The sequence below is a fragment of the Schistocerca gregaria genome, chromosome 2 (genome assembly GCF_023897955.1).
Source record: "Schistocerca gregaria isolate iqSchGreg1 chromosome 2, iqSchGreg1.2, whole genome shotgun sequence".
Taxonomy (NCBI): domain Eukaryota; kingdom Metazoa; phylum Arthropoda; class Insecta; order Orthoptera; family Acrididae; genus Schistocerca; species Schistocerca gregaria.
The window spans coordinates 400,189,842-400,766,557 of NC_064921.1; the positions used below are offsets into that span (position 1 = coordinate 400,189,842).

A 576,716-nucleotide genomic window follows, 5' to 3' on the forward strand; every position below is an offset into this window, starting at 1 on the left:
CACACAAACAAAATTTCTAGCTTTCGCAACCGACGGTTGCTTCTTCAGGAAAGAGGGAAGGAGAGGGAAAGACGAAAGGAGGGAGAGGGTAAGGAGCCATTCCAATCCTGGGAGTGGAAAGACTTACCTTACGGGGCAAAAGGATGGGTATATACTCGCGCGTGCGCTCACACACACACACTCACAAGCAGGAAACTCTTTGTCTTTACAAATGTCTGCTTGTGTCTGTGTATGTGCAGATGGACATGTGTGTGTGTGTGTGTGTGTGTGTGTGTGTGTGTGTGTGTGTGTGCGCGCGCGAGTGTATACCTATCCTTTTTTCCCCCTAAGGTAAGTCTTTCCGCTCCCGGGATTGTAATGACTCCTTACCCTCTCCCTTAAAACCCACATCCTTTCGTCTTTCCCTCTCCTTCCCTCTTTCCTGACGAAGCAACCGCCGGTTGCGAAAGCTCGAATTTTGTGTGTCTATCAACCTGCCAGCGCTTTTGTTTGGTAAGTCACATCATCTTTGTTTTTAGATATATTTTTCCCACGTGGAATGTTTCCCTCTATTATATTCATATATATACATCGCATTCTTAGTCCCCCCCTTGCCCCTATTCAATGGTAACTGTTCAAAGAGCTGCGCTGAGTGGCACATGAACAGACCTTTCAATTGTTCAATTGTTAATAAAAAATAAAATAAATTTGAGATTAATGATTCATTTTATCACTTCGAGAAACTAAAGAGGCTTTTGTTGCATTTATTACATGTCCATGAGATTGTTTCTGCAAGTTGTTAATAGTTCCAAATTAAAAATTAAATACTACCTACAAATGAGACGTGCCGGGAATGTGGATTTCAGTGGTTAAGGTAGGAAGCTACTTCGCTGTATGCTTATAATCCCTCTCTCACAGTAAATAATCCTTTTTCCTTCCAATCAATATCCTTTATAGAAAGTGCATTTCTATAGAAAAGATGAAGATTTGTGTAAAGTCAACATTTAATGAAAAGTACCGATACGAACTAAATTTTGATGCTTAAAATTTTTTTCTTTTCATAATTTTTGTTAAACACTGTTCACAATGGTGTCAAAGGAAATTGCCATTCTTGAACATTCATTACAAAATGCAAAGTGCCAACTCATGAACTGGCCAATGGCTACCAAAACAGCCAGGTTGGCGTCCCATTATTAAGAAATGATGACACTGATGATATAAGTAATCATGATGTCACTTTTATGAAAGTTGATGAGATGATTTCTCAATTCTGACTGGGAAACATTTTTCCAAATAGTGAAACTGAAGCATGTCACAGCGAAACTTCCTCTATTTGCTCACTATGTCGAGAATGCAAGAGCAGCAAACTGTTTGAAAAAGCAAGTAAATACTAATGACACCCACAGTTTGACACAACTCGTGCAACTAGTAACACAACAGCTTGCAAGATGTCAGGAAAATGTAAGACAACAGTTTACACAGCAGTTCTAAAAAAATCAGGAAAATGTAGGACAATGGCTTACACAGCAAAATCAGGCATTTAATGATTTCAAGAATAGTATTAGTCAACAGTTCAGTGAGGTGAGCAAAACTATATGCACTGAGTTATCTGACGAACTATCGGGGAAGTTGACAGAGCTCAGAAAACAACTAAAACAAGAAATAATTACCAACATGTCTTGCAATATAAATACGTTAACAGAAAAGGTAAGGTCCATAGATTGTAAACAGGAACATCTTGCAGGTGAGCTGCAAAATCTGAGTGAAGCATATTCCCAAATTCAAGAGGCGCAATCCCAAGTGGATGCGTCAGTAAAAAATGCGATGAACGCAGTCAGTGAGCTACAAGACGTACGCAAAAACCTACCTACAGAAATACACAGGTTGAATCTAAGAGTAGATTATTTAAGTTGAGAGTCAGAATTTGCCAAAAAACCAGAGATATAAGTTATGTGCAGATGTGAAGGAAATAACTGAAAAAGCTGAAGCCGGGATGCAAGATAACGGCAGCACCCTTGCTGAAAAAGTAGTGACAGAAAGCAAAATTTATGTAGTACTTTAGAAGAAGCTGTAAAGGAGAAGGAAAGTCAACTTCTAGCTAAAATAGGCTCTGGTTTAAAGGAAGTAGAGGAAAGGCTGCAAGGCAGTGTCAAAACTACTGACATTCCAAAACAACATGTGACAGATAACAAAGCTATGCTTTTGGAGAAGTTAGATGCCTTCACTGCTTACCTACAATACACGGTTAGCCTGTTGAAGGAAAATAGCGAAGGTTGCACAATGCAACAACACTTGCCAGCAGTTGCACCTGTCGTGCAAGCGCAGTTGCCAAGCGTTACCCCACAAGCGAACATAAACATGCCTGTCACTGATAGCGCGGCGAGTTTGTCAGCATTACTTGCCGATGAGGGATTACTTAGGCAACAACAATTTCCAATATTTACTTCTGAAGGAAAAAGAACATATCCTGTGGTCTTTATCGGAGCATTTCAAAATGTTTTACCTCGTACCTGGACCTAAGCCCAGAAAATTAGATTTGTTGTTGGACCACACAGGGTGACGTTCTGCTACAGGCTACGAACATGGCAGAACATTGCCACTATTATGAACAGTCTGCAAGAGCATTTCTGGATAAGTATTGGTCTAACACCGTACAAGTGAGGCTCATGTGTGAGGTATTCAACCCAGCTCTGTTGAGTAGGAAGTAAGGAATCTTACGGGGCTAGTTTGAAAAATATTTGAATAAAACCAGATACTGCACGAACCCGGTATCTCAAGTAGACGTGCTGAAAATTTTAAAGAGCCATCTTCCTGCTCACATGAGGGAAAAACTCATTATCTTCCCAGAACACGATACTATCCGTACTGGTCTCAGTAGATTTAATATACGAAGAGAGACCAGTACAACTGAAGTCTGTTAATATGCCGATAGCGACATACGAGATTTACAGACCAACAAGTAAATAACGGATTTGTAGTACAACACAGATGGCAACCTTGCCCCACACAAGACCTATGGTATGGTAACAGTAATCACAATGGCAACAGAGAAAGCCGTAAATACAAAGGTGGATATAAAAGAAAGGGACAAAAATTTAGCAAAAACAATTACAATGAGCATCCTGTAAAATATGTACATACACAAGCTACCAGCAGTAATCAGCAGATCGCTTGGCAAACGCAAAACAAGAACAGACAACCAAATAACCCACAGCCAGCGGAATTTGGCCAGCAAAGTAACACATGTATGCTGAATAACTAGCAAATACAAAGAGAATTTCAGTCGACAGCCTCTCAGGACGCTAATTGGTGTAACCAAACACCAAGGGTCAACATAGCAGACCTAGAGGTTGATGCCACCGCTACACCGGAAAACTTGAACCCGTCGCAGTAGGCCCCCCCATTCTGTGACCCTGGAGGGGGGTTGGGGCACGAGCTTGATTGAGACTTGCTTTATCTGATACTATCAAGGTAATGATGTGAGAGATGATCTGTGTCAAGGTAATGAGGGTACACAAAAAAACGTGACAGGGAGCATGGTACAACCTACTATTATAGCCAAAATATTTGACCTTGATGTACCCATTGTGTGTGACACAGGTTCTACGACTAATTTGATGTCACAGGGATCCTTTCAAGAACTGAGGAAACATGGACGTGTACCCACACTCCCAGTGCAAAATTGCAAGGTACAAACTGCCACTGCTCAAAAATCGAAACGAGTCAAGACACATGCCTTAATTCCCATACAATTAGGACAGTTTTCTGTAAGGTGCAATTTTTTGATAGTAGAGAAATTAGTAGTTGGTTGTTTAATTGGTATGGATACATTTAGGACATACTAACCAATTATTTGTAATAACCTGATCAGGGGAAGTACTAATAGATGTAAAACTGAAGTTACTCAATGGCCTTGGAAGTTCAATTGGTAAATCCCATACTTAGGTTTGTCAATTTATACAGTAATGAACAGCTGTCAGCAGAAGATATAAACATTGACACAATAAACAAAAAACGTAAGTAAATCAAAGTGCTTGTCTAAAGAACAGCAAGTGGAACTTAGGGAGCTGATACTTGCTTATACACATGTATTTGCAAAAAAATAGAAGTGTTATTAACATGCCAAAGAAAAGGGTATGCACCCATTTGTACTCCTCTAAGTTGTATGTATGTATAGTAATATTAAATTTAGGATGCTGGAAAATCACATTCCAGAATTTATGTTGTTAGTTGGTAAGCAAAATTTTGTTTAGGTTTTTTCTTATATGTCAAATGTATAAGTGATAAGGTAAGTGGGTATAACAAGGAAGAATTTTACTTTTGTGTGTCTAGAGGCGACGATACTATAAACACAACACTTCGCCTGGTTGTAACCCAGTTGTAAATGAATAAACGATCTTGTGAAACACATGGTAGATGAACTACAATACACAACTCACTGCGATGTTAGTAGTAACAGAGTGATGCAGCGCATGCTCATTGGGGAGAAAGCTAGTCAACAAACCCCGCAAGCATGTGTGTGCCAGACAAGACACAGCTGAAGGTGGTGCAGCACTCAAAACAAACAAACAAACCCTAACAGCTAAGGCCTGCACTAGCATTTCTAGAGCACATTGCATAAACTGGGACAAAGAAAATTAAGGGAGAGTGTAGACTACAACTACGACTACCTACACAATACACACAAACAAAGATAAGCTAAGGGATTGTATACACAGAAAGGGATCCTAAACTACAAAATATTTACTGAAGGTACTTTACTATGTACATTATATCTATATATTTACAAATTTAAGTATTGAGAATACAAGCACTAATTATAATGAAGGGACCAGAAAACCCTTGCTGCTGGTAAACAAGTGAATACAATATGAGTGGATGATAACACACTTTATCTTGTAGATTTACAAGGTAAGTAGAGGCGTACACTGTATTAAATGTCTTTGTAATAGCTCAACGGCACATTGAAGTAAATGAGTACATGGTCAGAAATATGAAAGAGCACTGAGCCACTGTACACCTTGACACATTCTAAACTGAAGAAAGATAAATGCTTGTCAAGTGTTAGGTACCATATAAACATAAGAATGGGCTGCACCGCAAGTAAGTATAGTCGTAAGTTTATGATATGTATGAATGTGATAGTGTAAAAATATGTGTAGAAGAATACAGTTGCAGTATGTCTCACATCATGATGCTGAACTAAGGTGGAGCACTACCAAATAATCAAGGGGTCAAAACCTAACTACTGTGAGCGCCGACTACTCATGGAAGTGTGAAACACCTGATTTCCATTGAATTTTTTTTCTGTGCATTTGTTATTTATATAAACACTGTTTTACGCTCATTGTACATAACATATAGTACTGATGATAGGACTCTGTATACCTCAGCATATGAAACCGTTATCCTTTATACAGAGAACCTAACAAGTATTTGATATGATTGGTATTGTCAGGTTTGCATTATGTTTATAAGCAACAAACTATTTTGTTCTTGGGAACACAGTTGAGGCCAGCAACGAGACTTAACTGAGCACATAAACGCCTTTCTGTGACATTTCCTCAACCCTGTAGTGTGCAGATCCTTCCTGGAGAATGCTACAGAGGCGAGGCCATGCGTAGTCATTTAAGCAGCATGTAGAATCTGTTGTAGCTACCACTGTTTACTTATTTAATTCTTTGAAATTGACAAATATGTTTTGACAAGAAGTCACTGTAAATTGAAATGAAATGTATGTTAATTTATGCCATAAAGAAAAAAAAAGTATTATTCTATGATTGTTATGTAAAGAATGTAAAACGAAATGAGAGCAATCAGTGTACTCATACAATTGGAATTGAACAATGTAACGAAATTATAATTTAACAGAATGTACTACAACAAAATGACAATCAGACGGTAATGTATATAGGTATAGGATACATTTATTTTTGTAGTTGTATTTTTTGTGTCATGTGTATAGTATGTGGAAAGCATACTACTAAAACTTATGAAACCTGCCTGCAAAATGGCGTGTGTGCACTCTCTCTCTCTCTCTCTCTCTCTCTCTCCCCCCCCCCCCCCCCAAACTAAAAAATGACAATACTTCATGTACATGTATAAAAAGAAAAGAACGGGGGAGAAAAGAAAAGAAAAGAAATAATAATGTGAATAATGTGTTACATTATAATTGTCCCCCACTGTGCGCTGATGTCATACAGAGGTGCACAGTGTCAGCTTACTTCCCTTTCTATGGGTGTAAACTTTATTTTTGGGCCATTGGAGTTGTCCTATATGATTACCAATTTATGTAGGTATGTCAGCTCCCTTAACACATACACACATACATAAGTTTTCCATCATAACAAAGTGTTTGCTGTAAGCGGAGGTAGAAAGATGCTCTTCAATTTTTTAATTGTATTAAATTTGTCTGTTGTCTCAATAAGTGATAGCAGGTGGACGTATTGCGAGTTGCATTGAGTTAATATTGTTAAAACTTGTGTATTCCAATTGTACATTAAAAACATGTTATCAAGATAGCAGAGTTTATTTGTACTGCATGGTGATGATCCCCCCCCCCTCCCCCCCTCCCTCTGTGACGTGTCGAAAATCCTGCATCAAGAGGATCAAAGCTAACAAGAATAATTTATGTGAACAGAGGAGGGGCGATCCGGAACCAATATTTTCATACTAATCTCCGTGTACAATAGCGGTAACAAGAAAAGGATGTACTGAATACTGAAGGTCTGTTTATCTTAAGAGCCAGTTAAAGTTCACTCAGGATATGTGCCCCTTCCAATTTTTTTTATCATTCTTTCAAAATTTTCCTTTTAATTATTTAAGCAGCAAATTTTTATTCAGTATATATGTATAAAATCACATTCTTAGTCTCCCCGCCCCTATTCAGACCAGAGAAAAGCAGTATTATACATTAATGCTGTACAAAGTATTACATCTCCTTTGCGCTGCAATTACGTGAATCCCAGTGATGCCTTTTGTAGCCAAACCAGTAGACTTGGGAGAAGAAAATAGCCTGAGATGTCTGTGGCTATGTTGTGAGAATATTATTACTATCCTGTGATTTCATACATAAGAAACATGTTCTGCCGTTCTAACTCACTGTAGCAATATGTAGGTAACTGTAATAAACTGCACAGCTTCAGTCAGAAACTACAAAGACAATATTACTTTCGGTAGTTTGACCATGTGCAGCAAAGAGTTGTTCAGTATTTCGGTAAAATATGAAACTCCACTGGCTAGAAATTTTGGGAGTATGCCCATGAACATCACTATGGCGCAATGATTGTAAAGAAGTTAATAGAAGTTACATCAGGGCTGTTGTGAAGTATTTTGTAACATTAAGGCTCTATTCCATTCTGAAATTCAGTAATGATGAACTATTGCAAAACAGGAGAAAGTACTTACAGTTCAGGCATTTACATGTTAAGTGACATCAGTTTTTTTTTTTTTTTTTTTTTTTTTTTTTTTTTTTAGGAGAAATTAAATCTGTTTGCTCCACCAATTACTTTAGATGTTTATTTGCAATAGATATCCTTTTCATGTTGATAGGTTTTTTTTTTTCTTTTTTAATGGTGGTGCTGATGTAAGCTAATTTTGTAAAAAGGTATGTCATTGGATTGTCTAGTTTCAAATGCAGTATCAGATTACATGGGGTCTATACCAAAATGTTACTGAAACACTAAGGAATGACAACAGTTGAGTATATTTATTTAATATGTAATTTGGGTACATTTTTTTAATTTTCTTTGTCACTATTTGTAAAAGAACAAAAAATGTTGGCCATTTTCATTTATACATATTGCAACTATTTCATATCAGATGAACTACTTGAGTTATGCAGTACTGTTACTTGGCTGCATAACATGTCTGTTGTAAGTTGCATGTATTCATTTTTAACATCTGCAAAGGCAAATACAGCACACAGACTGAAAAAATCAGTTTACGTTTGCAGTAATCATTAAATTTATAACTCCTACAGTGTGTCTCCTTACACTTATTGTTTCATCTCCCAGTACCTACTGCATCCTACATCCTTCTGAATCTGCTTAGTGTATTCACCTCTTGGTCTCCCTATATGGTTTTTACCCTCCACGCTACCCTCCAAAACTAAATTGGTGATCCCTTGATGCCTCAGAACATGTCCTACCAACCGATTCCTTCTAGTCAAGTTGTGCAACAAACTCCTCTTCTCCCCAATTCTATTCAATACCTCCTCATTAGTTATGTGATCTACCCATCTAATCTTCAGCATTCTTCTGTAGCACCACATTCTGAAAGCTTCTATTCTCTTCTTGTCTAAACTGCCACCTTCAGAATTTGAAAGAGAGTATTCCAGTCAACATTCTCAAAAGCTTTCTCTAAGTCTACAAATGCTAGAAACATAGATTTGCCTTTCTTTAATCTTTCTTCTAAGATAAGTCAAAGGGTCAGTATTGCCTCACATGTTCCAACATTTCTGCAATATCCAAACTGATCTTCCCCGAGGTAAGCTTCTACTAGTTTTTCCATTCGTCTGTAAAGAATTCGAGTTAGTATTTTGCAGCTGTGACTTATTAAACTGATAGTTCGGTAATTTTCACATCTGTCAACACCTGCTTTCTTTGGGATTGGAATTATTAGATTCTTCTTGAAGTCTGAGGGAATTTCCCCCGTCTCATACATCTTGCTCACCAGATGGTGAGTCGTGGCATACTCCTGTAATCCAAGCTACTGGGAGGCCGTTGTGCAGGAGAAAACTGTGAAAACACCCACAGTATCGGTCATCTTGTGAGCTCCAAGGCGTCCGCAGTGCCTTCCTGTGCATAGGGTGGGAGACACGGCCTGTCCTGGGGGGATGTATGGGATTCTTCGCGTGGCCTCGTGTTCAACCGACGACGTGATGAAACGTGTGCGACGGCGCACGAAGCTGTTGATCAGCTGAAACTCTGTACGGCCTCTGGTTCTTTCAGTTTATCCAGATCCCATCTCCCTTAAATTCCCACCTTTTTGCAGTTTTAATCTACAGTTCATAACCAAATCAGTTTAGTCAGGACTGGCTCTCCCAAGGCTGTCAGTAGTTCTAATGGAATGTTGTCTACTACTGGGGCCTTGTTTCAACTTAGGTCTTCAAGGAGTATCATATCTCACATGTCATCTTCATCTACATCATCTTTGTTCTCCATAATATTGTCCTCAAGAACATCACCCTTGTATAGACCCTCTATACACTCTTTCCACCTTTCTGCTTCCCCTTCTTTGCTTAGAACTGGGTTTCCATCTGAGCTCCTGATATTCATGCAAGTGGTTCTCTTTTCTCCAAAGGTCTCTTTAATTTTCCTGTAGGCAGTATCTATCTTACCCCTAGTGAGATAAGCCTCTACATCCTTACATTTGTCCTCTAGCCATCCCTGCGTAGCCATTTTGCACTTCCTGTCGATCTCATTTTTGAGACGTTTGTATTCCTTTTTGCCTGCTTCACTTACTACATTTTTGTATTTTCTCCTTTCATCAATTAAATTCAGTATCTCTTCTGTTACCGAAGGATTTCTACTAGCCCTCGTCTTTTTACCTACTTGATCCTCGGCTGCCTTCACTACTTCATCCCTCAAAGCTACCCATTCTTCTTCTACTGTATTTCTTCCCCCCCCCCCCCCCCCCCCCATTCTTGTCCATTGTTCCCTTATGCTCTCCCTGAAACTCTGCACGGCCACTGGTTCTTTCAGTTTATCCAGATTCCATCTCCCTTAAATTCCCACCTTTTTGCAGTTTTAATCTACAGTTCATAACCAATAGATTGTGGTCAGAGTCCACATCTGCCCCTGGAAATGTCTTACAATTTAAAATCTGGTTCCTAAATCTCTGTCTTACCATTATATAATCTATCTGAAACTTTTCAGTATCTCCAGGCTTCTTCCATGTATACAACTTCCTTTCATGATTCTTGAACCAAGTGTTAGCTATGATTAAGTTATGCTCTGTGCAAAATTCTACCAGGCGGCTTCCTCTTTCATTTTGTCCTCCCAATCCATATTCACCTACTACTTTTCCTTCTCTTCCTTTTCCTACTCTCGAATTCCAATCATCCATGACTATTAAATTTTCGTCTCCCTTCATCACCTCAATAATTTCTTTTATTTCATCAATTTCTTCATCATCTGGGCTTCTTGTCTATATTGGCCACAATAATGCGTTCACTATGCTGTTTGTAGTAGCTTACCTGCACTCCTATTTTTTTTATTAATTATTAAACCAACTCCTGCATTACCTCTATTTGATTTTTTATTTATAACCCTGTATTCACCTGACCAAAAGTCTTGTTCCTCCTGCCACCGAACTTCACTAATTCCCACTATATCTAACTTTAACCTATCCATTTCCCTTTTTAGGTTTTCTAACCTACCTGCCCGATTAAGGGATCTGACATTCCAAGCTCCGATTCGTAGAACGCCACTTTTCTTTCTCCTGATAACTAAGTCCTCATGATTAGTCCCTGCCTGGAGATCCGAATGGGGACTATTTTACCTCTGGAATATTTTAACCAAGAGGACACCATCATCATTTAATAATACAGTAAAGCTGCATGCCCTCAGGAAAAATTACGGCTGTAGTTTCCCCTTGCTTTGAGCCGTTCACAGTGCCACAACAGCAAGGTCGTTTTGGTTAGTGTTACAAGGCCAGATCAGTCAATCATGCAGACTGTTGCCCCTGCAACTACTGAAAAGGCTACTGCCCCACTTCAGGAACCACATGTTTGTCTGGCCTCTCAACAGATACCCCTCCGTTGTGGTTGCACCTACGGTACGGCCATCTGTATCGCTGAGGCATGCAAGCCTTCCCACCAACGGCAAGGTTCATGGTTCATTGGGGGGGTTACAACATAGGATAAAACTAAATGCTTTCCTGTTTTAGACAGTATGGTACATGCTACAGTTTTATACTTTGTTGTGATTAAAAAATGTTGGTTTGTTTTAATCCGTGTTCTCTACAGTACTTATTACTGTAGATTCATTGTGCGTACAGTTGTCTGTTTATCATGTCTAGATTCAAACATAAACACATAACTCTTTCACTATATCAAAAATTAACAGTGCTACAAAGACTGGACAAAGGAGAATCGCTCCAAAAAATTGCAAAGTAACTGAATGTAGGTGTTACATCAATTAAGGATTAGACGAAGAATCGGAAAGACATTGAATCCTATACAGCTACGAAACCTACACTTGAACTGCTTGATAACGCATTGTGGATGTGGCTTTGTCAAGAAAGATGGAAAGGAACTCCAATATCGGGGCCAATTCTAAAAAAGAAAAAGGGCGATAGTTTCGCACAAATACTGGAAGCTGAAAGTAAATTTGCTGCCAGTGACGGCTGGATTGATTGTTGAAAAACTTGTCATGGTGTCCGATTTGTGTCTATTTACAGTGAGAAACTATCTGCCGATGCCGCAGCTACTAAGGAGGTTTCTGTTAAGTTTCAGGAAATTGTAGAAGAAAATGAACTGTTACCCTGCCAAGTGTATAACATCGACGAGACAGGGCTGAACTATAAAATGTAGTCAACAAAAACGCTCGCAGTTTCAAATGAATCTGTGGTAGGAACGGAACGTATAAAAGATAGAATAACAGTCATTCCTTGCAGCAAAGCAGATGGTACCCACAAGTTCCCCTTGTTCGTCATTGGCAAATCTAAGAAGCCAAGGACGTTCAAAAAAATAAACTCATCTTCTTTGCCAGTTTATTACCGCAATCAAAAATCTGCTTGGATGGACTGCAACGTTTTTAAATCCTGGTTTTTCAATGAGTTTGTGCCATCAGTCAAAAAGACTTGAAGCAAAAAAATCTGCCTGTTCGTGCTCTACTGCTGTTGGATAATGCACCATCACATCCATCGCAGAAAGTATATCAGCTCAATCTTGGAAAAATCTGAAAGAGGTAATAACTTATTTGAGGCAGTGAAATCCCTGAACATCAAAGATGCCATCTACACAATCGCTGCAGCATGGGATGAACTGAAACCTGACACAATGCGGAAATCGTGGCGGAAGCTTTGGTCTCAAGTTATGACCGAAAATGAGCATACCGAAGATGAGCCAAACAATGACGCACTGGAAATCGTTAAAAATCTACGAACTCTGGAGCCGAACGTCCTTGCCAATGAAGCTGAAGAGTGGATCAACGAATGTGGCAAAGACTGTTACACTTTTGAAGAGCTCAATGACGACCAGACTGTTGCCGCTGTTAGCCAGGAAACTGTGAATGAGGACTCGAATGGTGAAGACGAACCCCCCACCCGGATTTCACACAACGATGCAAAACATGCTTTTGACATCGCCAATCAATACATCGAGCAGAATCCAACTTCACATCCAATGGACATGTGGATGGAAAAAAAAATGGAGGGACACTGCAGCTAAATCTAGAATAACATCTGCTAAACAAAAATGTATCACTGACCTTTTTTCCAAGTAATTTGTTTTCGTTTTTACTGTAAAAACAATGCATACAGTATAATCATTTCTTAATTGATACATACAGTAGTTTATTTCTTTGTAAAAAATTTCTTTTTTATATACAGTGCTATAAACATTGTTTAGTTTACAGTATACACAGTTTAACGTATTAAGTATAGTACAGTACTGTAATTTGTCTGTCGTTTTTCCTTTTAAAACCAATGCATATTGTAGTGTGTGTAGACGTTTTTTAGTTAATATATTGTTTAACACTGTGTAAAAAATATCTTTTTATATTACTGTAGACGTCTTTTAGTTCTTGAAGTGTTTACTTTTTGTACTAAATGTCTCTCTATATTTTTTGCAATAAATATTAGATTATTTGGATAATCCGATCTTTTCTTCGTTCCCAACATGGTCCCGGTCCCGAAGGTGAAGGATTAGAGGGGTTCTACTGTAACCAAAGATTTGTATAAGAAGTCAAAACCAATCCATGAAAGATGTAACACTAGGATGCTCATTGTCACTACCGATGTTTATTTTGTACTTTGAAAAGGTAATGAGGGAAGAAAAGGACTATTATTGTTTATGAAGGATGGAAGGTTAGCACAATACGATTAATTGGTAATGCAGCAAAGACAGCCAAGAGTGAACAGGAATTAGTTTTGTGCTAAATGTAAAAGAACGTGTGCTAGATGTACATTAGGATAGGCACGTAAACAAGAAAAAGGTCTCGCAGAATGACATGCTGAAGGCTTAAGTGTTACATCTGGGAAAGAAACTCTTGAAATGAACCTGGGTAGCAGGAACGATAAACATGATATGTACATGGAAGGCATCAAAGCAAGGACAAGGTGAAAAGGGCAATTATAAGGAGAATTAGTGCCTAATCTCCAAGAATGTAAATATCGTGTCTAGTTTCGAATTCATCAGAATAAGTCCGGTCCGAAGCCCACTAAGAAAATAATACCACTCAAAAACGAATTACAATTGGCACATAGCATCAGAATGTACGTATGAAGATGCACATATAACCATAATCAGTTATTTTAAATGACAGAATCTCCAGGTTGGAGTATCCCCCAATGTAAGGAAAAGATAAGATTATTACTTACCATAAAGATGACATGTTAATTTGTAGATAGGCACAATCAGAAGACACCTACACATTAGCTTTCAGCCACAGCCTTCATCAGAGAAACACACAATATTCATTCATACACTCCAGGAAACCTCATGTACACATGACCATAAACTCGAGCAGCTCGAACCAGACTGAAATTGTCACATGGAATGGAAGCAGCAGTCAAGAGTGTGTGGGACTGCTAGAGTTAACAGTCAAGTGTGCATGAGGTGTGTTCGCTTGTGTGAATGAATGGTGTGTGTTTCTCTTTTTTTATGATGAAGGCTGTGGCTGAACACTAATGTGCAAGTATCTGTTAATTGTGCATGTCTGCAACTTAACAGCTCATCTTTACTGTAAGCAGTAATCTGTCTTTTCCTTCTACTGTTAAACAGTTATTTTTGAAGTTACACACATCCGGTAACAATTCATATCTCATCTTAAAAATGATTTTTGACTATAAGATTATGACTCTGTTACTGTGAACCATATGTACCTCACTTCACAGACATTTTGTTATTGGTTGGTTGGTTTGTGGTGGTTGAAGGGACCAGACTACAAAGGCCATGGGTCCCTCATTTTATTATTATAGACTGATATTAATAGCAGATGAAATATTACTTTAATTAGTAATAGAACTAATATAAAATAGCAAATCCTCCATTTGTACCATTCCATTCTAATGCCACTACAGCCCAGCTGCTTGGAGTGCTAATGTTGCTTCAGCTGTCAAAAGTCTGCAATTTTTTTCCCCCTATAGAGTTTCATGACTCTTCATCTTAGACTGTGGTATTATCATGATTTAAGATATTAACAGTGATACTGCACTGACCAAAAAAGCATTGGAATATTCTACCTACAAAAAAACTCACATTTGCTAATGACACTCTGAGTCCAGAACTTCAATAGATAACTTAACTGCATCAGAAAAGGGTGTGTTACTATGGAACAATGTTAAAACATATCTGACCTTTCCAAGAAAAAGAGCATCAGATAATCATAGCTATAGGTGTTTCTACTACTTGCATAGACATGTTTCTTATTGCTATTTGTATACTGCACATTATGTGTGTTTGAGATGTAAAGCTGGCACTCCTCCATACCTACCTTTGCACCAGATCCCTGTAGAATGCCATAACTAAGATGCAGGAACTGAAACAAATTAAGCCAATATATTTAATTAAATAACTGCAAGTACAATGAAAAAGATCTCGACTGCAATGGAGAATAAAACTAAGGTGCAAGTGGAACAACTAATGTGAGTCACTCTCTTGAGATATTTACTGGGATTGCGGGGAATAATCTAGTGTCCATGTAATCCATATAAATTGCAGTTGTTACAGGTAAACAACAGTAAAATTAAGGACAAATTTCTTGAAGAAGAAAGGATCGTTAAAGAGCGAATTTGATTCCCAGGTGTGGGTATAAATTTTGAAAGTTATTACATGGCACAGATGGCAGATAATCACAATATAAAAGTATCTGGAGAATGCAAGGAGTGCTACCTTACAAAGTCAGGACAGCATTCTTAATACATTGTCACATCTGAGCTCTAAACAAGAAGTACAAATGATGATGCAGTACGATAGAGCCTAATGCATCATTGTTTGAGCCTTGCACTGCGGGGCCATAATATGTAACATACAAGCTCAGCCCCTCCATGGTGCCCTAGCAGCGATGGAAAATCTGAAGGTGAGGAGGAGATTAGCATTGAATGTTCTATTGACAATGAGGTCATTAGAGATGGAGTGCAAGTTCAGATTACAAAAGATGGGGAAGGAAATTGGGCGTGCCTTTTCAAAGGAACCATCCAGCATTTGCCTGAAGAGATTTAGTGAAATCAAGGAAAACCTAAATCTGGACAGCCAGACATGGGTTTGAACTGTTGTCCTCCCAAATGCGAGTACAATGTTCTAACAAGTGAGTCACCTTGCTCGGTGAAGGCAAGGGGAAATGAAAATGACAGATACCATGGTGGGGATGCTGACTCCTCTGGATAATAAGGGCATATGACTGCATCACCAGCAGCGCTGACATTATGTCCAGCTTGAATAAAACCATTTTTGAAGCCTCACTATCAGAGACTTGTCATCCCATCTGCAGATTCTAATTCTGACAGAATGGTATGCGCTACCTGCTGCTGAGAAAAACTTAGCCTCCAAGATCACAGCCAAGGCCGAGCTGTAGTGTGACTTAGCTGCTACGAGCTGCCAGTGCTGTTTGGCCACTCCCTTGATTGAAGATCTGGCCAAGCGTGAGCATCCCACTGCTGAAGGACCATACTGAGTGACAATCTGTTGGGCGATACATCAGAGTATCACGTCTCTGGCTGCACGCTGTGTTGCTGATTTGAGCACTACGGTTTCACCTTCATGATACCCCTGTGTGATATGCTGTCGGCACCCGCTTAAGCGCATGTGTCCCTCTTTGAGAGCACTGGGGCGGGCCACACTAAATGTCAGTTGGCCGTGGTAGGCTTGCACCAACACTATTGTTTCCTGGTCACCTGCACGAGATCACTGCTGGGTTCTGACCTGCACAACAGGCACAGCCGACAAGGCTGCCATGTCTGCTTTCCTTGTTGCACTCGAGTGTGAGAACCAGTAGGCCTAATGCTGTCCAAGAGAAGACAATCTGTATTATAAAATCACTTGTAATAAATAAAATTCCAAATAACACTGTTTCCCTGATGCCCTAGGGCAAACAACAGCCATTCACACCAGCTCCCAAGATTGGCCTCCTGCACTAGTAGCATCACTACCGCATCTGCTTATTTTCCACCCCCACTAAAAATCCTGACCTTAGGGGTTACCGCTACAGTATTTGGTTAAACTACTACACATTTTAGCTATGTAAATGTTAAGAATAGTGATTTTTCAGAGCCCTCATGACTACAGTAGATGTTTGGCCCCAATAGCAGATCCATTTTGCCAGTCACTGATTTATATCCCACAAGACTGCCTGAAGTTTTTCCATAAAAAAAGGTTGTTAATTACTTGTCCAATGTAGGATCATTTGTGAAAGAATACTTGAAATCACTGTCTCTGGTAATACTGTATTGATAGTGAGCAAAGAGATACTTTTACTTTCCAATTGTCATACTAACACACAAAACTGCCCATTTTGGACATAAGCCATCTTATGAGCATTTCACCATCTGTCATCTAGGTCCATCAAGTTGAAATAAAAGTTCGAGACACACCACTGTTGAATTATTTGTGAATTTTACATATTCTGCTTATTTTACTTAAATTTATTTGCTGTATCATTGGACTCCACCTTGTTTTCCTGTTAGTTCTCTCCCTCTGCCCCAAATTTTGGATTCATATGCAGTTATTAAAGTTTTTCCTTTTTGAATCACCTGGTTCGTTACTTTTCCAGATCAACCTGGAGAGGTCATATTTGGGCTGGCAGCCCTCACATCATATGATTATAACTAAATATGCTGATATGTGTATTTGCTGAGTCACAGAAAGGCACATCAAAAAAGACTGTTCGAAAGTTCGCTTTCAGTTAACAAGGCCTTTGTCAAAAACAGCTAACACACACACACACACACACACACACACACACACACACACACACGCACACACACACGCACATGCGCGCACACACGCGCGCACACACGCGCGCGCGCGCGTGTGCGCAGATGCAACTCACACATACAAGATCAAAGACTCTGGCAGCTGGAGCCACATTTGGGTCTAGCTTGAGCTGCCGGAGGTGTGTGTGTGTGTGTGTGTGTGTGTGTGTGTGTGTGTGTGTGTGTGTGTGTGTGTGTTTTAGCTTTGCGTGAGTGTGTGCTTGTGTTTATGTTGTCTATTTCTGACAAAGGACTTGTCTGAAAGCTAACTACCCGACATCCTTTTGGTGTGGCTTTCTGTGACTCAGCATTTCAGCTATCCTCTTCATTATATTGTTACATTGCATCCTGGTTTTCCCATTGTTTGATGTATGTATTTGAGTTACATGAATGAATGTCAATGAAAATTACAACTGTTAAACTGTTATGTAATTAACAAGTTGCTCAATACTAATAATATATACAATGTACAGATGAGTAATAATGTCCATGACTTCTGGTTCATTAAAGCCTTCCATACATCATCAGTTCTTCCAGTAAAATACTGAAAACATCGTCTTTATGCCAATAAATATAAGTAATGAGAAAAACATTGGAAAGGAACATTTTTATACCACAGGAGAAACTCGTGTGAAATGCACCTAGGTTTCATTCCTGCAATGTCATTAAAAATATGAGAATCTTTTATACTCTGCAGTTGCACGAAAGAGTGCAGAATGCTCCTCGAGAACCATACTTCAGTTAACTGTTTAAACACAATGCTGTTGCTAGTTCTGTATTTTTAAAATATGTTCTTAGTCCTTGTAACACTCAGAAATTTGAGAAAAAACACCTGCTTACAACATTGACATTTCTTTCAGCATAAAGTTTTCACTTGACTTTTGACACATGTTGAAACAGTTAGCCTCAAAAAGGTCAGCAACGAATGATACGAAAACAGCTTCTTCGAAAATTATGCTGATGTTCCTCCGTGGGCATTGGTGACTGGTTGTGATCCATTCTGTTGTACTTGGGTGATTTGCTGTTGGTTCCTCAAAGCTGCACGTGCCTGTAGATGCTTATTTTTAATTCTCTCCAATTCATTCACCCTACTTCTTGCGTGTTCTAAACGATGCCATGCCATTTGAAGTACCTTCTGTGAGGCATAGCCTGATCCTTCATGAGGCTGTCCTATAAAGAGAAAACAAATCTGTCAAAATTTTAAACTAAATGTGACAGAATTTATTATTATTAAACTCACAGTTTTCTTTTGGTTCAGTGGATAATTACCTACTCTGCACATATATAGCTAAAAAGGTACACCTTTTGCGGCTTGTGTTTCTGACATTTATGAACAAGTGTAAAAATCTTCACAATTCTGTAGGGTCATAAGTGAAGCTGGAATATTAGATATCAAGTTACATGCTTATAGGAAAGTGGTTCACACATATGGCTACAAAATGCAGGGTTCCAGAGCTGCTCTCATAAAAGCAAGATTTGTTGTTTGTCCTATTTCCGCACTGTCACCTGCATCAACACATTTTATAGTTAATGTTTCACATTGTTCTGCAGAGATATTCGTAATCATTAGTGATAACACCGGGCTCATGCTGCACCCATAGATTGTGAACACAATGTAAATTGTGAGACCAATCTATGTTTTCTCTGAGACATTACAGAATGTTTACAAAGCAACCAACCATTTTTCTCTGCAGTGCCTTTCCGTCGAGAACCCCCTATTTATTTGGAAAAAAATTACTTGTATCTGATACTTCTTATGGTTAATAACACCAACAGGAAATACAGTAACAGCAATCTGACACAAATTGTTGAGATCAAGAGAAAATTATTGATGTTTTTTGGATGGTGAGTCTGTTATTCTTGGGACTCAGAGTAACTGCTGCAGAAAAGCATGCTTCTGAAAATGAAATGAGACAGATATTAAAGATTTTGCAAATTGCACACTTCCAAGTTTGTTTGTTTGTTTGTGTAGGTGGGTGGGTGTGTGTGTGTGGCAGAGGGGGACGAGGGGGCTTTTTAAAGCTAGCACTTAATATCATTCCAATACACATTTTATTATCTGACATTCAAGTTTCTTGTTTAAGATGTTCTTTGTATGCACAGTCGATGGCACATTCCTTGACTTCCAGAAACCATTCAATGTGGTTCTGCACTGATGCCTAGTGTACAAAATAAGTACATACAGAATCAGTGGATAAGTATTCAACTAGAATAAACAGAGCTCAGTCCATCATTCTTAATAGGAAAGCAACATATTGTGTGTGTGTGTGTGTGTGTGTGTGTGTGTGTGTGTGTGTGTGTGTGTTGCAAATTCTGGCATATGCTCCCCAATATAAATAAAGATAATGTAATAATGAAAACAAAAACAATATGTAATGTAATGCACATAAATGTATGGAATGTTCTGATACTGCTTGGCTCTGCAATTGGACTGGGTCATAATTATCAATTATTTACAGGCATCTGCAACTACAGGTATAATATAAAAAGACCACAAAAATCTACTGGTGAGGACAGTAGATGCCATGTTCTGTACTAGGACTATTGATATTTAAAAAAAAAAAAAAAAAATATTGGGAATCCGATACATCAATATTTAAAAAGTATCATTATCAGCCCTTGATATATCGGAAAAAAGTATTGATATATCAATGGAAAGAAATATCAATGTACATGTCTACAAAAATATCAGCTGCACATTGTAAATATACTGCTGGTTTTGAGCTGTATATTTAAGTGTTGATGAAAGTAAAATGATGTTCTACTAAAATTTTGAAAGAACGATTTCAAGTATTTACTGAAAATTGTGAAAAAATATAATATAAAATAAAAATATAGGCACTAGATATAGCCATTTCAATATTGATATATCAGCAAAAAAAATAATCACTGATATATATTCATATTTTTTGGGAAAAAATATCGATATATTGATATTTTATCAACAGCCCTATTCTCTACAAATACACTGAAACACGATACTTATTTCTATACTGGATCTCAATGAAATTTGTGTATGCAAAGCCTTTAGTGAGAGTGTCATACTAAGAGAGAGACATTAAAAAAGATCTGCTGTCCCAGAAACTTGGTGTCTGCGCAATGACACTGGTTCATTTCACAATTACGCTCTAAGCAGTGCATAGTGACAGCTGATTTTCTTGGTTGCTTTATTTTGGGTATGTCACTGATTTCCACTGCACTTCTCCTGGATTGTTCTAATAGTCTATTCCACATAAGACAAGCAACTTTCACATGGAATGTGATACACAATACTTCTCAATTTGGATGGAGTCCAGGCAGCAAGGAGGCATAACAACACAGTTCACGGTACTTGAAGATGAAACTTTCAGAAGGAAAAGAGATAACAAAGGGAAATAAGGATTAACAAGTCAGCAGCAGATGAGATTTGAAAACTAAGACATTAGAACTAAAAGAAAGAGCTTGAACAAGTCAGAAACAGTGGAAGAAGATATACTACAAAAGTATAGAGAAGATAAAAAAAACTGAAAAACATCACATGTTTATTGTGGAGAAGGAATTGAATGAGGAGGAGGAACAAGTGAAAGAAAAGGACCAAATGAGCAGTAAATGGGAGTGGGGTAACAGAAAAAAATGATGAGATGATGAAGGCTGGGGGGAGGAGATATGGAATATTGAGATAAACAATAGGAGAGATCAACTTAAGTTGAGGCCACATGACTACTTACAAGAATCAAGCACATACTATCCGAAAAGTTTTGTTGTATTGATTCTAGAAGAAATAATCTGAATGGCCAGTGTAATGACAGATACAGGGTGATTATAATTAAACTTTCAAAACACTGCAGAAATAACACCACCGGTCAGAATGAGGTTAAATTGCAACGAAATATTATCGGAGAAGAGGAAAAACGTATGGAAGAAGAAAAAAAATAGTGTGAAAACTGATCAATAGGTGGTGCTGCATGTGTCAGAATACGTAAATGAAAACACTTGTCATGCGCATGACTCTCTGAAGTTGGTATAAACACATCGGGTACATGGCTTTTCTCCTTTTGCGTCTGCAACATCCACCATGACTGTCACAATGCAGGATCATGCTCTGCCTATAAAGCTGTATTATGAGAATGATGACTGTGCACATGTAGCTTTGAAGTTCCGGACACTGAAGGGTTTGAAAAAAGGTGTTGGTATGATGACTGCTGTGGGTCTAGAGAAAATGATTTGGAAATTCGAAAAGACTGATCCTTTTAGTGTGCAACCTGGGAGAGGGAGGAAACGAATTGATTCAATGTCAGCGGAAGCCGTGGCTACAGCAAAGCAGGAGGAGACGAGTGGCGATATGCAAATGTGTAGTGCACGGAGAATTTCTGAACATTAGATATACCCCTGAGCATGGTGCATAAAATCCTACGAAACATCTTTTTTGCTATCCATTCAAAATTACACATGTGCATGAGTTGCTTCCTGCCAGCAAGAGACCTTTGCTTTAGAATTTCTTGCCCGCATGGAAGTGGACAATGATTGGCAACTGAAGTTTTTGTGGGCAGAAGAAACCAACTTCCATCTGACAGGGTATGCCAATACACAGAATTGTCGAATATGGGCAATGGAAAATCCACACACAAATCAACCAGTACCACTTTATCCTGAAAAGGTCACTGTGTGTTGCAGGTTTACAACGACATTTATCATACAGCCATATTTTTTCGAAGAGACAGGTGCTTCCGGGTCTATTCCCTGTACTGTCACTGGTAAGCACTATGAGTGTCTTTAGTGCAACCATGTCATTCCAGCTCTCCAACAGTGTGAATGTGTGGATGGGATACTTTTTATGCAAGATGGCCCACCTCCACACATTGCAAATCCAGTTAAGCAGCTACTGAAGCACCATTTTGGAAATGCTTCAATTATCAGCCACCATTTCCCTACAGCCTGGTAGTCCCAATTACTTGGCCTTAATCCATGTGACTTCTGGCTGTGGGGCTATCTGAAAGATTATGTGTTCAGTGTTCCGACTGCAAACTTAGCTGCACTGAAGGCATGCATTGCGCAACAGAGTCTGAACGTGACCCCGGCAACATTCGATCAGTTTTGGAACATGCTGTTTCTTGGTTTCATCTTGTTGCAGACAACAGTGGACAGCATACTGTTTGCGCCAGTCACACAGAAATTAATAATTCAATTTGATTTTGATTGATGCTTTTTATGCAACTTTTTGCCTCAGGACAACTAAAAACTGATGTGATTGATGCTTTTTATCGGTTTTTAGCCTAAGAACAATTAAAAACTGATTTTTCTCATCCAACGTGATATGACCTTGCCATGGTGGATGGGCTTACGTAACTAACAGTATCACACCTGTACACCCATGCACATTGAGTGGCACAGTTTGTTTAACGTCAAATATACATCTTGGGCATTGTTGTAGGATTCATTTGTCATTTGTAGTTGACCACTATTAAATTATAATGCTTAGAGCGCCATCTATTGCTACATTTTTTAATTATTTATTTTTCTTGTGCCATATGTTTTCCCCACTTCTCCGATAATATTCCGTTGCAAATTGACATCATTCTGACCTGTGGTGTTACTTCTACAGCAGTGTGAAAGTTTAATTTTAATTATAATCTCCCTGTATATCAAAGTCATACATATTACAATCCAACAACTGCTCATTTTGTCAAATATTTTACAGTAAAATGGAATTTTCATCAGGGGCACATGGGGGATGGGAAGCAGGAGCTTTATATGTCAGCCATGATAGGATCAACACAAAGAGAACCCTTCCTGACCTCCATAGCTGTTCCCTCTATGCAGTACACTAGCATGTCTGCCTCTCAAAAGCATAAGTGGTTATTGGAGAGTATTAAATAGATTTATTTTCATGTGGGTACAGAATACCTGAGGAATGTTGATCCAGAGGGACAAGGCATTCGTATTTGCTAGTAAGGAGTGTGATGCTATGGTTTGGGGAAATGTCTTCCAATACTAGTAAAATGATCCTGGGTCATGCTGTCAAGTACAGCCACTACTTAGATTTTGAATAAATATCATCAGCAATGAGGGCTGAAAATTTTCGTTGAAAGGAGTGGCCCTCATTTGCCAATAATCATGTCACAACAGAGGTTCACGGCACCCTCTTGCCTTTTGGGTTGCAAATTGCCCCTAAAAGCAGAACTGTCAGCAATGATCTGTGGTATAAGGATGCAGAAGACAACAAAGATCAATGCATTAATGAACACAATATGTACTAGGGTGGTTGAAAAGTTCTCAGAATCACGTAGAGAGGTCAGCGATAGTGCAACGAATTGTTCATGTGACATTCATTGGACTGTTGCCTGTAAACACATGCCATGTTAGTGCTCTTGGAAGATAGCTGTGGCGGTGACATGGCTCTACTGGTGTTCCTGCGTAGTGATTTGCGAAGATGAAAAAAAAATCTAGATTCGAGCAGTGATACCCAAGTATTTCATAAAGAAACGTGTGGAAGCAAAGGACATTCATGCTGATTTCCAGAATACACAGGGGGACTCCGCTCCTTCATATTCAACTGTTGCTAAGTGGACAAATGAATTTAAATTTGGTTTGGAGACCTTAGATGATGATCCACGCAGTGGTCGGCCAAGATGTGTTGTTGTTGTTGTTATTGTTGTTGTTGTCTTCAGTCCTGAGACTGGTTTGATGCAGCTCTCCATGCTAATCTATCCTGTGCAAGCTCCTTCATCTCCCAGTACCTACTGCAACCTACATCCTTCTGGATCTACTTAGTGTATTCATCTCTTGGTCTCCCTCTAAGATTTTTACCCTCCACGCTGTGATCCAATGCTAAATTTGTGATCCCTTGATGCCTCAGGGCGTGTCCTACCAACCGATCCCTTCTTCTAGTCAAGTTGGGCCACAAACTTCTCTTCTCCCCAATCCTATTCAATACCTCCTCATTCGTTATGTGATTTACCCACCTGATCTTCAACATTCTTCTGTAGCACCACATTTTGAAAGCTTCTATTCTCTTCTTGTCCAAACTATTTATTGTCCATGTTTCACTTCCATACATGGCTACACTCCATACAATACTTTCAGAAACGACTTCCTGACACTTAAATCTATACTCGATGTTAACAAATTTCTCTTCCTTTCCCTTGCCAGTCTACATTTTATATCCTCTCTACTTCGACCGTCATCAGTTATTTTGCTCCCCAAATAGCAAAACTCCTTTACTACTTTAAGTGTCTCATTTCCTAATCTAATTCCCTCAGCATCACCCAACTTAATTCTACTACATTCCATTATCCTCATTTTATTTTTGTTGATGTTCATCTTATATCCTCCTTTCAAGACAATGTCCATTCCGTTTAACTGCTCTTTCAAGTCCTTTGCCGTTTCTGACAGAATTACAATGTCATCGGTGAACATCAAAGTTTTTATTTCTTCTCCCTAGATTTTAATACCTACGCCAAATTTTTCTTTTGTTTCCTTTACTGCTTGCTCAATATACAGATTGAATAACATCAGGGAGATGCTACACCGCTGTCTCACTCCCTTCCCAACTGCTGTTTCCCTTTCATGCCCCTCGACTCTTATAACTGCCATCTGGTTTCTGTACAAATTGTAAATAGCCTTTTGCTCCCTGTATTTTACCCCTGCTATCTTTAGAATTTGAAAGAGAGTATTTCTAAGTCTACAAATGCTAGAAATGTTGGTTTGCCTTTCCTTAATCTTTCTTCTAAGATAAGTCGTAAGGTCAGTATTGCCTCACATGTTCCAACATTTCTACGGAATTCAAACTGATCTTCCCCGAGGTCGGCTTCTGCCAGTTTTTCCATTCGTCTGTAAATAATTCGCGTTAGAATTTTGCAGCTGTGGCTTATTAAAGTGATAGTTCGGTAATTTTCACATCTGTCAACACCTGCTTTCTTTGGGATTGGAATTATTATATTCTTCTTGAAGTCTGAGGGTATTTCACCTGTCTTATACATCTTGCTCACCAGATGGTAGAGTTTAGTCAGGACTGGCTCCCCCAAGGCCGTCAGTAGTTCTAATGGAATGTTGTCTACTCCCGGGGCCTTGTTTCGACTCAGGTCTTTCAGTGCTCTGTCAAAATCTTCACGCAGTATCGTATCTCCCAATTCATCTTCATCTACATCCTCTTCCATTTCCATAATATTGGCCTTAAGTAAATCACCCTTGTATAGACCCTCTATATACTCCTTCCACCTTTCTGCTTTCCCTTCTTTGGTTAGAATTGGGTTTCCATCCGAGCTCTTGATATTCATACAAGTGGTTCTCTTTTCTCCAAAGGTCTCTTTAATTTTCCTGTAGGCTGTATCTATCTTACCACTAGTGAGATAAGCCTCTACATCCTTACATTTGTCCTCTAGCCATCCCTGCTTAGCCATTTTGCACTTCCTTTCGATCTCGTTTTTGAGACGTTCGTATTCCTTTTTGCCTGCTTCATGTACTGCATTTTTATATTTTCTCCTTTCATCAATTAAATTCAATATTTCTTCTGTTACCCAAGGATTTCTAGCAGCCCTCGTCTTTTTACCTACTTGATCCTCTGCTACCTTCACTACTTCATCCCTCAGAGCTACCCATTCGTCTTCTACTGTACTTCTTTCCCCCATTCCTGTCAATTGTTCACTTATGCTCTCCCTGAGACTCTGTACAACCTCTGGTTTAGTCAGTTTATCCAGGTCCCATCTCCGTAAATGTCCACCTTTTTTTTTTTTGTTACTATTCCTAAAATCATTGCTAAAGAGCACAAAATGGACATAGAAGATCACTGATTGAAAATGCATCAAATTGCTCACGCCTGCCAGATGTCATCTGAAAGGGTATATCATATTTTAACTGCAGAATTAGAAATGAAAAAATTATCTGCAAGATGGGCGCCATGAATCTAGATACTGAATCAAAAATGCATGAGAATGGACATATCAGAACAATGTTTGGATCGCTTTAGGAGGAACGAACGAGATTTGTTGTGCCGGGTTGTGACCACAGGTGAAACTTGTCTGCACTACTACATCCCACAGACAAAACAACAGTCAAAGCAGTGGGAACATACTGATTCTCCGCCACCAAAGAAAGCAAAGACAATTCCTTCGGCGGAAAAGATCATGGTATCAGTGTTCTGGGATGCGAAGGGGATTCTGTTTGTAGATTATCTTCCCACTAGGCAAACAATTATTGGAGAATACTATGCCCACCTCGTGAACAAATTGCAACGAAAGATATGTGAAAAAAGGCCAGGTTTAGCAAGGAAGAAAGTCATCTTCCATCAAGACAACGCACCCCAACACATTGCCATGGCAAAATTGCACGAACTAAGGTATGAGTTGTTGCCACAACCACCATACTCACCAGATATGACTCCGTCAGACTTTCATCTCTTTCCAAAACTAAAACTTTTGCAGACATAGAGGAAACTCATTTTCAAGTTGGGATCAAGGTACTGGAACATCATTGGAACAAGTGCATTAATCTACAAGGACACTACACTGAAAAATGAAAAATGTTTCAGTGGTGAAAGTACTTTTTTTCTATTCTGTTCTGAGAACTTTTCAAATCAGCCTCATATCTACAGAAAATGTGGCTTGTAACTGTAGATGCCTATAAGAAAAAGACTGAAAAAATAACATTAACAAACTTGAATGAGGAATGTCAGAAGTATGAATGTAGTAGGGAACCTAGAAACTCTGAATCTAGATGTAGTATGGATAAATGAAGTTCATTGGTAAGAAGATACAGGTATATGATAAGGTGAATATAGGATATCAGCATCATCAGAAAATGGAAAAACAGTAGTAGGAATCGTTATAAATAGGTAGGGAGGGCCAAGATTGAGTCTGTGAATGGATCAGTGATAGGATTAGTCTCATAAGAATTGGAGCCTAACCAATGCCAAATCTACGGTTCAGACACAAATGCTGATGTCACAAATAGAAGACAAGAGAGATAGGAAATGGGAGGGAAGGAGGAAGGCAGAAGGGGGAAGGAGGGAGGTAGGAGGAGGAGGAGGAGGGAGGGATGGAGATAGATAGATAGATAGATAGAGATAGATAGAGATAGATAGATAGAGAGAGAGAGAGAGAGAGAGAGAGAGAGAGAGAGAACTCATGGAGAATTGTAACACTACAGTAGGAGAAGGAATAGGAGTAATGGAAGAATATGAGTTCAGGAGCAGGAATGAGAGGAAGAATGACTTCTTGATTTCTGCAATAATATTCAGCTAGTAATAGCTAATACACTGTTTGGAAATCATAAGAGGAGAAGGTATACTTTGACCGTACTCCTTTGTACCGTCTCCCTAGACAGGAAGCTACCAACTGAATTACATAAGATACGACAGAGATCATGAAATCAGATATTAGAATGTAAGGCTTTGTAATGTACCAGACTAGTTAATAACCTGAACCTTGTGTTGTAATGTACAATCCAATACACAGGTCGTGTGTAAGAAAAATGTTTTGTAATCACAGTTAACTTTTGTCATTCGTAATTTTGGAATTTTACCAGCTTGCAAATGTAATTAGCCTTTATACATATTATATACACTGTTGGATATAAGATTTTTGTTATTTTACATAAAACCACTTTTGCAGAACATTTTGGAAGATAGCATGCTAACTTGAAATTAACTTAAAATTATAAGTTATGTTGCTCTGTATTTGTCCAAGGCAAGGTGAGAATACTAGTATCAAGATTAACTTTGTAATTAAGTAGTAAATATCTTTCAACATCAATTGTTTGAGAAACATATATCATCAATTTTCATACTGAGAATGTATTACTACTGAAATTCTGTACATGTAAAAGATTTTACTGCATTTTGTAAAACTAAATTCTGCATCTTGACTCTTGTACAATTGTAACTTATAATTAAACGTATATTTTAATAATAATTTCAGAATCTGATTGTATGTTAATTATAGTCTGGCGGCGGCACCCATCATGAATCTATATCAGTTGTTAGTAAGTCAGTTGTGGTATGTGTTGCCTGTATGTGAGGTTCTTAATCCCTGTATCTTCTTCCTGAATCTGCATTCTGTATTCATTCATTTCATCTCTTTGTCCCCTCTATGATTTTGACCCCCCCCCCCCTCCCCCTCACTTTCCTACAGTGCTCTATTAACTGATCCATTCTCCTTGTCAGTTTGAGACAAATTTCTTTTCTCCCCAAATCTATTTGGTACCTCCTCATCAGTTAAGCCTTCTACCCATCTAATTTTGAGTATTCTTCTGCAGCACAACATTTCACGAGCTTCTATTCTCTTCATGGCTAAGCTGTATATCGTCCATGTTTCACTTCCATATATGGATACATTTCGTTCATATACTTCCAGAAAAGATTTCCTGACACTTAATACAATATTCAATGTTATCAAATTTCTGTTCTTCAGAAGTGCTGTCCCTGCCATTGCAAGTCTACTTTTTACAGCTTCTCTACTTTGGCCATCATCAGCTATTTTGATGTCCAATTAGTAAAATTGATCTACTTCTTTCAGTGTCTTGTTTCCTAATCTAACTCCCTCAGCATCACCTGATTTAATTAGACTATATTCCATTATCTTTGTTTTGCTTTTGTTGATGCTCATCTTATATTCTCTCTTCAAGACACTGTTCATTCCTCTAACTACTCTTTCATGTCCTTTACCATTATCTGACAGAATTACAATGTCATCAGTAAACCTCAAAGTTTTCATTTCTTTTCCATGGGCTTTAATTTCTACTACAATTTTTTCTTTTTTTGGTTTCCTTTACTGCCCCTCTCAACGTGCAGAATGAATAACATTGGGGGTAGGCTACAAGCCTATTTCACTCCCTTCCCAATCACTGCTTCCCTTCCATACCCTTGACTCTTATAACTGCCACTGGTTTCTGTACAAGCTGTAAATATCCTTTCATTCCCTGTATTTTAACCATGCTACCTTCAGAATTTCAAAGAGAGTATTCCAGTCAACACTGTCAAAATCCTACTCTAAGCTCACAAATGCTGTAAACATAGGTTTGTCTTTCCTTAACCTATCTTCTAAGGTAAGTAGTGGAGTCAGTACAGCCTCACTTATAACCACTTTTCTCCAGAATCCAAAGCAATCTTCCCCTAAGTTGGTTTCTATCTGTTTTTCCATTTTCTGTAAAGATTTCATGTTATTCTGCAATCATGACTTATTAAACTTATAGTTCGGTAATATTCACACCTGTTAGCACCTGCTTTCTTTGGAATTGAAAATACGGTATTATATTCTTCGTGAAGTATGAGGATGTATCATACATCTTGCTTACCAAATGGAAGAGTTTTGTCACGGCTGGCTCTCCTAAGGCTATCAGCAGTTCTGGCAGAATGTCGTTTACTCCGACTTAGGTTTTACAGTTCTTTGCCAAATTCTTCTCATAGTGTTGTATTTTCTGTCTCATCCCCAGAAACACCCTCTTCCATTTCTATAATATTGCCTTCAAGCACATCTCCTGAGTATAGTTTGTCTACATACTCCTTCCAAATTTCAGCTATTTAGGACTGGTTTTACATTTCAGCTCTTGATATTTATACAGATGCTTCTGCTTTCTCCAAAGGCATCTTTAATAATCCTGTAGGTGGTATCTGTGTTTGCCCTCGCCATATATGTTTCTAAATCCCTACATTTGTCGTCCTGCCATTTTTCCTTAGCCATTTTGCACTTCCTGTCGATCTCATTCATTAGAAGTTTGTATTTCTTCTTGCTTGCATCTTCTGATGTATATTTATATTTCTTCCTTTCATCAATTAAATTCAAAATCTCCTGTGTTTCCAAGGAGTTCTACCAGGACTTGTCTTTTCTGCTTATTTGATCCTCTGTTGCCTTTGCTATATATCTCTCAAAGCTTCCCCATTCATCTTCTACTGCATTCATTTCTACTGTTCTAGTCTGTTTTTGCCCACTGATCTATCTGAAACTCTAAAACACAGTATGTACCCATCTCTATTCAAAACAGGAACTAATAAATGGAAGAATTTTTGCAGGAAACTGCCCGGTTATCACTAACCACTTAAAAAACCCAGGAAAATATTTTAGTTACTTTTCCCACAGGGAAGTATCATTTCAAATTTAATTTCATTGCACATTCTTATCCGATCTCACTGCCTCTTTGAATTAAATCACCTGCCTACAGTCATTTAATGTCAATGATTATGATTATTTGTAAATTGTAATATGGTGATGTAACAACTTATCTAGGAGTAAATACAAATTCTGGTTATAATGACTTATTATGTAGAGCATTTTACGGGCTCATCTGCACTTGAAAGTGATAATTTAAATTTTTTATGCTGTCAAAGACATGATATGAAACACTATCGATAAACAATAATAGTAGCGGTGAAAAAACAGCAAATGTTTTAATATTGTACTTCGGCTTTGTCTCCTCTTGTGCTACTTAAGAGCACAGAAATAATGTTTCTGTGTGGGTGCATTTTGCCATTGCTCCGTAACTCCAGACATTTTGTTACATATTCAACATAGTCAGATATAAAGAGGCACATCAACGTACTCATTTATATTAATATCCTGCCAAGCAACAATTATTATTTATATGTAAGTGTCTATTTATAATTTGTGTGCATATGTGAGTTCTAAAGTATATAATTCATTAATCTCTATGTATTTTTTTCATTTTAGTAGTTTTAACATTGATTTGTTTATTGAATGCAGAATATAGACTGAGAGTAACTATGGAAATATTTGGTATTGAAGAGTAGCAGAAATGAGCTTAGTGGCAAAATGGTGATGTAATGAAGCCTGAGGCATATTGTGAATTCTTTGATACAGGTGCGTGTCGGTAATTTCATTTTATAAATCCAAAAGTTCATGCAAAACTATACCCACTGAAATATATAATTTCAGGCATAACTGTTAATACCCTATGTGTTTAGAAGAAATTTATAAGTATCAGTATAAAATTCTATAATTTTAATTACATCAAGTTTTGCTAAATATTTATCAATTATCTCTGGTTCAGATGTTGTCTTTGTACTTTGTTTTAGTACACTTATTGGGAAGTTGCAGGGTAATGGAGACAAGTCATGTTTTACAATGCAGTTGAAAGCAGACATTGTCGTTGGAATTAAAGAGTTACATTTTGTTATTCTGGTAGTTGAAAAGTTAAAATACAAATACTTGAAGTGCAGATTTCATTTTATAGTTAGTTATTCATCAGAATTTCAGAATCCTTGCACCAGTGGATGTTCTTTGTACAAATCAGACATGTGTACATAATCATACCTCTCTAAGAAGACAATGAAACTAATTTCAAGACAATCAGCCAGATAAATAAAAAGTTATATTTTAGTAAAGTGCGTATACCCTTCAACACAACTAAGCTCAGAATAATGACAGATGTCTGCTCCAAGAGCAAAGAGCACACAGCTGAACACACAACAGTGAAGTTAAGTACGTAATTTCAGCTTTATTCTCTAATCAGCTTGTCAAAGTAGAGAATAGTGACCAAAAATTATTAGGTGTGACTCATTTGCATGTGAAACACGATTTTGTTGACCATTATTGTCCAAACTTTGAAAATGGCACTGAAAAGAGGTTTAGTTTAGGACTTGTTTGAGGATAATGATTCAAGGTTAGGACTTCAAAATCATACTATGGAAGATTCAGTAGACTCACTACACAAAATGGTCATTGGAACATTTTATAAGAGAGAGAACAAAGGCTATAAATGTTTTGACAAAACAAGTTTCTTGGGGAACAAGTTTCTCAACACAATTATGTGATCAAAAATGAGTTGGGAAACAGAATTTATGAAAACTGTAATTCCGTTAACTTAGAGTTGTTGTTGTTGTTGTCTTCAGTCCTGAGACTGGTTTGATGCAGCTCTCCATGCTACTCTATCCTGTGCAAGCTGCTTCATCTCCCAGTACCTACTGCAACCTACATCCTTCTGAATCTGCTTAGTGTACTCATCTCTCGGTCTCCCTCTACGATTTTTACCCTCCACGCTGCCCTCCAATGCTAAATTTGTGATCCCTTGATGCCTCAAAACTTACAGTTAGGGAATCAAATTCTGGCATTCCAGCAAGAACTAATCAATCAAATCCAAGATGTTAAAAATAAATTAAGTAATCCAACTGCAGTTGCAAATGACAAAATTGCATAGTTAAAGGATAGAATCACAAGCACAGAATCTGGTGTTCAGATTGTTAATCAAAATGTAACTGAACTGGAACTTAATTTGTGAAGTGAAATTTCTGTAGTAGAACATAATCTATGTAACAAAGTTGCACCCGTTAACAACAGGTGAGAGATAAAATTTTGTAATGTAAATTAAGAAGTTGTTAGTGGTGAAAAGACAGTTTGTGAAAAGGACAGTGAATGTAATAATAGTGCCTCATATTTGCAAAATAATGTGCTTAAGATTCAAAAACATTTACAGGCATAGCTGCAATATATATATATATATATATATATATATATATATATATATATATATATATATATATATATATTGTTCACACAGGAATTTATGTTTTGTCTAGTATGCTAGCAAAAAGCTTTCCTGGGGTTAGTAGTTTACAACCTTTTGATTTCTTGCAACACTGTAAACAAAATTTCATTCCAGACCTGGCTGAGAGACTTAAAATTAAATTCGTCAAAAGATGTTTGAATAGGAAGGCACTACCATGGGCAATCAGACTTGCATACAAGATTTAATACCTAAACATTTTGAAGAGAGACTCCTTAGCAAATTTTGACCAGAGTTAGAACAAGTTAGAATTAAAAGAGAATTCCTATATGAGGCAAATTACAGAGGACACAGAGAGGGGTAAACAGAACTTCGTAATTGAACCAACCTTTTGACAAACTGGCACAAATCAATGCATTGAAAAGAAGGTTACCTGAGAATGTTCAATGGGAGTTGGTGTTTGGGTTTGATGAATAAGTTGACCAGTTCCTAAAATAATTTCATACAGGGCTGTTACAATGGAAATTGGGGAAATAACAATTATTGTGGGAAAAATGAAGGTAATTGTTGTGATAGTGCCACGACATTTAACAGTGCCGCCACGACAGTACGCACAAACGGCGATAGAGGCGCTCCGCAAATCGGATGAGTGCAGGAGCGCCACCTAGCTACGAACGGCACCGGCCACATGTCACGGCACAGCAGTCGGATACGAGAGACTGAGTTGTAATCATGTGATCAGCTATTGTTCTAAGAGAGAGTGTGAATATCCACGCAATTATTGTGATTAAAGGTTATAACACTTTTTGGCGACGAGGTCGGGATATTTTCACCGCGTTGTGGATTTGCGTGTTCGTGACGGGGCAGACATGGAACAGCTTATGCAAGCGCTCATTGAACAACAAACACAGCTGACGGCTACTATTCAGGCTCAACAAACACAGCTGACGGCAGCGATTCAGGCGTTGTCGACGTTGCTTACTCATCGTCTGTCTTCCTCTTCTCCGCCTCCATTCCCTCCTTACGACGAGGCCGCTGAAGACTGGGAGGATTATGAGAAGTGTTTGCGGCAACACTTCTTGGCTTTCGGCGTTGTCGACGCTCCTATGTGTAAGTCGTTATTTCTATCTTGGATTTCCCCTCGAGTCTATCAGCTGCTATCTCAGTTAGCCCCTCTGCTGGAACCAGCCTCCCTGTCCTTCCAAGAAATGTGTGACTTATTGTCTGCCTATTATCGAAAAAACACTCACGTCGTTGCCGCCCGCGTGGCGTTCTACCGGTGTCGTAAACAGCCCCATCAATCTTACCGGGCTTGGGCGGCGGAACTACACGGCCTGATTAGGAAATGTCAGTTTGTCACGGACACTCATCACGAGTCTTATGCTGATTCAATGGTTAGGGATGCTATTCTACGGCTTGCTCCTGATAAAGAAGTTCGGCAACGTGCCCTACAACTGCCAAACCCGTCGTTGTCGGAAGTTCTAAGCATCGCTCAATCCTTTGAAGTGTCTCACGCTGCTGGCGCGCAAATAGACGCGTGGTGTGATGTAGGCGCTGTACAGTCAACTCTCGACAAGGACAATTTGCCTGTTGCATAGGAGAACGAAGATGTGGCGGCGCTTCACTCGCGTAAACAACGTCGCGTTGGGCCGCAACGCTCGCAGCGAAACCAGCAACCACAGAAGCCGGTTCGTTCCGCGTTTCCTTCTTGCCCCCGTTGTTTCGTACAGCACGACAGGGCAGCGTGTCCAAAACGTTGGGCCACGTGTAATTCATGTAGGAAAAAAGGCCACATTGCTTCTGTGTGTCAGTCCCATAAAGTTCCTGTCGACGAGGACGAGGCGTCGGACATGGATGTTCACTGTGTGCTTTCTCAAACAAATAAGTTGTTTGTTACTGTTCGTGTTCTGAATAAAGACATCCGCATGCAAGTGGACACTGGCTCTGCAGTAACTCTCATTAATTCTCGCACGTATTTGGCGTTGGGCTCCCCTCCTTTGTCTCCAGTTACGCGCAATCTGAGGACTTATAATCAGCAGAAAATTCCTATCATGGGCCAGTTTGATGCTTCCACTGCCTACAAGTCTGTTGTTCGGCCCCTCACGTTTTATGTGGTGAATCATGCGGGCACTGAAAACCTGTTCGGTTATGATGCTTTCCAGTTGTTCGGGTTCTCCATTGATGATGATGTGCACCTCATATCTGAGGACATTCCGTATCAACAGCTGGATGGATTGTGTTGTGAATTTTCGTCCGTGTTCTCTGCTGGTCTGGGTTGTGCCAAGGATTTTGCAGCCCACATTACTCTTAAACCTATGGCTCGCCCTAAGTTTTTCCGGGCACACCCTATTCCGATGGCGTTGCGTGCACCTGTCAAGGCTGAGCTAGACAGGTTAACAGCTTCAGGGATTCTCCTTCCGGTTACCTCCAGCGAATGGGCATCGCCGATCGTGGTGGTTTCTAAACCAAACGGGAGTCTGCGATTGTGTGGTGACTTTAAAGCCACTGTCAACGCTCAGAGCCTCACTGACACTTATCCTCTTCCTCGTCCTGAGGAGTTGTTTACCAAGCTCGCTGGGGGCCAGTTCTTTTCCAAACTTGACTTATCGGAGGCGTACCATCAGTTGCCGTTGGACGCTCCTTCCAAGGAATTTCTCGTTATCAACACTCCTTGTGGGTTGTATCAGTACCAGCGATTACCATTTGGCGTCACTAGCGCACCGGCCATTTTTCAGCGGTTTTTGGAACAGCTCACGGCTTCCGTTCCCGGCTGCATAAACTATCTGGATGACATTGTTGTTACGGGAGCCTCCACTGCGGAGCACCTTCGTAATTTACGTTCTCTGTTTCGGGTTTTGCATTCGGCTGGGTTGAGGTGCAATCTGGACAAGTCACAGTTATTCTAACCCTCCATTGAGTATCTTGGTTTCCACTTGTCCTGTGAGGGCATACGCCCTCTCCGTGAGCACGTTGCGGCCATTAACGCTCTACCCCGGCCGTCTACGGTCAAAGAACTTCAGGCGTTTCTAGGCAAGATTGCTTATTATCACAAATTCATTCCATCCGCAGCGGCGGTAGCTTATCCTCTGCATCAGCTGTTACGCAAAAACGTCCCCTTCTGTTGGTCCGACGGGTGTGAGCAGGCTTTTGTCCGCCTGAAGGCTCATTTGCAGTCGGCACCTTGTCTTGCCACATTCCGTCCGGGTCAACACTTGGTTCTGGCGACTGACGCGTCACAGTATGGCCTAGGGGCTGTTCTCGCCCATCGGTATGAGGATGGGTCGGAATGACCCATCGCCTATGCTTCCAAGACCCTCAACGAGGCGCAACAGCGCTACTCTCAAATCAAAAAGGAGGCACTCACTATCATTTATGCTCTAAAAAAGTTCAGCGTTTTTTTGTATGGTTCTAAGTTTCACCTCATCACCAACCACAAACCGCTGGTCTCTCTGTTCAGCCCCTCGGCGTCACTTCCGGATAAGGCAGCTCACCGCCTGCAACGTTGGGCCTTATACTTGTCTCGTTTTCATTATGAGATTCACTATCGCCCCACGGCCCAGCACGCCAACGCTGATGCATTGTCGTGATTGCCGATGGGCCCCGACCCTGTTTTCGATCGTGATGAACTCCTTTGTTTCCACATTGATGAGGAAGAATGCCGTGCGGTCGAGGGCTTTCAACTTACAGGTTCGCAGGTCGCGTCAGCTACTGCACGGGACCCGGTCCTGCGTCGGGTGATCGGTTTTGTTCAACGAGGTTGGCCGGACAGGACCAAGGGCCGGGCATCGGATCCCCTTCGCAACTACCATGCCTTGCGCCTTCGTCTGTCTGTTCGTGATGGTGTTGTTCTTCTGGCCACGGATGGCGCATCTCCACGGGTCGTGGTGCCAGCCTCTCTTCGCAAAGATGTTCTCAAACTGTTGCACGGAGGCCATTGGGGTATTTCTTGGACTAAGTCCCTGGCCCGCAGGCACGTTTATTGGCCCGGTATTGATTCGGACATCGCCCATATGGTTGCTGCATGTGGCCAGTGTGCTCAACAACTGGCAGCATCTCGTACAATGCCCTCTCCGTGGCCTGATCCAGCTCAGCCATGGGAACGGGTGCACGCAGACTTTGCTGGCCCCTTCCTCGGTACTTATTGGCTACTGTTGATTGACGCCTTCTCGAAGTTTCCGTTTGTTGTTAGATGTTCGTCGCCCACCACTGCGGCGACGACGCTGGCTTTGTCCAAAATCTTTGCGCTAGAAGGTCTTCCATCCACGATCATCACGGACAATGGCCCTCAGTTCTCTTCGCAGGCCTTCCGTGATTTTTGTACTGGACAAGGGATTCATCATGTTACCGCACCTCCCTTCCATCCGCAATCGAATGGGGAGGTCGAGCGCCTTGTCCGCACTTTCAAATGCCAGATGAAAAAATTCCTTAGTGATTTTTATACAGATGACGCCCTGCTGCAATTTCTGAGTTCTTATCGCTTCACGCCTCTGGGTGATCGCAGCCCTGCTGAACTCTTGCATGGCCGCCAACCGCGCACTCTACTGCACCTGCTTCACCCTGTCAAGCCTTGTACTGTGTCCCCTAGTGCGGGAAAATACTCGGTGGGTGCCGACGTGTGGGCACGAGGGTATGGATCTCGCCCTAAATGGATTCCAGGGGTGGTCAAGGCTCTTCGCAGCCGCCGGCTTTGTGAAATACATATGGACGATGGCATGGTTGTTCGCCATTACAACCAGATGTGCCCACGAGTGGTGGCCACGCTGGTGCCACCACCCCTTCCTTCGCCTCCACCAGCCCGAGAAGCCAGTCCTGTTGCTGCTGCCGATCTACCGTCCGTGTTGATGCAGCCGCCGTCGCTGCCGCTTCCAAGTACTCCGGAACCGGCCCCAGTCGCGACGCCGCCTTCTCCGGGACCCATCTCACTGGAGCACACTCCCAGGTCAATGACACCTATGGATGCTGCTCCAGAGTTTTCACCCATCATCTCATCCAGGAGGCACGTTCCATGCATGAGCTTCCGTCCTGGACATTTTCGACCATACTCTCTGTGTGGGATCTCCTCGGGGCCTCACAAGAGGCCATGGATGTCCCTGCGCTGTCCATGTCTCCAAGGAAGTGAGTTTTTATTTTTTTCAAGGGGGGAAAAGTGTTGTGATAGTGCCACGACATTTAACAGTGCCGCCACGACAGTACGCACAAACGGCGATAGAGGCGCTCCGCAAATCGGATGAGCGCGGGAGCGCCACCTAGCTACGAACGGCACCGGCCGCATGTCACGGCACAGCAGTCGGATACGAGAGACTGAGTTGTAATCATGTGATCAGCTATTGTTCTAAGAGAGAGTGTGAATATCCACGCAATTATTGTGATTAAAGGTTATAACAGTAATAATCACAGAAACTGAGAAAAATTACCACCAAGAGACTGTGATAACAGAAGGAGACAATGTAACAGGAGATACAAGCTAAGTAACAGAAACTAGAATTGTAGTCAACATCCACCTCAGCACTTTAGTCATGGTGCTAAAATTAATGAGTTGATAAACCAATGGTCACGCCATGGGAGGTCCACAATGTGAGAGTGAAGAGTAATAATATTAATTCATCGAAAAATAATGGTAACAGATGTACAAGACAGAATGGTTACTAAGACAGAATGATAATTACACTAGAATAACAAGATAATAAAATTAGAGTGGATCAAGAGTTTTGGGGTAGTTTCTGGCAAGACTGGGTTCAATAACAACAAAAAAGAAGTAAAAAATCTTAATTATGAACTGTAGGAAAGTGACCTAGAAAACTCTTTCAGTGTTGATACCGGAAAAAAATTGAATGAGATTGGAGATGGTAACTTAAATATTTATGAAATATTTTCTGAGAATGAAGAAGTAATGGAACACATACAGAGTGAGAAACATATGGTAGATGAAGATGCATCGAATATTTGTAATATAGGTCAAGAAGTTCTTGGTGAGGAAGGAATTGATGAAAATTAAGGTATGGGTTATTTTGTTTGGTCAAAGAACAATTCTGTGTTATTCATTAAATTGTTAGAGGTAGGTCAAAATGTAAATGAAGTGTCTGACTGTACTGGTGTGCATAACTTAGTCACAGAAAGCTTTCAGAACAAATATGTCAGGAAGAGGTATTTAATGACCCACTTTCGAAAATACTAGCAATCTGCTACACAATAGTTACCTCTTATTAATAAAATTAAAATTGCAAAGAAATTTATGAATCAAGCAAGATAAAGGTAGAGATTGAGTGAAGATTTAATTGGCTTTAGACACTGTACGCAATGTTCTTAACAATTAAGTGGCAATGATATTTATGGTTTAAATGGATGAAGCAACTTAACTAGAAGCAAGAACAAAAGTATTCAGAATAGCAAGGGTATGGAGTTCAGTGAAGTGAAAAAGAAATTACTATATGAAGGAATTGATCGAAATACAGATGATAAAATAGAAAACCCTTAAGCTTGTGTGAAAACAGGGAATTTGGGAGGGAAAGCATTACTTTATTCAGGTAGCAGAATTTCTGGAATATCAGAGGCTCTCAGAAATGAAAGTAGACAAAAATAAGAATTATATTGGCATGGAAGTAATAGGAGTTAGGATTAGAGGGGCTATTGGCAGACACAGTAAAAAAAAAGAACTTTTCTGACATCTGAAATTGAGGGTGTAGATGCTGGATATGGTTGTTTACTAATTCCAGCACTAAGTGAAGATTTTGGGTTGGGAATAGACAGGTTACAATAAGTTAATACAGTTCCATTTAATTAAAAAATGAGTTTATGGCAAATTCTGACGGCCAGCCGTAGGTACCACAAGGCACTTATAATGACTTTCAAATAACGTAGCAAGGGTCTGAGATACAAAGGGTTTTACTTTTAGTGGTAACAGAAAGAATGTTCTGAGTCAGGTTCTCATGGAAAGAATGGGGCAAGTCCAACGTTTACTTCAACTTTTCGCAATACACCTGTTAGGTCAGTTGGCTTGAGGCTGCAAATATGATAATTTGAGTTTCTTACTCTGCTCTGTTTCTTACAGTTATAGTGTTTAGTTTGAAGTTTGTTCCTCTTATGACCTTCAAAATGTGTGGATCATCACAAGATATAGGTGAGATCCAATGTGCTAGAGACCTTATGGCAATTTCTTATGATTTAGGCGTTGACTGCAACTGCTCATCGTTTGCGTGTTTCTAACAAATCAACCCCACAAAAGAGCATAGCTTATCAATTTATTAGGTGTCTGGAATGACAAATATTTTCATTGAAACGGCATAATTTTGTTGATCTTAATTACGCCAGAGATTTCTCTTTATGAGACACTGTAAGAATAAAGTGAAATGGTCCCATGACTGAAATACCTGTTTGCCAAAGCATCTTCTTTGCTTTGGAAGGAATTACTGTTTTACTGTTTCAACATTCATCAAACATTCAAAAGTGATGCAACATTTTATAATTAGACGGAAGATTGAGGAAATAACGGACCAAATGAAATTATAATTTTTTTGCATTATTATGTGACTGAAATCCTTGATCCAAAAGGAAGACTTCCTGTAAAATTCTGTGAATCATGCTCAGGACAGAAATAGAACTATGTAGTGCTCGTAAACCATCAGTATCTTGTTCATACCATTAAGAGATTAGATAGTGTCAAAATAGTATTTCCAATAAGAGGATGCTCTAACTTGGAATGTGAGAGAAATGAAAGTTGTTGCAGAGTTACCAAAATACTTTTGAACCAGCAAGACTGAATCCATGGCCTTACAGTCACTCCTGTTCAACGAGAAGGTATATGAGACTGAATGGCCTTCTTAAAAGCACGTAGAAACTGAAGCATTCTTTCAAGATATGATTGCCCAGAGAAGCTCCGATTGTGAAGGAAGAGTACCTGTTCAAATACAGGTTTACTTACAGCGGAGCCTGAACACCAGTACATTTGGAGCATTCCGATGGTCCACAAGTAGATGTTGAGCCTGAGTATCAACTGCAGGGACCCGACAAATTCTTATAGCACCACCGAACATATAATGGTTTCTTTTAATATGAAACTTTTAGAAAGGTAAATCTCTCTCTCTCTCTCTCTTTTTGTTTTTTTCCCTGCCAACACCTTACAAAAAATTAAAAACATGCAGACTTCCAAGAACTTAAACAGTTCTGAGGCCAAGGGGCAACAAATTTCTATTGTGGTCTACTGCATAGTGAACCAAAATCCAAGACCAACAAATAGAAACTTCCAATGCTAAATAACACAAAGAAGGGATGGAAGTTGACCAAAATGTGCTGCTCTTAATTTGTTTTGGTGATAAGGCTTTTTTATCACATAATTCCAATTGTCATTTTTCATATGTGAAAGGCAAGAAGGGAAACATAATACAACAAAATGTATAAAGCAAGATGCTTGTGAAAACATCAATAGGTTGTCATTTATGAAAGAAAGAAGTCATGTAGTAGAGGATGATTCAGAAGTGGAAGTTGAAGAAAAGGAGTTAATGAAAATAACTGATGAAAAGGCATCTGAAACTGTGAGTCTGACGGTTGACCAAAAGGAAAATGTTTCACTGACGATATTTTGTGTATTAGTTGTGGTTATTTTGTTGCTTATGAAAACACATTCAACTATCGATGTAAAAAATTTTGTTGCTCCTCATTACATCAACAATTTATATACTGCATGGATTTGTCATACTCCAAAGGGAACACCTCAGGAGGACATACATACTTTGTATGTGATGTGCTATGGCAAGCACAGGAAGCTACCTGTTGTAGCACATTTCGACTTAGGTTTTCTGTGCTGCATCCATCATTCTCCTATTCTGTAAGTCTACTGAAATTATCTTTCTCTATCAATACTAGCATTTTTAATTAATTAAGAATCCTTAATTACATGGGCTTATGAGATTTACACTATACTATCACAAAACATAATACTACGAATATAATTATTTTACTGTAGGAAATAAGTTGTTACATTATTTGAGAGACATATTAGGTGTAATCATAAAGTACTGGAAATTTTTGTTTTTATTAGAGTACCTTTATTTATTTAACAACATCAACTTTGTCCCTTTCAAAGCAATCCCCCTCAGATATAATACACTTGTGCCAGCACTTTTTCCAATCTTGGAACTCAATTTTTTATATGTTGTTTAGCTCCTTCAGTGATTCTGTTTTTACCTCATCAGCAGTGGCAAAATGATGTTCTTTCACGGTTCTCTTCAACCTCAAGAATAGAAAGAAGTCACAGGGGTCCATGTCTGGCAAATATGGTGGCTGAAGGCAACATAATGGTTTTGTTTTTTTGCCAAAAAATCATGAAGAAGCATTGAGGTGTGAACAGAATTACCATGAAGCAATTTCCACAAGTGGTTTTGCCACAATTCTGGTCATTTTCTCTGATTGTTTCACCCAAACGGCTTATAGCTTCAAGGTAGTATTTCTTATTGTTTGGCTGACAATAAGCCAGGAACTTATGATGCAATATCCCATTGCAATTGAAGAAAACAATGAGAAGAACCTCCACTTATGACTGACCGTGTTGATTTTTTTTCAGTCTTGGCCATTGAGGCAGTTTCCATTGGAATGATGTGCCTTTATTTCAATGTTACACCCAAACACTCATGTTTCATAACCTGTTATTACCTTCTTTAGAAGTTCTAGATCATGTTTGTCTACATTCGACAATTCCTAAGTGATGTTTACACGATATTGTTTGTGGCTGAGATTCAATAATTTTGGAACAAACTTCGCTTGCTTGGCATGAGTCAAAGGATCAGCAACCTCTCTGATAGTGATTTGGCAATTTTCCAGAGCATTTTCTTTCCTTCTTCCACACTGTTACCATAATTGATGTGCTATGAAATCCAAGGCGGTCATCATCTTCAATGTCTTCTTCAGACTCTTTGAAATGTTTATACCACTAATAAACTTTTGTCTTACTCCCAGTACACTAACCAAAAGCCACACTCAACATTCCAAATGCAGTGCTGCACTTTATTCCATTTTTCAACCTAAATTTAATGCAAAATCTTTGATCCATCTTCTCTGTAAGAAAAAATTAGCCAAGCACTCAAAAACACATATAACCTTTTAGACTGTCAACAAGAAACTAAATATTCAAAACAGTTGAAACTGCAAAAGTACATCAAGAACATGTGTACCAAGACGATAAAAAAAAGTTTTAAAAATTGGATCTAGAAAGCCCGTAAAATTAAAAAAAAATTGTGTTACTTTTTGATCACAGCTTGTATATACCACTGTGTTAACTTTGAATTTTTATGTCATGAGAGTTGCTGAGAAGAGTTGGATTTTACTGTACTATGATCACTGGTGATTGTTCATACATGGGTTGAGACTTTAATAGTGGCAACTATTTATTTACAGCTTGTACAAAACAGATAAGTGTTTCAAAGTTTTGACTTGACTTGATTTAATTCCTTTGGCCCCTATGGGGGCATAGGGCATCCAGGAGAACTCGCCATCCGTCTCTGTCTTTGGTCATTTGCCTCAATTCTGCCCAGGTCTTGCCAACTCTTTTTGCTTCCCCTTCCACTGTCCTGTTCCATGTGCCCCTAGGCCTTCCTCTCTTCCTTGTTCCCTGGGGACTCCATTCCAATGCTTTTTTCTCGATGGCTCCATCTGATTTTCTCAAGGTGAGCCCCAATCAACCCCACTTTCTCTCTCTTATCTGGTCTTCTATAGGTATCTAGGTTTTTTTATTTGCCAGAGCTCCTGATTACATATTTTTTCTGGCCACCAGATATTCATGATGCGTCGAAGACATCTATTTATGAAGCTCTGTAACTGAGGTGTTATCTTTTTATCCATTTCCAGCTTTCACTGGCGTACAGAAGGACAGCCTTCACATCTGCATTAAAAATACGGATTTTTGTTTTGTACGTGATATTTCTATTTTTCCATATTGGATACAAATGTATGAAGGCAGCATTTGCCTTTTTAATGTGGTTATTCAAGTTATCACCAGCTCCACAATCTTCCATCACTATACTACCCAGATACAGGAATGTGTCCAGCTGCTGTTCCCCTATTAACAGTGGCATGTTCCCTGAATTTAATCTCATTTCCTTTGTTTTGCCTGTATTTATCTTGAGGCCAGCAGTCTCTGCTTCTTCTTTCAGCAAGTTTAATTTAGCTTGCATATAAGTCAGCCTTTGAGCTAATAAAACTATGTCTTGAGCAAAATCCAAATCCTCCAGCCATTTGTGGATCCCCACGGGATTCGTCGTCTCCTGCCTGTTGTTGCTCTTCTCATAACTGAGTCTATAAAAAGTGTTGGTGATAAAATGCAACCCTGTCAGACTCCAGTCTAAGCTGGTCGTAGGTTGTGATCTAAAAATGAACAGCATAAAGACAGGAGTGATGACACTTTCTGCAGGACCAGACCATCATTTTGCAGGACAATGCTCAAACATGTACAGTGCAAGCTGTTACTGATTTGTCTGACTGATGGGGCTGCTAAGTGCTATACCACCTACTGCACTCCTCTGACTTAAGCCCTTATAAGTTCAACTTGATTTCTATATTGAAGGAAACATCTCACGGCATTTGCTTCAGAACTGCTACAAATTCGTTGGGCAACAGACCGTGCTGCCCGAAATGGCAGTGCTAAGAGTATCCTATGACTTCCACATTGCTGGCAACAGGTTACACACAATGCTGGTGACTACTTTGAAAGTCAGTAAAACTTTGAAGCATGTATCTATTTTGTATGAGCTATAAATAAATAGTTGCCACAATTAAAGTTCTAACCCTTGTACCATTAACAATATTTGACGATACTTATCACCCTTGGACCATTAAATATTCAATATTTATCTATGGTGTGTAAAAGTTTAGGAAATAAATACATGACACGGAGTTTGATCTATGTGATTACATTATTTTGACTCTGCTGTGTAAGCACGCACACACGCCCCCCCCCCCCCCCCCCCCACACACACAATGAGAAGCCAAAACATTATTATCACTGCCACCGTGATGTTAGATGCTGCCAGGTGGCATTGTGGGCATGTGATGCAGTAACAAAAGATGCAAGCGGAGCAGACATGGACAGGGGATTACCCTAGCAAAGATACGAGCTGCAAATGTGGAAATCCATTCAGATAAACAACTATGAGAAAGAGCAGATTATTATTATTATTATTATTATTATTATTATTATTATTATGTAGAGCCTGTGAATGAGTATCTTGTAAACAGAAAAGGTGGTCAAATGTTCATGTGCTACTATTATAAACACCTAAGGAAAGAGGTAGGAGGACAGTGAAACTCCATTAGGTGCTAAATGGTTTGACGTCAACAACTCTTCACACAATGTGTGTTTCACAGGCTTGTCTGCTTCGTAAAATAGGATAGATGGTGATCTGTGGCATCTCTGTTGAAAGAGCACATTGCTGGTACATGCACATGTGTTTCAGAGAACATTGTTCATCATGGAGCACAACAGCAGACCACCCCTACATGTTCAGATGTTGACCAAACTACATAATCAATTACAAGTGCAGTGGACATGGGGCCATTGGTATTTGACTGCCGATCAATGGAAATATGTCAGCTCTTCAGCTGAATCACATTTCTGTTACACTAGGTTGCTGGTCGCCTTCACAAATGCCATCATCAAGGTGAATGGTGGCTCAGTGTTCCACGAACAAAGGCGGGTGAGAGCAGTGATATGCTATGGGAGACATTCTCCTGCACATGCATGGGACCTGCAGTAGTAACTGAAGACACATTGACAACTGCGCACCATCTGCTGCATCCATTCATGCTTGATGTCGCATCCATTCATGCTTGATGTCTTCCCCAAAGGCAATGTCATCTTTCAACAGAATAACTGTCTGTATCTCAGAGACATTCTACAGTGGTTTGAGAAGCATTACAGTGAACACAGAGACCAAATCTGCCTGATATAATCCCACAAAACCCATCTGGGTTTGTATCAGCTGTCATCACCATGTATGCTAATCAGTGGCCCATTATTTAGGCAAACTACATGACCTGCGGGTAGTCATATAATGTCACATTCCTCCACAAACCTACCAACAAACTGTCAGATCCCTGATGCACAGCATCAGTGTGTATTTTGTTCTGAAGACGGGCAAACAAGCTTTTAAAGCAGGTGGTCATAATATTTTGGCTCATCAGTGTACATTACCTTCACTTTGACTATGGTTCAGGAAACCAATTCTCACAAATGAACATGGACTAAATATTATTAGCTTATGAAAATGGTGATGGAGATTTACAGGTTTACTGCAACTATTACTTGTAGTTTTCAGTATTTACTATATGCTGATACGATTTGCCACTACATTTAGCTAAATGATAACACTATTTACTATTATCAAACAATGGAAGCTCCAGATTGGAACATCCACTATGTAGGATACACTGCCACTTACTGTACATGTGAGTTGTTAATTTGCTGACAGGCACCATTAAAAGACATTTACACATAAGCTATTGTCACAGCCTTCGTCAGAAATAGAAACACCAACATTTCATTCACTTAAGAAGGCATAACTCAAGTACACATGATCACAAACTCTGGCAGCTCGGACAAAAATCTGATTCTGGTCTGAGCTGCCGGAGTTGGTAGTCATGTGTGTGTGTGTGTGTGTGTGTGTGTGTGTGTGTGTGTGTGTGTGTGTGTGTGTGTGTGCGTGCGCGCCTGTCTGCAACTTAAGGTGTCATTTTTATGGTAAGGAGCAATCAATTTGATATTATCTTTTGTAAGGTTTTATAATTTTATTAAAAAATATTAAAGAATTTTTACAATGAAAAAGCTGGTCACAGAAACAGAATGGGATAGTTAATATCATTACCTTTATAAAATATTTTGAGGTATTAATCATACATTTAGTTTTCTCAGTGTGTCAGTGCTGTCAGTTGACAAACTTTCACATTTTAATTATTTTGGGTACTGTGGCAATTTATTTGGGTACCCATTAGCATTTTGTTTCTTATCTGCATCACTGCGTGTACTTAAAAACTGTATTAGTGTTAAGTTGTTATGAAAAATGTATCAAAAGGTATAGGATGTCGATATTACTGGAAATGTATATGTGAAACAGCTTTGTTAAGTTAAATTTATTTCACTCCTTGTGTTTGCGTGCAGTGTATTCACACAGTCAAATATAACATCATTTTTGGAAATGTTTGTGCGTTTGGCTACCTATGTGTGAGCTATGCATGTGTGAATGTGGTGGTGGTGTGTGTGTGTGTGTGTGTGTGGGGGGGGGGGGGGGGTGTTGGTACATCTGGTGGGCTTAGCTTGACAGTTAAATAATACCTAGCAGTCCTAATTCAATGTGCCTGTCTGCCACTCAACACCTTCTCTATGGAGGGTGTAGCAATCTATCCTTCTCACACTGTTGTTACTCCATACCGGATTTTCATACAAGAAACTTTTACAGAAAAAAAAAGAATATGAACAATCATAGCGGCATTTCTATAATTTAAATCAGGAAAAAAATTATTTTAGTACAGAAAGTTACACATTACTGCCCTGACTGATAACGCACTAGTAGCCAGAGCCAGGAATAAATTATTTTTTCTGGTCAAACCACATAAAAACTGTTTATTGATGGAATGAAAAAAAAAGAAAAAAAAGGAACAAGTTCCTATTGCATACCTGTAGATACTTGGGTTAGATAATTTATTTGTTCAGTAAGTTTTGCTTCTACTTGATTCAGTGTTTTCAGGAACTGATTTGTCTGAACTTCTGCTTGTTTTAAGCTTGATTTCTCTTTGCTCAACTCTGTAAGTGCCTGCCCTGGAAATTAAATTATTGAATCAACAGTACATAATAATTGTAACCTTTACTTGTTAAACTATTTAAACAATAAGAAATTATTGTGGTTTTTCAAAAATAAAAAACAATGGTAGTTTCTAGCAACAATGTCAAAGAAAAACTGTTCTACAGACTTAAATTTTTTCAACCAAAATATAATTATAGTTTTAAGTAGTCACCCACATATTCCGAATACTCGTCAATGGGAAGATATATATTATCTATTACGTATATATTACAAATTATATAAAACACATAAAACAAATTTATTTATGATTAATGCCTCAGGAGAATGTGGTGCTCTGCTCATAATATTACTTATTTTACGATACATAATGACAAACTACATTTTTAGTTGTGTGTGTGTGTGTGTGTGTGTGTGTGTGTGTGTGCGTGCGTGCGTGCGTGCGTGCGTGCATCTTTGAATTACATTCACCTGGAAACATTTTAAGAGCATATACTGAATTCGTCTAGTTGAAAACTGCAAAACAAAGTGGCAATATATTTTTTATTCTGCCAGATTTTACTGTAACATTTTTTTTACCTTGCATATGACAGGAAACGAAAATGGAGAGAGACTAAATTTCATATTGTTTCAATATGTCCTTCATGAATCTGCAACTGCAACATCAGGATGGGAATAAAATCAGAGTAAAAATATATCTGAAAGTTTTATGTGGCCTGAATGAGGAATAAGAGAATATTAAAATGAACTTCAGATAGATCAGAAACATAAAAGAAATTTATAATGAGGATACAATGATTGTCTGGAAAAAAAGATAGTTTACTACAATATCCCCTCAACAACAAAATCATTAGAGATGGAACACAAGCTCAGATTGGGATTTGCCTCTAGTGATTTAGACTGTTTTAGTCACCAATAAATCAGGCACCCAACAGGAAGATACCAGGAAGCAAACAGTTCCTTGACTATACGAAAGTGACCTACTGGCAACCTTGCCATGGTCACATCACAGGGAAATATAGCCCAGCATCTGTTTGCAAAGAAGGTGCGTCACTGATGTAACTTTTCTGGAACTAACCTAACCCAACACAGTAGATGATGACTAACTTATTAAACTGAAGATCAGTAAGGACTGAAATTCAGAGAGTTTATAAGTTCTGTCTCTCAATGGATAAAAATGTTGACTATTGCTATGATTAATCTTCGACATTTGCAGTTAAACGTCTGGTAACTAGCAACGGTTGGCAACTGTAAACAACTTCCTGGCGAGAACTAGCCAATCACTGCAGGCAGCAGGAACTTTGTGAGTATTGGTGTGTGGCTGTATACTCACAAATATTGTACTCAGCCTAGTAATGTGCAACTGTGGTCTACATGTTGGAAGCATCAAACAGTTCTGGGTTTCAATGTTCCCTGTGTTGGCAGACATAACTACTGATGGATGAGTGAACTACTTAAATATTTTGTAGCAAAAAAATGGTTCAAATGGCTCTGAGCACTATGCGACATAACTTCTGAGGTCATCAGTCGCCTAGAACTTAGAACTAATTAAACCTAACTAACCTAAGGACATCACACACATCCATGCCCGAGGCAGGATTTGAACCTGCAACCGTAGCGGTCACTCGGTTCCAGACTGTAGCGCCTGGAACCTCACGGCCACTTCGGCCGGCTATCTTGTAGCAGAAGCAAACAGTAGTTCCTGGCATTGTGTCATGTAGGGATTAACTGACTATAATAAATGTGGCATCCTGCTGGGACAGCTTGGAATGTGGCACATACTGAAGTCTAATCCAATGTACTGTGTCAGGAGAAGACAAAGTAAAGTGAAACTAAAAAAACCTAAATTTAGCTGACCAAATGGGGACTTTAAATTGATGTCCTCCAGAATGCAAGTTTGGTGTCTTAATCACTGAGCTATCATGAAATTTTCGTGATTTCACAATCACAGAAGTTATTTGCAGTGAACTCTAATGTAGCAGCTTTTGTGGGTGCACCACTACCAAGTAGCAGCAGCAGTTGGAGTAGTAGTAGTAGTAGTAGTAGTAGTAGTAGTAGTAACAACAAACTATCTGGATGTATTTCACAAGTACAAGTGGTAAAACTCCACTACTGGCCATTAAAATTACTACACCACTAAGATGGCATGCTTCAGACGTGAAATTTAACCGAAAGGAAGATGCTATTATATGCAAATGATTAGCTTTTCAGAGCATTCACACAAAGTTGGCACCGGTGGCGACACCTTCAACGTGCTGACGTGAGGAAAGTTTCCAACCAATTTCTCATACACAAACAGCAGTTGACTGGGGTTGCCAGGTGAAACATTGTTGTGATGCCTGGTGTAAAGAGGAGAAATGCATATCATCACGTTTCCGACTTTGATAGAGGTCAGATTGTAGCCTACCGCGATTGTGGTTTGTCGTACCACAACACTGCTGCTCGCATTGGTCGAGATCCAATTACTGTTAGCAGAATATGGAATTGGTGGGTTCAGGAGGGTAATACAGAATGCCGTGCTGGATCCCAACGGCTTCGTATCACAAGCAGTCGAGATGACAGGCATTTTATCGGCATGGCTGTAACGAATTGTGCAGCCATGTCTCGATCTCTGGGTCAACAGATGGGGATGTTTGCAAGACACCAACCATCTGCACGAACAGTTCGACGATGTTTGCAGCAGCATGGACTATCAGCTCATAGACCATGGCTGTGGTTACCCTTGAAGCTGCGTCACAGACAGGAGCGCCTGCGATGGTGTACTCAACGATGAACCTGGGCGCACGAATGGCAAAACAAAATTTTTTCAGATGAATCCAGGTTCTGTTTACAGCATCATGATGCTTGCATCTGTGTTTGGCGACATCGTGGTGAACGCACACTGGAAGCGTGTATTCGTCATCGCGGTACTGGCATATCACCCAGCGTAATGGTATGGGGTGCCATTGGTTACACGTCTCGGTCACCTCTTGGTTGCATTGACAGCCCTTTGAACAGTGGAGGTTATATGTCAAATGTGTTACGACCTGTGGCTCTACCCTTCATTCGATCCCTGCGAACCCTACATTTCAGTAGGATAATGCACGACCGCATGTTGCACGTCCTGTACGGGCCTTTCTGGATACAGAAAATGTTCGACTGCTGCCCTGGCCAGCACATTCTCCAAATATCTCACCAATTGAATACGTCTGGTCAATGGTGGCTGACCAACTGGCTCCTCACAATACGCCAGTCACTACTCTTGATGAACTGTGGTATCGTGTTGAAGCTACATGGGCAGCTGTACCTGTACATGCTATCCAAGCTCTGTTTGACTCAATGCCCACGCATATCAAGGCCGTTATTACAGCCAGAGGTGGTTGTTCTGGGTACTGATTTCTCAGGATTTATGCACCCAAATTGTGAAAATGTAATCACATGTCATTTCTAGTATAACATATTTGTCCAATGAATACCCGTTTATCATCTGCATTTCTTCTTGGTGCAGCAATTTTAATGGCCAGTAGTGTAATACACTGGAGACCAAATACACTGAAAAGTAAGCTGACTGTAATTATCCTACAATTGTACAAATTATGCTCATTGAGAGCATGATAAGTGTAGTAACATTAATACTCCCAGATAGACTGTAATCTTTTCATCCTACACAAAAATGCTAAATAGTTACATCTCAATATCTTTACATAAATATATTTCTTTCTTTGTTTCATGAGGTCTTAACAGGAATCATGATGACGTGGTTTGACCTTTTTTAGTTGGTGTGGGTATTCCCAGTCCCTATTGCCAGTCTACGGCAGCCACAGTGTTCTTTATTGTATCAAATAAAGGAGAGAAAATAATCATCATACATAATAAAATTCTAATGCACGTGAGGGAAATGTATAGTGTTTGTCTGACTGTCAGAGCTTTTAGTTCGCTGTGCACTGTACTAACACTGACTACTGGAACTCAGTCACTGTATATATCAGAAGTTTAATAAACCATGATTAGGGAATTGATTGAAAATGAGTGGTTTTTTTTTTTTTTAAGACTGACGAAATCGAATGAGTCAGTAAGACCTTGTGTACTCAAAAGTTGCCCCCTAATAATAGGAGACAGGTGACTACTTCAGTATTAATATAGCATGCCTCATTTCAAAGCATGCCTTACTTGTCTTCAACATAAAATCTACTTCATATTCTTCCAATTTTAAGTTTTAGGGAATACTGTCATCCAATAATGTGTTTGCTCAAGAAAAACAAGACTGAACAATTAGTAGAATGTGATCTATTCAAAAATCAAATGTTAGTCTGCTGATGTTTGAAACTACCTTTAGTATGAGTGTTACTCCCAAGTAATGTAGCTTGATGAAACTTGGACCATACAAAAAGGAACTGCCACAGTATAGTACATAAGGCAACTAAAAGAAATACAAGACGAGAAAAACAGAAATGACATTTTTATTCTAAGATAGTAATATACTGAAGTCATCAGAGTTTATTATGGTCCCCTGGACAATAAAAAACGGTGGGATATGGATCTCACTAGTGCGGGTGATCACCACAGATGGTATGGCATGCCCTGCAATGTGCTCCTAGGTTGGTCCTTAAGGTTGGTAAGGAGTTCTTGTGGAAGGGCATTCCATTCCTCCACTAGTGCAGTCGACAATTGCTGGATGGGTATTGGTGCATGTGGACATGCTGCAGTACATCCTCCCAAAGCTTCCTACCATCTCAATAGGCATTCCAGTCCATTTGCCCAATATCCACTTTTTCCAAGAGGTCTTCCACCTGTGCTGTTTGATCCAGAGTGCTCTGTCATCCATAAAATGTGGTCAGGGACAAATCCACTGCTGAAAACATGCATATAGGGAAGGACTACACTGTCACAACAATGCTCACCAGTGAGTGTACACTGCTCAAAGATTTGGAGGTCAGTTCAACCATGCAACGTTCAACTATGCAACATTAGTACTCCCCACACCATAACACCTGGACCACCAAAATGATCATGTTTGACAATGATCCCAGGTGTGTTACGTATCCTCGCATGGAAAGACATGGGAACACATGATGCATTCAGGAACATTATCGAATATGATTGTTTTTATGGTAATGGTGTTACGGTTGGGAAAAGCATGAAGTTGCATGGGCACACTGACTTCCGAATCTTTGGACACAGTACACACACTGGTCAACAATATTGTGACACCGTACTCATCTTTTCAGAGATGTATTAGTCCCAGACTTCATTTTTACAGATGACAATGCACAACCACATCAAACAGTGTAGGTGGAGGAGCTCATGGAATGAGAGGAAGTTTGGTGAATGGGCTGGTCTGTACTCTCTCTCAAATCCTGTCAAGTATGTTTGGGATGCAATAAAGACACATACTGGAGCACATCCACATGCACCAATGACCATCAAGTAGTTGGCAACCTTGGTCTTGGAAAAATGGTATGCACTACCACAAGAACTCCGTACCAACTGCTGTCCGTAGGATCACACACCCTATTAAGAACCATGTCTTGCATTTTGCAACATCCAGGGGACCCTCACAAACCATGGTGTCTTCAGTCTAATTATTGTCTTTGAATAAAAGCACCATTTCTGTTTGTCTCATTGCATATTTCTTTGTTATCTTCTATACTGTACTGCAGCAGTACTTTTATGTATTGTCTAAAGTTTCATCAAGCAGTGACATGATGTGAAACTTACTTTCATTCTTATATTTTCACATCATTGAATTTTGTGGGCATAATTACTCTGTATCTGCAAATATATCAAATAGACTGGGAAAATCTATTGGTTAATTAAATATTTAGTATTTAGGCTAAACTTGGCTTCATTAGAAAGCATGCACCTAATAACCCCCCCGTTGGTGGGGAGGCTTGCGTGCCTCAGCGATACAGATGGCCGTACCGTAGGTGCAACCACAACGGAGGGGTATCTGTTGAGAGGCCAGACAAACATGTGGTTCCTGAAGAGGGGCAGCAGCTTTTTCAGTAGTTGCAGGGGCAACAATCTGGATGACTGACTGATCTGGCCCTGTAACAATAACCAAAACGGCCTTGCTGTGATGGTACTGCGAACGGCTGAAAGCAAGGGGGAAACTACAGCCGTAATTTTTCCCGGGGGCATGCAGCTTTACTGTATGGTTAACTGATGATGGCGTCCTCTTGGGTAAAATATTCTGGAGGTAAAATAGTCCCCCATTCAGATCTCCGGGCGGGGACTACTCAAGAGGACGTCGTTATGAGGAGAAAGAAAACTGGCATTCTACGGATCGGAGTGTGGAATGTCAGATCCCTAAATCGAGCAAGTAGGTTAGACAATTTAAAAAGGGAAATGGATGGGTTAAAGTTAGATATAGTGGGAATTAGTGAAGTTCGTTGGCAGGAGGAACAAGACTTTTGGTCAGGTGAATACAGGGTTATAAATACAAAATCAAATAGGGAGAATGCAGGAGTAGGTTTAATAGTGAATAAAAAAAATAGGAGTGCGGGTAAGCTACTACAAACAGCATAGCGAACGCATTATTGTGGCCAAGATAGACACAAAGCCCATGCCTACTACAGTAGTACAAGTTTATATGCCAACTAGCTCTACAGATGATGAACAAATTGGTGAAATGTATGATGAGATAAAAGAAATTAGTCAGGTAGTGAAAGGAGACGAAAATTTAATAGTCATGGGTGACTGGAATTTGAGAGTAGGAAAAGGGAGAGAATGAAACATAGTAGGTGAATATGGATTGGGGGAAAGAAATAAAAGAGGAAGCCGTCTGGTAGAATTTTGCACAGAGAAAAACTTAATCATAGCTAACACTTGGTTCAAGAATCATAAAAGAAGACTGTATACATCGAAGAAACCTGGAGATACTGACAGGTTTCAGATAGATTATATAATGGTAAGACTGAGATTTAGGAACCAGGTTTTAAATTGTAAGACATTTCCAGGAGCAGATGTGGATTCTGACCACAATCTATTGGTTATGAACTGTAGATTAAAACTGAAGAAACTGCAAAAAGGTGGACATTTAAGGAGATGGGACCTGGATAAACTGACTAAACCAGAGGTTGTACAGAGTGTCAGGTAGAACATAAGGGAACAATTGACAGAATGGGGGAAAGAAGTACAGTAGAAGAAGGATAGGTAGCTCTGAGGGATGAAGTAGTGAAGGCAGCAGAGGATCAAGTAGGTAAAAAGACGAGGGCTAGTAGAAACCCTTGGGTAACAGAAGAAATATTGAATTTAACTGATGAAAGGAGAACATATAAAAATGCAGTAAATGAAGGCAAAAAGGAATACAAATGTCTCAAAAATGAGATCGACAGGAAATGCAAAATGGCTAAGCAGGGATGGCTAGAGGACAAATGTAAGGATGTAGAGGCTTATCTCACTAGTGGTAAGATAGATACTGCCTACAGGAAAATTAAAGAGACCTTTGGAGAATAGAGAACCACTTGTATGAATATCAAAAGCTCGGATGGAAACCCAGTTCTAAGCAAAGAAGGGAAGGCAGAAAGGTGGAAGGAGTATATAGAGGGTCTATACAAGGGCGATGTACTTGAGGACAATATTATGGAAATGGAAGAGAATGTAGATGAAGATGAAATGGGAGATACGATACTGCATGAAGAGTTTGACAGAGCACTGAAAGACCTAAGTCGAAACGAGGCCCCGGGAGTAGACAACATTCCATTAGAACTACTGACGGCCTTAGGAGAGCCAGTCCTGACTAAACTCTACCATCTGGAGAGCAAGATGTATAAGACAGGCGAAATACCCTCAGACTTCAAGAAGAATATAATAATTCCAATCCCAAAGAAAGCAGGCGTTGATAGATGTGAAAATTACTGAACTATCAGTTTAATAAGTCACAGCTGCAAAATACTCACAAGAATTCTTTACAGACGAATGGAAAAACTGGTAGAAACCAACCTCGGGGACGATCAGTTTGGATTCCGTAGAAATGTTGGAACACGTGAGGCAATACTGACCTTACGACTTATCTTAGAAGAAAGATTAAGGAAAGGCAAACCGACATTTCTAGCATTTGTAGACTTAGAAATACTCTCTTTCAAATTCTAAAGATAGCAGGGGTAAAATACAGGGAGCGAAAGGCTATTTACAATTTGTACAGAAACCAGATGGCAGTTATAAGAGTCGATGGACATGAAAGGAGTGGTTGGGAAAGGAGTGAGACAGGGTTGTAGCCTCTCCCCATTGTTATTCAATCTGTATACTGAGCAAGCAGTACAAGAAACAAAAGAAAAATTCAAAGTAGGTATTAAAATCCATGGAGAAGAAATAAAAACTTTGAGATTCGCCGATGACATAATTGTAATTCTGTCAGAGACAGCAAAGGACTTGGAAGAGCAGTTGAACGGAATGGACAGTGTCTTGAAAGGAGGATATAAGATGAACATCAACCATAGAAAAACAAGGATAATTGAATGTAGTCGAATTAATTCGGGTGATGCTGAGGGAATTAGATTAGGAAATGAGACACTTAAAGTAATACAGACGTTTTGTTATTTTGGGAGCAAAATAACTGACGATGGTAGAAGTAGAGAAGATATAAAATGTAGACTGGCAATGGCAAGGAAAGCGTTTCTGAAGAAGAGAAATTTGTTAACATCGAGTGTATATTTAAGCATCAGGAAGTCATTTCTGAAAGTATTTGTATTGAGTGTAGCCATGTATGGAAGCGAAACATGGACAATAAATAGTTAGGACAGGAAGAGAATAGAAGCTTTTGAAATGTGGTGCTACAGAAGAATGCTGAAGATTAGATGGGTAGATCACATAACTAATGAGGAGGTATTGAATAGAATTGGGGAGAAGAGGAGTTTGTGGCACAATTTGACAAGAAGAAGGGACAGGTTGGTAGGACATGTTCTGAGGCATCAAGGGATCACTAATTTAGCATTGGAGGGCAGCGTGGAGGGTAAAAATCGTGGAGGGAGACCAAGAGATGAATACACTAAGCACATTCAGAAGGATGTAGGTTGCAGTAGGTACTGGGAGATGATGAAACTTGCACAGGATAGGGTAGCATGGAGAGCTGCATCAAACCAGTCTCAGGACTGAAGACGACCACAACAACAACAACAACAACAAATAATTTGTAAAAAATTTACTATGCAAGTCTATAATTAGGCATGATGAACAATGACACTGTTAATCTTCACCCAGTTAACATCCCAACTAATTATCATTAAAACAGTCATCCAACCATATTCACTGTCAATCTCTGCCAATTTAGTTATGATCAGTCACGGTTAACAAGTCTCCATTACATCTTCAGCTGCAAGTAGGTACTGTCACTCTCTGTTAAGTCAGTAATGGTGAGGCAGTCTCAGTTAGCAAGTCACCACTAAGCATTCAAATGTGAACAGTCATTGTTAGTTGACCTATTTTTCGATGAGCAGTGGACAATATTAACTGCAAGCTGATTATCATTTGAGTAGTTCCTAAACTAAATGCATATTAACTGTACTTTAAATATCAACAGTGTCAATTTGTTTACTGAAATTACTATCATTTATCATATTATTGAACAAAGCAGACACACTTTAAAGTGAGATAAGCAGATTGTTATTACAATATGTAAGTCTGTAGCTGTAAATTTGCATGAATGGTAGATCTGTGTGTCAAACGCGACTGTTACTGATCGATGGCCAAAATTTTATGATGCTTGTGAGGAATCAACAATTTTCCATTTGTAATGAAGCATTACATAAACATAAGATAATGCAATGATCTGCTCTGATGCTGGGAAGTACTGATGATACTGGTTGATGATTTTGAAGGAACATTTCCCACCATACATACCCTGAGGTGACAAAAATTATGGGATACCTCCTATTATGGTGTCGGACTTCCTTTTGACCAGTGTAGTGCAGCACCTCGAGGTGGCATGGACTCAACATGTCAGTGGACATCTCATACACATCTCTCATATGAAGTGGGATAAGCATGTAATGGCAGTTGGGGGGAAGGCGGATAGTCATCTTCGGTTCATTGGTAGAATTTTGGGAAGATGTGGTTCATCTGTAAAGGAGACCGCTTATAAAACACTAATACGAACTATTCTTGAGTACTGCTCGAGCGTCTGGGAGCCCTATCAGGTCGGATTGAGCAAGGACATAGAAGCAATTCAGAGGCGGGCTCCTATATTTGTTACTGGTAGGTTTGATCATCACGCGAGTGTTATGGAAATGCTTCAGGAACTCTGGTTGGAGTGTCTCTGGAGGAAAGGAGGCGTTCTTTTCATGAATCACTACTGAGGAAATTTAGAGAACCAGCATTTGAGGCTGACTGCAGCACAATTTTACTGCCGCCAACTTATATTTCGCGGAAAGACCACAAAGATAAGATAAGTGAGATTAGGGCTTGTACAGAGGCATATAGGTAGTCATTTCTCCCTCGTTCTGTTTGGGAGTGGAACAAGGAGAGAAGATGCTTGTTGTGGTACGAGGTACCCTCCGCAACACACCGTGTGGTGGATTGCGGGGTATGTATGTAGATGTAGATACAGAAATACTGAGCCATGCTGCCTCTATAGCCATCCTAATTGTGAAAGTGTTGCCAGTGAGGATGCTGTGCACAAACTTAACTCTCGATTATGTTCTATTAATGTTAGGTGGGTTTCACATCAGGCAATGTGGGTTGCCATAGCATTCACTCAAACTATCCAGAATGTTCTTCAAACTAATCGTGAACAATTGTGGCCCAGTGACATGATATCATTATTTGGGAATGCCAAGTCCATAAAAGGCAGTAAATCATCTCTAAGTAGCCGAATGTAACCACTTTCACTCAATTATTGGTTCAGCTGAACTAGAGGACCGAGTAAATTGCATGGAAATACAGCCCATACCATTACAGAGCCACCATCAGCTTGCAAAGTGCCTTGTTGACAACTTGCGTCCATGGCTTTGTGGTATCTGCACCACACTCAGACCCTTCCATCAGCTCTTACCAACTTAAATTGAGACTCATCTGATCAGACCACAGTTTTCCAGTCATTTAGGGTCCCACCAATGTATTCACCAGGGGAGCTGATGTTGTGCTGTTAGCAAAGGCATTTGCAATGGTCGTCTGCTGCCACTAACACCACATTTCGCTGCACTCTCTGAATGGATACATTCGTCATACATCCCACATTGATTTCTGGGGTTGTTTTATGCAATGTTGCTTGTCTGTTAGGACTGACAACTCTACAGAAACGCTGCTGCTCTCTGTTGTTAAATAAAGAACATCAGCCGCTGTGTTGTCCACTGTTGAAAGTAATACCTTAAATTTGGTATTATCTGCACACTCTTGGCACTGTGGATCTAAGAATACTGAATTCCCTAATGATTTCTGAAGTGGAATGTCCCATGTGTCTAGCTCCAACTACCATTCTGTGTTCAAAGTATGTTCTCACGTCATGCGGCCAATCATGTTGGAAACATTTTCACATGGATCACCCTAATACATATTACAGCTCCATCAATGCATTGTTTGTTTATATCTTGTGTATGCAATACTGCTCCTATCTATATATGTGCTTATCACTATCCCATGACTTGTGTCACCTTAGTGCATACTCTTCTTCCAGTATGATGTCTAAGATTTACATGATGCATTGTAAAGATAGAAGCTGCTTAGCTACCTTCCACTGGTTACATTCTGTCAATGTGTATCATAATGTGATTCCACAACAGGGGATTACCATTCAAACAAAAGAAGTATTCCAACAATATCATGCCATAAGGATCAATGGACAATGACAGACAGAGATAATTGTTATTTATCATTTACAGAACAGATCAAGCAGCAGAAAGGTACTCAATTAGAGCAAGCAAACAGCAGCAGCATGAAGGTTCTTCAGCAGTTTGAAGATACATGGATAGCACTGTTTAATGATTTGTTGTGGTGATTCTTCCACTGTTATGTCAGATGTGTGAAAAGCAGCCTGAGCCAGTCAATGGAGATTCTATGAGGAGACAGTATTGTGGTTGCTTTACTTACTGTAGAGCTGTTCCACAAGTAAATAAGTTGTTCATAAAAATATAGAATGGAGGAAAACTCAAAATGACTACTTGGATGCAAAAAACCATTGCCTAGAAAGGAAAAAAGATTTTTTATTTTTTTCCTGTAAATGACTTAGCTTACACAAACAATTCAAAGTGACTACTGCTAATTGCAACAAATACATTACAAATTTTCCCCCTTGTGTTCCTTGTTGCCACTTTTCACAAGAAGCAGAAAGTGTGAAGTAATCACAGATGTTCTCAATGTTGGGATATCGGCATTTGTACTCAAATGTTATCAGATGTATATAGTTAAAACAACTGAAAGTCATATTTTATAAATAATAAAAGATATCCGCTTCAATATCTCCCCCCCCCCCCCCCCTCCCCCAACCAGAAAATGAGAAGTTATAGTATGCAGACGTATGTGACTGGTTGTTTCTCAAAACAAATCTATAAGGTCAAAGCTATACAGATGGTAGGTAGTGTAAACTATGTATTTTATATAAAGAACTAATGATCAGAAAAGAATGTTGAGTTTTTCATTTCAATAACTAGTTTAAGCACTTCAATAGTTCAAAGAAACAATGACCAGTCTCGATGTATGTATTATAAATGTATCTAAAATACTGCTGCACTCTCTGAAACATCTCTGTTGTCCAATGAGGGAGACAGTTGCTAATCACTTTGTCTTCAGTTTCTACTGGATTTTGTAAGTATCATGTTCTACAGATCATTTGCATGATAAATCAAATGATGTGGAACAAGTCATTCTACATTCAGATCACAAATTAATTTGTAAATATGGTTACATACTAAACGTTTATTTTTTTTTAAAATAATTGTACATATGTGAGTGAGTAATTCCTAGCCATTACCTTCTACATATCAGAATGATATAAATTCTCCTCTGGAATAGATAGAGTTGTTGAGGAGAATCTTTTTCAGTCCGTTATCAAATTTTACTTTGCTGTTTGTCAGAAATTTTATACCACTGGGTAAAAGATCAAAAATGTTATATGCAGCATCAGTGTCCCTGTTTGTGCTACAGATAAGTTTAATGTAAAGTAATTATGCTCACCAATGCTCCTTTTGAACAGCAGCTGATTATGAGGGGATAAAAATATTGAGAAGCAAGTATTCAGAATGACCAACTTCTGAAACAGACATCTACAAGATGATCATGAGTGAACACCACATATTCTTACAGATTTTTTTGAGCAATACATGTAAATGACTTCTGTCTGATACACAACAAGCAGAATTAGTTCATTTTGTGGGTGAAACTAGTATTGTGTTCAGTCCAAACATATATAAAGCAGCAGAAGAAATTGTAAACAGTGGTATTAAAAGTATCATTGTCTCGTTTTCTGTGAATGCTCTCACTCTGTCTCAATTTCGTAAAGGTAAATTACCCCAGAACATTGTTCCATATGACATCATTGAATGAAAATATGCAAAATATGTCAATTACTGATTTGTCTCTCCCATAGATTTGCAATGATTCTAAGTGCAGAAGTGGCTGAACTAAATCATTTTCTGAGTTGCAAAATGACCCCCCCCCCCCCCCAGTTTAAAATTCTATAACCAATATCGCAACCCAAAAATTTTGAAGTTTCCATCCTATTTATTATTTCCTCAGCTTGTGTTACTCTCTAAATGGGCAGAACTAAATATGTTGTGCCTTTTTAAAATTCAAAGTGAGAGCATCCACAGAAAATCAAACCATGACACTTTTAAAACCACTGTTTATCATTTCTTCTGCTACTGTGTGTATGTTTGGACTGATTACAATACTAATGTCATTCATAAAAAGAATTAATTCTGCTTGTTGTATATTGGACTGACCCTTGGAGAACCCTATATATGATTTCTCCCCACTCAGAAGAACCTTCAATGACTAAATTGGTTGAATTAGTAAGTACAACATTTTGTGTTCTTTCTGTTAGAAATGACCGTTATTCAATGGCTGGCTATACCATCAGTTGCATTAAATATTAGTTTATCTAGGAGAGTATTGTCATTTGCATGGTAAAATGCCATAGATAGATGCTATTTTGTTATTTAATACTTGTATAAGTTATTTAATTCTTTAGGTGATCAGGCAAATGGCACACACTGTTCAGAAACTGTTTTGGAATCCAAACTGTGATTTATTGAGGATATTACTTATTACTGTTGCTCGGGTGGAATACTCTTCCAGAATACATCACCTCAAAAATGATGTAATTAGTGAAACAGGCTGGTGATTGCCAGAATGAAAACTTCACTCTGCAGCGGACTGTGCGCTAATATGAAACTTCCAGCAAACTAAAACTGTGTGACTCTGATTGGCAAGTGCTCTACTAACTGAGCTACCCAAGCAGACCCATGACCCGTCCTCACAGATTTTCTTTCACCAGTACCTCATCTCCTACCTGCCAGACTTCACAGAAGTTCTCCTGTGAAACTTGTGAGACTGGCACTTATTGAAGAAAGGAAACAGCTTAACCACAGCCTGGGGATGTTTCCAGAATCAAAATTTTACTCCGCAATGGAGTGTGTGCTGATATGAAACTTCCTTGCATGATAAAACTGTGTGCTGGACTGAGACAGGTCGAGTTTGAGTCATGGTCCATTTTAATTTGCCAGGAATTTTCAGGTTGGTTGTTACTGACAACTGTGAGAAAGTTTTCTAAATATCTGTGTAGCATGTATCTGTGGCAGAACATGGGAAACAGTCTACTATTCACCCAGTGAGATGGGGGAAACCATCTAAAAACCACATCCAGACATCTTTAATCCACTGGATAGATTTGCTTTGGGGTTAGCATAACATCCCCCCCCCCCACCCCGCCCCTTCCTTTTCTAGATGCAGCTTGGTGAACACACATGGCTACCTGGGTGGTTGAGCTCCTGTTGATTATGAAATGTATGCATTTAGTGAAATGTACCTAATGCATCCTCTTAAGCACTCTTCATGATACAATGGCCATGGATAAATATTAGAGACTTGATTGCATGGCAAGTACAACATGGATAACAGTGGCTTCTTATTATTGTTCGATGCAGTTCTCCATGCTACCCCATCCTGCGAAGCATCACCATCTTCGAATAACTACTGCAACCTACGTCCTTCTGAATCTGCTTACTGTACTTATCTTTTGGTCTCCCTCTATCTTTTTTACCTCCCAGATTTCCCTCGAATACTAAACTGGTGACTCCTTGATGTCTCAGAATGTGTCCTATTAACTGATTCCTTATTTTTAGTTAAGTTGCACCACAAATTTCTTGTCTCCCAAAAACTTCAATACCTCCTCATTAGTCACATGATCTAATAATCCAACCTTCAGCATTCTTCTGAAGCATCACATTTCAAAGCTGTTGTTCTCTTCTTGCCTAAAGCGTTTAATGACCATGTTTGACTTCCATACATGGTTAAGTCCAGACAAATATCTTCAGAAAAGACTTCCCAATGGTTAAATATATATACGATGTTAAATTTCTCTTCTTCAGGAATAATTTTCGTGTCATTGCCAATCTCCATTTTATATCCTCTACTTCAGCTATTTTGCTGCCTTCCTTTCAAGACACTCTCCATTCTGTTCAACTGATCTTCCATGTCCTTTCCATCTCTGACAGAACGACAATGTTATCAGCAAACCCCAAAGTTTTTATTTCTCCTCCCTGGACTTTAATTTCAACTTCAAATATTTCTTTGTTTCCCTTTTCTGCTTGCTCAGTGTACAGATTGAATAACATAGGGGATAGGCCGAAAGCCTGTCTCACTCCTTTTTCAAATACTGCTTTCCTTCAAAGCACCTCGACTCTTATAATTTCTTTCTGGTTTCTGTATGAGTCGTAAACAGTCTTTTGCTCCCTGTATTTTACCCCTGCTATCTTCAGAATTTCAAAAAGAGTATTCTGGTCACCACTGTCAAAAGCTTTGTCTAAATTGAAAAATGCTATAAACATAGTTTTACCCTTCCTTACCCTACCTTCTAAGGTAAGTGATAGGGTCAGCATTGCCTTGTGTATTCCGACATTTTTCTGGAATGCAAACTGATTTTCCCCAAGGTCGGCTGCTGCTTGTTTTTTTCCATTCTTCTGTAAAGAATTTGTCTTATTATTTTGCAACCATGACTTATTAAACTGAAAGTTCAGTAATTTTTTTCGCATGTCAGCAAATACTTTCTTTGGAATTGGAATTATTCCATTCTTCTTGAATTCTGTGGATATTTTGCCTTCTTCATGAATCTTGCACACAACCAATAGAAGAGTTTTGTCATGGTTGGCTGTCCCACAGCTATCAGTAGTTCTGACAGAATGTCATCTCCCGGGTCCTTGTTTCGACTTACATCTTTCAGTGATCTGTCAAATTCTTCTCACAGTATCGTATCTCCCATCTCATTTTCATCTACTTCCCCTTCCATTTCCATAATATTGCCCTCAAGTACATTTCCCTTGTACAGACCCTCTATGTAGTCCTTCCACCTTTTGGCTTTTCCTTATTTGCTTAAGACTGGTGTTCCATTTGAACTCTTAATATTAATACAGCTTCTTCTCTTTTCTTCAAAGGCCTCTAATTTTACTATACGCAGTATATATCTTTCGCCTAGTGAAATACATTTCTAAATCCTGACAGTTGTCCTCTAGCCATTCCTTCTTAGCCATTTTATACTTCCTGTCAATCTCATTGATTAGATGTTTGTATTCTCTGTTGCCTGCTTCATTTGCTGCATTTTTTATATTTTGTCCTTCCACAGATTGAATTCAGTATCTTTTGTTTTATCCAAGGATTTCTACCGCGCTTGTCTTTTTACCTATTTGATCCTCTGCTGCCTTCACTATTTCACCTCTTTAAGCTACCCATTCATCTCCTCCACATTCCTTTCTCATGATCTAATCAACTGTTGCCCAATGCTCCCTCTGAAACTCTCAGCAACTTTAGTCCATTCAACTTACCCAGATCCGATCTCCTTAATTTCCTACCTCTTTTGCAGTTTCTTCAGTTTTAATCTAAAGTTCATAACCAAAAATTGTGGTCAGAGATCACATCTGGCCCTGGAAATGTCTTACAACTTAAAATCTGATTCTGGAATCTCTGTTTTACCATTATATAATCAAGGTGAAACCTCCATGTGTCTCCGGGTCTTTTCTACATATACAGCTTTCTTTCATGATTCTTAAACCAAGCGTTCATCATGATTAAATTATACTATGTGCACCATTCCACCAGACGGGTTCCTCTTTCATATCTTTCCCCAAGTCCACATTCAACTACTATTTTTCCTTCTCTTCGTTTGCCTACAAACAAATTCCAGTCATCCAACATTATTAAATTTTTGTCTCCCTTAACAACCTGATTAATTTATTTTATCTCATTACACATTTCTTCAATCTCTTCAACATCTGTGGAGCTATGATGTTCATTCAAATGAAACCTGGTTAGTGCATCTGCTTTTACCTTATACGTAAGGTAGCACGACTTAACTGCAGGTATGGTGGCGCCATCTATTGGTAGAGAGACTGACGAGTGTGCACCATTTGATATTGTATAGCACCAGTGTGGTTTCACACTGCTTGTCGAGTTCCTGGAATGGGGAACCACCATTAATGCCCAGCGTTATCAAGCCACTTTACAGAACCTTAGAAGAGCCATTGAGTCAAAACGTCGAGGCATGTTGTCCAATGGCATTATCCTTCTGCATGATAATGCCCACCACCCAGAGAGTGAGTTTTTGGCCAACTACACCTTCATTGGGAGCAGATAACATACATACACACACTCACACAAATGCAACTCACACACAAATGACCAGGGTCTCTGGTTATTGGTATCAGACTGCAAGCAGCAGAGCATGATGGGAGAGGCAACTGGGTGGCGGAGGTATGGAGGAGGCTGTGGCAAGGAGGTGGAGGGATAGCAGAGTGGGATTGGAGGATGTTAAAGTGCTGCTTGTGGGAGCATACAGGGATGAAATGGAGAGAGGGTAGGGCAGCTAGATGCAACCGGAAGGTTAGATGGAGGGCAGGAGGGGGAGGGGGGAGTTATGAAAAAGGGGAAAAATAAAAAGATTGTGGGCACATTGGTGGGATAGAGAGCTGCATAATGCTGGAATGCGATCAGAGAAAGGGCTGGATGGGTGAGGGCAATGACGAAGGTTGATGCCAGGAGGGTTATGAGACAGTAGGATATATTGCAGGGAGAGTTCCGACCTGTGCTAGTCAAAAAAAGATGGTGTTAGTAGGAATGGTCCAGGTGGCACAGGAGGTGAAGTGGTCATTGAAATGAAGAACTTCTTGTTGGATGGCGTGCTCACCGACGAGGTAGTCCAGCTGTTTCTTGGCCACATTTTGTTGGTGGCCATTCATGTGAACAGACAGCCCATTGGTTGTTACGCCCATGAAGAATGTAGCAAACTGGTTGCAGCTCAGCTTTTAGATCACATGACTGGTTTCACAGGTAGCCCTGCCTTTGATGGGACAAGTTATGCTAGTGACCAGACTGGAGTAGGTGGAGGATGTATGGGACAGGTCTTGCATCTATACTCAGTTATTTGTATGAATTTACATATTCCAAAGGTAACTCACTGAAAATATACCTATAGGATACTATATTTTTTGCAGTTATACATATCTGAACATTTAAAACAAGTTGTCAATCATTGCAGGGCTTGAAAACATGTCAAGATCAGACTGAATATTTGTACAGCTCCATTCAGTATAAAGTATTTCTATCACCATCAAAATGCATTCTATAATCATGACACAACAGTAGGCAGAGAATAATAAACAGCTACATTTCTTCATTTATAAAATATTAATTGAACATATCATGGATAATTCTGGGCATATAGAACAACAATGAAAAAGAAATGAAGGTGTGTTGTAGAGAAAAATGTGTTGTTTTTAATGAATGTTAAACAAAATGCATTACAGGTAACCTTTCTGAGATAGTATCTAATTACCAAGGAAAAAATTGTGGGATAATTTCTGTCTATGTTCAAGAGTCTGTTGGCTCAGTTTCTTCATCTCTGTGACACTCTCCTGCAGTCAAACAAACCTGAGACCAGTTGTGTTGCACTTCTCTAAATATGTACAATACCCTTTTAGTCCTATCTGGTAAAGTCCCACACACTTGAGCAATATTCTAGGATGGGTTGCACGAGTGATTCGTAAGCAATCTCCTTTGTAGACTGATTGCATTTCTATGGTATTCTACTAATGAAGTTTGCTAGCTGCTATGCCCACAGTTCAGCCTAGACGGTGATCCCATGTCATGTTCCAACTAAATGTTCCCACTCATGTATTTGTATGAATTCACAGATTCCAGCAGTGACTCATTGATATTATATTTACAGGACACTATATATTTGTTCCTTGAAATGCGCAATTGTATACTTCTGAACATTTAAAATAAGCTGTCAATCTTTGCACCTCAAAATCTTATCCACATCTGACTGAATATTTGTACAGCTCGATTCAGACTGTACATCACTGTAGATAACTGCATCATCTGCAAGAAGTCTGAGGTTTGTATTAATATTGTCTGTAAGAGCATTAATATACAACATAAACAGCAAGTGACCCTACACACTTTCCTGGGGTACACCTGAGGTTACAAGGGCTATCCAGAAAGTAACAGATGTAATGGTCTATTGTGGCAATGGGTGCAGCTACAGCCGCCATCTTGGTGCCACATTTTTTCTAGTAAGCATCAAGTTGTGGTAACATGTGGTCTGTGCATCTGCTACTTTGCTTTCTGTGATGTGTTAAAATGTGCATTACATCAGAATGTCTTGCCACTTGTGATTAGGTTTTTATTGGCAAAAAACTGTAAATCAACTGAAATTTAATGTGACCTTTGTGATGTGTGCAGAATAGGAATAAGTGAAAGGTGAGTGAGGCAATGAAGGGCTGATTTAAAAAATGGCAATACCAATGTTCACGATGAGGACTGTAGTGGTAGGTTTAGGTTTGTGACTAACAAGCTTGGGATGAGAATCAACGACAAAATTCGTGAAAATTGTCATTTTATGATTACAAAACTTTCGCAACATTTTCCCCAAATTTCATGATGTTTGGTGCATGAAACTGGGGAGAAGCAGCTTGGTTACCACAAATTTTGTGCTAGGTGGGTTCCCACAACCACAAAAAACAGACTGGCTGCAGCAATGCCCTTCCTTAAAGATTACAAGAAAAATGGTAACAAAATTAGCAATTGTGTTGTAACTGGGAGCAAGACTGGGTGAAGCATGTCAATAGTACAACTAAACAGCAGTCGAGGGAATGGGGACATACAAATTCTTCCAAGGAAGTATTTGCAAATACTGTCAGCAAGAATAGTCATGGTTACTCTGTTTCGGGACTCTAAGGGAGTGATTCTCATTGATTTCCTTGAACAGGGCACAACAATTAACTCGGAGAGAAATTGCCAAGCACTGACTAGTTAATGCAGGTCATACAACATAAGCAATGGGGTAACCTTGCTGAAAAGTTTTGATTTTTCATGATAGCGCACGTGCACATATGGTCAATTGTACCTGAGAGATCCTACAAGGTTTTGGATAGGAGGTGTTTGATCATCCATCATATAGCTAGCATTTGGAGCTGAGTGACTACCACCTCTTCCCAGCAATGAAGAAATGCCTCACTACACAACGCTTTTAACTAAACTGCATGCTGGTATAACTAGTAGCTGCAGTTGCAGGCAGCAGATTTCCACAGAGTTGGTATTGAAAGACTTATGCCATGGCATGATAAGTGCCTCAATTTGAATGGTGATTGCATAAAAAAAGGTTTACGGTTATACCTTTAAAATATATGCAATAAAAATTGGATTTTCTACATCTACATCTACATCCATACTCCGCAAGCCACCTGACGGTGTGTGGCGGAGGGTACCCTGAGTACCTCTATCGGTTCTCCCTTCTATTCCAGTCTCGTATTGTACGTGGAAAGAAGGATTGTCGGTATGCTTCTGTGTGGGCTCTAATCTCTCTGATTTTATCCTCATGGTCTCTTCACGAGATATACGTAGGAGGGAGCAATATACTGCTTGACTCTTCGGTGAAGGTATGTTCTCGAAACTTTAACAAAAGCCCGTACCGAGCTACTGAGCGTCTCTCCTGCAGAGTCTTCCACTGGAGTTTATCTATCATCTCCGTAACGCTTTCGCAATTACTAAATGATCCTGTAACGAAGCGCGCTGCTCTCCGTTGGATCTTCTCTATCTCTTCTATCAACCCTACCTGGTGCAGATCCCACACTGCTGAGCAGTATTCAAGCATTGGGCGAACAAGCGTACTGTAACCTACTTCCTTTGTTGTCGGATTGCGTTTCCTTAGGATTCTTCCAATGAATCTCAGTCTGGCATCTGCTTTACCGACGATCAACTTTATATGATCATTCCATTTTAAATCACTCCTAATGAGTACTCCCAGATAATTTATGGAATTAACTGCTTCCAGTTGCTGACCTGCTATTTTGTAGCTAAATGATAAGGGACCTATCTTTCTATGTATTCGCATCACATTACACTTGTCTACATTGAGATTCAATTGCCATTCCGTGCACCATGTGTCAATTCGCTGCAGATCCTCCTGCATTTCAGTACAATTTTCCATTGTTGCAACCTCTCGATACACCACAGCATCATCTGCAAAAAGCCTCAGTGAACTTCCGATGTCATCCACCAGGTCATTTATGTATATTGTGAATAGCAACGGTCCTATGACACTCCCCTGCGGCACACCTGAAATCACTCTTACTTCGGAAGACTTCTCTCCATTGAGAATGACATGCTGCGTTCTGTTATCTAGGAACTCCTCAATCCAATCACACAATTGATCTGATAGTCCGTATGCTCTTACTTTGTTCATTAAACGACTGTGGGGAACTGTGTCAAACGCCTTGCGGAAGTCAAGAAACACGGCATCTACCTGTGAACCCGTGTCTACGGGCCTCTGAGTCTCGTGGACGAATAGCGCGAGCTGGGTTTCACACGACCGTCTTTTTCGAAACCCATGCTGATTCCTACAGAGTAGATTTCTAGTCTCCAGAAAAGACATTATACTCGAACATAATACGTGTTCCAAAATTCTACAACTGATCGACGTTAGAGATATAGGTCTATAGTTCTGCACATCTGTTCGACGTCCCTTCTTGAAAACGGGGATGACCTGTGCCCTTTTCCAATCCTTTGGAACGCTTCGCTCTTCTAGAGACCTACGGTACACCGCTGCAAGAAGGGGGGCAAGTTCCTTCGCGTACTCTGTGTAAAATCGAACTGGTATTCCATCAGGACCAGCGGCCTTTCCTCTTTTGAGCGATTTTAATTGTTTCTCTATCCCTCTGTCGTCTACTTCGATATCTACCATTTTGTCAACTGTGCGACAATCTAGAGAAGGAAGCACAGTGCAGTCTTCCTCTGTGAAACAGCTTTGGAAGAAGACATTTAGTAATTCGGCCTTTAGTCTGTCATCCTCTGTTTCAGTACCATTTTGGTCACAGAGTGTCTGGACATTTTGTTTTGATCCACCTACCGCTTTGACATAGGACCAAAATTTCTTAGGATTTTCTGCCAAGTCAGTACATAGAACTGTACTTTCGGATTTATTGAAAGCCTCTCGCATAGCCCTCCTCACACTGCATTTCGCTTCGTGTAAGTTTTGTTTGTCTGCAAGGCTTTGGCTATGTTTATGTTTGCTGTGAAGTTCCCTTTGCTTCCGCAGCAGTTTTCTAACTCGGTTGTTGTACCAGGGTACTCTTTCCCATCTCTTACGATCTTGCTTGGCACATACTCATCTAACGCATATTGTACCATGGTTTTGAACTTGGTCCACTGATCCTCAACACTGTCTGTACTTGAGACAAAACTTTTGTGTTGAGCCACCAAGTACTCTGAAATCTGCTTTTTGTCACTTTTGCTAAACAGAAAAATCTTCCTACCTTTTTTAATATTTCTATTTACGGCTGAAATCATCGATGCAGTAACCGCTTTATGATCGCTGATTCCCTGTTCTCCATTAACTGATTCAAATAGTTCGGGTCTGTTTGTCACCAGAAGGTCTAATATGTTATCGCCACGAGTTGGTCTTCTGTTTAACTGCTCAAGGTAGTTTTCAGATAAAGCACTTAAAAATATTTCACTGGATTCTTTGTCCCTGCCACCCGTTATCAACGTTTGAGTCTCCCAGTCTATATCCGGCAAATTAAAATCTCCACCCAGAACTATAACATGGTGGGGAAATCTACTCGAAATATTTTCCAAATTATTCTTCAGGTGCTGAGCTACAACAGCTGCTGAGCCCGGGGGCCTATAGAGACATCCAATTACCATGTCTGAGCCTGCTTTAACTGTGACCTTCACCCAAATCATTTCACAATTCGAATCTCCGTCAATTTCCTTCGATACTATTGCACTTCTTATCGCTATAAACACGCCTCCCCCTTCACTGTCCAGCCTATCTCTGCGGTATACATTCCAATCCGAGTTTAGGATTTCATAACTGTTTACGTCTGGTTTCAGCCAACTTTCTGTTCCTAGTACTATACGGACGTTGTGACCGTTTATTAATGAGAGCAGTTTTGGGACCTTTCTATAGACGCTCCTGCAGTTTACTATAAGCACATTAATATTGTTATTCCTTGTTGCATTTTGCCTACTCCAGCCTTGCCGCGTCTCAGGAGGCGTCTTGTCGGGCCTAGGGAGGGAATTCTCTAACCTAAAAAAACCCCATGTGCACTCCACACGTACTCCGCTACCCTCGTAGCCGCTTCCGGCGTGTAGTGCACGCCTGACCTATTCACGGGGACCCTACATTTCTCCACCCGATAGCAGAGGTCGAGAAATTTGCACCCCAGCTCTCCGCAGAATCGTCTGAGCCTCTGGTTTAAGCCTTCCACTCGGCTCCAAACCAGAGGACCGCAATCGGTTCTGGGAACGATACTACAAATAGTTAGCTCTGATTCCACCCCGCGAGCGTGGCTTTCCGCCTTCACCAACTCCGCCAACCGCCTGTACGAACTGAGGATGACCTCTCAACCCAGACGGCAGGAGTCATTGGTGCCGACATGAGCAACAATTTGCAGTCGGGTGCACCCAGTGCTCTCTATCGCCGCCGGTAGGGCCTCCTCCACATCTCGGATGAGACCCCCCGGCAAGCAGACAGAGTGAACACTGGCCTTCTTCCTCGACCTTTCCGCTATTTTCCACATAGTTATTTTGATTATTTCAAAATGTCTGTTACTTTCTGGATAGCTCTAGTATTTCTACATTATATGGCGACTCCCCATCCAAGATAACATGTTGCATCCCCCTGACCAAGAAATCCTCCATCCTGTCACAAATTTGGTCTGATACCCAACACTGAATCAAATGTTACTCAGAAATTGAAAAATATTGCATTACCTGACTGCTTTTATCTGCTGCTTTCAGGATGTATTATGAGAAAAGTATGAGTTGGGTTTCACTTGATCTATGTACACGAAATCCTTGCTGGTTGACATGGGAGGAGTCATTGTGTTCGAGATGCCTCATTATATTTGAGCTCAGAATATGTTCTATGATTCTACAACAAATGCATGTCATGGGTATTGGATAGTAGTTTTGTGGAGCACATCCAGTAGACAGGTGTGACTTATGCTTTCTTCTAGCTACTGAGCACAGTTTTTGGTTTGAAGGATATTTGATGGATTACAGTTAACAGAGGGTCTATTGGATATAGTATTTGATAGGGATCCCAATGGGCCCCGTAGCTTTGTTCAACTTTAGAAATATCAGCTGTTTCTCAGCACCACTGACACTAATATCTATTTCATTCATCTTTTCAATGGTACGAGCAGTAAACTGGGGCAATACTCCTAGGTTTTCCTTTGTAAAGGAACATTGGAAAACAAAGTTAAGCATTTCTGCTTTGGTTTTGCTACTCTCAATTTCAGTTCCTGCCTTTTCCATTTGCTTCTATTATTTCAAGAAACCAGTCCATCCTGAAGCTAGCAGATCTTATAAAAACCAACAAAAAAGCTCACCAAAACCAGAACTTCCAACGAAAATTAATTCAAGGTATAATGCTACCTGGATTGTGAATATTTGGGTCACCTTCTCACCAAGAGCAGAACTTCCAATGAAAATTAATTCAAGATATAATTCTACCTGGATTGTGAATATTTGGGTCACCTACTCATACTGGATGTCAGCTTCATCCCATAATACAATGAATATGTGGTATGTGACTTATGTGTGCAAGCACAAAGATAACACAACACTAACAGCATTTCTTATGCATCTGTGTCAGTTTTGGGGATGTAGGCTATGGTAACATTGATCGGTGGTGTGGCTAAAGGCCTATGTCAGACTGGAAGGTGACAGTCTGGTTATGAGTTGGCAAAGCCAACAAATGTGAATACCAAATCTCAGATGTGGTGAAATATTGATCTGTAGCAAAGCCTGAGGTCTAGGTTAATGCTTCAGTTAATATGAATGAGTGACACTGGCACAGCGCAAAATAATACAAAGATTCACATCATAGTTACAAACATTCGACAGACTTGACTTAAGGAGCTCCTTGTCCAAGTACTGAATATTGAGGACTTTAGAATTTGCAGAGTTGCCTTTACTATGAACAGGCAGCTACACACCAAATACAAACAGAGTCTCATATTGTAAGGTGAGAATGATGTACAAAATTAGAACAACTGACATGGAATATCTAGTCATCATCTGATACATATTAGCCTATTATAAGAACGTTAGTTATCGACTGTATTTACACATATTAATGAACCAGGTGCTTATTAGCAAGGTATCTCATGGATTTGAGCAGGCTATTTCTTTGTCATGGGACACATCTCATATCACTGTACAAGTTAGCAGACAGACACCTTGATTTAATGAGAACAATAATAGAATACTAAAATGTTTGACAATGTGATTAAGCATCTCGGAATGAGTAGCCTATTGTATTTGAAACACAATAGTAAACCAACTCTTTCGATAACTGAATCAACATAAAAGTTCTATAACTAAATTCCTAGCAGTTGTTCTTGGAGGCTTGGATGCGCTGTTGCAATCCCAATTACACTGACAGGTCACTGAGGCGTGGATACAAAAGTATGATTTCTGACAAATACAAATACTCAATGACTGTAAACGATTTCGTGTCCCTTCTTAAACCAAGTCAATCAAAGATTTCAAAATATACAACTAGTATATTATATTACCTCGTATTACACATATGTAAGAAAACAGATTTCTCTCTGAGGTGCAAGAATGAATTCATGTAGAAACTTTGATGACAACAATACTTGTTTGTCGTCATATGAATAATTACATACGTCACTTACAGATGCACAGTACAAGGAAAAAGTTGATACTCAAAAAGGCCAACGCGCCATTCAAACTTTCTTGGTGGAGTTGACCATCTTCAAATATTGAGTACACATTTTCTCATAAAAAACACTAAATAATAGACAGTGTTTCATTGGCCTACACAGTTATTAACTCCAAATACACGGTATCTTTAGCTAACACTATAAAGCCATTGTTACATACAATAGCTTCCGAGCTACACAGGGGCACGTCAGTTACTCGCACTTCCACAACTATGTTATTCTGTCGAGAAATAGCATGTGTGTTGTGCGATCAACAAAATGAAATGTCTGGATGTGAATATTAAAACCAATATTACTGACCAGCACTTTGAAGACATGTTATAATATCTTTTTCAATAGTGTCTAAGACTTGTATTCTCTCCATGGGTGCTGTCATTGCGCAAATGTTTGCAGGACACTATTGTTTCAAGAACGGACTGCACCGCTACTATTCCACTACACAGTCGCGCTCTTGCCGACGCCTACAGTAATAATAATAAATAACAAAACAGCAACACAGTATATGGTAAGTATCGTACTCGATAGTTATCGACTATCGATAAGACGAAAAGTATGCTCCTGTATGACATCTATTGCATAGCGTTGATTTATCGATATATCAGTATAATGTTTGTATCCGTGGAGAAGAAAGACATGTATTTTCAAATAGGAGTTTAAAGCAAGAGAAACAGTTAAAAAGTGACTCAGTACTGCTATCAGCTGCGACAAATAAACAGCACCAAAAATTAGAATACTTCAAATGATTGTATATCTTATATGGTAATGTACTTCAAATGGCACTAAAAATAATTCTGCCTATTAATAACTTCCTTTTCCTTACTCGAAAACCACTGTACAGAAAGAAAATTTGTTATGCCTTTTATAGACTTGAACTTAAACCTATGTAGGCATTAATTTGATATACGATTCGTGATCCCAAGCGAAGTTTATCTATAACAATTTACAAACTGTGCATAAACACGCAAATTTAACAGTTCCCATTTGAGGATAATACTTCTTCCATATAATCTTGTCTGTTGATCCCAGCGCGAAGACGTAACGAAGATAGGATTATGAATCTCCTCACTATTTTAATTATATGCTCTAACGGGGGTGTGCCAGCATCATTGCCTTGCAAGCAAATAGTTTCTTTAGGACTGTTGCATTTCTTGACTCTTGAGTTGAATTGTGTCAAATATGTTGTCTTCATAATTCCATTTTATAATTTCATCATTGCTCTGATTCATACGTTTCATAATTTTCGAAATTCTATGAAGTTACCAAGGTATACTAAGATTCCCGCAGTATTTTTCGATTATTTTATCCTCGTACGTAAATGTAGGATTATCAGCCTACAGGCTTGTTTGAGTTCCGAATTAAGTTTAATTTTGTTGCCCAGTTTTTGTAAACATTTAATGGAAATTGAAAGTTTCTGCCAGCGGGGCTCTCGAACTTACTGCTTACTACAAGCAGTTGCTTTAATCATCAGGAATTTTCAGCGCTCTTCCAGGGCTGGCTCCTTTCGTTAGTTCCTTGTTCATAGATCAAATTCACAGTAAATAATATTACATGGAACATGTCACTGCCACTGTTGATTCCACTCACAATGTCTTTTCAGTACTATGCTTTGATTTTCATGTGACAATGTATTGAATATGATTACAGAATACTGCAACTATTCAACTAATTAAATATATATTTATTCCCATAAATTAGTTTTTAATCCTGTTCATACTCGTCTTCAGCTGGGATGTATAGAAGTCACGTCTTTATTTCTGCAGAATGATGCAGGCTCCTGGCTTGCTGCAGTATAGTTAGGATTGTAGTTAGCATTCTCTTGCACAGTATAGTGGGTAGTGACCAACACTTCCACTTTGTCTCTTGGTCTTTAATTTATCACTCTATAAATATATTTATTGTCACCATAAATCCACCAACAACCAGTATGTGTCAGTATTATGGAGACAGTCAGTACACATATTGAGCGTGAACATTTATTTATTTGTAACTGATAGGCAATTAAACTGGAAGCTGCTAGTTGGACACTATTTATATTACTGCTAGTACCGTTGTAAGCCAGTATCGAGTATCATGCTATGTAAATAAAGATGTAACTTCCATGTGTCCCATCTGGAGGTTAGTCTGAAAAAGGGAGTACTTTAAAATAGTTATTGGTTTGCAGTTTTCTGCATTTATAAGAAAATACTTGTTTGTATGACTGACCGAAGAAACTATTTACATGTCTTGTTACCTGGTCTTGTTAAATAAATTTGGGTTCATGATGATGTGACTGCATTGTGCTATGACTGCTACACCATCAGTGTTGCAGGATGTGCACTTCTATCTCCAAAGTGGCTTGTACAGGGAACTGTGGGATCATATCTACAGCACTGGGGTGAGCTCAGAGTGAAGAGTACTTACTCAGCATCAACCACCTTTTTTAACAAATGCTTCTACCCAGGAGGTTGATGACTGTGGCCTCGTAGTCAACCATGCTGGCAGGCAGTGGGTGAGTACGCTGAGACAGTGGAATGCAGTGACAACACAGTGCAGCGAAGGACTTACTGATGCAAGGAAGTTATACAGGGGTTGAAACTTATAGTGGCAACTATTTATTCACAACCGAAACAAAAGAGTTACATGGTAGTACCTGTTACTGCCCTTCAAACAAGTCACCAGCATTGTGTAGAACCTATTGCCAGCGATGTGGAATGTGTAGTATACCATTAGCAGAGCCTGTTCTGTTGATGGTGCGAATGAGGCGGTCTACTGCCTGTCGATTCTCTGGAACAGTTCTGAAACGAATGCCATGAAGTGGTTCCTTCATCTTCGGTATCAAATCGATGTCACAAGGACTTAAGTCTGGGGAGTATGGTGGATGGTACAGTACTTCCCAGTCCTATCGACGAAGCAGAGCAGCCACAGCGTGCGCTGTATGCACCCGTGCATTGTCGTGCAAAATAATGGGTGGGCTGTGCAGAAAGTGTCGCCGTTTCTTTCACAAATCTGGCCGCAGGTGATGCTTCAAAAATGTACAGTAATACTGTGCATTGATGGTCTGCCATGGAGGAACGTAATGCTTTAGGATCACACCATTGTAGTCGTACACGAGAATCACCATAACTTTAGACTTCTCCATTTGCACCATCAACAGAACAGGCTCTGCTAACGGTATACCACGCCTTCCACATCACTGGCAACTGGTTCTACACAACGCTGGTGACTACTTTGAAGGACCGTAACAGGTGCAAACATGTAACTCTTTTGTATCGGTTGTGAATAAATAGTTGCCACTATTTAAGTTCCAACCCTCGTACAACTGAGCTGGTGTATGCTGCCTCTGCCTCAAGGTGATTGGCAGGGCTTGCAGATACTCTGTCAAATCTATGACTCTTTGAGACTGGCTTGAGTTTCAGGTGATTGCACCCAATGGGTGGCTTCACCTTGTCATATCTAATTTGTACTGTAGAACCGTTAGTGTTATTTGACAGCTTGCAGACCAGTGGTTTCACCTAGTTGATCATGATGTTCAGTGAGACTGTCACTTCTTGGCCACCCATTTGACCGATCACTGATGTGGGGACTGGACTGGCTGAATGCGTGACGCCAAAGGTTTCAGTCACTAGTGACTGAGATGGCATCATATATACACCCACTGGCCAGGTATACCACTTCACATAGTGGGTTGTGCAAATGTAGTATTGTGTTGCAGGATGTAGTAGTGTAGTCTGCTGTTGCTGGTAGAATACTGTGGTGCTGAACACAATGGCAGAGTTACTGCAGCACCCAGGGGCAGAATTGCTTAGGTGACTGGCCAGCATACATTTTGACTGGTTGCTAATGGCCTCCCTGATGCCGAAGTCTCGTAACTTTGCGCCCCCTTGGAAGAATTTGGTCATCTGAAGTCCTGGCTGGTACTGAACCGGTGAACTACTGAAAAGATATGGTACAGCTATGCATTATGGTCTCTTGTCCTCTTACTTCTGTCAAGCCATATGTTCAATCCAATGTGTTGTGGGCAATGGACTAAGAGAATGATTTGGCAGATGACTGTCCACTGATAATTGGCTTAGGCCACTGAGCAATGAACAGGAGTAAGAAAGTTACCCAGCACAAAATTCCTATTACCACGACTTTGTGCTTGCACCCAGTGCCGTATCATTGAATATGATGGAACACGTGTTCTGCATTAATGAGCCCATTCTGTGCTGCTAACAGCTTGTTGAGGGAATGAAGCATGGAGTAATGAGAAAATTTAGAGAACTAGAATTTGAGACCGACTGTTGAATGACTCTACTGCCATCAATGTACATTGTGTGTAAGGGCCACGAAGATAAGATCTGAGATATTAGGGCTCATACAGAGCCTTATAGATAGTCATTTTCCCCTTGCTGTATTTGCATGTGGAACAGGAAAGGAAATGACTAGTAGTACCCTCCGGCATGCACCATATGATTACTTGCAGAGTATCTGTGTAGATTTAGATGAACTCAGTCCATTCTGCTATTCTTTTATGGGTGTAACACACTTGTTCTTAATTTATGAATTTGTAACAAATGACAAAATTGCTTTATCTGTTCTGACCTGAAGTTAGTAATTGATGTCTCTGTAGTATTGGACTTAATCTAGACCTTGCGCCACTGTTTCAGCTTTTTGATTTGAAATAGCTATAATTTCTGTGTAGTGTGAAAAATGATCTATTAGTGTTAACAAACTATGATTTCCGGCCACATCTGCCCAAGAGGATCTAGGGTATTTGAACCAATCATGTCGAATGATCTGCTTCCCTCCAGTCAGCTCTGTTGCAGAATTTGCTGATGATTTAATTTGGCTACGTGTGCATGTGGTACATAGTTCTTTACAAACTGCTCTGTATTCTGCTTACATGTTTGCCATTAATATTCTACATCTACGTCTATACTCTGCAAATCACCATGAGATGCATGGCAGAGGGTACGTCCCACTGTACCAGTTATTAGGGTTTCTTCCTGTTCCATTCACATATGGAGCATTGGAAAAAAATGATTGTTTGAATGCCTCTGTGTGTGCAGTAATTATTTGAACCTTATTTCTCAATTTCAGTGTTAGCGTTACATAGGGGATTGTAGTGTACTCCAAGAGCCATCATTTAAAGCTGGTTCATGAAACTTTGTTAGTAGGCTTTCTCAATATAGTTCATGCCTATCTTCAAGAATTTTTCAATTCAGTTCCTTCAACATCTCTGTGAGACTCTCCAATGGATCAAACAAACCTGTGACCATTCATGCTGCCCTTCCCTGTATACATTCAGTATCCCTATTAATCCTATCTTTTATGGGTCCCCACACACTTTAGTATCCTAGAACTGGTTCCACAAGTGATTTGTAAACAAACTTATTTGTAGACTGATTGCACTTACCGCCGTATTCTACCAATGAACCCAAGTCTACCATCTGTTTTACCCACAACTGATCCTATGTGATCATTAAATTTCACATCTGTACAAAGTGTTGCACCCAGGTATTTGTATGAGTGTCTGGTTCCAACAGTGACTCATTGATACTATAGTTATACAATGCTACATATTTTGTTTTGTGAAGTGCACAGTTTTATACTTCTGGATGTTTAAAGCAAGTTGCCAGTCTTTGCAATACTTTGAAATCTTATCGAGATCTGACTGAATATTTATGCAGCTAGTACTTAATTCTAGGTAACTGCATCATCTGCAAAAAGTGAAGTTACTATTAATATTGTCTGCAAGGTCATTAATACTCATCATGAACAGCAAGGGTCCCAACATAATTCCCTGGGGCACACCTGAAGTTACTTCTACATCTTACGATGGCATACTATCCAAGATAATATGCTGTGTCTTCACTACCAAATAAGTCATCAATTCAGTCACAAATATCGCTTGATGTCTGTATGATTGTACTTTTTACAATAAGTGTAGATGTGGTACTGAGTCATATGCTTTTTGACCCTCAAGAAATGCTGCATCTGCCTGACTGCCTTCATCCAACACTTTCAGGAGACCACCTGAGAAAAGTGCAAGTTGTGTTTCACATGATCGATGCTTTTATACTGTGTTCTGATTGGCATTGAGGAGTTCATTCTGTTCAAGGTACCTCATTACATTTGAACTCAGAATATGTTCTAAGACTACAACAAATCGATGTCAAGAATACTGGATGGGTTTTGAGGATTGTTTCACTGCTCTTCTTGTAGATGGTTGTGACATGCGCTTTTTTCTATGAATTGGGCACAGTTTTTAGTTCAAGAGATCTGTTGTTGTTGTGGTCTTCAGTCAAAATCAAGAGATCTATGGTGCATTATAGTTATTAGAGGGGCTAACTCAGCTGCAATTTCAGTATACCATCTAACAGGGAGTCCATCGAGCCCTAGAGCTTTGTTCAGTTTTAATGATTTCAGCTGTTTCTCAGTAACATGACACTAATACTTCATCCAGCTTTTCAGTGGTAAAAGGATAAAATTGCGTCAATTCTCCTGGGTTATCCTTTGTAAAGGGACATTGAAAAAGGGATTTGCTTTGCTACCCTCAATTTCATGTCCTGTCTCATTCGCTGGGGACTGGACACTAACTTTGGTGCCACTGACAGCCTTCACATATGACAAAAATTTCTTTGGATTTTGTGAAATATCATTGGCTAGTTTCTGCTGCACTGGTCATTTAAAACTTCACACATTTCTTTCTGGACACCCAAACGTGTTTCATTCAGCATATCTCTACTTGTACATTACATTAATCCTTGTTACATAGATCATAAATACAACATTTCGTAATGATGTGGAATGTGTCACTTTAACATAAGTTTTCTTTACACAAAATAACCAATTAATTATTTTTTTTTACTACTTCATATCTAAGAATTCGTCTATTGAGTAGAAGGAGTTGTCATTCGGAAATTCTTTTAATTTGCTTTTAAATGTTGGTTGGCTGTCTGTCAGACCTTTAATACTATTTGGCAAATGACCAAAGACTTTTGTGGCAGCATAATTCACCCCTTTCTGTGCCAAAGTGAGATTTAATCCAGAATACTGAATGTCATCATTTCTTCTAGTGTTGTAGCTATGCACTTTGCTGTTATTTTTTAATTTGGATAGGTTACTAATGACAAATTTCATAAGTGAACATATGTATTGTGAAGGTACTGTGAAAATCCCGAGTTCCTTAAACAAATCTCTGCAAGGTGATCTTGGGTGGGCTCCAGCTCTTATTCTGATTACACACTTTTGTGCAGTGAGTACTTTCTCTCTGAATGATGAATTGCCCCAAAATATGATGCCATATGCAAGCAGTGAATGAAAATAGGCTCAGTAGGCTAATTTACTGATATGTTTATCACCAAAATTTGCAATAACTTTGATAACATAAGTAGATGAACCTAACCGTTTCAACAGATCATCAATGTGTTTCTTCCATTTCAATTTCTCATTGATGCACACACACAGAAATTGTGAGTAGGCCTATTCTACCTTAGCAACAGACTTCCGTGCATAGTCTATATTTATCAATGGTGTTACGCCATTTACTGTACAGAATTGTATAAACTGTTGATTCTTCAGTTTCTCCAGGCATATTTTATGACGAAATAAATCTCGGGTGAACAGCCTGGTACGAGTGCCTAGAACACAATATTTTGGCAATCAGATGTGGTGATGTACATCAGCGCACCTGATGCCGGCAACATGGTTGATTCCCGAAATATTGTGTCCTATGCACACTCATACCAGGCTGTTCACCCGAGATTTATTTCGTCTTGTATAAACTGTGTTTTCTCAAAATTTAGTGAGAGTCCATTTGCAGAGAACCACTTAATAATTTTCTGAAAGACATTATTTACAATTTCCTCAGCTAATTCTTGCTTCTTGCTTCTTGGGTGTGATTACTATACTTGCATCATCAGCAAAAAGAACTAACTTTGCATATTCATGAATACAGAGTGGCAAGTCATTGATATATACTAAGAACAATAAGGGACCCAAGACTAAAACCTGTGGGACACCATTCTTGATAGCTCCCCAGTCAGAGGACTCTGCTGGTTTTTGTAGACTATCTATACTATTAATGTCAGCCTTCTGCATTCTTCCAGTTAAGTATGAATTAATAAACCATTTGTCCACTGTCACACTCATACCACAATAATCATGATTCACACAATCAAAAGCCTTTGAGAGATCATAAAATATCCTAATGGGTGCTGTTCAGTTATTTATTGCATTTAATATTTGATCAGTGAAAGCATACATAGCATTTTCGGTTCGACAGAAGTGTCTGATTCCATGCGTCGGCTTTGACCCGTGACGTAAGGGTGTTGTCGTATGTGACGTCTTGATGGTGCGGAGTTTGGTTTGGGAGTGTGGCATGTTTGTAGATGTTGTCATGTTGTGGTTTGTTGTGCTCTCTGGTGATATGTTCAGGGTTTTCGTTTGTGTGGTGTAATTGACTCAGTTTGCTTTTCCTCATTATCCAGAATTGTTCGAGTGTCGGCTGTGTTTGTAGTGGAATTCATTTCAGTGAGTTAATGATTTTGTGTGAAAGTTAATTTAGTGTTGCTCGCTGTACATCGTGTGGAAATTTTAGTAAAATTAATCTGTTGTTGTTTATGTTCAGGAATGGATATGACGGACATAGTTAACAGTGCGCAGCTCAAGGGAAGTGTTTTATCCCAATGAGTGGCTGTGTTTGTTGTTTTTGGTATCGAGAGATGTTTTTGAGCTATATAGGCCAAGGGAAGTGTGATCCTAATTTATGGGATCGGGAGCTGCTGTTGAGCTATATAGATCAAGAGAAGTGTCCGATTCCAGATGATATTGTGTTTAGTGGTATTTGGGGAGTTTTGTGATGTCGGTTTTTTTCGTCATTTTGTGTGGTTTTGTATGGGGGTGGGTGTCTAAATGTATTTATATTTAGTTTGCCCCCCACCCAGAAACACCCCATTTCCCACTCTTGTCCCATTAGTGTCATTAGGCTTTTTGTGGAAAGTGTGTGTGTTTGTTTTTCGATGTATTTTCGTCCTCATAATGTGTATGTACCGACTTTATATGCACCATATTGGAATCGTGGTTTATGGTCATTTTCGCCATATTTGTGACGTCATGGGTCAAAGCAGACGGGCGGGATCGGACGCTTCAGTATTTCCGCATTTTCTGTTGAAAAGACTTTCTGAAAACCAAATTAACATTTGTTAGTACTTCAGTTTTACAAGTGTGTGATGCTACTCTTGAATACATTACTATTTCAAGAATTTTGGATAAAACTGTCAGAAGTGAGACTGGGCAGTAGTTGCTAGCGTCAGATCTATCCCCTTTTTTATGGAATGGTTTGACGATAGCATATGTCAGTCTATCTGGAAAAATTCCCTGTTTCGGTGAGCTACTACATATGTGGCTGAGAATCCTACTTATTTGTTGGGAACAAGCTTTTAGTGCTCTGTTGGAAATGCCATCAGTTCCATGTGAGCTTTTAGTTTTGAGTGAATTTATTATTTTCCTAATTTCAGTAGGCGAGGTGGGTTGAATTTTAATTTTATCGAATTGCATAGGTACTGCCTCTTCCATTTACTGCCTTTCATTTTCTAATGAATAGCTGAAACCTATTTTTTTTTACAACACTTAAAAAATTACTATTAAAAATGTTTTCTACTTCTGACTTCTTGATAACAAACTTTTCATTGTGTTTGATAGTAACACAGTCTTCCTGTGCTCTCGGTTGCCCTGTTTCCCTTTTCACAGTATTCCAAATTGTTTTAATTTTATCATGAGATGTGCTAATCTCAGACATAATGCACATACTTCTGAACTTTTTAATAACTTTTCTTAATACAGTGCAGTAGTTTTTATAACGTTTCATTGTTTCAGGATTATTACTCCTAGCTATAATTTACATTTCCCTTTTCTGTGTACAAGATATTTTTATCTCTTTAGTAGCCATGGCTTTTCACATGGTTTCTTACAGTTATATTTCACTGTTTTCTTAGGGAAACTGTTTTCAAATATACTTGCAGAGGTATCATGAAATAGGTTAAATTTTGAATTAGCATCATGTTCCCTGTACACTTCATCCCAGTCTAACACTCGCAAGCTTTCCCTAAAATTTTGAAGTGTTAAATCGTTAATGGAACACGCTATTTTGGAGGACTGTTTTGCATTACTGTATGGAGCTATATCATATACTGTAAGTAGCTGTGCATCGTAATCAGACCGACCATTCTTAACAGGAAAAGTTTTTATGTGATTGAATTTATCTTGGTCTATGAAAATGTTATCTATCAGTGTGGTGCTTTCCTGTACCACCCGAGTAGGAAAATCAATATCTTATGTCAAATTGAAAGAACCAAGTAATACTTCAAGGTCAAGCTTTCTGTCTGACTTTCAGAAAATCTACATTGAAATCCCCACAAACAATAATTTGTTTTCCTTTGTCTGACAGGTAGCACAACAAAGAATCCAAGTTTTGTAAAAGTAGTTGAAAATTTCCCTGTGGGATCCTATACACGGCTACAATTATAAAAGTGCCTTTATTTAGTTTAAGTTCACATGCATATGCTTCTATATGTTGCTCTATGCAAAATTTTTTAGTTTCCAAATTTTTCACACTGTGAATGATTTTAACATGTATGGCAACTCCTCTCCATAGTGTCTCTACTTATTTGTGCTGAAAGCTTATTTACAATTTCCAAACTTCTGACTGTATGATGTTCAGACAGGCATAGTACATCCATTCCACCCTCAGGTTCAAAATCTTCTATACAAACAAGAAGGTCATCTACTTTGTATTTTTTAATCCCCTGATGTTCTGGTGTAATATATTAACATTATTTTTTACCGTGCTTTTATGTGGATCTTGTGGCATACTAACATTATTTTTCACTGTACTGTTATGAGAATCCTGTGATATTTTCACGTCACCAGTACCTGCCTGTCTGAACATTTCATTAAGCTTAATTTCAATCAATGTAGGATGATTGGATACTGATCTTGGCCTAAAAAAGTATTCACATGAGTTTCAGTGCCTCCCCTTAAAGATTTTGCTATCATCCCAGCCAGTTTACCCTTCCCTTTCCTATTGAGATGCAGGCCATGTCTTGTGAAGCCCCACCTACCAATACCATCAAAAGGAACCAAACCTATGCTTGACAGAGTAGCTGCCTGAAGCAGCTGATATAGCTCCATATTGACCCTCCTGACAAAGCTGTTCAGTTCGGGCCGGTCGTACTGCATGAAAACAGGAACCAAGCCAACATTTGTATGGTTCGTTGCAGATGCTATTTTTACCAGGACACACTCAATATTGTAGCCCTGATCCCTATCAGTACTGTTTCCTGCTCCACCCACTACCACAACATGATCCTGCTTTGTAAAACTTTTGCACAATGATCCTACATTCTCTATCAGTTGGCTAAGACATGCACTGGGCTTGAAAATACTTGTGACCTGGTACCTGTCACCTAATTTGTTCTGCAAAATCTGGCCCACACCTTTTCCATGGCTACTACCTAACAAAAGAACTTTCCTCCTACTTTCTAATTTTTTTTGCAACAGTTGATTTCCTAGTGAAAGTCAGATGATTGCTGACTACACGTACATCTACTTGAGCCTCTTCCTTAGCTGACTGAGGTAGCAAGGCAAATCTGTTGTTTGTGCCAATGATGAAACTGTCTGATACTATTCTCTTTCTGTGGCCCCTGTTCCTTGCTGCCACTTCCCACCTGCCTTCACCCTCCTCCCCTCCTAATCTCATCAGTTCCTCCCTAGCACTATCCAGTTCAGTCTGAAGGGTTCTAATCTTCCCTTCCAGTTCCACTATTTTCCTATCCCTTGAACATAATCTGCAATACCATGGAAGAGACTCATTTGCTTCGCTGATTCCCATGCCACTACATTCATCCCAATGTAACCATCTGCCACAACAGCTGCACAGAGCCCCAGAACTGACTTCCCTACGACAGCTCCCTTGTGGTTTACAATATTTTTTACAAAATTTATCTGAGCAATAACAATAATATTCTATTAACTACAGATCACAAAATCCACTAAAGTTCTATGGAACACTAATATATGTGTATACTAAGCTTTGTTTTACTCCTGTCAAGCAGTAATCTGTGCTTCTTTATAAGTTTTATTACAGTGATTGAATACTAAGGATGTTCCCTTCCATTATGAACAGTTCTACTGGGTACATATCTATCCAGCGCACAGTCAGTTATCCTTTTAAACTTGAACCATAGTTCTTCTGCATGCTCCTACCCTGTTCTGAAAGTTTCAAGTTCCTCATTGAGATATGACATTACTGAGTTTTTTATCTAATTTATTGAACATTTGTAACTTTCTGCATGTTTTAGTTGTCCTTTGTACTTTGGTAATCATTGTTGCCACAACCGCACCATTGTCATTAATACCGCTTTCGATGTGTATATCCTCAAAGAGGTCAGTTGTATTTGTTGCAGCTGTGGATCCTACAACGTCACCCTTTTACGTGCTGAAGGTTTTTGTATTCGTACCATTGCTTCTCCACTGTGGGTGTTGCTGAATACTGACTGTGCATGGTGCCATAATAAAGGTGCCATCCAGGGCTCTCTCACATGCCTTCCCGTGTCCAGCCACCAAGACATGGGTCTTGCACTTCTGTCTCCGTCATACGGTCCACCGACTGTTTCCGTCGCCCTGTTTCCAAATCGGAACTCTCCTTTGATGGTCAGTCGCTCAATGTGGTGAAGTCTTATCGCTTTCAAGGACTGACCTTCAGTGTCTTTTTGACACGTCTCACACATCTTCACCAACGTAAGCAAACATGCTGGTCACACTGTAAGACTGTTTGCTGCACCAGTAACACCAGCAAGGGTGCAGACTGTGGCACACATTTGCAGGTTTGCAAAGCTCTGATCGTGTCCCGTCTTGATGATGAGAGTGTGACGTATGGCTTAGCATCACCTTAAGTATTGTGGGTGTTTGGCTTGATACACCATTTTTGAATCCAACTTGTAACAGGTGAGTTTTGGACCAGCCCTGTGAACAGCCTGCTCAAGGCGACTGGAGTTCCTCCACTGCAGATCAGGCACTAAAAACTGCTGCCCAACTATGCAATACACATTCACTGTTCCCCTGAGCATCAGAAACACCTTGTCTTTTCTTCTGGTATTGTGAGCCACCTCCCATAACAGTGACCCAAGAGAGGAGTCATGATCATATTTTGCATACAGCATCTCCTCTTCAACTCCAACATCTTCCATTGTTGCTTCTTGTAAGGAAGCAGTTGTACATGCCCCCATGGTGTGTATCACGTCCTTGGATCTGTCTCGTCCTATACTTTACACCAAAATATTCTGTTGATCCTATGGTTTTCTCTGCCTGTTCATGGCCTTCTACTTCCTGACCTCCATCAAACTGGTCAGTTGGTCATCTTTGTCTGGACCCTAGGTTATTTTGGGATAGCAGGGAACAAACAAGGTGATTTGTTGGCCATTTGGCTACCATGATACTGACTTTGGAGATGGGAGCTCAATAACAAGACCTTCGGTCAGCTCTGCTTTGTCAGTTGTGGGAGGCTTGGAACACTGATAGATGGGCCCTGGTTTCTCTGTACAAACAGCAAGCAAAAATGCTTAACACTACCATATTGTAGTCTTCCTCCCCTGCTTCTCGCAGACCACATACTGTTCTGTCGGTTTCACATTGGGCACAACTGGCTTATCCATATCCATATCGACATCCACATCCTATGACAAGAGGACCCTCCCCACTGCTGGTGTGGTGCTCTCCTGACTGTGGACCACTTCCTTGTGGTACAGTGCCTAACAATGAAATCTGGCTGCCACACTGCTTCTGGTGCTAGCGAGCAACACCAAAGTGGTTGATCAGGTTTAATGTTTTATTCTTGGTGAAGGTTTTTACTCCTCTCTGTGAGGTTGAGCACATTGGCTTCGTTGACCTCTTGAGGTACTGGAAGGGTGCCCCCTTCACCTACTTCTGTCCCAGGGGCCGATGTCTACCTTTGCTTGGTTGTCTGGCCTGGGTGTTGCACTTAGCACATTTTTAATTCTCATTCTTTCACATCTGCTGTCTTGTCATATTGTTTTCTTTCCTGAGGTTTTATTAACTTGTCCATGTTGCTAGTTTTATTGTGGTAATGGAGGGCCAGGAAACATTGGTCGGATGCCTGTGGTGCATCTCCTGTCGCATAGCAGGTTCATCTGGATTTGCTTCCTCTGCCCTTCCTCTCTGGGTATTCTTCCTGTCTTTCCAGAAATGGGATTTAGGGAGTGATGTTCTTATAGTTTGGCCGCTTTAATGACACCAGTCCAATCCAATCCTATCCTGCTTTACCCAAAAAAGAGAGGCAGAGGTACTAGCATCCAGGAGGGGTACCCACACATTTGGTGAGGACTGATTCCTCATATCTCCTCTCAGTGCATCTAACAGCTGCTGAAGAACTGTGTCTGCCTGCATTTGTACCATCTGATTCTCTAAGGACTGAACTGTCTCTGCAGTGGTAATCTCTTCAACCCCCCACCCCTCAGGTCCTCAGTTTGTTTCTTTCAGTCCCTGTGTCCACAACAAAAAGAAAAATTGACTGGGGAAGGAACCAACACCATTCATAATTGTTGCTACTGAATGCACCTCATTCCTACAGCTGAGTATTAATCATGGGTGTATCCAGGCCTCCTGTTTAGGTGGCCTGTATGTAGTGACTCTGGTGTAGCAGCAATGTCATTGATAGTATTTCCATTGCCACTGCATAGACAAGGCATTGATAGTGTCTTGCTGCTAGCATACATTATGTATGACCAGAATTCGAATTTCTGTAAAACATCATCAATCTAGGGGTTTTTGCATTCATTTAAATTTTGTATGCTTTGTTTAATATTTTCTGCAACAGTGTTCTAACCTGTTTTGTGTACCATGGGGATCAACGCCAAACAGACTGGTACATGTGGAGTTAATTTAGGCCTACTGTTATTGAATAACCCATTTGTCTGTTTTATTGATGATATTTAACTCACGTGATTAATTTCAAAACTATACAGTTTCATCTTCAGACATGCTTGTGACAGTCCAACTCAGCCAAAATATTGAAGTACATAAGTTATCCAAAATGTAACCACATCAAAAATCGTTAATGCTGCCTACAGTAAACATAGGATATGCCAGTTCTTGTGTAGACCCATTTTGAAGATCGAACATACAGTAACAAAAGTTACTGTACCTAAAGACTGCTAAAAGCATATCTGCAGGTGAAACTGTAGGGTATCAAAACTGATCCTGTCAATTGTCATCAGTAAAACAAATGAATGATTATCCAACAACAGTGTATTAATGACATACAGTGTGAGTGACCCCACAGTTTCATATATAAAGATGAATGACAAAATACATAGGGAGCACAGAGCAAAGAATGGAAAAACAATATGGCTTGCTCCCTCCCTCTGTAACTAAGCCTTCATATATGCAAACAAAGGTGCCTGCTAAAGTTGGTTGTAAGGCATCTGGAGAAGACAGAAAAGAGAGGGATGCATAGAGAATAGAAAACCAGAAATGAGTAAGAGAGGGCAACAAGAGCAGTAACTGAAGCCTTAGATATCACATAGCATACTCACAACCAAATTGTCACCCTTCAGCTTAATCTATACCTTGAGCTACACTACATATCACTGTATCACCACTACTTATGTTCCAAAAAATAATACACAAAGAAATTTCTTAGCATTCTCTTCTCTCCGTGTTTGACATGTAAGGCATCACATGACTGACTTGACTTAATTTCTTTGGCACCTATGGAGGCATAGGGCATCTCAGATAACTTGTCATTCATCTCTGTTTTTTGTGATTTTCTCAGATTCCGCTCACGTTTTGCCAACTCTGCTTGCGTCCCCTTTCACCACCCTCCCCCCACAAACTCTTCTAGGTCTGCCTCTCATCATTGTTCCTTTGGTATTCCATTCCAGTGCCTTCTTTTCGATTACTGCATTTGGCTTCCTCAGTATGTGCCCTAGCCATCACCTCTTTCTCTCATGTATCTGTCATTCTATAGGTGTGTGGTTTGTTTTCCTTCAGATATCCTTGCTACTTTATTTTTTCTTTCCGTCAGATATTCATTATGCACCAGACACACCTGTTCATGACTGTGACTGTGATGTTATATTTGTATTAAACATATGAATTTTAGTTTTGCATGTTATATTTCTGTTTCTCCATATTGGATACAGTTGCATGAAGACAGCATTTGCATTCGTTACATGGTTCTTTACATCCTCTCTGGCTCCACCATCTCAATGAGTCTAATTTAACTTTCATATCTGCCAACTTTGGAGCTGCTGTCAGTGAAATCCAAGTCCCCCCAGACGCTTATGGATCTCCCATTGGATTTCGCACCTTCTGCTTGCTGTGACTCTTCTCATAAATGAATCAAAAGAGAAGTAGGAAGTGAATTTGTGACAAAATACAACCCTGATAGACTCCGGTTGTTACCTCTATTGGATCTGTGAGATTTGTAGCCATCATACAGACCATTGATGACAATTAGAATGTTCTGGGGTACACCATACTTCTGCAACACCTGCCACAGCACTTGATGTTTCACACAATCAAAGACCTTTTCAGAATTAATGAACGCCAGGTACATGGTTGCCTGGAATTCTTTCCTTTGCTGTAATATGATCCTAAGAGTATTAATAAGATCAACACAAATGTGTTGTTCATGAAACTGGTTTTTTCTTTTTTTTTTCATACATTTGATTTTCAACTGAGTCTTTAATCCTCTTGAAAATAACTGTGGTGAGGACCTTACTGGACACTGACAGCAATGTATTGGCATACCAGTTTTGAAGATTTACCACCAATTCACTTTTCCACTCCTTTGAGGATATTTCTTCCAGCCAAACATGCTGCAGCAAGGGATGGAGCATTTTAGCAGTACTTCCAATATCGGTTTTTAAGAGCTCTGGTGCTATATTGTCCACATCTGGTGTCTGTGCCTGTTTTTAGGCTTCTCAAAGTCCATTGTGGTACACTACGGTGTTATATATGTTGATCTGCTTTGACTTCGTCTGGAACATCCCTCACCTATTCTTCTTGGTTGTCTTTACAAACAACTCCTTGAAATGCTCCTCCCATCTCCATCCATGTTTTTAAATCGTCTTTCACATCCAAAGTTCTTCATTGAGAATTGTTTGTTGATATTGGACTGCTCCATTATTTTTCCCAGATGCTAACATAATGCTATTTCCGTACTTTGTGTAAAGCTTTCAAAAGTATATGACCCTTACAGGATTCGAATATGTGACCTCTTTATATATGATTGGATGAGCTGTCTGTTGCACTACTGAATGCCTTATGGAAGGAATATCTCTGCTGAATGTCTTCTACGCAGAAAATTAGCGCTAAGTTTTTCCAAGAATAATTTCATTGTGCTGTGGGTAGTAGCTCATGACTGAAAGTCGGCAATCTAATTATAGTTTATGGACCCATTTGCAAAAGTTCTACAATTCCTTAGTTTTGAGCTAGTTTAATGATGTTGCAGGGAGCAGGAAAAAGAATGACATTGTTGCATTTACTGCTGCTCTAGATTGGTGGAGCATAATTGCATCAACTTTTGCAGAGTGTCCACTATCAGCGTCTACAAAATTCCTTTCTGTTATCACTTAAAAGTTTTAATGCATTTTCTGCCTCTAAATAGCAAAACTGTTCACAGGAAAAGTATGTAAAAACCTCATAACTTCAGCTAACGCTTCTATAACAAACATATAGCTTCGTCTTATCAGAGTCTGCGACGTCAGTCGATAACAGATTGTTTTTGGTCACGTGACCAGAGCTTCATATTTAATGATTTTTAAACTTTAATTGTATAAAAATAACATATTTTTATGAGAATATTGAATGTTATAAAGAATCAGAAAACAACAATCTGAACCATATTTTTAACAAAGGAAAATAGCCTGTTATCCTGTGATATGGCACATTGTCACCCATAAAAAATCCAACATTGTTTGGCTCACGCACGTGTGTTCGCGCACACACACACACACACACACACACACACACACACACACACACTACTGCAGTTAAGTGGCTGCCTCATAACCCATGCCATTGGGATCTATACTTGCTACACATCCTTCACTCCTGTACTCTCCTTACCTCAGTCTCCACTAATCAACTGACCCTTCTCTTTCCTCTGTCCTGTGTCCCCTCCCAATACACTCATCATTATGCACGACATGTACTTGTCAGACACAATGCAAGTGTGTTGCATCTCTATCCTGCGCATCTGCTGCCTCTCCCTCCTGCATTCTTATCTCACAAATCTGCTGCCTTCCTCCCAGCCATCAACCACCCTCCCTTCCTCTTTTCTCACTCTATCCACTGTACCCAACACAACCGGTCACCCCAGTCCACCTGTCAAACTGCTGTCACAATGTAGCAACTAAGGTGTGTGGGAAGGATCCTAAAGCTAGCGAAGTTTTCATTTCTTTTTGTATGCTTGTCGATGACTCAGTACTTCTGTCTAGTGAGTTGTCTCATACATTCCTAAACTATTTACAATTTTTCAGGTCTTTCCTTCCATATAGGTCACAGAGAGTTGAATGTGTACAGTTTTGAAATTCCCGTGTTGTGTGACCTGCCGAAATTGTTAGGTAGGAAATTTTTAGTGTGGTATCAGGGTACCAGACTCATCCTTTTTTCTGAGAGAGGTGAGGTAGTGGTTATTGCAGTGGACTTGAATTTACCAGTACGGTGGTTCAAATCCTCATTCTGCCTTCCAGATGTAAGGTTTCTTTCTTAAACTGCTTGAGGCAAAGGCTGAGACAGTTTGTTGGAAAAGGACATGTCTGATTTCCTTCCCCATTCTTCTCCAATCTAAGCAAACACTCTGTGATTATTACAAAATGAATTGACTAATATTATGTCATAAAAATAAGTGAAAGATTGATACCCCACAAAATGGAGTGATCCCCTGATACATTGTACCTTACATTTTGCCGAACTTGTTATAAGAATCTTGAAACTCTTACACTCACTTCCCAACACATCTGCACCTCAGTGGTTTTCGATGCTTACACTAAGAATCAGTTTCAGCTGAACTGTGATGTTAAACACACACACACACACACACACACACACACACACACACACACACACCCCTATGTATGGTTCAGACTGCTTATGTGTTCTGGTGCAAAGATATTCAACAAGCTCCCATCTAACAAAAAGCAATTAATTGAGGACCCTAACATTTCAGAGGAAAATTAAAAACGTATCTCACTAGCCACTCTTTCTACAAATAATTGGGATATCTAGACTCAGGGATCAAAAAGTCCAGTTAACTACATGGGTACTACCAGTCTTCATGGCAAAGTTTTGTGAAAAGTGGTAATATACTGTTAATAGGACTCAACATTTACTGTGTGTTTGTTACATATTTGAATAATTCTTTTATGAAAATTATGTGGAATGAGTCAGTTTACAAACTGTGTATCCATGATTAGTGTTAACGTTAATGAACACATTATCTTTTAGCCTTACTTCTGCTACTACTCTTAAAAACAAGCTTTGTTTTATTAAAAAGGATACCAGTAGCAGATACACAGCACTATCTAGCACAACTGTTGAGGCAGCAACATTTGTCAAAGTATCAGCTCTCTTTCTAAACTGCTTGATTAAATGTAGCTTACATAAGCACAAAGAGCACTGAGCAGTACTGTGATAGTTTATTGTTAGTATAATAACACAGATTAAGCTTCAACAATTTCCTTTTTATTGTTAACGTGTACCTTGACTCGTTCCACGTTGCTGAAGGTTTTGCTAGTTGTTGGGATATATGAGACACAATGAATGGATGAATAAATGAATTGTACATTATACTCTCACAGTGTAATGCATCATATTGCAAAATCTTAATCTGAGATCTGTGACCATTTTCTTTCACTTTTCTGAACGCAGCACATCACTCATTATGGACTCACACTGACTCAGTTTATCAGACAGACATATAGGAAGACAGCAATATAATCTTGGTTTTGACATCATCCATTGTGTGTAAAAACTATAACATTTGTTAAATTTAGACAACTTCAAAAGACATCCCAAAGTAACATACATGTACATATTTAATCTGAGCAAGAAAGTAAGCACTGCTTTATCTTACTTCCACAGATATGATATGTTTTGCAGCTGTAGTTAACCTTTATTTTAAATTTTCAGTATTTTCAGGAAGGGTGATGGAATTGAAAATGCTGTAAACACTGTGAAAAGAACTGTGAAAGAAGCAGCTGCATTGCCACTACCACAATTTTCCAATTTAAATAAATCAAGTAAGTACTGCATCTCTTTCCCATTATTCACATTTGGTCTCAAGGAGCAGCTGAATGATTGTTAAATGGAGGTAAAAGCATCTGTTTGCAATTTATAGAAAACTGATTTACACATAATGAACCTTCCACTCCATAGTGAAGAGAGCACTGTTTTCAAACTTCCAGATTGGTTAACATAGTGTGCCAGACTAAGGTGGAATCCAAATACATGTCTTAGCCCAAATCTGGCACAAAGTTTAATGTGCCAAAAAGTTGAATGAGAGTTCGTACTGTACTGAAGAGTGAAAGTTTCAGTTTGGACAGTGGTGGCTGTTTGTAATACATTTCTCTATAGTATTCAGCCCCAGGGATGCTAGTTTGGCAAGATATGCGGAAGAATTTCTGTGGAGACTGAAAAGTAAGGGAGAAGTACTCATAGTTAAATCAAATATTGTCCTCAGATCTCAGCCCAGTTCACAGTTTTAATCTGTCAGGAAGTTTCGGCTAATATGTTGTGTATAAGGTTCTGTTTCTTTCTACTCATGGAATAGAGATAGTGTTGATCAGCAAACAAACATGTGGGAACTCACCCCACCCCCTCTTCACTCCCCCTCCATCCTCATCCCCCACTTCCTCCTTGTTGCCCTTCCCACTCCTTACTCCTTGCTCCCTACACCTCACTCCCTCAGTCTCACCCTTCCCACTCCCACACTCCCACCATGTCACCTTTCTCACTCCCCCCTGCTCCTTAGCCTTCCATCTCCACCATCTCTCTAACCCCAGTTTGCCCCCTTCCTTCCTCCTTCCTCCTTCTTCCAGTCTTTTTCTCCTTTTCCGACACTGCAGCATGCAGTGGTCTTGACCCACATACATATGTAGTTTGTTATTAATTTTTTCTAAATTGCTATCTGCTAATTAACATGTTATGATGTAAAACCAGCTATGTATCATTCCTCAGTATTTAGAAATTTGACTCAAACATAGATTTACTGTATACATCCTATTCAGTTTTTTTAATGTGACTGCAGGTGATTTATATCCATTGAGCACATCAGTTTTGTGGGACAGTGTTCTGAAATATCAAATACTAATGGAAAATATATTTAAGTTATCAGTAATGATTAATAATAAGATAATTATTAAATGAGACAGAATAAAACAAACATTCAACTGTTTTTGTTTCACTTCAACCTTGAGATATGATTGGAAGTGAAAGGCTTCTTGACCAAGGCAAACATGAAGTGTGTTTGTAATGGGTGTGATGCCGTCCGTTGGCTGCCAGCCAGCACTGACAGGCCCTCTGTGAGAAGGTGCCAAGAATTCCTTAATGTTTCAGAACTGTGTACAGGGCCAGAAGCTGGAACAGATTGTGGAAGCTTCTGTAGTACCCATTTTTTTATTTTTAAATTATGTATTGTATGTTATTGTTAATAGTTTCTCCTGTTCATGTTTGTGCTTTCCATTTCAATATATATTCCAAATGATGATGAATAATATTTTTGTGACAGGAGTCAACACAGTTTTTGTCTGAGGTGATCCATGTTCCACTGGTATGTTGTGAATTTCATCCACCATGACTTCAGACAGCAGTGTGTGTTTGGTGCAGGCTGTCTACTCTTTCAAAGGCAAGAACAATGATGAGGTAATTTATTTATTAATGCAGAACTTGAAATTATTTGCCCATACTTTATTTGCAGCAGCTGTAATGTGTATTATTTATCCTCTGACAGATTTATGGAAAGTATATTCAGAACTGTTTCATATTGTTAAATGATGTGTAATTTTGTTTTTAGCTTTGCTTCAAGAAAGGGGACATTATAACAGTCACCCAGAGAGAGGAAGGAGGATGGTGGGAAGGAACACTAGGGGAGAAGACTGGCTGGTTTCCTTCCAATTATGTGAAGGAGTACACTCCCTTAGGTACAAAGTTATAAAGTTTTAATTTTCACACCTATGCGTTATATTTTTATCGAACTGTTCTTAAAGACTGCAAAATCTTGCATGCATGTACTGAAATTGCATAGTGGCTGTTCATTCATTTTGACAGTAGTAGATTATTTTGTATTGCAGCTCCCTCTCTTCAGTGGCTGCAATCCTGGTTTCATGTACATTAAAAAGAAAAAGATTATGCTTACAACATATGAAAATCACTACTTCGGTGGCAGCAACATTCAATAATAAACACCCAATCTAAAATGCCTGGATCTAAACTATTGACATTAGTAAAGGCTATGTGATACAAAAGTTTTAAAAGAGAGAAAAATATGGAATTCGGTATGTTAAACAACTTAACAACAAATGAAATTCAAGAATTTGATGATGAGGCAGCTGACAATAGTTCGTATCCACAAGACACTTGATTCTACATGTGCGTTTTATCCCTTCGCCCATCTAGATTTGTGGTCTCCTCCTGTGTTCAACCATTTTAGAGTGCAACATTTTTCATTCCTTTTGCCATTACCTGCAAAATGAAAAGTATGTTTTCTGGATGTTGATCTTACTGTCAGTTCACTGATATATTCTCTTTTAATTGTTTTCCTCGGTCTGCATTTGGAGGTCTGATTTGTGTATTTTTAATGTTCTTGGTGGTTTTGTTTACTTCTGATTTTAGCATAAGAATATACCTTTTCCTTCCATTTAACATTCAGTCATGGTGCAATTTTGCTAAGGTTGCTAATGGGAACAAAACAAAAAGGATAACTTAAAAAGTTGCATAATTTTTAGGCAATATTAGTATGATGCAACTGCTGCACATATAAGCAGATGTATCTGGTAATGTGTTTGCGGTGTAGGAAGAAAGTAAGAAAATATAGGATTTAACATCTCATCAGTTGGAAACAACACAAAGTAATAAACAACATGCACCAATGTCTCTGCTAGCAAATTTTATTAGCAGAATGAGAATTTCACTCTGCAGCATTGTGTGCGCTGATATGAAATTTCCGAGTAGATTAAAACAGTGTGCAGGAGAGCTTCTGTGAAGTCTGGAAGGTAGGAGACGAGGTACTGGCAGAAGTAAGGCTGTGAGGACAAGGTGTGTGTCATGCTTGGGTAGCTCAGATGGTAGAGCACTTGCCCGTGAAAGGTAAAGGTCCGAGTTAGAGTCTCGGTCTGGCACACAGTTTTAATCTGCCAAGAAGTTTCAACTTTTATTAGATTTGCAACAATTAATGTGAAGCGATGGGAAGTCCAGTTTGGAATTTTAACAGTATTATGAAAAGGGTAGACTTCTGCTGGCCGCGGTGCCCACACGGTTCTAGGCGCTTCAGTCTGGAACCGCGCGACCGCTAAGGTCGCAGTTTCGAATCCTGCCTCGGGCATGGATGTGTGTGATGTCCTTAGGTTAGTTAGGTTTAAGTAGTTCTAAATTCTAGGGGGCTGATGACCTCAGATGTTAAGTCCCGTAGTGCTCAGAACCATTTGAACCATTTTTGATAGACTTCATAAAAGTGAAATGTTGAGTTGCAAAGAGGCACAATGAAAGGACTGCTACACATTGAGCTTTCTCCCAAAGCCTTCTTCAGAAATGAAACATTCACACAGGCAAGTACACCTCATGCACTTATGACACTGTCTCTGACAATGGTCATGTGTGCGTAATGTGTACTTCCTTGTGTGAATGTATGTATGTATGTTTCCTTTTTGTGGAAGGCTTTGGCCAAAAGCTCAATGTGTAACAGCCTTTTCACTGTGATTGTCTGCAACTCAATGAGTCATCTTTATGGTTAGTAGCAATCTATCCATTATGTAATATTGTTAATGTTAATATGAAATGCATAGTCCATGACATGCTCACCACACAGCTCTATCCTCATTGTCCCAGTAACATCTTGTCCATCTGCAGTGGTGAAGATGGTTGTCTATGGTGCCATGTCTCAAAGTTCACCTTCCCATATTCTCAAGGATTGTGAAGAATCTGTCACCCATTTCTCCATTTGCAGAGTAATTTTCTTCAAAAGGGATGTGAGTTCACAATAAATTGCAAGAACAGGATTCTCATCTTCATCTCCTGCAGTTAATTCGCTCACACTGTTGTTTAAATCCTCAGGATTTGCAGCTTTCACAAACTGTGATAACTGTGCAGCAATTTTGCCAGCATGGCAAAGGGACTAAAAAGATTGCAGAGCAAAAGCAATTGGAATCAGTACATACACCATTCTGTAATACTGATGAGTTATTTATTCCATTGTCAGAGATTTGATATTCGAAAAATCTTGTAAACCATTTATATGAAGGACCAATTACAAAAAGACTTGAACTATATCCATGATGAAAATACGAGAATGTAGACAAAATTTTAAAAGTACAGCATGTATTTTGGCTAGGAGTCGAGTCAATCCCAAGTACATCAAGAGCATTAGCATTGTTGTACATCAGGAACATTACCTCCAGGTGAAGTTGGGTATTGTAGTCAAGTGGTAGACTGTGCGCTTGGGAACAGAGATCATGGGATCTAATTCTGATCACGCCATGTACAAGGGACTTTCAAAAAGTAATGCAGCACTTTTTTCTTGGCCAATTTCTGTTGAAAAATGTGGAATTTGTTGTGGGACATTGTGGAATATTCCTGCTTCAGCCCTTATAGTTTCATGAAGTTCCGATAGGTAGCAGTGCTATACATAGCCTTGAAAATTGTGGCTGTAATGGAGGTGTGTTCCAAGCAGAGAGCTGTCATTGAATTTCTTTTGGCAGAAAACCAGAGCATGACAGATATTCATATGCACTTGCAGAATGGCTATGGAGACTTGGCAGTAAACAAAAGCACATTGACTTGTTGGGTGAGGCATCTGTCATCATCACAATGAGGTCACACAGACCTGTCCAATCTCCTGCGTGCCTGCCGGCTTCACACAGTAGTGACTTCTGTAGTGTTGTAGCATGCAGGCACTCTCATTCAAGGTGACCAACAGAACATAATCAAACACATTGCTCCACATACTGGTCTATCAGTTGGGGTGCTTGAAGGTGTGTGCCTGCTGGATTCCTTGCTGCCTGACAGAAGACCATAAAGAGCAATGAATTGCTTGCATGTTACAAGGCTGATGATGAAAATTTATTGTTGTATTTTTTTCAGTGTCAACATTTTGTTATTGGGGGAACCAGCAACTTCATCAAATTTTGTTAAGTGTTTATTAACAATTCTGTCAACAGTTGAGGTATTAGTTTCAAACCTCATGGTTCATTTTCAAGCCTGGCCTGCAGGACAGTGCCTCATCTTAATAATAAACATCAAAGTGGCAACACGTTCTTCATGAATGTTTGCAGAATTAATGCCACAATCCACACGTGCCTCCTTGATGTTGACTCGGTGAGAGGCATGTCTGGATTGTGGCATTAATTCTGCAAACATTTATGAAGCATGTGTTGCCACTTAGATATTTATTATTAAGATCAGGCACTGTCAGTGCAGCCAGAACCATTCATCATTCCACATTTACCTGCCCAAGCCCGCATGTTACTGACTGCTCCATTCTGTTCTCTGCACCATAAGCAGTCGAGCTCAGCTCTACTGGAAACAGAGTACTCAAGCCATGGTATGCCGTTGAGGTCTGCAGCTTGTTCAGGTACCCAGCTGAGCTCGGATGTCAATAGGGCACTGGCAGAGAAGGTATGATGGGCCACATATGGGCAGAATAGCTTTCTGAATCATCTGCACTCTTCTGAGAATCATGGATGTGTGATATGCTAGGAAGAGGCTGTTCTTGAGCCATTGTCAGCCTGTTTGATGTTGGTTTATACAATTTATCCTTCTTTTTTCACTTCTTTCTGAAACGTTCCTTTGTAAGCCCTTATATGAAACCTGATATCTAATTTTGTAGTTAAGTTTTTGTTACACTTTGATTCATAGTTTTACATGAACTAGAAAAGTTCAACAATCTCTTCACACACCCTACTTTTTATACTCTTCTTCATGTAATATTTTTTGGTGATTTTACACAAGCAAGGTCTTTTGTGGAACAGTTTTATAAGTTTTCGATGTGGTCAATGGTCTGTTCGTACACCATACTGAAAGCAACTAGAACTTGCTGTCACATTCAGGAAAACTCATGGACCCTGTTGCAACATTTGAATAACTGCAGAGCTTCTCCTAATAGTCAGGTCAACAGCAGTGGCATCAGCAAAATCCATAGTCCTGGAGAAGTGTGTAACAATATGCACATGAGATCTGTGACTGTTCATCAAAGGGACAGTGGAATGCTTTCTAGATCTTGCACTGATACTTCCAAAAATAGAAGCACACTACCCACTGCAAGTGCAAGGGATTTACTTCCTCACCCACCAATGATTTCTCACCATGAAAGAAGAATAGTAGACGAATTTTGGCTACACACGATGACAGAATTGCAAGGCTGAAGATAATGAAAGTGCAGGGTACAGCTTCCAGGAGAAACTACAGCATCTTACACTCAAGACCTCTTGAAACTGTGTAAAATAGTGGATCCTAGAATGGAGGAGGAAGATAAGGTTTCACATCTCATGAAGGGTGTTGCTGAGGACATGTATCAAGCCCTATTTCTGAAGGAGGTTTTGACATCAGCCTACTTCATAAAATCGTGACAGTATATCGAGACAATGCATCAAAAAAGAATTACATGCAAGAAGTTTGAACGGCTTACAAACGTTGTATCGATGTCTGTGCTGGAGCAAGCAACTGATTCCAGAAGTGTTCATCAGATAGTGAGAGAGGAAGTTCAGAAGGCACCTGGATTGCACGGCAAGCAAAAAACCGAGATTCTTCTAGAGGTTATAAGGGAGTAAATGAAACAGACAGTGAACCCAATCTCTTGTCCTTCATTTCCCTTTAAAACAGTGAAAAAGTCGAGACCGAGGCGGGTTCTGTTCCTACAATGCCACATGAGGAACCTGTTTTGGCACCATGGAAGACTGACGTCTGGAGGACCCAGGTTAACCAACCAGTATGTTTTCACTGTGGGCGACCGGGACATGTGGTGCACTATTGTTGAGAAAGGCAGCGGATATTTGATGATGCTTGTGCCAGAAGACAGCAGACCGATCTTACCCAACGCCAATTGCGGGACGACGAAGATGAACAAGATGCAGTGGGTGCAGGACGATGTAGGTCACCATCGCCACAAGCTAGCCGCTGGAAAGGACGCTCCCCAACATGCCAATCGAGGTCTCCATCACCGTTAAGAAGCTCCAGCTGATAATGTAGCTGCTGCAACCCGGAAAACTAAAGGGTGCGACCTTCCTCGGAGGTGAGGCCGCTGAAGAGAGAAATCCTCCGCCGTCGATCACTACAAAAATGATAGGAAACTACATTGATATCCTCATGGATGGCCGACCAGCCCAACTTCTTATTGCAGAAAACCGTATTCGTCAACAACGAAACATCTCTGCTGAAGATGACTAATGGGAAATACATAAAACCTACAGGAAGATGTACCATTTGTGTGGGTATAAATGGCAATACACAGCCCTTAGAATTCATCATCTTACAAGAGTGTAGTCATGATGTCATTCTCGGATGGGACTTTTTGAAAGCTTCTTGGGCAATTATAGATTGTGGTTGCTCAAAGATTATGCTAGACGAGATGAGATACTGTGTACAGGAAGATGCGCAACCAAGTGTGTGGAGACTGTGTGATGGATGAAGTGATCATTCCTGCACTCATCGCTAGAAAGGTAACTGTCACATGTCAAGCCATGCATCAACCCATGGATCTTGTAGTGGAATGTAAGAGAAGCATACCATTGAAGAATAACTTTGTCATCCCAGCCTCTGTCGTCTCATTCAAGAATAGATTCGGTGAATTGTGGACACTTAACTTCCATCTAGAACCACAGATCCTTCCAAGACGCATATGCATAGCAAATGCTGAGCCATTAATTGCAGAACAGTTGAGCTTCATAGATACCTCCCATGCCTAGTCAGTGGGTGAAATTAGCACTACCACTATGAGACAAGATCTTCTAGCTCGACTACCATCAGATCTCACTAAGGAACAACAGAAGAAGCCACTTTCCATTCTTCATGACTTCTCCGAATGCTTCAATCCACAGGTGTAGAGCAAATAAGACAAATCAACAGTGAAGCACCAGATTATCACTGAAGACCATTAACAAATAAGCCAGAGAGCATACCATGTGTCAGCAACTGAATGTCGAATAATTCGTGACAAGGTAGAGAAAATGATGAAGAATGACATCATTCGGTCTTCGCAGTGCCCATGGTCGTCACCAGTGGTCCTCGTTAGGAAGGAGGATGGCAGTTGGCGCTTTTGTGTTGATTACAGGAAGCTTAATAAGATAACTAAGAAGGATGTTTACCCTCTTCCACAAACTGACGATACACTAGATTGTCTGAAGGGGCTAAGTTTTTCCCACTCATGGACATGTACTCGGGATACTGGCAAATCGGAGTAGATGAGGCTGATCATGAGGAAACTGCATTCAACACCCCTGAGTATCTGTACGAGTTCAAGGTAATGCCGTTTGGCTTGTGTATCACACCAGCAACTTTTGAATGAATGATGGATAATCTTCTAAGTCACCTGACGTGGACAATGTGTCTTTGTTATTTAGATGACATTATAGTGTTCTCAGAGACACGTATAAAGACTGAGTGAGGGCCGTTCTTAAGTGTCTCCAACAAGGTGGACTGAAACTTAATCCAAGAAAGTGTCTCTTTGGAGCAAAATAAATCAAATTGCTTGTACACCTTGTGTCAAACAAAGGTGTGTGGCCAGACCCAGAAAAGGTGAGATCTATAACGGAATTTCCTATTCCTAAAAGTATTAGAGAAGTGAGAAGCTTCCTCGGATTATGTTCTTATTACTGTCATTTTACCAAATACTTTTGTATCAAAGCCAGGCCACTCCAAGAGGTGTTAAAAGCCAATGCTAAATTTATCTGAGGTGATGCTCACCAAGATTCTTTTGATGTGCTGTGAAAAGCTCTGATGACTGACCCTGTACTTGGTCTGTATGATGAGAGAGCTTCTACAGAACTACACACAGATGCCTGCAGGTATGGGATCGGTGCTGTTCTGGTGCAAATTTTGGAAGGAAAAGAGAACGTTATAGCCTATGCTTCTAGGACACTTACTAAAGCTGAGAGAAACTACTCAACTACAGAAAGAGAATGTCTTGCTGTGATCTGGGCCATGTGCAAATTTTGACAGTATATCTATGGGAGGCCATTCACAGTTGTTACAGACCATTGTTCACTTTGTTGATTGACAGGTCAACAGGACGACTTCCCAGGTGGGCACTACGTCTTCGTGAGTATGACATTACCATAGTGTACAAAAGTGGAAGAAAACACCAAGATGCCGACTCTCTCAAGAAACCCTGTGTAAGACCATCAAGATTTTGATGATGATAGTGACTGCCTCGCTGCACTCCAGGATCTCTTTGCTGGGCAGGAGGAGGACACCAAGATATCTCTCATTATGCCTGCCTTAAAACATCAGAGAATGTGAAAGGAGAATTTAACATAGTTGTTGGATTACTTTGAAAGAAAACCTTGATCCATTTGGAAAGAGTTGGCTTCCAGTGATTCCTAAACACATGCACTTAATGTTCCACAGACATTCCATGACGCACCTGAGGCTGGACATTTAGGATTTATTAAGACATACGATAGAATCCACAAGAGATTTTTCTTGCAAGGTTTATTTAGGAGTGTCCATTACTGTGTGTCGCACTGTCGAGAGTGCAAGAGGAGAAAGGCAGTTTCTCAGAAATAACTTGGCTGACTCATACCAATTCCACCAGCCGATACGCCTTTCCAACATGTTGGCATTGACCTCCTCGGACAATTTCCAATGTCTGCTAGTGGCAGTTGATGGATTATTGTTTGCACAGGTTATCTGACACACTATGCCATTACAAAAGCCGTGAAAACAGCTGAAGCATCTGAGGTAGCCATATTCATTGTGGAAGACATTGTATTAAACCACGGTCTCCCAAGGTCGTTAATTACGGATTGAGGGAAGGTTTTTCAATCAAATCTTGTGATAGAAAAACTGTCGGTGCAACATTACTCATCACATGACAACTGCCAACCATCCGTTAACTAACGGGTTTACTGAACGCCTCAATAAGACCGTGGCTGACATACTATCAATGATCGTCAATGTTGAGCAGAGAAACTGGGGTGAGGTGCTACCTTTCGTGACGTTTGACTACAACACCGCCAAACAAGACACCACAGGATTTGCGCCATTTTTCCTGGTGCATCGGCGTGAGGTGACTATGATGATGGACACTGTGTTTCTGTTACATCCTGATGATGTGGATCCTTTCGTCTTTCCCTCTCCTTCCTGAAGAAGCAACCATCGGTTGCGAAAGCTAGTAATCCTGTGTGTGTGTTTGTGTGTTTTGTTCTTGTGCCTGTCTGCCGGCGTTTTCCCGCTTGGTAAGTCTTGGAATCTTTGTTTTTAATATATTTTTCCCGTGTGGAAGTTTCTTTCTATTTCATTTATAATATTGAGTATATTATGAAATATGTTTTGGTGCAGTGTGTGTAACTGCTTTCCACTGCCAATCTGCATTTAGAGTGATACAATTGGAAGATCCCATCCATGTCAAGGATCAGCTAGTTGTAATTTTTGTCTCTTTGTCATTATTTTGGAATTCTGAGGAATTGCTGGGAGTTGTGAGAAAGAATGTGCACTCTTGATAGTGATAAGGGAACTTATTGATTGTTGTACATACTTCTCAGCTCCAGCAACGATGCAGCATGATTCTGATGTGACAAAATAAATTTCCAATGTTTGGGCTGTCAGCGTTTCAGTGACAATTTACTATGAAACAAGGATTTTCTTATAAAACTGGATTGGTTGACCCGTAGAAGATGTGAGCTACCTTATTTAGACCTTTGGATGCTACAATTTATATATGTGCAATTTAAAGATGTGTGAAACTCGCACAGTGATTGCATTGTGTACTGAAGTAGAAATCTTGGAAACTATCTGAGAAATAATGCTTTCTTTGTAGTGGAAAGGATTTTGTTGTTGCTTTTATTATTGTATGAACAAAGACATTTTCCTTCTTTGCACTGTTTTTAATGCAAGGGGTGTGACTGAGACATAGGAAACAAGGGTTATTTGATGAAATGTTCATCCATATATTTGTGATAGTTTTACAATCCTGTGCTTAGTGACCCAGTTGCTCAAAAAACACACACAATATACCTTTGATTTTCTGATGCACTTGCCCTCTGGAAATGCTGAATATGAAATGCAGCCACAGAAGGCGCGGAACTCAGGGAACTATATTCTACTTTGATTTTCTGTGCAGTGTCAGATTCACTTCAGCAAAGAACTCCATTAACTTCAAAATATTGCCTCCTATGGTTGTTCCTAGTGTGTTTTAATTAGTGAACACTTGCATTTCTTGTCAAGGAATATGCATAGTATCTTTGGTACAATTATATGCTCTTAAATATAAACATTTTCTCCCAGCTACTGAAGGGCCTGAATATGTTGGTTGCAGCCTATGACTGTGGAGTTTGGGATTCCCAGTGAGGCAATTTAAATTGTTTTTATTCTATTGGGATAAGCAATATGAGCTTGGACTATGTAATTTTAATCTCCATCAATAGAGCTTGATGCATCACAGATGCTGCCAACAAGCATTTTCACTTCTCTCTTGAGCTTTCTGTCATCGTCTTCTTACTGGTTTGATACGGTCCAGTGTGATTCCCTATTTCGTGCCAACCTCTTCGTTCCAGAGTAGTGCTTGCAACCAACTCCTCAATTATTTGCTGGATATATTATATCCTATCTTCTCTTACAATTTTTATCCCCTAAAACTCCCTCTAGAACCATTGAAGCTCTTCCCTGGTGTCTTAACAGATATTGTATCATCCTGTCCCTTCTTCTTGACAGTGTTCTCCGTATGTTCCTGTTCTAACCAATTCTGTGTAGAACCTCCTCATTCCTTATCTTATCGGTCCACTTAATTTTAAACATCCTTCTGTGGCACCACATCTGAAATGCTTAGCTTCTCTCCTTTTACAGTTCTTCCACAGCCCATGATTCATTTCCATACAATACTGTATTCCAAACACACATTCTCAGAAATTTATTCTGCGAATTAAGGCCAATATTTGATACTAGTAGACTTGTTTTGGCTGGGAAAACCCTCTTTGCCTATGTTAGTCTGCTTTGTGTGTTCTCCTTGCTACATCTGTCTTGGGTTATTTTGCTCCCAAGATATCAAAACACCTTCACTTCATTTACTTCTGGGTAACAAATTTTGTTGTTAAGATTTTCAGTATTCTCATTTATGCTGCTGTTCATTATTTTTGTTTTTCTTCGGTTTTCCCTCAATTCATGTTCTGTGCTCATTAGACAGTTCATTGAATTCAGTGTCTTGTAAGTGTTGGTTCCATTACCAAGTGCCTCTCTGGAGCCATTACCTTTTCTAAAGGCAAAGTGATCATCATCTAATAGGTCCTCTATTTTCTTTTCCATAATGTCATTCTTGTTAGTAACTTCGATGTATGAACTGTTAAGCTGATTGTACAATAGTTTTTCCTCTTATCTGCCCTTGTTATCTTTGGGATTGTATAGATGATGATATTCTGAAGGCTGATGGTATATTTCCAGTTTCATAAATTGTACATTTCAATTTGAATAGTCATTTGGTTGCCACTTCCCTCAACAATTTTAGACATTTTGAAGGAATGTTATCAATGTCTTTAACTTTATTTGATCTCAAGTCACAACTTACGGGTCTGTTAGGGGTACAGTGACACCTGCACATTGTAAGGTCCTGCTTGTGCAACGTGTGATTCCAGCTTTTGCAAGAATGTAACTGTGTCCATACCACCATTTTCAGAAGATGGCACGACATCACACATCACTTGCCAGGTGATATAATTGCATTGGGAAACCTTCAGTATTTACCATATCATCTCTAGGCATTTTAAAGATGCGTGGCCTTCCAGATCCCTCAACCTAAATTCAGGTGATGTGTGGCTGTGGGGATATCTGAAAGATCATGTCTATCAGGGATGTATCCAGATTCTTCTTGATCAGAAGGGTGGCATACTTTGACATATCGCTCCAACTGTCAATCGTGCCATATTTAAGATGCACTATGTTGCTGTGTTGGAAGGCTATAGTGAACACATGCTGTTACTTGTGATCTTATCGTAATAAATGAGCCAGAACCACCATTATCATATGTTTGACCTTTTCTCTCCTTTTCCTGCTCCCACACTAAGTTCTGGCATTCGGGAGGATAATGGTTCAAATCTGCATTGGCCATCCTGAGTTAGGTTTTCCATGATTTCCCTAAATCGGTTCAGGCAAATACTGGGATGGTTCCTTTGAAAGGGCATGATACTAAGTACAGAGGCTTTCATGTAGATATGGTATGCATGGAATATTGGGCCAAGAAGGAACATACAGGCACTGCAAGTGTTAGTCTCAGTGCATGCAAACTGGTTATATATCGGTTGTCTCCACTTGCGGCACTGCACAACTAGATGCTGTGGCTCCAACATCACCATCGTGCCGTTAAGTCCTTCAGACTTAAAAATTGCATAGATCCTAGATCCGTTAGGTCATTGCTGTAATTCGCTGGCAAAAGAGTGACAGTTAATAGTACTTTTATATTATTGTATATGAGGTGGTTACTAGGAACTTGAAGCTCATTTACATCTTCTTTAATGAAGTTTTTAAAGTAATTTTATAGTCATACTTGCTCTGTATTCATTGCATATAACAGTACAGCTTAAAAGTGACCAGTGTGACTTCCACAACCAAACCACCTATGTTTCCAACTTCATTGTTTGTTTATTGAATGAACTCATAATATTTGACACTAATTTTCTTCCAATCCCAAAGGCATTGGAGGGGATGTGACTCAATTTTGTTCCTTATCTGCTCCAATGTCCTTAATACACTTCAGTCAGCACACCGTTTTCCCAGACTTGGCAAATAAGAATTGCTAGAATATGCATTTTTCTATTTAATCTTTTTAGTGAAGGGCAAGCAAGTGAAGTATGCTGTGAGATGGACAGTGTGAAGATCTTATACACCATCTAATACAAATATAAAGGACGAAGGCCACTTTTAAACTACTGTATTGATCTCTACTGCATATTACTTGATTGTTGAGGATAAAAGTAAGATGTTATTAGTGAAATGGATATTTATGTGTAGAATACTGTACATGTTGAGATTCATTTGTTGAATATTGTATATATACGAGCATCCATGAACTGAGCAAAAAGAAACAGCATTTGTGAAACAATAAAAAAGGAAGGAAAAATCAACCCTTTATGTGGTTACTGAGTTATGTGAAACTTCGGGAAGAAGGACAACTATATATTTCATTAAAAAACTTAAAAAAATATACCAGCAATATTAAGGTCACTTAATAATGAAAGCTTGTGTAAACTTACCGTGGTAATGAGTTATTTTTGGTTAAATTATCTAATAACTGACTTTTTATTATGAGAGGTGAAAGGTGGCTTACATCTATCCATCAATGTTCAGTTTAAACATTTAAGAAACAGTCATACTGATGTTTTATTGTATTTCAACTGTTTGCTTCACAGCCAAGAAAATGCCTTGTAGGCACATTATTCACTGTTACAGAGAGTGGTGCTTCAGGAACTACGAAGATCTCACCAGTGAAACTCCCTCCAGATATTGCAGCGCAACAGAAAGCATACAGAAATCTGGTTTTGAAGGACCTTATTGAATCTGAGAAAGCCCATGTAGCAGAGCTGCAGACTTTGTTGAAAAACTTCCTCAGTCCCCTGGAGAAGTCGGACATGTAAGTGAATATTACTAAATGTTTTAACTTTCTTGCTGAGGAACAATACTTGAGTCACTACATTTTCTTTTATAACTGTTTTTAGAAGCATTAACTGTTTTGCAAACTATCCTCATTCCAGTCCCAGAGTACGTAAATCTATGCATATTAATAAAATAAACTCCCCTGGTGCGTTTTCTGTCTGCTTGTGAAGGCTAACCTCAGGAACTGCTGTAATGATTTTGATATGATTTTTGCTAATAAGTAGGCTAATTCATGAGGAATGTTAGTGTGTATAATTTATAAGTATTACGGGAAAATTGACTGAACAATGATGAAAGTCCCCTACCACTTTTCTCTGCCTAGATGTGAAGGCTAATCTCTGAAACTACTGTAAGGATTTGATGCAATTTTCACTTACGGATGGAGTAATTCATGAGGCAGGTTTGTGTTTACAATTTGTTATTGCAATGCCAGACAAGTTGTCCAGTCATCGGTACTTAATGCTACCAATGCAGAGCTGGAGAACTTCACTAGTAACAGTTAAATTTGTAAAGGTATTTTCAGATTTTGCAGCAAAGTTCATTTTTCTGTTATTTTTGGAGAACTTTCCTGTCTCAAGCTCTGTTAAGTTCAGTTTATTCAATTGCTTTTACTTTTTTCCGAGAGAGAGGATTTTCAACTCTGAAACTTTTATGAGCATTTCACTTGTGGGGATGTGTCAGTATATTGTACGTACCAGACATTGTCATTGAATTGTAATTTCTTTCATTACATTTTTCTTTGTCTATTTGTGGTATGAAATTAATCACAGTACCACATGTTTTCAGCTTTTATAACTTTTTGTCCCTAATTATTGTAAATCTTTCTAACTGTCCTTTCAAGTCTGAGCATGGAAGTTGTCCTTCTTACTTCCACAGATATAATGATTGCAGTATCCTCTGACATGAAGCACTATGTGACAATATTGGAATTTTTGGTGTGATACACACACATGTAACAAAAACAGGACGAATAGAGCCAGTACAGTCATAACACACATGAATTTGCCAAGGTGAATTTTATATCACTATTTTGAAGGTATTATAATAGTGTTCTAAATTAAAGTAGCACAATATTTTTGTGCTGCATCTAATGCAAGAGCTTTGTAGTAATAAATGTATTATCTAAACACTGAAAAGAGTAAAGGTAATCTCTCACTGTACTGAGTTGTAAACAAGCACATAAACACACTCCTTTCAAAGCTTACTTGGTTGAGCAGTGAGCTGTAGCGATTAGTTTGGCCTGAAATTCATAAATTGCTTGTTCTAATCCATCTCACAGAAATGTTATCTGAAGATGGATGATAGTGTCAGTGAGACTGAGGAACAATTGAAATTACTACAATTAAAAAGGTCCCAGGGCTTGATGGTATCCCTGTCACATTCTATACACATTTTTCAACAGCATTAGCCTCTTTCTTAGCCATGATATGCTTTAGATCACTTAAACAAAAAAACTATGGGAAAAACCAAGCAGTTAAAACTGATTCCGGTATTTTAGTTCAGACTGATCAGTATTTTTTAGTCTTTATTTAGTCTCGGTTGTAACAGTTTTTTTATCAGTAACTGGGTAAAAAAAGGCATATCAATTTGCCATAGCACCATTGCTCAAATTAATTGGTTTTTAAATACAACTATTTTTGAAATGCAAGTAATGTTTATTTATAAATTTTATATTGGTTTGAAATACTGGACTGTTATGCAGGGTGTTTGGAAATTCCCATTACAAACTTCTAAGACTTGTAGAGGGGGGTGAGTAGATAATATTTTGAATTGGAACCCATGTCCGGAAACATACCATTTCCGTGGTTCAACCATTTGAAAACATGTTGATAATGCAACCACTTTTACAAATAATTGATTAGGCGTGATCTAGTGCATCACTTGTTTTACAGTTCAACTCATTAATAGCCAAAGAAATTGCTCCTGTACTCGTTGATGGGTTCTCTTCCATGTAATGCAGTATGACCTCTTCCAATTCAGGTGTGTGACATCTTCTTGGAGCATCACAGTCATGCCTGTTGACGGTGAAGGTACCCCTTCTCGAAGTCATTGCATAATTGTAGTGAAAAGGGTATGCAGTGTAGTCGGACATTATGGAGAATGATCTGGATAATGACAGTGAGCAGCTCTTTCATTACAGTGAGTTTTGTCATTCAGAAAGATCATGTTGGTGTATTCTGCAAGTGTGTACGCAACCGTGTTGCTCTAAAACTCACAGACACCGAAATGAGGCCCAAAACAGGTCAGAGTGGTAAGAAGACATCAAATGGCATCAGCTGATCTAACGTAACCATGTCCCACCGTGACTACCGTATTTACTCGAATCTAAGCCGTACTTTTTTCCGGTTTTTGTAATCCAAAAAACCGCCTGCAGCTTATAATCGAGTGCAAAGTAAGCAGAAGTTCTGAAAAATGTAGGTAGGTGCCGCCACAACTAACTTATGCCATCGAATATATGTAGCACTACACAGGCATGCTTTGCAGACACAAAGATAAATATTGGCGCCAAAAGCTCAGCATCAGTAAATAAATTAAGAAAAAAGGTGGAAGACGAGTTTTTTTCTCCTCCCCGAGTCTCGACCACTGCAATTTCATACATTATCCAACGAAGTAAATACAAATTCCTTATTGTTCAACTTCGAGTGTAGCAGTATTTCAATGTACTATGAAAATCCGACTGGTAAGACTGTTTGGGATGTTTGTCAAAATGGCCAACTCTACGTTCTGAATTTTTTCCTACCTGTGAGAAGAGATGGAACGTTTATGAATTGTGAATCACATGCAGTATTCTCTTCACCATGAGAATAATACGAATATAAACATTTTGCCATGTGTTCTTTCTTGTTTGCTGCTATATAATTTAAATCCAGTCTGCCTAATAAACTATGAAACTAGAGTGAGACAACAGCAGATGCGGAAGAATATACATATCATGTCATGTTTATATTCGTATTATTCTTATGCCTAACAGGGATACAGTCAGAAATGAAGCACGGCAATTGACTAGATTTTTAAATCTAGGATGACTTTAATTTCTGTGCAGAATGTAATGCACTAAAGAGGCGTCTGCAAAGATTTTCAAACAGAGAAAATTTTTCTATAGACTCTCATCCAGAACATCTTCTGTCATAGGCAGTCTATTATATGGTTCTTGTTGATCATTAGCAAAGAAAGCAGCAGTTTAAGTAACAACAAATAGCAGTCTCTTGCCATTGTTTCGCTAATGAGATTCTTCTTCTTTTTTTTTTTAAATTGTAAGCAGCGGTAGCGTGCACAAAAGCAAGCCATGCTGTGAGCGGCGACAGGCCGTAAACACTCATTATCAGAATGCGACAAATAACTGTACAGTAATGCATTTTCAACTTAGAATGACATAAACACCTATAACAAAGAGAACGGCACTTATCAGATCAAAGCAAAATAAACAATCTATTCAAACCAGATGAAACACGTGAAAAAGGAAGGGTACCCGTATAAATATGGACGGAGTGCCTGACGCATAGCAATGGCTATGTGGTAAAGCTTAACTGCTAAGCTTACCTCTCAAATGAAACTACTAGGGCTGTATTGTCATTCATTCGACCTAAATTGTCTCTCATATTACAGTGGACCATCTTTGTTTCAATTTGGAGGTGCGGCCTAAAACTTTTCTCACCCCTTGAATTTTGAGTCTCAAATTTCAGGTGCAGCTTAGATTTGACAAATTTTTTTTTCCCTTGATTTTGAGTCTCATTTTTCAGGTGCGGCTTAGATTCGAGTGCGGCTTAGATTCGAGTAAATACGGTACCCTGTTTAATACCTACCTAGCAAACATGTTTTCAAATGGCTGTAGCATGAAAACAGAACATTTCCAGATGAGGCTTCCTGTTCAGAATATTATGTACCCACTCACCTCTACAAGTTTTAGAAGTTTGTAGTGGGAACTTCCAAATACCCTGTGAAAACCACTTATCACTAATTTAATAACAACACACATAGCTAGAAGCTAGTAACAAACATAAGAAATAAGAATTGATACATTGTTGCAGGCACAATAATGTAGCTACTGCCATGTGGCATGACCCATGTAATGGTAGACGTTTATACGCAGTGTGCGAGACTTATCTTCATCTGTTGTATGTGGTAGTTTCTTACTGTCGGGGGCACCATCACTAGTTTGGAAGTATTTTATGAAGTCAGGTGGCAGTGAAGTACAATGTTCCATTTGCTTTGAAAGATTAAAAATGGGAGGATGCACAATAAACTTTGGACATTATATACGCAGAAAACACCAACAGTGTTCCTTTGAAGAAAATATAAATGTGATTGCCATACCTGTAATTTCATTGAGATGCTATAATTTGGGATGATAGCTGAACCTCTAGTTTCGTGACTGCTTCAGGGTGAAAAACTGACACCATCCAAAATTCACCTTCGTATTCTTTGCTGGAGACAGTGATTTCTGCCATTGCCTCAACCTCCTAGCAATCGTGAACTCCTACTCCTTAACCCTCATTAGAATCTTTCATTTCTTGTTTCAAATCTATGTTTATTAATGGAAGGAACAGCAATAAAAAACCGAAAATTGGTTATTTCAGAAACTGGTTATTTTTAGGCAATTTTAAAAGTCAGGTTAAACTGGAGAGGAAAAGAACCAGTGTAATTGAAAACCAGTTGTTTCAGTGAAAACCACCATCACTACTTCCCACGTTACATAAACCAGAAGCAATCCTTAAATAACAGTCCAGTATCATTACCAGTTATCTATTACAGAAACTTAGAACATTATCTGATTGCATATGTAACAAGGTACTTCAAACAGCATGACTGTCTGCATGCCAGCCAATGCAGATTCTGGAAACATTGGTTGTTGATGAAGGCAATGATGTGAATGAGTATTTCTTGACTAGTGAAGAGCATTTGACTCAGTAGTACACCAATGAATCTTAACAAAAGTATGATAATACAGTGTATCAAACAAAGTTCGTGACTTAATTGAAGGTCTCTGGTAGTGAGAAAGCAGCATGTTGCATTGGAGAGAATGCCATCCATAGATTTAGAAGTGACTTGAGACGTGTCTGTGTTGGGACTCTTGCTCTTCATGTTTTATGTTGATGACCTGGCATGCAATATTAATAGTATCCTCGGACACCTCGTACACATATGATGACCGTCTGTGGTGACTGAGGCTGGACTGCAAGCAACAGTGCAGTTGCTCACAGTCTGCTTGCTGTGGCTAGAGACCTTGGTCATGTGCGTGGGAGTTGTGCTTGTGTGAATATATGTGGGTGTAGTCTACATTGTAGGAAGAGAGAGATTACTACTTACTGTTCACCGAGCAAGGTTGCGCAGTGGGTAGCACGCTGGACTTGTATTTAGGAGGACAACGGTTCAATCCCGCATCCGGCCATCCTGATTTAGGTTTTCCATGATTTCCCTAAATTGCTCCAAGGAGACCGATGACATTGCTGTCTGGTCTCCTTCCCCAAACAACGCAACCCCAACTACTTACTGTAAAGAAGACATGTAAAGTTCTAGGCAGGCACGATTAAAAGACACTCACGTGTACTTTTTGGCCACAGCCTCCATTAATAAAGAGAGCACACACACACACACACACACACACACACACACACACACACACACACACCTTTTGCAAACATGACTGCCAGACTGAGAGACAAGAATGGGGAGGAGATGATAGGGTACAGGGGGTGGAAACTGTTGGGTGGAGGGTGTGGGGACAGTATAGTGCCTTATTACTGTTGGTTGAGGCCAGGATAATTTCGGGAGTGGAGAATATGTTGTAAGGATGCTCCCATCTGCACCGTTCAGAAAAGCTGGTGGTGGAGGGGAGGATCCAGATGGCTCAGGTAGTGAAGCAGCCATTGAAATCACGTGTGTTATGTCCAGCTGCATGTTGTGCCACAGGGTGATCTATCTTGCTCTTGTCGCGCGGGATTATCCGAGCGGTCTAAGGCGCTGCAGTCATGGACTGTGTGGCTGGTCCTGGCAGAGGTTCGGGTCCTCCCTCAGGCATGGCTGTGTGTTTGTTTATTCCTTAGGGTAATTTAGGTTCAGTAGTGTGTAAGCTTTGGGACTAATGACCTCAGCAGTTAAGTCCCATAAGATTTCACACGTATTTGAACATTTTTATCTTGCTCTTGGTCACAGTTTGGCAGTGGCCGTTCATCCCAGTGGACAGCTGACTGTTAGTCATACCAGTGGATGATTTCTTCTCTCTCTCTCTCTCTCTCTCTCCCCCTCTCTCTCTCTTTTTCTGTCTCACACTCATTCTTTCACTCACTTCCGCTTTGCCAGTTTTTTTACAATTTCAGGTGCTTGCCTTTATCTGCTGAAACAGCTGTTTTTATACCAAGAATCTAGTAGATGCCACCTATGTCATGCTGCAGTTGAGATCTAGAACCCTTTGTTGATTTTGTGACACCTTTCTTTCCTAATTGAATATTGTTGTTATAAGCTATTTAGTGTGTTGTTAATTTTAGGGTTAAACTGTAAGTTGTCATTTTTGAATAAAGTATTCATATTCGTATACAAATATTTTATATTCAGACAAAGCCTAGGAGTATTAATATTGGCCTTTAGGAGTAACTTCCGTGTTTAATTCCATTTTCTAGACTCTCCAGGGATGAATATCGCCAGTTAGTCAGCAACATAGTTACTGTTGTTGAAACACATCAGCAGCTTCTGGCAGCGTTGGAGGAATGCAGTCAGCGTCCACCACAAGAACAACGCGTGGGGAAAATTTTCCTCACCTCTGCACCTAGACTGAAACAAGTACATCATGTTTATTGCTCCTCCCATCCGAGGGCTGTGTGCATCCTTGACAAATACAGGTTAACTTTTGAATTTTATTAATGCTTTGTCTAATACATTGTCTCCTCTTTTTTTTTTTTTTTTTTTAGTTCAATATTCTTTTTGTATAGCCTACATGTTGAGAAATGAATATTTCTTATTTCACTAAGGAAAAGTTGGTTTCTGGTGTTTTATACTCTTTATTTTTTTTATTGAGGCTCATGACCTTTAAGGATTACTGTATGATTTCTTATTTCTTTACTTTATTGTGCCACTCCTTATAATTATTTCCTATGCAAAGTAAGACAAAAACAAGCTTTCTCACTGGTTTTCTCTCTTTATCACTTTTATTGTTTATTTTTGCAGATGGCGCAGAGATATATTCATTCACTTACTTGACAAAAAATGTCACAAAAGTAAATGTGAACTTTTTTTCATTTTTAGACATTTAAGAGCTGCAGTACTCCCAGCTGTTCAGAATGAGCTGTAGAGATCTCATGTAGGCTCTTTAATTATGTTATAGCATATTATTAGTAGAATGCTGTGTGTTTCTTGTGTAGTTAATTTGCCTTCACATGTTAATTTTTGTGGGAACACACTCTTGGTCACATGAGAAGCCCTTTATGTTGCTTGTTGAAGGTCGTGCCAGAGCTGTAAGCTTTTCTTAAAAATTAAAATTTTGGTCATAGAGGCCTTTTGACAGCCCCTTGGATCACTTCTAAATTTCGTCTAAGGTTGAAACAAGTCAGTTGTGGTGCATCAATAAATTTTTATTTTGACAAAAATTTACAGTCTTGGTAAAATCTACAGTTAACCTTTCATAAGTCAATGGTGGATGTAAAACCAAAAATATAAAAGTTGGTTTACTATCCTTTTGCATTTAATTTTTCAAGTGCTTTCTTGGTTGCCTCCTACCACAAAATCAAGGCATCACCATCCCACTGGAGTTCTGTAACATGCAGTGTGTAATAGATGTCTAGCTGATCCCACAAAAGATAGTTCCCAGGAAAGGTCTCATAGTATTGAAAAATTCATACAAAGGTTGAACAGTTGTTAGAAATCAACCTGGGCACTGGAGAATAGGAAAACTGTGATATCTGAGAACATTGTGCAAAAATCATAGTTGCATTTATGCTTTTCACATAAATGGTCCACACCTAAATGTAATCGAGCAATTCACATAATTGCTTAACCCCAAGAGTGCTGTCATTGAAGAGGTGAATCTTTTCTGGGGTAAATACATGGTGGATTTCAATGATGATGGGAGGAATGAGGGATGTAGCATATCATAACTCTTTTTGTATGAGCTTACTCATATAGTTTCAGAGAACTTGGAAATTACTTTGTTTTTTGTTGGTCTTTATTTGAATATTTGAAGTTGTTCATAATGTATGAATCTTGTGTTATGTAATTCGGAAGGGGGTGAAATTAGTTTTTTGCTTGGATTGAGTTGAGTTCTTTAAAGAAATGCGTTTTTGTTCTTTGTGGATCACAAACAGAGATATCATGAATTCTAAACCTCTTCCAAGCCACATCTGAAGAACATAGAGAAGGTACCACAAGCGAGTATTTTCTCAGTGCTTCTTACCACCATTTATCTTTGTCTCAATAGTTTTATTGTGATAATGACAAACTTGCCTCCTTACTAACAATAAAAATTGCAGTAATCAGGGCAGAATAAGTTGCAACTGTTAAGGAGGCAAATGTAAGCCTTTTCCTATTTTTTCTGTTGGACATGATGGGTGGAGCAAAAATTGTAGAGAAATCATTCGGAGCTTGAAAAAGTTGCTGAATGAATAGGTGTGTGTGTGTGTGTGTGTGTGTGTGTGTGTGTGTGTGTGTGTGTGTGTAGGTAGGGGGAGGGGGGAGGGCTACACTTACAATGGGGAGGGGGGGGCTACACTTACAAGGGGGGTGGGGAGGGCTATACTTACAATTGGTGGGGGGGGGGGGGGAGCTATACTTACAATGGGGAGGGGGAGGGGGGCTACACTTACAATTAAAGTCTTTTACATCTAGTTTCACTTGATTTCAAAGTGAGAAATATTCAAGCTCTGGTGCTGCCAGCATCTCACTTCTCATAGCTCGAACAACTTGTGCCAATATTAAGGGGAACTATTCACAACTGGAACCTATAGTGTAGCAGAATGAATAATATTTAGCCTTATCCTATCTAATGGATTTCTGCTTTTGTGGTAGGTGGAAATTATGGTTAGAACCATGAAGACTTATTACAGAACAGAGTTAGACTTGCCTTTTCAAACAGTCGCTTCTGTTTCTGACCATAACTTCTCAAAAATTTGTGGAGGAAGTTGAAAAACACTGTGCAATAAAACTGGTGAGAGTTCACCACCCACCCAAACTGTCTCTACTATACAGGTGCCGTTTCGTGATTGTTGTAATAATTGTGACATCTTTGTTGAACCATATTTAGTGTGTTTCGTCGTTTGGTCACTTGTAGCACTCGTTCACACCATCACTCACTTTGCATTATCCAAATGTTTTTGGTTTAAGCACAGCATCAGTTACACATTTTTTTTCATGTTGAGCAAAACGTGTTTCGAGAATTTATTCTCAATGTCAAGTGCAATATTTACGTATGTCTTTTTTGTGATGTTACACAAACAAACAATGTGAGTAATAGTTTGTGTGTGTGTGTGTGTGTGTGGTTTTCTACATAACTGAAGAGGCACTGTATCTGATAACATCGAAAAGATGACAACAGTGCAAGGGATACAGTTTAACCAATATGCAACCACCACACAAAATACTTTTGTAGATATCTTTTGTAGATATTTGCACTTGACAAAAAACGCTCTTGCAATGCGTCATGCCAAGTATGAAGAAAATATGTAACAACGCAGTGTTCAATTATTTAAATAATGAATGGCAGCTACAGGCTTTTTGAAAACGTTGATTATGACGTGTTAAATTAAGTCAAATGTTTCTACTTCTCAAGCAGTTACCAGTTCCAGTTGCATCAGAAGTTTTTATTAAATTATAAATAAGTCCCTGACAAATATTTTGATGCCTAGTATGTATATATATATCATATATAAAGTGCAAAAATGCAAGGGGGTATCCTGTGTGTAACTTTTACAGCCTAAAACGTTATTTCTCACATTCTACATTTTCCTCGCATTTTACCCCATTTTTTTGAAGTGCCTTGAACAGTTTAAAGGCAGGGTTCCACTGTAGTTCATAAAACAATAATACTTTGGCCCCCCTACAAACAAGAGTTTCACTTCCTTTAGATCAGTTACAAATTTTGACTGAAGAACTTCTTGATTTATATATAACACTTTGATCTAGCAGTGCTTCTCTTAGATGTGATGGCGCTGGTTTTCACACTGCCTGCCAGACATTATTGCATACTCAGCCATCCAGGTTGCAGTTCTTGTCACAGCCACAAAATGTCTTTCCATATACTCAAGAATATTACACATTCATCATTTCAGTAGGAATATTCACTCTTAATGTGTACTTTCTTGATGTATACCACTCCTGATGCGAGTTGACTATGTCAGAGGATTTTATCCTAAACAAATAGTCTCTTAAATAAATGGGACATTATGTACTTTTACAACTGCTACTGTTGTGTGACCTACTCCATGCACCCACTCAGCATGTTTCACCACTGGCAAGCCATATGTGATAAAAGGCAGGGCAAAATGTGACATGTTTAACATATAAACTTCCATATAGGAATGACCCCACCAATTTGTGAGAATGCAGAAAGGACCACATGATAACTGTCCAACTATGGTATGCCAAGAAGTAAAGTACCTAGATCCTGTGCAGTGTGATTTAAGAGGCCTTAAGCCTGTATTACACTGTAAAAGAACTTTGACAAAGTTTTAAAAAGTGGTGATATTATACAGTATTGATTTGATGCAATTGTTGTCAAATATCTTTGACGTTGTTATATGGGTCCAGATGCCAAAAAGTCTTTTGGATCCTCCTACACAGCACTAGTTTTAAAAGTTCAGGGATGGGTATTTGATCTCTAAGATGTTGTTGTAATCCCCCCCCCCCCCCTTCCTCCACACATATCTTTCCCATGTAAAACCCTTTCATATTATGTTAGAATTTTTCTTACTTTACTTACATGTCAGGCAGCATAGCCGTGAACCCTATGAAAACTGCTGTTGTCATCTTGAAAGATGTGTGTATCCACAGCATACTTATCAAGATGATGTAGATGAAAGGGCAACATTTGGGCAACAAACATCCTGGTTCCTCTTCGTGGCAACATGAATATGTAGGACCAACAAAAGCATCACAGAAAAAGCTCCATCCTGATCTGCACCTCGGTCTAGTGTGGTTCAGTGCCTCATTAGGCTGTTGGTGAACTCGACACCTTCCATCATTTTGAAAGAAGAAAAAATCACAACTCTTGGGAGCACACTAAGTGCTTCCAGTTACTTACTGTTCATCTTCTATATTGTTTGCCATATAAAAGGTTTGCAGCTTTGTGCATCACTGTCAGCAACTGCCTTTCGTGAAGTAATCAGTAGTATGCAATACCTTTCGCAGTGTTGACTCTGAAAGTGGTCAAGTTGTATTTGTGTTCACTGACAGCAGCAATTGCTGTCATGTTTGAAACTGTTTGCAATTGACAAGGCAAGGCATTTGTCTCTAGTCCATGTCTACAATGTACACTATTTCTTGTAGACCTGTGGAACAGTCCACATTGATACACTAACAAATCGGGCAAGTTCATTCTCAGTGTAGTTATAGGTATGACCAAGCACTATAGCTCCTTTCTGCTTTTCTGTCACATATCCCCCCCTCCCCCCCCCCTCCCCCCCCCCCCCCCCCCAGCACCAGCACCACCACCACCACCACCACCACACACACAACTGCATGATTTCACTGCCATCAATTCTGTCTATGGTGGAGGATCACATGGCTACTTGACACCAGTACTGCACCGTCTCCATGGCTCCAAAGTGACCAGTATGGACTTTTAAGGAGATGACTAATATTCTGTCAGGTGAGCTGATACCTCACTCCCCTCAACCTCCCTCTTTGCTGTACACCCCCCCCCCCCCCCCCTACATATACACAAATTTAAATTCATTGTTAAGTTTTTCTTCTCACTATACTGATACCAGGAATGCCATTAGTTTGGGTATAAAGCACGTTAGTTAAAAGTTACAGTTGATTGAAGTTAGCACTATGTTTCAATACGTGAAAAACTTAGTTACTTAGATGTTCCATGGATCATTTTGCAAGTTAATCTTTGCAATTCTATCTAATGACCCACACCAACAGAAAGCTAAGCAGACAAATTTACCTAGAAAGTTTTTTAAATTACCTAAAACCAATTATCTTTTGAAATAATTAACCTTGAAATTTCTTATTTACATTACAGATTTTATCATAACCTTGATTTTCAACATGACACTTGTATATTAAACAAAGAGGTTTACATTATGTAAGAAGACTAGTGGCCATGTATTTCTCTAAATTTCTGGCCCACAAGATTTTCCGTAAATCAAAATTTCAATACTTTTAGTAGTTCATCAAACACAGTAAAATTCAGTGTAGCCAAGTTTCAATGCATAATGTAATTTACAAAATAATGTTTTATTCTTACACACATCTGTTACTAATCAGACATCACCCACAGTTTTAAAGCTCATGAGTAAGATTTGTGTCAGGAATGCCCCCCAGTGTTCACTCACACCACCACTATGCACATTCAGTACACAAAAATATGCAATCTTAAAACTGCAAACCTGAAGAACTTTAATGTTTACTAACTTAGAATGATTTCTGTAATCTAAATTAATGATTTTTACTATACTGTGTTGTGGTTTGCAAATGGTATAAGGTTATTGTCACAGGAAGTAGTGATTGTTGGAAATGTTGAAATAATTATGGATAGAATTAAATGATCTACTGAACTGTAATACTCTTTAATAAATTACTACAGGACAAAACTATGCCTTTTTTGAGTAAATTTGAATGTGTATTACCACAGTAACAATTAACTTCACCATTGTAATTGTAAGGATGATCTGATTCAGTTCCATAACAAATTTTCATGATTGACAAACTGGTCACTGTTATTAATAATTGAGCTTAGTGAAGAATAAGCGTGTTAGTGCAAACTACGAGGGTTACCCAGAAAGTAATGCATCACATTTTTTTCTTCAATAATTCTTTATTAAACATTATGAGAATTACACATATGAAAGAATGATGTTTTATCTACACACTCTATTTTTACGTGCAATCTTCATCCCATTCTGTGGCTTTCCTGCAGCGCAAAACAAGGACAGGTATGCCCTGTCAGTACTAATCCTTGTCCTGGTGGCAGAGCCATTACTTCACTGTGTGAATCAACTCCCTATTGTCTTCAAAATGTCTTCCATGGATGGCATCCTTTAACGGCCCATACAAGTGGAAGTCCGAGAGGGTTAGGCTAAGTGTGTTAGGTGTGACAACCGTGGATGGTCTCCCTGACCGCTTAAAATTGTGGAGCTCTGCTGAACCGCCTTCTGATAACCTCTCCGTTTGTGTCCAGCAACTAACTGTATTTCTGTTGGTAGCAAGTGCTCCATAGACTTTGTACAAGCATTTGTCAATATTCCCCACAGTTTCTTTCTCTGTAGTGAGAAGTTCAATAACGGCACATTGCTTGTAATGTACATCACCTACAGACACCATTTTGAAACTGTCCTGCAGTTACGCTATCTGTTGGAAGCGATGGAAACTTGGTGCGCTCATTTAGGAGACTTCAAATTATACATACTTAATGTTTTGTATTGGTGGCATTGTTTTTGGCTAAGAAAAAACAATGTGGTGCATTACATTCTGGGCCCGCATCTCGTGGTCGTGCGGTAGTGTTCTCGCTTCCCACGCCTGGGTTCCCGGGTTCGATTCCCGGTGGGGTCAGGGATTTTCTCTGCCTCGTGATGGCTGGGTGTTGTGTGATGTCCTTAGGTTCGTTAGGTTGAAGTATTTCTAAGTTCTAGGGGACTGATGACCATAGATGTTAAGTCCCATAATGCTCAGAGCCATTTGAACCAATTACATTCTGGGCATCCCTCGTAAATTGTGATCTTGTGCACATCTTTTGTATTGTATTTCACTTTATTCTTATTGATCCTGTCTACAAAGCAGCTTATGCATAAGACATTGGACAAGTGAGGTTATAAATATATAGCTGAAAGTCATTTCTAGGCATATGTATTTATGGTTATAATTGTACTCTTTATACATAAGTATTTATATAACACACTTCATAAATTTAAATATTCTTCAATGGAGTAAAAGCTTACACATCCCGAACTCGTTTACACTTTGAGCTTCATTGTGGTCAAGAATGGTGTTGCTGAGGAGTGACTGCACAGACCAGGTCAGCACAGCTAAAGCCCTTCATCTTAGTATGGGAGCTAGCACAGCATCTAGCCGCAGGCCTTTCCCCTCATTCCTGCTTCCTTTCCTCGTCATAACAGGGGGATAGCTCTAAGCCAGGGTTTTGAATGACCTTCTCCCCTTTCCCCTTCCCTTTCCAGTCTCTTACAACAAATTACTCTCTTCTCCCAGAAGAAAGAACCTGTAATATGGAAAGCTAGAAAAGCTATGAGAAGTGGGACTTACTTATTTTTAAGTGTTTTATTGCTAGTACTGGGAGGTATACTTCCTAAAAAGAAGTACTGGCTAGCTGTTCTGTCCCTTTGGTTTTATGAAGAAAAAACAGACAATTCAAACATAAACTGACTTGCGTTTATGTGTACAAACACAATTATTCAAACATTAGTGATATGAGTTACTGTTCTGTTGTGAACAAATAGAATACTGAAAATGGATGCGATAATGCATTCCAAAGTGACACAGTTTTGGAAACTTGCATGGGTGTGTTTAAGAGTAAAGATGCTTATAGTCCATTTGCTTCATAACCATTTTCAGTTAGCCACAACTATTTTACAAAATGATTACAGCTATTAATATGTAAGAAAAATCAAGGACAACTCGTTAAAGTCATTGCGTATGTTGTCTTTGCAGTCGCAAAATGTGTTTTTGCTCTGTATAGACTCCATGTTGAAGTACGTACTATGCATTACTTGTCTGTACCCCAAGACTAGGTTATTTATTTACAAAAAAGTAATTACTGTTTCTTCTAGGTCTGAGTTCACAGTGCTTTATAATTGTTTGTCTTTCATTTTTCTCAGGGACCAGTTAAATTCATTCATGGAGTCTCATGGTGCAGTAAGTCCCGGTATTCTTGTCTTGACAACAGGCTTGAGCAAACCATTTAGACGTCTTGAAAAGTATTCCGGTATGTTACAAGAACTGGAACGACATGTGGAAGAAAGTCATCCTGACAGAGGGGATACACAGCGTTCTGTTAGTGTGTACAAAGATATAGCAGTAAGTAACATGTGAAAAGTGAAATAGTGTAATTGCGGTGTTATGTTTTGTAACTGCAGTATTTTCTTAAGACATCTGAGAAAGCTTCTAGTAAAAGATCTGCCCAAGTAGCAACTTTTCAAATATATACAGTAGAAAACAATCTTTCCATTGCTCGAAGTGAGTCAGAAATCCCCCTGAATTTATAATATGGCATAAAATGAGTTTTCTGAGAAGTTGTCTTGAATAGTCAAGATTCTTATGAAACGTTTTTGGTATGTAAGAAAACTGATGAATGAAGGAAATATTCTTCTTTGCTAGGTATATTAGATGAGGTGTGTGAAATGAAATCAGTGTGTTCTTACAACTTGGGTGAGATGCTTGCTATCTTAAGGTAGTTGTTTGGACTCATGGCACTGTGAATTTGCACAGCTTTTTAGGGCACCTTAATTTAATCCACCAAAATATTTGCTTCATTGTGGCAACAGAAAAGAATGACTACCTTTCCTCCCTTGATGAACTGGTCAGGAGCAGGTTGTTGTCACGGTGGCATACACTGTGTGTAGGAAGTCAGTCCACACTAATTTGTATCTTCAGGCTGATAGGTGCCACCATCTGCCTCATTGTGAAGATATTTCATACTTTGATTGATGGGACCCATGTTTTCTCAGACACTATCTGCTGAGTTAGCCCATCTCAGGGTCATCTTTCACTAGAATCATTATAGTGAAAGACTGACAAGAAGCACATTACTATCGACCAACCACGAATCATCTGAGTAGTGCAAACAACGAGGTTGCACGTAAGTCTGTGGCATTTTTGCCTTAAGCAGGTAGCGTTTCCAATGGGACTGACCATATTCGATGGAAACATGGTGTGAAGTGTGTGTTTCTCCTATCATCCGAAGATTAGGGTTTTTAAAGGACGATCTGGGTTTGTGTAAGGTGGGTGTCTACCATATTCTCATAAACAGCTGTGGCATGTCACACATTTGTTACACCATGTGGACTGTGAAATATCAGTGCATATAGCATAACCATCACACATGCTTAAAACATCTGTGCAAGTGTGCCATGGCTGAACATTGACAATATAACACCACAGAGATTCTGGCATGCACTTTCAGTTCTTGGAATTCTGCTTGGAATAATGCCCTCTCCACAGTCAACAACAGAGGATTAGAATTAATGCTAATTGCTCACCCATTGGTAATTACGATTCACTATTAATAATTTCTGATGACACTACTTCTTCACTTTGTGTGTGCGTGAAGAGGGGCGGGAGGGGGAGGGCCACATGAGCACCCACGTATGTGTGCATGTGTGTATGCATATTGTTCTGTATCATGTTTCTTGATCTGTCCATCCCCACATACTGGGTTTTAACTTCCTTGCACAGTGCTCTGTCATTGCTTTTGTGTCTAGAAAATGATGGGCTGTTTACCTGTTGAAATATTATCAGTTGTCGAGGATGTAACCCAGCTGCATTCCCTTAAGTTGTTTAAACAATAGCAGGGTTGCTTTAGGACTTTAGCCACTCTCTTCTTCTACACCATTAATATTTCACCTATTTACTTCATCCAAGGATCATCATACAATGATACAGAAGTTGTCACAGTAATACAATAAAAATCGATAGCTCAAAATATATGAGGGCGTGCTGAAGCGTAATGCCTCCAAATTTTTTATGTGAAAACTCTTAAAGCTTTTTAAACAAAACAAATCTTTGTTTTTCATGTCTTCAAATTTGCAGCCCTCACCTCTAGAGGGCTCCGAATTGTATGTAACATGGCAATACACAATGTTGGTGCATGAGAAACAGCGTGCTTTAATAGCATTTTGAATTCAGAGAGTTTGTCCTCACATGAAGCATGAGCACGCCAGACCACACTCAAATGAACACCCAAAACGATCTGATGCCTTGGATTCACTGTCATCACTCATCCTCCATACAGTCCCTACTTGGTCCCATCTGATTTTCATCTGTTTACAAAACTTAAAGAACACCTTTGAGGACTTACATTCATAGTGATGAAGCAGTGCAAGCAGAGGTGAGGCTGTGGCTCGATCAGCAAAGGCTGGCATTTCTACAGTGACAGTATCAATAAAGTGGTCTCTCATTGGGAGAAATGTATTCATTGCCAGGGTGACTATGTTGAGAAATAAATTTGTAAACATGAAGAATAAAGATATAAATTGTTTATAATGGTTGCTTTGTTTAAAAATATGTAAGAGTTTTCACATAAAAAATTGGGAAGCATTACTTTCAGCATGCCCACATAGGTATACACAGAATACTTAACTATGCTCTTCAACGGCAGGATGAGAGGTGAGCCTTAGCCTTGGTGAAGAAACCATCCTGGCATTTGCTTGAAGTGTTCTAGGAAAACCATGGATAATAACCATCATGATGGCCCAACAAAATGAACTCTATCCTCCCAAATACGATGTCAGCACTTAAAGAGCTGCACAGACTCATTTGATTGGTCCCTGTTATGAGATGTTCTTGGATTTGCTCACAAATATCTTCAGATAACTAATAATATAAAAAATAGTTTTTCTTTTCATGGGCGCACACACACTGACGACATCCACTGACAGCTTCTAGCCCACGAAGATGCTGTTATCCTAATAGCTTCATGGCCATATTTGTGCCTATTTTTTGGGTGAATTGTAGCTCCAGTGCAATAGATTAGAAACAAAAACTATTGAATGCAGTGAAAACTCAAAGACCCAAACACTAAATTATGAATGGCCCATTTATCTGCAAGCACATGACTGCTGAGTTTTGGGTTGCAGAAATAATGTCTATTGGGGGAGGTGGGGTGGAGCAACAACTTTCAGTAAAAGTTCCTTAAATGTGACATCCCAGCACAGACTGTGCATTTCAAAGGAACCAGTCAGTTAAGTGGATGAAATGCCTACTTTTGCAGCATGGCAACGTCCATCAGCATGCAAGTCAGGAAACTTCCACAATACTTCAAGATGGACTATGATGTATTGCAGCATCTGCCATAACCATTACCTTCTTTCCTCCTTCCCCTGCTCCTCCTCCACCACCACCACCACCACCACCACCACCACCACCACCACCACCACCACTACCCAGCACTGTGCCACCTGATTATCACATTCTTGGGGTTATAAAAATCGTTGTCCTGTCATCATTTTACAGTGGCAAGTACCTGAAAGATGCCGATAGAGTGTGAGATGTGGCACCCCAAAGGAATGGGTCTAAGAGGGGCTTACGAAACTTCTCCACCAGTAACAAGGGTGAATAGAGTTAAAGGGATACTTTGTTTTGAAGATGAAGATAACCACATATATATATAAATTTCAAGTGTATTGTAAAACTGAAGAATAGCTGTGAATTTATATGGTACACCATTATACAAGTGGGAGAACTGTCCTGTTTTGTTTTTATGGAAAAAAAATCTGTGCATTTAATCAGGATCACTATTCTTGCTGTCATACGTCAGCATTAACTGTGTAGAAAAACTAAAGTTTGTAACAGGCTCTCTCATCATTGCCAAATAACAGGAAAGGTAAAAGAGTTGGAGGTTTTTTGGAATAGGTACTGAGACACTATGATACAGCTTCTAAGAAGCTCATTTTAAAAGCAAACATCTTTACACAGATGCAAGAGTTGATGTGACCTCATATGCAGCATATCTGGGGTTATCCTCTAATCTAGGTCTCATTTGCAGAAAAGTGTTGCCTGAAATTTTAGCTGTCTCAAAGCAGCTGATAATGACATCAGTATGATATAGCAAATGCTATTATATTCTACACCAACTACTATTCCAGATGTACAATTTTGAACATTCCCAGTGAAGCAGAGGAGTTCTAGGAAATAAAATTGATCTACAGAAATATGACTCTGGGCGCATAACATGTAACCTTAAGATGGGGATTGTTCAGAGAATGAAATAGGTGTTTACCTAAAATGTCCATGTAATTGCATCTATACAGAAGATGTGCGAACAGAGATTTTTGTCATCCATTTCTGAATGCAGCTGTACATTATCCCTGGCTCTCTCTCTCTCTCTCTCTCTCTCTCTCTCTCTATCTCTATCTCTATCTCTCTGCTGACCCTTCTCTTCCTCCCTCTCCCTCTGCCTCTTTCCCTTTGCATTTCCTTTTATTTCCCCACACCTCTCTGTAGTAATCTTTGTCATGATTGCAAGACGGCTGGCACAAAATAATAATCAGATCAGCAGTTTACTGAAGCTCCTGTAGTGCTATGATACTCTTCCACTACAGGCTGTTTTCACTTCTTAAGCCTACCATTTTCTAGCTTATGTACAATAAGTTTGTGATTGTTAGATGGCATTGTTGGAAAGGAGTGGGGGGGGGGGGGGGGGGTCGTGTTATGGCATTATTGGCTTGTGCACAATGTTGTGGTTGGCAGGAGAGCCAACACCGTGCTCCTAGAGGAGGCTGAAAGGCACGCGTATTAGCTCACGCAGCCTGGAGTGAGGTCTGGAACAGGACCAGGAAATTAGAATTTAGAAACAACAGACGTAGCTGGTGGAATACTTATCTTTAATCCATTAATGACAAATGTCGCTCTTGACATTACATGATTCACAGTATCAATAGTAACTGATAATGGCGCCTTGCTAGGTCTTAGCAATTAACGTAGCTGAAGGCTACGCTAACTATCGTCTCGGCAAATGAGGGCGTAGAAGTCAGTGAACCATAGTTAGCAAAGTCGGCTGTACAACTGGGGCGAGTGCTAGGAAGTCTCTCTAAACCTGCCGTGTGGCGGTGCTCGGTCTGCAATCACTGATAGTGGCGACACGTGGGTCCGACGTATACTACTGGACCGCAGCCGATTTAAAGGCTACCACCTAACAAGTGTGGTGTCTGGCAGTGACACCACATTCCTCCCCCACAAATCGGCGTACAATTGTGGCATAAGGCTTCCGCCCGCCGTGGGAAGGACCCCATGTTGACGTATGCGATGAGGTGGGGAGCCTAACAACAGGCGAGGCTGTGCCACCCGCACCCTGCCACTCGTAGCGCGGGGAGCTAGGAAACGCCTGAAAACCTGCTCCAGGGTGCACCCCAACATGCGGTGTATGCGCCCGTAGAGAGACAGGAGGGGCCGAAGGGTCGACCTCCATCGGGCTGGGGCACCCGATGGGCGAAGACGACATATGGTCCGGAGCGGGCAAGAGTTCTATGTCGGAGGACAACTGGTCACGGGAAGCGATCGGCGGCGTGTGACCCAGGGAGGCACCCGGCGGCTGCAGCAACACGTCCACTCCGGGCGTCGCCAGCGGGAGAAGAGGCGGCGGCAGTGACGCGTCACCATGGGGCAAAATGGAAGGCAGCGTCGGTAACACCTGGGGCTGAGGCGAGCCAGTAGATGGGTCCCCAGAGCGCTGACTGGATGGCATCATCGCTGAAAGCAGACAGCGAGCGGCAGATCCAGTGCGACGACAGAGGCGCAGATGATTGAGATGCCGACGCACCTCACCAGAGGCCCCCAAAACCAGATACATAGCGCGTCCGAGGAAGCGAAGAATGCGCTCTTCGAGCCAACGCCGTGAACCTCGATAGTGGCGATAGTAGACAACGTCGCCTGGAGCAAAAGCAGGTGCCTGCCGCTGCACAGGAACCTGATGCAGAGGATGTAGCAAAGACATCAAGGTTCGGTGATGACGACCGTGGAGCAACTCAGCCGGTGAGCGACCATCTCGGGGCTGAGAGCGATACAAGGACAAAAAGAGCAATAGCGCGTCCTCCCGAGAATGCGACTCTTTCAGCTTCAACGTCTGTCACTTGAAAGTCCTGACCAATCGTTCAGCGGCACCGTTTGACTGTGGCAAAAACGGCGCGGATGTCGGATGTTGAATACCATTGACCTTACAGAATGACTGAAATTCTGCGGACATGAATTGTGGGCCATTGTCGGAAACAATAATCTGTGGAAGACCTTCAATGCAAAAGATAGCGGATAATGCTTGGATGGTGGTAGATGACCTCGTGGAAGACATCCAGACAACAAAAGGAAAATTACTGAAAGAATCTACTACAACCAACCATCAAGCATTCCAGAATGGACCAGCAAAATCGATGTGTAAGCGTTGCCAAGGGGAAGTGGCTTTTGGCCATGCAAAGAATTTCTGCGATGGTGCTGATTGTTGTTTGGCACACACCATGCAAGAAGAGCACATATTCGTAATTGCGGCATCAAGTACAGTGCTGATGAGCAAGTTGTTTCGTTCTCACTATTCCCCAATGTCCTTGGTGGAGACAGAGGACTGTAACGAACGTGGTACAGCGACCCTGGACTGATCACTATCAGAACGCAACAGCAAAACACCACGTCGTACAAAAAGTCTCTCCTTGTGAGCAAAAAATTGACGAACCAACTGGTCCCCGATCCGTGACTTTGACAAGGTCCATTGCGTAGCAACAAAACGCAGAACGGGAGCAAGGACAGGGTCGGCAGCTGTGGCTGTAGCTACACGACGAAAATCAATCGGAAACGATTCGACCACATCATCGGTTTCCGCATCAATGAACATGCAAGCAAGTTCGGAGGAATCGAATGCCCTATCCTCAGCAACAGGCAAGCGGGACAACGCATTAGCGTTTCCGTGCTTTGCAGTGGACCGATACAAGGTATCGTAGCGGTACTGCGAGAGGAAAATAGACCAGCGAATGAATTTCTCCACTGTACATGTAGGTACAGGCGTGGTCGGATAAAAAAGCGATGTCAAAGGTTTGTGGTCTGTGATTATGGTTAAGTGACGACCATACAAGAAATCATGAAACTTTGTAACACCAAATACGAGAGCCAATGCTTCTTTCTCGATCTGTGAATAATTTCTTTGTGCAGACGAGAGCAATTGGGGCGCAAAGGCATTAGGGCGATCGTGCGATCCATCTTTCTGCACAAGCACAGCACCGATCTCGAAATCCGATGCATCCACCATCAACAAGAGGGACTTCTGGGGATCGAATGGCGTAAGGCAAGTATTGGAAAGCAACGCCAATTTCAACTGGCGAAAGGCGCGTTCGCATTCCGTCGTCCAGACAAACGGAGCACCCTTACGGCGTAAGCGATGAAGCGGAGCTGAAATGGAAGAGGTGTGTGGTATATAACGGTTATAATACGTAATTTATCCCAGCACACTTTGTAGCTGCTTCAAATTCTGTGGCGACCGCATGTCTTGTATGGCACGAAGGTGCGTGGGACTGGGATGTATGCCTTGGGCATTGAGTACATGTCCCAAGTATGGCAAGTCCCGAGCAAAAAACACACATTTGTCCTTCCGCAAGCGAAGACCATTTTGTCGCAAGATCTGAAATAATGTTCTGAGATCGGCCAAATGTTCTTCTTCCGTCTTTTCGGAGATCACAATATCATCCAGATAGTTTGCTGCAGTAGGGACCGACGCACAAACAGTTTGGAAATATTGCTGAACAATGCAGGGGCCGATGCACACCCTAATGGCAGTCGTTTGAATCGATACAAACCTAGATGCGTGTTAACCACCAAAATGCGCTGGGATTCTTCGTCCACCGGTATTTGCAGGTACGCGTCTGCGAGGTCCAAATTCGAAAAATATTTACCCGCGCAGTTTGTCAAAAAGATCTTCCGAGCGGGGTAAAGGAAAAGTTGCAATCACTAGTTGTGGATTCACTGTCGCCTTGAAGTCCACACAAAGTCTCAACTTTCCAGAAGGCAAAATTACTAAGGGTGATGCCCAGAGAGAAGCCTGCACACGTTCAATGATACCTTGTGATTCCAAATCTTGTAATGTTTTTGCGACCTCATCACGCAATGCGTGGGGAACATTGCGCGCTCTGAAAATTTTCGGTTGCGTGTTTACTTTCAGTTCCAAATGTGCTTTATAGTTCTTAGTGCAACCGAGGCCCGGTGCAAAAATGTCTGCAAATTCTTCACATAGACGAGAAACACTGTCTGAAGGCACCGTCTGGTTTACTGATAGGACCTGATTTACTATAGACAAGTTAAACAACTGAAATAAATCGAAACCAAACAAGTTCACTGCAGAAGAAGAACGAAGGACGTAAAATGACACAACTTTTATTTGTCCTTTGTATGTTGCAAGAAGGCTGCACTGTCCTAACACAGTGATATCCTGACCGTAATAACTAGTTAACTTAACATTTGCGGCAGGCAACGGAGGTGTGCCCAGCAGTTTGTAAATGTCTTGATTGATTAGTGAAACTGCAGCTCTGGCATCGAGCTGGAATGGTATCACTTTGCTGTTAATGTGCAAGTCTACAAAAAGTTTATTGTCCTGCTGACGACAAGAGCGACTGTCTCGTGCAACGTGAGCTGACACTGGTACATAATCACTTGCGACTTGATGGGAGTTCCGGTGATATCGACGCACACTATTTTTGGGACTAACACAGTCAATGTTAGAGAGAGTGGCACTGGGCGGAGTGGAATGAACTACATGAATTTCCATGGGCGAAGTTTCGCGAGCCGGAGTATCCTTGGTTCAATTCCGATGCCGGCGTAAAGCAAAGGGCCTGGAACGGTTTTGAGCTTCCTATCTGAGCTTTTTCTGACAAAGACTCTGAACATGTCCTTTTTTATGACAATAAAAGCAATTAGCTTGGCGTGACGGGCAATTCTCACGCGAATGTTTAGTAGCATACCGCGGGCATGATTTGATCACTGCATTTGCTTGCCGGCGCGGTACACGTGGCTGAGAGCCTGGCGTCAGCGGCACGGCCGGGCGCAAGGGCTGTTTACTGCTCCATGCAGCTCGCCCGGCGGGCCGGTTAACCTGACACACTGCTGGCGAAGTTTCAAATGATTCCTGAGCAAAGTCAAGTGTGTCCTGCCGATCCAATATGTCCATCACTTGTTGAAGGGAGGGATTGACTAGTTTCAAAATCAGTTCCCTTATACAAACATCAGAAACGTTCTGTGCAATTGCATCACGTACCATAGTATCTGAATAAGGGAGTCCACATTGACACTCAAAAGCACAATCCCTAGTAAGGCCTTGCAAGGTTGCAACCCACTCCCGATTAGTCTGACCTGCTGTACGTTTTGTACGAAAGAAGGTATACCGTTTGGCAACTACATTGTCTGATTCTTTGAAATATGCATCTAATGCAGACAAAATTTCTTCATAGGACAGAGTTGCTACGTTGCGTCGGGAAAAAAATTTGACTATCACACGGTACGTGGTCACCCCGACGGAAGAAAAGAGAAAAGGCTGCCGCTCGTTACCTTGAATTCTGTAGGCGGTGAGATGGAATCCAAATTTGTGTGACCACTCCGTCCAGTTTTCGAGTGCAGCATCAAAAGGTCAAAAAGTTGGTGCAACAGCGTGTTGTGGCTGCGTTAGCAGTGAAGCGGCTGCTGCCGCGTCGTTTTGCATCGCACGTTGACCCTAGACGAGCTGTCCAAGGGCATCCAGTAAGGCCTGCGTCTGCTGATTCTGTAAGCGATAAAATTCGGACAGTACATCTGAAGATTGTGGCGAAGCCATTACACAAGTAAATCAGGGCAATATCGATAAGAACGCGGTTTTGCCGCGTCGCCAATGTTGTGGTTGGCAAGAGAGCCAACACCATGTTCCTAGAGGATGCCGAAAGGCACACGTTTTAGCTCACGCAGGCTGGCGTGAGGTCTGGAACAGGACCAGGAAATTAGAATTTAGAAACAACGGACGTAGCTGGTGGAATACTTAACTTTAATCCATTAATGACGAACGTCACTCTTGACATTACATGTTTCACAGTATCAATAGTAACTGAGAATGGCGCCTTGCTAGGTCGTAGCAATTAACATAGCTGAAAGCTATGCTAACTATCGTCTCGGCAAATGAGAGCGTAGAAGTCAGTGAACCACCGCTAGCAAAGTCGGCTGTACAACTGGGGCGAGTGCTAGGAAGTCTTTCTAGACCTGCCATGTGGTGGTGCTCGGTCTGCAATCACTGATAGTGGCAACACGCGGGTCCGACATATACTACCGGACCGCGTCCGATTTAAAGGCTACCACCTAGCAAGTGTGGTGTCTGGCGGTGACAACACACACAATATGCTACATTCTCATGTGTTGGCAGTTGCATGTGCATCTGCAACAAAACTAAAACAAATAATCACAAATTGTTAATTTGTCATTATTCAGTAATAAGGAAGCTAGTGACAAAGGAAGTAGTGGCAGCAGTAATGATTGCAACATTTGTATTGATATTTTGATTACATATTTAAACCATGAAATGTAAAAGCTGTCCAATGGCACATTAACTCTTTGGAGTGAAAACAAGAAAATTTTACAAGAAGTGCATCCAAGCTCTGTCATCACTAATTGTACAAAACATGTATCAGACCACCAGCAGATTGATGCGTTTTTAACAGTAGTACTTATTGTATGTTGCTTGAAAAGAAAACTTTTTCATTGCAGGCAACAGAATAGAATAGCTAGAATATAGATAAATATGCCAGTAACTGTGCTGCCATCCATCATATTGATTCTTCAACAAAATAGTAATTAACGAAATTTAGTCTTTGATTCTGACTGTGTATAGAAGAGAAAGTTAGTTACATTAACCTTTCAATGTAAAATCAGGGTTATCTTGTTTTTACTATTTTGGCAGGAACTCAAAATCCCGATTATACTTGGGCAACTTAAGAACAGACCTCCAAAAAAGTAAAACCCTGACTATGTGCTTGTCAGATCCGTTCACCTGCTAAAGTGCATCTGGCCCTACATTTGTAGTCTGGCTGTCATCCTTTGGTTGAGGTGGTTGTCACTAATATTGTCTTTACTGTGTGCAGTTGTGGATACTCGACGACAAAATGTATGCTTTCGGCCTCTTCTGTATTGTTGTTTGGGCAGTGCTTTCAAAAAAGGATGGCAATCATGATCGTGAGTTTGATATTGCATTCAGCAGGATAGAAAGTGAAGAAAAATGTGATGTTACTTCATTAGAGACTGAATATGACAAATATTCATCAGTTGAACGATATGCGCTCGCCAGTGGTACGAGATAAATACATCTACTGTGCTCGACCCAGTTCCTCCAAGAGTCATGTTTGTAGGAAACCATTGTGAATTATGGTGCTAAACTTCGTAGGTACACAGAAACTAAAAAATGACTGCAAGTTTCAGGATATTTTAATCAAAAGCCTTCTTGCCCCTTCCCTCTGCTCCTTACCCCATTACTCCCCTTCTCATACTCCCCCATCCCTTTCCCTCCCCTCTATTCCTCCCCCATCCCTCTCCCTCCCCTCTATTCCTCCCCCATCCCTCTCCCTCCCCTCTATTCCTTCCCCCAAACCCTCCCCTCTACTACTCCTCCCTGTCCCACACCCTCCCCTCTACTACTACTCCCCTGTCCCACTTACTCCCCTCTACTACTACTCCCCTGTTCCACTTTCTCCCCTCTACTCCACATCCTCATCCCCCCTCCCAATCTCTCCCCTCTACTCTTCCACCCCCTCCCTCCAGTCTACTTTCCCTCTGCACTTCCCTCCCTCTCCTCTTTCCCTTCTCCCTCCCCTCGTCCTCCCTCTTTCTATCCCACTCCCCTCTCTCCCCCCCCCCCCCCCTGCACTTGTCCCTCCCCATGTCTCTGTCTCTTGTATCAATATATATTCTTTTCATGGCCACAGAAGAGTGCATTCTTATGACTGTGTGTGAATATGTGAACTATTGCTGGAAAAACAATAGCACTCAGAAGCTAATGTGAATGCTGCTTTTTGTTATCTGTTACTGTGTTCAGTGCATTGATCTGCTATAGGTGAGTGATTGCCTTTTCCTTATTTCACATATTGCTCCATGCAGCAGTTTCCATAAAAATCAGCATGAGATGTTTCGCTTTGCCAGCTTTAATAGCTAAATTATTGACAGTCCATCTATCTGACCTCTGCCAGCAAATTGCTCTTACTCTTGAATAAGGAGCTAATAGTTGAAGTGCTGTGATCTCTTTTTATAAGTTTTTATCATCAATATTTTATCATGATGCTTAGGTTTGTGTACAGATTGTAGACCTGCGTCATCTTGTTTGCTTTCTGACAAGCATTTTGTATTCCAATGAAATAAACATATTTTGTACTTTGCAGTCCTTCATATCTACAACTCGACGTCAGAAGGAGTTGGAACTGGAAGTATTAACTGGAGGTGTGAGAGGTTGGGAAGGTGAAAATCTGTCTTGTTTGGGAGAAATTCTTCATATGGGATCTGTTGCGATACTGCCTGATCATCGGGACCGCTACTTGGTGTTATTTCCGTCAACACTTCTGATGCTTAGTGTTAGTCAGCGAATGAGTGCCTTCATATATGAGGTGAGAAATTTATTATTGCATTATACATTTTAATAGTTTTTAATAGTACTTTTTCTAAGGAAGAGGAGATTACTGCTCTGGCTTTCTACATTTCATGGACTGTAAACTGAATGGGCAAAAGATTAATGTTATTGAATATCTGCTTAACATATTGCTTGCACTACATAGTAGCCTAATGCAAAATAATATTTATGCTACCATTCATCTTTTACAATATATTTCAAGTTAAGACTGTTTCTCCCTTCATTTATGGACTATTTCATGTCCGATATATTATTAGTTCATTAATAAATGTACTATTATGATATGCAAAGTTCTGGCAGAATGTAAATAATTTACGAGTAAATGTAACAATTCACCAAAGAGGAAAAAAAAAAACTTCTCTTTCTTTTGGCCAAAAAAACAAAAAAAATGCCCTTGTCAGGGCACAGAAGAGGCAAATACATTCCTCTTTAAAAGATCTGGCAGAAAACTGGGGAACCAGATACCTCAATCCTCATTCCACCTATCTCACCAACATTTTTGGCTTGTGAACATTTTTTGCACTCTTTTAACACAGAACATTTTAAATTCTTTTGTCCATTCTCTAACTGTAGCCAAGTCTTCATTCTCAGCATCTTCCTCTCGTTACCACTGCCTAACCGTGTCTCTCTCCCACTGTCTCTTTTTGCTCCCATAGGCACTTTCTTCTTTCTGTTCCTCCCAATGTCACTCTTCGCTTGTTTTTCTTGCTCTTCCTTACCACTATCTCTCTCTCTCTGCTTTGTTCACTGTCTCTCTGTTCCACTGTCATGCTTTTGTCCCATTTCTTTTATCTCATCTCATCTCATCTCGTCTCCCCTCTCATCTCCCTCCCTCCCCTCCCTCCCTTCCCTCCCCTCCTTCCCCTCCCTCCCCTCCCACCCTCCCTCCCCTCCCTCCCCTCCCTCCCCCCATACCCCCCACCCCCCACCTCCCACCTCTCACATCCCTCTCTCACCTCTCACCTCCCATTCATAAAAGTGTATAGTGTAAAGTAACGCCACAAAGTAGATGCTTCCTCCAGTTGAAAGTGAGTGCAAGGTCACTTTTCCCCACTTTACTTAAAAATGTACAACATTTTTAGGCTGTGGTAGAGTATACCAAAGAATGTGGTGGCTGATTTGCAATCACAGGAAATTTTTTATGACAGAATAATCTTTTGTAAGGCACTAATGCCACAAGATCGCACCATCAAATAATGATCATGTCATGATAGCCTGTATAGGCATGAAGTGCCCATTATTCAGAGACAGCATGTCATAGTCTTATTGGTGAAAATATGGTGACTAAAACATAGTTTGGTGTCTTCAGACCCCAGAACCCATTCCATATGTTCACTACAAGAGTTAAAACTAGATTTACACTTCAGACCAGATGCAATATGCATATCCTAGGTTAATAAGTACAGCAAGTCTCAACCCTTAGATCTTGGTAATGGATAATGATGTCCAAGAAATTTCAAGGTTTCTGGAGATCGTCATCTCAAGAGCATATGGCAGAAATTTTGACGATTTGACAAGAATAGAAATTATGCAGGGCAAGGCAGGAGGAAAAGTACATGCTCTTGGACTGAGAGTAATAGCAATTCTGAACAAAATACTTATTTCCTGTGCTTAGCAGTTTCCGAGGAAACTGATATTTTCAATGGGAAACAGGACAAAGGCAGGTGGCAGTAAATGAAACACTGTAACCTAATAATTGTGTGCTTTGCTCACAAAGATTGTTCAAATCCTCCACCAACCACTTGCATAACTTGCAGACAGCTGTCATGTTGCTGAGCCGTGCTCATTCATATTGTCATTTACTTGAGTAAATTCATGAAAATGTGGTAGCCTAGTGCCTCTTTGTACAGGGTGTTTCAAAAATGACCAGTATATTTGAAACGGCAATACAAACTAAACGAGCAGCGATAGAAATACACCGTTTGTTGCAATATGCTTGGGACAACAGTACATTTTCAGACAGACAAACTTTCGAAATTACAGTGGTTACAATTGTCGACAACAGATGGCGCTGCGGTCTGGAAAACTCTATAGTACGATATTTTCCACATATCCACCATGCGTAGCAATAATATGGCGTAGTCTCTGAATGAAATTACCCGAAACCTTTGACACCGTGTCTGGCGGAATGGCTTCACATGCAGATGAGATGTACTGCTTCAGCTGTTCAATTGTTTCTGGATTCTGGTGGTACACTTGGTCTTTCAAGTGTCCCCACAAAAAGAAGTCACAGGGGTTAATGTCTGGCCAATAGGGAGGCCAATGCACGCTGCCTCCTGTATGTTTCGGATAGCCCAAAGCAATCACACGATCATCGAAATATTCATTCAGGAAATTAAAGACGTCGGCCGTGCGATGTGGCCGGGCATCATCTTGCATAAACCACGAGGTGTTCGCAGTGTCGTCTAAGGCAGTTTGTACCGCCACAAATTCACGAAGAGTGTCCAGATAGTGTAATGCAGTAATTGTTTCGGATCTGAAAAATGGGCCAATGATTCCTTTGGAAGAAATGGCGGCCCAGACCAGTACTTTTTGAGGATGCAGGGACGATGGGACTGCAACATGGGGCTTTTCGGTTCCCCATATGCGCCAGTTCTGTTTATTGACGAAGCCGTCCAGGTAAAAATAAGCTTCGGCAGTAAACCAAATGCTGCCCACATGTATATCGCCGTCATAAATCCTGTGCACTATATCGTTAGCGAATGTCTCTCGTGCAGCAATGGTAGCGCCACTGAGGGGTTGCCGCGTTTGAATTTTGTATGGATAGAGGTGTAAACTCTGGCGCATGAGACGATACGTGGACGTTGGCGTCATTTGGACAGCAGCTGCAACACAGCGAACGGAAACCCAAGGCCGCTGTTGGATCCCCTGCTGCACTAGCTGCGCGTTGCCCTCTGTGGTTGCCGTACACGGTCGCCCTACGTTTCCAGCACATTCATCCGTCACATTCCCAGTCCATTGAAATTTTTCAAACAGATCCCTTATTGTATCGCTTTTCGGTCCTTTGGTTACATTAAACCTCCGTTGAAAACTTTGTCTTGTTGCAACAACACTGTGTTCTAGGCGGTGGAATTCCAACACCAGAAAAATTCTCTGTTCTAAGGAATAAACCATGTTGTCCACAGCACACTTGCACGTTGTGAACAGCACACACTTACAGCAGAAAGACGACGTACAGAATGGCGCACCCACAGACTGTGTTGTCTTCTATATCTTTCACATCACTTGCAGCGCCATCTGTTGTTGAAAATTGTAACTACTGTAATTTCTAAAGTTTGTCCGCCTGAAAATGTACTGTTGTCCCAAGCATATTGCAACAAACAGTGTATTTCTATCGCTGCTCGTTTAGTTTTTATTGCCATTTCAAATATACCGGTCATTTTTGAAACACCCTGTATGTATTAGTATGTGAGTGCTGGAAATGAGGACATGCAACTGACAGTTGTGTGTCTGATGCATTAAGAAAACACCTTGTGTCGATTTGAAGCTTCCTTTTCAGTATCACAGATACTATCACCCCTCAAAGCATATATCTTCCCTCCTGACTCACCCTGTAGAAGTTGTACTTTTGGTAACCAACAATTGTGGTTTTTCAGGTGTTTTTCATTAATGGATAAATTTTATTTGGAAACAGGAAAATGATATATCTAGATGAATGTTTAAAGAATATACGGTTAAAATTTGAGTCCTTTGCGATGGTCAGTTATTGACATAATTGTGGGCAACGGTGCAAAAAATGGCTGAAAACCAGTTCTTGCTATTTTCTTAGGAAGCACCCATGAACAAACTGAGATTTTGTAAGCTGCCTAAGGCCCATCCTTGACCACACCTAATGCAAAAGAATCAACTAATTTGTTCCATTTTCCTGGGCTGGAAGAAGTGTGTAATGTTTAAATTTTGACCCTGTACTGTAGAATAGTTACAGTATGCCCATTTTTCCAATAGGTATATAAAAGGTTGCAAGGCCAAGGGCTCTTGAAAACACTTGATCCCTTATATGTGTAACAATAGGACCTGAGATATGACACACTCAAAAATTGTGTTTTTGCACATGGCTTTCTGGAATATATTGGTAATGTGCACTGTTGTGCACAGGCAGGTAAAACCGTTGTATCCTCTCTTGATGGAAGCTGGACCACAACTGTTGTAACTGGTCCTTAATATCCTAGATACTGGCACTCGGACAGGGCTTGCATCCAAACTGGTCCACGCATACTCTGTTGAGGACAGATCTGGGGATCTTGGTGGCCACAGAAGGACCTCAGCACCAGCACTACACAGACAGTTCATAGAGACACTTGGCATTTGTAGATGAGCATTGTTGTGTTGAAAAGTGACACCACTATAGCATCACATAAGAGGTAACATATAACGGTGCAGGATAGTGTGATGTGCCGTTAGTTTCCTCAACCACTACCAGCCATAACCTGAAGTCATACTGGATGGCTCCCCACACAATGGTGCCAGGAGTAACATTGCTGTGCCTCTCAGCAATGTTGGAAAGAAAGAAGCTCTCCTCTGGTTGCTGCCATACTCGTCAATAATGGTCATCCAGGGTAGAGCAAAACCACGATTCATCACTCAACACAATAGTACATCGTTCACAGCAGGCCGTGCTTTTTGGTCATGGCACCGTTCCAAACACAGCAGTTCGTGTTGCGGTGTTAATGGTTGTCTGTGCATCGGACAATAATTCCCTGGTCAAGCTGCTGCTTGTCTCCAGTCTACAGTGTGCACTAATGCATTATGTTGTAGAGTGTCCATTATTAGTTCTTGGATGGCAGGCAAAGATGTGAAGGGGATATGATGTGTATGATACATAGTATTAGGGGGTCCTCCTTTGAGGATGGCCAGTCATGGTCAACCAAGTATGTCTGCCCTCAGGTTCCTGTGCAGACCATCATCAGGCCACTGTCACATCCAAATGCCACACAGATCTGAATAACTCCATATCGAGGCGTGCTTGCACTGATGAGACATGCAGCTTTTTAGGTAGAACAGTCATTAGTGGGGAGGCAATGGAGAAACTGATGTTGTATAAGGTTGTGTATGGCTTATTCATGCAAGCAGAGCTCCCCTAGGTGTTTGTGGGATGAGATGGAACCATAGAACTTGAACCATTCGCCTCCCAGTACAATGGTTGTACTTCTGGTGAGTATCATCACCCAACCCAACAAGGTGGCTGATGTAGCCAGTCATCCTGAAATGAGGAAATTCCAAATTCTTCAGTTTTTAGTAACAGAACCCATACTGCTAGACAGAATATGTTTTTAATAGTTAAAACAAAAGACACTGAGAAAGTTTCAACTTTATACATTCAAAAGGGTTTCGAGTGCATTGTTGGCACATTAAAATCTACAAAGCACCTGAGGAATGGGAAGCTGTTTGTTGAAACATCTAGTTCCAAACAAACAGCTGCCTTCCAGGCAGGTAAGTGCTTTGGGAAATATGCTATCGAAAAAGAGCTACACAGTACCGATACACTAAGTGAAGTGCCTGGTGGACAAACTGAGTAAGCACTGATCCACCTGGTCTACCGCCACTCGCAGGTAAACACCACTGCCAGTGGGTCTGCCCATCTTACGTTTTGCATGCGCCCTCCATGGCAGGTTTCTAGGTTTCTGCATTATCACGCTGCGCTACCCATAGTCGCTCCTCTGCCTTCTCGTGATGTCTGCTGGCAGGGATACTGTGTTTCAACACTGAGTCAGCATCCAGGATTGGGAGTACATCATCACACGTGTGATCCACCGTGACGCCAACTTATCCTTCCCAAAGTCATCAGATCTTTTTAGAAGGTGGCCGTATCTTTGTGGACTGATGAGAGCCATTTACTAATGTGGTTTAAGCAATTTAAGTGCTGCCTGACAACAGAAAGCCTCAGAGCCTTTCAGTAGCAAGAACCATTGCTCAATTCATAATCAAGGAGAGAAAAAAAGGTCCTGACAATCACTCCTGGACTCTATCAACACCACCACTTGTTCTGCAAAACCATTGGAAGGCATTAGGATATTTTCTGGCAGTTAGTTACCTATATCAGCAGGGTTGTCTCCAGACAGCACACGGAGACTTTGCCCAGACATTGGCATAGCATTTCGCAATGACTACTGCCGTTGCCAGCTAGGATCCAGCATTCCACCACCACTGTGCGTCCACGGAGCAGAGCACTTTGTACTACAGGTCCGGCAGTTGTGAGTCGTACGCTCTTGATACTGCTGCCAGACATGACCAAACCCAATGCTGCATGCTACAGAACTTGCAAACAGCGTCAAAAGAATTCTTCCTAGAATCTTTTTGTTTGATGTGACAGACAGGACAATTTCCCAACATGTAGAGAGAGACAATTTTGATTCCATTCCTCAAACAAGGAAAGGGCTGAAAGTTTTCCAGTAATTACAGGAGCATTGCCTTAACAAGCTGTGGAGGGAAGACCTTGGAATGAATAGTCAAATATTGTCTGGTATGGATATTATTCACCAAGCAATTCCTTAGCCACAGTCAGTGTGGATTCTGGAGATGTCAATCGACTGTCAACAACCTGACCCTGCTACAGATGGCTAACCAGCAGGCTTCTCTACATAGGCAGTATTTTATAGGGATATTTTTTGACATTGAAAGGTATATGACACAACTTGGAAGCACTACATTCCATGGAAGCACTACATTCTAGGACAGCTCCTCCGATGGGGCCTTTGTGGCCATTTACCTATACTTAGATACATTCATTTGGCCCTTCTTATCAAAACACCATGTACAGTGTGATGGTTTTGAGCAGAGGAATGGTGTTCCCCAGGAAAGTGTTTTAAGTGATACCTGCTTTGCCATAGTCATAAATATTGTAATGTCTGTGGTAAGGAGTCCTGAGCAATTCTCATTTGTAGACAGTGTTGCAGTTTTTTGTTCCTCCTCCAACATTACAACAGTTTATAGTGAAGAAACTGCAGCCATCAAAGACAGGTTTTACATTTTGTGTAGGTAAGTGTTCGTGTGATGATTTTAATCATTCTCCCTAATATTTATAATTTCCCTGGCTTGCATATGAGGGACACCATTCTACTTTTTGAAGACACGTTGAGGTTTCTGGGCCCCCTTTTTTTATTCAAAACTGTCACTGTAGCCACACCTAAAGGACCTGAAGGAAGGCAAGGACCCAGAAAACACTTAATATCTTAAAGTACCTTGGGAAGCAGACCAGCAGCCTGCTTCAGTTTTATAGGACTTTTGTGAGGTTGCAGCTAGACTATGGTTGCACAATGTATAGAACAGCAAGACCTTCTGACCTGAAGATCGTTGATGCTAGCCACCATGTGGGATCAGGCTGGCTATAGGTGCTTACAAGACCATCTCCATACCCAGTCTCTGTGCTGAGGTCGGAGAACTTGCACTCACCGTCTGGCGGCAACTCCTAATTGTGCACCAAGAAGATAAGATCCTTGCTGCTCCCAGTTCACCTGCATATCATACTGTTACTCATTCAGCTATGGAACACTTTTTCTCGAACTGTTCACAAGCAACAAGACTGTTTGGGTTCCACGTGAAGCATGTGCTGGAGTCACTTGGTATGGGGGAGTACAAACCCAAACCCAAAGTTGAAACTGACTCCTACCTTGGTTATTGCAGAGATCCAGAGTAGTTTCAGATTTAAAGCAGTACAGGAGAGGCTGCACTCCTGCATCTGTTTTAATGCAAATATTCTAACTTTTTTAAATGAACACCACAACTGTATAGCTGTGTTCATGAGTGGGTCTAAACAGAGGTCTCCCTTGTTTGCTCTGTTGTATTCCCTGATTTTGCCCTCAAGATCTGGTTACCTGGTGATTCGTGCAGAACTTTACATCGTCTTGAAGGCACGTAAACAGTTATGTGTTTGACTGCTAAATTTCTCATCTGTTCCAACTCCCTGAGTGTCCTTAACTCTTTGCAAAAGCATATCCTCCAGATAAATTTGTCAAGAACTCACTTCAACACCACAAAGGCTGCAAAAGGAGGTGACTTCCTTGTGGGTACCAGGCCACATCACATGGGTATTAACGGAACTGAAATAGAAGGCATGTTCTGAAAATCAGATTTAGTGAATCATCCCCCTCCACACTATTACCTCACTGCTGAAGTACAGAGTCATGCACAGATGGAAAGAAGAGTGGCTGGCAGTGACAGACCATAAATTGCATCTTGTAAGGCCAGTAGTATGGCCTTGGCATAACTCTTTCCAGCCACACAGATTTGATGAGGTCCTTCTTAATCGTCTTTTTAACATACAGATTCCAGCATGCCACATTTTAGTAGACCATTTTTCATATTCAGACAGGAAACTCAAAGTTCTATGGATGGTTTGACCTATTGCCTAAAGTTTTGAGGAGTAGTTTTTAATGTATTATCGTGGTGGCTGACTCTTCCTGTTTAAGTGATCAGCCAGTCACTTATCTCTGTGCAATTATTTTAGCTTTCCACTTATATTTCTTTGTTTTGATTGACAATTTTACATCATCTGACCAATTTTACACTACCTTAAAGGATGTGAGGTAGTGTGATTGTTAGGATGACTGTGTGTCAGGCTGGTAGAGAGAATGAATGTAATTATGTAAGGCTTACTTTACCTGTTATACAACTTTTTAGGCTCTTTAACCACATTCGTTTCAGTACTTTTTATAAGGGCATTGATAACCTCACCATTGAGCATCCATAAAACACACACATACACACACATGACCATGACTTCTGGGTGCTTCACTTCTTTTTTGTCAGACAATGTCTTGTATGCAAATTAGTCTTGTACATATATCACAAAGGTCTGTACCATTTGTTAGAACAGAAGGATAACAATGATTTGTATAACCAGGATGCTTGTAATGAAGAAAGTAAGTCATTTTCCATCTTAACAGATCAAATGCTTACACTGTCCTGTCTTGTCCCATTTTTTTCTGATCCATTTAATTTTTTTTCCCTCTCTGATATTTTTTCCACCTTTTGGGACATTCCTCTCTCTCTCTCTCTCTCTCTCTCTCTCTCTCTCTCTCTCATGGGACAACATTTCTTAAGCGTGATCATTAAGGGCAATCTCAAAGCTTGCTTTGGTAGTGGTACATGTCTGTACTACTTGTAGTCATAATGAAAATTAAGTGTGCAGCTTCATTAACCCTCGAATTACAAAGCGGGGTATTCTGACTACCCCAGGTTGACCTTTTCCCTATAATAATGTTATCTGAAGGGCCACATGCCTGTAGTTTCATGACTTTGTACTAAAATGATTGACGTTGAATTCACACTCACGACTGTCTAATTTTTTTTGGCTTTGTCATTGTTATTTAAGTCATTTATTGGTGGGATTGAGAGACTACCCCACTTGGTATGAAACATCTTATTGTCTTAATTGTTGAGTTTTGCCATAGATTCAATGCTTGTTATTGTTGCTGGTTACTATTGTTTGAGTTGAATTTGACGTTCACTGTTGAGCTGACATTGCACGAGTCAGTATTTCATCTGATGAAGAAGAAGAAGAACAAGAAGACAAAGACACTGGATATTTTTTTGTTTCTAGAAGTGGACTATAATTTTCTAGTGAACCACCAAAAGATGGGCGGCGTTGACGTCACAGCATTTTTAATGTAACACCTGGCCCAGAGAATGATGGAAAAACAATCAAAACAATAACAGAGTCATTTTTATTATTTATCTCACCAGAAATCGTGAGCACTGTTGTAGAAGAAACGAACAGGGAAGCCAAACGAGTAATTTCTTTGTGGAATGCAGCTCATTCTTCGAACAAACCGACATGGAGAGATATAAATGCAACTGAAGTATATGCTGTATTGGTAATTCTAAAAGGAGCTGGTCGAACTCATGGACATTGCACAAGTGCTTCCAATCTGTGGGGAGGTAATGTTGCCTTTCGACAACCCTTCTTTTCTGCTGCCATGTCAAGAAACCGATTTTTGTCTATACTGAAATTCTTGTGATTTGACAACAGCCACACAAGAGCACAGAGAATTGAAGAAACCAAGGACAAGGTACAAGCCATCAGGATAGTGTTAGACAAATTTCAATCCAACTTGTGCAAGAACTTCTATCCTTATGAATACGTGACTATTGATGAACGATTAGCAATGTACAGAGGCAGCTGCCCTTTTAGGTTTATATCCAGAGCAAGCCTGGCAAGTATGACATTAAAATTTGAGTTTGTGCTGATGTGAAGACATCTTAGTTATTACGGATTCAAATTTACACAGGAATGTTGGACAATACTCAGGAAGTGAATCAAGGACAGAGAGTTGTTTTGGATCTGATGGAACCATTTCTGAATAACGGCCAAGGTGTAACACCTGATAATTTTTCACCAGTTTTCCATTGGCTGCTGAACTACTAAAATGAAACACGACATTGGTTGGTACCTTGCGTTCCAGTAAGAAAGAGATTCCGAAGGAATTCTTGCCAAACAGAAAGAGAGAAGTTCACGCTTCAATGTTTTGTTTCACAAATGATTTGACTCTTTGCAATAACACACAAACACACACACAGAATTTCGAGCTTTCACAACCGGCGGCTGCTTCGCCAGGAAAGAGGGAAGGAAAAGGAAAGATGAAAGGATGTGGGTTTTAAGGGAGAGGGTAAGGAGTCATTCCAATCCCGGGAGCGGAAAGACTTACCTTAGGGGGAAAAAAGGATAGGTATATACTCGCGCACACACACATATCCATCCATACATATACAGACACAAGCAGACATATTTAAAGGCAAAGAGTTTGGGCAGAGATGTCAGTCGAGGCGGAAGTGCAGAGGTAAAGATGATGTTCAACATCATCTTTCCCGCTTGGTAAGTCTTGGAAAATATATATATATATATATATATATATATATATATATATATATATATATATATATATATATATATATATATATATATAACGATGTAAATAAAACAGAAAGAAACTTCCACATGGGAAAAATATATTAAAAACAAAGATTCCAAGACTTACCAAGCGGGAAAGCGCCGGCAGACAGGCACATGAACAAAACACACAAACACACACACAGAATTACGAGCTTTCGCAACTGGCAGTTGCTTCGTCAGGAAAGAGGGAAGGAGAGGGAAAAATGAAAGGATGTGGGTTTTAAGGGAGAGGGTAAGGAGTCATTCTAATCCCGGGAGCGGAAAGACTTCCCTTAGGGGAAAAAAAGGACAGGTGTACACTCGCACACACACACACATATCCATCCGCACATACACAGACACAAGCAGACATATTTAAAGGCAAAGAGTTAAGGGCAGAGATGTCAGTCGAGGCGGAAGTACAGAGGCAAAGAAGTTGTTGAAAGACAGGTGAGGTATGAGCGGCGGCAACTTGAAATTAGCGGAGGTTGAGGCCTGGCGGATATCGAGAAGAGAGGATATACTGAAGGGCGAGTTCCCATCTCCGGAGTTCGGATAGGTTGGTGTTGGTGGGAAGTATCCAGATAACTCGGACGGTGTAACACTGTGCCAAGATGTGCTGGCCGTGCATCAAGGCATGTTTAGCCACAGGGTGATCCTCATTACCAACAAACACTGTCTGCCTGTGTCCATTCATGCGAATGGACAGTTTGTTGCTGGTCATTCCCACATAGAAAGCATCACAGTGCAGGCAGGTCAGTTGGTAAATCACGTGGGTGCTTTCACATGTGGCTCTCCCTTTGATCGTGTACACCTTCCGGGTTACAGGACTGGAGTAGGTGGTGGTGGGAGGGTGCATAGGACAGGTTTTACACCGGGGGCGGTTGCAAGGGTAGGAGCCAGAGGGTAGGGAAGGTGGTTTGGGGATTTCATAGGGATGAACCAAGAGGTTACGAAGGTTAGGTGGACGGCGGAAAGACACTCTTGGTGTCTTCGTTTCTTTCTATATATATGACGATGTAAATAAAACAGAAACTTCCACATGGGAAAAATATATTAAAAACAAAGATTCCAAGACTTACCAAGCGGGCAAGCGGGAAAGCGCCGGCAGACAGGCACATGAACAAAACACACAAACACACACACAGAATTATGAGCTTTCGCAACTGGCAGTTGCTTCGTCAGGAAAGAGGGAAGGAGAGGGAAAGACGAAAGGATGTGGGTTTTAAGGGAGAGGGTAAGGAGTCGTTCCAATCCCGGGAGCGGAAAGACTTCCCTTAGGGGAAAAAACCCACATCCTTTCGTCTTTCCCTCTCCTTCCTGAAGAAGCAACCATCGGTTGCGAAAGCTAGTAATTCTGTGTGTGTGTTTGTGTGTTTTGTTCATGTGCCTGTCTGCCGGCGCTTTCCCGCTTGGTAAGTCTTGGAATCTTTGTTTTTAATATATTTTTCCCATGTGGAAGTTTCTTTCTATTTTATATATATATGAGGAAGCTAGTGCAGAATACTTTGGCTGCTACAATCACAAGATGATTTGTGTGTGGGGGTGAAAGATATATTTAAAAAAATGTGTAGTTTGTATCTGTGATCTGATTAAATACTTCTAATAACCTGGAAAGCTGTTTTTCAATACTAAATAAACCCATTCAATGGAAACAATGAAATCTGAGAACAAATATAACAATAAAACACAAAACTCTTTCGGGGTAATCCAAATACCCCGCTTGGTAAAATAGAGGTGTGAAAAAGCTTGGTAATGGGAGGGTTAAGCAAATACATTTTTATGAGGAAGCCAGTGCAGAATTCTTTGGCTGCTAGAATCACAAGATGATTTGTGTGTGTGTGTGTGTGTGTGTGTGTGTGTGTGTGTAGAATTGAAGGCTTGATAAATTTTGTTTGATATAAATTAAAATTAAGGCAATAGTTCATGAGTCATGAAAGTGATGTCTCGTAGTCTGACAGTTTGATTTGTTAATGTGATTATTACTGTTTGGTAAGGAGAAATTTTTATGATGGAAATTAGATTCATATTTAGTGATTCATCATAGTATATCCTTAATTCAGATTTGTTTTCATTCTTTATGCAGGGAAAACTGCCATTGACTGGGATAAATGTTAATAAACTTGATGATACAGATACATATAAAAATGCTTTTGAAATTTCAGGTAAGTTTCAGCTATTTCAATTTACTTATTTATAACTACAAGAACACTTTATTGACAAACAATTTGTATTATCATTTACACCTTTCTTTGTTGTTATTGTTCCTTCTTCTATTCAGACACATTTTCCCAGAAACTTAGGATTCAACTTAATTTTTATCATTACAATACCCAATTCACTTTGACATCAAAACTCCTAGGTTATATTTTAAGACAATATACAAAACACTCTGGTGTAGTTTATCCCTATGATTTAAGACGTAGAATAATTTCTCCAACAAAGAAATAGCTCAGAAAGAATTGAAATAGCCATAGTTACTACACCATAACACCCTATATTTCTGCCAGGTTGGCAAATGTGTGTTATAGTTATGAGATTACTAATGTGTTCATTAAAATTATGACATTTCTTAAGTGGAGTGATACTTAGTTCTGACATGGTTGTAAATAAATTTGTGTACATGCATACTTTCCAGGTCATTGCCAGATCAGTTCAGTAAGTTTTGAATCTTTGGAGCACATTGGCAGAGCATTGGTGCAGTGCACCCGTATCACAGTTTATATCCAGTGACCAAACTTTATGGCGAAGGAAATTGTCATGCATAAAATAGAAGAAAACAGGCTAGCTGATGATCACAAAATTTTGTCAAAACAAATTGAAGAAAGAAAGATTGTATTTGTATGAAAATACAATGAATAGGGAATGAGTATTTTAAGGAAGTTCTAAATCATTCAACAATGACAAAATGTTGGCCAAATAAGTAATATAGTTGACACTGTACCTTTGTAGCATTTAAAATTTGTTATTCTAGAAAGTCAAATATAAAAGAGAGGTTGTTAGTTTTTATCAGACTTCAATGATGGTTGACTTAAACTGTGTCAGTCAGATGGAAATTGAAATACTAGGTCAGTTATCTACAGTGTTTTCCTTAAAAACATGCCCTTATCTTTGACATGAAAACACTTGGGCGTACATAACAATTTCAAGACATTGGTCTGTAGTGCTTGACATAGCTGGAATATCAACCCCCTCATGTACTTTTTGAAGAATCCAAATGGTTGATACTGGTGCACACTCTTTGCTGTAAGGAATTTGTGGCAGAGGTACTAAATACAATACTGTGTGAAGAGCTGCTGTCTTCAAGCAGCATCCCAGGTCTTTTTTACATATGTCATTTACATGTGCCACCTGTAAACAGTGTGGAATAATAATCAACTATGATTGTTGTCCTTTCCTGCAACACAGCCTCCAAGTATTATATCACCTTACATGTCACAATAACTTCATAAAACTCTGCTCTCATTTGATTTTCGTAAATATTGGGCAGTATATACTCTACTGTGCCGTGCTACATTGTCTCATCTCAGGAGTTAAATAATTCACTCACTTGCCATTGGTACAACAATAAGCTGCTGTTCTTTAAAATTAAATTGATTCTTACTGGAGTACTAGCTCAGCAAGGTAAGCAGGAAAGCTCCTGTGAAATTTGGAGTGGAGGGTGGAGGTAGTCTCAGAATTGAAGCTGTCGGTAAGATTATTGTCTGGGAAAGCTAGGTTTTGGGTTTGAATTTTGGTTTGTCACACAGTTTTAAACTGTGAGGAAGTTTCAACATGGTACACATTCCACAACAGACTAGAAGAACTATTCTGGAGTTAGTAGCTATTTACAAAGAGGCATGTTTGTCCACATCTGATCAGTTTTCATCTGGCAAGTCACTCACAGACAGACTTTTCTTATTAATGATTGTGCCAACACTGATTTCCACTTATGCTCTGTATTACACACTGTTACTCTTACAGTTCATCAAGATGAATTAGTGAACATGCTTCACATTGACTGGAGTGACAACATTTGTCAGAGTTCATCCATACAACTTACTTGTTGCCAAGTTTTGACCTCCACCAGATGGTACTGTTTGTATTCTTTTGAGCATATCTGTGCCGCAGTGAAAAGTGTACTACATTCTACAGTGTTCATTTACTGTGATGTGTATATCTAATAAACACCATTGTGCAAAATGCATGTTTTTCATGAGAACCTAGGTACTTGTTCCATATGCTTCTCTTGGATTAAAAATTGACTGTAATATAGCAGAACTTCGTAATACATCTGTAATGAGACATCTCTGGAATATGCAAACCATTAGATTAAACTCATAGGTTACTGACTACGCAAGTTGGCACAATAGTCATCACTAGACTTGTAGTTTGGAGGGTTTGATTTGTGAATGCTCCAGCTTGGCGTTTTTATTGCTTCTGTGGTTACTCTAATTCACTGCAGGCAAATGCTGGGATTGTTGATTGACAAGACTCTACCGGACACTCTTTTCACCTGTCATCCTAAATCTGAGTTGAGTGCTCCAAGTCTAATCATATAGAAAATCATACGACATCATATATATATTGGTTTAAAGACATCAGTTGACCATAATAGCTATGATGCTTTATAATTTCCTCCAGTGGATTTGATTATAAAAGGACCACACAGATCACATTATATTATTTACATCATAGTATTACCATTGACTTGATATTTATGAACTTCAGGGACTTTGGTACTCAATACATGGTTTTCATTCAGGCAGCAGATTCTCTTTGTGGCTTTGATGTTATTTAAGTAGTTACGAGCTACGGATACCATGGGTGGTGCTTCAAAGCTTCCAAGTATTTGAGAGTAGATGATTTGATCACCAAGAAGCTACAATATGACTCTGTTTTGTTAGAATTGTTTTGACAATACTATTACTTTATAGTCAGTATAATAAAGTCATGCTGCTTGTTAAGGTGAGCTGGTTTAAATGATTATGATGATGAGATGATGATAGTATTAAATAAACTAATCGTGAATAAGTAGCTATATTGCAGACTTGTAATTACTTCTTTTATCATAAAATTTACTGTTAATTTATTGCGATGTTTTCCATTTCAGGTCCAATGATTGAGCGAATAGTAGCTGTTTGTCAGACAAGAGATGATCAGACACAATGGGTGGATCATTTAAAGCAACAGATTCGGAAAGTTACAAAATCATCGGTTTCATCACCACCTCCAACATCACCACCTCCCAGCAAGCCACAACCATTACCACCTCCCCATGTAAGTGTTGCACCACTTTCTCCCTATTCCAATCTGACGTCTTTATTTGCTGAACTTATACAGCATGGTATTATTACAAGAAAACTACTGAAACATTTGTTGTACTCTGAATTCACTGCTGCTGCCAAAATAATAGGTGTGAAAATACGGCATAGTCATAGAGCAGAATGTGTGATCTTCCCCAAAAGTGAAAACTCAGGAAATTGTGATGTGGCACATAAGGTACTGCTGCAGAGTGAATATGAAGAAGAATCTGAAAGTGATGATTCTATTATTTATTGTCTAGAAGTTGAAAGCAGGCCTGAATCTCGAATGACTAGTGTTTTAGAAAGACAAGATGCCATTGATATTGAAAGTGATCAGAGTGATAATGATACAGCTTCAAGTGCAGCTAGCCATATAAAGTATTATAGTAACTCTGTCTGTCTTGCTAATTGTGGTGAATTCTCTTACGGTAGAGTTCCTCAGTGTCACCGTATTTCAGAATTTGTTTCTCAGCAAAAGTGTTCTCCTAAGCACATGGGTGCTGCCTTCTCCACATTAGAAAATTATGACGTTATAAACACAACTAACAAACAACTTAAATTGTGTGAAGATCAAGAAAACAAATACAAAATATCATCATCTGCTGAATCCAGCTTTGAAAGGAACTCTTTGCATAGGACTTTCCCATGTGGTGTCTGTGAAGATCTTACAAACATAAGTGAGTGTGAGGACACATTATCCAGAGACCAGTTAAATGTAGAACTTTCCAGAAATAGTATGCCAGTGACAGTTCAGCCGAGGGAATGTAATTGTTCTCATTCAGTTTCTGCCTTCGAGCCTCAGTTTCCAAATGTAAAGACAGAAGCAACTTTTGAGTGTTGTACTACAGCTCTACTACAGTCAAAGAAACTTTCGACACAGTCACTGCCAATAAAATTGAGAAACTGTGATTCCCCTCCTACAACACATTCCTCCACTCTTGATCTTCCAGCAAAAACAATCCCTGTACCATCTTCAGTGCTAGCAGGATTATTATATGGTGAGGGGCAAAAAACTGAAGACTCTCACCCAAAGTGCCATCCAAATTTTCAGCAACAAAACAGTGCCTCTAGTGATAAAAGTGCTGAAAGTACAAGTACAGTTTGTAGTTTGCCTTTTGTATCAAAATCTAAAGTGAAACTCAATCGTGGAGAGAGGACTTCCATTAGAACAATTCCAGAAAAAACCACTCAACCATTGGATTCATGTAGGTCTTTTTCTCAGCATGATAATCGTGGCCGTGGCCGTTACCGTTCTTACCAGTATGTAACCATTAAGCCCAGAATATCGGCAGATAAATTTAAGAGTAAAGCCACGAACTGTCAGTGCTGTTCAGATATACCATCAAGTTCACGGTCTTCTGATTCTGGGCTGGCAGACATTGCAGGGAATTCAACATTAACATCGCCAGATTTATCTAATATAGTTACTGAAAATGAACAGAGATATTCCTGTACAAGAAGTGTTGAATCCTTCCATCCTGATGCATCACCAACACCAAGGGAAAGTGCTGAGTTGGAAGACTTCAACTATGAGGCACAATGCATGTGTACATCACCATTTGGTTCCACACCACGCACTTCTGCACAACCGTCTCCAACGTCAGAGAAGCTGCTAACTGGATTGTGTGATTCTGTTACTTCCATCACATCTGCTAGCAAGGACCAGCCACCCGTTCCAGCTGCACAGTTGTGGGAGGGCACTGGAAACCAACCTGCAACAGCAGGCAGTGGGATCTACCGTTCAGGAATGTATGCCCATTGGTGGCTCAAGACCAAACTCCCTGCTTCCGCAGTGAGAGATTCCACTCCTGCTCCTACACAAACAGGCAAGGGATGATTCTTAATGCCGCATGTGTGTTCTTATACATCTGAATCACATGCATGCTTGTTTCATAGGGCTACCCTTCCTGTATAATTCATCATCATTAATGGTAGACTTACAGAATACTCCTAGTAACTCATCCATTGAATGAGAAGCAAAGCTCTTCTGTAAGGGAGAAAACTTAACACAATGTTTCAGTCACTGTTAACAATGCAGAATTTGCACTGCCCCATACGTAGTGCTGAAACCTTGACATGCTCAGCTGAGTGTCCTGTTTGTTGTGACTTTTATTGCTTCTATTTCTAACTATGTTGTTAACATGAAGCTAAATTAATTTTGTGCATATGAGTTTAGTTATTTTGTTTTACTAAATATCCAATATTCAGCCAGTTTTTCAGATGCTTTTTGTTTTATTTTTCTCAGTGTGTCGTGCCTGGTTTAGCAGTACTAAATATTCTACACAAAAAAAAAAAAAATATGCAGAGTTCATAATGGTAATTTTTCAGTAGGATACAAAAATACAAGAAGAAAGACATCCACTCACCATGTAGAGGGTTGGGTTGTGTGGGGGGAAAAGGCCAAACAGTAAGGTCATTGTTCTCATTGGATTAGGGAAGGGCGGGGAAGGAAGTTGGCTGTGCTCTTTCAAAGGAGCCATCCCGGTATTTGCCTGGAGCTATTTAGGGAAATCACTGAAAACCTAAATCAGGATGGCTGGTTGCGGGATTTGTACCATCATCCTCCTAAATGCGAGTCCAGTGTGCTAACCACTGCGCTATCTCTCTCATTCTCACCAAGTGTAGAGGAGGGTTGTGTGTGTGTGTGTGTGTGTGTGTGTGTGTGTGTGTGTGTGTGTGTGTGTGAGAGAGAGAGAGAGAGAGAGAGAAGAGTCAGGCAAAGCAATGTAGGGAAATACATGAACAACTTATTTAATGCTATCTCCATGTGGTGAAGGGGTGTGTTTTCTCATACCATTGTCTAGAAATTTAACTGTAATAGTTTTAGCTTCGGGATGTGCAACATATTATCTGGTTGTCTTAAATAAAAAAAAAAAAAGATGATATAAGTGTGAATATATTCAGTGAATGAGATTATGCACGTATTATTGTTTCATACCATGCATTGCCCTTCACTAGTGCTGTTCATGTAAATTCGATTACGGTTATTGTTTAAGAACATTTTACCCTTTCACAGGGTTTTGACCCATGTAACACTGGGTTGCAAGTAGGCGTGGAATAAGAATGGACCAGGATATTTTGTAGTTTTCTTCGGTGGCTGAAAACTGTTTTAGGAGGGGTACGAGGATTGTGAGTAAGATTTTCCTCATTTCTGGACATGATCATAAGTTGTTGTTGGTCTGGTGAACAATATAGTTAAATTATTCCAGTCATGGGTGATATTACTGAATGAGGGAGTTGCTGCTTTGCAGCACTTGGGGGAGAAATTTCTTAGTGTAGAAGAGGTCGGCAGATACTGTTCATAGCTTTTTGAACCAGCAAAGGTGGAGATCAAATCCAGCAAGGTGAAAGGTTGAGCTGAGGAGGACCAGATGAAGTGTGTGGATGAGATGGTGTTGCGGATGTCCAGGAAAAAGGGCAGTGTGTCTATGCTTAGGATCCAGATCATGAAGATGTCTCTAAAGAACCTGAACCAGACAAGGGGTTTAGTGTTTTAGGTAGCTAGGAAGGTTTCCCCTTTATGGCCTGTAAACAGCTTGACATAGGAGGGTGTCATGCAAGTGCCCATGGCTGTGCAGCAGAGATTTTGTATATCTTCCCTTCATAGGAGTGGGTAAGGATGTAGTTTGTAAAGTGTATAATAAATGAGGTAATGGGTTTGTAGTCTGTAGGGAGTTAGGAGAGGTAGTGTTCAGTGACCAAGGGGGATGATAGTGTATGAAGACAGAGCATCAATAGTGACAAATGTGGGACTTCACAATAATGGCATGGCAATGGCTGCAGGCAGTGGGTTGGAGGTATTGGTCAACAAGAGTAGAGATTCATTCCACAGGAGAACAGTAATTAGCTACAATGGAATGTCCAGAATGATTAGGTTTATGAATTTTGGAAAACATCTAGAAGGTGGGTGGGAAATTAGCGTGAAGAGGGAGATAGATTTAGGATAGAGGTTCTGAAATGGGTGTAAAGAGTGGAGTAGGAATTGGAGGCTACATTGGACTTACAGGGTGGGATCACCATGGTGAAGCTGGCAGGTACCTTCTGTTGGGTAATCACCATGGTTATCTGCCAGTAGTGGAAACTGTGTCTACCAGGGAGGATGATCAGATTGAGATATTAAGGTTGTGTATGACTATTGTTTCCTCCTTTGAGAGGTTTGAGCTATTGGAAAGGGGGATGAGGTATGGGCCATTTGGAAATAAGTAATTCTTGAATGTAACCATAAACCAGGAGATGGTTAGGTGAGACTGAAGAGGGGTCACAGTTGGATGGAGGTATGAAATGAGACATCAAAGGTTCTATTGTTGGAGGGGCTGGTGGTTAAAGTGTTTCCATGTTAGGAATCTGGAGGAAGGCGGCTATGTCTTTGCTGTGTACAACATGATTGAATAGCTATCTACACATGCCTTCAGAACAGAGATTGGCACCACATCTAGGCCTGCCGGTTTCTTAGTTTTTAGTTTTCAGATTGTCTTCCTGATTTCAAGCACTGTTGCAGGGAAACACCACATTTTTGCAATGTACTTCATCTACATCTGCTTTAGGGAAATATTGTTCCACTTTTTCACAAGTTTCAGAAAGTCATTTACAAAATTTGCTAGTTTGTGTGAATTTTATGTTAATCTCCAGGGCAAGCACAAAGTTTTGCCCTGATTATAACAATTTATTACAGAAGATCCATTTGAGATAATAATTTACACTTGATGCCATTACATAGGTTAGTGTTACTAGTTTTTTTTTTAAGACCATTTACGTTAGCAAAACTCAACATTTGCTCCCTTGGTAGCTCGGGGAATGTCGAGGCGGTATTCCAGTTCCCACCAGTTGTTTTGTAACGTGTTGTGCCACAATATCCACAGCAGCTTGTATCCTAGCCTTCAGTTCGTCAACATCAGCAACTGGTGTGATTAAGACTCTGTCCTTGGTATAGCCCCAGTAAATAAAGTCAATGGGCATAATGTCTGGAGAGCGGGGTGGCCAGGGTGTTGGACCATTCCTTCCAATCCACCGATACAGACATTACTTCCCTCTTGACTTTTTTTCTGGGGCTATATGAAGGACAAAGCGTTTGTCACACCAGTTGCTGATGTCAACGAACTGAAGGTTAGGATACAAACTGCTGTGGGTACTGTGACAGAAAACTTGTTGTGAAGCACCTGGCGGAACTGGAATACCGCCTCGACATTCTTCGAGCTACCAAGGGAGCAAACATTGAGGTTTACTAATGTAAGTAGTCTTAAAAAAACTAGTAACACTAACCTATGTAATGGCATCAAATGTAACTTATTCTGTCAAACGTTTACTCTGTTATAAATTTTTATAATCAGGTCAAGACTTTGTACTCATCCTGTACTTCCATCTTTAATCTGTATGTTTTTATACTTGTGACTATCTTTTCTGGTTTACTGTTTTATGCCACCCCCTGCTACATTACTTTCATTGTCATGAAATTTTTTTCAGCAAGTACTACCCACATGTATAACTTTTTGTAATTTTGGTGGCAATTTAGGAACTTTGGTTAGTACACTGTTTTTGTAAAGAATGGAGATATTTAAATATGTTGAAGTATTTCACTCATAAATACACTTATGCATTTGTTTTCCTTAGATGTTCTTGAAGTAACCACTTTTGAAAATGTCTTCTCAAAACTTGCCAATGGCCTTGCTGCAGTGGTAACAGCGGTTCGCATCAGATCACTGAAGTTAAGCGTTGTTGGGCTGGGCTAGCACTTGGATGGGTGACCATCTGGTCTGCCGAGTGTTGTTGGCAAGCAGTATGCACTCAGCCTTTGTGAGGCAAACTGAGGAGCTACTTGATTGAGAAGTAGCGGCTCCAGTCTCATAAACTGACATACGGCCAGGAGAGAGGTGTGTTGATCATATGCCTCTCCATATCCACATCCAGTGACGACTGTGGGCTGAGGATAACAAGGTGGCTGGTCGGTACCGTTGGGCCTTCAAAGGTCTGTTCGGACAGTTTAGTTTTTTTCCCCCCTTAAAACTTAGTTTGAACACTGTACAGAAGTAGAAATATTTGTTGTTGTTGTTATCTTCAGTCCTGAGACTGGTTTGATGCAGCTCTCCATGCTACTCTATCCTGTGCAAGCTTCTTCATCTCCCAGTACCTACTGCAACCTACATCCTTCTGAATCTGCTTAGTGTATTCATCTCTGGGTCTCCCTCTACGATTTTTACCCTCCACGCTGCCCTCCAATGCTAAATTTGTGATCCCTTGATGCCTCAAAACATGTCCTACCAACTGATCCCTTCTTCTAGTCAAGTTGTGCCACAAACTTCTCTTCTCCCCAATCCTATTCAATACCTCCTCATTAGTTACGTGATCTATCCACCTTATCTTCAGCATTCTTCTGTAGCACCACATTTCGAAAGCTTCTATTCTCTTCTTGCCCAAACTAGTTATCGTCCATGTTTCACTTCCATGCATGGCTACACTCCATACAAATACTTTCAGATACGACTTCCTGATACATAAATCTATATTCAATGTTAACAAATTTCTCTTCTTCAGAAACACTTTCTTTGCCATTGCCAGTCTACATTTTATATCCTCTCTACTTCGACCATCATCAGTTATTTTACTTCCTAAATAGCAAAACTCTTTTACTACTTTAAGTGTCTCATTTCCTAATCTAATTCCCTCAGCATCACTCGATTTAATTTGACTACATTCCATTATCCTCGTTTTGCTTTTGTTGATGTTCGTCTTATATCCTCCTTTCAAGACACTGTCCATTCCGTTCAACTGCTCTTCCAAGTCCTTTGCCGTCTCTGACAGAATTACAATGTCATCGGCAAACCTCAAAGTTTTTACTTCTTCTCCATGGATTTTAATACCTACTCCGAACTTTTCTTTTGTTTCCTTCACTGCTTGCTCAATATACAGATTGAATAACATCGGGGATAGGCTACAACCGTGTCTCACCCCCTTCCCAACCACTGCTTCCTTTTTGTGCCCCTCGACTCTTATAACTGCCATGTGGTTTCTGTACAAATTGTAAATAGCCTTTCACCCCCTGTACTTTACCCCTTCCACCTTCAGAATTTGAAGGAGAGTATTCCAGTCAACATTGTCAAAAAGCTTTCTCTAAGTCTACAAATGCTAGAAACATACGTTTGCCTTTTCTTAATCTTTCTTCTAAGATAAGTCGTAAGGTCAGTATTGCCTCACGTGTTCCAACATTTCTACGAAATCCAAACTGATCCTCCCCGAGGTCCGCATCTACCAGTTTTTCCATTCGTCTGTAAAGAATTTGCGTTAGTATTTTGCAGCTGTGGCTTATTAAACTGATAGTTCGGTAATTTTCACATCTGTCAACACCTGCTTTCTTTGGGATTGGAATTATTATATTCTTCTTGAAGTCTGAGGGTATTTCGCCTGTCTCATACATCTTGCTCACCAGCTGGTAGAGTTTTGTCATGACTGGCTCTCCCAAGGCCGTCAGTAGTTCTAATGGAATGTTGTCTATTCCTAGGGCCTTGTTTCGACTCAGGTCTTTCAGTGCTCTGTCAAACTCTTCACGCAGTATTGTATCTCCCAATTCGTCTTCATCTACATCCTCTTCCATTTCCATAATATTGTCCTCAAGTACGTCGCCCTTGTATAAACCTTCTATATACTCCTTCCACCTTTCTGCCTTCCCTTCTTTGCTTAGAACTGGGTTGCCATCTGAGCTCTTGATATTCATACACGTGGTTCTCTTCTCTCCAAAAGTCTCTTTAATTTTCCTGTAGGCAGTGTCTATCTTACCCCTAGTGAGATAAGCCTCTACATCCTTACATTTGTCCTCTAGCCATCCCTGCTTAGCCATTTTGCACTTCCTGTCGATATCATTTTTGAGACGTTTGCGTTCCTTTTTGCCTGCTTCATTTACTGCATTTTTATATTTTCTCCTTTCATCAATTAAAGTCAATATTTCTTCTGTTACCCAATGATTTCTACTAGCCCTCGTCTTTTTACCTACTTGATCCTCTGCTGCCTTCACTACTTCATCCCTCAAAGCTACCCATTCCTCTTCTACTGTATTTCTTTCCCCCATTCCTGTCAATTGTTCCCTTATGCTCTCCCTGAAACTCTGTACAACCTCTGGTTTAGTCATTTTATCCAGGTCCCATCTCCTAAAATTCACACCTTTTTGCAGTTTCTTTAGTTTTAATCTACAGTTCATAACCAATAGATTGTGGTCAGAATCCACATCTGCCCCTGGAAATGTCCTACAATTTAAAACCTGATTCCTAAATCTCTGTCTTACCATTATATAATCTGTCTGATACCTTTTAGTATCTCCAGGATTCTTCCATGTATACAACCTTCTTTTATGATTCTTGAACCAAGTGTTAGCTATGATTAAGTTATGCTCTGTGCAAAATTCTACCAGACGGCTTCCTCTTTCATTTCTTAGCCCCAATCCATAATAACCTACTATGTTTCCTTCTCTCCCTTTTCCTACTGACGATTTCCAGTCACCCATGACTATTAAATTTTCATCTCCCTTCACTACTTGAATGATTTCTTTTATCTCATCATACATTTCATCAATTTCTCCATCATCTGCAGAGCTAGTTGGCATATAAACTTGTACTACTGTAGTAGGCATGGGCTTTGTGTCTATCTTGGCCACAATAATGCGTTCACTATGCTGTTTGTAGTAGCTTACCCGCACTCCTATTTTTTTTATTCACTATTAAACCTACTCCTGCATTACCCCTATTTGAGTTTGTATTTATAACCTGTATTCACCTGAGCAAAAGTCTTGTTCCTCCTGCCACCGAACTTCACTAATTCCCACTATATCTAACTTTAACCTATCCATTTCCCTTTTTAAATTTTCTAACCTACCTGCCCGATTAAGGGATCTGACATTCCACGCTCTGATCCGTAGAATGCCAGTTTTCTTTCTCCTGATAACGACGTCCTCCTGAGTAGTCCCCGTCCGGAGATCCGAATGGGGGACTATTTTACCTCCGGAATATTTTACCCAAGAGGACGCCATCATCATTTAATCATACAGTAAAGCTGCATGTCCTCGGGAAAAATTACGGCTGTAGTTTCCCCTTGCTTTCAGCCATTCGCAGTACCAGCACAGCAAGGCCGTTTTGGTTAATGTTGCAAGGCCAGATCAGTCAATCATCCAGACTGTTGCTCCTGCAACTACTGAAAAGGCTGCTGCCCCTCTTCAGGAACCACGTGTTTGTCTGGCCTCTCAACAGATACCCCTCCGTGAGTGGTTGCACCTACGGTACGGCCATTTGTATCGCTGAGGCACCCAAGCCTTACCAACGGCAAGGTCCATGGTTCATAGGGTGGGGGGGGGGGGGGGTAGAAATATTTGTATCTGAATTATTTGTGTGTATACTTCTTCCCAGGTTTGGTTTGTCATTGCTGTAGAAAAAAGTATGTATTTTGTTGTAAGAGAGAATTCTTTTGTAGACCTATTGTTTTGTGAGAATTTTTGAGTGTGCCTTTAGCTTTATTATGTGACAGTAATGATATGAAAGTTTGAGATATTTTACCTGTATGTAAAGTGCAAATTTCCCTGTGTATATTTTTATGTGTACGGTCTAAGACTGGTGCTAATTTTTTGGTTACCCTATAATAGTGTTTACATTTGTATCATTAGATAAGTATCAAAATGTTTAATGTGTGTTACTGATTTCATCATTAACACTTTTGTGTATGTTTACATCCCACATAAGATTGTTAGTTTTGAAACCTGATACTTTTTCAGGACTTTAGTTAATTTGCTAACAAAGATGTCCACACTATCATCAAGTAAGCAGTATACACAAAATGATTAACTTATTATGAATTTCAGTGACTGAAACTTGGAACTTTTTTAATTACATCAATTATGATGAGACCGTGTCTAACTTTAAACTTTATCCCATGTCTGATTGACGTACTTGGTCCTTTACCCTTTCTACCATAGCAACTTGCCCTTTATATGATGACAGTAATGTGTGTGACCTCAGCAGCCAGAGGCTCTGTGTGTGTGTGTGTGTGTGTGTGTGTGTGTGTGTGTGTGTGTGTGTTCTATCTCTGAAAAAGGCCTTGTTGGTCGAAAGCTCATTTTCTGACAGTCTTTTTGTTGTGCCTATCTGCAACTCTGCATCTCCGCTATATTTTCATAATATTGTTACAGTCCATCCTAGATTTTCCTCTGTTGAATTTTGATAGTAATATGTGCTGTATTTCAGTGTCTCTGTATCATTGCTCTGTAATGCATACCGTTTCGCTGTTGAAAGAATGTAATTCAACTTCAGGTTGCTATAGTTATTTTTAATAGCCTGCATATTTTGATGGAGTGATAATTCTTTGTAAATTTATTTGGTATTCAGCCCAATGATTGTTAAAAGTTTCATTTTTATTATAAGTTTTATAGCTGTACTACAGCTATCGTTCTCAAAATGTCGTATTTTGACAAGGTAGTGATATTTTTTCTGATTACAATTGAATATGGTACATTCTTTCTTCTGAGACCTGTTGCTTTTCATGGCTCTCCAGACTGATTGAGACAATTCCACAGCAGTTGTGCCTGTTATGGTCTATTCAAAGCCTAATTTCTCCCTCTGTAACAACAGAAATTTGATGATGAACAACTCCATATCCACTTCCTATTCCCTCACTAATTTGCTCAACCAGCCTTTGCTTCCCAGCCTTATTGAGGTACATTTCATACCCAGAAAAATCCCATACCACAATAGACCCACCAGCATCATTGCAGTCTGTATCTGGTCAGCAGTCATCTGCACCATTCCCACCATTCCCAGCTCCACAGTCACTTTATATACTGCACAACTAAGCTGAGGCTGATCATGACAAGAGAATTGCTCAATTAGAAACAAATTTGTGCACCAGTTAAGGAGGATATTTTTTTCATGTCTCAACCTATGCCATATTCCCTATCCCTGTCCAATGTTTCCTGTCCCACCTGCTATCACTACTTGATCATTTGTAGTGAAATCCTTACATAAAGGCCCGAAGTCCTTGATCTCTTGACTCTGCACTTGGCCTGAAAATGCTGGTGACCTGATGCTTTGTTTCTGACTATTTTAACTGAGGTCCTGCACCTCCAGCATGACCACTACCGGGCAGCAGCACTTTCTTTTTCCTGAAATTAGTGATGTTCCTTGTGTTCTTGATCATGTGTAAAGTCTGCTGCACTCAGGACTGGCAGCTGGAACCTGTTTCTGAGACAACACAACTGTTACACCATGTCCTCCTGCCCCCAATCTTCCTTTTAGCTGCCACTTCCCAACCAGCCCCCTTCACTCTGCCCGCCTTCATTCTCGCTAGCTTCTGATTTTCAAATGACATGATCCATCTTGAAACACAGTGAAAAAGTCAAATATTCACATATCTTACTAGAAAAGGACACTACTGCAGATATTCACTTAAAGAAATGTGTGTGAAATATGTGGTAATGTTTTAAGTTTATTTTGGTAATGTTCAGTGGCTTCAATTTCTATGTTGATTGTCATTCCTTCCTCCTGTGTCCTTAGAATGGTGATGGTCTTGCTGTCTAGTATATATGACAGAAAATTGAATTGTGTCACATAGAATTCTGCATACAAAGTAATCAGCACAACAGACTTACCTTTCTTCTTGTTCTCCCTCCCTCCCTCCCTCCCTCCCTCCCTCCCTCCCTCCCTCCCTCCCTCCCTTTATCTCTGTGTTCTTGATCTTTACAGGGCAAGGTTACAATTGTGTAAAAATTTCATAATTAGCAGCGTCATCAGAAGAATTAGGACATACACTACTGTACAAAACTTAGTCGTCATTAGGAAAATATAAACAACCTTGGTAAATGACAACAAGGTTACATGTATTTCTATTAAAACTGACATTGTGATATGTTTGGAGAGAATCAATACTTCTTGTTTTGAATAAGCAAATGACTATTAAAACTGGCATTGTGATATGTTTGAAGAGAAGCAATACTTCTTGTTTTGAATAAGCAAATGACTGAAAGCTGTAAAAAGCAGTACATTTTACCAATAACGTCTCTTATACAGCAGATTCTTTATTATCACTGTAGGTGCTTCATAAAATTTGTTACTTAGTGTCAGAAAGTCAACATTTTGGGCCTTTATTTCAGACCTTGAAGAAGGTGAAATATAGGGCAAAGTCTTGGTAGCATTCACTGTCCAACAAAGTGTAATTTGTCAGTTGTATTGAGATTGGATCTTCACAGATGAATCTCACTTCAGTTTGCTGATTGATTCTTGTTGCACATTCATCTGCGGGGCAATAGGTGGTTCATATAGTCAAGAGACCATTATGATGGTGGTAGTTTTTTTATGTTATGAGGGAGCAAAATGTAGAAAGATTGTGCATAGCTTTGTAATTTCATTGATAGTTTGAAGAATACTGTTAACACATAGCTGTACAAATATATGTCAGTGCAGTCATGTATCTGACTTTTCAGATTTTCAGTTGCTCCAGATTGTCTCTTCTCAGATGTTAATGCTCACACACATTAAGCTCCTCTGGTATGTAAATTTCGGGCTAACATAACAAGATATCCATCCCATGGACTGACCAGTGAATTTTCTAGCCCTGAATGCTACATATCATGTCTTGTGATACAGTGGCATGACAAAATACTGGACTCTTCCAATTCCCTCCCTCCCTCCACCAACCCTAGCTCTTTCTTCGGAGTGGGATGATCTATGGAGAAAATATGCTCTTTATAAGTAACTTTCAGACACTAGTGAAGTAAATCTGTGAATATTGCTTTTGTTTTATTTTAGTGGGTAATTCTGTGTCCATTACATCTAAGCAACTTCCTGACAGAGATTAAAACTGTGTGCCAAACCAGGATTTCAACCTGAAACCTTGCATTTTGTGCACAATGTTCCTACTGACTGCACTATTCAGGCATGACCCAGATCTGCCTTAACAGCTTCACTTTTGCCAGTACCATTCTCCTACTTCTCAAACTTAACAGAAGCTCTCCTGCATAACTTACAGGACTATTACCCCCGGAAGAAAGGATATCACTGAAAAGGGCTTAACCAGAGCACAGGGGAATTGTTTCCATGTTGAGTCTTCCTCTCTGCAGTGGAGTGTCCAGCAAAGTATACAGCACAGCTTCTGTGAGATTTGGAAAGTAGGAGAGAGCTACTGGCAGAAGTGAAACTGTGAGGATAGGCCATGATGTGTGTGTCCATAGCCAGTCAGTACAACCATTACCTGCAAAAGGCAAAGTTCCAGGTTCGAGTCCTGTTCAGGTGCACAGTTTTAATATGCCAAGAAGTTTCAAATTAGCACACAGCTGCTGCAGAGTGAAATATTCTTTCTAGAGACTATCTGAGAGAAGATAGGTGCTATAACTCTTTAATACGTAATGACACATTGGTGAGGATTACAGATAATGTAAAAGAAAGTTCAAAATTTTGATCATTGTGCAAGAGCATTGAATCGGTCATTGACACATGCTCAGCGATACATAGGTGCTGAGTTCTGTGTCTTAAGTGAAACATTTGTCTGGGCATGCTTGAGTAGTGGCTGGTGCCACAACGTGATACTGATTTCACAGATTTCGTCTTCCAATAGAACAGACCACTCCCACATTGGAGTACAAATGTACACACAATTTTAAATCAAATCTTTTTAATCATTGGATAAGTTATGGTGGACATAATGATGCTATGTTTTGGTTTTGGTCACATGTGGACTTAACACCGATGGATATCCTTTTATAGGGTTATGTGAGAGACCTTGTTCCTTGGCCTTTTTTGCCAAAAACAATTCCAGAACCCAAAATGTGCAGTTTTAATGTGGTTGCATTAGACTTCGTTTATGATTCAGAATATATGGCGTGAAATGGCTTATCACATAGCTGTCATCTGCGCCATCGAGGGGAGGTGTATAGAACACCTACAAGTTTGTAAAAAATAATTTTTAAACTGCATTCACTTTCTCTGTAATTCTTTTCTATTAAGTAGTTATATTTGACTATAAAAGTTATCTATCAGTACTCACATCAATTCTGTTGATTGGGTGTTGACTTTTTAGCCATTTTGGTATTGTCATAAACAAAAAACACTAGAGGACTGAGTGGAGTTAGCCAGTGAAAGTCCTTGTACAGCTAGATGTGTCTTTACAAGTTTGAAACTTCCTGGCAGATTAAAACTGTGTGCCGAACCGAGACTCTAACTCGGGACCTTTGCCTTTCGCAGGCAAGTGCTCTACCACCTGAGCTACCCAAGCATGACTCACGCCCTGTCCTCACAGTTTTACTTCTGCCAGTACATCGTCTCCTACCGTCCAAACATTACTGAAGCTCTTCTGCGAACCTTGCAAGGTTCACAAGAGAGCTTCTGTAAAGTTTGGAAGGTAGGAGATGAGGTACTGGCAGAAGTAAAGCTGTGAGGACAGGGTGTGAGTCATGCTTGGGTAGCTCAGGTGGTAGAGCACTTGGCTGCGAAAGGCAAAGGTGTCCCGAGTTTGACTCTCGGTCCAGCACACAGTTTTCATCTGTCAGGAAGTTTCATATCAACACATACTCTGCTGCAGAGTGAAAATCTCTTTCCGTTAATACAGTTTGATGTGTGTGTGCTCACTCCTACGTTCTGATGCAGCCATCAGCCAAAAAACGTTATGGTACCTTATTTAATTTATGTAGTGTAGTTAGGTGTCTACTGACTTCGTTAATATAACGTTGACAAGTGTGTTTTTGCATATTTTTTCTTACTTCATGGGTCTATTGGAAATGACTATAGAGTTGAAACCAGGATAACCAATAAATAAAATTTGTGTGTGCATTGATTCATAACCTTTATAGTCAAATTTAATGAGCTCATATATGCTCTTCACCAATGGTTTGGCAAATATGAGTAAATAGTTATAGCTTTTTGTAATCACTATATTTTATTTTTAGTTGTCCTGTATTTCAGTAAAACCATGTGGCCTTTCTATCCCCATGACTGACACTCAGAGTGTTACAAAAGTGCTTCTTTGAGTAAAATAATTCTGTTTTTCTTACAGAAGAGTGCTCTGACAGGTCCGTTATCGCCAAGAGTCAGCACACCACAAACAAACGCAAAGCTGGTGTTCCGCCCAGCTAACAGCAAGGGATGGAGCATGTCTTGTCTTCGGCCTTCCCCTCCCATTCGTCCATGTTTAGGTCTTGGTCGTGATGACAGCAGCAAGAAGCCTGCTCACAACACCAGAAAACACAGTGAGTTTAGGCTATTAATTTTTGAGAAAACAGTTCAGAATTTATAGATGTACTAAATAAAACAGCTTTTAAAATAGAAATATATTAAATTGGTTTAATTGTTATTTTTGTAGAATCCACTGTCAATTTAAGAACTATAGATTCTCTTTTAAGGTGAGAAGACTTTTGAGGAGGATGCATTAATACTTCGAGTGATTGAGGCATATTGTATGAGTGCAAAAACACGTTACACTGTAAATTCAGGTATGTAAGACTGTTTTTCTTCATTGCAGCTCACTGTAATACATGTGCTTGTTTGGCATTTGTTTTCATATAGTATGTTGTTCCATTTCACTGGCCAGTATTGTAAAGTAAACATTTATGTTCTTTGTGATAAGATTCTTCACACAACCTACTTGTACAATTCTGTTATTTCATCCCCATTTCTGGCTTATGTATTACATTTCTCCATAAAATAATGTAAATAATTGACCTGCATGAATCTTATTATGGAATTTCATGAAATTTTAAAGTCAGTGATACTAAACTCAGTATAAGAATCTCATTTTGTTTGTGTAATCCTACCAGTAGTTTGAATTGGAAGGCAACATTTATGACAACAATGAGCTTCTGTAATTAGGTTAATTTTTATGTTAACATAAATTTGCTCACATATGTACTTGTAAAGGAATATTGTGTTATTGGAAGTTGTTGATACAATGAAAAGTATCAGTTGCTGTGGTCTACTTCACAAGAAATAGTGTGAATACACAGTACTTTCATTTATATATCATGTTACTTCATATTCTTCTCATAATTTGATGATCTGGTTATCACCAAGACATTAGTAGATGGGTGTCTCTGAAATCAACAATAAGATTGCTTACTGTCTTATATTTGCACATTATAATTAAATATTAGTATGCCTGCATGCTCATGTGAGATTGCTACCAAAATTTTTATCTAATGAAATTAGATTGTATGATTATAAAATGTGGTCTGTGTACCAATTATATCCAAGTTTGTAGGCAGTCCTACCACATGTACCAGTGAAGTAATCCAAAGTTTTAATCAACTGAAATTAAATGTAGCAATTTGTATGCTTACTATGCACAAGCAGATCATTAGACATGGAGCAAAAATTTGGGTTGTACAGGGGTGAAGAAGAAAATTTACTATGGCTTTGTTCTCAGGAGACACTCACCTTAAAATCAACTGATTCGGAGAAACAATTGAATACCTAAACTGAATCACACACTTCACGTATGTGAGTCCATTCTATTTTAACCGCTATGCCACTTTAATATGGCGATTCATATGCGTGCTTTGACAACCAGAGGTTGTTACATCACTGTCATATATTTCCAAGTATAATTTATTGTATTTCATTCCATCCTGGATTTTCCTTTGTTCATGTATAATTTATTTTGGAAAAGGAGCATGAAAATATTTTTAAATAAAGGGTGATTCCTGATTCCGTTACAGTAGTTGTTCCCCAGTTAGGTGTGTGTGTGCCCTCACAGCTTGAGGATCCTTCAAGTGAGATAATTTACTTTAGTTATCTAATATGTACATCTATATATAAAATAAAGGAAAAACAACTACTTACCTATAGAGGAGTAGTGTGTGGCGCACAGAAACAGGTGATAAAAGATAGTTGACTCTAGCTTTTGAGCTCACACACACACACACACACACACACACACACACACACACACACAATCTGCCCACAGGAGCAGTAAGATGTATTATTGATTATCTATTACTGACTGTGGTTGCCTGAATAGATGGGTGTGGGGTGAGTGGGTAAGGAAAGACACATGAGTCATGGAAGGGGTAGTGTGAAGTAAGTCTCTTCTTACATGACTCAGTGGCTGTGCAACAATGTGAAGGAGTTCAGAGGGCAGGAAATAAGAGGAATAAGGGGGGGGGGGGGGGGGGTGAGAAAAAGAGAGGAAGGTAGTGATGAACAGAGAGATAGGAAGGGGAGAGTAGTGATGAACAGAGAGATAGGAAGGGGAGAGTAAGGGAGAGGGATGGAAAGGAGGGGGGAAGAGGTGCAGTGGGAGAGAGAGAGAGAGAGAGAGAGAGAGAGAGAGAGAGACCACATCAGGGAGGGGAAGAGTGGGGGGGGGGGGGGGGGAGGGGGAGGCTGTACACAATCTGGATTAGGAAGGGATAGTGTGGGCAGCAGAGAGAAGGGGAAAGGTAATGTGAGACAGTGGGAAACAAACTGCTGGAAGTTTAGGTCAGGGGAATGCAAGAGCATAGGTTAAGCTGGAGAGAGAATTCTCTTATGTGTAGCTCAGGGAAACTTGCGCTAGAAGGAAGTCTTCAGATGGACCGTGTAGTGAAGCAGCTTTTGAAGTCATTTGTATTACGGTGTACAGCATATTTGGCAACTCAACTGGCTGGTCAAGTTTGCATTTTGCAACAATTTGCCAGTTGCCATTCATACAAGTGGGCAGTTTCATACTTGTCATGCCCACATAGATGCTGTACAGTTATTGCAGCATCACTGATATATAACATGGCTATTTTCACACATGGCCCTCCCTTTGATTGGGTAAGAGATGCCTGTGACTGGACTGCTCTAGGAGATGGTGGATAATTGTATGGGGCAGGTCTTGCACCTGCATCAGTCACAAGTGAATGATGCATGGGGTGCAGGACTGGAATAGGGACAAGAATATTCTGGATATTCTATAGGGTGGGTGGGTTCTGGCACTAATTTGGCTAATGTGGGTAGTGTTTTGTTGTGTCAAGGCACAATGAGAGGTAGTCAAAACTCTGGTGAAGTATGTGGTTGAGCGTTTCAAGGCCAGGGTGATAATGGCTGATTAGAGGAGCCCTTGTTAGTAGCTGGTTAGTAGGACTACTGGTGTCAGTAGAGGAGATGGCACAGGAGATCTGTTTATGGATATGCTGGATAGGATATTCTCTGTTGAGGTTATCGGTATATTTTGACAGCTCGTGCTTTGGACTGCAGATGCAGCATCTGTGGGTGGCAAGGCTGTGTGAAAGAGACTTTTTGTCATGGAACAGGTGACAATTGTCAAAGAGGAGGTACTGTTGGTATATGTGTGCTTGATACGAATGAGTGTATTTATGGACCCATCCGAGAGGTAGAGATCAACATCCAGGGAGGAAGATCACTAGGTAGGGAAGGACCATGTGAAGTAGGTGTTAGAGAGATAAAGTTCACAACAAAGCATATAATTTCCTATGAGAGAAAGTAATGTGAAGTTGGTACAAATGTCGGTGTTTCAACATTTATTGTACAAGTAAGAAAATAACAGTTTCATTATTTACATAATTGCTGGGTGATTATTAATACAAAGGGAATTATACAAACTATGATAAAGTACTTCATTATTTGCAAGCGTTTGTTTGATGATAGCGAAATAAGCTATTTACGATACCAGGTAAAAATCTCTATTAGTGAGCTCTCCAATTAATGCATGTCAAAGACAAAAAATTTGGTAAGACTATTCAAATAGTTGTGTTCCTTGCGTTATTTAGTAAGAGCAAAGCTACAGAGTCTGTTTAGATTTAAGTTATCCCTTTTCCTCTTATTTATTTAGTAACTTACGCCAAGAATGGAAAGCAATAAATTTTTATTGTATACATGTATTTTTATTGTATACAAGTACGCATAATAGTCATTGTTCAATGCATACACATTTTGTAAATTCTCTGTAAGATGTATGTTAAGTACTGTAAATATTGATAACATAATTTCCTCATTAATGTGGCAGGGATGTAAAGAATGTGATGTGTATAAGTTAGCAGTTTCAAGATAATGTTTTGTGGTGTTGATTTTTCATTTGTGTAAATGAAAGTAATGCATAGATATCAGTGTATCATGTTTTAAACTATATTATACTAGTGCATATACACATATCTATATATATCAAAACGCTTCAGAAAAATACTGTATTTTTGTACTGTCAAGAAGATGTAGTGTTAGGCAGTTGTCAGCTGGTTTTATTAACATGAACACACAAAAAGTTGGAAATCAGTAGTATAAATTGTACAGTACATGTAATAAGACATTGAATCAAGTCTGAACTAGAGCCATCCATTTGCAAAAAGAATCCAAGAAGGGATTTACACTGAAGAGCCAAAGAAACTGGTCCATGTGCCTAATATCGTGTAGGGCCTCTGTGAGCATGCAGAAGTGGTGCAACACGATGTGGTATAGACTCAACTAATGTCTGAAGTAGTGCTGGAGAGAATTAACACCATGAATGCTGCAGGGCTGTCCATAAATCTGTAAGAGTAAGAGTGGGTGGAGATCTCTTCTGAACAGCAAGTTGCAAGGTATCCCAGATAAGCTCAATAATGTTCATGTCTGGGGAGTTTGGTGTTCCTGGAGCCACACTGTAGCAATTTTGGATGTGTGGGATATCACATTATTCTACTGGAATTGTCAAGTTCGTCAGAATACACAGTGGACTTCACTGCATGCAGGTGATCAGACATGATGACTACATATGTGTCACCTGTCAGAGTTGTATCTAGATGTATCAGGGGTCCCATATCACTCCAACTGCACATGCCCACACCACTACACAATGTCCACCAACTTCAAGAGTCCCCTGCTGACATGCTGGGTCCATGGGTTCATGAGGTTGTCTCCATACCCATACACATCCATCTGCTCAATACAATTTGAAACGAGACCATCCGATCAGGCAACATGTTTCCAGTCATCAACAGTCCAATGTCGGTGTGGACGGGCCCAGGCGAGGCATAAAGCTTTGTGTCGTGCAGACATCAAGGATACACGAGTGGGCATTTGGCTCCGAAAGCCCATATTGGTGGTATTTCATTGAATGGTTTGCATGCTGACGCTCATTGATGGCCCAGCACTGAAATCTGCAGCAATTTACAGAAGGGTTGCACCTGTGTCATGTTGAACGATTCTCTTCCGGTGTCATTGGTCTCGTTCTTGCAGGATCTTTTTCCAGTCGCAGCGATGTCAGAGATTTGAGGTTTTATCGTACACTTGTGAAGTGGTCGCACAGGAAAATCCTCACTTCATCACTACCTCGGAGATGCTGTGTTCCATCCTTCGTGCGCTGACTATAATACCATGTTCAGACTCAGTTAAATCTTGATAACCCGCCATTGTAACCACAGTAACTGATCGAACAACTTTTCCACACACGTGTTGTCTTATGTGTTGCCGACCACAGTGCCGTATACTGCCTGTTTACATATCTCTGTTTTTGAACACGCCTTCCTATACCAGTTTCTTTGGTGCTTCAGTTAAAATCATGTGTAGGTCCCGGTGAAGACAAATGTCAGTTTAAATTACTTTTGAATATATTGTGAGAGTATACAGTGATCAATATTATTACAAATATTTACTATCAAAAACTATCTTGATCAAAAAATATTTTTTACGGTGACCAGTTTTGACCACAACTGTGATCATCTTCAGACCAATGAGTTAGAACCTCCTCCTGGTGGTAAATCATTACTCGCAGTGGTTTACCACCAGTAGGAGGTTCAAACTCATTGGTCTGAAGTTGACCACAGTTGTAGTCGAACTCGGTCACCAGAATAAATAATTTGTGATCAAGACTGTTTTTGATCATAAATATTTGTCAGTTTAAATGCTCTGAAATTAATGAGTAAATATAATGCGGTTAAGGGATGTCCTAGTCCACTATCGAGAACCAGTGACAATACTAAAGAAGTGCTGTACCATCTGTTTCTAGAACAAAAAAAGTTGCACAATTTGTCCAAAGACTGCTACCACCCACTATAACAGAAGTAAAGGCATTTCTTTAACACATAGTGGTACTGGGCAATGTTTGAATGTGGTACTCTACATTTCAGTCCAAGACTTAACAGTGAGAAGTGGAAAACAAAAGTTTGTGAGTGTCAAGAGAAGAGGGGGAAATAAAGCTTTTCGTCATGAAGATGCTAGTAACGACTGTTGTTTAATACAAAGTAACCTTGTCGTTTGATCCACATATAACTGCAAGCTTATTAATGATATCTTTCACTACAGTCTTTTCAAAATTATGTCAGTGATATATGGCAGGAGTTCTCCATTGAGACATTATACTGCTGTGTGCCCACTATCTTTTGTTTAGTACATCCCAGACATAACTAAAATTTGCTCAGATCCTCTGAACAACATTGAGATATGCCCTGCATAAATTCAATCTTCCACTCAGTGATTTCAACATATTTGGCCCACTTGGTCATAGGTGTGTAGGTAAGTTAATGTACGAACTAACCTAGACAAATTACTCTCCTCCTTGTGATAGAGGAATCAAAACTCTTTTCCATCTGCTATCCAAAATGTATTGTAAAATATAGAAATTATGTAAAACTCTTATTGTTTGTTCTGTAAAACGGATTCAAATAAATAATTAAATCATAAAGTTAGTTTGTAACTACCTACCTCATGTTTGAATTGGCAGTAGATCTTGACAATGACATTTGTATCTCAGATCACCATTTATGTACCAAAAAAGTACTAAGGCCTCCTCTGAAGGTGTACATCTTATCTGATTTCTATGTAATAATTTCATTACAGAAGAGGGAAGTGGCAATTTATCACAAATGTATTGCTTCATTCAAGAGGGTGAACATAGCAAAACATTGTAAAGACCAAATATTTGAAGGTTGTGCAGAGGAGTTTGAATTTTTAGGAGAAAACTTTTCACCATAGATCTCTACCAATCCCCTAGTTCAAATTGTAGAGTTTTCCTCACCAGACTTAACACTGTACTAGCCTTGGTTCTTAAGACAGAAGCTTGGGGCTTTCAATATAAACTTTGACTTATTCTCTAAGGGAAAAAAAAAATATAAATGGATGTACTCGAATCTAACAACCTGGTACAGACAGTATACTTTCCAGCTAGAGTTCAGGGAAACAACAGTGTGAACATAGACAGTATCTTCATAGATTGTGACAGTATCTTCATAGATTGTTCTCTAGTTGATGGGAAAAATGCTAGAAAAGTTACTAATGGACTGTTAATCGTTAATGATCAAGATTATTTCAGTAACAGAATATTACCACTGGCAATACTGCAAAGTCCTAAGGAGGGTCACCAGACAAGCTAAAACATTATATTACACCAAGAGAACAGAAACCTCTCAGAAAAAATTAAAACAATGTGGTCTAATGTGAAAGAGGTATCAGAGCAGAATATAGGCACTCAACATATTACACCTTAATTCTATGTGAGAATAAGAACATTAGCGATCCACCAGAGTTGTGTAAAATATTTAATAGTCAGTTAATGTAAATAATCACTTAAATCTAAATTTTATTAGTACTGGTAACCGTGTAGAACTCTTGAGAGCTGGTGTTCAATTTCAACCACATCACATGCAACTACAGAAAGTAAGGAGAGACGAAATTGAATAAATTATTACTTCATTAAAAAGTATAGACACCCATAAGTATGATGAATTTTCAAGTAGAATTATGAAGACCTATGGACCATATTTAGTTCGGTATTTAGCCACTTGTGCAGCAAGTCTTTCTGGTTGACGACAGTAGGTGTTTTCTGTGGTTTAACAAATGTTTTTGATTATGTGGACCATACAATACTTTTGCACAAGTTAGAACAATGTAGGATTAGGGAAAAAGCGCAACAATGGTTTACTTCATTTCTGGAAAGTAAGAAGCAGATTGTCCTCCAGTGCCCCCAGACAGAGAAGAGGTTTGAATCTGTCTGGGGTCATGTAAACTGGTGGTGGGAGGTGGGCAGGAGGGAGGGGTAGGTGCCACAGGGTTCTGTTCTTGGTCCCTTGCCTTTCCTGGTACAAATCAGTACCTTGCCACTAAAAATGACAGATGACACAAAAATTTTCTCCTTGCAGATTACGCAAATGTTATTGTGAAAGACGTAGCACACAGTATATGTGATATCGCTAATAGGGTAGTCAGTAATATCAGCATATGGCTTTCAGAGAACGGATTAACACTTTAACGGTAACAAAGTGCTATGCGTGCAGTTTCTGACATGAATCTCTTGTAAATGCAAAAATTGACTATCGAAAGGTGGCCAGTCATTGAAGCCTATCAGTTTAAATTCTTGGGACTGGATGTAGATGGAAGAGATTTTTGGGAGTATCACATTCAAGACCTTGTGCAGAAACTGAATGTTGATATCTCCATTATAAGAATGATTGCCAATGTCTTATGACTCTGAAACATAAAGGCTTCTCTCCTTTGCTTACTTTGACTCTTTTACTTTTTGTGGTGTTATATTTTGGAGCAATTATGTGCATTCACCGAGAATACTCTTAGCCAATAAAAAGGTGGTCAGTCTGATCTGTGGTATCAGCTCATGAATTTTGTGTAGGCCATTGTTCAGGTGTCTCAGAATTCTAACTCAGCCGTCCCTGTATTATCATGAGATATATTGTCGACACCAGTAATTCTTTCAGAAGAAACTGCATCATCTATTCAGTGAAAACTAAATTGAACAACAATATACAGTTGTATAGAAAAGGGTGCACTATTCAGCAGGTCTCATTTTCCAGTAGGCTTCCAGAGGAACTGAAAAAAATTGAGTGATAAACCCGAAGTATTCAAATCCAAGTTGAAAAATTTCCTTGCAGCTCACTCCTTGTTGAAAACATTTTCTTTATAATGTGTTATTTATTTCTGTAGCCTTGTGTTCCTGTGTTTTACTTAATTATTTAAAGCTGGTTCTTGTAATTTTGTAAATAGACTTTCTCGGAAGAGTTTGTCTGTCTTTGAGTGTCTTCCAGTTCAGTTCTTTCAGTATCTCTGTGACACTCTCCCACAAATCAAACAAACATGTGACCATTCATGCTGCCATTCTGCGTATATGTTCAAATCCTCTGTTAGTCCTATTTGGTTCAGGTCCCTCAGCTTGAGCAGTATTCAAGAACCAATCGCACAAGTGATTTGTATGCATACTCTTTTGTAGACTGATTGCACTTCTCCAGTATTCTACCAATCAATTGAGCCTATGCAATTATTCCATTTCATATCCCTAAAAAGTTTTACACTCAGGTATTTGTATGAGTTGACCGATTTCAGCAGTGGCTCATTGGTATTATAGTCATAGGATACTACATTTTAGCATTTTATGAAATGCACAATTTCACAAAACGAAAAAAATGTGTTATCCTATAACCGTATTGTCAATGAGCCACTGTTGTTATTTGTCAACCCGTACTAATACCTGAGTGTAACACTTGGTAGGGATATGAAATGGAATGACTGGATAGGCTGTCATGGGTAAAGCAGATGGTAGACTTCAATTTGTTGTTAGAATACTGGGGAAGTTCAATCAGTCTACAAACTAGATTGCTTAGAAATCATTCGTGCAACTGATTATAGAATATTGCTCAAGTGTATGGGACCCATACCAAATAGAACAAATACGGTGCTACTTGTGTAATACAAGTAGTACTGCAAATTTGATCCTTCAAGGCAAACTATAAAGTCTTCTTGGATAACTCAGTTTTTACAAGCATTAAATGTGAAAAGCTACATGTTAGAGTCAGAGTTCCAGTCTGGCATATAATTTCAATCTGCCATGAAGTCTCACTGCCATTTAGCTGAAGAAATCTTCTTTTGTGAATGAGTTCTGCTTCCAGTTGTACAAGAAATGGCTGTGAATTTTTGGGATTGTGTTACAGGTTATTTTGTTAAAAGCACCCTCACAGTTTTAAACATGAACGTAATAGCCTTGATGGAACGATTTATGTTCCCTTCGATATTCGTAAAGGACACTCGTAAGGGGCATACATTCCTAAGTGGTGCACTAATTAAGGAAGAAGACATTTAACAGGGCATACTGAAAGATCCATGCAAGCTGGTTCTGAGATATTATTCCTAAAAGCTAATGACTGTGGTAAAATTCAGTGAATTAATACTGCTTAATCAAGGTGGTCCCTTGCTTGGGGTACAATCTCTGGGGTGGACCATGAATGGCTTATGGCCTTTGTTTGGTGTTGTTTGGCGGAGTGGGAAAACCCATTTCAGTGGTACACTTAGCAGCAAAGAGGGTGCCAAAATGGCTGGGGATGGAATAGTAATAAACTCGCCTGGTACTTGTGGTGCGCACTGCACTTCAGTGCACTGTTTACACTGCATTGCACACATTATTCCAATTGCTGATACTGGGAGAACAAACCAGGCATCTGGCATTGGGCTTTGTACACCTGTAGACATAGAAGCACCTCAAGTTTGATACCCAGCCAGACGAAGTGTTGTTTCAAAGAGGTGCAGAAGCATAGATGCTTGGATGTGCGAGGCCACGGATGCAGAAAAATGTGAGTTTTCGGAAGGTGGGATGGAGGAGGGCGCAGGGGAAGTGGGGGGGGGGGGGGTGATCATTGGAACTGTTAGGTTATGAAGGTTCCATGAGGATGTCGCACCAGATATTATGGTCAGAGCCGGGCATGGATCTTAGCCGAAGATTAAGGCCAGAGTCTACATTTTGAAGCGTGTGAGCTAGATCCAGGTCCCCTTCTTGAGCAGTGGACAGGGCATTGTAGTCTAAGGAGTGCGTGATGGCGCAGGAGCGTCTAAGGCAAACTGCTACAATGTTATCAATGCCAGCAATGTGCTGGATGTTGGTAGTGAATTGTGTGATATACTCCTGTAGCCTAATCTGTTGAGGTGAGATCTGGTCTACGTCTTTCCTGCAAAAACCAGAGGCGAGGGGGTGGTGGTCTGTGAAGATTGTAAAGACATGTCCCTTGACTGAAAATCAGAATTAGCAGATAGCTTTCTGGTCTGCAAGCAGCTCACAGACACATGCACCCCAGCAGTGTTGTGCGTCAGAAAGCTTGGATGAAAAGAAGGCAAGTGGTTGCCAGACATTGTCCATGTATTTTCGTAGGATGGCTCCAATAGTCATGTGGCTGGCATCCGCCACTATTAAAAGAGGGGCATTAGGGTGGGAGTGGGCCAAAAGGACCACATTGGTGAGGTCCCAGTTTGCTTTTTTGGAGCTCTGTCATGGCATGGGTTCATGGGACCATCTTGTTGCCTTTGTTTTTATTAACACAGAGTGCCAATGAAATGCTGGAGGCTTTTGAAGTTAATAGGATGTGGAAAGCCTGCTACTGCCTGTACTACGTTGGGGAGGGGGTGGGATCCAGCAGCAGATACTGGAAGTCCAAGGAATTCAACCTCCCTTGCACTGAAAATGCATTGTGCCATGTTGAGGATCACTTCAGCTTTCTGTAGGTACTAAAAAATTTCCCGTAGGTGTTGGTGATGTTCAATAGGGTCTCTGGAGTAGATGAGTGTATCATGTCGGTAGGTGAAACAACACGGTATGCTGTGGAGGTTGTTGTCCAAAATTCACTGCCATGTTTGTGCGGCATTGCAGAGGCCGAATGTCGTTTATGTACCCTCAGACAGGCTGAAAAGTGCGGTTATAGCTGCTTTCTCAATGTCCTCTGTGGGACTGGAATTTGTGTGTAGGCTTTGGTGCAATCTATCTTACTGAAGACTGCAGCTCCTTAGATATGGCAATATCATAGGTGGGGGAGAATGGGACCGGATAGCGGTCAGGAATGGTGCAGTCATTGAGTTTACGGTAATCACCATGAGGGCGCCAGCAACCGTTCTTTTGAGGGTGAAGTGAAGAGCTGAAGCCCAGAGGCTTTTGGAAGGGTGAAGTATGCCAGTGGCAAGCAGCTCTTTGAACCCCTTTCGTGCGATTTTGTGCGTGTGAGGGAGGAGGTGGCGGACACAGCAGAAAATCCGGAGGCCAGGGTTAGTGGCGATATAATGCACAGTGTCATGCTGAACGATTCCAAAGGGTGCTGGGTGACTGGATGAGGAGGAGAGTTGCAAGGGGCTGGGCCTGAAACTGCCAGCTGTTTCACAGTGAAGCACATGGCAGGGCAGGAGCTGCAGCAGATGCTTCTGCCAGAGATGCTGTCAACTAAATGGTGCTTCGCTAAGTCGGCCAGTTGCCTGTGATGACTGAGGAAGTCGGCACCCAGAATGGGGTCAGTACTGTCCACGACCTTGAAGGTGCACGGGAGTTCATGCTGGAAGCCTAGATTGAGTGAGCAAGTATGCATCCCATAGGTAGGGATGGCTCAGTTGTTGGTGGCAGTGAGGAGGAGGGGACGGGTGGGGGGGTGGGGTGGGGATTAGAAGTAGTTTAAGGGGGAATTTGGATAAGTTGGAGCTGATGTCATTGAGGTAGTGGACAGGGGGACTAGTGTCATTCACATACTGTATGAATAGGTGCTGTAAATTGGTACAGTGGCTGGGGGCACCTACTTCCGATGACTGCCAGGGTTTGGGGACCAGGAGCATGGAAGTCTGCAGTTGGTTACGTTCTCCCCAAACTTCTGGTGGTACCAGGAAGCTGTGCCTAGTTCACGGTGGTTGTTGGGAGGGGGGTTACAACCACACGGGTGGGGACGACTGTTTTTTCCTAGGTTGGCATCACATGTCTGAGGGCAGTCATCACCTGGTGGCAGATGTGTGAAATGTAAGTGGTGGTAGGTGCTGCCAGTTTGTAGCTCAGGCACTTTAGTATCTGGTAGAGTTCAGGGGCCTGCATGCTGAGCAGAGGGTTGTTAGTGGCAGGTGACGCCAGTGATGTTGCGCACTTGGAGGCGTGGGTGGGGTGAGTGAATAGCTGGCCAGAGCTGCAGGACGGTAGCCAGTGTTCCACGCTGCACCTACGGGGAGGGGGGGGGGGGGGGGGGGTAGCGGGAGGAGGTTGGAGTGAGTTCAGAGTTTCAAATAGTTTATCGAGCAAGACCATTGCATCGTCTAACGATAAATGGGCATGCGAGGCCAGGGCAGCCTGTATAGGGTTGGGAAGGGGAATCGGCCAGCAGTTTAGCAGCAGCCCTTCAGGGAGAATGTGCAGTTCAACAACACTCAGATGTGATCCAGCAACAGGGACGGATCCGTGTGGTCGCTGATATAACATCCCGTACTTGAGCAACTATGGGCGGGTCGAGGTGAACACCATCCCAAATTTCATTGCATCACTTGTGACAGAGCAACTTGCGATAACTGCCTCGATGAAAGAAAACCACAGGTGTGTGACCCATGGTTTGAAGGGGGAAGTGAGAGGCTGCATAACTTGGGGGAGGGTTTGCAGAGTTGGCTTGTGCTGGGCACACTGCCCTGTTGGTCAGAGGTCCGCTGAGTCAAGTGGGTATGTAGTGCTGACAGGTGCATGCGGAGTTCCGACACCTCCAAAGTGCTCATAGATGCTGGGGCGGGATGGGTAATGGGGCTGCTGGCTAGAGAGCATGTGGAGCATGACCACTGTCGGGGTGGGAACATGGGGCAGCAACATTTTGGTTAAGAGTGCGGGTAGTGTGTTGTGGTTTGTGGAGTGGTTCTGGTAAGCAATATTATGGAGAAGAAGGTAGGCGGGATATGCATAGTGTGCACAACACAATACAATCTTTGCCATGTTCTATTGTGGGGAGGAGTGTTCAGTAAGCTGCACAGTAACACTATGGCATAGGCATGCATCTGTCAACTGCGCACCCGCTCTTTGGAGTGTGGTGCTTCATGCGAGGGGACAGCGTACGCAGAGAGGTGTGGGTAGGGGTGCGAGAGGTTCGGTGGTAATCACGAAGTGTGGATATGTATGGAGGGGTGCAGCAAGGGAGCAGTGATGTGTTCGGAGGGATGGCAAGTGTGGACGGGTGCAGGAGGGGCGGAGAAGGCAAGGGGTGGGTGGAGGTGCGAGCGGGATACATCCAGTCAACCTAAAGGCAACAGATTTTGTGACCATGTGGGGTGTGCTAATCAAAATAATAAAAGGCAAAATGAGATGTTTCGGTAAAGAGATTCAATGCTTTGATTTAAAGAGGGGTCACCAGTGAAGGAATGAGTTATGTTCCCTTCTATACTCCTAAGGGGGACACATGCCCAAATGGTGTCCTAAATGGTGTGCTAATTAAGGAAGATGACAATAACTAATGGGGCATGCTGGAAGAGCTGAATGGACTAGTTCCGAGACATTATTCCTGAAAGGTAACAACTACAGTAAAATTCAGTGAGTTAATACTTCTTTATCAAGGAGGGCCCTTGCTCGAGGTGGAATCTCTGGACAGGGCGGACCATGAATGGCTTACAGCCCTTGTTCGTTGTCATCTGGTAGTGCAGGAAAACTCGCTTCAATGGCATATTTGGCAGGAAAGGAAGTGCCAAAACAGCCAGTGATGGAATAGTGAAACATGGTACTTCTGGTGTGCACTGCACTACACTGCAGGCATCCAGCATCAGGCTTTATACACCTGTAGTCAATAGAAGCACCTCAAGGAGCACAGCTCTGGAAGGTGGCTCTGAAAGATATAGTAGCATTCCACTTGTTGAACAAACCCTGACAGAACACTGACACTGAATGTTGGGTAAGAATCTTGCTGTTCGCACATATCCCAGTGAAATGCAGCAGACGATGACACGAGGCATGTGGCATTATGTGTGCGAGCTGCTGAGAGCATGGCCGGGTGTATTAGCTCTTCAGAAGCGGAACAAGGGACCTTGAATGACAGTTCGGTGTGCATGGCATACGGGAAATGTGGCCATCTAAGTTCACCCTCCGGCAAAGTGATCAGCGAGGGTGTTGGGTGTTGGGGGGTGGGGGGCTGGTTTCCAGTGTGCGTAGCCCATCATCTGTTGCTACACATGGGGGCGATGGGAAGAATCGCAACAGCCTTAAAACTACAAAAAATGGACTTTTATACATACCTGTAATGCTGTCTCCCAACCAAGATAAGGAGTGTAATGACTCTTCTGATTATTTCTTAGCACCTGTTGACGATGTTTGTTGAAGTCTTTTTTTTGTCACTGTTGACCTCTTACATACGTAACCTCTAATCAAAATGTAGTAGTTATGTTTGCTGGATCATAGAATGTGACATATATGTCATATATAGTCTCATGCTCGAGATGGATTTCCAGTTATTACATTATTAGACTTATTTTTAAAAAATGCTTTATTATGATAAAATTTCATTAAGGAAAAAGCATCATCTCTAAAAAGCCTTAGGATATTTCACCCTTGCATCATAAATCATTACGCAATCCACAGACAGAAAGAGCCACATTTCATTACTGTAGTTTCTTCTCATTGGACCTATATTTTATAATGTTGTTTTCTCCTTTTCACTATCAAATAACTTCAAGAAAAAGTTGATGTTTGCCTTGAAAATAAAGGGCTGGATAATCTACATATGTACAGAATTCTTTGTAAAATCAAATAGAGACAGGAAATAATAAGGAAGTTTCCCAGTAATATGGGTCATGGTAATTACATCAGGGCAGGAAAGAGAGTTTAAACAAAAAGTAGTCAACAGCACATGGGATTTGAAAATCTGTTAACTTAGTTGTGGTGTAGAAGGTATTCCATAATTCTAAACTGAAATAAGAAGAGAATGAGAAAAAAGTGTGATCAGTGGGATACTGCAGAAAGTATAGGTACTGGCAAGCTTTTTTTTTATCTCCATCAGAGAAGGTATATTTTTTGTAGGACCACAGTTTTTTAGAGGGAGTGCATGAAAAGGATGGTTATAAAAATGGAGGTAACTGTCAAGATTTTATAAAAAGATTGGATGCAGCTAATCTATGAAAATTGTTTTACTTGTTAAGTGAAATGTAACTGCTTAACTTTAAATGCGAACATTTTAGGTTAGGCTTTACCATGACTGTTATTGACATTAAATGAAACAAAAGTTTACTGTTACCAGTCACGGTGACTGGTAATAGTAAACTTGTAGTTCACAATGATGAAAATCTTTAATTTTTTCCAGTCATGCAACTAATTGCAGGTTTATGGCTCTACGGTAGCTGTCTTTAAGTTATAAAGATAAGTATCAGCATAAGAGGTACAACCTCCACATTATTTGACTGTATTAATAACACAGTTAATGCATTATCCAAACTTCAACAGATTTGATACACTTTATATAAAAATGTACTTCAGAGTGGGAAACACAGTAATAAAGTATTTATCATGACTGACTTGAGATTGAACTTCATGTTTCATCGTAGTTTTTTCCTAAGTCCTTAATTCAGAGTTTTCGAGTTCTGACATGTCCTTTGTTGTAAATGTTTCAAATAAAAATAAATTGCTATAGGCAGTTATCACTATATTTTTTTGTTATCTTTCTTGAGGATTTATATAATTATTGCGTAATATATGTGACCATGCTTCACATCTTGTTGCTCCTGTGTGTGGCCTCCAATTTTTTCCCTACCATTGCTTTTACTAAGAAAGTGAATGGTTGAATTCTAAGAAAGTGTTGTTCTATTTATAAAAGACACCACATACAGAACACTTGAGCAACCCATTTTTGAGTGTAGCTCAAGTGTTTGAAAACCTGTCAGGTCAGATTAAAAGAAAATTTTGAAGTAGTTCAGAGGCATGCTGCTAGATTCGTTGCCAATACATGAGAATTATGGAGCTTCTCTGTGAACTCAAATGGGACTCCCTGGAGGAAAGAATACATTATTTTTGTGCAATGCTATTGAGGAAGTGTTAGAACCAACATTTGCAACAGAGTGCAGATGACTCCTACTGCCACCCACGTAAGAACTGTAAAGACAGTATAAAAGAAATCAGGGCTTGTATGGAGGCATACACACAGTGGAACAGGAAGGGCAATGACTAACAGTAGCACAGGGTACCCTCCACCATGTCCTGTATGGGATTTGTGGGGTATGTATGTTATGTAGATGTAAATGATTTTGCAGACATCAACCTTGGCAATGTTTGCACCAAAAAACTAATACATTTCATTGTTTGATTACAATGTGATTTATGAAATTTACATACTGTCATTATAATTCTATTGTTGTTATACAGTTATCTGGTTTTTAAGTTATCTTTTATATACTCCAGCAATTTCTTAGTTACTTTTACAGTTTTAACTTGAACATTCATTTGCTTATGACATCTTCTCCTCTTGCATAGAATGAATGTCAACCTGATAATTACAGAATTTAAAACTTCACAATTTAATGTTATGAAACAGCTGATACCGTTTCCTGTTTACAGTAAATAACAAAAATAACAATATTTCTGTTTGTTTCCACTTTGTAAATCATATTCATTAACATAAGAAATATAAGTTCACTTTGCAATTGGAATGAATTAATTGTAGTTGAGCAAAGCTAAAGTGCAATACAAGTTTCAAGTTTTGTATATAGAACCACTTTCATGTTACGAGAACTTTGCCGCTCTAAGAACCTACCTAATCCACTGCCATATTGCAGGCGAAATATGCTAATCAACAACTATAACCTTTGTGTACGTGATAGAAAAAATACTCATAATTTGAAATGTAGCACACCATTGTGAAGTTAAGAGAAAGAGAGAGATTTATGTGACTGTTAATAAAACCCTCCCTAACTGATATAGGCAATTTATTTTCTTTGAAGTATACACCAAACTAGCTTAGTGCTTCGCTTTTGGGGGCTGTACGGTTTGCGCAGATATTTTTTTTTTTATCGAATTTTTATTTTGCCCACAAATTGCAACATCTTGTAGACTTTTTATGCTAATTAAGGCCATAGAAACATGATGTATTCCTAAGGTAATTCTGACCAAAAGTGATTATGGTAGCTGGAGTCAGAGGTGTTTTTCAACCCTGCCTGTTGAGTTCCTGTGGTGATACAGCCATACAAACTACTGCTCCCTAACACATATTTCTTTACAGTCAAATACTAATTTTCATAGATTTAGCTTCAAATGCATTTAAATGTAACAAAATGATTACTGGAAAATCTCATATAAAGATGTAAAACAAATACTAACAAAGAGATAGAGGGGCTGGCCAGTACTTACCTCAGCTCAGTACAGCCGATAGATACACAAAAGACAACGGAAAATTTGTTTATCAGGGGAACGGCCATGGAAACCAGGATGGCTCTGTCCTATGCCAACCTCTTCATGGGCCGCATGGAGGAGGCTTTCCTGAAGACCCAACAGCTGCTTCCCCTGGCCTGATGTAGGTTTATAAATGACATCTTTGTGGTCTGGACTAAGGGTGAAGAAACACTCCTTAATTTCCTCCATAACCTGAACTCCTTTTCGAATCTGAATTTTACCTGGTCCTTCTCCAAAACCCAAGCTACCTTCCTGGATGTTGCCCCTTATCTTGTTAAAGCTCACATCCACACCTCTGGCCATATCAAACCCAGAAGCAAACAACAGTACCTTCACTTTGATAGCTGCCATCCATTCCACATCAAATGCTCCCTTCCCTACAGCCTAGGTATTCATGGCAAACGTATCTGCTCCAGTGACGAATCCCTCAACAATTACACCAATAACCCGACCAGTGCTTTCCTCTCCCGCAACTATCCTGCACACCTTGTCCACAAACAGATCTCCCGAGCAATACATTCCTCCCCGTCCAACAACAAATGTTCCTATCCCCAGACCACACAGAAGCATCGCCCTTGTCGCCGAATATTATCCTGGCCTCGAATACATCAATAAATTACTCCGCCAGGTATATGACTTTCTCAAGTCAACCCCTGAAATGAGATCATCCCTTGACAAAATTCTCCCCACACCACCCACAGTTGCCTTTCGTCGCCCCCCTAACCTCCGTAACATCCTTGTTAAACCCTACAATATTCCCAGACTACCTTCTCTACTCAGCGGTTCCTACCCCTGTAACCGACCCCGCTGCAAAACCTGCCCCATGCATCCCCCCACAACCACCTACTCCAGCCCCGCTACTGGTAAAACATACACAATTCAAGGCAGGGCCACGTGTGAAACTACACATGTCATTTATCAGCTGACATGCCTGCACTGCACAACCTTTTACATCGGTATGACAACAACTAAACTGGCTGAGCGCATGAACGGACACAGACGAACTGTCCGCCTAGGAGATGTCCAATACCCAGTAGCGGAGCATGCTCTCCAGCATAATTCTAGGGATCTAGGAACCTGGTACACCGTATGTGCCATTTGGCTTCTCCCACCCAACACCAATCCCTCTGAACTGAACTGCGGAGATGGGAACTTGCACTCCAACACATCCTTTCACACTGGACTCGCATTCGGGAGGACGACGGTTCGATCCCGTCTCCAGCCATCCTGATTTACGTTTTCCGTGATTTCCCTAAATCGTTTCAGGCAAATGTCGGGATGGTTCCTTTGAAAGGGCACGACCGATTTCCTTCTCAATCCTTCCCTAACCCGAGCTTGCACTCCGTCTCTAATGACCTCGTTGTCGACGGGACGTTAAACACTAACCACCACCACCACCACATCCTTTCATCCCGCCATCCCCCTGGACTGAACCTACGTTAAACAACCTCACTCCCATTGACTCTTCAGTGTTCTCCTCTTTCCCTTTCCTCTTTAGCCATTCACGCATCTTTTCATCCTACATAGTTGTGTTTATCTTTATACTATATACCTCTTTACTTCTGTATGCATCCTCTTTGATTTGAAGCTGGCGTAGTACTTACAGTAGAATATCTTTGGCTTCCCTGTGACAACCATGCCTCCATCCTTGCTATCCTCCCTGTTTTCCTTTCTCTGTTGCTTCATAACCTGGGTTGTGAGTAACTAAATCCACTTTCCCTTCTTCCCTTTCTTTCCCCTCTCTCCTCCCTGATGAAGGAACATTTATTCCGAAAGCTAGGAACGTAAATTTTCGGTTGTTTTTTGTGTATCTATCGGCTGTACTGAGCTGAGGTAAGTACTGGCCAGCCCCTCTATCTCTTCGTTAGTATTTGTTAAATATAACAAAATATTTTCATAAAAATGTTCATCCTCTTAGGGGTTGAATTTCCAAAAAAGATAGAAAAACACACATTTTTTGTTTCTAACAAAGATGCCAGATACAAATTTTCAGAGATTTACTTTCAGAAATGCTTTCTTTAATAAATACGTCCATAAAAACTTTCATCCCCTAGATTATTCGCTTAGGGCTTGAATTTCCAAAAACACTGAAACACTTACCCCTTCCTAATCAACAAGCCAAATACAAAATTTCTTTAAAAATTCTTTCATAATGAAATATTTTCATAAAAACTTTCATTTCCTATTACACTGCCTCACTCTAGAGGTTGAGTTTCAAAAAATGTATATATTTTTTTTAAATTTCTAACCGAGAAACCAACTACTAATTTTCAGAGATTTAGTTTCAAAAATGCTTTTGTAATGAAATATTACCATAAAAATTTTAATCACCTATTTTAGCACCTCAGGGATTGAATTTCCAACAATACTGAATCACATATTTCCAACTGAGAAATCAAATTCCAATTTTCATAGATGTAGCTTCAAAAAGGTGTTAGTTGTGGTTTAATAATGGTCTATTTTCAAAAACCCTTTCAGCCACTTTTTCTCTCTTATACGGCTTAAATTTCAAAAAATGCTGAAACACATATTTCTTTATTTGCAACAAGAAACTAAATACTAGCATTTGGAGTTCTAGCTTGAAAAAGGCATTAATAGTGACATGTTTTCAAAAAAATCTCCCATCCCCTGTTTCACCCTTTAAGGGTAGAATTTTGAAAAATCCCTTCTTAAATAATGCGTACAGTATAAGATCAATGTCCTGACCAAATTTCAAGTTTCTATCCATAGCAGTTTGAGCTGAGCAATGGGGTGTCAGCCGGTCGGGACATTAAAGACTATGGTCTCCTATTCTAGTTTTCTGAAAGTTTCAGTAAATCTATGTCGTTCATTATTGTGATGCCAATAAATGATCATCTTCCTTTCATTCCATTTGATGTAGTTGTTATGTTTGATTACCAAATATATTCACAATTCTTTACCAGTTAAATATGCAACAGCTATTAACGCAACATGAATGGAGCCTAAGAAGAACTTCGGTGCTGTCAGTCTGCCAGATTATCACTAGAATCTGTCTCACATTGTGCATAAAAATTTGCAGCTACTGTTACAGTTGATGCCCTCTGATGTGAACGATGTAGACTGAGCAAGAGATAGCAATTCAGGCAGTGAGAAGAAATATTCTTTCACTCTTTGGATATAGGCACTGATGTATTCTGTCTTTGTCAAAAAACAATGAATATAGGCAGAAGTACCCTCTAATGCTTAAAAGTTATTAAATACTTTTATGCTATACAGCAAGGAAAAACACTGTTGCTTCTCTAGGCCTTCCCAAAAGCAGGCTTATGTACCAACTGCTTAGAAAAAAATCATCCTGGTGGTGTCCTCATACCAAAATGAGGAAAATTATGCATAAATATGGTACATACTTTTCTGGGCAACACAACTTGGTAAAAATATTTAGAATGTCTTCTATTTACAATATACAATAAAAATATTCTTATGAATAGATGTAGCAGGTGTGAACACCTCATGTGGCACCCCATTCATATTTAATGTTACAATGCAATGTTTTTTGGTTTTTTTTTTTTTTTTTCTTTCTTTTAAAAATGTGTTGCCCTGTCAAAGGCGTTTGAGGTCAGTTTAGAATGTGTTAATATGCCATAACACATTTTGATCAAGAGTGTAATGCCATGGATTTGATAAATACGGCATAGGAGGGGAAAAAAGGGGTGTTGCAGTTTGCTTTAGAGGTGAGTCTGGAATGACAGTCTGAATATAAACTGTGTAAGCTTAAGATCACTATATTCTGAGATGAGATGTTACTGGGTAAGTTAGCAAAATATTCTTCCTCATCTGGGATTTGACTGAGTAATTAAAAATTTAAAATGATAATGTATAGTCAGCTGGAATTCAGTAGAAGAAAATAAAATGGATTATGAGAGAGTGTAAAGGGTCAAACGTAATCAAAGATACAATCTTAATCTGCCTGTCTTTCTTAGTGGCATTTGATTTGGGGTTGATCTACTATTTGCATGTGATGGCCACTGCTCCCCTTGGAATGTTTATAACTACTTAACAAAATCTTTCCTACAGAATAACAGTGAGAATTTTTTTTAAAAAAATGGTATGGTTTATTTCTGCCTGAATCTGTTTGGTACAAGGAATAGAAGATATGCGAATAAGATGTTCAGAAGCAGTTCATCACAATGACAAAAACTGAATATCACCTTGATATGGGATATTGTGAGAAAGTCTGGTGAAAGACGTGATGATGGACTATGGGTTTCTAGAAGGTTTGGTGGAAGACGTAGTAGACACCTGTAAGACTATATAGTGGTGCAGTGAATTTTGAGGTTTGCTGTTATAGTGTTCATCTTTTTCTCTTGAAAGGCTTCAGTCTTTCGTTGCTCTGTATGGTAATTCCATAGCGTGTAACAGTTGGTTGCCGTAATGCATATATTTGGGAAACTGCTGTAGTTATTTCTCATGGGAATGTGCATTTGTGTGTGTGTGTGTGTGTGTGTGTGTGTGTGTGTGTGTGTTGGGGGGGGGGGTCGTCTTGCTAGCAAAAGAGCTAGTACTCGAAAGCTATTGTGGATGCTGTTTTCTGTTACGTATTTTGTGCTTCTTGTATTGATCCACTATAAGTGAGTTGCTGCCTTTCCCTTATTGTATGTACTGCTCCATCCAGGAATTTCCATTTTGTTAGACTTTACACATCGACATCTACCCTCATGTTAGCTCTCTGTGGCTGTTAATTGCTAGGATACCTTCTGGCTGCATTATTGAATGCGATACCACTCCTGTACACAAACTTTTTTATGGGACTAGACTTGGAGTTAATAACAAGAGTTCATTGAGAAGGAACTGCACCATACATGCACTAAATACACGACAGAAAAAAATATTTGTTCTTGGATTACATATCCTTGAAGATTGCTCCTGAAGAAATACACTGGTTTGCAGGTTATAATGGCACCAGGCTACTTGCAGAAATAAATAATTTGACAAACCTTAGATTTTCAAATCCAAAAGAAAAGGTTTTTTTGTGTTGCATTATTTTTTTTATTTTTTTCCTAGAGTGCCTCGCAGTAGTTTAGAGCCTTTTGCTGCATGTTACTGACAAGTATATACTGTCACTAATTTCTTGTTTATATTTATTGTTTTGTAATTGTAATTCTGTGAATTAAGCACACTGTGATTTGTTCAATGATTGAGTATCTGTGGCACACATGGTCCTGCAAAACGGAGGACATTAATAAGAACCATAAAAGCAAGGGATGAACTTTTCATCCACTGGCTGCTACTGTGTTGTACTGTAGGACAAACATTGGTTTAAATTTTATGCAAATGAATGGCTCAGTTTTCAATAAAATATTATCATCTTTGTAAAAGAATTGGACAGTAGAAGCCTAAGCAACCGCATACACCATTCCGAATGTGCCACAGACTGTTTTTCCTAAATAATAACCTGAATCTTTCATGGCAGTTGGTATCATTTCATTCTTAAGTTACTCCTGACCACAATAAAAAATAAATGCAACCAGAAAATCCACAAGTTAAACTAGCAGCGTCTCTTGACTCCCTGATTACGCTAAATCTTGTTTTCCTGGTTTTTCTAGTGATATATATCATGTCAAAATAGCCACCATGTGATGAATATTATTACAGAAAGAAATCTTGTTTATTAATAAATAATTTTAGCTAGACTGAAAGTGGAAGCATATTTGGCTATTTGGAGGCAGTTGCACTATTGGCCTGGTGATGTGAATACTCATGTAAAAGTTACTGTCATACAGATTACAGCATAAATAATAATCATGACCTGCATCATATTTGGTACTGAAAGTACAAATTGTTTTGTTCCATGCTCCCTGCTGCAGTGGACCTGGGTCATCTGTCACGTGGTAACGTACTGCATGATCCAGTCACCCACACAGTATTACAGCCACATTGTACAAATTGCAATAAAACTCGAGCATCGACCTGGTGTTGTGGAAATTTTGTCATTCGTACTCTCAGAAAAACTCATTTTGATTAGATTAATTGCAATATGTTTGTTACTAACAAAATGTGAAAGGAAGTGTTCTGCTTATTTGCATGTCAAATTTTGCTTTTCTGCTTTCAGTGCCAAAGATGGGTTAGTTGCACAGAAAAATGTTACCTGCAGTGTCAATATTGTGCTTTTCTACAGGATTGTAACTGCATGACATTGTGTAGGTTGTTTGTTGAAGAATTTATTTGAAGCATTTCAGTGCAGCACATTTGGATGTGTACTGATTTAGACAGGAAACAGTGATTTTAATAAAGTACCTTTTCCCATTTGATATAACAATTTTTTTTCTGGGGAATGACACTAACTCCCCTTTCATATTGTAGTTAATTTGTCCCATATGTTAGTCAATTGTCAGCAGCATTTTGTGTTTAGTCAACACACTCAGGGATAATAGAGAACAACATTTAGTCATTTGTGATCTTTTTTACAATAAAATATAGAGAGAAAATATTTTGGCATATTTATATGCGAAGTCTTGCATGGTGTCCTAGGATTTGTTTTAAAATGGTTATTGTAATAGTGACAGTGATTTTTTTAGATTTTATTGCAGATACCAAATAAAGCTTAAAAATTATTTGTAAGTGTTTCATGCTTTGTATGTATTGGTTGAGATTATATGTTTGTGTATTACTTTTCCTGTGTACAATAAGCTGGTTGAAAGAGCTGCTTCTCATTGCTTAAGTCTATTTTATAAGATTTTTGAACACTCAAAGAAACATTGCGAAGGCAGAGAGCAAAGGAGAATAGTATAAGACCAAAATGAAAAGTGAGCACAGAATTTGTGTGTCTTGTGTTATATTCTTGGCATACAGGTACATATTGACCTTGAGAATGTTAATGGGCTATTGTAAGGAGAAGCAGCTGCTGATCCGCATCATTGAACTACTTACGAGTGATATGGATCTCAGCACAGTTTTACTAAATTTAAGTGGAGGTTGAACATGTAGATTTGAGGCATATAAGATATACCTATGAAGTTGACTGACATATTTAGGAAATGCATATCTCCAGTTTAAATCAAATACGACCAGATTCTGATGATATGGTTTTGGGACCTACTGTCATGAATGTGTCAGTCAATGTCTCTTTTTACAGCAAGGGAACTAGAAACACATACAGACTGATTTTATTCATTTCTTTTGTAATTGTCTTCCATTGCAGTTACCTGTCAGATAGGCTGCTGTGGGTAATAGTTGCTGCATGACAGAAAGTGCTATACTTATTTTATGTTAAACATTTTGTATATTGTTTGTGCAGGTTAGTTTCTGTAACACTTATTTTGGTTGTGGTATTGTGGTGTGGTGCACGAATTTGTGTGTGTGTGTGTGTGTGTGTGTGTGTGTGTGTGTGTGTGTGTGTCACATGATATAACAGTATTTTTTTTAATTCAGAGAAACTGCTACAGTAATACTATCATCTTCTCCTTCAGAGTTGATGTAAAAATACTCGAAACGTAAGCCTTAGAACTAAAACTTTTGATTCACTGTTTATATAAAGGAAAATGTATGATATAGAACAGAAATCATGTCTGAATGTGGCCTTTTTTTTTACATGTGTGTGTCCTTTAAAGGTCAAGAAAATGCAAAGGGACACCATATAAGTTTTCACCATTAGATACTCATTAGAGCTTTGCTGCATCTGTCCATGACTTGATAAAAGAAAAAAATACAAAATGTAACTAATGGGAGGAGTAACGATAAAAATCCAATATAGTTGAGATGTTGAATATTCAAGAGGCACACTGACAAGACTGAAAACATTGTTCAGCTTTCTGATGATGTCCTTTCTAAGAGATAACTAATACGGAATACTCAAGGGCGTGCAGAAAAGTAATGTCTTCTAAATTTTTATGTGAAAACTTTTGAAGCTTTCTAAACAAAACAAACGTTATTAACATTTTGCATATTTATTCTTCTTGTCTACATATTCACTCCTCAAGCTAGTCACCCTGGCAACAAACAAATTTCTCGCAAAGAGAGACCAGTTTGTTTATACCGTCATTGTAGAATGTTGGACTTTGTTAGCAGAGCCACAACATCACCTCTGCTTGCCCTGCTTCACTATCAAAGTGCAGTCCTCAAAGATGTTCTGTAAGTTTTAAAAACAGATGAAGTTTGGAGTATTCTCAGTAACAGCGTGCCCAAGGTGTTTCAGTGCTCATGTGTGATCTCACATTGTTAAGCTGAGAGAGAGGGCGCTCCATGTGCGGGTGGTTAGGAACTTGATTACAGCATACTGTTTCTCATACACTACTGTAGTTATGTTACACACTACCACTCAGAGCCCTCTAGCGGCAGAGACTTTGAAGCTTGTCTCAGCGAATCACGAAAATCGATCAAGTAATATGCGTGTCGTATAATACCTCAACTGACATTCAGAACAGAACAAAAAATTCAGAGGCATTACTTTCCAGCATGCATTCATACATGTATTGTTTCATTGTGTTGGCCAGAAGAGCTGCAGTTTAGGTACAATGCAGTTGGCTGGGACAAAGTAACCCTGCAGGTACTGTGTCTGAATGTGTATCCTGAAGGAGGACATCATTTTTATATGACTACTAAACACTGAATGTCTTAACTGTACAGTGAGTTTTTAGCTTTACTTCTTCTATTAAATATTGGGTGGTGCGAAAGTCACTGGGCACAGGGCAATGATTTAAACAAAAGATGGAATTTATGTTTCATTACAAATACACGCAGCACCTACAATTATTTGTTACATTCAAACAGTTTTCCATCTTCATTAGTACACGTTTGAAGTCTTTTTGAAACAATGTTATATACTCTATGGCATAGTGTCGTATCACTGTCCAAATCATGAAATGTGTCGTGTATGAAGTCTTTTAGTTGTCAATATATCAGTAAGTACAGTTATGTCTGTTAACTATCCACTTAAATTAAAATTGGCCTTGTCAGAGCACATAATTTTATTGTACAGATTAGCATCAATTCACAAAACTGAAGAAGTCAATTTGGATCACCTTCAAGTAACCTATGTCATAAATGGTGAATGTAAACTTTAAACTTCTGTTTGTGTAACAATCATTGCACTGATCTTCATGATAACTCCAGCTCAGTTGCTAATTGTCTGGCTGATTTTTGCAGACTTTAGCTCACAGCTAAACAACCCGCAATTCATTTTCCTCAGTTGTTACTATCGTTGGTGGCCAGATCTTGGTGCATCCGTAACAAATCCATGTTCTGCAAACCTATCTCGTGTGTCATGCACTGTCTAGATGGTGGTTTTCATATAAAGAGTCTTCTCCATTAATTAACAACTATAGTAGCACCACTTTTATAAAATGTTTTTAATGCGAAAATTCTTTCTTTAACATTGTAACAGTTTGGAAAACTACAGCTGTAAAGGTGTCTTGCAGATCACATTTCAACAATTCACTATTTTGATTACTATGTTTGTCTTTTTTGTCATTGCATCATATAGAAATTTGACGAGGCATAATTATACCATTTGATAATACTTCTTACTGTACTTCATTTTGCTTTTACTTTTGTTTTTTCTTAACCTACTGTCCAGAAACTTTTGCACCACCCTGTATATTCCACCAAGGAATTTTCATTAGCATTTAAGAGAGTTTTGTAGTAATTATTTTAACGGGACCAAAAAAAGAAAGAAAGATAAGTATTTAACATCCTGGCGACAATGATGTCGTTAGACGTGGTAACTGAAAATCTCAGATTTCTAGGGTGTCAATCTGAATGAGAATAATTTATCATGACTTTCACATGTATTAATGGATTGTTCCATTACTTCATCATATAAAATATTTTATTTAAGAATTAAAACAAACAAACTGCAAATTTTATTTTTTACAATCTTATTTTTGTATTATGACACCACCATCAGGTAACCTGCTGCTGAGCATTCACAAAGATGCTAATATGTAGGTGAACCGCTCTCTGAAAACTAAAGGGATTGAAAACTTGTAGAGCTCCGAGCCTGAGTCATAATGAGAGCTACTTAACATGTTAACTTACGCTGTGTGTCAGCACTTACAATTAAATGTTACTTAGTTAATTGGTGGCTGATGATATAAATGAGAGTACCTACAAATAAATGGCTGTACAGTTGTAGAGCAAAAACCTCTATGGCCTGCTAATTACAGGCCCAATATTACATTATTAAGAATGAATTAACACAAATTGTAATAGGTTACAGCATCAATATTAAAGAGATAAGATTTACATTACAGGGCAAGAATTTATCTAAATAATGAGTTAATATCAATTATAACATATACATTGCTTGAACACAACATTAAAATGTAATATATGCTTGTATACTACGTTTAACACTCTTATGTCTCAAGACATTTTTCTTTATCCTTCTGATGTACTAGAAAGATACACACTGTAAATAATAGAATGACATAATGTGGAATGCCAACTATGAAATCCAACTCAATTTTTTCCTGGTTTTAATTTCAATAATTTGTAGAAATTGATATGAGAAAAGCCAGAATAATTCCTTCAAAAAGAGTAATAATGATTTCCTTTCTCAATTTCTTGGCTAAGATAAGCTAGCTAGTGCTGGTATCTAATTCATTGGCCAACTGTTGAGAACTCTTACAATTCATTCCATTTTGCAGCCCCTGAATAAATTTTAACACAAGATACCTAAATGAAAATTGGTTTGAGCTAATAGCAGCTTTTGTGACTCAAAGCTCCCAAAACCGATTTACATATGGCTTTTCCCTTTATAAAATATTATTTGATCACGGATGTGTGAAAATATTACTATTCCAATTTATACCAGAACACACACACACACACACACACACACACACACACACACACACACACACACACACACGTATATGTGTGCATGCACACACCAAAGAGGGAATTGTATATTGGATTCCTTTTGCTTTCTTATATTTATTTTTGTAAATAATACATATGCTTATTTGAGGCCTCTGTTAAGTTTAATTAAGGGTTGTCTTGAGTGATTCCAACTCATTTATAAGGCTAGTGGTAATTTTTTCATGAGTTCATGTGAAAAAATGCCACTAACATTCAAATTAGTCACAATCCACTTGTATTCCTCCTGGATTTCTGTTTAGACAGTATCTGCATGTATTCACTTTCAAAGGTTTCTAATTTTTATATAAACTCTGTACATTATGACACACTATAAATACTTCATTTTTATTTACTGATCATAGAAACACCTACATCTATGTGTTACTTAGGAAAGGATACTCAAACAATGCACACAATTCAGTTTATGACAGCATCTGCTGACCCAAATGATGCGTACATTAAGTTGGTAAGATGAACGTAAAGATTAGGTGGAGCACCATAGTGCTTTACTAAGAGTTGCCCAGTTTTTGGTTTGCCGTTATCTTCCTCCAGCCTTTCAACCAACTTACCGAGAAATGGGGGACCTGTAGTTCAAGGGGGACTCTAAATCATAGGGCAACAAGGCATTTTTCACACTAAGAAATCACTGCCAATAGTGAAAGAGGTAGTAAGTGACAAAATACATCATGGACCAACTAGGAACTGAACCTGGAAACTTTGTATTTGTAGTTTGCACTTGCCCACTATGCCACCAAGCCTCACCTAATAGATAATGGCAAAAAGTTGTTGGTTTTAAATTATAAGTGGTGTTACTGGGAATGTATAGTGTTCAGTGGTATGGAGAAAGGCATGGATACACCATAGGACCTAACTAGTGTGGATCTGAACTTAATAATTCAGTTGGACAAACATCAAAAGCAGGAATATTTTATAGTGTCTTGGTTTATCATGACATAATCATCTACACACTAATTTTATTAGTATAATACATCAGATGGGTGAAGGAGATTGTAAGAAAGTTGTCTGTAGCAATAACATTCAAGGAATAAATGAACAGATCGTGACTGCTGAAGTAAATTTAATGCTGGTTTCCAATTTGGAATAATTTTTATGTAGGAAATGTGTATGCATCCTGAGGCTCTTAAGACTGCACGTTCTTTGAGGAGACGGATACAAGTAGCTGTGGGGTTTGTTATGGATCAGATTTATAGTGTGTCAAGTGTCTTTTGGAGATATTCTGAATCTGTAGTTCAGTGTGAAAATTCTGGATTACATGATACCAGAGGAAGTCTCTGTAATTAGCATTTCCCTTTAACACCTTTCAAAACTTAAGTTAATTTTTTAATTTGTAAAAAAAAAAGGTAATTTTAAAAAATGCAAAATATGGAATACAGAGATCTATGGTGTGCTTTTGGCTGTTCAGGCAAGCTACTGATACTATTTTATACATGAAATTATTTAATTGGATAGATAAAAGATATCTACTCACCAAGCGGCAGCAGAACACACACATAAAAGATGGTTGTTACTGGCAAGCTTTTGGAGCCAGTGGCTCCTCCTTCAGGCAGAAGAATTGAAGGGGAAGGAAGAGCAGTGAAGAAAAAGGCCTGGAGAGATCCAGGAAAAGTGGTAGATTTTGGCAAAGTCACTCAGAACCGCAGGTCAGGGAAGACTTACTGGACGGGATGAGAAGGAAAGACTGATTCAGTCTCTCCTTCTCATCCCACACGGTAAGTCTCCGCTAACCTATGGTTCTGTGTGACTTTCCCAAACTCTATACCTTTTCCCAGACCTCTCCAGTCCTTTTTCATCACCCCTCTACACTCCCCTTCTGCCTGAAGGTGGAGACACTGGCTCCGAAAGATTGGCAGTTGCTACCATCTTTTATGAGTGTGTTCTGCTGCCACTTGGTGAGTAGATTTTTTTATCTATACAATGAAATAATTTTGTCTATAATTGATTGCTTTCATTGGTATATTGTTGTGCATAATATTTTGACGACCAAGTTGTCTTAATGAATTGCTATGTGTACTCGCAGAAAGATCTCTGGATCGATTGTCGAAATATTGTACTGAAATTGGAATCAACAACTTAGAAAACCACCTCAAAGCACACCATTAATCAGTCAATCATACCAAAAAACCTTAGAGGTAAGATAGAGAGTTACCATTTTTACTTTAATTGAACTTTTAACCAAGTCACAGTAGTTTAATTTTATGCACTCTGTGTCTGCATGTAGGTGCTAATCTGTTCTCCAAATTGTTTCTCACCTTTTGCAAGTTCCAGAGTATCTTCATTATGAAATAACTTGCTACGTGAGAGGCAGCCCTTAAAACCAAGCTCATGGTGCTAAATTTATACGATAGTACTTCAATTATTTTACTACACTGTACAGATAAAATTGTTCCTAATGTTAATTTATGCAAATTAATATTTTTTCATGAAAAAATAAGTAAACTTACATGTTATAATTTTCTTGATGAGTACATTCTTGTTGCAAATTGTAAATATGAATGACTGTTAAGTCATTTACAAAAATATAATTTACATCAGAGATTCATACAATTGTAGCAGATGGATTGAGTCATACCTTTGTACTAGTAGTTTTGCTGCTTACAGAAATTGTGTATGTCAAAAGCAAATTTTATGTCGTACACTTGTTGTTGTCGTTGTTGTTCTGCATACAGTGTTCTGAAAATCTTAAAAATTATGTTTGTACTTGATGGATCTGTACTGTTCTTAGTGTGGAACCTACAGAAAATTTTTGAAAAAGTATGATGTGTAAAGATATTGTTAGTTGTGATAAAACCAATCTTATTTCAGAATTTGGATGTTACATTTTTTTATATGTTTATACTTGTTTACTATTGCAAAAATATATTTTGTTCATATATTAAAAGTTATTCAGAATAATTATTTATTCATAATAAAATAACTTAATTGATATTTTGTCTCAATTCATACCCACCACAAATATTCCTTACATTAGGTAAACTAACTTTGGATTACACTTTGACAACATAAATTAACAAGCTGACTTACGTGCCAAAATGAAATATATGACAGTCAGTGGAAAGAGTATGAGGACACGTAACTGAAACAAGGAAAGTTATAGCAAAATGTTTTGTTAGTCTGATATTTGCACTTATATGACATCATAATTGCCAACTTAAAAAAATATATGCCAGAAAGTTTCACCAATTATGTTTTGAGAGGTGTTTCATCAGCCTGTCTTTTCGAGTTATAGGCTTCATATGACTTTTTATTGTTCCCCCTTCTCCGACCTGTTCTCTCTCTCTCTCTCTCTCTCTCTCTCTCTCTCTCTCTCTCTCTCTCTCACACACACACACACACACACACACACACACACACACACACACACACACACACACACACACACTGCTCCCCGTCCCCTGTTTGTGTGTGTTGTATCCTCTGTTTAGTGAAGTCTTTGGTCATAGTGTCTTACGGAAACTGATTCTTTTAATTGCTCGTAATTTGAGCAAAGCTGAAAATAGACATTATGTAATGTAACAAGATAATGAAGCAGTAACATAGGTAAAGAAAATATTACAATTTTTTTGTTTAAGGAATATTCATAGACATACCAGAAATTTAGAATTAACTTTCAGATGTGTATTGCAATAGCTTACTCTGGATAAGAGAGAGAAATTACAGGAGCATCAAAAGTTCATCTGTTTGATGCTATCTCTGTTCCTTATTTCATAAATAAAGAAAATAGTCACCGACTTTTTAATTGTGTAGATGTAGCCAATAGATCATTTGTGATCTTTTCCTTCCAAATACAAAAGTTATAGATATTTTTCTGATATTTTGTATGAGCTACCATTATTTTGCTAACCACAGGTAATATAATATATTACTTTGAATGTTCTGCTTAACATAATGTTGTAATGATTGGTTCTTCTCATTTAGCAGCATTAATGGATAATCCACAACTGCTGATTGCAGAAGAAGAAAAAATTATAATTGAAGAAACAGAAGGAAACCAGACAATTGTGGAGGAAAAGTGAGTGTAACCTATTAGTCCAATACATTGCTAAGAATAGTATTTCATTTGTTGTTTGAGTAAGTTTTATCTGAAAACACACTATCAAGAGGTTTAATAAATGTTTTTCTTTTCACAACTGATAACAAAATTAATTTAAAGTAAGGATTATGATACTGTAAATTGTGTATTTCTCAGATCTTTTATGGATATTTTCTCGTGTTTAGCATGCAGAGTATCTGGTTTCACATGCATTTATTTGTCTACAAGAAATTAGAAGAACGAAATACTCTTGGGTGGTACAAAATGAGTCCAGCTGTGTAAGAACAATCAGGACTTAGTTGCCAGTAAAAATCGCAGCACCCAGAGATCTTTGGACTAAGAACATGGAACTAATTATTAAATTAATCATCACATACTGCATATGACATTTTCTTTGTGGTACTAATATTTTTATGTGATAAAATATAAAATGCTATGCATATTAATTACCAAACTGTATTCATGTGATGCCTTAATTCATTGAAAGTGACCGGTGGCAACTCCAACCATACATGTGTTCATTTGATAAAATATTGCATGAATAGTGGTGTCAAAGAATGTGTGACACCTGTAATTTTGAACAGATTGCAAATATTGTGGCTGGCTTGGGGCTTGACAGTATTCTGTCAGAGTTTTGCAACATGTGCCATTTCATGTATGATGTATTCCCATGTTGTTCAGCAATGAGCAGTTCATTAGTGCATATCAAGTACAGTTGCAAATGTGTTCAGTGCCAATATAGAAAATGATACCAGCCTTAGGGTCTATATGATAGAGGGCCAACTGAACACATCATTACCACAACTTGATTGGAGACAAACAGACTTATCAAGATAAATATTTTGACTATCCATTATTGGAAAATGTAACCTTTTGCCAGTCAGCCTTCCAGGGATAGGTGTTGGCCATTACTGAAAATATCACAGACATCAATCTCTGGCACAAGCAAACAAGCCAATTCTAGAAGGTTGTGTTGTGCTCAGTTTATAGAAATACCCGTACACTTTCTCAGCCATGTGAGCAGAACCCTATGGTATGCTGTAAATGTTCCCAGACCCTCAGCTGGCCAACAACATGCTAGATATAGTGTAATATCATTAACGAGCTGAGGATTTGGTTCTGAGTGTATCTGCATCTGTACTGTACAAGCGAGTGGTGAAGGGTTCTTCTGGTACTACTGTCTTTTTCTCCCTTTCCTGCCCAACTCCTCCTGGGAGATACACTCTTAAAATTTCAACAGGAAATGTCTTCATGATGCACAACACACCTCTTATAACACCTGCCACTATAGTTTGTAGTGTACCTCTGTACAGCTACTCATGTGCCAATAATCTTACAACATTTTAAGCTTGTCTGTTTAGTATTGAGCATTATCTGGGCTAATGTATGGTGTGACTCAAGCACACTAAACTCTCATTTATCTGGCTCTCAGTAGTCCACCGACAACCAGTCTCAAGTAATTGAAGCAGAAATGACACATTCAATAATGAATGCTCATGTGCAACAATGTTGTTGCTCAATTACAATGTTAAACAATATTATACATGTTTGAAATTGTGCCTTTCTTTACGGTTAAGTATCATTGTTTCTAGAAGGAAACATGTTAACTAGACCTCAAGCAGAAAATTGAAATTAGATATAAGCTGAACAGAGGTTCTTCGCAGAAAGCCAATTCTGCTGAGTACAGTGCTGGACAAGCAACTAGTTATGACCAAACTTCAACAGACAAAGAGATAATCAAAAGGGTACAGGAAAGTTATGAGGAAAGTGATGATGAAAAGGACACAAGAAGATAGAACATGAAGATGTCTTACACTGATGGTTCTGAATCTGCAGACATCTTCCTGGAGTACATTATGCAACAATCAGAAACATGCAGTACCAATGTAATGCTGATAAAGCATACTATCTTTGTGATGACTAGAAATTTGGGACATGTTTCATAGTGAGTGATACTGTCATATATGTACTGGTAGACACTCAAGAACTGAGTTTTCTATGAAAATGAATATATCTTTGGCTTTAATAAAGTGTAATCACTTTGTGTTTACACTAAATTTAAGACACTGTCAATAATCTGGCATTTCCGCTAATCCGGCACCCATATGTGCAAGGAATGGCCAGATTAACAAGAGTCTATTGTAGTTCTTTGCAGTATGGAAGTTCACATACCGTTCCCAAGTGCTGACTGTTCAGTAATATGAAATCATAAAAATTAAAGTTTCTGTGACCTCCCATACTGCCATCATCAGATATCAACACAGTCCGGCTGTATAAAATATGAAAGTGCTCCCTTGGGTCATAATGACAAAACTTCATATTATGTCCATGTGGTTACCACTTCCTCTGATAGGATATAAGCAGGTGTAATGCAATTTTCTATTCCTTGCACAGGGAGGATCCACTGTCTCAACTGTTAAATTTTCTGCAATGTGAGTCTGTATTACTATACAAGGAAGTAAGATTAAGATTTAATGCTCTGTTGATGGCAAGGATGCAGTTCAAACCCAGATTGGGAGGGAGAATGGGGATGGAAACCGGCCATGTTCATTTAAAAGCAATCATTCTACCAATCAGCTAGCTTTGATTTAGCTAATTTATGTCTGTTGGTTCAAGTATGTAGAATGCCAGGCTTCCTAATTGAACAATGGCATTACTATTTGAATATTTCTCTGTTAGGTAATAATACAGGGTGTACATAAAGTCTAGGAACACTTTCAGTTATTTATTGCGCAAGAACTAAACATTGTACAGATGTCATACCTATTGCATTTTGAAGAGAAACTCTAAAAGTTTCCTCCTTTGTCATCGTCATTGAGCTGCTGCACTAGACAGCTTCTGTTGTAGGACTTTCCACACTGCTATTGGAGCCATTTTGAGTTCGTGGGATGCACGATGCGCCATTTGCTTTGGACTCCTTATGAGTATCTCTCGTACTCACTCCACATTCACTTCACTCACACTGGGATGTCCGCTTCTCTTTGCCGGGCATAAGCAACCCGTCATAACGAATTTGTTGTGCCAGTGGTAAATGGCCTTACTTGTTGGTGGCTTCTTACCATACTTGGTTCTAAACATCTGTTGAACAGCTGCTTTTGTCGGTCTCCAACACACAGAAAGCTCGCTCCGCATCTGAACTCACCATGTTTGCGATTAGCGCTGACTGTCGTCAAATTACCAAACTATGCTGTGGCAGTATACATGAAAAAAGACTTTCAAGGTTTCTCTTCAAAATGATATACATATGATATCTGTAAAATGTATAATTGAAAGTGTTCCTGGACTTTATGTACACCCTCTACAATAAATGGTATGCCCCCTCAAAGTCTTGCATTTTTCAGAAATGGCAATGTAGAACAATTTTAGCCTAAGTTGTGAATTGTGCATGTTCCTCTTAACACAAAGTTAATGTGCAACTTTAAAATGACTTATGTATACATGTATGATCATAATTTAGTGTATTTATCACAATGATTGCAGTCAAAGCAACTTTTATATGTGACCTTTCATGCTTTCCCGACAGAGGTTTGCCACTGGATTGTTTTTTAAAAATTTCACATTATTTCAACAATGGAACTGCTTAACATCTTCAAGTAGTGGTTGTTGCCGCTGTCACTGCTGCAAGGTGCGATAGACAATAATCGCGTGACAGTGTTGAACTTCATCAGACCGGGAGCGGACAATTCACGTGCCTGGGACAACGCTTGCAGTTGGAGGAAAGCGGCACTCCTAGTGCCCCTGCTGGGATCCGTAGAAAGGCCTTCTGTGCACATGCTGCGGGCAATGGCTGTGCTGCCGGACACTCCTGTGGTTAAAAACTGAATTAAATCTCATCAGTGCATTGCGTCGAGCCATAAATCAAAATTTTTTGTTTAGCTGTTTTGATTTAATGGCAGTGTGCTTGATTCCAGGCAACACTTAATTGAAGATCTGCATGACTGTTGATAACACTGTCTGCTGTATGGATGTGTATGGCATCCTTAATAATACAGTCGCAGAAAGATCATGGTGGGGATAAAATTTCAGTCTTTTCGTAAAACATATGATGCCCTGTGTTCAGGTAGTGCTCTGCTAGCGCTGATTTATCAAGTTGCCCCAGATGTGTATGACGAATGTTGTTCAACGCAACATTCTTGTACATGTCTGCCCAATATAAGATTTTCCACATTGCATGGAACCTTAAACATGCCACATTCCCTAAGGCCATGGTCATCTTTGACGAAGCACAATAAATTCCTCAGTTTTGCTAGTGGCCAAAAAACACACTTGATGTGTCTTTTTAGGGTTCTTTTTATTCTTGAAGACTTGCCACCAAAGTAGGGCAAGAACCCGTTGAATGGGTGCTTCCATGTCTTCATTAACGTCTGTTCTTTGAATTTGCTTTGAACAGAAAGCATGGCGTATCTGTCTTATCGGAATTGCCATCCTGTTGGAATAGCATTCTTAGGCCTTGTAGCTCACCAAGTAAACTGTCGGCACTTGAGACTGCAGGTGCTCTATGCACCAAAGAGTATAAGACACTATTGCATTGTGCAGGGCAATGATAACTTGTGGCCTGCAACTACAGCTCCATTTGAATTGATTTGTGATAGACACTACATCCCATTGTACCATCGACATTTCTGCTGACCATGACGTGGAGGAATGGTAAAATGCCATCCTTCTCCACTTTTACTGTGAACTATATATTTGAATAGACCAAGCCACACAAAGAAAGTTTAACACCAGCTCAGCAGAAAGGAAAGCTCTGTGAGACTTGAGAGCAAACAAAGACCTTGTAATTTTACCTGCCGACAAGGGGAATGTCAACATCCTTCTCTCGTGAGCTGAATACAACAGCAAGGTTGTGGGCTGCTCGATGATCCTGCTTATTGAATGCGAACAGACGATTCAAGTGGCAAGATCCAGATCCAGAGAAAAACATTAGATTTTCTCAAGAAGACTTCTATTCCTTCTAAAGTCATTAAGAGTCTACACCAACAGGCAGTAGTTTCCCAAGACTGTAGGTCCTACCCAAGATACGTAAGGATGGGACTCCTCTTCTTCCAATAGTGATCAACGTTGGAGCACCTATTTATTTTCTGGCCATACATCTTGCTACACTGTTGGGCCTTTCATAGCCAAGTTTGATCACCATATCTGGAATTTAGAGGACTTCATAGGGCACCCAAAGATGCGTATGCTACAACTATTGAATCTTTTAGTTAGCTTTGACATTGTATATTTATGAAAGTACATCTATGGGACTCATTAGAGCTTATCAGCAGACAGCTTGAGAAAGGCATTGTGACAGTGTTTAAACATGTGCTTACCTCAACTTATTTCTTATTCAGTGATGTGTATTTTGAAGAAATGGATGGTGTCGCCATAGGAAGTCCTCTGTTTCCCATGGTGGTCAACTATTTAATGGAAGACTTTGAGGAAGAAGCACTGCAGTTGGCAAGTCTCAAACCTTTCAGCTTCTGGTGATAAGTAGATGATACATTTGTGGTGTGGCCCCACAAAATAGAGACAGTGCCTGTGTTTCTCTGGCATCTGAACTTGCTCCATTCCAATACGCAGTTGGCAATAGAAGTGGAGAAGGATGGCATTTTACCATTCCTGGATGTCATGGTCAGAAGAAAATTTGATGGTACCCTGGGACACAGTGTCTACTGCAAATCAACTAACACAGAGCTATATTTGCAGCTCACAAGTTGTCATCACCTTGCATAACACAACAGTGTCTTACACTCTTTGGCACATAGATTACATGTGGTCTCAGATGAAGACAGTCTACTTGGTGAGCTACAATACCTAAGAACAGTATTACAACTGAATGGCTATTCTGATAGACAGATACAACATGCATTCCATTCTAATCAAATTCAAAGCACAGATGTAAATGAATATGTGGAGGCACCCATTGCAACAGAGTTCTTCCCTATTTTGGTGGCACAGCTTCAAGAATAGAAAAAAGGCATGACATCAAGTGTGTTTTTCGGCCACCAGCAAAATAGAGGAATTTATTGTGTTCGGTCAAACATGACTGGGGCCATACTGAATGTGGCGTCTGTAGGCAGATATGTGCAAGAATGTGGCATTGAATACCATCGTCATACATGCCTGGGGCAACCTGATAAATCAGCGGCAGCATTGCCCAAACACAGGGCCTCATATGTTTTACGAAAAGACTGAAATTTTATCCCCACCATGATCTTTCTGCAACTGTGTTGCTAAGGATGCCATACATATTAGTACAGCAGACAGTGTTACCAACAATTAGGCAAATTTTCAAGTAAGGGCCACCTGGAAGCCATTAAATCAAAACAGGGAAAACAAGAACTTTTGACTTATGGCTCGATGCAATGCACTGCTGAGATTTAATTCAGCTTTTAACCACAGGAGTGTCTGGTAGCACAGTCACTGCCCACAGTGCATGTGCAGAAGGCTCTTCTGCGGCTCTCAGCATGGGGCACTAGGAGAGCCACTAACTCCAACTGTAAGCATTGTCCATGCAAACGCTGTGCCTGCTCCCAGCCTGATAAATTTGGACGCCCTGTGCGATTATCATCAGTCGTGCCTTGCAGCAGTGACAGCAGCAACTATCACCACCTGAAGATGTCAAGCAGTTGTACAGATAAAATATTGTATGACTTACGCAATATGATCCAGCAGCAAAACCCGAGAAGTGCATCTTTTATATATTTTCATAAAAGTGAAAAATTATCAATAGTAAAAGAGGAGAAGCCAAATAAGGAAGGCACAGAGAAACAGAATATTATTTTGTAGTATAAACATTGTTTGGGGGCTACATGCTTTCAAATTATATTGCTATTAAATGTACTTGAGTTATTCTTCACAGTTAGAGCTCTAAATTTATTTAAACTAGAATGCAATCATAAAGCCTGAAAGTGAACACTGAATTTCTTTCCATAATCCACAGTTCTCCTAACTAATTAATCTATATTGGGAATTTGCTGACTGCACAAAAGTCCTTATCTCCATAGAAAATAGGCGGAGCCTGCCACTTTTTAGTATTTTTGATGACTTTTGTGCTTACAATTAGTTTTAGGATCAAGCCAATCTTCAGAGGGGAACATACATTGCCTGTGAAACTTTGTTTTTCATAAATGGAATATATTGTTCCAGCAAAATAACACATAAGTTCTTACATTCATTTACCTTAGAAACAGACAGATAAATTATTTATTAGACAATATTATGACTACTTACTGTCTTAAACATATTGATACAAAAGTTGAGATGTATATAATTTCAAACCTGAAGTCGTTAAAACAGTGCTTTCATATATTGTGTTCTCCTAGTTTTTGTGCCTTGTATTAGATACATCTGGTGTGCAGAAAGTTTCAGGAATTGCTAAGCAAACCAAGGACTTGGCTTCACCATCTGTACTGGCCTTTAATGAAAACTGTATTTTGGTAAAGACCTATAAGATTGACATGCATTATTGTAAATCAGTATCATCTGTCACGTGGCACTCTCTTCAGGGTAAAGATCTTCTCAAAACTTTGTCGTGTGTTATGATCTTGAACTATACACATCCATGTAGCTGCAGCATGTTTTCTAATGTCATGTACCCACCTTCCATTAGTCTCCATCTATTCCAGTCTCTTGAAAGCCAGCAAAGAATTTGTTTGGTTCATCTACTGTCCATTCACTTGGCTACCCATTTAACTTGCCTCCATCATGTTTTCATTAAAGTAATAATTAAGTATTCCATTTAACCCTGTCACCTGAACCATTTGTTTGTTTTCCTATCTCTTCTGGTAAGTCACAATGTGCAAGTCTTCTATGCTCAATTACCATTCCAAAAGTTTTAGATTGGTTGTGGTTTTTTTACACATTAGAAGTACATGTCTCACTGCAATAAAACTATATGAAAAGGAAATCTTAGACATTTAGAATCATTTTTTCCAAAAACTCTTGTTAGGATACATTTGTTATCCATATTAGTAAGATTATTATTGCAGTATTGTATTTTATTCATTATATTTCATACTTCAAATGAGTATACTTAAGGATATTGCAAATACTCATAATTAGAGTCTTTTCAGATGATGAAGAAATTGATGAAATGTATGATGAAGTAAAAGAAATTATTCAGGTAGTGAAGGGAGACGAAAATTTAATAGTCATGGGTGACTGGAATTCGTCAGTAGGAAAAGGGAGTGAAGGAAACATAGTGGGTGAATATGGATTGGGGGAGAGAAATGAAAGAGGAAGCTGTCTGGTAGAATTTTGCACAGAGCATAACTTAATCATAGCTAACACTTGGTTCAAGAATCATAAAAGAAGGTTGTATACATGGTAGAATCCTGGAGATACTAGAAGGTATCGGATAGATTATATAATGGTAAGACAGAAATTTAGGAACCAGGTTTTAAATCATAGGACATTTCCAGGGGCAGATGTGGATTCTGACCACAATCTATTGGTTATGAACTGTAGATTAAAACTAAAGAAACTGCAAAAAGGTGTGAATTTTAGGAGATGGGACCTGGATAAAATGACTAAACCAGAGGTTGTACAGAGTTTCAGGGAGAGCATAAGGGAACAATTGACAGGAATGGGGGAAAGAAATACAGTAGAAGAGGAATGGGTAGCTTTGAGGGATGAAGTAGTGAAGGCAGCAGAGGATCAAGTAGGTAAAAAGACGAGGGCTAGTAGAAACCCTTGGGTGACAGAAAAAATATTGAATATAATTGATGAAAGGAGAAAATATAAAAATGTAGTAAATGAAGCAGGCAAAAAGGAATACAAACGTCTCAAAAATGAGATCGACAGGAAGTGCAAAATGGCTAAGCAGGGATGGTTAGAGGACAAATGTAAGGATGTAGAGGCTTATCTCACTAGGGGTAAGATAGATACTGCCTACAGGAAAATTAAAGAGATCTTTGGAGAAAAGAGAGCCACTTGTATGAATATCAAGAGCTCAGATGGAAACCCAGTTCTAAGCAAAGAAGGGAAAGCAGAAAGGTGGAAGGAGTATATAGAGGGTCTATACAAGGGCGATGTACTTGAGGACAATATTATGGAAATGGGAGATATCATACTGTGTGAAGAGTTTGACAGAGCACTGAAAGACCTGAGTCAAAACAAGGCCCCGGGAGTAGACAACATTCCATTGGAACTACTGACGGCCTTGGGAGAGCCAGTCCTGACAAAACTCTACCATCTGGTGAGCAAGATGTATGAGATAGGCGAAATACCCTCAGACTTAGAAAAGAATATAATAATTCTAATTCCAAAGAAAGCAGGTGTTGACAGATGTGAAAATTACGAACTATCAGTTTAATAAGTCACAGCTGCAAAATACTAACGCGAATTCTTTTCAGACGAATGGAAAAACTAGTAGAAGCCGACCTCGGCGAAGATAGAGAAAGCTTTTGAAAGTATTGACTGGAATACTCTCTTTCAAATTCTAAAGGTGGCAGTGGTAAAAATACAGGGAGCGAAAGGCTATTTACAATTTGTACAGAAAACAAATGGCAGTTATAACAGTCGAGGGGCATGAAAGGGAAGCAGCGGTTGGGAAGGGAGTGAGACAGGGTTGTAGTCTGTCCCCGATTTATTCAATATGTATATTGAACAAGCAGTAAAGGAAACAAAAGAAAAATCAGAGTAGGTATTAAAGTCCATGGAGAAGAAATAAAAACAATGAGGTTCACCGATGACATTGTAATTCTGTCAGAGACAGCAAAGGTCTTGGAAGAGCAGTTGAACGGAATGGACAGTGTCTTGAAAGGAGGATATAAGATGAACACCAAAAAAAGCAAAACGAGGATAGTGAAATATATTCGAATTAAGTCGAATGATGCTGAGGGAATTAGATTAGGAAATGAGACACTTAAAGTAGTAAAGGAGTTTTGCTATTTGGGGAGCAAAATAACTGATGATGGTCAAAGTACAGAGGATATAAAATGTAGACTGGCAATGGCAAGAAAAGCTTTTCTGAAGAAGAGAAATTTGTTAACATCGAGCATAGATTTAAGTGTCAGGAAGTCGTTTCTGAAATTATTAGTGTGGAGTGTAGCCATGTATGGAGTGAAACATGGACAATAAATAGTTTGGACAAGAAGAGAATAGAAGCTTTCGAAATGTGGTGCTACAGAAGAATACTGAAGATAAGGTGGATAGATCACGTAACTAATGAGGAGGTATTGACTAGAATTGGGGAGAAGAGGAGTTTGTGGCACAACTTGACAAGAAGAAGGGACCAGTTGGTAGGACATGTTTTGAGGCATCAAGGGATCTCAAATTTAGCATTGGAGGTCACCGTGGAGGGTAAAAATCGTAGAGGGAGACCGAGAGATGAATACACTAAGCAGATTCAGAAGGATGTAGGTTGCAGTAAGTACTGGGAGATGAACAAGCTTGCACAGGATCGGGTAGCATGGAGAGCTGCATCAAACCAGTCTCAGGACTGAAGGCGACGACAACAACAACAACACAAAGTCTTTTACGATCAAAAGCAACTATTAAGTGCTTAGTAAAACAAAATGACTTATACAGACAGCTTCAGTAGAGATGTATCACATTATTGAATTGTGGCTTTCATGTGTATTTGTACTTACAAATGCCTTGATTTTGTAATTTGTAGCTTTAAATGCTCTGCAGTTCATTGTTACAATTTTATAAAAATCTATCATTACATTACTTATATTTGCAGGAGCTTGGTTGACACTGTTTACGCCCTTAAAGATCAGGTGAAAGATCTTCAGGCTGATATTGCTAGAATTTCGGCAAGACTTGAAGAGGAATCCAAAGCTAGGGCTACCTTTCAAAAATTAGTATGTTCCAACTTGCTGTCTGCTGGTTTGAAGTGGGAAGAAAGCTGACTTTTTCTTACTTAATGGACTTCATGCAGAGAGATGCAGTTTGTGTTTGTGTACAAATTTTTATGAATGAATACCCAGTGATTTGTATTTTGTATTATCATTTTCAATAAACAAGACTATAAAAAGAGAGACTAAGAGTTTGTTTGTAAGCATTGTCATTCTGAAATTCTGTATGTGCAATGTCAGCATTTGTAGCTTATTTGTTATAGGCAACATCGTAACTACTTGCAATTTCATTTTTGTCAACAATTAAAAGAACTTTCAATTCCTATATTGGAGAAGCTCATGTGACACTACATATAAGGCTTAGTAAAATGTCCCTCCCATTGGTATAGTAAGTTTAAATTATGTCATACAAAATACCATTTAGGCTTCAACCAAGTTATTGTGCCCAACTGTGGTGCAAAATTATCTGCTCAATAATTTCTTCTAAAATGTAATTAATTCAGTTTGGGTAAAAAACCCTTATCCAACGTGAAAAGAAACAATACATTTCAAAAATGTTTTTTGTAATTCCTCTTGCAGGGCTGGTTGTAGATTATCCAGAACATTTCAGTAATAGTGGCCATTCATTGTGGACATTTGCTGAATAAAACTGACATAAATGTAGTGAGGTTATGCCCCTGCTTCAAAGATAAAAACTTTAATCACTTTTGTACTGGACTTCCTTCAAGTAACAGACAGATTCTACTGAAAGCTGCTTGTGGTATAGCACTTGCATATAAACTGCAATAGTTTAAAATAAAAATGCCTTTTCTATACTTGTAAACTGATGCAACTGATTCCACTACATTGGTTGTTATTTGATTTCTGTGTTGTGAGGGTGCTCTATGTTTCATCAGTTTCAGAACTCGAATTACTCACGTATAAAAGAGACAACATTACATACGACGTAAACATATGGTGCAGTGGTAAGATACTGGACATGCAGTTGGTGGTTCAAATCCTCATCCAGATTTAGGTTTTCATGTGGACGTCCTGTTACGGGGAAATTGTATGGGCTATTTACTCTTGCTTTATTTTCTTCTTGTTCATCAGTCTTCTTACTTGTTTGATTTGTGTCACCAACATTTCTTCTCCAGTACCTGTATCCTCATCTCAGAAAAGTAACTTAGTTTTTGTTTTCATTAAAATAATGAAATTATAAGATGTAAGCAATATGCAAAATTATGGGAAGGTAATACTCATTTGTAGCTCATAGATGTGACACACACAGTGACATCCATTAAATGCCTATTCACGTAAGTTAATTTCTTCCCTGCCTGCAGAATGTCAGTAGAATAATTTAGTTTAGTTTAGTTTCTATTAGCAGATTTGTATTTTACAAATACAAAACAAACTCACTTTAAAGGAACATAGTTCCCATCAAGCAAAGAAAGAAAGAAATTAAGTAACTGCAAAATTCATAAAAGCTATAGCAAATTTAATGCTTCTTTAACTGTAATATTGGTATTAACAACAAGAGTAATAATATATAGCATTAAATAGATGAGTTTTATCATACTGTCTCTGGAACAGGTGAATTTTTATAATTCTTTTTTATTTTTACCACTAACATGATCACGTGTCCATGACTCAACATTATCACGGATTTTACTGATATCTGTGGGATATGTTCTGCAGCAGCCTCCTATATACTGAACACCCAAATCAAGCCATTCGTGGACATAGGATTCAATGGGTTTGCAGCTGTCTCCAGAATGCCACCTGTAGTACAAGAGCATGACTTAACACACTACAAAATCTTAAGCACAAGTGAAAAAGTAATGTTACATAAACTAAACTATATAGTGAAACAAAAAGGAGTCAAGGGGAAGGGGACATGTTAAGATGTTAGGTAGCAGACAAATGACAACAGAATTTAGGGCTTTGTACACCTTTGTACTTAGCTGAGATGTCCTTGTCATAAGCTAAGAACACCAAGAAGTTAAAAGTGACTATATGCCAAGCCCAATCGATGGAAGGAAAAGAGCTAAAAATAAAGACTTCCCCTTGGATAAAGGTCCACAAAACACACAGTAGAAACATCAGAAGTCTCTAACCAAAGATGAAGTGTCATTCGCCATATTGCAATGATGGATCAAAAGTAAAATGTGATTGACAGCCCATGTGTCATTCGCTAAAAATGGCCGATAAGTCATATGACAAACATACACTCAAACATCAGCGGTTAAAAAAAAAGAGCAGTGGGTCAGAATATGATGAACTGTGGAAGGTTGGTGATAATGAGCACAAAGTGGTGGGGAATTGCCACATAACAAACAGCCATGGTTAAAAAGACAGTGTCCAATACACAACATAGCTAAAATTATTTTGTCATGACTAGAGGGCCGAGAAGAGGTTGGCCAAGCCATTGGGAGAGGTTTAATTTCTCTGAGCTTGTTTCCATGAAGGCAAGACCAGTGGTGATGCGAAAGTGACACCGTCCCACAGACAGCCGGCAACTTGGAGATCACCCGAAGGAATTGAAGAGCTAGCAGGCTGAGGTAGGAGGACTGTAGCCTTGGCAGCAGTATCATTTCTTACCAGACCAATGTGACCAGGAACCCACATGAACAGCACAGTGGCTCCTGCTACAGTCAACAAGTGGAACCTTTCTTGGATCTGCTCTACTAAGGAATGGACTATGTACCAGCACACAGAGGCTCTGAAGGGCACTGAGAGAGTTGGAGAAAATGGCAATTAAAAAGCCTTTGTCATTGGGTGGACGGGGTGGCCTGATATGGGACAAAGAGCTCTGCTGTAAAAATCAAGCAGTGTTCTGGAAGCTGACACCAAAAGCAACCAGTGCCAATGACGAAGGCACACCCTACAACGCGGTCAATTGTAGCGGTAGGACCCTCTTGTACACTGATGGCTCTAAGTTGCATGCGAAGGTCAAGAAACTTACATTAATAGATTGAATCTGGAGTAGTGTCCTTCAGAAGTGAATGAAATTCAAGATGAACGTGGACTGCCACACGAAGCGAAGGTTAGGAATGTGGCAGGGTGTATGAAGTTAAGCAAGCTTTGGGAGAGCAGAGATGATGGACACGCCCATACCGGCATTCAAGGGAGTTATTGGAAAACGTGGCATAGGGTGGGTGGCTGGGAACGGAAGACAAATGGCATCCTTATCCACTGAGGAGGTCATCATGCCAGTACGAAAGTGGTAGTTTGGCAGCTTCTGCCGAGAGATGTGACTGCTCCAGTGTTAATATAGATGAGGTTGAGTTGATTGAGAAAGCTTGCGACAAGCGAACTTCTCAGACAGGTTCTCAAAGAGACCCAAAGCGGATCATGGGCATTAAAGTCATTGAGCAGCAAAAAAGGGGTCAGGGAGTGGCCAGTAAGCTGGAGTAGGTCTGCCCTGGTGACAGCAAATTACGGAAGGATGTAATGTTACAAATGGTGAGAGGAGGAAGGAAAATGTTGACTGCAACAGCTTGCAGCTGGATGTTCAAGGAGATGGTTTGGCTATGAATGCCAAACCGAATTTTAAGCAGCATGACTCCCCCATGAGATGAAATGCATTTTGTGGGGGGAAAGTCAAAGCATACCAGAAGGAACGCGAGAGGTCAAAGTTGTCACAAGGGCATAATTTCATTGGAGACAGAAAACAAGTGGATGTTATGACCCCAAGAGCAACCTTAATTCCTCCTGGTTGGATCTAATGCCATGAATGTTCACTGGAGAAGAGTCATAACACGGAATAGTGAGGAGGGCACAAACAAAGGGAAGTCAACAAAGACTCTTGTACAGGGTGTAGAGGCTGGAAAATCCTGTTCCATGAAATCTATGGAGGTATCAGCATTCTGCCTGGGTCAGCCTGCAGACTCCAGGGCAGAAAAACAGCAGGCAGTGGGTGCTGGCAAAATGGAAGATGGCCAGTTGACTGTCATGCTGTGACACCATTAAAGAGGATCTCCAGATCAGGAAAGTAGAAGAACATTTGCCTTTGTTCGATTTCTTTTAGAACGTTTATGGTTGGCAGACAAAGATGCAGATGTTTGTTGGCTGGAGGGACATAAAAAGTCTTTGCAGGAGAGTTCTTTTTGTCCTGCCAGTTGTGTAGCAGCTGATTTTGCCACTGGAGGTGAAGATTTGGTGGCTTGTTGCACAGCTATAGGAGAAGGAGCTGGGAATGTCATCATGATACTGTGTGATGTCTCAATTATAGTCCTGAATTGGAGGTTGCTAGTCAGCATAGCCATGTCGTTCGTGGATTAAGATGTAGCAAGAATGATACTATAAGTGCTAGATAGTAAAATGCAGGGCTTTTGACTAGCCAACAACTTGAGAGTAGCAGGGTAGGGAATATTTTCCTTCACCTGTATCTGCTGAATGACCCGTTCATCGAGATGCATGGGACACTTGTGGTACGACATGACATGGTCACCCTTATAATTGATACAGTGGGGAGGAGGAGGCTGGCAATTGCCCTTGTGAGCATTTCTACCGCAAGTAACACATTTGGCTGTGTTTTGACAGGACATGCGAATGTGGTTATAATGCAGACACTATTAGCAATGCATTGGTTTTGGAATGCACAATCAGACCGTGATGACATCATAGCTTGCCTTAATCTTCGATGGAAGCACTAATCGATCAGATGTTAAAAAAAGAGTGTGTGTAGGCAGTAAGTATGCATCAACCTCCTTCATTACCCAATGGACCACAGTGAAACCCTGATCAGATAGATAACATTGGATTTCCCCTCAGTCTCATTATCAAGCAACTGAGTGTAAATAACACCACGCAAAGAATTCAGTGTATGATGGGTCTTCACATGAACATGATATCTGTGAGCAGTTGTGATTGAAAAGCACAATTGGTTTCCTGAATCAAAGTCCCATTATGTAAGTGAGAGCAGGACTTCACAGAGCCTGCAATTGCAACAAAAGCTTATAAACGAATTAAATGTGACACCATGAGAAACCGAGATGCAGTTGGGAGAGTCACTGAATCTTTAGCCTCATTCCACATACAGTTATTTGACGTTGACCAAGATGAAGATAACTAGCTCCTTGCAAAAAAATCGCCCATGATTTCTAGCATCTCTGATGATGCTCCTTCCAGTTGTCTTAGGTGATTCTTCACACAACAGGTCTCATCTCCAGAAACTCCAAACAGAGGGACCAATTGGCAACTGGGAAGGTAACAGCTTAGGCAGTCACCCTTCCTTGTGCCTGATCAGTACCAGTGGCACGTGCAAACCCTACCTGTCTACCCAGGCCTAGGAATTACATGTTAGTCAGTCACCTGAACACATCAAATGCATGGTCTGGCCTTCAGGAGCACACAGTGTGAAGAATAAACAGAGAGAGACCTCAAATCCCAAAGTGGAGCAATGTGAAGAGACAGAGAATGAAGGAAGAAGGAAAAAACAAACAAAGGATGGTTCTGATGCCAGCTTTTTGCAACTTCTGAATACATTTGGGAAAATACTGAGGACATGTTCCCCGAGTGATGTTTTTTGTTAATGAAGGAACATCCACACTATGTCAGAAATCGGTAATTCTGACAACTATATGGAATGTAGTGAACTGAGAGACAGGTCAACCAGTAACAGAAGAGGATAACATCACTACTGAATTGTGTGGAAGGGCTAAGAAAGATCAGTCCAAAGTTATGTGATCATTTCCTAAACATAACAGAAAATATAGGCACAAACAGGTCAATGAAAAACTCAGCAGCATGTTGAAAACACAGCAAATAAAAATCAATGTATCACCAACTTCTTCTTCTGAAAGTAAGAAAATTATATATTCCCTCATAAGTAAAAGCTCATCTGGTTTTGATGGTGTTTCCAATAGAGTATGAAACATATGTTGCCATATAATATGCGCTGCATTATCTGAAATATGTAATGCGTCACTAACTCAAGCTATTTTTTCCAGAGAGATTAAAATATGTCCTTGTAAACAACTAAATACGAAAGGTGATGGGATAGATATCAATAACTTCCAACCTGTTTCACAACTGACATCATTTTACAAAATTTTTGAGAAGCTTATCTATTCTAGAGAAGTATCTTACCTGAGTAATAACAACATCCTCAGTAAATCACAGTTTGGATTTCAGTAGAGTTGCTGTACTGAGATTGGTATTTTCATGTTCATTAATCAACAAAATAGCAGTGGTTGGGATTTTCTGAGCCAATTGAAAACAGTCGACTGTGTGAATCACAAAATTCTCCTAGATACACTAAGGTTTTATGGAATTGATGGGGTAGCCAACAATGGATTATGTCATATCCAAACAAAAGAATGCAGAAAGTTTTACTTGTTAATTCAACCAACATAATCAGGTGAAATTCTTCTGACGGGAGAATTCATGTATGGGGTTCCCCAAGGCTCAGTCTTAGGTCCACTATTGTTGTTCATATTTGTAAATAATTTAACATCTTGTGCACAAAAAGCACAACCAGTTCTTCTTTTGAATGACACTAGGGTTGTAATCAATCCAAGCATACATGCACCAACAGAAGAATGGTAAACAATGGTATTAAAAGTATTTTTGCCCAATTTTCTGCAAATGATCTCATTCTCAATTTTAAGAAGATATGAGATGAATAATAACTGTAACACATGGTAAGAAAATAAAAACATGGGGTGAAACTTCAAAATTCTTAGGTGTCAATACCGATGATTCTTTCAACAGGAAAAAGTACATTTTCGAATTTATAAATCAACTTTGTTCAGCCACATCTGCACTTAGAATCATTGCAAATATTGGGGAGAGACAAATCAGTAAGTTGACATTTTGTATATTTTCATTCAATATAACACCATATAGAAAATGTTTTGGTGTAACTCTTTTTTTGAAAAGGAAGTTTTCATTGCTCAAAAACATGCCGTAAGACTAATATGTGGCGCTCATCCACGATCACCTTGTAGAAGTCTTTTTAAGTAGTTAGGTGTTCTGACTACTGCTTCACACTACATTTAGCCCCTCATGAAGTTCGTTGTAAATAATTCATTGAAGCTCAAAATGCACCTTGATGTACAAACCAGAAGAAGAAGGAAAAAAAAGACATTCATCACTCCACATTAAGAACATCTTAAGCAAAAAATGGGGTGCACAATGCTGCAACTACAATTTTTAATCACTTGACCAGTGCTGTCTGGCACACAGCATACTAAAATTTGAAAATAAACCGAAAAAATTTCTTCTTGACAACACGTTTTATTCTGTAAAAGATTTCTATTATTGTAATGTCTGAAAAGTGGAGGGTAGGAATTATTAACTGCAGTTTTAGCAAATTATTTTCAAATTAAATATTTTAACCCAGTTCTACAATAGCAGATTGTTAATTTGCAGGATATAAATATAGTTTTAAGAATAACACTAACATAGTTCAGCCAGATCATACAGAAACACCCATGGACTATGGGTGGCATCTTTGACTAGAAATCAAAATATCCTTGATCCTGGTGTCACAACTCGCGACTGCTTAAATTTTGAATAGAAATCATCACCAATGGTAGTCAAAGACTTCTGGCATAAGAAGTCATCCTGTTTTGCCAATAGCCTTGTCAAAGAGGGCAGAGGAGTGGACAGAGGTTCACGGCATTTCCTCGCCGTTGGGGTGGGAAACCGCCCCTAAAAGATAGAAAAATCAGCAATGATCCATGGCATGAGGATGCAGAAGGCAACAGACACTACTGCATTGAAGACACAATGAGTATCCCAGAATATGTGACCTGGAATTGAAAACATGTTGTGATAATCTCTCCATTGGCAAAACATTCCAGGCTAGTCTCCCATTCGGATCTCTAGAAGCGGGCTCCCAGGGAAGAGAAAATGACTGAATAACCAACAAAAACATTCTACGAATTGGCACATAGAATGTCAGAAGTCTGAATGTGGTAGAAAAACTAGAAAATCTGGAAAGGGAAATGCTAAGTCTCAATCTAAATATAACGAAGAGTCTGTGAAGTGAAATGGAAAGAAGACAAGGATTTCTGGTCAGTCACATGTAGGTTGATATAAACAGCAGCAGAAAATGATATAACAGAAGTGGGAATCATTATGAGCAGGAAGGCAGGAAGAGAGTGAATTACTGTGAACATTTCAGTGATACGTTTGTTCTCATTAGAATCGACGGCAAACCAATACCAACTACAATAGTTCAGATATACAAGCTAACGTCAGAAACAGAGGATGACAAGACAGAGAGAATATATGAGGATACTGAACAGATAATTTGTTACATAAAGAAGATGAAAATCTAATAGTGTTGGGGGATTCGAATGCAGTTGTAGGGGAAGGAACAGTTATGGGAGAATATGGGCTTGGTAGCGGAAATGAAAGAGTAGAGAGACTAATTGAGTTTTGTAATAAATATCAGTTGGCAACAGTGAATACTCTTTTCAAGAATCACAAGAGGAGGAGGTACCTGGAAAAGGCCAGAAGACATGGGAAGATTCTTGTTGGATTATATCATTGTCAGACAGAGATTCCAAAATAAGATATCTGTTTGTAAGGTGTAGCAAGGAGCAGCTGTAGACTCGGATCACAATTTAGTAATGATGAAGAGTAGGCTGAAGTTTAAGAGATTAGTCAGAAATAATCAGTGTGCAAAGAAGTGGGGTATGGAAGTACAGCAGAGTCCCGCTAATCCGAACGTTCGGTTAATCCAAACATGAAAAATATTAGTCTAAGTATGGAAATCAGGCCTTAAATAGCTGTACATATACACTATTTTAATTTACGCAGTACAGTAAACATGTATTAGAAAAATTAGCAAGAAAACATTCAGTTTAAACAATTCATAACAATGAAAGAAAAACTGTCAAACTTGCTAAAATACAGTAGACATTTTATCCCTACATTTTAGATGACAAAAACACAGTCACTGTTTTTTGGCATGATGAAGACAGTCTGTTATATGACGCAAATCAGCAGATATAGCAGTGGGCTGTTGCCCCAAATAACGTAGCGCGAGGTCCAGGGCTTCTCCTGCATCACTGTATGGCACCAGCTCTCCTTTGTCACTTTCAGGCTCATTTTCACTTCCATCACAGCAGTCCGCTTCTTCCTGGTCTTGAGTCATAGCAGCAACTCAATCAGTGTCAGTAAGGCTCTCCACACATACCCCATCCGCTGCCATCCACTCATCTACGTCTCCTTCACTAGCTTCTTCTGATCCAGGGATTGTCTGTATCATTTGTAGTAGATTTTCCTCTTCATTTTAAACTAGGTTGTTCTGAAATTCAAGAGATGTCCACAGTTTTCTACACGATTTTCTCAGAGTATTTTCTGAAATATTCTGCCATGCCTTAGGGGCCCAATAAACAACATCCTTCACATTGGTCGTTATTTTTTTCCACTCAAGGAATGTTATCATCTTGGATCAGCATTCTTAACAATTGTTTTCTGTAAATCAGTTTTAATGTTTGCAGTATGCCCTGGTGCATCAGCTGTAGAAATGGTGTAACATTCTGAGGCAAAAACTTCGCCATAATTTCTCCATCACATAATTCCTCAGTGCTGGCGCGTTATCAATCAAAAGGACTGCACAGGGAGAAAAATGACTTTCCTTAGAAAACTGTCAAACAGAGGGAACAAACTTGCCGTGAAACCATTCTTTGAACAGCTTATCACCCATCCATGCTTTTTTCTGGTTGCGATAATATATGGGCAGGGACTCCATGTTGCAGTTTTTAAAAGCTCTGGGCCTAGCAGATTTGCTGATCAGCATTAAAGGCAGCTTGTGGTTACCAACAGTGTTGCTGCACGCTAATAAAGTCACACGATCTTTGCACATTTTAAAACCAGGAGCATGGTCTTCTGTCTTTGATGCCAGGATTTTTGTTGGCAATGCCCTAAAATTAAGGTCAGTCTCAACAGCATTATAAATTTGTTGGGGAGAATACTTTCCCTCTCTTATCATTTTTTCAAACTCACTCAAGTATTCCCTCACTGTATCACGGTCAGAAGAAAGCTTCTCTCCAGTACTTGTTAGCTGATGGATTCAATGACACTTTTTGAACCTGTCCGAGAAACCTGTACTCGCACTAAAAGACTCATCACCATTCATTAACTTGTACAGGTAAACAGCCTTCTCCTGAATGAGTGGTCCACTCAAAGGAGTTCCTCTTTCTCATTCCTGCGTAAACCAAAGGAAAAGATCTTCATCCACTTTATCATATTGAGACTGTTTCAAAGTCTACAGAACATTGAGTGTTTTTCCTGAAGACGTTGCACAGGACTGTTCAAGCTTCACTTGGTTCTTTTTCTAATCACAAATGGTTTTTTTCCAACACCCAGTTCCATTGCCAATTTAGATACATTCTCACCATTGTCTATCCACTTCAAAGAATTCAGTTTTTCTTTGAGAGTTAATGTTGTATGTTTCTGTTTACTCATGACAAAAATACGTACACCACTACACCTGAATGAATACAATAGAACTGTTACGTGTGCCAGTGATCGATAACTAACATAACCAGGCGTTTTGCGAACCAACTGGCAGTAAACTTACCTCAGACACTACAACGGTCTCAACAACGCCCAACAACAAGGGCAGGGAGTGAGAATGAGCCTTTGTTCTCACACTTGTTACCATGGTGTAATTTATCTGCTTGGTATACTTGATTCTAGAAACACATCACCGTAATTCTGGCTAATTTGAGCAAATCGGTAATCCGAACAAGGTCCGGTCCCAATTAGTTTGGATTAACGGGACTCTGCTGTACTAAGGAATAAAGAGATATACTTTAAGTTCTGTGAGGCTATAGATACTGCATAATGAATAGCTCAGTAGGCAATTCAGTTGAAGAGGAATGGGCATCTCTAAAAAGGGCAGCCACAGAAGTTTGAAAATGAAACATAAATACAGAAGGTAACTATGAAGAAACCATGGGTAACACAAGAAATATTTCACTTGATTGACAAAAGAAGGAAATACAAATGTATTTGGGGAAATACAGAAATACAACTCACTTAGGAATGAAATAAACAGGAAGTGCAGAAAAGCTAAGGTGGATAGGCTTCATGAAAAATGTGAAGAAATCGAAAAAGAAATGATTGTCAGGAGGACTGACTCAGTATACAGTAAAGTCAAAACAACCTATGGTGACATTAAAAGTTCAATGGGAATCACACTCTTAAATGCAGAGAAGAGGGCGGATAGGTGGAAAGAGTACATTCAAGGCCTTTTAGGGGGATGGACTTGTCTGATGATGTGATGGAAGACGAAACAGGGGTCGACGGGGATGAGATGGGAATCCAATATTAGAATCAAAATTTAAAGATCTTTGATCTTTGGATAACTTACAATCAAATAAGGCAGAAGTAACAGATAACATTTCATTGGCGAAGTGTCAACAAAATGATTATTCAGACTGGTGTGCACAATGTGTGGAACTGGCGATATACCATCTGACTTTTGTAAAAATATCATCCATACAACTTTGAAAATTGCAAGAGGTGACAAGTGCAGCAATTACTGCACACTCAGCTTAACATTTCATGCATCCTAGTTGCTGACAAGAATAATATACAGAAGAATGGAAAAGAAAGCTGAGAGTGTATTAGATGAAGATTATTTTGGCTTTAGGAAAGGTAAAGGCACCAGAGAGGCAGTTCTGATGTTGTAGCTGATAATGGATGCAAGACTGAAGGAAAATCAATCTATATTTGTAGGATTTATTGATGTGGAAGAAGTGTTCAACAGTGTAAAATGGTGCAAGGTATTCAAAATTATGAGAATAGTAGGGGTAAGCTATAGGAAAAGGAGGCTAATATACAGTACGTACAAGAATAAAGAGGGAACAATAAGAGTGGAAGACCAAACACGAAGTCCTTGGATTAAAAAGAGTGTATGACAGATATGTAGTCTTTTGTTAAATCTATACATTGAAGGAGCAATGACATCAATAAAAGAAAGGTTCAAGAGTAGGATTAAAATTTAAGGTGAAAGGCTATCAATGATGGGGTTTGCTGGTGATAATGTTATCTTCAGTCGAAGTGAAGAACAACTTACGGTTCTATGGAATGGAGTGAATGATCTAATGAATCAAGAATAGGAATTGAGAGTAAATTGAAGAAAGACAAAAGCAATGAGATATAGCAGAAATGAGAACCACAAGAAACTTAGCATCAGAATCAGGGATGACGAAGCAGATGAAGTTAAGGAATTCTGCTATCTGGGGAGAAAAATAACCCATGATGGATGAAGCAAGAAGGACATAGAAAGCAGACTAGCTCTGCAGAAAGGGCATTCCTGGCCAAGAGAAGTCTGCTAGAATGAAACATAGACCTCAGGCCTTAATTTGAGGAAAACATTTATAAGAATGTATGTTCGGAGCACAACATTGGAGGGTAGTGAATCATGGACTGCGGGACAACTGGAACAGATGAAAATTTAAGCATTTTAGATGATGTGCTATCGAAGGATGTTGAAAATAATGTGTACTGATAAGGTAAAGAATGAGGATGTTCTCCATAGAAGTGGTGAGGAAAGGAATATATGGAAAACACTGACAAGAAGAAGGGACAGACATCAGGAAATATCTTCCATTGTATTAGACAGAGTTGTAGAGTGTAAAAACTGTAGAGCAAGATAGGAATACATCCAGCAAATAACTGAGGACACACATTGCAATTGCTACTCTGAGAGGAGAAAAAAAGAAAAAAAATGTAGTAGAACATAAAGATGACAAAACAGATGGAGCCATTGTACCATCACTGTCAAAGCTACAGAATACTGAAATTGTGCAAATGAAGCAGTCCACATTGCCAGCCATTAACAAAAATAAAACCTCTCTTAAATGGCTTCATATTGACCACTGACTGTTTCATTTATTGCTGTACCTAATATTGCAGTTTTTATCTTTGGTAATTTCAAGTGGTTACATATGCTGGAAACACAGTAGTAGTCAACATAAATGAAAAGAATAAAAATTGTGTGAGGTTTTATCCTACCTATCACATAGCAGTTGTATATGTGACAGGCCAGATGGTAAATGATCCAGAGACGCTCAGGTATTTTCATTCTCTTTATTAATGTTGACTATCGCTGTGCTTTCAGCACCTATAAACACTTTGAAATGATGTAAGGATGAAATTGCAATGTTAAATATTGTAATAAATGATACAGTCAATAACAAACATGAAGTTGTTCAAAAAATTCTACAAGACTCTGATCCCACAACAAATACAATTGTGAAAAACCAAGTTGTAGGTACATCTGTTTAGGAGTATAGTTATGGTACCTATCAATTTATAATGCACAGGATAAATACAATCATAGCTGCATTTCAGCTTACAGATTGTACAATCAAATCTAACCCAAAATGAAATTTAACAATCTTTAAGACAGCAGACAAGTACCTATTAATCAGCTACAGAAAAAAATAACTATATTGTGATAGATATAAAAAAAAAAACAAGCACTTCCTGAACATTTTAAAAATTTTGACTTTATTAGGAATAAAAAGTTAAGAACATATCCAACAGGGAACAAAAAGAGTCTGGAAGCAGAAGGCATCTGTGCATCAATATGTGAACAATTTCCAAGATAATATTTAGACGTAATCATTTTTGGAGGTAGCCTCTATAATGCAGCCTCCTATACATACAGATACAAGCTCTTTCATGTTTGAAAGCCTCGCTGTTGGGGATATGAGTTTTCAAGTACAAGTAGTGTAAATATCAGGAAACCACCTTAAGAATGTCTGTGATAATAAAATCATATTGCAATGTTTACCTTGTGGAGTAAATATTGCACATTTGTGCAGTAAGTACTGTATAAAGTATCTGCTTCACTGACTTTTAGAACCTCATTAAGGATCTAGAATATTTCTCATTTATTCAGCCGGGTGGCGTCATCCAAAAGGTGTGATATTTTAGCAAGCCAACTTCCTGCTGCCTTCAAATGTTGTTGGAGTCTGACTGATCTAGTTTCTACCCCCCTCCTGCAGCCTGCATGTTGATTCCTCCGTGCGGCTCACAGCCAGTGGTGGGGGAAGCATGGCACCGAATGGTAGATGAAGCACTGTGCCTCATGACACATAATGAACTGCAGTCCTTCCACAGTCGTGGCCATGTGTAGATCTCAGACACCATGGTGACAATGCATGACCTGATGGGAGTGGATTTCTGCATAGACTGCTGATGTGATTTGATCATACTGAAGGCTTGATCCCAGGCCTCACTTAAAGGAAGGCTGCTGCCCTTGTTTATTAGCATGTCATGCAGTCATATCTCTGCTGCCTCTCTGATAACACAAAACCAGAAGGTATTCGATTGCTGCAACACGTTTGTGCCGTTGTTGTTCATGTCTTGTCCATGGGAGATGCAGTGCTCTGCCAAGGTGGACTTCGATGTTTGTACATTGTGTGGCGTTCACACTCAGGGCATCTCTTCTGTATTGTCCGGATGGCCTGGCCTACACATTTTCCCACACTGGCAAGGCATGTAGAAAACTTCCTGCTTCCTGAGTTTTAAGTCATCACTGACTAATCCGAATAAGGTTTTTGTCTTGTACGGAGGGCAAAATACACACTTGACTTTGCGTTTTCAATGTATTCTTCTGATCTGTGCTGATGTGTTCTCAATGTATGGTACAATCGCCATCACAGCCAGTTTGTTTTTGTCCTTTGTAGGTTGTGTTCTCAGCTTCTTCAGTTTTAGGGCACATTTTATCTGGCAGTGGTTGTAACCATTCATGTGGAACACACCCTGTAAAAGTTGCAGTTCAGCTGCTAAGATGTCAAGGTCTGCGATTCCGTGTAGTCTATACCCCAGTGACACCTTCTCATTGTGAAGGAGCATGACAGTTGGAGGCATGCAGGCACAAATCTGTAGGTGTCGGTTTATGGTAGACACTGTGTCCTAGTGTGCTATCTGGTCTTTGCTTGACGAGCACATCCAGGAATGGAAGCTGGTTGTTTTCTTCTACCACCCTCGTGAACTTGATTTATTTACTTTTATTTACACATCAAGTTTCGTAGGACCAAACTGAGAACCAAATCGCCAAGGTCACGGAATGTGTCAGCACATGAAGTTACAAGATAAAAGTAATAACAGATAAAATAAAATGTTTATGAATCCAAATAAAGTCAAGCCATAAGTTTAAGTAAACACAATCAACAATACAACACAAGAATCAGCTTAATTTTTTCAAGGAACTTCTCAACTGAATAGAAGGAGTGACTCATTTTTAGGAAACTCTTCAGTTTCAATTTGAAAGCACGTGGACTATTGCTAAGATTTTAGACTTCTTATGATAGCTTATTGAAAATGGATGCAGCAGTATACTGTAAAAGAGTTAAGGAAGTCCAATCCAAATGCAGGTTGGATTTCTGCCAAGTATTAACTAAGTGAAAGCTGCTAATTCTTGGGAATAAGCTGATATTGTTGACAAGAAACGACAAATAAAAAAAAAATAAACAAATACCCAGACTAGCGAACAGTGGCCGACAAGAGGTTCGCAAACTTACACCACTTACTGCCCAAATCACCCATTTATGAGCCAAAAATATCCTTTTATAATGAGAAGTGTTACCACAAAATATAAAACCATATGACATAATTGAATGAAAATAAGAAAAGTAGACTAATTTTTGTGTTGAACCATCATTTACTTCAGCTACTGTTCAAATTGGAAAAATGGCAGCATTAAGTCTTTGAACAAGATCCTGAATGTGGGTTTTCTGCGACAGTTTACTATCTATCTGAACTTCTAGAAATTTGAACAATTCAGTTTCACTAATCATATGCCCATTCTGTAAAATTAAATTGTCAGGTTTTGTTGAATTGTGTGTTAGTAAAAACTGAGTCTTACTGTGATTTAGCATTAGTTTATCTTCTAAAGGCCATGAACTTATATCATGAACTGCACAATTTGAAACAGAGCCAATATTGCACACAACATCCTTTACTACCAAGCTAGTATCATCAGCAAATGAAATATTTTAGAGTTACCCATAATACCAGAGGGCATATCATTTACATAAATAAGGAACAGGAGTGGTCCCAGTGCTGATCCCTGGGGCAACCCCCATTCGACCACATCCCACTCAGACCACACATCACAGCCATTCTCAACACTGTGAATAATGGCATTTTGCCGTCTGTTGTTAATGTAAGAGGTGAACCAATTGTGAGCTACTCCCTGTATTCCATAATGGTCCAACTTCTGGAGCAATATTTTGTGATCGACACAATCAAATACCTTAATTAAATCAAAAAATATGCCTAGTGTTTGAAACCTTTTGTTTAACCCGTCCAGTACCTCACAGAAAACAGAGAATATAGCTTTTTGAGTTTTTAAATGACTTCTAAAGCCGAACTGTACATTTGATAGCAAATTATGTGATGCAAAATGATCAATTATCCTTACATACACAGCCTTTTCAATAAATTGAGCAAAACAAAGAAAGAGGTCTAAAATTGTCTACATTATCCCTTTCTCCCTTTTTATAAAGTGGATTTACTACTGAGTATTTTAATTGTTCAGGAAACTGACCATTCCTAAAGAAAAAATTACAAATATGGCTGGATACAGGGCTAACATATGCAGCACGGTACTTTAATATTCTGCTAGGCACTCCATCATATTCATGAGTCCCTTAGTCTTCAGTGATTTAATTATTGACTTCATCTCCCCCTTGTCTATATTACAGAGGAGTATTTCAGACATTAATGTCAGAAAGGCATTTACCAAGACAGTTATATGATTCCCTGTAGAAACTAAATTTTTATTTAATTCACCAGCAATGCTCAGAAAATGATTGTTAAATATTGTACATACATCTGATTTATCAGTAACAGAAATATTTATTTATGAGCTCACTTTATTGTTGACCTTTTCTCATGTGAATTAGCTATTCTTTTGCATACCACACAATCTTTGTATTCCTAATAACATTTTAAGCACCTGACAATTCTATTTGTAATGGGCTACTGTAGCTTGATTGTGACTACTACTAACATTTTGATATAATTCCCACTTTATTCTACATTATATACTTGTCCCACTAGTCAGCCAACCAGGCTGCTTTTTACTGCTACGACCCTATTCAGAACATTCTAATGAAAATCAACTCTCAAACAACCCGAGAAATGCGTTAAGGAAAGCATTATATTTGTCATCTACACTCCTGGAAATGGAAAAAAGAACACATTGACACCGGTGTGTCAGACCCATCATACTTGCTCCGGACACTGCGAGAGGGCTGTACAAGCAATGATCACACGCACGGCACAGCGGCACGCCAGGAACCGCGGTGTTGGCCGTCGAATGGCGCTAGCTGCGCAGCATTTGTGCACCGCCGCCGTCAGTGTCAGCCAGTTTGCCGTGGCATACGGAGCTCCATCGCAGTCTTTAACACTGGTAGCATGCCGCGACAGTGTGGACGTGAACCGTATGTGCAGTTGACGGACTTTGAGCGAGGGCGTATAGTGGGCATGCGGGAGGCCGGGTGGACGTACCGCCGAATTGCTCAACACGTGGGGCGTGATGTCTCCACAGTACATCGATGTTGTCGCCAGTGGTCGACGGAAGGTGCATGTGCCCATCGACCTGGGACCGGACCGCAGCGACGCACGGATGCACGCCAAGACCGTAGGATCCTACGCAGTGCCGTAGGGGACCGCACCGCCACTTCCCAGCAAATTAGGGACACTGTTGCTCCTGGGGCATCGGCGAGGACCATTCGCAACCGTCTCCATGAAGTTGGGCTACGGTCTCGCACACCATTAGGCCATCTTCCGCTCACGCCCCAACATCGTGCAGCCCGCCTCCAGTGGTGTCGCTACAGGCGTGAATGGAGGGACGAATGGAGATGTGTCGTCTTCAGCGATGAGAGTCGCTTCTGCCTTGGTGCCAATGATGGTCGTATGCGTGTTTGGCGCCGTGCAGGTGAGCGCCACAATCAGGACTGCAATACGACCGAGGCACACAGGGCCAACACCCGGCATCATGGTGTGGGGAGTGATCTCCTACACTGGCCGTACACCTCTGGTGATCGTCGAGGGGACACTGAATAGTGAACGGTACATCCAAACCGTCATCGAACCCATCGTTCTACCATTCCTAGACCGGCAAGGGAACTTGCTGTTCCAACAGGACAATGCACGTCCGCATGTATCCCGTGCCACCCAACGTGCTCTAGAAGGTGTAAGTCAACTACCCTGGCCAGCAAGATCTCCGGATCTGTCCCCCATTGAGCATGTTTGGGACTGGATGAAGCGTCGTCTCACGCGGTCTGCACGTCCAGCACGAACGCTGGTCCAACTGAGGCGCCAGGTGGAAATGGCATGGCAAGCCGTTCCACAGGACTACATCCAGCATCTCTACGATCGTCTCCATGGGAGAAGAGCAGCCTGCATTGCTGCGAAAGGTGGATATACACTGTACTAGTGCCGACATTGTGCATGCTCTGTTGCCTGTGTCTATGTGCCTATGGTTCTGTCAGTGTGATCATGTGATGTATCTGACCACAGGAATGTGTCAATAAAGTTTCCCCTTCCTGGGACAATGAATTCACGGTGTTCTTATTTCAATTTCCAGGAGTGTATGTTATCGGCACTATATACATGATGCAACTCTTGTTCCTTGACGATGTTTAAAAAACTCTCTATTCCTGTTGGATTAACTTCCTACATAGTTTGTAATTATATGTGACATTTGTTTGAGTACAAAAGCCTTTTAGTGTTAAGATCTGAGGATCATGGTCTGAAAGGCCATACACCCTTTTACTGACAGAAAGACACTTCCTGCCGCTGCTGGCCCACACCTCTACCATGTGAACTACGTATCAGTTGACTTCAGTCTAAGGAAGGTGCAGCTCTAACACCAACTAATACAGGAATTTTTCCATGAGTAGTCCCATGACCACCCACTACACTGTCACCTATAAGCTTTGCTGGCCTCCCATCCCATGCCTATTGAGGTGCAGGCCACTCCTTGTGAAACCCAATCTACTGATAGACTCAACTGGAAATACTGCAATGTGACCCATGCCCTCTGCCATCAGTGCCTTTTCCAGCCACATGTTAACGCACCTAACAGCCACATTTAGATGAAGCTGATCTTGATGCTGAAACAGTTGCATGAAATGCAGATTAGTGCCACCAGTTTGAGTAGCTATTTTTACCAGGTCACCACCTACACCATATCCCACACCCCTATCAAAACTATTTCCTGTTCCCCCCACTATCACTACCTGACCCTCTTTTGTAAAATTCCTACCCACTATTACTACCTGATCCTCTTTTGTAAAATTCCTACATAACTCCCCTATGCTGCCAGTCACCTGAGCCAACCCTGTACTAGGCTTCACAATGCTGGTGACCTGGCACTCACTCCCCAACACTTCCTGCAGCTGTTGGCCCACACCTCTACTGTGTGAACTACCTAGCAGCAGAACCTTCTTCTTTCTGTTAGACTTTACTACTGACTTAAGTCTGTTACTGTGAGTTCAGGTGCTGCAGAAAGTCTTGTAGGCAATGATGTCCATGAAGCCAGATTATGAATGCATCACCTACATATCGTCACACATGTGTTTAAGGAGTTGCGCATTCTGACTACTGTTTCACAGTATATTTATTTGCTCATGAAGTTTGTTGTAAACAATCCATTGTAGTTCAAAAGGAGCAATGATGTATACAATTACAGTACCAGAAGAACAAATTTACATTCATGACTCCACATTAAGATTGTCTTTAGCGCAAAAAAAAAAAAAAGGGATATACAACGCAGCTTCAAATGCTCATGACAAAACAGTGAGAAGGGCTACTTTTAAGTGGTCACAGTGGTGGTAACATAAACTGAACGTGAGGATAAAGATGCTCTATAAAATGGGTTGGTTTTGTATGGGATGCAGCTTGTGTATTGTCCAGATTGGCAGTTAAAATTAGACAGATAGTGGTGTGCTGACCTACGTTTGATCCACTTGTAATTTAATACAAAGAAGACTTTGGAGAATTCTTATAATATTTATATGATTCTTGAAATTATGTGTAAAGGAAGTGCTTGCTGTTCAGGAGGTAGTCCAGCTCAGTCTACATTTCATGTCATTTTCCTAAGAAAACTGGTTTTATTTGCTGAGACACTACCCCGATGCTGTAGAAACAATGCCATTGCCATCTATCAGTGAAAAGCAGATCTCCTTGAATTGCAGCTGCTCATGCAGCAAGGCGTTGCTGTCCAGCGGATGCCAATGTTACATGGAAGAGGGTGTTTTGTACCAATGTTATATGGCAGATGGTGCTTCTTGCTGATGTTGCATAGTGGAGGATATTACATACTGATGTTGTGTGGTAGAGGGTTCTTCATTCTAATGTGTCGCAGAGGTGATTATATCCTAATGATGATGTGTGGGAGAGGATGTTTTGTACCACTGTTACATAGCAGAGTGTGCTATGTACAAATGTTGTGTGGCAGAGGGTGCTTTGTAACAATGTTACATTACAGAAAGTGCTTCCATTCACAGAAAAGTATTTTATATATATATAAAACACTGACAACCAGTTTTCCATAATTTTTGAAACTATCTTTCCCTTTCAAGTGTTCCCAATGTAAATAGTAACACTGGCATGCTACACTTAATTCATATCAGTGTTGTACAAGATTTTAATACAGGCTATGTTTGCCAATGGTCTTTTTTGTGCTGTTAAGTGAGCATCTAATTCTGTGTAACTCACATGCCAGACTTAAGCCCATGAACAGAACTGTGAAAAATATCACTAATTCTCAACCAAACTGGATGAATAATGAGTACTGAGTAGATGCAAAGAACAGCTAAATTTTTAGCTGCTCTGGAGGTAGAATAAAACTTTGTAACTAAGAATAAAAACCAGTTTCATGGAGAAAACTGAGAAAAAGTTCAACCATCAGCAAATCATCTGTCAATACTACAGGCAATGGTTCCAGAAGTCCATACTTAGCATGGATGGTCACAAGGAGTGCGCATTCCACCAAGATATGAGCTACTGTCTGTAAGGCTCCACAATCACAATGTGGGGTGGCTTGTTTAACAAAATAAAACTATGGTTTAACCATTATGACCGATGCAGAGACAAATAGGACTGTGGAAACCATCCAGGAGAGGCAGAAGGATGAATGTGATGCTGCAGTAGTCTTGTTGATTGTACAGAATTTATTAGGTGAGGCAGCAGCCAACCAGATTTTGTTCCATTTCTGAGTTAGGAGAGATCTCATGTACACCCGCAAGTTTGCACCTGGGATCAGCAAAGCGAATGTGGAGCAAGTAAGTGTTACTCCAGCCAAATGATCTGTCAGTTCATTCACCAGGATAACCACATGACTTGACACCCAGTGAAAGACAATTGAGCAGGCAGCATAACAAAGGTCAGTGAGAAATTCATGAATAATATACACCAAAGTGCGGCAAGAATGGCATCAGTCAGTAGCCTGAAGACTACTCATTGAGTCAGTATATACTGAAACACTGTCTGTTTAATAAAATGGAGGTCTCTGCTAATGATTGTCAGCTCTGTCATGTTCCCAGAAGTGAATGGTGTTTCATACTAGCAGGAGACATAAAACATGATCCACAGTTTTATAGTCATTGATGTAAAAGATGGTATTACCCTACAACTCTATAAGAAGAGGATGTAACAGATGCCAAAAGGTCAGGAGGGTGACAGACTTTAGGACCTTTAACAAGATCAGACCTAATCCATGGCCTGGGCACCATCAAAGGCGGAGTGTGCGAGAAATTCAGGAAGCACAATCCACAGAGGGGAGATGGAGATCTTGGCAGAGGGAATGAGGCACATTCCAGCTGGTAATTCCACCTGAGGGTGGATGGCAGCAGGCCGGGGTGGCACTTCAGTCTGGAACCGCGTGATCACTATGGTCGCAGGTTCGAATCCTGCCTCGGGTATGGATGTATGTGATGTCCTCAGGTTGGTTAGGTTTAAGTAGTTCTAGGTTCTAGGGGACTGATGACCTCAGATGTTAAGTCCCACAGTGCTCAGAGCCATTTGAACCATTTTTTTTTTTTTTTTTTTTTTTTTTTTTTGTGGATGGCATGAGGATGACACCCCTCATATACAAAGAGAATGGGATATGTGGGAACTGCCAAGTGGCACTTGCATAGGAGATCAAGAGCTTATGTCATCAATTCTGAAAACAGGAAGATTTGTGCTTCAACAAGAAGATTGTCTATGAAACGAGTATGAAAGGAGCCTGTGGCTAGATGCATGTCATGATGGTGGACTAGGTCTAACAGTTTCAAAGTTGAAGGAGCTGGCAAACCATAAGCCTGGCAACCATACTCCAGTTGGGATGAAAACCAGGCCCAGTAAATACAGGTAACAGTAGCATGATCCACACCCCAAGATGTGCACAAGGAAGCAGGAAGCAATTAAACTTCCACATGCAGCCAGTCTTCAGCTGACAAATATCGGGCATCCAAGTCAGCGTTTTATCAAAAAGGAGGTTAAAGAAATGGGATGGTGCTAAAACATTCAGATGCCAGAGTTCTGGGTCAGGATGGACCATGGTGGTAGAAATGCATGAGCTGCATTTTTGTAGGAGAGATATGGAATCAATGGGAAAGAGCCCATGCAGAGACTTGCCAGATGGTACCTTGGAGCTGGAATCAGCACAGTCTACCAAGTGGGAGCTGTAAAAAATGAAAAATCATCAACATACAATGCAGGAGTGATGAGTGGCCCGGCAGAGGTCACTACACTACTGATGGTGATGAGGAACAGAGTGACACTCAAAGAGCCCTACGGGATACTATCCTCCTGGACCTGTTTGGAGCAAAGTGAAGCCGGAACAACCTTTTTGATAAAAACTGACAAATAAAAATCAGTAGGAGGCCTCAAAAGCCCCAGTCATGGAGGTTAAGCAAAATTTCATGTCATATGCCTTATGCAGGTCAAAAACGCTTGGTGTTTAGAAAAAGCCTGTTGGATTTTTTGTTTCCAACCTAAGCAGCAGATTGGCAGTTTTGGATCATCCCTCCTGGAAACCACACTAATAGGGGAACAAAAGACCTGAGAGTCAAGAACTCAGCATAATATGTGGGCAGCCATTCTTTCAAGCAGAGTACAATGGTCAGGCTAATCAGTCAGTAACTGTTGAGAGATGTTGGGTTCTTGCCTGGCTTAAGGACTGGAACAACTATGCTATCTTGCCATTGTGAGGGGAAGGCACCAGAGAGCCAAATATGGTTAAGACACTTACGAGGTGTTACCTTAGGGGAACATTCAGGTATTGGATCATGTGATTGCAAATTGAATCAGGGCCTGGGATTGTGTTGTGGGACAAGGAAATAAGCTGAAGTAGTTCCCAGTCAATGAAGGGTTCATTACAGAATTCAGATTGGTGGGTAGTGAAACATAAGGATACGTCTTCTACTTGTTGCTTCTGAAGTAGAAAAGTAATCAGACAAGAAGAGAAAGCTGATGTTCTCACACAGAGGGTTGCAAGGTGTTCAGCAAGAACTGATAAATCGATACAATGACCACCATGTATGACAAGATCCAGAACAGCTGTTGATCGTTGGTAGCCCATAAGACCAAAGAGCTGGCCCTGAGATGAAGACATTTACGTTCCAGGGAGGATGCACAGCACTCCCAGAATTCCCTCTTACTGTGTTAGATCAGACAGAAGCCTTAACAAGAAGTTGCTTGAAACTGATAAGGTTGGTCAATGAAGGGAGTAGCTGCAGAGCTCATCGGTGATCCTGGAAAGGTATTGCAAGGTCTTTGGACCACCACGGCACAGCCAGAAGGAGGTTGGGAGGGTGAGAGGGGGGGAGCAGGAGGAACTGTTGAAAGGGGAACAGCCATTCCAACAGTGTGAATGACTGCATCTGAGAAGCTTTGTGCAACCTTATCAGTACAATCCAACACAGAAGTGACAAATGTAACAACAGAGGCATACAAGGGCCAGTTGGTTCTGTGGGGGAGAGCTCAACAAGGTAGTTGGTGTGTCTGACAGTGGCAAGGCAATGACAGGATAACCAGAAAGTGGTCACTTTCATTAAGGTCGTCATGTGGTGACCAATGTAGTGAAGCCACCAGATTAGAGGAAGACAGATTGATGGCTGAAACGGCACCATGAGTGGCGCTGGAGTAGGTAGGAGAACCATTGTTGAGGTGGTCTGTAAGAAGCTGTCGATTAGCAGGTCCCCTAGCAGACGAAGTGGCACTCCCCCAAAGGATGTAGTGTGTTGAAGACTGCAAGCATGTGAAGGAGTAAGTAAGTGGCCTGTCTGGAAGTAGATAAATAGTGATAACAGTAATCACTTAGGTCATTTGCACCTGCACAGCTATTGCCTACAGCAAGATATGAAGAGGAATCCATTCACTGATGACATCTGTATGAACGAAAGTACAGACCTTTCCAGATGCCCTCCCAGTGCTGGAGGATGTGCTTTTATTGGAGAGCAATACAAACCGCAGAAAAAGAGGAAATAAGGTATTGTAATTCCAGCAGGTGACAGTAGTACCAGTTACAATTCCACTGAATGATCACATGACTGGCAGCCTGGTAAGGGATGAAGGGGCCATGGGGACCAGTCACACTGCAGGACTTCTCCCTGTCACCAGGCGGGACAGAACCACATCCACAAATATCAGCTAAGAATCTGAGTGCATGGAGGGATCTAGAGCCTCCAGAGGTACTGGAGATGTTTGCAATTTCTCCACCCAAGGAAGTTACCACCAGTCGAGACTCATTAGCAGCTGACTGAGGTTTATGGTGAAGAGTTTATGCCCATTCAGCATGTCCGCAAATGGTACAGGGCTTTTGCTGAGGGTCGGACAGAAGTTCACGATGAAGAATGAAGTGGAAAACCACCGATTTTGGATGTGATTGTCCAGGAGATCAACAGTGAGCAGCTCAAAGATCGGAGGGTCACTGTCTGTGAACTTGTTGAACACATTCCTGAAGCTTCCCATGGCACAACTGAAAGAACTTTAACAGAAACACTGGGTTATCACAAGGTGTTTTCTCCCTGGATCCCCAGATGCTGACTGACGAACACAAGGAGCAATGTCTTGACTGCTTGCAAGTTTCTTCAATAATGTGAGGGGGGAGGCAAAAAGAGAAGTTGTTGGACTATCATCATGGGAGAGGAAACGTGTGTGTTTCATTACAGCCCCAAAACAAAACAACAATCTCATCAGTGGTATCATTCTGGTTCACCGCCACCAAAGAAATTCAAACAATTACAGTTGGCAGGAAAGGTTATGGTGACTGTGTTTTGGGATTGGGATGGGGTATTTCTCATTGATTTCATGCAACCTGGGAAGACAGTAAACTCAGAGAGGTATTGTAAAACATTGACCAAACTTAGGTGAGCAATCCAGAATTGCCGGGAGTAAAATTGATGGAGGGAGTAGTGCTTCTTCATGGCAATGTTCCAGTCCATGTCTCTCGTCAAACACAGGAGCTTAAGAAATCTGGGTGGACTGTTATGCCCCATCCCCCGTACAGCCCGGACTTAGCCCCCAGCGATTACCACCTCTTCTCCAAGCTAAAGGAACACTTAGGTGGCAAATGCTTCAAGAGTGATGATGAAGTGCAAGCAGAAGTCACATGCTTCATCAACAGGTTGGCGGGAGACTTCTTCGACTTAAGAATACAAAAGCCAGAGCACCACCTTCAAAAGTGTGTTAAATAAATGGAGACTATGTTGATAAACAGACAAAAGTGTAAGCTTTTCAATTATGTATATTAATAACAATAAACAATGTTTTCTATTTGTAACAAAATATGGGAACCTTAATTTTGGTTCAACCTTTGTATGATCTTGTTTACTGAAGAAAAAAGTTGTTAAGATGACATTTTATAGAGACTTCATTGATATACAAAGAAATTCTGAGATTATTAAATACTGTTCAGTCTAGCTGTTTAACCAGTTTCATTTATACATATGTTCATTGTCTGCTAATCACATATACTTACCAAAATGGAAATAATTGTAAGTTTTTGGCTTAGGAATAAGAATGTGTGAAGTGCGCATGATGCTTTTATTGCATTGCAGCATAATGACTCAGGATGGAGCTTTTGCTGGGTTGTTCATTAGGGTTTTTTTCCCCAGATTCTACTGGGAAAATGTAAGAAGAACTGCTATTTTCGATGTCATGATATAGCAATATTGTACTCCTTATTTATCATTGGCTCCTGGAATTTTCAGGGCTGAGCATCCCTTTTCTCTGGCAGGAGCACTGTCTTGCTGTGTATAGCATCAACAGTGCTCCAGCATTATTAATCATGTACCATCTTAGTGTGCACAGAGAGTCATTGTTGGGCTTCAGAAAGGATGTGTTATGTGAGCCATGTCATGGATAAATAGTATGAAGAATTTGCTAGGAACTATAATTAAAAGTTGAAAGTGTTATGTCAGTTCGTAGGAGAGAAGAGTATGAGTAACTTGGCTATTTTGCAGGTAGGCATTTGAGATTAGTTATGAGATTTGCAGTTGAACCAGTACTGTATTTGTGAATCAGTAACTTTTGTGGAGAAACACACTGATAGTAGAAAGTCGGTTGAAACAGGTTCCATGATTAGTGATTATATGTTTCATTAATGTGAAAATGTGCAATGTAGCAGTGGTTACTTCAGCATGAATGTCGAATGAGCTCAAGTGTTAACACAAGACTGGATGACTTTAGACTTTGTTAGGGAAGTGTATCAGTTTTTAAAGGGACAATAAAACAAAGTAATTTGACTTGAATTGTTGTTATTTCAAAGTGACATTTTCCAATTTTCAACTGAAAAACTTTAATATCTGACAGGTATAAGATGTTCATATTAGGCACATGATCAGGTTTATTTTGTAACAAAGCTTATTCTCTATGTAAAGCTCCCATACTCAAATTAACCACAATAACAGAGAGTGGAGCTTTACACCTGTCGCTGTGACAGAGACAGTAACTTTACACACTGTTTTATGTCAATAAACAGCATTTCTGCAAGCCTGTAGCAAGAAATAAAAACTGTGAAGCACCTAGTGATTAGCTATGGAGTCTGTACTGATCTAGAGATAACAAGAGCAGATTTTCCAACTCACTGGCACATCTGTGATAAGAGAAGACTTCTTGGAATGTGCTCTTACTACCAGCAATTCATAAAGGACTTCCATACCAAGGCACATTCCTTGCAAGATCTATTGCAGGGAGGTGCCAAATTATCCTGGAATGGGGTTTGAGAAATATCTTTCCTTCTACTTAATGATATGTTAACACCTACTTCTGTCCTAGCATTGTGTGAAGAGATTGATGAGACAGAACCTCATACAATCACTACTGATTATGAGATATTGGCACGTCTGGTAAAAATTCAGGAAGGTGCTGAAAGATGATAGCTTATGCTTCCAGTGTACTCTCAGAGTCCAAGAAAAAGTGCCTTGCAGCTGTTTGGGTCATCAATAAGTCTGGCCATATTTATTTAACCACTCTCTGTTTTGAGGGACCTTCATCCTCCACACTGGCTGACTAGCCAAACGGATTTATCAGGTTCACTGCTGAGTTGGACACCGAGGCTTCAGGAGTATGTCATCACAGTGGCTACAATAATGAATACAAGCACAAGGATACTTAATTTATTTCAAGGAATCCTTTGGCAGAAAACAGCAGAGAGGACAAAATCTCTGACATAGCTGCATCCAATGACACTGCTGCCGAACAGAGGAAAGAGCCAGAATTGCTTTGAAGAATGAGGAATTAACCAAAGGAAAATTCCAAATAAAGGAACATTGTATAAGAGTAACTATGATCCATTGCCTTGGAAACTGTTGCTCGTCTTAACTAGCTCATCTATGGCCAGCTGTCTTGAAGTTTGTCTACAATGGTCAAATCTGGTCACCTGTGGTTCACAAAGCCTCTAGACAAAATCAAATGCAGGTCACTGGCCAGTCTCTACTGATCTGTAAACACCATGTGAGTCACCACAAGATATTCCAGTGACTGAAGCATGTGCCAGAGTTACCTTTGGGCATCTCGTAGCAACTCAGTCTGCAGTACTACCACATTTCACTAAACCAGAATTGACCTCTTGGGGAGGTTCCCGAAATAAAAAGAAACTATCTCACTTCCTAACCTGTCACCTGAGAAGTGCCTAATACTGAAGTTCCAGAAAGAGCAATGTTCCTTACAGAAGACAACAATTTGGAGGACAGAGGAACCCATGTGATGCTGTCTGATCTAGAAAAAGTTTTCTGGTCCTGACCTATATCGGAAGGGATTTCAAATTGTAATATCACCCTCAGGATGACAACTGTCTATCACCCACAGTCAAATGGCCTCATAGAACATTTTAATCAGACCCTGACAGATATGCTCTCAGTGTACATGGATGTTGAATAGAGAGCTTAGGATACAATAATACCTGTCATTCCGTCATTTCATTCACTTACAATGCAGTGAAGCAAGACACTTTAGGCCTCACATCTCTCCCTCTCTCTCTTTTTACTGCATGATCATGAGGGTGAAATGACAAAGGATACACTCTTCCCATTTCATCTAGACAATACTCAGAATGACTACATGAAACACCTCATAACTAGGACCTAAGAAGCATGACAGTGGCTCTTACACAGATCTTTGGCACCTAGGAGGAAACAGAGAACCAAGCACCAGCCAGTGACATACAGCCCAGGATATTTGGTATTGAGTCTTATGCCTGTGCAAAAAAGTTACTAAACCACTACTTTGAGCCACATCATATCCTTTGTCACTTGGAGATCACAAACAAAGTTGAAGACTATTTCCCTTCAACAGAAAGACAAAAGTGCAGAGACATGGGCCATGTCCCCCATATGAAGCCACGCTACAGTCCTGTGGTGTAAATAGATGATAGGGGCTTCCTGCTCAACAATCGTGAAGCTTTGATGGGGAGAGGGGGCTAACTTTGCAAAAGCTTTGGAGAACAATCTGCAATCACTGGTTTTAAAAGAGGTTTATTACCTGTCTTGCTTATATTAATTTTTTAAATGACTGAATTCAGTTCTCACTGAACCAAAACTTCTCATAAAAATATCAACAGGGATATCTTTGATGACATAGAGGATCACTGACAAAATCTCGATCCAGGGGGCTGTAGTTGGTTCCAATAAGAATTTCTGAACCAGCAGGTTGCTGTTTCTCTTGTAGAACAAGCAATGCTGTGAGCTGTGCTGCAAAGCAGTGTAGCATATCAGTTAGCATTGCTGGCTGGCTTGCTGCAAGTTGCCGTTTTGAACTCTACCATAAGCAGTTATTTGTTATGTAGTTTTTATAATTTGTGGAAGGTTCTTGAGATATCTAATGTTTGTAATATCAACAATATAATGAAAAACACAGATTGTTACAATAAAGATGATACATTGAGTTGCAGACAGGCACAATGAAATGGCTGTTACACATTTAGCTTTTGGCCCAAGCCTTCATCAGAAAAGGAAACACACATACATATTCATTCATACAAGCAGCACATCTCACATACACATTACCACCATCTCTGGCAGCACTGACCAGAATGGCATTCTGGTCTGAGCTGTCAGAGATGGCGGTCATGTGTGCATGAGGTGCACCTGCTAGTGTGAATGAATATGTTTGTTCCCTTTTCTGAAGGCTTTAGCTAGAAGCTAAAATTGGAACAGTCTTTTCATTGTGCCTGTCTGAACTCAATGTATAACCTTTACAGTGAGTAGTAATCTATCTTTTTGCTTATATTGCTGGTACTCCATCGTTTGTAATATTTTTACCCTCTTGGATATTCAGGGTTTGTATAAATAGCAACACTCTTTGTCCAGGAGTTCAGTCCTATTCTGGTTGTATTTTGTTGTCTGTAAAAACTGTGCTTCCATTGTGAAGTGTTGTACTTAATTGATAACCCTAGTTTTGGATTTGGACTTGATTGTGGTTACATCACCGCTATGTAGTAGCTAAAATATAAATCACCTGTAATTATGTACATTATTATATCAGTTTTACAAGGAGCAATGGCCTGTCAATTAACATCTGTACAATACCTTCCTGACTCCTTTATTGCTATTATCAGTATTATATGTATGGGAAAAAGTTATAATGTCAGAATCTCAAACCTTACACCGAAGCAAATAACAGTAAAGTCTAACACAAGTTCTTGAAGAAAGAGTCTAAAACTTAATCTTTGACGACATTCACAGGTTTAAGAAATATACAGCTGATGAAACTCAGATACTTTTGCAGATAACACTACTGAAGATAAAAAGATGGGAAGGAACAAAGTAAACTACTCACCAAACAACAGGGATGAAGGATATCACACACACACACACACACACACACACACACACACACACACACACACAGAGAGAGAGAGAGAGAGAGAGAGAGAGAGAGAGAGAGAGAGAGAGAGAGCTAAATTCTCCTGGTTCTGTAATGCAGTCACACCTGTTCAGAGTATGGCAATGGAGAATGTAACTGTGTGAACTGATTCTACAGCAAAATGGTTCAAAAGGCTCTGAGCACTATGGGAGATTCTACAGCAAAAATGAATCCAAAAGATATAAGATAATACTTAGAAATATTCCATACCAGTCTTACCCTGTTTTTGCATCATATTTCTCTCCACTATTTGGGTAAACTATAAATGGTATTTTTTGATCTGCATCCTTGAGAAGGGATGAGATGTATGCTGGGTTGACACAGTTTGTACCAACAGCAATAATCTGCTGTGGGTTATGCTTTAAGCATGATGCTACTGCTTCCCTGAACTTTTCTCCATGTGAAACATGATGATGATCCTGTAACAGAAATGTTATACTTTAAGAGGAGACTAGTAAAAAAACTTTATGTTTGTTACAGTATCACAGTACTTTCTGCTTGTATTGAATGCAACCATTAATGTGTTAATGCATACCAACCATACTATTTCATATCTACACTTTATGTTTGTTACAGTACCACAGTAGTTTCTGCTTGTATTGAATGCAACCATTAACATGTTAATGCATACTAACCATACTATTTTTCATATCTACACTTAGCAGATCAAATACATGCATACCAGACATTGCCAGGGGACCAATGGAACAGGATCTCAGTCCGAGGCAGATACAGAAAAACCTCAAGGAGGGGGCACTAAAGATATATTGAGCTATCTTTACTTTACCATAATAAAAAATAATCAAGTCACATGCAAAGTATAAGAATGTTTAATTTAAACTAATTACATACATATAGAAGACAATGTCATCTTATGATATAAAAAAATTACAATTGTGGTTCTCTTCCTTAAATGATGAATTCTATGCACCTATTCCTCCTGGCAAATTGGTTAATTATATCGGGGTGAGTGTTCAACAGAGCTAAGCCATTAAGTCGATCGTAGTCCATTGTCGACCTCATCCATGTCTTTGTACGTCGCACTGCTGAAAACCTTCTTTCTACTGTAGCAATAGATGCAGGTAGACAAGCAAAAATTTTTTACAGCATGTGCAAAGTAGGATAGTCAGATCTACGACAGACAGACAATGCTTGCATAACAGAATCACGATCATGAAGGACTTTTCCGCACACCGTTTTGAGTGAAGTGACATTCACACATTTTGCCCAACGTTCGACATCATTTTCCTCACAGTGCTTTTGGACAGCCTACACCTCCGCAGCCTCCCTGCAACATAAGTGGCTCCAATTCTGATCCCACATCAAGTTTTCCACGGACTGGAACGCATTTTCAAACTTTGAACTTTTTCTCACCTGTCGCCCCCGTGCCAGCTCCAGTCGAACTTCTGCAACCGCAATTGACACACTATGGTGTCTCACCTGCATCGGCCATCCGCGTCGCGATGGATCGTGCTCAACCACAATGCGTCACGTTTATGCTGCCACCCAACCAGCTGTCGTCACCACATACCCTGGAGACACACTATCCTGGAATACTGCAGCAACAACAGCTTGTTTCAGGCAGTGCCCTGACGAATTCAACGCACCCTGTTCTTCTGAATGTTCTACAACACTTACCAACGCTGCCGCCGTTCAATCCCAACAGGGCAACAACCTGGTTCAAAATTGTGGACAAAGTGTTCGACTATTTCAAACTCAACGAATCAACCAGATTTCTGTGCCTTGTCACCCACCTGCACCACCAGGAGGACTTGATTGCTGACCTGTTTGACGCCCCGGACTCAGATATCCGGTACACTCTAGCCAAAAAGATAGTTCTACGTTGGCTTGTGCGCTCAACTGAGACAGCAATACGGCAAGTGCTCCACATCGAGGGAACGACAACGCTTCACAACTTTGGAGACAGCTATAGGCCCTGGTCAGTGATGATCTACTCTCTGACACAGCTCTCCTCGCCATCTGGACAGATAAACTACCTCCCCACATCCGCTTTGCTCTGGCTCGGAGGTCTCCTGAACCTGTCGAGCAATGAATGACAATTGCTGACAAACTACATTAGGCATCACTGCTCTATTTCGCCAGCCACTGCCTACCTGGCAAGTCTCAGGTTCAGGCTCATCGTCCTGCGGCCGGACGCCGCACAGTACTGACAGTTCTGCTCGCTCCGGGACACAGTATACAAACAGCTGGGACGTCGCCAACTCCGCCCTCAGTGACGCCCCCTCTACAACCAAACTGGCTGCGGCCTCTGAATCTCAGCCACTGCCTCCACAGGAAATGCAGCCGCACTACCCATACTGTTATTTCCACATACGGTTTGGTGAGGTGGCACGGAACTGCAGACTACCCTGCTACTTCCCAAACGCAAATCGCAGGTAGGTGTGGGAGCTGCCTCCTGTGCACAACATGACAGGCACCTCCCAGTGCTACTTTCTGTCCAGGAACATTCAGATAATTACAAACGACATTAATATAAAGACATTTCATTGCGATACTTTTTCCTAGTGGACACAGGCACCGATGTTTCACTGCTCCCTACGTCCTTAGTGTCGTCGAACATCCGCCCTCATCATACTTCACTGCTAGCTGTGAATTCTACTAAACTACAATGCTCAGGTTCAACCTCCCACGTCGTCTCACTCTCCGCAAACTGCACACTCGAGTGGTCTTTTTTAGTGTGCAATATTGAGGAACCTATACAAGGCATTGACTTCTTGCGACACCACAAACTTTCACCGGACCTAGTGAGAAACACTGTGTTTCATCACCCCTCCAAAACTCACTTCCCCTGTGCTCCATGGAGCAAACACCCTCCCATGACACATCGGTCCAGGCTCACCTCATCCGTACATTCTCGGCTCTGTCAACGACGTTACAAGAAACAACGCACAAGTGCCTTGTTGAGCTTGAAAACGTCACTCCCCTATGCAAGGAAAACTTCGAGCTCTCCCTCTGGCTCCACAAAACTCAGCTCCAGCTATCCAATGCAGCAAAGGAATTACAGACACTGCAGCAAGGACAAAGCAAGGTCAGTAAGTGTGCCGAATCTGCGTGTAGTCCCAACAATGGAGCCTCCCCACTACCCCTCGCAACTGTGCTATCAACTCTACCATAATGTGTACTGACAGTTCCACAGGACCACACCCCTCTAACACAGAAGCATTTGACACTCAGCCTGACACAAGTGCGCATGCGCAACGAGCGTCACGTGTTCCCATACTGACAGCTCCTACCCCTCCCCTCACAGACAGCACCTCAAACTATGCAACTTCGGCTCCTGTGCACTGCCCTGCAACCGCCACTGACAACATAAACAGTGCACTCAAACCTAGTGCTTCGGCCGCGACCATGCTGCCACAGGCCGCGCACTCTGACAATGGACTCACTAATGCTTCACGAGCTCTACCGAGCTCACTCGACCATGGTGCCACTGCTTCGGGCCAGTGGCCATTTTGTCACATTGACTCCCGGGTCACTTCACCGCCTCTGCTCCTGTCGGATCCGCCGAGTGGCTCCGAACACCACAACCTCGCCTACCCTGCCCCACCCACCTCAAATTGTAAAAAAACTGAATCCTGTACCGCTGGCAACATTTCCGTCGTCACCAACAGCACGGTTCACAAGCTTCGCCTCACGCCAGGTCCCCCGTTCTCCAGTAAACCACATCGACTTTGTCCCGAGTGCCTCTCCGACCTTAAAACTTCTAAGCTCCGGCATCATCAAACCCTCTGCCAGCAGCTGGTCTACACCCATTCATATGACACCCAAGAAAGACGGGTCCTGGCACATGTGGGGAGATTACCGTCAACTAAACGCACGAACCATTATGGGCACCTACCCCGTTCCCAACATTGCCGACTTTACCAGTTCCCTCGCAGGTGCGACCCCGTTCTCTGTCATTGATTGCAAATGGGCCTACCACCAGATCCCCATGGCTCCTGAAGAAATTGAAAAAGCAGCAATCACCACCCCAATCAGGTTATTTCAATTTCTATTCATGCCCTTCGGTCTTACAACACAACCCACAGCTGGCAATGCCTCATCAACGGAGTGCTATTCGGCCTAAAATTCTGCTTTGCATATCTCGATGACATTCTTGTGTTCAGCTCCTCCATTAAGGACAACATTCGACATCTGCAAACTCTTATGGACACGTTCGCAGCAGCAGGCATCGAGACCAACCAGGACAAATTGCAACAACACCAACCCTCTGTCACTTTTCTTGGTTTTCGCGTCGCTGCCGACGGCATTTCACCGCCGCCTGACAAGGTACAAACAATACTAAACCTACGCAGACCTTCGTCATTCAAAGAGCTCCAGCACTTTCTGGGGACAGTTAATTATTATCGCCATCATCTACCTCGGGCTGCGGAGATTCAGGCTCCACTGACGGACACCTTGGCAGGCACCAAGACTTCTGGATCTTGGCCCGTTCCATGGACCCCTGCTATGACTGACTCTTTCATTGCCCTCGAAAATCTTCTTGCTGAGGCCTGCACCATCACGCATCCTCATCCCAAGGTGCAGCTTTTCATCACCATAGATGCGAGCATACTGCCATCGGCGCTGTCCTTAGCCAGACAGTCGATGGCCAAACTTCGCCTCTGCAGTTCTTCTCGCGCAAGCTCACCAATGCACAACGGAAATATTCCGTGTTTGACAGGGAGTTGCTCATGGTCTATGAAGTGATCAAGCATTTTAAGACCAATGTTGAGGGACGCCATTTCTATGTTTTAACAGACCACAAACGCCTGGCTGCCGCCATTTCAAACCCGCCAGCTGACCCGCCTCCTCGCCGTTTCAGATACATGGACTTCATATCTCAGTTCACCACCGATGTCAGACACAAAGGGTGCTGATAACATAGTTGCTGATTTCCTTTTGCAAGTCAAAGCCATTCATTCGCTGTTAGACCTCTCTGACCTGCATAACCTCCAACCAGCTGACAAGGACACACAAAACCTGATTTCAGACTCTACCTTTTCACTACACTTTGTCCGCACCACTTTCCCTGGCATTTCTGGTGAGATCTGGTGCAATGACAGTACGGGCACGTTATGCCCCCTCATCCCAACCACACTCCGTCGAGCTGTCTTCAACGCACTGCATAATTTAGCCAATCCCGGTGTTCGTGTGTCCTCCCGCCTCGTAGCAGAGTGCTTTGTGTGGAGAAATGTCAACAAGGACTGCCAGCAATGGGCATGCTCCTGCGTCGCGTGCCAACGCTGCAAACTACACAAGCACACTTCACCCCCTCCCCCCCCCCCCCCCCCCCTCGGCGACTTTTCGATCCCTTCTGGGCGTTTCTGGCATATTCACATTGACATTTTTGGCCCTCTCCCCCCCTCTAACGGCTTTCTTTATGTTCTCTCGCCTATCGACCGAACAACTCGCTGGGTTGAGGCTGCCCCCCTCCCCAATATCACGGCAGAAACTGCTGCTCGAGCTTTCGTTGAGTCATGGGTATCACACTTCAGATGTCCAGCTATCATCATGACTGACCAGGGCAGACAATTTGAGTCAGCCCTGTTCAACGAGGTTTGTAACATTTGTGGCATCCAGCACATCCATACCACAGCATATCACCCGCAAAGTAATGGGCTAGTTGAACACTGGCACCGCACTTTCAAGGCGGCTCTTTGATGCCATGACTCTCTTTGGACGGAGGCCCTTCCCCTTGTGCTACTCGGCATTCGTGCGATCTATAAGGAAGACCTCAAAGGCACAATAGCCGAGTTTGTATACGGCCAGAACATTTTTCTCCCTGGCGAACTTGTGAGCCCTTCCATTTCCTTCCCTCAGTCTGATTTACCTTCCTTCGTGGACCGCATGAGATGCCACGTCATTAACCCCCACATCCCTCTGACTGCCAGCCATTCGCACCCTAAGGTTCACGTTCCGAAATCTCTGAACAATTGCGAGTACGTCACGCTCCGAGATGACATGTCCGGGCTCCCCTCCAACCCCCATATACCGGCCCGTACCAAGTTCTCTGGTGCTCAGCCAACACCTATGACATCCAGATAAAAAATTCTGCTGTTACAGTCTCTCTCAACAGATTTAAGCCTGCTCATGTCGAGTCCGCTTCTACCCTCCTTCACTGTCGTAGCTCAGGACGCTCCGACCACTCCCTCCACATCAGACTTACTCACTCAGTCGAGTGACTTCCAGCTCCAATCGTCGAGCTCTTCTCCCACCTCGCCCTCTATTCCAGTCCCATGCACTCCGTTGAGGGATCACATGCTCCCCACATCGAGCTCACCTACAATCATGCCCTCCCCGCCGAGCCCTCCTCTGGTGCCTTCGAACTCTTCCCCGTCGCCTGCCTCGCCCTGTCGAGGTTTCTCACCCCCCTCCCCCCCATCTTGAATGTGCCCTCACTCAAGGTTTTTGTGCCTGTCCCCCCGGACATAATCCATGACATCTCTATAATACTACGCGATGACACACTGTTCATTGTAAGTTTCCCTTCATTCAGTGCTCATGACACAACCTCCACCATTCCCTGCCACCTGGTGAAATGTGTTCTCCTCTTGACCACATCGACCTGGACATGCTTCATGTGTTCACCACGCCCACCGGAGACATCGTCGTCGACACTCTGTTCCACCCGCAATCCGCCGGCCTACCTGTCACTGCACGATCAGCACGCCCAGTACGACACCTGGCGCGCTTCAACGACTTCCAGGTTCGGTGGCTGGACCTCCCTTCACATCATTTACCAACACAGCTCCCCGCCGACGCTGTCGAGCTGACTGGGATTCGGCTCACGTGGACGACACCTGCCGACCCCATAGCCCCCCCCCCCTCCCCCCGGCCACTCAGGCGTACTCCGTATAGGGGGTGGAGGGGGGGAGGGGGCTATGTGGTGCTGATGAGGACACCAGTATCGGTCTGATCATCATCTTTGAACCTAGCAAAACATTATCTTTATGGTGATCTGCCATCCAGTTCATTGTATGCCTTACTTGTGTGAAGAGGTAAATAAATGAACTCCTGATTATAAGGTGTTGATGGTGTATCTCACCCGACATCCACCTCAGTATAAAATACGATGATGCTATGTAGGAAAGTACAAGCACTCGATAACTCAATCCAGTGAAGTCGACTGACAAAAGAATAGCATGCTGGCTGACTGGCAAGGGCAGCAAGGGTGGCAATGCGGGTGGCCCCACAAGCGAGGGGTGGGGTGGGGGTCTCTTGTGTCTCCTATGTATTTACCACTGGTTTCAGTTGGTACACAGCAAACAGCTTAACTCTCATTCTTATAAATCTCAAACTATGCAACTCCATGCAAATACACAAAAATTATTTACAAGTACAAAAAGTACAGATCAGATGGATAACAAATGGAGGTGAAACTGGTATGTGGATGCATTAATCAAAAAGTTCCGTTTGCCTGCTTTGCTCATAGAAAAGTCTGTCCGTGTGTTGATTTACAGATGGGACTACTTTATACTCTTCCCTACCATAATTTCATAATACATAATATTGTGCAGCAATGCAGTAAATTCAAGTACATATTTACATTGCAGAAATGTTTAGGAATAATATTGCCTAAACTCAGTGACCTAACGTCTTACAGATGTATCTTTTGGGACCTTGGAATTCCTACACTCGTTCATTCATTCATTCATTCATTCATTCATGCATGCATGCATCATATCACATAGATCCTAACGAAAATGAGAACCTTCTTGGATGTAAAATGATTCAAGGTATACATTATCAAAAGACAGGCAAATCACAGAAACTTAATATGTACACCGTGTTAACTATAAACTATTACCATACTGTGTATTACTACACAGTCCTGTTAAATTAATGTGACCACCACCTATGTCAAATGTCAATCTGCAATGACCAATCACAGACAGCAAGTGGCAGCATTAGCAGTAGAGAAGCATGTTGGAGGGATGGTGGGATGGGGGAGGGGGGGGGGGGGGGGGACAGTTCAGTCATTGTTGTAATGCAGAAATGGAGTGATTTATCTGACGTCCAAAAGGGTATAGGGTATGATCATCGGCTTTCGAGCCAAGGGCGGAAACATTTCAGAAATGGCTAAGTTTGTAAACTGTTTGCATGCCACCATGCTTAAATTATATGAAGTGTGGCAAAACAGTGCTATCCAAAACTGACACTAAGGCAACTAGGGTGCACAACAGGCCATAGATGGTGGGTGAATGATGGCTGTGCAGATGTGTACGAGCAAATAGATATGTAACTGTCAAGCAACTGAAACCCAGTTGAAACAAAGGGCTACCAATTGTGTCTCCTCAATGATCGACCAGCAAATAATGCTCCACAGCAGGTGCCTCATTCATACACCCATTATGACTTCTGTTCATCAGCAATGAAGGCTTGAATTCACACACCAGTACCACAACTGCACATCCACTGCATGGCAACAAGTGGCCTTTTCAGTCGAATCATGTTTTATGCTCCATCACACAGATGGCCATTGGCGTATACAGTGTACAAAGTCTGAAATCAGACACCCTGCAACAATTGTCAGCAGAGTCCAGGCCAGAGGAGGAAGCGTTATGGTCTGGTGAATATTTTCAAGGTGTTCCTTGAGTGGCCTGACCATTCTGGAAGGCACTAGTATGTATTGATCCATCGCTACATACAGTTTGTTTTCCCTTGGCATGAAGGGATCTGCCGGAAGGACAATGCAACATGTCACACAGTTCGCAGTGTACATGAATGGTTTGAAGAGCGCCAGAATTAGTTTACTGTACACCACTGGCCACCAAAATCATCAACTAAGAAACCTAGCATAGCTGTCTATGACACTGGAATTGGCATGGCTCCACATCCTTGCCAGAACCTTCCAGAACCTCACTGACACTCTTCCTGCACATCTTGTTGCTATATGCACTGCAAAAGGCGGTTATTCAGGCTTTTGACAACTGTTCTGATTAATGTAACTGGATAATATATTTGTGCTTACACCAGTTAAAGTTAAGAGCTACTAAATTACAAGAAAAGCCACTACTCTTGCAAAAAAAGCTACTGCTTCCTCAGTTATATTGCTGCTATTTATTTTCTATTGGTAACTTAATATTTACTTGATTACAAGGGTAATTTTCAGAAAGAATAGCCATTTATATATGTAATAAATGAGGTCTGTTTACAATACATTGTTACGTGTCATACAGCTAGCAGGAATTTTCAATTATTGAAACTAGATAATAAGATAATTGGTAGAAGAAATGGATAATGAGGTACTCCTTTCCTTTGTTTTTGAATGTCTGATGGTTTTAAATTTCCTGCGTGATGTCTGCTGGTAACCTTTTATAGATCTTTGTGTTATAGCATAAAACAGCACTCAGAACCCTAAGTAGGAATGCATAGTCTGTAAGGATTTTTTTTTAATTCATCTAAACATAATTCTGTGTGTGTGTTTTTGTGTTTTGTTCATTGTGCCTGTCTGCCGGCGCTTTCCCGCTTGGTAAGTCTTGGAATCTTTGTTTTTAATATATTTTTCCCATGTGGAAGTTTCTTTCTATTTTATAAACATAATCTAGCAATGATACAGGATTTGCACAGTAATACAATAAAAATCAATAGCTCAAATATACATGTACAAAGAATAAATACGTACGCTCTATGCTACAATCAAGACACCATCCCAGCATTTGCCTGAAGTGATTTAGGGAAATCACAGAAAAGCTGTATCTGGATGACCAGAATGAGCGAACTTCATCCTCATGAATATTAGGTCAGTGTCTTAACAGCTGCCTCCTTATTTGGTTGGCCCCTATTATACAATGTTCTTTGATTTACACAAATTTGCTCGAGATAAACTGCAAAATAAAACTTGGTTATGCTCTTCTTAATGATTGAGGACATGCTCTGATGGCTTCTGGGCCATGAAGATGTTGCCATGCCCCTTCCACCAACTCCAGTCTTTTTGGAAAACTGACTCCAGGGGCACAAGCATTCAACTATGCTCTATGTTTGCCTTCCAGTCCTTCCCTCTGCCTACCTAAGAAATGAGACAGAATCCTCCACCATGGTGAGTGAGATGTTAAATTCGGGACAATGACAGGCCACTTCTATCATGCACTTAAATCTTGACACTTGATTTTCTTTTAAAGAAGAAAACTGTGGACATGCACTGAAATGCAACAGGGTGTGGAGTTATCCCCTTTCATTATCAACCAGTACTCTGAATCCTCCAAGTAATCTTCTAATTGTATAGTATGCATTACTTATGAAGAATATTCTAGCTGCCTTTTTTAACAGATGTATTTTAGTAATCTCTTTCATTTCCTGGAGCTGTTCATTATATCATTTTATTCCCTGATACAGAATGCTGGTTCAAGTTTTTTGTTTGTTTTTCCTTGGTGCCTAACTGCCTCTTGTTTCATGACTGTGTATAGAAATATTTATGATGCACCTGATAATGTTTCTGCTGATATGCACCAATGATAGGCAGATGTACTCTCACTTAGTGCAGTAAGGGTGGAGATCTTTATAATGAGCTTGACTACTACACCTAGTTGTTAGCCTTGTGGCCCATTCCTGTCTAAAAGTAGTATCCATATATTTTGCCTTAAAATGCCAGAAAAGAACCTCATAACTAAGAAATGACTGTGTAGGATAGTATGTCATGACAAGAAAGGTTGTTACAAACTGAAGGTTTTAACTTCTCATACTGTGGGTGTGAATTGCACAGTTTGTACTTAATTCAGCTTTGTTACTAACCGTAGATACCATAACAGAGAATATGTATTATCACATAAATGTAAGAATTCCTAGGTTCATCAGATGGGAGGTTGTTGATTACCTTTGCATCAGAGCACATAACTCAACTCTGAGCCAATTGCATATAAAAATTATTTTTGTGCCATGGACTGTGAGTGTGCTAATCACAATTCAACTAAAACTGATATTATTATCAGTGACAATAACAATTAAGAAGTAAATGGTTAGGGAAGAAATAAAATCCCTAAAAGCTCCTCCATAACATTTGTGGTTATCTGTTCTACACGATATTTTTAATGCTTGCTTCTGCTGAATAAATACTCCATTTTCTTTAGCTACTGCCCAGAAGATAATTACATGTCAAAGTAGCAAAATAGACCAACACGTTTGTCTGTAGGCCAACACAATGAGTAACACGTCTAAGAACAAAATGTGCTAAAATGAAGTTCTTCATTGGTTTATCTATCTGTTGACTTCATTTTGTTATTGAGTAAGGAATTTTTGACACACTCTTTCATTTAGTGTATGACCATTAACGTGTAATTCTGGTGCTAGCAGGTTATTTTTTTCTGCTTAGAAAAATAGATCAAATTAGGTGTGCTTCATTCTTCTCAACTTTTATAGGTAGGTGTTCATACAGCACATATAAGTTTGTTAGGAGTGCCATTGACTAATTATAAACATAGTTTTATGAAGGCCTATCATGTCAGTACAAAATTTTAATACTCAGCTAAAACACCACTATAGCTAGCAGAACTACTATATTTTAGTGATCTGATGCATTTTATAATCTCCATAAGGGTTGCATTTTTGAAACTGTTGGTGGTGCAAACAATATGTCCTGAACTATATTTAATGCATCTGTATTTGGTTATTTAGTTTTAGGTGTGTTGTGGATTTGGCAGACAGTGATTTCAGCACTGTCATTCTTGCCACAGTTATTTTCTAGGGCCTCATTTAATTTGGATTGATATATATATTTTTTTTAATGATGTAGTTTCTGCTACGCACTTTGAGAGTTTTATTTTTTGAGCATATTGCAGGTGTTTTCCTTTCTTTAATGATAGACTGGAGCATTTTACAGTTCTGCTGGTATTGGAGCATTAGCTCTTGCCTACAGTTTGTTTTCTGTATTAGGTCAAGCTCTACCTTCCCAGTATGAGACACCTTAATAACATAAGTTATCCAAACCTTGCTCTCACCTTTGTTCAATTTTACCTGAGTTTAGTTCTGTAGGAAAAAACTTAAAAAATAAATTTTTCCATCTATACATATCTGATAAAGCTGTTCCCAACAAACTTATTGTAATTGCTCTATAACAACTGTGATTGAGTTATAGTTAAAGATTCTTTGATGCAATACTTTTCTTCTATGCTCTGTATTTAACTGGTCAGTATATTTTAGTTAACATTTGACAGTCATTGTCAGATGAACCACCTGGCTATTGTTTTTATATCCAAGCCATAGAACATAATTGGGTCTACAAATAAATTGCCAATGGTTGCTGCACTATGTCTTTCAATCCTCATATTGAAAAACACTTCAAAACTAGACATCAAAAATTCTAAGCAGTATTTGACAAAAAGTCAAAATTAATGTCTCCACAAACAATAATTCTCCATTTAACTTTGTGCATCCTTATGAAAACCATATCTATCCACTTTATGAAGGTTAAAATACTGCCTGTTGACAGCCTAGAAACTGTCAGTACTACTAGCTTGTATGATTTGTGATTCACTATTGTGGCACACTATTCAATGGGATGTTCAACACTATTTTCAGTAACTTGTAGGGCCTGGGATTTAACTCCGTTTCTGTATATACATCCAATTCCTTTTTCCTTTTATCAGTTCTCAGGTAGTATAATATTAGCATGTATCTGCTGAGATGTATATGTTCGATTTCAACACATCTGCTGACATTCCATCTGTCCTTTCATTTCACTGTACGAATGTCATACGGTCTTCCTTTCTATTCTTGTTTAGATGGAAGCCACTGTACAAGTGCTGTTTAATATCTAAGACTTTGCCCATGCTGTGGTATTTTCATCTGCCAGTAGTTGTTTCAACTTTTAGCCTTGCTTATTCTGCAGCTGTGTCTTATATGATTATATCCTAAAATGGGCTATGGAACATATCTGAAACACCTGATGTAGGATGTATGCCACTTGATGCTTCTGGTAATTAGCAAAGCAAGTAGTCTCTTACCAGAAGTATTCAGGTGCAAACCAAGCACTGTACGATCTGTCTGACTGAGAGGTAATGCGTCAACCACATCCACACATGAATGCTCTCTTTGTTGAGTGATTTTCCAAGCTCTGAATTTACACATTCCACACAGCATTACATCTAGGATTTATCATGCTGCTACAAGAGTGATGTGTCCTGTACACTAGCACAAGCAGCATTCTCAGCAACATTTCAGACATCTTCAAAGGTTTAAATCAGATTGTAGCCCACCCCATCATTTTTACATGAAGCTGTCCCACAGCTTATGAATTGGCTACTAAGTAACGAATATTCCATGAGACTCAGAGCATCATTTTGTTACTGCCTGAAAATTTCATTACTAATGTTTTATTCCCTGCAGGCTGTTCACGCTTGATTTGGACCAAGACAGTAGTTTTTGTGTTCCTCCACTTCTTTACATTTGGCAGACTTAGTGTATTAGAAATGTTTCATTACTCACCAGTCTTCTTTGCTGTAAGTTTATGCTGACTTGGCAGTTTTTGTATTTCGCCGTTTATAATGGATATGTGTCTCAACAAGTCCACCTCTGTAGCTGGTGGTCAGTGTAGATAACTGTCATGCAGAGGATGTGGGATTGGTGCTTGGAACTGCCAAGGATATTTCCTTGGTGGAAGGACTGGACCAGGGTGTACTCACATTGTTACGCTAACTGAGGAGCTACCTGATTAAGAGGTAGTGACTCTGAGGTCTAAATGCCGACAATGGCTGGGAGAGTGGTGTGCCAACCTGCTGCCCCTCCAAAAGTGCATCCATGTGATGGCATATGGCTGAAGATGATATGTAATCTGGTTGACATTGCATGGTCTCCAGGGACTGATCATGGAGTTTCATTTCATTCATGTGTCTCAACATTACTGAATACATACAGCACAAAATTCAGTCATTACCTTTACAGCCCTACTATTAAATTATCTTTTCCAACATCCTTTCTCAAAGAGCCTAATTACAGGTGACATTGCATGGCTTAAAAGCACTAGTTACTTGGTAATCATCTCCCAAAGAGTTCCATAACAGTTCTGCTATCCCCCTCCTGTGCTTACTGCCCTGCCAAGAGGCCTAATGAACTCTCTGACAATTTCCTTTCTAGCCTCAACTTGTATCTTACACCTTGTATTGTCTGGCTGCTTCTGAACTTCTTGGACCATCTGTATGTTTTTGTTTACAGTCACCAATGCACTAGAGCTATGGAGATAACTAAGTCGTAGCTATCAGACTTCTAAATTTACTTCTATACTCTGTGCAACACTGTAAATTTCAAAGCAGAGGCTGTATTCCTTTGTGTGACTTATTAGAGGTTCTTCAGATTCCATCTGAGTATGGACTGTGAGAAGAATAACATTGAATGCCTCTGTGATATGACGCAATTTTAATTCCCCTCTTGTTTTGCCATCTGTGGCTTTAAATTTGTTTTGTTACTTTTAACAAACTATCATTAACGTACTTGAATATAATCTGCATTTTCATATAAGATAAAGGTTGGCCTTCAGTTTTAAATAACATAACACCAGATCTAATTTTGTGCTTACTTTTATGTATGTATTTTGGTATTTTGTATTTTGGTTATTCCTAGATAGTAATTTTCATTATAGGGTGAAATCAGTAATTGTTTTGTAAGTTAAATTCTATTGTTGATGTATAAACAAATATAAATTCTTTAATAATTGTAAACTTTTGGAAGACTAAGTACTAGTAATCTTAAAGTATCTATTTAGCTCTATTAAAAACATGTTAGCAAAACCAGTCCTTCATTAATTCCAAAGTAATTAATAGACTTGTCAAAATTATTGTTTGCATAACTATATTTGTTAAATTCATGATTTAAACAAATAATTTGGCCTAAACCTTGTAGTAGAAGAAACTGTTAAAAAAAGATGCAATTTTTCGATGTATTCAGTTAATTGAGTGAGTTAAGTTTTAATTGTAATTTCTGTAAATTAAACTTCGAACAATGTGTAGTTAAGCACCTATTGTTGTGAGGATGTATAAGGGCCTAATTTTGGGTCACGAGACACTCAGTCCACGGCTGAGTTTCAGACGAGAAACCTGTGCTGGTTATTACAACACCAATGCTTCAAATTAACTGTGGAATAAGTGCTAAACAATTAGGCCATGTGTAGAAACAGTGACAGTGTATGCTCCACACGTATCTGATTATTCTTCAAGAACTGTGAACTTTGTGGTTACGTTTTACTGCTAGTAGACGTTCAACAAAAAACTATTGTAGCAGTATGTGGAGTCTTGCATGAAAACTATTAATGAGGCTTATTGCAAATTAAACAATAGTGCACTGGCCACACATATAGAACTGTGTATTATTGGGGGTTTGTGAACAGTGAAATTAAAGTACTATGAAACACAACTGTGCACCTGTCAGCTACATAATTTGCAGTAGTCATTGTCGGAATCCACAACCCATTTTTTCAGCCAGTGTAGCAACACAGTATGTCAACACCAAGGACAACAATCAACAAACAAAGACGTAAAAAAACAGGTGGGTCTGCCACAGTGTGTTCTGTAATTAGACTGACCTTGTCTTGCCTCCTTACAACCTGAGTGATGTACTTCGGGGGTTGCAGAATATTCCTAGATTCCACACTTAATGCTGGCTTTAGAAATTTTGTTGGCAGGTTTTTACGGGATGATTGGTGAAATAGCTTCAGCATCTTTATGACACACTACCATGGTTCAAACAAACCTATGATCGAACATGCTGGCTTGTTTACATACATTCAATACCTTCTATTATCCTATTTGGTATAGGTCCCACATACTTGAGCAATATTCTAGGATTGGTCACATAATCTCCTTGTAGACTTACTCCAGTTTCCCAGTGTGCTACTAATGAACCTGGTGTTATTGGTACTGAGTTCGGTGTGAAAAGATTTATGCCAAGGTAAACACATCACAACAAGTTTATTACTGATAATAATAAGGATTTAACACAAAAATGATTTTTCAAAAGCCATTCCTGATGAAACACTTCTAGTAATTTTAATTTACCATTTAGCTGTTTGCCTAGATTGATGAAGTCATGAACTAAATGATCTAGTCTGAGTCTTAAGAACCACACAGTGAGAAGGCTGTCTCCAAACACAATCACAGTAATGAGCTGAGATACTAAAGTTGCAGATGCCCAGAGCATCAAGAGGTCAAGTCTCTGCACAGCCAGAATGAAGACTGCTGGCAGTTAAACATAGCTTCGGATGGCAGCGATCTCATGTTGGCTAGCTGGTAGCAACTCGGTCCAAGGTCATCATTGGAACTGCAGGATGATGGACACTGCAAGGGGCCACTGGTGAACTCCCAATGTGAACTGCCATTCCGTAGTTGTGCGCTGGCATAAAAACTGTTGCAGTGCATGGATACCAAGTGACCTACTTGTGGGTACATGACATCATGGAGGTAAAATGGTGCTCATAACTACAGCGAATGTGCACTCTGCTGGCAGTGATCCAGGTGCCTCTTGTGACAGCTGCCACAGATATGTGGACAACATACCAACCTGTTTGGTCATTGTCTCAAAAGTTTATTAACACATGAAGCAAGTGCGGGTCAGTGTTTGTCTTGGAGGTACTTCTGCTGGTTTTGGCGGATGATGCCTGGAGGCCTGCCAGCCAATGGACGTGAATGTGTTTAGTTGCTACCTGGTTGGCAATTAGCTTAAACACAGCGGAACTAAAGTCTTTCATCTACTTTATCTATGACAGAGTCTTTTTGTTTGTTTTATTTCATTTCACTCCAGATAGTTATACACACGTATTTTAATGAGTTGACTGATTTCATTTGCAACTCATGGACAATTTAGTCATAGGATACTAAATTTTTGCGTTTTGTGAAGGGTACTATTTTACATTTCATTTCAGAACATTTAACGCAAATTTCCAATCTTTACACCACTTTGAAATTTTGTGAAGACCTGACTCAATATTTGTGCAGATTTTTGGACACTACTTCAATATAGATGACTGCATTGTCTGCTAGAGGTCTGAGGTTATTATTAATATTGTCTGCCAAGTCACTGCAGACTTGCAAACTTTGCTTGGATGTTTTCACTGATTTGGAAGGCTTTTGCGTATTCATCTGATATGGCTCTAAGATTACTACTGCAAACTGCAATTAACAATTGCACTAACTCTTCTTGTACTACTGCCAATTCAGCTCAAAGTTTCAAGATTAGCTGTTCTTTTTCCAATACTGTGTAGTGATGGTGACAATTGCTGCACTTCAGAAATGGTTGGCTGGTTGGTTGAGGGGAGGGGACCAAACAGTGAGGTCATGAGTACCATAATCAGAGGGGGGGGGGGGACACAACACAAACAGCACAGACTATTCAAGGGAAAGGGAAAACAGACAAACAAAGAGGTAAAAGGAATGTCAGAGCAGCAGGAAGAGTAACGAAAAGGATGGGAGGGGGGGGAGGGGGTGGTTTGGGGAGATGGTGAGAGGAGCAGCACCCCAGGTACAAAATGTGTATTGGGTCACCAGCACCCTTCCCAATCCCCACACCTTACCATGATAACAACACAGTGGCTTCATCACCAGGGGAAGAAGGCAGCCCAAAAGACCAGATAAAACATAAAGAAAAGAGGGGAAGAAACTGCTTGGTGAGGAGGCAAGGTCGATGCCTCCATAAAAAATGCCAACATTAACTAAGGGACTCCAATTCCAGAGGGAAATTCAGGTACGTAAATCAGGGAGGACAAACCATTTTCACAGAGAAAACAGAGGAGAGACATAATCATTCAAATGTTGTCCACTAGCATCTGGGACAAGGTAGGTGGGACGGCAGATATAGTGAAAAGGGCCAAAAGGTGGGTCAGTCCAGCAATATATGAATTACCGTGAGGGGGAGCCCACAACAAAAAAGGGGGGCAGCTGATTGCAGTGTAAAAAACCATGGGTCAATCTAGTATGCCTGATATGACAATGGCAGATGATGAATGCCACATGGTGGGAGTCTCCTTGATTGCCCCCCAAAGAGTTGGTCCACAACTGAGCAAATTAGGATTTGATGTAAAGCCACAAATTCACTCCTGGAGGGGTCGTGGAGAATGGTGGGTAAGTGGCTGCCTCCCAGGTGGACCATCAGCAAGTTCAATACCCAGAATACCTACTTGGTTGAGAACTCAAAAGAAATAAGCCAAACAACTACCATTGGCACGATCAGTGAGAAGGTTGTGGATGGCAGAGACCAAGAGGTGGCAGGAGAAACACTTAGGGACAGCCTGAAGGTCATTCATTGAGTCTGTATGTAACAAAACTCAGATAACTGAGGACCATTTAATATTGCAGATGATCCAAGAGAGGATCATCAGTTCCACAGTGAACACCTCACATGTGGCAGGCAAGAGATGGTGTTCCCTGCCAACAGAGGTAGTTAAGGCATATCCCACATGATTTGCAGATTTAGAACCATCGGTGTAAAAAAACGGTAGCATCCTGAAACTCCCATAAGAATGGGTGGAGCAACCAACAGAAAACCTTTGGAGTGATGGAGGTTTTCAGACCCTGGAAGAGATACATATTAGTCCAATGCTGAGGAACTAATGAAGGGAGGGGTGGTCAAGACGAAACATGGAGGAGAGGAGGACAGGAGATGGAAATCATGGCGGAGAGATGCGAAGCAGAACCCTACCAGTAAACCAACTCAAGGTCAGGCAGAGGACGAGTGACACCCTGAAGCTGCAAAAAGAATAGAATAGGAGAGCAGGGGAAGAGCAGATAGATATGGCATACAAAATCAGGAGGTGGGACCATTGAACTGAAAGGGGAGGGATTCCAGTGTCAACCAGAAGACTATCAACAGGGCTAGTGTGAAAGGCACTGGTGGCTAAATAGATACCACAATGGTGATCCGGGTGCAACAGGAGCAGCTGACACATAAACTTGACGGCCACAGTCCAGACGAGACAGAACTTATGCTCAATAAACACAGAGGAGAGTCAAATGATCCACACTCCAAGAGGTGCGGGCAAGAAAGCAAAGAACACTGAATTTACAAAACCAGCCAATCTTCGGAAGATGGATATCAGGCCAGCAAGTAATCTTATTGCCTAAAACAAGATCTAAGAAATGGAACTGGGGGACCATTGTCAATTATTGGGCATCAAGGTAGAGCTCTGAATCAGGATGGACCAATGTATGGTGACTAAAAAGCACTACCCTCAACAGAAGGGGAGACAATTGAAAACTGTGCAAGAGTATCCATGCAGAAGCATGGCACCTTGGTGTCATTGCTCCACAGAGACCACCGAGTGTGAGCTAGCCCAAATATAGAAAACATCCACATACAGAGCAGGGGTGACCAACAGTCTGGCAGAGGCCACAAGTCAGTTGATAGTGAAGAGGGAAAGAAGGCCACTTAATAGGTGGGCAGGAACTGGCAAATAAAAATCTAATCATGGACCATGAGTAAAAGGTGATGGCACCAAACCGTGTTGTAGGCCTTACAAAAGTTGAAGAACAGCACTAAGAGAAAGCCTGCCAAACTGCGGTTTCCAATCAAAGTAGATCAATCACAGACTGTCCCTCCTGAAGGCCACACTGGTAAAGAGATAAAAGGTTCAAAGATTCAAGGACCCAACTGAGCTGATGAGCCACCATCTGTTGAACTAACTTGCAGGGGATACTGGTCAGGCTGATTGGCCAGTGGCTATCAAAGGACAACAGATCCTTGCCGGGGTTAAGGACAGGAACCATAATAAGGTATTGCCATTGAAGGAGGAAAATGTTTTGGAGACAAATACAGTTAAACACCTGGAGGAGATATTGTCGTTGTGGAGCACTTGGTTATGGGTGGAATCAGGGCCAGACACTGAACCATGGCAAAAGTAGAGGATCAGAAGAAGTTCCCAATCAGTAAAAGGCTCACTGTAGGATTTCATCTGACAAGAGGTAAAATATAAGTGGTAAGCTTCAACTTGCTGTTTTTGGAGAAGGAGGGCAGCTGGTTAGGAGGCTGACACTAACCCCATTGAAAAATTGGCCATGAATTGTTTCACGAGAACTCATGGATCTGTACAAACTCACCTGGAAGGGCAAGGCCCGGAAGGGAAGACTGCTGTTGACAACCATGGAGGGTGCAGAGCGTAATCCATACCTGTGTTGAAGGGACAGAATAACCTAGGGAGGAGACAAAGCATTCCCAACACACTCACTTGGTCCACTGTTACATAACAGGCTTTAGCATGAAGACATTTAAAGGTAATAAGATCAGCAGAGGGTGGATGCTGCTTAAGATGTCGCATGGCGCAACGGCGATAACCTATGATGTCATTTCTGCTCACCTAAATCAATTTCATATTTACCAACAACTACTTCACCTTTGAGGGGCAGACATACAAACAGATCAGGGGTATCAGGGGTATGGCCATGTGAATCAGGATGGCTCCTTCCTATGACAACCTTTTCATGGCTTCCTTGGAGGGGGCTTTCTTCAGATTCATAAGCCTTCAGCTCCTGGTTTGGTTTAGATACACTGATGACATCTTTGTCATATGGACTCATGGTCAGGCTGACCTGTTAAAATTCCTGAAATCTTTAAATACCTTTTCCCAATTACATTTCACATGGTCCTGCTCCTAGTCCTGTGCCACTTTCCTTGATGTTGATCTGTTACCGCACGCCGCCGATTTGGAATACGTGCCAGACGGCACGGATGTCGAAGACTCCTAGAAGTCTCTGCATCACTGCGCTGTAAGCTGTGGCGGCACCTCCTGGCCCACGTTTAATGTGAGGAGGCCAGCACCCAACAGCAGTGCCCCAATCATATATTTAAGTGCCTGCCTCTCGCTCAGCCAGTGAGTCTAATCGTTGCATGCATCTTGACATATCGAGTCGACAACAGACAACATGTTTACCATTCTTTGTTTCCATTACTAGTAGATGTCTTGGATTCGTTTGGTTGTCTCTGTCACCCAGTTGCTTCTTGCGTTTTGTCGTCGTAATGTCTCTCTTGATCGTCTGTCATTGTTTTGTGTCCATCCTCTCTGTTCATTTGTTTGTTTGCGGGCCGCTCTCTGTTTGGTCCCTCTGCACATTCTCAGCCACCCCACGACTGTTCTGGTCGCAGTTACAACAGATCTCATCCTCACCAAAAGCCACCTATACACTTCTGTCCATATTAAACATACTAAGAAACTACAGTCCTTAAATTCTGACAGCTGCCATCCTTTCCATGTCAAATGTACCCTCCCGTGCATCCTTGGCATTCAAGGCAAATAGATTTGTTCAGATGTAGACTCTGTACAGCAGTACACTACCATTCTCACCTCAGCCTGCAATAGCCTAGTTCAAAAGCAGGTATCCCAGCCCATCACATCCAATCCTGGTACAACTTCCTTTAATTTTGAAATGAACACTCTGCCATTTGACTCTGTTGTTGTTTATTCCTTCACATTCAGAAAAGCTTATTTTCTCATGACCCCCTCCCCCTCCCCCACTCCCACCCTCGCCAGTAGTTAGTATATTTTTTGTAAGAGTTGAATATTTGTAGACTTCATCCTAAAAACTAATCTAAACTGTAGGGAATAGGGAGGGGGAGATAGTAGGTAATAGCTTATCTTACAAGTGAATTACTGTCACATACTGTACATCTCCATGGCAGTGCCCCACATATTGCAACAATCAAAACATAGAAGGGCAATTTTTTTGACATTAGTCCTCATTTCACTGTATTGTTCTTAATATCGTGGACACTGTTACCTCATAACACATTTATCCATATTATCAATCAGATATTTATCATATGCATTTTACTGCTTCTTCTTCTTTGGGTAACATAATTACATGCCACTTTGCTCAGCATCCTATCACTCCTACTGTAATTTGCACACATTCAACTTATTTGGCTTCATTATTTTGCTTGCATTTTCTATCTTCTGTTCTTTTGTTAATGTTGACTCCTTTCTGATTCCCATCATTAGTAAATTTAGTGACATTAACAGCAAGGTGTTGAGGCCTTCCATGGAGGCATTTTCTTCATCTCTTTCTGTGCTTGCACTGTGAGGTAACATTGCACGCTATTTTGAATGGGAACATAGATGCACTCAATCTTGGGACCAAGTTATCTTTTGCTGTCGCCAGGTGCCCTGTTTGCTTCTTTTAGTAATATCCTGCCAATAACGCAGAGTCCATCACTGGCCTATACAATTGCTCTTTTCCAAGGTATTTGTGGTACAAATAACTGACTGGTGCCAGTTCTGATTCATTTATCTTCTAGTATGTTACATTTCTCTATGTTAGGAGGTAGTTAGCAGTCTTTGCATTAGGTTCATATTTACTTCATAACTGACAAACTATTTCTATAATTCGTATCTGCAATATGTCGTAATAGATAATTACATTATTAGAAAAAAAAGAGCTGTAACAGATACAACATACTAAGTCATTAATACATTCATCAACAGTAATGGCCCCACCACACTTCTTTGAGTCACACCTGGAGCTACTTCTGTCTTTGTTGATTACTTTCCATCTGGGGTTGCAGTTAACTCGTCATGAAGTATTCACTCCAGTAACAAATCTTTCACAATTTGGTTTCAATTGCTTATTGTCTTCAGAATTCATGCTAGCTGTTATACAGAAGATAATTTTGTTTCATGTACGTCTTCATGCTTTGAAGCAGGATGTACTCTATAATTCTGCTGTAGTGCTACAAAATAGTTTGTTTTGGCTATTACTTTTGCTCTCTTACCTTGTAAATATGTGGGATCTGTGCTCTCGCTGGGAACAGTTCTGTGCTCCAGGGAGCTGTGCTGAATTATGGTTATGAATGAAGGAAATTCATTGCAAATTATATATAAAACTTGACAGAGACTCCACCAAACAAATTTCCATATATCCATCTCCTGATGGGTATTGGGACAACAGCCATATATTTATGGCAATATTGATAATGCTTTCACTTCTTAGTTTTGAATTTTTATTTATTTGTGACTAATGTAGGTATAATGTTTTCAACTGTACAACACCATCATCCTTCTAGTATAAGGTCCAGAACCATTAGTGTCCATGAAACTGAATACTTCAGAGATGAAAGATTCAGTTTCATGGATCAAGATGATTCTGGACCTCTCAATATAAATTTGATGGTGCCTTCCCATTGAAAATACACCCACTATGAGTTGTAGAGGGGTCTGAAGATGTGGACTGTATGACCAAAACCAGTTGCAACTAAATAGAAGCAGCTGAAGGTATTATCAATATTGCCATCCATCACACCATGATGAGTTTTTAGAAACTTCAGCTTCTTTTGAGTATCACTAGAATAGATTATTAAGCTCTGCCCTATTAAGGCAACTGAATGACAATGTTCCTTGGTTTTTCTCTGTGAAAGAAATTTGGTAACCAGAAAGTAACATTTTAGATTTAATTTTTCTATTATCTATTCAGTACCTGTGTCATAAAGAAAATATGTCTGTGGCACTGGTAACCTTTATATGAAATTACATTTTTTAGAGGTCTGGGAGAGGATTTTGCTGTGATGGTTACTGAAGGATTGGCACTTTACTTTGTTTTACCGTAACTTGAAAATTAAAGGAGTCTGTCAATTTGTTTGCATAATTTTATACATAGGCTTCAAAAGAGCACAATTGGTTTTCAAGCCACCTCAACACACATACAATGGGAACAACAATATAATCAACTAAGTATAAAAAATTTCTACTTACTGCTGATGTTGTTGTAGGGTCAATATGACTCGACAATAAATTTAACTTTCTATTACTAAGTAAATGTAATGTCTGGTGCTCGTAAATTTATGTATTTGTTTCTGTTCATAACTACGTTCCATGATACCTTGAATTGTTCAAACAATATTATTCTGTTTTCTTACACTTGAAATTGTTACACTTACATTCCATGTGCCATAATGACCTGATTGGTTTTAATACTCATTCCTACACTTCTTTCATAGAGTTTCATGTTCCATTATATCCAAATCCATGCACATATCAATGACGCAACAACAGAGGTCTCTGCTTGCTTTTGCAACAATAGACACTGTGTTGTTGAAGATGTAAATGTTGAAGAGCAAGAAATAAGTTATATCCAACTGACTGTTGAAGAAAGACATTATATTTTTAGCTCCTGCAGTAAATAGTGATGAATTTTTATCATGGCAAAATATCACCTAACTGAATGAGAATTAGAAACAGAAGACAATGCATTTGATATTGGGGAGGAAATTTCAGAAAAAGAAAACCATACTAGTGAAGACAGCATTCACCCTACATCAGAATATGACGACTGTGCTACACACAACGGGTTTAGTACCGACAATCTGAAAACTGTAGAAGTAGTTCAGTCAAAAGACAAGAACATCAATTGGAGTTTGGTACCCCTTCCAGATCATGTAAGAGCACTCAGTGCAAACACAATGAAAGAAATGCCTGGTCCAACCAGATGTGCTATGTCCAGAGCACATGATATCAAATCTGCTTTTTGAGTAATTATGAACAAAACTCTCAACAGGATTGTGTTGCAAATGACTAACATTGAGTGCCAAAGAGTGCTTGGTGACAAATGGGAAGATTTAGATGAAATTACATATGAAGCACATATTGGTGTATTATTGCTTTCTGCTCTCTGTAAATCATATGATGAATCAACAGCACCTTATGGAATCCAGAATCACGTACAGCACTGTCACTAAAGATTTTCTTTCACAACACTTGAATGTTATATTCTGAAGATAAGTCTGATCAATGGGTGCAAAGAGCAACCAACAAAGTGGCACCTATAAGGGACTTAAGGGAACAGTGGGTGGAAATACTTCAAAATTATATAATCCTGGATCAAATGTAACTTTTGATGAGCAACTGGTAGGGCTTACAGGTTGCTGTCTGTTCAAACTATATATTCCAAGCAAATGCACCAAGTATTGGATAAAGATGTGGACACTGTGTGACAGTACCAGTTTGTATGCTCTGAAAACACAGATCTACACAGGAAAACCACCTGATATAGCACATGAGAAAAACCAAGTTTGTATGTTGTCATGGATCTGACATATGAGCTAAGAGAACAGAACATTACATTTTTTACATCCTACACTTGGTGCCAAGCACTTCTCACCAGGAAGGTCATGGTGTTGGTAGAGTTAGAAAAAACAGGATGGAACTGCCTAAGTTATCATGCCAAGATATTCACAACTCATAATTCCAATTCACAAAAGATACAACAGTAGTATCCCACAATCAAAAGAAAATAAGGATGTTGCATTAATGATTACAATGTAGAATGATAAGCAAATAAGCAACACAGAAGGTAAAAAGCCAAAAATGATATTGGACTACAATACCACAAAAGGTGCAGTTAACATGCTTGATGAGATTACTGCCACATACATGTGCAAGAAAAACCAATCATTGACCAGTAATTGTATGCTATATTATTGCTCAGACTTCAAGAAGTAATGTATTATTTGTATTCTGCGTCCAATAATAGTTGATCAAAGTTATAAGGAAATAAATATTTTCTTATTTATTTATATTTTGATATTTCCTGTTGAAAATAAATTTAACCATTGTGGTTTTGTTGTATTTTGAACCACGATGTAAGGAGACAAAAATTAACAATTGTGATTTTATTGTATTTTGATTCATGCTGTAAGGAAAACAATACACTGATTGTTGTGCCAGTGCCACGACATTTAACAGTGCCACCACGACAGTACGCGCAAATGGCGATAGAGGCGCTCCGCAACTCGGCTGAGCGCAGGAGCGCCACCTAGCTACGAACGGCGCCGGCCACATGTCACAGCATGGCAGTCGAATAAGAGATACTGAGTTGTTATCATGTAACCAGCTATTGTTTGTAAGTGAATGTGTTTGAATATCCACACAATTATTGGGAATTAAAGGTTATAACACTTTTTGGCGACGAGGTCGGATATTTTCACTGCGTTGTGGATTTGTGTGTTCGTGACGGGGCAGACATGGAACACCTTACGCAAGCACTCATTGAACAACAAACACAGCTGATGGCTGCTATTCAGGCATTGTCGACGTCGCTTACTCATCGTCTGTCTTCCTCTTCTCCGCCTCCATTCCCTCCTTACAACAAGGCCGCTGAAGACTGGGAGGATTATGAGAAGTGTTTGTGGCAACACTTCTTGGCTTTCAGTGTTGTCGACGCTCCTATGTGTAAGTCGTTATTTCTATCTTGGATTTCCCCACGAATCTATCAGCTGCTATCTCAGTTAGCCCCTCTGCGGGAACCTGCCTCTCTGTCCTTCCAAGAAATGTGTGACTTACTGTCTAACTATAACCGAAAAAACACCCATGTCGTTGCCGCCCGCGTGGCGTTCTACCGGTGTAGTAAACAGCCCCATCAATCTTACCACGCTTGGGCGGCAGAACTACACGTTCTGAGTAGGAAATGTCAATTTGTCACGGACACTCATCATGAGTCTTATGCTGTTTCAATTGTTAGGGATGCTATTCTAAGGCTTGCTCCTGATAAAGAAGTTCGGCAATGTGCACTACAACTACCAAACCCTTCGTTGTCAGAAGTTCTAACCATCGCTCAATCCTTTGAAGTGTCTCACGCTGCTGGCGCACAAATAGACGCGTGGTGTGATGTAGGCGATGTACAGTCAACTTTCGACACAGACTATTTGCCTCTTTCACAGGAGAACGAAGATGTGGCGGCGGTTCACTCACGTAAACAACGTTGTGTAGGGCTGCAACACTCACAGCGAAAACAGCAGCCACAGAAGCAGGTTCGTTCCGCACTTCCTTCTTGTCCACGTTGTTTCGTACAGCATGACAGGGTCGCATGTCTAAAATGTTGGGCCACGTGTAATTCATGTAGGAAGAAAGGCCACATTGCTACTGTGTGTCAGTCCCCTAAAGTTCCTGTCGACGAGGATGAGGCATTGGACGTGGATGTTAACTGTGTGCTTTCTCAAACAAATAAGTTGTTTGTTACTGTTTGTGTTCTGGATAAAGACATTTGCATGCAAGTGGACACTGGCTCTGCAGTAACTCTCATTAATTCTCGCACATAATTGGAGTTGGACTCCCCTCCCTTGTCTCCAGTTACTCGAAATCTGAAAACTTATAATAAACAGAAAATTCCTATCACTGGCCAGTTTGATGGTTCCACTGCATACAAGTCTGTTGTTAGGCCCCTCACGTTTTATGTGGTGGATCATGCAGGCACTGAAAACCTGTTCGGTTAGGATGCAGTTGTTCGGGTTCTCCATTGATAATGATGTGCACCTCATATCTGAGGATATTCCGTATCAACAACTGGATGGATTGAATTTTCGTCCGTGTTCTCTGCTGGTCTGGGTTGTGCCAAGGATTTTGAAGTCCACATTACTCTTAAACCTACAGCTTGCCCTAAGTTTTTCCGGGCATGCCCTATTCCAGTGGCATTGCATGCACCTGTCAAGGCTGAGACAGACAGGTTAATAGCTTCAGGGATTCTCCTTCCTGTTACCTCCAGCAAATAGGATTCGCCAATTGTGGTGGTTTCTGAACCAAACAGGAGTCTGCGATTCTGTGGTGATTTTAAAGCCACTGTCAACACTCAGAGCCTCACTGACACTTACCCTCTTCCCTGTCCTGAGGAGTTATTTACCAAGCTCGCTGGGGGCCAGTTCTTTTCCAAACTTGACTTATCGGAGGCGTACCATCAGTTGCCGTTGGATGCTTCTTCCAAGGAATTTCTCGTCATCAACACTCCTTGTGGGTTGTATCAGTACCAGTAGTTACCATTTGGTGTCACTAGCGTGTCGGCCATTTTTCAGCGGTTTTTGGAATAGCTCACGGCTTCCGTTCCCGGCTGCATAAACTATCTGGATAACATTGTTGTCTCGGGGGCCTCCACTGAGGAGCCCCGTCGCAATTTGCGTTCACTGTTTCGGGTTTTGCATTCAGCTGGGTTGAGGTGCAATCTGGAGAAGTCACAGTTCTTCCAACCCTCCATTGTGTATCTTGGTTTCCACTTGTCCCGTGAGGGTATACGTCCTCTACGTCAGCACGTTGCGGATATTAACGCTCTACCCCGGCCGTCTACAGTCAAAGAACTTCAGGCGTTTCTAGGCAAGATTGCTTATTATCACAAATTCATTCCATCCGCGGCGGCGGTAGCTCATCCTCTGCATCAGCGGTTACGCAAAAACGTCCCTTTCTGTTGGTCCAACGAGTGTGAGCAGGCTTTTGTCCGCCTGAAGGCTCATTTGCAGTTGGCACCTTGTCTTGCCACATTCCGTCTGGGTCAGTACTTGGTTCTGGCGACTGACGTGTCACAGTATGGCCTTGGGGCTGTTCTTGCCAATCGGTATGAGGATGGGTTGGAACGACCCATCGCCTATGCTTCCAAGACCCTCAACGATGCGCAACGGCGTTACTCGCAAATCAAAAAGGAGGCGCTCCCTATCACTTATGCTCTAGAAAATTTTCAGCGTTTTTTTGTATGGTTCTATGTTTCACCTCATCACTGACCACAAGCTGCTGGTCTCTCTGTTCAGCCCATCGGTGTCGCTTCCGGATAAGACAGCTCACCGCCTGCAACATTGGGCCTTATACTTGGCTCGTTTTCACTATGAGATTCACTATCGCCCCACGGCCCAGCACGCCAATGCTGACACATTGTCGCGATTGCCGATGGACCCCGCCCCTGTTTTCGATCGTGATGAACTACTCTGTTTCTACACTGATGAGGAAGAATGTCGTGCGGTCGAGGTTTTTCCACTTACAGGTTCGCAGGTCGCGTCGGCTACTGCGTGGGACCCGGTCCTGCATCAGGTGATCGGTTTTGTTCAACGGGGTTGGCCGGACAGGACTAAGGGCCGGGCATCGGATCCCCTTCACAACTACCATGCCTTGCGCCTTCGTCTGTCTGTTGGTGATGGTGTTGTTCTTCTGGCCAAGGATGGCGCATCTCCATGGGTCATGGTGCCACCCTCTCTTCGCAAAGATGTTCTCAAACTGTTGCACGAAAGCCATTGGGGTATTTCTCGGACTAAGTCCCTGGCCCGCAGGCACGTTTACTGACCCGGTATTGATTTGGACATCGCCCACATGGTTGCAGCATGTGGTCAGTGTGCTCAGCAACTGGATGCACCTCGTACAACACCCTCTCCGTTCCGGCGCAGCCATGGGAACAGGTGCATGCTGACTTTGCTGGCCCCTTCCTCGATACTTATTGGCTACTGTTGTTTGACGCCTTCTCGAAGTTTCCATTTGTTGTTCGATGTCCATCGCCCACCACTGCAGCAACGACGCTGGCTTTGTCCAAAATCTTTGAGCTAGAAGGTCTTCCATCCACGATCGTCACGGACAATGGCCCTCACTTCTCTTTGCAGGCCTTCCGTGATTTTTGTACTGGACAAGGGATTTATCATGTTACAGCACCGCCTTTCCATCCGCAATTGAATGGGGAGGTCAAGCGCCTTGTCTGCACTTTCAAAAGCCAGATGAAAAAATTCCTTAGTGATTTTTCCACAGATGACGCTCTGCTGCAATTTCTGAGTTCTTATCGCTTCACACCTCTGGGTGATCGCAGCCCTGCTGAACTTTTGCATGGCCGCCAACCGCGCACTCTACTGCACCTGCTTCACCCTGTCAGGCCTTGTGCTGTGTCCCCTAGTGCGAGAAAATACTCGGTGGGCGCTGACGTGTGGGCACGAGGGTATGAATCACGCCCTAAATGGATTCCAGGGGTGGTCAAGGCTCTTCGCGCCCGCCGGCTTTGTGAAATACATACGGACGATGGCATGGTTGTTCGCCATTACAACCAGATGTGCCCACGAGTGGTGGCCACGCTGGTGCCACCACCCCTTCCTTCGCCTCCACCAGCCCGAGAAGCCAGTCCTGTCGCTGCTGCCAATCTACCGTACGTGTTGGTGCAGCCGACATCGTTACCGCTTCCGAGTACGCTGGAACTGGCCCCAGTCGCGACGCCACCTTCTCCGGGACCCATCTCCCTGGAGCACACCCCCAGGTCCATGACACCCATCATCTCGTCCAGGAGGCACATTCCACGCATGAGCTTCCGTCCTGGACATTTTCGACCATACTCTCGTGTCTCTCCGCGGGATCTTTTCGGGGCCTCACAAGAGGCCATGAATGTCTCCGCACTGTCCATGTCTCCAAGGAATGGCGCCGGCCGCATGTCAAGGCACGGCAGTCGAATAACAGATATTGAGTTGTTATCATGTAACCAGCTATTGTTTCTAAGTGAGTGTGTTTGAATATCCACGCAATTATTGGGGATTAAAGGTTATAACACTGATATTTGTTTATATTTTTGCAAAATATTCTTTGTGTTTAGAAGAGATATATCTATATTTCTTTGCTTGAATTTTGATCAATACCAATACTACATAACTAATAATGCTTTATTTGGGTCAAACAAGAATTTAATTATATTAAATGCCATGTAATAATATTTCCATAACACAATCTTCTAGAGTTTTGCTTAATGTGTCATTACGACCCATAGTACCAAGAATGTATACTATTTTTAAGGAGAACAGCAGGGTTAATAGACAGCAACAGACATGGCCACAAATAAAAGTATACAAAACGTGACTAAAACTGTCACACACGGGGTTCTTTAATTATTGAAACAAGATAAAATGGGCCTATTCAGAAATTAAGTACAAATGTCATCCAGAACAAACAAAGTAAATAATAACTGGAAAGTGAATGTTGAAAAGAAGAAAAATAATTCTAGTCAGTTTTCATCAAATGTTTTCCATTTCAATGCGCATAATATCTTACTGGATGCTACCATGTCTTAATTGTTCATACTGGCCCTTGAGGACCATTGGAAGAGATATTGTTTCTACTTTCGTCTTTTTCTTACAAAAGTAAGTGAATGTTTTTGTAATGCAAAAGTAAGTGGTAAACTTTGAAATGACAGTTATTATCAGAATTACTAACCTTGCATGAAAATGAAATCCATGCTTTCTGTGTAGGGAATTCCTTCAAAAGATCTGCCAATGCTTCAGCTTCATCTTGAGCAGGAATTGTTTCTATGGCAAGAAAATCAACCCCAGCATTAACAAGTACTTGCATTCGTGATCTATGCCAGTCCATCATCTGTTTCTTGCTCACTGTCTCTACATATGATCCACTGTATTCTGAACCATCGTGTAATGATGCTCCATATGGACCAACAGATGCAGCTATTAATGGCTTCACTATACCTGCATTTAGAACAATAATTCAATGCCAAATAATAATACAAAGAAACCCACAGAATAATAATACTGCATTCAGTTCTAATTAACATTATCTAAGTTAAATTTTCCAAAAAAAAAAAAAAAAAAAAAAAAAAAAAAAAAAAAAAAAAAAAAATCAATTTTCAATTCAGCCATAAGCAAATGATAAAGAAAACATAATCTAGGCAATGGAATTCTATCCCAAATCAAACTACAGAATTTTTCTACATATATAAACAAATTTTGGATGGGAGGAGGGGGGTAAATTCTATGGTCAAAGCAAGACCAACTGACTTTATGAAGAGATTTTTTACATTGCACTGGTAACAAGACTCAGACACTGCACAAAATGGGGTACCATGTACTCCTGTTCAAAAGCACTTAGTTCACTTTAGAGGTCATATTTTGAAAAAAAAAAAGAATAAAATAAAATAAAAATAAAAAAAGACATCATGAAATTATACAACACTGAGGTGATAATCCCTGTGATACAGCTGCTAATCATCAAGACTGATTTTTGACTCATTGTGTGGTGTTGCTCATGGTCATCTGACTGCCCTATGCATACTACATCTACAATTATATGGACCAGCACACTTGCATTTTATGTTGGGACATACAGCCTGCACTACTGAAAAATGTGCTCCTAGCATCTGTTTATGTTATGTGGTTCATGCATTATGATCCTAATGCACTTTAATTAGAATATCTGCCTGCTGTTGAGACCTTCTCAAGAAAGAGGATCAGGCACCGAACTGCATTGCATTGACTTCTGCAATCATGACCTAAATCCGTTGAACTAATGGTTGTGTGGGCACATGAAAAGTGTCGTGCACATTACCTGGTTAATAATGTCAGTGATACGGAATAGCACACTTACAAACTCATGTGCAGCTATTCGACATGGCCCAGGCATCACTGAGCAACTTTGCCAGTCCATGTTGAGATGTTGCCATACAGGTATTGTTGCTCTCTAACATTAAAATTCTTCTAACTACTGTGAAGTGCTTGACAGAGGGTACTTCCCATCATACTTATTCGTAGAGATTCTAATCATTCCATTCACATATGGAGGACAGGAAAAAGGGATGTTTAAATGCCACTAGTCGTTAGGAGAGAGGCCCAGGCTGTACAGAGGGTGATCAAAAGCATCCCAGTGAAATTCTCTTAGGAGTTGTTTGGTCACATTCACCATGTAAGGTCGGGCATTAGTGTGGAAAAAAACAACACCTTTTGACAGTAATCCTTGGTGTTTGATCTGTATTGCGCAGCGCAATTTCTTAATGGTCTTGCAGTAACCATGTGCATTGATTGTTTGGCCTTGTGGTAAGAAATCAATCAGCAAAATGCCTTTTCTGTCCCAAAAAATGGTGCACATAACTTTTCAAGGTGTCAAGATTTGCTTAGGCTTAACCTTCGTTAGGGATGATGTGTGCCTCCATTCCATTGATGCCACTTTGTTTCAGGTGTGTTCTACCATACCCAAGTTTCATCCCCCATGGCTATCTGAGGAAGAAAACCATTGCCTTCTTCATTGTAGCATGTCAAAAACTGAAGTGCATTGCCCATCCATTGGTTTTTGTGTTGTTCAGTAAGAATTTTGGGTACCAAATGTGAGCAAAGTTTTCTAAATTTCAGTTTTTCAGTAACAATTCCACGAAATAGTGATCGTCAGATTTGCAGAACTTCCATAGCAAGGGCACTAAGTGTTGTGCTTAGTCTTCTCTTCAATTGTGTGAACCAGTTCATCAGTAATCACAGACGGGCATCCACTTCGTGCTTCATCATACACTTGATCACGTCCTTCATTGAACAGTCTGACCCATCTTCTAGCCATTGAATCACTCATAACAGTTTGTCCATGAATCTCACAGATTTGCCGATGAATTTCCTTTGGTTTAACTTTCTTTGCATTTAGAAAACGAATTCACATGCAGCAGCATTTTCAATTACGGCTGACGTAAAGAAGCACTACAAAGCACACATCAGTAGCAGCGATCTGAAAATGGTGTACGTGTCTTCTCCTTGGGTCAGAGTAACTGCCACGCATGCGATCGTAGCCATGGATAGAAATACAAATGGAACTTACTTTGTGGACGACCCTCGTATTTATGTGAGTTGACCAATTACAATTGTTACTCACTGATAACTCTAGTCATAAGATACTTTGTTTTTTCGTTTGGTGAAGTACACAATTTTACATTCCTGAACATTTGAGGTATGTTACCAATCTTTGCACCACTTTGAAATCTTATCAATATCCGAGTGAATACTTGTGCAGCTTTCTTCAGACAGTACATTATAGATATTTGTACCATCTGTCAAAAGTCTCAGGTTACTATTAATATTGTCTGCAAGGTCTTTAACATACAATATGAAGAGCAATGGCCCTCCCTGGGACAAATTACTTCTACATCTGGCAATGACTTTCCTTCCAAGATAATATTCTGTGTCCTCCCTACCAAGAAATATCAATCCAGTCATAAATTTTGCTTGACACACCATTCATTCATACTTTTTGATTTGATAATAAGCATAGGTGTGGTACTTTGTTAAATACTTTTTGGAAATCAAGAAATTCTGCGTCAAACACGAATGCCTTGACCCACGAGTTTCAGAATGTCGTGAGAAAAGTGGAAACTGGGTTTCACATTATTGATGTTTTCAGATTCCATGCTGATGTGGTCATTGTGTTTGAGATACCTCACTACATTTGAGCTAATGAATGTCAAGGATATTGGTTGACAGTTTTGTGGATCACTTCCTGCTACCCTTCTTGTAGACAGGTGTGATGTATGTTTTCTCTCAACTACTGGACACATTGTTTTGTCTGAACATTCTAAATTAGATAAATGGTTCAAATGGGGCCCAATATAGCCACAATAGGGGTTAGGATTCTGGGTTTTTAGGAAGGATTCCTTTAGATGGCCCATGAATAGGTTAGCATAGGATGGTGCCATGCGGGTGTCCATAGCCGTTCCATGGATTTGTTTGTAGGTAATGCCTTCAAAGGAGAAGTAATTGTGGTTGAGGATTTAGTTGGTCATGGAGACTAGGAAGGAGGTTGTTGTTTTGGAATCCATAGGGCGTCTGGAAAGGTAGTGTTCAACAGCAGTAAGGCCATGGGCATTAGAAATGTTAGTGTAAAAGAAGGTGGAATAATAGTGACGAGCAGGGCACTGTGTGGTAAAGGGACAGGAACTGTGGAGAGTCCGTTGTGGAAATGGTTGGTATCTTTTATATAGGAGGATAGGTCCCGGGTAATAGGTCGAAGGTGTTGGTCTACAAGAGCAGAGATTCTATCAGTGTGGGCACAGTAACTGGCCACAATGGGGTGTCTTGGGTGTTCAGGTTTATGGACTTTAGGAAGCATGTAGAAGGTAGGAGTGTGGGGAGTGGTAGGGGTAAGTAAAGAGATGGACTCTGGGGAGAGGTTCTGGGATGGGCTTAAGGATTTGAGTAGTGACTGGAGATCCTGCTGGATTACTGGAATGGGATCACTGTGGCATGGTTTGTAGGTGGAAGTATCTAACAGCCTGGATTTTCCATTGTTTGAAATCCCATAAAATGAGTCTTTATGAGACTAAATCAAACAAGCAATTACCACCTGTTAGCACCCGAAATAGATATTAATGGTCACACACTAAGTGGATAAAACCTTAAAAATTTCTTGGACTCCTGTTGGAGTCAACAAAAAGATAAAACCCATCAAGAAGCTCAGTTAATCATGTTTTTCCCTTGTAAGCATATTGTATTGACCAAAAGACAACAGTGTTGGCTTATTTTAGGCATCTTCACTTCTTATAGTGTCATGGGAATTACTTTATGAGGTAGTGGATCCTAAAGTAAATAAAGTGTTTATTCAGCTAGAGTGAGCAGTAATTGTTATTGCTGTATTCAGATGTGAACTGAGTTGGTGACCTTTTGCTCACATTTCCAGGCAGTGTTGGTTTCAATCACACAGCTTAAGGCTGTTGCTCATAGGCATCTCAGTGGGTGGCTGAATGGTGTGATCTGAGGGACGTCCAGCATGACCTACATGTCCCACAATTGGCCCGTTACTGTGGCTGCCCCTGGCATTGCCTGCAATGAGGTTGATCCCTCACCCATTGTCGACTGGAAGGTCGTTCCAAGGTGTGGTCGGTAGTAAAAGATTTTCCAAGGGCCTCCCTAATTTGTCAGATGAAAAGATTTCAGGTGCTATCTGTGTCTGTTGAAATCCTTGAGCCAGTTGAAGTCATTTGCCCTGTTCCAAAAGAATCCTCTTGGCCCACATGGTCTGTGTATTCATTTAGGGTGGGATTACTGGCAGTTGGGAACTCCAATATCATGCACTTAATGAGGCCCCTTAGAGATAGGGCAGCCAAGGAGGAGAAGGAATCCAGTGTGCATTCCATGTGCATACTGGGAGCAGTCATTCCAGATGTGGAACGGAAGCTTCTGCATGCCACAAAGAACACAGGTACAGCCAACTGTAGGTGGTGGCTTATGTTGGTACCAACAATGTGGGTTGCTTTGGATTGGAAGAGACTGTCTCCGGTTTTGGGCAGGTAGCTCAAGTAGTAAAGACTGTCAATCTTGCTTATAAGCCTCATCAACAGAAGTAGCTGTGGTGCTTTGGTACGGAGCCAAGCAGGAGGTCTGAAATCTGGTTCAGATGGTTCTGCAACCATGTAGGTTGCAGATTCCTTGGCTTTGGATAGAGGGTGGTGGGTTTCCGGGTTCTGTTAAATAGGTCAAGAATCCACTACATAGAAGAAGCAGCTGCACTGGTAGCGGGGATTGTGTGGAGGGGATTGGGCAGTCTTTTTAAGGTTGGAGTGTCTGAAGAAAGTCCAGAAAGGGCTTTCAGGGGTGTTGGATCAAAGCAGGAAGAGGGTAGAGATGACAAAAATCAATATTGCAGCTGTAAACTGTTTTAGTTGTGTTGGAAAAGAACCACAGCTTTGAGCACTAATAAAAAGCACTGAATCTCAAATTGTTATAGGTATGGAAAGCTGGCTAAAGCCAGTAATAAGTTCAGCCACAATTTTTACTAAGGGTATAAGTGTGTTTGGAAAGTATAAATTAAATACAGAATGAGATTTTTACTCTGCAGCGGACTGTGCGCTGATATGAAACTTCCTGGCAGATTACAACTGTGCGCTGGACCGAGACTCGAACTCGGGACCTTTGTCTTTTGCGTGCAAGTGCTCTATCATAGATTAAATACAGTTACTGGTGGGTTATTTATTGCTGTCAGAAGTAGATTATTTTGCACTGAAACTGAAGTACGTAGTTCTTATGAGTTGCTATAGGTAGAGATCATATTTGGGAATTGGAATAAATTAATAATTGGTTCCTCTTACCAACACCCTGACTCGGATGATACAGTTGCTGAACAGTTAAAAAAGAACTTGAGTGTCATTTCGAATACCTACTCCACTCATACAATTTTAGTTGGTGGTGACTTCAATGTAGCCCCAATATGTTGGTGAAAATACATGAAAAGTTGGTGATAGGCATAAAGCACCATCCAAAATAGAGCACCGAGCGAGGTGGCGCAGTGGTTAGCACACTGGACTCGCATTCGGGAGGACGACGGTTCAATCCCGTCTCCGGCCATCCTGATTTAGGTTTTCCGTGATTTCCCTAAATCGTTTCAGGCAAATGCCAGGATGGTTCCTTTGAAAGGGCATGGCCGATTTCCTTCCCAATCCTTCCCTAACCCGAGCTTGCGCTCCGTCTCTAATGACCTCGTTGTCGACGGGACGTTAAACACTAACCACCACCAAAATAGAGCCGAATGCCTTCTCAGGAAATTATCTCGAACAACTAGTTCAGGAGCCCACTCAGAGAGTAAATGGCTGTGAAAACATACTTGGTCTCTTATCAACAAATAATCCTGACCAAATAGGGAGCATATTGATAAATACAGGGATTAGTGACCATAACATTGTTGTAGCTAAACTGAACAACAACAGCATTCAAATCCACCAAAAAATAAAGGCAAAACACATCTACTTAAAAAAGCAAATAAAAATTCATTTTATACCTTCCTAAGAGAGAGTCCCCATTCATGCCAATTTGACTATATAAGAGTAGACCAGATGTGGTTTAAATTCAAAGAAATATTAAATGATGTTAATTGAGAGAGACATACTAAATAAACTGATAAGAGGTGGTACTCATACCCCATAGTACACAAAACAGATCAGAGCACCGTTATAAAATCAATGAAAAATGTGCTAATTTTTAGAGAATTCAAAATCTCCAGTATTGGCAAAGTTTTACAGAAGCTTGAAACTTAGCAAGAACTTCAGTGCAATATGCTTTTAACAGTTTTAAATCAGAAACTCTGTCTCAAAATCTGACAAAAACTCAGAGAGATTCTGATCACATATAAAGTACACCAATAGTAAGATGCAATCAATACCTTCACTGAGTGCTAACAATGGTGATGTTACCGATGAAAGTGCCACTAAAGCAGAGTTACTAAACATGGTCTTCAAAATTCCTTCACAAAAGAAGACAAAGTAAATATTCCATGACTTGAATCAAGAACAACTGCCAACATGAGTGACTTAGAAGTAAGTATCCTTGGTGTAGCAAAGTAGCTTAAAACACTTAGGAAAGGCAAGGCCTCTGATCCACATTATATACCAGTCAGATTCCTTTCAGAGTATGCCGATACAATAACTCCATATGTATCAGCCATATACAACTGCTCGCTCGTAGAAAGATACAAACCTAAAGAGTGAAAAGCTGCACAAGTCACGCTAATACCCAAGAAAGGAAATAGGAGTAATCAATTTGCAGTAGGATTTTGGAACATATACTGTGTTCAAACACTACAAGTCACCTCGAAGAAAATGATTTATTGACAAATAGCCAATACGGATTCAGAAAATGTCATTCTTATGAAATGCAACAAGCTCTTTATTTGCTATCAACAGGAGATATCAAATTGCCTCCATATTTTTAGATTTCCAGAATTTCGACACTGTACCTGAAACGTGACTTATAATTAAACTGTGTGTCTACGGAGTACCATGTCAATTGTGTGACTGGATTCGTGATTTCCTGTCAGAAAGGTAACACTTTGTAATAACTGATGGAAAGTCATCGAGTAAAACAGAAGTAACATCTGGTATTCCCCAAGGAATGTGATATAGGCCCTCTGTTGTTCCTGATCTATATAGACAATTTAGAAAACAATCTGAGCAGCCCTCTTACATTGTTTCCTGATGATGCTGCCATTTACCATCTTGTAAAGTTATCAGACAATCAAAACAAATTACAAAATGATTGAGACAAGGTTTCTGTATGGTGCAAAAATTGGCCATTGTCTCCAAATAATGAAGTGAAGTTATCCACATGAATACTAAAAGGAATATGCCAAATTTCAGTTACATGATAAATTACCAAATCTGAAGGCTGTTAACTCAACCAAATACTTAGGGATTACAATTATGAATAACTTAAATTTGAAAAATCACAGAAAAATGTTGCAAACCAAATACTGTATTTACTGGCACAACACTTAGAAAATGTAACAGCTCTACTAAAGAAACTGCTTACATTATGCTTGTCTGCCCTCTTCTGGAGTACTGCCGTGCAGTGTGAGATATGCACCACATGGGATTGACAGAGGGCATCGAAAAAGTTCAAAGAAGAGCAGCTCATTTTGTATCATCATGAAATAATGGAGGGAGTGCCACGGGCATGACACATTTACTGAGGCGGCAGTGATTTAAACAATGACATTTTTCACTGCAGCAAAACAGTCATCTATACAGATTATTGGACATATGATTTAATACAGCTGCACTGACTCATTCAGCTGGTCCCTATTCTATATGTTCTTTGATTTTCTCACACTCTGCTTCAGATAATTTCATTTTAATTTAAGTTTTGCTCTTCATCACTGCACACACACATAGGATACCCATTGGTGACTGCTGGACCATTTAAGGCTTTCACATGTGGTTCTCTTTGTGCAATTGTAACTCTTCTTTTACTATTTTCAGCCAGCTTTCAGTACTGCCTGACATCATTGCTTCCTCCAGTGACAAATGAATGGTACTGAATGACTGTTTAGACTGAAAAGTTACAAAGTCATGTAGCTTCTTTGGCTTCCGAATTTTGGATGACTTTTTTATTGATTCAAGTTGCTGCAGTTGTTCTTTATCATTATTTGCACTATCTGGGCTTGGTTCCTTGTTGCAACTAGTATTCCATGAACTATTACTTGATGTGATATTCTCAGGTTCTGGTTCTAATTCTTCAGTCGTTATTCATTTTGCTTCTATTCTGTCAGTGGAAGAAACAACTGATTTCATTCCTGCAACTCAGTTTCTTCTTTAAATTGATTAGAAGTACATTTGTCAAAAATAATGTTCCTCATTTTTATCATTTAAATAAAATAGAAAGAAACTTCCACATGGGAAAAATATATTAAAAACAAAGATTCCAAGACTTACCAAGCGGGAAAACGCCGGCAGACAGGCACAAGAACAAAACACACAAACACACACACAGAATTACTAGCTTTTGCAACCGATGGTTGCTTCTTCAGGAAGGAGAGAGAAAGACGAAAGGATGTGGGTTTTAAGGGAGAGGGTAAGGAGTCATTCCAATCCCGGGAGCGGAAAGACACACACACATGCACACATATCCATCCGCACATACACAGACACAAGTCGTCTGTGTATGTGCGGATGGATATGTGTGCGTGTGTGTGTGTGTGTGCGCGCGAGTGTACACCTGTCCTTTTTTTCCCCCTAAGGGAAGTCTTTCTGCTACCGGGATTGGAATGACTCCATACCCTCTCCCTTAAAACCCACATCCTTTCGTCTTTCCCTCTCCTTCCTGAAGAAGCAACCATCGGTTGCAAAAGCTAGTAATTCTGTGTGTGTGTTTGTGTGTTTTGTTCTTGTGCCTGTCTGCCGGCGTTTTCCCGCTTGGTAAGTCTTGGAATCTTCATTTTTATCATTATTTGACAATTAGGTTAAAAAAGCCTGTACGCTTTTGATGCTTCACAGTATACTACCAAGATACATTCAATACTTCTTTTGTCCCATTTTCATTGGTTGTCTTTCAGGATGTGAACACAGGCCTTGCTTCCAAATATTTTGAGATTTTGAAGATCCGGCTTCTTGTTTGTCCAAGCTTTTTAGTGCCAGTGGAGACTGCTTCTGCCCAGAATTTATTTGGAAAATTTGCTTTGTAGAGCAGGAGTCTTGCGTTTACTACTATTATACAGTTATAACACTCTGCTACAACATTTTGTTCTGATATATATACACTCCTGGAAATGGAAAAAAGAACACATTGACACCGGTGTGTCAGACCCACCATACTTGCTCCGGACACTGCGAGAGGGCTGTACAAGCAATGATCACACACACGGCACAGCGGCACGCCAGGAACCGCGGTGTTGGCCGTCGAATGGCGCTAGTTGCGAAGCATTTGAGCACCGCCGCCATCAGTGTCAGCCAGTTTGCCGTGGCATACAGAGCTCCATCGCAGTCTTTAACACTGGTAGCATGCCGCGACAGCGTGGACGTGAACCGTATGTGCAGTTGACGGACTTTGAGCAAGGGCGTATAGTGGGCATGCGGGAAGCCGGGTGGACGTACCACCGAATTGCTCAACACGTGGGGCGTGAGGTCTCCACAGTACATCGATGTTGTCGCCAGTGATCGGCGGAAGGTGCACGTGCCCGTCGACCTGGGACCGGACCACAGCGACGCACGGACGCACGCCAAGACCATAGGATACTACGCAGTGCCGTAGGGGACCGCACCGCGACTTCCCAGCAAATTAGGGACACTGTTGCTCCTGGGGTATCGGCGAGGACCATTCGCAACCGTATCCATGAAGCTGGGCTACGGTCCCGCACACCGTTAGGCCGTCTTCCGCTCACGCCCCAACATCGTGCAGCCCGCCTCCAGTGGTGTCGCGACAGGCGTGAATGGAGGGACGAATGCAGACGTGTCGTCTTCAGCGATGAGAGTCGCTTCTGCCTTGGTGCCAATGATGGTCGTATGCGTGTTTGGCGCCGTGCAGGTGAGCGCCACAATCAGGACTGCATACGACCGAGGCACACAGGGCCAACACCCGGCATCATGGTGTGGGGAGCGATATCCTACACTGGCCGTACACCTCTGGTGATCGTCGAGGGGACACTTAATAGTGCACGGTACATCCAAACCATCATCGAACCCATCGTTCTACCATTCCTAGACTGGCAAGGGAACTTGCTGTTCCAACAGGACAATGCATGTCCGCATGTGTCCCGTGCCACCCAACGTGCTCTAGAAGGTGTAAGTCAACTACCCTGGCCAGCAAGATCTCCGGATCTGTCCCCCATTGAGCATGTTTGGGACTGGATGAAGCGTCGTCTCACGCGGTCTGCACGTCCAGCACGAACGCTGGTCCAACTGAGGCGCCAGGTGGAAATGGCATGGCAAGTCGTTCCACAGAACTACATCCAGCATCTCTACGATCATCTCCATGGGAGAATAGCAGCCTGCATTGCTGCGAAAGGTGGATATACACTGTACTAGTGCCGACATTGTGCATGCTCTGTTGCCTGTGTCTATTTGCCTGTGGTTCTGTCAGTGTGATCATGTGATGTATCTGACCCCAGGAATGTGTCAATAAAGTTTCCCCTTCCTGGGACAATGAATTCACGGTGTTCTTATTTCAATTTCCAGGAGTGTATATGGCACTGTAATCTGATGTCGGATCCCTACGTGTCTGAAAAAGTTCATCAGTTTATCGTTCACATATTTCGTGCCATTACCTGCGCGTATAGTGCAGATCCTTTTGCCAGTTTGTCATTCAACTAGATTTTTAGAGTCTGAAATCAGCTGTGGTACTTTATCTCTGAAACATATACACTTACTTTCCTGGAATAGTCATCAATTAAAGTAAGGAAGTTTTCGGCTCCTCCAACTGACATAGTTTGCATTGACCCATGCAGATCTGAATGAACTAGCTTGAGAATTTCCAGGGCTCTCAAGTCAGACCATGAAAAATAAAGTCTTTTTTTGTTTTCCCTCTAAGCTTAAAACAAAAGGAGTATCAACTGCTCCCTCAAATGAAATTCCACTAGCCAGACCTTTGTGAATTCTGCATAGCTTCAGAATGCAAATGATACATTTTTTTATGCCATAAGCCCACACTATTTGACTCCAGTACTGATTTTGCTTGAAAAATTAAATCATTTGGTTGGTCTGGTCAGTACATATCATTTGCTTTTTTTGGATGTGTCAAATACGACAACATTGTTTGTTAAATAAAATTGAATGACCTTTTCTACTATTTCACTAACAGATAGTAGATTTGTGCTTAGCTGGGGTCAATACAGGATATCCTCTACTTTAGTTTTACCTTTCTTGTTGCTCTTGAGAACATCTACAAATGAAGATCCTATTCCTTTTACAGGTAAGTTGCCATTATTTGCTATTACAACTTGCAAGCCTATCACTGTTTACACTTATTTTTGTCACATGGACATGTGGACCTGGGTGCTGACATGTCTGAGTCTACATATCATTTTGTGCATGCATCTTTAAATGCAGCTGCATTTGAAAAGAACGTCTGGTAGCTCCTGTTTTGGCCACAGTTTTTGCATCGTTTTTGCTCTTGCTGTGAGAATTTTTTGCCAGATGCCCGTACTTCTTATGGCTGTAACACCTTGGCCCTTTTTAAATATAACATTACTCTTTTTCTTGGTGATCTGAAGAGCAGCATCAGTTGTCGGTGGTTTATTACAGGTGTCATCATGTATTTATTGAGGTATTTTTTTTTTTTTTTTTTAATGGTGTCTTCTATGGTTGGCAAGTTCGAATTTTCTAAACTCATAATCATAGGTTTATATTCATCTGGTAATCCTGAAAGTAAGATACACCCAATCCCTTCTCATTCAACTTCAAAGCCATTTAATTTTTGTGATGTGGAAATTAATTTTGACACATATTCTTTGATGGATGAACAGTTTTCAAGTCTGGTTGTCAGCAGTGTCTTCAGTAAATCTATTTGTTGGAAGAGGCCTGAATCTTCTTCTTGCTTTAGCTTTTTCCATACTTATTTAGCTGTAGATGTATCTTGCAAACGAACATATATTGATGGATGAACGGAGAGTATAATTTTGGCTTTTACTGTGCAAAGTTTAGTTACATCTGTTATCGTGTCATTGATGCAATCCCTCAATTGTTTGTGTTCTAGATATGTTTGCATAGAAAGTTGCCACGTGCTATGGTTTTTTCTTCCCATTAGTTTCTCAACCAGAGACAGTGAATTTGTATTTACAGAACTCACTGTATTAGCTATTATGTGGTTCAAAATTGTCACGCACTCCTGCTAATTTCCACCAGCCAATGATCTGGAATTTTTTTAATATTATGCTGAATTATATAGACAGGGCCCATAACATGTTAGCACAGCAATTTTCTGGTGGTATGTTACTGAAACTGTAAGATTTATTGTACACATTAATACATTAAACACATTTACATGAACTACTGTTTTATAGAATTCACAGAATAAAGAATAACAGTATCCATAGCAATGCAAAGATATGTACACAGTCAAAGCAGAGAATATTCACAGATTTGACATGTGATGTTGTGCTGGCAGACACATACTTCCATGCCACATCTAGTGGCCTCAACAGGCATATGCATAATTATGCAGAGTTGTCCGCTGACACATCTGGTGGGATTACAGAAGTTGTTGCTATCCATACATATGATGCCTCCAAGTAATATAATAAGCCTTCTTCAGACTGGAAAAGATACCCATGATGGTGTTTCTGGTGCACAAAGGCCTACTTTATTGCTGCTTAGAAGAAGATTAGGTTATCAATAGTGAATTGATATCTCCTGAATTTGTACTATATGTATCTGAGAACTCAAAAAGACACTAGTTTGTCATTTGATCCAATGTCCTATGAAGCTTGCAAGGACAACACTTGGCTATCAAATATAACAATATTATGAAAAGTATAGCTGGTACTCACCATACAGTAGACATGTCGAGTCACAGATAGGCACAATAAAAAGACTGTCAGAAAGTGAGTTTTCGGCCAACAGTGCCTTCATCAGAAATAGACCCCCCCCCCACACACACACACACAAATAAAAAACTCACTTGTTCCATTTCATCCTAGATTTTCTATTGTTTGACTAGGTTATCAAATATTAGACAAGTAATGATTTTCCAGGCTTCAGAAGAGGGATCAGAATAGTTTCCTTCCATGATAAAGAAAACTGTCCTGTTTTCTGGATACAGTTGAACAATGAGTGGAGGCTCTCTTATTTTCCCTGTGAGGTGAGAGAACATGGTTTAATGCCTCTTATTGTGACTGGGAGCCACATCTTCAATCAAGAACCATGCCAAATCCAGATTCCACATGGAAAACAACCTTTGCAGCATTATTCATTGTTGTAATGTTTCTGTGGCGATGGAATGGTTGTTAGGGTCTGACAATAGTGATTACTTCTAAAAAATATTTGGTTATTGTCTGAGCTATGCCCTCTAGTCTTGGCTGGAGACTTTTACTGTGTGTCATCCCTGTAATGAGGCACCATTCACAAATCCTTCTGATGGTCTCCCTCACTAACATGTACTTTTTTGAATGACTGACAGTCAATTCTTTCATCCTCTATTAAGAGGCACCCACTTAAAATCATCACTGCCAAAGGCAGCTTTAATGCAGTTAATTGTGTCTGAACCTCTGCATATTCACATGCCTGTTCCTGATGCAGAGTGGTCCACCTCACTCCACTGAAGGACAGGCAGTCTTAGTTGATGGCCCCTTAAAATTGGAACGGATGCATCATTGCTAGCTGGATCACTGTCATAATGTGACTTTTTAGTGGTACCATGATGTTGAAACATGGCCAGTGGACTATACAGTCTCACAATAGCCTTGTTGGGCATCCATTTCAGGCACTCTCTTTGGGCATCACTTAATCTGTTCAGTGTATTCTGATTGGGAAGTGGTCACTGGAAAGCACATCACTGACCACTTTCCACTTAGTAACATCTATAAGAGCCGGCCAGAGTGGCCGTGCGGTTCTAGACACTACAGTCTGGAGCCAAGTGACCGCTATGGTCGCAGGTTCCAATTCTGCCTTGGGCATGGATGTGTGTGTTGTCCTTAGGTTAGTTAGGTTTAATTAGTTCTAGGTTCTAGGTGACTGATGACCTCAGAAGTTAAGTCACATAGAGCTCAGAGCCATTTGAACCATTTTTGAACATCTATAAGGGCTATGAATCATACTGAAAGATTTATAGTGGAGAATAATGTCATGGCACAGCTCAAGTTCATGACACACCCTCTATTGAGCAGGTGTATTTCTACTACACTGTTTGACACTGTCAACAGAGTGACCTCTTTTGGAAGTAGCACAGCTCAACAACACATTGTGTGCGTTAAAATGTGAAGGATGGGGCAACTGTGCAGTGATATTACTCAAAGTCTTGTTTATAGCTCCATTAGGTTTCAGGTTGGTATTTAGAGGAGTGGTGAGCAACAGTATTCATTATCTGCCAATATGGCTACCAGCTACACTCAATCACTTCACTGAAGGCAGAATTCTATGTTGTTGAATCCAATAATGCTTCCAGTGCCACATTTTCTTATGTTTTATGGTATTTTTTCAATGAATTCTGTGAATATGGGAGACTGCTGCATCCACATACTCAAAGACAGCTGTGATAACTTGACACAACACAACTTGAATCAGCAGAACAGAATGTGAAACAAAGTGTGAAAAACATTTTAATACCTGTTTGATCAGTACGCTCTTCCATAAAAATGGCTATTGCATCCTTTGCCAAATCAACTGCCTTCTTTATGAGGTCAATGCTTTCTTCCTCAGTAAGCCCCAAATATTTCATAAAACCACCAATGCTTGCCTGGTATGTGTTTGTAGTTATGATCTGTGCTCCAGCTAAACAAGGAAGGATTTGTTTTAAAATTAAAATTTTGATGAGTGACTAGGGAAAATGTGTAAGTATTGTATATGTAATAACTTGAGGATCCATGCATTATTCAGACATTTTAGGAACATATTATATTAAACAAACAAATTAAATATTGAAAAATTTTCCAACACAAAAAAATTATTAAGATAAAACCTCTGAGAAAGTCGCAGTGTGTCATAACAACAGCTTCTGGGTCTGTTTTCAAAAATGCTGAACTCCATAAAGGGTTTCCATCAACGGGCGCAGAGACATGAGTGCTGAGCTGAGTTGCAAACCCACCATCTAATACCTTCACTCTTTCCTTGTCTGAAGACATCTCTGAAACAATTAGATAAAAATTATGCATGATCAGTAACATTCATAAAATGATCATATTTTTACCAAGGAAAATAAATAATTACTAGCTTTTATGATACAAATGTAAATAAGAAAAATCCTTAAATGAAAAAAATATATGGTGCAGAATACAGTGTGCAAAGCTCATTGTACAGTGAACTTACAACCAATTTCCATAGAAATGCCACTGACGAGCACGCATTATATCTCATGATTAGTGATTTATGCAGATATACATATTCCATCTTGATTTTTTGGTTAAATTCTAGTGTACAATTCCAGTGTCAAATTTGTGCAATGATGTCATGCCTGAGGCAAGGACACTACATACAGGCAATCTTTGAAAGCAACACATGCCATTCATAAACAAAGGGGTTTAGCATGCATTAAAATTACAAGCACAGTTCATGTGATTATTTACTTACCCATTAATTGTATCAAAATGAAAAGAAGACATAGAGAGAGAGAGAGAGAGAGAGAGAGAGAGAGAGAGAGAGAGAGAGAGAGAGAGAGAATATACATGTCTGAAATAAATTATTGCCGTAAACTAAGAGAAGCACAGAGAACACAGAGAATCTTCATATTCAATTACAGTATAGAGCTTGATGAAGTCATAATATTATGAAATAGCATAAATTTTTAATAATAATTACTGAGTGTAATAAGATTACAATGGAAATGTGGGGGTTCTGAGTGGGTAGATCCCAAAATGTGACAATGGGAAAACGAAATAAATAGTGTCATATATGAAACATTAGCATAAAATGTGGAAAAACTGGGATACAAATTCTTTTTTAAAAAAAGCCAGTTCACAAGTATCAAAAATTCACAAAAAGTAATAAATATAGTAATGGTAACTACACTTGAATTACATACATTAATTCTAGTTACTGATCCCAATATTCATTGCCTTTTTGAGTTACTTCAGAGAGCAGTCACAAGTGCATAAATCCTATCACATTTCAATGAACACACTTTACAATCTCTGAACTACTGTGAAAAAGTAGAAAACTGATCTATGGAATGGTTGGAATCAGTCACTGAAATTAATTAGCTAAATTCTAGTTTCAAATTCCAATATCCATTACTTGCTCAAACTAGTTCAGAGAAACATGTAATGAACTATTGATTGGTTGGAATTGGTAACTAGAATTGACCTATATAGCTTAACTCTAGTTGCTAATTTCAATCATTCCATGATAAATAATTATGAATACTTGTGGAGTAGGTGTGTGGACTGCCTTTTCATAGTATTTCTACATTTACTACTGCACGTAGTGAGTGAATGCAAAAAATAAGAAACCAGTGAGTCACTAAACGATATTGTAGTAACTGAATTGAAAATTTGTTAGTTATCACATTTTTCAATTAGTAGAAAGAGAGATACCATACAGTGATACACTTGATGATGTAAGAATCCAAACCAAATAACATAACACACATTAACAGGAAGTAGAGTTGATAGTTAATAGATACCACAAATGGAAATTATAAATAATGCATGCTAAATGCTTATTAAAAACACAAAATCTATCTTGAAACTGATAACTAGAATTACGCTATATAGGTAAATTATAGTTATCAATTCCATGGTTCATTATTTCCACTATTTCTCATTAGAGGTATGCAGTGATTTGTTATGGGATTTCTGTTTTTGGTTTACTTTCTGAACTACCATTGTAGCAGTAGGTGTGTACTCTACATTCTCTGAGAATTCTGATACATATGGTATAGCTTTTACTGTCAGTTTCACATTCAGTTATGTGTCATTATCATTACTTATGTATTGCTAAATCATCAGGATTTAACTGTATGGTATCTTTTCTGTACTGCTGTGATAGTGCAATAAATATGAAACCTGCATTGGTCAATTCTAGTTGTTGATTTAACACATTTTTGCAGTAGTAGCATTCCATACTTAGTGACAGTGAAATAACAAAGGAATGTGGTATTGACAGAGCGACATCACGTATGAAAATTCTAAAAGAATGCACTGAACAAATATACTGGTTCATTAATGTTAGCATTTTTACAGAAGGCAAGAGCAGTGGTTTCATTTAATAGTTACATTTTTTCTGTTGCTTTCCTGATTACTGCAACTGTAAAAAAAAAACCAGATTTTGGAATTGATAACTAGAATTAAGTTATATAGTTTAATTCTACTTACTGATTCCAAGTTTCATTATTTCCGGCATTTTTGCAGTAGGTATGTTCAATGGTATTTAGCAGGTTTCTATTTTTGCTGTTGCTTTCTGCACTACTGCCATAAGTAAACACTTTGTTACTGAAGTAGAAAGAGGAAATAGAAATGCTGAAACAAACCACTGCGCACGCATGTTGGAAAAAAAGGGCAAGTTGGCAATCTTGGAATTAACAACTAGAGTTCATCTATATGCTACAAATGTAAATCTCCATTACAAGGATCATAATGTCCAAAATAGTACAGGCAACATCTCCAAAAATAAAAATCTGAAGAAACATCACTGTGACAGTAATGAAAATGTGAAAAAAGACAAACCTTGGAATCAGTAACCAGAATTCATGTAACTCATGCAAGCCATAACAGCTCAAAAATAACAAACCTTAGTATTAGTACAAAGAGCTGTCAATGAGAGATTTCTTAACTACAAGAATTTAAAAAAAAAAAAAAAAAAAAAAAAAAAAAAAGCAACTTACTAGTTAGGTATAACTGAAAAAACACACAGCACAAGTACCACAGTGCAAAAACATCAAAATGGAAAGAATGCTCTACTAATAAGGAAAGTTACTGCATATGAACTTGCAGAAGAGTGAAAGATTGAAGCTGACAAGAAGAATAAAAGAAACAGAGGAAATCCAATGAGAATGCCAAAAATTCAAACTAACACAGTATGCAATAACCAGAATCATTAATCAAGTCAGTTCTCACCCTCCCAAATTGTTACATTAACAAACACAATGAAGATCATAATCCAAACGAAGAAACCTTCCTGCACAAGACATCACAACCAATCCTCCTCCCTTACCCCATTACTCTACATCCAAAATTAACAAGAAACGAAAAAAAATATCTCCTCCCAAAGAAACAAAAAAGTACCAAACCCACAAACTACAGTACCCGAATGAAAAGAAACACATGGAACGAGGAACGAAGAGGGGGTGGGGAGGGGGGGGGGGGGGGGGGGGGGGAACACTACCTTGAAACCTACCCGGCACCCAATTAACAAACCACATCCTGTACATTTCACTGACCATTCTCATAAATTCTTGAAACACACAATATTAATTAGGAATACTTTTCATTTGCCCTCCAACAGTATTCATCCATATGGCCTGTAAAACTGAAACCTTTACTCTCATAGTAACAGATTTTACAGCCCCCCCCCCCCCCCCCCTCCCAAAAACATCCCTCAATTGTATTCTTACATGCCCCCATCTTGTAAACTTTAAACTGGATGTTATAATTGTTAGCACCCTCTAATTGCCACAAATATTGTAAAAGTCTTATGGTAGTTTTATCATTAACCATTCTATAAAGGAAATTTTCACTTTAAATACAACTGACTCAGCCATAATGTAAATAAATTCAATATTAAATCAGAATATTCTGAATTGCAAATATTTTGACTGATGAAGTATATCAAAAACAAACTGTGATATGAAAATAAAAAATATACATTAAACTATCACTATATGCATGTAATGAAGACATCCAGAGACAAACTAATATTAAAACAATCGGTGACATAAACAGAATGAAATCATGCATTATGTCATTGCTCAAAGCCAATGGGTAGAATATGACACTAGAACCGACCCAGCTTTTCCATTAATGTATGTACAGGTATCATGTTTTACATCAAGACATACTCTGTAACACAAGTACTTTAACATTATCCTATAAAATTGGAGACTTCCTTAAAATTTTGGGTCTCTGCTGAAAATGTGGAGTTTAAATGGAAGTGACATGCATTCCCACATTTTGTCCTGTAGGCCCTCTTGTTGGAGAAATCTCAGAGATATAGAATGAGTCAAGATATATGTTACCATAGAAACAATACTATTCCTTCTGTAGTGTACATCATTTATCAGAAGTCCTGTATATGTTATTTGTCAAAGGTACTTATGATACCCTACTCCACTCTCAAAAAACTGAAAATATATGTATTACAAAAGCAGATGCACAACGAATATTTATAATCTAGCTCGACAAAGGACTTATTCCAAAAGCTAGCAAGTTATATTTCTCTTTTTTGTGTGCTTGTCAAAGACTCATTGCATCTGCTATTCAGTGAGTGGTCTCCTTTACTCCTAAGTTATTTAGAAACTACCAGAACTTCCCTACTAATTTTGTGATTTGACAGCATGCCTGGCTGCATCCTGACCATTTACATATTACTAAAAAGCACAGTGCCTTAGATGCAATAAAAATGAACGCTGTTGATTTTGCTGTATTACAAGTGGAACACAAATTAAGTTGATTTATTTACTGTACCACTTGTACTACCAGCAGTTGATTAAATTTTTGTCTATATGGGGTGAGTTTGCTAAATGGGGATCCGGGGATCCCTAAGAGGAAACTAAGCAAAAAAGGTAATATGGATATATGACCAGAAACACGCCCCAAAGAAAGGTAGAATTAAAAGATCTTTGACAGCATTGTATTGTATTGTATTTACTGGTCCTGTTGTTTACAAAAGCATCTTTTGCTTAAGACACTGGACAATTCAAATTATAAGTACACTTCTGAAAGTGATTTCCAGGCATACTTATTTAAGGTTACAATGAAACATTTTATGCATTAAGTATTTCTATAGCACATTTAATAAATTTAAATATTCTTTGAAGGAGTAAAAGCAGTAAATATGAATTTATAGAGATTTTCCAAAGGTTTTGACCTCACTAATAGCTTTTATGTTTTCAGGTACAGTTTAACTCCCACATGAAAAGTAACTTTTCGGCACAAAGATAAATTGATTTGGGTTATGTGTAAATTTTTGTTTTCCTGGTAAAATGGTCATGTATATCACAGTTTTTTTGCAGCGTGCAGCCCTGAACTATTACATTTGTTTCAATGAATATAAGGGTTCCCCTAATGGATACACATGGTAATGGAATAATACCAGGTATCTCAAACAGAGGTATGCACAAGTCTCTAGGTTTGCATCCACACACGATTCTAATGGCCCTTTTTTGTAGTTTGAAAATGCTATTAGCTGTCTTACAGTTTCCCCAGAAAGTGAGTTGCCTCTGGATCGCTGGGTCTTGAGTTCGATTCCCAGCCAGGTTGGGGATTTTCTCTGCCCGGGGACTGGGTGTCTGTGTTGTCCTCATCATTTCATTACCATCAACATCATCATTCAAAACAGTGGGTAGATTGCACTGTGTAAAAATTGGACTGCTAAAACTTGGGACTCTGTATGGGCAGTGATGACAGTGCAGTTGACTACCCCACAAATCATCATCAACACCCAGAAAGTGAAACTTCCTGGCAGATTAAAACTGTGTGCCGGACCGGACTCTAACTCGGGACCTTTGCCTTTCACAGGCAAGTGCTCTACCATCTGAGCTACGCAAGCATGACTCACATCCCGTCCTCACAGCTTCAATTCTGCCAGTACCTCGTCTCCTACCTTCCAAACTTCACAGAAGATCTTCTGCGAACCTTGCAGAATTAGCACTCCTGGAAGAAAGGATATTGCAGAGACATGGCTTAGCTACACCCTGGGGGATGTTTCCAGAATGAGATTTTCACTCTGCAGCAGAGTGTGCGCTGATATAAAACTTTCTGGCAGATTAAAACTGTGTGCCAAACCGAGAGCTTCTGTGAAGTTTGGAAGATAGGAGATGAGGTACTGGCAGAACTGAAGCTGTGAGGACGGGTCGTTAGTCGTGCTTGGGTAGCTCAGACAGTAGAGCACTTGGCCGCGAAAGGCAAAGGTCCCGAGTTCGAGTCTCGGTCTGGCACACAGTTTTAATCTGCCAGGAAGTTTCATATAAGTGCACACTCCGCTGCAAAGTGAAAATCTCATTCTGGATCCAGAAAGCGACTCCATACTTAAGGTGAGAATGAAAGTAGGCATGGCCCGTATTCATTACTATTTTCTCACTACAGTGCGATTTTATTGAGCAAAGAAAGTAACATGTCTTGCTCAGTTCTGCATTAAGGTATTCAACACGCTTATTTCATTTAACATTGTTCTGTTGTCAAAGTCCTAAGAATACAGTTACAGTACTGTTACTACCTAGTTCATCACTGATAGAGATGATGGGTTAAACATGTCCTTGTTTGCAGCATTGTGGAATATTAGTGCAATAGTTTTTTTAAATTATTTATTACAAGTTGATTATTCTGTGCCCAGCTGCTAAGTTGTTTTGTGACAGTGTTAACTGATTGCTGTAATTGTTCTTTACAGTCTCCTTTTAGTAGAATTGTGGTGTCATCAGTAAATATGATTGTTTTATGTACATCCACATTTAAGTTAAGATCATTTATATATAATGGGAACAGAAGGGGTCCCATTATTGATCCTTGGGGTACAACATATTTCATTTGTTTACCATTATTAATCATTGGGGTACAACGTATTTAATTGGTTTAGAGTCTGATAATTGTGCAGATACAGTTTTTAGGAGGGTATTTGTGTGCTTGATTTTTTTCAAGCTCTGACAGCAGAATCTTATGGTACACCACATCAAAAGCTTTTTGAAAGGTCAATAAATACTACTATTGATTCCTGTTTCTTGCCCATCAGGCTTAATATGGAATTGATGCACTCATAAATAGCAGTTGTCATTGACCTCTTATTCCTGAATCCATGTTGCTCATTGCATAAGACATTGTTGTTAGTTACAAACTTCATAAGTTTGTCATTCATAATTTTTTTAATACTTTTGAAACACAAGAGCAAATTGTGATGGGTCTGTAGTTATTTATGTTAACTTTATTGCTTTTTTTTATATACTGGAATGACTTTAGACATTTTCAATACATCAGGGACAGCACTTGCCTGAAGTGAGCAGTCACTATGTGTGTAAGTGTTTCACTTATGTTTGATGCACTCTTCTTCAAGATTGTTGTAAGACTGAAAGCATAGTTGGAATTTTTTAGTCCTTTTATTGCATTACCTACTTCATCTTGTGAAACATTGACCCTCTATAATCACTTATATTGAATTCATTGGTTTGGGTGCTCTAAAGTAAGTCTGATGTACCATATTTTCATGTATAAGAAGGTGTAATTAGATGAACAGCGAACACTAACTTCACTTAATGAAAGTTTATTCAGCACTTGCACATACATGAGCATGGAGCGAACTGCCTCTGGCCAGAACACATACAGTATATATACAGCTACAGAACATTACAGTACAATGATTCTTGACTTTTTGGATACTTCTATAATGTACTCAAACAAAATATAGAAATTAAAATTGTACAGGCTAGGTGTTCTGAACTCATGACCCTCCATGCAGCAGTTTAGTATCATAACCACTACACCATGGTGTTATTCAGCTTCTTCTGTGACATTGCTCCCTCCTTAAGATAACAGCATCTCAGTGTGACATCCTCCTAGTCCGGGAACGAGTCATTGGTCCTGCATACTCCGACTCCTGATGACTGATTCTCACCCTGGCAGGGATCTTCTTAGAACTTCTTTTGCTGCTATGCTCTTCATCACATTTCCACTTGTTGCCTGTCACTGGAGCTCCAAATTTATCCTGGGTTGCAGGATCCTTATAGTGCTTCATTTGAAGGTCATGGACCATATCACTGATCTTTCGTTGTCTTGTGTCGGGATCGAAATCTTCAACTTCGTAAGTAACATCAGACAATGGTCTTACAACCTTATAAAGTCCAAAGTAGCGCCTGAGGAGCTTCTCAGGGAAACCAACCTTCCAAACAGGAGTGAAGATCCAGACAAGGTCACCAGGCTGGTTGACAACAGGGTGGTGGCTCACTTCATACCTTCGGCGATTATTTTCTTGAGCTTGCAGCGTGCAGTGTCGAGCTGACTGCCAAGCTTCCTCAGATCTGGTTAACACCTGTCCAATGTAGTTATTGTCCATGTCATCATGATCTAACAGAAACACAGTATCCATTGTCTTAGTCACCCCATGCCCATACACCAGGAACATGGTGTAAATCCTGTGGTGTCTTGTTTGGTGGTGTTGCAGACAAACATCACGATAGGTAACACCTCATCCCAGTTGCTCTGCTCAACATTGACTAACACTGATAGCATGTTGCCCAAGGTCTTATTAAGGCGTTCAGTAAGCCCGTTAGTTTGTGGATGGTAGGCAGTCGTCATGTGATGAGTAAAGTTGCACTGATGGTTTATCTCCGTCACAAGATTCGATTGAAAAACTTTCCCTTGACCCGTAATTAATGTCCTTGGGAACTGTGTTTTAACACAATGTCTTCCATGATGAATTTGGCTACCTCGGATGCTTCGGCTGTTTTCACAGCTTTAGTAATGGTATAGGGTGGCATATAATCAGTGCAAACAATAATCCATCTATTGCCACTAGCAGACATTGGAAATTGTCTGAGGAGGTCAATCCCAATACGCTGGAAAAGCGTTTCAGCTGCTGAAATTGGTACGAGTTGGCCAGGTGGTTTCTGAGGAACTGCCTTTCTCCTCTGGCACACTCGACAGTGCGACACAGTGATGGGCACTCCCAAATAAACCTGGCCAGAAAAATCTCTTGCGGATTATATCATATGTCTTAATAAATACTAAATGTCTGACCTCAGGTTTGTCATGGAATTTCTGTAGAACATCTAAGCACATGTGTTTAGCAATCATTGGTAGCCACCTCTTTCCAAACGTATCAAAGTTTTTCTTGCAAAGTAATCCATTAACTACCTTAAATTGTCCTTTCACATTCTCTTGACCGATTTAAGGCAAACACAATTTGAGATATCCTCCTCCTGCTCAGCAGAGAGATCCTAGTGAAGTGAGACAGACACTATCTTCATCAAAGTGTTGCACAGGGTTTCTTGAGAAACAGTCAGCGTTTTGGTGTTTTCTTCCACTTTTGTACACTATGGTAATTTCATACTCTTGAATACGTAGTGCCCACCTGGAGAGTTGTCCTGATGGATCCGTAAGACCTGTCAACCAACAAAGTGAATGATGGTCTGTAACAACTGTGAATGGCCTTCCATAGAGACTATGTCGAAATATGCATATGGCCCAGATCACAGCAAGACATTCTCTTTCTGTAGTTGAGTAGTTTCTCTCGGCTTCTGTAAATGTCCTAGAAGCATAGGCTATAACCATCTCTTTTTCATCCGAAATTTGCACCAGAACAGCACCAATCCCATACCCGCTGGCATCTGTGTGTAGTTATGTAGATGCGCTCTTGTCATACAAACTAAGTACAGGGTCAGTCAGCAGAGATTTTCACAGTACATCAAAATAATATTGTTGAGGACCACTCCAGATAAATTTAGTATCAGCTTTTAACAACTCTTGGAGTGCCCTGGCTTTGATACAAAAGTCTTTGTTAAAATGACAGTAATAAGGACATAATCCAAGGAAGCTTCTCATACCTCTAACACTTTTAGGAATAGGAAATTTGATTATAGATCTCACCTTTTCTGGATCTGGCCACACACCTTTGTTTGACACAAGGTGTCCAAGTATTTTGATTTCTTTTACTCCAAAGAGACACTTTCTCGGATTAAGTATCAGTCCGTCTTGTTGGAGACCCTCAGTCTTTTTGTATGTTCATCAAATATGTCTGAGAACACTATAATATCATCTAAATAACGAAGACACATCATCCACTTCAGGTGCCCTAAAGAAGATTAGCCATCATCCATTCAAAAGTTGCTGGTGCATTACAAAATACCAAAAGGCAGTACCTTAAACTCATACAGGCCCTCAGGGGTGATTAATGCAGTTCTCTCATGATCAGCCTCATCTACTTCGATTTGCCAGTATCTCGAGTACATGTCCATGGTTGAGAAAAACTTAGCCCCCTTCAGACAATCTAGTGTATTGTCAGTTCGTGGAAGAGGGAAATGTCCTTTTTAGTTATCTGATTAAGCTTCCTAATTGACACAAAAGTGCTAACTGTCATTCTACTTCCTAATGAGGATCACTGGTGATGGCCATGGGCTCTGCGGAAGCTCATCATTTTCTCTACCTCGTCACGAATTATTCTACGTTCCATTGCTGACACACGGTATGCTCTCTGGCGTATTGGTTGATTATCTCCAGCGCTAAACCAGTGCTTCACTGTCAGTTTGTCCAATCTGATCCTCACCTATGGACTGAAGCATTCAGGGAACTCTTGAAGAATGGCAAGTAGCTTTTTCTGTTGTTCAGTAGTGAGATCTGGTGATAGTCAAGCTAGAAGATCTTGCCTCATAGTGGTAGCACTAATTTCACCCACAGACTAGGCATAGGAGTTTTCTGACGCTTAGCTGTTCTTCAATTAATGGCTCAGCACTTGCTATGCACATAAGTCTTGGAAGGATCTGTGGTTCTCATCAACAGTTAACTATCCACATGTCACCAAATCCATTCTTAAATGAGACAACAGAGGCTGGGATGACCAAGTTATTCTTCAGTGGTATCCTTCTCTTACTTTCCACTACAAGATCCATGGGTTGATGCATGGCATGACATGTGATAGTTACCTTTCTAGTGCTGACTGCAGGAATGATCACTTCATCCAGCACATGTAGCCTCCACACACTTCGATGCACATCTTCCTGTCCATAGTATCTCATCTTGTCTAGCATAATTTTCGAGTGACCACAATCTAGAATTGCCTGAGAAACTTTCAAAAAGTTCCATCCGAGAATGACATCATGACTACACACTTGTAAGATGGTGAATTCTAAGGGCTGTGTATGGCCACTTATACCCACACTAATGGTACATCTTCCTGTAGGTTTTGCGTATTTCCCATAAGCCACCTTCAGCAGAGATGTTTTGTTGTTGACAAATATGGTTTTCTGCAACTGGCAATGGTACTTCTCTGAAATGACTGAATATGATGCTCCAGAGTCCACAAGAGGTTGGGCTGGTCAGCCATCCATGAGGATGTAATTTCCTATCATTTTTGTAGTGATTGAGGGCAGAGGATTTTTTTCTTTGGCAGCCTCACCTCCAACAAAGGTCACACCCTTTAGTTTTCCAGGTTATGGCAGCTAGGTGATCGACTGGAGCTTCTAAACAGTGATGGAGATCTTGCTCAGTGTGTTGGGGAGCGTCCTCTACAGTGGCTAGCTTGCAGCGATGGCAACCTACATCATCCTGCACCCACATCTTCTTGCTCATCCTCGTCGTCCTGGAGTTGGTGTCAGCTAAGATCGGTCTGCTGTCTTCTGGCATGGGCATCATCAAATATCTGACACCTTTCTCGACAACAGCACACCACATGTCCCAGTTGTCCACAGTGGAAACATACTGGTTGGTTATCCTGGGTCCTCCAGATGCCAGTCTTCCTTGGTGCCCAAACAGGTTCCTCATACGACATTGTAGGAATGTAACTCTGCCTGGGTCTCGACTTTTTCACCGTTTTAAAGGGAAATGAAGGACGAGAGATTGGGTTCAATGTATGTTCGGCTTCCTCCATTATGACCTCTTGAAGCATCTCGATTTTTGGCTCACCGTGCAATCCAAGTGCCTTCTGAACTTCATCTCGCATTATCTGACGAAGAACACTTGTGAAATCAGTTGCTTCCTCCATCACAGACATCGATACATTTGGAAGCTGTTCAAACTTCTTGTGTGTAATTCTTTTTAGATGCATTGTCTTGATATACTGGCACCATTTTATGAAGTTGTCTGCTGTCGAAACTTCCTTCAGGAGTAGGGCTTGATACATGTCCTCAGCAACACCCTTCATGAGATGTACAACCTTGACTTCCTCCTTCATTCTAGGATCCACTATTTTACGCAGCTCCAAGATGTCTTGAATGTAGGATGCTGTAGTTTCTCCTGGACGCTGTGCCCTGGACTTTAATTTATCTTAAGCCTTCCATTTCTGTTGTCGTGTGTCGCCGAAATACTTCCTAGCTTGTGAACTTCTCCTCATTGTTCTTATACCATTGCTAGGCAGTGCCCTCCAAGTAGAAAAATATATTAGCCGAACACATGGTGTCATCCCATTTGTTGAATTTGGCTATACGCTCATGTACCTTCAGCCACTTGCTCAAATCTTGGCCATCATCACCAGAGAACCCGGAAGAATGTCTCATGTGGTGGCACACAGTTGCCGTCATCATAGCATCCTCTCCTCCTTCCGTCTCTAATAGACTGCGATCTGTTGAATATGGCTCGAACTCTGGTTTCCCACCACGTAAACGGTGGTTCTGTCGCCTGATGGGGGCCACTGTGTAGCTGATAATGTGCCCTATCACAAGTTCCAATACCCGATGTCTCCACCAGAAGAATGTCATGTAGAAGAAGGTATAATTAGATGAATGATGAGCACTAACTTCACTTAACAAAGGTTTCGTCAGCACTTGCACATACAAGAGTACGGAGTGAACTGCCTCTGGCCAGAACACATACAGTAGATATACAGCTACAGAACATTCCAGTACAATGACTCTTGAGAATTTGTGGATACTTTTACAATGTACTTGAACCAAATATAAAAATTAAAACTGTACAGTCCAGGTGAGTTTCAAACTCACGACCCTCCATGCAATAGTTCAGTATCATAACCACTACACCAAGGTGCTATTCAGTTTCTTGTGCAATGATATTTTTGGCAACAAGTGAAGCATTTGTTAAAAATGTTTGCTTTTAAGGGGTTTGCCACTTTTTAATTGTTTGTGATAGTATTACATTTTTGCTGGATGGGCTGTGTTCACCAGATTCTTTTTTTTTATGGCACTCCACATAGCCTTCCCTTTTATTATCTGAATTATAAATGTATTGGTCATTATTTTTGCTGCTCTTATTACTTTTCTTAGTATTTTGGAGTATTTTTTATAGTATACATGTATTTCAAGTGAGGAATTTTTGATTTACAGTTTATTTTCTGGCATGAAATCCTTATTCCCCTGGTGAGCAAGCTGTTTGTTCTAGAATTCCCCCTTATGGTAACAGTTTTCAGTGGGAAGGCAATCTGAAAGAAATGGGTTAGTGTATCAATGAAAATGTTGAATTTTTCATTGATATCATTAATTTTGTAAACCTGTGACCATTTTTCTTTCTTTAATAAGTTGTTGAAGTACTTTACATTATCCTGATTATTCCTTTTACTTGTGGTTCTACAGACATGTTGTTAATAATACTGGCTTTCATTTTTAAGTTTAACATTTAAGCAAGATGGTCACTAAATCCTGCACTGACAATTTTTAGTGAAGTATTGTGTACAATTTTCTTGAATAGAAATTCATCAAAAGCTGTTTTACAAGTTTCCGTCACTTGGGTAGCAGCTTTTACTTCAGCCATAAAATGATAGGATGTTGCAAGGTTAAAAAAGGCCTTTGTTTCTACTATTTATGAGGAAATGAATATTGAAGTCACCACAGATTATTAACTCACAATACATTTTATTTGCTTTATTTAGAAATATTTCAATTTTGTTTACAGAAAGTTGAAAATTTCCAGATGGTGAGCAGTAAACTGTAGCAATAACATGTTGAACAGAATAATTTTTATAGCTTCAGTTACATAATCCTTTTCAACATTTGTTCTGGTTAAGTCAGATCATTACGGACAGAGCACAAGATTGGTATGACTCAAGAATGGGGAAGAAAATCAGCCATGCCCTTCCAAAGGAACCATCCCCGCATTTGTCTGGAGTGACTTAGAGAAATCATGGAAAACCTAAATCTGGATGGTCAGACACAGATCTGAACCACCATTCTCCAGAATGTGTCAAGTGTGCTTGTCACTGTGCCACCTTGCACAGTTGGAGAGTGCTCCATGATATGATGGCTTTTAATGTAAATATCTGTTTTTCCTTTGGTACTACTTGTGGCTGTCTCTGCTGGCCTGTGTGAATGAGGATAATTTACTCTGTGTTCCTTTGATGCTGTAGAAATATTTCCTTGGCTGCCTGGTGCACAACCATCACTTTGTATGTAGGTGTGGACAATATTCCATTTATTAATTAGCATATGCATTTTCTAATACAGGAATTAGTGCTAACTTCAAAGGTCTCTGTCTGTGTACAGGCATTATTTTTAGTCAACTTTCTCCCAGAGCTGCAGTAATGGAGGTTTTCAAGCTCGAAGCAAGCAACTTAGCAAGCTAAGAGGCACATCTGGTTTCCCATAGGTTGCTTGCTAATGACCATCTCATGTCAGCAGTCATTATCATATTGGTACACACCTCAAAGGTCAGCATCATCCTCATGACTTGGATGGTTGGTCCAAGATCCCTAGTTCCTGTGACAAACAACATTTCATCACAAGACCACGCAGTGGTTGCAAGAGAATGTATGAAGCTTACACATATAGGAGATGGGTAGCACTCACCAGTCCACAGCTCAGGGATTCCATATTCATTAGGCCCATGGCTAGCTGAGAATGTCCCAGTTCCCTGAGATGCTCATCTTTTGACATAAACCAGGAGGGACATGTAGCTTATCGAACACCATAGACATGGTAAGCATCCCCTCTCCTTCACCCTATCAATTTGTTTGTTCTCCAGTCTGTCATAATAATTTCCAATGTTCACCTCAGCAACCATCAATGTTATAATTTTTCTGCATTGAATTCCATTGTTGAAAGTTAGACACAGTAATACACACAGACCATAAATTTTCCTCACTGGTTGCAGAGGAAGTATAGTTTTTGTACACGTTATGAGAAGCACAGCACTCCAGACAATTTTTATTCTTTTTTTTCTGTGCACCCAAACAGTCCTAGGTATAACAACTGATCAACTGGTTCCACAACTTCATATTTAACTTTTTCTATTTTCTTTTCAGTGTTTTGATTAAGCATTATTTCAGTTTACTCAGTTATTGAATTACAAGTGGCCTTTTGAAATTTTATTGTTAAGTTATTCCATTTATGGCTAAAATTTATCTTCACTAACATTACAATCTGACTGGCATGCCAAAGGCAGTTCATGTTAAGATGCTACCTGCCTCTATTACAGGCTGAATAGCGTCATATTAATTCTTTCTCCGAGACAGCTAATGAATGTGACTCAATTTACCATTCACTATTCTGACTCTCCTTCTTTAAGGTCAAATATGAGAATGATTTTTGAAAAATTTAATGTCACTGTTACAAGTGATGCACTCTGATGTTATTCACAGTGACAATCCTAGTAAATTCATCTGACATTTCAATAACCATTGTCATTCCATTCCACACTAAAATCTATCATTTCTGCGAACAGGCTCATACTGAACTGTTGCAAATTGCTTCAACTCCCTTCCCAGTCATGTGTAACCCAGTGGGCCAATAATCCGTTATTGCTAATCAAAGATCTGTGGAAATGATGTGCTACCTACCAAGGAAGCAAATAACTGAAAAGATAAAATAAAAAGTGATATAAAAACTCCCACAAACTTAACATGTGAGGGTATAAAAGGTACATCCTTTTAGAGGTTTCCAATTAACTGAGGATTTATTGCTGCAACAGTGTAGGTGGAACACATGAAATGATTACATTTGCACATCAATAGAACAAGCTGTTTCGAGGTAGCAGCCATCGACCCATGCTGAAATGCCCATAGGCATACATGATGTAACCTCCATGGACAGCATGCAGGTGCACACTCTTGGGATCCAGTTGATTGTAGAAATGGTAAATACTGTCCTGGGATACTTTATTCCACATAGTTCTGTAAGAGGTATTGGTTGACAAGTCGCACGAGTGACTTATTGTTCCATCATATCCCACACACGCTCAATTAGAGACAAGCCCGGACATAGTGCTCGCCAGTGTATCTCCATGGCATGGTTGTCTGCTGGCCAGGAAAATTGCTGCACATCTTGCACAGTGAATTGAGTTTCACAGACAGCATTATCCTGTTGGAACAACATATCAACTTCCTGTTGCAAGAATGACAAAAGAATGGGTTTAACAACATTCTGCAAGTACCGAATGCTAGTTAGTATCCCCTCCAGAACCACCGTAGGTGAACGAGAGTTGTAGTTTATGAGACCCCAGACCATAAGATCTGAGGTGGGGCAGTGTGTGTCTTGGATGAATGCACTCTATGAGACACTACTGTGCAAACAACCTTCACTTGTGTGCAGAGTCTGCTTTCATGGCTGAAGACCATGGCACATCATTCCATCTTCCAACTGATCCTCTGACGGGACCGATTGAACCCTGCACATCAATGCTGTGGCATGAATGGAAGATGGACTACAGATCTGCATGCCCGCAGTCCAACTGCTAATAATTGGTTCACAACTGTTCATATTGACATATCTGGGCTCACAAGCCCTCTTATCTGTGCTGTGGTAACTGAACAATCTGCCACTGCTGCCCTTACAATATGATGATCCTGGCGGGTGCCTACACAGTGTGGATATCCAGAACCTCATCTACAGGAATGAGAATGTTCACAAGACCACTGATACCAACATCATTCCACAACTGACACAGTACGTTCAACTTGTGGGGCAATTCTCCGAAAGGACCATCCTGCCACTCAGAAGGCCACAATATGATCCCTTCTAAACTTGCACAGCTGCTGCAGGAAACAAGTGGGTGGTTGTGTGCTTGCTTCACATATTTGCACCACAATGAGTTTTGTGGCTGTAAGCATTCCCTATTAAAGGGTAGTCATAGATGAAGCTTTGGTAACTATGTCACTATGTTATCTGTTGATCGATGACATTGAAACCATTATCAGTATATCTACTATCCCTCAGGTGGCATATGCCATCATCTGGTCAAAATCAACATTGTCTTTCCAGCTGTACTATTTTTTTTCCTGCAGTGTATATTTCTCCTAGTTTTTCCCCAATACAGAGATCTAAAATTGAGAAGAGTTTTGGTGATACACAATCTCTTTGACTCCTCTTTCAGTTTTGAATTTATCACTTTGTTGATAGAGTATAATTGAAAACCAAACAATTTACTTTTATATCCTTCAGTATACATAGGCTGAATCAAGGTCTCATTTGCAAGACTGTTATTACAGAATTAATTGAAAACTGACTCAAATGTTTTCACAAAATCTTGAATCAATGGCAAAGCAGAATTCATTTTCATGTCTCCATATTCATTCACAGTTGAAAATACTCCATTAAGCTATACCAACTTCCAAAACCAGCTTGTGCCTTAGTTTAAAATTCAACGAGTTTTCATGTTGTTGGTGACAATTTTAATGAACACTATGCACATTATAGAGAGGGAACTGACAGGCCTACAGTTTATGTTTCGCCTGTCTCCTTCCTAGACTACATTTACATTTTGCACATCCTTCTAAAGTTCCCACTGTATCACATATCAAGATTCCTTTTCATTCCACTAAGACACACATTCCACTCAGATACAGAGTGTGGGAATAAATAATGCTTAAATGACTCAGCACACATTTAATTAAACTACTCTTGTCTTTGAGGTACCTAAGGATGTCTTACACAAGAGGTTAAAGTACATTTCCAAATTCTTCACTTAATACAGGCCCTTAAAACTGTAAGTACACTCTTGCAGAATATTTGGCTTCTATTTCCACACACTGTCACAATCTCACATGGGCCAACCACACCTTTGACCATTCATTCTTCCCTACTTGGTACAGGTATTAAAAAGTGTTAAATACTTTGATGGTGATAGTATGCATTGAAACAAGAAAAATAAGTCCAATAAACATATATCCAGAAATGCATACATTCAGAGATAAACATTTGGTTACAGGAAGTGCTGTGCAATGTTTTGCTGCGGATATTAGCACAATTGGTGCATTGGCACTCCATCAAATGTGTTGGCAGGGTATTATTATGTCTTACTCAAAGTAATCTACCTACCATTAGGTGGTCTGCATCAGTTGTGTGGTTCAAGTCACGTTGTAAGCTACATTAGTTTTGTCATGTTTGTGTGCTTTATTGTACAGTACTGTAAACCCTGGGTACGTATCATGGTGTTTTAATCTCTCCCAAATGTGTATTCACTTATGTGTTTACTGTTACTGTACTGTTTTTGCATAAAAATGTTTAAGTACATTTACATTTTCTCTTTTCCACCACTTGTTAGCAATAGAGCAGACATGGTATTCTGCTATGGTTTAGCAAATAAATGTAGCCTGCGAGCCCGTGCCATCACACTGAAAAATATCCACAGCACAGAGTTCCCTGTGATAAACTGTTTGGCAGACTTGTTCAAAATCTGAAGTACACAGGTACCCTTGCACTAGGAAGACTGAAAAGTGAAGGCCCACACACCTGATACAGAGCAGTGTGTGATATGTTCAGTGGAAGAAACCTCTGCAGTCAGTGTGCAATGCTTAGCAGCAGCAGATGGTGTATCTCAGTCTAATATCTGGGGCGTACTTCATGAACAACTGCTGTACCCATATCACCTACAGCATGTTCAGGCACTAAGGCCACAGGATCATCATGGAAACGGTGGTTCTGTCAACGGCTGTTGCACAAGTGTGCTGCAGATCCACTGTTCACATCCAAAATTTTATTTACCAATGAGGCAGGGTTCACAAGAGCTAGTGTTGTGAATTTCTTAATCAGCATCTGATGTAAATCCCCAAGCAATTCAGCCCCACACCTTGGCCCACTCATTCCCAGACCTCAAACCATTAGGCTTTTGCTTATGGGGACACTTTACATATTTGTGTATGCTACACCAATCAACAATGTGTGGACACTCAGCAGGTACAGCAACAACTGGGTATACTTCAAGGGCGTGTAGATCTTTATGCCAGAGGGCAGAGGGGTGCATTATCATCATCATCATCATCATCATCATCATCATCAATGGATGCCACTTTTAATACCTCCTGTAAACGTTGGTTTCACAGAAAGTATGCATTTCTGGACCCATGTTTATTGGACTTATTTTTCTTGTTTTGACACTTGTTTTGAACACCCCATATACACCAGTAACCTCCTGTTAGTCTTCAATACTGGTCCCACAATCTTGAATAACAGTCTAAAACAGGATGCAAAAGCGTGTTTTTAAAGACATTTCATTTGTCAACTGGCTGCATTTTCTGAGTATTGTAACAGAAAATCAAAGTCTGACATCTTCTTTACCTAGAGCTAAGCATATGTGATCATTCCATTTCATTTTGGAACAAATAATGGTACTCTGGTATTTGTGACAGGCCGATTTCAACTGTGACTCATTGCTTGCAGTCATAGCATACCACTTTTGTGTGTTTTGTGGTGTGCAAAATTTTACATGTCTAAACATTCATAGCACATTGCAAATCATTTCAATAGTTTCAAATCCCGTCAAGTTTTTACTGAATATTTGTGCAGATTTTGTAAGATAGTACTTCATCACTGTAGCTAAATGCACAATCTGCAAAGGTCTGAGTTCACATTCAATATTATCCATTGGGTCATTAACATACAGCATGAGTGGTAAGGGTACCAATACACCGAAGATACTTTTTTGATTTTATACTCTAGTTCTGTAAGACCAAACTGAGGGGTCAGTGTGTGAAAGTAACATCAGCAAATTAATAATAGATAAGATAAACTTTACACCAATCTTAAACAAATGACAAGCAGCTGAGTATATACTAGCATAATCAACATTAAAACATAGGAATTAGCTTCATCTTTTTTTCCAGGAACTCTGACACAATAGAGGGATTGGGCCATGATGAAATTCTACAGTTTGGATTTGAAAGTGTGAGGATTACAGCTAAGATTTTTTTAATTCTTGTGGCAAATCACTGAAAATTGGTGCAGCAAAATACCGCATGCCTTCCTGCACGAATCAAGGAGGTGAGGTCCAAATTCAGATCAGATTTCTGCCTAGTTTGAACTGAGTGAAAGCAGCTAATTCTTGGGAATAAGCTTATATTGTTAATGGCAAAAAACATTGCAGAAAATATACACTCCTGGAAATGGAAAAAAGAACACATTGACACCGGTGTGTCAGACCCACCATACTTGCTCCGGACACTGCGAGAGGGCTGTACAAGCAATGATCACACGCACGGCACAGCGGACACACCAGGAACCGCGGTGTTGGTCGTCGAATGGCGCTAGCTGCGCAGCATTTGTGCACCGCCGCCGTCAGTGTCAGCCAGTTTGCCGTGGCATACGGAGCTCCATCGCAGTCTTTAACACTGGTAGCATGCCGCGACAGCATGGACGTGAACCGTATGTGCAGTCGACGGACTTTGAACGAGGGCGTATAGTGGGCATGCGGGAGGCCGGGTGGACGTACCGCCGAATTGCTCAACACGTGGGGCGTGAGGTCTCCACAGTACATCGATGTTGTCGCCTGTGGTCGGCGGAAGGTGCACGTGCCCGTCGACCTGGGACCGGACCGCAGCGACGCACGGATGCACGCCAAGACCGTAGGATCCTACGCAGTGCCGTAGGGGACCGCACCGCCACTTCCCAGCAAATTAGGGACACTGTTGCTCCTGGGGTATCGGCGAGGACCATTCGCAACCGTCTCCATGAAGCTGGGCTACGGTCCCGCACTCCGTTAGGCCGTCTTCCGCTCACGCCCCAACATCGTGCAGCCCGCCTCCAGTGGTGTAGCGACAGGCATGAATGGAGGGACGAATGGAGACGTGTCATCTTCAGCGATGAGAGTCGCTTCTGCCTTGGTGCCAATGATGGTCGTATGCGTGATTGGCGCCGTGCAGGTGAGCGCCACAATCAGGACTGCATACGACCGAGGCACACAGGGCCAACACCCGGCATCATGGTGTGGGGAGCGATCTCCTACACTGGCCGTACACCTCTGGTGATCGTTGAGGAGACACTGAATAGTGCACGGTACATCCAAACCGTCATCGAACCCATTGTTCTACCATTCCTAGACCGGCAAGGGAACTTGCTGTTCCAACCGGACAATGCACGTCCGCATGTATCCCGTGCCACCCAACGTGTTCTAGAAGGTGTAAGTCAACTACCCTGGCCAGCAAGATCTCAGGATCTGTCCCCCATTGAGCATGTTTGGGACGGTCTGCACGTCCAGCACGAACGCTGGTCCAACTGAGGGGCCAGGTGGAAATGGCATGGCAAGCCGTTCCACAGGACTACATCCAGCATCCCTACGGTCGTCTCCATGTGAGAATAGCAGCCTGCATTGCTGCGAAAGGTGGATATACACTGTACTAGTGCCGACATTGTGCATGCTCTGTTGCCTGTGTCTATGTGCCTGTGGTTCTGTCAGTGTGATCATGTGATGTATCTGACCCCAGGAATGTGTCAATAAAGTTTCCCCTTCCTGGGACAATGTATTCACGGTGTTCTTATTTCAATTTCCAGGAGTGTATATTAAGAGGCCTATGTTAGAATTCCCAAACACATGAACAGGGGAAACAAGAAGTTTCCAAACTTACATCACTTATTGTTGGAACTGCCTATTTCTGAACCAAAAATGTCCTTTATATGTCATAAGTGAATGAAAAGAAGCAAAGTAACCTAATTTTCAGGTTGGACTATCACTTAAAAAAACAACTCAGGTCATAAGAGCCCATGTCACGAACTTAGAACACTAATATGAAAAAGAAAAGAAGTTAAAAGCTACTACACATTAAGTCCAATTGACTGAAGGAAAGAGAGCTAAGAACAAGGACTTCCTCTTTGAGAAAGGTCCACAAAATACACCACAGAGAAAGTGGAGGTCCTGAACTAAAGATTAAATGCCCTTCACCATACTGCTATGAAGGATAAAAAGTAAAATTCCATTGACAGCCATGTGTTGTTCGCTAAAATGCCCGATAACTCAGATGGCAAATGCACACTAGATTGTAAGTGGTTTAAAAAAAAGAGAACTCTGGTCAGGGAATGGTGAAACTTCAAAGGCCGATGCCAATGAGCACATAGTGGTGGAGGATCACTACTTAACAAATGACTGTGCCCAATATGCCACCTAGCAAAAATGATCTCTACATCTACATCTACATCTACATCCACACTCCGCAAGCCACCTGATGGTGTGTGGCGGAGGGTACCCCGAGTACCTCTATCGGTTCTCCCTTCTATTCCAGTCTCGTATTGTACGCGGAAAGAAGGATTGTCGGTATGCTTCTGTGTGGGCTCTAATCTCTCTGATTTTATCCTCATGGTCTCTACGCAAGATATACGTAGGAGGGAGCAATATACAGCTAGACTCTTCGGTGAAGGTATGTTCTCGAAACTTTAACAAAAGCCCGTACCGAGCTACTGAGCATCTCTCCTGCAGAGTCTTCCACTGGAGTTTATCTATCATCTCCGTAATGCTTTCGCAATTACTAAATGATCCTGTAACAAAGCGCGCTGCTCTCCGTTGCATCTTCTCTATCTCTTCTATCAACCCTATCTGGTGCGGATCCCACACTGCTGAGCAGTATTCAAGCAGTGGGCGAACAAGCGTACTGTAACCTACTTCCTTTGTTGTCGGATTGCATTTCCTTAGGATTCTTCCAATGAATCTCAGTCTGGCATCTGCTTTACTGATGATCAACTTTATATGATCATTCCATTTTAAATCACTCCTAATGCGTACTCCCAGATAGTTTACGGAATTAACTGCTTCCAGTTGCTGACCTGCTATTTTGTAGCTAAATGATAAGGGACCTATCTTTCTATGTATTCGCATCACATTACACTTGTCTACATTGAGATTCAATTGCCATTCCGTGCACCATGCGTCAATTCGCTGCAGATCCTCCTGCAGTTCAGTACAATTTTCCATTGTTGCAACCTCTCGATACACCACAGCATCATCTGCAAAAAGCCTCAGTGAACTTCCGATGTCATCCACCAGGTCATTTATGTATATTGTGAATAGCAACGGTCCTATGACACTCCCCTGCGGCACACCTGAAATCACTCTTACTTCGGAAGACTTCTCTCCATTGAGAATGACATGCTGCGTTCTGTTATCTAGGAACTCCTCAATCCAATCACACAATTGATCTGATAGTCCGTATGCTCTTACTTTGTTCATTAAACGACTGTGGGGAACTGTGTCAAACGCCTTGCGGAAGTCAAGAAACACGGCATCTACCTGTGAACCCGTGTCTACGGGCCTCTGAGTCTCGTGGACGAATAGCGCGAGCTGGGTTTCACACGACCGTCTTTTTCGAAACCCATGCTGATTCCTACAGAGTAGATTTCTAGTCTCCAGAAAAGACATTATACTCGAACATAATACGTGTTCCAAAATTCTACAACTGATCGACGTTAGAGATATAGGTCTATAGTTCTGCACATCTGTTCGACGTCCCTTCTTCTCCCCACACCAAGAGGCCTGAGAGGAGATCGGTCAAGCTGCTGGGAGAGGTTTAATTCCCCTTAACTTGTTCCTATAAAGAGAAGACCTGTTGTGATGCCAAAGTGACACCACCTGCTGACAGATGGCAACATGGATGGAGATCATCTGAAGGAATGGAAGAGCTGGCAGGCTGAGGCAGGAGGACTGCAGCCTTGGCAGCAGTGTCACCAGCTTTGTTTCCTTCAGACAGACGTGACCAGGAATCCACATAAGCATCACAGCAGTGCCCTCAAGAGTGGGAAAATGGAAGCTTTCTTGGACCTGTTGTAGTAAGGGATGGATTGTGTACAGCAGACAGAGAGACTGAAGGGCACAGAGAATCAAAGCATACGACACAGTTGAAAAACCAGTGTCGCTGGATGCATTGCAGGGCCTGATACAGGGTGAAGATCTCTGCTGTACATACTGAGCAGTTTCCGGAAGCCAATACCAAAAATAGTCAGCGCCAATGATGAAGGCACGCCCAACACCTCAGTCAGTTTTGGAATCATCAGTGTATACAAAGGCGCTATTGCTAAGTCAAATGCGAAGGCCGAGAAACTTACAGCAAAAGATCCAGCCCAGGGTAGTTTCCTTAGGAACTGAATGAAATCCAAGATGAACACGGGCTACTGCATTAAGTCAAGGTGGTGAAGGGTTCCACCCACTGGGAACTTGGCAGATAGCATGACGTTAATCTGCCTGAGCAATAGCTGAAAGTGAACTGCATGGCAGACAAAAGGCACGGGTATCTGCTGAGGAGAACATTATGCCGGTATGACAGTGGTAGTTTGGCAGCTTCTGCATAGAGACTCAACAGGGCTAGCATAAAAGGTGCCATCGGCCATATAGATTCCACAAATATGGATTGTATTAAGACAGTGTAAGATACATGGATGCACAGATGAATGAACAAAACACACACAGTCTAGTTTTGAATGGACAAGGGGTCGATACAAATGGAGGAGGGTGGCCCAATCTGATTCCTGGGAAGTACTGCTTTGGACACATGCGACACTGAGGGATCAGGCACAGTGGGTGGCCAGGCAAGACATGTGGGAGGACCAATAAAGTTTTCTATCAAGCATGAGCCCCAGGAATTTCATAGTTCCAGCAAATGGATGAGCAACAGGCCGAAGATGTAAAGATATTGGAAGAAACACATTGTGCAGCCAGAAATTCATACAAACGATTTTGTCAGTGGCAAAGCAAAAGCCATAGTCAACACTCCATGAGTACAGGTGATCAAGATAGTATTGAAGACACCATTCAAGAAGCCCATTCCATGAAGAACTGTAATAGATCGTCAAAAGAAAGGGAGCCAGAGATGTCTGGTGGGAGACAGGCCATAATAGTGTTAACCGTTATGGCAAAGAGGACAGTGCTCAGGACAGAGCCTAGAGGCACTCTGGGTTAAAGGTGTCTGACAAGGCCGAACCAACACATACTTTGAAAACTCAGTCAGCAGCCTCAGAAGCCACATATCTATATGGTCAGAAGGACACCAGTCCTCCAGCAAGTAGGCTTTCTCTAAATCGAAAAACATGGGCATAGTCTGGTATTTCTGCAGAAACCTACCCATGATATGGACTGACAAAGTGACAAGATGGTCAACTGCAGAACAGCACATTCAAAATCCAAAATGTGCAGTAGTTAGTAGATTGTGAAATTCGAGCCACCATACCAACCAGCCATGTATAATATGTTCCATCACCTTGTAAACAAAGCTGGTGAGAGAAATAGAGCAGTATCTAGAAGGTAGGTTCTTGTCCTTACAGTGCTTGGTTATGGATATGACAGTGGCTTCACACCAGCATCTGGGAAACAGACCACTTAACCAACTGGGGTTGTATGTATGAAGGAGAAAGGTGCTGCGACATCTGAATATGAACATCATCCGGCTCTGGAGTGGACGGTCACGATGAAGTCAGAGCATGATGTAGCTCCTTCATAGTAAGTCGGCATTGTAGCATTCTTGATTTTGAGAGGAAGAAGGTATCACCCAAGCCACCTACATTCATTTCCAAGGGAGGAAGGTGTGGTGACAGTGAGTGGAGCTTAAAATCTTCACAAAATAGGAGACTAAGGTGTTGGAGATAGCAATAGGGTGTACAATGACATCATCTGCTGGTAAGGCTGGAAATCGGGGACAGGACCTTGGTCCCTGAAAGCAGACAAGGTTGCCCCACATGATGGAAGAGGGAGTGAAATTGTTGAAAGAGCCAGTAAATGAAATCAAGCTAGCTTCTTTGCTGTCTCGAAAAATGCGATGGCACTGTGCACACAACTGTCTATAATAGATACAGTTCGCCAGTGTAGGATGATGGTTAAAAACACAGATAGCAGGTCTCCATGTGTGAATCTCATCACAGCAACCAGCAGTCCACATAAGGACCAGGACACAATGCGACAAAGGTGGAGCGCGAGGTATGAAACATTCTGTGACAGTAAGGCCAATGTTTGTTAGGTACTCTACCTGGTCATCACAACAGGGGAAATGTTGTTCACTGAGCATTTCCAGGGAGGAGTAAAGCCTTCAGTCAGCTTTAGAATGCTGTCAGTTGGGTTTATTTGTAGGTGGGGTAGGAGTCAGCAAACGAACTGCACGCAGAAAATGGTTGCTTCAGTACATGTCAGAGAGAATGGACCACTGAATATGGCAGGCAACTGAGCAGTGCAAAATGGGAGTTCCAAATAGGAAGAGGTGTGTGTGTGGAGGCTGAAAGGAACATGGGTACTCTGATGTTAATCAGATGAGGTTGAATTGATTGAGAAGGTCAGCCAAAAGGGCACCTCTCTGACACATTCTGGAAGAGCTCCAAGGAGGTGGTGTGCACCAAGAATCAGAGAGTGGTGAAGGCATTGACCAATAAGCTGGAGGGCGTCTTCCCTGGTGAACCTAATGATGGAGGGATGGAGGCGTTGCAAAGATAAAAATGAAATGAGGAAGGATAATGCAGACTGCAACAGCTTGCAGCCAAGTGTTCAGTGAGATGGTTTAGCTATGATCATCATCCTGGATGAGCAGCATGACCCCCTCTAAAATGAAATGTCATCCTTGGGAGGAAGGTCAAAGTGGACCGGAAGGAAATGTGAGAGGTCAAAGCAGTCACGAGGAAGCAATTTTGTTTCTTGGAGGCAGAAAAAAAGCGGATGCTGTGGTTCCAAGAGCAGTTGGAATTCCTGCTTGTTGGATCTAATGCCATGAACATTCCATTGGAGGTGAGTCATAATGGGGAAAGCAGAGGAGGGAATAAATGAAGGTTTGTCATCTTGGTGGCTGCCAACTGCCAGACCCAATACTAAAAGGTGTAGTGGCTGGAGCATCCTGATCCATGAGACCTATAGTGGTGTTGGTATTCTCCCTGAGTCTTTCTGCGGATTCCAGGGCAGAAAAATGGTAGGCGGTGGGCACTGGTGAAATGGAGGTCAGTTGGGTGAGGCAGACACGCAGAAACACTGTCGAAGAGGATCTCTGAGTGGGGGAAGAGAAGACTATTTGTCTTTGTTTGATTTCTTAGAGCCACTGTGGTTGTCAGATGAAGACTCAGATGTTTGTTGGCTGGAGGGATGTAAGAAGTCTTCGCAGGAGTGTTCCTTTTGTTCTTTCCAGCCTGCTGGTTGTGAAGGAGGTAATTTCACCACTGGGTGCGAAGATTTGGTGGCTTGATGCACAGCTAGAGGAGAAGGACATGGGGATGCTATTGTGATTTTACAACTGCAGTGCTGAATTTGAGGTCACAAGTCTGTGTGGCCATGTCCTTTGTGGAGTGAGATGTAACAAGCATGGTACTCTTAGTGCCAGATGGTAAAATGCAGGGCTTTCGACTAGCCAAAAACTTGTGAGTGACAGGGCAAGGTCTCCTGACCAACCCACTCATCGAGATACATGGGACATTCTCAAGGTGAGGCTGCATGGCTGCCATTGCAATTGGTACAGCAGGTAGGAGGAGGCAGGCAATCACATTAGTGAGCATCCCTACCAAAAATACACATTTGGCTGTGTTTTGATAGGACATGTGAGTATGGTTGTAACATTGACACTGGTAGCAATGCATTCAGTTTCAAATGTACAGTCGAACGGTGACGACTTCATAACCTGCTTTGATCTTTGATGGAAGCACTACTCAATCGTATATGAGAAAAAGAGTGCGTGCAGGCATTTAGGAAATTGGAAATTTGTGGTAAGGTCTATGGAACCAAACTGCTGAGGTTGGTCATCGGTCCCTAGGCTTACACACTATTTAATCTAACTTAAACAACTTATACTAAAGACAGCACACACCAATACCCAAGTGAGAACTCTAACCTCTGAGAGAGGGGAGCCGCGTGAACCGTGACAAGACACCTTAGACCACACGGCTACTGGCTACCCCATGCGGCAGGCATTAAGGTTGCATCAGCCTTTTGCATTACCCGATGGACTGCAGTGACGCCCTGATCAGAGAGAGAAGCTTAGATTTCTCCCTCAGTCAGACAATCAAGCAGCTAAGTGTAAGTAATAGCATTCGATGTGCCTCGACACAAACAGAATATCCACAAAGGATCCAAGCTGTAAGGAGCTGTTGGGCTTGAAAATCACAACTGGTCTCCATAAGCAAAGTTCCATTATGTAAACAAGAGCAGGACTTCACAGGGTCTGCAACTGTGTCAATATCTTTCTGAATAATAAATGAATTAACTGTAGCAAAGGGCTGACCTTCAGTATGTGATACCATGAGGAACAGGGGTGCGGCTAGGAGATTCTTTGAATCTTTGGCCTCATCCCATTTAAGTTTAGTAGATATAGTCAGCGGCTCCTCCACCTCAGGTGGTCCTTCACACCTCAGGTCACACCTCACAAACTCCTGATAGAGGGACCAATTGGCGTTTTGGGAAGGGAATAGCTCAGGCAACCATTCCTCCCTGGGCCTGGCCCGTATAATGGGGCACATAAGAACCATATCTGTCAACCTGCGGTTGGGAATTATGTGTTCTCAGTCACTTGTTACACGTCAAACATGTGGGCCACACTTCAGGAGTGCACAAGGAGGATGATGGGACCTAGAGGAACCTCAAATGCCAAGGTGGAGGAAGGGCAGCAGATTATGAATGAAGAAAGAAAGATTAAACAGATGAGAGACTGTTTGGGTGGTAGGCTATTAAAACCTCAAAACGTATTTCCAATAATATCCCAGATGTGTTCCCCAAGGGAGGGGAAAAAGAAATGCACTAGGATAGACACACTGCATGGAAAGGGAAGAGGTGCTGCAATGGCTGGGGCCCTGTGGTAGCCAAGCACAAATTCACCAGAGTGGTGAGTCTCCGGGGATGGAGGGGGGAGGGTAGCGGTGGGCTTTCCATGTATACGAACACTTAGCAATTTAAATTGTTCAGACTCACCAATCATATGCCCAGCATGCATAATCAAAAGGTCAGTTTTAGTTGAATTGGGTGTTAAAAGCTATAAAAACTGAGTCTGACTGCTATTTATCATCAACTTATTTTCTACAAGCCATGAACTTAACTCTTGAATTGCACAGTTTGATACACTAATTTGCACTCAACACCCTTCACTACCAAGCCATTGTCACCAACAAATGAAAACTTTTAGAAACACTTGTCATATTATCAGAAACAATAGCAGTCTCAGCACTAACTTCTGGTACACACTCTACTTAGCTGTGCCTCCCAGTCAGAAACCACCAAGACCCAGATCTAGAGACATGTTCCCTCAAGCAGCAGTACACTGTTCCCCACCCCTGCCCTGATACCCCCTCCCCACCCCAAGTTGCCTCCTTATCTCCACACCCACACTAAAGTGCTGCTCCCATAAAATGTAATTACCATCCACAGTCCAGCCACAGTAGCCAGTGACAGTGGTCATGAGTGTGTGTGTGTGTGTGTGTGTGTGTGTGTGTGTGTGTGTGTGTGTGTTTCCTATTTTCAAAAAGGGTCTTTTTGACAAAAGCTTAAATGTATAGCAACTTTGTGCCTGCCCATGACTCAAAGTCTCCTCTATACGGTGAGCAGCAATCTATCCTTTTCATAGAATTGTTGTCAAAGACACTTTGAATAATTACATCAAACAATGGAAAATCCAGGATGGAATGTAACAATATTATGAGAAGGCAAGTTGCTACTCACCATATAGCTGAGATGTTGAGTCGTAGATAGGCACAGCAAAAAGAGTTTCATGCTTAAAGCTTTTGGCCAATGGCCTTTGTGCGCCAGTGTGCTCGCGCGCCCGCCCACACACACACACACACACACACACACACACACACACACACACAAACTGCAGTCTCAGGCAACTGAAACCACACAGCAAGCATCAGCACCAGTGCATGATGGGAGTAGCGACTGGGTGGTGGTAAGGAGGATGCTGGGGTGGGGAAGGGGACGGATAGTATGGCAGGGATGATGGACAGTGAAATGCTGCAGGTTAGATGGATGGCAAGGGAGAGGTGAGGAGGGGAGGGCAAGTGGCAGAAAAGGAGAGAAAAAGAGAGAAGAAAAAAAAGAGGAAAAAACTGGGTATGATGGTGGCATGACAGCTGTGTAGTGCTGGAATGGGAGCAGGGAAGGGGCTGGATGGTTGAGGACAGCGACTAACGAAAGTTGAGGCCAGCAGGGTTATGGGGACATAGGATGTATTGGAAGGAAAGTTCCCACCTGCGCAATTCAGAAAAGTTGGTGATGGTGGAAAGATCCATATGGCACAGAGTGTGTAGCAGTCACTGAAATGAAGGATATCATATTTTGCAGCGTGTTCAGTAACAGGGTGGTCCACTTGTTTCTTGGCCACAGTTTGTCAGTGGTCATTCATGTGGACAGATAGCTTGTTGGTCGTCCTGCCTGTGTACAATGCAGCACAGTGGTTGCAGTTTAGCTTGTGGACAACATGACTGCTTTCATAGGTATCCCTGCCTTCGATGAGATAGGTAGTGTTAGTGACCGGACAGGAGTAGGCGGTGGTGGGAGGATGTATGGGACAGGTCTTTCATCTAGGTCTATTACCAGGGTATGAGCTCTGAGTTAAGGGATTGGGAGCAGGGATCATGTAAGGATGGACGAGTATATTGCATAGGTTCAGTGGATGGTGGAATACCACTGTGGGAGGGGTGGTAAGGATAGCGGGCAGGACATTTCTCATTTCAGGGCAAGATGAGAGGTAATCGAAACCGGAATGCTCCTCTGTGGCCAGACAGTGGGACTTTAGAGAGGTGGAGGGAGACTGGAAAGATAAGGCAAGGGAGATTTGTTTTTGTACAAGGTTGGGAGGAAAATTACGGTCAGTGAAGGCTTCAGTGAGACCCTCAGTATATTTCGAGAGGGACTGCTCATCACTGCAGATGTGATTATCATGGGTGGCTAGACTGTACAGAAGGGACTTCTTGGTATGGAATCTTGTGGCAGCTTTGGAGGTTAGTATGTTTCATATGCATGGAGGTACTGATGTAGCCATCTCTGAGGTGAAGGTCAACATCTAGGAAGGTGGCTTATTCGGTTGTGTAGAACCAGGTGAAGCAAATGGGGGAGACGTAGTTGAGGTTCTGGAGGAATGTGGATAGGGTGTCCTCACCTTTGATCCAGATAGCAAACATGTCATCAATGAATCTGAAACAGGTGAGGGGTTTAGGATTCTGGGTTTTTAGGAAGAATTCCTCTAAATGGCCCATGAATAGGTTGGCTTAGGATTGTGCCATGCAGGTGCCCACAGCCGTACCCTGGATTTATTTGTAGGTAATGCCTTCAAAGGAGAAGTAATTGTGGTTGAGGATATAGTTGGTCATGGCAACTAGGAAGGAAGTTGTTGGTTTGGAATCCATTGGGCGTGGGAAAGGTAATGCTCAATAGCTGTAAGGCCACGGGCATTAGGAATGTTAGTGTACAGGGAGGTGGCATCAATAGTGATGAACAGGGCATCTTGTGGTAAAGAGACAGCAACTGTGGAGAGTCAGTGGAGGAAATGGTTGGTATCTTTTATATAAGAGGATAGGTCCCAGGTAATAGGTCGAAGGTGTTGGTCTACAAGAGCAGAGATTCTCTCAGTGGGGGCACAGTAACTGGCCACAATGGGGTGTCTTGGGTGTTCAGGTTTATGGACTCTAGGAAGCATGTAGAAGGTAGGAGTGTGGGGAGTGGTAGAGGTGAGTAGAGAGATGGACTCTGGGAAGAGGTTCTGGGATGGGTTTAAGGATTTGAGTAGTGACTTGATATCCTGCTCGATCATTGGAGTAGTGTCACTGTGGCAAGGTTTGCAAGTAGTAGTATCTGACAACTGGTGTAGTCCTTCCGCCACAGAAGCCTTGCAGCTCAGAAAAACATTGGTGGAGCCTTTGTTCACAGCTAGGATTATAAGGTCAAGATCAATTTTTAGAGGGTGGACAGCAGTTCTTTCTGTGGATGTAAGGTTACTCTGCATGTTGAGGGATTTGAGGAATGATGGTGAGGCAAAGTTTTGGGTTAAGAAATTCCAGAAAGTTAACAGGGATTGGATAGGGGGCAAAAGGGGGGGGGGGGGTGGATCATGGTTGGATGGAGGAGTGAAGTGAGGTAGGCAAGGTTCAATATCGGTCTTTGGTTGAGTTTGACAGGTAGGGTTGGTGATGAAAGTGTTTCCACTATGCAGACCAGGAAAGGAGAGAAGGTCTTGAACAAGTCCTGCATGACTGAATTTGGGAGTGGGGCAAAAGGTGAGGCCTTTGGAAAGGAGTGATATTTCTGTGGGGCTATGATGATGATGATGATGATGATGATTTGGGTTGAAAGGGTGCTTGACATCATGGTCATCAGTGCCCTGATGAAAAGTCAACATGAAATCTCATGGGTGGGGACTCTTGTTAACATTGGTATCAGTATCTGTGAGGATGGTGGGCAGATCTCCAGCCAGACTGAGGGCTGCCCTAGTATCCATATACGCGACACACGTAGCCACAATATGCTGAACTGAAAGCGGCATGCCACAAACATCACAGAATGGTGGATACTCCCACCAGAGAAGGAAGCCATGTGTGAAAGGGCTATGCCTGATTCACAGTCTAGTAATCAAAACCTCCTTCCAGTGGTGTGGCTGACACAAAGTCCGCCAAGTCTTTGTGGTCAATTTCAGCAACCGCAGATTGTTGTTTGACACCTGCAACCATTCAGTCTCCCACTGGTGCATGATGCATCTGTCAGAAAATGAGATAATGGCGTATAACAGGATGGGACATTGATGGACAGCATGATCTCAGCATGCTTCCTTGGCGGCTTTGTCAGCCATGTCATTACCCTGTATCTCAACGTGGCCAGGTACCCAGCAAAAGATCACCTTCTTGCCACAGCACTGGAGCTGATGTAAGGAGTCATGGATGAGCTGAATCAGCAGGTCTACCGGATATATTTGGTGAAGTGCTTGCAGTGCACTAAGAGAGTCAGAACAGACAAGAAAACTTGTACAGTGTGGGGCTAAGACTCCTGGAGGAAAGATTCATAACTGTGTGGTGTAGTAGGTCTGTGAGACAGGGTTTGTCAGCTATGAGGGGGCATGGGGGAGGTTTGAAGGTTGTTGTAGAGGTGGTGGACAGTGGTGCTCCAAGGCGGGAGTAGGAAGTAAGCAGAATGGAGAGCTTTTTGAGGTGGCGTTGTGCATGTTGCTCAAGTTCCGGCAGGGCAAGCGTTTCAATGTGTGTTATGGGTTCCAGGAATTTGTGATTGCACAGCAGGAGAATCTTGTAGATGGACAGAGGGTACTGCAAGGAGGTTTGGGCTTGATTGATATGGTTTTGCAAGACTATGTTGGTGAGGGCTAAGGATTGGTGGAATTTGAACAGGTGGAGATCATTGTGGAAGGAAGGGTGGCGGCCAGAGATGGGTAATTTGATGTCAGGGCCATTAATTAGGGAGGATTCCATGAGACAAGCAACAATGCAGGAACATTATGTGGGACTGAGACCTGGCTAGGGATAAGGAGACTTTTCTGTATTGACACAGATGCAAGGAGCAATGAACCATGGTGGTGGAAAAATGCAAAAAATTACATAAATAATGCAGAATAATGTCTCCAAAAAATCGCAAAAATACACCCAAATACATGTGAAAATATACAAAAAGGTTGAAATGGATGCAAAAGGGGAAGCAAGATGAAATCTGAGGGAGACGATGATGTGTGTGAGTAGCGGGTCTGAGGATGTATAAGTATGATGAAGGGGGATGGCAGATGTGACTGGGTGGTGGAATTAGTGGGTGCAAACTAGGATAGAATGAAGAAAGTGTTGGAGGAGGGGGGGGGGGGGGGGGGTCGGAGGATGAGATACAAAACACTGTGTGGCACTGGAAAGGTGTGGGAGTAACCACACAAAAATATGGGAAATGACGCAGGGGAGTGATCAGTTTGAAAGTACAGGATTAATTATATCGGCAGTAGTAATGTGGAACATAAGATGACGCACCAACAATCAGCGTGGTCTTGTAGCCGTCTGTTGTGCGCAACTGAGACGGCTGATACAGTGTGGCTCCTAAGTAGAGCATGCAGTGTGGTTTGTAAGGTGACAAGAGAAACACAATAAAGAAGAGAAAGAGGACAAACATTGAGTATAGTGATGCAAAAGAAAATTGTAACAAAGGAGACCAGCACTGGGTTAGAATCAAAGAAAAGGCATCAGCAAAAATCAAACAATAGAAAATCTAGGGTGGAATATAACAACACTATAAGAAGGAAAGTTGGTATGCACTATATAGTGGAGATGCTGAGTCACACACACACACACACACACACACACACACACACACACACACACACACACACAAATGCAACTTGTACCATTTTCTCTCAGTTGTTTATTACAGTGTCATTTGCTGTCATAACTAATGAAATGTGACACTTCATTCACACTAGTTCTTTATTTCATATTGTTTTCCATCATTTCTCTAATCAAATTTATAATATTCCTTCTCACATCCTCTCAAAAACATTTCCAAACAGTTTTGTTTAACAGGTTTCTTGTGCTGTACATTTTTGCAGCAGCTGTATATAAGTTACCGAAGTTCAAAACAAAATGCTTTTTGTATGCTGCACAGTTTTTGTTTTGTTTAATTCAATATAATTATCTTTCTATTATCATTATTTTACACTCCCAGCTTTTCTTTAAGAGCTTCAGTGATCCATTTCTTGTAATTCGTTTTCTTAACACCTACAATATCTTTTGCTGTTTGCCCACACACCTTTATTAAATAACTGCTTCTTTTGTGTGTGTGTCTATTTTCTTCACGTTTACAAGAAACTAACTTACTGAATAACTGGATCTACCTTACCTCTCAATTATTAAATGAATTACGATAATCCAAATTTCTGGTAATTCCTAATGAGTTTGCTTCTTTTTAGCATTGTGTCTATGTTCATTTTGAATCTTACTAATAAAAAACCAAACAGTGGAAAATCTTTCTATCCTGTTCATTATATAATCAAAGATTATTTGAAATTAAAAAATGGTTTAAGACTGTCACATCATATAGTTTCCTTTATGTTTAAAGAAATATTAATTTTTAGTTTCATTTTGGCCTTAACAACTCCATTTTCTATTTGTTTCTTCTGTACAAATATGTTAAACACATACATGTTTTTCTTTTCACAAGTTCTAATACACTAATGTACAACCTCTGTCATTCCTACCACCACACTCAAAATTACCACTCAGTATGGTTCTATAGTTTGTATCTTACTTCTGCATTGCTGGACTCCATTACTGCTTGTTGTGCATTTTTTTGTCTTCTACTATCTCGCAAAATAAAATTATCACATAGGCTCAGTTGTGGGTAAAGCAGGTGATAGACTTTGGTTACTGGTAGAATACAGGAGACTGCTTACAAATCACCTGTAAGACTGGTTCTAGAATATTGCTCAGGTGTGTGTGACCCATACCAAATAGGACTAATAGGGAATATTGAACATATACAGAGAAGGGCAGCACAAATGGTTACTGATTTGTTTGATCCATGGGAAAGTGTCACAGAGATAGTGAAGGAACTAAACTGGGAGACTCTTGAAAATAGATGTAAACTATACCAAGAAACTCTATTAATAAAGTTGCAAGAAATGGCTTTAAAAAATGAGACTAGGAATATAATACAATCATCTACATATTGTTCATGTATGGACCTTGAGTATAAGTTTAGAATAATTACTGCACATACACAGGCATTCAAAGAATCATTCTTCCTGCACTCCAAATGTAAATGGAATGGAAAGAAACCCAAACACCTGGTACAGTGGGATGTACCCTCTCCCATGTACCTCACAGTTGTTTGTAGAGTATATTTGTAGACGTAGATTAGTATGTGGAAAAATAGATTCGATCTCCATGACATGTATTTCATTTATTTTTCATTCAATTCTCACTATTTTGTTCAAGTAACCTTTAATGGCTGTAATACCCTTTTTAATTTGTTCTGATTTTCATTTAAGCCAACATTTGAACTTTCTGCCCGATTTCCCCTACAAAGTAATGTATGTTCAAGTATTACCAATTCTTATGACACTCCTGATAGTCCTACTATACCACATTTGGTATTATTTAACTTCTCTTCCAACTCCACTAGCCTATATTCAGAATCTAAATTTATTTGTCACAAATAACAGGTAATAAGAGTTCCACTTCTAAGGACCATATGTGGCAGCAAGGCCTTTGACATCCTTCCCTATTCATGTTGCATTGCCCTGTCATCCACATAAACCAAACTAAACCTAAGCAAAGCACTACTCGCACCAGTCTCCGCCCAGTCCTGAGTACTTCTAAATTTCAGAGAGTGGGATTGTAGACTGTAGATGGGATCAACATTACCACTTCACAAACTGACCATGTAGCAACTGAGCTCTCAAGTCTCCAGCCAATATTGTCACTTCTAAGTCCATTAGTCTTTGTGCTACTTGTAAAGCATTCAATTCCAGGGTTGCAGACAATGACTCACCACACTGTCTGCCATAAGCATTGACGGGCAGCTCATCAATATTTGTTCTTCACAAACCTATCAATCAAGGTATATAATCTAAGGGTACTAACAGATGGACGTGTGAATCGGACATTGGGAGCTACCATTCTGGCTTCCTCAATATTCAGTATGATGTAATTAAGGGCTCATCCCTCAGGTCTTAGTTGTCATCTTTTGCTGCCATATTCCCTTTTTATTCCCAGTTTCACGTCTGATAATTATGGGTAATATCCCAAAGTGAAGAAAAACTGCATTTTTACATTAACACAGATGAAGTACATTAACACAGATGAAGTTCCCACAAGGAAATTATTTTTATATCTTGTAGTTTTTTGTATTTTTATTGGTCATATTTTGTACAAAAAGCAGTTTATATGTAAGATAATGTATATGTATAGAAGTGCAAGATGTTACTATGCACACACATTTAAAATTACAAATAATTCATACATTTAAATATTCTTCAGTGGAGTAAAAGTAGTGATGCAGTAAACATGACTTTAAAGATTTTCTAAAGGGTTTGACCTCAGTAATTGCTTTTGCATTTTCAGGAAATTTGTTACAAAGTTTAACTCCTATGTGGGAACTGCTGTTTTGGCACATGAAAGCACATGTTAGCTTTTATTTTGTCTGAGAAACTGATCATGAACACCACACTTTATGACCTTACCTATTACATTTATTTTAAAAGATATAAGTTAGTTAGTTAGTTGGCTGCATGTTCCATTGATCAATCACATGGTATGGCAGCTGTTATGATGTGGAACATGTGAAATGCATAAGAAATGCACATATGATGTTGGCCGTCGAATGGCGCTAGCTGCGCAGCATTTGTTGTGCACTGCCGCCGTCAGTGTCAGCCAGTTTGCCGTGGCATACGGAGCTCCATCGCAGTCTTTAACACTGGTAGCATGCCGCGACAGTGTGGACGTGAACCGTATGTGCAGTTGACGGACTTTGAGCGAGGGTGTATAGTGGGCATGCGGGAGGCCGGGTGGACATACCGCCGAATTGCTCAACACGTGGGGCGTGAGGTCTCCACAGTACATCGATGTTGTCGCCAGTGGTCGGCGGAAGGTGCACGTGCCCGTCGACCTGGGACCGGACCGCAGCGACGCACGGATGCACGCCAAGACCGTAGGATCCTACGCAGTGCCGTAGGGGACCGCACCGCCACTTCCCAGCAAATTAGGGACACTGTTGCTCCTGGGGTATCGGCGAGGACCATTCGCAACCGTCTCCATGAATCTGGGGTACAGTCCCGCACACCGTTAGGCCGTCTTCCGCTCACGCCCCAACATCGTGCAGCCCGCCTCCAGTGGTGTCGCGACATGCGTGAATGGAGGGACGAATGGAGACGTGTCGTCTTCAGCGATGAGAGTCGCTTCTGCCTTGGTGCCAATGATGGTCGTATGCGTGTTTGGCGCCGTGCAGGTGAGCGCCACAATCAGGACTGCATACGACCGAGGCACACAGGGCCAACACCCGGCATCATGGTGTGGGGAGCGATCTCCTACACTGGCCGTACACCTCTGGGGATCGTCGAGGGGACACTGAATAGTGCACGGTACATCCAAACCGTCATCGAACCCATCGTTCTACCATTCCTAGACGGGCAAGGGAACTTGCTGTTCCAACAGGACAATGCACGTCCGCATGTATCCCGTGCCACCCAATGTGCTCTAGAAGGTGTAAGTCAACTACCCTGGCCAGCAAGATCTCCGGATCTGTCCCCCATTGAGCATGTTTGGGACTGGATGAAGCGTCGTCTCACGCGGTCTGCACGTCCAGCATGAACGCTGGTCCAACTGAGGCGCCAGGTGGCAATGGCATGGCAAGCCGTTCCACAGGACTACATCCAGCATCTCTACGATCGTCTCCATGGGAGAATAGCAGCCTGCATTGCTGCGAAAGGTGGATATACACTGTAGTAGTGCCGACATTGTGCATGCTCTGTTGCCTGTGTGTACGTGCCTGTGGTTCTGTCAGTGTGATCATGTGATGTATCTGACCCCAGGAATGTGTCAATAAAGTTTCCCCTTCCTGGGACAATGAATTCATGGTGTTCTTATTTCAATTTCCAGGAGTGTATATTTAATGAGGGACCTGTACTTTCTTGCAGCAGAAAATTTGATGTACTGTGTTTTTTCAAAGTTTAGAGCAAGCCCATTTGCAGAAAACCAATTAATTACTTTTCCAAAGACCTTATTTGTATCACTTTCAATTGGAGTTTCTTTCTCTGGATTAATAATCATGCTTGTATCATCAGCAAACAATGTCAATTCAAGGACATCATCTTCATGCCAGTGGCTATTACACTACTGCAATTTCGGCCTTAGGTCATTATCAAGTGCTGATATTATGGTTTTAAACCATGTCAATGTAATCTAATCTGACACATTTGTATGTTGTTGTCAATACTGTTGAATACATTCATTACATTGTTACACAGTGTGAGCACATGTATTCAAACATTGTAAAACAACATAATCTATCTGTAAGTGAACATGTTCGGGTCACTAGTCACAAATGCATTAGACCACAGCTCCACAGCTGCAGACTACTGGGTAGTGCACCTCTGACCTATTAAGAGGCATTCTACAATTCTCTACCCTATAGCACAGGCTGAAAAATCTGCATCCATCACAAAATTATTTGAGTCCCCACTTTAAGTCTTCTATTAAGCTCCAAACCAGATAATCTCAATTGGTTCTGGGAACAATGCTTCAAAACATTATCTCTGCTTTCTACCTCCCTCCACACACACACGCACACACAAACGAGGGCAGCTGTCTTCAGTGATGCAGTCAGCTACATGCATAAACCAAGAATGGCCTCTAAACACAGAAAAAAGACATTATTTGTGCCAATGTGAACCACAATTTGCAGCTAGCTGCACCAAATGCACTCAATAGCTGCTGTCAGAGCCACCTCCATATACTGAACGAAACCCCTGGCTAACATATACACTGGACACTAACCTAGCTTCCTGAGCTGCCTACTATTTCCCTTAAGGGGCTCAATGACCTACCAAACATTGGAGATTACAATGACCATCAAACTCACCCTCTGCACTTGTTTGGACCTTTGAGGAAGAGGCTCCCCATGCTGGCTTGGATATAGTTTCAGTTGTGGGCAAGACCTCAAACCTGTTTTAAGGCATAAGGGGACAGCTGTGTTTCCAATGTTTGGGACCCATTCTTGCTTTCCACTCAGAGATTCGCATCCTTCACACTAAGATGAATGTGAACTGAACAAATGGAAGGCATTGAAACAATAGGGATTCCAGATGACACTATAGGTGTCACGTGCCTCAATGTCATTACAGCCCTGAGTATGAGCCTGAAGTCTATTGACCATGGCCAAATCAGCTTCCAACTATTTCCAGACAGTGACCAATTCTCCCTGCATCTGTAGTCATATTTAGTCTCTATCTTTCATTTCTATCCATCTACAGAATAAAAAATACAACACTAAACAAAGCAGTCATAGACACAGCCTATGAACTGCTGCTGCATTGCTAATGCCCATCACTAGACTATTGTCAGATCACAAGCTGTAGAAGCTCCAAACTACATAAACACATCGGAAAACTTATAAGACATTGGGAACATAGATATTACTCATTTCTTCACAGAAGCATATGAGAAAATAGTAAATGTTTTGTGGATATAGGCACTACCATTGTTTAATTTGCACATGTGCTAATGCCATCTAGTTGTTCATCTACAAGCCTATGAATTTCCCCATGAAAAGCTTCATTTAGTATGCCCACTGATTCTATTTATAGTACATTAAGTAATTTGTGTATGTGTCCTGAACAGCATGGAATGAATTTTTTTAGTAGCATTATAAGAGTTAACCTGTGAGGGCAGATTCAGAGTCACATCTATCTAGTTCAGTTAGTAAGAGGATTACCCATATAAGACAAGGCTCCAGGTTTGAATTCCAGCTTGGACCACAGTTTTAATATTTCAGGTAGTTCGCTCAAGCTAAACTGTTTGTCAAGGACCAATTGTGTGCTAGTTCCACTGTTCTCTAAACTGTGTCAGACTGATGAGTTAAGCCCTTTAACAGCATGCATTTGGGTATATCATAATTAAATATCTCAGTTTTTCAAAAGTACTTCAATCATTTATGAAAGTCAAAAACAGGAGCAGATCATGTAACGAATGTTGGGATACACCATATTTATTGTTTCTTCTCCAGTCAGAAATTAGTTTTATTTTTGTGCTACTTGTTAACATGATCCTCTGTCTTCTCTTAAGATATGATTCCATTCATGCAAGGGGAATGTCTTTAATGCTTGAAAATTTTAATGTTCCCAATTGAATCTTATGATCTACATAATAAAGACTTTGGCAAGGTCACAGACAATAATAAAATGGCAATTCTTCTTTGGGTCTACCAGAGCTGAGTGTGGGAGATCATATATTACTATGGCAATAGAAATTCCTCTATGAAATCCGATGTGAAAAGTCGTTAAAAGATTATCTTCAAAAAGATGATTCAATATTCACTTATTAATACTTTCTGAAACTTTTAATATGTAGGAAGGAGGAAGGTGGCTCTATAATAATGTGTATTGCGAAAGCATATTTCAGCCTTTCACCACATACAACAGCATTCCATTTATTTCTAATAAGTCTGATCTGCTGCTGTTGGCATCATCATCTTTAATATAAAGACTGATTTGATGCATTTTTCCACAGTAGTCTATCCTGTGCAAGCCTCTTCATCTCTACATAATTACTGCAAGATACATCCATTCGAAATTGCTTACGACAGTTGAGCCTTGATGTCCAACAATTTTTACCTTCTCCAGTATCAGAGGTTTACAAAAAAGGGAGCAGCAACCTCTCAGGCAAGCATGCAGTCTACATGGCCCCTCCACACATCAGCATCATGAGCTCTCCTTGTCACAGTCATGACTGGACATCAGACAGCGGTACCAGCACTGACACAGGCTGCCACTTCTGAGCAGCTTATTCCAGTCTGCACAACAAGTGACAAGAAAATAGTATCAAGAGCATTTCACAGCTACAGCTATAAATGCCAGCATATGGGCCACGTGAGCCAGTTCCTCTGGCTTTCAGAGCCTGTCCTGGCATCCGGGCGAGTAGTACTCACTTCATTGTCTCAGGACAGTCTCAAAGACCACCATAGGGACCAACACAGTCACCCTAGTTCTCAGCTTTCATCTTTGTTTCCTCTGTGGATATAGACTGCATTAAGGATCAACTGCTCTGTGCCTTTGTTGGACATGACCAGAGTGACATTTCCAGAACTTTATTTCCCTGCACGTGTATTTTCCTATGAAGCTCCTAGTTGTGTTACTGTCTTCTAACAGTCAGGCGACTTCAGATATATGCACTGTCAGGTCTATGTACTAGTAAGTAGTTAAATGCTGTATTTTGCGACTTTTACTCTTAATGTCATAGCAGAAATATTGTCACTGTCAATAAATTTGTTGAAACTTTGTTGCTGTTTTCCCTGTATCTCAGTGAGAGACACTTCAACCTCCGCACTTCCCTCCACTACAAAACTGAAAACTCCTTGATGCCTCAGGATACAACCTATCAACCAATACATTTTAAGTCAAGTAGCGCCATAACTTTCTTTTTTGCTCAATCCAATTCATTACCTCCACATTAGTAATGTAAACTACCTTTCTTCCATTGCACCAGATTCCAAAAGCTTCATTTCTCTCCTTGTTCCAACCGTTTACTGTCCACATGTCACTTACACAAGGCTACACTCCAGACAAATTCCTTCATAAACAACTTATTAACATTTAAATTTAAATTTGATGTTAATAAATTTCTCATTTTCAGAAATGCATCTTATGCTATTGCCAGTCTGCATTTTATATCTAAATACATACCATATACAGCTAATAATTCTTTCAGTGAATACAGACATTTATCTACAACAAAAGTTTTTAATTTGCTTTTGAATGGGTCACCATTATATGCTCCTACTGATTCTGGTCAATTCTTGTACCAAATAGAGTCTGTGATATGTCACAACTTATAAATGGGAAGACAGTCTCATAGTACAAAATTTTGTGTACAATTTTGGACAGATGGCTAAGCAAATAAAGTGCACTGCTTATTTTTATGCATACATATTTAACATGGTTTTTCCACTGAAGGTTAAATTCTAAATGCAGACCAAGGAATTTACAATCTTTATTGTCTGTGTACAAAATTCCACAAATATGTCCCATAAGCCTGTGCCACGAGTTACCTGCTTTGAACTCCAGTAACTATGATTTTTGGTATTACTTTTAACCCTTGGTTACTAAAATATTTAGTCACCTCAGACATTCCACATGTTGAGAAATATTTTGTATCCTGCTCATTGTCATCATAAAACAATAAAGAGGTGTCATAAGCATAAATAATAATATGGGAAATAGAAGGATGTATTATATCATTTATATACACAAGAAAAATGAATGGTCCCAATATTAATCCCAGCAGCACACCCTGTTTTACCATTTCAGTAATAGATTGAACGTTGATTTTCCTCATTCTGTTTTGATAATTTATATTTGTGCATTGTTTACACTTTTCTTTTTTAGGTAAGTAGATAGGAGTTCAAGAGGTGTTTGTGTGGTATTGCATGCCCTCAGTTTCTGCAAGAGAAGTGCATGGTTGACTGGGTCAAAAGCTTCTGTGAGTCTAAAAATATGCCTACAAATGCTTTCCTTCCTCCCCTCCCATGAACCATGGACTCTAATAGTTGTACTGCAGGTGCAACCACAATGGAGGGCTATCTGTTGAGAGGCCAGACAAACTTGTGGTTCCTGAAGAGGGGCAGCAGCCTTTTCAGTAGTTGCAGGGGCAACAGTCTTGCACCTGCTTCTCGATGCAGGGCCCTTCTTTCATGTTGCAAATTGTAATTTGTTGCTGTAGTTGAGCATGTTTGGCCACATCCTCTCCCTTAGGCAGCAGTGCCTGTGGTTTGGAATGCTCCCCATACACTTGAAACAATGCTGTGAGCAATACCAAACTCCTGGGCTACACTCCATCCTTTCAGTTTCCTGATATTCATGTACTGTCTTTACACATTCCTTCAACTGCTTTCTTTTACAGGGCCAGCCTCATACGACACTATAGACATGCTGGACCTCATGCCATGTGACATCCAGCTTTTTGTGCATCACTGGGAGACCTCTGTCTACATGCTCCCACAATTCCATTCATTTCCATCACATTGTTAATATGTTATGTTACTTAATCTACCTCATCCTTAAGGTTTAGCAAAGCACTGTCTTTGAAAGAACACACCTTCCAGGGTTTATTGTGCCAAAGAGACGCATGCTGTTAAGATTAACCCTTACTACCATGAAGATTGCATCATCTACTTAATAGAGGCTACAGGTCTATTTTTACTGGCCTTCCCCAATTAATCACTGCGTAATCTTTACCAAAAACTTCTACATGGGATCTATACAACTGATGACAGTACTGAGTTCTGCACTTGGCTTAAATATACTAATTATTACTACCCATACAATACTGTGCAAGTCTGACATTCTCTATTGGAAGGATCCTATTAGTCTTTTCAATTCTCTTAAACTTGTGCCTGTCTTTAGACCTTTTCGAAAAATGTTGTCTATCAGATATTTTATTTTCCTTTATTGGTCCAGTCATTTTAAATAGCATACTTTAATTCTCAATGTGGAACAGAGTATGTATAGTTAATTACATGCTGGATTAAACACAATGTGAAAATCTGGCACTAATGAATTCATTTTTATGTCAACATGAATATACAGTGAAAATGTTCAAATAGAAAGAAATGAATATATAGAGAAGGAACGGGGAAATTAGTCTTTTCTGACGGCTGAACTAGTATCCTGAACTGAATCTGTGTCTTTCAAGGAGAAATGTGGGGGAAATTCTACACTTTCGGGCATGTGAGTACTGTTCAAGAAAAACTTAAAATATACATCTATCAGATCTTCTCCCCAATCTTTCCTAGTTTCTCAGATTATCATGCATACTTTGTTATCCATTATCACTAAGAGAAGGGATGTGACAGAGCAGCTTTGCTATAGTCTCAGAATTAGGTGCATGAAGACACAAGACAACCTTTCAAGATTTGAGTCTCAAAAGGTCACAAAGTTTCAATTAATTTAAACTTTCCTGAGTGAGGTACCATTATGGAAACAACTCTAACAATATTAAGACATTCTCTGTCATTTCCTTTCTCTCACAAAGGCCTATGCTAGTTCTTCAGGGTATGCAAACTAGCTTTAGTGGAAGTAGGAAGAAGGAACTTGTACATTGGAGTTTGGAGTTACACCATGAAATGTGTTCTCCTGGCAACTGATAAGCCTTTGCTGGCTGAAAGTAAAGGTCTAAATTTGAATTCCATTGTGGAGCAATTTAAACCTTAACTGGTATTGTATGTCTGTTGAACTTTCTGGTGGACATGCCTTCCCTTTCTGCAGTCATTTTGCCTTTGCCCTCCATGTACCTTGCAGTTGGGATGGTGACTTTTTGCAGTGAACATGGGGTGCCAATCACACTATTTGACCTTCAGTAATTCCATAGCAAAGTTTCTGTGTCATCTTGCATGTGTATGATATCACCAGATGTGTTTATTAACATTTCATGTTTATTGCAGCAATTGTGGTGTAATATATTATGGTTATTACTGGCATTGTCTCATAACTAATTTTCAAAATATACAGCCTGTAACAGGTCAATTTGAGCATTGAAAACAACTTGAATAGAGAGTGGTTATTCTCAACGAGTTGTTAAAGTAAATGAACCAAACACCAACATGCATTTGGAAGAAATCACTAATGATGTCTTGGACAACAGCGATTCTGATTCAGATTACACGATAGAAAGGGATGACGATATAAATCAAAGAACAGGTAATGGATGATGGTGGTGGTGATGAAACAGAGAACATAAAACAGGTGGTGATGATTTGAGTTCAAAATAGTCATAACACTGTGTTTCCTAATTTTATGGTATGGGAAACTGCTCCCAACAGAGAAAAGCACAACCACGAACTAAAATGAGAACAAGACAACATAACACAGTGTATGGCATCTACATTTTACTCCTGACATTTTAAACACTATTCTACAGTAATCTAAGAATAACAGGGTAAAATAAAACAACTCTCAAAACAACATATCTTTTGTACATGATTCTGATGATCTGGAACTGAAAGTTTTATGGGCTTACTTCTATTCACTGCAATCTCCAACTCTGGCAATGAATCCATCGAATAATCTTTTCTCAGTGGGTGCAACCGGACATATTTTTTTCACTGTAATATATGTAAGTTTTTGTTCATATCAACAGCTCTTCTATTTGAGAAACAACATGAAATTGAAGAGAGGGAAATAGAATATGCGACTGCTACAGCGCCATACACTTTAAAAGATTTATTGTGAAATGTCAGTAGTATTACTCTCCAGGCTGTACTATGTGCACTCATGAAATGCTTGTGTCTTCCGTGGTTGATGTAGATTTTGGATGTACGTATCAACAAAACAGATGAAATGTAGGTAACTAAGGATTGTGTGTATGACAGACGCCATAACCCAGTACTTATGGAATGCCTGAACTGTGAGACTATTTGAAATTTAACATCAAAATTGGAATTTATCCTTGAAATTTTCGAGCAACTTTGTCTCCATTTTTGATTCTTGGCTGTTTAAGACTGGTATAGCATACGTTTAGCAATTAAAAGTTTTATTTCTACTGAGAAAAGCAGTTTCTTCCACTTTTTTGTGACATCACAGACTCTTTTTGCATATTTTCTTCTCGATTTTAATATTACATGTGTTACCTCACTGACATATGTTTCAAACAATATGCTGTAGCTAGCTGAGCTCAATAAACAATTAATAAATAAAGACAAAAATTGTATAAATCTGTATTAAACTTCTCTAGTCTGGGAGACACCGTGATACCAGTTATGCTACAAAATCTGTTACCAGGTAAAGAGTTATTCAGTCAATAAGTTTCATTGCTGCAAACATGCCACTGCAGAATAAAATATTTATGCTGACAACCACCTCTAAGCCTGCAACTAAGTCAATCTAAGCCAATATTTCTCTCATGCAAACTAGTTGAGCAACACTGAGGAATTGCAATGGGTGATAAACTGTGAGTTGGTCAATGAAGCTTGCTCAGGTGACAGTCTACTGAATATTTACTTTAAGAGTCCAAAAGTGATCACCTACCATACTTTAGCCTACAAAGCACAGTGGTACCACAACATAACATGACAGGGTATTGAACAAAAGGAAGGACTGAAAGGGGAATCATTTTCATTAGGACAACAGATTTTCTTCAATGTTAAACAATAGACAAGACAGCAAAGGACAGTGTTATTGCATTGGGTACTACTGGACAGCAAATGAAAATATTATGCAGTTTCAAATAGGATGTTTGGTTGCAAGAACTTTATTGTGTTCTGTATTTTTTCTGAACAGCATCAGAGCAAATTAAAAGAATAAATGTGATATTTCCATCAGCAATAACCATTTCTAGAACCATACAAATAATAAAATGCACACTAAAATTGTGAAGAATAGAGCAGCACAAAAATTAGAAAAGCTGACTGTGCACTGTAATGAATGCTACATTGACTGCTTTGCAGTTGGGCAAATACTAGGAGAAATGCTTTGACTGCAGCTGGTTTACCACTGATACAAAGTATGACTTATCTTTAGACCATAATTAATTTGGCAGTTTTTTGCAACCTATAGAGGGATGTAGTACTGATGTCTCAATGTCACAACAAGATTTTTTACGTCTCTAAGAATAATATACCAAGCATTGCACTCAGCTAGATAAGATCAGTTGATTTCACTCTGGATATTTTGCCAAATATTACTAGGCAAATAGGCTATGTGATTTTTTTCCAAATCAGACGTATCGCTGAAGTAGAATAAATCCATACCTCGCCAAAGTGAAAATCTTATGCGAAGCAATAGATGGCACAATTTTTGAGGACTACATGAAAACTCAGGGAGACCTACTGTAAAGGTGCCATGCACAATATTGACAGAAGCTGATATTTCGCGCTTTCTGGTAGGCAGCCGTTTTGAACTGGAAATAGGATACTATTGCAGCAATTAAAATAGAAATACCCCTCACACACATTACCAATTATATTAAATGGCCAAATAATCTGTTTCAAATCAAAACAGCATTTCAAAATTTATTTAAAGCATGGTGTACAATAATACTTCGTGATCAAATACGTAACACTGAATAGTAAACATACATCCTACTTCTAAATATCAATATTCCAAACATCTACATCATTTCAAGGCATGCTGTCACAGGCATTAAAGATGCGCCACACAAAACTGGCCTTACCAACTTAGTGATGATAATATTTTCTGATTGAAAGTGACTAATAGAGTACGGTAATGATTCGAATTCTCAGATTTAATTGATATCCAGAAATTCATTTACTGCATAGTTACTGCTAAAATATGTAAATTTATTTTCTACTAGCTACAAATAAATTAAATGGAAAGCACACAGGCTTTTTTCTGCAAGTCATCAGCGCCTAGGTTTTGAATATTTCCAAAATTTCTAATGAGCAACTACATAATTATTAGAGTGCACGACAATACCTGACATTTGGTCAAACAAAATTGTTCATGAAATCACTCGAACACAGGCTTACCCTCGGCCTTCTGTAACTGTAGCTTATCTCTAAACGAGGATTGCTCCAAATGACTGTAGTCTTATATAAGGGAATTTAATACCGCAATAACTCTTATTTTCATAAACACAGTACATAAAGATCTTCACGAGAATGTCTTTGGACTGCCTTGGTTCAGAACATTATCATAATGAAAATGCATACACATGATTATTGCAGTTATTTGTGCTAAACGTCATGGTATTCGAGTTGCAGACAGCGCAAAATAATTTATACCTGCAATAATGACTGGTGCATTTTACGAAAAGAATTTTATTTCAAATAACCTACTGTGTGTGACTGTGTGGATTACAAAACGGTGTGGTTAGACTTCCAGAACGTAATAAAAATCTGAATTCGATAATAGTAGCTCTCAACACTGGCAAGTAGTAGAGAAAAATCTATTTTATTAGTGCCTCCTGTTATTTATCTATTCAACTTCGTATCATTTTTGTCATTCACTTAACGATGTATTGCATTACTCTTGTAATTACTGTATAATTATTTACTACTAATATAATTTTGTTGATTGTAGAGTATATGTATCTTTTATTATTTTCTTATGCTCCCTAACATTACCCAATGTTTTTTTAATTATTTTTTTTAACTTTGACGACAAGATGTTCAAAGGTGAATAAAACATACAGTAGCGAGGTAAGTAAACGCGACTACATTCCAGTTGTTAATACAGTTTCGACGAACGCCTTGAATAAAACTCTCCGCTTTACATCGAAGGGAAAGTGAAACTTCGGTGCAGGCATGAGTTCAAAAGCAAACAAGAATTATTTCTGGTTTAAGTGCTCGGTGTGCGTGCGCAACTGGCATTCGCCGTGCACAGTTCGCATTCACAGTTATTCGCTTTTATTTCGCTGGTTGTCGCATGGGATGTCGGGTTTTCATCAGTGCACCTATCGGCCCTCAAACATACTATTCATTGACTGTGATGTGGCAGATGGTACGTGTATTTCACATTTCATGAATCGAATTTTATTGACTTCGTCTCCTTTTATACTTAGTTGACCCAATCCTTAAAGTGCTTTGCATATGTCTCTGTAGGCATCAAAAACTAATATAAAGCCGTTATTGAAATTCCAAACAATCACTAAAGATAAGTCCACTCAGTGCCTTCTTAGTGTTCAACTTAGCGCATGCGCATAAATTTCCAACAGCGCAAACACGCATGCACAACTTCCCTGAAATGGAGGCCGTGCGTAATGCGTATTAATACCCGCCATCGGTGAGAAACTTTGCACTTTTTAGCAGACGACAGGCAGCTGAGGCCCACATGTGTTTGATTGTGTAGAATGTTGAGGTTATGCTGTTAAGCGATTAATGTGCAGTAATGCCTATTGACTCCAAAGGACGCTTGAGTTTTTAGATGATTTTAGACAAAGAAGAAAGTCGTATGGTATACTGCTTGTGAAGATTATTTGAATAAAAATTCGAGACGTGTTGGCCCCTACTGCCCCGTATTAGATAAGAAGTATCCGATCTTACTCCGCTAAAGAATAAGGCACGCCGAGTTTCGAAGAAAACACAGAAGAATGCACCAGAAAGTTATGAAAAGTGAATCTATGGCGACTTAAAAGCGCAACAACTAAGGAATCTGACATCTGAACAAAAGAAGTGACGAGGTACGTGTAGCTCCTCATTAAACTGCTAAAAATGGGAATGGAGCACACTGATTACGCGAAAAATACGAAACCAAAGAACACAACTTACGTTCTAGTGGATTCGGGCGTCTGTGAAACTCCCAAATTTGGAGTCCAGAGATGTTAATCTACGTATCATAATTTCATTATTAAATACAAATGACATATTGAAAGTTAATTTACTTTCACATAACGATTAAGAACATCCCTTAAGAATTTCTGTTTCAGAAGTAATACCTTTTACTTTTATTTACTTATTCGTGTTCCGTTGATCCAGCATAAAATAGAATTGCTTGGTTAAGGAACGTGTCATACATGAGAACAATACCTACAGATGCTAATAGATAAAAATTGTAATATGTGCTTTTCCTCAGTGCAGGAATGTTTACCGGCTGGAAATGAAGGAAAAATGGTCCTATGACACATGTATCTCGAAATGCGTCGTTCCCATGGTAGATGGCGTTGACGATTGACAGTTCCTATGACCATGTCCCATGTGTTCCTTGTTTGTTGCAGGCTGTATGACTGATGCAGTGTAATGGGAGCAGCTGAATAGTCAGCTGTTCACATCGGGAACTAGCTGAGGTGGTGTTTTTGTACGGCCAAGCTGATGGAAACGATCAGGTGACAACACAGCTATACCAAAACAATTACTGCCACAGACACCAACCACGTTACACTACATTTCAAGAGCATTTTGGGATTTTCTGTGATCATGGATCCTTTCAGACAGATGAATGCGCAGGGAGGCAGCGCATTGTGTGAACAGCAGATTTAGGGGCCAAGTTCTACAGGATATCGAGATGAAACTTAGTGCAAGCTCCAGCCAAGTGACCTGCCAAAGTGGTATAAGCTGAAGTACAATTATGTGTGTCCTGTATGATAATCGTTAATATTCCTATCACTTGCAATCCCATGGAGGCCACTTTGAACATCTGTTATGAAGTGGATGCGATGCAACTCTGCTATGTTCCTGGACAGTTTGCTGTTGATGCACACACAAATGGCTAAAAAAAAAAAAATGGCTCTGAGCACTATGGGACTCAACTGCTGTGGTCATCAGTCCCCTAGAACTTAGAACTACTTAAACCTAACTAACCTAAGGACATCACACACATCCATGCCCGAGGCAGGATTCGAACCTGCGACCATAACAGTCACATTACTCCAGACTGTGCGCCTAGAACCGCGAGACCACCGCGGCTGGTGATGCATACACACTGTCAATATGCACAAAGTTTTGGGCTAAGGCAAAGGATCGAGCAAGGCGGTGCAATGGTTAGCACACTATACTCACATTCAGGACGATGACAGCTCAAACCCACATACGGTCATCCTGATTTAGGTTTCCTGTGATTTTCCGAAATTACTTCAGCCTGGTTCCTTCGAAAGGACACAGCTGACTTCCTTCCCCATTCTCCCCTAAGTCTATGGGACTGAGGACCTTGCTGTTTGATCTCCGCCACCGAATCAACCAACCAACCAAGGCTAAGGAGAGCTAGAGCTGCAACACAGTGACAAGTGCACTACTTCCACGCACATCATGTTAACATAAAAGCTGAAACCCTTAAATTCTTTCTTTCCTATGTCAAATGGTAGGTTTTTGTTTTCCAGTGCACCTGTAAAGCGCTGTATGGAATAATTAAAGCAACTTCACCCACGTAAATACACATGCTTTATTGCTCATTCCCTCATATTACCTTCCGTTCACTCCAATGTATCCATAGTTACAAGCCAATGATGATGTGCACAAGCGAGTCCTCTGCTCATTGCGAATGCATATTCGCTTGTGCTCGCTTCAGTGTAAAGGGGCTTCAGATGCATCCATATCAAGGCAGGTACACACACGACAATCTTTCTGCACACATCACATCCCCACAGACAGACAGTAGTGTGTAGGCAGAAGATTTGTGCAGATATGAGATGTGTGAAAATCTGAAAATTGAAGTTGGCGGTATGAGCAAAATTGCTCAAATCTTTCCGTGCATATCACATTTGTTCAAACAAATTGGAGTTGTGGACAGGAGGTAATTCAAAGCTGATGAGAGGAAAGTTTTTGAGTCACCTATTTGTTCAGTTTAGTGCTTCTCATCTTTGCCTACACATGAATTCTAGAAAGATGGATACATGCCAGTGTTTTAGGGAGTTCAGTAATGAATTTATTGAAATATATATAGAAATCACGCATTTCGGAAATTTAAAAGCAAGGAATACAGCGATAAGGTGGCAGCTGTTTATAATTCTTTAATCAAAGAAATAATAGCAGTTGATTCTGTGGCAAATCCAGTAACTGTAACCATTTGAAAAATTGCGGACTCAAGCCAAAATGCTCTGTTCCACCTGCTTCACACACAGAAATTTCACATTACATCAACCTGCATAGTGATTATTCTCACTCAGTACTATTCTATGGCATAACCTTTGTGGTGGCAGTTAAGTTGATAAAGGACCATCTTGCAGCATGATCTCAGGGACACAGATTCCTACATGTATGAAAGTACATTCAGTCTCTAATGTAGTATGCGGTTCATGATAAGAGTTAATTAAAGGTAAATTGCTCCATTGGTCTAAACTATGAATTCTTATCTAGAGTTTAGAATGGGGTTATACAGAGGGGTCCAAAAAAATGCATCCACTGTTTAAAAGTCCATAACTTGCAAACTAATTGACGGAGTTGTCTCATTTTTGGTGAAAGTTTAGCTTAAAGTCCAACTTAAAGATATCACTGTAGGTGTTCGAAATAGTCACCATTAACATGCACACATAAACAATGCCTCCGAACTGCAGCAAGAACTACTGACTATGGCTCTGGTTCAAATGGCTCTGAGCACTATGGGACTTAACATCTATGGTCATCAGTCCCCTAGAACTTAGAACTACTTAAACCTAACTAACCTAAGGAAAACACACAACACCCAGCCATCACGAGGCAGAGAAAATCCCTGACCCCGCCGGGAATCGAACCCGGGAACCCGGGCGTGGGAAGCGAGAAGGCTACCGCACGACCACGAGATGCGGGCAACTACTGACTACAACGTGTTCAGTTGGATATTTGCACATGAATGTACGATGGATTCTCGAAGTTCATCCAATGTGCGTAGATTTTGTCGATAAACGACGTCCTATAGTGTTCCCCACAGGTAAAAGTCCAGAGGAGTTAGCTCTGCGGAACGTGATGGACACTCCACACCACCTCTACAGCTTCAAATTTGTCTCGAATGCGACGAATCGTTAAACATCTCCGTGGCTCTGTTTGATATTCATTTCGCCATTGCCTTTGAACCTCATTAATGTTTTTGTACTTAAAATACCACTTCAAAACTGACTTCCTTTCATCGAATGTAAGCCTTGCGCCAGCCATGTTTACTCGAGTAACCACAGAACAACAAGGAAAGAGAAGCACAACTCCGGTGTCGAAGAGGGAAACACAGACCGATAGCAGCACCTCTAGTGGTATGGAGATGAACTAAAAAAAGGATAAACATTGCGGGTTGCATCCGTCCTAGCTTATGTACGCTATTTTTTTTTTTTTTTTTTTTAATTTTCTTATCTCAGTTTCTGGGCATGCTACGTAATTTTGTGGCTAGCATCGTAATAAAATAACTGAAACAGGGCTATAGCACAATGCAGTACAACAGTGACAAACTTATTATTCAGGAATATTTGTAGTCCAATTTAGATGCAGCAATTGTATTTAGCTTCAGCTATTTAAGCTGTAAGCTTGTTTCGACTTGCTGTCAGTTTCAAGTATTGCATCTAGTTTTTATGATGCACAAAACATCCAGGAGCTTTTATATGTTGATAGAAATCAGTATACATGCGTCAGTTTACAGGTCTATTTTTGACGTTTGCGTCTGACTGTCGCTGCTCCAATGATTTTTTCTTGAGCATCAACTGTCAGGCGCTAACGTCAAGAATAGACTTCCAGACTGACACATATTGATTTCTATCAACATACAAAAGCTCCAGGACATTTTGTGACAAAAACTAGACACAACACTTGAAACTGACAGTAAGTCGAAACAAGCTTCTAGTCTAAATAACTGTCACAAGCTAAATAAAAATTGTTGTAGCTAATTCCTGAATAATTTCATACTTTGACATCTTATAAACTATGGGGTCAATGGAGAAAAAAAAGTATAATTAAGAGAATAATCTGCAGTTAAAGAGGTTCAATTAAGAAATCCTTATCACAGTATTAGTTAATGAAGAATTCTAAAATTGTTACAATTATATTTCAGGACTGTAATTTCTGAGTAATTGCCCAGGAAACTTGCACTACTGACCATTAATTTCTTAAAAAAATGTTCCTACATCTTACGATTGTAAATGCTTCAAACAAAAAAGAAGACATAAATGTTAAGTACCAAAAATAGACAAGGTGGATAAAAACAGCGAAATGAAAACAAAACTTGCTTTTTATTTCTTAAGCAGACAATAAAAATTTCACTACGAACAACAGTTTCACCTGATTCACTGGTGCTATTAGAAATTTCACATGGAACACTTGCCACATGTTTTGGGAACACATCCCTGTTTAGCCTATATGACTAGTTTTATTCATAGAATCTTCCTTAAAAAAAAAGAAAAAAAACAAGTAGCACAATTTACGTCAGGTGACAGTTCACACTTTTCCATTTCAGAAGCAATTCCTGTAGTTGTTTTGGAAACCTGTAGAAATACTTGTTGCTAACATTCTCCATTGAACCGACGTAATATCCAGATGAACAGCTGGGGAATTTACAGGAGTATTTCAATGTCAATTTGTTACGTTGATTATTCTGAAAAAACATAAAATTCTTCATTAAATAAAACTACTACTGACATACCAAAGTTGTTTAAGTAAGCAAACAAATCACACAGCTTCATTCATGATAGAATACATTTCATTTATAGGCTAAGAGATTATTTACTGAAAATTAAATGTCTTACCTTAGGATTAATTGCGGACCTTTTTTCAGCAGGAAATCTCTTCAATTCTACGGTGAACTGTATGAAATTTAAAGAAAGAAAAACCTTTTTGTAATGAAGATCAGTACCACGTAAATATGAAACATATGCATAGACGACTGTAACCGTTGACTTTAGTACAGAGCAAGACGATATAACATCAACAGCCGCCGTTGGATCGCTCTCATTGGTCAATTCCAGCTTCGTTTGACCTCTAGCGCCTCTATTGGTCTGGAAGGAATTACCCGGCTTATTGCCTCTTCTCTCATATAGCTTTCACCCCCGTGCGAATAACTAGGTGCAACTAAAAATAAAACATTGACTATCTGGCGACTGTCACCTGAAAAAAAAAACGCAATACTACGCTTGTGTGGCGATTGCCGGAACTACAAACTATTACATTATCAAAGATGGGATAACTCCGTCAATCAGTTTGTCATTTACGGACTTTTAAACAGTGGATACATTTTTTTGGACCCCTCTGTATAAATCCATTCTAAACTCTGGCTCTGAGCACTATGGGACTTAACATCTATGGTCATCAGTCCCCTAGAACTTACAACTACTTAAACCTAACACAACATCCAGTCATCACGAGTCAGAGAAAATCCCTGACCCCACCGGGAATCGAACCCGGGCGCGGGAAGCGAGAACGCTACCGCACGACCACAAGCTGCGGACTTCTAAGCTCTAAGAACAACTCTGAAACAAGACTAGCAATAACACTTGCAACCTGGCCGCCGAACTTCCCCATATTGGCACTCCTGGCCATCAGTGCCACATGATCATTTTGTGGCCTAGATTAAAATGGGCCTCATCTGATCAAAATGTTGTTTTGCATCTGTGGATCGGCTGCTAAAAGTTCCAGGAAGCGCAAGCAAAGGTTGATTTGACTACTTTAACGTGTTTCTTTAGCTTCTGTATGACTGGCAATTTGTAGCTGAAAGTGCAGGTCATCACGAATGGTGCGCCAAGGCGTTCGTCTCCTTAGCTGAGTGGTCAGTGCGTCTGATTGCCATGCAGCGGGTCCCAGTTCGATTCCTGACCAGGTCGCGGATTTCCTCTGCTTGGGGACCAGGTGTTGTCTAGTCTTCATCATCATTTCAGTTGCCTTATGTGCCGCCAACTGAAAAGACTTGCAAGTACCCCAGGTGGTGTCTCCCGGTAATCAACGCCATATGATCATTTCATTTCAGCGCCAAGGCATGTCTGGCAGCAGAATGGTGACTTCGCGCTTAATCCTCCCCCTCCACTCCCTGTGCCGTCCGCTTTGTTGTTCGTCGCCCTGGGCTTTTCTTCTTTGCACACGTTGCAGTATCCCTGGATAGCTGCTGCACCCACCTTACAATCGTCCGGTGATCCAGGACTTTATCATGCCGTTTCAACGCAACATAGCGGTGAAAGAGTCGCTGAACTGCGATGGGAGACGCCTCGACGGCGATTGCTTGATGCTCTGAACTACATAAGTACATAATTAAAATAGTGTTTCTTCCTCAATGCAGTGCTTACGTACTTATTTCGCTCAGGCGCAACAGCGCCGCCGTAGTACGTGACTCAAATCCTGTTACTCATTGTGTAGTACAACATATTTATTGATTTGAAGAATATAACCTGAAATCTGGAACAATAATTACTCTTTGAAAAGGCTATTTACTTGTGGCGACGTCATTTATCCACTGCGCCAAAAACAGCGGGTGAAAGCTACAGCTGATAGATATTTATCTTTGCCGTAGTCGGCTTGGTTACGAGTTGTTTATTCTTGCTAGTTTTTGATCTGTGCTTAAAAAATACAATGTTTTCTCATCTCATGAAAAAGCTGTCACTCCATAAAATATAAAGGCTCCCATAGCGGTGACCCCGAAAAATCGTAGCAGAAGCATAAAGAAAATATATATACCGACGAGAATAATGAATTCAGAGACAAAAGCATGGGGCAGTGAAATCAAGATTGAAGACTACAGTCTGTTAGACGAAGGATCGCGATCCACGCCCTTTGATTCGCCACAAAACGGAACGACAGATGTTAACGTAAAAGATGGGAGCACCTACGCGCGACACGGAAATGTTAAGCTTTCCGCGTTCTGGCCGACGCGCCCACAAATTTGGTTTACCCAGGCTGAATGCATATTTCGGCAGCGTGGGGTGTCTAACAACATTGACAAATTTAATGTAGTGGTTTCACATCTAAATTTAGAAGTGATAGAGCAAGTAGAAGAAACCTTGTCGGAACAAAATTACTTTGTGCTAAAGGAAGCTCTCATACAGCAGTATACGTTGTCACCAGATTTGCGACTACAAACAATTTTCGCATACGAAGATTTGGGCGACAAGACTCCGTCACAAGTACTCAAAGTCTTACGTACATTAGCCGGTCCGGAACTCCTACCTGAAGAGTCTTTACGTCTAATATGGCTTCGTAAACTTCCTGCCAACATCCGTGCCGTCATTGCAGCAGAAACAGACTTACCATTGCAAATCTTAGCAAAAAAGGCAGACACCATCGCAAACACCTTAACCGAAGTTTCTGCGTGTTCCGAATTCAACTACAGCCAGGATAGAGGCCCAAGTACGTGTAGTGTGATGGAATCTAACGCCAGTGAGCCAGGAACATGCAATAATACTTCCCAACAGCAGTGCTCATCGACCGAGCCCACCATATAGCAACTGGCAGCACAAGTGGCAACACTCAACGTGCAAGTAACTTCACACCACCAGCAGCTACGAAGTCGCAGTTGGAAAAGACGAAGAAATGCTATCCAACGGTATTTGACAGATCAATGGTGCTGGTACCACAGACGCTTCGGCAACACTTCCCGTCAATGTATTCAACCCTGTAGCTACCCAAACTTAAAAGGCGGGCGTTAAAGGGCTCTAACGTTCGTCAACAACAACATAAGCGCCCGAGTCATAGCGTGATTCAAAGAGGTGAAAACGCCACGGTATCTGCAGTCAACCAATCACACCGATTGTTCGTGTTGGACCTCTCTTCAGGTGAGAAGTTTCTGATTGACACAGGTTCAGAAGTCAGTGTTGATCCAAGAAAGAGAGGTGATATACTCACGACAACAACGCAACATGTGCTGACTGCGGCAAACAATTCCAGAATATCTACCTATGGTGAAAAACGGTTGGCATTACATCTGAATTCTAACTTCCATCCAAAATGGACTTTTGTGGTTGCTGATGTGCCGAGTCCTATAGTTGGAGCGGACTTTTTACGGAACTGGTAGATGCGGACCTCGGGGAGGATCAGTTTGGATTCCGTAGAAATGTTGGAACACGTGAGGCAATACTGACCTTACGACTTATCTTAGAAGAAAGATTAAGAAGAGGCAAACCTACGTTTCTAGCATTTGTAGACTTAGAGAAGGCTTTTGACAATGCTAACTGGAATACTCTCTTTCAAATTCTGAAGGTAGCAGGGGTAAAATACAAGGAGCGAAAGGCTATTTACAATTTGTACAGAGACCAGATGGCAGTTATAAGAATCGAGGGGCATGAAAGGGAAGCAGTGGTTGGGAAGGGGGTGAGACAGCGTTGTAGCCTCTCCCCGATGTTATTCAATCTGTATGTTGAACAAGCAGTAAAGGAAACAAAAGAAAAATTCGGAGTAGGTATTAAAATTCATGGAGAAGAAATAAAAACTTTGCCGGCCGCGGTGGTCTCGCGGTTCTAGGCGCGCAGTTCGGAACCGTGCGACTGCTACGGTCGCAGGTTCGAATCCTGCCTCGGGCATGGATGTGTGTGATGTCCTTAGGTTAGTTAGGTTTAAGTAGTTCTAAGTTCTAGGGGACTAATGACCGCAGCAGTTGAGTCCCATAGTGCTCAGAGCCAAATAAAAACTTTGAGGTTCGCCGATGACATTGTAATTCTGTCAGGGACAGCAAAGGACTTGGAAGAGCAGTTGAACGGAATGGACAGTGTCTTGAAAGGAAGGTATAAGATGAACATCAACAAAAGCAAAACGAGGATAATGGAATGCAGTCAAATTAAATCGGGTGATGCTGAGGGAATTAGATTAGGAGATGAGACACTTAAAGTAGTAAAGGAGTTTAGCTATTTAGGGAGTAAAATAACTGATGATGTTCGAAGTAGAGAGGATATAAAATGTAGACTGGCAATGGCAAGGAAAGCGTTTCTGAAGAAGAGAAATTTGTTAACATCGAGTATAGATTTAAGTGTCAGGAAGTCGTTTCTGAAAGTATTTGTATGGAGTGTAGCCTTGTATGGAAGTGAAACATGGACGATAACTAGTTTGGACAAGAAGAGAATAGAAGCTTTCGAAATGTGGTGCTACAGAAGAATGCTGAAGATTAGATGGGTAGATCACATAACTAATGAGGAAGTATTGAATAGGATTGGGGAGAAGAGAAGTTTGTGGCACAACTTGACAAAAAGAAGGGACCGGTTGGTAGGACATGTTTTGAGGCATCAAGGGATCACAAATTTAGCATTGGAGGGCAGCGTGGAGGGTAAAAATCGTAGAGGGAGACCAAGAGATGAATACACTAAGCAGATTCAGAAGGATGTAGGTTGCAGTAACTACTGCGAGATGAAGAAGCTTGCACAGGATAGAGTAGCATGGAGATCTGCATCAAATCAGTCTCAGGACTGAGGACCACGACAACAACAACGCATCTCGTTAAATACGAGGGTTGGAACTTTAGTGACAACTATTTATTTACAGCTCATACAAAATAGATATGTGTTTCAAAGTTTTACTGAGCTTCAAAGTAGTCACTAGCATTGTGTATAATCCGTTGCCAGCGACGTGGAAGACGTAGGATAGTTTTAGAAGTGCCAATTATGTTCACAATTCGAGCGGTGCAGTCTATTTAAGTCAGAGGAGTGCATTAGGTGGTATAGCACTTAGCAGCCCCATCAGTCAAACATATCAGTAATATCTTACACTGTACGTTCTTGAGCATTCTGGTCATAGATTGTGTTCCAAAAATGAACAGCATACAAGCATCATCTGTAGACTGGACAAGTTTGTAATGGTGAGGTGTTGCAGTAAATTGATGGACACCTCCAGATCGCACCATGAGTGTTACACCATTGTAAAATGATGTTATAGATAGCTTCAGGCCAGCACAGTAAATGTACAGAGATGGAGAACACTCAGGACCTGTTGATTGATGTAGGATTCTGTATTACACAGGTCATCACAGTCCAACTCTGTAACTGCACTTTAACACTTCTCGATGAATTTTCAATCTCTAACACTACACGCCAGTCACTGTCCATTTATGCTTCTGTACCAATATTTAAGCGTTTTGGACCACTAGCTGTTAAATTATAAACAGAGGTGAAAATCAGTAGGAGCACTGGAAGGCTTCAGTAGTTTCTAATTCACCACATCAACACTCTGTCCTCGCAGTAAGGCTGAAATGTTCTGGGATGATGCATATAGTGAAGACCAGTACTGATTTGCACCTTGTGGTGTAGGACCCCCCCCCCCCCCCCCCCCCAACACACACACACACAGTTCTTCTGAGAGCCAGGGGCTTGCGTCTTCATTACAGGAATCAATGAATGGAATGGATAATTGTGGCTCATAGTTCTGCTCCAACATGATGATCTTATAGTGCTGCTGCCACAGCTGGCTCTGAAACGCCAGAGGTGGCTGCAGGTCCCAGAGAGCAGGTGATGGCTGCTGCTGGTTCAGACATGCTGGAGGTCGCTGGAGGTCCTGAAACACTGGAGGTGGCTGAACACATAAGAAGGAACAGTAAGCAACCACAGATATGAAGCTGAACAAAGAAAAGGAACATGAAAAAGAAGAGGAAGACCTGCTACATGCAGTAATAGTAGCAAAGACATGAATGAGTACTTACTTTTATACTTCTTCTGTGATGCAGAGGCAGTTGAGGATCTCAGCTGCTCTTGACACTTTGTGGTTCTTCCACTGACTGACTGATACTGAGAGCACATCCGCCTTGTATAGCCCGACATCATAATAAAGTGACTAGATGTATGATTCCGTCATTCATATTGACTCCCACCAATTTTCAGATGGGGGAAGGGGGTACATGCTGTGTTTCTGTTGGTTCCCAAGGGAAGTGGTGTGCGTGTGTGTGTGTGTGTGTGTGTGTGTGTGTGTGTGTGTGTGTGTGGTGGGGGGGGGGGGAGGGGGAGCAAAATTCAAGTGTCCTCTGTGGCAGTTTTGTGAACCACCCCAGTCGAGGCACATACACAAAGATGAACACATCTGGTTCATTTTGTTTGTGGTAGTAGAATAGGAAAGAGTTCTTTCCTGCACTGTGGCTTTACCAGCCTTCTCAAACAAACACGAACAGCTCCAGCATAGCCAGTAATCACTATGATTTGTGAAATGCATCTTCAATCCATCCCACTGCATCGCCATTATTTTCTGAAAAATGTTCACCTCACGCTCACCCATTATCACCTCCTTCCATTCCTCATGCAGGAGACTATGAATGCTGACCTCAGCCATATGCTTACAGGTAATACAAGACCTCCTCTGTAACCAACATTAACATCTCCTGAATTGAACAATTGTGATAGCACCTTCCCAGAAGGACACTGTATACTAAGAGATTGCAGTTACATAGTTCTGAACTGAGCTAAAATATCCAATAAAATGCATAATGTACCACAACACCTCTCTTTGTTTTTCATCATCATATTGGTGCTGCGTAGTGAGTCCTGTTTGCCTGTCAGCTCAACACAAACTGAGCAGTTTAGGGATGGGAGCCAACAGACCGCTGCAGCCACCTGGTGGCGGTGAGTGGAAGTAGAGCCTCAGTAGCGGCCTGACTTCTGCAGCGTGCAGTTGCATGCACTCGGTGCTCGAATGACAGACACACATGCAGGCGACACAGACCAGTGGTTAATATACTCCACTTCATTCTATTTCTCGGTACTTAAAGTTAATAAGTAATGGAAGTGGGGATGGGGATACAGACATCAGCTCTACCTTAGTAGAGGAGTCCTGTCTCCTTCAAACCGATTAAATAAAAAAAAATATGGAAATTGAATTGCACAGTATATTATTATTGACAGTGATTTGAATTTATTGTCGTGAGATCCTTCCTCTCCATTACAGACTCAGTTTTTTCTCGCCAATTTTCAGCTGGTGAGGTGAGAGGACATTGAGTGGAGAATGGACTGGGAGGGCTGGACCATTTCCCAGGGGGGGGGGGAGGGTAATTAATTGATCAATTAGACTAATTAGGCAACTAATTTGATATAAAAAGTGTGCTTGTATTGGCGAGGTTGGGGGGAAGGTTGGAGATTTCCAAGAGAGGTGCAGGAAGAGGGGAATGGGAGGTTGGGGGGTATCTCAGAGGGACGGATTATCCACAGGGATCGTAAATCAACCCCAGGGCGTCATTAATCGGTTAACAGAAGTGCTTGTTTGCCCCTGATTGTATGCATGTGTGCAACCACACTAAAACATTGGGCTCGTTCTCTCTTATCTACACTGCTTAGAGAATGTAGATCATGTAACTGCTATTCACTTTGTGTGGTTGCACTGAAATATGGGCGTCCTTCAATAAATGCCCCACAGTTTTTTTTTCAAGAACTTATTTTTTATTTAGAGTTATAATTTGTTGACACGTCATTCAGTATTTCCTTTACATGTACTATTCAATCTCCTTCAAGTGCTATGGCCTTAAACCAGAGTTATGTAAGAGCATACACTCCCTGTTGGTTAAAGTTCATAGCGATGTTTTTGTTGCATGAATTACGCTCTCAGCGCCTTCCAAGTGTGTCCCATGCAGACGGTTCTTCAGTGGCCTAGACAAATCGGAGTTAATCCAGTGACTGCCTTGTTGTTTCTGGTTCAAAGTGATGCACCTAGGTTTCATCTGTCTATAACAACTGGATTCAACTGCTCCAACAGTTCACATGAAATGTCTAAACATTCATGGTGGTGTCTGATTGTTCTATATCGTGTCTCCCTACCACTTTCGCGCAACGACGCTCTGAGCGTGGTTTTTAGGGAATTGACTAGTTTGAACCTGGGACCTGTTGCTGGTAAGGAGACGCCAGACCACACATGACATGTAGAATTCAGAAGAGTTCACTGAGACTAGCGATGATATACCAAATACTAAATGATCTCAGCGTCAGCTCCACTGCATTCCCTGTAAAAGAATCTTAATACTAACTAAATTTAGTGGAAAGGGTTCAAGGCTTTCCTATTTTTAGTTAGCTGGTAAAATAACGTCGAAAAAGCAGTTAAATTTACCATTGGAAGTTTTATTCTACTCACAAAACATCGTTTATAAATTGCACTATTGATAAAAGGAAATGTTTTAATACAGGATGGTAAAAACCAACTGCGTTCAACAAAAATGTGAACGAATATTCCCTGAATGGGTTTCCAAGTTCTACAATCGATCGAAGGATGACCTATGCCATATCACATCTATAATCTAGGTTAAATTTAAGTTTCACAAAAGAGAAAACTATCAAAATGGTCTACAGTGACCCTCAATTACCTTTTATTACTTATCTAACTTGTTGTAAATTACAGTGGCTGATGTGGCTTCTCAGTAACTATATAAAAGAAAAATCATCGCGTTTCAGATCCGTTCTTCAAGTGGCAAATGTGAACACCATGAGTTTTAATTAACGATCGACACTAGTATTACGCAAAAAAGGGGTTAAAAGATAAGACTTCTCCAGTTCTGAGTGTAGCTTTATGCGCTGTTATGCGGCATAGCGTGCGTCCATTACCTTGTCGGTGTTCGTCAGGGGGGCGGCGGCCGGCGCAGCAGCCATCCAGCTTTTCTCCTAACTTCTCCTTACTACAATTTACCGAAGTTGGTTTAAAAAATCTATCTGGCTGTGTTTTCATCTGACCAATCAGGGTCTCAATGTTAACCTTAAGCTCCGCCTACAAAAATTCTGTCTATCCAATGAGAAACATTATACTTTTCGTGGTGGGGCAATGTTTTTAAAGTTTGCAACGTAACAGAGACGCGAAAAAGTCTCACGCTAAAACCTGCAGCTGATGTGGTCCTTTTAGCGTTATCGTAAGATCTATACTGTTCTTCTGGAGGGCTCTATCTTTTAACATGGGCTGGGGAGTGGTCCTAATGTAACAGACACGCGAAAAGGCTCACGCTAAAACTTGCGGGTGGTAGTGGCCCTTTTTGTGTTATCATAAGATCTATACTGTTTTTCTGGAGGGCTCTAGCTTTTAGCATGGGCTGGAGGGTGGTCCTTGACGTAACAGAGACGCGAAAAAGTCTCACGCTAAAACGTGCGGGTGGTAGTCTTACAGGTAGGCTGGCGGCGTGGGTGTCCAGTCTGTCCCTTATCGTAGGGCCTTCTAGCTTAACACGGTTCTGCTCTCGGCTTCTGTTCTCGTTTCTCCCCTCGGAACTGCGTCGGTCTCACGGTGGGAAGGTACGACATGCATTTAGGCATTCTTGTGTTAGTCTGTGGTATTCCATTTGCTCACTCGTTACTCGTATTACTTTGGTTAATTTAATGTCACGATTTATTCGGAGCTATGTGACATACTACTGGATTTGCTTATCATGTCAGGGTTTTCATGGAAGGTGTTGGATTTGCCTGACACTTTACAAATGGCATTTCTCTGATTCAGGTGATGTATTGTGAGCATTTGTGGAACCCATCTTGAGCATTCGTTGGAGAGTATCCAAGAGCCTCATTACTGCACATGGATTTGCAATGTTTACGATAGCTGTAGAGCCAACTGTCGAGTGCGCCGGTCTGTAGGAATAATGATATCTGCCTGACAAAAACTGAAGCATCCGGAAGACACTGTCCAACGTAAAAGTAATATGGTACACATAGACACCATCGCAGGGAAGGAAGTGATTAGAGATGCAATTCTCTGTGACAGGTAGAACAGCCCCAGAGTGCATTAGTGTTGTTCATGTTTACTGTAGCTAATAGGCCTGGGAAAAATAAAAGGGCGTGAATAGCGTCAGATATGGAGTGATCTCTTTGAAGGACAGAGAGATGTCGTGTATTGATGTGAGACGGCACCTGACAGAAAGGGGCCTCATTGCGGTCCCCCAATTAGAAGGCTGGTCGAACCGTGCCGTAGCGAGATTTGTGGGCCTTCTGATATGACAGTGGGCAGATGTTGAAACTCATCAGAACGCAAGTGCAGGCATACGCGTCATCAAGGTTCTGGTCGATCGCGTCTGACCACCACAAGAACTTCATCACCATTTCAGATCTGTACCATCCATCCGAGAACAACTACTGGTCTCGCTGTAACAATTTGAGTCATCCTGCACTATTGATTGGAGACTATCGGCGAACAGATTAGACAGTTACAGTTCCTTGCATGGGCTGCCATTAACGTCACAACACAAACGGTTTCATATGGAATGCTGCCTTGTCAGAGGAGCTTGAAGAGCTGATGAATGGCGTCGTGATGTCTTCAGCGATGGGCACTATCCAAATGATGGTGCCCTGGGGAGTGGCCTCATTCCTCCAATGATTCAGAGAGACAGAGTGGTGTTACTCCTGGCATCATGGTGTGGGTAGCCACCTTGACTTCGGGTCAAGGCTGTTAAGCACTAAGGGAACTCTGACGCCACAGTGGTACATCACGAACAATCTACGACCTCGTGTCTTGCGTCTCATGTGAAAGTATCGCAGTTTCATTTTTCAACAGAAGAATGGTCGCTCACATATGGCTCATATCTCTATGAATTGTGTGCTTGATGTTGAGGTGCTCAGCATCATCCCCAGACCTGTACTTGTGTGGAACCAGTTCGGATGTCAACACCATCACAGAGCCAGTATCCAGGAAATGAAGGACCAGCTATAACAGTTGTGGGTCAGCTTGCCTCAGGAGAGGATACATCACTCTCAATCAAATTAGTGCACGTATCCAGGATACAGGTGTGCAACGTCATACAGATAAATGGGTTCATACTGCTTGTAATTTTCTTTGTAAATTTTACATGATTGTCTAATCATCGAAAAAACATCATATAGCCTATCTTGTTGTTTCCTCCTCCCTTCTGTATGGTTTATTTTTTTGTGAGGCTGTGTACTAACTTCAACTCTGGACCAAAGATTTGCACATGTGAAAGGTTTGTGCCAAAATGGTGCCGAAAAACCTCACAATTGATCAGAAGGACACTCGAAGAAACGCGTGTGTTGATCTCGGGAAGACTGCCAATCACCACGAATGGTTCACTCGTATACGATCCCGAGAGAAAGCGGCAAAGTGAGGAGTGGCATATTGAGACATCTCCTCGACAGAAAAAAGCTCGGATAACCAAGTCGAAGATCAAAAAATTGTTCAATTGGCTCTGAGCACTATGGGACTCAACTGCTGTGGTCATTAGTCCCCTAGAACTTAGAACTACTTAAACCTAACTAACCTAAGGACATCACACACATCCATGCCCGAGGCAGGATTCGAACCTGCGACCGTAGAAGTCGCACAGTTCCGGACTGCGCGCCTAGAACCGCGAGACCACCGCGGCCGGCAAGTCGAAGATCAAAACAATGCTGATTTGCTCTTGTTACAGCAGGGGCATCGTGCATAAAGAATCCTTGATTTCTGAGTACGATCTCGAGAGAAAGCGGCAAGGTGAGGGGTGGCATATTGAAACATCTCCTCGATTGAAAAAAGCTCGAATAACCAAGTCGAAGATCAAAACAATGCTGATTTGCTCTTGTGACAGTAGAGGCACCGTGCATAAAGATTTTTTTTTCCAGGATAAACTGTCAACTAAGTGTTTTACAAAGATGTCCTTGAAAGGCTCATAAAAGGATGAATCGAGTGAGACTGGACATCACAGGCAAGTGGATGCTGCATCTGGACAACGCCCCGTAGCACATGGCCACTTCAATTATGGATTTTTACCTCAAAACGCATTCGTATTGTTACCCATCCCCACCCCCCCCTCCCCTATTCAACTGGTTTGAGTTCTTGTGACATTTTTCTTCTCCCAAAACTGAAGGTGTCTTAAAAGGAGATCATTTTGGGACACTGGAGAAAATTCAGTAGAATGGTAAATGATGTGACAGTTGAAGCCTTTCAGCGCTGCTATCAAGACTGGAGACAAAGACTCTGCCGGTATATAACTACTTCGATGGACACAATATTAAACTTTCTGGCAAATTAAAGCTGTGTGCCAGACCGAGACTCGAACTCGAGACCTTTGCCTTTCACAGGCAAGTGCTTATAACACTTCCGTCTGCTGCAATTTGCTACTGCTGTACCATAACCTTAAAGCTTGAAGCAGGTCGTGAAATATAATTATCTAGTTAAAACAATTATGGTATAAAGCAACAGAGAAGTGTTACCCTCTGAGAGGAATTTTGTTGTGTTGACCGTGTTATACCTAACGGAGGTGGCTTATCGCAAGTGAAAGTCAGAATTACGGAAATATTTTAACAAAATTTTGCCTATCTGCACTGTTTAACGGGTAAAGAAAACGGTCGCCAGCCTAACTAGGCAAGAGAATGATTAACATTCTCGTTCAAGAAAATAGTTATTAGTAACTTTAATGGATAAACACAACCTATACTTTGTCACACGCGATTGCAGTGAACTCTTGACACATACATATGTTTATATGATTGAAACTAACAGTTAGAGCAGCACAAACTATTTGCAAAATTATAACAGATACCGAAATACACTATTACTTTCAGGGTTTACACAAACTGAATGGTCTTTGTAACGTTATTATTACTATTTACTGCAGAATCATTAATTGGATATAGGTTAAGTCTCTCTCAGTTAAATACTCTACTATTTAAAATGAAAGTTAATTGGAATCCACTAACAGGATGCTTCTCACTATCATTTGAATAAAGAAATTAACGTTTTCCTAATAAGTGGTCTTTCCGTTACTTGTTACCGAGCATTAATCCAATCGCCAAACTGTGGATCCTGTTATATTATTAATAAGCACTTCTAATACACAGGAGAGACAAACACTTAGCAAACATGAGTATATAACGTTTCACACTGCAGTTTTCCACTTTTACTACATTGAGAGACAAAATTAACATATAAGTAAGACACTGACTCACCTTCTGAGATTTACAACAGGCAGTAATGTGATCATTTACTAAGCAAAACTTCATAAACCTCAGTCTTATGAACTCCTAATTTGAAGTTGGCAACAATACATTAATAAGCAGTTTTATTAGGAAAATTACTTTCAGCAAGCATTATTAACTTTAACTTTCTGTTTACTAAGTTCAAGAGGCATTAATTAGCAAAAACACTAGTCTTTAATGTTATTTCAGTAGGGACACTCGGCAATCACTTTAGTTCAAACGGAGAGGAACCTGAGAGGTGTTATGATAAGGAAAACATCAAGGTAGGTACACAAATTCAGTTATAAGTTACCTTATATTTGTGCACACTAAAACATCCGATGAGCTGATCCTTCACTGTACATTACTATAATGCTCCATTACAGTGATTGCGCAATGTGGTGGCGATTGCATGTTGGTAGTTAAAATTGCAGGTAGAATTGCTCGACTCTGTCATTTCTTGGTGGCGATGACACATACAAATTCCAGAATAGTTCCAGCTATGTATCCATCCATCCTAGGCATTGGAAAGTAGCAGAAAAAAGCCTCTCTCGGGACCAGCACAATATGCAACATTTACATGGCAGTGCACAGTTTGGTAGTTCGTCGCCGACTCGTAGCTCGTCCCAGACTGGTTCTTGTTCCACCTTTTCTACCTAGGCCAACCACAATTTGCGCGCGCTACACAGCTCCGTTCCCGAGGGGAACCACAATAACTTATACATACAGAATAACTAAAAACCATAAGTAAGGATCAGCAGTTTACATAACAGCAACCAAATTCATTAAACAAAACAGAACATTTGCACATATTGACATTTTTACAAAAAATTATTCACACAGAAAGTACAATTATATACAGTAAGTTTTGTTCCCTCCAAATGGGACAAAGAATTTAAATGACAGATACGCTACATTGCATAGAATCATATCATGACATCGAAGTTCTTACAAAGAAAGAAGTATACAATTCTGTGTTATCCATTCAATCAAAAACATTTACAGAAGCTTAACGATGTAATATTAAATGAAACAAAAAACCAGAATAAATCATTGGAGTATCAGAGCTATGGTGTTACATGATCTGCCAATTTAGCCACCCAAACACGACCCAGAACCGACCTCACAACTTTATTTCCGCCAGTACCTCGTCTCCAACCTTCCTAACTTCACAGAAGTCCTTCTGCGAAACTTACGCGACTAGCAGTCCTGGACAAAAGGAAATAGCGGAGACACGGCTTAGCCACAGCCTGGGACATGTTTCCGGAATCTGCCAGGAAGTTTCATATCAGCGCATACTCCGCTACAGAGTGAAAATTTCATTCTGGTGATAATATTGCTGTCTGAGAAAAAGGCTTTGTTAGGGAAAAAATGCGATTCATTACTTCTCTCACATACGTCTTAATCTCAGAATGGAATAGGAATTGTAGAAGAAAGTGGGTAAAGCAGTGGAAAGATGCAAGAGTTTACGCTGTGAAGTGGAGTTCTGTAGGGAGAAGGGGTGACATGAGGTCACTAGGAGAAGTGTGAACTGACCGAGAGGTGACGCGGGCCACCATCCGTCGCCCCGAGGCGCTAATAGCAGCGGCGCGCCATGCGGCGCTGCTCAGCCTCGCGTCGCGCGCAGCCGCCAAATTGGATGAGCAGCGGGCGGGAGAGGCTCGTTGAGCTAGTTGTGCTCCGGCGGTCAGCCGCGGCGCTCGTCGGCCTCGTCGCTCGCCACTGGCCAGTTCCGCGCCTGCCAATTGGAGTGGGAACGGAACGGCGTCCGGCGACCAGCCGCCTAATAGGTGAGCGGCCGCTCCGACAGGCCCTGCGCGAGATTCCGATACCCGCTGGACGACAAGCCACCGTAGGGCGCTTCAGTAAGAACGCTGATCGAGAAAATGTACAGAATTGGTGATAGCTTCTCCTGCCATGCATCATTCAGATAGTCTTTCTGCTCATTATCTTCTGACGAAATGTACGAAATTCATATGAGTCTATGGGTTGTATCATAATTAATAGTGCAAAGTGAAACAGGTGAAGGCATATGGTAATAGAAGCAAAAGGGTTCCAATGGCCGCTATCGACAGGGGATTTCAAGTTGATTCCGTATTTCTAGATTTCCGGAAAGCTTTTGACACCGTTCCTCACAAGCGACTTATAATCAAGCTGCGGGCCTATGGGGTATCGTCTCAGTTGTACGACTGGATTCGTGATTTCCTGTCAGGAAGGTCACAGTTCGTAGTAATAGACGGCAAATCATCGAGTAAAATTGAAGTGATATCAGGTGTTCCCCAGGGAAGCGTCCTGGGACCTCTGCTGTTCCTGCTCTATATAAATGACCTGGGTGACAATCTGAGCAGTTCTCTTAGGTTGTTCGCAGATGATGCTGTAATTTACCGTCTAGTAAGGTCATCCGAAGACCAGTATCAGTTGCAAAGCGATTTAGAAAAGATTGCTGTATGGTGTGGCAGGTGGCAGTTGACGCTAAATAACGAAAAGTGTGAGGTCAGCTTACACTACACTTGTTCATCCTCTGTTAGAATATTGCTGCGCGGTGTGGGATCCTTACCAGGTGGGATTGACGGAGGACATCGAAAGGGTGCAAAAAATGGTAGCTCGTTTTGTATTATCACGTAATAGGGGAGAGAGTGTGGCAGATATGATACGCGACGTGACATGGAAATCATTACAGCAAAGACGTTTTTCGTCGCGGCGAGACCTTTTTACGAAATTTCAGTCACCAACTTTCTCTTCCGAATTCGAAAATATTTTGTTGAGCCCAACCTACATAGGTAGGAATGATCATCAAAATAAAATAAGAGAAATCAGAGCTCGAACAGAAATGTTTAGGTGTTCGTTTTTCCCGCTCGCTGTTCGGGAGTGGAATAGTAGAGAGATAGTATGATTGTGGTTCGATGAACCCTCTGCCAAGCACTTAAATGTGAATTGCAAAGTAATCATGTAGATGTGGAATGGACGCAGGTCAACAAACGTACCTTGTAAGAGATAATTGCTAATGTGTTGTTAAGAGCTGTCGCTAACATCAGTATGCAACGACACGTGGTCACTTTCCCTATTAAACTGTAGCTCCCATTTCCACAGTTAGTTAATTGGGGTAGATTAGGGAACACAAGTCGCAGAAGTGTCGTCCACTTGAAAGAGTAGCACTTGGTAGCTGATCCACACGAAACTATTATTCTTGGCTTCGTATGGGTAGCATAAATGTCTATGGCTGGACGACGTCTCTGGCGTAGCGACAGGTAATTATACGAGGGTTGTCCAGAAAGTAAGTTCCGATCGGTCACGAAATGTAAACCACAGCGAAAACCAGAAACGTTTTATTTGCAACAGTTAGGTACACCTTCTACCTACTTCTCTACATAGCCGCCGCTCCAGCTTCGAGTGCTGTCGTAGTGTTCTATCAATACCCTCGTCATAGAAAGCAGCCGCCTGTGCTTTCGGCCAGTTATCTGCACTTGTCTCTAGCTCGTTGTCTGCGGAAAAATTTTGTCTTCATAACCAGCGGTTCTCCTCAGCAGAAATGAGACTCAGGGAAAGCCAATTACGGACTGTATTGTGGGTGATCAAGCACTTCTCACCGCAAACGCTGCAGGAGTGTCTTCATTGAGCCTGCAGTGTGCGGCCTAGAATTGAAATGAAGAAGAAACTGCTCGGCAGTTGTGTTATGTGGGCTGCATGACACAGGCGACATCTCTAACCAGGCCCTCATACTTGGGGGGAGATCTATTCCCTACGCATCTTTACCTGCTCACTGTTTACTCTAAACTAAAAAGAGCGACGCGATACGATCTACGGGCATACTAGAGACACTGCCCAACACATCTGTGCAAAGCTTTGCCGGATTTTTCCAGTGGTTTCCATTTCGCGACCGATTGGAACTGATTTTCTGGACAACCCTCGTATACACAGGCCTTGCTATCCATCAGTGAAAACCGTATCAAAATCCCAACAGCATTTCTTGAGGTTACCCTTAACATACAGACTGGAATTTAATTCGTCATAGTTTAGCCACTTTCCAGGAAATATTTGTAAATTATGTACACAAATCTTCCTCGTAAATCAGTCTATCTACATTATGCAACGCAAGAAAAGGATCACTTTTCTGAAACTTGGTAATTGTTCCCCATTACGATGCGTACGTTTTAAATTTAGCTTAAAGGTGCCTACAACCGTCATCTGTAATGGTGCAAAACCGTGGCACCCTGCAACGTACCATCGGACTCGGCGACGTGTCAAACAGCAACGTGTCGACACATCGAAAAAAGGCGAAAACTAAAAAGTTCATAGGCGGTGTGAGGTGGGTTAATGATGTCACATTGGCATCAGATTTCACCACACTTTCGTCCAACGCCATCATCAATGTGCCATACGATGGGAAGGTCACCACGCCCTCCTCTTACCCAAATTTCTCCCCTTCTTTTGACGCCTCTGCGATGGAGGCCAGAACTGAGAAGCCCAGCGTTGAAATCATGCAGTTTTCTGATGGGTGACTGAGAAAAACATTTCAGGCACATCTCCGCTCGGAATCTAAACGAAAAGGCTTCGGCTGGCATAAAGGGCGTCAATGAAACCACCCTTTACCTTGGGATGCTGAGTCCCACATATTTCGCGGTCTAAAGCGTCAGTTCCGAGGCTGTGACAAAAATGATGATGTTCTTGACATCTTTTGGCACTTTTGGCACCTCCTGAGCAATTCAACCCTTCTCAAGGGATATCACGGCGCTACAATCCTATAAAACGTGATGTCAATCCTTTGGAGTGCAGCGCGACCACAATTTTTGGTCTCGTATACAGGTTGATACCACTAGGGACCGTTCTAAACCATTCGACAAAATTTGAACGTGATCCGAAGCAGTAAAGAGTCCTTATCCTTTTTCAGTGCTGCTATTTCATGTCCCCCCTGCGGCATGACCACAGAGGAGTGTGACATTGAGACATGCTCGAATAAAACGGCAAGAATTAAAAAAAAAACGTACTTTCGCAGAGAAAACTTGAGGCGTCAACAGGTAGGCAATTACTTAACACACCTGTAAGGGCAGCTGCCTGCCTGCAGTCCCCAATGAGTATTTCGCAGGTATTCTCTGTAAAGACATACTTTTAAATTCCTCAATAAATGTGTCACCAAGGGTTTTATCAAACTGGGGGTACCCAGAGAGACCTTTTGCCGTTTTATTCATGCAGGTGCCAATGTCGCCCCACTCCATGATCGTGCCATAGTTGGGCGTAAAACAGGTGCACTGAAAAGGCATAAGGACTCTTTGCTGCTTCAGTTCACTTTCAAATTTCGTCCAACGGTTTTGATCGGTCCATTGTGGTTCCACCCTGTACACTAATTAAAAATTACAGTCTCACTGCACTACAAAGGGGTGAGCTGACGTTCATTGTGGTTGCAGTCCAGTGAAGTCCGCCTAGAAGGTTTGAATCGCCAGGCGATGTCGACAGTGTCAAAGGCTGTCAAGAAGATCGTCCTTTTGCTCGTCGCCCTACGAACTGTCGTTTTCGACCATGAAATGTACGGAAATCAACGTCCGAAGGAAAGGTGTGGTTTTATTGACCTCCTTTATGACTCCCCATAAAGCCTTTTCGTTTTGATCCTGATCGACAGTGCGTCTAAAATGATTTCCTTGGCCACTCATAAGAAAACCGCATGATTTAATTGCTGGGCATTGAGGTTATGACCTCCCTCGAAGATGCATCGAAAGATGGGTAAGAGGGGGTGTAATGATCTCCTCATCATGTGACATTTCCAAAGTGGCGTTGGGCGTTATTGTGGCGAAATTTGGTGCCATGTGACATCATTAAGCCAACTTACACGTCACGTGAACTTCTGAGCTCTGGCCTTTCTTTCGCATGTGTCGACATATTGCTGCTTGGAGTGCAGTTGAGCCAGAGGATAACGTCTCAGGGAGATATGCTTGTGCATCATTACAGAGGAAGACGGTAGGCACCTTTGAGGCAAATTTCAAACTATACGTCGGAATGGGAGACAGCTACGGGGTTTCAAAAAGTGACGTTTCATTCTGTTGCGCAGTGTATTAATGAAAACCGTATCAAAATCCCTACGGTAGTTCCCGATATTAGCGTAAATATACAGACAGAAAAACGTGACGGGGCTTTATAATACGAGTATGCAGTGACTGGTGACAGTGACCAATGACGATGACTGATTCCAGTTCGAGAACTTGGCGTATACATGAGTCAACACTTGAGAATCGTACAGAATTCGAAAGGTAGTCGTAAAAGACGTGTGAATAAAAAAATTAAAACAAAACATAGCTATGGAAATTCCATTTTCAAAGCAAACACTTTATCGGTTATGCACCTGCAATAGAATTCTCCTTCGAATATAGTGGACAAGTTTTTGAAAAATATTATGCAAACGTATTTTAAATGCAAACTTTTCGATTTTGTACCCATTTGATTGTACTCGGATTTCCTGATGTCCTACCTTAACAAGAAAACAATACTGCTTCAGCAAGTTACATGTTACAGTTTACCGTACATTCGTACCTGTTAAACGAAGTGTATTATCTCCGCCGGCCGGAGTGGCAGAGCGGTTCTAGGCGCTACAGTGTAGAGCAGCGCGACCGCTACGGTAGCAGGTTCGAATCCTGCCTTGGGCATGGTGTGTGTGATGTCCTTAGGTTAGTTAGGTTTAATTAGTTCTAAGTTCTAGGGGACTGATGACTTTAGAAGGTAAGTCCCATAGTGCTCAGAGCCATTTTTTTGTATTTCTCCTGCTTGCATTTGCGTTGCCTTCAGCTCTGCAATTAGTTACGAAAATTTTCAAACGTATACGAATCAACTTGTAAATATTGACTAGACTGTGACATTTGGATGCTGTTGTTCTTCAACTATATCAACGAGAATGCTGTATGCTTTTGATATACCAGACAAAAAAACCCAGAGGATTGAGATCGGATGATCTTGGAGGCCAAGGCATAGGCTCCGTTTGACCTGTCCTTCTCAGACCATAGTAACGCGTTAGATGTTTTACATTAGCAGCAAAATGTGCCGTTGCTGCATCTTTCATGTATCACATGCACCAAGCATGTGCCACTGGTGAAATTTTAACCAAATTAAATGGATTGGTTCAAATGGCTCTGAGCACTATGGGACTTAACTTCTGAGGTCATCAGTCCCCTAGAACTTAGAACTACTTAAACCTAACTAACCTAAGGACATCACACACTTCCATGCCCGAGGCAGGAATCGAACCTGCGACCGTAGCGGTCGCGCGGTTCCAGACTGTAGCGCCTAGAACCGCTCAGCCACTCTGGCCGGCAATTAGACGGAGACTTAATCGAAAATTTACATTTCAAATTCATTAGTATTAACCAGGTCAATATTTTTTACGGAAATCAGTGGCAGCCCGTAATCACACACTCCCCATTATGTCACCAAACGGCTTGTTTGTGGATCAAGTTTACTTTAACGTTTCTGTATGTTATTCTATCCCGGCTTTGCTAGTTACCGCTATTGCCAACGGCCTTGTCGCAGTGGTAACACCGGTTCCCGTCAGATCACCGAAGCTAAGCGCTGTCGGGCTGGGCTCGCACTTGCATGGGTGATCACCCGGTCTGCCGAGCGCTGTTGGCAAGCGGGGTACACTGAGCCCTTGTGAGACAAACTGAGGAGCTACTTGATTGAGAAGTAGCGGCTCCGGTCTCGTAAAGTCTCATACGGCCTGGAGAGCGGTGTGCTGACCACATGGCCCTCCATATCCGCATCCAGTGACGCCTGTGGTCTGAGGATGACACGGCGGCCGTTCGGTACCGTTGGGCCTTCGGAGGCCTTTTAGGACAGAGTTTAGTTTTTAGTCTTCGCTATTACTTAGGATGTACACTGTACAGGGCTTCACGCTTCACCAAAATGTGGGGAGTAGGCTGCTGGTCGAAACGTTGCATCAACACGACGCTGATACTTAGCCCATAATATGAAAAGATGTTACGGACAGTATTCGTTGAGCGATCTGTGTTCGCATAAAATCAACGTGTCTGAGTAATATAGTTGCTTCCACACAAGCTCTTCATGAAAGAAAAGTTTTCAGTTGATTTGTTTTGTGTCTGTCTTGTGGATCCGTGACTGTGTTCAAAAGCGTAGATTCGGTGAGACGGGATAGACACGAAGTGGTCAGGCTGAAATGAAAAGGATAAGCTAGAGCTATTTTGGTGTTTCTAGGATAAAAAAGTTAGTTCGTAGTGAAGTGTGCGTCGAAATGAAACTCCCAGCTATTAGCAGATAGCTGCTGGAAGATTGCGGCTTCGTTTTCGTCCTTTAGTCGTGCTCTGATATCTGTGTTACTAGAATTATACCTGCACAGAAACAAACATCAGCGCTCTAATCATGGTCCAGCGCACGATTTCTGTTTGTCGGGGTGGTTTCCTTCATTGTAGAGTGGCAGCATCATTTTGGTGTGTGTATACAAGTAGATGAAGGTGAACTGTCTCGAGCCATTGAAGTGGTTTGCCACTGTCAGCTGTCGTCCATATCATAATGGTTGACCCTTGACTTTAAACTCATGTTCTGGTCACCGTGCACGACGAATACGGGTGTGTTGTAATTTTCTGGAATCGTAGAAGTGATACGTTTATTTGGTGTTTGAATATTACATTTTCGTCGAAAGCGTGCATTTTCGAGCAGTTTTTGGTGAGTGTCAACTTTGAGGAGCCTTAGAAGCCAGACCTTAATTATGAGCCAAATTTCCTTTGTACAGTTTAAAGATACAACTTTTTTCTATTTTCAGGCGAAATTTCTTTATTTTATGGTTAGTCGTTTCATCACTATAGCGTCCAACGCAGTACTCTGCGGTTGAGCTTACTATAATAGTGCTTTTGAGGTGAAAACTTGGGTGTAAAGTTTGAATTTTTTTGTAAGTTACATCCTGCGTCCTTACTAACGAACTCTCCACCTTTTTTCATTTAACAGTTCGTAAAGCTGCACTCTATTTGAAGCTGTCGTGGAGTGTAGTTGACACACCAGCGCACTGCCACTGTCGTAATGAGCGACAAGCTTCCATTCATCAGCGTAGAATGTCAAGACCAAGAACGGAGCACCAAGATCGAAGTGCTCGGATTAAAAAGGGGTGACAAAAGGATGCAGTCTTCCGCCCGTACTGTCCAGTCTATACATCGAAGAAGCAATGGCGGAAGTAAAGAAAGGTTTAAGAGTGGGATTAAAATTCAACGATAAGATTATTTGATAACATTGGTATCCTCAGTGAAAACGAAGAATTACAGGATCTTTTGAATGGAGTTAACAGTATTATTAGTACAAAATATGGATTAGGATTAAATTGAAGAAAGACGAAAGTAAAGAGAAGTATCAGAAAAAGAACGGCAAGAAACTTAACACCAGAATTGGTGATCGCGAAGTAGACGAAGTTAAGGAGTTGTCTACCTAGCCAGCTAAATAACACATGATGGACGGAGCAACGTTGATATAAAAACCAGACTAACACTGGCAAAAAGAGTATTCCTTGATAACAGAAGTCTATTAGTATCAAACGTAGATCTCAATTTGAGGAAGAAACTTCTGAGAACTTCGTTTGGAGCACCGCGTTGTATGATAGTGAAACATGGACTGTGAGAAAACCGGAACACAAGACAATCGAAGCATTTGGTGGACAGATCAGGTAAGGGATGAGAAGATTTTTGGAAATTTGTGGTAAGTTCCTATGGGACCAAACTGCTGAAGTCATCGTCCCCTAGGTTTATACACTACTTAATCTAAATTAAACTACCTTACTGTAAGGACAACATACACACCAGTGCCCGAGGGAGGACTCGAACCTCCGACGGGAAGCCACGCGAGCCGTGGCAAGACGCCAAAGACCGTGCGGCTACCCAGCGTGACAGTGAGAAGATTCTTCGGCGAATGTGCGAGGAGATGAATACATGGAATACACTGACAAGAAGAAGGAACATAATGATAGGGCATCTGTTAAGACGTCAGGGCGTACTTTCCACGGTACTAGAGGGAGCTGTAGAGGGCAAAAACTGTAGCAGAAAACAGAGATAGGAATACATCCAGCAAACATTTGTAGACGTAGGTTGCAATTGCTATTCTGAGATCAGGGGATAGAAGAGCAATGAGAAAAAGAGAAAATGAAAACCTCGACTAGGAAGCAGCTCTCGATAAATGTATTGGATATTTCAACAGTAAATGAGAAATCGATAGCTCGGAAAAATTTTACGATAAAGAATCAAGAATGAAGTAAAACCTACCTTAATTGCTTTCAGTGCTGGCTGAGGTCTCGCTGCTGCTATTGCAGTCCTCTTCTTGTATCAGCAATGGTTCTATTACTACGTCATTGCTGCTGTCTCTTTATGTGTATGTGTTCTCAAGTTTCTGCATATGACTCACTGAATTCCTCCATACACACTGAGGAACACCTTCCAAAGTGGAGCTACACAACTGTAGAGCATCATTTATCCCAAACTCTTGTTCTACTTGACAAAACCCCAAATAAATTCAATGGTTTTGAATTCACAGTGACTCACAGGCAACCAGAAGTTTAATATTCCTTTCCATGAGCACAGTAATCTTACCAAAAGATATTCTTGTGTTCCAATAGGCCTGCTGTAAAGAATTACTCGTATGACGTGGCATTATACTGAAGTTCTATGTTATTGTTTTCAATACATTAAGTAAAAGAATTGTTCCACCATTTCACAGACGTATTTCATAATACTGGATTTATCATCATGTGATCTGGAGCCTGATCTATAATAATATCTGATATGTTTGTTTATTTTGAGAACGCACCTAAACCACTATTCGTAGTGACTACCATTCATCCCAGAATGATAATCTGCTCCTCATTTTTGCCCATTAAAACATAAGCCAACATTTTGGTGACCCCATCTTCGTTTCGAGTGTGGCACATTGTAATTCTTTTTATAGCCAGACGGTATTTGCATTCCTCCTCTCCAGCCATTCCTTTCTTGAACACTTCCTCTGTGACATTGTTTACATTTTTGATCAGGCATGTTTTGTTCCTGCCATTTCAAACTTTCTGCAATGCTTACATGGCGCCAACTCTCAGCAGTGCAATAAATGGCCCAGCTATTGTTTCGCAAAGTGCCTTATACCTCGTAGGGACTCGTTTCTTTTTTCTGCTAGTCGGTTATTTTCCTTCAGCAAAGGATTTTTGCTGCACTTCTTGTCTCGGTAATCCAATTTTCGAATAAGGCGCCAAAGATGTGTTACACTCACATCTGGAAAGTATTTCACTTCAGTTTTCAACTTTTCCAATATGGCTGCTACTGTTGAAAACTGCTTTTCCACATTAAAGTCGTGGATTTTCGTTGTTATTACTCCCTGTGTAAACTCGTCCAAGACAAACTTCTGTCAACTGACAGAACTTTTTTTTTTAATCTTGATGATACAAGACATGAAGTTTCTCTATATTCTCTCAAAATTTGCTTCACTGTACTCTCACGAATAAAGAGACATGCTGACATTTGCCGACTGTGATATGGAACTCTGTTCTTTGTCGCCCTCAAAGAGAGCACGTACTCTGGTCGCTAAGGACTTTACACAACTCCGTATATGATACACGGTTTCATGCAAGTAATGGGGATCTGATTATAAGGAGCAGTCAGATGAAAACGAGACAGACTGATAAAAGTAAGTAAACTGTTTATTATTTCAAAAGTAATGGCCATAACTGTTAATAAACTTACCCCATGTGATATAAGACGGTCAGTGCCTTCATGCAAAAATGTTTGCACCTCTTCGTCCGAGGCAAATCGACGCTTTCGAATGTCTTTCCTGAGGGCTCCAAAAATATGGAAACTACATGGGGAGAGACCGCGACTGTATGGAGGATGTGTAACGGTTTTCCAGCAATGTAGTCGAAGTAACGTTGGTGACGTATCGGTGGGTATTATCCTGCAACAAAATGATGCCGTCCGTCAACATTCCTGAGCGTTTGAACATGATGGACCTCTTCAGGTTTTGCAAAAATGTGTACATGTGCGTTAGTTGTGGCGCCGTGGTCCAGAAAGTCTATGAGCAGCGGGTTGTTGTAGTCAAAGAAAAAGGTCATCATGACTTTCACGGAGCTGGCGTGACTGTTGTTTCGACTACGCAGCAGAAGTTTCGCTGGAAAGCTCTTACACGTCATCCATACAGTCAAGACCACTTCCCAAGCGATTTACGCATTTTTGGAGCCCTGAAGAAAGAGATGCGTGGCCGTACATTTACTACGGATGAAGGGGTGCACGCCCCAGTACAGTTATGGTTCCGTAGGTAACCACAAACATTGTTCCATGAAGACACTCTAACTTGTATCAAAGTGGGATATATGTATTAACACTTGCTTTTGAAGCCGGTCGCGGTGGCCGAGCGGTTCTAGGCGCTTCAGTCCGGAACCGCGCGACTGCTAGGATCGCAGGTTCGAATCCTGTCTCGGGCATGGACGTGTGTGATGTTGTTAGGTTAGTTAGGCGTAAGTAGTTCTAAGATCTAGGGGACTGATGACCTCAGATGTTAAGTCCCATAGTGCTCAGAGCCATTTGAACCCTTTTTTTTGTAATAGGTTAACAGTTTACTTACTTTTTCCCATCCGTCTAGTTTTCATTTGACTGACCCTCACCACAAGGATTCTCCCAACGCGTACATGACGGGAAGCCCTTGTGTAAACACTGTAACAAAGAACAATGAAATGGAAATACTGTTCACAGGAACGACAGAATAGCATCCGCAAAAAGACGTAACAGGAAATATATTTAATACCTATTATTAATGCTTTATTTAGATTTATTTGCATAAAGACATAGGCAAACAAACACCATCTGAACAGGCCAACGGTACCGACAGGCCGTCGTCCCCTCCTCAGCCCTAAGGCGTCACCGGATGCGGGTACGGGGAGGCACGTGGTCAGCACACCGCTCTCCCTGCCGTTGTCAGTTTTAGTGACCAGTGTCTACTTCTCAATCTAGTAGCTCCTCAATTGGCATCACAAGGGCAGAGTGCACCCCACTTGCCAACAGCACTCGACAGACCTGGACGGTGATCCATCCAATTTATAGCCAAGACCGTCAGCGCTTATCTTCGGTGATCTGACGGCAACGAGTGTTATCACTGCGACAAGGCCGTTGACTCCATAAAAACATAACAGCACTGAAACACAACAATATTTTTCGTCTTGTTCATAGCGATCACAACTGAGTGAATTGAGGCAAACTACGAGGGGGGTTAAATAGGCAACGCAACACTTTTTTTTTATGAAAGCAGGTTTTTTTCCAGGATTCCAATAATCTTATTATTCCCCACTCTTTTCGCCACAAAGCCCTCTTTTCCAACATAATATCCGCTCAATGCGACGGCCTTACGGTATATTACTGGAAGGACCTGCATGCCCGCGTGGTACAATTCTACTAGTCGATGTCAGGGCCAACGTGCTGCTGTATCCGTAACGTGTCCCAGCAACCACATAGCGCTTCCTGTGGAGTGCATCTTTCAGTGGGTCAAACAGATGGAAGTCGGAAAGTGCTAGATCCGAAATGTATGGTGGATGAGGAAGAACAGTACAGTGATTTTGGGAGCTCCTCTCGGATCTGCCCACTTTTGTGACGCCTTGCATTGTTTTGGAGAAGGAGAAGTTCGTTAGCATTTTGTTGCGACAAACACGCTGAAGTCGTTTCTACAATTTCCAGAGGGAAATACAATGTTGATTGTTGCAGCAAAGGAAGACATCAAACAGACTAACCGCTTCAAAGTTCCAGAAGACTGTAGCCATGACTTCAGCGGCTGAGTGTGCTGTTTTGAACTTTCTCTTCGGAAAAGAGTTGGCGTGGCGCCACTCCATGGAATGTCGCTATGTTTCCGGTTCGAAGTGATGAATCCATGTTTCATCGTCTGTGAATATGTTGGACAGAAATGTTGCCACGATCAGCCCCGTAGCGCGCAAGCAATTCCGCACATATGGTCTTTCGTTGCTCTGTATGTTCTTCTGTTGGGCTGCGAGGAACCCGGTGGGCACATACCTTGGATTGCCGCAACTGGTGGACGAAAGTGTCAGCAGTACCAACACAGACATCCAGTTGAGCAGCGAGGCGTATGATTGTGATCCGTGCATCACCTCGAGTGAGAGCATCGGCGCGTTTCAGCATTGCAGAAGTTACAGCTGCGTGCAGCCGACCGGCACGCGGGAGCTAGGGCAGTTTGCTAGACCTTGTTGCGATGATGACAGATGCCTTTCCCAAAGACTCACTGTGCTTTTGCACACTGCCGGGTTTCCGTAAACATCCTGCAAGTACGTATGAATATCTGCGATGCTCTGGTTTTGCTGCAATAGAAACTCAATGACACATCTCTGCTTGGAACACGCCTTCGTCACGAACGCCATTTTAAGGCTGCGTGTAGTACGCCACGTATCGGAACTTCATGAAACTATAGTGGCTGAAGCAGAATACCGTACAATCTCCCAAAAGATATTCCGCACTTTTCCAACCGAAAGTGGCCGAGAAAAAGGATGTATTGCCTTTCTTATTGAACGCCCCTCTTAAATCCGCCATTATTATGATAACTAATCGGAAAACAATTAAAATTAGCCTATAAGTTGAGAATGGTTTGATTTATAACTGAGTAAGGGCAATTTTTCAATTAAATACACTCTAATACAAAAATGACGCACCACGAAGAAATTATCCGAATGGGACGGAAATCGGTAAATGTGATGTACCTTCATGCTCAAAAGTATTCGAACGACCTGAATTGCATTTCGCCTGATTCGCATGCAACCCGCATAACGCAGCTGTCTAGCAGGTCCTCTAATCGCTCCTCGGTACAGTCGTTTGACTATTGAAACTGGTTCCAACAAGGCATCACTAGAAAACACTGCTCTGTATCGCAATAACTCAAGATGTAAAGTAATACCACGATCCTACAAATACACTCCTGGAAATTGAAATAAGAACACCGTGAATTCATTGTCCCAGGAAGGGGAAACTTTATTGACACATTCCTGGGGTCAGATACATCACATGATCACACTGACAGAACCACAGGTACATAGACACAGGCAACAGAGCATGCACAATGTCGGCACTAGTACAGTGTATATCCACCTTTCGCAGCAATTCAGGCTGCAGATTCTCCCATGGAGACGATCGTAGAGATGCTGGATGTAGTCCTGTGGAACGGCTTGCCATGCCATTTCCACCTGGCGCCTCAGTTGGACCAGCGTTCGTGCTGGACGTGCAGACCGCGTGAGACGACGCTTCATCCAGTCCCAAACATGCTCAATGGGTCACAGATCCGGAGATCTTGCTGGCCAGGGTAGTTGACTTACACCTTCTAGAGCACGTTGGGTGGCACGGGATACATGCGGACGTGCATTGTCCTGTTGGAACAGCAAGTTCCCTTGCCGGTCTAGGAATGGTAGAACGATGGGTTCGATGACGGTTTGGATGTACCGTGCACTATTCAGTGTCCCCTCGACGATCACCAGAGGTGTACGGCCAGTGTAGGAGATCGCTCCCCACACCATGATGCCGGGTGTTGGCCCTGTGTGCCTCGGTGGTATGCAGTCCTGATTGTGGCGCTCACCTGCACGGCGCCAAACACGCTTACGAGCATCATTGGCACCAAGGCAGAAGCGACTCTCATCGCTGAAGACGACACGTCTCCATTCGTCCCTCCATTCACGCCTGTCGCGACACCACTGGAGGCGGGCTGCACGATGTTGGAGCGTGAGCGGAAGACGGCCTAACGGTGTGCGGGACCGTAGCCCAGCTTCATGGAGACGGTTGCGAATGGTCCTCGCCGATACCCCAGGAGCAACAGTGTCCCTAATTTGCTGGGAAGTGGCGGTGCGGTCCCCTACGGCACTGTGTAGGATCCTACGGTCTTGGCGTGCATCCGTGCGTCGCTGCGGTCCGGTCCCAGGTCGACGGGCACGTGCACCTTCCGCCGACCACTGGCGACTACATCGATGTACTGTGGAGACCTCACGCCCCACGTGTTGAGAAATTCGGCGGTACGTCCACCCGGCCTCCCGCATGCCCACTATACGCCCTCGCTCAAAGTCCGTCAACTGCACATACGGTTCACGTCCACGCTGTCGCGGCATGCTACCAGTGTTAAAGACTGCGATGGAGCTCCGTATGCCACGGCAAACTGGCTGACACTGACGGCGGCGGTGCACAAATGCTGCGCAGCTAGCGCCATTCGACGACCAACACCGCGGTTGCTGGTGTGTCCGCTGTGCCGTGCGTGTGATCATTGCTTGTACATCCCTCTTGCAGTGTCCGGAGCAAGTATGGTGGGTCTGACACACCGGTGTCAATGTGTTCTTTTTTCCATTTCCAGGAGTGTATCAGGAACACCTTATCACAGATAAGACTGTCCTTAAGGCTTGTAAGCTCACATTTATTACAATAACTAGCATACCTGAAATGTTACCACACTCGTTATTACGTCAGATAGGTAATGCACGTAGTAAGTTTGTCGTATTCATGATTTCCTCTTCAAAGTATTATACCGTACTTATTATTTAACACAAAAGGACATTAAAAATTTAAGTTATTCACGAGCAGCTAGTTGAGAATATGTTTGAACTTTAAATGACACGGCGAACCGTCTCGTTCTGCATATGAACTCAAACCCAAGTCATGCAGACTAAGCAAAGATTTCGTGACTGACGGAAACTAACAGTCATTCTTGACTAGGCACAGCTGGCCGCGGTGAGCGAGCGGTTCTAGGCGCTTCAGTCTGGAACATCGCTGCTGCTACGGTCGCAGATTCGAATCCTGTCTCGGGCATGGATGTTTGTGATGTCCTTAAGCTAGTTAGGTTTAAGTAGTTCTAAGTTCTAGGGGACTGATGACCTCAGATGTTAAGTTCCATAGTGATCAGAGCCATTTGAACCATTTTTTGACTAGGCACACAGAGAATGATATACGTCGATTTTAGACAGTATCAGTTTAGCAAATATCAATTTTAAATTACATAACGGGCCGGCCGAAGTGTCCAAGCGGTTCTAGGCGCTACAGTCTGGAACAGAGCGACCGCTACGGTCGCAGGTTCGAATCCTGCCTCGGGCATGGATGTGTGTGTTGTCCTTAGGTTAGTTAGGTTTAAGTAGCTCTAAGTTCTAGGGGACTGATGACCTCAGAAGTTAAGCCTCATAGTGCTCTGAGCCTTTTGAACCATTACATAACGTAAACATTTTTAACGGATGTGTATTCCTACCCAACATCTATTGTCCCTGTTGACGAACTACGAGATATGTTAAATATTGCTTCTTCACAAGTAACTTACTTGAAATGACGTGAGGTAAAGCTTTGTGTTGGACAGGGATTCGAACCCAGAACCTATTCGAGTTGATATCGAAGCACAATCAACTCGGCAGTACCTAGATGTTTTAATTGAGATGACGAGACAAAACATTAATTTTTTCCTTCCCAGGACTCCAACCCGGCATCTATCGGTGTTATATTCTAGAGACAACGAACGTTAAATATGGGTTTGTTACACCAGCAGCAACATGTGAGCATGTTTGAACTAGAAATAATATGACGAAGAGTTCAGTGCTGACTGGGAAACGAACCCCACACATATCGTTGTTGACTACACACAAAGTGACGTCAGCTACCGAATTTTTCTCCACCAGCACCTCGGAGCATCCTTGAACTTACAGTGATCTCGCAAATAGTTCTGTGTCTCAGTGGGAGTAAAAAAGTCAGCTATCGTTAGTGTCGACAACGAGTGAAAATACATTAAAAATCAAAATTATTAACCACCAGCAGATAGGTATTCTCATGATAGAGCTTGATAATACATAGTGAAAACTTTATTGCCGGGCCAGGATTCGAACCCATTCACGAGCAATGTGTGGAGATGTTGAGGAATCTGCGATAGAATGAGTGTCCTGTGACCCTACGTTGTTTCGTCACTAGTATAAGAAAGGTTACTGGGGATAGAGTTTCTACATGTCGCCACTCCTGACTTGATAGTGGTTCAACCTAACGTCTATTTGGCGGAGAAGGAACATCATATTTAATGTGAATTTCGTACCACAATGCCAATATACCTTCTTCACTTGGCGTAGCCAGAAGAGAATAGAATCTGTCTCTCCCTATCAAAATTCATCTGCAGAAGTTGGAATCGAACCCCGACCACAAATATATCAACGTATCATCGAGCCAACAGACCACCAAATCCTCAATTTCTATCATAACGCTGTTGCGCCACACTGGACGAGAATTCTGAAACACAGGCTCCCTGTAGTGGTTCGCGGCATGTTCAGTACATTCATTTACTTGGTTGACCGAATCTCCATGAAATAGCTGCCTCGACTACCCAGTGCATACAGTCGAATCTATTTTGTAATCAGCGAAATAAAATCACGTGACTGCCACTTACACAGAACTGCCAACACTGTAGGATGCAGAAATTTAAAGAGGAAGTGTTCCTTTCCACTTGAGCTACTGTATTTCGCTATTTGATGGTTGAAATACTCGGGCAGTGCAAAAGAAAAGCTGTAACTGTCTGTCTCTTAGAAGTCTAGATCCGGCCATATGCATTATCTCACAGCACTGTGGCATGCAGAAGTTCCGGAGGAATTATTCTTGACTTCTGAAGATGCTGTAGCTACGTGTTAGCTAGTAGCGTAACGGTAAGCATCGTGCACTGTAGATAAGACGTTGAGTTGAAGTATATTCACTGTTACATTTGTTAAACGCAATTCTGCTGTCTGCTGAAGTTATCAATCTAATGCCACCATAGAATATCTGCAGTCACGGGCCATTCAGAGCGCATCTTCCTCGGCAGTTTGCACTAGAAATTCCCGTCTGACGTCAGCAAGCGATAGGGAAAACAGAGAATTGTTTAGACACTTCGGAATTTCCAGAAGCCTAATCAATATGACGGCAACTCCGCGAGGCCTCTCCTCCCACCACAGTACCCAGAAATTCCAAGGCTTGTGGTTTCTCACCAGAAATTGTCGGTTGGCAGCCAGCACTTGAGACTATTGCCTTCAGCCCTCTACAGGGACAAACTGTGCTAGATACCGTGAACACCGTCTTAGTTTGACTGACAGAGGAGTTCTCTGAGCCTTCTCATGTGGCTCCTTGACAAGCACAAGCCGGAAAAAAGCCTCTGAATGCTGTGTGGTCTCCCGTGTCACTCTCAGAGTTGTGTGCGAACTGAATAGTTGTCATGCATTCTTAGAATGGAACTACAAGCCTGAACCATCAATCACTGCCGCTTTATAAAATACATTTCCCAGCATTAAATAACGTCATGAGCATTTTAGCCTGATGAAATAAAGTGTTTTACGTATCGCCAGTGGTGACAAGGGGCAGGTGAATTTGGTATATAAATGGAAGGAGGTAAGCCAGATGGCTTGTAACCTTTCTTAAGCGACACATCACCGTTTAATTTTGAGCGAGATTTGTTCTACTGGAGCATGATAGTGGGGCAACTCTAAGCATAATTTCTAGAAACTGTCGCCTAACAAGACTGGTTGTGGCACTCATAGAAAACACTGAAATGTGTAGCATGGAATTCTATAACAGGGAAGAAAACAGAATACACATTTGCATGTTCAACCACAGGATAGTTCTCTCAGTCACACAGTTTGAATAAATACAAACTGGTAATGCTGATTACACACAACAATGACCAACATAGCAAGATATGGATATCCTGCAGGTACAATTAGTAGTTGCTTAGAGTTACAATTTGGTACAAAGTTATCAGCTAGGACTCTGCGGCGTTGTATGGTTACTGTTTTGCTAATATGTGTGTACTTGTGTACTAAAGAAGGTGTCAGATGACCCATTCATACACTACTTTACAATCTGTGTTATTCTTGCTTAATTAAGTTATAATTTCTGCCGCTTTCAAGTAGCAGAATGACCGAAGAATGTTACGAAAAGATTTAGGATGTGATGCAATTTCCAACATGGACGATTAAGTTTTGTACATACAAGTGACGCTATGCAAATTATAGAGCATGTGACAGTCAAATATTGTGCGTATGATTATGATGTATACTGATGTGCACATTATATCATTTAGGTAAATGAGGTATTATTAACCTAACACTGTAAATACATCTAAGATTATACATCAAAAACATAAAGGGAACAGCACCGTACTAAAAGAAGTTATTGATTGACCCTGTGGATAAATACATCTAAGATAATAGTACATCGAAAACATACATGGAACAGCACATACTAAAACGAGTTATTGGTTTACCCTGTGGGTATGAAATGGTTTCGCTGTATTGATCCTGCCAATGGTTTGATTTGGCAATATTCTTGTTGTAGACATGGGCATTTTCATGTTCTAATGTGATATAGTTATGAATAAGATATGGAAAACGATTTTAATACTATTGATAAAAGGGGACTTTGTACAGTGGTGCAGAGTCTGCTCTAAGGAATGTGTTAGAAGTATTAATGAGCACTGTGACTTTTGCGGGTGTATCAAGGAGATTAAGGTGTGTGCCACTGTCACATAATCACACAACTGGGTATAGGAGGCATAGTTCACTAGCAATAAGTCGGTGTGTCTTCCCACAGTGTGTGGTGAGTCAGAAGGCAGTGCATTGGCGTGTGTGGCGTTGGAGTGAGGCTCATAGCCTCCATTAGCTACTGCATTACGTGCGAAGGTAGGACAGCGGTGGGCACATCCTAGGCCAGCTCTATCGCGGACAGCAGTAGCAAGTGTGCAACTGCGTCCATCAGTCGTGGCAGCCGGCACGGACATCAGGATTGTCGTCTGGTCACTGTCTTCTCGGAGCGTGGAGTCTCGCCCAGGTCGGCCACAGCTATGGGGTTAACTCGCCTGTGCTGACAGAGAATTGCTGAGAGCACATGTGCAGGTCCAATAGGATATGAATTAGAATCTATCTAGCGCACCGTCACTGAAAGTATTCTATGCACGTGCGACCTCATAGAGACAGAATGTGTGGAATCATCAAAAGCACAGAGCTGCAGTACAACAACCTGGCTAGTTTGATGCTCCCTGAGGTAGAAAGAAATTGTCATTCCAGTGTCATTTACCAGTTCCTGTGATCGAATCGCACTTTCCTTGCCGGCACGCAGCAGGACCGAGAGGCCTGAAACAGTCGGCTGGCGTTGTCGGTGCCCATTGGTCAGCAAGTTCTGTTTTTTGAAGATGAGGGCGACCAGTGGTTTGATGGGCTCCGTGACTCGTGTCTGGCGGCACCCACCAGCGTCGGTAGACGTTGGCCCTCCGATCCATCACTATGTCCGCCCGCTGCTCTGTGTTCGGGGCGGATCAGTGTACGTCACCCCTGTCAGCACAGGACGCCCCGTCGTCTGGCTGAATCTGCACAAACTCATCTGGCCGCATCTGCACAGTACTGAAGCTATGCGTTAGGATACGACAAGATTGTACAACACTTTACGTGACGAGCTACAAGAGAAATAATAGAACTACCAAAACGGTAGAACTTATCCTAAAGCTACGTAACCACACTACTGTGGAGGAACCTATATAGAATATATCTTAAAAAATATCCTTAATGAATTTCTTAACTTAAGCTGTTGTGCAAAAAGATGCACTGTTCCTGGTATTAAAGCGGATGTAATTATGTGCGTCTCGTTTCACTTCGTAGGCCGCGTCTCCTCGCTTACAATACTGCAAATAAATAAATAAATTCAAGTGGCTCTGAGCACTATGGGACTTAACTTCTGAGATCATCAGTCCCCTAAAACGTAGATCTACTTAAACCTAACTAACCTAAGGACATCACACACATCCATGCCCGAGGCAGGATTCGAACCTCCGACCGTAGAATACTGCAAACTTTGTCCACCTGCAATAGGGATAAAAATCATTTCTATTATACGTGAGATGTGCCTGGGCTCCCTGGCACTACATTACACAAAACAAAATTGAATCTCTAGTCTCTAGATACGGTGCCATGAAACGGTGGCGTGGATTCGTCCCAAATGAGAACTGAACGTCCTGAGACTGCGCTAAAGGCGCTGTTGTCCACAACAAACGACAAAAAAAAGAAAAAATTACCAAACGAAAATGTACTATGTTTGAAACTTCCTATTCGCTGTGGAGAGAAAGACCATAAGTATTAGCTACAGGAGTCAGATGGTTCACTCCTCTGTCACAGCCAACTGAATGATATATGTTTTACAGTAGTGGTAATACCACAGGAAAGATAACGAACACGACAGACGACATGTCTTCTCTCCTCCACCATTATTTATAGCCAAGACAGATGTTCCTTTCCGGCACGTTCTAACCAGGAGGCACATTACTTGGGCCCCCGCATTTTACTAGTCACTACAGCATAAGTTCTGTTTATACAAGTTGTAAACACATATGAATATTCAAGTAATATAAGCTGTATAATACAATTTGGAAGGAAAAGTACCAAAAATTACCAACTCTACGTTGAGTATTCGTACGATCTAATACTATACTACTCATTGAAAGGTTTCAGGTGCGGAATGCCCACAGTCTTCAGCATCTCCAATTCATACGCCTTCGGATGCGCACTCTCCTGATACATAACGGATCACTGTATGCCAGTAAAATCTATGGCATACTTACTTTTGTTTATTGGAGAGGTAGAAAGATTGCAGGAGGTCTTTCTGCTCCACCTGATACTGCCCAATTCTTGCCCCTTTGTTGGCACATCCTTTTCTTTTGAGGGCTGCTTCAAGGATTCCGCGCAACGCTCGGTCCACTGACGTGCTCTGAGTAGACAATTCACAGTCTCTCTGTTTATCCGGTGGACGTTGGTTCTAGAGCAGCATGATGGGAGACGACAATGTTGTGCAATATGGCGACTCGTTCATCACACACTGGAAGTCCTTTAGAAAGATGTCCCAAGTCTTTTGCTGTTTCGCAAAGTAGAGCTGTCTAAGTTACCTGGTTCCTTCATGGTCTCTCCCGCGCAATGGGCTGATATAAGACTGCTTTGATCTTTCGGAGTCTCAAGGTCTCCTTCCACTTCTTGGATCTGAACTATGAGCCACTGTCAGATATCAACTTGTCGACGTGACCGACCGGCGGGACGAAATCTTTGCGTAACCCTTTGGAGACTGTGTGTTCTGTTGCCATTCGTACTGATGTCAGTATCACAAACTTGGACGTCAATTCCATCACCACCATTATGAAGCAGAAACCAAGTATAGTTCTGGGAAGAGGTCCCATTAGATCTGTATCCCTGATCTGTCGCAATTAGACGGGCACGGTTGGATAACCTGTAGCCTGTGTCGAAGGTTTGGCCTCTTGACAATCCTTGAATACGGGAAATGCATTCCTGATGCGCCTTCCATATTTTTAAAGCAACACAAGATCTTCAGTTTGAGAAAGAATTTACATAGACCTAAAGGCGCATAGCAGTGGTGTGTGCTAAGTTATCTTGTTTATTAGAGCGTCTGGAATACACACCATACACATTGAGTCCACCACCCTCCTGCGGTAAAACAGAATGCCCTTTCTCAGAAGGTAGAACTGTCTTTTGTCAGCGTTCCTCCCGTCTTTCCACATACTTTTTAAACATGCGAGAACCCGATCTTTATGCTGTCCTCTTGCAATGTCATCCATAGCGTAATTTCGTTTTCAAAAGCAACCTTAGGAACATAGAAGAGACTGAAGTGGTTTTCTTCCAAATCATCGCCAATGTTACCGACAAGACCTGTCAGTGAACTCGACAGTGCATCCGCAGTGATGTTGGTCTCTCCTGACACATACATAATCATGAAGCCTAACTCCTGCAGAGCTAACACCCTCTGATAAACCGTTCCCTGCTCAGCTTGGAGGCCAAGAGAAAATCCATCCTTTATGACTGGTGTAGACATATGTCCTCTGACCGTACAGGAAGTACCGAAACTTCTTAAAGCCGCAGAAGGGGGCCAGAGCGCCCAATTTAGTGTTCGAGTAGTTTCTTCCGCTCTTGGTTAGAACTAGACTACCGAGTGCTATGGGTCTGCGAACCTGTTCGCCTTTCTCCTCGATCTCCTGTAAAATCAAAACTCCTATGCCTGCTCTGGAGCTGCCACTTGTCATATGGAACTCTTGTGAGAGATCAGGCTGTGACACTATAGGTGCTTTTAGTAACGCATCTTTCAAAGACAAGAACTCGCTCTCTGCAGCGCTATCCCATTCCCTGAGTGTCTTTCTGCTGACAGGTTGGCAGAGGCGAGGAATTCACAGCGATTTAAGCATTACTAGATTCTTAAAGAAGTTGATGAGATCGAGAAAACCTCTTAATTGCTTTCATGTCGTCGGTGTCGGAAATGCGGCTATAGATGCTACATTGTCTGGACACGGAGCAGTTCCTTCATCAGAGACGATGTGGCCGAGAAATTCTACTTCGGATATGCCAAATTGTGAGTTGTCCAAGTTGATAGTGACTCCATGGGCCCTTACAGTGGAAAGTAGTTCATTTAGGATTTTGTTACGTTCCCCCCACGTGCTTCCAGCGACCAAAATGTAGTCAAAGTTACTAGTAATTCTCTCGTTCAGTGTGAGTAAGGATCCCATGTCCTCGTATGAATGCGTCCGAGTAAATGCTCACGCCAAAGGGCAAACGCTTGACTTGACAGCAGCGCCCGAGAACAAGAAATACTGTGTACGGTCTAGAAGCAGGATGCAACTGAACCTTCCAGAAACTGAGGTCAGTGGAAGAGAATACTTTGACCCCATTAAATTTCTGTAGTAAATCTTAAAATTTCACTGGGTGATCTGCCATTGACTCCATGATCGTGCTGATTTGTTGCGAATCAGGTACAAATCGTACTGACCCGTCTTTCTTTTCAACAACCCGTGAGGGTGGGGGGGGGGGGGGGCTGTTATATGTAGACATAGCCTGTTCAATCATTCCGTCGTTGAGCAACCGTTAGGTTTCGAGTACTACTTTCCTCTTATACACTAGTAGTATCGAATATATCGAAACTAAAAATTTGATTTTCAATGAATATTATAAATTCTTAATGGTTCAAAAATGGCTCTGAGCACTATGGGACTCAACTGCTGTGGTCATCAGTCCCCTAGAACTTAGAACTACTTAAACCTAACTAACCTAAGGACATCACACACATCCATGCCCGAGGCTGGATTCGAACCTGCGACCGTAGCAGTCGCACGGTTCCGGACTGCGCGCCTAGAATCACGAGACCACCGCGGCCGGCTAAATTCTTAATGACCGCAACTTTCCTTTCCAATATTGCTATGTTGGAGTTTGGGCACTGAGGCGATCATCCCGCCGACGCACCAGGTTGAAGTTACCTGTTTGGTTACACACCGTGTCCTGCTGCGTGAAGAAGTCCGTAACTGCCTGCTGCACATCCTCGTCCGACAGGAATCGTTGGCCCATCCTTTTTTGAAGGACCGAAGGGGTGATAACTGCACGAAGAGAGATCAGGACTACAGGGAGGATGCGGGAGCGTCTCCCACTTGGCGTAACTTCTGCATTACGACATTTGCGGTACGGGGTCGAGCCGCGAGCGACACGGATCTTGGCACAAATGCAACAACGGTGGTTTTCGACAGCCATGCTGCCCCACATACTGTCTTCATTTTCCGACGGACGTCCACCGGTGTTCGTCGTCCGGCCACCAAGAACATAATAACAGCACGTTTGAACGCATTTTGTAATAACGCCGCCGTAGTTCACGTTTCCTCGTTTACCGTACGCATGTCGGAAAGGCCCGAATGCCACACTAACTCTTGCCTATATGTCGGTGCTTATATACTCGCATCTGAGTGGCGCTACGCTGCGTATACGCTGCAGCAACGCCCTCAAACGGAATTTTTTTGATCACCTCTTTCGCCCTTTATATAATTTTTCTTAGGTTTGAACAGCTGATAGTGAATGACGCTAATCTTGACCCATTCATCACAAATATTGAAATAAATCGTAAACTAAGCGTCACAGTAAAAAGAAAAAAAAATGGCAGCACGCAAACGCTGGCGAAATTCTTGTCCGATGTGATGCATAAGACTTGTGGTAGTGATACATCCAATTAGGTTTTATTTGTTGAAAAATCCGCGCATCTGCGGAGAGACATTATACAAGATTTAACTATAAAAGGCGTCCGCTGTGACCGAGCGGTTCTAGGCGCTTCAGACGGAACCGCGTTGCTGCTACAGTCGCAGGTTCGAATCCTGCCTCGGGCATGGATGTGTGCGATGTCCTTAGGTTAGTTAGGTTTAAGTAGTTCTAAGTCTAGGGGACTGATGACCTCAGATGTTAAGTTCCATAGTGCTTAGAGCCATTTGAACCATTTTTTTACGATAAAAAGTTACGAAATTAGGATATTACAACATATCTAAGTTATCAGCGCGTGCGTGAGAGTTATTTAATGTATTTTATGTCTAGTTTTAGCAGTAATATCTACAAATAAATGTATTTTTGTGAGCTTTTCAGCAACATATTGATAACTGTTAATGAGCTGTCGTCGATGGAAGACCTATGCAGACATGGAGCGCGTCAGTTGCGCGTCTAGGAGAGAGTAAAAACGTTCGTGTGATAGGTCTAGCGACTGCTGAAATTTCGGTTTGACTTTATTGTTGACTAGGAAAAGTTGTCTACAGTCAGTTTGGTGGACTTTGAACAGGAGTGAAGTTTGAGGAGTTGTAAAGTTTCTGCACACTTTTGCGAACTTGAAAAGTATTTCGCAGTGGATTTTTCGAACTGAACAGCAGGATCTAGTAAATTCTTCAAGTTCACTTATCAATCTGTTATTGCACTCACAGTATTTGCACAAGTGTGGAATAAACTTTTATATTTTTATAAACAATATTGACACTGTCCAAAATGAATTTCCACTCTGCAGCAGACTGTGCGTTGATCTGGAACGCACTTGCAGATTAAAACTGTGTGCTAGACCGCGGCTCGAAACTGGAATCGTTGCTGTTCGCGCACGTTGCTCTACCGACTGAGTTATTCAGGCACGATCCATAACCCACCATCACAGTTGTGAAGGGTGTTTAAAAAGAAAGAACAGATTTCAGTTGTCTATTATAGACAAACTGCGAAACATAGAAACACACTGTGCATAGCACATACACTATACCATGCATTCAACATAAGCAACACGTATTGCTCGAAAAACATCGGAGCGGTAGTCCGTTTCATTTCACACTCTAATCAACAGGTCCCTGTTCATTGAACCGACAGCTTCAACAACGCGATTTATCAGATCTTGAAAAGTCGACTCTTTAGGTGAGATAACGGCTCTCTCTTTTATGTACCCCTGCAGAAAAAAAGTCCCATGGTGTGAGGTCTGGTAACCTAGTAGGCCGAGAACAATGATCACGATCTTGTTATCCAACTCTTCCAATCCAACATTGTGGGACGGTGCTAAAATAACGCCGCATCTCGAGGTGGAAATGAGGTGGGGGCGCCGTCATGCATAAAAATGAAATGATTGAAATCTTCATGAAGTTGAAGAAAAGAGTAATTTTGCAGCATGTCCAGGTATGACATTCCTGTCGCAGTTTCCTGCACAAAAAGAAAGGTCCATAAACTCTGTGAACAGAAATGACACAGTTTCATGTTCGATGACGACGCCAGGATTTTGTCACTCCCAGATTCTCTCATTATGATGGTTTACTTTAGCCGATAGATGAAACGTCGATTCGTTTGAAAAGATGAGTCATTGAGAAAAAGTGACTTCTGCCGTACCCTGGAGAAGTGAAACACAAAATTCGTACCTTGTGCAACGGTCGCTGGGACGTAAATTGCTGCAGTAACAGGAACGTGAAAGGCTTCACACGAAGGCGAGGTTTCTGAACACGTCACAAAGTTTTTGAGTGGGTTGAAGTTCCGGGCCCGCCCGTCTTGGGGCTTCTGAGGGCTCCGACTGAACGCATTTCAGACAAAGTGCGCACAGGATGCGATGGCCGATGCGCAGTGACCAGTTCTCGTCCAAAGCGCTGGGCGAGTTCATTCGTTTGTTCAGAAGGGGAGGCCGACAGTATTTGCCTCCTTTCGGCCGGTCGGCGAAGACAGAATCGAAGGGCACGCCGAGAAACTATTCGGTAAGAAAATTTAATTTTTGCTTTGTTTGTAGCTTTATATGTTATATTGAAGGTGATGTGCCCATCATTTCGTTAATGGTCATAGTTATTATGATATTTTCATGGAAGCAAGATACTGCCCGAAGTTCGGAAAGGTTTGCAATGGAAAATAGGAGTAACTATGATTCTGCATTTGGTGCATATTACATAATATGAGGCTGCATATGTAATTTAGCCAACATATTAAATTTTTCTTTAGACGTGGGTAGAGATGTCTATCTGTCACCATTCTCGAGAAAATTGATCTGATGTAGTACACTCATTTGCGATCGCGCGCGCCAGCGATAAAGCCAGAGTGAAACATCTACAACATTCCTCATATCTCATAAATGGTTTGAGATATTGAAATGAGATTTTGGCAAATGATCGCACATAAAGAGGAAAGTGTTTTGCCTTACGGTTATCATGTAAATCTTCATTATCTACCGTTTTATTCCACTAAGACTTTATCAATGAAAAGGGCCATCGATAACTGGTGAAACGAGAAATGTTATAGGTTTTGGACCAAAATAACTGAAAATATTATACTTTATTTTTGTAAAAAAGGAAGGTTTTTTGACTTAAGCTAGTGACCTTACTTTTCCTTTGCTTCTTACTTAATAAACACTGTTTCAGAATTCTTTCGCAATTGTATCTGCACAACGTGTTAGCGAGGAGCCATGGTGTAAACTCCGCTGTGTTTTGGCGAAAGAAGCAAATTGTAACATGGCGAGACTAGAAGTGTATAGGTTTTACTCCAAATTTGCCACCCATGCCGCTTCTGTGGAAGATACAAATGGTTAACGAGCCAAGCGAAAAGAAATCGCTGCTTTTGTTGCATTTTCAAAGAAGAGTTGACAGATCTTTTTGAATGGTCACCACGCAAGTGTGGACGTGGAGGGGCTGCGCTAATATATACGACAAATGTGAGTGTAGGATTCAGTTCTGAACGGCACTTCGCCTCCAGTGCTTGGCATTTCCCCTACAGTACCTACCCATAACGCTCACCGTTCCCCTTCTACCCTCTCCTCCCCCCCCCCCCCCCCCCCACACGCCCCGCCGATTGGGCATCTACCAGCCATATTGTTCTGCGCGGATTCTGCGTTCGATATTTTATCGGACGTGCCTACCCGACCAGCACTCTTCTCTTTGCACATGTAACTAACTTCTAAATATGTTGTATACCAGTCTTTAATCTGCTTCTGCAGAGACGGCTTGTTGCTGAATCGACGGTGGAATGCGCGTCACACTTGAACAACAGACTGACTTCTCGCAAATTCGAAGACACAAATGCATTTTCTTTTGGTGTAGGCGCCATATTACTGCAAAGAAACAACAATACAGTTGTGTCAGAACTTTGAACCTTCCTGTTCAGTGAAGTCCGCAACAATTGAAATGCCGGCCGCTGTGGCCGAGCGGTTCTAGGTGCTCCAGTCCGGAACCGCGATGCTGCTACGGCCACTGGTTCGAATCTTGCCTCGGGCATGGATGTGTGTGATGTCCTTAGGTTAGTTAGGTTTAAGTTGTTCTATGTCTAGGAGACTGATGACATTAGATTTTAAGTCCCATACTGCTTGGAGCCATTTGAAGTTGAACAGTTGAAATCTGTTGTTTGTTTCTGAATCACCCTGTACTTCCACCAGCACTTCTCTCACACTTTCCAGACTTTAAGAGATGTTCTCCTGCATAGTTTGCGGGACTGTCACTCGAGGCAAAAGCTTCAGTGAAGTTTGGAAAGTAGGAAGGAGGTACTGGTGGAAGTGCTCGCATAGCTCAGTCAGTAGAACATTTGACCGTGGAAGGCAAAGAAAGGTTCTGGTTTCGATCCTCAGTTCAGCATTGTTATAGTCTGCCACTGTGTTAAGGACGTTTTTATTTTGCCAACCATATTCTGCAGTTCAGTCAGTTATCAGGAAGTTAGCAGACAATGCGACGTGTGCGTAATCATTCCGTAGGCACCAGTGTAGGCTCGAACTTTAAAGTCGGTCACACAATAACGCCGTGGCGCAGTTGTCCACTGCAGTGAGCAGCTGTTAACCTCACTTCTTTGGCATTTTTAACCAGTCCTGAAGTCGACACCCTCGGGTGAGTGGTCAGTGCGTCTGATTGCAATGCATCGGGTCCAGTTCGATTACCGGCTTGGTTGAAGATCTTCGCTGCTCGGAGTCTGGGTGTTGCGTTGTCCTCATCATCGTTTCATCAACATCGACACTTAAGTCTCCCAGTGTGACATCAACTGAAAAGACTTCCAACTCGGTGGCCGAACTTCACCTCCTGGCTGTCAATGCCACACAAACATTTCATTTCATTTCAGTCAGTCCCGAAGCTGCAAATGCAGTCATGACACAGCACCTGTGGGGAGTGTCTCGTGGACTGTGTGAATTTACAGACGTCGGACTGATTAAAAACACCAAAGTAGCGACATTAACAACTTCTCACTGCTGTGGATAACTGCACCACCGTCTTTCACTCTTTTTACACCCGACGCTGTGTATAGGGGAAGACACGGTCGCACGTAGGCGTGGCTGGTTGTGGCAGGAGCGAGGCGAGGCGCGGCGCGGCGCGAGGAGCGGCGGCGATGAGCGAGACGTGGGGCGAGCCGGATGACGACTGGGGCTCGGCCAGCGCGGCGACGCCGCTGCTGGCGGCGCTGTCGCTGTGGTGCTGCGCCGGCGTGCTGGCCGCGCTCACCTGCTCGCCGCTGCGGCGCGCGCCCTGGCGGCCGCTGCTGCTGCTCTGGGCCGCCGCAGAGATGCTGTTGCAGCTGCAGGTGCTCGCCGGCTGGATCACGCTCAAGGTCAGCACTACAAACTCGCCGCCTGGTCCTCTTACATCGTCTCCAAACACGCCAGTCTCCGTCACTGCCCATTTAACTCAAAACTCGTCATTTTAGACTGTTTCAAGATAAAGACATTTAAAATTGAGCAAGTCTGGCTCTTATGTAAACAGTTATTCTGCTTGACATTGATTCAGGGAGTTGTATGATGTCCTCCTCCCGGTTATCGTGCCAAATTCTGTCCAACTGGCGCTTTTGATAATCCCGAGATGTTTGGAGGGACTACCCATAAAGCTCCAAATGTTCTATATGGAGGAAAGATCCTGCGACCTTGTTGGATTAGATTAGATTAGATTAATACTTTTTCCATAGATCATGAATACGACACTTCGTAATGATGTGGAACGTGTCAGGTTAATAAAAGATGTCTGTACAATAAATTACATTACACAAAATATTGCAGGACACTAAGTTTTTTTTTTTTTACTTAGTTTATGTCTAAAAATTCAGCCAATCAGTAAAAGGAGTTGTCATCTAGAAATTCTTTTAATTTATTTTTAAATGTTAGTTGGCTATCTGTCAGGCTTTTGATACTGTTTGGTAGGTGCCCAAAGACTTTTGTGGCAGCATAATTTACCCCTTTCTGTGCCAAAGTCAGATTTAACCCTGCATAGTGAAGATCATCCTTTCTCCTGGTGTTATAGGTATGCAAACTGCTATTACTTTTGAATTGGGTTGGATTATTATCAACAAATTTCATAAGGGAATATATATACTGTGAGGTTACTGTGAGGATCCCTAGATCCTTAAATAGATGTCTGCAGGATGACCGTGGGTGGGCTCCAGCAATTATTCTGATAATTGGCCAAGGTAGAGTTCGGCAAGCATGAAGACAAGCAGTAAAAACGGTCGCCATCTCGTCACGTGCAGGCTGGCTTTATTTTCATGGAATGTAAGACCAGCATAGAAGGTAGAATATCGTCTACGTAGTGATGTGCTGCAGAAGACAACCAAAAGTTTCTGCTATGAAAAGAAATGATACCCCAACCATCACTTTAGGTTGTCGTGCTGTATGACAAGCGACAATCGGGTCGGTATCCCACTGCTGTCCAGGGGTCTCTACTGGCCACTGTGTCCGAGCGGTTCTAGGCGCTTCAGTCCGGAACCGCGCTGTTGCTGCGGTCGCAGGTTCGAATCCTGCCTCGGGCATGATGTGCGTGATGTCCTTAGGCTAGTTAGGTTTAAGTAGTTCTAAGTCTAGGGGACTAATGACCTCGGATATTAAGTCCTATAGTGCTTAGAGCCATTTGAACCATTCCAGGGGTCTCCAGACACATCTTCACTGGTCATCGAGGCTCAGTTCGAGGGGGACTGAAGACAATTTTACTCCATCGAATGAGTTTAAGGGCCGAATACGTGTTTGGAGACGCCCCAGACAGCGGTGTGATACCAACTCACCATACGACCCGACAACCAGGAGTGCCATTTCTTTTCATAGCAGGACCACTTTGTTTGTCATCTGTGGCTTCCTTACAGCAAAGCGGTATGTCGACGATATTCTACACCCCGTTCTATGGCCCTTCATGGCAACCCATCCTGGATTACATTTCACCAAGATAATTCCAGCCCACACATAGCGAAAATTTCTACTTCTTGTCTCCGTGCTACCCAAACTTTTCCCTGACCACCATGGTCACTGGATCTCTGCCCAAATGAAAAACTTAATAAAAAGCATTATGGGCCGGGCCCTCCAACCATCTCGGGATTTTGACGATCGGGCAAAATCTGGCATGATACCCCTCAAGAGGACACTCAACTCCTGTATGAATCAGTGCTAACCCAAATAACTGCTTGCATAAGGGCCAGAGGCGGACAAATGTATTATTGACTTGCTCAATGTGTGAAGCTCTTTCTCTTCAATCTATCATCCAATTTAATTGAAACTGAAAACAATTTTTTCTGTACATGTACGTCACATCTACCGATTTCCACCCCATCTAGATAATTCCTTCATGGCGCATCTTTTTCCGTGTCTTAGAATGTATGTGCATGTGGGTATTATTACTTACATATGTACTTCTGTGTGTGTGTGTGTGTGTGTGTGTGTGTGTGAATTTATTTTAATATTTAATCTCTATTCAGAGAATGTTAATTGCATTGACATTCACACACATTCGAGTGTGTGATTGCAGTGCTAGAAAACAACACACAAGAATGATGTGTACACTGATGAGCCAGAACACTATGATCACCTACGTACGAGGGCTATCCACAAAGTACATTACGTTTCGGAATTAAAAATAAATAAAGTATTGGAATTTTTTAAAATTATATACAGATGAAAGCCACACTTAAATACTACTTTTCTACATAGTTGCCATTTAGATTAAGGCACTTATCGTAGCGATGGACGAGCTTGGAAATTCCTTCGTCGTAAAATGCGGCCGCCTGCGCCTTCAACCACGTGGTTACCTCTTCTTGAAGCTGTGCGTCGTCATCAAAACGCTGCATAGCCAACCACTTCTTCATTGCTGGGAATAAGTGGAAGTCGCTCGGTGCCAGGTCTGGACTGTACGGCGGATGAGGAAACAATTCCCACTTAAAAGATTCGACAACTTCACGAGTGGCATTTGCCGTGTGGGCCCGGGCGTTGTCGTGACTCAGCAAGATCTTTGAGCCCAACTTTCCCCTGCGCTTGTTTTGTATTGCTCTTCTGAGGTTGTGCAGAGTTTGGCGATACCTTTGAGAGTTTATTGTAGTGCCTCTTTCCAGGAAATCCACAAAAATCGTATTTCTACCGGGTTACTGATTAAACACGTGGTTGAAGGCGCAGGCAGCCGAATTTTACGACGAAGGAATTTCCAAGCTCGTCCGTCACTACGATGAGTGCCTTAATTTAAATGTGCAACTATGTAGAAAAGTAGTATTTAAGTGTGGCTTTCATCTGTATATAATAAAAAAAATCCAATACTTTATTTATTTTTAATTCCAGAACGTAATGTACTTTGTGGACAGCCCTTGTAATAACAGGTGTGTCCACCTTTGCCACGGTTAACAACCGCGACGCATCATGGCATGGAAGCAATGAGAACTTTATAGGTCGTTGGAGGAAATTGGCATCACTCCTGTACACAGGTTCAGATGAGTGAGTTGGGGGGGGGGGGGGGCAGCACATCAAGGGGGGGGGGGGCGAGCAGCACATCAATTGGGGGGGGGGGGGGGCAGCACATCAATTGGAGCTCACCAATGTGTTTGTCGAACCACTCCATCACATTCCTGGTCTCGTGACATGACGCATTATCTTGCTGAAAAACGCCACTGCCATAGGACTACATGATCGTCAGGAACAGGTGTACGGGATCTTCAACCAGTGCAGGATACTCCTTGGCCATCATGGTGACTTGCAAGAGCTTCAGTGGACCCATGGATGCCGACGTGAATGTTCCCCAGAGCATAAAGAGGCCGCTGCCAGCGTCTCTCCATCCTGCAGGGTACAGGAGCTGTTCCCCTGCTACACGACTGATTTGCGCCCTCCCATTGACATGATGCGGCACGTCCAGTGCCGATGGCCTCGTGCCCATTTCAGTCGTAATGGCCAATGTCGAGGTGTTAATATTGGCACATGCATGGGTCGTCGGCTACAGAGGCCCATCGTTAGGAGTGTTCGGTGCACTGTGTGTTCAGACATACCTTTACTCTGTCCAGCATTAAAGCCTGATGTTAGTCCCGCCACAGTTCGCCACCTTCCTGTTTTACCTGTCTGCCCAGTCTTCGATGTCCGACTCTGTAAGAGGGACGGGCGCCCAGTAGCACGACGTCTGGACATAGTTTCACCGTACTTTCACCACGTGTTAAGACACTCATCACAGCACTAGTGGAACAACTGACAGGTTGTGCAGTTTCTGAAACGCTTGTGCCGAGCCTCTGGCCCTTCATAATCTACTCTCAGTCAAACTCTTACAGACCGCGCGCCTTCCCCCTTTTACACATGGACAGCACGCTCACTGATACTAGATGTGCCATGCGTGCGCTTGACTAACAGTCATTCTTCGCCAGGTGACACTGCTATCGCCTGGAAGGGTTTATATCGATAGTTAGTCGGTGGTCACAATGTTCCGGCTAATCAGTGTATTCTCTGAATGTTAATTAATTATTACAAAAAATGGAGCCATTTTCGAAAAAGTTACATAAGTGACTGATAAGCTGTACAGCTCGTTATTACCGCACAAACGCAAGTTACCATGATCAAAATAATACAAAAATAGTTTTTTCTTGCCTGCAAGAACATAAAACTGACGTTTTTCTGGGCCCTGTTTTCCATGATCCAATGAGATGGTCGTTATCAGTGCCAACGAAACATTTAAAGAAAACTGCAGTTGATGTGACATGATTACGGTATTACGATTTTGTTGATCCTCAATGTTGTTTGTACTGTTAACACAAGTTGCAAGCAAGAAGTTGGCTAGCAAGAAGTTGGAAGCACAATACTCGCGGAACGAAGTCTGTTTGTATCAAGCCATGGATCAGCTGTGGACCATAAGTGTGAAAATGCTCCTCACAGAGCACTCCCCACACACTAATCAGCGGCGCTGCCCTTGTACTTGCAACAGCTCAGCCAATTCAGCAGGGATCACCACAGAAACGTACCAGGTTACTGAACTGATATTTTAGTACGTAAAGGGGGATAAAATATAATAGCCACGAAGGATTGGAATGCGGTTTTAGGGAATGGAAAATATGGGCTTGGTACTAGGAATGAGAGAAGAGAAAGACTAATTGAGTTCTGCAATAAATTTTAGTTAGTAAAGGCGAATACTCTGTTCAAGAGTCACAAGAGGAGGAGATATACTCAAAAAAGTCCGGGAGAGACGGGAAGACTTCAGTTAGTTTAAATTATGGTTAGGCAGAGATTCCGAAATCAGATACTAGATTTAAGGCTTACCCTGGAGCAGATACAGACGCAGATCACAATTTAGTAATGATGAAGAGTAAGGTGAAGTTTAAGAGACAAGTCAGGAAGAATTAGTGTGCAAATAAGTGTGATACATACATACTGCGATGATGAGTAGCTCAGTAGGCTGTACAGCTGAAGAGGAATGGAGATCTATAAAGAGGTTAATCGCAGAAGTTGGAAAGGAAACCGTACGTACAAGGCAGACAACTGCGAAGAAACAATGGGTAACAGATGAAATACATACTTCAGCTGATCGACGAAAGAAGAAGACACAGAAATGTTCAGCGAAATTCAGGAATACAGAAATACAAGTCACTTAGGAACGAAGTAAAAAGAAAAAGTAGGGAAGCTAAAACAAAATGGCAGCAGGAAAAATCCGGACGGATTCAGCATACAGAAAAGTCAAAACAACCCTCGGTGACATTAAAAGCAAGGGTAGTAACATTAAGAGTGCAACGGGAGTTCCACTGTTAAATGCAGAGGAGAGATCGGATAGGTGAAAAGGGTACACGGAAGGCCTCTACGAGGAGGAAAAAGTATCTCATGAAGTGACAGAAGAAGGAACAGGAGTCCACAGGAAAAAAGATAGGGGATCCAGTATTAGAATCAGCATTTAAAAGAGTTCTGGAAGACTTAAGTTTAAATAAGGCAGAAGGGATAGGTACAAAACACGTTGGCGTGTAGAATATATCAGACTGGCGATATACCATCAGATTTTCGGAAAAAGATGATACACAATTCCGAAGATAGCAAGAGCCGCCAAGAACGAGAATTACCGCACAATCGGCTTAACAGCTCATGAATCCAAGGTGGTGACAAGAATAATATACAGAAGAATGGAAAAGAGAAGTGAGGAGGTATTATTTGACGACCAGTTTGGATTTAGGAGAGGTAAAGGCACCAGAGAGACAGTTCTCACATTACGTTTGGTAATGCGAGCAACACTGAATAAAATTTCGAAAAACGTTAATAGGATTTGTCGACCTGGAAAAAGCATTCGATAGTGTAAAATGGTACAAGATGTTTGAAATTCTAATAAAAATAAGGGTAAGCTATAGGAAGAGGCGGATAATATGCATTGTGTGCAAGGATCAAGAGGGAACAATAAGACCAGAAGACCAAGAACAAAGTGCTCAGATTAAAAAGTGTGTAAGACAGGGATGTAGTTTTTCTTCCCTACTGTTCAATCTATACATTGAAGAAACAACGAGGGAAATAAAAGAGAGGTTCTGGAGCGATATTAAAATTCATGGTGAAAGGATATCAATGATAAGATTCGCTGAGTACATTGATATCCTCAGGGAAAGTGAAGAAGAAATGAAGGGTGTCTTGAATGGAAGGCACATTCTGACAAGTACTGTTGTATCTAGGATTCCTGCGTACTTGGTTCGCTAGACCAACAATCAAACAACTCATTATAATGAGTTTCATTACAACAAGACAAGTAAAAATACTTAACTTCTGGTCCTAGCGACTGCTATCAACAGTCTGTGAACTGAACTGCAGTGGCTGCTGATCTCTAACTGTGCTACGTAGAGATTGCTAATGATGAGGCTGCGATGCGTCGGCTAACGAAGTAGCTAACGTTGAAACTGCTATCGAAGTGGGCCGCCACCAGTAGGGCGGGCACTTATGTCCTCTTCACCACGGGGCAGCTGCTGTCGACGGGGCCAACCTTGTCGCGCAGTTCACTGCCTTGGTGACTAGTGCTACGAAGTTGATTGAAGTCCTGTCGTAGCAACTCACCGCTGCAGTGCCGATGGCCTCTCCGGCTCCGACCGCTGTCAACACTCACCAGCTGCACCATGGGCAGCATTAGAGGGCTCACGGTCGTCGCGTGGAATGCCTTATCAACGAAACCCACCTGAAGCCTGGGGTCGACGTCAGGGCGGCCAACTACTCCAGCTAACACACCGATCGACTGACAGCGGGTGGTGGGACAGCCGTTTACGTCTGCAATGGCAGTCGTCATCAATTGATACAACTTCCACCACTGGCAACCCTGGAGGCCACTGGTGTCGTCGTTCACACCTCGGCGGGCGCCATCACGTTCGTCGCTGCCTATCGACCACCGTCTCCTCCACTGGACCCTGCTGACATCGATGCTCTGCTCTCCTTGAGGGGGCAGGTGTTCGTCGCCGGGGACTTCAATAATAAACATGTCTCCTGGAACTCCAGGATCACCAATGCCGCTGGCCGCTGCCTACTCCGGGTAGCAGAACGCCACCATGCGCTTGTGGTGGGGCCGTACGACCCGACAGTCTTCCCTGCCCATGACCTCCCGGATATAATCGACATCGCGGTCGTCAAGGGCAACCCTCATCAGGTCACCGCCACGACGAGGACGGCACTGTCTTCTGATCATGTCCCAGTGGTTTTTGATATCGACTTAGACGCTTAGACGCCCTCCAACAGCCCAGGCGAGGCATCTCACTTGCTGGCATCGACTGGGGCAGGTTTCAAGCAGCCGTGACGGACTCACTCGCCGCCGCGCCGCCCCCTGCGGAAGCTGGAGCGGACGCAGCACTTCTGCACTCTGCGGCAACCACGATCGACGCTGCCACTATAGCAACGCCGCCCGGACCTCGCACTCCGTCTGACTACTCCCGCCAGCTGCCGCCGGACATCCTTGCGGCCAGCACTGAGAAGAACCGGGTCTACCGGGAGTGGCAGAGGGCAAGAAATGCCGACACCAAGCGCCTCCTCAACAGGATTCGGCGGGACACCCGGGTCGCCATTGACAACCATCGCAATCGCGACTGGAATAACAAGGTCGCCACCCTCTGTCTTGACGACGGCACGGCCTGGCAGACGACGAAGCGTTTCCTACGCCGCACGCAACGTATCCCTCCGCTGCTGGTCAATGGTCAGGCTGTCTGAGAACCAGCTGCGAAGGCTGATGCCCTCGTAGACGTCTTTGAGGCTGCGTTTACGCCGAGTGAAGACCCGACCGACGCTGTCCACGACGACCTGGTTGCTGACCGGCTCCCACACTACTTGGAAGCATGCGACGACGATGGCGTCATTGAAGAGACGACGGCGGAGGAGGTGTCGTCCATCCTGCGTGCCCTGAACCCCAGGAAAGCTGCGGGCCCAGACGAGGTTTCCAACGCCCTACTCCAGAAGTTGCCGCCGGTGGCTGTCACTCATCTCGCCGACGTCTTTAATGTAATCCTCCGGTCCTGCAGTTGTCCTCAGTCCTGGAAGCATGCATAGATCGTAGCGATTCCGAAGATGGGGAAGGATCTGCGTCAGCCCGCGAACTACAGACCTATTAGTTTACTGTCGGCCGTCTCCAAGGTCTTTGAAAGGGTGTACATCAGGCGGCTGCAGCGCCACGTTTACGAGGAAGGCCTCCTGCCCGAAGAGCAGTTCGGCTTTCGCAGAAGCCACTCGGCAGTTCACCAACTCCTACGGCTAGTGGAAGATGCGTTCGTCACCCTCGAGCAGCGCGAGTTCTTCGGCGAGGTGTTCCTGGACGTGTCGCGTGCTTTCGACAGTGTGTGGCACCGCAGCCTCTTGTTCAAACTTTTTGAACTTGGGGTCCCGACGTTGCACGTCCGTCTCATCCATTCCTATCTTGCCGATAGGACCTTCCATGTGCGGGCCGCGCATGGCTTGTCCTCCGTCCGCCGCATCAACGCCGGTGTGCTACAGGGCTCGGTCTTGGGACCACTCCTGTATTCGTTGTACACTTCTGATGCGCCGAAGATCGACCGTGTGCGGCTCGCCCTGTACGCGGATGACACGGCTCTATATACGAGGAGCCTCAATGCCGTCGTCATGCGCCGCCGTCTGCAGGTCGCCGTTGACACCCTGGCAGCCTGGGCCGTCAAGTGGCGTCTACTTTTCAATGGGGCCAAGACGCAGTTCCTTATCGTTACCAGGCGACTCGTTCCTGCAGGTCTGCAACCGTTCACCGTCGGTGGCAGCCCTGTCCCGTGGCGTCCCACGGCGCATTACCTCGGCGTCACCATCGACCGCCGACTCACGTGGGTTCCGCACATCCGCGAAGTGAAAGCCAAAGTGCGGAACCGGCTCCGCATCCTGTACCCGGTGCTGAACCCCGGCTCCCGACTACCACCGCGGCTGGGCATCACTCTCTACAAGGCGCTGCTCCGCCGTGTACTCCAATACGCCGCCGTCGTCTGGGGGAACGCCGCCGACACGAACCTGAAGAAGCTGGAGACACTGCAGAATCGCATCCTTCGGTTGGCCTTGCACCTGCCTTACGATTTCCCCACCGCTCATCTTCACGACATCGCGGAAATACCTCTGCTCCGTGACCTCTTCCAGGCGGCCGCCCACACCTTTTACGAACGTGCTGGCCGGTCACACAACGCCCAAATCCGGACGCTGGGCCGCAAACTGCCGCGCAGCGTCACCACCCGCTGGCCACACCTGCTCGCTGCACTGCAGAACTGTGCTGAGGAGACACCCAAGAAGACAATCTACATGTGAAGACGCATTACATCGGCATGCATGGGAGGCAAAGCACTAACTGCTGCGAACTCCATCACACATCGGAGGACAAGTTATCTCCGTGCATATCCACGCAAGGCAGCTGCTGTCGCGTTGTCGTCCTGGAGGGAGGTCGGTCAGCATGCGATTGGCTGACCTCTTCACACAGCCTTCTCTTCTCTGTCATTCCCGAGTGGCGTGCCGGCGCTTAGTTTCGCCTCCCCCCTCCCCCCCTCCCCCCACAAAGCGTCAGATCGTCGTCGTATACGGCGTACAACAACGGGTGGGGGGATTCAGGAGCGTGGGCGCTCAGATTGACCAGAGGCTGTGGCTGCAGGGGGCCTCTGACTTCCTGTTGTACCCCACTATCCGGCCATCGCTCTGGTGGAAACATTCCCTGGAAAACGCCCAGTACGGTCCACCTCCTGAGGGCCATACCAAGGTGTAGAAGGCCTCGGCCGGTGCGGCGTGGGCGGGCCCAGCTCCGTCGGTAGGACGAGAGGAGGCGGAGGAGGCGAAGGCTCCATCTCCTTGGGGTCGTTCCGCGGCGTCGTGATGACTCCCTCTGGCGATTGCTGTGGCCGCGCCGTCCTCAGGATCCGTGAACCTGGGGGAAGAGATACAGAAGGATCACCACGCACATTACAATGGCGAATTTGGTTGTAATGTCGGCGCTGCAATTCGTCTGGGCCTGAAATGAGATACGTGCATGCGCCAAGACGACGAAGGATCTCTCCTCGCGCCCACCGTCTGATGCCACTAAAAACCCTGAAAAACACGATATCATGCGGCAGGAAGCGATACTTGCGGCCTTCCTTCAGCGCCGGATGCTGAGGAGGGTGGAGCAGGTGGAGCAGTGTGAGATGGCGGCGGCCGTGAAGCAGTTCCGCCGGCGATGGTCCATCTCGTGGATGCGAACTATAAGAGGCGAGAAACAATAGCAATGTTTGATCCCTAGTATGTGCGGTGCGAAGTTTGGCCATCTTCTTCTTGAAGGTTCTGACAAAACGTTCTGCTTCGCCATTTGACTAGGGTTGGAACGGTGCACTAGTTCGATTCCATATGTCATTGCGTTCACAGAATGTTTCAAATTCATTTGACGTGAACTGGGGGCCGTTGTCCGACACTATGACTTCAGGCAAACCTTCGAGTAAAAATAGGACGACAACGTCTGAACTCTGCCATGTGACCTTGTCGAGTTCATTGACACAGTAAAAGGAAACTTGCTATAAGAGTGTGCCACAATGAACCCACGAATGTTCCAGAAAGGACCAGCAAAGTCAATGTGCACACGTTGCCATTGCGATTGCGACTTAGGCCACGTAGAGAATTTTTGAGGCGGAGCGGACTGATTTTCCGCACACGTGTGACTTCATCCGTCCTATGTGGCCATCCCCTGACAAGTGCAGTGTTTCGTACGAATAATCCCCCAGTGTCCTTGACGAAGTAACTGCAACACTTCTTTTTGCAAAGCTTTCGGGATCAACAAACGTGACTCTCCATTATAATTTTGAACAAGAATCACACCTTGCTGTATAGCGAGGCTATGTCGACCTGCAAAGTATCAGCGCACTACAGAGTTCTCTATGCTATGCAATGAGCTAGGCCAAGAAGTGCTAATGTATTTTAGCAAAATGTTCAAATCTGAATCAACTTCCAGTGGCCTATGCAAGTTTCCTATAGTTCAGAGGATTGGAGCAATTCAGAATCTTGAGCATCCATGTGACAACAAGATGCAGCAGAAGCGTTAAACTCTGTATCAGACCCAATCGGAAAACGTGAAAGTGCGTCCATATTAACATGTTGAGCTGTAGGGCGATACACAGTCTTGTACTGCTAATGAGACAACAACAAAGCCCATCTTTGGGCTCTTCGTACAGGAATCGGCTTCATGGGATGAAACAAGGACTGCAGTGGTTTGTGATCCGTTACTAAGTAGAATTTTCTGCCATTCAAATAGTGATGGTATTAGTGGTACCATACACAATCGCCAATGCCTCTTCTTCTATTTGTGAATAACTGCACTGAGCTGTGGCAACACTGTTGATGCGAAAGCAATAGGTCTGCCTTTATCACCAAATATTGCGAAAGCACGGCACCGATTCTGTAAGAGGAAGCTCCAACTTGCAACCCAATTGTTTTCTCAGGATCAGAGTGAACCAAGCATCGATCATTGAGCGATGCATCTTTATGTTTTTGAAAAGCTTCTTGGCACTCACCTGTCCAAACAAAGGAGATGTTCTTGTGACGCAAGTGATGCAATGGAGCTGCGATTTGTGCAGCATTTTGTAATATAATAGTTCATTTTCCCTAAGACTGAGAGCAATTCTACGACATTGCGAGGAACTGGCTGGTCACGTATGTGACTGAAGAGTATGTACCCCTTCGCCGTTTATGACATGGCCAAGTTACTACAACCTAGGTTTAAAAAATTCACACCTGTCCAGTCTACACTTTAGTCCTGCATCACTTAACATACGAAACAAAGCACGCAAATTTACAATGTGTTCTTCAGGTGTACGACCTGCTACGATAATATCGTCCAAATAGTTTGACAGTTTGATAGTTGAGCAATCAGCTGTTCCAAATATCATTGGAAAATGGCCGGTGCAGAAGTACTGCGAAAAGGCAAACACAAATATTTAAACAAGCCCAAATGAGTGTTCACAACACACACGGTTTGATATTCTTCAATTAGTAGTAATTGAAGATATGCATCGCGCAAATCAATTTTTGAAAGGTAGCGACCAGGGCCTAATTTTTCCTTGAAATCCTCTGGGCGTGGCAATCACAGTTTGTGGGTTGACTGTAGATTTAAAAGTCAACATAGAGGTGAATGCGACCTGAAGGTTTAGGGAGCAAAACCAGTGGACTTGCCCACTGACTAGCTTTTATGGGCGCAATAGCTCCGCTACCTTGCAATTCTTTAAGTTCAGTAGCCACATTGTCCCGTAATGCAATGGGAACAGTTCTGGTCCAGCAAAATTTCAACTGAGCGTTGTCTTTCATAGCAATATGTGCAACACAATTGTTAGCCTTGCCTAAACCTTCAGAAAAGAGTTCAGGGAATTCTTTCAGCAAGGCAGCTACACAGTCTTTGGCATCGAATGCAGTCACTGACAACACGTCGTCCTGAATTTGGAAGCCAAACAAATCAAACGAATCAAGTCCAATTATGTTCTCACAATTGCGTGGAAGTCACAGTTTGCGTATGCAAGCAATACACGGCAGCCAAAGCACATTTTCCGAGAATGGGAATGTCTTGTCCATTATAAGCCGTCAGGTGCGAGCTAATTATTGACATATGTGGAGAGCCTTACAGTTCATATGTGTTACGATTCAACAAAGTAACAGAGGCACCCGTGTCCAGCTGAAATTCCACACGTTTTCCACTAAGATGCAAATGAACAAAAAGTTTGTTGGACACTGAAGAAACTGTTTGCTTGCTAGTTTTGCTAATACCAGCAGTCAGCTTTGAGTACACTGCATTGATTACATGGGTCTTGTGACTAGATTTTTGTGAGTGGGCAGATCACTTATGTTTGTTCTGTTGCGAACACACGGATTGTATGAGACATTTGTTGCCCCAAGTGCAGCATTGTGCTCGTCAGGACGGGCAGACTTGGCGTTTGTGATGTGAATAGCACTGAGGGAATGACTTACTTCTACTCACTGATGTAGCTGCCTGTGTAGGAAACAGTTTACGTGGCTCGGGGACAGGCATGCTGTTGCTGCCTAATGGGTCAGCCGTGAGCAAGGAATGACTGAACCTGTCAAATTGATGGGTGCTCAAATTTATCGGCCGCTACGGCACCTGAGTCATACTGATCCAGAATTTGCACTATCTGATGAAATGATGGATCTGACTGTTTAAAAATCTGTTCTCTAAGGTTGACATGTTACACTGTACACAATCGCGTCACACAACAAAACATATGAATGTAAAGCACCATAAGCACATCTGAATTTGCATTTCCTCGTCATACCCTGCAGTCTGTTACCCACTCGCGATAAATTTGTTCTGGTCTTTTCTTGCAATGAAAGAATTGGTACCTAGCTGCCACCACATTCACTTGTTGGTCATAATAGATAGTTAGAGAACCTACAACCTGATCATAGGAAAGTCTACTCGGAGTGGCGTTAGGGAACAATTTCTGAATGAGGCGAAAGACTGCAGTTCCTAGCCGCGCGGGATTAGCCGAGCGGTCTTAGGCGCTGCAGTCATGGACTGTGCGGCTCGTACCGGCAGAGGTTCGAGTCCTCCCTCGGGCAAGGGTGTGTGTCTTTGTCCTTAGGATGATTTAGGTTAAGTAGTGTGTAAGCTAAGGGACTGATGACCTCAGCAGTTAAGTCCCATAAGATTTCACACACATTTGAACACAGCACTTTCTACCGTTGACAAAAAGTAAAGTAGTTTCACAGTACCTGATACTTTATGAGCAATGATGTGGACTTCATACTCTTACAACCACTCGAACTATTCCAATTCTTTTTCTTTAAACTGGCTAAAAGGCGGTATGGCACTTGGAACTACAGTCGTTGCATGTTGGTCAGGTGGTCGTACTGCGTTTGTTGCTCAGTTGTTCAGTACCTGCTGTACCATGTTTAGAAGTGTTGCAATCTGCTGTGTCTGAAATTGAAACATCTGTGTCAGCTGCGTTGCGTCTGTCACTGGCAACTTAGGCACCTGAACAGGGGGTGAGAGAGGTCGGTTGCTCATTTTGGAATAGGCAAATGCAATAAACAGACAATGCAAGCAATAAAACAAGCACACAACCGAAGAAAATTTGTGCAATGTCCAGCTGAAAACACTGAATAGAAAAAAAAACACTATAAGAGACACTGTTAAAACATGTAAACACATCCCTGCAAAGAAAATCCAAAGTAGAGTTATGGCGCCAGCAAAACACAAAAGTCCATGAAAAGACAAAACAGAGAGAATCTATGGAAGATGGTGGCTCCGGGTTCGAAGTGTTAACAGGTTATCGCTACGTTATTGCTCCTATATCGTCGGCACCATGTTATTCGTACAGCTCGTGGCCATGTCGTTGTGTCTAGGAATACTGCATACTCGGTACGCTGGAGAAACAATCAAACAAATCGTATTAATAAGTTTTATTACAACATAACAAGTACAAATACTTAACTTCTGGTCCTGGCGACCTGTCAGTCTGTCAACTGAACTGCAGTAACTGTTAATGAAGAGGCTGCGATGCGTCGGCTAACGAAGTAGCTAACGTTGAAGCTGCTATCGCAGTGGGACGCGACCAGTCGGGCGCGGCGCTTATGTCCTTTTCACGTAGGGGCCGCTGCTGTCGCGTTGTCGTCCTGGAGGGAGGTCGGTCAGCCTGCGATTGGGTGACCTCTTCACAGCGTTCTCTTCTCTGTCGTTCCCGACTGGCGTGCCGAAGCTGTCTTTTCGCTGTAACAAGTATCCTAGGCAGCAAAGTAAACTATGACGCACGCAGCAAGAGGGACATAAAAAGCAGACTAGCACTGGCCAAAAGACATTCCTGTCGAAGAAAAGTCTGACAGTATCAAACACAGGTCTTAACTTGAGGAAGAAATTTCTGAGAATGTACGCTTGGAGCACAGCATGGTATAGTATTGAGACATGGACTGTTGGAATCAAAGGAAAAAAAACTGGCCCTAGAGCAGCCGCCAGGCTGATTCGGTGTTGAAGAAGTTTCGGTGTCGAAATTTCTGAAGGTATGTTTTTAACGTGCTCACTGTAGGTGCGTGGGTGGCACAGAGGGGTTTGCCAAACTGAGAGGTCTTAGATGGCCATTTTTTGTTGTTTTATTTATGGTAGTTGCATTCCCACTCGATCACGCCACAGGAGGCCGGAAAGTAGGTGGTCTGAAACTTGGATTGACACCTTGCTGTTTGAAGCCCGAGCCCGATGGTAACCTCGCAGGGAGCCGCGCTTGTACTCCATTACTGAAGAACGTCGTAGGCATCTTTGAGCCAAATTTCACACTTGCATCGCAATTACAGGGATTAGAAAAAGTGTATTACCAGGAAAAAAATCGTGGCTTCAAAAAATGGTTCAAATGGCTCTGAGCACTATGGGACTTAACATTTGAGGTCATCACTTAGAACTACTTAAACCTAACTAACCTAAGGACACCACACACATCCATGCCCGAGGCAGGATTCGAACCTGCGACCGTAGCGGTCGCGCGGCTACAGACTGAAGAGCCGAGAACCGCTCGGTCGTGCCGGCCGGCCATCGTGGCTTCAGAAGCCATCCAACCTGGCCCTGCATGTAGGCAACTTGTGTTTCTGTTTGTATATCATGATCCAGAGCTATACTATTGATCAAAAATAGTCATTCATAAGGGTATCAGTGAGCAAGGTTTATGCTCTCAGTTAATATATATATATATATATATATATATATATATATATATATATATATATATATATATATATATCACACAATTCCTACATAAAACATAGCAGATTTATATTTGCCATTGGAACAGTATGACAACCACTGACGAGGAAAATACGAGGTGTGTCCAGAAATTATGTTCCTTTCGGTAGTAAAAACAAGTCTAGCAAATACACAGATCAATTATTTATTGGAATAACTGTAAACCCAACTCCCACAATTTTGTAGGCACTTTCGATGGCATGGCCCACGTTTTTGTTTTCCTTTGTCTTAGGACGCTGCTGCCTGTGTTGTCAACCATGTGGTGACATGTTCTTCGAGCTCGTTACTGTTGCTCAATTTCGACTACTAAGCAATGTTTTCAGGTGCAAAAGAAGATGGATTTCTTTAGGTGAGAGCTCGGGATTGTAGGCCGGGTGGTGATACTGTCTTCAGCCAAAGTCCTCTCAGATTTGTGTCTTGTTTGCAATGTGTGATCGGACATTGTCCAGATCACCGTTTATGAGCTTCCTGTTGCGTTTATTATTTATAGCCCGACGCAGTTTCATAAGTGTATTACAGTAAAGTTTCGTATAGATTGTTTCACACTGCGGTAACGATTGCACCAGAAGAATGCTGTGACTATTCCAAACAACTGGGCACGTGACTCTTCCAGGTGTCAAGATTTTCTTGGCTTTCGTCTTTACTGGTGACGCAGTGTGCATCCATGCCATTGATGGTAGTTTCGATCGATGGGTTTTGTAAGCAACCTGAGCCTTATCCCCTGTCCCTGTGTTGCTTAGTAAATCATCGCTGTCTTTGTTGAAATGTGCCAAAAAATCATTCGTACTGCCTATACGGTGCTTTCTGTTTCGCTGTAAGGGTTTCTGCAACCCATCGAGCACACAGTTTTAGAAAATTCGGTTTTAAGTGATCTTATTTGCAGAAAGTTCTGTGACAGAATTGATACTATGAACTTATAGTATTCCTTTACGACTTTTTCAGCTGCACATACCAGTTCTTCAGCAACCAAACATGCGCACCCACTTCGTTCGTCACTGCGCACTTGACCGCGCCCTCCATTGAACTGTCGGGTCATGTCATACTTTCTCCATAAATGTCACAGATCTATTGATGGAAGCCAACTGGGTTAGAGCTCTTCGCATTCAGAAAACATATTTCAGATTAGAGGCCGGACTTCCAATCAAAGTCGCCATCCTAAATAAGCAATAAACAGCGTAAATAACAGATAGAGAACTCAAAATGGTGTCATTTCCTTCTGGGTGACTCAGAGCAACTTCTGCGTCCACCGACCTTCAATTGTAGCGTTGCCGCGTAAGAAATAAAAACAGAACTTACTTTCTGGCGGTACCTCTTAAATTGTGGTGCTTTTTTTTGCTATATAAGAGAGAAGACTGAACCCATCGGCCCAGTTGGAACCACTAGAATCGGCCGAAAATAAACCTGCGACACATAGCATATTTTGTTAACCTCGAGGAACTACAAGTGCAAGTCCCCATTCAGACAGAGACTGTGATGCCCCCGTGTCAGTGCAGCAGACACGGCTGTCTTCCCTGTCGTGTACGGTTTTGTACACTACAGTAAGGAGTAGAGTGGTGCAGGAACAGTCGTTATAGGAAAGTTGGACACGAGGAGGAGTGATTAGCGAACAAGATAAGACGACAAACAGAAGATTTACTTAACTAGTATTTCTCCGAACGTACGAAGATTAATGATAAATGATGTAACAGGAAACAGAGTGCAGTTATCGCAATGTCCAGAAGGAAAAGTGTCCTTGTACCAAAGTGCAAAAGGTGAAGATGGAGCCGCGACCAGGTGGCGTGTGCGTAGCTTCACACTGCTGTGGCTCCGAATGGGAGAGGACCGTGTCGCTGCTCTCGGGCATTCTATGTTGTGGCGGCAGAGGCGCTCGAGGTACTGAGCCGCTAGAGGCGTGACTCAGCGAGCGCGCACCATTGGGACCGCCATTGTAATCGGCGTCAAACAGAAACTTGCAATTCCATTGTTATGACGCCTGTGGGGTCCCTGCAGTTCACGCGTGATGCTGAGAGGCAGAATACATTACTACAGCATTTTACTGTCGTGACGTACATCACTGACCGAAGGCCAGTTAAGGCCGGTTCCCACTAGGGCTGCCGCGCGTCAAAACCGCGCGTCAGCGGCGTGGTTGCCATGGAAACGGCGTCAGCGGCACGGCGCGACGGGCTCTGCGCCGCGGTTTGACCATGTCGAACCGCTTCCGCTGGCGCGTGCCACATGAGCTTAAAACCTGCGAAGATCCCGACAAATAGTCCCCGCCCACCCCACTTAAGCTCCACCCCTGATCAGCAAGATGCTCCGCCCAACCGGAGCAAAACGATACACATCGTCGCATATATGTTACTCCTAGAACGAGAACTAGAAAATGAGTAATTTCCAACGTATAATGCAAAGAAAGACTTTAAGTTTCAGGTATTAATGTAAACGTTTACAGACACGACTACTATTATAACTGTGTGTTATTGATGAAGTGTCTATGACTCAAAATGGATTTCCGGTACCTAATTGTATTTACAACAAGCGGAACAAAAAATTACGAATGATTTAAAATAATAAATGAAAGCGAAGTACAAACGTGCTGTCTGTTAATTATAATGTGAGCCAATTATCATCAAATTAATTGCTTAATATAACGTGATTTTTCGGGAAAACTACACTTCGCAAATAATGTGGTTGGAAATGTTACGTATGTCGGGAATAAAAGCTTATGATGCCGCAGATGGCAACAGAGTTTGTTTCTTTTATTCATCCAAAAAATCTTTCCAGATTATAAGACACAGAACAAACACAAACCGCAAATGCAGGTACTGTTTCCGGTCTTCCGTTGTGAGGGAACTATAGGGGGTGGGGTGAAGTCCCGTTCGTAAGCGAGGTATGGGGGTGGGGTGAGGACCCGTCGTGGGCGAGCTGAGTGCGGGGTGAGTGTCGCAGGGAGGTAAGAGTGGGGGGGATCCTCGCTCCAGGTGCGCGCCACCAATCACAGAACGCGCTGAGCGTGACGTCAGGCACGGAAACCCGGGCCACACGAACTTAACGCCGAACCGCTGGCGCGGACGCGGCGGCAGCTATGAAATACTTATCATTCGATTCCAAGGAAACTATTCGGTAGAAAAATTTGATTCTTGGGCATGTTACAGCCTGATATCTTCTCTCGATGAAGGACCGCATTTCTTTTCGTTATTCGTCGTGGTTACTTGCTGTATCGCATTTGCGTAAACCTTTACACGAAATTTTAATGAGTGTGCAGAGGTAAAAACGCATTGCATGGACTTTGCGTACAACTAATTTTAGGTAATACAGTACTGCGTATGAAATTTAGTCAATATATCGAAATTCTTTTTAAAGCTGAGAGCAGAACGATAGCTATCACCGCTATCGTGTTATTGAATGATATATCGGCGGATGGGCTGTGCGGTGACCGCGCCCGGGTCGCTCGCGACGCGACCGATGCTTCGTCCTGCTCGTCGTAAACCATGCGTTTTTTTTTTTTTTTTTTTTTTTAAGTTTTTGCCCTCTACAGCTCCCTCTAGTACCATGGAAGTCATTCCCTCATGTCTTAGCAGATGTCCCATCATACTGTCCCTTCTCCTTATCAGTGTTTTCCACATATTCCTTTCCTCTGCGATTCTGCGTAGAACCTCCTCATTCCTTACCTTATCAGTCCACCCAATTTTCAACATTCGTCTATAGCACCACATCTCAAATGCTTCGATTCTCTTCTGTTCCGGTTTTCCCACAGTCCATGTTTCACTACCATACAATGCTGTACTCCAGACGTACATCCTCAGAAATGTCTTCCTCAAATTAAGGCCGGTATTTGATATTAGTAGACTTCTCTTGGCCAGAAATGCCTTTTTTGCCATAGCGAGTCTGCTTTTGATGTCCTCCTTGCTCCGTCCGTCATTGGTTATTTTACTGCCTAGGTAGCAGAATTCCTTAACTTCATTGACTTCGTGACCATCAATCCTGATGTTAAGTTTCTCGCTGTTCTCATTTCTACTACTTCTCATTAGCTTCTGTTACCCATGGTTTCTTCGCAGCTACCTTCTTTGTACCTATGTTTTCCTTCCCAACTTCTGTGATGGCCCTTTTTAGAGATGTCCATTCCTCTTCAACTGTGCTGCCTACTGCGCTATTCCTGCTGTATCTATAGCGTTAGAGAACTTCAAACGTATCTCGTCATTCCTTTCACTTCTTTCATTCCTTGTCCCAAGCTCATATTCTCCTGTAACCTTTTCTTCTACTCCTTCCCCTACAACTGCATTCCAGTCGCGCATGACTATTAGATTTTCGTCCCCCTTTACATACTGCATTACCCTTTCAAATATCCTCTTACACTTTCTCTATCTGTTCATCTTCAGCTTGCGACGTCGGCATGTATACCTGAACTATCGTTGTCGGTGTTGGTCTGCTGTCGATTCTGATTAGAACAACCCGGTCATTGAACTGTTCACAGTAACACACCCTCTGCCCTACCTTCCTATTCATAACGAATCCTACACCTGTTATAGCATTTTCTGCTGCTGTTGATATTACCCAATACTCATCTGACCAGAAATTCTTGTCTTCCTTCCACTTCACTTCACTGACCCCTACTATATCTAGATTGAGCCTTTGCATTTCCCTTTTCAAATTTTCTAGTTTCCCTACCACGTTCAAGCTTGTGACATTCCACGCCCCGACTCGTAGAACATTACCCTTTCGTTGATTGTTCAATATTTTTCTCATGGTAACCTCCCCCTTGGCAGTCCCCTCCCGGAGATCCGAATGGGGGACTATTCCGGAATCTTTTGCCAATGGAGAGATCATCATGGCACTTCTTCAACTACAGGCCACATGTCCTGTGGATACACGTTACGTGCCTTTAATGCAGTGGTTTCCATTGCCTTCTGCATCCTCATGTCGTTGATCATTGCTGATTCTTCCGCCTTTAGGGGCAATTTCCCACCCCTAGGACAAGAGAGTGCCCTGAACCTCTATTCGCTCCTCCGCTCTCTTTGACAAGACCGTCGGCAGAATGATACTGACTTCTTATGCCGGAAGTCTTCGGCCGCCAATGCTGATTATTTATCAAGATTTAGGCAGTGGCGGGGATTGAACCCGGGACCGAAGACGTTTTGATTATGAATCAAAGACGCTACCCCTAGACCGGTTGTATCAACTGCAAATTTCGTAAACGGTCCAAGAAATCTAAAAGAGTATTTTTTTTTTTTTTTTTTTTTTTTTTTTTTTTTGCAAACGGTAACTTGTAAAAATTCTTATATTTCGTCACATGATGGAAGTAACAAACGTTTTTTTTTCTTTACCCAGTGTACTTCATTGGTTCAAAACGCGTTTCGTCTTGTACTTTAAGGCATCTTCGGTGGAATCTAGAGTGATTCAGTTTTGTTTTGATAAGTGATACTTGCAGATTATAAAACAGTTCACATCTTTTTTTTACGTGAATAACTGATTACTTACAGTGAATCGAGTTTTTGGCGGACATCTGCGTCTCCCCTCACCTGGTCACATGCTGGAAGTTGAACTAAAACTTAGATTATGGAACATAAGCACATTTTCATGTTCTTTTTTTTCTTCTGTCGCTAGCTGTAGACATTTTACCGAAAACTCTGATTTGAAGTCGTAACTACAGTATGCGAACATTACGGAAGGAGAATTACTCGCTGTTGAAAGGAATGTCGTGACACGTATTTCCAAATGCATTGAGGTTGACGGACATTATTTTCAGCATTTATTGCATTAATGTGGTATTTACAGGTAATCACGCTGTAACAGCGTGCGGTCTCAAAAATGATAACTTCACAAAGGTACATGTATCACATTGGAACAACCGAAATAAAATGTTCAAACGTACTTACGTTCTCTATTATAATTTAAAAAACGTACCTGTTACCAACTGTTCGTCTAAAATTGTGAGCCATATGTTTGTGACTATTACAGCGCCATCTATCACAAAGCGAAAAAAGTGGTCCAACTAAAACATTCATATTTATTTACGTACTACACGAATATGTATTAAAAATGGGGGTTTCTATTTTAAAAAACGCAGTTGATATCCGTTTGACCTACGGCAGCGCCATGTAGCGGGCCAACCATAGCACCATCTGGTTTCCCCCTTCAAGACAGACGAGCTTCGTTCTTTGTAGTTTTTTCGTTTGAAGCTTATTTTGTGAGATATTAGGCCCGGTCAATATCATTGGACCACACTGTATATGAGGGTGAGAGAAATTTTATTTGGCGAGCTGATTTATACCGTCACGCAACGCTCCAGCCCAGGATCAGAACAATACCGGTAAGAGCATAGGGCGCTAAACCACTTGGAGCCTGCAGTAGTGTATTGCGCAATGGTATTCTCAATGGAGAGAAGTCTTCCGAAGTAAGAGTGATTTCAGGTGTGCCGCAGGGGAGTGTCATAGGACCGTTGCTATTCATAATATACATAAATGACCTGGTGGATGACATCGGAAGTTCACTGAGGCTTTTTGCACATGATGCTGTGGTGTATCGAGAGGTTGCAACAATTGAAAATTGTACTGAAATGCAGGAGGATCTGCAGCGAATTGACGCATGGTGTACGGAATGGCAATTGAATCTCAATGTAGACAAGTGTAATGTGATGCGAATACATAGAAAGATAGGTCCCTTATCATTTAGCTACAAAATAGCAGGTCAGCAACTGGAAGTAGTTAATTCCATAAATTATCTGGGAGTACTCATTAGGAGTGATTTAATTGGAATGATCATATAAAGTTGATCGTCGGTAAAGCAGATGCCAGACTGAGATTCATTGGAAGAATCTTAAGGAAATGCAATCCGACAACAAAGGAAGTAGGTTACAGTACGCTTGTTCGCCCAATGCTTGAATACTGCTCAGCAGTGTGGGATCCGCACCAGGTAGGGTTGATAGAAGAGATAGAGAAGATCCAACGGAGAGCAGCGCGCTTCGTTACAGGATCATTTAGTAATTGCGAAAGCGTTACGGAGATGATAGATAAACTCCAGTGGAAGACTCTGCAGGAGAGACGCTCAGTAGCTCGGTACGGGCTTTTGTTAAAGTTTCGAGAACATACCTTCACCGAAGAGTCAAGCAGTATATTGCTCCCTCCTACGTATATCTCGCGAAGAGACCATGAGGATAAAATCAGAGAGATTAGAGCCCACACAGAAGCATACCGACAATCCTTCTTTCCACGTACAATACGAGACTGGAATAGAAGGGAGAACCGATAGAGGTACTCAGGGTACCCTCCGCCACACACCGTCAGGTGGCTTGCGGAGTATGGATGTAGATGTAGATGTAGAAGATGCGACGCCCGTGTTTAGCCAGCCGATGCACTCGTTGGGCAGGTGTCGCAGGGCCCGGAGGCGAGCGCGGCAGGGTGCGGGCTGCACCACCTGCTGTCGCACGCGGCGGGGCTGGCGCTGGCGTGGGCGGCGGCGCTGCTGGGGCTGGACCGGGTGGCGGCGCGCCGGCGGCCGCGGGCGTACGCTCGCAGCGGGGGCCGCGCGGCGCGCTGGGCCGCCGCCGCCGCCGCCGCCGGCGCCGCCGCGCTCTTCCTGCCGCTGGCGGCGCTGCCCGCGCCCCACTACTGGCACGGCCGCTTCGCGTGCCAGCTGCGCGCGCCGCACCCCTGGCCGCGCCTGCTCGCCGCGCTGCTCGACGCCTACCTGGTGCTCGCCGTGCTGCTGCCGCCGCTCGCCGCCGCGCTCTGCCTCTGCCTCGCCGCCGCCCGCTGCCGCCGCCCGCCGCGCGCCGCCTCCGCCTCCGACGCCGACGCCGACGCGGACGAGTACGGCTCCCTGACGCCGTTCCTCGCCACCTACTGCGTCCTCGCCGCTCCCTCCGTCGCCTTTGCCGTCTGGGTGCTGCTAATAGTGAGTGTATTACCGTACTCGTCACTCGCTTCTCTTTCCTCGACGTGATTGAAAATATTTTCCGAAACTAAACTCCCATTCCCATACAATCGCCACCAACACGACATGCCTACGTTACGAGGGTGGATCAGGCAGTAATGCCTACCGAGCCACTTGTCTCGTATAAAATTTGATAATGAATTTTAATTGATGTATATGTGCTGGCCGAAGTGATGAAGAAATTTATAGCAATGTCGGGATTCGAACCCGGGTCTGCTGCTCACATGGCAGATGCACAAAATATTACGCCACCCTCGCTCAGTGGCTTTGCATAATTGCAGAGGCTGCCCTAGCACGCCTTACTCCTTTTCACGTTTTAAGTCAGCTGAGGCAGTCAGTGCAGTTGTGAAACACCACTGAGAGAGCGTGGCGTAGTGGCTACTCCATCTGCGTACTTTTATTTCTCGTTCGATCTGCCAGATGCATTTTACAAAGAACAGATAAAATTAATATGAATCACAATAAACGTTGTCGTGCGGTAGCGTTCTCGCTTCCCACGCCCGGGTTCCTGGGTTCGATTCCACGTGGGGTCAGGGATTTTCTCTGCCTCGTGATCGCTGGGTGTTGTGTGATGTCCTTAGGTTAGTTAGGTTTAAGTAGTTCTAAGTTCTAGGGGACTGATGCCCATAGATGTTAAGTCCCATAGTGCTCAGAGCCATTTGAACCATTTGAACAATAAACGTTTGGAACTTACAATGTGGAAACAAATTAATCAGTTATTACATTACAATTATGTCAGGGAAACAACATTATTACATTAAATGGAACAAAAATCACATAAATTGAAGACTATTAATTACACAGTAACATTAAGATTATGCAGCCATTTCCTGCCATTGTCCGTTAACTTGTGGAGCAACATCAGACAGCCGTCTCTGAAACCATGGATGTTACAAACCAGAAGATGGTCCATTGTTTGTACCGCGCCACAGTGACAACACGAATCGTCTGTATGTAGCCCTATTTGGTTGTTTGCTGTCTGCATCGTCCAACTCCCGTGTGAAACCTGTTTAGAGCCGACCAGTGTCTCCTGTTGAGATTGAAGCCTTCAACACTTTTGATTGGGTCGTGGATTAGGTGAAGGTTTTCCACGAAGCCTCAGACCCTGCCATGCATGCTTCCATTCAACATCGAGACCCTTGAGACCCTCTGTGACCGATGTTCTGCTCCAGACGATAGGTCTGCGTACTGAGCACGGGACATGGGTTCGAACCCGAGTATTGGTACAAATTTTCATTCGTTACTTCAGCCTGAATAAATACATTATAGATGTTTGAGACTTGAAAAGGTCTCTGCAACCACATAGCTTCATTTGATTAAAGTACACTACTGGTCATTAAAATTGCTACCCCACGAAGACCACTTTCTACAGACGTGAAATTTAACCGACAGGAACAAGATACTGTGATATGCAAACGATAATCTATTCAGAGCATTCAAACAAGGTTGGCGCCGGTGGCGACACCCACAACGTGCTGACATGATGAAAGTTTCCAACCAATTTCTCATACACAAACAGCAGTTGACCGGCTTTGCCTGGTGAAACGTTGTTGTATGCCTGGTGTAAGGAGGAAAAATGCGTACCATCACGTTACCGACTTTGCTAAAGGTCGGAATGCAGCCTATCGCGATTGCGGTCTATCGTATCGCGACATTGCTGCTCGCGTTGGTCGGGATCCGATGACTGTTAGCAGAATATGGAATCGGTGGGTCCAGGAGGGTAAAACGGAACGCCGTGCTGGATCCCAACGGCCTCGTATCTCTAGCAGTCGAGATGACAGGCATCTTATCCGCATGGCTGTAACGGATCGTGCAGCCACGTCTCGATCCCTGAGTCAACAGACGGAGACGTTTGCAACACAACAATCATCTGCACCAACAGTCCGACGACGTTTGCAGCAGCATGGACTATCAGCTCGGAGACCGTGGCTGCGGTTACCCTTGACGCTGCATCACAGACAGGAGCGTCTGCGATGGTTGTAAGTAGGCTGTTTAGGTTTTTATATTGGTAACACCACGTAGCGCTCTGTATGAAAATCACTGACTGTGCTGTGTGCAGTCTGTGGCTGCTTTGCTTTGTTGGAATTTGCTATTGTAGTGTTGGGCAGTTGGCTGTTAACAGCGCGTGGCGTTGCGCAGTTGGAGGTGAGCCGCCAGCAGTGGTGGATGTGGGGAGAGAAATGGCAGAGTTTTGAGAGCGGATGATCAGAGAGAGTAAATTTGTAAGATTGGATATCATGAACTTACATATATATTTATATATATATATATGGCTTTGGAACATTATTAAGGTAAATACATTGTTTGTTCTCTATCAAAAACTTTCATTTGCTGAGTATGCCTATCATTAGTTAGTGCGTTCAGTAGTTAAAATCTTTTATTCAACTGTATTGTAGTAGTCTGAGTAACGAAGATTTTTGTGAGGTAAGTGATTCATGAAAGGTATAGGTTATTGTTAGTCAGTGCCATTCTTTTGTAGGGGTTTTTGAAAGTCAGATTGCGTTGCGCTAAAAATATTGTGTGTCAGTTTAGTGTTGAACAGAATAGGTAAAGAGCGAAATGTCTGAATACGTTCAGTTCTGCTCACCTGTTTGAAAATCGAATAATGTAAGAGGTTTATCAGCACAGTTATTCATAAATTTTTCTAAGGGGAGGTTACATGGTGTACTGAACGACGAACCTGGGTGCACGAATGGGAAAACGACATTTTTTCAGATGAATCCAGCTTCTGTTTACAGTATCATGATCGCCGCATCCGTGTTTGGCGACATCGCTGTGAACGCACATTGGAAGCGTGTATTCGTCATCGCCATAGTGGCGTATCACCCGGCGTGATGGTATGGGGTGTCATTGGTTACACGTCTCGGTCACCTCTTGTTCGCATTGACGGCACTTTGAACAGTGGACGTTACATTTCAGATGTGTTACGACCCGTGGCTCTACCCTTCATTCGATCCCTGCGAAACCCTACATTTCAGCAAGATAATGCACGACCTCATGTTGCATGTCCTTACGGGCCTTTCTGGATACAGAAAATGTTCGACTGCTGCCCTGGCCAGCACATCCTCCAGATGTGTCACCAACTCAAAACGTCTGGTCAATGGTGGCCGACTAACTGGCTCGTCACAATACGTCAGTCAGTACTCTTGATGAACTGTGGTATCGTGTTGAAGCTACATGGGCAGCTGTACCTGTACACGCCATCCAAGCTCTGTTTGACTCAATGCACAGACGTATCAAGGCCGTTATTATGGCCAGAAGGAGTTGTTCTGGGTACTGATTTCTCAGGAACTATGCACCCAAATTGCGTGAAAATGTAATCACATGTCAGTTCTAGTATAATATATTTTTCCAATGAATACCCATTTATCATCTGCATCTCTTCTTGGTGTAGCAGTTTTAATGGCCAGTAGTGTACTTATCCATGGGTTTCATGATGTTTCTCCATTTCGTTCAGAGCTGAGGTACTGTTCTAATATAACTGGAGAAAATCCTGTCGGAGGAACATCTGCAACTGAGTATTATACCAGAGGCTGAAAATACCGCTACTTTTGTAAGGTTCTTTTATTTAGAACACGGCCGGTTGCGGGCTCTTATACGTCCATCACAGAGCTCCGTGCTCGCTGGTAATACACTGCGTCCTATAGTCGTTCACCTTGGTGCTCAGGGTCACAGCACGAAGTTATAACACATGATGATGGACGTATAAGAGCACGAAACCGGTCGTATTCTGAATAAAAGACCTTACAACTGCAGCGGTATTTTGAAACTCTGGGACCACTGGAGAACCTCTGCAGTGCTGTTCGAGTTTCGGGAGAATACCAAGTGGGCTCAGGCGTGAATGGGAATTTGGTTTGTGCAGCGAGGCGTGCAAGGGTGGCCCGTTGCAATTGTTGAAAGCCACTCATCCAGGGTGGCGTAGTGGTTAGCTCATCTGCCTAGTGAACAGGAAACCTTTGGTTCCAATGCCGGTCTTGGTACAAATTTGCGTTCGTCACTTCAGTCTGCATATTTAGATCGTAGATGTTTGAGGCGTGAAATGCTCTCTAGATCCATATATTTTCGTTTGAATTTTAGTTGGTTCAGCTGTGCAGCAAAGGAACACATGAGTCAAAGTACTTCCAGCTAGCTAATGTTGTCCGCAGCGCAAAACGAATGGCTAGCGGCCGGAGCACTTCGACTTCTGCCGATTCAGGAATAGGAAGTGGTCCGCCAACTTGAAGTTAAGACACTGTAGCGTCTGAGCGTCGTTGAACACCATCTGGCCGGGAAGGCTGTGCCCGCAGCCGGTACGCCAGTGCGGTGAGAGTGCAGTGAGCAGCAGGTGCGGTGCGGTGTGCTGCAGGAGCACGCGGACGTGGAGGTGGAGGAGGCGTGGGCGGCGGCGCTGTCGTGGCTGCTGGGCGCCACGCAGTACGCGTCGCTGTGCCGCGGCCCGCTGCTCGCCGCCGCGCTCGCCGCCGGCCCGCAGTTCCGGCGCGCCGTGCGGGCCGCCCTCGCGCCGCGCCCCGGGCTCGCCCACGGCCCCGACAACCACGTCCTGCTGTGAGTACTCGACGCCCGCTCCGCTCACACACGTCCACCACGAAGAACGCCGTCTGTAGTAACAGCGCAACACACCGAAACACTTTAAATTCCCTCTTCTTCTAAAACACTTTCGAATACTTCACAAATAATGTAAATTCCACACTTCCGTCTACCAAACCAACAATATCATATTTTCCAAAAAATTAACAAACACAAATGTTAATAAAAACCACCGCAGTTCTATTTCCACTACGAAGCCACCAGTTTCGACCTAACTCACCAATGACTTCCAATGTTGGCCACGAGGTGCAAATCCGGCGTTGTACGGAATCTCGTCGATGTCTCCAGTCCTCCTACTGAGCAAATCTTGCAAGTGGCAGTTAATAATAAAATCTACATTATGTCTTCCTCAGTTGCTTAGCCTTTTCTGCCCACGCCCCGTTACTAATCCAAAACATATGGAAATATTAATACGTCTTTCTTGCATTCACAGCGCCAGGCTTGCGCCTGCTGGCCAAAATAGCAACAAATTACCTTCCAGTCTGCATCGGTTTCGCATTAACGCATTACAATATCTACCAACTTTCATTGCCATACGGTAGTTACACACTCTATACCTCTGAGTATTTCAGTCGGACAGGAATCGGAAGGCCCAATGGCACCGACCGACCGCCGTGTCATTCTCAGCCGTCATGCGGTATTGCATACGCATATGGGGGACCAAGTGGTCAGAACACCGCTCTCCCCGTCGTCGTCAGTTTCCGTGTCCGGAGCCGCTGTTTTTCAATCAAGTGGCTTCTCACAGCACTAAGCGGACCCCGACGGTCAGCCGTCCAAGAGCTGTTCTAATATGGCAGCGTTTCACTTCGCTGATCTCACGGGAATCCTGTGAATAGCCGCACTGTAATTCTAACCACCCGGTATTTCACGCTGGAAGAATGTGCACATATCTCTGTTACAACATTAAATTTTCCGCTTCTAAAATTTTGAAGACAGGTTCCAATAACAATTCTTCCTGACATTCTCCTAACACAACGATGTCGTTCAGATACTTCAAATCGCATGAAGCTTTCCTGATTAACACTTTCGCTGTCGGACCTGAAGCGCCCAAGGCTGTGTACCAAGTAGAGGCCTTGTTCAGGTGCGTGTAATTGTTAGACACATGACCTGTGAGGTTAATTTCTTCATTATCATACCTGCTACGGCAAGTATATAATAATTGTGCACATCCTTCAATAACAAATGAAGACTCCTTTCAGGATTTCAGACCAATGCCATTTAGCCGCACGGTCTCAGGCGCCTTGTCACGGTCCGCGCGGCTCCCTCCGTCGCAGGTTTGAGTCTTCCCTCGGGCAGGGGCGTGTGTGTGTGTCTGTGTGTTGTCCTTAGTGTAAGTTAGTTTAAGTTATATTAAGTAATGCGTAAGCTTAGGGACCGATGACGTCAACCGTTTGGTCCCATAAGACCTTACCACAAACTTCCAAGCCAATGGCACTTATTTTTTGCAATAATACAACAAAACTAATAAAAATGTGGAACATTTATTAACTCAACAGGTTGCTTTAAAAATTCACAGCAGATATAACTACATACTTGAATTAATTAATATGTTGTTTGCTTCACTTTACACGTGTAAATAATGAAAAACCATTCCAAGCGCGTCAGCTTTTAATTCGGTCAACCCTTACAGTTTTTGATGACTTGCTTTGATTCCTTCATAACTTCAGCGCGTCCAAATTTGTGAGAGTATCGTTGGTAACATGATGTGCGCCTGTTTTTCTTGCTGCCAGTCTTTTGTGAGACATGATTCCCTGAACTTGACATTCCTGGTGTTCCTGCTGGTCCTGGTACATTATTTATGACGTTACGCAGGAATATATTGGCGAAGCCCCAGCCTTCCTCTAAACGTCACCATAGTTTCACCAATGCACACTTTCTCACCAGGACAATACACGTCATGAAATTTATCGTTCAGTACATAAATTAATGGAGAAATGGTGAAATTTTGTACAGTTTGTCTTTGTATGTACCAGAATTCCCCGAAGAATGTAACATATTCACAAGGGCCTGAAACCTGTTCGGGACGAAGCTTTACGTACTTCATTGTTGTACCGTATATTCCATGACCAATATTTATTGAGTGTCGGTTATCGATCCAAGCCAATCCACAGAACGAATAAATAAAAAGCTCTAAAAAAGCCCTCAGGATTTCTTCCTTATTTGCTTCTAACCATTATTGTAATCTGCTGTGTTCTGTACATTTTTCGTTGACAATACTGTCAATAATTCGTTGCTCGGCATAAAGATTCGTCTCGGTGACAATCATTTCCAAAACTTGGTCACCAAAACACAATCGGTAAAAATGCACTTCGTCGCGTATTCCACTCATTTTCGTCTTCACATAATCTACAATTCCCCCATTACAGGTTGTGATAAAATCTCTCGTATTTCCAGTTACATCGTGCCAAGTAACTGCGGAGGCGTCTCTATGAGGCGCAGTTGCTGATTCCCTAACGGTTGTTCTTTCTTTTCCTCGGTCCCCCTGCATCGAATCTTCAGAATCGCTACCGGAACTCTCAGGAGAGTATTTAGGACCATCGACGCCAGATATATCGCCAAACAAACGGGCCTCGGGTTCACTGAATTCCCCAACCCGCAATTCGCTGCGTGTCGGACATTGTCACAAACTCACAAGAAATTTAGCTCCAACCTACAAGGAAGCACTACTTCAAACACAAATAATCTCTAGTAATGTCACTGCGCGAGTTATCGCGAATATAGCCAGAGACACTAAACGCAAGGAAACAGTTGACTACAAGGCAAAGTGCAAAAGTCAATAGTCACACTATTCGTCAACTAAATTCTGAACCAAACGTGCACAGGCTCTCCAGGAGGCCAGGGCAACTATATAAGCATTTGAAATCATCGTAGCTGTTCATGTGACTTTTACGCACGGCCTGGAATGTGTGTATCAATTTTATGCTGATGACCTGCTATCGAAGTCACCTTGTGTATCGGTTTCATAAACACGGCAGCCAAAGTGATAATTGTTCTAAGTATCGCTGGAACAAGCTCGGTGCACTGACAGTCTCAAATGATAAACCAAGCGGAGTATTTATAACCATAAATCTATGTCTCTTCGTCCAAAGGGAATTGTAAATAAGCCTCCTTGACGTCAAGTCAAGTATACTCTAACGGCTAACTTAGACATTAATTCTTCCGGTTTCGGAAATGGATAAGAATCAGTGATGGATTTTGCACTGACTGTCGCTTTGAAATCTCCACAGATCCGTGGTGTGCCTTTTGGTTTCTGTACTACCACAATTCTAAGCGACCAAGTTCCTGTTTCACTGTATCTTTTAAACAAACATAATGTTTCGTATTTTGAAAAATTTTGGTACAGCTTTCGACTTCAACGTGATGTGTACCTTTCCAATGCTACTTATTGCTTCAGAAAAAATATTATCCATTACAGCAGCAGATTTTTAACTTTTCTTTCGGAACGTCAGCATGAATCTGATTCTCTCCGTCACGGAATGGGAAGCGTATTGTATTGAACGGTATAAGGCCCACCAAATTTCTTGCATTATCTGTATTGACAATTACGAATCTTGCTTGTTTGATAAATTGTTTGACCTTTGAGAGGAATTTGTTGGTTGCTGTACCTAAACAGCGTATTCCGAAAATTATTTAATTTCGGCGATCCTAATTTCTTGTACACGCGTATATTAATTAATGAAATTGACGAGCCTGTGTCACTTCGAAATTCTAATGGCCCTTTGTTAACACTATTTTGCTAAATCCTCGTAAAATTTACGACTGGAGTAGGGAATAAAATAGGACATTTTGTACTTCGCTTGGTATCTAATACACCAATGGAGATCTAATAATTGTAACTACCTAATGCATAACCTATAAATTATGTCTTCCTTTGAATAACGTTTGGAGAGTAATATTGACGATGGTTTAATAGCAATGTAATATCCCTCCTTTCCCCCTTTACTGTTCTAGGGTTAACTCTAAGTGTCACTGATAAAGCCTTGTTATTTACGGAGAAGATTACGCTCACGTTATGTTTTGCTGTGAAAGTTTATTGATTTGTTCGTGTTTGTTGTGAACATCATTTGCACATTTGTTATGAATCACTTTTGTGTGCATGAATGTCTTATTCAGTTACCTGAGGTGCTTCTTCCTGTACACTTCTTATTTGAGACCTACCTTGTGGCAATAATTGTATATTGCGTATCAAAACAAACAATTTCCTCGCTTGTGCTTAACTCCACAGTATAAAATTTTTTAAATTTTGCAGTAGGAAATCTATTTAAAGACTCGTTCCCTGGCAATATTTGCATGTGTTGAGATTTGCACGGATGGCCGTGATGATTGCATGACCGTGCTTGCTGCTGATGCATCGTAGACACATTAGTGCTGCGCACTGTGCCACATCAAATGATATTAGCTCATGTGCCCAAATTAATACCAGATAGCCTTGTAAAGCAGGATTAGTTAAGCTCAGTAGATATTTCTTTAATTTAGTATCTGGCGAGTGCGTGATAAGCATATCGCGAATGAGACAATCTGCATAGGACTTGCTACACTAATAGTTCTCCCACTCAGATTTACAATATGTAGTTAAGCCACGTCAGCCACTCTTTGTAATCTCGATGGCTGCAGCAACATGCACTTGTGAGTCAAAATAGGATAAGACGGGAAATATACAATATGTAAAGAGCCAAGAGGGAACAATAAGAGTGCAATACCAAGAACCATGCGCTCGGATTGAAAACGATGTAAGACATGGATGTAATCTTTTGCCCCTACTGTTTAGTCTATACATCGAAGAAGCAATGACGGAAATAAAAGAAAGGTTCAAAAGTAGAACTAAAACTCAAGATGAAAGGATGTCAGTGTTAAGGTTAGATTATGACATTGCTATCCTCAGTGAAAGTGAGGAAGAATTAAAGAATCTGTTGAATGTAATGAACTGTGTAATGAGTATAGAATGTAGATTCAGAGAAAATCGTGGAAAACTGAAAGTAATGAGAAGTAACAGAAATGAGAACAACGAGGAACTTAATATCGGGATTGGTGATCACGAAGTAAACACGAGAGACGGAGTAAGGAGGACGTAAAAGGCAGACTATAACTGGCAAAAAGGGCTGTCCTGGCTAAGAAAGTCTACTAATTTCAAACATAGGCCTTAATTTTAGGAAGAAATTTCTGAGAATTACGTCTGGAGCACAGCATTGTATGATAGTGAAACGTGGACTGTGGGAAAACCGAAACAGAAGAGAATCGGAACTACAGAAGAATGTTGAAAATTAGATGAACTGACAAGGTAGAGAAGGAGTTGTTTCTCCGCAGAATCGTCGAGGGAAGGAATACATGGAAAACACTGACAAGAAGAAGGGACAGAATGGCAGACCATCTGTTAAGAATAACTTTCATGCTACTAGAAGGAGTCAAGAGGGTAAAAACTGTAGAGGGAGACAGAGACTGGAATACATCCAGCAAATAATTGAGGACTTAGGTTGCAAGTAGAGATGGGCAAACTCATTCATCCTCGGGAACTGGTTCACTGCTGATCGTTCTTTTTTGGGAACCGTTCATTTTTACTCGATCACCGTTAATTTGTGCTTGGTATATAGTTCTTATGAAAAACTGAAAACTAGTAGTGTAGATTACTGAAGAATGGAGGGTACCAAGAGGGGGCACTTGCCTCCCCCCCCCCCCCCCCCCTGGAACAGAGTTTTTACTCATAACAGATACGTCCGCAGCTCGTGGTCGTGCGGTAGCGTTCTCGCTTCCCGCGCCCGGGTTCCTGGGTTCGATTCCCGACGGGGTTAGAGATTTTTTCTGCCTCGTGATGACAGGGTGTTGTGTGATGTCCTTAGGTTAGTTAGGTTTAAGTAGTTCTAAGTTCTAGGCGACTGATAACCATAGATGTTAAGTCCCATAGTGCTCAGAGCCATTTGAACCATTTTGAACCATAACAGATACAGATACAACAAACAGACAAACATGTACTAATTAGGCAGTGAAGAAATAACAAGATAATGCAAGCAACAAAGACGAAACATTCGATGGCGATGTGTAGACAGCTGGAGAAGGGAACATGAAAATCTCACGCGACGCGCATGGACTATAGCACATGTAGTCTTGTAAACCTGTTGGTGGCTGTTTCCCAACTATTTAGACCACAAACGTCTTGTATAAAATTTTTCGTTTCGACTTCCACTGCATAGCTATGCTACGTTGTAAACAATAATCGTTTACACTTTACATATACTTCACGTTACCTCTGAGTTCGTATGGGAAGTACACTTTACGGAAGCATAAAATTAAATGTGGTTTTCTCATCATACTTGCGTCACACGCTTAGTAAAAATTAGGTTTTTATGTTGCATTATTAAAGTTAATGCACCGATAATAATAATTATAATTAAGTTCGCAGTAATAAAGTTTTTGGTTTGAAAGCTCCTTCTGAACAAATGTTTTTGAGTTAATAAGTAAATACGATTTATGGCAATCTATGTCTTGTCAAATGGAGAGGCACCGCTTTTGCTACTGAGCCAAAATGACCCACAACCCACTTCTTCTTCTTCTTCTTCTTCTTTTTTCGAAGAAGCCAAACTAGCAGGTAATGCAAATTGGAAACTACCAAACTTAAAAATAATTAGAGCCTTCCTAAATGTAACGTTTTTTATATGAAAGATACACGACAATCGTTTGATATGAATTTTCTTACACTAAAATTAAGCATATTATTGAAAGTTAGTTGCTGAAACAAGTCGATGAAACCAAAATATATATGAATAACCAAAAAAACTGGCCTTTTTATAAGTATGTCTTCTGCTGTTCATCGATATAATGAAGTGAGCTGATATGCCCTTTCGTTACCTGAAAAGACGTACCTATTACAAACAACATGATTTTTATGCAATTTACGTTACTATAAGATACTTTTTGATTACTGGTCGTGGACGCTGAATAGCCAGACCCAAGTGCAAGAACAGTTTGGAACACATGTAAATTGGGCGAGCGTAGTGAACGAAACGAACAACTGGATACTGAACTAACTAGGAGCAGTCGGCCGCGTAACTGGTCATGCGAAGAACGACGTGTGCGGCCGAGGGAAACCGAGACTGAGACGAGCACGCGACCTAGGCTGGAACGAGAACTCCCGAAGTGACCGCCGCGACCGAAGTGAACCAGCGAACTATGAACCGATCATTCCTCGTTCCCGGGAACTGTAAGTAGACCGCCGCAACCGAAGTGAACTGGCCGGCCGCGGTGGCCGTACGGTTCTAGGCAGTTAAATCCGGAACCGCGTGACCGCTACGGTCGCAGGTTCGAATCCTGCCTCGGGCATGGATGTGTGTGATGTCCTTCGGTTAGTTAAGTTTAAGTAGTCCTAAGTTCTAGGGGACTGATGACCTCAGATGTTGAGTGCCATAGTGCTCAGAGCCATTTGAGCCATTTGAAGTGAACTATGGACCGACCGTTCCTTGGAATTCGTTCCTTGGCCCTTTTGTTCCTCTTGGTGAACCGATCCTTTGCACCCATTCATTCGCGAACTACTCATCTCTAGTTACAAGTGCTACAGGCACAGGAGAGGACTTCGTGGCGTGTCGCATCAAATCAGTCAGAAGAATAAAAAAATGTAATTCTCCAAAATTTCAGAATATGAAATGGACAATTGTACTATTTCTACACACAATTTCTGAACTAGTTTGACAACTTCTGGCCCTGTATTTTGTAACGTTCCCTCTTTCTGTTTATTTAGGTTTGATTTGTTTGATTGTTATTCTTTATTTCTATTATTCGGAATCTTTTTTTTTTATTAAATTGAGCCTGAAACTTACGTAATAAATACTTCGCGTGAAGTACGATTTGCAGCATAAACAAAAATTAATTTCGGAAATGTAATCCACTGAATATTAAAAGTAAAGCTTTTGAACAACGCGCGTGACTGACTAGATACATTCAGAGGGTACGTACATTCGCGTGCGAGTGGTTGCGGTCTGATGAGAAATTTTCATTGTGAAATAATTTCGTCGTAACACACTCGGAGATTGCGAACGTACATTCAGAGTAGAGGCACGTACGTTCTATCATTCCCCGTGGCCTGGGTAAAAGAATGGCAATTATTTAAATCTAAGAGTATTTCTTTTGCATCGGACTAGTATTGTTATAAGAAAAAAAGATTGCAGGTTCTGAATGTCTCGGCAAAACGAATCGGAAGTAATTTTAGCGGCCACGAAAGGAAAGTAGAGAGCACAATCACGTACCTCTATTGTTGAGCAGCGCCGTTTTGAAGATCTTCGGTTCCATCTAAAACTCGCCTTCTCTGCTTAACATAAATACTCCATAGGCATGGGAATAAGGCTTGTTGTGCGATGAAAATAATATAAAACACATCTTGCGTCTTTTAACTCATTCATTTACCACACACACACACACACTAGTAATTAGACAGTACGACATCCCACCAGCCCATCAGAACAAAAAGTAGTCGTTCATACAAGAAATAAAAAACGAAGGGCGAAATTGTTCCTATGTCTCTCAAAGATAAAAAGTTTACCAGATATTTCTCTGGTGTATCACTGGAACAATTTTTCAGCTCCTCTGCGATTAAATCACAATATTTTCAGTTCCTTTACAATTTGCAATGAGAAAAGTTTTGTACTTTGCATCACTTGATTCTTGGTGGATGACAAAATGTCTTTCCGTCTTTAAAATACAGGGTGTCCAAGGATAAATTGTCAATATTCAAGGATATGACATGAAACAATCATTCGAAGCAAAGAAGTCTAGTAAACATGGTCTCTAAAACGCATACCTTAAGAGCTAAGAGCACTTGCTCATCTTGTTCTTCTTCTACTGAACAACTGCTTATAGATCTTATGTCAGGCGTCTTAGAGCCCATATTTACTGGATAATATTTTTCTCGTTTTGGTCCACATTACCTCCTCCCAGAATATGGAAATCAAAGAGCTTGCGGTAGAAGAGATTAGTTTTACAGTATCGAAGATGAAGAAGTACTCATAACTGTTAAGGTACGTATGTTAGCGCTCATTTTTACAAGATTTACTTACTTCGAATGTTCATTCCCGTCATATACCTGAAGATTGACCATCCCTCTTGGCTCACCCTGTGTAATTTGACCACGCTTTTATTTCTGGTCAAACGCCGGGAATGGTGGTGCTAGCATCTTAAGAATTCCTTGGTCATGTTTCTTGTCTTCGTCCAGTTTCGTGAGACATACCACCAACATTTCTTGGGTTGTGGATAGTTGTTGAAGTAGTAGTACGAGGCCTATTCGGAAAGTAAGGTCCCATCTGTCGCAAAATGGAAACCAGTGTGAAAATAAAAAAAATGTTTTATTTGCAACAGTTAGCTACACTTTCCAGGTACTTCTCTACATAGTCAACGCTCCGATTTAGACACTGTCGTAGCGTCGTACCAACTTTTCAATACCCTCGTCATAGGCGGAAGCTTCCTTCCAATTCTCTACGCTGGTCTACAGCTCGTTGTCTGTGCCAGAACCTTATCTTTATGGCTAGCGGTGCACGTGAGCAGAGATGAAACTCAGGGAGAGTCAATTACGGGCTCTATTGTGGGTTATCATACACATCGAAAATGCTGCAGGAGCATCTGGATTGGTCCGTCAGAGTGCGGCCGAGAATTGTCATACAAAAGGAAACGTATGGCAGTTGTGTTATGTGGGCTGCACGACAGCAGGCGGGATCTCGCACCAGGCCCTCATACTTGGCGGGAGACGCTATTGTTCTAAGCATCTTAACGTGCTCACTGTGCACTCAGAACTGAAAACAGCGACGTGACGCGATCGACGGATATACTAGAGACACTGTCCAACACATACGTCCAAAGTTTCATCGCATTTTCACTTTGGTTTCCATTTCGCACCTCATTGAACTCTACTTTCCGAATATCCCTCGTACTATCGGCTGTATCAGTTCGGATTGAACCATGTCTGAAAAATACAACTGAGAACAGTATACTAAGTTGTTTCCTAATTCTTCCTGTAGATCAGATGTTGCAGTCCACAAATAGTTTTAAAGGGTGATACAGAAATATAAATACTACTCTGATGCTGATGTGTTACCACAAAAAGCTGTTCATACAATAGCTTGTACTCCCAAAACTGATCGTAGCCAATGAAAATTCTTTTTGTTATTTATTTGTTGTAAATTCCAGTGAATATTTTAGAAACCTGTTTTGTCCTCATCACCATCTTTGTGTGGTGGAATTTAGCCTGGCCGTTTACCTGGGCCGTGTTCATCCGACTAACAGGTTGTCGGGATGGTCGTACGACTTTGGCCGACCAATGAAGGTCGTCCAGTGTAGGCACCTCCATCATGGTTACCTGAACTTGCCATTGTTTTGCAGGAAAAATGGTATAAGATTCCCTCAAAAACCATTTAGGACGTGTATTCATGCATTCTGGGACGACAGGAAGCTGTTTTGCTCGCCAACGGTTTTCCTACATTGTATTATGCATGGTAACATGTTGTTTTTGTGGTGTTCCCATATTTTTGTTCACCCCCTGTAATTTCAGGCGTTCCACAGGGAAGTTTGTTGGAACACTTGGTTTTTATGTTGGGTGTTGTCGAATTTGCAAAGAATACTAATAGTACCACAGACTTTTCAAAGATGGTGTAGTATCTAAGCAAAATACTGAAAAGAGGTGCAAAAATATTCAGTCACATTTTGATAAATATTTCAAAGTAGTGAAATATTGGCCAGGAGCTTTAAATGTACACAAATGTAAGATCATGCATTTCACAAAACGGTTAAAATGTATATCGTATGGCTGCAATATCACTGATTCACAAGCAGAGTCAGTCAGATCCTAGAAATACCTCCATGTGACAATTTATATTGATATGAAATCGAATGATTGCGTAGGCTCTGTTGTAGGTAAGGCACATAACAGACTTCAGTTCACCGTCAGCATTCTGGGAGTATGTACCCGACAAAGAAGACTGTTTACAAATCACTTGTTTGTGTCATCTTAGAACACTGCCCAAGTATGTGGAATTCATAGGATTAACAGAGGATACTGATTGTCTGAACAGAAGGGTGGCACGAATGATCACAGTTTTGTATGACTCAGAGAAAATCGTCATGGAAATGTTGAGAAACCAGAACTGGAAGACTCTCGATGATACACGCAAATTATCCAGAGAAAGAATACTAACAAAATTTCAAGAACCAGTATTATGTGAAGCGTACTGAAACATTTTCTACCCCTCATCTGATCCGTGAAGACAAAATTAGACTGATTATAGCATACAGAGAAGAGTTTACGCAGTCAGTCTTCCTCTGCTGCATACGCGACTAGAGTGGTGAGAAAACCTGTCATGTGGTTCCGTCCTAAGTACTCTCTTTGCAGAGTAGGTATGAAGCTGAGGATGTACATGATGAAAATGGCACATGTGTCGTAGTGCCACATGGATGATACTTCAAGGAGAGTTTATGTATCTGCAACGTCTTTTGCCAGCCAATAACTACCCATGACAGAGCTAATACCTCCACTAACTCGTATCCGTTGTTTGTGTCTTCCGTCTCGTTTACACACTGAGGCAATATATGAGAGAGACAGAATAAAAAAGTCACAAACCATTCTAGTCGATAAAAGACTAGTCTGAACACGGAATGGTAGTTGGAGCTGGATGCGTGGGAAATAGGAAACTCAATATTCCGAGATCCATAGTGTCAAGAGTGTGCCGAGATTACTAAATTTCAGTTATTACCCCTCACCATGGACAACGCAATGACCAAGGGTCTTCACTCAACGGCCGAGGGCAGCGGCGTTTGCGTAGAGTCGCCAGTGTTATTAGACAAGCCCGAAAATACCGCAGAAATCAATGTCGGACGTACGACGAACGTGTCCATTAGGACAATAACGTGAAATTTGGCATTAATGGGCTATGGCAGCAGACGGTTGACGCGAGTGCCTTTTATAAAAGCACAACATCGCCTGCAACACCTCTCTTGGTCTCGTGACCATATCGGTTGTACCCCAGACGACTGGAACGCCGTGTAATGGTCAGATGAATCCGAGTCTCATATTGTAAGAGCATCGGGTAGAGTTCGAGTATGGCGCAGACCCCACGAAGCCATGGGTCAAGTTTGTCAACAAGGCACTGTGTTGGCTGTAGTGGCTCCATAATGGTGTGGGCTATATTTACATGGAATGGACTGAGTCTATAGGCCCAATTGAACTGATCATTGACTGGAAATGGTTATGTTCGGCTACTTGGAAACCATTTACAAGTAGCAGGCTAAGGGTAGTATGAGCTCACTTTTGATATCAAATTGATATGTAAAGCAATTAAACTCATCAAGTAATTACCCCAACAACACACGCACCCCCACCCCACCTCCACTCCACAGAAGAAATTTGTGTACTCTTCAACCAGCGCATGGGTTCTCACCCTCTCCCCTGCCCCCATTAACCACCTACTCTATTGGTAGGATTTACGAATTTTGGCGTAAATTTCAAAAACTGCAAATTTCTTTATTCCAGGGCTATGCTAACGTCCTATCTGACTCCCTGCCCCACCCGGTAATTAACAGGAAAATAAAAATGGCGGTGCCCTTTCTGGGACTCAAACTCTAGTCCTTCTAGACAGGAAGCATAAGTGTACACCCAACACATGGAAACTGCCCAGATACAGGAGAGGAAGGTTAGGTTAGTGTACTTTATTTATTTTGGTTGCGAAGCTTCAAATGGTTCAAATGGCTCTAAGCACTATGGGACTTAACATCTGAGGTCATCAGTCCCCTAGACTTAGTACTACTTAAACCCAACGAACCTAAGACATCACACAAACCCATGCCCGAGGCAAGATTCGAACCTACGCCCGTAGCACCAGCGCGGTTCTGGACTGAAGCGTCTAGAACTGCTCGGCTACAACGACTGGCGTAGGGAAGCTGAAGCATAGATCAGTCCTAATTACATAGTAATAATAAAGATTGGTCCTAATTACACAACTACGATGCCATAAAACTGCTGTTATGCTATAGGAAAAAAATTTCACAGTACGACTCGAAACTAGCGACAGCCATGCTGAAACACTACTGTTCACCTACAAGCTGGTCCGAAAAAAGCTGGAATGAAACGTACTGTCTTTATCTTTTTGGTGGAAAATAGATTCAACTGACGAGATGTTGGACGAGATGTAAGCATAGAGGTGAGGGCTATATCTATTGCTGTTTGACGTCAGAGTTCGCTACCGACGCCACCCGACAATCACCTTGCAGCCCAGGAATCAAAGCCAACACATGCTATCACAACTGACACAAAATGCTTCACTCCTCTAATTACAAATCGACAATACCGTGAAAAAAATCGGCACTCACTATGAACAGGTCATAAAGCAACATATGTACTGGGTAAAATTGTCATCCCAAAAGGCTGCAGAGGGAGCAGTAGTTGAACGTGCATTCTCCTTGATGTACGATGACAAACTGCAACAATAAGAGATCCCTATTACCTCCCTTCATCCCTCCCCCTCCCACCTCCTTTCACCTACAGGGGAACACAGGTTTTTTCAAACACTCAACTGCTACTGCGTGCAATGCATTTATCTGCGGAATTCTGCCCTCCCACAGTGCTTGCTGGCTCCACCCAGTCCAACATCGGCCCTTCGCCAACACAGCAGGATATAAGGCCAACTAAATGGGTGACCACATACTAACACAAACACACACACACACACACACACACACACACACACACACTGGATCATCTGTCACCACGCAGCCCTCGCAAGTGCCCGCAATTATGAATATGAAAATAATGCACATTAACCATTATATTTAACGTCAACACATCTCTTATAATCGAGGGTCTATCAAAGAGGAAAACAATCGCTACTATAATAGATGTCCTCTTTCCACGAAAATAGACACACTCCATTTTCTTTTAGTTTTACGAGCGAAATCGGTATCGTTTTTACTGCAGGATACAATTCGCATCTCATTATTTTCCGACATCCAATGAATGAGAAAACTACAGTACTGCCCCCGATAAGAAATGATCAAACTGCAGAGGCCTATGCATGTCCACCACGCGTAAAATTGGAAAAAAGCTTACACAATTTGCTGCAAAAACTACAGATCGCCACAGAATATCCTCCTTATTTCAAAACAATCGTTAGAGTAAAGATAAAATGAGAATTCAAACTCTGAAGGAAAAACGGCTCTGTTAAGCAATTTCTTCCAGTTTAATGGACAAATTAAACGACCTGGGAGCGTCTCTTGCGTTCAAATCAGTGTCTGTAAATAAACTTTTTTGCATGTGTATATTACAAACCTTTTAGACATATGAAATAACACTACAGAATGCAAACTTTCACACCATTTGGTCACATCTCAGAAAAAACACAATCGTTTAACATTTGACAGCAACAAGCTATAAGTCAAGAGGATGTTGCTGTTTTGTACACTATGGTAGATCCCGTTTTACTGGTGTAATACTACACTCCTGGAAATTGAAATAAGAACACCGTGAATTCATTGTCCCAGGAAGGGGAAACCTTATGGACACATTCCTGGGGTCAGATCATCACATGATCACACTGACAGAACCACAGGCACATGGACACAGGCAACAGAGCATGCACAATGTCGGCACTAGTACAGTGTATATCCACCTTTCGCAGCAATGCAGGCTGCTATTCTCCCATGGAGACGATCGTAGAGATGCTGGATGTAGTCCTGGGGAACGGCTTGCCATGCCATTTCCACCTGGCGCCTCAGTTGAACCAGCGTTCGTGCTGGACATGCAGACCGCGTGAGACGACGCTTCATCCAGTCCCAAACATGCTCAATGGGGGACAGATCCGGACATCTTGCTGGCCAGGGTAGTTGACTTACACCTTCTAGAGCACGTTGGGTGGCACGGGATACATGCGGACGTGCATTGTCCTGTTGGAACAGCAAGTTCCCTTGCCGGTCTAGGAATGGTAGAACGATGGGTTCGATGACGGTTTGGATGTACCGTGCACTATTCAGTGTCCCCTCGACGATCACCAGAGGTGTACGGCCAGTGTAGGAGATCGCTCCCCACACCATGATGCCGGATGTTGGCCCTGTGTGCCTCGGTCGTATGCAGTCCTGATTGTGGCGCTCACCTGCACGGCGCCAAACACGCATACGACCATCATTGGCACCAAGGCAGAAGCGACTCTCATCGCTGAAGACGACACGTCTCCATTCGTCCCTCCATTCACGCCTGTCGCGACACCACTGGAGGCGGGCTGCACGATGTTGGGGCGTGAGCGGAAGACGGCCTAACGGTGTGCGGGACCGTAGCCCAGCTTCATGGAGACGGTTGCGAATGGTCCTCGCCGATACCCCAGGAGCAACAGTGTTCCTAATTTGCTGGGAAGTGGCGGTGCGGTCCCCTACGGCACTGCGTAGGATCCTACGGTTTTGACGTGCATCCGTACGTCGCTGCGGTCCGGTCCCAGGTCGACGGGCACGTGCACCTTCCGCCGACCACTGGCGACAACATCGATGTACTGTGGAGACCTCACGCCCCACGTGTTGAGAAATTCGGCGGTACGTCCACCCGGCCTCCCGCATGCCCACTATACGCCCTCGCTCAAAGTCCGTCAACTGCACATACGGTTCACGTCCACGCTGTCGCGGCATGCTACCAGTGTTAAAGACTGCGATGGAGCTCCGTATGCCACGGCAAACTGGCTGACACTGACGGCGGCGGTGCACAAATGCTGCGCAGCTAGCGCCATTCGACGGCCAACACCGCGGTTCCTGGTGTGTCCGCTGTGCCGTGCGTGTAATCATTGCTTGTACAGCCCTCTCGCAGTGTCCGGAGCAAGTATGGTGGGTCTGACACACCGGTGTCAAAGTGTTATTTTTTCCATTTCCAGGAGTGTATATCACACTGGTGTTTACAAAACAAATCGTGAGAGCCTGTCTTGTAATAGAAATTCCTATAAGAGTTTAGTGTGTGTCTCTCTCTCTTCCAAAACATCGAAATCAAATACTGTCTACATGCTTACATTTGACATTTTTGATCCATTACTGCCTTTTACAGACCCGTCTGTAAAGTTTCTACCACACAGAAGATAATCAATCGCAATAGTAACAGATTCTTTGGTTCTAGATTTGAAAGCAATTTGATCATCACAGCCTGTTTCACACAATCTACTCACATTTCGAGAAAGAACACTTTCATTTCTAGATACCACAACGAGCTGTAATTCAAGTGGTGTGTATAATTAGTGGTTATGAAGTATGAAGTAACACAGGACTTGTGGTAACACCTATTTTTAAACACGCAATCGTGACGATAATAATAAAAACTGTCATGATCCCATGAGAAGAGATACAGCTGATTTCCATTGGTTTTATGAGCAAAATCGGTGTAGTTTTGAGAGAAATATCTGCATCCAAACTTTAAACAGTTATACCGCCCCTTGCAGTAGAATCTCGTATAAGATTTCACCGTGTCTCTCTCTTCTGATACATTGAAAAACAAATGTCCGCATGTTGGCATGAGGAATATTACACATACAGGTGCATAAATCACTCCACTGGAGCAGGTAACCAGTGGTCGAAGTCGCTTGCACAGACCTGCATATAGTTATATCGACAGTATTGGACGATGTCTATATCCAACGGACTATCTTATCAGTCACAAGACAGGATTGTTGTATTAATCCTTCAATAGCAGTTTAATACGTTTTCTCAGCTGTTACACATCAAAGCAGTGTACGAGAACAGCTTTTTACAGCACCATACACTTTGTTTTTCTACAATGACTTCGAGATCTGTGTCAGGTGCTTAACTGACATTAACATGTTTCGATTCATTGCCTCTTGCAGAAAGATGAACATCAATGGTGTAAACTAAGCAGCTCCCACAACACACAGGTTAATACAAATACAACGCAGAGATGATGTTTCTCATTGAGAAAAATGTGGAAGACATTGCAACATGTGGAAATTAGAAGAGTCGGTAGCATTGTAGTGTGTTTCCAACAGCTTTTCAAAGGGAGGTAACTATACAGTTAATCTAATCTACCACAGCAAACGGGTTGCGGGTGTCTCAGCTTTTAATTTCGAAGACCATTGTTCCCTTATTTTGCCGTCATGTACATGATTACTGTTCCTTTGCTGATGATCGTCGGAGGGTACTGTTCACAACATGCATGAGGCAGCTGAAATAAAAGAGGTACTGTTGTCTTATTGATGAAAAATATAAAATAAACATGTTGAGGGCACCCCAGCATTTGGAAGCAGGATGAGTCTGCAACATGAGGAATGCTTCCAGAGAACTGTTTGGAGCTGATGATCTCTACATTTGATGCCATGCTCCACATCAACAAGTAGCTGATATCCAGTGTTTCGCCAAGACTCGCTGTGTCTCACCCAAATGGTGTCGGTCAATCATTATGAGGTAATAAACAGCATAACGGTGGAGAGATGGGATGGAAAAGACTTGATGGACTGTAATATGCACTGCAGGTGATAGGGCGATCAACTTTAGCAATTTTACCAGTTGTTTCGTAATTTCATCGCCAGTCCATGACACGGCAAATTACTTTTAAATTTCTGTATCACTGCTAAATCACCTCTCCACTACTTTTCGAGTGTTTTACACTATATTACAAATGCAGATAGATGACTATGCAGCGCATTCATTCGACCATATACACTGAAGTATATCAGTTGTTCCATAATTTCAATGCCAACCAGTGACAGAACGGAATGCTCTCCAGTTTCTGGATCATTGCTAAATCTCACCTCCACTATTTTGGAAGTACCATATAGTAGATTGCAATTGCAGATAGATGTCTGTGCAGTACGTCCATTCATCATATAGGTCAAAGTATACCAGTTGTTCCCTAATTTCAACAAGAGCCCATAACACATCAGAATGCTTCCCATTTTCTGTATCATCGCTAAATCACTCCACCAGTACTTTACAGGTACCATATACTGGACAGTGAATGATGGTAGATAACTGTACGGTACATCCTTTTGGCCATATACACCAAAGTATACCATACAGCGTCCTATACCGATGTAATTAGATTATCTACATTTTTCCAGTACATCGATCACAGAGCAGAATTTACGATTGTGACTGAGTGGATGGACGTCACAGAGTAATCTCTCATTAGTAGGATAACGTTGGAGATTGACACATCCCTTCCAAATTGTCCTTGACCAATCCTCCCTGCAGCACAATCTCCAATTAAATCTGCAGTTGACAAGAAGTATGAGGGTTCTATACCCACTACATTCCACATCTCGTGAAGGAATAAGGAAAGCAGTGTCTGTAACTGATGTTTAGTGAATACTGTTACTCACTAGTCTCACCCACAGCAGCCATCCAGATGCACAAGAGCTCTCTAGATGTGCACATGACGAGAAGGGTAGTACCTCTTATCGATGTGCAGTAGTGATGAGAGTGTTGCAGTGATATAACAGACAGTTAAGAATTAATGTATGGTTTACACATTATGGAGTCCAGATATATGAAGTTCGGAACATTTCACATAAAATAACCATGTTACGAATTCTGAAACATTATTCCATTGTCTGAAGTCAGTACCAGGAAGGTACTGGCATGAGAGAAACGATCATAGAGTATAAACACACACTAGTTACACGGTTCTGCACCTAAAAATGCTAAAGTATTAGTCATATGGAATGTAACGCTCTTAACACTGTGATGCAGGATATATTTGTCCAACATCAGACACACAACCACCCTGTAAGTTTCCTACCCTAATCGCTTTGGTCAGAAGCGAAGGCAACCAAGGCATCCTGCTGCACCCATTGTACCCCTTTTATACTCCAGATCCACAAAAGCAGCACATGATCATCCCAGTTCTGCTATTTTACATGATAGATGTCCATTGGAAGGATTGAGACAGTCCTTCGTGAGTATTATTCTAATGTATGACACAGAACAGCACATTGGTCAGACAGCGTAACACTTTACTCGAATGCTTTCAATCACTTACAACCAAATATTCTACAGATGTAATGCATTTGCCCTATTTTTTGGATGTCTATGTCCATATGTGTCTTCTGCATGGCTGTCATAAATGCCACCCAGTCTTTTCGCTGGTGGAGCCACCTTCAGACAACATCCCAGATGTAAGACATTGCAGATAATCCTCTAGACATCGTTCCAGATATACTACATGATGGATCCATGGTTTAGCACCTGACACAGACCTCGAAGTCATGCTAGAAAAGCAAAGTGTATAGCGATGTACAAAGCTGCAGTAATAAACCGTTTGGGTGTGTTACACCAGAAAAAAACAATGTATGAAACTGCTTATGAAGAAGCAAAACAGCAACCCTCTCTTGTGATTGATAGCCTGTTAGTTTGGCCTTTCTCCAATATGGACGACAAAAGTTTATTCACGTCTGTGCAAGCTACTTCGACCACTGGTCACCTGCTCCAATGGAGTAATATGTGTATGTGAAATTTTCTCTATGTCACCATGCAGACAGTATTTATTTTTCTATACATCGGAAGAGGGAGACAGAGTAAAATCTCATAGTAGATTCTATTACAAGGGGTGGTTTGGAAGAGAGAGAGACACAGGAAAATCATATAGAAGGTTCTGTTACAAGACAGGCTCTCACAATGTGTTTTGTAAACGTCAGTGTGATATAATACCACCCCTGTAAAACGGAACCTGCCATAGTGTACAAAACAGCAACATCCTCTTGACTTATAGCTTGTTGCTCTCAAAAGTTAAATGATTTTTTTTTCTGATTTTGTGTCCAAATGGGATGAAAGGCTGCATTCTGTAATGTTATTTCACATGTGTTAAATGTTTCTGATATACATATGCATGAAAATTTATTAACAGACACTGATTTAAACGCAAGAGACGCTCTCCGGTAATGTAATTTGTCCATCAAGCTGAAAGAAATTGCTTTTTACTCTAATGATTGTTTCGAAATAACGAGGACATTCTGTGGTAATTGGTAGTCTTCGCAGCAAAATAGTGGAAGTGTTTTTCCCAATTTTACGGGGGGTAGACATGTGTAGGCCTCTGCTGTTTGATCATCTCTAATCGGCAGCAGTGCTGTAGTGTTCTCACTCCGTTGGGTGCCGCAAAATAATGAGATACGAATTGTATCCTGCAGTAAAACCTATACCGATTTTGCTTATAAAACTAAAAGAAAATGGAGTGCGCCTGTTTTCGTGGAAAGAGGATACATATTATTGTCGCAATTCTGTTTTGCTTTTTAATAGATTTTCGGTTATAAGAGATGTGTTGACGTTAAATTAAATTGTTATGGTGCAGTATTTTCACATCCAGAACGATGGGCACTTGTGGTGGTGGTGTGGTGGCGGTCGAATGCGTGTGTGTGTGTGTGTGTGTGTGTGTGTGTGTGTATGTGTGTGTGTGTGTGTGTGTGTACGCTTGCATGTGGGGTCACCCTAGACAGCTGTGCCCTGACCAGGGGGCGGGCCCTCATTTATCTCATATTGTTTAGTTGGCTTTACATCCTATTGTGTTGGCGGAGGGTTGATGCTGGATTGAGTGCAGCCAGTGAGCATGGTGGGATGGTGCTATGCCGCAGATGCTTGTGCTGCCCATGGTAGCAATTGACTGTTTGAAAAAGCTTGTGAAGGGAGGAAGGAAGGGGGAGGGATTAGAGGAGTTAAGAGGGCCTCTAATTTTGGCAGTTTATGATTGTACTTTGAGAAGAATGAACATTTAACTACCGCACCCTCTGCAATCTTTTAGGTCAATGATTTTCCCCATACAGGTGTTGCATTATGACCCATTCATTTCGAGTGCTGTTTTTTTTCATTCAATTTCGTTTTGTAATTAGAGCGGTGAAGCATGTTCCATCAGTTATGGTAGTGTTTATTGGCTTCGATTAACTGGGCTGCAAGGTGATTGTGGAGCAGGCATCTGATAGAAAACTCTGACGTCAAACAGCAATAGATACAGTCCTCAGCTGTATGCTTACAGGTATTACACTTATTAAACTTCTCTCTGTCTAACATCATCATCTCTTCAGTTGTATCTAAATTCCAAAAAACAAAAATAAATAAATAAATAAACAAATAAAATTAAAATAAAGATAGTACCTCCAACTCAAGCCATTTTCAGACTAGCTTGTAGGTGAAGGGTAGAGTTTGAATATGTCTGCCACTAGTTTCGAGTTGTATTGTGAAATTTTTCCCAGCAGGTTAACACCAGTTGTATGCCATCACGAATTTTTGAGTTTTATTGCGATTCTAGGCACTCCCTTGTGTAGCGCTATGCATTTAGTTGTATAATTAGGCCCAATATTTATGATTAATTACATAATTAGTACCGATTTTTACTTCGGTTTCCTTACAAAAATAAATAAAGTACGCTAACGTAACCTCCTTCTCCTGCAATCTGGGCAGTTTCCATGTGTTGGGGGTGCACATGCTCTCTCCGTCGAGAAGGACTAAGGTTCATGTCTCAGAGGGGGAATTGCCATTTTCAATTTCCTGCCAGTTCCCGGGTGTAGTTAGTGGGGGACGCCAGTACAGCTCTGGGGCAAAGAAATTCCCACAATTTTTGAAATTCCCACCAAAATTCGAAATTTCTGCCAAAAGTCGAAATACCTACCAATAGGATAGGGGGATCGGGGGAGTATAGTAGGGGGTGGGGACTCATGTGCCGGCTTAGGGAAACACATGATAGCATCTTGGGCTGGTGGTGGGGTGTGGGTTTGTGGATGTTGGAGGTAGTTAATTAATCAATTTAATTAATTTGCATATCAATTTAATGTAAAAAGTGGGCTTGTGTTGCCCTCACCGTACTACTTTTATAGCTATTCGCAGACTCCATGTTCCCAAACGACGATGGAATTTCTATGGATGACTATGCACAGTTGTTCGTGGTTGGTTTGAACAACATTCTGAACAGTTTGAGGGAAATATTTGGCTCACAAATCGTCGGATATGAATCCTATCGAACATTTATCAGACTTAATCAAGAGGTCGGTTTTGTGCACTAAAACCTGCACTGGCAACACTTTTGTAATTATGGACAGCTATAGAGGCACCATGGCTAAATGTTTCTGTTGGGGACTTCCTAAGACTTGCTGGAATTACTGCACTACGACGGGCAAATGGAGGTCCTACGTGGTACTACCACATATTCCGTGCCTTTTGTCACGTCAATGTAGAACCGAGTGTCTTTCAGCCAAACTGTTGGCGGTACATCGGATAATACCTGGGATGACGATGGACACGTCGGCAAGGAGCAGTGCAACAATTTACATTTTTAGGTGACTCAATACTTTTATCATGGTGTTTATATCTAAACAGGCACACCTTAGACTTTCTTTACGACTTTCTGGAATAATGATTTGAAAGACTCCTCTTTCATTTATAACAAGCGAACAATTTATTACATCTGACATTAGAGACAGTTTTTTTTTTCTTTTACGCCGCCGGATCCGCCCCAGAATTATTTCATTTATGTATTGTGTATCAAACTGTTTGCAGAATGTCACATCAGACCATGTTACAGTGGATGCTTTAATTACTGGCATTCTAATTTTTCAATATAGATGGCGCAGTTACAGTTGAACAATGTGTTGAAAACAATATGTTCTGTATAGTTGATGTAAAGTATAACCCACACTCAGGATCGTCTGGATTCTAGATGTACTAAACTTGGAGGATACGCGCTCACATAGGCTGCAAACAACTACGAGTATTTCTACAAATAAACGTACGTTTTTTGCCTTGTCTGCATAATCAAAAAAAGTATAACTATTACAAAATTGAGAATAAGTTGAGGATTAATTCCGATGCTCACTCGAAGAACAGGTAATAACTTCCATGTAATAAGAATTTATAAAGCATCACGTAAGCACATGAAAACACCTCGTGTATTAGACTCTACAACAAGCCCATGATTCCATAAAATCAATCAAGAACACAAGGGTATTTAAGGACACAGTTTTCAAATATCTCATGCTAAACTGCTTCTGCGATATGAGTGATAACTTGCATTACTTGCAGTAAATAGTTGTTGAATATCTTTGTAAAAGACTATAGTATCATAATTCATATCAAGTTATGTAACAACGAATTTGTCTGTCCCTATTACTTTATCCCCCATATATTTTAGATTCATTTGGAGTTTTTTGAATTGCTATTAAATCAAACTGTATGATTTTTGTACATTGCCCCTTAAGTGTTTACTTTTATTGTACAGGCCTATACTGAAATGCATGTCAATAATTTTCATTGCACTGTGCATTCCTTATTGTAGCAAACTGCGTATTTGGCGACACGTACACGATGTAGCATTGTATGTAGATGAATAAATAAAACGAATGTGTTTGTATGTCTTGGACGTTATTCCTGTAAATGATACAAGAAGTACGGTCACATTTGAACGTTGTCGCCAATCTGGTAACTGTTGAAAATGATACGGCAGACGTTTTCCTTTTAAACCCTCTCCGACGTTGGATGAATTGCCATTGACGAGAAACGGTCCAAAACAAAGAATATATTGGTGGCATGATATTCCAATTTATTCACTTGAATAAAACACGCGAAATATTACTTCAATTACAATTAAGGCCAGATTAAGGCGCAAATGACACAAGCTGTCGCTTGGGCCGCGAAGTTGAGAGGGGCTCCAGAGACGCCACGACTGTAAGACTCCCGTACAGGACGCACCACAGTCCGAAAACGCCGCTTGGAGCGCCAAGCTGAGAGGGACCAGAATGCAAGATTTGTGTACAATTTGTGTCACAATTAGTAGTAAAACCTGACACGGCTGAGCGAAAGGGGGGTGGGGAGGGGCGGGGGTGTCAAATTGTAAGTCGCTTGTGTACAACAATGTTCTCGAACCGGCTCTAATTGCAAAAACTGTGCAGAAAATGTTGGTGCCTAACTTACGTTATTGTGCAACATTTAGCAGTGTAACAAATACTAAATCTCGTAGATATCGATGCAATTTGTGCACCATGCCGAGAAGTTTTCTCCTTATAATTTTTTTCCATTCAGCCAAAGCGGATGCACTTCCGCTAGTAAAACTGCCAAATAAATTCAGCATTCGTGACTACGGCCTTATTATAGCCTGAAGTCACTTTAACTGTCTGTTAAGCTATCAGAGCTGCCAAGAAGAAGTACCAGTTTATTGCAGGCTCGGATTGGAACAGTCTGATAGGTAAGGTACCTGGAGGCAACTAACGTCTCTGAAAAAATGCTTTAATGGAAACAGGATCCTTTTGCTGCTACATTTACATAATATATACTCGACAAGCCACGTTGCGGTATGTGGCGGAGAGCACCTCTCGAACCAGTATCACTTTCCCCTTCCGCGCTCCAATCGTGATGGGTGCGTGGGCAGAACAACTGTCGGTAGCCCGCCCTGTGAGCTCTCATTTCTCTAATCCTTTATTAATGGTTATTTTCGCGGAACGTATGTGCGAGGAAGCAGTAATTTACTGAATTCGTCTTGGAGTTTCAGCATCTCTGTAGCGACCTCAAGCATATCAAACGGTCCCGTGACGTTGCGCAGCGTTCTTCGTTAAATTAATTGAAGACCTCCCCTGCAAACAATGGTAAGGGAAAACTGTTTGTTTTGAGAAATTGCGCAGTAAATTTTCAAAACCTCATAGATAAGATATTTCAAGTACATGTAATGTGATTTCTTATTCAGACAAGTCATTGTTTTAAAATATATCTAAATAACGACATATCGTTAAAATGGAAAATTCTATAAAATTTTTTATTCTTAATTGTCGTCCGTTGTACCAAATATTGTTTACTTGCAAGTTCAGTGCGCTTAACATGATTTGACATTGACTTACCACTGTTTACTTGCTGGGCGAACTGACGAAACGTTACTGCAAAACCTCTCAAAAGTATACGTTTAGAAGGTCCACCACATTGTTTCAGCTTTTCATACAAAGTTTACATTAACAGCATTTGCGATAATAGACTACAACAACCGCAAAATTCAATTTTAGCAAGCACCTTGTTAGAGCACATAAACAATGTTAATGATAGCCTTTAACATTTCTACAATTTTCCTGTCACGTAAATTTTTGTAAGCTATGGTAAGAGACACAACATTGTTTACTTGCTTAAATAAAAATAAATTCCTGATTAATAAGAAGTTTTCCAGCGCATTTGTGTTCAGAAACATATTCTGGATCTTTACTTGAGTCGTAGTTATCCACATCATTCTCAGATTTATACAAATAGTCCCTGAAAATTATTTTCCTGGCATGAACACAGCACGCATTTTAACTACTGGCAGCCATATTTCTTGCAGTTACCACTGTTTACATGACGAAGTTCCCATTAGCGATAATCTTAAATTAGAGATTGAACCGACATCTCTTAGTTTGTCACGGAACTATCAATTAATGTGAATAAAAGCAAATAACATGCTGGTAGCAAGTTTTACATCCAAGAACTCTATATTTCTCATCGATTGTCCCCTCTTATCGTTTATAACCGAGGCCTTCAATTCTCCTTTTAATCCAGATTGGTAAGGGTTTCGAGACACATGAACAGTACTCGAGAATCGGTAGACTGCTTGTTTTGCAAGTTACTTTCTGGCGTTAGGATTTGCATATTCTGTATAAGAACTAGTAGTAAACAATAATAGTGATGCTGTGATTGTTGGTTGCTAATATTTACTGACAAAATGCAACATGACACTAGATTGCGTACTTAACGTCTATCCTGTGTGGCCGTTTTTCAGTAATACTTAGAAAGAGAGAGAGATTATTAATTGATCAGCGATGCGTCGTTTCTCGATTGTGTTCAGGAGACGTACGGACTGATTACCCGCAGGGGTTTTCTTAATTGATCTTTTGACCCGGTTTACCTTCACGGAACCAGAATCTTCGATGAAAATACCTAAGCGACCTATTTCAATATGAAAATGGAAATGAAAGTAAATTAGTGGAATTTCTTAAGAAAAAGATTAACAGATCGGAAGTTGAACACGTTAGTGGTCTCCCAAATACAATCGAGACACCGCTATAAAGAGCGAAACTGTAACAAAGCTCATACACATTTGAACATCATTTTTGGTTAGCAAAAGAAATGAATAAGAAGAAATTACTGCATCGTAAAATATTAATATATTTTGAACAAATTGGCTTTAAACTTCTAGTATTGACAAATACACAATGAATACATCACTTACATGTGATATTTCTTTTGTACATGGCGCAGTCCAATAATCGTTGCTTTGTCAGTCCGTTCCTTCCTAAAAATTAAACGTCCTTGCGTGTACATATATACATTATATGTTCACCCGGATTACCGAAACGTTTGTTCGTCGTTTCACATAGTTTTTACACAAAATAAAAATACAACTTGTAGCAATGCTATGTAGTACGTCTTAACATGTCGGGGACTAAAAGCATAAGGGATAATGAAGTCTCTAGAATATTTCTTAACAAAAGATAGATTGTTCTTTCTTCTGTTCCGCAGCTTCTTGCTATCAAGCCTGTGGCAATGATTTTAAATATCTGCGTCCAGAGGGTCATAGTGTTTACTTAGAGTATTTAAACGCGCCTCTTGGTACAGATGCACATTAAAAAAAATATTTCGTCTCTTTACTCTCGCGCTCTGATGTTTAGCATCTTTACGAACTACAGATCGTAGGCTGACCTTTTCTTTTATGACAAATAACTCATATGCAAAGTATCTGAAATCTAACAATATTACAACCTCTGTCGTAAATGCATTACATTTACTTGGTATTCTTCCAATTAGTCTCAGCCTGAAGTCTACATTACCCACAACTTGTTTCAAGTTGTCATTTCACTTTAGACTGCGTCCAGTTGGTTACTCCTAGGTTTTTTTACAGTTGCTACTGTTTCCATTTATCCTTCGCCAGTAGTGTAATCGGATAGTAATGGATCTCTTCGCCTACTTTTACGCAATACGTTACAATTATTTGCGTTGAGGCAACTGCCAGTGCCTGGACCTGTCGTCGATAGTTTGCAGATCTTTCTGCATATTGCTAGTTGTCTGGCATAACAACCCTCCTGTAGACCAAATTATGCTCTGAGACCGGTGTCACGGAGCGTCCGACGTTATCGTCTCTGTAACATACCAACTGGGCGACGCTGGAAAAACATTTGGGGAGTAATGCAATTAACAAGGTAGTTTTTCGTGGCGAATTTATTGAATAAATGCTTTACAGAGTGCTTGCCGCGTGAAATTTGTCACTCTCGACATTTCGACGATTTCGTCCATTGTCATTGTCGTAGGTATCGACGTGATCTCTGCTAATGTATGTAAGTTCCGTGACTTCGTGACGTCTCCCTGACATTATTCATTGTTCGGCCAAGGGTAACGCTCATTTCACAAGACTTTCTGCAAATATGACATCATTTTGACGTCACGCGCAATGTCGACAACCGTACGAACTGCTGTCGACTTTGTGACGAGGAAGGATGTGAATGTCATTGTTTTGTTTCAGTCGCAGTAATTTAAGCTTACCTCTTAGGTTCCTACCTAATCACGCACATATGCGAAAACAAAGAGCCGAATATCTGAGAGAAGGAAGAATATGAATTTTATTGCTACTCGTTTCAGTTCCAGCAATTAAAGTTGTATTTCTAGGTTCCTGCCTAACTACACACTCGTAAATCGCCACATTTTCGGAAAAAAATGGCGAAATATTTGTGACAAGGACATTTAATGTTAATGATGACACTTTGGTGATAAAATTCCAATGTGCCATTTCCTTGAAACGGCTTACGAGAATTTATAACACGAGCGTTTTAAATGTTTAATTTGTAAATTATTGTCGATAACAACGAACTCCTGAGAGACACTCTCATATGACAGCATTAACCGTCGACAATTCTTTGTGTGACGTGTAATAATAACAATAATTATAATAAATCGTACCAAGAACAACGTATTCTTGTAAACCTCCGATACGCATTCATGAAGTCTTGTGAGAGGTCCGTATCGCACGCTAACGAAAGTCGATAGCAGTGCCTGCGGTTGTCGGTAATGCGCGTGACATGAAAATGACGTCACGTTTGCAGAAGGTCTTGTGAAGTGTGTTACCCTTCGGAGTTGACTAAATACCAGACGGCCTACTGGAATCTCCTGACGAAGACAGCGGATGAAGCTGTCAAAAGCTCGACATTGACAATCCGACGTGGCAAGAGCCCCCCAGCATTTATTCAAGTAATGCATCTGTAGCAGCCTAAAACTGTTAATCACATCACTAGCAGTCATAATTGGCATAAACGATTAGTCTTTCATCGTGGTGCACTGTATTGTTGAATCATATGGAAAGTTGATCCGAGCTCCTGCAATGCGAACGTTTATTTCTTTCGCGTCCTTCACGATGGCTGAGCTGCTTTGGGCAGCTGTTAAAGGTGGTTAACCGAGACAAGACGAGACGAGGCGAAATGGCATAATAGCTGTATCGGAGATAGGCGCAGCAGATTACAAGAAACATCTCTGGCAAGTAGCTAGCGACTGTTGTTTACCAGTAGGCGTACAGAGCTGAAAACGATTCACAGTGGATTGATTTCTAATTTTCCAGATCTCCAGAAATGATGTTAATATTGGCATATTAGCATTTCAGTGCAGCCTCACAAACTAGGTATATACACGCCAATGCAAAAAAGGAAGCGACGCACCACAAAAAAATTAACCAAATGGGACGGAAATAGTTAGGTGATATGTACATATACAGATAAACAAATTGTTATAGTTCCAGAAAAATTCGACAGTTTATTAAAGAAAATGAGCTTCACAAACTGAGCAAGTCAGTAACATGTTGGTACAGATATGTTAGATATTTCAGGATTTAAGCTAGCTTCCTACATCTGCACAGTAAATCTGGATGGAGGAGGAGTTGCCACATTTATTAAAAACTGCCATAAATTCAAGAACATTGACATGAATAAATTCTGTTTAGAGCAGCATCTAGAAGCATGTGCAACAGAAGTAGAGTTCCATAAAAGATCCTATATAATAGTAACTATTTACCAAGCACCTTCAGAAAATTATAATCTATTCATAAATCATCGAGAAGCTCTTTCGGGTTATTTAACAGGAAGAAACAAATAAATTTTGATTGCTGGTGACTTTGATATAGATTTTCTAATGCAATCTTCCAGTAAACATTTACTGCAGTTAGTAATGTTGTCTTGCAATCTAACTCACACTGTAAACTTTCCAACTAGGATCACTAAATCCTCAAGGACAGCCATTGATTAAATTTTTATAGACATATCAAAGGAACAAAATCATACCTGTAATAAATGGACGATCAGATTATGACATGCAGCTTCTTGTTTTTGATATAAAGTCGAAGCAGATTATCAAGACTGCTAAATCTGAGTACGGGGAGTAGTCAATCAACCAAAAATTAAGTGTTTTAGAAAACTGAGCAAAGATATGAACTGGAAAGATGTTTATAGTGCTCATGACATGAATGAAAAATATAACACATTCATGAACAATGTCATTACTTTGTTTGAAAACTGTTTTCCTCTAAAAGTTACTCAAATTAAACAGAAGTCTATAATAAAACCATGGATTACACAAGGAATAAAGATTTCCTGTAAGACAAAAAGGACAATGTATCTGTCGACCAAGAATAGTTCCAATGCTGATGGTTTAGCTAAATACAAGGAATACTGTAAAATATTTAAAAAAGTAATTCAGACATCTAAACAAATGCACTACGAGAAGAAGATAGCAATGTCAGGGAACAAAATAAAAACAATATGGGATATAGTGATGAAGGAGACTGGTAGAACCAGAAAGGAACAGGAGCAAATAGCATTAAGGGTAGATGACACATTAGTTACCCATGGGCATAGTGTGGCAAATCTATTTAAAAAGTACTTTATATCCGTTACTGATAGAATGGGATTGTCAGGATCAGTAAATAATGCCCTTGAATATCTGAACTAGCCTTTACAAATAGCTTCAGGTACATGAATATGTCACTCACTTCACCAACAAAAATAGCTTCCATAACAAAATCTTTAAAAACAAAGCATTCTAGTGGCTATGATGAAATATCAACAAAGTTAATTAAGGTATGTTCTTGTGAGTTTAGTACAATTCTAAGTTACTTGTGTGACCAGTCAATTATTACTGGGACATTTCCTCACTGGCTAAAGTATGCAGATGTTAAGCCTCTATTCAAGAAAGGGGGTAAAGAAATACCATCAAACTACAGACCAATGTCACTTTTGCCAGCATTCTCAAAAATTTTAGAAAATGTTATGTACAGGCAGTTTATCAACCATCGGACTGCAAATAACATATTATCAAGAACACAGTTTGGATTTCTGAGGGGTTCTGGTACCGAGAAGGCTATTTACACCTTCAGTGAAAATGTACTTAATTCATTAAATAAAAAATTACAAGCAGCAGGTATTTTCTGTGATTCGTGAAAGGCTTTCGACTGTGTGAATCACAAAATCCTTTTAAATAAATTGGAATTCTGTGGTGTCACTGGCAATGCTGCAAAATGGTTCAAGTCATACCTCACTTACAGGAAACAAAGGGTATCAGTGCAAGGGACTAGTGAATTGAGTCATCAGTCATCATCAGAATGGGAAGAAATTACATGTAGTGTCCCACAAGGATCCATCTTAGGGCCATTGCTTTCTCTTCTGTACATTATTGATCTCTCATCAGTTACACTGCCAGAAGCAGAGTTCGTTTTGTTTGCAGGTGACACAAGTATTGCAATAAATAGTATGTCGAGTGTAGTTCTAGAAAGATCTGCTAATGATATTTTCATGGATATTAATAAATGGTTTAAAGCCAACTCACTGACATTAAACTTCGAAAAGACTCACTACATGCAATTCATAACCTGCAAGAAGTTTCCACCCAGCATATGCATAAAGTATGAAGAAGAGCCGATAGAAGAGGTTGACAGTCTTAAATTCCTGGGATTACATGTTGAAAATAAATTCAGTTGGGAGGAGCACACCACAGAACTGCAGAAACGCCTTGACAAATCTGTACTTGCAATTCGAGTGTTAGCAGACATAGGCGACATAAAAATGAAAAAGCTTTCATACTATGGCTACTCTCATTTCATAATGTCATATGGTATAATATTTTGGGGTAACTCTTCAAGTAAAAAAAAAAGTTTTCAGAGTCCAAAAGCGTGTAATACGAATTATTTGTGGAGTATATTCATGGACGTCCTGTAGAAACCTCTTCAAAGAACTGGGTATACTAACTATTGCCTCTCACTGTATTTACTCCTTAATGAAATTTCTCCTAAATAATATATCTCTTTTTCCAACAAACAGCTCAGTTCATACATACGACATCAGGAACAAAAATGATCTGCACAAGGACTTAGAAGCTCTTACTTCAGTTAAAAAAAGGGGGGCACTACTCAGGAACACACATCTTCAATAATTTGCCAGCAAACATAAAAAATTTAGTTACAAATAAAGATCAGTTTAAAAGGAGCCTGAAAGACTTACTAGTGGACAACTCCTTCTACTCCATTGACGAATTTTTTAATAGAAACAAATGATGTCTTGTGTATACTCATACTATTAATATTGTTATTTCAGCTTAAAAAATGATGTATTGTATATACTCATACTATTAGTATTGTTATTTCGGCTTAAAAAAAAGAAAAAAAAGTAACTTTGACATGTTCCACATCCACGAGGATTACCTCAGTACGGACCTATGGAACGATAAACTAATCTAATGTGATCTAATCTAATCTCCGCCTCTGGCCCCTATGCAATCAGTTATTCGGCTTGGCATTGGTTGAAGGAGTTGTTGCATATCCTTCTGAGGGATATCGAGCCAAATTATGTCTAACTGGTGAGAAAAATCGTCAAAATCACGAGTTGGTTGTAGAACCCTGCTCATAATAATGAGGTTGCACGTTCTCAGGTGCTTCCTGCTTAGCCAGCAGGAAGACAACCAGTAGAAATTCTTGCCGTCTGTGGTCAGGCATTATCTTGCTGAAGTATAAGTCCAGGATGCCATGCTGTGGAGGGCAACAAAAAGGGCCGTAGAATGTGGTCGACGTACCGCTGTGCTGTGAGAGCGCCACGGATGACAACAAAAGGAGTCCTACTATGTCAAGAAATGGCATACCAGACTATCATTGCTGACTGTCGGGCCGTATGGCGGGTGACAGTCAGTTTCGTATCCCACCGCTGTCTTTGGCGTCTCCAGACACGTCTTCGCTGATCATCTGCACTCAGTTCGAAGCGGCACTCATCACTGAACACAATTCAACTCCAGTGAGACGCCCCAGACAGTGGTGAGATACAGGCATGACTGTCGCTCGTCATACGGCCCGACAACCAGAAATGATAATCTTGGATACCACTTCATTTCATAGCAGGTCGTCTTTGGTTATCATCCGCGGCACCCTTGTAAGGGTCGACAACATTCCCTAAGGCCGTTTTGTTTCCCTTCATAGCATGCCATCCTGGGCTAATATTTCAGCAAGTTAACGCCCGTTCACACACGGCGAGAGTTTCTACTGCTTGTCTTCGTGTTGGCCAAACCCTGCTTTGGCCAACTAGGTCGCCGGACCTCTCCCCAGGTGAGAAAGCTTGCAGCATTAGCGGCAGAACCCTATAACCATCTCCGGAGTTTGACGATCTAACGCACCAGTTGGATACAATTTGGCTCGATATCTCTCAGGAGGCATCCAACAATTCTACCAATCAGTGCCAATCCGAATAACTGCTCGCATAAGGGCCACAGGTGCGTAACTAACTAGCTCAATTTGAGAAGCTCTTTCTTTGAATAAGTCAAAAAATGGTTCAAATGGCTATGGGACTTTGGGACTCAACTTCTGAGGTCATCAGTCCCCTAGAACGTAGAACTAGTTAAACCTAACTAACCTAAGGACATCACACACACCCATGCCCAAGGCAGGATTCGCACCTGCGACCGTGGCGGTCGCACGGTTCCAGATTGTAGCGCCTAGAACTGCTCGGCAACTCCGGCCGGCCTGAATAAGTCACCTAGTTTTTTAAAAATTGTAATCATTTATTTCTCTCTACATATACATGACATCTCTCGATTTCCGTCCAATTCGTGTAGTTCTTTCGTGGTGCGGTGCTTTTTTGCCTTAGTGTGTGCGTTCTTTATATAAGGAAAAATTACACTGCGGATTTCTGTCTCAAGAAAACGCATTTGAATGTTGATTGTTTGTGAGAAGATCCTGTTATAAGTCCTGTAAGAAGGAAAAAGTCTTATCGGAACATGTTGCAATCTTGACAGCGGCTGGGTGGTGGACAACGACACTGCGTTTTTTTTCTTTTTTTTTTGCGATATTTCGTGTTGGTCTGGATCCCACGACTGTCATGTGAAAATGGAGTGGATGAGTTCGAGAGTGCCATAAATGCCACGCAGAATACCAGCAGCCCCATGCTGCAAGTGCCTAACAGGACAGATATAGCATACTGGACCATATAACGACGTCATGTGCTTTGATTCAGGAAATGAACTCGTCTGCAGCAAAATGAGTATCCACACAGGCAGAGAGACAATGACTCAGTGCCAGGGGTAGGCATAAAATGATAACTGGCTCTTTCTGTCGCCCACCAGACTCATCTCTTGATGTAACCGTAAACTTTAGAGAAAACCTTAGTTCTTTTCTACATGAGTTCCCTAACCATACTGTAATGATAGGCGGAGAATTTAATTATCCAACAATCAATTGAGAGGGTTACAGGTTTGTTAGTGGTGGCCGTGACACGACATCCTATGCAACAATACCAAATGCCTTCTCTGAAAACTACCCAGAACCGAAAATTCGGAAACCCACTCATGACGGAAATATATTGGATTAAATGGCAACAACTAGACCTGATCTGTTTGAGAATATCCACACTGAAACTGGTATTAATGGTCATGAAGTTATTGTGGGAACAATGATTGCCAAAGTACAAAGTACAACTAAAACACGAAAAAAGATATGAATGCTCAGCAAACTAGATATAAAAATCAGTAATGTCATATGTCATAGAAGAACATGAAGCTTTCAACGCATGCTAGGAGCATGTAGAGAAACTAAGGCTTACATTTAAAAGAATAATTAACCATGCACTGAACAGATATGCGCCCAGTAGAACAGTGCGTAATGGGAGACACACTCTATGGTATACAGTCACTGAAAAGAAACTGATATTACTATATATTTGGTGTAGGACAAAGCATAGAACTACTGATAGTTTCTGAATGAAGCGCGTTTGGCTGTCAGGAGAGTAGTGCATGAAGCCTTCAGTGACTACTGCAGCAGAATATTGCCAAATTACCTTTCACAAAACACAAAGAAATTCTGGTCGTTTGTAAAGACAATGTCCAGTTTCTAGCGAATGAGACAGGAAGTGAAACTGAGGGTAGCAAAGCAAAAGCTGAAATGTTTAATTCCGTTTTCAAATGTTCCTTTGAAAAGGAAAACTCAGGCGAACTGCTCTAGTTTAATTCTCCTACCACTAAAAGATGAATGAAGTAAGTATTAGTGTCAGTGATGTTGTGAAGCAGCTGAAACCGTTAAAATTGATCATATGACATACTGAAAGCTTCAGATCATGGCAGCCAGGAAAATGCAGTATTTCTTGATTTCCGAAAAGCATTTGAATCAGTATCACACCTACGTTTATTTTCAAAAGTACCATCATACGGGGTATCAAGTGAAATTTGTGGCTGAACTGATGAATTTTTGATAGGGAGGACGAAGCATGTTATCTTGGATGGAGAATCATCCTCAAATCTAGGAGTAACTTCGATTGTGCCCTAGACGGAAGTGTGTTGGCATCCTTGCTGTTCGTGTTGTACATTAAAGAACTTGCAAACAATATTAATAGTAACCACAGGATTTTTGCAGATGATGCAGTCATCTGTAATGAAATACTATCCAAAAGAAGCTGCTTATATATTCAGTAGATCTCGGTAAGATTTGAAAGTGGTGTAAAGAATGGCAACTCGCTTTAACTGTTCAAAAATGTAAATTTGTGCACTTCAGAAAGCGAAGAAACATAGTATCCTATGACTCTAATATCAATGAGCCACTGTTGGAATTGGCCAACTCATGCAAATACCTGGTGCAAAGCTTTGTAGGGGTATGAAATGGAATGATCACATAGGCTCCGTCGGGGTAACGTAGGTGTTAGATTTCAGTTTATTAGTAGAATTCTGGGGAAGATCAATCAGACTAGAAAGCAGACTGCTTACAAATCGCTTGCTCAAGTGTTCGGGACTAACAGGGCTATTGCATGTACACAGAGAAGGGCAGCGTGAGTGGTCTCAGGCTTGTTCGGTCCTTGTAAAGTGTCGCAGACATACTGAAGAAACTGAACTAACATACGCCTGAAGGCAGATATAAACTGTTTCGAGAAAGTCTGCTAATAAAGTTTCAAAAACCAGCTTTAAATGAATGCTCTAGGATTACACTACAGCCCACAACATATCGCTCACATTAGGATTCTGAGGTTAAGATTAAAATAATTACAGTTCGCACAGCGGCATTCAAACAATCATTTTTCCTTCGCTCAACGCGTGAATGGAACGGAAAGAAACCCTAATAATTTTTCAATGGGACGTACCCTCCGCCATGCACTTCACGGTGGTTTGCACAGTATAGATGCAGATGTAGGATGTAGATGTCTTGAGCAGCACTGACTGACAGCACAGCTACCATTATTGTCACCCACCTTGACGTGGCAGCTCAAGAACGACGTTGGACAGTTTCTCTTTTCTGTATGCAGAATCGTAATGGATGAATCATTGTGTGGAACCTCCGAAGAGAATGAACATTGCCAGATTGCAATCATCATCGTCAAGTGGACCAATCACCTGGCGCAGTATTGCAGAGTTCCATTGGTTGCACAACACATTTACCTCTGGCTCATATAACCAGTAGTTTAGGCACCATGCATTATAGTTTTGATGTATTACGTCAAGCGGCCATGTTCTGTCCTGGAGGCTCCTTGTGTTATCTTCTGGCTACGTAATGGAAGGATGCAGGCCAGATATACTTCAATACAGAGCTTGTGTGACTGTTATTGCCCTGCCCAGCACATACTCCAGATCTCTGACCCACTGAAAGCGCAAGGTCAAGGGCTACCGAGATACTGGCACACCACTACTTCCCAACTGCTGCGACTGATGAACTCAGATATAGAGTTGAACCAGCATGAAATGACGTACCCATAATTTTTTCTCCCAAGCTCAGTTCGAGTCAATGCCCTGAACTGTTTTACTGTCAGAGGTGGCATCTCTGTGTGCTATGCTGTACATGTAGAATAAATAACTTTGGTATTTACTAACCCACCTGGTGTTGCAATTGTAATGAGTAGCAGTGCATAGGGTAATACAAATTTGGCAAATCATATAATTCTGGAATACATTTCAAAGAAACAGTATCGACAGCAGTTAAAGTTTTATATCAAATAAATTGACAAACGACGGGCTGGTACACAAAACGGATCAGAACAATGTTGCAGAAACAACGAAACAGCATACCAAATTTAAGCGAACGAAAAATCTCCAAGTCTGGCGATCCCTTACGGAAGCTCAAAATTTAACGTGTAAGTGAATGCGAGATGCTTATAAAAGTTTACGCAACGAAACTTTGTCTCGAAACCTGACAGAAAATCCAAAGAGATTCTGGTCGTATGTAAAGTTGGCTAGCGGCAAGGCACAACTAATGCCTTCTGTGCGCGATGGCATTGGAAATATTATCGATAACAATATTGCTAAAGCAGAGTTACTAAACACCGCCCTCCGAAATTCCTTTATCAAAGAAGACGAAGTAAATATTCCAGAATTCTAATCATGAAACAGTTGCCAACATGAGTAACTTAGAAGTAGATATCCTCGTAGTAGTGAAGCAACTTGAGTCACTTAATAAAAGTAAGTCTTTCGGTCCAGACTGTATACCAGTTAGGTTTCATTCACAGTATGCTGATGCAGTGGCTCCATACTTAACAATCATATACAACCACTCACTCGACGAAAAATCCGTACTCAAATACTGAAAAGTTACGCAGGTCACACCAATATTTAAGAAAGGCAGCAGGAGTAATCCACTAAATTACTGGCCCATATCATTAACGTCGATATGCAGCAGGATTTTGGAACTCATATTGTGTTAGAACAATATGAATTACCTCGATGAGAACGGTCTACTGACACACAGTCATCACGGATTTAGAAAACATCGTTCTTGTGAAAAACAAAGAGCTCTTTATGATTGCTATTGACAAGGGCTTTCAAATTGATTCCGTATCTAGATTTCCAGAAAGCTTTTGACATTGTTCCTCTCAAGCGGTTTATAGTCAAATTGCATGCTTAGGGAATATCGTCTTACTTATGTGTTTGGATTCGTGATTTCATATAGAGAGGTCACAGTTCGTAGTAACTGACGGAAAATCATCGAGTAAAGAAGAAGTGATTTCTGGCGTTCAACATTGTAGTGTTACAGGGTCTCTGCTGTTCTTTATCTATACAAACGGTTTAGGAGACAATGTGAGCCGCCATCTTAGGTAGTTTGCAGATGATGCTGTCGTTTATCGTCTAGTAAAGTCATCGGAAGATCAAAACAAACTGCAAAAACATAATGTGTGGTGCGTAAATTGGCAAGTGACCCTAAATAATGAAAAGTGTGAAGTCTTCCACATGAGTGGTAAAAGGAATCGATTAAACTTCGGCTACACGATAAGTCAGTCACATCTGAAGGCCATAGATTCAACTAGATTAGATTAGATTAGATTAGATTAGATTAATACTTGTTCCATAGATCATGAATACGACACTTCGTAATGATGTGGAACGTGTCAGGTTAATAAAAGATGTCTGTACAAGAAATTACATTACACAAAATATTGCATGACACTAATGATTAAGTTTTTTTTTTACTTAGTTTATATCTAAAAATTCAGCCAATCAGTAAAAGGAGTTGTCATCTAGAAATTCTTTTAATTTATTTTTAAATGTTAGTTGGCTATCTGTCAGGCTTTTGATGCTGTTTGGTAGGTGCCCAAAGACTTTTGTGGAAGCATAATTTACCCCTTTCTGTGCCAAAGTCAGATTTAACCCTGCATAGTGAAGATCATCTTTTCTCCTGGTGTTATAGGTATGCAAACTGCTATTACTTTTGAATTGGGTTGGATTATTATCAACAAATTTCATAAGGGAATATATATACTGTGAGGTTACTGTGAGGATCCCTAGATCCTTAAATAGATGTCTGCAGGATGACCGTGGGTGGGCTCCAGCAATTATTCTGATTACACGTTTTTGTGCAATGAATACTTTTCTACTCAACGATGAATTACCCCAGAATATGATGCCATACGAAAGCAGTGAATGAAAGTAGGCATAGTAAGCTAATTTACTGAGATTCTTATCACCAAAATTTGCAATAACCCTAATAGCATACGTAGCTGAACTCAGACGTTTCAGCAGACCATCAATGTGTTGCTTCCAGTTTAACCTCTCATCAATGGACACACCTAAAAATTTTGAAAATTCTACCTTAGCTACAGACTTCTGTTCAAATTCTATATTTATTACTATATTTATTACTGGAGTTGTGCCATTTACTGTACGGAACTGTATATACTGTGTTTTATCAAAATTTAAAGAGAGTCCGTTTGCTGAAAACCACTTAATAATTTTGTGGAAAACATCATTTACAATTACATCACTTAGTTCTTGGTTTTTGGATGTTATTACTATACTTGTATCATCAGCAAAAAGAACTAACTTTGCATCTTCATCAATGTGGGATGGTAAGTCATTAATGTATATTAAGAACAGTAAAGGACCTAAGACTGAACCCTGTGGGACCCCGTGGTTGATAGCACCCCAGTTTGAGGAATCAGCTGTTGTTTTAACATTACACGAACCACTTATTTCAACTTTCTGCATTCTTCCAGTTAAGTATGAATTAAACCATTTGTGCACTGCCCCACTCAAACCATAATGATTTAGCTTATCTAAAAGAATTCCATGATTTACACAATCAAAGGCCTTTGAGAGATCACAAAAAATACCAATGGGTGATGTCCGGTTATTCAGAGCATTTAATATTTGATCAGTAAAAGCATATATAGCATTTTCTGTTGAAAAGCCTTTCTGAAAACCAAATTGACATTTTGTTAGTACTTTATTTTTACAAATATGGGAGGCTACTCTTGAATACATTACTTTCTCAAAAATTTTTGATAGAGCTGTCAGAAGAGAGATTGGGCGGTAGTTGTTGACATCCGACGTATCCCCCTTTTTATGCAATGGTTTTACAATGGCATATTTCAGTCTATCAGGGAAAACACCCTGCTCCAAAGAGCTATTACATATGTGGCTGAGAATCCTACTTATCTGTGGGAAACAAGCTTTAAGTACTTTGCTGGAAATGCCATCAATTCCGTAAGAGCTTTTACTTTTCAGTGAGTTTATTATTTTACTGATTTCAGAGGGAGAGGTTGGTGGAATTACAGTTGTTTCAAACTGCGCAGGTATGGCCTCTTCTATTAATAGCCTTGCCTCTTCTAGTGAAGATCTAGATCCTATTTTCTCCACAACATTTAAAAAATGATTATTCAAAATATTTTCAATTTCTGATTGTTTGTTAGTGCACTTGTCATTCAGTTTTATTGCACTAAAGTCTTCCTGTGCTCTTGGTTGCCCTGTTTCCCTTTCAATAATATTCCAAATTGCTTTAATTTTATTATCAGAGTTACTGATCTCAGACATGATACACATGCTTCTGGACTTTTTAATAACTTTTCTTAGTACCGCACAATAGTTTTTATAATATTGAACAATTCCGGGGTCAGTACTCCCTCTTGCTGTTAGATACAGTTCTCTTTTACGGTTGCAAGATATTCTTATTCCTTTAGTTAGCCAAGGTTTTTTATATGTTTTCTTGGAATTATGTTTAACTATTTTCTTGGGAAAACAATTTTCAAATACCCTTAAAAATGTATTGTGAAATAAGTTATATTTCAAGTTTGTATCGGGTTCCTTATACACTTCATCCCAGTCTAGCTACTGTAGGCTTTCCCTAAAGTTTGCAATATTTATATTGTTAATTGAACGCACTGCTTTGAAAGTCTGATTTATTATACTGCATGGAGCTATGTCATGTACTGTAACAAGCTGTGCACTATGATCTGAAAGACCATTCTCAACTGGATAAGCATTTATGTCCTTAAACTTATCTTGGTCTATAAAAAAGTTATCTATCAACCTAGGAACTATAACTGCAAACAAACTAAATTGTGAAGAACACATAGAAAATGTTGTGGGGAAGCTGAACTAAAAACTGCGTTTTATTGGCAGAGCTCTTAGAAGATGCAACAAATCCACTAAAGAGATTGCCTACACTTCGCTATTTCGCTTGTCCGTGCTCTTTTGGAGTACTGCTGCGCGGTGTGTATGACCTGTACCAGATATGATTAACGGAGTACATCGAGAAAGATCAAAGAAGAGCAACAGGTATTGTATCTCGTGGAGAAATAGGCGAGAGAATTTCACTCATATGATGCAGGGTTTGGAGTGGACATCATTAAAACAATGGCGTTTTTCGCTGCGGCAGAGACTTCTCACGAAATTTCTATCAACTTTAACACCGACCTACATAGGGAGAAACGGTTATCATAATGAAATAATGGAAATCAGAGCTCACATAGAAATTCGTTTTTTCCGCTCGTTGTTCAAGATTGGAATATTAGAGAATTATTGTGAAGGTGGTTCGGTGAACCCTCTGCCAGGCATTTAAATCTGATTTGCAGAATATTCACATAGATGTAGATGTGGATGGAAACAGGTAAGGACCTATACTACTTACTATTATCATCACTGAAGGAAATGGACTATTTCCAAGGTTTCTGAGAGGGGTTTGTTTGCCTCCTTGCGTAGCCATTCTATTGCAGCTGCTTCCATAGCTAACTCTCAAGTCTATTTGTTAAAAATGAAAAGAGGAAAAGTCATGATTCTTCTTTTGTTCTTCGATATATGTTACATATCTTGTAAGTTACTTTTGTACTTCTACTCCAGTCTCTACGAACTTGAATGTATTTACTTTGAACTCATTTGGGGAAAAGGTAAAAAGTCTTAATCTAACAGTGATGACACTAATATAAATGCAGCTTTTTTTGTTGGTATGTGTTCTACAATTAATTGTCAGCTTGATTTATAGAGTGGTATTGTTTGTTTTTATTAAAGTTGTCCATTCTCTGTTTTCCATTTAGAAGAATAAACTGAAATACCTTCTTTATTGTACTTTCTTTTTGTTTCAGAAGTGGAAGTTTTATTTCAATGTAACAGTATTTCTAATTTACTTGATTAAAATTAGGTGGCATAAACATGAATATCATTAATCAGTGTAGTGATAATTTATTATTAATAGAGTGCACAGATTAAATTTCCATCATTTTACTTAGTGCTTACATTTTGTCGACATATACCCTGAGCTGTTTTATAATCCTGAAGATTCTTCTTATCGGTGGTGTCTGTGAACCTCAATGATGAATGTCACCAACTGAAATGTTCCAAATGTTGGGAAAGATAACAAGTCCGCTTCTTTAGTTTCATCAGTTAAGAAATGGGTAGTTGGATTTAAACATGGCTGTACTTCATTTGCAGATGGTTCATTTGAAGGACATGTCAAAACTGTCTGTAGAAACAACATCCCGAGACGGCAACAATTTTAGGCAGTCACAGCAAAAAAAACTGTTAGACAGCAGTAGATATGACAATGACACCGACACATATAGTAAGATACCAAAAGTGCGAAATTGGGAATCACATCAGTTTTTATCTGCTATGTAATTATTAACTTGTAAAATTTTCATTACTTTTGGTGAACTTTTCAGACAAATTACAGTAAACAACATTTTCCTTACAAAGACAATATCCACAGACAAACAAAAATCATTATTTGGACGTTGTGTTTACTGTAAAAAAAAGCATAGTATTGTCTTTTAGTAGCTTCTTAACAAATTTTCTGTAGCATGTTCCGCTTTTGTTGCAGTGGTTTAAATGTAGATATATCTACAAATAGAAAAGAGGGTCAGACAGATTTTGTTATCCGTTAAGTCCTGCAACTCATATTGGCGTGTGTGTTAATTATTCAGTTCTTCAATTTGCTAGCAGTTAACATTATTTATAACACAAAAGACTCTTACGCACAGTTTAATTTATATATTATGTTCCACCAATGAAACAATACCACAAAACCGAGCGAGGTGGCGCAGTGGACTTGCATTCGGGAGGAAGACGGTTCAATCCCGTCTCCAGCCATCCTGATTTAGGTTTTCCGTGATTTCCCTAAATCGCTTCAGGCAAATGCCGGGATGGTTCCTTTGAAAGGGCACGGACGATTTCCTTCCCTGTCCTTCCCTCGCGAGCTTGAGCTCCGTCTCTAATGACCTCGTTGTCGACGGGACGTTAAACATTAATCTCCTCCTCCTCCAATACCACAAAGTAAAAGAATAGTGTTGTACTACTTACATAGCTTTATTATTTTTTCAGATAACACAATATCCTTAGAGCACGCAAATAAATCTTACTAAACTTCACCAGTCTTGGCCTGTTTTAATACTACTCACCTTTATGTACTATTTGAATTCTGTAATGTTGCTGAGTGGTTTATTTTCCAGGGTGAATATGAACGAAGAAGAAGACAACACTTAGCATTTAAAGCCTTGGGCCATGTATGCTGTCAAAAGGAAATTTGGCCATGTATGCTATCAAAAGGAAATCGCTCTAGACATCTTTAAACCAGCCATTAGATAAAGGAAACCAAATAAAAGAAGTTAGCCTGTTAAGAATGTTTAACAATTAAACGGTAATTGGGTCTAGAGTGTTTTTCACTTATGCACCAGTTGCGTTTCTTTTCTAATTACTTCATATTCATCTTCTTAAGAACAGGGATCCATTTCAAAAATAACTAGGTCAGTGTACTGACTGTAACATAACCATACTAATTTTGCATTTACCAGAGTACACATCTTTTGAAGGAGATATTAATATCTGAACACCTCCAAGCTTTTTATTCATTTGGTTGTAATTTTTCGTTTAATTTAGATGGCATTAAGGTTTTTTATGTTTAAATAGAACCACGATATCAATGTCCATAAGGTTTTTCTGTAGATGCACTTGCTATAAGTAACATATTAGTATAAATGTTCTCAGTGAGCTGCATATAAGAGACAAAAGTTGAAAATGGTAGCATAAATAGTGAGAGAAAAGTGACACAGTCAAATATCACAAGTTCAATAGTAAAGTTTATGAACAAAAACACTTACTTCCAATGGGGTGCTCTTAAATTGTTAAACTTACATCGTAATACTCCCCAGTAGTGAGTTTTTTGTTATTAAAGTGTATGGATATCTATATAAAGCTGTTTAACTCAAGGTGAGATGTCCATTTTAGTAATTTTATTTTAGAGGTTAATACAAATCATGCATATACTTTTTTCATGTCTTTTGCGTTTTACATAAATTATAACAATTGAGTTAATTTTTTGTAAATAGAGTTTCCTTTAGTTACCTTCTCAAGAAATCTTTCAATACATTGCTCTAAAACAGCAGGAGACTGTTTTAACTATTCTTATGTTTGGTTTTATGAAGTTCCTATGTATGAAATGTTATAATGTTATCTGAAAGAATTTATTCAATTCTGTTATCAATCTTTAAACCTAGTAAATTAAATTATTTCAGAACATATGTCATATATTATTTTGTTGTTTATATAGTTAATGCTTGTAATGGTTGGTTAAATATTCTTTTCTGTTTGATGTCCAAACATTTAGAATATTCTGCTAGCAGTTGTGTACAGTTTTGTCTTTTCTATACAAGGTAGATATTAGTGCACTGAGAATGAAGACTGTTGTTCCACTATCTTAGGAAACAATATTCTGTAAATGAATTTTGATTGTCCATAACTTGAAGAAATAAAAATTTACAATACTTGCCACACCAATGATGTTATGTCAGTATGCTAACTGCACAAATATGTGTCATCTGTTATAATCTGGAGTTCACGGAGCAAGTGTCAAAGCAAGAAATTAGGTGCAATAGTTCAAAGAAAAATAATATATTATCGGTCATTGCCACTATTATAGGGCCCTAATTTACTAACCAACTCCTTGCCAAGATGTTTATCATCTCTGATACAGTTCCTTTTAGTAACATTACTTTATATTTTGGTACTAAATGGACTTTATTAAGCTATTTTATACCATCCAACAACACAATGTTTATAACACTGTACAACACTCTATTTTATTAGTAATTGTCTTAATGTTTAATCTTGAGTGTAATAATTTCCTTTGCTTTATGTGTGTCAATGTAAAAGCCCTTTTTTGTTTTGTATCTGTCAAATATTTTTCAATATAACCTTTTAATTTATTAGATTACTCAGATATGTAGTAACAAAAATACTTATTCAGGAACCTTCTCGTTTATATGCTTTATGCTGACTTATGTCTGAGAAGAGTTACCTCCTAAGTACAATAAATTAAAGAAAGATTGTAAAGTAGATTTTTCTGTTTCAATTAGTGTCCAGTGAACAATGTTGTGTTCTTATTTACAGATGCTTTTGTGCTATTTGTCAATTTTTATGGGAATTCGTACTAATAAAAGAAATTAGAAAGTGGTACTTGATACAGTGTGACAATTATTGAACTATATGAAAAAAAGCATAAATTAGTTACAAACTACAGCTTGTACACACTTTACTCACCATCTGAACGTCACTACAGATATTCGGATTTAGGTTATGACATATTCAATGTGCCTGTCATCATTGGCTATCATGTGGCGCAGACGAATATAGAAATTCTGCATGACCCACTGGAGTGTCAGAACATCGATGCTGTCTATGACCTCCTGAACGGCGGTTTTCAGCTTAGCAATTTTTTTGGGGATTATTGGTGTATGCCTTGTCTTTGGTATAGCCCACGAAAATGGAGCCGAATGTGTTCATATCCAGAGAATGTGGCAGCCAATCGACGCCCATATTGATGGCCTCTGGGTACTCCTGAGCCAGAACGTGGCCCCAAAATTGCTCCTCCAGGACATCAAACACTCTCCTTCTTCGATGATGTCGAGTTCCATCTTGCATGAAACACATCTTGTCGAATCAAGGTCACTTTGGATCATGGGGATGAAATCATTTTCCAAAATCTTTATGTACCGTTCGGTAGTCACTATACCATCAAGGAATATAACACACATTATTCCGTGACTGGACGTTGCCCACGCCATACAGTCATCTGTTGAGGGTGAAGAGATTTCTCGAGCGCGAAATGCGGATTCTCAGTCTCCCAGATGTGACAAGTTTGCATACTGACGAACCTATCCAAATGAAACGGGGCTTCATCACTAAACCAAAAAACAACGCGCATGCTAATTCCCATCACATTCAACGCCCAACTGTACAGTTTTATCGTCCTAACGCAAACCATTCAGAAGTTATGATGATTTTATCTCATATAGTCCAGTAATTGTTACCCTGTACACAAACACATGTAACAGAGCAAGAATGTCTCTAGGTTTGAAGAAAGCTTTACAGCAACTTGATGATGTCGGGCAACATCACTCAATTGTGAGTTTGCATCTGCATAGCCCTAGTTTACGGGGAAAGATGTTGTTGTTGTTGTGGTCTTCAGTCCTAAGACTGGTTTGATGCAGCTCTCCATGCTACCCAATCCTGTGCAAGCTTCTTCGTCTCCCAGTACTTACTGCAACCTAAATCCTTCTGAATCTGCTTAGTTTATTCATCTCTTGGTCTCCCTGTACGATTTTTACCCTCCACACTGCCCTCCAATGCTAAATTTGTGATCCCTTGATGCCTCAGAACATGTCCTACTAACCGGTCCCTTCTTTTTGTCAAGCTGTGCCACAAACTCCTCTTCTCCCCAATTCTATTCAATGCTTCATCATTAGTTATATGATCTACCCATTCAGCATTCTTAGACGCAGTGAAAGACGAAATATCATGTTGGAAGACAGACAGAATGACCTAGTGATCTTACAGTCAGACTGCCACAAATTCAGTCACAGAGTTGGATTCAATTGTTATATAAAGATGATAGACATGGAAAACGTGTACAGTTGTGTGGTTGAAAGCGAAGACAGGCACTCTACTTGTGGCTAACACAGATGACTACAACTTTTTTTCCAAAGGTTTTCAGGGTGTTCTGTGATAAATATCACACTCTGAAATGGCGGCAGAGACGACTTATGCAGAGATGGCTCCAACTTCCCTATATGGGAATTTCCCCCTCTTTCCTTATTTTACTTCTGCCTTCATTCATTATGTTGTTCTGTGTTTGATTCTGCTTATCAGGGCTTTCGAAAGGAAACTTCCAAGTAATCTTAATCCTTCCAAACTGTTGTTGAATAGTCTCCATTCCTCAACATCATTGGAGAAATGCAACATTCCTATGAATTTGTCATTATCATGAATTTATTTCATGAGATACACTCACACGATGTGACTTTAATATCTAAATGTCCTGCAAATAATCGGAAGTCTGAATGGAGAAGTTTTCTTTTCTCTTTTTTTTCTTTTCTAGGAAAAGCCTTACTCCTAAAGCTATACAATGTATGATATCAATACCTTATCATGTTTCTTAGCTCACATCTCACTAATTATAGAGGGATGCTGACTCAGTTCAGAAGTTGTGGTATACAAAATGGAAATCAGTCATCATTATTATTATGGTCCTGGTGTCAGCTTTTTTGTGTGTGTAATGTTACATTACGCAATAATGCGTGTGTAGTGTGTGGGACAACTAGTAGTGAGAAATGAATGAACCCCATCAGACTTTACTATTATTAAATACCTTCTTTGCAAAACAGTCTTATGCACTACTGATGTAGAAGAAGACAAGAGGAAACGTAGTGATAGGTTCATTGGAGGAGCTCACAATCCATGCAAAACACCCTGGGACTAGATCATTGAACATAGGAAGACTCCTAGCTCTTTTGTAAGTTTGCATAGTCCAGATGAATTTAACAATTAAATTATCAAAACTGTGAAAAACACTATAGGTACCATTCTAGACCTTAATATAGACCCTACAGCTGCTGTAGGAAATGACAAATTGTGCACTTCAATGAACTTGAGAAAAGTACAAAAAATGAATTAATAAAGATTTTAAAATCTTATAAGCCTTTTGATAGGCACGATGTACACGGAAAATCCACTAATATCCTCAAGGAAATAATGTACGGAATTTATGAACCACTAACCAGGTTGTATAAAACTTTCTTGGACTTCTTGCCGTGTCAGTTCAGTGTAATACCTCACTTTATTCACGATTACCTCCATCGTCTTTGTTAGGAGCAAACGACTGCCGAAACTGTTGCTATGGTGGCCTTATATAGCCCATAAACGGCTTGTGTTTGAATGGTAATTACATAATGGTGTTATTATGACCCATTCTGTGTCCTCATATACTTTCTCTATCTCTTCATCTTCGGCTTCCCATGTCGACATGTATAACTGTTGTTGGCGTTTGTCTTGTCGATTCTGTTGAGAACAATCCCATCACTGTACTTTCTACAGTAATTCTCTCTCTACCTACCTTCCAATTCATAACGAATCCTACTCCTGCTGTACTATTTTCTGCTGCTGTTGATATTACCCTATACTCATCTGACCAGAAATCCTTTTCTTCTTTCCATTCCATTTCACTGAAACCCACTATATCTAAATTGGGCCTTTGCATTTTCCTTTTCAGATTTTCTAGTTTTCTACCACGTTCAAACTTCTGACATTTCACGCCACGAATCGTAGAACGTTATCACATCGTTGAGTTATTCAGTCTTTTTCTTATGGTCACCTACCCCTAGGCAGTACCCTTCCACGGATCCGAATGGGGAGTTGTCAGAAATGTTTTGCCAGTCGAAAGTTTATCATGGAACTTTTCAAATACAGTCCACATGTCCTGTAGATACACAATACAGTGTGTGTGTCTTTAATGCAGTGGTTTTTATTGCCTTCTTCATAACTCATACTGTTGATCCATGTTGATTCTTCCGCCTTTAGGAGCAGTTTCCTGCACCAGGGGCTGGAGGAGGCTCTGAATCTCATTCCGCTCCTCCGCTCTCTTTAACAAGGCCGTTGGATGACTGAGGGTGACTGCTTATCCTGGAAGACTTTGATCACCGTTGTGGACGATTTTTATTCAAAATTTAAGCGATATTTGTGATTCTGAGAGATTATTAAAAAACTTCAACCACTGGACATCCCTCCCATGCCAGTTGCCTGCCTGCAGGCGCCTAGTACTAATTTGTAGATTTTCTCCGTAAAGGCAAATTTTTTTTAAAAAAATCTCAGTGAAATTGGGTAGGAGCCAACAAGGATATTGGTGAACTGGAGGGCTCTCCGAGGCACCCTCTACCGATGTATTCACACACATGTCAATGTCGCACTCCTCTGTGATCACAACGCAGAACAACGCAAAACAGGAAATCTGAAAAGCATAAGTAGTCTTAGGTGCTTCGCATCACGTTCAAATTTAATGAAATGGTTTTGTGCGGTTCCTACTCTGTACATCAGAATAAAAACTGCTGTCACACTGCACTCCAATCACATTCAATGAGGTTTCTGGCCAACGATGTTCTTAGAGAATCTTTGAGGAGCCTGGGAAGTATCAGCAGAGTCAAAAACTGTCAAGAATGTTGTCCTGTTACTCACCGCAATATTAACTATCGTTTTCGACCGCGAAATGTGTGGCAAACGACTTCCCAAAAGAAGTGGTGGTTTCATTAATGACCTTCATGCCACCCCATAAGGCCTTTTCTTCTCGATACTGAGCCAAGATGTGTCTAAAATATGTTGCCCGGCCACCTATAAGGAAAATAAACGTTGGGTGTCGCGGTTCTGTCCTCCATCTCAGAGATGTCAAAAAAAAAGGGGTGAAAACTGGGTAAGAGTGGGTGTGACAACCTCATCTTGTAAGTAAGTTATCACCAGTTTCTTTAACTCATTATATTTTCTGTGCATCAGTTAAAAATTATCAGTACTATTTAATTGATCGTTATTGACTGTAATTTTTATTGATTTTTGTTTAGTTTTGCCACTAGGTGGCAAAGTATAAGAAATGCTGAAGTTATTTATTTATGTAGAAAAAACTGTGTAAGAACTAATATTTTTATGGTCTCCAAACATTATCATCAAATTCAGTACCCATTCCTAATTTTTTTCTTTCCATACATTATTCCTCTAACTGCTGTAGCAGTTAATTTTTATCCAATTGATGCATCAGAAACCTACACTCTCTCTTTCGCAGGTAACTGAAGTTGTTTTATCTGCTTCATGACCTTTCTCTAAATCTTTGTTATATCTATATGCAATATCATATTTTTGCAAGCTTTATCTAGTGGATTTGTGCGTTTACTCCCATGTGCTAATCTTTCTTCTAGTTTAGTAAAAGACCTGCAGTACATGTAGCTGGTACAGGCATCTGTAGCATCGTTAAATTATTTAAAGGCCAGTTTGCTAATCCTTCCCCATGATTTTCCAAAATGTATGTGGCAAGTTATTGAAAAATCTAATCAAATATGGAATAATAACCACTAAATTTATTTGTTAACATTTGTTTTATTCCCACTTCTTCATTATGATAATTTTTATTTCCAGCTAATTCTTCTCCATGCATAACTGCTAATCTATCTGTTGAATCTCTTATATCCGTCATCCAAATATATTCAGTTAGTTTTTCTGTATTTTTTATTATGTCTTGACCTTTTTTGCATCTGAAAAATCTGAACTTGGAAGTGTTTGTCTTCCTTTTAGAAAATAATATTCAGTAATTTCTTTTATCAAACTATTACATTTTTCACCTTTACTTGACCTTAATTTATTTTGATTATTATAGGAATATAATAATCCTGAATAGAATAATATATCTGCATAATATGACAAATCATCATCAAATTTTTCACCCACACCATCCACAGTGAAGTGTTTTTTTTTAGTTAATAGTTTCATTAATCCATCTGTACCTTTATATTCTTTTCCCACAATAGTTAATTTATCTCTGCCAGATTTTACTGGTAAATTACCAATATATTTAAACATACCATCAGGCTTCAATCCAAAAACTTTATCTTCACTGTGATTAGAGCTAGATCTCTCGACTTGGCACTACGCAATAAAATTTAATATGCCTTATTTCAATGTTGCTGTGTTTCAAACTAATCGAAAAAATAATCATCTCACTGATTCATAACTATATGATCACAAAAAACGTACCTCTATTTGAAAAACAGAAGAAATCAAATATTTCCTCAGGAAATATGAAATTAGAATCACAAGATAATTGTTTGAAAGCTTTTCTAAATTTTAAATGAGTTACTCAACTGAAAGATAAGATATCGAAAGATACACTTCTTTGTATAGTCATTGGCTGTAAGAAAAATTTGGCATGGGATTCTCAACGTAGAATACTTATTGAAAATTTTTCTTTAGTAGATGATATTCCATTTTAATCATTATATTTTTTCTGGGTAGTCGTTTTCAATTATTTTATGTTTGCGCTTTGAATTTTTAAAATCGGTTAATATATGGCTGAGAAATTGACGAAAATCGATCTATTCAGCAGGCGCGGTTTGTGGATATTGGCTGGTGGCAGATATTGCGTAGCTCCTACCTCTAGTCAGTGTTGCAGCTGAATGGACTCAGAGGCATTGAGTGACATGGTTTTATTCCTATCCGGTATGGTCAGAAGGTCACCACTAACAGATGTCTCGTTTTTTGCTCTTGAATCAGCTTTATTCCTCAGACACCAACTATGTATATACACGATTTGTGAACTTTATTTCCTTGCCCTGCGGGGCACACCCGAATAGCTGTAGGATTGGTCTGGCTGGCCAGTACTACTGTTATTTGCTATCATCGTCTACTGCAGCAGCCCGTCAAGAAGACAATGATGAGCGCCAAAAGCAGCTTCCAGTGGATTCCATTGTGCACTGACAAGATTCTGTCAGAAGAAGAAGATGGCTGGCTGACTGCTAACTCCCAAGTCATAGTCCAACAGCAAAAATAAACCAATGGGATGAAATGAAATAATGAGAGTACCATTATAAAAAAAACCACTCTATGTTTCCTCCAATGGCACAGAAAGTTATGCTGTTAAAAACTAAACTTAAATTTTATTTATCATGTATATGGCAATAAATAATGATTTGGGTTTTTCCTAAATTTTTATCTCAAATAATTTTTTAAAATTAATTTTTTTTAAAATTATTTCCACCTAAAATTTTATTTCATTCTGCGTGGATTTTAATTACTGCACTCAAAATAAGGGTTGCATTTTTACATATGGTAGTAAATGGGTCTGTTGAGTGCACTTAACATGTTCTTAATGCACAAAACATTTTACAAATTACTTGCATTAATTATACTGTATTGTATTATATCAGTTATTAATTAAATTATATTATATTTACTTATATTTAAAATAATTTTCACACTGAAAATATTTAAAATATAATTAATATAATCAATTTAGTTAATTTGTATAATACAATATAATTAATTTAATCGATTTGTGAGCAAAGTTATGCATTAAAAACCCACCAAGTATGCTCAATGCATCCACTCAGTTTCAAAATTATTTCTTAGAAACAACATAGAATCAAAGATACCGCCAATGTACTAGACCTGTGTGAGCAGCATTGTCTGAAGCGTACTTAGAACGCTTCTTCAGTTTTTCCATGCACTTCTATTGAAGAATTTTTATTTTTTCTTAACATTGCATAAGAAACAAAACGGTGGTGACACTTTCAGGACGTCTGTCCTTTACAATAAAGAAGCACAAGGCGGGCTTCACATTCCTGAGGATAACGTTCTTCTAGGTAGTGATATGAAAGCACCATTTGTCGTTATAGAAGATGAAGTGTACCCTCCGCTCAGACAGTGATGAAACCTCGTGCCAGTGAAAGCCTGGACCAGTCCAAAGAAAAATTCAACAAAACCCTTTCTTGAACCAAAAAATTGTTGAATATGCTTTTGGAATTGCAGCATCAAAGTGACGAATGCTAAACAAACCCACTGAAACAAAAGTCGAGGTAGCGGAAGTGATCGTAAAAACTGTCTGCATTTTACGCTGTGTCATTAATTAAGTAATCACGGTAATTAAGGAGACTTTAAATAGTGATTTGAGCGAAAATTACTTAGTAGATTACTGTCCAAATTTTCATAGCCAACCAAAGTGTGGGTAGCGGATAAATGGGATATGAAACTGGGCAGCGTGAGGTCTAGTTTTGCAAAAAAAATATTTAATTACTTAGAAGTGATAAAGGTAATTAATAACAATTTAATTAGTGATCTGCGGTAAAATTAAAATACTTTCACGAAGAGTTACTGCTAGCTATGTAAATGAAGTGTCAAAAAGTTCATCCCTTCAAGAGCTAGCTATTTTTCGTTTAAAAAATTCATTTGTGTGATCTTTTTGGAATGAAGTATTCAATTTTGGAGATTTAAATAACGGAGGACACTTGGAAGAAAAATGAGATGTCAATAAGATGATGCTTCGTGGAAGAAAAACCTGAAGATAAAAATAAACAAATTTTAATAAGTCGCTCAAATGTATTGTGAAATGATATATCTAAAAGCAAGAAATGAAATAAATTAGAGAAACATTTAACGCCACTTTTAATGAGGATCGAAGTAATGCAGTGCGAATGAGGTAGTCAAATGTTTCTCTGATTTACACTGCCGAAAAAAGAAGTACACCTGGAAAGACGACTTCGATTTTGATCCGATGACGGCATATGCCACCTGGGAGATGATAGCTGTATTGATAATCGTTTCAACGTCGTCCGCCAACACATAGCGTAGGGACATAGCTACCAGAGAACCGTTTTTGTCTGTCCTTTAATAGGGAATGCTCACAGCCAGATGGGTCAGTGTGGTGCAAACGTGTGGAGCAAGCAGGCAACCATGCCATGGAGACGCGCTCGTGCTCCCTACAGGCAAATGAGCTAGTTTGAAAGGCGTCAAATTATGGCCTTCCGAGTGGAGGGTTGATCCTTTTTGAGAATTTCCCGAAAAGTTAGACGTGCCGCAGTATCTGTGCAACTATGGTGGTATCAGTGGTCACATCGACGTTATCACTTTCGTAGACGAGGTTCTGAACTTCCACGCAGCGTAGACCCCGGCCAGGATCGTCATACTGTAAGGTGAGCAGTGCCAGATCGTACAGCTACCACAGCATAGATAAGAGGGCTTGTGAGCCCAGACGTGTAGACAAGGGGCATGTACACCTCTAGCCTGCCTTCCACTCAAGCCGCATATTGACGAGCACGGTTCGACTGGTGCAATCAGAGGATCACTTTGAATGGCGTGCTGTGGTCTTAGCGACGAAAGCAGATTCTGCCTGCACGCGAGTGATGGTCTTACGCCCGTACGACGTAAACCTGATGAGCACTGTCTCGTAGAATGCATTCGTCCAAGACACATTTGGAACCCATCAGGAAGAGCTCGATCCCAGCGCAAGTCGCTAGGGTTTACGTCAACAAGCTGCAGTTCCTCCTAGACTCTATGGCCTACCCAAGATCCATGAGAATGGGGTGTCTCTGCACCCTATCATGAGCAACATTGGAGCACCTACTTATTTTGTTGCCAAATATCTGACGTCATTATTGGGACCTCTCGTAGGCAAGTGAGACCATCATATTCGCAACTCTGAGGATTTCATAGGTCGCTTGAAAACTCTTAGACTGCAATCAGCGGATCTCTTAGTAAGTTTAGATGTTGTGTCTTTATTTATAAAGGCGCCCTTGTAGGACTCTTTAGAGCTCATTAGTAACAAGTTTGAGGAGGACATAGTGGCACTATTTAAACATGTGCTTACTTCAACATACTTCTTATTTCAAGACCAATATTTTGAATAAGTGGATGGTGTCGCCATGGGAGCCCTCTTTCTCCTGTGGTGGCCAATTATTTTATGGAGGACTCTGAAGATAAAGCACTACAGTCGGCCACTCTCAAACCCTCTTGTTTTCTGCGGTATGTTGACGATGCGTTTGTGGTGTGGGCACACGGACTGGATACTCTACCTAAGATTCTTCAACATTGAAATTCGCTCCATCCGAATATTAACTTCACTATGGAAGTGGAAAAAGATGGCACTTTACCTTCTCTTGATGTTTTGGTACGAAGGAGAACAGATGGAACCTTGGGACACAGCGTATACCGCAAGCCAACGCATACAGATCTATATTTGCAGGCCACAACCTGCCATCATCCAGCACAATGGGGTAGTGAGTGCATTACGTACGCTAGTTCACAGAGCGCGTGTGGTATCTGACTCAAGGGTGTACTTTTTCCGGCAGGGTATTTTATTTCTTAGTTTTAGGCAAATCATTTCACAAAGCATTTTACCGATATTTTTTCCCATTTTTATTTTAGTTCTGACGATGGTTCATAAGAGCGGAAATGGTGAGTTGTCTAAAGTTCACCGAATGCGATCAAAATAATTGTGAATTGAAAGAGATAAATAAAAAAGGATCATTAGCTGCTTTTTAGAGTAAAGTTTTAATTTTGAGAAATACAGAACACGTTTTCCAGTACGGTACGTAAACGAAAGACAGTAGACGTTAGACGGGGCAGCGGACGTGTAGCTCAGGCGTGGCCGTTGGCGGCGGTGCCGGTGGCGGCGCGCCCCGCCTGCCACTTCTTCACCTCGGCGCGGATGCGGCTCACGTCGTGGTCGGTGGTGCGGCAGCAGCCGCCCACGTAGCGCACGCCCAGGGACAGCCAGTCGCGCACGTACGTCTCCACCGGCTTGCAGTTGTCGCCGTCCACCCACCTGCAAGCACAGCCTTCGTTAGCACTTTCAACACAAGGGCCTTTTGATGAATGACCGCCGCGTGGAGTGGCCGACGGTTAGAGACTCCCTGTGACGGATTGCGCGCCGCTCCCGCTGGATGTCCCAGTCCTCCCTCGGGCAAGGGTGTGTGTGTGTGTGTATGTGTTGTTCTTAGCGTAAGTTAGTTTAAATAGTGTGCAAGTCTAGGGACCGATGATCTCAGCAATTTGGTCCCTTAGGAATTTACGCACGGTTGAACATTTGATGAATGATACCGATTCACAGAACCTCCCCCTCCCCCCCCCCCTCTCTCTCTCTCTCTCTCTCTCTCTCTCTCTCTCTCTCTCTCTCTCTCTCTCTCTCTATATATATATATATATATATATATATATATATATATATATATATATGCTACTGGCCATTAAAATTGCTACACCAAGAAGAAATGCAGATGATAAATGCGTATTCATTGGACAAATATATTATACTAGAACTGACATGTGATTACATTTTCACGCAATTTGGGTGCATAGTTCCTGAGAAATCAGTACCCAGAACAACTCCCTCTGGCCATAATAACGGCCTTGATACGCCTGGACATTGAGTCAAACAGAGCTTGGATGCCGTCTATAGGTACAGCTGCCCATGCAGCTTCAACACGATACCACAGTTCATCAAGAGTAGTGACTGGCGTACTGTGACGAGCCAATTTCTCAGCCACCATTGACCAGTCGTTTTCAATTGGTGAGAGATCTGGAAAACGTGCTGGCCAGGGCAGCAGTCGAACATTTTCTGTATCCAGAAAGGCCCGTACAGGACCTGCAACATGCGTTCGTGCATTATCCTGCTAAAATGCAGGGTTTCGCAGCGATCGAATGAAGGGTAGAGCCACTGTCGTAACACATCTGAAATGTAATGTCCACTGTTCAAAGTGACGTCAGTATGAACAAGAGCTGACCGAGACGTGTAACCAATGGCACCCCATACCATCACGACGGGTGATACGCCAGTATGGCGATGAGGAATACATGCTTCCAATGTGCGTTCACCGCGATGTCGCCAAACACGAATGCGACCATCATGATGCTCTAAACAGAACCTGGATTCATCCGAAAAAATGACGTTTTGCCATTGGTGCACCCAGGTTCGTCGTTAAGTACATCATCGCAGGCGCTCCTGTCTCTGATGCAGCGTCAAAGGTAACAGCAGCCATGGTCTCCGAGCTGATAGTCCATGCTGCTACGAACGTCGTCGAACTGTTCGTGCAGATGGTTGTTGTGGTGCAAACCTCCCCATCTGTTGACTCAGGGATCGAGACGTAGCTGCACGATACGTTACAGTCATGCGGATAATATGCCTGTCATCTCGACTGCTAGTAATACGAAACCGTTGGGCTCCAGCACGGCGTTCCGTATTACCCTCCTGAACCCACCGATTCCATATTCTGTCTTAACAGTCATTGGATCTCGACCAATGTGAGCAGCAATGTCGCGATACGATAAACCGCAACCGCGATAGGCCACAATCCGACCTTTATCAAAGTGGGAAACGTGATGGTACGCATTTCTCCTCCTTATACGAGGTATCACAACAACGTTTCACCAGGCAACCCCGGTCAACTGCTGTTTGTGTAGGAGAAATCTGTTGGAAACTTCCTCACTTCAGCACGTTGTAGGTGTCGCCGCTGACGCCAACCTTGTGTGAATGCTCTGAAAAGTTAATCACATGCAATCACAGTATCTTCTTCCTGTCGCTTAAATTTCGCGTCTGTAGCACGTCATCTTCGTGGTGTAGCAATTTTAATGGGTAGTATATATATATATATATATATATATATATATATATATATATATATATATATATCCCTCAGTATACACGTAATACTCTGGAGACACTGAATGCAGTACCTGAGGGTGTTAATTTTTTTACCAACTGTATAAATGCACACCAGTGTCTGATAATGGTTGCAGTCATTTATACAGTTGGGAAAAAAATTAACACCCTCAGGTACTGCATTCAGTGTTTCCAGGGTATTACGTCTATACTGAGGAGTTGTAGGGTTAGTGATTTAATTTCTCTCGGTCATCGGCGAGCAAATGACACTCAGGAGACCTGTCTGTGCACTCTCTGGTTTGAGTAATTGCTGCTGACTAGCCTCCGTCATCTGTACGTGGTCACATTGTGAGTCTGTGGGAACCTGGCTGGATGTATCTATGGGTTGCTGCACTTGTTGGGCACAGTGTATCGGTGTTGTGGTATACGGTATACGGAGCTCCCCTCCACCTATAGACCACGTTCTGGACGTCTGCGAAGTACAGGCACACGTCGGGAACGACGCGCTGTGCTAGCAGAGGGGGCCGACCGAACAGCAACCAGTCACGAAATCCCATGCTTCCTTGCCTTGGGAGCCATCAGTCATGACTCGCAGTCGTATTTGGTGTTTCTGCAATGTAAATCAAGCAGTGCTCGCTACAATGCATGGGCTGTTATCCCAGTACTATTGCCATATATCCAACAGGAAGTTGACGTGGTGCTTTACGCCTGCTACGACGCAATGCCCTCTCTGTGGTGCACGAAACTGCCTTGGCTGGTAATATTAGCAACTATCTCGCCAACTGAGCATGTGCGGCACACGATAAAATGAGAGCTCACTCATTCTGTAGGGTCTTCAGAACGATTTCCAAAGTGGGATAGTTTGTCGAAGGATATAGTTCGTGACCTTTATGATGGCTTGCATGCACGCCTGCGTTGCCGCCAGAGGGTTTGGGGGCATAGGCCTATGCTGTGTACTGATGCGACTGTTTCGACACCCTTTACACTGGCATGTGTTTCATTTGGGCTGAATTTGTTATCATGTGATCTTATGATGAAATACCTGTCACCGCTCATGTCAATAAATTTACCTTGTTCTTTGGTGTGCTGCATATTTTTCCCAGCAGTGTATAATTTGATTTGTGTGAGATGTTACTCTCTTGCCCGATTACTTTTAGCCGGCAGGAGTGGCCGTGCGTTTCTAGGCGCTACAGTCTGGAACCGCGCTGCCGCTACGGTCGCAGGTTCGAATCCTGCCTCGGGCATGGATGTGTGTGATGTCCTTTGGTTAGTTAGGTTTAAGTAGTTCTAAGTTATAGGGGACTGATGACCTCAGAAGTTAAGTCCCATAGTGCTCAGAGCCATTTGAACCATTTGATTACTTTTATTTCCAATGATCACCCCATACAACGTATCGAGTGAAACACGATTTTTAATTATTCATGTACTCAGCTTTAGAATAAGAAAATTCATATGTTTCTGTTTTTACGAGGGCTAATACATGATTAAGAAATGTGGAGAAGTATCGGAAATTTTCTGTCAAAGTAGCAAAAGAATATGAAATTCTGAATAGGATAACACTGTAATTGGCTAGTAGCTGGGCAGTTAAGGCAAAATAAATACATTTAAAACAAACCTCACCCCCTGTTACTTCCTACTGGTACCTGGACCCACGGCGTAAAGATATTGTGACATGTGACGTCATATATACTCAGCAGGACACTAATAATACTTATTTCGTGACTTCGGAGGATTTCACGATGGCGTGCAAGGATGAAGTCTTCTCGGCTTATAAGCCGCGTCATTTCGAATAAAAATCGTCAAGCTTTCCACAGCTCTGTTTGCAGCGTCATCAGCAGTAAAAATCTGGAACGTTCCAGCGGAGGACCGAGGTAACGCATACGCAGGAAGGTGACTTGAGCTGGTCTTGACAGCTCCGGTCTGTCGTGACACTGTGTAACGCCAGCAGACGGCAGAAATCAGAATAAACTACAACATTAACTATAGCAGTGGTACACAGTAAGACGCGGAGGTGGCCTCTGGCTAATGACGGGTGCTTGGCGCTTGTAGCAAGTTTTGATCTTGGCGCTGGCCCCCCGCACCCGCTGACGTCACTTAGTCACACGGCGGCTGTGTGCTCGCCGGCAACACCGGACACAGGAGTGGCATCACGCCGTCTTTTCAAAGGTGTCCCGAGTCTGCGTACAGCATCGTAACAGACGTATCCGTGTGTGGTGTGTCTGAGGAGAATCGACGCTTAATTGTATTCGTCATAGCCATAAAGGCCCAACAGCTGGCGTGTTGGTAGAGTGTGCCATTCGGTATAGAACACGACCATCTCTGGTTCGCATAGCCAGTAATTTGGCCAGCAAACGTTGCAGTAAGTACGGTGAAACTGGTCTAAAAATGGCATTTTCCAGACATTATCTCTTCAAAATATTAAATGTCTCAAGGACAATATGATGTATTATTTGTCAAATAATACCGATTGGAGGTGTACTTTTTGTCATGTTAACATTAATGTGCAAATGTAATAAAATATAACCATTTTCCATTGACTTACTAGACTATATCGCTGGAAGTAGTCAGTCTAACTTAGAAGGCTGTGGTGTTCAGCTATTTATTCTTGATTTCAAGTTAATGTTAAGAGGTTGGATACACTGTGTAAGCAGAGGTGGCAATATAGACTTGTATCTAGTGCTTTGTAAAAGTTGAACTGTAAAGATAATAAACTCTAAATTATGAAGGAAATCTTATAAATAAAAACACTCCACCATTATTATGGAAACGTAATAAGATACGATTCATATGACCCACAAGAAATGAAAACAGCTTTGTGGGTTACTCTTCTTCCAGAAATCATCCATTGATGATACCACTTTACACGGTTTTTGTCCACTGCGCGCTGATTCACAGTGCAAGTACTCTAAAGTACAGGCGCAGGTATGAAACAACAATGTGATGCTATCTTTCAACAAGATAACGCACGAGCACATGTTGCTCGTACTGTCATCATCTACATGTATGCAGAAGGAGTTCGAATGTTGTCCTGCCCAGCATGTTATCCAGATCTGTTGCCCACTGCAAAGATTTGGTCATGGGTTGCTGAGGAACTGGGGCGGTATTACCAGCCGGCCCTTATGCCTGATGAACACTAACACAGAGCTGAAGTAGCGTGGAATGACGCGATTCCCCGCCACGTTATATTCATTGTTGGTGGCAGAGATGACAACTCTTCCTACTAAAGATCGCATCCAGTACACCCCCACATCAAGTACACATTTTATACTCTACAGGCACAACCTGTAAAATTTCAGTATTTCCTATCCTTCCTAATGTTACAATTTTAATGGGAGAAGAGACAGAAGGTACAACGAAGAGCTGCACGTTCCGTCATGGGATCCTTTAGTAAGTGCGAGACCATTAAGGCAATTCTCAGCTCACACCAGTGGCAGACGCTAGAAACGTGATGTGAATTTTGGAAAGGTTTACTGTTGAAATTCCGAGAGTGTACTTCTCAAGAAGAGGTTGTCAACATATTTCGTCCTTTTAAACACATGAATTTTGGAAAGGTTTACTGTTGAAATTCCGATAGTGTACTTCCCAAATTGAGGTTGTCAACATATTTCGTCCTTTTAAACACATGTCTCGAAATAATGACGACGACAAAATCGAAGTTTATACTGAAGCTTAGCGACAGTCATTCGTCCCATCGATCACTCACAAACCGAATAGGGAAAACGCGAAATGACATGCCGAAGGTACTCTCCGTCATACACTGTAAAGTGTCATGTAGGCTACACGGGTAGATGTTCGATGAGGTGACAAAAGTTATGGGATACAGATATGCTCATACACAGGTGGTGGTAGTATCGTGTACACAAGGTACAGAGAAATGGCTCTGAGCACTATGGGACTTAACTTCTCAGGTCATCAGTCCCCTGGAACTTAGAACTACTTAAACCTAACTAACCTAAGGACATCACACACATCCATTCCCGAGGCAGGATTCGAACCTGCGGCCGTAGCGGTCGCGCTGTTCCAGACTGTAGCGCCTAGAACCGCTCGGCCTCCGATCGGCCAAAGTACAGAGAGACAGTGCATTGGCGGAGGTGTCATTTGTTCTTAGGTGATTCATGTGAAAAGGTTTACAACGTGATTATGGCCACACGACGAGAATCAACAGACTTTAATGCGGAATGGTACTTGGAGATAGATGTACATTTCGGAAATACTTAGGGAATTCAATATTCTGCGATTCGTAGTGTCAAGAATGTGCCGGGAATATCACATTTCAAGCATTACCTCTCACTGCAGACAACGCAAGTCTGATGGCCTTCACTTAACGGCCGAGCGCAGCGGCGTCTACTTAAAGTTGTCAGTGCTAACAGACAGGCAACACTGCTTGAATTAACCGCAGAATACAACGTGGGACATATGACGGTCGTATCCGTAATGACGTGCGGGCAAATTTGGCGTTGATGGGCTGTGGAGGCGGACTATTGACATCGCCTAGAGCGCCTCTCCTGGGCACGAAACCATATCAGTTAGACGCTAGACGTCTAGAAAACCATGGCCTGGTCAAATGAGTCCCGATTTGAGTTGGTAAGAACTGATAGAGTTCGAGTGTGCGCACACCCCACGAAGCCATGGACCCAAGTTGTCAACAGAACACTCTGCAAGCTTGTGGTGGGTTCATAATGGTGTGGGCTGTGTTTACATGCAATAGACTGGATCCTATGGTCAGAGTGAATCTGTCATTGACTGGGGAATGGCTGTGTTCGGCTAATTCGAGTCCATCTGCAGCCTTTCATAGACCTCATGTTCCCAAATAATGACAGAACTGCCACTGGTCCACAATTATTTGCGACTGGCCTGGATAATTCGAGCGAATGGTTTGGCCACCCAGATTGTCCGACATGAATTCCACAGAACATTTATGGGACATAATGGAGAGGTCAGCTCGTGCACAAAGTCCTGCACAGGCGACATTTTCGCAATTATGGGCGCCTATAAAAGCAGCAGGGCTCAATGTTTCTGCGGGGGACCCCCAACGATTTGTAGCGCCACGTCGAGTAGCTGCACTAGCTGGACAAAAGGAGGCCCGACATGATATTAGGAGGTATCCCATGAATTTTGCCCCAACAGTTTAGAATAAGTATACGCTGTTTTTAACACGATCGTCCGTAACTACGATAGAAGTTTTCACAGTACAAGAGGTGAGACTCACGCCCCCAGCTGCGTGTCGAAGTTCTCCCCGCTGTTGGGATAGGCGACGACGGGGATGGGGCAGGCGTCGCGGCCGTCGTTGAGGGAGGCGACCAGCGGCGCGACGAAGCGCGGCTTGAGGCAGTTGACGCCGACCGCCAGCAGCTGGCGCGGGTTGCGCTCCCAGCAGCTGCGCGCCGCCTCGCAGAAGCGCTCCCCGTGCGAGATGCGCTCCCCGTCCTGTCGCAGGACAGAACGTTTGAAATCATCAACATTTTCCAGAAATATTTTAATTTCACATCTTTGGAGTGTTTACTCTTTCATCCTAAAAGCTTTATGGCTGCAATAGAATTACAAGTACCAGGCGAAGTACCAAGACGTTGCAAAGATAATTTTCACACTCCTGTTAGTGGGAATAGTGTGGTCAATGTAGTACCTGTCTGTCAGAGACTTGCATCTGATGCTCTGCTGGAACGAGACACTGGTGGCAGGACACAGAATGCAAAAGAAAATTTGCACGGTGTCATTTGGACCAAGTGATATAGTGGCGGTTTTGATTCTAAAAGGAAAATGCATTTGGCTCATTTAGAAGATGTTTCTTAGTTCAGTATGGGATGTTTCAAGACTGAAGAGATCAGGAGTCTCAGCATTCCATAACCATCATTCTCGCAGAAGAAAATCTGCTTATCTAGAGACGAATGAAGCAGTCCACAAGATTGTGCCTGGAGAGAGAAAAATTAAAGAAAAATGCAACCCTCGGCCTGAAATTACAAAAAGAAGAAGCTTTACAAGAGTAAGAAGGGAAAAGTATAATGCTGGCGAACTTACGTGTGTACGTGTTTTGTACTAGCATTAATATTTAATAAAATTTTAAAATCCATTTCGCCTTGAGTTTGTTGTTCTAAGTGCATTGTCAACTTTTTGTATCCTAGATATTAGGCAATCTCAATGAATTTTAGAGAAAGCATTATATGCTTACTTCTGTGCATTAATATTAGCGAGGATTTATCTGAAACTTGGTGGCAGATTAAAACTGTGTGCCGGACTGAGACTCGAACTCCCGAGTTCCAATATCGGTCCGGCACACAGTTTTTATCTGTTAGGAAGCTTCATATCAGCGCACACTCCGCTGCAGAGTGATAATTTTATTCTGTAATTTATCTATTCTATTATCACATTTATGTACCGATTATTAAAGAAAATTTAAGTTCGAAGTTAAAAAAATACTGAAAGTAAATTAATAACACTTCCCATAAAAATGGATGCATGTAACTGTTGAACTATGTCTTGTGAATGAACCTAAAAAGTCTTGAATGTGAAAACGGACGAGTACCAAAAGTTGGTTTTCAAAAATAATATTAAAAGTTCAAAATTGAAAAGTCAATGAAGTTCTGGATTTAAAACGTCGGTTTTGCTACGTCTTTACGTGGTAGACACTATTTTTTAATTTGTTTCAAATCGGCAAAATAGAAGAAAAGTTAAATTTTAGGATGGAGTATCCCCTTAAGGGGGTCTGCAAGTCATGAGGGCTCAAAAAATTGAATTTTGCGCTTTGTTTTTTATTTAATAAAACTCTGTAATTCTTCTTGATTCTAAAAATATGTGTTTCACGTATACTTCCTCGTCATTTCGTGTTTAAATGCCTTTTTAAAGTAGAGGCAAGACTTTTTTTATGGCGAACTGTTACACTACTATGAGACACAAGACGTTCGCTATTAAGCCATTCTATTTCATTTTGGCGACGACGTTTCCATAAGCAACTCGTTTATGTATCATCCTTGAAAAACACATCGACGGTACTGTAAGCAGGGATGTATTGCGGACAATCTTTCTGTGGATACAAATAATTTACTTCAGTTTACTTACGCTTTTCTCTCGCAATTGGTTGTAAACTTGGTGTTGTGTCTTTTTGAGGCCTATTTCAACGATTTAACATCACAAAATGTCAAAAACAAAAATAAGTTTAATTGCCTTCGTAAATTTTACGATAATTAACACAAGAGTGTTGTTGGAAATCGTATTAAAAATGAAGAATTTGTTATGCCGCAGTGAAATGAAGTTAGGCCTAATACTTCATAGTGCAAGTACAATATATGTGAAGCAAATGGACAAAAACATACACATGCACAACCCACGCCAGAAACTGTTATGGTAGAACTAAACACAATATATACAGATTTTCTTGATTCTGAACTCCTGGAAAAATGTTTACATGGCAAAACACAAACCCAAATGAAAGTTTCGGCAGGTGTACTTGGGAAGAATTCCCAAAAATTAGACTTTTTGGCATGTCAGCCTTTCACATCCTTGTAGTGGAGGCCATAATATATTTTAATCATGAAGTAGCAAGTACATTAAAATCATGAGCAGATTAAGCATCAAAACTGGGGACAACATGAAAAATGGGCTTCTACCAGTGGACAGGCAGTGTGTTGGTGAAACTGAAAAACTTGCTGGAAGCGTGACAAAGGAAGCCACAATAGCAAATAAAAGAAGCAGAACTAAATAAGATTAAAAGTACACTCGCAATCGAGCTGGAGTATTTTGATGTGTTATCACTGAGAACAAAATGACATGTAAATCTTAAATTTCAATTTCCTGTAATCACCGCCTTTGCATACTTAGATATTATTATCTCAACCAATAATAAAGCTACAAAAACAAAAACAGAACCTGGTTATTCAACAATTTATTACTTTTTTAAGCTGTAGCTTTTCATATTTTCTTAAATTATTACAAGAAAAAAACGGACTTCTAAAAAATATGTTTTAAAAACAACACAGTTATAATTAAAAGAATAAAATTTGTTTTGAGCTTTTATTTTGAGGAGAGTGGAAGAACAGAGTACCTAAAATAAAAATTACACATAATTCAGTATGTAAGATAAAAATCAATTTTAATTCCATTATTAATCCCATAGCTTTTAACTGTTTATCACGTAGATGTCACAGTATACTAATTATTTGGTTAAAGTTTCATTTTAGTATCTATTGAAGCTTTTGTGCTATTATATTTCAAAATAATGATAAAACAACACACCATGACGCCCAGATCCTCTTAAAATAGCGTAGGTGGCCAGCGACCGTAATTTAAACTGTGAGGATTTCTTGAACATGGTTGTAATGGCTCTCTTAAATGCAACAGGTTCCTTGTTGTTAAAATTTTATATGTGACTTATTTTGGGCTTCTGAGAATAGGTTAGGGCCGAAACGCCCAAAATATAAATTTTGTTTTCAAATTTCACAAATATGTCAATTTAAGATTTTTGTTTTTCTGCTTAGAAAACTGACAAGCTGAATATCCAAGCGAGGTATGCTTCTGCATTCAGGAGATCAGTAAGGTTTAGGGTCACGGTAAATGTATTTCCAGGGAACTGAAGGTTCATATGAAATTCTGAGCCGCTCATTTCCTATTTTATGCCAGTGGCCTCATCGCAGAGGTAACCCCGGTTCCTGTCAGATCAGGGAAGTTAAGAGGTATCGGACTTTCTTGCACTTGGTTGGGTGACCGTCCGGGCTGCCGAGTGATGTTGGAAAGCGGGTCGCACTTAGCCCTTGAGAAGCCAATTGAGGAGATACCTGATTGAGAAGTACTGACAACGGCCGGGAGAGCGGTGTGCTCCATATCCGTATTCACTGACGCCTATCGGCTGAGGATAACACGGTGGTCGGTCGGCACCGTTGGGCCTTCCAAGGCCTGATCCGCTGAAGTTTTTTTTTTTCTCATTTCCTATTTTAAAAGAAAGTAACTCGCTCGTTGCTTCTAGCTCGATGTTATAACTTTTGTTACACAAGTGATTTGTTTTCTTTTATACAAAGCATACGAACATAATTGAAGACGTTTTATGTTATATTTTTCGACAGTTTCAAATTATAGCGTCAGTTCTCACGTTTTTTTTTGTCCTTTATTCTTCAGAGTTGGAGTTCTACAGTACATCCTTACGCCTTTAGTTCTAAATAAACTGAATGTGCTGAACGTATTGTGAAAGACATCGTTATTATAGCTGGCGCAAATTGCAAAAGTGATGGAGAGCTTTGTTTAGATGACAGCTACTGCAACAACAACCAGGGTATTGGCCGCAATGCTGTGTTCGCCGTTGAGCTCTGCTCCCTCAGGTACGGGTCACCACATCCATTTGCCATCTACAACGTAACTGTTATGATTCGTTCTCGCTTTGACCTCCATTTCTCACAAGGAAACGTTGTCAAGTATCCAAAAACGATCTTGAAACTTGCTGCGTATGTAGAGGGAGCAAAATCGTGCAATACGCATTTTTTGTTTGTGCCGAATTTCAATTTTAAGGGACAAAACACACCCCGAAAGGTAATTTGGCATTTTACGTTTAGAGAGAATATCTTCTAAAGGGTGAAATGAAATGTCTTGTGGCTAGGGCCTCCCGTCGGGTAGACCGGTCGCCTGGTGCAAGTCTTTTTACGTGACGCCACTTCGACGACTTGCTTGTCGATGGGAATGAGGTGATGATGAAGACAACACAACACCCAGTTCCTGAGCGGAGAAAATATCCGACCCAGTCGGGAATCGAAACCGGAACCCTTTGCGTGGTATAACGTCGCACTGACCAATCAGCTATTGAGGCAGACTTCTGAAGGGAAGTAAAACATCTTTCAAATATTTTCTGACCTAATTGCATTTACCAGATTTCGATGCTGTCGCAATGACATTTGGGGCTTCAAGAAGAGATTCTCGAATTCTCAGTCCAAACTCACCACAATGGATAGGCGGGTGGTCAGTGCCAAAAAACCGTTTCGAGCGTCGTACCCATTTGATGATCACAAACGGCTCGATTGCACAGGTATAGCTGTAGAACTTATATGGCTTCCGATGTTGTAAAGAACTTTTGTAAGAAGATTCAGTTCTGTTGAAAGATTGTGACGTCAATTTGAACTTGAGAAACAAAACAATCAAGATGCAATCACTAGCATGTAATTAATCCTCTTCTTCAAGGCTTACCAATGTAGTGAAATATGCATGATACAAATCATTATAATTAGTGGGTCACTCATGATAGTTTTAAATCCTGCTGAATTCTGTTTTGTTTTATGTTTTCTGTCGTGTATATTACGTGAAGAAATTTCGTTCATTTTAATGTGGATGGTGTAAAAAATATGTTTTAAGCATTTGCTTATAGTTTACCATTACTGTAATTATTTTCTGTCATTACAGTGAGTTACTTATTATTTTTAGTTAAAAAATTCACGCGTGAAACGGTAAACGAAAAAACAAAAAAAACAAAAATCTTGATTGTAAAACATAAAATAACAATTTAAACATAAAGCAAATATAATTAAAATAAATAATTAGAACAGTGGTGAACGTTTAGGTATTCTAATCAGGTACGTTGAAAATACTACGACAGCACATTGTGTACAGCTCCTTTTCCAAAAATAGTATCTCAGAAACTAGCTTTATTACATAGGGAATGTGTTGTGACAAATGCAAGATGTATATTCGCATTTCCTATTGCTCGGCATCCGAACACATAGATGTATTAAAACCAAATGAAAAGGTGTAGTTTGATGTGTATGGTGTCTTAGATGATGTGAAAAAACTGTGTTTTAGGTGCACGGTACACGCCAAGTCTGAGGCATGTTGTAAATGCGAAGTAACCACTGGCCATCGCAGAAGTCAGCATGATGCAACAGCGCTACGAAGCAGCCGGCCGCCGCTCCAGTATGCCAAGGTTGCTGCCGATAATGCACTGTCAGAAATAGAGGAGGCGTAACATGTTTCTTCGTTTTTAATAATTCCCGCGTGATTTGCACGAGAGAGATTGACAGCTCACGTACAGGCCCCCGACAATCCAGATGTAGGTCTTAGTCTGTCTACATACAGACATGGTGCGAGTTGGTTCGTCGCAAGGCGATCGGGCTTAGCAAGGCTTAAGCGAGAGTGGAGTAATTGCCTGGCGTAACCAGATTGTCTGTGGAATGGGCTTAAGAGTGCCATCAGAAAGATTTTTGAGCGGAGACTACCGTGAATTCCCGTAGCTGCGAGAGTTTTCCCTTCCCAAGGCCTATCTTGGAATATTTAAGCTATTATGAATTTTCATAGTACTAGTTAAGCCACAGAATTGGCGAAAAAGTGCCAGGGGCGATCTTTTCTTAGACTTTTAGTGTTGGGTCGATTCTAGAGAACTGCGGTAAATTTAGGCTGTGGAAGGCACAGCTGGAACAAAGTGTTGATGCGATAATATTCACTGAATTTGTGGTGATATCGGAGCTATATGAATTTTTTATCCGCGGTGTATTATTAGTGACTTACTGCTCGCCCAGAGCTAATTGGCTTGTTTGTTTGTCTTCCAGTGGCGGATTATGTTGTTTGAAGTGCGAGCCTACGACTCTAGTGTGTTTTGGTGGAATTTTGGGGAATAAAATGTACGGCGGACATCACTTGGCTCGTTAGTTTGAATTTTCCAACAAACGGTTAAATAGACCGTAAGACCGTACCCAAAGCCCAATGTTTAGTGTGCAGCGTAGCAAAGTGGGGCCATTAATGAATGATATGTAAATAAACTGAGACTTTCAGAGTGGAAAGTGGCGGATAGCCTGTTTTCAAATAGGAAACTGTAGAGGGTCGCGTCTTGCCAACGCCTGAAGAGGCAGAGCGCTACTTTGATTGTTAACTGTCAAAGTCAAAGAGGCGGTGGCGTTTAATATTTTTGTTTTATTTTTGTTGAGTGTGTCATTCCCGAATCGTGGAGTATTCTCTTATTGATGGCGCTCTATCACTTAAGTCGGGGAGATTGTACTGAAATACATTAAAAGGTCCAAATTAAATGATACTGCGTGATTGAAATATAAAAGAAAGACTGTGCTCTCAATTACAGTTGTTATAGATAGATGAGGTAGTTTCGAATTCAGGATCATACAATGAAGCGCCAAATAAACTGGTATGGGCATGCATATTCAAATGCAGTGATACGTAAACAGACAGAATACGGCACTGCGGTCGGTAAAGCCTGTACACAAAAAGTGCCTGGCGCAGTTTTTAGATCGGTTGCTGCTGCTACAATGGCAGGTTATCAAGATTTGAGTGAGTCTGAATGTGGTGTAACAGTCGGCACATGAGCGATGGTACACAGCATCTCTGAGGTAGCGATGAAGTGGGGATTTTCTCGTACGATCATTTCACCAGTGTACCGTGAATATCAGGAATCCGGAATGAGACTTTCACCCTGCAGGGGAGTGTGTGCCGATATGAAACTTCCTGGCAGATTAAAACTGTATGCCGGACCGAGACTCGAACTCGGGACCTTTGCCTTTCGCCGGAAAGTGCTCTACCACCTGAGCTACCCAAGCACGACTCACGACCCGTCTTCACAGCTTCAATTCTGCCAATACTTCGTCTCCTACCTTCCAAACTTCACAGAAGCTCTTCTGCGAACCTTGCAGAACTAGCACTCCTGGAAGAAAGGATATTGCGCAGACATGGCTAACCCACATCCCGGGGGATGTTTGCAGAATGAGATTTACACCCTGCAGCGCAGTGTGCGCTGATATGAAACTTCCTGGCAGTCTCGGTCCAGCACACAGTTTTAATCTGCCAGGAACTTTCATATCAGCGCACACTACGCTGCAGGCTGAAAATCTCATCCTGCAAACATCCCCCAGGTACATTTGAAATTGTCAATGTTTAATTCAGGTTTTATTCGAAAATCATTGAAACAGAGGGATGTAGCAGTAAAAAAAAAGTATAGTTTTGTCTTATAGCGCTAAACACACAATTTCCTTAACAAATCGGCTAAAAATCCACGAAACAAAAAATGTAAAACATCGTTTCAATAGAATGAGATTTTCACTCTGCAGACGGATACTGGCAGAAGTAAAGCTGTGAGTACCGGGCGTGAGTCGTGCTTCGGTAGCTCAGATGGTAGAGCACTTGCCCGCGAAAGGCAAAGGTCCCGAATTCGAGTCTCGGTCGGGCACACAGTTTTAATCTGCCAGGAAGTTTCATCGTTTCAATACTTGATCAAACTTACACTATGTGATCAAAGGTATACGGACACCGGGCTGAAAATGACGTACAAGTTCGTGGAGCCCTCAATCGGTAATGCTGGAATTCAGTATGGTGTTGGCCCATCCTTAGCCTTGATGACAGCTTCCACTCTCGCAGGCATACATTAAAACAGGTGCTGGAAGGCTTCTTGGGGAATGACAGCCCATTCTTGCAGACAGGAGAATAAGTATGTAGAACAAAAATGTTGCGTTGGTTCCCTGGCCCTCTATATATCCACACTCGGTTTCTAGACAGTTCATCGGTCCTGGTCAATAGGGCAATTTAGTAAGACACGTAAACAAAGCGATCGTTATGAGGGAACGCACGAAATGCATGCAACACACGTAACTTACAGGTAACATGGGCACGACCTTAACCGACCAAAGCTGCTAGGAAAATTGCCGTAGCCTACGCTTTCTTGCAATAGTCTACAGTGGCGTACGGTAGTTTTTCAACTCTACTGGGCACTTTTCGTTCTTCCAATGTTTTACAGAACACTGCTACTAGAAGAACATATTCATACTCCTTGTAGAATCAGACTGGTATTTCGTCAAGTCGCGTCTCGAGTGGACTTTCCTCTGTTGAGTAATTTCTGTTATCATTCCCATAGTCTCTTATTTCGATGTCATTTTCAGGCTCGTGCAGCGGTTTGAAGAAGAAACCACAGTACGATGTTAGCGAAATGATTTTGGGCAAGGCAACTTAGTATGTTATGCTCTCTGGCGCGAGTTCCCTGACAGAGCACATACATTTCTACTGCGCTGTCGAAATTATCAAATGCATACGCTAAGGTCGATAGAAAACGGTATCATTCGCACGTATAGCAGGTGTGCGCACTGTAAGATACCTTGCAGGAGAAGGCGATCCAGGCGCGCGCGGCGGGGAAGTCCCGCAGCAGGTCCGCGACGGCCTCTGCCTCGGCCTGCGCTGGGATGGTCTCGACGGCGAGCAGGTCCGCGCCTGCGCGCAGCAGCGCCGCCATGCGGGGGCGGTGCCACTCGGCCAGCTGCCGGCGCGTCACGCGCTCCGCGTAGTCGCCGCTGTACTCGGAGTAGTCGTGCAGCGACGCGCCGTACGGGCCCACCGAACCCGCGATCAGCGGCCGCTCTGTCCCAACACAACACACACGTACGCACCAGACAACCCTTCGCAGAAGAAATAAAATACTCGACCGGGTCCTTTACAACAGGAACAAGTTTCTCCAAATAGAAGCAATTGGCCGCAAACAATATTCGTCCTCACTGAAGAGTATCATCATTCGAAGCATGACTCATCTAGGTGGACCCAACCATTTTCTAGAAAACCAGAAGACAATTAACCGAGCTCCAACGGAGCCCTCCACCTCCTCGATCCCTCCTCTACCTAGGAACTGGAACTGCTACAACAATACAACTACTCTCCAGTCATATTAGTGTTCAAAATGAGTTATTGATTCAGTAGATCAAAATTGATGCCGTGATTAGTGTGGGACTATGAATGTCAGAGAATAAGCTAAAATGTATTAATTTATCGTGTCATATTCCGTTTAATTGAGCGAAATCTCTAAAAACTTATAGAATTTCGTAAAATATATTTAAAAACAGGATTCCAGGATTTTGAAGCATCCGAAACAATTTTTTCGGGAGACTGTATGCTATGGTGTAAAACCGGGACAATTGCGGTTTTCCGGGCCATTTCGTCACCCAATTAACCAAAATAGGGTTCTGCCGACACCATCTCACCGTCTATAAAATGAGAATGCCGTTCACTTAAAATCAGAAGACGAACTTGACCCTAACGTTATGTTTAGAATGTTATTGCTGTCATCTTCAGCTCGAACACCGGTTTCATGCAGCTCTTCATGCTACTCTGTCTTATGCAAGCTTCTTCATCTCCGAGTAACTATTGCATCCTGCATCTTTTTGAATCTGTATACATCTCTTGGACTCCCTCTATGAATTTTGTACCTCACACTATCGTCCAGTAATAACTTGGTGAGTCCTTGATATCTCAGAATATGTCTTACAATCTGATCTCTTCTTCTAGTTAGGTTGCGCCACAAATTTCTTTCCCCCCCCCCCCCCCCCCCCCAATCCTTTTCCGAACCTCCTCATTAGTTACGTGATCTATCCATCTAATCTTCAGCATTCCTGTGCAGCACTGCATTTCAAAAGCTAATGTTCTCTTTCTGTCTAAACCGTTTATGGTCCATGTTTTTCTTCCATACATGGCTACACACCATACAAATATCTTCAAAGAAGGGTACGTAACGCTTAAATCTATATTACATCTTAACAAACTTCTCCAGAAATGCTTTTCTTGACGTTACCAGTCTACATTTTATATCCTCTCTACTTCGGAAATCATCAGTTACTTTGCTGTCCAAATAACAACCTCATCTACTACTTTAAGTGTCTCGTTTCCTAATCTAATTCCCTTAGTATCCCCAAATTTCATTCGACTACATTCCGTCAGCCTTGTTTTGCTTTTGTTGAAGTTCATCTCATACCCTCCTTTCATGAGACTGTCCATTCCGTTCAAATGATCTTCCAATTCCTTTGCTGTCTCTGACAGTATTACAATATCATCGGCAAACCTTAAAGTTTTTATTTATTCTACCTGAGCTTTAATTCTTACTCAAAATTTTTCTTTGGTTTCCTTTACTGCTTGCTCATTCTACAGATTGAATAACATTGGGGACAGCCTACAACCCTGTCTCACTCCCTTCTCAACCACTGCTTCCCTTTCATGTCCCTCGACCCTTAAATAACAGCCGTCTGGTTTCTGTAGAGTTGTAAATAGCCTTTCGCTCCCTGTATTTTGCCCATGATATCTTCAGAATTTGAAAGAGAATATTCCACTCAACATTGTCAAAAGCTTTCTCGAAGTCTACAAGCACTATAAACTTAGGTTTCCTTTCCTTAACCTATCTTCTAAGATAAGCCGTAGGGTCAGTACTGTCCTGTGTGTTCCTGCATTTGTCCGGAATCCAAACTGTTCTTCCCCGAGGTTGGCTTTTACCAGTTTTTCCATTCTTCCGCTAAGAATTCGTGTCTGTATTTTGCAACCATGACGTATTAAACTGATACTTCGGTATATTCACACCCATCAAAAAAATGATTCAAATGGCTCTGAGCACTATGGAACTTAACATCTGAGCTCACCAGTCCCCTAGAACTTAGAACTACTTAAACCTAACCAACCTAAGTACATCACACACATCCATGCCCGAGGCAGGATTCGAACCTGCGACCATAGCGGTAGCGCGGTTCCAGACTGAAGCGCCTAGAACCGCTCAGCCACACCGGCCGGCTCACACCCATCAGCATCTGCTTTCTTCGGAATTGGAATTATTATATTCTTCTTGAAGGCTGAGGATATTTCGCCTGTCATCTTGCACACCGGATGGAGTATTTTTCTTATGGTGGGCTCTTCCAAGGCTAGCAGAAATTCTGACGGAACGAAGTTTCTTCCTGGGGCCTTGTTTCGACTTAGGCCTTTCACCTCTCTATCAAATTCCCTCATATCACCTTCATCTACGTCCTCCTCAACTTCTGTAACATTGACTTCAAGTTCATCTCCCTTGTATGGACCTTCTACATACTCCTTCCTCATTACAGCTTCCCCTTCTTTGCTTAGGACTGGTTTTCCACCTGATTTCTTGAATATAAAATATTTATAATAGATAGATTATTTACCAGCGATACGTTACTGTTGTTATTTTCGTTAATAATCAACTGTATTTTCACACAGCAAATGCTGAGATGCCAGTTTCCGATATATAGATAATTGGGCAATGTATTTATTTTAGTGAGACCTTTTGCATTAAGACTGTACGCCCTAAGAAATACACAATAGCATCCTTTGTCTAGAAAGACCACTGAAACAAAACGGCATAAAAATGAAATTTAATACATACAGAAATTATTTGTGAAATAGAAAACAGTAGAAAATTCAAAGGCAAAATAATAATCAATAAACAAGCTGAATGCGTAGAAGGCCAAAAAATTAAATGCAAAGACAATATCAGCAAGCCTATAAAAGATCCTTTAAAGGAAAATGTAAGAAGGTTGAGGAACTTGAAAGTATGGGAACGTAGGATATTCTGTTCGAAAGAGTAAGAAATACAAGATCGGTTACTTACAGATGTGAAATCTTATTGTAGAAATTCTTAGGAAATATGAAATGGAAATGTACAAAAATTGTGAGGAAATTCGACAAAGAATCGAAAACTACTTGCAAAAATGTACTATACATAACACCAACGTAGAATGCTAGAACTTGAAACTTTAGATGATGTGAATAAGAGTAATAACGATTGCATTAAATGCAGTAAAGGATGGAAAGCAGATAGGAACAGATACAATCCCAACGGAAATACTGAACCGCCTGATGGCAGAAGGTACACTGAAATTTATATGAGACTATTGAATAGAATATCGCGCTGGGGAATGGACATAAATTTCTTGACTACTGTAATACAAAAGAAAAAAGGCAGCAGAAAATGTGAGTACAGCCCCATCAGTCTCTTTTATTATCTACGATGATAATTATGATGATGATGTTGAGGTCCCATACTACGAGGAGTGTAGGGGACGATGCAGGAGACCCGCACCGCCGACTAGGCAAGGTCCTAGCGGAGGTGGTTTGCCATTTCCTTCCACAGACCGTAAAGGGGATGAATGATGATGATAACATTAATCATTACAAGCAACCTAAAAACATCTTCACGACTATCATTGAAATATATCTGTTACTGAAACTCGTGAAGATATTTTAGGAGGATTGTTGCTCAAATACGAAGCATGTCTTATTGCACAAATTTCTGTAGATATGGAAATAGGTTACAACCATGTGGTGCCACATCATGTAAACAGGATGGTTGTTTCAACAGTTAATACTTCAAGTCGTTCAGTTTTGCCGGTATCATAGTATCTTATTGAGGAGGGAGGCTTGTTGTGTTGCTCAAAGATTATTGCAATTCTTGTTGGTTTCCTTACGTAATTTAGGCATTTTTTTCATCAAGATCTTATTTCACCAATTTCAAGTAGAAAACTTGCGTAGGAAGTGCTCGTTATTCTACTATCTTTCGCAAGCTAATCAGTAAGAACGTTGTCCTTAATAGTGGTATGACCGCGTCTCATCCAAGTGCTAACAAACAAGCACACATATTTAGTTAATTCTTTTAATGCACAAAACATTGATGACAAATACGTTTCCGCATTTGCTTTCGGATAGCATTACACAAATATGGAACCCATCTTGGTTCTTTCATAAAGTTTTATGCCAGTTAATTATTATCGTAAAAGTTATTGTATTTCTTCTGGCTGGTCTACGTCGCTAGTTATTTCATGTTATTTTAATCATCGGTCGTCCAATAGCGCATTATGGACTTTCTCATTGTTCCATATTGTGTTTTTGGCATTGAAACGATCTTCACGTCGATCAGGAAAGTACTGTTACGTTTGATTTCATCCACGTTTTAATTGACTCCTTACAAAACTTCGCCAACTTTTAATTAATTTTTGTTTGCAAAAGCTCACAAACAAATTTTATAACGTTCGACACGGTTGAGAATGTGGAAAAGTGATTTCAATTTTCAATATAACCTTTATGTGTCTAGATCGCGAATTTATATAATGATATGATAGGTTTCGATTGTGATAGCAATCATCTTATAGTCTGCAATTGTATTTTACGTTTTAAAGATGATTGCTAACATAAACAAAACAGGTCATACAATTTTATAAACACGTGATCTAGGTTACAATCAAAGCCAAATGATTCCACATTTGCTAATTTGAACAAATAACATAAAACGAAGAAGCTTGCACACGATAGAGTAGCATGGAGAGCTGCATCAAACCAGTCTCAGGACTGAAGACAACAACAACAACATAAAATGACCTCTTTAAAAATCTTTGTAAACAACAGTTTCTGCAGATGAAAGTCATACTTGACTTACGATACTTTGTATCACGTGTCAGTACAATAAAAACAAAATTCCATTTATGCAACGCCGACACAGTACCAGATAAAATTTTCGCTTTCCACTCATAGCGATATTTCTTTTTTCCAAGTAGACAATACATTAAGAGTCTTCAGGTAATAAAGCCGTGTACTTCTAATACAGATCATTCTAAAGATACCAGTAGTTTTTCATCAACTGATATCAGTAACAGTGTTTTACCATTAGTTACCATTTTCAATCTAATTAATAAACAGAAACCTGTAACAATACAAGCACAAAAGCATCATAATAACAGCATTGTTGTCCTTACCAGCCAGACCATGTTGCTCGCTCATGAAGGTATCCACCGCTTTCTTGGCTAACTTCACCGCCATCTCGATGAGTTCGATGCTCTCATTCTCGCTGAGACCCAGATACTTCATGAACCCGTCGACACTCGCCTGGTATGTGTTTGTGATTATGATATTCGCACCAGCTGCAACGAAACAAGTCAGGAAATATTTTAATAGTTTTATATCAGTTACTTTCGTGAGGTTTAATTTTCTTAGATTTAACAATGCTAATATTCCAAATAAAATATTCTAAGATGTTAGGCTGCATGATTTTAATTTCGGCTTCTTTATCGCCTCTGTGTATCAGCATCACTAGAGGGATGTTCCTCAATCCTTCACACAGCTGAACATAGTCAAAAGGCACTGAGAATGAAATGCAGAATTACTGGAGAAGAGAAAGAAGAAGTATGTGAAATCTGAAGTGTCCTAACGAAGTCCATTACTTCACTTGGAGCGACAAAAGCTACAAAACAAGTGGACTTATTTAATACTAACATTTTTACTAACTAAATTTATTGAGAATCATAACACTTTGTATAAAATAACCAAAAGACTTGAAACTAGCTTACAAAACATTCACAGTATTGATCACAACAGCAGTTTATAATTGCATAACAAGTTTGTGTTAACTCTGTTACTTTGCAACAGCAACATAAAACAAAATTTTCACTGTGGATGAGAGAGCAGTAAAAACACTAAACCCCAATTTGCGCAGTTGCCGCTAAAGCAACGGAGATAAAACAAACTTAAAAATGTCATTTTTAAACATTTAACATATTAACTATCATTGGACTCTAGAACCGAACCCAGATATTTGCCTTTTCAGAATAGGTTGCATGAGTCGGGAAATGAAGGAGAGATGCATTTACCTTGTGGCTATGTGCTGGGCAATGTGATTTACTCCGATGGTTCAGCTGGTACAGCACTGGATGCTAGGGAAGGATAAGTTTCGAGTTCAGATTCGATAGACAATTTTAATCTTTCATGTGAGGTCGCATTACTCGTTGTTAACCTCTCCTCCTTAAACGTTGCCTCTTTCAGCACTAGAGCTCCGAACTCTGCCCTAACTCCTTCCCCCTCCCTCCGCCGCCCTCGCCGTCCTCCAGATTGTTTTTTGAGTCGCGGATTTCGAGTGCGTACCATATTCATGCTTTTGCCGTCTTTGATATTTCGAGAGTTGCAGTTTACAATTTCTTAAACAGAAGCGCGGTATTTCTGCAGTGAACCTGTAGCGGTCGCGATGCAGACCTTGTATGTACTCAGAGAGAGTTCAGCTGCAGATGTTAAACAGATGATACGTTCCAATGTTCTAGCATTTTTCTATTGGTTTCAACAAGCGGATGTTGCAGACAAGTTCATGGTCTTATGTTTCGAAGAGTATTGTGGATCCTCTGACTGCGTGCGAGGAACGTATTAAGACTATCCGAATTAAGATTACGGTTAAGAATTGTGTAAGGAATTTAATTCTAAGTTGGCTCAATCTTCCCAAGTTACGCGGTGGATTAAGTAGTAACATCTCTCAGTGATCCCCGAAACTAGCAGAAAGCAGAACGTGTGCAGTGGAAAGTCCTGATGGAGTTGGGACAGAGGGACAGCTCTACTGGAGATCGTGAATCAAATTAAATTGATTGTAATTGGCGATTTATTTGGGTATAATATACAACCAGTCGCTTTTTAAAAATTTATGTATGATTTATTTTCTGTAGTATTATTTAATTTCAAGCCACTGTAGGCTCATCATCAGATCGAGATGTTACTGGAATATTATCTGACACATGTGCAGCTCGATGCTGTGGTCGTGGTGCTGGTAGAAATAAAGGAAATTTAGTTACTGGTAACGAAAAAATTATGAAACGAAAAGATTGCTATGTCTTGGATACTTACAGTGTGCACTGCCTCGTGGTACCCGTAGCACAGCCGTTCTGATAACGTACATTTTGCTGGCTATATACACACAAAGTATATCGTAACCTGCAAAATGTACGTTATCAGAACGGCTGTGCTATGGGTACCACGAGGCAGTGCACACTGTAAGTATCCAACACATAGCAATCTTTTCGTTTCATAATTTTTTCGTTACCAGTAACTAAATTCCCGTTATTTCCACTAGCAATGCGACATCAGAGTCGAGCTGCACATGACCCACAAAATAATGTTGCTAAACACCTCCGCCTGATGATGAGCGTGCAGTGGCTTCAAAACTAATTAATTCTACAGAAAATAAATCATACAATAATTTTAAAAAAAGCGACTGGTTAAATATTGTACCTAAGAAATCGCTGATTTAAATCACAGTTGCCGTTCCATGTCCTCAATGGAAATTAGCGACTTTAACTGCAATTGCTTCTTCGCCTATTTTTTGTTAGTTTCAGGCAGAGATTTATTTCGACACAGACATAAGCATCTATAACTACACTCCGCAAGTTACTTTATGGTCTGTGGTTTCTGTACCAGTGTCACTTTGCTCTCCAACCCCCCCCCCCCCCCATCTGTCTTGATACAGTCATAAATGATGGTAATCCTCGTCCTTTTTATCTTCATGGTCTTTTCACTAGATGTACGTAAGGTGGAGCAATATATGGTACTATGACTCTTCTAGGAACATACACTCTCCGGATTTTAACAGTAAGCCATACTATGATGCACAATGTCTTTCTTAGAGTATTTGTCACTGGAGTTGGATGAACATCGCAATGACACTTTGACACTTTCGCACTTATTAAGCGAACCTCTGACGAAACGCGATCTTGTCTGTTTTCTCTATGAGTTCTGCTTGGTAAGGGTGCCTTACTAATAGGCAATGCTCAAGTCTCGATCGAACGAAGGTTTTGTATGCCACCTCCTCTATAGATGGACTACAATTCCTGAGGAATCCTCCAGATCTCAGCTTGGCATCTGCCTTTCCATCGATTAGTGCTATATGATCGTTCTACTTTAAATCACCTCCAAGCACTCAAGAAATATCACTGCTTTTAGTGACTGTTCAACAAATGTGAAATCATAAAACAACGGATCTTCCACCTATTTATGCTCAGTCGTTACATTTCTGTATATTGAGGGTCATCTGCCAATTCTTGCTTCAAGCGCCGCTCCTCTGCAGGTCTTACTGCATTTACTCAAATTTCCACCGTACTCCCGAAGTTACTTTTGCGTTTAAAGATATCTTTCACGCAAGAATGACAAACTGTGTGTTATTTGCTAGGAACTGTTCAGTCCATATACACAGCTAGTCTGGTATTCCTTACAATCTATTTGTCAATAGGCGACGACTTCAAAATATGGCATCAATCTGGACGCGGACATCTCCTCCATCCTGGTTTTCGTAGACACCATGGTACAGAGAATCACGTGATGTCGAGATGCGATCAGCGGAAAAGTAAATAGTCCCGTAGATCTGTATCGATGAACTTCTTTAAACAAGTAAGAAGCGCCGTGTAAAAGGAAACGCAACCAATGCAGAGTTGTAAGTGACTGAAATGTGGTTGTAACTCTTGGTTGACATCTATTCTGAGTCGTAGTAACAGCACCTTGTTAATGGGACTACAATTTCTCATTCACGAAAACACAGTAAGGACACACATCATGGAGAAGTTCAGCATGTTCTCTGTGTCGCTACAGCACTCTTCGGCTGTGACCAAAACTTGTGCTAAAATATGCTATGACGTTTTCCACAGTCTACTGCATATCCGTCTGTTGCAATTCGTATTAGATTTTCGGACGTATAAACCTTTCTTTCTAGCCAGTTGATCTCTGCCAGCCGCATACCTTTCACAATCTAATCGATTCACCCGCAGTGCCGTTCGTCTCATTAACAGCAGCTTTCTTCACTCGCGAAGGAACATGTTTTGTCATCCCCATCGCACTCAGGAAGGTCGCCAGACGCTGACACGTGTCAAACCGATCATGACTACGATGGCTCTGAGCTTACCTCGAACTCGTCAGACGCAGCATAGGTGCATCACAGTTGACTGTCGTGGAGAATACACTGGTATGGAACCGGAAGATCGTACATGTGCGCTGGACCGGATCTGAATCCAGATCCTCGTTTTTCGTGGGTAATATTCTTACTCACTGAGTAAGCTTTGTAGCTCTTCTAATACAATTCGTCGATGCCACTCCCCTACTTAGCGAACTAATGTAAGAAACGAGTTGTAAGCTTTGGTTAAGCCGTTCCCCTCGACATCTTTTGTCTCCGGGTTGCAAGTTTATCGAGGTGTACAGGAGAGCTACTGTTGAGTTTGCAAAGTGGAAGAGGGTTACTGGAGGACTGCATTTGTGTGGCGGGCCCCAAGGCTTACCTGGATAAGCCATTACGTATATTATCCGCTTAAGGAAAGGATTCGGAATCGACTCCCGGTCCAGCACACAGTTTTAATAGGTTACGAAGTTTTTTTGAAGTGACTGCTTCCGCTTTTGACAAGTGCGGTCTCACGTGGAGCGTGCAAGGTATAAATCCCTGCAGTCGTCCGATCCTCTGTGCCCTCGGTGGCTCAGATGGATAGAGCGTCTGCCGTGTAAGCAGGAATTCTCGGATTCGACTCCCGGTCGGGACACACATTTTCAACTGTCCCCGTTGATGTATATCAATGCCTATCGAAAGCTTAGGGTCTTTATGTAATTATCATTTCATTTATCGAGGGTGTCGCCTTAAGTAATAGCATTATTTCATTAATAAACGTTAAAGGAAGATACTCATGTACGGTCCAGTCACATGAATGTGATCACCGCCTATGTGAAGAGTGGTGGGGGGGGGGGGGGGGGGGGTCGAGAGTATGATAATTGACTTTTGGTCCAAGCATGTAAGCATTTCCGAAACGGCTAAGTTTATAAACCGTTTACATGCCGCCTTGGTTAAAGTATACCGTGCATAGCAAACTGGCGCTATCCAAAACCGGCGCCGAGGCAACCCTGGTAGAAGACGCGTGGGGTGATGTGTGTGGGCCAAACTGTTGAGCAGCTGACCACCCAGATGAACCGAGGGGCTACCACCACAGTGTGTCTCTAAAGACCGTTCTGTGAACGTTGCTTCGTATGGGCAACCATAGCAGGCTCCTTCTTCGCGCAGCCCTGCTGACTGCTGTTCATCATCGCGAAGGCTGGAAATTGCACACCAGTACAGCAACTAGACGTCCACTGATTGGCACGAACGGCGTGAAAAGTCTAAAAGCAAATACTCTGTATCAATCGTCGGAAGGATTATAGTCTGGGAAATTTTTTGTGGCATTGTTTGGGTGATCTCGTCATTCTGAAGGAACAATGGTCGTGCGTGGTTCGGAGAGCACCAGGATGAGTTTACCGTGCTCCATCGGGCACCAACTCTCCGGATTTAAATCCAGTCGAGAGTCTACGATACCACGTGAATCGGGCTGTTCGTGTCATGGATCCTTAACCTAGAGTCCTAGCGCAGGTGGCCACGCCACTGGAGTCCGAACGACTCCACATTCCTTTTGGTACCTCCCAGAACCTCTCTGACTCTCTTCTTGAACGTCTGGCAGCGGTCAGCGCTGGAAAAGGTGTTTATTCCGGCTTTTAATGTGACTGGACAGTGCGGAATTTAAATTTTGCTATGCAGATTCAGTTAGATCCAATGAAACTTTAGGACGCTGTTTGTGACTTTGCCAGTAGTTTTTCAAAATGGTTCAAATGGCTCTAAGTACTATGGGACTTAACATCTGAGGTCATCAGTCCCCTAGACTTAGAACTACTTAAACCTAACTAACCTAAGGACACCACATACATCCATGCTCGAGGCAGGGTTCGAATCTGCGACCGTAGCAGCAGCGCGGTTCCGGACTGAAGCGCCTATAGCCGCTGGGCCACAGCGGCCGGCCCCAGTAATTTTACAATCCCCTTGCTGCGTTACGTGCGCTGCGCAAGATGGGTCGCTTGATGGTGGTAGCACCTCTAGGTATCGCGACCTGCCTGATTTTCTGTCGGCATTGTCTCTCTTACGGAAGTTGGCTTCACCTCACCTCCCCTACCCTAAGTTGCGGGGCACAATTAGTCTTGTTCCCAGCAAAAGCTACATAAAAAAAATCAGCCATCAGATGTGAGGTTCCTAAGGAAGACGGAGGGCTGCCCAATAAGAGAGAAGTTAGAAATGACGATATTAGAAGAGGATTAAATATTTTCAACATGGAGGAAGAAATTCAAAAGTATCGTGAAGATGGGAGACAACACCGCATAAGAATACCAGGTCACGGAATTTCGTAATACTGAGTTACAGGCCGAGAGTGAAAAGAGATATTGAAAGACCTCGAAATCAATGGGAATGATTTTGTTTTGTGAATTCGGTACAGGCAACAGCCTAATATTTGTAAGGAACTTTAGAACCGAATTTGTCATGTTTAACTTCTTTGGTTTCAGTGAGGAGAACTAACATCTCCAGGTACGAGAGTCACTGTACCCAAAGATTCGTTAGTTAAAATACAGAAGATAGTGGTCATTAAGAGGCTATCATTGCTCGTATCAACGTGGATACTTTGATGAGGCATCCAAAGGTTCATCCAGAGTGGAAGCGAAATAACAAAACTGTGAGTGCATATGATTCTCACTCAGTGTCTGAACTTCGTTCGTATTAAATCTTTGTGGTCACGAGTCCTTCCGTTTAGAACAAAGGAGAGGGACCGTTGTAAGAAGAGCCGTTAGCCCAGAGCATCTATTTCGCTTTTTTCCAGTGCATACTGATGTGCATGTTTATCAAATGTTGGCTAGCAGAGAAAATTACCACCCCTCTGTACATTAAGCCATGGTTTACGGAACATTCATTTTGCCAACGTCGTCGCGATTTCATTAGTAATTCAGTACCGACGGAGATGCTACAACGCGACATGCTACACTTCAGACTTCACAGTCAAGCCAGGTACGTCAGGAAGGAAGGAAGATTAGAGCTTAACGTCCTGTAGACAGCGAGGTCATCACAGACGGAGCAGAAGCTCGGATTAAGGCAGGAAATCTGCCATGCCCTTTTCAGAGGAAAATCTCGGAATAACCCTGGAGCGGTTCAGGGAATCACAGGGAACGTAAATGTTGATGGCTGGATTGAGATTTGAACCGTCGTCTTCTGAATGCGAATCCAGTGTTCTATTCATTGCGCCATATCCATCGGGGCCAGGAAAAGAACTCCCTCCAACCACTTGTCAACACACCATCCCTGAGAACTTTTATGTCAGGGATAGACTATGTTTTGCTAACTACCTTGTTAGCAATAGACAGAGCCTATTTTTCTGTTTTGATTAACATTTACTATTAAATTACTTCAATGAATCTTTATGAAACCGTACCCGTTTTAAACAGTGACCGGCACTTTTATCAGTCTTTCGCTTTCTAGTTCTGTCTCGTTTTTCATTGAATGTATACAAGCGCGATATTCCCCATATGTCTGACTACTTATTTTTCCAGTTTGCTGAACCGTCTACCCTTGTGTTCCCTTCCTTTCTACTGTGCACTTATCCCAGGCACGGTCACATTCTGAAGCCAAACCCCCATGCTTGCAAATAAGTGATGGAGGCTACTGCCAATTGCCAACAGTTTTATCAGTTAACAAGTTCGTTTCTTTTTGTTGAGCTCTAAACGGTGTGGAGAAACACTGCACGGCTTCCGCCTCTCACAGGGGAGGCAAGGTCATTGTTCTAACACCACCGCCAGCTGGCCAACATATATATAATACAATATCAAATATTCAGCTAGTCTCACCCGGAGGCCATTCTGAAGATAGACATACACAGACGGTGCGACCAATGGAATGATTCTATTGGAGGACATTGCTTGCTGTGGGGGCGCGTCGCAACAGTACAGATTACATTGTCTGCTTTAATTTGCTTTCTGACATAAAGATTGTCCGTGATACTTACATTTTCTCGGGTTAACATGTGTCTGTCTACAGAGTGAAGGGTACTGTATTACACGTGTTGGGCATCAAAGTTCAGAGTCCATCTACCCTCAGTTATTTGGATTAGTTTGAGGATTTACAAAAGAAGGTATCAAACAATTAAACTCACCACACAGCAGGGAGCGAACACAAATAAGCTGGATTATGTTCAGCGTTGTTTTTATGACTATTTCGCTACAGATGTCTTGCTCGCACCAATCGCTTGTAGCGCAGTTACTGCAACAGCGGCGGAATGTCCGATCGTAAGGTATTACAAAAACAGCTGTGGATTACTTAGTTGCTTGGTTGCTGCATGGCGGAATCTTGAACAAGGAAGCATATGGGGATGTCAGTATGAACTGATGGTCAGAGAATCCTCACTATCTGTAGTTATCCTTGCATAGCAACAGTAACTTTCTGTGATAAACTTATAAGTAACTTTCCCTCTCATGAGAATCCTCGCTATCTGTAGTTACTCGTGCATAGCAACAGTCACTTTCGCTCTTGTGCACATATATCTTGGCGTCGCGTGTGTTTTCTGGTACGTAATCTGCTTTGAAGACAGGCCCATGACTCTGTTCGCCCCTCCTACCCCCACTGCCACACTGGTGTTCCTATTTCAAAAAGCTTGGCCGTGAACAGAGATGTCGTGCCCGGGACCTTTGACTTCGACGTTCATGGGCGGCTGATAGCTTACCAGAACTGTAGGGATACCGGGTAACGGTCGACTAACGGAGATGACGCCTTATCTTCTCCCTTTTGTGCTCTGATTTAAAGTTGCTGTCCGCTAGTTTTGTATTTTGTTACAGTAAAGGATTTCGTAGAAAAAAAGGACTCTAAATTTCTACATCTCCATTTATATCGCACCAGTTACATTAATTTTTGCGTAAATGAGGGGTGCAAAATTTATTTGTGCAAGCTTGTCTCGAGACTTCAGTTTCCAACCGACAAGTTATATGCTCTGACGAGAATGGAAAGAGTTACATTATGAACACCGGGACCGAACGCTACCAGACTGATAATGCAGTATTTCCATGCCTCTTAGAGTTGTCGATTAAAATTTCACCTTTATGCGAGGTTATTTTCAGCCATTCCTACAGATTAAGAATGCTGTGAGTACGTAATGGTTATTGTGGACATACACCGTTAGTTTTCAGGTGAAGAGTTCAAACACAACATGCATAGAGAACGTGCATGTCATGAGAGACTTTCTCTGAGGCGACGAAAGTCATGGGATAGCGATACGCACATAATACGGATGGCGGTAGTAGCACGTGCACAAGGTGTGAAAGGGCAGCGCACTGGTGGAGCTCTCGTTTGTACTCAGGTGATTCATGAGAAAAGGTTTTCATCCGATTATTGTCGCACGGCGGGAATTAACGGTCTCTGAACGCGGAATGGTAGCTGGAGTTAGGCACGTGGAATTCAGTATTACGAGATCTGTGTCAAGAGTGTGCCGAGAACACCAATTCACAGGCATTTAGGTGGAGTTATTAATGCTAACAGACAAGCAACACTACGTGAAATAACTGTAGAAATCAATGTGGAACGCTAAATCACAGTAAGACTCAGTTTTTACAGTTTCTAACTCACAATTCAACAAGAACCGATATTTTGATCATACAGAATGGGCATATTATAAGCGAGACGGAACAGTTCAAGTTCCTGGGCGTTCGGATAGATAGTAAGCTGTTGTGGAAAGCCCATGTTCAGGATCTTGTTCAGAAACTAAATGCTGCTTTATTTACCATTAGAACAGTATCTGAAATAAGTGACACTTCAACACGAAAAGTAGTCTACTTCGCATATTTTCTTACGCTTATGTTGTATGGTATTATTTTTTGAGGTAATTCTTCTGATTCAAAAAGGGTATTTTTGGCTCAAAAACGGGCTGTTCGAGCTATATGTGGTATAAGTTCGAGTACCTCTTGTTGACACCTATTCAATAGTCTGCGAATCCTGACATTGCCCTCACAGTATATATTTTCTTTAATGTTGTTTGTTGTTAGCAATATTCACCTATACCCAAGAGTTATCAGCTTTCACTCAGTTAATACTAGGCAGAAATCCAATCTGCATGTGGAATGCACTTCCTTGACTCTTGCGCAGAAAGGAGTGTAGTATTCTGTTGCATCCATTTTCAATAAGGTACCACAAGAACTCAAAAATCTTAGCAGTAGCCCAAACTCTTTTTAGTCTAAACTGAAGAGATTCCTCATGGCTCACTGCTTCTATTCTGTCGAGGAGCTCCTGGAAGAGCTAAAAAATTAAGCAAATTCCAGTGTTACATTGTTGATTTTCTTTATTTAAATTTACGACTTGTCACCTGAATATTTTTTTTTTATATTTCATTTTATCTGTTTCTAATATCGTGTTATAATTTCATGTATTGACTCGTTCCATGACCATGGAGACTTCTCCTTAATTTGGTCCACGGAACAATAAATAAATAAATAAAAAATAAATAAACGTATTCGTTGGGACAGTGGGGCGAGATGTGGCACTAATGGGCTATGGCAGCAGACGATCGACGCGAGTGCCTTTGCTGACAGCACGACATCGCCTGCAGCGCCTCTCCTGGGCTCGTGATCATGTCGGTTGAATCCTAGACGACTGGTAAACCGTTGCCTGGTGTAATGAGTCCTTTTCGTTGGTAAGAGCTGATGGTAGGGTTCGAGTGTGGCGCAGACCCTACGAAGCCATGGACCCAGGTTGTCAATAAGACTCTGTGCAATATGGTGGCGACTCTGTATTAGTTTGGGCTGTGTTTACATGAAATTCAATGGATTCTCTGGTCCAATTGAACTGATCATTGACTGGAATAGGCGACTTGCATCCAGTCATGGACTTTATGTCCCCCAAAAACGATGGAGTGTTTATGGATGACAATGCACCGTGCTACTGGGCCGCAATCGTTTGCAATTGGTTTGAACAACATTGTGGATAATTCGATAGAATGATTTGGCCACCCAGCTCACCCGACGTGAGTCGCATCGAACATTTATGGGACACAATGAGAAGTTAGTTCATGCACAAAATCCTACAAGGGCAATACTTCCGCAAATACGGACGGCTGTAGAGGCAGCATGGCTCAATATTATTGCAGAGGACGTCCAGCGACTCTTGAGTCCACGCACTGTCGAATTACTGCGCTACGCCGAGCAACACGACATTAGAATATATCCCCTGACTTTTGTCACATCAGTCTAGGAGCATCATATAGGCAGATTGCACATGCAGTTGCCTGTAGTGCGTCTGGAGATCAATTGGTGACGAAATGGACTTAGGACAACAATGTGGCAAGAAGAATAGGCACTGGTGGTCCCAGAAGGACTACGCCAGGAGAAGATTTTAGGACTATTCTAATGGCTCTGGTGAATAGACATGAGGAGAGCTGAAATCCGGGTAGAGGGTACAGACAGAGTAACAGATGGGAACAGTTTACTGAAATCTGGGAGGAGATCCCGATTTGACGCCGACACCACACCGCAGACAACAGATACCTACGCGGTGTTGTTCCAGAGTTAACTGGGGCACGCTGTGTTCAGTGTTGAGTCTCGCCATCAACGTGAGATAGACGCCAACGTGTCTATAGGCGGCTATCTGAACTGGTCTGGAACAAAACACAGCTTCTCAGTTTTGATGCAGACTTTCAGAAGTTATGCCTGACCTGTTCTAGTCTATGTCGTCATGAGGATACTTTAGTATCTCTGTCATCTGACTTTTTGTTTTGATGCATCTCACTACCGGCAGCGCTAGCGCACATGCAACGTAATATAGAAGAGGAACGTGCTAGCAGTTCCTCTGTTCGCCTTAAACGATGAGGGAACTGTGTAGAGCTGATGCCGATCGATCATATGCAGTCTTTCGATGTGAGACCATCAAGGGCAGTTGGCCGGTTGGTGGCTATAAGATTAGCTATACTCAAGAAATCGAAGAACTCGTAAAATTGTGACACGTGCTTTGTAAACCAAAAGTAGCAAAACCTCATACAAAGCATGCCCACAGACAAAAAGCTGGCGCATCTTCATTTTTACAAATGTATCTGAACAGTGCGCAAGTAATTCTGTTTTATCCTCTCACACTGTATCAAATGTCTATTTAATCTGATGTAGGTGAGAACCTTTGAAAGGCTCTTGGATAGTTATGGAGGTAGCCAGTTCAAATCTTCATGGTGAAAGAAGTATTCATAATCAGTATTCGGACATCAATAGGGAAGTGATGGCGTACAGTTCTTAGTCACAAAACAGGATGCTGACTGAGACCTTAGTTTCTCATGATGTAATGAAATGAAATGAAATAACATGGAAAATCAGCTTTTTCCTTGCTATTATTCAAGATGGATGGGCTACGTCGCTGGTCTTCTCTTTTTCTTTCATAACACTCTATTAACAACAAAAACTCAACACTAGAACGTATAGGCAATCAATGAAGTGCACTTGGCAAGTTGAAATACATTAAGTTCAAGAACAACTCTGTTTATGCCTTTCCAGCAAGCGTACAGGAAATTGAGACACAAACGTCAAGTTTCTTCGAGCCAGTCGCTACTCAAAAGAAGATATATTACTTGATAGGTGCTCGGCACCCATAAAAGATACTGTTTTTTTCTTTTTAAACTACTGCTATCTGCTGGAATTATTTATCGACTATGATTCAATTTCACTGTTCAGGGAAAAGGTAATGGCAATCTAGTGTGTATGCCGTCAAAATGTACTACGTCGTATATTATTCCAGTCTAGCAAGCAAATGTTAGAAACCTAGACTACGAAGGCGTATCTAATAGAAGTTATTTTCCTGTGCCTTGTAACCAGCATGCAGTTCAGCTCAGAACTAGAGGAACGACCAAAACATGTCTCAGTGACACAACCTTATTTGTGCGGTTGGGTATACAGTAACTTTTATCTATGTCAGTATGTTATTACAACTATTAAAGCGATTGCATATTATAAAAGTGACGAGAACGAACACAACTAAAGATTATTTAGATTGACGGTATTTGCCTGAAAACGACTTTGTCGTGATTATGCGAGTGGAGGTGCCGATGGACATTGTAGTTGCGGTATGGGCGTGGTCAACTCAAATAGATAAAAAATCTGAGAGACAACACAGTTTTGTTCTTAAAGAGTTTATGGAGTCTATTGGCTGTATAATCTTCGAGGAACTTGACGTAACCACGAACTGCTACTGCTGATGCTCTGTGTAAATGATCTGTCATTTGTTTAAACAACAGAGGAAACAACAGAGAAAGAGTTTATTACATTTTTGTGAGATGACTGGTATTCCACAGATGAGCTATATTTAAATTTTGGTAATCAAACAAAAACACAGCGATTTCCGTTTTACGGCAGACCATCGATAATTGTAGAATACAACAAGAAATAATGACCAAAAAAGAAACTTATGAGTCCATTGATAATGATGCGGATGAAATCAAACTGCAAAAGTGATATACACTGACAGAAAAAAAAATCACAACACCAAAAAATAATTAACGTAGAGTAATGAAATTTTGAGGAAAGATTTGACTAGGTAACACATTTATGTGATTAACATCGAGAGTTCATAGGTTAATGTAAGCGCGAGATAAGCTATTGCAAACTGAAACGCTGGTACATTAATAAACGGTGTAATCACCAGAAAGTTGAATGTAAGGATACAAACGTGCATGCATTGTGTTGTAAAGGCTGGATGTCAGTTTGTGAGATGGAGTTCAATGCCTGTTGCACTTCGTCAGTCAATATGGGAACGGTTAATGCTGTTTATGGAAGAGCTGGAATTGTCGTCCAATGATGTCCCATACGTGCTCGATCGAGCTGTCCAAGGTAACATGTAGACACTCTGTAGAGCATCTTGGATAGAAACAGGGGGATGTGGGCGAGCGTTTCCTGTTTGGAAACCTCCTCTGGAACGCTGTTCATGAATGGCAGCACAACAGGTCGAATCACCATACAGACATACAGTTTTGGAGTCGGGGTGTGTGGAATAACTATGAGAGTGCTTCTGTTGTCATACGAAACTATAACACAGATCATGGCTCCAAGTGTAGGTCCAGTGTGTCTAGCAAGCAGACAAGTTGGCTGCAGGCCCACAGCTGGCCTCCTAACCAATGCATGGCCATCACTGGCAACGAGGCAGAACCAGTTTTCATCAGGGGACACGAAGACCACCAACCTGCCCTCCAATCGGCTCCCTCTTGACACCACTGATGTCGCAAATGACGCTACAAGGCATCTGGCTTGGAGCCGCCCTTGAAGAAACCCGTTTACAACTGTTCATTACGTCACGGTTCACTAACGATGACACCGTGCTCCTCCTTGCCATTCAATTTCGACACATTTCTTGGAAACTTTTGAGTAAAATAAGAACGCTAAAATTAATATGCGTTATTGTCAGTAGTGGGGTAACTTTCGTTATAAGCCACTTTGTAAGTGCAAGTCGCATACATTCAGGGACAAACTTGATTGACTTATTACCCCTTTCATCAGCCCTTAAGCTATTGTTCTACTAAGTGGTCTGTGATCCCTGAGGGTTTATTTATGATCCCATGGGATAATCCATCCTCCCCTCCACCTCCTGCATCCCTCTGGAAACCTCCAAGCCTCTCCCCCACCCCCACCCCCCCAAATCGCCTATACAAGCGTACTTTCGATGTCAAATTAACTGACTACCTATTTCAATTGATCAATTAATTAACACTGTTCCCTCTGGGAAACTCTCAGGCTTCGCCTCAAATCCCCCGACAAGTCCCCCTCCTCTCCCCAACCTGGAAATTGGCAGGTTGAGGACTCTGTGCTGGAGAGGCAAGATCTCGGGATATGACATTGAAGTCAATGTTAATTACATAGCAAAGGATATACTGTTTATTTACAAAGTTCAATTCACAGGGGTTGGATCTCTCTTGCTCATCATTCTGTGCTGTTTCAGAAGATCCAGGTCTTGTAAAATACTTCAAAAAGAAGTAATTAAATAGATCGCTTTTTTCCGATCATTGCCAAGAAACACTCGCCGTACTTAATTACACTGTCATAGAGCACACTAAACATATCTGGGGGAAAATAATTTCCAATCACATCACTGACTTCTGCGTCAATTGCACCACACTGTGTATGCCATCGGTCATGGACTACTGCAGCTGTGGGATTGCACTAATCCTCCACAAACAAAGCATCAGGTAGTGTCATCCCTTTGAAATTTGATACTAGACTTACCTCCTGCATCTCTCTCTCCAGCTCTGTCCCTTTCTCTGTCTGCAGCAGTTGGCCTCTGTCCACTGGAGAGGACCACTTGGCCATAGACAGCGTCCGGGTATGTTTGGAGTGGTAGTAATTGGATGTTATCAATACCTCCAGCGCCATCACTTGTCAGTAATGGATACTGAATCTTGTCAAATAGCCATGTAAAAATTGAAGAATACTCACAATACACATGGTCTCAAAGGCTCCCAGTATATACTATTAGTTCGCTATTGACCCTCCTAGACTGCGACACAGTTATTCCCAACCTGACCAGTTTGTGGGTCTTTGTGACAGCTTGCACCTTAAGCCAGAAATATCAACTCATCCAGTCACTGTCTACCTATGTCACATGCACCTCACACCGAATGTAATTACAATTAAATATTACGATTGCAGCCCCAAGATGGTGACATTCGACAATGAGTGAAGTGTCAGAAATACCTCCTCCTGATGACTGTGGCTCTTGGACGAATCTTCAAGTTGAAATATCAATGCCTATATCTGTAACACAGTTATTGTGTGTTTTAGGTAATAATTTATATCTCCAAAAGTACTGAAGTTATTGATTTGAAATTTTAACAGTGTGACTGTGTTATCCATACAATGTGGTATACTAAGTATGAAAAAATATCAATTAATATTTAATGGTATTTCTTCATATTTATAGAAAATATGTGTAACGTGCTGCAAACAGCATTAGTCAAGTACATGGCTGACTCAGACCAGTAGCCAGCATCACATGTGCAAGCATGGGAACCAACATCTGCTCTCCTCCTGGCACCACAGCAAGCTACACTTTCAATGCAAGATGGCAATTCATAATAATTTGCTACATTCCACTGTGTAGCCTTATGAACGCACGTGTTTATGTTGTATGATCATTTCGGTCTTGCCAATACCTTCCTTGCACTGAGCCCAGTCCCTGGGACAATACTTTAGAATTGATAGCTCAGGTGATTTACGTAAAACGCTTCAAACTCCATCCATCTGGAGCTCCATCATGAATAAATCACACATTTCTTCTTAGCCACCCGTTATATTGCCACAATGCTGTCATATCTACTATACACCATTATGGGTTGTTAACCACCTCAACATACATGCATCTGCAGAGATCTTGTACACTTTGATGTGTGCTCTCAGTAAGGTTTGTTCAGAACAGTCTTTGGTGAATAGCATTTACCGACCAACTCGCTCTGTTCCTTCATGAGACATGGAATGTAGAGGGTATAGTACCCTCCTACTTCTGGAAAGTTGCAAATTAAATTGGCGACAGTGTTGCAGGGGGGTTGGTCAAAGACAATGCAGGGAGATATTTTAATCTCCAACTTAATCCTATGAATGAGAGAATACTCTGTGTCTCCCATCTACATAGGGAAAGATGAGCAATCGTAATCATGTTTCCCAATTTCCTACACTATGATCGAAATGCTAGAAAAATGTAAACAACCTAGCTGCATCGATATTGGGTGCTGTGTGGTATTCTTTGGTATATGTGTCCGAGAATTAACCATGAATGGACGTACTGCAGAGTCATCTCTCTACATTCGCAATCTAGCGTATGGTATACGCAAAGTAGTGGAGGGTTGGTTTAGTGACGAGGCAGAAACTGGGAAGCATTCTGCTGTGTGACTGGTCGGCATTGAAATTATGGAAAAACTGCTAAAATTGCTAAAATTAATCACACTGTCAACTGTGGTGCTTATTACTTAACACCATGTCCAGCTTTCTGCGAGAGCCAATGGACCCAAATGAGTTAATGTCGGTTTAGCACCTCCCCAAGACCTCGATGTCGTGCTGGAAAACCAAAATGTATGGCATTGTACAAAGCTGTAGTCATACACTGCTTGGAAAACAGAAAAACAATGTATCAAACTGCTTATGAAAGAACAACACAGAGACCATCTCTTGCAATGGTAAGACTGTGGGATATGGTCGTCCTACAGTATGGGTGACAGGACTTTACACTGGTCTGTGCAATCATTGGCCACCTCCTGCAATGGACAATACCAGTATATTTAATTCGATCGCGATATATGCTCGATGTCAGCACCCAGAAGGTATTTCTTTTTGATGTATCGGAAGAGTGGGATGCCGTAATATCTTATCAAGTTCTATATTTGGTAGCAATAGTGAAGATTTATAGTTCATAGTTTTTCTCTGTCTCATGGTTCAAAATAATGAGTAAGGTGAGAATGTTTGTGTGACAGACATGAGTGCACCCTGAGAGATGCAGATCTCTTTTGGACTGTGGTACCTGTCTGTAATTTGGAAATGCACCGCAATACAGTAGAAAAATACTCGTCCTTTTTACAGTTGCTGTATGATGCGAAGTCTTCGTAAGTTTCCCTATAAGAAACACCATGATAACTGCTTGTACTGTCTTTTCTACTACTTTATGTTGCAAGAGAAAGCTTCATTTGGCGCTGGCCTCACACACTGTACCACATTGGCAGAGCTATGACAACATGTTCCCATTTCCACCGAGTGGTCAAACCACGGTCCTGTCGCATTAACTCAGCTCACTCTGTCTCTCCACGGGAAGCAGAAGGAGACAGATATAGTGCTCTTGACCTTGCGCTCAGTTCTGACTTAAACTGGAATGATCACATGGACAAATCTGTAGGGAGGGCGGGGCAGAGACTGAGAAATAGTTAGAAAATGCACAGAGACTTTAAAACAATGCTGGAGTTTTGCTGTTTGGGATCCTTCGCAGATAGGTTTGAAAAAAGTGACTTGTTTCGAGATGTAACAGATCCCCGAATATGATTCATCAGTAGCTGTAATCATTTAAAAATATGTCCATAGGATCCAGTGCAAGTAGGGAGTTGAATGGAGAGACTTGATTCCAAATCACAGACAGAATTTCTACCAGAAAGTGTAACGTTATAGATCTGAAAAGCCAGTGTATTAGTCAAGGATTTTGTACATTTCTGACAACTCCAATCTAGCGTTGCATTTTTTAAGTGATTCCTCACACAGCACATCATCTACTGTGAGTGATCATTCTCAGTTAACCATCATCCTCCCTCACCTATAACACCGTAGATATAATGCAGACTCTCTCTTACACTGTCTACATGGTATCGAGATAGAATGTGTTACAAATACTATTTGTTAGCCTGGGAAATATCTGGTAGTGGCATGAGGGAGTTGCAAAGATCGGCTTAATACAACGTTCCTTAGCCGAATCACTTTCCAAATTCGATAATAAGAGTGATTTTATTATGAGCTTGCACCATTGACGATGTGCACCCACACTTTCGGTCTGTTAATACACACCTTGTGATCACTGTCTATATTCAGTGTTGCGGTATTTGTGTGGAAGACCACTTCACTCAGAAACAATACCACAACTCGATTTATGAAGAGCGTTTAGTATTTTAAGATACTTGTGTTTGCCTGTCGAACCAAGACCGCTTTTTATGCAGAATCACAATAACATGGTCGTCGCGATCACGTTTTTCGTAGCCGTGATTATGAGATGATTACCTCTCTATTCGTAAGACATGAAAGTACCACTCACAAGAAAAACAAAGGAACCATTTCCACCTACGCGGTTTTTCGTTCAATAATGTTTGGGCTTTAAAGCTACTGTGGTCAGTGTTCCAACATGTGCACAGAAAATGACTATGTAGGGTCTTACAGGAAGTATGGATTTGACATGGAAAACTGATATTTTAATGCATCAACAGCCATGAGGAGCATGAAAGATTTTTTGTGGAAACTTTTGTGCAGTCATACGGAGGATATAGAAATATTTCAAAATGACATTCGTCCCAGAGGCACAGCCGTCAGGAGGAGGTATTTCCGACACTTTGCTCATTGGCGAATGTCACGAGATTGGGGCTCCAATCGTAATATTTAATTAGAATTACATTGATAAATCTGAGGCTGGTTTCCTGCAACGACACCGTTTGGCACGCGGTGCACGTGACAGAAATAGCTGGTGACCAGAATGGACTGACATATCTGGCTCAAGGTGCAAGCCCCACAAAGTGGTCAGGTGGGGTACAACTGTGTCACAGTTTAGGAGGGTGAATAGCGAACTAATAGTCAGTATGTGTTGGGCAGCCTCTGTGATCGCGTATGTTGCGCTTATTCTCCGATTTTTACGTGGATATTTGAGAAGATTCAATATCGATCACTGAAAAGCGATGACGCTGAAAGTATTGATATCTGACTGCTACCACTCCAAACGTTCCCGGACGCCCTCTATCGCCAGGCAGTCCTCTTCGGTGGACTGAGTCCAGCAGTTGCAGGGCAAGACCATTGCGACGCATGTACTTGGCAGCAACTATGGCTGCACGACTCTCTGGCCTGAGACGCTGTGTGTGGACATCGAGGTATGAGCGAGTGGGATGTCTGAGTGTTTCAGCAAACTCCTACATCTAACCATGAAAACTACTGCAATGGATTGGATCGTGGTTTAAGTGTGTCATGTTTCATGTTTCTCAGTACATCGCAGAGAACTCTGTCTTGCAGTGGTATGTGTTGTTGTTACTGTCCTATCACACAGTAGGCCCTTCCTCTTCCTTCTTTGTCCTGGTGTAGCTGAGAGGGCCAACTTAGGAATTATGTAGTGCCTTAAAAACCCAATCGCAATCTAAAATTTCCGACTGATAAATTTAATATTTCCGATAGTAGTTTTGTGAGCACACACACCAATTCAACCCCTCCACAGATTGTATAAGATCATAGGACGCAATTGAGCTGAAACTATAACATAATGAACTTCCTCCCAGATGACCTAACTGTCCCAGTACCCACCAATATGGAGCAACAGAAAAAAATGCGGAAGGGGGAAGAGTATGGTTTGGAAACTGTGCAGTTGCAGGATCAAATTCCACCAAATATAGCAGTCCTACTATCCACCAGTAGTATCCAAGAGAAAAACTGGCTGCACACAAAGGGTATTGATTTAATTAATTAGTCAATCAATCTGACCGAGTGAGAGAACATTTCCTAGACATCCATAGCTGGGGGTTTACCTGGTATCCACCACATTGTTTAGGACAAAATAGGAGATAGTGTGGCACATGACAGACACTCGCTACATCGTCTTGAAGATCTGTGTTCCATAGCAGTGGAAGCGTGAGAACAAAGGGATGTACCGAGGTAGTGATGAGGGTAGTGGAGGAGTATGGAATGTAGGATGAGAGGTGGGAGCATCTTGGTCTGTATGTGTTTGCTTACACTGGTTCACAAAAATAGGAACTAAAAACTTGAGACAGAGAGGGACAGAGAGACGAAGGGAGACAGGCAGGAGGTTAGTCTGGTATCAGATTTCAAAGGGATGCCACTACATGATGCTTTGTTTGTGGAGGTTTAGTGTGGTTCCCCACCACGACATGACTGATGGCACACATGGTGTGATGTTATTGATACAGCAGTCAGTGATGTGATTGGGAGTTTTTCCCCCAGATATGTTTAGTGTGACCTATGACAGTGTAATTACGTGTGGCGAATGTTTCTTGGCAGTATTCCTTGCACAATCGGAAAAAAGTGATCCATTTAATTACTTCTTTTCAAAGTATTTTACAAGACTGCATCTTTTGAAACATCAGGGAATGATGAGCAAGAGGGATCCACCCCCCGTGAATTGAACTTTGTAAATAAAAGTATATCCTTTGCTATGAAACTGACATCAGCTACAATTTCGTATATTCAGATCATTGCTGTCCAGCACAGACTGAGTGCTCTTCCTGCCAATTTTCGGGTTGGGGAGAGGATTTGGGGTGGTGGGGGCTTTCTCAGAAGGATGTATTATCCTGAGGGGATCATAAATAAATCCTCAGGGGTCATCTATCATTTAGCAGAACGATAGGTGAAGGGCGTTGTCATAAATCAGTCAAGTTGGCACCTGAACGTATGCAATCTCCACTAACAAAGTGGCGTAGAATGAAGGTTGCTCCGCAACTGACAATAATGCATATTAATTTTAGCGTTCATACTTTAGATAAAAATATCCAAGAAACGTGAAAAATCGAAAGGCAAGTCAGAACATTGTGTCATCGAGACTTGGCTGTTATTCTATTGGAAATGAGTCATCTGGTTTTATGAATCACGATTTTTGTTACATCAGATCTCCGATCATGCACTGCGCCACGAACGCTGGACGGTTTTTGCATTATTATCCTATGGGGACATTCATCCAGGCTTCCATGAGACTTGTAGTAGCAATAGAAAACACCATGACAACTGCAGATCACTTGGATTATATCAAGCTTGATGTCGTCTCCAACGGGGTAACATCTTTCAGCATCGTAGCGGTCCATCTCATATGGCCAGAATCGCATTATCTTGGTTTGAGGCACATGATAATTAACTTACTTTGATATCTTGGCTACCAAACTCGACAGATCCTGAACCTTATGGGACACAGTCAGTATTTTATGGTGTCAGTCAGTTTTTATGGCATTTCTGTGACTAGCGAGTAGACATATGGTATTCCTTGCGTGATCAGAAAGAAATGATCTCCAGAAACCTACAAAAACTTGTCAAATATGTGCCCTGCAGAATAACTGTGGTGTTGCAAATTCAAAGATGTGCCAAAAGTATCTAGTAAACATGGATTCTAGAATGCATACGTTAAGGGCTTATTCGGTACTGTGAAAGATATTTCTTTTATTGTAAGGTCTTTGCTTTCCATACTTTGGGAGGAGGTAGTATGGAACAAAACAAGGAAGAATTGTCCAGTGAACATAAACTCTAAAAAGCATACATAAGAGCTATGTGCCCTTGGTGATCTTTGCTAGTGTGAAATGTATCTCTCCCATTGAATATTTCAGAGCCGATGCTTCCTGGACATTTTTGTCTTGCTTTGATCTAAGGAACCTGTGATATATGTAAAGATGCTTCTGCAACGCTGTTAACGCCACTAAAGATGTACAGATGAGGGTGCAACTGTTATAAAATGAATACCGTGGGCGAGACAGTAGCAGACTCACCACGCAGGAAGTCGAGGTGCGTCTGCACGATGGCTTCAGGGTGCGTGGCGAGAAAGCGCGCGCTCCACAGCGGGTTTCCGTCCACCGGCTCGTCCACGTGCTGCGACAGCTGAGTCGCGAACCCTCCGTCCACCACCTTCACGCGGCACCGGCAGCTGCTGCCCTTACAAGACATCTCCGCTCCGGTAGTTTACACTGCAAACAGCCAAACACCGTGTGACATCATTCACAACAACTACTGTGACTTATCTGCAAAATCAAACGTAATCAAAAGAGAATACAAGTTACGTTTCACTGCTGGTGGTCCCTAGCTAAGCTAAAGTTGTCCTCAACCTGAAGGTTGATTTCAACACCACAATGGTTTACTAGGCGTGATCTTATTGAAGATGGTTCGACGTTTGCTTCCTCTGAAATGACTTTGTAACAAATCATTCCTTTGTGCACCCAGGGGAACTGATCCGTTTGTCTGCTGTGGACACCAGAGTTGTTCAGAATGAGATTTTCACTCTGCAGCGGAGTGTGCGCAGATATGAAACTTCCTGGCAGATTAAAACTGTGTGACCGAGCGAGACTCGAACTCGGGACCTTTGCCTTTCGCGGGCAAGTGGTCTACCATCTGAGCTACCGAAGCACGAATCACGCCCGGTACTCACAGCTTCACTTCTGCCAGTATCTCGTCTCCTACCTTCCAGTCCAGTACAGTCACCAAAGAACTTTACATATTCACATACTCCTTTACCTTTAACCCAAATGAATACAGACTCATTTACAGAAATTTTTCTCTTATTACGAGTATACGAAGACAATGCAGAAGGCGAGATATAAGCTGATTTACCAAAGTCTTTATTTGCAAGTTCTGCCATATGGTAGGTACGATGGGCGATAATGTCTCTATCAACGAAACTTTCCAGTCCAGGTACGTTAGGAACTCCCGTACCTCCACGTACAATGGCTACAGTTAGCCAACCATTACCATGTGAGAATGTATCATTAATGTCAATACTAAAATTAAGTCTACAACCAGAGAAAACACAAGGTCCGTCGATAACTGCAGAAGCAGCAACACTCATAACTGATATGCGATTCTTCTTGTCTCCAGCTGCTGTGCGAACTTGATGTTCTCGATGGTTTTATAGAGTGTCTGTTTAGAATGGCGACGAATTCTCCTGTAAGGCATCGTGGCGGCGTTCAATGCAGTTGCCTATGCAGCAGCAGCAGCGCGAATGAGCCTCTGCGCAGCTCTCGCTCGCTCATATACTACATGCAGTATTTTGGACTTGGAATATTTTCACAGTGCCAGCGGAACGTTATCCCGTACGCGCTCACCGGTTGTTCTAGGGTGTGCGCGTCCGCTCAACCGCGCTGCTGCTGCTGCACAGGCGACGGCATTGAACGCCGCCACGATGCCTTACAGGAGAATTCGTCGCCGTTCTAAACAGACAGTCTATAAAACCACCGAGAACACCGAATTCGCCGCAACATCTGGAGACAAGAAGAATCGCATACCAGTTAAGAGTGTTGCTGCTACTGCACTTTTCGACGGACCTTGTGTTTTTTATGGTTGTAGACTTAAAGTTTGGAAGGTAGGAGACGAGATACTGGCAGAAGTGAAGCTTTGAGTACAGGGCATGAGCCGTGCTTCGGTAGCTCAGTTGGTAGAGCACTTGCCCGCGAAAGGCAAAGGTCCCGAGTTCGAGTCTCGGTCGTGCACACAGTTTTAATCTGCCAGGAAGTTTCACCAGAGTTGTTATCTGGGGAAGAGGCCCGTGTCTGGTCTTTCTATAACCCATCTAAATTTGGTGTCTTCAGGGACTGTTATGCTGGATTATGGGTGAGTGAGTTTCCCACTGTGGCAGGTGTTTCTAAGCACATGTTCGAAATAAACGCGAAAAGCGACTGACAATGTAGTTTCCACAGTGGGGAGAATGTGTGCTGGTACTCCTCGCCCGCCTCCCCCACAATTCCTTTAACAAGGAGAAACCAGAGAAGGTGACACTCTATTGAGTGGCCTCGGAAGCCTCTGTCTCGATCCCAGGTACAGGCATGAATCAAGCTGTCCGTTTGAACACCGCTCAGTCAAAGCTTATCGTGGGAACTCAGGTGAAGGGGAATGGCCCTACCATAAAAACAACAACAACAACAAAGGGAAGCACCCGTATTTGGCTTATTAGTGGAAATGTATGTTGCATGTAAGATTTAAGGACAAAGTTAAAAAAAATAGCAATCAGAGTGAAAGAGAGCATTGATACTCAATGTCAGGTTTCACATGTGGCTGAGTATCAGTTGAAACAAAAGTTACAAAGCGTTATCAAGGAAGCCATTATACGGTTGCGACGAGCGGTATAGACAAATACTAGCTATGACAGGCAACAATGGAGCAGTCGCAGGTGTGCGAAGCCAATGTGCGAGGGTGGCGTAGTGATAAGCGCTTCTGCCTAGTACGCAGAAGATTCGAGTTCTAATCGCGTCCTTGGTACATATTTTCATTCGGCGCTTCAGTCTGCATATGTAAATCACAGCAGTCTGCATATGTAAATCATAGATGTTCGAGACCTGAAAAGGTTTCTGGAACCGTATATTTTCATATGAGGATGTTATTGTGTGCATATTTTCTATGCAAAACTGTCATTGCAGGTCTATCATCCGCAAAACTTACACCTGGAGTAACACGGTTCATTACCCTGAGAAACGTGAGTATGGATCTCGTTTGTCCGGAAACTGAGTGTTTGGTCAACAAATGTCAAAACGAAATGGAAGATCCCTACCCATCAAGATGTACAGTATTTAACTATCTCCTATTTGCAGGTGGCCATACTAGCAAACAGGGAAGACAACCTACATTGAGCTGTACGGTGCTTACATACAATGGCAAAGCAACGCAATTTAACGATATTCACAAAGAAAACTCAAGTTGAGACTTTTTGTGGAAAAAAAACATCTTATAGCTAAAATCTCAATAGAGAAAAACGTATTGGAAGAAGTTCATATTTTCAAGTGCCTGGGTTGTAATATCGCTTATGATCACAATAATGCTACTGAAAAGAAACTACAAAAGTTTTTACGTACGATTAAGTAAACACTACTGAACAAAACCAGGTAATAGGCAATACTTAAATTCTGTAAGTCGATGACTGTACGTTTAATGCTTTAACGTTTAAACAGTAACGGAGAACTGAAGCTGCAGAAATGAGACTTTTGAGATCTTAGACAGGATACAATTTAGATTATAAGAGAAACAATAAGCATACACAGGAACTGTAGGTCCCAATAATGTTAGAAAAAATACAACAATGTAGAAACGAATGACATGACAATCTACTACTCGTATGTATGGATCAAAGCCGGATGTCTAGAACAACCTATGTCTACAGACCAAACGGTAAAAGGGTAGGATGTCCTCGAAGGACATTATGTGATCAGCTTTAAACTGCTTGATTTCGGAAAAGGTAAGAATTTCTAACCCGAAAACGTACATGACAATGATGAACTATGTAGAATGCTCCCTCGTCGAGTTTGATTAAAACTAGCTACTGTTGAAGCTAACATGTCCGCCTTCTCCTGCGTTAGTTAGCCGCTGATGTTTACAGCACCTCTGATAATTTTGTACAGTTTCAGTGTGTCCTGTCTAGAGCGCGCAGATGTACGGATCCCAAATGTGCAGAAGTAGACCATTGTGCACAGAAGACGAAACACGAGCATAGTGAGAAACTGAAGCTTGCAGCTGGCTACAGCTCACGACCGTGAGAACAGCTACCGCCACCGAGTCGCAGTAGAAACAATCAGCGACCCCGGTGTTTACAATACACTCGAGCGTGCTTCGTGCTATTAATGTGTGCTCAGCACAGGTCAGCCTGCACTCTGCCGCTAATATTACACTGAAGTGCCAAAGAAACTGGTAGAGACGTAACACAACGTTGCTGTCGGAAACGACTATATAAGACAACAAGTGTCTGGCGCTTTTGTTAGATCGGTTACTGCTGTTAAAATGGCAGATTATCACGATTTTAGTGAGCTTGACCGAGATGTTATAGTCGGCGCAAGAGCGATGGTACGCAGCATCTCCGAGGTAGCGATGAAGTGGGGATTTTCCCGTACGACCAGTTCACCATGTACCGTGAATATCAGGAATCCAGTAAAACATCAAATCTCAGACATCGCTGCGGCCGGAAAAAGATCCTGCAACAACGGGACCAACGACCACTGAAGAGAATCGTTCAACGTGACAGAAGAGCAACCCTCCCGCAAATTGCTGCAGTTTCCAGTTCTGGGCCATCAACAAGCGTCAGTGTGCGAACCATTCAACAAAACATCATCCATATGGGCTTTCGGAGCCGAAGGCCCACTCGTGTACCCTTGTTGACTGCATGGCACAAAGCTTGACGCTTCGCCTGGCCCCGTCAGCACCGACATTCAACTGTTGACGACTGGAAACATGTTGGCTGGTCAGACGAGTCTCGTTTCAAACTGTATCGAGCGGATGGACGAGTACGGGTATGGAGAAAATCTGATGAATTCACGAACCCCCATGCCAGCAGGGGACTGCTCAAGCTGGTGAAGGCTCTGTAATGTTGTGGAGCGTGTGCAGTTGGTGTGATGAACCCCTGATACATCTAGAGACGATTCCGATAGGTGACACGCACATAAGTATCCTGTCTGATCACCTGCGTCCATTCATATCCATTGTGCATTCCGACGGACTTGGGAAATTCGAGCAGGACAATGCAACAGCCCACACGTTCAGAATTGCCACAGAGTGGCTCCCGGAACAGTCTTCTGAGTTTAAACACATTCGCTAGCCACCAAGCTCCCCAGACAGGGACATTGTTGAGCGTATCTGGGATGCCTTGCAACGTGCTGTTATGAAAAAGATCTCCACCTCCCCGCACTCTTACGGATTTATGGACAGCCCTGCAGGATTCATGGTGTCAATTCCCTCCAGCAGTACGTCAGACATTACTCGACCATGCCACGTGGTATTGCAGTACTTCTTTGTGCTCTGCGGGGCCCTACACGATATTATGCAGATGTACCAGTTTCTTTGGCTCTTCAGTGTACATTGGCTTATTAGTCACATCTAACGGGAGATTACCTTTGTTTCAGTTCAGCAAAAGCCCAACTGAAATTAAAGCAGGTTTGGTATTTTCAGACTCTCTGGAAATCGAGCACAGCCGTTTTTCCTTCTTTTTGTCTTTGATCGTAAACTCGTATGTTTGGAACTGCTACAAAGAGTATGATACTTTACTGGATAAAATGAGCTTTAAAGTTCGAAAGGAAACGGGGATAGGACACAGATTTTTTAGAGACGTCGAGTTAATACCAGGTGATTATATTTAGAGTACAGCTACCCTCGCTCGTCCAGTGTGGGCTGTAATGATCGCACTGTAGCGAACGTGGTAGATATTGTAGCGCGTTGATGCTAAATCGATTTACGCTGGAAATAAATTTGTTTCAATTTTGACCACAACGTGCAAATCTTTACACTGTTTGTATGGCGGTATGACATGCATATTGTCATTTGATAAGCCACAAAATAAGTGAACGATGCGGCTGTCGAGCATAGATATCGTGCACTGTCGGTGAAGCTGTTGTATGTAAACGGCAGCAATTACAGTGCTATGCTGAGAGAGTATCGCCAACTAAAAGCTCTGAGGAGTGATCCGATGTCATTAAAATGGCTTAATGCGAGACGAATTCGAAAACACGGGTGAGTCTGGTGCGGGACCTGTAAGAAGGAGGCGTCCTATACCAGAGGCAGTTGTTGACGAGGTCGCTGCTGCTGTAACTGACCATGCAGCACCTACCGCGGCTCGTGCTAGTGTTCCTGCAGTGCCACGAGAATCTTCCGTCCCTTGGTCAACAGCACGCTCTAGTTTACTCTGGTACTCGTAAAAGATCCAGACAGTGCAGCAATTGAAACCTCATGATCGGCAACAATGTTCTCAATTTGCTCCTTGGTTTCTGAGGCGGATAAAAGCTGATGACATGTGGCTGGACAATATTCTATGGAGCGAGCAGGCACATTTCATCCTACAGTGTGCGGTGAACACACAGAAATGCAGAGTTGGAGTACTGTTAAACAGCGTGTTGTGCATGAATAGCCATTACACTCGCCGTATGCGACTGTGTGGTTTGGATTCACACGCACCTTTATTCTCGTCATTTCTTCTTCAAAGAAAATACATCCCAAAGGCGTATCATGTGCACCGTGACGTCTGTACGTTATCGAAATCTCCTTGTGCAGCATGTGATTCCCGCTTTGGAAGAGCGCAAGTGGGTAGAAAACACTGTTTTCATACAAGACAAGGAAACACCTCATGTTGAAACTTCCTGGCAGATTAAAGCTATGTGCCCGACCGAGACTCGAACTCGGAACCTTTGCCTTTCGCGGGCAAGTGTTCTACCATCTGAGCTACCGAAGCACGACTCACGCACGGTACTCATAGCTTTACTTCGGCCAGTATGGTAGAGCACTTGCCCGCGAAAGGCAAAGGTCCCGAGTTCGAGTCTCGGTCGGGCATAGAGTTTTAATCTGCCAGGAAGTTTCATATCAGCGCACACTCCGCTGCAGAGTGAAAATCTCATTCTGGAAACATCCCCCAGGCTGTGGCTAAGCCATGTCTTCGCAATATCCTTTCTTTCAGGAGTGCTAGTTCTGCAAGGTTCGCAGAAGAGCTTCTGTAAAGTTTGGAAGGTAGGAGACGGATACTGGCAGAAGTAAAGCTGTGAGTACCGGGCATGAGTCGTGCTGCGGTAGCTCAGATGGTAGACCACTTGCCCGCGAAAGGCAAAGGTCCCGAGTTCGAGTCTCGGTCGGGCACATAGTTGTAATCTGCCAGGAAGTTTCATATCAGCGCACACTCCGCTGCAGAGTGAAAATCTCATTCTGGACACCTCATGTTGCTTGCCCAGTTGAAAGATCTGCTTAATGCCACCTTCCACGAACGTGTTATCTCTAGAGTTTTTGCAGATGTATGACCTGCAACGTCACCTGATCTGAATACATGTGACTTTTGGTCCTGGAGATATGTAAAAGAACAGGTTTACCAGGAACACGTTCGCAAGAGTTATTAATGATACCACTACATACCGTAGAACGTAGGTATCGAATTTCAGACAGACAAAATCAAATGGCTCTGAGCACTATGGGACTTAACATCTATGGTCATCAGTCCCCTACAACTTAGAACTACTTAAACCTAACTAACCTAAGGACATCACACAACACCCAACCATCAGACAGACGGCCATCACCTTTGTGTCAGTATTGCTTCCTGTCGTTACAAGGGCTAGTTCACTTAAAATAAATTATTTGTCTGGTGTTTGTGTACGGTACGTTGCGAAAACCATTTTGAGGATTGGAGCGATACAGGTTACGGCAACTTAAAGAAAAGTCTGATGCTCTATCGGATTGCCTCAGAGCAGACTATCTCAAAACATAGCCCTCCTTCCATATCGTGAACACTCCCTGTCATTATAAAAGTTCGACCTCAGCTCCGCGCGAATCCGATCCTTACACAACAGAATGACGCAAGATGAGATCTAAATGGAGCCAGACGCTTTGCAGCCAAACATTCCATAGCCAACAAATCAGGAAACCACCTAGATCAAACCATTATTTTGGGTGGTCTCTCTCAGTTATCTCATACAGCAGTTATGAACAGTCTATGATCTTCCAAATTTCAAACGACAGTATCGGGAAAGTTACTCAAAAGTTACTCCGTCACATGAGAGTCAGACTACGAAAATGAACGCTTTAGAATTCGAAGCACACTATCTGACAAAAAGCGACGCACGCAGAGGAGGAGAAGAAAACAAAATGAAATTTCACGGGCTGAGAAGATATGTGATGTTGCTACAGTGATTACAAAATCGTATCAAATTTAGAACGACATTTCACTGAAATACTTTCAGAGGCTTTCTAGCCGTCGCTTCGGCCACATATACACATGCCAAATATAATTCATATACGTCGTGTTGAAATAGAGTGTCGAATACTTTGAGAGATGGTAGTACTCATTGAAACAAGAAAAGTAAGTCCGATAAGCATGTGTTCGGAAACGCATAATTTCCGAGATAAAAACTTGTTTATAGGGAGGGCTTCGCGACGCTTGGTTGCGAATATTAGCACAGTAGTTACATTGGCACTCGTTCAAATGTGTCGGCAATGACGTCTTACTCACAGTACTCCACCTACCATTAGGTGGTCTTCAGTGAGTTGTGTATTTCGAGTCGTGTTGTAGGCTTACGTTGTTTTCGCCATGTTTGTGTGTTATTGTACATACCGTCAAACCTGTATACAAAATGGCTCTGAGCACTATGGGACTTAACATCTGTGGTCATCAGTCCCCTAGAACTTAGAACTACTTAAACCTAACTAACCTGATGACATCACACACATCCATGCCCGAGGCAGGATTCGAACCTGCGACCGTATCAGCCGCGCGGTTCCGGGCTGAGCGCCTAGAACCGCTAGACCACCGCGGCCGGCAAACCTGTATACATTATCATGCTGTTTTACCCTCTTCCATACGCGAATTTACTCATGTGTTTACTGTTATTGCCCTGTTTGTACGTACAAATGGTGCAGCACACTTACATTTTCTCTCTTTCGCCAATTTCTAGCAATGGAAGCCTACTATTGACAAGTGAAATGGCGGATGTGATATTCTGCTATGATTTAGCAAATGGACCTAGCCTGGGAGCCCGTGCCCTGTACGCTGAAACATATCCACAGCGTGGAGTGCCCTCTGATTAGCTGTTCAGCGGACTTTTCCAGCGTGTGAGGGACACGGGTACCCTTGCAGCTCGGAAGACTGACAGTGGAAGGCACCGCACAGTCCACACGCCTGACAGGGAGGAAGAAACCCCTGGCACCAGCGTGCGACGATTAGCAGCAGCAGAAGGCGAGTCTCATTCTATTATGTAGGGGGGATACTTCACGAACAGTTGCTGTACCTACATCATCTACAGCTCATTCAGGCCCTGAGGCCACAGGATCATCATGCGGACGGCGGTTCTGTCAACGGTGTTCCACAAGTGTGCCGCAGATCCACATCCAAGAGCCGCACGGGATTAGCGGAGCGGTCTAGGGCGCTGCAGTCATGGACTGTGCGGCTGGTCCCGGCGGAGGTTCGAGTCCTCCCTCGGGCATGGGCGTGTCTGTTTGTTCTTAGGATAATTTAGATTAGGGACTGATGACCTTAGCAGTTAAGTCTCATAAGATTTCACACATTTGAACATTTTCACACCCAAAATTTTGTTTACCGATGAGGCAGGTTTCACAAGAGACGGAGTTGTGAAGTTCGATAGCCAGCGTGTATGGGCAAATGCAAATCTCCAAGCAGTTCCGGAAAGAGGGCATCAACACCGATTCTCAATCAATGTATGTGATGGCGTACTAGGCGATGAATCAATAGGCCATACTTGCTGCCACGTAGGTTAACTGGGGCGCATTATCTGGACTTTCTCATTAATGATTACCCACCTTGTTGGAGGATGTACCATTGCAGCAACGAACACAAATCAAATGGCTCTAAGCACTATGGGACTTAACATCTGAGATCATCAGTCCCGTAGACCTAGAAACTACTTAAACCTAACTAACCTAAGGACATTACACGCATCCGTGCCCGAGGCAGGATTCGATCCTGCGACCGTAGCAGCAGCGCGTTTCCAAACTGAAGCGCCTAGAACCGATCGGTCGCGACGGCCGGCAGCAACGGAAACAAATGTGGTTCATGCCTGAGGCGCACCCGCACTCTCCCGTCACAATGTGCGCGAACATCTGACGCAGACATTTCTGGCCGCTGGGTTGGGTATGCTCGTCCCCCATACCTCAATCCGCTAGACTTTTGGTTATGGGAACAGTTGAAGGAATTGGTCTACGCCACGCCAGTGAGCGATGTGCGGGCACTACAGTGTCGCGTCTTCAGCGCGTGCCAGCAGGTACAACAAAACTTCGTATACTTCAAAGGGTGCGTCATTCCTTACTTGGTAGGGCAGATGGGTGCATTCTCATGAATGGAAGCCACGTTGAACACCTCCTGTAAACACGTGTTTATCGCAGAAAGTATGCATTTCCGGACCTATATTTATTGGGCTTATCTCAGAAAATATGCATTTCCGGACTCATGTTTCTTGAACTTATTTTTCTTGTCTCGATGATTACTACCACCTCTCAAAGTATTCGACACTCTTTTTAACACCCTGTGTGTTTTAAATATTTCACACATTTGTACACACATTTCACCTGTATCTCTGGCGAACTTCACTCTGCAGTTCCATTTTCACGCAACTCCAAGTTAATAGCGTCGTATATCCTGAACTGTGTATCTTATTTTGACATAATTTTGCACCTACATGCAGTGGTATATTTGTCTACTGCTTGGGAGATTCATTATGAATAGAGTTTGTGGTAGAGAAGTAATAAATTAAAACTAATTGCATGAGGCAGCAGTTTTTCATTCATCTCAGTGTTTACGGCGTCATATATCCTGGACTATGTGGTCTATAATTTTTTTTTTTTTAGGTATATACAGCGACATATGTGGATACTTCTGCGAAATTTGTTGTGGATAGTGTTATTGAAAAAGAAATAATAAATTAAAACGTCGTGCATGATGGGCAGTTTTCGTGCATCTCAATATTTGACGTCATATTTCCTGAACTATGTGTCTTACAATGACATATTTTTGTAGGTACGTTGAGTGGTATTTGTGGATACTGGCAGCAAAATATGTTGCGAATTGAGTTAGTAGTAAAGCAATAATAAATTAAAGCGTTATACTTCATGTGGCAGTTTCACTACACGAACACCGGAAATTTGGTAAGAAATAAACTTCAACACATTTTTATAATATGTGTGGATTAATATTTGGATAGAATTAAGCTCTAAGTCTGTCGCCCATTTCTTGTACCACTTCTGTGATTTAAATCAGCCATTAGAGATGGTATAGGTCTACCAAAGATATTATGAAGTACCTTTTTCTCAAAAAAACGTTGCCGTTGGCTCAAAGATAACTGCCGACGGCTCACTCGCTCGACAAATGACACACAGCATTAGAAATACAGCGCTAAAAAGGCGGACAATGACTGGCGCACTTTGTGGTAACAAGACACCGGACGTCTCATGTCGAAAATACTGGGTGATCATAAAGTCAGTATAAATTTGAAAACTTAATAAACCACGGAATAATGTAGATACAGAGGTAAAAATTGACACACATACTTGGTATGACATGGGGTTTTATTAGAACCACCCCATATTGTTAGACGCTTGTAAGATCTCTTGCACGCGTCGTTTGGTGATGATCGTGTGCTCAGCCGGCACTTTCGTCATGCTTGGCCTCCCAGGTCCCCAGACCTCAGTCCGTGCGATTATTGGCTTTGGGATTACCTGAAGTCGCAAGTGTATCGTGATCGACCGACATCTCTAGGGATGCTGAAAGACAACATACGACGCCAATGCGTCACCATAGCCTCGGACATACTTTACAGTGCTGTTCACAACATTATTCCTCGACTACAGCTATAGTCGAGGAATGATGGTGGACATATTGAGCATTTCCTGTAAAGAACATCACCTTTGCTATTTTTTACTTTGTTATGATAATTATTGCTATTCTGATCAGATGAAGCGCCATCTGTCGGACATTTTTTGAAATTTTGTATTTCTTTGGATCTAATAAAACCCCATGTCATTCCAAGCATGTGTGTCAATTTGTACCTCTTTATCTGCATTATTCCGTGATTTATTCAGTTTTCAAATTTATGCAGACTTTTTGATCACCTGATATACTGCTCTGCGATCAGACCAGTTACATTGCTCTGTGCAGGACAATGGGCCGCAATAAAAGAAGTAAACATCGTATTGCAGTTATGGAAACCAAAATGATTCGGTGGATATTTGGCCTTACTGACCTAAAAATTGATGAAATGTGAGAAATGGACGGAGTGACAACCATCGTTTATGTGGGAGAGGGATACGGATTGAGTAGATGGAGCTGAACACTGGTTGTTCTTGCAAGTCGATGGTTAAAGACCTATTGGAAGATCGAGGTAACATATGTTAGAACCCTCCATGTATACCTAAAGAAAGACGGTCTCCACCCTGACCATGCATGAGATTGCGGCACATGGAGATAGAAATAGAAAATGGAGGGGTAAGCTCTGAGATAGAAAAAAGATGCAAAACCTAATCAGAAACTATTTCCATATGTTGTATTTTCAATTTATTCAAATGGTTCAAATGGCTCTGAGCGATATGGGACTTAATATCTGTGATCATTAGTCCCCTAGAATTTAGAACTACTTAAACCTAACTAACCTAAGGACATCACACACATCCATGCCCGAGGCAGGATTCGAACCTGCGATCGTCACGCGGTCACGCGTTTCCAGACTGAAGCACCTAGAACCGCACGGCCACACCGGCCGGCTTCAATTTATGATTCTTAATGTTTCATACTGTTTTTAGCGCTTGTGAAAAAGTTATTGTTTCTCCTCAATAGTGAAAACAGTAGTGATCAGACACAATGAATGACTAAGAAAACCGCCGGATATTCCGGTAAGCCATTGACGTGCGTTAAAAATGATGTAACGTAGGAACTTGTTATCTGCTAATATTAACTATCATAAACGCGGTGCAGCCGAACGGTATCTATCGGTATGTTCGTTGAGAGTGTTGCAAGTTGTCCGTGATGGAGAGGGCCTCTTGTGGAGCGCCGTGTACAATAGATACGCAGCTGGTCGCTAATCAGCCTGCATCGGCACGAAGGCCGCTGTCGTCCCCGCACGCGCTCTGTCCAGCCGCCAGCCACGCAAGCTCGCTGCTGCGTTGCATCACGCCAGTGAGCCATATCGCCAGGGAGCGATATTTTGGGAAGGCGCGCTGAGATGGGGAGGCAGTGAGTAACCATTTCTGGGACGGTGACATAAAATGTTGCAAAATATTATTCAGTGTCAGGATGGTGTCTGTTATCAGTGAGTGTATGGGATCACAAGCTCTCGTTTTTATTTCCGCCTGCAACACACAGCTGTTGAGGATATATTTGGACTACGTTTGGTATCACTACAGCACTACCACGGTCGAGGCCAATGAATCGTTGTGCCAGATGCTAGCTGCAACTCACCACACGTTGGTAGATGTTTTAATCAGTTGAATTCGGTTGTTGGGAAGGGAGAGGCGGAGAGGGGGAGAATAAAGTTGTGAACAGTGCTTCTTATGTTCAGTGTAAAATTCGAAACATCTCCTCGTTAGCCTGATAGAGATTAAGATTAATCAGCTGGTGTTTGTCGATCTGTCCGAAGCGAACACTGACCTCCGCAAACTCCCAGACTCTCTGTATTTTATTCGTGATGGTTTTCGACACCTGGAGAATGTGCTCGTTCAAGTCCTTGGAGAGACTCAGTAATAACAGAATCAGCTTAGTCATCAACAAACGCTGCGCTAAAGCGGAAGAGGATGTGAAGTTCAAGTGCTAACAATCGCAGCTTATATCCAAAGCGGGTGTGAGAAGCAGAAGATATACACAGGGGAGCTAACTGCAGCCTCTTGTACCGTCTGGTGTGACAAACTTTTGCTCAAATTCATCAGTGTCGGGAACTGTTCTTTTCTAACTGGCAAGTTGCTGAACAACAAATACTTCCAGGTAGTCCCTGAGAACTCTAGACACTTCACAAAATAGGTGAAGGTATCCCAAATGGTGCTGTTTTGGCCTTACTCCTCTTTAATTTTTGTGCATACGACCTTCCAGAAACAAAGATCAGGAAATTTGTCTACGCTGGTGATACTGCATCATCGCTCAGGATCAATGTTTTATAGAAACTGAAGCAACACTAACACCTGAAGATGTTGGATGAATACTTCAGACGAAATTCTCTCTGACCCAGTCCGCAAAAGACTGTTGTATCAACTTTCGATCCACGGAATAAACAAACGAACTACAAACCTAACATCACACTTGGATGACAGATTCCACAATAGTGCAACATTCCAAAATACCAACGTGTGGCCCTGGACAGGTTATTGACCTAAAAAAATCGATTTCCGGAATGTAGCAGCTAAAATATTTTCCAGAAGTTAAAAAGGAACCTGCTAGGGTGCCGCTGCAACAGTGCTCAAATCATCAGGCTTAGCTCTTCTATACTCAGTTGCAGCATACTGCTGGTCCACCGGGATGAGAAGTGCTCACACTAAAATATATAATTGGTTCACAGTTCAATAAAGCAATGCTTGTAACAGGGTCTATATGTCCCACAAACACACACTGACTACCGTTTCTTAGTGAGTCTTCCAAAAAAAATGGCTCTGAGCACTGAGATCATCAGTCCCATAGAACTTAGAGCCACTTAAACCTAACTAACCTAAGGACATCACACACATCCATTCCCGAGGTAGGATTCGAACCGGCGACCGTTGCGGTCGCGCGGTTCCAGGCTAAAGCGCCTAGAACCGCTCGGCCACACCAGCCGGTGTAGGTCTTTCATACGTAAGAAGATCAGAGTCGCAGCTGCACTAATGAACAAGAATAAAAAAACCAACCCAGGATTACCAAATCATTCAGAATTTTGTTTATCAGAACAAAGCGACTGAGGTCTAGTAAACCACTGTGTCGCACAGCAGTCAATCAGCGAAACCGTCATTTCAACATGGAAGATGGTTGGAACAATCAACGGCAGCAGAAAACTTCCTAAAGCATCACCAAATATTTGAAACTTTCTTGAAGCGACCAGCAGGTTTCCAGGTTTCCATCAACCCCGACGACACCTGTGCATACTGAATCGGTTCAGAACCGAGCGGTGAAAATGTGGAGCATTGCTGCAGTAATTTCCTCTTCTTACGGACGTCATTCTGCCAGTACTTCATAAGTATTCTGAGTGGGTGATAGATTTCAAGTAAAATTAAAGTCCTTTACATTGAGCTACATACAATTTGAATCAGTAAAAAGGAAGCCAATAAAAAAGATTGTATATGGAATAAATAAGAATATTGTTTACTAACTCACCTTTATGTGGCTCAATATTAAGAATTTTAATTTACATTCTGAAGTAAATTACATAAAACATAACGAGCGGCGAAACTAAAACCTTAGCAACAATGCGTACAAAACCGTGAAGTTATATGGTACACACTTCACGAGTTATCTTTGAAATTCTGTGAATGTGATTATTGTAGATCCAAATTGATTGCAAGAAAAAAGAATCCAAACAAGTACTAAGTTACAGGTTGTTCTCGTGGTCTATGGTTAGTAGCTGTGATCTCATAATCAAAACTTCCTCGGTTCCGGTTCGAAACCCGACACTGCTTCAGTTCTGATTTATAATGAGTACTGGCCACCGAAGACTTCCGGCATAAGAAGTCAGTCTCATTGTGCCAACGGCTTTATCAAAGATGAATGAGGAACGGACAGAAATTTAAGGCACTCTCTTGCCCTTCGGGTGGGAAACTGCCCCTAAAGGCAGAAAAATCAGCAATGATCATCCGCATGAGGAAGCAGAAGGCAATGGAAACCTCTGCATTAAAGACACGTAACGTGTATCCACAGGGCATGTGACCTGTAATTGATAAATTGTCATGATGATCTCTCCATTGGCAAAAGATTCCGGAATAGTCCCCTATTCGGATCTCCGGGAGGGGACTGAGAAGGGGAATGATGATGATGATGATGATGGTTGGTTTGTGGGGCCCTCAACTACACGGTCATCAGCGCCCGTACAAAGTCCTAATCTTTACACAGTCCAATTTTAGCCACTTTGACAAATGACGATAATGAAATGCGCTACGGTCGCAGGTTCGAATCCTGCCTCGGGCATGGATGTGTGTGATGTCCTTATGTTAGTTAGGTTTAAGTGGTTCTAAGTTCTAGGGGACTGATGATCACAGATGTAAGTCCCATAGTGCTCAGAGCCTTTTGAACCATTTTTTCGATGATGAAATGATGAGAACAACACAAACACTCAGTTCCCGGACAGAGAAATTCCTCAACCCGGCCGGGAATGCCAAGGGAGAGACGACCATGAGAAAAATATTGAATAATCAACGAAAGGATAACGTTCTACGAATAGCGCCGTGGAATGTCAGAAGCTTGAATGTGTTAGGGAACCTAGATAATGTAAAAAAGGAAATGCAAAGGCTTGATCTAGATATAGTAGTGGTCACTGAAGTGAAATGGAAAGATGACAAGGATTTCTAGTCAGATGAGTACACGGTAATATGAACAACAGCAGAGAATGGTGTAACGGGAGTAGAAATCGTTATGAATGGGAAGGCAGGGCAGAGAGTGTGTTACTGTGAACAGCTCAGTGATAGGGCCATTCTTATCAGAATCATCAACAAACCAACACCGGCAACGATAGTTCACGTATACATATCGACGTCGAAAGCTGAAGATGAAGAGATAGGGATAACATATGAGGATATTGAAAAGATAATACAATACGTAAAGTGAAATGAAAATCTAATAGTCATGGGGGACTGGAATGCAGTTGTAGGGGAAGGAGCAGAAGTAAAAGGTACAAGAGAATATGGGCTTGGGACAAGGAATGAGAGAGGAGAAAGAATAATAGAGTTCTGTAACAAATGCCAGCTAATAATAGCGAATACTCTGTTCAAGAATCACAAGAGGTGGAGGTATATTTGGAAAATGCCGGGTGGTACGGGAAGATTACAATTAGATTACATCATGGTCAGACAGAGATTCCGAAGTCAGATTCTGGATTGTAAGGCGTACCCAGGAGCAGATACAGACTCGGATCATAATGTAGTGGTGATGAAGAGTAGGCTGAAGTTTAATAGTCAGGAAGAATCTATGTGCAAAGAAGTGGGATATAGAAGTACTAAGGAATGACGCGATACACTTTAAGTTCTCTAAAGCTGTAGATACAACAATAACGAATACTCCAGCTGGCATTACAGTTGAAGAGGAATGGACATCTCTAAAAAGGACAATCACAGAAGCTGGAAAGGGAAACATAGGTACAAAGAAGGTAACTGCAAGGAAACCATGGGTAACAGAATAAATACTTCAGCTCATCGGTGAAAGAAGGATGTACAAAAATGTTCAGAAAAATCCAGGACTCTCTGAGGAATTAAGTAAACAGGAAGTGAATGGAAGCGAAGATTAAATGGCTGCATGAAAAATGCGAAAAGATCGAAAAAGAAATGATAGTCCGAAGGACTGACTTATCATTCAGAAAAGCCCAAAGAGCCTTCGGTGAAATTAAAAGCAAGGGTGGTAACAAAAAGAGTGCAGCAGGAATTACATTGCTAAATGCAGAGGAGAGATCGGATAGATGGGAGTACTTTGAAGGGTTCCATGAAGGGGAAGATTTGTCTGATGAGAAAGAAGAAGAAGCGGATCCAGTATTAGATCAGAGTTTAAAAGATCTTTGGAGGATTTCTGATCAAATAAGGCAGAAGGGATCGATAACATTTATCAGGATTTATACGATCATTAGGAGAAGTGGCATCAAAACGACTATTCACGTTAGGGTGTAGAATATATGAGTCTGCCAATACACCGTCTGACTTTCGGAAAAAATTTTCCTCACAATCCCGAGGACTGCAAAAGCTGATAAGTGCTTGAGTTATCGCACAATCAACCTACCAGCTCATGCATCCTAGTTGCTGACAAGAATAATATACAGAAGAATGGAAAAGAAAATTGAGGATGTGTTAGATGACGATCAGTTTGGCTTTAGGAAAGGTAAAAGCACCAGAGAGGCAATTCTAACGTTGCGGCTTTTAATGGAAGCATGACTAAAAAAAAAAAAAAAAATGAAGATACATTCATAGGATTTGTCGACATAGAAAAAGCGTTCCACAATGTAAAATGGTGCAAGATGTTTGAAATTCTGAGAAAAATAGGGGTAAGCTATAGGGAGAGACGGGTAATACGCAATATGTACAGGAACCAAGGGTGGAAGACCAATAACGAAATGCTCAGATTAAAAAGGGCGTAAGACAAGGATGTAGTCTTTAGCCCCTACTGTTCAATCTGTACATCGAAGAAGTAATGATGGAAATAAAAGGAAGGATCGGGAGTAAAATTAAAATTCAACGATGCAATTCGCTGATGACATTGCTATCCTGAGTGAAAGTGAAGAACAACTACATGACCTGCTGAATGGAATGGACAGTCTAATCAGTACAGTATATGGACTGAGAGTAAATCGAAGAAAGATGAAAGTAATGAGAAGCAGCAGAAATGAGAGCAGAGAGAAAATTAACATTAGGCTCGATGGTCACGGAGTAGATGAAGTCAAGGAATCCTGCTATACAGGGCGTTACAAAAAGGTAGGGCCAAACTTTCAGGAAACATTCCTCACACACAAAGAAACAAAATATGTTATGTGGACATGTGTCCGGAAACGCTTACTTTCCATGTTAGAGCTCATTTTATTACTTCTCTTCAAATCACATTAATCGTGGAATGGAAACACACAGCAACAGAACGTACCAGCGTGACTTCAAACACTTTGTTACAGGAAATGTTCAAAATGTCCCACAGCCGTCCACAATACGAGCACGAAGAGTCTCTACATTTTGTACCGAGGTTGCATAGACAAGAGCTTTCAAACGCCCCCATAAATGAAAGTCAAGAGGGTTGAGGTCAGGAGAGCGTGGAGGCCATGGAATTGGTCCGCCTCTACCAATCCATCGGTCACCGAATCTGTTGTTGAGAAGCCTACGAACACTTAGACTGAAATGTGCAGGAGCTCCATAGTGCATGAACCACAGGTTGTGTCGTACTTATAAATTCACATGTTCTAGCAGCACAGGTAGAGTATCCTGTATGAAATCATGATAACGTGCTCCATTGAGCGTAGGTGGAAGAACATGGGGCCCAATCAAGACATCACCAACGATGCCTGCCCAAACGTTCACAGAAAATCTGTGTTGATGACGTAATTGCACAATTGCATGCGGATTCTCGTAAGCCCACACATGTTTATTGTGAAAATTTACAATTTGATCACGTTGGAATGAAGCCTCATCTATAAAGAGAACATTTGCACTGAAATGAGGATTGACACATTGTTGGATGAACCATTCGCAGAAGTGCACCCGTGGAGGCCAAACAGCTGCTGATGGTGCCTGCACACGCTGTACATGGTACGGAAACAACTGGTTCTCCCGTAGCACTCTCCATACAGTGACGTGGTCAACGTTACCTTGTACAGCAGCAACTTCTCTGACGCTGATGTCCGCAGCTCGTGGTCGTGCGGTAGTGTTCTCGCTTCCAGCGCCCAGGTTCCCGGGTTCGATTTCCGGCGGGGTCAGGGATTTTCCCTGCCTTGTGATGACTGGGTGTTGTGTGATGTCCTTAGGTTAGTTAGGTTTAAATAGTTCTAAGTACTAGGGGACTGATGACCATAGATGTTAAGTCCAGCCATTTGACCCATCTGACACTGACATTAGGGCTATCGTCAACTGCACGAAGAATTGCCTCGTCCATTGCAGGTGTCCTCGTCTTTCTAGGTCTTGTCCAGTGGCGAGTCATAGGCTGGAATGTTCCGTGCTCCCTAAGAAGCCGAAATCTCTCTCGATACAAACGTACCGCGCTAATCCATACATCAAATGGGTTTCTGCCAACTCAGCATTCGTAGACATTGCACTGACTGCAATAGCACGTTCGTGATGAACACTAACCTGTTGATGCTACGTACTGATGTGCTTGATGCTAGTACTATAGAGCAATGAGTTGCATGTCAACACAAGCACCGAAGTCAACATTACCTTCCTTCAATTGGACCAACTGGCGGTGAATCGAGGAAGTACACTACATACTGACGAAACTAAAAAGAGCTCTAACATGGAAATTAAGCGTTTCCGGACACATGTCCACATAAGATGTTTTCTTTATTTGTGTGTGAGGAATGTTTCCTGAAAGTTTGGCCCTACCTTTTTGTAACGCCCTGTATAGGCAGCAAAATAACCAATGACGGACGGAGCAAGGGGGACATAAGAAGTAGAGCAGCGCTGGCAAAAAGGGATTTCCTAGTCAAGAGAAGTTTACTAGTATCAAACATAGGCGTTTAAAAAATTTATGAGAACGTATATTTGGAGCACAGCATTGTATGGTAGTGAAACATGGACTGCGGGAAAAACTGGAACAGAAGAGAATCGAAGCATTTGAGATGTGGTGCTGCAGACGAATGCTGAAGATTAGGTGGAGTGATAAGGTAAGTAATGAGGAGGTTTTGCACAGAATCGGAGAGGAAAGGAATATGTGGAAAAGAGTGACAGGGAGAAGGGACAGGATGATAGGACATTATTAAGACATCAGGGACTGACTATCATGGTACAAGGGGAAGCAGTAGAGGGTCATAATCGTAGAGGAAACTGAGATTGAAATACATCCAGCATATAATTGAGGCCATTGTCGAAATGAGAAGCACTTGAATGAATATCAAGAGCTCATGTGGGAAATTAGTCTTAAGCGAAGAAGGGAAAGCTGTAAGGTGGACGGAGTAAATAGAGGATCTATACAAGAGGGATGAACCTGAAGGCAATATTATAGATATGAAAGAGGACGTAGATGAAGATGAGATGGGAAATATGATACTGCGAAGAGAATCGGGCAGAGCACTGGAAGACCTGAGTCGAAACAAGGCCCCAGTAGTAGGCGACATTCCGTCAGAACTACTGATAGCCTGGGAGAGCCAAGCCACGACAAAACTCCTCCACCTGGTGTGCAAGGTGTACGAGAGACGCGAAATACCCTCAGACTTCAATAAGAATGTAATAATTCCGTTTCCAAAGAATTAAGATGCTGACAAGTGTGAAAACTATCAAATTGTCAGTTTAATAAGTCATGGTGACAAAATACTAACACGATTTCTTTACAGAAGAATTGAAAAACCTGTAGAAGCCGACCTCGATGGAGATCAGTTAGGATTCCAGAGAAATGTGGGAACTCGCAAGGCTATATTGACCCTATGACTTATCGTAGAAGATAGGTTAAGGAAAGGCAAATCTATGTTTATAGCATTTGTAGATTTGGAGAAAGCTTTTGTCAATGTTGACTGGAATACACGTTCTGTAATTCTGAAATGCAGGGAGCAGAAGATTATATGCAACTTGGGCAGAAACCAGATGACAGTTAAAAGAGTTGAGGCCGGCCGGTGTGACCGAGCGGTTCTAGGCGCTTCAGTCTGGAACCGCACGACCGCTACGGTCGCAGGTTCGAATCTTGCCTCGGGCATGAATGTGTGTGATGTTCTTAGGTTAGTCAGGTTTAAGTAGTTGTAAGTTCGAGAGGACTGATGACCTCAGATGTTAAGTCCCATAGTGCTCAGAGCCATTTGAAAAGAGTTGAGGTCAATGAAAGGGAAGCAGTGGACTAGAACGGAATGAGACATGGTAGTAGCCTATCGCTGATGTTATTCAATCTATAAACTGAGTAAGCAGTAAAGGAAACAAACGAAAAAAATTGGAGTAGGAATTGAAGTTCAGGGAGGAGATACAAAAACTTTGAGGTTTGCGGATGGCAATGTCAGAGACAGCAAAGAACTTGGAAAAGTAGTTGAACGGACAGTGTCTTGAATGTAGGATATAAGACTAACATAAAAAAAACAAGGGTAATGCAATGTAGTCGAATTGCGGGAATTCGATTAGGAAAATTGGAAATTTGTGGTAAGTTCCTATGGGGGCAAACCGCTGAGGTCATCGGTGCCTGGGCATACACACTACGTAATCTAACTTAAACCCACATATGCTAAGGACAACACACACATATCCATGCTCGAGACAGGACTCGAACCTCCGACGGGGGGAGCCGCGCGAACTGTGGCAAGGCGCCCCTAGACCGAAGGGCTACCCCGCGCGGCCAGATAAAGAAATGAGGTGCTGAAAATAGTAGAGGAGTCTTACTATGTGGACCGTAAAATAACAGATGATGGCTGAAGCACAGAGGATATGAAGTGCAGGCTTTTTTCTGAAGGAGAGAAATTTATTAACATCGAATATAGATTTAAGTGTTAGTGCTGGATAAAATTTTGAGGATTAGATGGGTATGTCATGTAACCAATGAGGAGGCAGTGGTTTGAAGTGGGGAGAAAAGAAATTTGTGGGGTAACTTGACTTGGCTAAACTAGACACGTTCTGAAAGAGTCACCAGTTTAGTATTGGAGAAAAGTGGGGGGTAAAAATCTTAGAGAAAGATCAAGAGGTGAACACAGAAAGCAGGTTCCAAAGGATGTAGGTTACAGTTGTTACCCGAAGATGAAGAAGTTTGCATAAGATAGAGTAGCGTGAAGAACTGCATCAAAGCAGATTTCCGGCAGAAAACCACAACAACAACGATACAATGTTTGTTCAGGAAGGGATCTTAGAAGCTGAGAGGCGAGACATAGAGTTTAACTTATCATTGCTTAACTTCCGTTTCTCAGATGTTTTCGTTCAGTGGTGTGCAGATTTTTTGACGCCTGTCTTTATTTCTTGTGGCTTAGACATCTGAGTGAACGGCACGTTTCCGGCCATTGCTCTGTCTTAGTATTATACGCTCAACGTTTGATTATACATCGTTGAAAGTAACTAATCGATACAGAGTTTACAATTATCTGTATCACTTTTGATAAGATTATCTCTCATGAATGTAATTTTTTTTATCATTGGTAACCTCACATTTATTTATTTATGTTTGCGAACGCCAAAATGAGTTAGAACTCTAAAGCTCACTGTAACAGCTAGTTTGTTGTAGCAGAGGATGTAGAGAGGAAAAAGTGTTTGACAACGTAAATAGTAACAATTTATCCCCGATTATTATATTTGTTTCACATAAAGCTTGTGTCTGAAGATCTTTAAGAACTATAACACTCAATTTCATCAAAAGAGATAATAAAAGTCAATTTTTTGAGACACTACTAACACAGCATGTTCTGTGCTGACGAAAATTGGCATTATGGGATTGTGGCTGTGCAAAAACCCAGATTAACTCTTATAGAAACAGACAAGGAGCTTTCACCACAGCGAGAAACAGTCAACTTCGGACGTGCAGCATAAGCTAAATGTCAGAGTAAACGAGAACAGCTGGCTGAGAATAAATGTGTCAGTTTGAAACCGTTAACAGGGACATTTGTTTTTCATAAATATCGTTATTATTAGTGGTTTTTCTTTGTAAGACTTAACTTTTAACTAAACAAAGCTAAAACATAACTCTTTGTTGGTTGAAATGGCTCTGGGCACTATGGGAGTTAACATCTGACGTCGTCCCCTAGAACTTAGAACTACTTAAACCAAACTAACCTAAGGACATCACACATATCCATGCCCGAGGCAGGATTCGAACCTGCGACAGTAGCGAACTCTTTGTTCAGTATGCATGAGAACATTAATTCCGCCTTCTAACAGGTTATAACTGGCGCGGCCCTATCAACAGCGATGAGTGCAATGCGTCTACCCTATGTGATAAACGTTCTGTGACTGCGTATCGACCAGTTCTTAATGCCAGTGCTGCGGGTATGTTGCACAATCTTAGGAAAATCATCTGCAAGGAAAAAGTTGAGGATCTCAGAGGAACCTTAGCATGAATAATTTGTAAGGAAATCTGATGTGCAATGCTATGAGATGCACTGACCTGGAACTGCAGCAATACTTCGTTCACAGAACTCATGCTGGGAGACCGTGATGTTGATACTGGGTTTGATACGGACGAAAATCTTATCTCATTGTTTCCACTTTTAAGAGAGCGCAGGTCTGACAAAAGACATTAACAACAACTTTCATTATTACCTAACCGGTCCACTAATTTCTTTCATTAGCGATTCTGATTGTGTAGCATGTAATTTCTGTAATATCATATTGTGGATAGGTGTTGGTATTTTACACAAGTTGGATCTTGTACGTTCGTATCTGATACCAAAGACTCCACAGTAATCCAACCCAACAACGTAGACAGTTTATTGACTGAAGGTAGCGCAACTGTCATGAAAAATAATACATCGTTTATGGCACTTGCTGATATATTGATCGTAATTGTTTGTTACGTTCTTTACGCGACTTGCAGTCGTTAACCTTCAAGCGCCGACTCAACACAAACCCAGAGTTTTATAGATAAATGGCTTTAATGCGGAGCACAAAAGACGCGTATGCGTACTTCAGCATGAATTTTATGAGGTTTTAACCGTTATAATGTTCTTGTGAGTGTGAACGTAAATTCTTGTCAGCAGTTCATGCAGATGTTTGGTGTCGTTACGGCTTTTGTTTCAGCTGTAACCCAATCTGTACATCCGTTCATTGTGTATTAGACAGTAAGTTTTGTTGTCGTAAGTCCTCACTGTCGCTAACTTTAATCTAAACCTTTGGGGTAAAGAATTCAGTGCGTCGTGTAATCTCTTCGACTTTGTACTGGTCATGTATTGAGTACTTGGGAAGCGTGAGATCCTATCCTATAGTAATTGTGGAAACCTTTTAGGTCTCAAGAGGCTGTGGCAAGATCTTTTGCAGGAGGTAGTGAAGGCGGTGAAATTAATGTAATTCAGAATTACAAATCTCCTTTCTGCACTCATAAAAACCATTTTTTAAGGGAACATTTGAACGTAACAACAGTTGATCCTTGGCAACATCATCTTGACAGGTTTAGCGATATAAAAGTAGGCTATTTTGAAAGAAGAGTAGCCATTTAGAGCATGATACTCCATTTTATTAAACTTTTGTTTTTTTCCTATGAATCAAACGAATATTTAGAAATGCTCAGATATCTGCTATAACACCATAACATTTATACATCGACTTTGAATGAAATCATATGAAACTGGATACATCAATACGAAAATTAACGTTCTTCCTTTACTTTGGAATAGCCGTCGTAAATTTATTTGGCATGGGTTTGCACTGCCAACGAAATCAATTAATAAGAAGTGGACTAAATAATCATTTAAATTATTGGACAGGAAAGGCGCACTTGCCTATATGCAAAGCTAATAAAAGCATCTACATAAACAGTAATGAATCCATTAAATTTAAGGGTCTTTAGGTGCAAAACATTTGATAACCTCTGGTCTTACAGCAACCGTGTTGGCCGGGGTACCAGGCAACTATTATCAGTTCAGCACGTGGATTCAAACCTGTTCTGGTGCACTTCACTAGTTCTGTCTGTAGCACTACAAGGGGTGCTCTGTTTATTTAGACATAACCATAGTTTAATTTTTGCAGTTATTTTAATCAAGATCGAAAAATGTGTGTGTTATGGCGAAACATAACTTGCTGGACAAGTTCCATTAAATTTTGTGTCCTGAAGACATTGAGTAGGAAATAAGGCGATATTTAGAAAAAGAAAATGAATCAGATTCTTCTGATACCGAGACGGAAAATGAAATTGTCGAAACAGAAAACCATAAAGCTAACATCAAACAGTCAGCATTTTGCAAATTAACAACCCTCATAATGACGCGGATTTTCTGAAACGCCTTACTCCTATTTGAATGGAAGAACGTATGAAACGGCGAGTGTTGCGTGAAACATGACCCCGAGGAAATTCATGCCTTCTTGACGAGGTAAAGGTGCGAAGAATCGCAGACTGAGGAACTTAAAAAACCTGGAATTTATTACACATGCTCAAGCATAAAAACAACAAAACACAAACAATGTGTTTACAGTGCAACGAAAAGGTACACAAAAAACATGTTATGATAGATATAAAATATGCAAAGTGGCAGAAAATGGAATAATTATTTATTATTCGTCTCATATGATTGATAAACGTCGTACTTAGCTTCTCTAAAATACATCTAAGCGTTTATATAAGCTTTTTTGTCAGATAAAATATTTCTCATACAGAATGGGAAAATACGTAACCTGACCACTAACTTCAGTGTAAAATCCGGAAGACACCCGCTTAAATAACTTTGAAAGCCTCCCTCCCCCAGTGAAGGATAAAAAATGAGTAATCAGATTATGAAAGTGGTGAATGTACATTGTTGGGAAGAAACCATACTGTCGGTGGATGGAACCGAATGCTGCCACAGAAACTAGAGGAAATCGCTGTTAAGTTCAGAGTAGTTCCTCATATTCATAAACCGAAAATAACATTCTCCTTAACAAACCAACTAGACGGGGCATAATCAGTGTGGAACGCGTGAAAAGTTTGTAATACGTGAATGTCCTGCCGGCGCTGCGAAATCCTTACCAGAAGTGTAACGCTCAGCGAGCTGCGCATGCGCCAAACAATACAAAGTAGTCAGCTGACTGCCGGCAGCTACGATCGGCCTGTGCGTTATAAGGCCGCCGGTAGAGTGGCGCCACTGTCGCCAGCCTGCTGCAGCTTATCGCTTCCCCTTCCCTCTCCCTTGCTGATTATCTCTCACTAATTCGGGGCACCACGTGGGATATCTTTCAGTTTGTAGTTTTCTGCGTGAGATCGCTAGTTTAATAGGTCGAGCAGTGGTGCAAATGCTGATTCACTCGCTCTGTGACCTCCTAGCAGTCGTCCATGACTCCTTCAGCAAAGCTCAACTCTCAAAGCTCCTTCCACAGTAACCCACTGCTACCTGCAAAGTTTGTCTACTATTGTGTTCCCTACCTGTCGCACACTATTTTCATCATTATTTGATTACGTAAAATGGCCCATTAAAAACGGACTACTCCTTTAACAATTTCAGTTCTTCTGGGAGAGTCTAACGTAAATATGTAAGTCTAAATAACAGAGAAAATGTGTTTTAACACATTGACTGCAGGCCACTCACTAGGTGTACGAAAGGCTGCACAAAAGAAACCGAGGTGACGTTCAGATGGGCAGAGCTTCTGTAGTGCCCTGGTAACACCGGTTCCCGTCAGATAACCGAAGTTACGCGCTGTCGGGCTGGGCTAGTACTTGGATGGGTGATCATTCGGTCCACGGAGTGCTGTTGGCAAGCAGGGTGCACTCAGCTGTTCTGAGGTAAGCAGAGGAGCTACTTGATAGAGAAGCAGCGGTTCCGGTCTCGTAAACTGACATACTGCCGAGAGAGGGGTGTGCTGACCACATGCTCGTCCGTCTTCGCATCTAGTGACGCCTTTGGCCTGAGGATTACACGACCGGTCGGTATCATGAGACCTTCATGGTCTGTTCGGGTGGAGTTTAGCTTTTAGTTAGAGTTTCTGTAGAACTGCGTTTTCCCGCTAGGAGCGCATACAGCGAATGTTCCAAAGTCAGTCAGCCGAATGCCGTCGTTGAAGACGCTCACGTCTTGTTTTGGCACTGTTCTGTATGATTGTCTTTTTTGCAATGGCTAATTTGCTCGGAAAAAGTGGAACAGAAACTCGTGAAATGTTGAAAACAGAGTACAAGGACGATGTTATGGGGAAAATTCAAGTCCTGCGTAGTTTTCTGTTTCAAAAATGGTGAAATGTCAATCGATGACATACCACGTTCTGGTCGTCCTTCCACGGCCCGAATACATGAAAATGTTGAAAACAACGACGGACCACTGACGAAATTGCGGAGCTGTCGCGAGTGACTTGGAGTTCAGTGCAGTGAATTGTGACAGAAGATTTGGGAGTGAAGAGAGTGGCTGCCAAATTCATGCCACGACTGCTGGCTAGTGAACAAAAACAAGGTCATGTGGAGGCATGCTGTGCTTTGAGAAAAGTCTCGAAATGATCTAAACTTTTTTTTCAAAACAGGTGACGAATCTTGGATCTATACTTACGAACTGAATCAAAGCAACAATCAAGGCAATGGAATTCTTCAAATTCGCCTCGCCCCAAGTAAGTTCGTCAGGTGAATTCAAACGTCAAAACAATGCTGAATTGTTTTTTCGATGTGAGAGGTCAGACAGTTAACCAGGCTTTCAGATTGGAAGTTTTCAAAAGATTGCCAACAATGTGCGGCGGAAGCGAGCTGATTTGTGACAGTGGGTGCCTGGTTTTTTCAAACTTCTCACCCCTCATACTCACCCGACCTATACCCGTTTGACTTTTTGTGTCCTGGATTGAAAAAAGACATGAAAGCAAAGTGTTTTATTGATAGTACTGAGGTGAAGAAAAAAAGAGGTAGGCAGTGTCAAGCATCACAAAAGAAGAATTTCAACAATGTTTTGAAACATGGAATAAAAGATTAGATAAGTGTATTGGTGGAAGTGGAGAACACTTTGAAGGGAACTGAAGATTTGTGCTTAAAATGTGAATAAATAAGTTTAAAAAAAATAAGCTTGGTTTAATTTGGGTACCCCCTCGTACGTCTCTTTAGGACATCTGGAACTTCCTTGAGGTACGTTTACAGAGGCCATAGAAACTGCATATTGCCTACAAAGTAGCCCGGAAAGGCTTTGAATGCATTTCTAAAGAGAACAGTAGAGGGCTGTACCGGTTTTTACTTTGTGTTTCAGTTTCGATTTACCGAGTAAAGTGGTTACTGGAGTCACATTCGATAAAAGCGGGATTAAAATTCCCGTCCGGTCAACATTTTCCGTGGTTTTAATAAACAGATTAACGTGAATACAAGGCTGGTTCCTTTGGAAAGGACAAGGACGATTTCTTTGATTCTTACGTCTGTGCTCCGAGTATGTGCTCGTCTCTATCCTCATCGTCGTTTGCTGGACGTTAAAATATGAATCTTCTGCTTACTTTTCAATTTTTTGGGACAAACACGTTCATCTATTTCCTTCTTAAGTAAATCACCCGACGGTGCTGCTCTTAACCCCCACACACATGCTTTATCAGGCTGTAAAGTGCACTACTATATTTGTTGTTATTATTACTCTACGTATGCTGTTATCTTCTTGGAGACGAGGTCCGTCTATTCATCTAAAATGAAAGACTGTTTGTTTTTATGTTCGTTTCGCGCCGTCTTATTTAGGAAGCATCCCGAGTGTCAGTGAGTGGTGATTTTCTGAGGTGTCCTCGTAGTCTTTCGCGACGGCATACATGGATAAAACGTTTTCGGTTTTCAAGTCGCGTCAATTCGAATAAAATCCTCGAGCTTTCGATGACCATCTCCGCCATCTTCGTCAGGAGTTCACTGACTGTCGGGGCTGCTACGGTTTCTCTCTTATATAGGAAACCGACATAAAATACAGTTAGAAAATACAAAAGTGTTGGCTCATGCATCTACATATTGGGACTCCGTTATAAAGAAAGCGGCCGAGATTCGTTTAAACAACGACAGTTTCAACAGAGACGAGGCGGTACACACTGAGCAGGGCACGGGGGCGGGTGTTGGACATCGAAAGAAAGCAGAGACAGATGCGCGACGCGGGAGCGGCAGTTTCAAACGTGGCGCCTGCCCCTGGCGCCACCTGACGTCACTTGACACGGGCAATAGCTCCGCTAGCTGCCCGGGTCGACTTACGCGCGCGCTCCACGTTGCGTCAAACTGATTGGCTACTGATGAGGTCATCATGCCTATATAAGCGAGAAACCGTAGCAGCCTCTGCAGTCAGTGAACTCATAGCGGAGATGGTCATCGAAATCTCGAGGATTTTACTCGAATTGACGCGGCTTGAAAACCGAGAACGTTTTATTCATTTTCTGTGGTCTTGTCATCACATATGAGTAGCAAAGGAATTGTACCACGTTTTCTTGGGTACATCAGAATGTTCAGTTTTCGGCGTTTGGGAACAGATTTGACTTAATTACTTCACTTTCACTGTGTGATTTTCAAATACGCGTGTTAGATATGTGTGTATACAAATTCCTAAAATCGGACGTTCTGGTGTTCGCTGGAGAGTGCGGTAAAATAACAGCGCAACGCATTTGTGAAAATAAGCTCTAAAAAAATCACCGCTGAAGACGCTTCGTAAATAAAAAGAAGCGAAATGCAAAAATAAACACCCTTTTAATTAGTCTTTGAAATGATGATAGTAATAATAATATGGAAGCAACAAATTAACTACAGAAAACTTAAAACAGTACTGGACATATTCAAGATGTCGAAATGGAGAGCAAACTGTAGACAATTACCTCATTCTTTCTGAACCGAAGGAGGTGGGGCAGTGGTCAGCACAGTGGACTCGCATTTAGGAGGACGACGGTTCAAACCCGCGTCCGGTCATCCTGATTTAGGTTTTCCGTGATTTCCCTAAATCGCTCCAGGCATATGCCGAGATGGTTCCTTTGAAATGGGACGGCTGATTTCCTTCCCTAATCCGATGAGACCGATGACCTCGATGTTTGGTCCCTTCCACCGAATCAACGAACCAACCTTCTGACGAAGAGAATACAAGAATATTGAGATTGCACGAGGTTGGAGAACGAAATCGACAATGTGCTTTTTAAAACAACCATTCTACAGCTGTATCTTTAGAGAGATTTATAGAAATCACAATGGACAGTGATCTGAATCATGTTCCTATCGAAGGTGAGTTCGCTCTCTTAACCATTGCACCACTGGTCGCTGTTTCATATGAACAGAATTTCCTATTTCTCGATACGATACACGAATTCATTTCCACTTAATAACCTAACACATTTCTATAATGTAGCTGTGACAACAATTTATTCTGAAGATGATGCCTTATAGAACTGAGTACAATAGCTGTATGAAGAGAACATGTTTTTAATAGTTTGATTGACATCTTATCAAACCCACGAGAAATTTTACTTTCAGAAGAGTTAATTAGTTCCCTGGTTACCCTGGAAAAAGGAGATGGGTTAAGGGGGCATGTTCATGAAAAACACACACTATTTAAAAATGCACAAAATACACAATCTTGAAGCTATACAAGTGAAATTTTGTATCATGTTTTACATTTAATTAACATATTTATTGTTAAGTTCCTTAGATTATATATATTTAACATTTTTATGGAATTTAATAATGTTGATTACAAAAACTAATATACGTACCTTTTCCTCAGAAACTATTCAAGAAAGTTTTTCAAAATGTTACCTGTTGAATCTCTTGCCATATAGCAAGTTCTCTCATGAGGTTTTTTTTAATATATGGAATAGGGGAACTTCAACAATTTTGTAATTATGATTCTTTAAGTATAATACGAAAGTCACGCAAAATTCCAAGGACTTTGCCCCATATCTCAGTTTGTACCCAGAATTTCAAAATTTACTATTGAGGCATCATTTACTGGGTTTTCAGAAATAAATGCAAAAAATTTAATATTTATAGTCATCACATATTCTGAGAAAAAGGGGCACATACTTTGAATTGCAATTTAAAATTCAACCTAACGTTTTCTTAAATGTCACCACTTCAGGAGGCCCCAGATTTGTACTCAGAGTCTTCCTTCCCTTCAAGACTTCTCTTCTAGTTTCTCGTTTTCTGCTGTCTTTCCTTAACCATGTCTTCAACTGACTTCTTACCTGCAGAGAGGCGCTTTAAATCTAGTTTTCTGAAGATGTCTTGCGTGAAGTTTCCTATCTTAAAGCCCATTCTCTCTAAGGCCTTCATCCTCACTACGTTCCCATCATTAAATACAAATACTGGATCATAAGTTGCAATTTTGACAATTGTAGCAGATGGAAATGTGGTTTTAGGGCCTCGTTTTCATTCGAGTAAGTACAGGGCCTCATTGGGATTCTGAGTTTTGCTATGAACACACTTTTCTTAGAAGTTCATGATCGGCTAGAAATCTGTAAGTGCGCTTGACAACTTTCAGGATACAATTTGTAAGCCTTTCCTTGTGAATGTTGGGTGTTGTTATCCCTCAGAGCCAGTAGATGCTGAAGTGTTGCTTCATAAAGTGGGTGTGGCAGGTAGGTCACGTCACACACTTAATTTTTTTAGGCGCTTGGGGTGCGATTTCATCGCTGAAACTTTGGGGACTTGTTGTCCGTGAGTCTGAAGATTGACATTTTCAGTCAATTTCATGAACGACGCCCCTTAACACCGAAAGGAGAGACTGTTTGCGGCAATAATTTGGATGAGGTCTTGTAAATTTCTGTAACTGAACCCTCATCATATTTTTTGATAGACCTCACCAATTCACCTTCCGACGACCTTTCGTACTGTATTGATATTATTTTCATAATAAATATCTTCCGACACGACAAGCAATAACTGAATAACTCTTCTCAGTAATGAGCTGGATTAATCTTTTAACTGCTGCCTGTAAGAAAGAGCATTCGAACTTTTATCTGTTGTTGCCATAGCTACACAACGACCTGCTCAGTGCTATGAACTACTACTAACAACTATCCCACCTGTTGATGAGCCGCTAGGCGACTTGGAACCAGTAATGGGAAAATGAGAGTTCCACCATCACGAAAGCCGATGGTTCCAGCCATTTCTTATTACTTAAGTAAGAAAATTAATTCTACTTATGTAAGAACATTAACTCCTATGGCTGAGGATGTCACGGCGTCCGGTGGCACAGTTGGGCTTTCCGAGGTCTGTTCGGACAGAAGAACATTAACTACCGTCCAGTCGAATTTTTTTCTCGGAAGAAGTGAAACAGTTTCAGCAGTACAGCACCACCATTACGACAATAGGAGGTGGCAGCCGTCGTAGGAACGAAAGTATTGGACATAACCTGATACGCGGCAGCTTGCGAGTCGGGATCAGGACGTCAAGCGATAACGGCCGATCCTGGCTAGTGGAGAAAGCACGCCGCACTCCCCTCGCTTTTGCAGCCACAGTCTAAGGTAATCTTTCCTTTGTTCTGCCTATTAGAAGTGCAGATGAAAATCGAGATGTACTTCAAAACGCCGTTTCTCTAACGGATTAACATTATCTGCACCTTCTATATTTGACGTAAATTAAACATCTTTTGGAGAAGGATTCTGCCTTGAGGAAACACAGTCCTGTTCCTTTTATACCCATACATACGAGGGGCCTTTGAAAAGTCCGTGCAAAAATAAAAATTACTTACGTGTTTGGGGTAAACCTTTTTTATTTTTCGACATAGCCTCCTTTTAGACTTACAAGCTTCGTCCAAAGCTGTTCTAATTTATTCAATCCTTCCGAATAATAGGAATTGTCCAAGTCTTCAAAATGGCTATTAGTTGCTGCAATCACCTTTCCTCATTCACAGTAGTGCCAACGGTAGGTACAAAGGTCCCTCCTTGGTCCACTGTGTCGCTGGAGGAGTGAGCGCCATCGGCGTTGTAGGATTGGTAATGTGTAGACTTCAGCAGTCTTCAGGTTTTCGGAGCCGGCCGATGTGGCCCAGCGGTTCTAGGCGCTTCAGTCTGGAGCCGCACGACCGCTACGGTCGCAGGTTCGAATCCTGCTTTGGGCATGGATTTGCGTGATGTCCTTAGGTTAGTTAGGTTTAAGTAGTTCTAAGTTCTAGGGGACTGATGACCTCAGATGTTAAGTCCAATAGTGCTCAGAGCCATTTGAACCTGTTCTCGGAGATCGAGAGGAAGAAGCTGCTAGTCTACTTCGCCTCGGTGTGAACCTCGCGATGGCGGCGAGTCGTGACGCACCATTAGTAGAGTAACTTATAATTCAGGGCGTCCATCTTCATCTATTCGTTGTATAGACCAGTGCGCATGTGTAGCAACTGTTTCCTAACACAGGAAACCATGCATTCCTATGAGCATTCAGCCGCTGGTTTGGGAACTTTAATGTTAACCATCGCGCCGCGAATTTGTTAGTTGCCGCTGAAGTCACCACAACTCGAGGAATGGTGGCGTCTACATTTGCGACCTCGCCGTCAAGCCAGTTAACAGATTGATAACGGAGTTCCGGCTCCATGCATATTCTCATCCTTGTTAGGCTTTCTTTTCAAGAACTTCAAGGAATTTCGGCCTTTGTGAGGTAGTTTGTTGTTGCCCCCCCTCCGACCTGCTATGAATTTCCAAGCGCGTTTCTGTGTCGTTTGGATAACTGCGATGAGTGCTTGTACAATGTAGTGACGAGTTTGTATTGTTACGTATAGAGGGAGGAGAGAAAGTGAAACTCGGTGCCGGCACATAATCTACTCCTCTCGAGTAACGCCAAAGGCGCCGCCGCGCTTAATGTCCCCATCCGACGGATGTGTCACAAGCCCTCACTTCATGAGACACTGCTGTGAGGTTTGGAATTTAACCCAGGCCATTGATGCAATGACTGTCGATCAGGAACATCACACCACCACCACATCTCTTCCCCTCGCCAGCCAAATGCAGGCTGATAAAATTTCACTCACCACTAGGATTCGAACCGACTTGATTCGGGGTGGAGAGCTACTCGACAGGAGAGCGTTTGCGACCTCAACTACGGAGGCAGTTTTCTTCATCTACGGCCAAGTATGACGATTATACAAATGACTACATTGATTTCCGTAGGGACAACCGCTAATGTAAAATTTAGGAATGCTTCGTTTTTGGTACATGAGTCCCACGCATCAGTGTTTTTTGTAAATTTGTGGCCTTATGGGACCAAACTGCTGAGGTCATTGGTCCCTAAGCTTACACACTACTTACTGTAACTTTAACTTATTCTACGAACGACACTCACACCCATGCCCGAAGGAGGAATCGAACCACCGTCGGTGGCTGCCGCGCGGACCGCGACAACACCCTAGTACAAAGCAGTAAGTATCCTTTTGTTCAGTGAACGGTAGCAGTGTATATTTTTTTTAAATTTTCAAGTCATTGTGATGGAACAATATACCAGTCTGGCTCATTATTGTACTAGTTCGTAAAACTTGCTTTCCTTATAGTGACCCACCATCATTTTTGTTTGAAACAAAAGAACCAAATCCCACACCCGCCAATAATTGAAGGTTCCGATTGCCAGTTGCCAGCAATTTGTTTCAAGTTGCCGTATTTGTCGGCGTTGTGGATCGACGCCATAGATGGTACGTGTTGTGTCAGTCTCTGAAAGTGAAAGAGGCTGCCCGCTTATATTCAATAGCGTCCGGCCCTAGCAGTCTGGATGGAAAAGCCATTGACCACTACTACCCCTCCACGCGATACATTCAGTTTCGCAGAAGACCTAGTTTTACAGGTTTCGTTTCTTTTTCTGCTTAATAGCACATATAGTTGCATGTCCTCTGTAGTGTAGCTGGTATTTCGGTACAGTTTGCCTCCTCCAGGTTTCGTGGTTTCCACGTTGCCGTGACTCTATGATACCATACTCGCAAAGGCACAATCTGTATTATTCAACGAGTTAAAAAAAAAAGTCTCTGAGCACTGTGGGACTTAACTTCTGAGGTCATCAGTACCCTAGAACTTAGAACTACTTAAACCTAACTAACCTAAGGACATCACACACATCCATGCCCGAGGTAGGATTCGAACCTGCGACCGTAGCGGTCGTGCGGTTCCAGACTGTAGCGCCTAGAACCGCTCGGCCACTCCGAACGGCTTAAACGAGTTACCCGGGGCATAATCCGAGTTGCAGGTTGCCTATCTAACGGTTTCCAGGGGCAACAAATATTTGATTTTCAGTATTTCGTATTGTTATTCGCCGAATTTAAAACGCTGTCGTACTCTGTTCATTATGTTAAAGGATTAATACAATTACTCAAACATTAAAGCTAGAAACTGCGTTTATACTGATACGAGGGGTGTCCAGAAAGTAAGTTCCGATCGGTTGCGAAATGGAAACCACAGCGAAAACCAGAAACGTTTTATTTGCAACAGTTACGTACACCTTCCACCTACTTCTCTGCATAGTCACCGCTCCAGTTTCGAGTTTTGTCGTAGTGTTGTATCAACTTTCTAATATCCTCGTCATAGAAAGCAACTGCCTCTGTTTTCTGCCAGTTATCTTCTCTGGTCTGCAGCTCGTTTTTTTGTGGAAAAAATTTGTCTTCTTAGCCAGCTGTTCTTGTGAACCGAAATGAGACTCAGGGGGAGCCAATTACGGACTGTACTGTGGGTGATCAAACACTTCTCAATGGAAATGCTGCAGGAGCGTCTTCATTGCTCCTGCAGTGTGCGGCCGAGAATTGGCGTGAAGAAGAAACTGCTCCACAGTTATGTGGGCTGCACGACACAGGCGAAATCTCTAACATGGCGCGCAAATTGCCCAGACGGCATTCATCTAGTATTCCAGAAAGACTTCAACAAACTTTACACATAATTTCAAACTTTCCGGACTGTGAAAGTGAAAGCGGCTACCCGCTTGAATTCAGCAGCAGTCTTTCCTCCCTGACCCCCATAGAATGATGAAAGGAAATAAAGTATACGGCGTATTAAATTTTCGCTGTTCATGTAGTCAAACTGCAGCACTAGGCATCACATTTTAATTTATTGCTGTACATATTTACTCCTAACTTTATTCGCAACACACTTCACCGGCGGTAACCAGTGAATGCACCTGCAAAATTGTATCACTGCATGGTACATAAGATGGGAGATATGATGTTTTATACAAGGGAGTTCGACTCTTTATAGAGTCAGGGGTGAAGGTTTACTGCTGGACCACAATTTTCGGAGTATTCTATTGCGTACCATCAAGCTGTCAACCGAGCGAGGTGGCGCAGTGGTTATCACACTGGACTCGCATTCGGGAGGACGACGGTTCAATCCCGTCTCCGGCCATCCTGATTTAGGTTTTCCGTGATTTCCCTAAATCGTTTCAGGCAAATGCCGGGATGGTTCCTTTGAAAGGGCACGGCCGATTTCCTTCCCAATCCTTCCCTAACCCGAGCTTGCGCTCCCTCTCTAATGACCTCGTTGTCGACGGGACGTTAAACACTAACCATCACCATCACCATCAAGCTGTCGCTGAAAAAAATTGCATTTGCTCATGGCAGAGTTGTTCTCCAAAACATATTTATTTAAAAGCAAACACACACACAAGTAGCGAGCTTTAACCTCAAGGTAAGTTACCTAGCGCCTATGCCCTGCAAGCTGCTGAGTGATGTACGGCGGGAGGTACCTAGTTGACGACAATACTTTCCCCTATTGCTGTTCCATTAACACGCTCTTACAAGAAAGAGATGACAAACAAAGTCGATGGTTTCCTGTTTAGAGGAAACCAAGTTAACAGGACATCATTCTCGTGTCAAATATCTTTGTACATTTAATTTAAACACACGAGAGATGTTTTCCTTTCCTCGAACTAGACAGGGCTCCAGATGGGCGAAAGTACTCTATTATTGATCGGACAGCGTCTTCGTGAGCGGCCTTCTCTGTCGTGGAACGAACGCAGTGGCCATGTAGACTCTCCGTAGTTTCCCTAACCTGCTAAGGGAAATTCCCTGATAGTTCTTTGCAAAAAGGCACGGCCGATATCGTTGCCACACTTTCACAATTCGAGCTTGTTCCCCTTTTCTAATGACATGACTGTCGACGGAACGTTAAATGCTAATCTTCCTTCCTTCCTCTACTATTTGTCGATGAATTACACCGAACTAACAGTCTGAAATACTTGATGGTTGTAACTGAGTCAAGCAAGTGGTTGCACTCGTGCTGCCAAATAATGCCGCATCTTTTCATCTGTTTACGTGCATTACAGTTCAGTATCTGCAACATCCATGAATGATCGCCTCCTTTTCGAACGTTCTGTAACAATGCTTCATCGAGGTGGCCTCTCTGCAAGATATATTAGAAACATTTTTTATAATTATACAATAAAACAAAAGAAATCAATTAAAACAGGAAATGGAGGATTATGAAGGAACTGACAGTGTGGAAGGTAATGGAAAACTGAGAGGATTGTATGAAATTTGGAAGAGGGGATGTATTGCATACAGCTTGGGCAGCCGGCCGGTGTGGCCGAGTGGTTCTGGGCGCTACAGTCTGGAACCGCGCGACCGCTTCGGTCGCAGGTCCGAATCCTGCCTCGGGCATGGATGTGTGTGATGTCCTTAGGTTAGCTAGGTTTAAGTAATTCTAAGTGTAGGGGACTGATGACCTCAGCATTTAAGTCCCATAGTGCTCAGAGCCATTTGAACAGCTTGAAACATACAACATAGCCGGCCGTGGTGGCCGAGCGGTTCTAGGCGCTTCAGTCCGGAACCGCGCGACTTTTACGGTCGCAGGTTTGAATCCTGCCTCGGGCATGGATGTGTGTGATGTCCTTAGGTTAGATAGGTTTAAGTAGTTCTAAGTTCTAGGGGACTGACGACCTCAGATATAGTGCTGAGACCCAGCCATTTGATACATACAACATAGCTCTTCCTCGCCATAGACTAAGACAGGGGCGGGCAAACGTTGCACGCGGCTCATGAGCGCACAGCGCTGCACGTGTGCTGCTCGCGTGCAGTCGTCGCCCGGGGCAGTGGCGGCAGCCGGCATGTTGCGGCAGTGTAGTGCCAGGCTAAGCTGCGGACGTTGACGCGAAGCGACCACTACGTAGCGAACGTTGTTCTTCAAGAATCGGAAAATGCAGAGTGAATCAAGGAAACGGGGAGGTGGAAATTTATTATATTTCAAAAGGGAATGGGGGAATCATTTTTTCTTTGTGCAAAAACGTGAAAATTCGTAATTGTTTAATATGTGGCAGTATTTTCCCTGGTCAGCGGAAGTTTAGTACTGAACACCATTACAATAAATTTCACAAGGACGACTATAATTTATTGTCGGATTCTGAGCGGATGGGGAAATTGACTGACCTTAAGAAGAGCGATCTGACGATACTAGATAAGTCTAATGGAAGTTGCTGTTGTCGCGAGAGATCTGCGACTTTCTTTCGTCATGTCTCTCAACTAACTGATTTCAAATTTTCTGGACGACAACAATGATAGGAAAACCGTTTGCTAAAGGTGAGTTTCTAAAGGAGTGCAACAATGACGCTGCTTATTTACTTTGCCCACTGAATACAAATCACTTTCGAGCTATCACTCTTTCTCGGAGGACTGTAAGTCGTCGTTTAAGTGCCATGGCTGTTGACGTTTACCGTCAATTAAGGACTGCTGTGCAGGAGTTTATTGCAGTTTCGATCGCACCTGATGAGTCAACATATATTTCAGACACCGCGCAATTAGTGAGTTATATCCGCGGCGTGCACCTAACAGAGGATTTTTTGGGTATGATATCTTTAAAAAGCACGACTACCGGAGCGCACATCCTAAAAACCGTTGAAAAAACTGTCGATTCAGCTGGCTTAAACTGAGAACGTTTGGTGTCAGTGACAACAGACGAAGCACCTGCAATGAAAGGGGAACAAATGGCATTTGTTGGATTACTGATAAAAAAAAGCCTCAGCGTACAGAAGAATCATTGTACAGCATCCTCTGCATTTTGCACCAAGAAGTACTCTGTGCAAAAGCAGCAAAACTGGGGGACGTCAAGCAGTAGTTATTCGGGAAGTTTATTATTTGAGATCCCACGGGATTACACATAGGCAGTTTCAGATATATTTAGCTGAAATTGGGGAAGAGTAGGGTGACATACAATACCACAGTGGAGGCCGCTGGCTTAGCCTCGGTAATGTACTCAAAATATTTTTTGAGCTGAGAATACTGCTTAATCACTTTTTAAAGGACAAAGGCAGGTACGATCGCAAGTTAGAAGATCCAGAGTGGGTTCCCGACCTTGCATTTTTAGTGGACATTAGCGGACACATGAATGCATTGAACACAAGTTTGCAAGTAGAAAATGAGCTAATTTGTGAAATGGCTGTAAAGGTGCAAGCTGTCACTAGCAAGCTAGAGCTATGGGAACGACAGCTCTCGTCAGGAAACGCAGTGCATTTCCCTACTCTGCCTACTGTGCGGGAACAGAATTGCAAAGAATATGTTTCCGTACTTAGTGCAATAAAAGAGGAATTTCTCAAGCGATTTGGGGATATATTTATCCAGAGCTTCTGAATGATTCTAGAGACCATTTGCTGTTTATATAGGTGATATTCATCCCAAGTTGCAAATGGAATTAATAGATATACAGTGTAATTCTCGTCCGAGAGACAAGTTCATTTTGGCAAGACGTGTAATAGACCCTTATCAAGACTTTCCACAGCAAGAGTTACCTCGCCTCAATCGTGAAGCCGCGAAGATAATTTCAATGTTTGGTTCGCTATACGTTTGTGAGAGATTTTTTCTGTTATGAAAATTAATAAGTCTCGGTTAAGAGAAAACATCAGTGATGAAAATTTACGTAACTGTTTGCGTTTCTCTGTATGTACAAATTTTGTTCCAGACATTAAACGTATTGTAAACTCAACCTGTGATGCACGATTTCTTTCAAACACTCCTACTAACCTTATGCCTTCATTCAATAAAGCAAGCTAGGAAAAAACCGCATTACAGAGGAAGGAGTGGAGAGACGGTATGGTGGGGAGGGGAGAGAAGCTGGTGGCCAGCTTGCCCCTGTGTGCACGCAGAACACCTATTAACTGCACACGAACAAGTGCACCACACACGTGCAGGATTCCTGCCCGCCCCTGGACTAAGAAGTCTGATAGCGTCAACAGGACAAGCGAGTATGGGGTAGATGGAGGATAATGTCATAATATTCCTCGTGAGTACACCGAGCTCCAAATCCAGGGCGCCGTAATAATCAGGAACCACAATTTTATGACACGGAAAGGCTTAAATATAACAAAATCGACATCAACAGGAATTTAGATTGGAGAAGTTGTTCAGCCTGAATCCAAAAAGCCATTCGATATTGTGTGTGCGTATTTGTGGGGAAAAGGAGGGGGGGGGGGGTTACGTGTTATTAAATTCACAAAAATATTTGCATGGCTTCCTGAGCTTTTAAATATTGGAATCATCGCAAAATTTATTGTGAGTGGCGCAACTGATACAGTGACTAAGGCGATGAACTAGTGAGCTTAGAAACCTCATCTAGTTATCGTGATTTAGGTTTTGCATGATTTTCCCGAAACACATAAGATGAATTCCGGAATAGTTCCTTCAGAAATATCAGTGTCGATTTCCTTTTCCATCTGTATATAGTGCGACCTAGAGTTCCACTGACCTCAAGTGGCAGAGATATTAAATACCAATCTTCCGCCACCGAGCGAGGTGGCGCAGTGGTTAGACACTGGACTCGCATTCTGGAGGACGACGGTTCAATCCCGCGTCCGGCCATCCTGATTTAGGTTTTCCGTGATTTCCATAAATCTCTCCAGGCAAATGCCGGGATGGTTCCTTTCAAAAAGCACCGCCGACTTCCTTCCCCGTCCTTCCATAATCCGATGTGACCGATGACCTCGCTGTCTGGTCTCCTTCCCCAAAACGAACCAACCAACCAATCTTCCGTCCTTTAACATGTTGTCTAAAGCGCTATGTGTACTGAAGACATAAAGAGAGGTTTGACAGACAACTGTATTTGAATTCGGACATCTGAATACTACAGTTAATAGCTCACGTACGAAATGGTACGTACTGGCAATAGCATTCCGTTGCGTGGTAAAAGGTCGATACCACCTGTTCCTCACGCCCACATATGCTTGTTATCTCTGGTTGCACCACATTTGTTTGCTGGTGGCTGTCAGAATGCAACCAGTTTAGACAAGAAATCTCTGCTGTGATGATGAGTCATAGTTCTTCTTATCTATTAGACTACAGACAACATAAACGTTTATCAGACTGATAACAACAGTTTCATCACAATAGACCAGCTGTAAAGAGTTAAGCGATAGTGGCTGACTCATTCTAGATTCTCAACTCCGATTGTTAGATACAATATGGACCTGTATAATTCTGAGTTCAGCACACAATGAAAAAATCTGATATTCGTGAGGAGGCAGAAAGTAAACAGTAAGAAATTAGGCAATTCGCTCACAGCAGGACTGATCCAAATATCCATTGTCACCAAACATGTAACTGAACAGGGTAGAGACACAGATTTGTGGGGAATGGAGCAAACTAGTGGTGTACTGAAATCCAAAAGAAACTTTACTACTTTATTGACACTCAATAGCCCAACTCACAAAAACAAAATTAGGTAAACAGAGACACCGTGCTCTACCAACGTAGCTGATATTTATACTCTAAATTAATATTTCGGAGAGTACTTTTAATAGGATTCCCTCAATCAGTTAAGTAACATTATGAAGTATTTGACTTCTTTGACCACCAAAAGTTAAAATAACCTCTAGACCTTTAAAATTTGTTTAAGAGATACAAATAGGGAACCTTTCTATTTAATGTAAAGGCATTTATGTTTACCCGTAATGTCAGTTACCACCTTGTATGCTCAAAATTTCCAAGGTTTTAAAATTACCAAAAAAAATAACTTTCTAAAACTACAAAAAAATTTAACTTACAGGAAGTAATTTGAACAATGCTGTAAAATTAAACACTAATTACTGCTTGACAATCGTTACGTAGTGAACTAATTAACAACCTCATGCTTAACTTATTACATTCTTCTTTTGTATGTCCCACAAGTCTTTTCAATCCGGGACGAACAGTTACCGACCGCTTTTCCTGTCACTTCCCAAAATTACTCATGCCACCTCTGAACCCAACATCGGCAAAGCACCTCTAGTTGTACAACGCAAGATACAAGTGTCATCAGACTCAAAATTGTGCAAATGATGGCACCAGTTCCTTGACTCTTCCGAGAGTCTTTCCGTCAACGGCATTTCTTACTATCACGTCATGCTACTAAGGAGTCACGTTCACAACAGAGTTCTGTCGCTCTTCTACAACGTGACCACTTTCTTTAGCTTGGCTTAAACCTGGAACCCTCCGTTCGGAAGCTCATGGTCCTCAAAAGCTCCAAAGGTCGATACGCCGCACATCAATCCAAGATAGTCGCAACCACTTCCCATCCTCTTAAACCATAATGGTACTGCTCGACCCGTGTTACTTCCTTGAAATACCACGGACCAGTTGTCGGCAGCCACACAGAGTGCGAACAATTCTCGTCATAGAATAGAGATTATACAGAATGAAAACACAGCGGCAATCTCTGCGCCAAAATTTAGTGCGTTTGCGCGAAATCCGCCATACTGAAACCGATTAAAAAGCTGTGTCTGAAGCCAAAGGCGAACGAATCCGTTTTGTTTATTTTACTAATTGTACATTTTAGCTGCTGGATTTAGCTACGGGAAAACATTGTTTGATGCCCTGCTTAAGTTAGAAATACGTAATGAACAGTAGTAAGAGAAAAGACCACACAGGAAAGTAAGAAGCGAGCGGTTCGCACGAAGCGGCTGATGGCAGTACCGGAACACGGGTTTTCAATTTTCTTGCTGTGAGCAATGAAAGTTGATTAAACTGTAAAAATTACTTTACGTAAAAGAAGCACAGCTACATCAACTTCTAGAATTAGTTTTTCGGTGAAGGTTCTCCTTTTCCTTTCAAAAAATTGAAAATGACTTGTTTCACATTTGCGCGTTTTCTTCCCCACTGTATACACTACCTCTCATTCGATTCTGAGAAAACCAATTAGCGCAAAAAATTGATATCTTTGGTATCTTATAGTTTCATATCATAGCTCGATGATGAAGTATCTATTCTTTCGATATTGGTCATATTTACATTTATATTTGGTTCCTTTAGTACGTACCCTGCAGCATAAAATTAGAAGAATTTAATGTGGAGGAAACAGAAGTCAAAGTATTTTACTTGCGCGCGCAGCTACGTGCAAATAACCTGTAGCTCAGTCTTGAACAGTTCATGCAAGTAGACACACGTTTCTCAAATTAGTAATCGCAATTTATTGTTGTATTTACGACTGGAAGAATATGATGAAGAAGAAGACATACCACACCTACAGTTACATAATGATAAAGCTGAAATACATCTCATATTTGACACACGTTTCTCAAATTAGGGATCATGATACTGTTACATAATCACGAAGGTGAAATGAATCTCATCCTTAGAACAAAGCTTGACAGAAGTTGCGTTGCGACACTTATAAATCGTCATTTACTAAACGAATATGATTTCAAAACATTTGAATAAATAAAATTTTAATGCAGCCAACTGTCCTCATTTGAAGTTAATCCAAAACAAATTCGTTGAATGCAAATATCTTGACATCAGCTGGGTTAGGTTAGATATATTACCTATTAGTGACAGAAAATTTGTGCAGGAGCGGGACTCAAACCAGATTTCCCGTTAACCGCGAGCTGTCACCTCAAGCGCTTCGGCTATCCCTGCACGCCAATTTATTTCGAATGGATTTCAGACGGATGTCGATCGTTGTTAATGTATGTTCATCCAGAGATGCAAGTAAATAATACCTATGTGTTGCTTTCAGGTCGGAAACATGAATGAAAATTCCTGCTGTGAAACATAAACTGTAACTGCTGCAGAAGGTCTCATGACACGACAGCTGTTTCTGTTGGTAGTCAGGTTGGTTTACCAGCTCAAAGCCCCAGAAAAGAAAAATTGAGAAATGAAATAAAACTGGGATAAGGTTTTAATTAAAGACCTATCACAAGTCGTTTCTTCGTAAAAGTTTTCATTTACCCGGTTAGATTAGTTCCGTTTCGCAAGGATGTTCATTTCGAGCCGTAGCAGTAAGCAGCTTCCGTTACGCGTTTACTCTGTTGCAATATGGCATCGAGCGCAACTTCATAAAATTAAAGGAGCCACCCTCTGCTTTCTTTTCGGTATACTCTCTGTTCTGTTGTCTCGTCTCGCCTCGCCTCGTCCGCTTCTCCTGCAGACCCGCTGCGCACTCGTTGCTCGTTCCGCGAGCAGCGGCACTCGCCGTCACTGACCAGGTCACTCTCTAACCACATAGATTGACCCCTCTCCTCATTCGAGCCGTAAATCAGCGATTATATTCTCCACTCTGCAGTGAATGTCTTTGGAAGAATGTCGTTGTAAAGCCTGAGATATGACAAAAATAAACAAACAAATACATTAATCTTATGCGGACAGTATACCGCGGCAGTCGGCCGCGACCGTAAATAAACGAGAACTTGGACTGTCCGAGGGGAGACGAGCGGTGCGGGGGAAGAAGCTCCGCCTCCTTCTCGAACGGCTGCCATTCTACATTCGCGTTGTGTGCTTCTGCGAAAGCAGAACTGGTATAATGATCATAGGGATCCTTGATTTCTTTCTTTGTAAGAGTCTCATTTCAACCCTTTATGCACCAGGATCAATCTCTCCACTCATTTCAAAATAAGAAAAGAAAACAATCCGCAGCAAAAAGTAAACTGGAACACACAAAGGATTTGGTAGTGGCTACAGTGCAGTTGTTTGTTGCGGTTGGTAGTGGTAGTTCCGGCCCGATCTCTACCGGTATCTTAGGCAACCATAGTTCAAAACATTCCCCACCTAAAATTGCTACGACATGTCCGCATAATAATACACATATAACATGGCTCAGAAAAAACGGAAAATCCATTTCAGACCGGAACTCTAACCAGAACTTCCTGATTAACGAGAGCAATCGCCTTAACCATTAGGCTATCTCATGATGTCTCTAACTCAAATTTTCGTTGTCGCTGGTGTTTCCATCTATGATTTCCGAAGAAGCTTCCATGGGTTGTATGGGGATAGCAGCTGCCGTGTTCGTCATCACATACGATACACAGTTACCGTATACATGCAGATGGCTCCACACGGCAGGGCCAGACTCCAGTGTGGTGCCACTTAGTTGAGTGTTAGGCGTCACACAGAAGGCGCACCTAACAAGTACCATATAACGGTTCCGCCAAACATCATTCAGGATTCTTCGATACATCCCTCCGTAGTTATACTCCGACACCATATAGGGATTACATCCTGCAAATAGTTCGCAAACTAACATTCATCCATCGACTGCGTACTTAGGCGTACTTACAGCTGCACTCGGACAGTTATCAGTCACCAGCAGTAGCCATCAGTTGTCGTCAGTTATCCAGCGTTCATCGGCCGGTTGTCAAGTTTCTGCAGTAACACAGTGTCGTAGCAACCAACGAATCCCGTCGTGTGTGTCTCCAACAGCAGAGCCAGACTGGAACAGCTATTAGATTAGTTAGTCATCGATCACTGAGTTAGGTTTAGATTAGTGCTCAGGTTTTTAACATCATGCCACACCTTCACATCATCACACTAAAAGCCGAGTATTCATATGTTATGTTTTTAATTAACGATTATTAACTGTTACCCATTTTGTTGCCAACATTAATTTTATTGTAGTCTAATTTTCCCAGTGACAAAACTAGTTGCAACACTCAAGTACGTCACCTCTATATAGCCAGTTCCTTCTGTGGTAGAGGGTTTGCTTACTGGTGCCTCTATGCTGTGCGCCAAACTTATGGTGAATACAACAGCACCACTGACAGAACGGTGCCAGAGCAGAACCATGGCTTACCCTCGCACAAGATGTATAAAGAATATGGACTGGCTGTGAGACATGTTTACAGACTGAATATTGAACACAACCGCATTCACCCTTAACGACACAGCACGTTCTACTGAATTACACTACAAACACAGCTTTACGTTTAACTCCATCACACAGGTCGTCGACAACTGGGTTTCCTGTGATCAGAGTACTGAGAAAGAGAGTTCCAGTTAAAAAAGAAACAATACCTACAAATATTTCAAGGCATGACGGTGGTGCTATAATTTCAGTTACAGATCCATATATTTAATTCGTTCAATATTGGTCGGCACTCCGTTTATAACTCTTGCCAAGTATCAACTGGAAATGTATCTCAATGTGAGCGTGAAGTTAGAGTGTAGTACGGTCTACCAGCACGAGAGGGTGTTGCTCCTTACCGTAAGTGGCGCATCGCAGCAGCGCCTGCTCCTGCTTGCCAGTACGCTATGGGACCTGGATAAGACAACATGGAAGCAGACAAGCACGGACAACGGTGGGCAGTGGGGTTTCTCTGAAGTGAGGGAGTAACTGCTTCAGACATCCACAAGAGTTAGTAATATATGGTAAAATAGCATCAAGTCGCAAATCCCTGTTTCGTTGGGTTTCAGAGTTCGGTGGTGGCAGGGAGTGTTCTGAAAAACACAAAAGCACTTGGTGTCCAGCAGCTGCACGCAAACCAAACAACACCCAGTGTGTCAATGACTTGATAATGTGTCCTAGGCAAATCACGTTCGAACTACAGATCAAGGGGAACACTCCACACCATCATCCATGAGAATTTGAAGATGAAGAAAGTGTCTGCACAATGGGTGCCCCAATCTCTCACCAGTTCTCGGAAAAATAAGCTAGTCGAGATATGCCAACAGTTCGTGCACTTGTACACTGCAGTTCCAGCAGAGTTCTTTGAGTGCATGGGCAACGTCGATGAGTCATCTTTCTTCCAATACACTCCAGAAAAGAATCGCCAGTTTGTGTGGTGGAATCATATTGGGAGCCCTCGCCCCAAGAAGCCAGCGTGCAGAAACAAATGGTTGTTATGTTCCGAGATTAGGAAGGGATACTGCTGGTGGACTGGCTCGCTCCCAGTACGACCCTCAACAGTGATCAGTACTACAGTTCGCTGCACCAACATGGCCGACGCATTGGACAACGCCACCACGAAAAATGGCCCGTGGTGTTCTGCTCCAACATGTCAGCGGGTGGCCACATATGGTACGCCAGACTTTGACGCATTAGAGCGCCAATAGGGTTCATTGTGCTGCCACATCCTCCATATTCTCCAGATCTGGCTCCTAGCAACTATGCCCTACGCCTTATTCGACGGAATGTAAGAGAGGATATGGATAAGAAGGTCACCACCAATGACAAACTTCATGCGGTTGTCCTCCAGTGACACCGGGTATCGCCAAACAATAGTTTGCTACACAAATATGGAAGCTGCCAGAACTATGGAAAAAGGGGATGAAATTAGTGGGGAAGACCTCTAATATAATCTGTATTGGTTTATTAAATGAAAGGTTCCTGTGAAAACAAAAAAAAATGTAGTGCCAATCACTTTTGAATGCCCCAAGCAACACACGGAAAACACGAGACTGGCTCACTTGAATCGGAAACTGGAAGCCTCACACTATAAGCCACCATGGCTTGATTCAAACAAGAACAATACATTTCAAACAAGGCTCGCTAAACTCACAAGTTGTTGCAGTATTACGTGGTTTACGCCACTCGTCTGTAGAGAAGGTGTGGTTCGCAGTTATACATCATTCTACTTTTTTCTCCATGTGTTCCAATATAGTTTTCTCTCTTATCACACAACAGCGCAGAACCATTAAGAATGCACAAGGAAATCAGAGTGTGTCTTCAAACGAGAAGGCCATGCTGTGTCTACAGCTATCTTGCAATGACGAGTCCTGCTTGCCTCAAAGACCTTGGCTAAGGTAAACCGGTGTAGCAGAACAGAGGTGACTACTCAGATAATCGATTAACGGGAAGAGATAACACAGCCAAAGACTGCTCACAAGTAATTAATGGATGTTGGCAGTACAACAGACAAGTTTCAACCTTTACTCCTGAAATCAACACCAGAAAGTACAGAAAAGCACACAACATGGAGCCATTCAAAACCACTGAAAGTGGCAGTTAAATCATCGGATTGACGAGCGTTCATTCATTCCAATGGTGATTTTATTGTAGGCAGAAGAAAGATTAAAAAAAAACACTAGGGAGAGAAATGGAGCACAGGAATGATTCAAGGACGGTGAAGGAAATCGGCCGTGCCCTTTCAAAGGAACCGTCCCCGGATTTACGTGCCTTAGGGAAGTCATGGAAAACTTAAATCAGGATGATCAGTTGCCGGTTTGAATCGTCTCCTCCCCAATCTCAGTCCAGTGTGTTAACCACTGCACGGCATCGCTTAGTGATTTTAAGGACATTGATGTCCTTGTCGAGGAACCAGAAGATCGGATCTGTCCAATATTCTCCCAAACATCTTTGATAGATCACTGTCACCGAAAGAGAAGGGGAAGATAAAATCCCACCAATAAATGAATTCCACAGGGATTTATGTATTACAGAGAAAAACAAATCATGTTTGGAAGAATTGAAACCTTTGTAACATGAGAAAGCAATGTGTATCTGCTTACAGGAAACTTATTTCAAAATCACCTGTGCTAAGGTGTTACAATCTCTACAGGAACGACAATCTTCTCAGACAAAGGGCTCAAGATGGGGCGGCTGTTTTCGTCAGCGACAGATACCATTCCTCTCCAGGCATTCATACCAATGACATACAAGAAAGCTAAGTGGAAGTGCTTTCAACAGTTAAGATCATAGTGTATTATTTATACTTTCCATCATATTCAGATGCAGCGAAATAGGGTTTCCAGGAACTTCGCGGCAAATTCCTCGCAATGGGGGACATTACACAATGTACTGTAGGAACCTGCAAACACACACCCCAGGGGAGGAGTCATTTAGACACTCATCCATTTGGAGGACACATGCTTTTCAAATTCTGGTCAGATGACACATTTTTCTACAGCTACTGGAGTCATCTTCAGCAATTCACCTTTGCTTCTGCTCTCTTGTTCTTCCAAACTTGTTTCAGTGGGAAGAGGCTACAGATCTTTATCTCCGCGACCACCTTGCGGTATAGATCCACCTGATGAATAGGACAGAGACAGACAGGAGACCGCAAAAGTGGGGTATTGCACCTTGCATATGTTGCCTTTTGGGTTTTAAATTATTATTTTTTTGCTATCTTAATTGAATTTTAGATTTTTTAAAGATTTCTTGTTGGCCTTCTGCCTTTAAAGGTTTATGGTAATATATTCTAAAATTTTGGAAATAAATTGTGGCCCTCAACCATTTGTATTGCACTTTGCGTATGTTGTTTTTAATTTATTTTATTACTATCTTAATTGGATTTTATCTTGTTAAGATTTCTTGTTGGAGGCCTTCACCCATGAAAGAGTTACTGAAATTACAATAAACGAGAATTAGAAGCAGAAACTGACCTCAACCCTTGGCCTTTTCCACAATCCTATTACCTGTTCAGCCCAGCGGGTTTAGCGGGCGTCTCTGGACATGATTCGTACTCGAACAAAAAGAAAGTGTCAAGTGGATGGTACCCCACATTACCTCTGTGATCCACGGAATTGCCGAAGAATACATACCAAATTGTAGCAGTCAGAAGAAGAACTGACCATTGGTGGAGCTTAGAATTCTGCTCGTCAATCAATATCAGGTGTGCAGCTCTGCGGAAATTCGAACGCCGTCTGACAATACGTAATCTTAGCGTCTTCGGTATTGCGAAAGCGAAAGCATGGCTAGAGATTAAAGAAAGCTGAACTCCTGGAAGGAATTCGTAAATTCCATTAATCGACCGACAAAAACTACGCAAATTTCGTAATCTATAAGGAGGTTTTTCGGTAAAGACATTACACCTTCCCTTCCAAGCATTTTGAAAAATGGGGTTTTGGTGAACTCGCCTTTTACACGTGTTTATGTCAACCACTCAAACTCCTGAGTGCCAGGCATTCCACAGAACTGTGGATATGAGATGGCTCAGTTTCTTATCATATAATGAGAAGCCTACAACCAGCCATTGCCCATGTGGGAAATGGAATCGTCTCTGCCAGCAGCTAGAGATACGGTCCCTGGCCTGGATCAGGTTCATTAGGCCGTGCTGCCGCATCTGTATTCTGCAGCCAAATTCCTGTGTTGTTTCAGTAAGATACAATTTTCAGAGCAGTATCCTGACGGTTGGAGAAAGGCAAGATTAATTCCTCTGCGGAAACCAGGCAAGGATCCTGTCAGCCCTAACAGTTACTGGATTGTAGCTCTTACCAGCTGTCTGGGAAAAACTATCAAGCGAATGGTGAACTGCCAGCTCGTATTGCTCCTTGAATCCCAGAATCCCAAGTGCTGCTGTGAGGTTTCAGAAGATGTGGTTCCACTCTGGACAACTTAATTCTATTGGAGACGGCTGTACAGTAGTCTTTTTCAAGCCTAAACCATTTATTCGGTGTGTTTTTTGACCTTGCAAAAGGCTATGACACAACTTGACAATTCATGAATGGTGACTATGAGGACGCCTGCTACTACCACTAACATGTTGACGATGCCCTGTCGGACTGCAGCCGTCGAGACAGTCAGCTGAGTGTAACACTGGTTGCCATAGCTGTCAATGTCATATCATCTCCAGTCAGAAGTGCTGTTAAAAGTTCATTGTTTGTAGATGACTTCGAAATTATCTACTCTTCATCCACTCTTACAAAAACGAGGTTACCAGAGCTAACCAACAGCAGGCTTAAGAAAAGGACCAGTAAAACTGTTGTTAGGCCTTCATCAGAGAAAACTATTTGTGTAAATTTTAACAATGTACGTAAACATTTTGTTAGCAACGATAGCTCACGATGAGGGACAATATTTTAAATTGTAAGGACTATGTGCGCTTTTTGTAACTGATATTTAACACGAAATTAAAGGGCTGTCAAACTTGAAAGACCTACAAACAAAGAGTATTAAATGATCGAATATTTTGAAATCCTTCGGCGGAAAAGCACGGGTGCTGACAGGTCCCGTCCCCTGCAGACCCGGCTGGAGTACGGCAACGTAGTTCGTAGGTCAGCACGTGTTCTCCTACCTCAAGATGCTAAACGCTGTCCACCATGAGGGTATTAGGCTCTCAACTAGAGCCTCTTGGACCAGGCCAGTTCAGAGTCTGTATGCAGAAGCGGCTGAAAACTCCAAATACGAGAGGCCCCTCTTATGGCTAAACAGGTCCTTAAAATATTAGCATCGAAATTTAATGTGGCGGACCAGCCAGGATTTTAGCGGATGATCAGAGATCTGCATGTGAACAAGCTATTCGAACCCAGTTGCCTCTGAGCAGCCATAGCGTACGGATCTCCGTGCCGGCACGTTCACAGGAGCTCAGTCCGTCAGTTCACCTGATGATGGCGACATGTTTGATCGCCGAAATATTGTGCCCGTTGGACACTGTAGACCGGCAGTACACCCGTGGATATTTTGATTATCAAATACGCCGGGAGAAACTCAAGAATCACATCACAACAGTATGTTTGTCACCTGCTCTGACTCGCTGAGAAACGGTGTATCCAGGAGAGGAAATGGTTCAGATCATTCATGGCGCTTCATAGCAGATCCAAAACCAACGCAAGTAGACGGCTTTTCTGGGTATCAAGGCACTTTGTGGTACGAAGAAACGAAACAGCCGACAAAACAGCCAAAGAAGCAAGTAGAGATGGCACAGTTACGTGTGCTGTTCTCCATAACCTCACTGTCTGACAGATGAATCGTGTCAGTGGTACAGCGAATGGTGGAAATGGCAAACAACGACCTGCGGTCGATCACTCATACTGCGGACCTCATGGAAGGAAATGACGGTGACTGAGCATAGAACTCTAGCCATTATCACTCATTTTCCTCCTCCAGAGGGAAAATCCACAAATATGTGATGTCTGTGATATAACACTTTCAGTACAGTATGCACTAACTGCATATGCAGTGACTTAAGCGCAATCCTTAGTATGCCTGAAGACCTGCCCACGGTGCCCGACGACACCGACACCAGTGAAACACATGATGCATTCTTCTTGGGTTATCAGCCGAGTGGTGGCGTCGTCTTGTCGCTGATAACCCGGCATGAATTCATCAGTGAAATACGCCGAGAAAGACTGCAATCGCAGTGAAACACATGTTTTAAAATACTGTGAAATGCCACACCTCATCCCTAATGTGTTGGCGAGGGGTCAGAGAACTGAGTGGTCCTGGAAGTCTAGAGTTTTTACTCATAGATTTTAGTGTCATAGTGTAGTGTATCATAAACGCTAGTTTTACAATTAACACGTAGATTTTAATACATTACAAGCAGTTTAGCCTGTGTGGACAGGCCTCACAAATCCCGGGTCTCTTCCCCAAACGAGACTCAACATTCTGCGTGGTGTCTGTTTGTTCTATATCGTGTCTCCCAACAACTTTCGCGCAACGACGCTCTGAGCGTGTTTTTTTAGGGAACTGACTAGTTTGAACCTGGGATCTGTTGCTGGTAAGGAGTCGCCAGACCACACATGACATATATAATTCAGAAGAGTTCAGTGAGACTAGCGATGATACAACCAAATACTTAATGATTTCAGCGTCAGCTCCACTGCACTCCCTGTAAAATAATCTTAACACAAACTAAATTAAGTGGAAGGGGTTCAAGGCTTTCCTATTTTTAGTTAGTTGGTAAAATAACGTCGAAAAAGCAGTTAAGTTTATCATTGGAAATTTTATTCTATTCACAAAGCATCGTTAATAAATTGCACTATTGATAAAAGGAAATGTTTTAATACAGGATGGTAAAAACCAACTCCGTTCAACAAAAATGTGAAAGAATATTCCCTGAGTGGGTTTCCAAGTTCTACAATGGATTAAAGGATGACCTATGCCATATCACATCTACAATCTAGGTTTAAATTAAGTTTCACAAGAGAGAAAACTATCAAAATGGTCTACAGTGACCCTCAATTATCTTTAATTACTTATCTAACTTGTCGTAAATTACAGTGGCTGATGTGGCTTCTCAACAACTATATAACAGAAAAATCATCGCGTTTCAGATTTTTACTTCAAGTGGCAAATTTGAACACCATGAGCTTTAATTGACGATCGACACTAGTATTACGCAAAAAGGCGGTGTAACAAATGAGACTTCTGCAGTTCTGAGTGAAGCTTTATGCGCTGTTATGCGGCATCGCGTGCGTTCATTACCTTGTCAGTGTTCGTCAGGAGGCGGCGGGCAGCACAGCTCCGCTCACCTCGCCGTCTCGGAAGCAACTCTCTCTTAACTTCTCCTTACAACAATTTACCGAAGTTGGTTTAAAAAAACTATCTGGCTGTGTTTTCTTCTGACCAATCAGAGTCTCAATGTTAACCTTAAGATCCGCCTACAAAAATTCTGTCTATCCAATGAGAAACGTTATACTATTTGTGGTGGGGCAATGTTTTTAAAGTTTGCAACGTAACAGAGACGCGAAAAAGTCTCACGCTAAAACTTGAAGCTGTTGTGGTCCTTTTAGTGCTATCGTAAGATCTATCTGTTCCTCTGGAGGGCTCTATCTTTTAACATGGGCTGGGGGGTAGTCCTGACGTAACAGAGACGCGAAAAAGTTGCACACTAAAACTTGCAGCTGGGGTGGTCCTAGTGGTTAGCTGGCGACGTGGGTGTCCAGTCCATCTCTTATCTTAGGGCCTTCTAGCTTAACAAGGTTCTGCTCTAGGCTTCTGTTCTCGTTTCTCCCCTCAGAAATGCGCCTGTCTCATAGTGGGAAGGTATGACATGCATTTAGTCATTCTTGTGTTAGTCTTTGGTATTCCATTTGCTCATTCGTTACTCGTATTACTCTGGTTAATTTAATGTCACAATTTATTCGGAGCTATGTGACATACTACTGGATTTGCTTATCATGTCAGGGTTTTCATGGAAGGTTTGGATTTGCCTGACACCTTACAAGACTGATATACTGACGCGGAGTAAGGGTGCTGATGCCTGTACTGTTGAGTGCCAATATAATGGCGTCCAGTAAGGGCGCTGAAGCCTGTACTGTTTGTGCCCCAAATCCACCAACGCCACCATCATCTGTAACAGTCCCCCAGTGAACGCACGAGCACAGTAGGTAGCTTGATTGGGTCGCTGAATCAACAACCCTTCCAATCAGTAGCACAGGAACTGCGCATCCTGGATGAACATTATCGACCTAGAACATACGTTCTCTTTGGTCCACACTGATTTTCTATACCACTGCCATTTTTTACTTCTCATTGAGGAAGGCTCATTTCAGTTGTTATAATGCTATATGGAAGCTAACTTTTGGATGAACAGCTGAATGGAACGTATCTACCGCCTCGTGGAAGTGAGTGAAATAACTAAGGATGGTACACTATCGTTGTATCGTCCCGATTGGTTGACCATTTGAATGGCAACCTTGCACAAGATGGGCAACACATCGGATATCAAAAGGTCACTGAGACGACTATGTGATCGGATCCACGCCTGCACTTTCTCTATACTCCACGTTTTGCAGGTATTGAGACAGTGATTATTAACTGTATTAAATATCTACTGAGTTTACCTTATTTTGGGTAAAATTCTGACACCGTGGTTAATTTACTAGGTGAGCCATAGACTATTTTATGTGTGACAGGTAGGCCCCAAAGCCGGCCGTTGTGGCCGAGCTGTTCTAGGCACTTCAGTCCGGAACCGCGCTCCTGCTACGGTCGCAGATTCGAATCCTGCTTCGGGCATGGCTGTGTGTGATGTCCTTAGGTTAGTTAGGTTTAAGTCGTTCTAAGTCTAGGAGGACTGATGACCTCAGATGTTAAGTCCCATAGTTCTCAGAGCCATTTGAACCATTTGAAGGCCCCAAAGCAACTTGTTATTCACAACTTCACACTGCCAAGTATCACCGTGGCACCACCCACATAACTGAGAAACATTATCTCCGTAAGGAATACAAGAAATGTCATCCACACAAGTACCTGTGTTAACCTCTTAACATGGAGATTAAAGATTTACCTGGGTGTCAGGAACCCCACAAACCGATGTCATTTTCTAGTTGCTTGAACACACTGACGTCGTCGAAAAGTAGACCATGAAGCAAATGGGGCAGTATCTGACATTTTGCGTGATATTTATACCATGTTTTGGATTATTTTGCTGCAAAAAAGTTTGCAACTCACACCGTTCACTACAGCTCACTTGTATATGTAGAAGAAACCAAACAATCATAAACAAAATTCCTATGGTGAAACACATGGGGGAACAGTTAGATCTGATTGGTCAATCCAGACGTCGTTCTTTAGTAGCATCTCTCACCCATTTCAACGACAGTTCTAAATCCTCTAACTACTCCTGATAGATCAGGCAAAGATTTCCTCTCGCTTTTAAACTGTATTCTTTTATTCAAGAGAACAGTGTTGCAATGTGGCACTAAAAAGCTTGTCACGAGGCGAATGTGGTCATGCTTATTCAGAAGTGAATGCTGCCTTCGTACAAATTTAGAGAATACAAATACACGTATATGTTATGAATTTATACGTTAATCAATCAAGTACACCTCCAGGGTCGATTGAACTATTAAAAGTCTACGTCTGCATCCATATCTTGCAAACAAAAGTGGAGTGCGTGGCAGATGGTACGTCTCATTGAATCGGTTATTAGGGCTTTCTTCCGTTCCATTTACGTATAGATCGCGAGAAGAATAATTGGTTCAATACCGCTGTGCGTGTTGTAACTAGTTTGGTCTTGTCTTCATGATCCCAATGGGAGCTATATGTAGAGGTTTATAATATATTCTTAGGTTAATTACTCAAAGTTGGTTCCAGAAACTTTCTAATAGCGGTTCTAGGCGCTCAGTCAGGAACCGCGCGACTGCTACGGTCGCAGGTTCGAATCCTGCCTCGGGCATGGATGTGTGTAATTTCCTTAGGTTAGTTAGGTTTAAGTAGTTCTAAGTTCTATGGGACTGATGACCACAGATGTCAAGTCTCATAGTGCCAGAGCAATTTGAACTTTCTAAATAGGTTATCACGCGATAGTTCGCATCTATCTTGAAGCGTCTGCCATTTCATTTCTTTCAACATCTTCGTAACACTCTCCAATAGGTCGAACAAACTAGTGACCATTTGTGCTGCCCTTCATTGTATCCCTTCAATATTTCGTGTTAGAACTACACTCCTGGAAATTGAAATAAGAACACCGTGAATTCATTGTCCCAGGAAGGGGAAACTTTATTGACACATTCCTGGGGTCAGATATATCACCTGATCACACTGACAGAACCACAGGCACACAGACACAGGCAACAGAGCATGCACAATGTCGGCACTAGTACAGTGTATATCCACCTTTCGCAGCAATGCAGGCTGCTATTCTCCCATGGAGACGATCGTAGAGCTGCTGGATGTAGTCCTGTGGAACGGCTTGCCATGCCATTTCCACCTGGCGCCTCAGTTGGACCAGCGTTCGTGCTGGACGTGCAGACCGCGTGAGACGACGCTTCATCAAGTCCCAAACATGCTCAATGGGGGACAGATCCGGAGATCTTGCTGGCCAGGGTAGTTGACTTACACCTTCTAGAGCACGTTGGGTGGCACGGTATACATGCGGACGTGCATTGTCCTGTTGGAACAGCAAGTTCCCTTGCCGGTCTAGGAATGGTAGAACGATGGGTTCGATGACGGTTTGGATGTACCGTACACTATTCAGCGTCCCCTCGACGATCACCAGAGGTGTACGGCCAGTGTAGGAGATCGCTCCCCACACCATGATGCCGGGTGTTGGCCCTGTGTGCCTCGGTCGTATGCAGTCCTGATTGTGGCGCTCACCTGCACGGCGCCAAACACGCATACGACCATCATTGGCACCAAGGCAGAAGCGACTCTCATCGCTGAAGACGACACGTCTCCATTCGTCCCTCCAACCTCCCGCATGCCCACTATACGCCCTCGCTCAAAGTCCGTCAACTGCACATACGGTTCACGTCCACGCTGTCGCGGCATGCTACCAGTGTTAAAGACTACGATGGAGCTCCGTATGCCACGGCAAACTGGCTGACACTGACGGCGGCGGTGCACAAATGCTGCGCAGCTAGCGCCATTCGACGGCCAACACCGCGGTTCCTGGTGTGTCCGCTGTGCCGTGCGTGTGATCATTGCTTGTACAGCCCTCTCGCAGTGTCCGAAGCAAGTATGGTGGGTCTGACACACCGGTGTCAATGTGTTCTTTTTTCCATTTCCAGGAGTGTATTTGGCACGGGTCCCATACACTGGAGCAACATCGTAGGATAGTCGAACGAATGTTTCATATGCAGTCTCCTTTTTAGACTGTCTGCATTTCCCTAGTATTGTACCAATCGCATTCTGTCACCTGCTTTACCTACGACTGACACTAAGAGATCGTTCCATTTCTTATCCTGACAAATTGTTACTTACAAGTTAGTTTACCGATTCCAACTGTAACACACTGATATTATACATTGAGAAAAGGAATTGTAGGATCGCTATTTTGAAACCCCATGATTTTACCCCATTGTGATGCGGCAGGTGCCTCTGTAATGGTGCAAAAGCTTGGCGCCCGACTACGTCATTATCTGGCTCAGCGACCCTGCCAGACAGCAAGGTGTCTACACTTGCGGAATTTCACGTGAGGTGTAATTTTGATTAATGATACCACATTAACACCAAATTTCACAACAATTTTGCCCGGCGCCACCGTGGACGTGTCACAAGAGGGATATTCGCTGCATCCCACCTTACCCACGTCTCACTCCTCTGCGATGGAGGTCAAATCCACGATGCACACCGTTGGAATCACGCAGTTTTCTTAAGGGGGGCCGAAGGAAACATTTCATACCCCACCCCCTGTCCGAGGCTCAGAATCGACACAAATAGGCCTCAGAGGGTAACATAAATGGCGTCAATGAAATCATCACTTCCCTTGGGGCATTTACACCTCCTGAGACCAGAATGGATTTTTCACTCTGCAGCTGATTTGAAACATCCTGGTAGATTAAAACTGTGCGCCGGACCAAGATTCGAACTCGGGACCTCTGGCAGCAAGTTTCAAATCAGCACACACTCCGCTGAAGACTGAAAATCTCATTCTGGAAACATCCCCCAGGCTGCGGCTAAGACATGCCTCCGCAATATCATTTCTCCAGGAGCGCCAGTCTGCAAGGTTCGCAGAGCAGCTTCTGTGAAGTTTGCAAGGTAGAAGACGAGGCACTAGCAGAATTGAAGCTTGAGGATGGGTCGTTGGTCGTGCTTGGGTAGCTCAGATGGTAGAGTACTTGCCCGAGAAGGCAAAGGTCCCGAGTTCGACTCTCTGTCCTGTACACCATTTTAACGGGAGGTTTACTATCTTTGGCCCGAAAAAGGCACGTTCTTTGAGAATTTTTTTCTCGGGATGTGTTATATATATATCAATGCCACATTTTGTCAAAATGTTTATTGATATTTTCCCTATGAACTGGTATTTTTTCGACCGGAAATATCTGAGAGCAAAGGTGGAAGTGCCGTCGGAACGAAACAAAATTTCGATGTAGACCTCCACGCAAGCTAACTCACAGGTCTGAAATCAAAATTGAGTTGACGTTAATGAAGTATATAAGATTCTTTAGGAGTTGTACCTTAAGTTATTTGGACCATGGAAACAAAATGGCGGCTATTTGAAAAAATAGGGTTTTTGTCATCGATTTTTCGACTTCGTCGGCCAAGTAAAAATATTTATTGTAGATGTATCGGAATAAAAGTGGTACAACTCCTAGATCATTTAGTTAGCTTCGTCGGAAATAAAGAATCATGGCAAACGGTTCAGTAGATTTGAAAAAATGTCATTTAGAGAAAAACGCGTTTAAAGTTTTGACTACGTATAAATGCAATGTTATGCAACGACGTTCAATCTGCTATTCTGGGTCCATGAACCAGTCCTCCCTTTCCTCATAGAAGACATTGTGCTCGATCTGGGCCATCCTGCGTTGCTCCAGAGCCACTTGTACGGCTGGTGACAAGCGGTTTTAGGCCGCTTAAATCCGGTGGTCGTCCGAATGCTCGGCGAACTGCGTCGAATAGAGTCCCTGGGTGACGTCCATTGTTGTCCTTCAGAATTGCTGAATACCCTTCGTTGAAGCTGCTCACTGCCAGGAAAGTCGCGATCTCCACAGTCTTCGCATCAGAATGGAAAAGCTTGGGGGATAGCTTCCAAACACACGCTTTCAAACTTTCATTTGAATTTTGTGTGTTTTCTCCCAAGCACCGGTACAATAACTCGTCCTCCGAAAGAAAAAATCTGGTGCGTGAAAAAGGCCGATTTTAGGCAGGTGTTTGTTTTTGTTCAACACCGAATAACAAACATTTCAGTTCCGTATTCGGAAAAACCGTTTCAGGGCTGGATTCTAAACACTTTTATGGATCCAAAAACGCAATTTAAAAAAAAAAATCGATTTTTTGAACCAAAAGATAGTAAACATCTCCTTAATCAGTCAGGAGGCTTCACCTCCTGAAGACCTTTCCGTGTCTATTCTGAGCGGCGGTGTGTTTGAAAGGTTTCCCTCGGCTACCTGTAAGAAAAACGCGTGCTGTGCTGGGGATCGCGGTTCAGACCTCAATCGAAGAGGCGTCAGGGGAATGGATGAGATACGGGTAAACGGAGTGCGACGACCTTCAGATAGTGTGGGACGTCCACGGTGGCGTTGGACAGGACATGAAATGCTGGGGAGATACAGTCTGTCTGTAAACTGAAAAACGAGCAGCTCTCGTAATGTAGGAAGTTGCTTTTCCCAGAGGAACGCTACAACTGCCGTACAGAATGACGAAAAATCAATTTTCTCTGTAGCAGCGTAAAACAGCGAGCACAGATTTACGTAGAATCTGTCAATTTGCGTTTCTTGTGTTTGTATTATTAGTAGCTCATATCTGTATTCAATGCAGTGTTAACACACTTAGCTGCGTGAGGGTCGGTATAACGTTGTGATACACCATGTAGCGGCTTTTTGTGACTTAGTGCGGTATGGACAATAGAGAATTGCCTGCCCGCTCTTCATTTTGCAGACTTATGAAGGAGGAAAGTTCATAACCACAATCCGGTGGCCTACCTCACATGATGCTTTTAACCTCCCCAAGAATAAAATTTGTCCCTTAATATGGCTCTGCTGTTTTTAAATGTGGTACACACGTTTCATACCTGTTATGAACCCACTTCAGTTAATAGTAAACATCAATTTTATAGTATAAAATCACTATTTTTAATAACCTGCCATTACTCCAACGCGGAAACTATTAGTCCTTGAGAGAAAATTAATAGTACCTTTTTCTTGTAGGACATAAACCCCAAGAAGTAAAAAACGGAACGCACCACAAGGAATTATACGAATGGGACGGAAATCGGTAGATGTGATGCACATATCCAGACAAGCAAATGATTACAATTTCAGAACAATTGGATGACTAATTCAGGAAAAAAAGCTTGACAAATTGAGAAAGTCAATAACGCGTTGGTCCCTTATTCTGCTTGGCATTGATTGACAGACTTGTTGGATGTCCTCCTGAGGGATATCTTGTGGAATGCTGTCCAACTGGAGCGCCAGATCATCAAAATCTGGAGGTGGTTGGAGAGCCCTGACACTAATGCTTCAAACATTGTCAATTGGGGAGAGATCCGGTGACCTTGTCGGCCAAGCTGCGGTTTGGCAACCGCCACAAACTCTCGCCGTGTGTGCGTGCGAGCAATATTTTGCTTAAATGTAAACCCAGAATGCCTTGCCGTCCCCAGGAGGGCAACAAAACGGCACGTGGAATATCGTCGCCGTACAGCTGTGCTATAAGCCTGCCACGGATGACAAACCAAAAGGACCCAGCTATGAAAAGAAATCACACCCCAGACCATCACTCCTGGATGTCCGGCTGTACGACGTGCGATATTCAGACTGGTATCCCACCGCTGTCCGGGGCATCTTCAGAAAAGTCTTCGCTGGTCGTCGGGGCTCATATCGAAGTGGGACCCATCACAGAAGGCATTTCAGTGAGTGAGTTCAGCCTCGTGATATTCCCCGTCCAGCCAGCTAGAGTTAGATTTTACGTGGTGTCTCGAAGTAGATCAAGGCGAAAGCTGAGAATGTTCGATTCAAAATAACAAAGCCGATTTCCTGTCGTCGTCCTTGCCATTTATGGATCACTGGCGTCGGCACCCACCCTCTGCCTTGACTGAAATTTCCTTTCTGATGTGAAATAGTAGGTACCGTTTCTTCGATAGGAACGAATATGAATTCCTTTTAAAATGGTCTACACAATGTTGAAAAATTTATTACCACATTTGCTTTTCCCGAGAATTTAATAAAAGCGCCATATACATCGTGCAAAGCATTTTCATAGTGAGAACTCGGTTGCGTCTGGTGAAACTGTGTCTTGATTGCAGGCGTATGAGCCAAAAGCAACGAGACTCCAAAGTGCCTCTCACGGGTACTGCACAAAACACGTGTAAAAATAACAAACCTATGGTCAATCTAAATGCTATCGCAGTAATTGTATATGGAATTTACATATGTAATGTAAATGTTTTTGCAGCGGCTTTTCAGTTGCGTTCTTAGTTTGTGGATGAGGCTCTTGTTTTTGTGCTCTCATTAGAGTCAGAGAGTGATAGCGGAAATTCTAAGTAGCTCATCCGATAGTACTTCTCCTGCACTGTTGACTGTAACTTGGTTTACAGAAATCGCGTGCATCGCTTACGGTTTTTAATAATAACTTTCTTAATTAATCAGTACTTCTAACTACTAAACTAAAGGAGTTGGACAAAAAATGCATTCTCGGACATAAACGTAGATACCAGTCAAGTCTGCAGGCTGCGCTGTTGTCTTTGACCAGGAATGGTACCTCTACAATGTTTTCATTACGTTGCAAGCGTTGTCGAACCTGCGACCGTAGCAGCCGCGTAGTTCCTGGCTGAAGCGCATACGTGAATTCGAACGTTGTGTAATTGCCGGTTTTCGTATGGTGGCGCTTCCGTAACCAAATTAACCTAAGTGTTTGGTGTTCCAAGAGGCACAAAGTGGAAAATCATCATCCAGTAAGTCACAACGCGGGCAAAAGTGTGTGCTGAGTGATCGTAACGGACGGTCATTGAAGAGGACTTTAAGGAAAAATGAGAGGGAGACATGTGCAAAAGTCACTGAAGAACTGAATGTCGCACTCGCGAACCTTGTCAGTACCGAAACAACACGAAAGGAGCTCCATAAGTGGAATTCAGAAACCATTCGTCAGTGATGCAAATGACCGTAACAGTTAAAACGTGGTGCCTAGGCTACAAAACATGGACTGTGTAACATTGGGGGAAAGTAATTTTCTCGTATGAGTATTGTTTCAGACTGTTTTCCAGCTTTTGGACAAGTTTACGTCCGCAAAGTGAAACACAGGGAGTGTTCAGTGATGATTTAGCCAACCGTGTTGTGGTATCCCATGGGCTCCGTGATAACTCTGCGAGGTCATGTTACTGCCAAGGATTATGTGACGATTTTGGCTGATCAGGTCCATCCCATTCACAATGTTTGTTCCCTAACGGTGATGCGGCGTTCCAAGGCGATAGAGCGCCTGTTCACACATCTCGCATCGTCCAGGGCTAGTTTTGTGAGCACCAGGATGAATTGTCGCATCTGGCCCGGCCACCACAGTCACCTGACGTCAGTATTGTCGAGCCTTTATTTATTCTTGTAAAGTTCTATATGCATTTAGTGTCGGTTATTCCACACGCCAATATTTTTCCTATCTTCCAAAACTGCACTGCACTTTTTTTGTTCTGTTGATCCGCAGAAGCCGGCCGAGTTGGCCGATCGGTTCTAGGCGCTACAGTCTGGAACCGCGCGACCGCTACGGTCGCAGGTTCAAATCCTGCCTCGGGCATGGATGTGCGTGTTGTCCTTAGGTTAATAAAGTTTAAGTAGTTCTAAGTTCTAGTGGACTGATAACCTCAAAAGTTAAGTCCCATAGTGCTCAGAGTCATTTGAACCATTTTTGATCCGTAGAAACAGTTTTCAGCACGCTTCAAAAGCACTGCAACGTTTGGATTTAGCCACCTTTTCCTAACCACTGAATAGATGTTCCGTGCTCTTACTGTGTATGAACTCCTGTTGGCGGGAAACTCTCCAAAACAGTTTTGTGACGATATAAGATTCCATTTCAGTAACTGAACGAAAAACACGAATATTCGACTACTGTCGAAGGTCGTACATCTTTAAACATTCCGCGCAGCAAAATATCATTTGACTTACGTTATTGCCCAAGTGTGCAAAGTCGAGAGCCTATCGCCATACCCTTGTACAATGAGAAACCGATATCAGAGTTACAACATTTTCATTAGGAGTCTTCCTAATCCATCCATACTCCAACAACCCCCGTCCCAAATACGTTTGGAAAATTTGTTCTTTAAGATATGTCTTGTCCTTTAGACGTGACCCATGTGTGGTCTCAACAGGTTTTAGCTTAGTAATTGATATAATTCAAACAAAAAAGCGTACATTTATATTACACATTGATTATGCACACATTGTTTCCTGTTCAAATAATATGTATTTGAGTAATATTACATAGTGGCATATTGTATTTGAATAATGTTATGTATATGTATGCTATACTTTTCATTTGAATAATGTTATGTATGTTCATATTGCACTTTTCATTTGAATAATGTTGTATATTTGCATATTGCACTTTTCATTCTCCCTTCCTCCTATTCCCCTGTTTTCTCCTTCTTCCTATTCCCCACCCAGTAATATGCTTTAAGGACATTTTACACTTGCAAGCATATTGAAGAGGTTCTAATATAGTGGCCTACTTTGAAATATAATAATGTAGTCAAAAATAGTCATTTTTAT

At 41.3% G+C, this 576,716-nt stretch overlaps 5 protein-coding genes and 1 pseudogene across 17 annotated transcripts; 3 read left to right on the top strand and 3 right to left on the bottom strand.

Annotated features, from left to right (window-relative positions):
• Positions 1-17,522: 17,522 nt before the first annotated feature.
• LOC126322467 (mediator of RNA polymerase II transcription subunit 11) lies at positions 17,523-74,199 on the bottom strand. Its single transcript, XM_049994369.1, has 3 exons — positions 74,006-74,199; positions 47,201-47,341; positions 17,523-18,285 (listed from the first exon to the last, which is right to left on the bottom strand). The coding sequence occupies exons 1-3, from the start codon at positions 74,079-74,081 to the stop codon at positions 18,068-18,070; spliced, it is 435 nt and encodes a 144-aa protein (XP_049850326.1). The 5' UTR covers positions 74,082-74,199; the 3' UTR covers positions 17,523-18,067.
• Positions 74,200-74,276: 77 nt separating this feature from the next.
• LOC126322393 (rho guanine nucleotide exchange factor 7) lies at positions 74,277-211,256 on the top strand. 7 transcript variants are annotated; one of them, XM_049994340.1, is made up of 14 exons: positions 74,277-74,464; positions 93,884-93,993; positions 95,481-95,614; positions 95,766-95,892; positions 108,554-108,734; positions 115,375-115,593; positions 123,739-123,937; positions 135,991-136,212; positions 149,189-149,267; positions 152,195-152,361; positions 167,397-167,589; positions 167,743-167,832; positions 200,172-200,265; positions 210,959-211,256. In XM_049994340.1, the coding sequence occupies exons 3-14, from the start codon at positions 95,546-95,548 to the stop codon at positions 211,125-211,127; spliced, it is 1,809 nt and encodes a 602-aa protein (XP_049850297.1). In that variant the 5' UTR covers positions 74,277-74,464; positions 93,884-93,993; positions 95,481-95,545; the 3' UTR covers positions 211,128-211,256. The 7 variants fall into 7 exon arrangements, with proteins under 7 accessions (XP_049850297.1, XP_049850306.1, XP_049850275.1 ...); XM_049994349.1 differs by having other exon boundaries at positions 200,175-200,265; XM_049994318.1 differs by having other exon boundaries at positions 74,300-74,464; positions 108,533-108,734.
• A 1,273-nt stretch (positions 211,257-212,529) lies between these two features.
• Positions 212,530-337,600, bottom strand: LOC126322497 (uncharacterized). 7 transcript variants are annotated; one of them, XM_049994390.1, is made up of 6 exons: positions 337,579-337,600; positions 287,700-287,864; positions 287,348-287,512; positions 272,284-272,549; positions 241,620-241,819; positions 212,530-212,834 (listed from the first exon to the last, which is right to left on the bottom strand). In XM_049994390.1, exons 2-6 carry the CDS (start codon positions 287,860-287,862, stop codon positions 212,654-212,656), a joined length of 975 nt encoding a protein of 324 aa, XP_049850347.1. In that variant the 5' UTR covers positions 287,863-287,864; positions 337,579-337,600; the 3' UTR covers positions 212,530-212,653. The 7 variants fall into 7 exon arrangements, with proteins under 7 accessions (XP_049850347.1, XP_049850329.1, XP_049850330.1 ...); XM_049994372.1 differs by lacking the exon at positions 337,579-337,600 and adding an exon at positions 335,786-336,120; XM_049994373.1 differs by lacking the exon at positions 337,579-337,600 and adding an exon at positions 335,839-335,990.
• Positions 337,601-357,156: 19,556 nt separating this feature from the next.
• LOC126322551 (uncharacterized) lies at positions 357,157-459,263 on the top strand. Its single transcript, XM_049994416.1, has 4 exons — positions 357,157-357,274; positions 386,052-386,310; positions 414,400-414,599; positions 457,262-459,263. Exons 2-4 carry the CDS (start codon positions 386,092-386,094, stop codon positions 457,293-457,295), a joined length of 453 nt encoding a protein of 150 aa, XP_049850373.1. The 5' UTR covers positions 357,157-357,274; positions 386,052-386,091; the 3' UTR covers positions 457,296-459,263.
• Positions 362,975-363,092, top strand: LOC126337391 (5S ribosomal RNA; annotated as a pseudogene).
• A 9,878-nt stretch (positions 459,264-469,141) lies between the features above and the next one.
• LOC126322561 (homocysteine S-methyltransferase YbgG-like) lies at positions 469,142-539,052 on the bottom strand. Its single transcript, XM_049994426.1, has 6 exons — positions 538,937-539,052; positions 512,808-513,002; positions 490,731-490,895; positions 485,318-485,577; positions 476,477-476,694; positions 469,142-469,434 (listed from the first exon to the last, which is right to left on the bottom strand). Exons 2-6 carry the CDS (start codon positions 512,980-512,982, stop codon positions 469,248-469,250), a joined length of 1,005 nt encoding a protein of 334 aa, XP_049850383.1. The 5' UTR covers positions 512,983-513,002; positions 538,937-539,052; the 3' UTR covers positions 469,142-469,247.
• Between the last annotated feature and the right edge of the window lie 37,664 nt (positions 539,053-576,716).

What these genes read in the sequence shown, in the direction of transcription:
- LOC126322467 (XM_049994369.1), bottom strand. Translation starts at nt 74,081, where the DNA reads ATGACAGCACCCATGGAGAGAATACAAGTCTTAGACACTATTGAAAAA. An exon ending in AACATGTCTTCAAAGTGCTG is followed by an intron (nt 47,342 to 74,005) that starts GTCAGTAATATT and finishes TTTAATTTCCAG; the next exon opens with GGCAGGCACTTACAGAGTTG. An exon ending in TCTAACCCAAGTATCTACAG is followed by an intron (nt 18,286 to 47,200) that starts GTATGCAATAGG and finishes TTCTCTTTATAG; the next exon opens with GACAGCCTCATGAAGGATCA.
- LOC126322497 (XM_049994372.1), bottom strand. An exon ending in ACACTGCGACTTTCTCAGAG is followed by an intron (nt 287,513 to 287,699) that starts GTTTTATCTTAA and finishes TTCCTTGTTTAG; the next exon opens with CTGGAGCACAGATCATAACT. An exon ending in GGATTTCATTTTCATGCAAG is followed by an intron (nt 241,820 to 272,283) that starts GTTAGTAATTCT and finishes TTTCTGTTACAG; the next exon opens with GATCATCATCATGTTTCACA.
- LOC126322393 (XM_049994318.1), top strand. Translation starts at nt 95,546, where the DNA reads ATGACTTCAGACAGCAGTGTGTGTTTGGTGCAGGCTGTCTACTCTTTC. An exon ending in GAAGGAGTACACTCCCTTAG is followed by an intron (nt 95,893 to 108,532) that starts GTACAAAGTTAT and finishes AATGCCTTGTAG; the next exon opens with GCACATTATTCACTGTTACA. An exon ending in GTGTGTACAAAGATATAGCA is followed by an intron (nt 123,938 to 135,990) that starts GTAAGTAACATG and finishes TGTACTTTGCAG; the next exon opens with TCCTTCATATCTACAACTCG.
- LOC126322551 (XM_049994416.1), top strand. Translation starts at nt 386,092, where the DNA reads ATGAGCGAGACGTGGGGCGAGCCGGATGACGACTGGGGCTCGGCCAGC. An exon ending in CCGGCTGGATCACGCTCAAG is followed by an intron (nt 386,311 to 414,399) that starts GTCAGCACTACA and finishes GGTGTGCTGCAG; the next exon opens with GAGCACGCGGACGTGGAGGT. An exon ending in CCCGACAACCACGTCCTGCT is followed by an intron (nt 414,600 to 457,261) that starts GTGAGTACTCGA and finishes TTTATTTTCCAG; the next exon opens with GGTGAATATGAACGAAGAAG.
- LOC126322561 (XM_049994426.1), bottom strand. Translation starts at nt 512,982, where the DNA reads ATGTCTTGTAAGGGCAGCAGCTGCCGGTGCCGCGTGAAGGTGGTGGAC. An exon ending in GCACCTCGACTTCCTGCGTG is followed by an intron (nt 490,896 to 512,807) that starts GTGAGTCTGCTA and finishes GTTTCGTTGCAG; the next exon opens with CTGGTGCGAATATCATAATC. An exon ending in TTCGACACGCAGCTGGGGGC is followed by an intron (nt 469,435 to 476,476) that starts GTGAGTCTCACC and finishes CTGTGCTTGCAG; the next exon opens with GTGGGTGGACGGCGACAACT.